Source organism: Odontesthes bonariensis, chromosome 14, assembly GCF_027942865.1.
Source record: "Odontesthes bonariensis isolate fOdoBon6 chromosome 14, fOdoBon6.hap1, whole genome shotgun sequence".
Lineage (NCBI taxonomy): Eukaryota > Metazoa > Chordata > Actinopteri > Atheriniformes > Atherinopsidae > Odontesthes > Odontesthes bonariensis.
The window spans coordinates 517,501-1,032,500 of NC_134519.1; the positions used below are offsets into that span (position 1 = coordinate 517,501).

The 515,000-nt window shown below is 47.7% G+C and overlaps 16 protein-coding genes, 1 long non-coding RNA gene and 1 pseudogene across 27 annotated transcripts in view; 11 read left to right on the forward strand and 7 right to left on the reverse strand.

Moving 5' to 3' along the window:
* The first annotated feature begins 38,008 nt into the window (after positions 1 to 38,008).
* Positions 38,009 to 45,219, forward strand: ccr9a (chemokine (C-C motif) receptor 9a). The gene is made up of 3 exons (XM_075482457.1): positions 38,009 to 38,119; positions 40,692 to 40,757; positions 42,018 to 45,219. Exons 1-3 carry the CDS (start codon positions 38,117 to 38,119, stop codon positions 43,116 to 43,118), a joined length of 1,170 nt encoding a protein of 389 aa, XP_075338572.1. The 5' UTR covers positions 38,009 to 38,116; the 3' UTR covers positions 43,119 to 45,219.
* Positions 45,220 to 51,993: 6,774 nt separating this feature from the next.
* On the forward strand, positions 51,994 to 74,716 carry bfsp2 (beaded filament structural protein 2, phakinin). Its single transcript, XM_075482129.1, has 7 exons — positions 51,994 to 52,897; positions 53,957 to 54,039; positions 66,218 to 66,374; positions 66,560 to 66,721; positions 67,132 to 67,260; positions 72,850 to 73,094; positions 74,322 to 74,716. The coding sequence occupies exons 1-7, from the start codon at positions 52,460 to 52,462 to the stop codon at positions 74,416 to 74,418; spliced, it is 1,311 nt and encodes a 436-aa protein (XP_075338244.1). The 5' UTR covers positions 51,994 to 52,459; the 3' UTR covers positions 74,419 to 74,716.
* LOC142398640 (uncharacterized) lies at positions 52,904 to 53,874 on the reverse strand (annotated as a pseudogene).
* A 7,749-nt stretch (positions 74,717 to 82,465) lies between the features above and the next one.
* Positions 82,466 to 98,598, reverse strand: klhl18 (kelch-like family member 18). Its single transcript, XM_075482458.1, has 10 exons — positions 98,388 to 98,598; positions 97,037 to 97,167; positions 92,453 to 92,593; positions 90,656 to 90,854; positions 89,164 to 89,324; positions 88,913 to 89,049; positions 84,947 to 85,169; positions 84,765 to 84,869; positions 83,538 to 83,649; positions 82,466 to 83,461 (listed from the first exon to the last, which is right to left on the reverse strand). Exons 1-10 carry the CDS (start codon positions 98,514 to 98,516, stop codon positions 83,075 to 83,077), a joined length of 1,725 nt encoding a protein of 574 aa, XP_075338573.1. The 5' UTR covers positions 98,517 to 98,598; the 3' UTR covers positions 82,466 to 83,074.
* Positions 98,599 to 103,995: 5,397 nt separating this feature from the next.
* puf60a (poly-U binding splicing factor a) lies at positions 103,996 to 111,742 on the reverse strand. Its single transcript, XM_075482131.1, has 5 exons — positions 111,537 to 111,742; positions 104,828 to 104,923; positions 104,566 to 104,652; positions 104,300 to 104,350; positions 103,996 to 104,169 (listed from the first exon to the last, which is right to left on the reverse strand). The coding sequence occupies exons 2-5, from the start codon at positions 104,903 to 104,905 to the stop codon at positions 103,996 to 103,998; spliced, it is 390 nt and encodes a 129-aa protein (XP_075338246.1). The 5' UTR covers positions 104,906 to 104,923; positions 111,537 to 111,742.
* A 6,180-nt stretch (positions 111,743 to 117,922) lies between these two features.
* On the reverse strand, positions 117,923 to 136,579 carry afg3l2 (AFG3-like AAA ATPase 2). Of its 2 annotated transcripts, none has more exons than XM_075482461.1 (17): positions 136,364 to 136,579; positions 135,962 to 136,061; positions 134,750 to 134,812; positions 134,515 to 134,678; positions 133,040 to 133,192; positions 130,396 to 130,470; positions 130,159 to 130,280; positions 125,984 to 126,257; positions 124,261 to 124,398; positions 124,016 to 124,169; positions 123,824 to 123,931; positions 123,614 to 123,739; positions 123,043 to 123,153; positions 121,265 to 121,380; positions 120,967 to 121,167; positions 118,855 to 119,049; positions 117,923 to 118,586 (listed from the first exon to the last, which is right to left on the reverse strand). In XM_075482461.1, exons 1-17 carry the CDS (start codon positions 136,445 to 136,447, stop codon positions 118,347 to 118,349), a joined length of 2,424 nt encoding a protein of 807 aa, XP_075338576.1. In that variant the 5' UTR covers positions 136,448 to 136,579; the 3' UTR covers positions 117,923 to 118,346. The 2 variants fall into 2 exon arrangements, with proteins under 2 accessions (XP_075338576.1, XP_075338575.1); XM_075482460.1 differs by having other exon boundaries at positions 130,159 to 130,283.
* A 1,355-nt stretch (positions 136,580 to 137,934) lies between these two features.
* fastk (Fas-activated serine/threonine kinase) lies at positions 137,935 to 171,668 on the forward strand. 2 transcript variants are annotated; one of them, XR_012772802.1, is made up of 12 exons: positions 137,935 to 138,120; positions 141,197 to 141,983; positions 151,941 to 152,244; positions 153,192 to 153,379; positions 153,466 to 153,614; positions 155,089 to 155,305; positions 163,296 to 163,455; positions 164,200 to 164,291; positions 167,925 to 168,588; positions 168,666 to 168,780; positions 170,096 to 171,280; positions 171,367 to 171,668. XR_012772802.1 is itself a non-coding variant. In XM_075482459.1 (11 exons), exons 2-11 carry the CDS (start codon positions 141,239 to 141,241, stop codon positions 170,180 to 170,182), a joined length of 2,721 nt encoding a protein of 906 aa, XP_075338574.1. In that variant the 5' UTR covers positions 137,935 to 138,120; positions 141,197 to 141,238; the 3' UTR covers positions 170,183 to 171,668. The 2 variants fall into 2 exon arrangements, 1 of the variants encoding a protein (XP_075338574.1); XM_075482459.1 differs by having other exon boundaries at positions 170,096 to 171,668.
* Positions 171,669 to 171,743: 75 nt separating this feature from the next.
* On the reverse strand, positions 171,744 to 220,253 carry ubtfl (upstream binding transcription factor, like). 5 transcript variants are annotated; one of them, XM_075482465.1, is made up of 20 exons: positions 219,751 to 220,253; positions 209,207 to 209,296; positions 208,150 to 208,325; positions 199,872 to 199,955; positions 199,617 to 199,772; positions 198,793 to 198,857; positions 196,477 to 196,597; positions 178,312 to 178,422; positions 178,063 to 178,190; positions 176,735 to 176,876; positions 176,610 to 176,651; positions 176,430 to 176,531; positions 175,007 to 175,165; positions 174,790 to 174,918; positions 174,458 to 174,537; positions 173,360 to 173,549; positions 172,778 to 172,825; positions 172,553 to 172,690; positions 172,370 to 172,474; positions 171,744 to 172,092 (listed from the first exon to the last, which is right to left on the reverse strand). In XM_075482465.1, the coding sequence occupies exons 2-20, from the start codon at positions 209,265 to 209,267 to the stop codon at positions 172,015 to 172,017; spliced, it is 2,115 nt and encodes a 704-aa protein (XP_075338580.1). In that variant the 5' UTR covers positions 209,268 to 209,296; positions 219,751 to 220,253; the 3' UTR covers positions 171,744 to 172,014. The 5 variants fall into 5 exon arrangements, with proteins under 5 accessions (XP_075338580.1, XP_075338579.1, XP_075338581.1 ...); XM_075482464.1 differs by lacking the exon at positions 219,751 to 220,253 and adding an exon at positions 217,859 to 218,262; XM_075482466.1 differs by lacking the exon at positions 219,751 to 220,253 and adding an exon at positions 217,784 to 217,803.
* On the forward strand, positions 219,872 to 232,479 carry tmub1 (transmembrane and ubiquitin-like domain containing 1). The gene is made up of 3 exons (XM_075482468.1): positions 219,872 to 219,996; positions 223,005 to 223,455; positions 231,006 to 232,479. The coding sequence occupies exons 2-3, from the start codon at positions 223,022 to 223,024 to the stop codon at positions 231,355 to 231,357; spliced, it is 786 nt and encodes a 261-aa protein (XP_075338583.1). The 5' UTR covers positions 219,872 to 219,996; positions 223,005 to 223,021; the 3' UTR covers positions 231,358 to 232,479.
* Positions 232,480 to 233,042: 563 nt separating this feature from the next.
* On the reverse strand, positions 233,043 to 297,712 carry LOC142398665 (dynein axonemal heavy chain 17-like). The gene is made up of 22 exons (XM_075482756.1): positions 297,365 to 297,712; positions 295,862 to 296,181; positions 293,902 to 294,088; positions 288,964 to 289,063; positions 285,776 to 285,861; positions 285,535 to 285,660; positions 265,971 to 266,129; positions 263,780 to 263,887; positions 263,538 to 263,705; positions 263,336 to 263,452; positions 259,793 to 260,043; positions 259,528 to 259,720; positions 255,696 to 255,842; positions 255,513 to 255,618; positions 253,057 to 253,166; positions 252,867 to 252,986; positions 252,652 to 252,795; positions 248,925 to 249,098; positions 248,609 to 248,845; positions 240,618 to 240,787; positions 240,374 to 240,503; positions 233,043 to 233,175 (listed from the first exon to the last, which is right to left on the reverse strand). Exons 1-22 carry the CDS (start codon positions 297,710 to 297,712, stop codon positions 233,170 to 233,172), a joined length of 3,507 nt encoding a protein of 1,168 aa, XP_075338871.1. The 3' UTR covers positions 233,043 to 233,169.
* Positions 297,713 to 304,403: 6,691 nt separating this feature from the next.
* On the forward strand, positions 304,404 to 307,780 carry LOC142398176 (uncharacterized). Its single transcript, XR_012772762.1, has 4 exons — positions 304,404 to 304,773; positions 305,033 to 305,080; positions 307,376 to 307,425; positions 307,673 to 307,780. It is a non-coding gene; the product is annotated as an uncharacterized LOC142398176 (long non-coding RNA).
* A 52,506-nt stretch (positions 307,781 to 360,286) lies between these two features.
* Positions 360,287 to 365,129, forward strand: LOC142398474 (uncharacterized). Its single transcript, XM_075482475.1, has 3 exons — positions 360,287 to 360,402; positions 363,416 to 363,554; positions 363,719 to 365,129. Exons 1-3 carry the CDS (start codon positions 360,379 to 360,381, stop codon positions 365,044 to 365,046), a joined length of 1,491 nt encoding a protein of 496 aa, XP_075338590.1. The 5' UTR covers positions 360,287 to 360,378; the 3' UTR covers positions 365,047 to 365,129.
* A 2,401-nt stretch (positions 365,130 to 367,530) lies between these two features.
* Positions 367,531 to 379,173, forward strand: ttc19 (tetratricopeptide repeat domain 19). The gene is made up of 11 exons (XM_075482478.1): positions 367,531 to 367,643; positions 368,075 to 368,214; positions 368,376 to 368,467; positions 370,325 to 370,435; positions 372,128 to 372,166; positions 372,365 to 372,421; positions 373,098 to 373,159; positions 373,251 to 373,345; positions 373,426 to 373,589; positions 378,338 to 378,500; positions 378,574 to 379,173. The coding sequence occupies exons 1-11, from the start codon at positions 367,570 to 367,572 to the stop codon at positions 378,723 to 378,725; spliced, it is 1,149 nt and encodes a 382-aa protein (XP_075338593.1). The 5' UTR covers positions 367,531 to 367,569; the 3' UTR covers positions 378,726 to 379,173.
* A 9,330-nt stretch (positions 379,174 to 388,503) lies between these two features.
* slc4a2a (solute carrier family 4 member 2a) lies at positions 388,504 to 457,577 on the forward strand. Of its 4 annotated transcripts, none has more exons than XM_075482471.1 (22): positions 388,504 to 388,545; positions 396,695 to 396,795; positions 398,907 to 399,051; positions 399,612 to 399,801; positions 399,887 to 399,981; positions 419,168 to 419,307; positions 420,602 to 420,782; positions 425,032 to 425,167; positions 433,555 to 433,696; positions 433,796 to 433,892; positions 435,145 to 435,329; positions 435,404 to 435,617; positions 437,021 to 437,224; positions 437,705 to 437,853; positions 438,690 to 438,884; positions 439,039 to 439,248; positions 447,911 to 448,000; positions 448,579 to 448,745; positions 450,285 to 450,538; positions 450,625 to 450,794; positions 452,534 to 452,707; positions 457,344 to 457,577. In XM_075482471.1, the coding sequence occupies exons 2-22, from the start codon at positions 396,742 to 396,744 to the stop codon at positions 457,422 to 457,424; spliced, it is 3,273 nt and encodes a 1,090-aa protein (XP_075338586.1). In that variant the 5' UTR covers positions 388,504 to 388,545; positions 396,695 to 396,741; the 3' UTR covers positions 457,425 to 457,577. The 4 variants fall into 4 exon arrangements, with proteins under 4 accessions (XP_075338586.1, XP_075338585.1, XP_075338588.1 ...); XM_075482470.1 differs by lacking the exon at positions 388,504 to 388,545 and adding an exon at positions 391,672 to 392,142; XM_075482473.1 differs by lacking the exon at positions 388,504 to 388,545 and adding an exon at positions 391,672 to 392,034.
* A 522-nt stretch (positions 457,578 to 458,099) lies between these two features.
* On the forward strand, positions 458,100 to 477,705 carry LOC142398481 (dnaJ homolog subfamily C member 5B-like). 2 transcript variants are annotated; one of them, XM_075482483.1, is made up of 5 exons: positions 458,100 to 458,178; positions 462,189 to 462,330; positions 473,039 to 473,252; positions 476,146 to 476,320; positions 476,597 to 477,705. In XM_075482483.1, the coding sequence occupies exons 2-5, from the start codon at positions 462,224 to 462,226 to the stop codon at positions 476,692 to 476,694; spliced, it is 594 nt and encodes a 197-aa protein (XP_075338598.1). In that variant the 5' UTR covers positions 458,100 to 458,178; positions 462,189 to 462,223; the 3' UTR covers positions 476,695 to 477,705. The 2 variants fall into 2 exon arrangements, with proteins under 2 accessions (XP_075338598.1, XP_075338599.1); XM_075482484.1 differs by having other exon boundaries at positions 458,117 to 458,178; positions 462,192 to 462,330.
* Positions 477,706 to 477,909: 204 nt separating this feature from the next.
* Positions 477,910 to 500,921, forward strand: LOC142398476 (E3 ubiquitin-protein ligase TRIM63-like). Its single transcript, XM_075482477.1, has 9 exons — positions 477,910 to 478,167; positions 482,999 to 483,171; positions 485,006 to 485,180; positions 487,242 to 487,337; positions 488,432 to 488,665; positions 490,767 to 490,789; positions 495,030 to 495,154; positions 499,915 to 500,144; positions 500,215 to 500,921. Exons 1-9 carry the CDS (start codon positions 478,048 to 478,050, stop codon positions 500,290 to 500,292), a joined length of 1,254 nt encoding a protein of 417 aa, XP_075338592.1. The 5' UTR covers positions 477,910 to 478,047; the 3' UTR covers positions 500,293 to 500,921.
* A 176-nt stretch (positions 500,922 to 501,097) lies between these two features.
* On the reverse strand, positions 501,098 to 501,484 carry LOC142398483 (corticoliberin-1-like). Its single transcript, XM_075482485.1, has one exon. The coding sequence runs from the start codon at positions 501,482 to 501,484 to the stop codon at positions 501,098 to 501,100; it is 387 nt and encodes a 128-aa protein (XP_075338600.1).
* Positions 501,485 to 509,941: 8,457 nt separating this feature from the next.
* adhfe1 (alcohol dehydrogenase iron containing 1) overlaps positions 509,942 to 515,000 on the forward strand; it is a 16,998-nt gene continuing 11,939 nt past the window's right edge. The window contains exons 1-5 of the mRNA XM_075482476.1: positions 509,942 to 509,946; positions 509,992 to 510,081; positions 510,605 to 510,642; positions 510,910 to 510,956; positions 513,303 to 513,356. Of these exons, the coding sequence (XP_075338591.1) occupies positions 510,029 to 510,081; positions 510,605 to 510,642; positions 510,910 to 510,956; positions 513,303 to 513,356 (192 nt within the window). The 5' untranslated portion in view covers positions 509,942 to 509,946; positions 509,992 to 510,028. The remainder of the gene's footprint in view (positions 509,947 to 509,991; positions 510,082 to 510,604; positions 510,643 to 510,909; positions 510,957 to 513,302; positions 513,357 to 515,000) is intronic.

Genomic DNA, 515,000 nt, shown 5'->3' on the forward strand with positions numbered 1-515,000 from the left:
CTGTGCTATGTAGTATGTGGTATGTGGTATGTGGTATGTGCTATATGCTATGTAGTATGTAGTATGTGGTATGTGGTATGTGCTATGTGCTATGTGCTATGTGCTATGTGGTATGTGGTATGTGGTATGTGGTATGTGCTATGTAGTATGTGCTATGTGCTCTGTGCTATGTAGTATGTGGTATGTGGTATGTGGTATGTGCTATGTGCTATGTGCTATGTGCTATGTAGTATGTGGTATGTGGTATGTGGTATGTGGTATGTGGTATGTAGTATGTAGTATGTGCTATGTGCTATGTAGTATGTGGTATGTGGTATGTGGTATGTGGTATGTGCTATGTGGTATGTGGTATGTGGTATGTGCTCTGTGCTATGTGCTATGTAGTATGTGCTCTGTGCTATGTGGTATGTGCTATGTGGTATGTGCTATGTGCTATGTGCTATGTGCTATGTGCTATGTGGTATGTGGTATGTGGTATGTGGTATGTGCTATGTAGTATGTGCTATGTGCTCTGTGCTATGTAGTATGTGGTATGTGGTATGTGGTATGTGCTATGTGCTATGTGCTATGTGCTATGTAGTATGTGGTATGTGGTATGTGGTATGTGGTATGTGGTATGTAGTATGTAGTATGTGCTATGTGCTATGTAGTATGTGGTATGTGGTATGTGGTATGTGCTATGTGCTATGTGCTATGTAGTATGTGCTCTGTGCTATGTGGTATGTGGTATGTGGTATGTGGTATGTGCTATGTGGTATGTGGTATGTGGTATGTGGTATGTGGTATGTGGTATGTGCTATGTAGTATGTGCTATGTGCTCTGTGCTATGTAGTATGTGGTATGTGGTATGTGCTATGTGCTATGTGCTATGTAGTATGTAGTATGTGGTATGTGGTATGTGCTATGTGCTATGTGCTATGTAGTATGTGGTATGTGGTATGTGGTATGTGGTATGTGGTATGTGGTATGTAGTATGTAGTATGTGCTATGTGCTATGTAGTATGTGGTATGTGGTATGTGGTATGTGGTATGTAGTATGTAGTATGTGCTATGTGCTATGTAGTATGTGGTATGTGGTATATGGTATGTGGTATGTGGTATGTGGTATGTGCTATGTGGTATGTGGTATGTGGTATGTGCTATGTAGTATGTGCTCTGTGCTATGTGGTATGTAGTATGTGCTATGTGCTATGTGGTATGTGGTATGTGGTATGTGCTATGTGCTATGTGCTATGTAGTATGTGGTATGTGGTATGTGGTATGTGGTATGTGGTATGTGGTATGTAGTATGTAGTATGTGCTATGTGCTATGTAGTATGTGGTATGTGGTATGTGGTATGTGGTATGTGCTATGTGGTATGTGGTATGTGGTATGTGGTATGTAGTATATGCTCTGTGCTATGTAGTATGTAGTATGTGGTATGTGGTATGTGGTATGTGGTATGTGCTATGTGCTATGTGCTATGTGCTATGTAGTATGTAGTATGTGGTATGTGGTATGTGGTATGTGGTATGTAGTATGTAGTATGTAGTATGTGGTATGTGCTATGTAGTATGTAGTATGTAGTATGTAGTATGTGGTATGTGGTATGTGGTATGTAATATGTGGTATGTAGTATGTAGTATGTGGTATGTGGTATGTGGTATGTGGTATGTAGTATGTAGTATGTAGTATGTAGTATGTGGTATGTGGTATGTGGTATGTAATATGTGGTATGTAGTATGTGGTATGTGGTATGTGGTATGCAGTATGTAGTATGTAGTATGTAGTATGTAGTATGTAGTATGTAGTATGTGGTATGTAGTATGTGGTATGTGGTATGTGCTATATGCTATGTAGTATGTAGTATGTGGTATGTGGTATGTGGTATGTGCTATGTGCTATGTGGTATGTGGTATGTGGTATGTGCTATGTAGTATGTAGTATGTGGTATGTGCTATGTGCTATGTGCTATGTGCTATGTGCTATGTGCTATGTGCTATGTAGTATGTAGTATGTGGTATGTGCTATGTGCTATGTGGTATGTGCTATGTGCTATGTAGTATGTAGTATGTGGTATGTGGTATGTAGTATATAGTATGTGGTATGTGCTATGTAGTATGTAGTATGTGGTATGTGCTATATGCTATGTAGTATGTAGTATGTGGTATGTAATATATGGTATGTGCTATGTAGTATGTGGTATGTGGTATGTAGTATGTGGTATGTAGTATGTGCTATGTGCTATGTAGTATGTAGTATGTGGTATGTGGTATGTGCTATGTAGTATGTGGTATGTAGTATGTGGTATGTAGTATGTAGTATGTGGTATGTAGTATGTAGTATGTGGTATGTGGTATGTAGTATGTAGTATGTGGTATGTGGTATGTGGTATGTAGTATGTAGTATGTGGTATGTAGTATGTGGTATGTAGTATGTGGTATGTAGTATGTCGTATGTAGTATGTGGTATGTAGTATTTGGTATGTAGTATCTGGTATGTGGTATGTGGTATGTAGTATGTAGTATGTGGTATGTTGTATGTGGTATGTAGTATGTAGTATGTGGTATGTAGTATTTGGTATGTAGTATCTGGTATGTGGTATGTGGTATGTAGTATGTAGTATGTAGTATGTAGTATGTGGTATGTAGTATGTAGTATGTAGTATGTGGTATGTAGTATGTAGTATGTGGTATGTGGTATGTGGTATGTAGTATGTAGTATGTGGTATGTAGTATGTGGTATGTAGTATGTGGTATGTAGTATGTCGTATGTAGTATGTGGTATGTAGTATTTGGTATGTAGTATCTGGTATGTGGTATGTGGTATGTAGTATGTAGTATGTGGTATGTGGTATGTGGTATGTAGTATGTGGTATGTAGTATTTAGTATGTAGTATCTGGTATGTGGTATGTGGTATGTAGTATGTAGTATGTGGTATGTGGTATGTGGTATGTAGTATGTGGTATGTAGTATTTGGTATGTAGTATGTGGTATGTGGTATGTGGTATGTGGTATGTAGTATGTGGTATGTGGTATGTGGTATGTAGTATGTGGTATGTGGTATGTGGTATGTAGTATTTGGTATGTAGTATGTGGTATGTGGTATGTGGTATGTGGTATGTAGTAGGCGGTATGTAGTATGTAGTAGGCGGTATGTAGTATGTGGTATGTGGTATGTGGTATGTAGTATGTAGTATGTAGTATGTGATATGTAGTATTCGGTATATAGTATGTGGTATGTGGTATGTAGTAGGCGGTATGTGGTATGTAGTAGGCGGTATGTAGTATGTGGTATGTGGTATGTGGTATGTAGTATGTAGTATGTAGTATGTGATATGTAGTATTCGGTATATAGTATGTGGTATGTGGTATGTAGTATGTGGTATGTGGTATGTGGTATGTAGTATGTGGTATGTGGTATGTGGTATGTAGTATTTGGTATGTAGTATGTGGTATGTGGTATGTAGTATGTGGTATGTAGTATTTAGTATGTAGTATCTGGTATGTGGTATGTGGTATGTAGTATGTAGTATGTGGTATGTGGTATGTGGTATGTAGTATGTGGTATGTGGTATGTGGTATGTAGTATTTGGTATGTAGTATGTGGTATGTGGTATGTGGTATGTGGTATGTAGTAGGCGGTATGTAGTATGTAGTAGGCGGTATGTAGTATGTGGTATGTGGTATGTGGTATGTAGTATGTAGTATGTAGTATGTGATATGTAGTATTCGGTATATAGTATGTGGTATGTGGTATGTAGTAGGCGGTATGTGGTATGTAGTAGGCGGTATTTAGTATGTAGTAGGCGGTATGTAGTATGTAGTAGGCGGTATGTAGTATGTGGTATGTGGTATGTGGTATGTGGTATGTAGTATGTGGTATGTGGTATGTGGTATGTAGTATGTAGTATGTGGTATGTAGTATTTGGTATGTAGTATGTGGTATGTGGTACGTGGTATGTAGTATGTAGTATGTGGTATGTAGTATTTGGTATGTAGTATCTGGTATGTGGTATGTGGTATGTAGTATTTGGTATGTAATATGTGGTATGTAGTATGTGGTATGTGGTATGTGGTATGTAGTATGTGGTATGTAGTATTTGGTATGTAGTATGTGGTATGTGGTATGTAGTAGGCGGTATGTAGTATGTAGTATCTGGTATGTGGTATGTGGTATGTAGTATGTAGTATGTAGTATGTGGTATGTAGTATTTGGTATGTAATATGTGGTATGTAGTATGTGGTATGTGGTATGTGGTATGTAGTATGTGGTATGTAGCATTTGGTATGTAGTATGTGGTATGTGGTATGTAGTAGGCGGTATGTAGTATGTAGTATCTGGTATGTGGTATGTGGTATGTAGTATGTAGTATGTAGTATGTAGTATGTAGTATGTGGTATGTAATATGTGGTATGTAGTATGTGGTATTTGGTATGTGGTATGTAGTATGTGGTATGTAGTATTTGGTATGTAGTATCTGGTATGTGGTATGTGGTATGTAGTATGTGGTATGTAGTATGTAGTATGTGGTATTCAATTCAATTCAATTCATTTTTATTTATATAGCGCCAAATACAACAAATGTCATCTCAAGGCACTTAGATAGTAAGTCCAATTCAAGCCAATTGGAATTCAATTAATTAATAATAATCATAATTCATAAAATAATCCAATTCGTTCATATATAGCCAATTCAAAAACAATTTCCTAGCTAAGAAAACCAACAGATTGCACTGAAAACTTTTTGTTTTTTGGTCCAATCTCCCGGCCTGAGCGGCGTGCCTGAGGCGACTGTGGAGAGAAATGACTCCCTTTGAACAGGAAGAAACCTCTGGCAGAACCAGACTCAGGAAGGGTGGCCATCCGCCTCGACCAGCTGGGGTTTGAGAAGACAGAAAAAGGGGGGGGGAAGGGGGGGGGGGAAGGGGAGGGGGGCAGGGGGCCACCGCGACGGCGGCACTGTAACACCATTCAAAGGATATCTGTTGGAACAGGGAAACACGAGTTAATGACCACAATAATATCACATATACATAAAGAGAGTAAAGTGAGGAAAGGTGTGTCAGATGAGGCCCCCCAGCAGTCTAGGCCTATAGCAGCTTAACTATGGGATGTTTCAGGATCACATGAGCCATCCCTATTCAAGGTAAACACAAGAAACTTGTGCTAACGAAAAAATAAATAATAAAATAAAGGAGCAGACTCAGTGAGTAATTCCCTATACTCCCTATATAGATCTGCTCCTCACACCACAACAACCATCTTTTTACAGCCACAAGCTGTAAGTATGTGGTATGTGGTATGTGGTATGTAGTATGTAGTATGTGGTATGTAGTATTTGGTATGTAGTATCTGGTATGTGGTATGTGGTATGTGGTATGTAGTATGTAGTATGCGGTATATATTATGTAGTATGTAGTATGTGCTATGTGGTATGTAGTAGGCGGATGTAGTATGTAGTATGCAGTATGTAGTATGTGGTATGTAGTATGTAGTATGTGGTATGTAGTATGTGGTATGTAGTATGTAGTATGTGGTGTGTGCTATGTGGTATGTAGTAGGCGGATGTAGTATGTAGTATGCAGTATGTAGTATGTAGTATGCAGTATGTAGTATGTGGTATGTAGTATGTAGTATGTGGTATGTAGTATGTGGTATGTAGTATGTAGTATGTGGTATGTGGTATGTAGTATGTAGTATGTAGTATGCGGTATGTAGTATGTGGTATGTGGTATGTAGTATGTGGTATGTAGTATGTAGTATGTGGTATGTAGTATGTGGTATGTGGTATGTAGTATGTAGTATGTAGTATGTGCTATGTGCTATGTAGTATGTAGTATGTAGTATGTGGTATGTAGTATGTAGTATGTGGTATGTGGTATGTGGTATGTAGTATGTAGTATGTGGTATGTAGTATGTAGTATGTGGTATGTAGTATGTAGTATGTGCTATGTGCTATGTGCTATGTGCTATGTAGTATGTAGTATGTAGTATGTGGTATGTGGTATGTGGTATGTAGTATGTAGTATGTGGTATGCGGTATGTGGTATGTGGTATGTGGTATGTAGTATGTAGTATGTGGTAGGTGCTCTGTGCTATGTAGTATGTAGTATGTAGTATGTGGTATGTAGTATGTAGTATGTAGTATGTGGTATGTGGTATGTAGTATGTAGTATGTAGTATGTGGTATGTAGTATGTAGTATGTAGTATGTGGTATGTAGTATCTGGTATGTGGTATGTGGTATGTGGTATGTAGTATGTAGTATGCGGTATATAGTATGTAGTATGTAGTATGTGCTATGTGGTATGTAGTAGGCGGATGTAGTATGTAGTATGCAGTATGTAGTATGTGGTATGTAGTATGTAGTATGTGGTATGTAGTATGTGGTATGTAGTATGTAGTATGTGGTATGTGGTATATAGTATGTAGTATGTAGTATGCGGTATGTAGTATGTGGTATGTGGTATGTGGTATGTAGTATGTGGTATGTAGTATGTAGTATGTGGTATGTAGTATGTGGTATGTGGTATGTAGTATGTAGTATGTGCTATGTGCTATGTAGTATGTAGTATGTAGTATGTGGTATGTAGTATGTAGTATGTGGTATGTGGTATGTGGTATGTAGTATGTGGTATGTAGTATGTAGTATGTGGTATGTAGTATGTAGTATGTGCTATGTGCTATGTGCTATGTGCTATGTAGTATGTAGTATGTAGTATGTGGTATGTGGTATGTGGTATGTAGTATGTAGTATGTGGTATGCGGTATGTGGTATGTGGTATGTGGTATGTAGTATGTAGTATGTGGTAGGTGCTCTGTGCTATGTAGTATGTAGTATGTAGTATGTGGTATGTAGTATGTAGTATGTAGTATGTGGTATGTGGTATGTAGTATGTAGTATGTAGTATGTGGTATGTAGTATGTAGTATGTGGTATGTAGTATGTGGTATGTAGTATGTAGTATGTGGTATGTGGTATGTGGTATGTAGTATGTAGTATGTAGTATGTGGTATGTAGTATGTAGTATGTGGTATGTGGTATGTGGTATGTAGTATGTAGTATGTGGTATGTAGTATGTAGTATGTGGTATGTGGTATGTGGTATGTAGTATGTAGTATGTAGTATGTAGTATGTGGTATGTAGTACGTAGTATGTGGTATGTGCTATATGCTATGTAGTATGTAGTATGTGGTATGTGGTATGTGGTATGTGGTATGTGCTATGTGGTATGTGGTATGTGGTATGTGGTATGTGGTATGTGCTATGTAGTATGTGCTATGTGCTCTGTGCTATGCAGTATGTGCTATGTGCTATGTGCTATGTAGTATGTGGTATGTGGTATGTGCTATGTGCTATGTGCTATGTAGTATGTAGTATGTAGTATGTGATATGTAGTATGTGGTATGTGGTATGTGGTATGTAGTATGTAGTATGTGGTATGTGGTATGTGGTATGTAGTATGTAGTATGTAGTATGTAGTATGTGGTATGTAGTACGTAGTATGTGGTATGTGCTATATGCTATGTAGTATGTAGTATGTGGTATGTGGTATGTGGTATGTGGTATGTGGTATGTGCTATGTGGTATGTGGTATGTGGTATGTGCTATGTAGTATGTGCTATGTGCTCTGTGCTATGCAGTATGTGCTATGTGCTATGTGCTATGTAGTATGTGGTATGTGGTATGTGCTATGTGCTATGTGCTATGTAGTATGTAGTATGTGGTATGTGGTATGTGGTATGTGCTATGTGGTATGTGCTATGTGCTCTGTGCTATGTAGTATGTAGTATGTGGTATGTGGTATGTGCTATGTAGTATGTGCTATGTGCTATGTGCTCTGTGCTATGTAGTATGTGGTATGTGGTATGTGGTATGTGCTATGTAGTATGTGCTATGTGCTCTGTGCTATGTAGTATGTGGTATGTGGTATGTGGTATGTGGTATGTGGTATGTGCTATGTGCTATGTAGTATGTGGTATGTGGTATGTGGTATGTGCTATATGCTATGTAGTATGTAGTATGTGGTATGTGGTATGTGGTATGTGGTATGTGCTATGTGCTATGTGGTATGTGGTATGTGGTATGTGGTATGTGCTATGTAGTATGTAGTATGTGGTATGTGGTATGTGCTATGTAGTATGTGGTATGTAGTATGTAGTATGTGGTATGTAGTATGTAGTATGTGCTATGTGCTATGTGCTATGTGCTATGTAGTATGTAGTATGTAGTATGTGGTATGTGGTATGTGGTATGTAGTATGTAGTATGTGGTATGCGGTATGTGGTATGTGGTATGTGGTATGTAGTATGTAGTATGTGGTAGGTGCTCTGTGCTATGTAGTATGTAGTATGTAGTATGTGGTATGTAGTATGTAGTATGTAGTATGTGGTATGTGGTATGTAGTATGTAGTATGTAGTATGTGGTATGTAGTATGTAGTATGTGGTATGTAGTATGTGGTATGTAGTATGTAGTATGTGGTATGTGGTATGTGGTATGTAGTATGTAGTATGTAGTATGTAGTATGTGGTATGTAGTATGTAGTATGTGGTATGTGGTATGTGGTATGTAGTATGTAGTATGTGGTATGTAGTATGTAGTATGTGGTATGTGGTATGTGGTATGTAGTATGTAGTATGTAGTATGTAGTATGTGGTATGTAGTACGTAGTATGTGGTATGTGCTATATGCTATGTAGTATGTAGTATGTGGTATGTGGTATGTGGTATGTGGTATGTGCTATGTGGTATGTGGTATGTGGTATGTGGTATGTGGTATGTGCTATGTAGTATGTGCTATGTGCTCTGTGCTATGCAGTATGTGCTATGTGCTATGTGCTATGTAGTATGTGGTATGTGGTATGTGCTATGTGCTATGTGCTATGTAGTATGTAGTATGTAGTATGTGATATGTAGTATGTGGTATGTGGTATGTGGTATGTAGTATGTAGTATGTGGTATGTGGTATGTGGTATGTAGTATGTAGTATGTAGTATGTAGTATGTGGTATGTAGTACGTAGTATGTGGTATGTGCTATATGCTATGTAGTATGTAGTATGTGGTATGTGGTATGTGGTATGTGGTATGTGCTATGTGGTATGTGGTATGTGGTATGTGCTATGTAGTATGTGCTATGTGCTCTGTGCTATGCAGTATGTGCTATGTGCTATGTGCTATGTAGTATGTGGTATGTGGTATGTGCTATGTGCTATGTGCTATGTAGTATGTAGTATGTGGTATGTGGTATGTGGTATGTGCTATGTGGTATGTGCTATGTGCTCTGTGCTATGTAGTATGTAGTATGTGGTATGTGGTATGTGCTATGTAGTATGTGCTATGTGCTATGTGCTCTGTGCTATGTAGTATGTGGTATGTGGTATGTGGTATGTGCTATGTAGTATGTGCTATGTGCTCTGTGCTATGTAGTATGTGGTATGTGGTATGTGGTATGTGGTATGTGGTATGTGCTATGTGCTATGTAGTATGTGGTATGTGGTATGTGGTATGTGCTATATGCTATGTAGTATGTAGTATGTGGTATGTGGTATGTGGTATGTGGTATGTGCTATGTGCTATGTGGTATGTGGTATGTGGTATGTGGTATGTGCTATGTAGTATGTAGTATGTGGTATGTGGTATGTGCTATGTGCTATGTGGTATGTGGTATGTGGTATGTGGTATGTGCTATGTGCTATGTAGTATGTAGTATGTGGTATGTGGTATGTGCTATGTGCTATGTGGTATGTGGTATGTGGTATGTGGTATGTGCTATGTGCTCTGTGCTATGTAGTATGTGGTATGTGGTATGTGGTATGTGCTATGTGCTATGTGCTATGTAGTATGTGGTATGTGGTATGTGGTATGTGGTATGTGGTATGTGGTATGTAGTATGTAGTATGTGCTATGTGCTATGTAGTATGTGGTATGTGGTATGTGTTATGTGGTATGTGCTATGTGGTATGTGGTATGTGGTATGTGGTATGTGCTCTGTGCTATGTGCTATGTAGTATGTGCTCTGTGCTATGTGGTATGTGGTATGTGGTATGTGCTATGTGCTATGTGCTATGTAGTATGTGCTCTGTGCTATGTAGTATGTGGTATGTGGTATGTGCTATGTGCTATGTGCTATGTGCTATGTAGTATGTAGTATGTGGTATGTGGTATGTGCTATGTGCTATGTGCTATGTAGTATGTGGTATGTGGTATGTGGTATGTGGTATGTGGTATGTAGTATGTAGTATGTGCTATGTGCTATGTAGTATGTGGTATGTGGTATGTGGTATGTGGTATGTGCTATGTGGTATGTGGTATGTGCTATGTGCTATGTAGTATGTGCTCTGTGCTATGTGGTATGTAGTATGTGCTATGTGGTATGTGGTATGTAGTATGTGCTATGTGGTATGTGGTATGTGGTCTGTGCTCTGTGCTATGTAGTATGTAGTATGTGCTCTGTGCTATGTGGTATGTAGTATGTGCTATGTGGTATGTGGTATGTGGTATGTGCTATGTGCTATGTGCTATGTAGTATGTGGTATGTGGTATGTGGTATGTGGTATGTAGTATGTAGTATGTGCTATGTGCTATGTAGTATGTGGTATGTGGTATGTGGTATGTGGTATGTGCTATGTGGTATGTGGTATGTGGTATGTGGTATGTGGTATGTAGTATGTGCTCTGTGCTATGTAGTATGTAGTATGTGGTATGTGGTATGTGGTATGTGGTATGTGGTATGTGCTATGTGCTATGTAGTATGTAGTATGTGGTATGTGGTATGTGCTATGTGGTATGTAGTATGTAGTATGTAGTATGTGCTATGTGCTATGTAGTATGTAGTATGTAGTATGTAGTATGTAGTATGTGGTATGTGGTATGTGGTATGTAATATGTGGTATGTAGTATGTAGTATGTGGTATGTGGTATGTGGTATGTAGTATGTAGTATGTAGTATGTAGTATGTAGTATGTGGTATGTGGTATGTGGTATGTAATATGTGGTATGTAGTATGTGGTATGTGGTATGTGGTATGCAGTATGTAGTATGTAGTATGTAGTATGTAGTATGTGGTATGTAGTATGTGGTATGTGGTATGTGCTATATGCTATGTAGTATGTAGTATGTGGTATGTGGTATGTGGTATGTGCTATGTGCTATGTGGTATGTGGTATGTGCTATGTAGTATGTGCTATGTGCTATGTGCTATGTAGTATGTAGTATGTGGTATGTGCTATGTGCTATGTGGTATGTGCTATGTGCTATGTAGTATGTAGTATGTGGTATGTGGTATGTGGTATGTAGTATATAGTATGTGGTATGTGCTATGTAGTATGTAGTATGTAGTATGTGGTATGTGCTATATGCTATGTAGTATGTAGTATGTGGTATGTAATATATGGTATGTGCTATGTAGTATGTGGTATGTGGTATGTAGTATGTGGTATGTAGTATGTGCTATGTGCTATGTAGTATGTAGTATGTGGTATGTGGTATGTGCTATGTAGTATGTGGTATGTAGTATGTGGTATGTAGTATGTAGTATGTGGTATGTAGTATGTAGTATGTGGTATGTGGTATGTGGTATGTAGTATGTAGTATGTGGTATGTGGTATGTGGTATGTAGTATGTAGTATGTGGTATGTAGTATGTGGTATGTAGTATGTGGTATGTAGTATGTCGTATGTAGTATGTGGTATGTAGTATTTGGTATGTAGTATCTGGTATGTGGTATGTGGTATGTAGTATGTAGTATGTGGTATGTGGTATGTGGTATGTAGTATGTGGTATGTAGTATTTAGTATGTAGTATCTGGTATGTGGTATGTGGTATGTAGTATTTGGTATGTAGTATGTGGTATGTGGTATGTGGTATGTGGTATGTAGTAGGCGGTATGTAGTATGTAGTAGGCGGTATGTAGTATGTGGTATGTGGTATGTGGTATGTAGTATGTAGTATGTGGTATGTAGTATGTGGTATGTAGTATTTAGTATGTAGTATCTGGTATGTGGTATGTGGTATGTAGTATGTAGTATGTGGTATGTGGTATGTGGTATGTGGTATGTGGTATGTGGTATGTAGTATGTGGTATGTGGTATGTAGTATTTGGTATGTAGTATATGGTATGTGGTATGTGGTATGTGGTATGTAGTAGGCGGTATGTAGTATGTAGTAGGCGGTATGTAGTATGTGGTATGTGGTATGTGGTATGTGGTATGTAGTATGTAGTATGTAGTATGTGATATGTAGTATTCGGTATATAGTATGTGGTATGTGGTATGTAGTAGGCGGTATGTGGTATGTAGTAGGCGGTATTTAGTATGTAGTAGGCGGTATGTAGTATGTAGTAGGCGGTATGTAGTATGTGGTATGTGGTATGTGGTATGTGGTATGTGGTATGTGGTATGTAGTATGTGGTATGTGGTATGTAGTATGTAGTATGTGGTATGTAGTATTTGGTATGTAGTATGTGGTATGTAGTATGTAGTATGTGGTATGTAGTATTTGGTATGTAGTATCTGGTATGTAGTATGTGGTATGTAGTATTTGGTATGTAGTATGTGGTATGTGGTATGTAGTAGGCGGTATGTAGTATGTAGTATCTGGTATGTGGTATGTGGTATGTAGTATGTAGTATGTAGTATGTGGTATGTAGTATTTGGTATGTAATATGTGGTATGTAGTATGTGGTATGTGGTATGTGGTATGTAGTATGTGGTATGTAGTATTTGGTATGTAGTATGTGGTATGTGGTATGTAGTAGGCGGTATGTAGTATGTAGTATCTGGTATGTGGTATGTGGTATGTAGTATGTAGTATGTAGTATGTAGTATGTGGTATGTAATATGTGGTATGTAGTATGTGGTATTTGGTATGTGGTATGTAGTATGTGGTATGTAGTATTTGGTATGTAGTATCTGGTATGTGGTATGTGGTATGTAGTATGTGGTATGTAGTATGTAGTATGTGGTATTCAATTCAATTCAATTCATTTTTATTTATATAGCGCCAAATACAACAAATGTCATCTCAAGGCACTTAGATAGTAAGTCCAATTCAAGCCAATTGGAATTCAATTAATTAATAATAATCATAATTCATAAAATAATCCAATTCGTTCATATAGAGCCAATTCAAAAACAATTTCCTAGCTAAGAAAACCAACAGATTGCACTGAAAACTTTTTGTTTTTTGGTCCAATCTCCCGGCCTGAGCGGCGTGCCTGAGGCGACTGTGGAGAGAAATGACTCCCTTTTAACAGGAAGAAACCTCTGGCAGAACCAGACTCAGGAAGGGTGGCCATCCGCCTCGACCAGCTGGGGTTTGAGAAGACAGAAAAAGGGGGGGGGAAGGGGGGGGGATGGGGAGGGGGGCAGGGGGCCACCGCGACGGCGGCACTGTAACACCATTCAAAGGATATCTGTTGGAACAGGGAAACACGAGTTAATGACCACAATAATATCACATATACATAAAGAGAGTAAAGTGAGGAAAGGTGTGTCAGATGAGGCCCCCCAGCAGTCTAGGCCTATAGCAGCTTAACTATGGGATGTTTCAGGATCACATGAGCCATCCCTATTCAAGGTAAACACAAGAAACTTGTGCTAACGAAAAAATAAATAATAAAATAAAGTAAAGGACCAGACTCAGTGAGTAATTCCCTATACTCCCTATATAGATCTGCTCCTCACACCACAACAACCATCTTTTTACAGCCACAAGCTGTAAGTATGTGGTATGTGGTATGTGGTATGTAGTATGTAGTATGTAGTATGCGGTATATAGTATGTAGTATGTAGTATGTGGTATATGGTATGTAGTAGGCGGATGTAGTATGTAGTATGCAGTATGTAGTATGTGGTATGTAGTATGCGGTATGTAGTATGTAGTATGTAGTATGTAGTATGTAGTATGCGGTATGTAGTATGTAGTATGTGGCATGTGGTATGTAGTATGTAGTATGTGGTATGTGGTATGTAGTAGGCGGTATGTAGTATGTAGTATGCAGTATGTAGTATGTGGTATGTAGTATGCGGTATGTAGTATGTAGTATGTAGTATGTAGTATGTAGTATGCGGTATGTAGTATGTAGTATGTAGTATGCAGTATGTAGTATGTGGTATGTAGTATGCGGTATGTAGTATGTAGTATGTAGTATGTAGTATGTAGTATGCGGTATGTAGAATGTAGTATGTGGCATGTGGTATGTAGTATGTAGTATGTGGTATGTGGTATGTAGTAGGCGGTATGTAGTATGTAGTATGTAGTATGTAGTATGTAGTATGCGGTATGTAGTATGTAGTATGTAGTATGCAGTATGTAGTATGTGGTATGTAGTATGCGGTATGTAGTATGTAGTATGTAGTATGTAGTATGTAGTATGTAGTATGCGGTATGTAGTATGTAGTATGTGGCATGTGGTATGTAGTATGTAGTATGTGGTATGTGGTATGTAGTAGGCGGTATGTAGTATGTAGTATGTAGTATGTAGTATGTAGTATATAGTATATAGTATGCGGTATGTAGTATGTAGTATGTAGTATGTAATATGTAGTATGTGGTATGTGGTATGTAGTAGGCGGTATGTAGTATGTAGTATGTAGTATGTAGTATGTAGTAGGCGGTATGTAGTATGTAGTATGTAGTATGCGGTATGTAGTATGTATTATGTAGTATGTAGTATGTAGTATGTAGTATGCGGAATGTAGTATGTAGTATGTAGTATGTATTATGTAGTATGCGGTATGTAGTATGTGGTATGTGGTATGTAGTAGGCGGTATGTAGTATGTAGTATGCGGTATGTAGTATGTAGTATGTAGTATGCGGTATGTAGTATGTAGTATGTAGTATGTGGTATGCGGTATGTAGTATGTAGTATGTGGTATGTGGTATATAGTATTTGGTATGTAGTATGTGGTATGTGGTATGTAGTAGGTAGTATGTGGTATGTAGTATTTGGTATGTAGTATGTGGTATGTGGTATGTAGTAGGCGGAATGTAGTATGTAGTATGTAGTATGTAGTATGTAGTATGCGGTATGTAGTATGTAGTATGTAGTATGTGGTATGCGGTATGTAGTATGTAGTATGTGGTATGTAGTATTTGGTATGTAGTATGTGGTATGTGGTATGTAGTAGGCGGTATGTAGTATGTAGTATGTAGTATGTAGTATGTAGTATGTAGTATGTAGTATGTAGTAGGCGGTTTCGAACACAGCCATGCTCGGGTTCTGTCTTTCCAGGCTTACTGATGCTGCGCAGGCGTTACAAGTTGACAATAAAAATTATTATTTCATTTTGTCTGGAAAAATAAGATTCACTATATTAAGAAATCTTCTCTAATGAACTCATATGAAAACGGAGGACTGAACTGTTTATCATTCTCCATTTTGAATAACACCTTTAAGATAAATTGGAATCGCCAATTTTTTAAATCTCCAGCCTCAATTTGGAACATCATACCTTTCCATATTTTTTCTAAATTCGGCGGTTTGAATTCCTTTTTGGTTTGTAACTTTGATATTTTTGGTGCTATTTCTACAAAGATTTGCATGTTATTCAAACAGAGGAAGAGACTCAGTTATCATCAGTCTCCAACTCTTCCTCCCACACATTCTCCTGGTGGTAAAATACGTTTTAACCCTCTTCTTGGTAACAATAATAAGTCGGTTAGATCCCTGTTTCAGAAGGAGGCGACTTCTACTCCTGCTGTCGGGCCTTTTTGGAATCGCTTTCGGATTAATATATCTTGGAAATTTACCCGGTTTCTCCCAAATCACTTTCTTCTCACTAACAAGGTAAAGGAAGTGTCCTTTAAACTCATTCACAGGATCTGCCCTGCTGAAGACCACCTAAAGAAGTTCAACTCTAACATTAATGTGAACTGTACCTTCTGTGACCTTTGCCCTGAGGCCATTACTCATTTGTTCCGGTTGTGTCCTCATTGTGAAGATTTCTGGCAACATTTGTCTAATTTTGTTGACTTAAAAATATCAGCAAGCTTCCAGTTGTACTGGGAACATGTCCTGTTTGGGTTTCAACTCAGTGGCAAAATGAATCCAAAGCTTTTCTTTATTCATTTATTAATTATCAAAGCTAAATTTCACTTACACAAATGCACATTTTTTAAAGGAAAACCAAATTTCTACGTTTTTTTGATTGAATTAAAGCAATACTTGCTCACAATTAAACCTTCATCTAATCATAAAGCAAAAACAACAATATGTGCTTGTTCCCAGTTTGGGATTATGGACGAACTGTTGTCCTAAATCTTTGTTTTATTTGTTTTTTCTTTTACACGAGACTCCTTGGCACATATGTCAGTTTGTTCAATAGTTATCTTTTTGCAAGAGTTTTGTGACTGTCATTCTCTTATTATTATTCTTATCCTTATGCTCCCCTTGGCTGGCTTTTTTTTTCTTTCTTTTGGGGGCTTTTTATGCCTTTAATGGATAGACAGGAAGCAGGGGGCAGAGAGAGGGGGAAGACATGCAGCAAAGGGCCGTCCGGTGCGGGACTGGAACCGGGGCCAGCTGCAGCGTACATGGGGCGGCTGCTCAACCCACCGACCGCCCCTGGCTTTTTTTTTTACGTTATGTACACAACATTTGTATGTTGTTATTCTGCTTTGTTGCAAATAAAGTTATAAAAAAAAAAAAAAAAATGCTCGGGTTCCGTCGTCTGCTGATGACGTCACACAATATGGCTGTCCGCTTATTTATAGATCTATAGATCTATATATATATGGATCTATAGATCCATATATATCTATATAGATAGAAGGTATATAGATATATAGTGTATATATAAATATCTATATAGATATATAGATATCTATATAGATATATAGATATCTATATAGATATATAGATATCTATATAGATATCTATAGATCTATAGATCTATAGATATCTATGTAGATATCTATAGATCTATATATATATATAGATCTATAAATAGATATAGATCTATAGATATATCAGAATCAGAATCAGAATCGCTTTTTATTGGCAGGTATGTGGACACACACGAGGACTTTGACTCCGGTTACACCTCGCTCTCTTTAGTGCAACAAGTACAAAAATAGACAAAAAATAGTCATAGAACAAGACTAAAGTAGAAGTGCAAATTGGTGCATGGTGCCAGGATGATATACTGAAGTCCGGTTTTAGCTGTTTAACACAGAGACAGCCTGAGGGAAGAAGCTGTTCCTGTGTGTTGTTGTTTTGGCGTACAGAGTTCTGTAGCGCCTTGCAGAAGGGAGGAGTTTAAACTGTTTGTGGCCAGGGTGTGATGGGTCTGCTGAGATGTTACAGTCAGTAAACAGTCAGTAAACAGTCAGTAAGCAGGCTGTGATGGGTCTGCAGAGATTTTACAGTAAGTAAACAGTCAGTAAACAGGTTGTGATGGGTCTGCAGAGATGTTGCAGTCAGTAAACAGTCAGTAAACAGGCTGTGATGGGTCTGCAGAGATTTTACAGTCAGTAAACAGTCAGTAAACAGTCAGTAAACAGGCTGTGATGGGTCTGCAGAGATGTTACAGTCAGTAAACAGTCAGTAAGCAGGCTGTGATGGGTCTGCAGAGATTTTACAGTAAGTAAACAGTCAGTAAACAGGCTGTGATGGGTCTGCAGAGATGTTACAGTAAGTAAACAGTCAGTAAACAGTCAGTAAACAGGCTGTGATGGGTCTGCAGAGATGTTACAGTCAGTAAACAGTCAGTAAACAGTCAGTAAGCAGTCTGTGATGGGTCTGCAGAGATGTTACAGTCAGTAAACAGTCAGTAAGCAGGCTGTGATGGGTCTGCAGAGATGTTACAGTCAGTAAACAGTCAGTAAACAGGCTGTGATGGGTCTGCAGAGATGTTACAGTTAGTAAACAGTCAGTAAACAGTCAGTAAACAGTCAGTAAACAGGCTGTGATGGGTCTGCAGAGATGTTACAGTCAGTAAACAGTCAGTAAACAGGCTGTGATGGGTCTGCAGAGATGTTACAGTCAGTAAACAGTCAGTAAACAGGCTGTGATGGGTCTGCAGAGATGTTACAGTCAGTAAACAGGCTGTGATGGGTCTGCAGAGATGTTGCAGTCAGTAAACAGTCAGTAAACAGGCTGTGATGGGTCTGCAGAGATGTTACAGTCAGTAAACAGTCAGTAAACAGTCAGTAAACAGGCTGTGATGGGTCTGCAGAGATGTTACAGTCAGTAAACAGTCAGTAAACAGGCTGTGATGGGTCTGCAGAGATGTTACAGTCAGTAAACAGTCAGTAAACAGGCTGTGATGGGTCTGCAGAGATGTTACAGTCAGTAAACAGTCAGTAAACAGGCTGTAAACAGGCTGTGATGGGTCTGCAGAGATGTTACAGTCAGTAAACAGTCAGTAAACAGGCTGTAAACAGGCTGTGATGGGTCTGCAGAGATGTTGCAGTCAGTAAACAGTCAGTAAACAGGCTGTGATGGGTCTGCAGAGATGTTGCAGTCAGTAAACAGTCAGTAAACAGGCTGTGATGGGTCTGCAGAGATGTTACAGTCAGTAAACAGTCAGTAAACAGTCAGTAAGCAGTCTGTGATGGGTCTGCAGAGATGTTGCAGTCAGTAAACAGTCAGTAAACAGGCTGTGATGGGTCTGCAGAGATGTTACAGTCAGTAAACAGTCAGTAAACAGGCTGTGATGGGTCTGCAGAGATGTTACAGTCAGTAAACAGTCAGTAAGCAGGCTGTAAACAGGTTGTGATGGGTCTGCAGAGATGTTACAGTCAGTAAACAGTCAGTAAGCAGGCTGTGATGGGTCTGCAGAGATGTTACAGTCAGTAAACAGTCAGTAAACAGTCAGTAAACAGGCTGTGATGGGTCTGCAGAGATGTTACAGTCAGTAAACAGTCAGTAAACAGGCTGTGATGGGTCTGCAGAGATGTTACAGTCAGTAAACAGTCAGTAAACAGTCAGTAAACAGGCTGTGATGGGTCTGCAGAGATGTTACAGTCAGTAAACAGTCAGTAAACAGGCTGTGATGGGTCTGCAGAGATGTTACAGTCAGTAAACAGTCAGTAAACAGTCAGTAAACAGGCTGTGATGGGTCTGCAGAGATGTTACAGTCAGTAAACAGTCAGTAAACAGTCAGTAAACAGGCTGTGATGGGTCTGCAGAGATGTTACAGTCAGTAAACAGTCAGTAAACAGGCTGTGATGGGTCTGCAGAGATGTTACAGTCAGTAAACAGTCAGTAAACAGTCAGTAAACAGTCAGTAAACAGGCTGTGATGGGTCTGCAGAGATGTTACAGTCAGTAAACAGTCAGTAAACAGGCTGTAAACCGGCTGTGATGGGTCTGCAGAGATGTTACAGTCAGTAAACAGTCAGTAAACAGGCTGTGATGGGTCTGCAGAGATGTTGCAGTCAGTAAACAGTCAGTAAACAGGCTGTGATGGGTCTGCAGAGATGTTGCAGTCAGTAAACAGGCTGTGATGGGTCTGCAGAGATGTTACAGTCAGTAAACAGTCAGTAAACAGGCTGTGATGGGTCTGCAGAGATGTTACAGTCAGTAAACAGTCAGTAAACAGGCTGTGATGGGTCTGCAGAGATGTTACAGTCAGTAAACAGTCAGTAAACAGGCTGTAAACAGGCTGTGATGGGTCTGCAGAGATGTTACAGTCAGTAAACAGTCAGTAAACAGTCAGTAAACAGGCTGTGATGGGTCTGCAGAGATGTTGCAGTCAGTAAACAGTCAGTAAACAGGCTGTGATGGGTCTGCAGAGATGTTGCAGTCAGTAAACAGTCAGTAAACAGGCTGTGATGGGTCTGCAGAGATGTTACAGTCGGTAAACAGTCAGTAAACAGTCAGTAAGCAGTCTGTGATGGGTCTGCAGAGATGTTACAGTCAGTAAACAGTCAGTAAGCAGGCTGTAAACAGGTTGTGATGGGTCTGCAGAGATGTTACAGTCAGTAAACAGTCAGTAAGCAGGCTGTGATGGGTCTGCAGAGATGTTACAGTCAGTAAACAGTCAGTAAACAGTCAGTAAACAGGCTGTGATGGGTCTGCAGAGATGTTACAGTCAGTAAACAGTCAGTAAACAGGCTGTGATGGGTCTGCAGAGATGTTACAGTCAGTAAACAGTCAGTAAACAGTCAGTAAACAGGCTGTGATGGGTCTGCAGAGATGTTACAGTCAGTAAACAGTCAGTAAACAGGCTGTGATGGGTCTGCAGAGATGTTACAGTCAGTAAACAGTCAGTAAACAGTCAGTAAACAGGCTGTGATGGGTCTGCAGAGATGTTACAGTCAGTAAACAGTCAGTAAACAGTCAGTAAACAGGCTGTGATGGGTCTGCAGAGATGTTACAGTCAGTAAACAGTCAGTAAACAGGCTGTGATGGGTCTGCAGAGATGTTACAGTCAGTAAACAGTCAGTAAACAGTCAGTAAACAGTCAGTAAACAGGCTGTGATGGGTCTGCAGAGATGTTACAGTCAGTAAACAGTCAGTAAACAGACTGTAAACAGGCTGTGATGGGTCTGCAGAGATGTTACAGTCAGTAAACAGTCAGTAAACAGGCTGTGATGGGTCTGCAGAGATGTTGCAGTCAGTAAACAGTCAGTAAACAGGCTGTGATGGGTCTGCAGAGATGTTGCAGTCAGTAAACAGGCTGTGATGGGTCTGCAGAGATGTTACAGTCAGTAAACAGTCAGTAAACAGGCTGTGATGGGTCTGCAGAGATGTTGTAGTCAGTAAACAGTCAGTAAACAGGCTGTGATGGGTCTGCAGAGATGTTGCAGTCAGTAAACAGTCAGTAAACAGGCTGTGATGGGTCTGCAGAGATGTTGCAGTCAGTAAACAGTCAGTAAACAGGCTGTGATGGGTCTGCAGAGATGTTGCAGTCAGTAAACAGTCAGTAAACAGTCAGTAAACAGGCTGTAAACAGGCTGTGATGGGTCTGCAGAGATGTTGCAGTCAGTAAACAGTCAGTAAACAGGCTGTGATGGGTCTGCAGAGATGTTGCAGTCAGTAAACAGTCAGTAAACAGGCTGTGATGGGTCTGCAGAGATGTTGCAGTCAGTAAACAGGCTGTGATGGGTCTGCAGAGATGTTGCAGTCAGTAAACAGTCAGTAAACAGTCAGTAAACAGTCAGTAAACAGGCTGTGATGGGTCTGCAGAGATGTTGCAGTCAGTAAACAGTCAGTAAACAGGCTGTGATGGGTCTGCAGAGATGTTGCAGTCAGTAAACAGTCAGTAAACAGTCAGTAAACAGGCTGTGATGGGTCTGCAGAGATGTTGCAGTCAGTAAACAGGCTGTGATGGGTCTGCAGAGATGTTGTAGTCAGTAGACAGTCAGTAAACAGGCTGTGATGGGTCTGCAGAGATGTTACAGTCAGTAAACAGTCAGTAAACAGGCTGTGATGGGTCTGCAGAGATGTTACAGTCAGTAAATAGTCAGTAAACAGGCTGTGATGGGTCTGCAGAGATGTTGCAGTCAGTAAACAGTCAGTAAGCAGTCTGTGATGGGTCTGCAGAGATGTTACAGTCAGTAAACAGTCAGTAAGCAGGCTGTGATGGGTCTGCAGAGATGTTGCAGTCAGTAAACAGTCAGTAAGCAGTCTGTGATGGGTCTGCAGAGATGTTACAGTCAGTAAATAGTCAGTAAACAGGCTGTGATGGGTCTGCAGAGATGTTGCAGTCAGTAAACAGTCAGTAAGCAGTCTGTGATGGGTCTGCAGAGATGTTACAGTCAGTAAACAGTCAGTAAACAGTCAGTAAACAGGTTGTGATGGGTCTGCAGAGATGTTACAGTCAGTAAACAGTCAGTAAACAGTCAGTAAGCAGTCTGTGATGGGTCTGCAGAGATGTTACAGTCAGTAAACAGTCAGTAAACAGGCTGTGATGGGTCTGCAGAGATGTTACAGTCAGTAAACAGGCTGTAAACAGGCTGTGATGGGTCTGCAGAGATGTTACAGTCAGTAAACAGGCTGTAAACAGGCTGTGATGGGTCTGCAGAGATGTTACAGTCAGTAAACAGTCAGTAAACAGTCAGTAAACAGGCTGTGATGGGTCTGCAGAGATGTTACAGTCAGTAAACAGTCAGTAAACAGTCAGTAAACAGGCTGTGATGGGTCTGCAGAGATGTTGCAGTCAGTAAACAGTCAGTAAACAGGCTGTGATGGGTCTGCAGAGATGTTGCAGTCAGTAAACAGTCAGTAAACAGTCAGTAAACAGTCAGTAAGCAGTCTGTGATGGGTCTGCAGAGATGTTACAGTCAGTAAACAGGCTGTAAACAGGCTGTGATGGGTCTGCAGAGATGTTACAGTCAGTAAACAGTCAGTAAACAGTCAGTAAACAGGCTGTGATGGGTCTGCAGAGATGTTACAGTCAGTAAACAGTCAGTAAACAGTCAGTAAACAGGCTGTGATGGGTTTGCAGAGGTGTTACAGTCAGTAAACAGTCAGTAAACAGTCAGTAAACAGTCAGTAAACAGGCTGTGATGGGTCTGCAGAGATGTTGCAGTCAGTAAACAGTCAGTAAACAGGCTGTGATGGGTCTGCAGAGATGTTGCAGTCAGTAAACAGTCAGTAAACAGTCAGTAAACAGGCTGTGATGGGTCTGCAGAGATGTTACAGTCAGTAAACAGTCAGTAAACAGGCTGTGATGGGTCTGCAGAGATGTTACAGTCAGTAAACAGTCAGTAAACAGGCTGTGATGGGTCTGCAGAGATGTTACAGTCAGTAAACAGTCAGTAAACAGGCTGTGATGGGTCTGCAGAGATGTTGTAGTCAGTAGACAGTCAGTAAACAGGCTGTGATGGGTCTGCAGAGATGTTACAGTCAGTAAACAGTCAGTAAACAGGTTGTGATGGGTCTGCAGAGATGTTACAGTCAGTAAACAGTCAGTAAACAGGCTGTGATGGGTCTGCAGAGATGTTACAGTCAGTAAACAGTCAGTAAACAGGCTGTGATGGGTCTGCAGAGATGTTACAGTCAGTAAACAGTCAGTAAACAGTCAGTAAACAGGCTGTGATGGGTCTGCAGAGATGTTACAGTCAGTAAACAGTCAGTAAACAGGCTGTGATGGGTCTGCAGAGATGTTGTAGTCAGTAGACAGTCAGTAAACAGGCTGTGATGGGTCTGCAGAGATGTTACAGTCAGTAAACAGTCAGTAAACAGGCTGTAAACAGGCTGTGATGGGTCTGCAGAGATGTTACAGTCAGTAAACAGTCAGTAAACAGGCTGTGATGGGTCTGCAGAGATGTTACAGTCAGTAAACAGTCAGTAAACAGGCTGTGATGGGTCTGCAGAGATGTTGTAGTCAGTAGACAGTCAGTAAACAGGCTGTGATGGGTCTGCAGAGATGTTGCAGTCAGTAAACAGTCAGTAAACAGGCTGTGATGGGTCTGCAGAGATGTTGCAGTCAGTAAACAGGCTGTGATGGGTCTGCAGAGATGTTGCAGTCAGTAAACAGTCAGTAAACAGGCTGTGATGGGTCTGCAGAGATGTTGCAGTCAGTAAACAGTCAGTAAACAGGCTGTGATGGGTCTGCAGAGATGTTGTAGTCAGTAGACAGTCAGTAAACAGGCTGTGATGGGTCTGCAGAGATGTTACAGTCAGTAAACAGTCAGTAAACAGGCTGTGATGGGTCTGCAGAGATGTTACAGTCAGTAAATAGTCAGTAAACAGGCTGTGATGGGTCTGCAGAGATGTTACAGTCAGTAAACAGTCAGTAAGCAGGCTGTGATGGGTCTGCAGAGATGTTGCAGTCAGTAAACAGTCAGTAAGCAGTCTGTGATGGGTCTGCAGAGATGTTACAGTCAGTAAACAGTCAGTAAACAGTCAGTAAACAGGCTGTGATGGGTCTGCAGAGATGTTACAGTCAGTAAACAGTCAGTAAACAGGCTGTAAACAGGCTGTGATGGGTCTGCAGAGATGTTACAGTCAGTAAACAGTCAGTAAACAGTCAGTAAACAGGCTGTGATGGGTCTGCAGAGATGTTACAGTCAGTAAACAGTCAGTAAACAGTCAGTAAACAGGCTGTGATGGGTTTGCAGAGGTGTTACAGTCAGTAAACAGTCAGTAAACAGTCAGTAAACAGTCAGTAAACAGGCTGTGATGGGTCTGCAGAGATGTTGCAGTCAGTAAACAGTCAGTAAACAGGCTGTGACGGGTCTGCAGAGATGTTGCAGTCAGTAAACAGTCAGTAAACAGTCAGTAAACAGTCAGTAAACAGGCTGTGATGGGTCTGCAGAGATGTTACAGTCAGTAAACAGTCAGTAAACAGGCTGTGATGGGTCTGCAGAGATGTTACAGCCAGTAAACAGTCAGTAAACAGGCTGTGATGGGTCTGCAGAGATGTTACAGTCAGTAAACAGTCAGTAAACAGGCTGTGATGGGTCTGCAGAGATGTTACAGTCAGTAAACAGTCAGTAAACAGGCTGTGATGGGTCTGCAGAGATGTTACAGTCAGTAAACAGTCAGTAAACAGTCAGTAAACAGGCTGTGATGGGTCTGCAGAGATGTTACAGTCAGTAAACAGTCAGTAAACAGGCTGTGATGGGTCTGCAGAGATGTTACAGTCAGTAAACAGTCAGTAAACAGGCTGTGATGGGTCTGCAGAGATGTTACAGTCAGTAAACAGTCAGTAAACAGTCAGTAAACAGGCTGTGATGGGTCTGCAGAGATGTTACAGTCAGTAAACAGTCAGTAAACAGGCTGTGATGGGTCTGCAGAGATGTTGTAGTCAGTAGACAGTCAGTAAACAGGCTGTGATGGGTCTGCAGAGATGTTACAGTCAGTAAACAGTCAGTAAACAGGCTGTAAACAGGCTGTGATGGGTCTGCAGAGATGTTGCAGTCAGTAAACAGTCAGTAAACAGGCTGTGATGGGTCTGCAGAGATGTTGCAGTCAGTATACAGGCTGTGATGGGTCTGCAGAGATGTTGTAGTCAGTAGACAGTCAGTAAACAGGCTGTGATGGGTCTGCAGAGATGTTACAGTCAGTAAACAGTCAGTAAACAGGCTGTGATGGGTCTGCAGAGATGTTACAGTCAGTAAATAGTCAGTAAACAGGCTGTGATGGGTCTGCAGAGATGTTACAGTCAGTAAACAGTCAGTAAGCAGGCTGTGATGGGTCTGCAGAGATGTTGCAGTCAGTAAACAGTCAGTAAGCAGTCTGTGATGGGTCTGCAGAGATGTTACAGTCAGTAAATAGTCAGTAAACAGGCTGTGATGGGTCTGCAGAGATGTTGCAGTCAGTAAACAGTCAGTAAGCAGTCTGTGATGGGTCTGCAGAGATGTTACAGTCAGTAAACAGTCAGTAAACAGTCAGTAAACAGGTTGTGATGGGTCTGCAGAGATGTTACAGTCAGTAAACAGTCAGTAAGCAGGCTGTGATGGGTCTGCAGAGATGTTACAGTCAGTAAACAGTCAGTAAACAGGCTGTGATGGGTCTGCAGAGATGTTACAGTCAGTAAACAGGCTGTGATGGGTCTGCAGAGATGTTGCAGTCAGTAAACAGGCTGTGATGGGTCTGCAGAGATGTTGCAGTCAGTAAACAGTCAGTAAACAGGCTGTGATGGGTCTGCAGAGATGTTGCAGTCAGTAAACAGTCAGTAAACAGTCAGTAAACAGGCTGTGATGGGTCTGCAGAGATGTTGCAGTCAGTAAACAGGCTGTGATGGGTCTGCAGAGATGTTGTAGTCAGTAGACAGTCAGTAAACAGGCTGTGATGGGTCTGCAGAGATGTTACAGTCAGTAAACAGTCAGTAAACAGGCTGTGATGGGTCTGCAGAGATGTTACAGTCAGTAAACAGTCAGTAAACAGGCTGTGATGGGTCTGCAGAGATGTTACAGTCAGTAAATAGTCAGTAAACAGGCTGTGATGGGTCTGCAGAGATGTTACAGTCAGTAAACAGTCAGTAAACAGGCTGTGATGGGTCTGCAGAGATGTTACAGTCAGTAAACAGTCAGTAAGCAGGCTGTGATGGGTCTGCAGAGATGTTACAGTCAGTAAACAGTCAGTAAGCAGGCTGTGATGGGTCTGCAGAGATGTTACAGTCAGTAAACAGTCAGTAAGCAGGCTGTGATGGGTCTGCAGAGATGTTACAGTCAGTAAACAGTCAGTAAGCAGGCTGTGATGGGTCTGCAGAGATGTTACAGTCAGTAAACAGTCAGTAAACAGGCTGTGATGGGTCTGCAGAGATGTTACAGTCAGTAAACAGTCAGTAAGCAGGCTGTGATGGGTCTGCAGAGATGTTACAGTCAGTAAACAGTCAGTAAACAGGCTGTGATGGGTCTGCAGAGATGTTACAGTCAGTAAACAGTCAGTAAGCAGGCTGTGATGGGTCTGCAGAGATGTTACAGTCAGTAAACAGTCAGTAAGCAGGCTGTGATGGGTCTGCAGAGATGTTACAGTCAGTAAACAGTCAGTAAACAGGCTGTGATGGGTCTGCAGAGATGTTACAGTCAGTAAACAGTCAGTAAGCAGGCTGTGATGGGTCTGCAGAGATGTTACAGTCAGTAAACAGTCAGTAAACAGGCTGTGATGGGTCTGCAGAGATGTTACAGTCAGTAAACAGTCAGTAAGCAGGCTGTGATGGGTCTGCAGAGATGTTACAGTCAGTAAACAGTCAGTAAGCAGTCTGTGATGGGTCTGCAGAGATGTTACAGTCAGTAAACAGTCAGTAAACAGTCAGTAAACAGGTTGTGATGGGTCTGCAGAGATGTTACAGTCAGTAAACAGTCAGTAAACAGTCAGTAAACAGGTTGTGATGGGTCTGCAGAGATGTTACAGTCAGTAAACAGTCAGTAAACAGTCAGTAAACAGGCTGTGATGGGTCTGCAGAGATGTTACAGTCAGTAAACAGTCAGTAAACAGGCTGTAAACAGGCTGTGATGGGTCTGCAGAGATGTTACAGTCAGTAAACAGTCAGTAAACAGTCAGTAAACAGGCTGTGATGGGTCTGCAGAGATGTTACAGTCAGTAAACAGTCAGTAAACAGTCAGTAAACAGGCTGTGATGGGTTTGCAGAGGTGTTACAGTCAGTAAACAGTCAGTAAACAGTCAGTAAACAGTCAGTAAACAGGCTGTGATGGGTCTGCAGAGATGTTGCAGTCAGTAAACAGTCAGTAAACAGGCTGTGATGGGTCTGCAGAGATGTTGCAGTCAGTAAACAGTCAGTAAACAGTCAGTAAACAGGCTGTGATGGGTCTGCAGAGATGTTGCAGTCAGTAAACAGGCTGTGATGGGTCTGCAGAGATGTTGTAGTCAGTAGACAGTCAGTAAACAGGCTGTGATGGGTCTGCAGAGATGTTACAGTCAGTAAACAGGCTGTGATGGGTCTGCAGAGATGTTGTAGTCAGTAGACAGTCAGTAAACAGGCTGTGATGGGTCTGCAGAGATGTTGTAGTCAGTAGACAGTCAGTAAACAGGCTGTGATGGGTCTGCAGAGATGTTGCAGTCAGTAAACAGTCAGTAAGCAGGCTGTGATGGGTCTGCAGAGATGTTGCAGTCAGTAAACAGTCAGTAAGCAGTCTGTGATGGGTCTGCAGAGATGTTACAGTCAGTAAATAGTCAGTAAACAGGCTGTGATGGGTCTGCAGAGATGTTGCAGTCAGTAAACAGTCAGTAAGCAGTCTGTGATGGGTCTGCAGAGATGTTACAGTCAGTAAACAGTCAGTAAACAGGCTGTGATGGGTCTGCAGAGATGTTACAGTTAGTAAACAGTCAGTAAGCAGGCTGTGATGGGTCTGCAGAGATGTTACAGTCAGTAAACAGTCAGTAAACAGGCTGTGATGGGTCTGCAGGGATGTTACAGTCAGTAAACAGTCAGTAAACAGTCAGTAAACAGTCAGTAAGCAGGCTGTGATGGGTCTGCAGAGATGTTACAGTCAGTAAACAGTCAGTAAACAGTCAGTAAACAGGCTGTGATGGGTCTGCAGAGATGTTACAGTCAGTAAACAGTCAGTAAACAGGCTGTAAACAGGCTGTGATGGGTCTGCAGAGATGTTACAGTCAGTAAACAGTCAGTAAACAGTCAGTAAACAGGCTGTGATGGGTCTGCAGAGATGTTACAGTCATTAAACAGTCAGTAAACAGGCTGTAAACAGGCTGTGATGGGTCTGCAGAGATGTTACAGTCAGTAAACAGTCAGTAAACAGTCAGTAAACAGGCTGTGATGGGTCTGCAGAGATGTTACAGTCAGTAAACAGTCAGTAAACAGTCAGTAAACAGGCTGTGATGGGTCTGCAGAGATGTTACAGTCAGTAAACAGTCAGTAAGCAGGCTGTGATGGGTCTGCAGAGATGTTACAGTCAGTAAACAGTCAGTAAACAGGCTGTGATGGGTCTGCAGAGATGTTACAGTCAGTAAACAGTCAGTAAGCAGGCTGTGATGGGTCTGCAGAGATGTTACAGTCAGTAAACAGTCAGTAAACAGGCTGTGATGGGTCTGCAGAGATGTTACAGTCAGTAAACAGTCAGTAAGCAGGCTGTGATGGGTCTGCAGAGATGTTACAGTCAGTAAACAGTCAGTAAGCAGTCTGTGATGGGTCTGCAGAGATGTTACAGTCAGTAAACAGTCAGTAAACAGTCAGTAAACAGGTTGTGATGGGTCTGCAGAGATGTTACAGTCAGTAAACAGTCAGTAAACAGTCAGTAAACAGGTTGTGATGGGTCTGCAGAGATGTTACAGTCAGTAAACAGTCAGTAAACAGTCAGTAAACAGGCTGTGATGGGTCTGCAGAGATGTTACAGTCAGTAAACAGTCAGTAAACAGTCAGTAAACAGGCTGTGATGGGTTTGCAGAGGTGTTACAGTCAGTAAACAGTCAGTAAACAGTCAGTAAACAGTCAGTAAACAGGCTGTGATGGGTCTGCAGAGATGTTGCAGTCAGTAAACAGTCAGTAAACAGGCTGTGATGGGTCTGCAGAGATGTTGCAGTCAGTAAACAGTCAGTAAACAGTCAGTAAACAGGCTGTGATGGGTCTGCAGAGATGTTACAGTCAGTAAACAGTCAGTAAACAGTCAGTAAACAGGCTGTGATGGGTCTGCAGAGATGTTACAGTCAGTAAACAGTCAGTAAACAGGCTGTAAACAGGCTGTGATGGGTCTGCAGAGATGTTACAGTCAGTAAACAGTCAGTAAACAGTCAGTAAACAGGCTGTGATGGGTCTGCAGAGATGTTACAGTCAGTAAACAGTCAGTAAACAGTCAGTAAACAGGCTGTGATGGGTTTGCAGAGGTGTTACAGTCAGTAAACAGTCAGTAAACAGTCAGTAAACAGTCAGTAAACAGGCTGTGATGGGTCTGCAGAGATGTTGCAGTCAGTAAACAGTCAGTAAACAGGCTGTGATGGGTCTGCAGAGATGTTGCAGTCAGTAAACAGTCAGTAAACAGTCAGTAAACAGGCTGTGATGGGTCTGCAGAGATGTTGCAGTCAGTAAACAGGCTGTGATGGGTCTGCAGAGATGTTGTAGTCAGTAGACAGTCAGTAAACAGGCTGTGATGGGTCTGCAGAGATGTTACAGTCAGTAAACAGGCTGTGATGGGTCTGCAGAGATGTTGTAGTCAGTAGACAGTCAGTAAACAGGCTGTGATGGGTCTGCAGAGATGTTGTAGTCAGTAGACAGTCAGTAAGCAGGCTGTGATGGGTCTGCAGAGATGTTGCAGTCAGTAAACAGTCAGTAAGCAGTCTGTGATGGGTCTGCAGAGATGTTACAGTCAGTAAATAGTCAGTAAACAGGCTGTGATGGGTCTGCAGAGATGTTGCAGTCAGTAAACAGTCAGTAAGCAGTCTGTGATGGGTCTGCAGAGATGTTACAGTCAGTAAACAGTCAGTAAACAGGCTGTGATGGGTCTGCAGAGATGTTACAGTTAGTAAACAGTCAGTAAGCAGGCTGTGATGGGTCTGCAGAGATGTTACAGTCAGTAAACAGTCAGTAAACAGGCTGTGATGGGTCTGCAGGGATGTTACAGTCAGTAAACAGTCAGTAAACAGTCAGTAAACAGTCAGTAAGCAGGCTGTGATGGGTCTGCAGAGATGTTACAGTCAGTAAACAGTCAGTAAACAGTCAGTAAACAGGCTGTGATGGGTCTGCAGAGATGTTACAGTCAGTAAACAGTCAGTAAACAGGCTGTAAACAGGCTGTGATGGGTCTGCAGAGATGTTACAGTCAGTAAACAGTCAGTAAACAGTCAGTAAACAGGCTGTGATGGGTCTGCAGAGATGTTACAGTCATTAAACAGTCAGTAAACAGGCTGTAAACAGGCTGTGATGGGTCTGCAGAGATGTTACAGTCAGTAAACAGTCAGTAAACAGTCAGTAAACAGGCTGTGATGGGTCTGCAGAGATGTTACAGTCAGTAAACAGTCAGTAAACAGTCAGTAAACAGGCTGTGATGGGTCTGCAGAGATGTTACAGTCAGTAAACAGTCAGTAAGCAGGCTGTGATGGGTCTGCAGAGATGTTACAGTCAGTAAACAGTCAGTAAACAGGCTGTGATGGGTCTGCAGAGATGTTACAGTCAGTAAACAGTCAGTAAGCAGGCTGTGATGGGTCTGCAGAGATGTTACAGTCAGTAAACAGTCAGTAAACAGGCTGTGATGGGTCTGCAGAGATGTTACAGTCAGTAAACAGTCAGTAAGCAGGCTGTGATGGGTCTGCAGAGATGTTACAGTCAGTAAACAGTCAGTAAGCAGTCTGTGATGGGTCTGCAGAGATGTTACAGTCAGTAAACAGTCAGTAAACAGTCAGTAAACAGGTTGTGATGGGTCTGCAGAGATGTTACAGTCAGTAAACAGTCAGTAAACAGTCAGTAAACAGGTTGTGATGGGTCTGCAGAGATGTTACAGTCAGTAAACAGTCAGTAAACAGTCAGTAAACAGGCTGTGATGGGTCTGCAGAGATGTTACAGTCAGTAAACAGTCAGTAAACAGTCAGTAAACAGGCTGTGATGGGTTTGCAGAGGTGTTACAGTCAGTAAACAGTCAGTAAACAGTCAGTAAACAGTCAGTAAACAGGCTGTGATGGGTCTGCAGAGATGTTGCAGTCAGTAAACAGTCAGTAAACAGGCTGTGATGGGTCTGCAGAGATGTTGCAGTCAGTAAACAGTCAGTAAACAGTCAGTAAACAGGCTGTGATGGGTCTGCAGAGATGTTACAGTCAGTAAACAGTCAGTAAACAGTCAGTAAACAGGCTGTGATGGGTCTGCAGAGATGTTACAGTCAGTAAACAGTCAGTAAACAGGCTGTAAACAGGCTGTGATGGGTCTGCAGAGATGTTACAGTCAGTAAACAGTCAGTAAACAGTCAGTAAACAGGCTGTGATGGGTCTGCAGAGATGTTACAGTCAGTAAACAGTCAGTAAACAGTCAGTAAACAGGCTGTGATGGGTTTGCAGAGGTGTTACAGTCAGTAAACAGTCAGTAAACAGTCAGTAAACAGTCAGTAAACAGGCTGTGATGGGTCTGCAGAGATGTTGCAGTCAGTAAACAGTCAGTAAACAGGCTGTGATGGGTCTGCAGAGATGTTGCAGTCAGTAAACAGTCAGTAAACAGTCAGTAAACAGGCTGTGATGGGTCTGCAGAGATGTTGCAGTCAGTAAACAGGCTGTGATGGGTCTGCAGAGATGTTGTAGTCAGTAGACAGTCAGTAAACAGGCTGTGATGGGTCTGCAGAGATGTTACAGTCAGTAAACAGGCTGTGATGGGTCTGCAGAGATGTTGTAGTCAGTAGACAGTCAGTAAACAGGCTGTGATGGGTCTGCAGAGATGTTGTAGTCAGTAGACAGTCAGTAAACAGGCTGTGATGGGTCTGCAGAGATGTTGCAGTCAGTAAACAGTCAGTAAGCAGGCTGTGATGGGTCTGCAGAGATGTTGCAGTCAGTAAACAGTCAGTAAGCAGTCTGTGATGGGTCTGCAGAGATGTTACAGTCAGTAAATAGTCAGTAAACAGGCTGTGATGGGTCTGCAGAGATGTTGCAGTCAGTAAACAGTCAGTAAGCAGTCTGTGATGGGTCTGCAGAGATGTTACAGTCAGTAAACAGTCAGTAAACAGGCTGTGATGGGTCTGCAGAGATGTTACAGTTAGTAAACAGTCAGTAAGCAGGCTGTGATGGGTCTGCAGAGATGTTACAGTCAGTAAACAGTCAGTAAACAGGCTGTGATGGGTCTGCAGGGATGTTACAGTCAGTAAACAGTCAGTAAACAGTCAGTAAACAGTCAGTAAGCAGGCTGTGATGGGTCTGCAGAGATGTTACAGTCAGTAAACAGTCAGTAAACAGTCAGTAAACAGGCTGTGATGGGTCTGCAGAGATGTTACAGTCAGTAAACAGTCAGTAAACAGGCTGTAAACAGGCTGTGATGGGTCTGCAGAGATGTTACAGTCAGTAAACAGTCAGTAAACAGTCAGTAAACAGGCTGTGATGGGTCTGCAGAGATGTTACAGTCATTAAACAGTCAGTAAACAGGCTGTAAACAGGCTGTGATGGGTCTGCAGAGATGTTACAGTCAGTAAACAGTCAGTAAACAGTCAGTAAACAGGCTGTGATGGGTCTGCAGAGATGTTACAGTCAGTAAACAGTCAGTAAACAGTCAGTAAACAGGCTGTGATGGGTCTGCAGAGATGTTACAGTCAGTAAACAGTCAGTAAGCAGGCTGTGATGGGTCTGCAGAGATGTTACAGTCAGTAAACAGTCAGTAAACAGGCTGTGATGGGTCTGCAGAGATGTTACAGTCAGTAAACAGTCAGTAAGCAGGCTGTGATGGGTCTGCAGAGATGTTACAGTCAGTAAACAGTCAGTAAACAGGCTGTGATGGGTCTGCAGAGATGTTACAGTCAGTAAACAGTCAGTAAGCAGGCTGTGATGGGTCTGCAGAGATGTTACAGTCAGTAAACAGTCAGTAAGCAGTCTGTGATGGGTCTGCAGAGATGTTACAGTCAGTAAACAGTCAGTAAACAGTCAGTAAACAGGTTGTGATGGGTCTGCAGAGATGTTACAGTCAGTAAACAGTCAGTAAACAGTCAGTAAACAGGTTGTGATGGGTCTGCAGAGATGTTACAGTCAGTAAACAGTCAGTAAACAGTCAGTAAACAGGCTGTGATGGGTCTGCAGAGATGTTACAGTCAGTAAACAGTCAGTAAACAGTCAGTAAACAGGCTGTGATGGGTTTGCAGAGGTGTTACAGTCAGTAAACAGTCAGTAAACAGTCAGTAAACAGTCAGTAAACAGGCTGTGATGGGTCTGCAGAGATGTTGCAGTCAGTAAACAGTCAGTAAACAGGCTGTGATGGGTCTGCAGAGATGTTGCAGTCAGTAAACAGTCAGTAAACAGTCAGTAAACAGGCTGTGATGGGTCTGCAGAGATGTTACAGTCAGTAAACAGTCAGTAAACAGTCAGTAAACAGGCTGTGATGGGTCTGCAGAGATGTTACAGTCAGTAAACAGTCAGTAAACAGGCTGTAAACAGGCTGTGATGGGTCTGCAGAGATGTTACAGTCAGTAAACAGTCAGTAAACAGTCAGTAAACAGGCTGTGATGGGTCTGCAGAGATGTTACAGTCAGTAAACAGTCAGTAAACAGTCAGTAAACAGGCTGTGATGGGTTTGCAGAGGTGTTACAGTCAGTAAACAGTCAGTAAACAGTCAGTAAACAGTCAGTAAACAGGCTGTGATGGGTCTGCAGAGATGTTGCAGTCAGTAAACAGTCAGTAAACAGGCTGTGATGGGTCTGCAGAGATGTTGCAGTCAGTAAACAGTCAGTAAACAGTCAGTAAACAGGCTGTGATGGGTCTGCAGAGATGTTGCAGTCAGTAAACAGGCTGTGATGGGTCTGCAGAGATGTTGTAGTCAGTAGACAGTCAGTAAACAGGCTGTGATGGGTCTGCAGAGATGTTACAGTCAGTAAACAGGCTGTGATGGGTCTGCAGAGATGTTGTAGTCAGTAGACAGTCAGTAAACAGGCTGTGATGGGTCTGCAGAGATGTTGCAGTCAGTAAACAGTCAGTAAGCAGGCTGTGATGGGTCTGCAGAGATGTTGCAGTCAGTAAACAGTCAGTAAGCAGGCTGTGATGGGTCTGCAGAGATGTTGCAGTCAGTAAACAGTCAGTAAGCAGTCTGTGATGGGTCTGCAGAGATGTTACAGTCAGTAAATAGTCAGTAAACAGGCTGTGATGGGTCTGCAGAGATGTTGCAGTCAGTAAACAGTCAGTAAGCAGTCTGTGATGGGTCTGCAGAGATGTTACAGTCAGTAAACAGTCAGTAAACAGGCTGTGATGGGTCTGCAGAGATGTTACAGTTAGTAAACAGTCAGTAAGCAGGCTGTGATGGGTCTGCAGAGATGTTACAGTCAGTAAACAGTCAGTAAACAGGCTGTGATGGGTCTGCAGGGATGTTACAGTCAGTAAACAGTCAGTAAACAGTCAGTAAACAGTCAGTAAGCAGGCTGTGATGGGTCTGCAGAGATGTTACAGTCAGTAAACAGTCAGTAAACAGTCAGTAAACAGGCTGTGATGGGTCTGCAGAGATGTTACAGTCAGTAAACAGTCAGTAAACAGGCTGTAAACAGGCTGTGATGGGTCTGCAGAGATGTTACAGTCAGTAAACAGTCAGTAAACAGTCAGTAAACAGGCTGTGATGGGTCTGCAGAGATGTTACAGTCATTAAACAGTCAGTAAACAGGCTGTAAACAGGCTGTGATGGGTCTGCAGAGATGTTACAGTCAGTAAACAGTCAGTAAACAGTCAGTAAACAGGCTGTGATGGGTCTGCAGAGATGTTACAGTCAGTAAACAGTCAGTAAACAGGCTGTAAACAGGCTGTGATGGGTCTGCAGAGATGTTACAGTCAGTAAACAGTCAGTAAACAGTCAGTAAACAGGCTGTGATGGGTCTGCAGAGATGTTACAGTCAGTAAACAGTCAGTAAACAGTCAGTAAACAGGCTGTGATGGGTTTGCAGAGGTGTTACAGTCAGTAAACAGTCAGTAAACAGTCAGTAAACAGGCTGTGATGGGTCTGCAGAGATGTTACAGTCAGTAAACAGTCAGTAAACAGTCAGTAAACAGGCTGTGATGGGTCTGCAGAGATGTTGCAGTCAGTAAACAGTCAGTAAACAGTCAGTAAACAGTCAGTAAACAGTCAGTAAACAGGCTGTGATGGGTCTGCAGAGATGTTACAGTCAGTAAACAGTCAGTAAACAGGCTGTGATGGGTCTGCAGAGATGTTACAGTCAGTAAACAGTCAGTAAACAGGCTGTGATGGGTCTGCAGAGATGTTACATTCAGTAAACAGTCAGTAAACAGGCTGTGATGGGTCTGCAGAGATGTTACAGTCAGTAAACAGGCTGTGATGGGTCTGCAGAGATGTTACAGTCAGTAAACAGTCAGTAAACAGGCTGTGATGGGTCTGCAGAGATGTTACAGTCAGTAAACAGTCAGTAAACAGTCAGTAAACAGGCTGTGATGGGTCTGCAGAGATGTTACAGTCAGTAAACAGTCAGTAAACAGGCTGTGATGGGTCTGCAGAGATGTTACATTCAGTAAACAGTCAGTAAACAGGCTGTGATGGGTCTGCAGAGATGTTACAGTCAGTAAACAGGCTGTGATGGGTCTGCAGAGATGTTACAGTCAGTAAACAGTCAGTAAACAGGCTGTAAACAGGCTGTGATGGGTCTGCAGAGATGTTACAGTCAGTAAACAGGCTGTGATGGGTCTGCAGAGATGTTACAGTCAGTAAACAGTCAGTAAACAGTCAGTAAACAGGCTGTGATGGGTCTGCAGAGATGTGACAGTCAGTAAACAGGCTGTAAACAGGCTGTGATGGGTCTGCAGAGATGTTACAGTCAGTAAACAGTCAGTAAACAGTCAGTAAACAGGCTGTGATGGGTCTGCAGAGATGTTACAGTCAGTAAACAGTCAGTAAACAGGCTGTGATGGGTCTGCAGAGATGTTACAGTCAGTAAACAGTCAGTAAACAGTCAGTAAACAGGCTGTGATGGGTCTGCAGAGATGTTACAGTCAGTAAACAGTCAGTAAACAGGCTGTGATGGGTCTGCAGATGTTACAGTCAGTAAACAGGCTGTGATGGGTCTGCAGAGATGTTACAGTCAGTAAACAGTCAGTAAACAGGCTGTGATGGGTCTGCAGAGATGTTACAGTCAGTAAACAGTCAGTAAACAGGCTGTGATGGGTCTGCAGAGATGTTACAGTCAGTAAACAGTCAGTAAACAGGCTGTGATGGGTCTGCAGAGATGTTACAGTCAGTAAACAGTCAGTAAACAGTCAGTAAACAGGCTGTGATGGGTCTGCAGAGATGTTACAGTCAGTAAACAGTCAGTAAACAGGCTGTGATGGGTCTGCAGAGATGTTACAGTCAGTAAACAGGCTGTGATGGGTCTGCAGAGATGTTACAGTCAGTAAACAGTCAGTAAACAGTCAGTAAACAGTCAGTAAACAGGCTGTGATGGGTCTGCAGAGATGTTACCTGCCCTTTTCCTGACTCTGCACAGGGACAGATCCTGGATGGAGGTCAGGCTGACAGCAATAATCTTCTCTGCAGACCTTATTGTCCGTTGCAGTCTGTTTTTTCCTGTTTGGTGGTTGATCCGAACCAAACGGTGATGGATGAACAGAGAACAGACTGAACCATGGCGGTGTAAAACTGGATCATTAGCTCCTCAGGTAGGTGTGTGTGTGTGTGTGTGTGTGTGTGTGTGTGTGTGTGTGTATATATATAGATAGATACAGTCTAGGTAAATAAGACAATGGAATAAGGCTCCTGGGTCGGGACTCTGGACTCTGGACTCTGGACTCTGGACTCTGGACTCTGGACTCTGGACTCTGGACTCCTGTCAGGTGGAGGTGGTCACCATGACAACCAGCATGTGACAGCAGAAGAAGAAGGAGTCACATGACCGGCTGTTTACTCAGTGCTGACAGGAAGTGTGTCGCCACATGGTGTGCCAAGCTGCAGCCGCACACACACACACACACACACACACACACACACACACACACACACACACACACACGTGGGTAGCTGCCTCTGTGAGGACCTCAGTGTTATAAACACACAACATGATGGAGACCCCGTCAGAACCAGGACCTGGACCTGGACCTGGAGTTCAGAGAACCTAAAGGGTTCCGATGACACCAGATCAGCTGATCATCCACAGGTTCCCTGTACACCTGGATTTCGTGTCTTTGAATAACCTTTATTGATCCGTTTACTGGCTATGCGTGTTTGACTGAACAGGAAGTGGAGACCAACAGAAGTACATTGTGTTCTCGGCGTGTAACCACAGACACCTCAGCTCTACTGCGCCAGATTTTACTGTTCAAAAGTCCCCAGGTGGCCAGCTTTGAATCATAGGAGGCCGTCGTCATGGTTACCGTCACAAAGAGGCGAAAGTCAGTTTGAAACAGGCAACAGATGAAAAGTTAGAGACAGTTAGCAGTTAGCATGTTAAAGGTTAAAGGTCAGAAACCCAAGAGCTACATCTCAGACTCTGCAGGCCTCAGTCAGCATGTTAAAGGTTAAAGGTCATGCCAGCACAGTCAGAAACAGAATGAACAGGTGTGGCTTGTGTGGAAGGGCTGCAGGAGAAAGCCTCTTCTCTCTAAAAAGAACATGGCAGCACAGCTTAGGTTTGCAAAGCTGCATCTGAACAAACTACAAGACTTCTGGAACAAAGTCCTTTGGACAGAGCAGAGCAAAGTGGAGATGTTTGCTCAGAATGCACAGCAGCACGTTTGGAGGAAACCAAACACAGCATACCAGCTGTAAAGCACGGTGGTGGAGGGCTGATGATCTGGGTTCACTTAGTTTTTCACAGCTTCTGTGTTTGTGCTCCATAAATAATGAGACAGTGTAATGTGTCATGTGTTGATCTGAGGTTGGATTTACTGAGTTTACCTGCTGAGGAGCAGCGGATTTTATTCTGTTCAGATTTATACAACCTGAGACCTGAGTTAGCGTGTTTCTGACTGTGTGCGTGAGAGTGTGTTCTGGGTTTCAGATGGCGGGCAGTCTGGGTTCAGAGGCTCCTCCCCCTGCCAGCTGACGTAACGTCTGCGTAGCTTCTTCCTCTGACTCGTGTCTGTGGTTTAACGGGCACAAAGTGACACACAAAGTGAGAAAAGCATCAAACTGTGAGACGCCGCAGAGGAGAAGAGACGCCTGATGGTGAGTTCTTCTTCTGCTCCTCATCACATACATGTCAGCTCAGGATCAGCAGCCTGTTACTTCATCTCATGTTTGTTCAGAGTATAAAGACGAGGATGTTATCTGGTGTTCCACATGTGCATGGAGACCAGGGGAAACTTCTATTTGTCAGCTTTGATGTTAGCTGTAATGTTATATATATATATTACATAAACATAAATGTATCAGAAAGTACTGGAAACTGTCAGCTCAGAGCATGTAACAATGTAAACAACAACATATGATCCAGATAGTTCCAAAATTTACATGTGACTGAGATAAAGCTCCAGTTTTAACGGGGAAGGAAAAACTAACTTTGGTTTGTTGCAGCGAATTCTGTTGTTCTGTATGTGTCAGTCAGGTTCCAGTAATACTATTTTACACACAGTAATACTACTTTACCCACAGTAATACTACTTTACCCACAGTAATACTACTTTACACACAGTAAAACTGTTTTACACACACAGTAATACTATTTTACACACAGTAATACTGTTTTACACACACAGTAATACTTCTTTACACACAGTAAAACTGTCAGGGTTGGGTGTAGGGAAGGACACGGATGCGGACTTTTCAAAAGAAAACTGAATTTATTATACAAAAAAAACAAAGTACCAACAGAAAGCGCGGCTGAGCCGGATATCAAAAACTTAACTGTGGATAAACAAACAAAAAGACTTGGCATGGGTTAGAATAAATAAATACTTAACTTGGTAAAGACGAGGTACATGGGCAAAACGGGTAATAAGGCGGGCGGGTCAGGTTGGGGCATCGAACAGGTCAGGAGTGACAAACAAAGAACCAACAAACAGACGGGGGAGACAGGAGACTAAATAGAGGGCTGGGAGTGATTAGAGGGGGAGTGCAGCTGGTGACAATGACAGACAGGTGAGGGGAATGAACTAATTAACAGGCATGGGAAGTGAGGGGAAAACCAATGGCAAGACTAAAAATCAACCAAGACATGAACTGAACACAAAAACGTAACTGAAAACATGATACTAAAAACATAAGTCCCATGGCGTGACACAAACTACTTTACAAACAGTAATACTACTTCACACACAGTAATACTACTTTATACACAGAGTAATACTACTTTACACACAGTAAAACTACTTTACACACAGTAAAACTACTTTACACACAGTAATACTACTTTATACACAGAGTAATACTACTTTACACACAGTAAAACTACTTTACACACAGTAAAACTACTTTACACACAGTAAAACTACTTTACACACAGAGTAATACTACTTTACACACAGTAAAACTACTTTACACACAGTAAAACTACTTTACACACAGTAATACTACTTCACACACAGTAATACTACTTTATACACAGAGTAATACTACTTTACACACAGTAAAACTACTTTACACACAGTAAAACTACTTTACACACAGTAATACTACTTTACACAGAGTAATACTACTTTACAAACAGTAATACTACTTTACACACAGCTTTAGAAACTACTTTATACAGAGTAATACTACTTTACACACAGTAATACTACTTTACATACAGAGTAATACTACTTTACACACAGTAAAACTACTTTACACACAGTAATACTACTTTACACACAGAGTAATACTACTTTACACACAGTAATACTACTTTATACAGAGAGTAATACTACTTTACAAACAGTAATACTACTTTACACACAGCTTTAGAAACTACTTTACACAGAGTAATACTACTTTACATACAGAGTAACACTACTTTATACACAGTAAAACTACTTTACACACAGTAAAACTACTTTACACACAGTAATACTACTTTACACACAGTAAAACTACTTCACACACAGTAAAACTACTTTACACACAACTTTACAAACTACTTTACACACAGAGTAATACTACTTTACACACAACTTTACAAACTACTTTACACACAGAGTAATACTACTTTACACACAGTAATACTACTTTACACACAGAGTAATACTACTTTACACACAGTAATACTACTTTATACAGAGAGTAATACTACTTTACAAACAGTAATACTACTTTACACACAGCTTTAGAAACTACTTTACACAGAGTAATACTACTTTACATACAGAGTAACACTACTTTATACACAGTAAAACTACTTTACACACAGTAAAACTACTTTACACACAGTAATACTACTTTACACACAGTAAAACTACTTCACACACAGTAAAACTACTTTACACACAACTTTACAAACTACTTTACACACAGAGTAATACTACTTTACACACAACTTTACAAACTACTTTACACACAGTAAAACTACTTTACACACAGTAAAACTACTTTACACACAGTAATGTGTTGTGGAAGGTACCGTGTTGTGTTTTTCTGACTGGATGACGAGCTCAGGGCTTTTCATGTTGACAGGAAGTGCTGTTCCACAGGCTGCAGGAACCATGTGACCACCATGTGACCACCATGTGACCACCATGTGACCACCATGTGACCACCATGTGACCACCATGTGACCACCATGTGACATCTGCCTCACTAACATGAGTGTGTTTTTGTTTTAAAGATGGATGACCTCATCAACATAACCCTGACTTCCATGGATGACATCATGACAGCCCTGACCACAGAGGTAATCAATTTCAGTTGTGTTTTCAGGTGTATAAAGGTGTGTTTTCAGGTGTATAAAGGTGTGTTTTCAGGTGTATAAAGGTGTGTTTTCAGGTGTATAAAGGTGTGTTTTCAGGTGTATAAAGGTGTGTTTTCAGGTGTATAAAGGTGTGTTTTCAGGTGTGTTTTCAGGTGTGTTTTCAGGTGTATAAAGGTGTGAGTTCAGGTGTGTTTTCAGGTGTATAAAGGTGTGAGTTCAGGTGTGTTTTCAGGTGTATAAAGGTGTGAGTTCAGGTGTGTTTTCAGGTGTATAAAGGTGTGTTTTCAGGTGTGTTTTCAGGGGTGTTTTCAGGTGTTTTCAGGTGTTTTCAGGTGTGTTTTCAGGTGTTTTCTCAGGTGTGAGTTCAGGGGTGTTTTCAGGTGTTTTCAGGTGTGTTTTCAGGTGTGTTTTTAGGTGCATTTTCAGGTGTTTTCAGGTGTTTTCAGGTGTTTTCTCAGGTGTATAAAGGTGTGTTTTCAGGTGTGTTTTCAGGTGTGTTTTCAGGTGTGTTTTCAGGTGTATAAAGGTGTGTTTTCAGGTGCGTTTTCAGGTGTATAAAGGTGTGTTTTCAGGTGTATAAAGGTGTGAGTTCAGGTGTGTTTTCAGGTGTATAAAGGTGTGTTTTCAGGTGTGTTTTCAGGTGTATAAAGGTGTGAGTTCAGGTGTGTTTTCAGGTGTATAAAGGTGTGAGTTCAGGTGTGTTTTCAGGTGTATAAAGGTGTGAGTTCAGGTGTGTTTTCAGGTGTATAAAGGTGTGAGTTCAGGTGTTTTCTCAGGTGTATAAAGGTGTGTTTTCAGGTGTGTTTTCAGGTGTGTTTTCAGGTGTGTTTTCAGGTGTATAAAGGTGTGTTTTCAGGTGTGTTTTCAGGTGTATAAAGGTGTGTTTTCAGGTGTGTTTTCAGGTGTATAAAGGTGTTTAAAGGTGTGAGTTCAGGTGTGTTTTCAGGTGTATAAAGGTGTGAGTTCAGGTGTGTTTTCAGGTGTATAAAGGTGTGAGTTCAGGTGTGTTTTCAGGTGTATAAAGGTGTGTTTTCTCAGGTGTGTTTTCAGGTGCATTTTCAGGTGTTTTCAGGTGTTTTCTCAGGTGTGTTTTCAGGTGTATAAAGGTGTGAGTTCAGGTGTGAGTTCAGGTGTATAAAGGTGTGTTTTCTCAGGTGTGTTTTCAGGTGTTTTCAGGTGTTTTCAGGTGTTTTCTCAGGTGTGTTTTCAGCTGTTTTCAGGTGTTTCTTGTCTCTCTGTTAGGACCCGTCCTTCAGTCCCTCTCCCACCTATGAGGACTACAGCTTGGACCTTCCGGACCTGATGTGCGACCGGGAGTCGGTCCGGGACTTCAGAAGTCGGTACGAGCCGCCGCTCTTCTGGCTCATCGCCCTGGTCGGTGGGGTCGGTAACCTGGCCGTGGTCTGGATCTACCTGAACTACCGCCGGCGTCTGAAGACCATGACGGACATGTACCTGCTGAACCTGGCGGTGGCCGACCTGCTGTTCCTGGTCACGCTGCCGCTGTGGGCGGCCGAGGCCTCGCACAGCTGGATGTTCGGCGCCACGCTCTGCAAAGTGAACTCCGCCCTGTACAAGGTGAACCTGTTCAGCAGCATGCTGCTGCTCACCTGCATCAGCATGGACCGCTACATCGTCATCGTGCAGACCACCATGGCTCGCAACTCGCAGCTGGAGCGCCGGCGCTGGAGCCGGCTGGTGTGCGTGGGGGTGTGGCTGCTGGCGCTGCTGCTCGCCACGCCCGAGCTGGCGTTCGCCACGCCCGCCGAGGTGGCGTTCGCCACGCCCGCCGGGGTGGACTCCAAGCAGTACTGCCGGATGGTGTTCCCAGCAGACCTGGGGAACCGCACTAAGATCCTGGTGCTGTCGCTGCAGGTGAGCGTGGGCTTCTGCCTGCCCTTCGTCGTCATGGCCTTCTGCTACAGCGTCATCGTGGCCACGCTGCTCAGGACCCGCAACTTCCAGAAGCACAAGGCCATGCGCGTCATCCTGGCCGTGGTGGTGGTGTTCGTGCTGTCGCAGCTGCCCTACAACGGCATGCTGGTGATGCAGGCCGTGCAGGCCTCCAACATGACGCTGACGGACTGCGAGCAGATGAAGGCGCTGGACAAGCTGCAGCAGGTCCTGAAGAGCCTGGCCTACGTGCACGCCTGCCTCAACCCCTTCCTCTACGTGTTCGTGGGCGTGCGCTTCCGCCAAGACGTGCTGCACATGCTGCGCTGCTGCCGCCGCCTGCTGCCCGCCGACAGCAAGAGTCCGCTGGGGAAGACCAGGAGCCCCCTGAACTCCACCAGGGCCACCGTCATGTCCGAGAGCGACACCTCGCAGGCCCTGTCCCTGTGAGACGCCGCCATGCAGCGTCCTGTTGGTGCAGCGTCCTGTGTGGCAGCAGCTGTGGCGTCGACATATTCAATTCAATTCAATTCATTTTTATTTATATAGCGCCAAATACAACAAATGTCACCTCAAGGCACTTAGATGAAATTCAAGCCAATTGGAATTCAATTAATTGTAATCATAATTATTCATAAAATAATCCAATTCATTCATATAGAGCCAATTCAAAAACAATTTCCTAGCTAAGAAAACCAACAGATTGCACTGAAACTTGTCTTCAGTCCAATCTCCCGTCCTGGCTTGAGGCGACTGTGGAGAGAAACGACTCCCATATGTGTGGTGCAACCCTACAAAGCCATCAGAAAGAGCTGATGTCATGCAGCATGTCTCCAGCTTTTCATGTTTTAATTCTGCAGTTAAAAGGTTTCACACGCACAAGTTTTTAAGTTTCCTCCTTAAATCCTTCAGGCTTTGATGTTGCAAACTTCAGCTGCATCTCTCAGGCTTCGTCTGTGCACAACAAAGGCAGCGAGCCCGTAGATCAGCTTTGCTTTCAAAGAAAGGCTTGTTTAGTTTGGTTTGTTCAATTCAATTCTGATGAAGCTGTTTTGTAAATAAAGTTTTTGGCGCTTTTTTTTTTAATGGAAAGAACAGAGGATGGTACGGAGTGCGGGCGGAGACGTGCAGCAAAGGGCGGCGGGTGGGACTCCAACCCACCAGTCCAAACATATTCAAGAATTTATCAGAACCTGTTCCAGGTGTTTCCAGGACTTTACAAGGATGTGAAGGACTTAAGCAGAACCTGTTCCAGGTGTTTTTTCTTTTTATAGAACTTTTCTTGATATTTTTTTACCCATAAATGTGTGATTCTGGGCTGCTGCTCACCTGTTGGCTGCTTTGAACTGAGCCGCAAACTCTGAGAGCTGAAGAATGTGATGAATGTTTTCTGTCCACCACAGAGGCCGACTGCTGGATGTTTCTGCTTCTGTACAGATGTTGCTGCTGTTGCTGCTTCTGTACAGATGTTGCTGCTTCTGTACAGATGTTGTTGATGTTTCTGCTTCTGTACAGATGTTGTTGATGTTTCTGCTTCTGTACAGATGTTGCTGCTGTTTCTGCTTCTGTACAGATGTTGCTGCTGTTTCTGCTTCTGTACAGATGTTGCTACTGTTTCTGCTTCTGTACAGATGTTGCTGCTTCTGTACAGATGTTGCTGCTTCTGTACAGATGTTGCTGCTGTTGCTGCTTCTGTACAGATGTTGCTGCTTCTGTACAGATGTTGCTGCTTCTGTACAGATGTTGCTGATGTTGCTGCTTCTGTACAGATGTTGCTGCTGTTTCTGCTTCTGTACAGATGTTGTTGATGTTTCTGCTTCTGTACAGATGTTGTTGATGTTTCTGCTTCTGTACAGATGTTGCTGCTGTTTCTGCTTCTGTACAGATGTTGCTGATGTTGCTGCTTCTGTACAGATGTTGCTGCTGTTTCTGCTTCTGTACAGATGTTGCTGATGTTGCTGCTTCTGTACAGATGTTGCTGCTGTTGCTGCTTCTGTACAGATGTTGCTGCTGTTTCTGTATGTTTTAAGTTGTATGTTTTATGTCACGTTTTGGTTTTTAGTCCATGTTTAGTTTTTAGTTTTGCCATGCTTTAGTTTCCCTTCACTCAGTTCATTAGTTCATTCCCCACCAGCTGCACACACTCACTAATCACCCAGTTCCCTATTTAGTTTCCAGTCTCCCCCGTCTTGTCGCCGGATCTTTGCCTTCATTGCTCTTCTTTCCTACCTGTCTTCGTTACCACCTTGCCATGTTTCCTGTGATACCCCATGTTCTTTGTCACCTACCTTAAGCTAACTATTTATTTATTCCTTGCCATGCCAAGTCCTTTTGTTTGTTCTTCATAGTTACAGATGTTGCTGTTTCTGTACAGATGTTGCTGTTTCTGTACAGATGTTGCTGCTGTTTCTGTACAGATGTTGCTACTGTTGCTGTTTCTGTACAGATGTTGCTGTTGTTGCTGCTTCTGTACAGATGTTGCTGCTACACTGACCTGACTGTAAATGTTTCTGTGTTCTGAGCCCTGAAGAATAAAGTGGTTTTAAAGTGAGTTCAAAGTTTGTCTGAGCGTGAGAAACAGGAGGAAGTTGTTCAAAGTGTTTTCTTCACATCCTTCCTGCTTTCATCCTGTGTGTGTTTTCAGGCTGAACTTAGTTCTGTAAAATCAGCTCCTCTGATGGTAAACATGTGAACACCTGCAGAGCCTCTGATCACAGCCTCCTTATTCGTGTTTTTATCTGTCTCAGACACAGAAATGCACAACAACAGAAACATAGATGTTCGGTAGAAACACTCACGAGTTCACATGAAACCTAAAAAAAACTAAAAAAAAACAGATTTAGAAGATTTGAAAACACAAACAGATAGATTTAGAGATTTAATCTATAAAACTTTAGAAAGAAAAGTAATCAGAAAGAAATAATCTCATAAACAAAAAGCTCTCTGAATAAAGGAGGAAATAACCCCAAAAGAAAAGAGAAAAACAACAGAGGAGCTATAACTCTGAACTATAAACTCACTACATAGCACTCCCTCAGGAGGATAGAAACAAAACAAAGTAAATGCACTCCTGGAAACTGGAGGATCTGCAAACTCTATGAAACATTATCTAGAACATCAATTATATCAAAATGGCTCTGAAACCTGAGACTGATCTCTGAAAATGACAAACAGGTGGACACAGTCAGGAACGAGGGAAGACGATCCGACTGGTGACACGTGAGGAAGTGACCTGAAACTTTCTTTCAAAGTAAAACAGGAAATGTTCTGTGTCCCCACTCTTATTTGCTGTTTTCATAGAGTATATACTCTATATATAGAGTATATACTCTATATATAGAGTATATACTCTATATATAGAGTATATACTCAGCGGATAAGACAGAATGAGAAGATAAGGCCGATCACACAGAATTGCTCTGTTTGCAGATGATATTCTGATATATTTTGGTATTCTTTCATAACCCTGAGAGAGGACGGTTTATCATCAGGTTAGAAACTAAACACCCACAAATCTCACATTCTGACATTTAATTACTCTCCCAGCCAATCCGTCAGAGAGGAATTTAAAGTGAATCAAAGATGATTAAAAACTAAACACCTGAACACAAATATGAGCCCCGGATCTCCAAACTTAAATCTGATCTGAGCAGATGGAATCTAGTCCCTGTTTTAGGATTAGGACAGAGGGTGGGAGCAGTAACAATGAATGTGTTACCTCCATGATTAGATCTGTTCCAAAACATACCAAATTAATATCAGGATTCATCTGGCAGGGGAAGAAGCCCAGAATTCGCTATGAGACTCTTCAATTAGCAAAAGACAAAGGAGGCCTCTCTGTCCCGAACACCAAAAATGATTAACCCTAACCCATAAAACCTTTGGATAACATTTATAACTCCTCCTATAAAGACACAGAATGTCAGATATCTGCTGATATCCCATCACCAGCAGTTCCAGGGGGCAGCGGGTTGGTTTCTGGTGGAAAGGACACAAACCCTGATAGAAATGCCGGTTAGGATTTGGTACAGGGTAGTCAATGAAAACAAAGAACCATAGCGGGTGATAAGATGGTAGGATATGATTCAGAATCTTTACCAAACAGGGCGGATATATACGGTATTATCAGGAAAACATGCTTGTTTTCTTAACTGATGATGGTCTCTGCGAGACAGAAAGAGGAAGCTGACCTCAGATCTGCGGTTTGATATTTTCTGCTGGTCATGAGTCACTTTAGAGAGAACAAAAACAAAATGTGACAGAAAGAGAAGTGAAAACCAGACAAACACTTCCAGTGCAGCCGCTCACGTTGTTGAACGGGTCAGACTCACAGCAGAGAATATGAAAGCACCCCCTCCATCAGACCCGTGGCGTGGCGGGAAAAACAATGACAAAACTAAAACTAAACATGAGCTAGAAAACTAAAGACTAAACACCAAGGCAAGAGAAACTAAAACATGATAAAACACAAAACTAAGAAGTGAAAACATGGCGCCAAATCCCATGTTGTGACAGAGCCCCCCCTCCCCCCCCAAGGGTTGGATTCCAGACGAGCCAAAAGTCTGTGGGTGGGAGGGAGCAGCTTGAAACCGGAGGCGGTCTGGCGGATGGCCAGACTCCCGACGACGTGGAGGCAGGAACCGATCTGGGGGGCCGCCAGACATCCGGCGACGGGGCAGCCCCCCCCCTTCAAGGGATGGATTCCAGACATCCCAAACTGTGGGTGGGAGGGAGGGGCTCAAAGCTGTGGTTTTATGGGCTCCAGCTCTCTGGGCTCTGCTGCTAGTTTTAGCTCTCTGGGCTCTGCTGCTAGCTTTAGCTCTCTGGGCTCTGCTGCTAGCTTTAGCTCTCTGGGCTCTGCTACTAGCTTTAGCTCTCTGGGCTCTGCTGCTAGCTTTAGGTCTCTGGGCTCTGCTGCTAATTTTAGCTCTCTGGGCTCTGCTGCTAGTTTTAGCTCTCTGGGCTCTGCTGCTAGCTTTAGCTCTCTGGGCTCTGCTGCTAGTTTTAGCTCTCTGGGCTCTGCTGCTAGTTTTAGCTCTCTGTGCTTTGCTGCTAGTTTTAGCTCTGGGCTTTGGTGCTAGCTTTATCTCTCTGGGCTCTGCTGCTAGCTTTATCTCTCTGGGCTCTGCTGCTAGCTTTAGCTCTCTGGGCTCTGCTATAATTTTAGCTCTCTGGGCTCTGCTGCTAGTTTTAGCTCTGGGCTTTGGTGCTAGCTTTATCTCTCTGGGCTCTGCTGCTAGTTTTAGCTCTCTGGGGTCTGCTGCTAGCTTTAGCTCTTTGGGCTCTGCTGCTAGCTCTGGCTCTCTGGACTCTATGGCTGCTGGCTCTGTGGACTTTGTGGGCTCTCTAGCCTGGGATGCTGGAGAGATGAGGGAGGAAGTGTACAGTGCGAGATGTAGCTCTTGGGTTTCTGACCTTGGGGTGACCTTTAACCTTTAACATGCTAACTGAGGCCTGCAGAGTCTGAGATCTAGCTCCAAACTTGAATCTGAAACCGTTAACTATCCGTCATATAATCGTCTTTATTGTTGTTCAAAGTAAACAGGTTGAACAGAATCAGCTGATGTTTGTGTTGTGTTCTGGGACACTTTAATCACCACTGATCTGTGTTTTCTGAGCTGTTCCCGGATCAGATTCTGTCACACACAAGTCGTCACTTCTCACTTTTACACGTAGACTCTCTGAACAGCATTTCACGCTTCACCTGTCAGGCTGTTAGACAGAAACCGTCTCTGGCTGTTAGACAGAAACCGTCTCAGGGAAAGTTTCTCCACCACATCCTGCTGCTGCGTTCAGCACTTCCTGTTGAGATTGAACACAAAGAATCTGATTGTGTTTGATGGTAAATCTGTGGACGCTTACACTGAGCGGCTGCTCGTGGTTTCCACAGAAACGCAAACAAAAAACTTTTTTTTTTTCATGGTGACGTCAGGAGGAAGGTGAAATACTCTGTAAACTACAGAAACTGTCGCAGTGTGTGAGGACTGATGTCAGGAGATGCGGAACTTCCTGCTTTGCAAAAACTAGAAAGAATATCACCAACAACTTCTTACTAAATGACTCAGAAACATCAGTGAGCTGTTGTGGGAGCCCCCCCCCAGCAGCAGTCTGGGCCTATAGCAACAGAACTATGGGATGTTTCAGGGTCAACTGAGCCATCCCTAACTATAAGCTTTATAAGAAAGGAAAGTTTTAAGCCTGGTCTTAAAGGTAAAAATAATAATAATAATGTATATATAAGTTTTATATAGCGCTTTTCCAAATGCTCAAAGACGCTTTACATAAGGAACAAACAGAAAGCAGAGACAAAAACAAGACTTTATAAACAAAAAGACAAGAGAAAAACACTGTTACAGACTTTAGGCACATAGGGTGGGGGGGGGGGGGGGGGGGGACATTTTATCAGGTGTTGTAGGTGATTTTGAACAGGTGGGTTTTGAATGAGGGGAGTGTATCGGAGTTCCGGATGGCGGGGGGCAGGGAGTTCCAAAGGGTGGGGGCAGCGATGGAGAACGCTCTGTCCCCAAGGGTGCGGTACTTTGGTGATGGGAGTGAGGAGGTTTGGATCAGAGGAGCGGAGATGTCGAGTGGGGGAGTAGGGGTGGAGGAGGTTTGTAAGGTATGGAGGTGCAAGGCTACTGAGGGCTTTGTAGGTGATGAGAAGGATCTTGAAGTTGATTCGCTGTTTTATTGGAAGCCAGTGAAGTTGTTGAAGGATGGGAGTGATGTGTTCTCTGGAGGGGGAGTGAGTGAGCAGTCGGGCGGCCGAGTTTTGGACATATTGCAGTTTTTGAAGAGCAGAGGAGGGGAGGCCATACAGGATGCTGTTGCAATAGTCGAGTCTGGAGGTGATGAAGGCATGGACAAGTGTTTCGGCAGCTGAGGGGGAGAGAGTAGGGCGAAGGCGTGCAATGTTGCGGAGGTGGAAGAAGGCTATTTTGGTAACCTGGTTTATGTGGGATTTGAAGGAGAGTGTGGGGTCCATGATGATACCGAGATTTCTGACCAGGGGGGAGGGAGTGACGGAGTGACCATCAATGCAGAGTGAGAAATGCTGGGAGGTGGGGAGGGTGGATTCTGGGCCAAAGATGATCATTTCAGTTTTATTGCTGTTGAGTTGGAGGAGGTTGTGATTCATCCAGGCTCTGATGTCAGTTAGGCAGTTGGTGAGGGTGGAGAGAATGGCAGCAGTAATGGCAGTGGTGGTGATGTATAGCTGGGTATCGTCGGCATAACAGTGGAAGTGAAGACCATGGTGGCGGATAATGTGACCCAGTGGGAGCATGTAGAGGATGAAGAGGATTGGTCCGAGCACTGAGCCTTGGGGAACTCCGTGTGAGACAGGGGCGGTGCGGGATTTGTGGTTGTTGATGGAGATGTAGTGGAGTCTTTCAGACAGGTAGGAGGTGAACCAGGAGAGAGCGGAGTTGATGATGCCAATGGTTTGCAGACGGTTGAGGAGGATGGAGTGATTGATGCTGTCGAAGGCAGCACTGAGGTCGAGCAGGAGGAGAATGGTGAGGGAGCCGGAGCCGGAGGAGAGTAGGAGGTCATTGGTGACTTTTAAAAGTGCTGTTTCGGTACTGTGATGGGTTCTGAAGCCGGATTGGAATGTTTCGTACAGGTTATTGGAGAGGAGGTATTGCTTTAATTGTGCTGCGACGGCTCTTTCCAGAATTTTTGAGAGGAATGGGAGGTTGGAGATGGGCCTGAAATTGTTGGGGTCGTCAGGGTCAAGGCCAGGTTTTTTAAGGAGGGGGGCGATGGCAGCAAGTTTAAGAGGAGAGGGGACGGTGCCGGAGGTAAGGGAGGAGTTGATGGTGTCCGTGATGAGTGGGGCGAGGGAGGTGAAACAGGCTTTTACAAGCTCAGAAGGCATGGGGTCCAGGGGGGAGGTGGATGATTTCATGGTGGAGAGTATTTTGGAGAGGTCGGCTGTGGTTTTGGGGGAGAAGATGGAAAGCTGGTGGTCGGGGGATGAGGGAAATGGAGGTTCAGAGTTGGGGGTGGTGGCAGTGGAGGTGACGAGCTGGTTGTGTATGTTATCGATCTTAGAGTGGAACAGTGATAGCTGTGGCTGCTGGGTCTCTGCACTCTGTGGACTGAGATGTTGAAGAGGTGAGGGGGGATGAGTACAGTGCAGCTACCTGTTCCGGCTCCATGCCAAAAATGTCCAGCGTTGCAGCGCGCTGCAAAGTCCTCGCCTTCCCCCAGATGCGCGACAGGTCCACAGGCCAGGTCTGGAGAACTTGCTTTGCCAAAAAAAAAGTCAATAATGTCATTGGCCACTTCCAACCTTCTCCAGGAGGCGCTGTCCTGCTCCAAGCAGGAACAGAGATGTTCGGCCAGCCGTAATGAGGTTTTAAAATCCGCCGCGTCCATTTTTGGCTGGATCTTTCTGTCAGGTTGGGTTAGGGAAGGACACAGATGCGGACTTTTCAAAAGAAAGCTTGGTTTATTAACAAAAAACAAATTATCAACAGAAAGCGCGGCTGAACCGGAATCAAAATCGTAGCTGAATCAAACAAAACAAGACATGAATGGCAAAGATCCGGCAAACTGACAGGGGAAGCAGGAAACTAAATAGGGACAGTGATTAGTGACAAGGTGCAGCTGGTGGGGAATAACGCAGGTGAAGTGAGTGAGCTAATTAACAGAGTGCAGGGAAACTAAGGCATGACTAAACTAAAAACTAAACATGGACTGAAACTCAAAACCTGGACATGAACTGAACACAAAAACGTAACTTAAAACATGAAACTAAAAACATAAGTCCATGGGCGTGACAGTTTCAGTGAATCTCTGCAGCTGTTACCATGGAAACATCTGCAGATATTCACTTTAAAGCTGCTCAGAACTGAACTAACTCTGGTTCTGCCTCAGATTCTGGGTTTATGTTCATGTTGGAACATGTTTCAGTGAGTCTCTGCAGCTGTTACCATGGAAACATCTGCAGATATTCACTTTAAAGCTGCTCAGAACTGAACTAACTCTGGTTCTGCCTCAGATTCTGGGTTTATGTTCATGTTGGAACATGTTTCAGTGAATCTCTGCAGCTGTTACCATGGAAACATCTGCAGATATTCACTTTAAAGCTGCTCAGAACTGAACTAACTCTGGTTCTGCCTCAGATTCTGGGTTTATGTTCATGTTGGAACATGTTTCAGTGAATCTCTGCAGCTGTTACCATGGAAACATCTACAGATATTCACTTTAAAGCTGCTCAGAACTGAACTAACTCTGGTTCTGCCTCAGATTCTGGGTTTATGTTCATGTTGGAACATGTTTCAGTGAATCAGCTGCTTCCTGTTTTTATATAAAACATAAAAAACTGAAGCTGATCAGGACTGCAGAATTAAAGTTCATATTCAGGCTGTCATTTCCAACATCTACATGAATATTAAAGTCACCCACTACAATGACTTTATCTGTACTCAGCACTAAGTGGGATAAAAACTCTGAGAACTCAGACAGGAACTCAGAATAAGGGCCAGGTGGACAACAACAAACACAAGAGGTTTCTGTGATTTCCACTTTGGGAAGAACTGAGAATCAGAGACAGAAAAGAGCTCAGCCTGATGTTTTATGCAGAGCAGTGAGCACGCGGCGGCCTCAGGGCTTCCGGACCCTTCCGGACCCCTCCTCCCTGCTGATGCAGCTGTTTCCATCAGGACAAAAGCTCCCAGTACAAACAGCTCCTGAACAAAGGCGGCCGCGCTTCCAGAACGCCGTCCTCCCATAAAGCCGGGCGGCCGGCGGCTCTGAGCGGTTTGACCCTGGGAGCAGCTGCCATGCCTCTGCCCCGACGCCGCTCGTCCTTCCTGGGACAGCCGTCCGCCGAGCGCCCGTCCCCCGCCTCCTGCGGGAGGATGGGCGCCGCCGGCACCGCCGCCCCCCGCGGCGTCTTCGTGGGCTCGGCCCCCTCTGGGGGCGCGGCCTCCGGCCTGGGGACCCGGGTGTCCCGCCGGGCTCTGGGGATCAGCAGCGTGTTCCTGCAGGGCATGAGGAGCAGCGCCGCCCCCGTGCTGCCCCGGGCCGGGGAGCGGGCCGCCGGGGCCGGATCCGCCAGCCTGAACGGCTGCCTGATGGAGTACCGGGACAAAGTCCGGGCCCTGGAGCAGCTGAACCAGCAGCTGGAGGAGCAGATCCGCCTCTGCCTGGACCGCAAGGCCTCCAGCGCCGGCACCTGGGGGCCCCTCCGCAGGGAGTGGGAGGACATCTACAGACAGGTGAAGACCAGGGACACCAGGGGGACCAGGGAGACCAGGGGGACCAGGGAGACCAGGGACACCAGGGGGACCAGGGACACCAGGGGGACCAGGGGGACCAGGGAGACCAGGGGGACCAGGGGGACCAGGGAGACCAGGGGGACCAGGGGGACCAGGGGGACCAGGAGGACCAGGGAGACCAGGGGGACCAGGGAGACCAGGGGGACCAGGGGGACCAGGGGGACCAGGAGGACCAGGGAGACCAGGGGGACCAGGGGGACCAGGGAGACCAGGGGGACCAGGGAGACCAGGGGGACCAGGGGGACCAGGGACACCAGGGGGACCAGGGACACCAGGGGGACCAGGGACACCAGGGAGACCAGGGGGACCAGGGGGACCAGGGAGACCAGGGGGACCAGGGGGACCAGGAGGACCAGGGAGACCAGGGGGACCAGGGGGACCAGGGAGACCAGGGGGACCAGGGAGACCAGGGGGACCAGGGGGACCAGGGGGACCAGGAGGACCAGGGAGACCAGGGGGACCAGGGGGACCAGGGGGACCAGGGGGACTAGGAGGACCAGGGGGACCAGGGGGGCCGGGGGGACCAGGGGGACCAGGGAGACCAGGGGGACCAGGGACACCAGGGAGACCAGGGGGACCAGGGAGACCAGGGAGACCAGGGGGACCAGGGGGACCAGGAGGACCAGGGAGACCAGGGGGACTAGGAGGACCAGGGGGACCAGGGGGACCAGGGGGACCAGGAGGACCAGGGGGACCAGGGAGAACAGGGAGACCAGGAGGACCAGGGGGACTAGGAGGACCAGGGGGACCGACGGCCCAGGGGGACCAGGGGGACCAGGGGGACCAGGGGGACCAGGGGGACCAGGGGGACCAGGGGGACCTGGGGGACCAGGGGGACTAGGGGGTCCTGGGGGACCAGGGAGACCAGGGGGACCAGGGGGACTAGGGGGTCCTGGGGGACCAGGGAGACCAGGGGGACTAGGGGGGCCGGGGGGACCAGTGGGACCCTAACCCTAACCCTAACCCTACCCACCCTGTGGTTTCCTACGCTGTGTGCAGGTCAGTGAAGCCATCCTGGACAACGCCCGGCTCATGCTGCAGACGGAGAATGTTCAGGCCAACGCAGAGGACTTCAAGGACAGGTGCTCCTCACTCTGTTCTGCACTTTTAAACAAATGTAGAACCAAGCGTAGAACCGAGAGAGGTTCATACAGGAAGCAATGCAGCTCAAAATGAAAAATAAACTTAAATTAAATAAAAACATAAACAGACTTTACAGAAACAAGTCCAAAGAACTGATTCTCAGAGTCTTCACTGACCAACAGAACCAAGCGTAGAACCAAGCGTAGAACCACGCGAAGAACCACGCGTAGAACCACGCGTAGAACCACGCGTGGAACCAAGCGTAGAACCAAGCGTAGAACCAAGCGTAGAACCAAGCGTAGAACCACGCGTAGAACCAAACGTAGAACCAAGCGTAGAACCAAGCGTAGAACCAAGCGTAGAACCAAGCGTAGAACCATGCGTAGAACCAAACGTAGAACCACGCGTAGAAACAAAAGTAGAACCAAGCGTAGAACCAAGCGTAGAACCACGCGTAGAACCAACCGTAGAACCACGCGTAGAACCAAACGTAGAACCAAGCGTAGAACCAAACGTAGAACCACGCGTAGAACCAAACGTAGAACCAAGCGTAGAACCAACCGTAGAACCAAGCGTAGAACCAAACGTAGAACCGAGCATAGAACCAAGCGTAGAACCAAACGTAGAACCAAACGTACAACCAAGCGTAGAACCAAACGTAGAACCAAGCGACTCTGGAACAGGACTCTGGAACAGGACTCTGGAACAGGATGGGAACAGGACACTGGAACAGGACTCTGGAACAGGATGGGAACAGGACTCTGGAACAGGACTCTGGAACAGGACTCTGGAACAGTATGGGAACAGGACTCTGGAACAGGATGGGAACAGGACACTGGAACAGGACTCTGGAACAGGATGGGAACAGGACTCTGGAACAGGACTCTGGAACAGGATGGGAACAGGACTCTGGAACAGGACTCTGGAACAGGATGGGAACAGGACTCTGGAACAGGACTCTGGAACAGGATGGGAACAGGACTCTGGGACAGGACTCTGGAACAGGATGGGAACAGGACTCTGGAACAGGACTCTGGAACAGGATGGGAACAGGACTCTGGAACAGGACACTGGAACAGGATGGGAACAGGACTCTGGAACAGGACTCTGGAACAGGACTCTGGAAGAGGACTTTGGAACAGGATGGGAACAGGACTGAGGAACAGGACTCTGGAACAGGATGGGAACACGACTCTGGAACAGGACTGGAAAAGGATGGGAACACGACTCTGAAACAGGACTCTGGGACAGGACTCTGGAACAGGACTCTGGAACAGGATGGGAAAAGGACTCTGGAACAGGACTCTGGAGCAGGACTCTGGAACAGGACTCTGGAGCAGGACTCTGGGACAGGACTCTGGAACAGGACTCTGGGACAGGATGGGAACAGGACTCTGGGACAGGACTCTGGAACAGGACTCTGGGACAGGATGGGAACAGGACTCTGGGACAGGACTCTGGAACAGGACTCTGGAACAGGACTGGAACAGGACTGGAACAGGACTCTGGGACAGGATGGGAACAGGACTCTGGAACAGGACTCTGGAACAGGACTCTGGGACAGGATGGGAACAGGACTCTGGAACAGGACTCTGGAGCAGGACTCTGGAAAAGGATGGGAACAGGACTCTGGAACAGGACTCTGGAACAGGACTCTGGAGCAGGACTCTGGAACAGGACTCTGGGACAGGATGGGAACAGGACTCTGGAACAGGATGGGAACAGGACTATGGGACAGGATTCTGGAACAGGATGGAAACAGGACTCTGGAACAGGACTCTGGAACAGGACTCTGGAACAGGATGGGAACAGGACTCTGGGACAGGATGGGAACAGGACTCTGGAACAGGACTCTGGGACAGGATTCTGGAACAGGATGGAAACAGGACTCTGGGACAGGATGGGAACAGGACTCTGGGACAGGATTCTGGAACAGGACTCTGGAACAGGACTCTGGAACAGGACTCTGGAACAGGACTCTGGAACAGGACTCTGGAACAGGATGGGAACAGGACTCTGGAACAGGATGGAAACAGGACTCTGGAACAGGATGGGAACAGGACTCTGGGACAGGATGGGAACAGGACTCTTGAACAGGACTCTGGAACAGGACTCTGGGACAGGATGGGAACAGGACTCTGGAACAGGACTCTGGAACAGGATGGAAACAGGACTCTGGAACAGGATGGGAACAGGACTCTGGGACAGGATGGGAACAGGACTCTGGAACAGGACTCTGGAACAGGACTCTGGGACAGGATTCTGGAACAGGATGGGAACAGGACTCTTGAACAGGACTCTGGAACAGGACTCTGGGACAGGATGGGAACAGGACTCTGGAACAGGACTCTGGAACAGGATGGGAACAGGACTCTGGAACAGGACTCTGGAACAGGATGGGAACAGGACTCTGGAACAGGACTCTGGGACAGGATGGGAACAGGACTCTGGAACAGGACTCTGGGACAGGATGGGAACAGGACTCTGGAACAGGACTCTGGGACAGGACTCTGGAACAGGATGGGAACAGGACTCTGGAACAGGACTCTGGGACAGGATGGGAACAGGACTCTGGAACAGGACTCTGGAACAGGATGGGAACAGGACTCTGGGACAGGACTCTGGAACAGGATGGGAACAGGACTCTGGGACAGGACTCTGGGACAGGACTCTGGAACAGGATGGGAACAGGACTCTTGAACAGGACTCTGGAACAGGACTCTTGGACAGGATGGGAACAGGACTCTGGGACAGGACTCTGGAACAGGATGGGAACAGGACTCTTGAACAGGACTCTGGAACAGGACTCTGGGACAGGATGGGAACAGGACTCTGGAACAGGATGGGAAAAGGACTCTGGGACAGGATTCTGGAACAGGATGGGAACAGGACTCTTGAACAGGACTCTGGAACAGGACTCTGGGACAGGATGGGAACAGGACTCTAGAACAGGACTCTGGAACAGGACTCTGGAACAGGATGGGAACAGGACTCTGGGACAGGATGGGAACAGGACTCTGGGACAGGATGGGAACAGGACTCTGGAACAGGACTCTGGAACAGGATGGGAACAGGACTATGGGACAGGATTCTGGAACAGGATGGGAACAGGACTCTTGAACAGGACTCTGGAACAGGACTCTGGAACAGGACTCTGGAACAGGATGGGAACAGGACTCTGGGACAGGATTCTGGAACAGGACTCTGGAACAGGACTCTGGAACCGGATGGGAACAGGACTCTGGGACAGGATTCTGGAACAGGACTCTGGAACAGGATTCTGGAACAGGACTCTGGAACAGGACTCTGGAACAGGACTCTGGAACCGGATGGGAACAGGACTCTGGGACAGGATTCTGGAACAGGACTCTGGAACAGGACTCTGGAACAGGACTCTGGAACAGGACTCTGGAACAGGATGGGAACAGGACTCTGGGACAGGATTCTGGAACAGGACTCTGGAACAGGACTCTGGAACAGGATGGGAACAGGACTCTGGGACAGGATTCTGGAACAGGATGGGAACAGGACTCTTGAACAGGACTCTGGAACAGGACTCTGGAACAGGACTCTGGAACCGGATGGGAACAGGACTCTGGGACAGGATTCTGGAACAGGACTCTGGAACAGGACTCTGGAACAGGACTCTGGAACAGGACTCTGGAACAGGATGGGAACAGGACTCTGGGACAGGATTCTGGAACAGGACTCTGGAACAGGACTCTGGAACAGGACTCTGGAACAGGATGGGAACAGGACTCTGGGACAGGATTCTGGAACAGGATGGGAACAGGACTCTTGAACAGGACTCTGGAACAGGACTCTGGGACAGGGTGGGAACAGGACTCTGGAACAGGACTCTGGAACAGGATGGGAACAGGACTCTGGAAAAGGATGGGAACAGGACTCTGGAATAGCACTCTGGAACAGGATGGGAACAGGACTCTGGAACAGGACTCTGGAACAGGACTCTGGAACAGGACTCTGGAACAGGATGGGAACAGGACTCTGGGACAGGATTCTGGAACAGGATGGGAACAGGACTCTTGAACAGGACTCTGGAACAGGACTCTGGAACAGGACTCTGGAACAGGACTCTGGAACCGGATGGGAACAGGACTCTGGGACAGGATTCTGGAACAGGACTCTGGAACAGGACTCTGGAACAGGACTCTGGAACAGGATGGGAACAGGACTCTGGGACAGGATTCTGGAACAGGATGGGAACAGGACTCTTGAACAGGACTCTGGGACAGGATGGGAACAGGACTCTGGAACAGGACTCTGGAACAGGATGGGAACAGGACTCTGGGACAGGATGGGAACAGGACTCTGGAACAGGACTCTGGAACAGGATGGGAACAGGACTCTGGAACAGGACTCTGGAAAAGGATGGGAACAGGACTCTTGAACAGGACTCTGGAACAGGACTCTGGGACAGGATGGGAACAGGACTCTGGGACAGGACTCTGGAACAGGACACTGGAACAGGACTCTTGAACAGGACTCTGGAACAGGACTCTGGGACAGGATGGGAACAGGACTCTGGAACAGGACTCTGGAACAGGACTCTGGAACAGGATGGGAACAGGACTCTGGGACAAGATTCTTGAACAGGATGGGAACAGGACTCTTGAACAGGACTCTGGAACAGGATGGGAACAGGACTCTGGAACAGGACTCTGGGACAGGATGGGAACAGGACTCTTGAACAGGACTCTGGAACAGGATGGGAACAGGACTCTGGAATAGCACTCTGGAACAGGATGGGAGCAGGACTCTGGAACAGGATGGGAACAGGACTCTGGGACAGGATTCTGGAACAGGATGGGAACAGGACTCTTGAACAGGACTCTGGAACAGGACTCTGGGACAGGATTCTGGAACAGGATGGGAACAGGACTCTGGGACAGGATTCTGGAACAGGATGGGAACAGGACTCTTGAACAGGACTCTGGAACAGGACTCTGGGACAGGATTCTGGAACAGGATGGGAACAGGACTCTGGGACAGGATGGGAACAGGACTCTGGAACAGGACTCTGGAACAGGACTCTGGAACAGGACTCTGGAACAGGACTCTGGGACAGGACTCTGGGACAGGACTCTGGAACAGGATGGGAACAGGACTCTGGGACAGGATGGGAACAGGACTCTGGGACAGGATGGGAACAGGACTCTGGAACAGGACTCTGGAACAGGACTCTGGAACAGGACTCTGGGACAGGATGGGAACAGGACTCTGGGACAGGACTCTGGAACAGGACTCTGGGACAGGATGGGAACAGGACTCTGGGACAGGACTCTGGAACAGGACTCTGGAACAGGACTGGAACAGGACTGGAACAGGACTCTGGGACAGGATGGGAACAGGACTCTGGAACAGGACTCTGGAACAGGACTCTGGGACAGGATGGGAACAGGACTCTGGAACAGGACTCTGGAGCAGGACTCTGGAAAAGGATGGGAACAGGACTCTGGAACAGGACTCTGGAACAGGACTCTGGAGCAGGACTCTGGAACAGGACTCTGGGACAGGATGGGAACAGGACTCTGGAACAGGATGGGAACAGGACTATGGGACAGGATTCTGGAACAGGATGGAAACAGGACTCTGGAACAGGACTCTGGAACAGGACTCTGGAACAGGATGGGAACAGGACTCTGGGACAGGATGGGAACAGGACTCTGGAACAGGACTCTGGGACAGGATTCTGGAACAGGATGGAAACAGGACTCTGGGACAGGATGGGAACAGGACTCTGGGACAGGATTCTGGAACAGGACTCTGGAACAGGACTCTGGAACAGGACTCTGGAACAGGACTCTGGAACAGGATGGGAACAGGACTCTGGAACAGGATGGAAACAGGACTCTGGAACAGGATGGGAACAGGACTCTGGGACAGGATGGGAACAGGACTCTTGAACAGGACTCTGGAACAGGACTCTGGGACAGGATGGGAACAGGACTCTGGAACAGGACTCTGGAACAGGATGGAAACAGGACTCTGGAACAGGATGGGAACAGGACTCTGGGACAGGATGGGAACAGGACTCTGGAACAGGACTCTGGAACAGGACTCTGGGACAGGATTCTGGAACAGGATGGGAACAGGACTCTTGAACAGGACTCTGGAACAGGACTCTGGGACAGGATGGGAACAGGACTCTGGAACAGGACTCTGGAACAGGATGGGAACAGGACTCTGGAACAGGACTCTGGAACAGGATGGGAACAGGACTCTGGAACAGGACTCTGGGACAGGATGGGAACAGGACTCTGGAACAGGACTCTGGGACAGGATGGGAACAGGACTCTGGAACAGGACTCTGGGACAGGACTCTGGAACAGGATGGGAACAGGACTCTGGAACAGGACTCTGGGACAGGATGGGAACAGGACTCTGGAACAGGACTCTGGAACAGGATGGGAACAGGACTCTGGGACAGGACTCTGGAACAGGATGGGAACAGGACTCTGGGACAGGACTCTGGGACAGGACTCTGGAACAGGATGGGAACAGGACTCTTGAACAGGACTCTGGAACAGGACTCTTGGACAGGATGGGAACAGGACTCTGGGACAGGACTCTGGAACAGGATGGGAACAGGACTCTTGAACAGGACTCTGGAACAGGACTCTGGGACAGGATGGGAACAGGACTCTGGAACAGGATGGGAAAAGGACTCTGGGACAGGATTCTGGAACAGGATGGGAACAGGACTCTTGAACAGGACTCTGGAACAGGACTCTGGGACAGGATGGGAACAGGACTCTAGAACAGGACTCTGGAACAGGACTCTGGAACAGGATGGGAACAGGACTCTGGGACAGGATGGGAACAGGACTCTGGGACAGGATGGGAACAGGACTCTGGAACAGGACTCTGGAACAGGATGGGAACAGGACTATGGGACAGGATTCTGGAACAGGATGGGAACAGGACTCTTGAACAGGACTCTGGAACAGGACTCTGGAACAGGACTCTGGAACAGGATGGGAACAGGACTCTGGGACAGGATTCTGGAACAGGACTCTGGAACAGGACTCTGGAACCGGATGGGAACAGGACTCTGGGACAGGATTCTGGAACAGGACTCTGGAACAGGATTCTGGAACAGGACTCTGGAACAGGACTCTGGAACAGGACTCTGGAACCGGATGGGAACAGGACTCTGGGACAGGATTCTGGAACAGGACTCTGGAACAGGACTCTGGAACAGGACTCTGGAACAGGACTCTGGAACAGGATGGGAACAGGACTCTGGGACAGGATTCTGGAACAGGACTCTGGAACAGGACTCTGGAACAGGATGGGAACAGGACTCTGGGACAGGATTCTGGAACAGGATGGGAACAGGACTCTTGAACAGGACTCTGGAACAGGACTCTGGAACAGGACTCTGGAACCGGATGGGAACAGGACTCTGGGACAGGATTCTGGAACAGGACTCTGGAACAGGACTCTGGAACAGGACTCTGGAACAGGACTCTGGAACAGGATGGGAACAGGACTCTGGGACAGGATTCTGGAACAGGACTCTGGAACAGGACTCTGGAACAGGACTCTGGAACAGGATGGGAACAGGACTCTGGGACAGGATTCTGGAACAGGATGGGAACAGGACTCTTGAACAGGACTCTGGAACAGGACTCTGGGACAGGGTGGGAACAGGACTCTGGAACAGGACTCTGGAACAGGATGGGAACAGGACTCTGGAAAAGGATGGGAACAGGACTCTGGAATAGCACTCTGGAACAGGATGGGAACAGGACTCTGGAACAGGACTCTGGAACAGGACTCTGGAACAGGACTCTGGAACAGGATGGGAACAGGACTCTGGGACAGGATTCTGGAACAGGATGGGAACAGGACTCTTGAACAGGACTCTGGAACAGGACTCTGGAACAGGACTCTGGAACAGGACTCTGGAACCGGATGGGAACAGGACTCTGGGACAGGATTCTGGAACAGGACTCTGGAACAGGACTCTGGAACAGGACTCTGGAACAGGATGGGAACAGGACTCTGGGACAGGATTCTGGAACAGGATGGGAACAGGACTCTTGAACAGGACTCTGGGACAGGATGGGAACAGGACTCTGGAACAGGACTCTGGAACAGGATGGGAACAGGACTCTGGGACAGGATGGGAACAGGACTCTGGAACAGGACTCTGGAACAGGATGGGAACAGGACTCTGGAACAGGACTCTGGAAAAGGATGGGAACAGGACTCTTGAACAGGACTCTGGAACAGGACTCTGGGACAGGATGGGAACAGGACTCTGGGACAGGACTCTGGAACAGGACACTGGAACAGGACTCTTGAACAGGACTCTGGAACAGGACTCTGGGACAGGATGGGAACAGGACTCTGGAACAGGACTCTGGAACAGGACTCTGGAACAGGATGGGAACAGGACTCTGGGACAAGATTCTTGAACAGGATGGGAACAGGACTCTTGAACAGGACTCTGGAACAGGATGGGAACAGGACTCTGGAACAGGACTCTGGGACAGGATGGGAACAGGACTCTTGAACAGGACTCTGGAACAGGATGGGAACAGGACTCTGGAATAGCACTCTGGAACAGGATGGGAGCAGGACTCTGGAACAGGATGGGAACAGGACTCTGGGACAGGATTCTGGAACAGGATGGGAACAGGACTCTTGAACAGGACTCTGGAACAGGACTCTGGGACAGGATTCTGGAACAGGATGGGAACAGGACTCTGGGACAGGATTCTGGAACAGGATGGGAACAGGACTCTTGAACAGGACTCTGGAACAGGACTCTGGGACAGGATTCTGGAACAGGATGGGAACAGGACTCTGGGACAGGATGGGAACAGGACTCTGGAACAGGACTCTGGAACAGGACTCTGGAACAGGACTCTGGAACAGGACTCTGGGACAGGACTCTGGGACAGGACTCTGGAACAGGATGGGAACAGGACTCTGGGACAGGATGGGAACAGGACTCTGGGACAGGATGGGAACAGGACTCTGGAACAGGACTCTGGAACAGGACTCTGGAACAGGACTCTGGGACAGGACTCTGGGACAGGACTCTGGAACAGGATGGGAACAGGACTCTGGGACAGGATGGGAACAGGACTCTGGAACAGGACTCTGGAACAGGATGGGAACAGGACTCTGGAACAGGACTCTGGGACAGGACTCTGGAACAGGACTCTGGAACAGGACTCTGGAACAGGATGGGAACAGGACTCTGGAACAGGATGGGAACAGGACTCTGGAACAGGACTCTGGAACAGGACTCTGGAACAGGACTCTGGAACAGGACTCTGGAACAGGATGGGAACAGGACTCTGGAACAGGACTCTGGAACAGCACTCTGGAATAGCACTCTGGAACAGGATGGGAACAGGACTCTGGGACAGGACTCTGGGACAGGACTCTGGGGCAGGACTCTGGGACAGGACTCTGGGGCAGGACTCTGGGACAGGACTCTGGAATAGCACTCTGGAACAGGACTCTGGAACAGGACTCTGGAACAGGACTCTGGGACAGGATGGGAACAGGACTCTGGAACAGGACTCTGGAACAGGATGGGAACAGGACTCTGGAACAGGACTCTGGAACAGGACTCTGGGACAGGACTCTGGGACAGGACTCTGGAATAGCACTCTGGAACAGGACTCTGGGACAGGACTCTGGGGCAGGACTCTGGAACAGGACTCTGGAACAGGACTCTGGGACAGGACTCTGGGGCAGGACTCTGGGACAGGACTCTGGGACAGGACTCTGGGGCAGGACTCTGGGACAGGACTCTGGAACAGGATGGGAACAGGACTCTGGAACAGGACTCTGGAACAGGATGGGAACAGGACTCTGGGACAGGACTCTGGAACAGGACTCTGGAACAGGACTCTGGGACAGGACTCTGGGACAGGACTCTGGGGCAGGACTCTGGGGCAGGACTCTGGGACAGGACTCTGGAACAGGACTCTGGAACAGGACTCTGGAACAGGACTCTGGGACAGGACTCTGGGGCAGGACTCTGGGACAGGACTCTGGGACAGGACTCTGGAACAGGACTCTGGGGCAGGACTCTGGGACAGGACTCTGGGACAGGACTCTGGGGCAGGACTCTGGGACAGGACTCTGGGACAGGACTCTGGGCAGGACTCTGGGACAGGACTCTGGGGCAGGACTCTGGGACAGGACTCTGGGACAGGACTCTGGAACAGGACTCTGGGACAGGACTCTGGGGCAGGACTCTGGGACAGGACTCTGGGACAGGACTCTGGGGCAGGACTCTGGGACAGGACTCTGGGGCAGGACTCTGGGACAGGACTCTGGGACAGGACTCTGGAACAGGACTCTTGAACGTTAGCATCAGTGCTTAATTTGTAAAGTGGGAGGTCCCGGAGCGCAGAGGATGAGTGACTCCGGTGCGGAAAAAAAGCGTGCGGCGGGCGCTTTCGAGTAACTCTGTGCGCCAAACCGAAAATAATCTGGGCATGTATTGTGGGCATAATAACGATATTCGTATCAAATCCGGCGCCGCTTTACAAGCTCTCTGGCTAACTGTCCAATAGAACGGAAGTGTGCACCCTCCTTTTCCGTAATATAGATATTTTCAGTATCTCGTTTCATGACAGAAATCACCAACAAGACGGATATCAAAACCAGACATTGACACTAAACAAACTTTAATTTATTTGTTTAATTATTTTTTTCAAAATAAATGTTGTTTGTCAACAGAGGTGGCGGAGCCAACGTCATAGATCCCGGAGCGCGCTCCGGCTTGCTCCCCCTCAAATTAAGCCCTGGTTAGCATATTAGCATATAAATTAGCATATGTTAACTGTGACCTAATGAACCTTTAGGACCTGTTAGACAGCGCCCCCTGGTGGCTGATTCCTGCCTGCAGATAAATACCATGAAGTGCAGAGCAAACGCTGTCATAAATTAGTCTGGAATGAGGAAACAGTTCTACAATCAGAAAGTGGGAAGTGGCCATAAAACAAAAATACAGAATAGATTTCATTGATGAAATATTAGTTTTAAACCAGATAGTAAAAATAAGGGAACTAAAAGAGATTTCCAGGTAGTAAGTTAACACCAGACTTTCACATTAAATGTAAATGAAAAGTAAAACCAGCCAAGGTTTCAGTGTGAACAGACGAATAAGATGATGTAAGTTCTGTTTTTAAAACATGTTGTTGAGTCCATTCAGGAACTGTTCCACTTCTCTAAAACTCTGATTTAAGGCGAAACACGGCGGGCAAAAACAGGGATTTCATGCAGTGGTCATTTTTTAGATATTGGGCCAGTCTACTCCTTCAATATGTGTTATTTCAAAACAAAAATTCAAATGTTTATTTCTTCACATTTTGTTTAATCGCGGCCGTACGTTTCGCCCAAATTTACCAAAATGAATTCCCCTATTTAAATCTTTAAATGCTTTTTTCTCAAAATCAGTTTTTTGGTATTTTTCCAGTATCAATATCTCAGCCTATGGAGCACCTACTAACACCAAACTTTCCAGTTATACACTTAGCAGTATTCTGAAGATATTTACAGAAGGATTTGTTGATAAATTATTCCTGGCCTGATTTATGTGACATTATAATAAAAAAATATGGCGAAAATTGATGTTTTTTAGGCTATCGACAGTATATTTCGATTTCCTAGGAAATGAAAGCAGATATCCTGAAAGCCCTCTGTAATGTTCTTTTCACTTTGTGTGTAAACAAAATGAAAAAAGAATTTTGCACCTGGCTTTATCAAATGTTCAGATCTATTTTCTGGAAATATATGCAAATGTGCGCATATTCAATGATATAATGCCTAATTTGCATAATTAAACATACAACTTTCTAAAACTTGTAATACATTTTTTTTCATACTTGTATAAGTAATCAAAACTGAGGAAGTTTCATGGTGATATCTATTATTTTAAAATATTACCCTATTCACCTGTAGTGTCTCGCCTTAAACATTTAGGACTTCCACTGGTTCAGAGGGATCTGATCCCAGTGCTCCCAGTGCTCCCAGTTTCACGTGGGTCAGTGGGACGCTCTGAGCGTTTCCAAGTTCAGCAGGAAGCCCTTTAAAATTTGAGGATCTGTAGAATGCATTAAGCCGAGCTCAGAGTGAACATGTCCACCCCAGGGTCACAGTTACGTCTCTCTGCTGCAGGTACGAGAACGAGCAGCCCTTCCGGAGGGCCGTGGAGGAGGAGATCAGCTCCCTGTACCGAGTGATCGAGGAGGCCACTGTGACCAAGATGGAGCTGGAGGAGCAGATGGAGAACATGAGGATGGAGCTGCGCAGCCTGGAGCACAACCACGAACAGGTCCCACCAGAGTGTGTTAAAAAAACTGTCGATTTAAGAGCAGCTCTGTTAGAGGGCTTTAGAATCCCTCAGCTCAGCATCACAGGTCCTGTTGTACAGCAGGGTTTGATTAATAAAGTTCTATCATGCCTCAATGATTGATTAGCCTTTTAGTCTTGTGACCTAAGTTTCACCTTTCCGTGCAGGATGTGCGTGTTCTTTACAATCAGATGGCCGGCCGTGAGGTGGATGAGCTGGATGCCCCCATAGAAACCAGTCTGGACCAGATTCTGGCCTACATCAGGAGCCACTGGGAGAAGGTGACGGAGAGGAACCGAGCCGAGACTGACAGCTACATGGACTGTAAGGTGAGGAAGCATCACCTGCGCAGGTGTGCTCACAGGTGTGTGCTCACAGGTGCGCTCACAGGTGCGCTCACAGGTGCGCTCACAGGTGCGCTCACAGGTGCGCTCACAGGTGCGCTCACAGGTGTGTGCTCACAGGTGCGCTCACAGGTGCGCTCACAGGTGTGCTCACAGGTGCGCTCACAGGTGTGCGCACAGGTGCGCTCACAGGTGTGTCCACCGGTGCGCTCACAGGTGTGTGCTCATAGGTGCGCTCACAGGTGCGCTCACAGGTGTGCTCACAGGTGCGCTCACAGGTGCGCTCACAGGTGCGCTCACAGGTGCGCTCACAGGTGCGCTCACAGGTGTGTGCACAGGTGTGCTCACAGGTGTGTGCTCACAGGTGCGCTCACAGGTGTGTGTTTGTGCTGCAGGAGGCGCAGTGTGTGGGCAGCAGCCTGAGTCCAGAGGAGGAGCAGGTGGAGGCGCTGAAGGCCGAGTGCAGCGACACTGGCTGTAAGATCCAGAGTCTGCAGGCTGAGACCGAATCCATCAGAGCATTGGTGAGCTTTAGCGACTAATCAATAACCTGATCGAATTCCAGTCTGTGAACTGTCAGTAACATGTCAGTAACAGATCAGTAACAGAAACATGTCAGTAAAAGAAACATGTCAGTAACAAAAACATGTCAGTAACAGATCAGTAACAGAAACATGTCAGTAAAAGAAACATGTCGTAACAAAAACATGTCAGTAACGTGTCAGTAACAGAAACATGTCAGTAACACATCAGTAACAGAAACATGTCAATAACGTGTCAGTAACATGTCAGTAACGTGTCAGTAACATGTCAGTGATATGTCAGTAACATGTCAGTGACATGTCAGTAACCTGTAAGTAACCTGTCAGTAACATGTCAGTAACCTGTCAGTAACATGTCAGTAACATATCAGTAACATGTCAGTAACATGTCAGTAAAATGTCAGTAACATGTCAGTAACCTGTCAGTAACGTCTCAGTAACATGTCAGTAACCTGTCAGTAACATGTCAGTAACCTGTCAGTAACATGTCAGTAACATGTCAGTAACATGTCAGTAACATGTCAGTAACCTGTCAGTAACGTGTCAGTAACAGTAACATGTCAGTAACGTGTCAGTAACAGTAACCTGTCAGTAACGTCTCAGTAACATGTCAGTAACGTGTCAGTAACGTGTCAGTAACATGTCAGTAACACGTCAGTAACCTGTCAGTGACATGTCAGTAACATGTCAGTAACGTGTCAGTAACATGTCAGTAACATGTCAGTAACCTGTCAATAACGTGTCAGTAACACATCAAAAAAAGAAACATGTCAGTAACAGAAACATGTCAGTAACAGAAACATGTCAGTAACACATCAGTAACAGAAACATGTCAATAACGTGTCAGTAATGTGTCAGTAACATGTCAGTAACATGTCAGTAACCTGTCAGTAACAAGTCAGTAACATGTCAGTAACGTCTCAGTAACATGTTAGTAACATGACAGTAACTTGTCAGTAACATGTCAGTAACAGTAACCTGTCAGTAACGTGTCAGTAACATGTCAGTATAATGTCAGTAACGTGTCAGTAACATGTCAGTAACCTGTCAGTAACCTGTCAGTACCGTGTCATTAACATGTCAGTAACATGTCAGTAACATGTCAGTAACCTGTCAGTAACATGTCAGTAACCTGTCAGTAACGTGTCAGTAACATGTCACATGTCAGTAACATGTCAGTAACATGTCATATGTCAGTAACATGTCAGTAACAAGTCACATGTTAGTAACAAGTCACATGTCAGTAACGTGTCAGTAACATGTCAGTAACATGTCAGTAACATGTCAGTAACTTGTCAGTAACATGTCAGTAACATGTCAGTAACGTGTCAGTAACCTGTCAGTAACGTGTCAGTAACCTGTCAGTAACGTGTCAGTAACCTGTCAGTAACGTGTCAGTAACATGTCAGTAACGTGTCAGTAACATATCAGTAACCTGTCAGTAACCTGTCAGTACCGTGTCATTAACATGTCAGTAACATGTCAGTAACATGTCAGTAACATGTCAGTAACCTGTCATATGTCAGTAACATGTCAGTAACAAGTCACATGTTAGTAACGTGTCAGTAACATGTCAGTAACGTGTCAGTAACATGTCAGTAACGTGTCAGTAACATGTCAGTAACATGTCAGTAACATGTCAGTAACTTGTCAGTAACATGTCAGTAACATGTCAGTAACGTGTCAGTAACCTGTCAGTAACGTGTCAGTAACCTGTCAGTAACGTGTCAGTAACATATCAGTAACATGTCAGCAACATGTCAGTAACCTGTCAGTAACGTGTCAGTAACGTGTCAGTAACGTGTCAGTAACGTGTCAGTAACACGTCAGTAACCTGTCAGTAACGTGTTAGTAACCTGTCAGTACCGTGTCATTAACATGTCAGTAACTTGTCAGTAACATGTCAGTAACATGTCAGTAACATGTCAGTAACATGTCAGTAACATGTCAGTAACAAGTCACATGTCAGTAACATGTCAGTAACATGTCAGTAACTTGTCAGTAACATGTCAGTAACATGTCAGTAACGTGTCAGTAACATGTCAATAACGTGTCAGTAACCTGTCAGTAACGTGTCAGTAACATGTCAGTAACATGTCAGTAACATGTCAGTAACAAGTCACATGTCAGTAACATGTCAGTAACATGTCAGTAACATGTCAGTAACATGTCAGTAACATGTCAGTAACATGTCAAATGTCAGTAACATGTCACATGTCAGTAAAATGTCACATGTCAGTAACATGTCAGTAACAAGTCACATGTCAGTAACATGTCAGTAACATGTCAGTAACTTGTCAGTAACATGTCAGTAACCTGTCAGTAACGTGTCAGTAACATGTAAGTAACATGTCAGTAACATGTCAGTAACTTGTCAGTAACATGTCAGTAACCTGTCAGTAACGTGTCAGTAACATGTCAGTGACATGTCAGTAACATGTCAGTAACCTGTCAGTAACCTGTCAGTAACCTGTCAGTAACCTGTCAGTAACCTGTCAGTAACCTGTCAGTAACGTCTCGGTAACATGTCAGTAACATGTCAGTAACATGTCAGTAACCTGTCAGTAACGTGTCATTAACATGTCAGTAACATGTCGGTAACATGTCAGTAACGTGTCAGTAACGTGTCAGTGACCTGTCAGTAACGTGTCAGTAACATGTCAGTAACATGTCACATGTCAGTAACATGTCAGTAACAAGTCGGTAACATGTCAGTAACGTGTCAGTAACGTGTCAGTGACCTGTCAGTAACGTGTCAGTAACATGTCAGTAACATGTCACATGTCAGTAACATGTCAGTAACATGTCACATGTCAGTAACATGTCAGTAACGTGTCATTAACATGTCAGTAACATGTCACATGTCAGTAACATGTCAGTAACGTGTCATTAACATGTCAGTAACATGTCGGTAACATGTCAGTAACGTGTCAGTAACGTGTCAGTGACCTGTCAGTAACGTGTCAGTAACATGTCAGTAACATGTCACATGTCAGTAACATGTCAGTAACATGTCAGTAACATGTCAGTAAAGTGTCAGTAACATGTCAGTAACGTGTCAATAAAATGTCAGTAACATGTCAGTAACATGTCAGTAACGTGTCAGTAACATGTCAGTAACATGTCAGTAACATGTCACATGTCAGTAACATGTCACATGTCAGTAACATGTCACATGTCAGTAACATGTCAGTAACAAGTCAAATGTCAGTAACATGTCAGTAACATATCACATGTCAGTAACAGGTCAGTAACATGTCGGTAACATGTCACATGTCAGTAACATGTCAGTAACCTGTCAGTAACATGTCAGTAACCTGTCAGTAACGTGTCAGTAACATGTAAGTAACCTGTCAGTAACGCGTCATTAACATGTAAGTAACATGTCACATGTCAGTAACGTGTCAGTAACATGTCAGTAACATGTCAGTAACATGTCAGTAACATGTCAGTAACATGCCACATGTCAGTAACATGTCAGTAACCTGTCAGTAACTTGTCAGTAACATGTCAGTAACATGTCACATGTCAGTAACATGTCACATGTCAGTATCTTGTCACATGTCAGTAACATGTCAGTAACTTGTCAGTAACATATCAGTAACATATCAGTAACATGTCAGTAACGTGTCAGTAACATGTCAGTAACATGTCAGTAACGTGTCAGTAACCTGCCAGTAACATGTCAGTAACATGTCAGTAACCACATGTCAGTAACCTGTCAGTAACCTGTCAGTAACCACATGTCAATAACGTGTCAGTAACATGTCAGTTACGTGTCAGTAACATTTCGGTTACATGACAGTAACATGTCAGTAACCACATGTCAGTAACATGTCAGTAAGATGTCAGTACGATGTCAGTAAGATGTCAGTAAGATGTCAGTAACCTGTCAGTAACATGTCAGTAACCTGTCAGTAACCTCTCAGTAACCTCTCAGTAACATGTCAGTAACGTGTCAGTAACCTCTCAGTAACCTCTCAGTAACATGTCAGTAACATGTCAGTTAGATGTCAGTAACATGTCGGTAACATGTCAGTAACATGTCAGTAACCTCTCAGTAACATTTCAGTAACATGTCAGTAACATGTCAGTAACATGTCAGTAACATGTCAGTAACATGTCAGTAACCACATGTCAGTAACATGTCAGTAACATGTCACATGTCAGTAACATGTCACATGTCAGTAACATGTCACATGTCAGTAACGTGTCAGTAACATGTCAGTAACATGTCGGTTACATGTCAGTAACATGTCAGTAAGATGTCACATGTCAGCAACATGTCACATGTCAGTAACATGTCAGTAACATGTCAGTAACATGTCACATGTCAGCAACATGTCACATGTCAGTAACATGTCACATGTCAGCAACATGTCACATGTCAGTAACATGTCACATGTCAGTAACATGTCACATGTCACATGTCAGTAACGTGTCAGTAACGTGTCAGTAACATGTCACATGTCAGTAACATGTCAGTAACCTGTCGGTAACATGTCAGTAACATGTCAGTAACGTGTCAGTAACCACATGTCAGTAACATGTCAGTAACTTGTCAGTAACTTGTCAGTAACGTGTCAGTAACCACAGGTCAGTAACGTGTCAGTAACATGTCAGTAACGTGTCAGTAACATGTCAGTAACGTGTCAGTAACATGTCAGTAACCTGTCAGTAACCTGTCAGTAACCTGTCAGTAACATGTCAGTAACATGTCAGTAACCTGTCAGTAACATGTCAGTAACATGTCAGTAACCTGTCAGTAACATGTCAGTAACAAGTCAGTAACATGTCAGTAACATGTCAGTAACATGTCAGTAACAAGTCAGTAACATGTCAGTAACATGTCAGTAACATGTCAGTAACCTGTCAGTAACATGTCAGTAACCTGTCAGTAACATGTCAGTAACATGTCAGTAACATGTCAGTAACCTGTCAGTAACATGTCAGTAACATGTCAGTAACATGTCAGTAACATGTCAGTAACCTGTCAGTAACATGTCAGTAACATGTCAGTAACATGTCAGTAACAAGTCAGTAACATGTCAGTAACATGTCAGTAACATGTCAGTAACCTGTCAGTAACATGTCAGTAACCTGTCAGTAACATGTCAGTAACATGTCAGTAACCTGTCAGTAACATGTCAGTAACATGTCAGTAACATGTCAGTAACATGTCACATGTCAGTAACATGTCAGTAACATGTCAGTAACAAGTCAGTAACATGTCAGTAACATGTCAGTAACATGTCAGTAACCTGTCAGTAACATGTCAGTAACCTGTCAGTAACATGTCAGTAACATGTCAGTAACATGTCAGTAACATGTCAGTAACCTGTCAGTAACATGTCAGTAACAAGTCAGTAACATGTCAGTAACATGTCAGTAACAAGTCAGTAACATGTCAGTAACATGTCAGTAACATGTCAGTAACCTGTCAGTAACATGTCAGTAACCTGTCAGTAACATGTCAGTAACATGTCAGTAACCTGTCAGTAACATGTCAGTAACCTGTCAGTAACATGTCAGTAACATGTCAGTAACATGTCAATAACTCCCACCCTGTAGAAACGAGGTTTGGAAAACTCGTTGGGCGATTCCCGCCACTGGCACGACATGGAGCTGCAGAACTTGGGCTCGATCATCGTCAGGTTGGAGGCAGAGCTGGCTGACGTCCGCGGGGAAATCGAACAGCAGCGGCGTGACTACGACACGTTGCTCGGCAACAAGCAGCGGCTGGAGCAGGAGATTGGTCTGTACCACGGCATCCTGGATGGAGAGGAGAGCTGCTTCCAACCGGCTGCAGAGACGTTGTGAGTTCCTGACACACACCATGTTTCTGCAGAACTTCAGTAGAACCGCCCGACAGAACCGCTGGGTTCAGTTCAGCGTTGGGCAGCAGGTCTTTGCATCGTATACTTGCTTAGTTTAACCTTGTAGCACCCAAGCATATGAACAATCATTGAAAAAAATCATTTTGGGTCTTCTTGCATATTTTTGGCTGGGAACAAACCAATATTTTTGGAATTTTTGGAATTGGGTTATTTTTGATCATTTTAGGCAATGTTGCATATTTGCATCTGTGGGCTTTCCTGATTCATTTAGTTCACAAAACCAAGTTATTCTCTGCAGATCGTTATAGTGAAAGTTCACCAGTAACTGCTGCTACCACAATAAAATGTTTATAATAAACCTTTATTGAACATTCTTAATACAAAGTGCGGAACGCAACCATCATAAACTTTCCATTCAACAACAAATCAAACAGATTTCACAGATCTTTGTTGTGAACAAGTCAAGCACATATAAAATGCAAAAAATGTAATGTAAATAAAAAATGTGCACATGAAGCTAATAAAGAAATGCAAAAAAATAATCATAATAATACAATTTGGAGAGCTGAGCTCCCATTAGCGCTGTGAAAGGTGGACAAAGCAGAGCAGAAGGAACTGGAACAGAGCACCGCAGAGCAGAGTGTAACTCACTGATTGCTGTGACAACTGTCGGCACATAAAATGTAATGTAAAAAAATATTACACATGAATGTAAATAATGTATGTAAATTTAAAAAATCAAATAATAGAATAGAATAGAAGAATAGAAAATAGAATAGAATAGAAAAATACTTTATTCATCCCCCAATGGGGGAAATTCAAATTAGTCAAGTAGCTCAACATTTTTTTAAAATATTTACAAAGATTGTATTAACAACAATAAAACAACAACAATAATACCAATTCTAGTAAAAAGTACTACAACTAACTAATAATAATAATAAATGACTAAATGACGAAATAAACAAATAAATAAAAATCAATCAATCAATTTGAGAAGAACTCAGCAGTCACTGTTACAAAGCCTTATGGCTGTGGGAACAAAGGATGTAATGTAATGTAAATAAAAATATAATGTAAATAAATAAAAAGCTTGTTGCATATCTGCAACTGTGGGTGCTACAAGGTTAAACTCTAACATTCTAACACAGAGGCGGTATTTGAACTCAGTCATGTGAAAATAAGTGTTTCACCTTTCCTGTGCAGGTGTTCAGGTGTGCAGACAGATGCTGAAGGAGCTGCTGCTCCAGGACCTCCAGGACCTCCAGGACCTCCAGGACCTCCAGGACCTCCAGGACAGTGATCCCTCTGGAGGACCTGAGCACCTGGACCCCTGAGCAGTGGATCTTTGTGTAGACTGTGAGGTGGAGCTGCTCACCTGGAGGACTTTCCACCTGCTGAGGTGTGCAGGAGTGACGTGTTGGACCTGTGGAGGGAAGCTGAACCTGGCCTCAGGGTCTGGATCAGATCCAGAGACACAGAAATGTTTCCTGTTTGCTGCTTTGAGAATAAAAGTGAATGAAAGTGATGCTTTTGGTTCTGCAGGAAGTTTCATGATTGAAGGAGAAAAGGTGGAAAATAAATGAATGATGAAGAAAATAAAAGTGCAGAATAAACTGAAGTTTCTTTGAGCTCTGATGAAGCTGCAGGCCGTTCCACAGATAATCCTCTCCATGAGATTACTGATCAGGAAAGGAAACCAAACATCAGGACGCAGGTCTGAATGGTCTGAATAAGGAGAATCTCCTGAATTCTCCATGTGACAGCAGCTGTGGTGTTGATGACCCTCAGATATTTTTTTTAAAGAAGATTGGGCCTCATGCAACACCCGTTCGTACGCACAGATTTGTTCTGAACTCGTGCGTACGAGTGATTTAAGAGAACATTCACCAATCTTTTCGTATTTTACGTTTTCTTTCAGGTAGGAACAGAATTTACGAGTGATCCAGACCTGTCGTAGGAGTTTCCTAAAATAGTCCGCTGTTATTCAAATCAAGTTTGCTTGACTAATGGATTGTATATTTAATTACTTTGAAGCAAACATAAATAAATATATACATTATACACCATAATTATGCTGGCATATTTAGTTTGACTGAAATTATGCACTAATTGAAGGTTAATCTGACTCTGTATATAACAAGATCAATGGAAAGTGTAACCAGCGGCTGACTTTCTACTTTTGGATGCCTTAGCGCGTCAGGCTCTTGGAAGAGAGCGTGTGTTCCGAGACCATGTAGATATCCTGCAGAGACAGACAAAATGGCTGACATTGTGATTTAGATCACCAAGGACTGTGTTGCTGCAAATCTGCAGCTTGCTGGAGCCACAACTCCAGAGAGAAACACGCCGATCAAACTCAATTCCACCACACGTCCAGGTCCTCAGCACTCTTGGATTGTTGGTCACTGGAACCTTTCAGAGGGAGATTGGAGACAGATCGGGGGTGTCCCAGTCCCCTGTGAGTCGTGCGCTCCCCTTGGTCATCAAAGCTCTCATCAGTTTATCACCCGTGGTACATCAGATTCCAGTACACCGCTGTCCAACAAGTACAAATTAAGAGGGACATTCATCCCGTGACTGGACTGCCAAACATAACCGGAGCAACAGACTGCACACATATACGCATCAAAGCGAAAGTTGTTCTTTCTGGATCTGTGAAAGCAGAACTTCAGTCTCAGTCCCTAAAGTTGCTCTTTCTGGATCTCTGAAAGCAGAACTTCAGTCTCAGAGCCCCTAAAGTTGTTCTTTCTGGATCTCTGAAAGCAGAACTTCAGTCTCAGAGCTCCTAAAGTTGTTCTTTCTGGATCTCTGAAAGCAGAACTTCAGTCTCAGAGCGCCTAAAGTTGTTCTTTCTGGATCTCTGAAAACAGAACTTCAGTCTCAGAGCTCCTAAAGTTGTTCTTTATGGATCTGTGAAAGCAGAACTTCAGTCTCTAAGCCCCTAAAGTAGTTCTTTCTGGATCTGTGAAAGCAGAACTTCAGCCTCAGAGCCCCTAAAGTTGCTCTTTCTGGATCTCTGAAAGCAGAACTTCAGTCTCAGAGCCCCTAAAGTTGTTCTTTCTGGATCTCTGAAAGCAGAACTTCAGTCTCAGAGCCCCTAAAGTTGTTCTTTCTGGATCTCTGAAAGCAGAACTTCAGTCTCAGAGCTCCTAAAGTTGTTCTTTCTGGATCTCTGACAGCAGAACTTCAGTCTCAGAGCCCCTAAAGTTGTTCTTTCTGGATCTCTGAAAGCAGAACTTCAGTCTCAGAGCCCCTAAAGTTGTTCTTTCTGGATCTCTGAAAGCAGAACTTCAGTCTCAGAGCCCCTAAAGTTGTTCTTTCTGGATCTCTGAAAGCAGAACTTCAGTCTCAGAGCCCCTAAAGTTGTTCTTTCTGGATCTCTGAAAGCAGAACTTCAGTCTCAGAGCCCCTAAAGTTGTTCTTTCTGGATCTCTGAAAGCAGAACTTCAGTCTCAGAGCGCCTAAAGTTGTTCTTTCTGGATCTCTGAAAACAGAACTTCAGTCTCAGAGCTCCTAAAGTTGTTCTTTATGGATCTCTGAAAGCAGAACTTCAGTCTCAGAGCTCATAAAGTTGTTCTTTCTGGATCTCTGAAAGTAGAACTTCAGTCTCAGAGCTCCTAAAGTTGCTCTTTCTGGATCTCTGAAAGCAGAACTTCAGTCTCAGAGCCCCTAAAGTTGTTCTTTCTGGATCTCTGAAAGCAGAACTTCAGTCTCAGAGCCCCTAAAGTTGTTCTTTCTGGATCTCTGAAAGCAGAACTTCAGTCTCAGAGCCCCTAAAGTTGTTCTTTCTGGATCTGTGAAAGCAGAACTTCAGTCTCAGTCCCTAAAGTTGCTCTTTCTGGATCTCTGAAAGCAGAACTTCAGTCTCAGAGCCCCTAAAGTTGTTCTTTCTGGATCTCTGAAAGCAGAACTTCAGTCTCAGAGCCCCTAAAGTTGTTCTTTCTGGATCTCTGAAAGCAGAACTTCAGTCTCAGAGCCCCTAAAGTTGTTCTTTCTGGATCTCTGAAAGCAGAACTTCAGTCTCAGAGCTCCTAAAGTTGTTCTTTCTGGATCTCTGACAGCAGAACTTCAGTCTCAGAGCCCCTAAAGTTGTTCTTTCTGGATCTCTGAAAGCAGAACTTCAGTCTCAGAGCCCCTAAAGTTGTTCTTTCTGGATCTCTGAAAGCAGAACTTCAGTCTCAGAGCCCCTAAAGTTGTTCTTTCTGGATCTCTGAAAGCAGAACTTCAGTCTCAGAGCCCCTAAAGTTGTTCTTTCTGGATCTCTGAAAGCAGAACTTCAGTCTCAGAGCCCCTAAAGTTGTTCTTTCTGGATCTCTGAAAGCAGAACTTCAGTCTCAGAGCGCCTAAAGTTGTTCTTTCTGGATCTCTGAAAACAGAACTTCAGTCTCAGAGCTCCTAAAGTTGTTCTTTATGGATCTCTGAAAGCAGAACTTCAGTCTCAGAGCTCATAAAGTTGTTCTTTCTGGATCTCTGAAAGTAGAACTTCAGTCTCAGAGCTCCTAAAGTTGCTCTTTCTGGATCTCTGAAAGCAGAACTTCAGTCTCAGAGCCCCTAAAGTTGTTCTTTCTGGATCTCTGAAAGCAGAACTTCAGTCTCAGAGCCCCTAAAGTTGTTCTTTCTGGATCTCTGAAAGCAGAACTTCAGTCTCAGAGCCCCTAAAGTTGTTCTTTCTGGATCTGTGAAAGCAGAACTTCAGTCTCAGTCCCTAAAGTTGCTCTTTCTGGATCTCTGAAAGCAGAACTTCAGTCTCAGAGCCCCTAAAGTTGTTCTTTCTGGATCTCTGAAAGCAGAACTTCAGTCTCAGAGCTCCTAAAGTTGTTCTTTCTGGATCTCTGAAAGCAGAACTTCAGTCTCAGAGCGCCTAAAGTTGTTCTTTCTGGATCTCTGAAAACAGAACTTCAGTCTCAGAGCTCCTAAAGTTGTTCTTTATGGATCTCTGAAAGCAAAACTTCAGTCTCAGAGCTCATAAAGTTGTTCTTTCTGGATCTCTGAAAGCAGAACTTCAGTCTCAGAGCTCCTAAAATTGTTCTTTCTGGATCTGTGAAAGCAGAACTTCAGTCTCTAAGCCCCTAAAGTAGTTCTTTCTGGATCTGTGAAAGCAGAACTTCAGTCTCAGAGCCCCTAAAGTTGTTCTTTCTGGATCTCTGACAGCAGAACTTCAGTCTCAGAGCCCCTAAAGTTGCTCTTTCTGGATCTCTGAAAGCAGAACTTCAGTCTCAGTCCCTAAAGTTGCTCTTTCTGGATCTCTGACAGCAGAACTTCAGTCTCAGAGCCCCTAAAGTTGTTCTTTCTGGATCTCTGAAAGCAGAACTTCAGTCTCAGAGCCCCTAAAGTTGTTCTTTCTGGATCTGTGAAAGCAGAACTTCAGTCTCAGAGCCCCTAAAGTTGCTCTTTCTGGATCTCTGAAAGCAGAACTTCAGTCTCAGTCCCTAAAGTTGCTCTTTCTGGATCTCTGACAGCAGAACTTCAGTCTCAGAGCCCCTAAAGTTGTTCTTTCTGGATCTCTGAAAGCAGAACTTCAGTCTCAGAGCCCCTAAAGTTGTTCTTTCTGGATCTCTGAAAGCAGAACTTCAGTCTCAGAGCTCCTAAAGTTGTTCTTTCTGGATCTCTGACAGCAGAACTTCAGTCTCAGAGCCCCTAAAGTTGTTCTTTCTGGATCTCTGAAAGCAGAACTTCAGTCTCAGAGCCCCTAAAGTTGTTCTTTCTGGATCTCTGAAAGCAGAACTTCAGTCTCAGAGCCCCTAAAGTTGTTCTTTCTGGATCTCTGAAAGCAGAACTTCAGTCTCAGAGCCCCTAAAGTTGTTCTTTCTGGATCTCTGAAAGCAGAACTTCAGTCTCAGAGCCCCTAAAGTTGTTCTTTCTGGATCTCTGAAAGCAGAACTTCAGTCTCAGAGCGCCTAAAGTTGTTCTTTCTGGATCTCTGAAAACAGAACTTCAGTCTCAGAGCTCCTAAAGTTGTTCTTTATGGATCTCTGAAAGCAGAACTTCAGTCTCAGAGCTCATAAAGTTGTTCTTTCTGGATCTCTGAAAGTAGAACTTCAGTCTCAGAGCTCCTAAAGTTGCTCTTTCTGGATCTCTGAAAGCAGAACTTCAGTCTCAGAGCCCCTAAAGTTGTTCTTTCTGGATCTCTGAAAGCAGAACTTCAGTCTCAGAGCCCCTAAAGTTGTTCTTTCTGGATCTCTGAAAGCAGAACTTAAGTCTCAGAGCCCCTAAAGTTGTTCTTTCTGGATCTCTGAAAGCAGAACTTAAGTCTCAGAGCCCCTAAAGTTGTTCTTTCTGGATCTGTGAAAGCAGAACTTCAGTCTCAGAGCCCCTAAAGTTGTTCTTTCTGGATCTCTGAAAGCAGAACTTCAGTCTCAGAGCCCCTAAAGTTGTTCTTTCTGGATCTCTGAAAGCAGAACTTCAGTCTCAGAGCCCCTAAAGTTGTTCTTTCTGGATCTCTGAAAGCAGAACTTCAGTCTCAGAGCGCCTAAAGTTGTTCTTTCTGGATCTGTGAAAGCAGAACTTAAGTCTCAGAGCCCCTAAAGTTGTTCTTTCTGGATCTCTGAAAGCAGAACTTCAGTCTCAGAGCCCCTAAAGTTGTTCTTTCTGGATCTCTGAAAGCAGAACTTCAGTCTCAGAGCCCCTAAAGTTGTTCTTTCTGGATCTCTGAAAGCAGAACTTCAGTCTCAGAGCGCCTAAAGTTGTTCTTTCTGGATCTCTGAAAACAGAACTTCAGTCTCAGAGCTCCTAAAGTTGTTCTTTATGGATCTCTGAAAGCAGAACTTCAGTCTCAGAGCTCATAAAGTTGTTCTTTCTGGATCTCTGAAAGTAGAACTTCAGTCTCAGAGCTCCTAAAGTTGCTCTTTCTGGATCTCTGAAAGCAGAACTTCAGTCTCAGAGCCCCTAAAGTTGTTCTTTCTGGATCTCTGAAAGCAGAACTTCAGTCTCAGAGCCCCTAAAGTTGTTCTTTCTGGATCTCTGAAAGCAGAACTTAAGTCTCAGAGCCCCTAAAGTTGTTCTTTCTGGATCTCTGAAAGCAGAACTTAAGTCTCAGAGCCCCTAAAGTTGTTCTTTCTGGATCTGTGAAAGCAGAACTTCAGTCTCAGAGCCCCTAAAGTTGTTCTTTTTGGATCTCTGACAGCAGAACTTCAGTCTCAGAACAGTTCTCACGCAGTTTAATGCGTCAGAACAGCTAAACTATGATGAAAAGTTCAGGTTCAGGAACGACTTAAAGGTGTCAAACAGAATCCATCATTTTCTCTGACGTTCTTGGAAACGTTTTTTTGGCATTTTTTCATTGCAAAGTGAAATAAAATCATTTATTTATTTGAAAGTGTTAAAAATGAAAAGAATGTCATCCTTTGTTCATGTTGAACAACTACAGAGTCGTGTCCCGTAACAACTTTTACAAACGAACGTTACGGCTGGTGTGGCCTTTAAACTTTACTTTACATGAACGGTTTCTGGTCCCATATATTATAATCTATAATAATAATAAATATATCCCATAATATACATCTCCTACTGAAAGGTTTGATTATAAATCAGCTTCATGGTGCAGCAGCTCCACCCGTCTACACTCATTAATGATGAGGCATCGTTGGAATCCTTGGATCATGACGAGTCCAACTATGACGTCATTTGCGTATACTTCGATTTTCCGCCATTTTGAATTTTATCAAAAACCTTAAAAAAGCATTTCAGGTCACACAGATTGTCCGATTTTCACGAAACTTGGCACATAGACTCTTCAGACCAAGCCGCACAAAATTTATCGTGTGGAATTTTTAATTAGGCTTCCGATTTTCCATAAAAGCCAATCAAACTCGAGGTTGACGCCGCCAAACCGGAAGTGAGGTCATATCTTGGCAACCATTTGATATTATGACGTCAAACTTATAACACAGACTCATGGCCACTGTGGTAAGAGGCCCAAGAAGTTTAGTGACGTTTGGCCTATAGGTGGCGCTATATGTAGCAAAAATGCATTTTTGCTACATATCTTTGGACCCCTTGGTCCAAATTTCACAAATGAGGTACCAATGGAATTCCTGAATGCAGACAAGGTCAATGCACCTCATGACGTCATCTGCGCCATATTGGATTTTCCGCCATTTCGAATTTAATTGAAAACCTTCAAAAAGCATTTAAGGCCACGCAGATTGTCCGATCTCCACCGGGACTCGGTATATAGAATCTTCAGACCAAGCCACAAATAAATTATCATGTGGATTTTTTTTTTTGCTTCCGTTTGCCCGTGGCAGCCAATCAAACTCTACGCCGACGCGCAAACAGGACGTTAGGCCGTATCTCTGCGATGCATTGATGTATCGATGCCAAACTTGGACTCATGACGCCTTCCTGAGCAGCCCAAGCCTTCCCTATTGTGCCATTCTGCTAGGACCCCATATCGCTGCTTGCAGCTATATTTAATCAAGTGTTTGGTTCACGATTCAAGAGTCGTCATCAGAAAACCTTCCATGATTATGTGTGATGTGCCTCCATACTAACGTGCACCTGCATCACGTGCACACAGAACCACACGTTGACGTTAAAACAGTTTGAATCTCAAATGTTTTTATTGATCAGACCTGATGACGCTGAGTTTCTGTTTTATGTCACATCAAACAGCGATCAATAACAATCAATAACGATCAATAACACTGATCGTTAATCATTCCTGCTGCTGAAAGAGAAACAGACATCAGACACCTGAACATTTCCTCTTCAATGATTCACAAAGAAAACAAATCATAAATTAATCAATAAAATTAAGTGATCGATCAATGATGATAATGTTCTGTTGAGGTACGGAGGAGTCACATGACTGAACGGTCTCCATGGCAACTGGTAAAGAAGTCCATGAGAGGATCTGGATCAGATTCCTCCACCGCGGCCCCAGCAGCCGACCCCCCGGCAGCCGCTCCAGCAGCCGCTCCAGCAGCCGCCCCGGCAGCCACCGCTCCGGCAGCCACCGCTCCGGCAGCCACCGCTCCGGCAGCCACCGCTCCAGCAGCCGCTCCAGCAGCCGCCCCAGCAGCCGCTCCGGCAGCCGCCCCGGCAGCCACCGCTCCGGCAGCCACCGCTCCGGCAGCCACCGCTCCGGCAGCCACCGCTCCGGCAGCCGCTCCAGCAGCCGCTCCGGCAGCCGCCCCGGCAGCCACCGCTCCGGCAGCCGCCCCAGCAGCCGCTCCAGCAGCCGCCCCAGCAGCCGCCCCAGCAGCCGCTCCGGCAGCCGCCCCAGCAGCCACCGCCCCGGCAGCCACCGCTCCGGCAGCCGCCCCAGCAGCCGCCCCGGCAGCCACCGCTCCGGCAGCCGCCCCAGCAGCCGCCCCGGCAGCCACCGCTCCGGCAGCCGCCCCAGCAGCCGCCCCGGCAGCCACCGCCCCGGCAGCCACCGCTCCAGCAGCCGCCCCGGCAGCCACCGCTCCGGCAGCCGCTCCAGCAGCCGCTCCAGCAGCCGCCCTCACCCTGCTACATCTCGATGACATCATCAATGGAGAGATGGCGGCAGCAACCCGCCTACAGACTCTCAGGCCGGTTCTGAATGCTGGCTGCTATCTTATGACATCACAGTCTGTGGTTCTGATGTGGGCGGGGCTTATGTCCACTTATGTGCACCTCAGGTGTAAATGACGTCACTGAAGCAGCCTGCGGGGGGCGCTGCTGCACTTCCTGTTTCTGAAGCCCCGCCCACAGCTCACCTGTTCATGAACTGAAAATGGATCATCCCGTCAACGCTCAGCAGCTTCGGTCGTTTCAATCAAGTAATCAATATTCAACAATAATCAATCCACACGCGTGCTAATTGCAGGATGCTAGCATCTAGCCACCGCAGGCTAGCTCTACAGTATTTCCCAGAATGCCGCAGGCCTGGCGTCAGTGTGCAGGCCTGAGCCTGGCTGTCGTACCCATGAACTCAGAGGGCGCCACCGCCGCCTGCCGCCGTCAGTCCTCAGCTGTGGGCGGCAGGTTTAGGTGGGCTGCAGGGGGATGCACCCCACGCCGACCCCCCCCTCGTGGCTCACCATGGGGGCCATGAAAGTCCAGCGGTTGGTGTCGGCGTTGAACATCTCCACGGAGGTGAGGTTGGACTGTCCGTCGTACCCGCCCACGGCGTACAGACGCCCCGACGTGGACACCAGAGACACCCGGCTGCGGCGCGTGTTCATGGCCACCAGGAGGCTCCACTGTCCCGACGCCGAGCTGAACACCTCTGCGCCGCTCAGGAACCCCGAGCCGTCGTACCCCCCCGCCACGTACATGTGGCTGCCGAGCGCCGCCGCCCCGTGACGACATCGCCTGTTCAGCATGGGCGCCGCCGGGTGCCAGCGGTTGGTGTGGTGGTTGTAGTACTCCACCTGCAGGGGGGGGCACACAGGTAAACCTCAGGCGGACACCTGAGGAGTTCTGATTGGTTCTGAGAGGCCGACTCACCGTGTTGAAGATCTGCAGGCCGTCATGGCCGCCCGACGCAAAGATCCGTCCGTCGAACACCGTCACGCCAGCAGCACTGCGGCTCACACTCATCTCCGTCACCACCGTCCACCTGCGGAGAAGCATCACATGACAGGAAGTCACATCTGTTACACCTGTACACACACCTATTACACCTGTACACACACTTGTTACACCTGTACACACACCTGTTACACCTGCTCACACACCTGTTACACCTGTTACACCTGTACACACACCTGTTACACCTGCTAACACACCTGTTACACCTGTTACACCTGTACACACACCTGTTACACCTGCTAACACACCTGTTACACCTGTACACACACCTGTTACACCTGCTACACCTGTACACACACCTGTTACACCTGCTAACACACCTGTTACACCTCTACACACACCTGTTACACCTGCTAACACACCTGTTACACCTGTACACACACCTGTTACACCTGCTAACACACCTGTTACACCTGTACACACACCTGTTACACCTGCTAACACACCTGTTACACACCTCCTAACACACCTGTTACACCTGTACACAAACCTGTTACACCTGTATACACAACTGGTACACCTGTACACACGCCTGTTACACCTGTACACAAACCTGTTACACCTGTACACACGCCTGTTACACCTGCTCACACACCTGTTAAACCTGCTCACACGCCTGTTACACCTGCTCACACACCTGTTACACCTGCTCACACACCTGTTAAACCTGCTCACACACCTGTTACACCTGCACACACACCTGTTACACCTGCACACACACCTGTTACACCTGCTCACACACCTGTTACACCTGCTCACACACCTGTTAAACCTGCTCACACACCTGTTACACCTGCTCACACACCTGTTAAACCTGCTCACACACCTGTTACACCTGCTCACACATCTGTTAAACCTGCTCACACACCTGTTACACCTGCTCACACATCTGTTAAATCTGCTCACACACCTGTTACACCTGCTCACACATCTGTTAAACCTGGTCACACACCTGTTAAACCTGCTCACACACCTGTTACACCTGCTCACACACCTGTTACACCTGCTCACACACCTGTTACACCTGCTCACAACCTGTTACACCTGCTCACACATCTGTTAAACCTGGTCACACATCTGTTAAACCTGGTCACACACCTGTTAAACATGCTCACACACGTGTGCTTCCTCAGGTGAACTCACCTGTCGGTTTCTGGAGAATAACATTCCACTGAGTTCAAAGACGACTTCCCATCGTAGCCGCCGCACACGTAGATGTGTCCGTCAATCACAACCGTTCCCATGGCGCTGTGACGACAACGCAGAAAGCACCAGCATTAGAGGATCGATCAGGGTATTAATTGTGCAAATATCTGGAAACTGACCTGCGCTGACTGTTCATGCTCGACACCTGCGTCCAGCTGTCCGTCTCCGGGTTGTACACCTCCACCGTGCTGAGCCGCGATTGGCCGTCATATCCGCCGATGGCGTACAGCAGCCCGTTAACGACAGCCACACCCACTCTGCTGCGCGCCGTCCTCATCGGCTGACATCGCTCCCAGAAGTTTCCCACTGGATCAAACACCTCGACCACATTTAAGGAGTCACCTGCAGGATAGTGATCGGTCAGTCAGGGCTCTCACAGGTGCGCTCACAGGTGCGCTCACAGGTGCGCTCACAGGTGCGCTCACAGGTGCTCTCACAGGTGTGTTCACAGGTGCGCTCACAGGTGCGCTCACAGGTGCGCTCACAGGTGTGCTCACAGGTGCGCTCACAGGTGTGTTCACAGGTGTGTTCACAGGTGCGCTCACAGGTGCGCTCACAGGTGTGCTCACAGGTGCTCTCACAGGTGTGCTCACAGGTGCGCTCACAGGTGCGCTCACAGGTGCGCTCACAGGTGTGCTCACAGGTGCTCTCACAGGTGCTCTCACAGGTGTGCTCACAGGTGCGCTCACAGGTGTGTGCTCACGGGTGCGCTCACAGGTGTGCTCACAGGTGTGTGCTCACAGGTGCGCTCACAGGTGCGCTCACAGGTGCGCTCACAGGTGTGTGCTCACAGGTGTGTGCTCACAGGTGTGTGCTCACAGGTGTGCTCACAGGTGCGCTCACAGGTGTGTGCTCACAGGTGTGTGCTCACAGGTGCGCTCACAGGTGCGTTCACAGGTGCGTTCACAGGTGCGCTCACAGGTGCGTTCACAGGTGCGTTCACAGGTGTGTTCACAGGTGTGTGCTCACAGGTGTGTGCTCACAGGTGTGTGCTCACAGGTGCGCTCACAGGTGCGCTCACAGGTGGGTTCACAGGTGCGCTCACAGGTGCGTTCACAGGTGCGCTCACAGGTGCGCTCACAGGTGCTCTCACAGGTGTGCTCACAGGTGCGCTCACAGGTGCGCTCACAGGTGTGTGCTCATAGGTGTGTGCTCACAGGTGTGCTCACAGGTGCGCTCACAGGTGCGCTCACAGGTGTGTGCTCACAGGTGCGCTCACAGGTGCGCTAACAGGTGTGTGCTCACAGGTGTGTGCTCACAGGTGTGCTCACAGGTGCGCTCACAGGTGTGTGCTCACAGGTGCGTTCACAGGTGCGCTCACAGGTGCGTTCACAGGTGCGTTCTCACAGGTGTGTGCTCACAGGTGTGTGCTCACAGGTGTGTGCTCACAGGTGCGCTCACAGGTGCGCTCACAGGTGTGTGCTCACAGGTGCGCTCACAGGTGCGCTCACAGGTGCGCTCACAGGTGTGTGCTCACAGGTGCGCTCACAGGTGCGCTCACAGGTGTGCGCTCACAGGTGCGCTCACAGATGCGCTCACAGGTGCGTTCACAGGTGCGCTCACAGGTGCGTTCACAGGTGCTCTCACAGGTGTGCTCACAGGTGCGCTCACAGGTGCGCTCACAGGTGCGCTCACAGGTGTGCTCACAGGTGCTCTCACAGGTGCTCTCACAGGTGTGCTCACAGGTGCGCTCACAGGTGCGTTCACAGGTGCGCTCACAGGTGCGTTCACAGGTGTGTTCACAGGTGCGCTCACAGGTGCGCTCACAGGTGTGCTCACAGGTGCTCTCACAGGTGCGCTCACAGGTGCGCTCACAGGTGCGCTCACAGGTGCGCTCACAGGTGCGCTCACAGGTGTGCTCACAGGTGCTCTCACAGGTGCTCTCACAGGTGTGCTCACAGGTGCGCTCACAGGTGCGCTCACAGGTGCGCTCACAGGTGTGTGCTCACAGGTGTGTGCTCACAGGTGTGTGCTCACAGGTGTGTGCTCACGGGTGCGCTCACAGGTGTGCTCACAGGTGTGTGCTCACAGGTGCGCTCACAGGTGCGCTCACAGGTGCGCTCACAGGTGTGTGCTCACAGGTGTGTGCTCACAGGTGTGTGCTCACAGGTGTGCTCACAGGTGCGCTCACAGGTGTGTGCTCACAGGTGTGTGCTCACAGGTGCGCTCACAGGTGCGTTCACAGGTGCGTTCACAGGTGCGCTCACAGGTGCGTTCACAGGTGCGTTCACAGGTGCGTTCACAGGTGTGTGCTCACAGGTGTGTGCTCACAGGTGTGTGCTCACAGGTGCGCTCACAGGTGCGCTCACAGGTGCGTTCACAGGTGCGCTCACAGGTGCGTTCACAGGTGCGCTCACAGGTGCGCTCACAGGTGCGCTCACAGGTGTGCTCACAGGTGCGCTCACAGGTGTGTGCTCATAGGTGTGTGCTCACAGGTGTGCTCACAGGTGCGCTCACAGGTGTGCTCACAGGTGTGTGCTCACAGGTGCGCTCACAGGTGCGCTAACAGGTGTGTGCTCACAGGTGTGTGCTCACAGGTGTGCTCACAGGTGCGCTCACAGGTGTGTGCTCACAGGTGCGTTCACAGGTGCGCTCACAGGTGCGTTCACAGGTGCGTTCACAGGTGTGTGCTCACAGGTGTGTGCTCACAGGTGTGTGCTCACAGGTGTGTGCTCACAGGTGCGCTCACAGGTGTGTGCTCACAGGTGCGCTCACAGGTGCGCTCACAGGTGTGTGCTCACAGGTGCGCTCACAGGTGCGCTCACAGGTGTGTGCTCACAGGTGCGCTCACAGGTGCGCTCACAGGTGCGCTCACAGGTGCGTTCACAGGTGCGCTCACAGGTGCGTTCACAGGTGCTCTCACAGGTGTGCTCACAGGTGCGCTCACAGGTGCGCTCACAGGTGCGCTCACAGGTGTGCTCACAGGTGCTCTCACAGGTGCTCTCACAGGTGTGCTCACAGGTGCGCTCACAGGTGCGCTCACAGGTGCGCTCACAGGTGTGTGCTCACAGGTGTGTGCTCACAGGTGTGTGCTCACGGGTGCGCTCACAGGTGTGCTCACAGGTGTGTGCTCACAGGTGCGCTCACAGGTGCGCTCACAGGTGCGCTCACAGGTGTGTGCTCACAGGTGTGTGCTCACAGGTGTGTGCTCACAGGTGTGCTCACAGGTGCGCTCACAGGTGTGTGCTCACAGGTGCGCTCACAGGTGCGCTCACAGGTGCGCTCACAGGTGCGCTCACAGGTGCGCTCACAGGTGCGCTCACAGGTGCGCTCACAGGTGTGCTCACAGGTGCGCTCACAGGTGCGCTCACAGGTGCGTTCACAGGTGCGTTCACAGGTGCGCTCACAGGTGCGTTCACAGGTGCGTTCACAGGTGCGTTCACAGGTGTGTGCTCACAGGTGTGTGCTCACAGGTGCGCTCACAGGTGCGCTCACAGGTGCGTTCACAGGTGCGCTCACAGGTGCGTTCACAGGTGCGCTCACAGGTGCGCTCACAGGTGCGCTCATAGGTGCTCTCACAGGTGTGCTCACAGGTGCGCTCACAGGTGCGCTCACAGGTGTGTGCTCATAGGTGTGTGCTCACAGGTGTGCTCACAGGTGCGCTCACAGGTGTGCTCACAGGTGTGTGCTCACAGGTGCGCTCACAGGTGCGCTAACAGGTGTGTGCTCACAGGTGTGTGCTCACAGGTGTGCTCACAGGTGCGCTCACAGGTGTGTGCTCACAGGTGCGTTCACAGGTGCGCTCACAGGTGCGTTCACAGGTGCGTTCACAGGTGTGTGCTCACAGGTGTGTGCTCACAGGTGTGTGCTCACAGGTGTGTGCTCACAGGTGCGCTCACAGGTGCGCTCACAGGTGTGTGCTCACAGGTGCGCTCACAGGTGCGCTCACAGGTGCGCTCACAGGTGCGCTCACAGGTGTGTGCTCACAGGTGCGCTCACAGGTGCGCTCACAGGTGCGTTCACAGGTGCGTTCACAGGTGCGTTCACAGGTGCGCTCACAGGTGCGCTCACAGGTGCGCTCACAGGTGCGCTCACAGGTGTGTGCTCACAGGTGCGCTCACAGGTGTAACAGCTGAGCAGCATACCTGAGCTGTTCAGTCCTCCCACGGCGTAAATGAGTCCTGAGATGGAGGTGCAGCATCTCTGTCTGGTCTTGAAGGCCGGAAGGTGAGGACGCCGCTCCGGCATCAGGTGGAAATCTTTGGCTTCATCCACCAAATCTCTGAAAGGACACCAGGTGATCCTCAGTAAAACCTAATCAACACGTTTAGTTTGACCGGGTCCAGGTTGAACCCGGTGAACCTGTTTGATCAGGTGACAGGTGCGTGGGCCTCACCTGCACTTGTGGCAGCAGCGTATGAGGTCGTCCTGCTGGACGCGGTCCGACAGGAACTGAGGGCGGCACAGAGGAAGCCGGATCCTGGACAGCAGTTCCGGCAGCAGAGGCTCCCTCCGGTCACGGTCGTGATGCACCCAGGCTAGCACCGCCTCGAACACCTGTACAGGTGAGAGGAGGGGGGGGACTGGTGACACTGCTGGTTACCTGTACAGGTGAGCAGCTCTGACTCAGAGGTGGGGGGGGTTACCTGTACAGGTGACCCTCACCTTCTTTGGTCTCCTGTTTCCATCTATAAACACCTGTTGTGCTGCTGGCCTCAGTTGACCCTAACCCTCAGGTGAGCCTAACCCTAACCCTCAGGTGACCCTGACCCTAACCCTAAGGTGAGCCTAACCCTAACCCTCAGTTGACCCTGACCCTAACCCTCAGGTGACCCTGACCCTAACCCTCAGTTGACCCTGACCCTAACCCTCAGGTGACCCTGACCCTAACCCTCAGGTGACCCTGACCCTAACCCTCAGGTGAGCCTAACCCTAACCCTCAGTTGACCCTGACCCTAACCCTCAAGTGAGCCTAACCCTAACCCTCAGGTGACCCTGACCCTAACCCTCAGGTGAGCCTAACCCTAACCCTCAGGTGAGCCTAACCCTAACCCTCAGGTGAGCCTAACCCTAACCCTCAAGTGAGCCTGACCCTAACCCTCAGGTGACCCTGACCCTAACCCTCAGGTGACCCTGACCCTAACCCTCAGGTGAGCCTAACCCTAACCCTCAGTTGACCCTGACCCTAACCCTCAAGTGAGCCTAACCCTAACCCTCAGGTGACCCTGACCCTAACCCTCAGGTGAGCCTAACCCTAACCCTCAGTTGACCCTGACCCTAACCCTCAGGTGAGCCTAACCCTAACCCTCAAGTGAGCCTGACCCTAACCCTCAGGTGACCCTGACCCTAACCCTCAGGTGACCCTGACCCTCAGGTGAGCCTAACCCTAACCCTCAGGTGACCCTGACCCTAACCCTCAAGTGAGCCTGACCCTAACCCTCAGTTGACCCTGACCCTAACCCTCAGGTGACCCTGACCCTAACCCTCAGGTGACCCTGACCCTAACCCTCAGGTGACCCTAACCCTCAGGTGAGCCTAACCCTAACCCTCAGGTGAGCCTGACCCTAACCCTCAAGTGAGCCTAACCCTAACCCTCAGGTGACCCTGACCCTAACCCTCAGGTGAGCCTGACCCTAACCCTCAGGTGACCCTGACCCTAACCCTCAGGTGAGCCTAACCCTAACCCTCAGGTGACCCTGACCCTAACCCTCAGGTGAGCCTAACCCTAACCCTCAGGTGACCCTGACCCTAACCCTCAGGTGAGCCTAACCCTAACCCTCAGGTGGGCCTAACCCTAACCCTCAGGTGACCCTGACCCTAACCCTCAGGTGACCCTGACCCTAACCCTCAGGTGACCCTGACCCTAACCCTCAGGTGGGCCATCTCACCTGCTCCTCTGCCTTCACGTTGAGCTCGTCGCATCCCACCAGCTCCAGCACCTCCTCCGTCCTCAGGCCCAGGAACTCCTCCGATAGCGACACCTCCACAAAGTGCTGGTGCAGGAAGCTGCTGGCCGAGTCGTACAGCGCCGTGCACATCATGGTCTCAGCAAACTGCCGCACGCCCAGGCAGTTCTTGGGATGTAACCTGAGACGGAACACAGGTGGTTACGCACACGGCGTCAGGTTGGCGCCACTCACTCAGTGAGGTCACATGGCCCTGAAAGGATCGGATTATTGGCTAAATTACAATCAGACTGAGTTATTAAGTGCATGTAGACACCTTAATCTGACTAAGAATTGGATTGGATCGGATTATTGGCTAAATTCTTAGTCAGATTAAGGTGTCTACATGCACTTAATAACTCAGTCTGATTGTGATTTAGCCAATTATCCGATCTGATCCAGTTCTTAGTCAGATTAAGGTGTCTTGATGCACTTATAAACTCAATCTGATTGTAATTTAGCCAATAATCCGATCAAGTTCTTAGTCAGATTAAGGTGTCTACATGCACTTAATAACTCAGTCTAATTGTAATTTAGCCAATAATCCGATCAAGTTCTTAGTCAGATTAAGGTGTCTACATGCACTTAATAACTCAGTCTAATTGTAATTTAGCCAATAATCCGATCAAGTTCTTAGTCAGATTAAGGTGTCTACATGCACTTAATAACTCAGTCTGATTGTAATTTAGCCAATAATCCGATCCAGTTCTTAGTCAGATTAAGGTGTCTACATGCACTTAATAACTCAGTCTGATTGTAATTTAGCCAATAATCCGATCCGATCCAGTTCTTAGTCAGATTAAGGTGTCTACATGCACTTAATAACTCAGTCTGATTGTAATTTAGCCAATAATCCGATCCGATCCAGTTCTTAGTCAGATTAAGGTGTCTACATGAATTTAAAAACTCAGTCTGATTGTAATTTAGCCAATAATCCGATCCGATCCAATTCTTAGTCAGATTAAGGTGTCTACATGAATTTAAAAACTCAGTCTGATTGTAATTTAGCCAATAATCCGATCAAGTTCTTAGTCAGATTAAGGTGTCTACATGCACTTAATAACTCAGTCTGATTGTAATTTAGCCAATAATCCGATCCAGTTCTTAGTCAGATTAAGGTGTCTACATGCACTTAATAACTCAGTCTGATTGTAATTTAGCCAATAATCCGATCCGATCCAGTTCTTAGTCAGATTAAGGTGTCTACATGCACTTAATAACTCAGTCTGATTGTAATTTAGCCAATAATCCGATCCGATCCAGTTCTTAGTCAGATTAAGGTGTCTACATGAATTTAAAAACTCAGTCTGATTGTAATTTAGCCAATAATCCGATCCGATCCAATTCTTAGTCAGATTTAGGTGTCTACATGAACTTAAAAACTCAGTCTGATTGTAATTTAGCCAATAATCTGATCCGATCCAATTCTTAGTCAGATTAAGGTGTCTACATGAATTTAAAAACTCAGTCTGATTGTAATTTAGCCAATAATCCGATCAAGTTCTTAGTCAGATTAAGGTGTCTACATGCACTTAATAACTCAATCTGATTGTAATTTAGCCATTAATCCGATCCGATCCAGTTCTTAGTCAGACTAAGGTGTCTACATGAATTTAAAAACTCAGTCTGATTGTAATTTAGCCAATAATCTGATCCTTTCAGGGCCATGTGACCCCACTGAGTGACGACCTCCAGAACAGATACTGAACAGATGGAACTGAGCGTGTGCAGTGGCGTCACCTCTCCTGGAGGAAGGAGCAGCAAGCGTCTTTAACGTTCTGCAGCTGCAGGAAGCTCGAGCCAATCAGGAGAGCCTGAACGTTCTGCTGGTCGATGGCAACATGGCCGCTGTAGGCAAAGTTAATGAGAGCCTCCAGAGCGCTGCAACACACAAGGCAAACATGGGGTTATACTGGTTAGATGCTGGGTTTATACTGGTTAGATGCTGGGTTTATACTGGTTAGATGCTGGGTTTATACTCAGTGTTTCCCATACATTGAGGAAACTATGGCGGCCCGCCATAGTTTCCTTTTGGCCGCCATAGTTTCCGAATCCCAATCGTTTGAAACACAGCGTTTTTTTTTTTTTTTTTTTAAACACAGCGATTTCCTCGAAAACCAACCAATATGACTATACAACAGGTGAATTAGTAATTAAACATGTCCTAAAGTGTGCAATGTCAGAGTTTTGAAGTTTAGTGGCAAAAAGCTTTATGTGTTATTAGTCGCTGTCGGGGCGATTGACACACGTTATAGATCAGTGGGTGCGCGTGCAAAAAGATCAGCTGTAATCATCGTGATTTCGTTGACAAACATATTTTTTTGACCTATTTGTATTATGAGAAATAATGTGAAATTTGAGCAATGACGGGTACACTAGTATGTTGTCCGGTATGTTGCATAAAAAAATAGTAAGCTCAATAGTTTCTGTTTAAAATAAGGTGTTTCATCCGTCCCGCATGTGTTTCAACCGTCCCGACTAGGCGGAGCGGGGTGAAGTTGGTTTTATATTCGATATTCGCCTATTTTCCGGCTTTGTAATTGTAATAGCGTCACGAAAACCGCACCAATTAGCCTCAGGATGGTTTTAACATTTACAGAAAACTAAGACTAACATACCACAGGCTTTATCAACTCACCAAAGTAAGTAAGTCTGGCGAAAGATCAGAGTAACCGCGCCGAATATACTTCTAAGTGAACTACGGCAGCCGGAGCGCTTAGGGACCGTCGCAAAAGTGCAACGCCTTTTTTTGTTCTCACTGGATATTCAACCAATGAACACCAAACCACTTCGGATGGGTTTGTGAACTCACTATAAAGTTTTCACAGCCTTTTAGTTTCCAGAAAAATCATTTTAGGTAGAACATTTACTCAGTGTGCATAGTTAATTCCATTTTAGATTTTTATTTTGTAATAGCTCTCTTGTTTTTAAAGATATCAACACCAAACCACTTCTGGTGTGTTCCTGAACTCATTGTGTACTTCCCACACCCTTTGTTATCAAGGAAAACCTTTTCAAGTTTCTCAAAAAGGCATAAGTCCTCACTGTATATGATCCATTCATATTTTTCATGAAGTTTAGTTTTAACCTGTAAATATTTTCTATTAAAATTGTTATCATTGGGTTTTAATGACAAGATGAGGTTTCCTTATAAGCCCACAAGGGTTTCTGACATCTCCAGCACACATTACTTTTTTTAATTTGTTGTGTTTTATTGTGTATTTTTTTTATATATATTTGAATGAATGTGTGCAAATCAATCGAATAAAATAAAATCTGCAGTCGCACAAATTTACGCCGCGTGAATTTACCCCCCCCCCCCCCCCCCCCCCCATAGTTTCCAAAAATTCTGTGGGAAACACTGATACTGGTTAGATGCTGGGTTTATACTGGTTAGATGCTGGGTTTATACTGGTTAGATGCTGGGTTTATACTGGTTACACTGGTTAGATGCTGGTTACACTGGTTAGATGCTGGTTACACTGATTACACTGGTTACACTGATTACACTGGTTACACTGGTTAGATGCTGGTTACACTGGTTAGATCCTGGTTACACTGGTTAGATACTGGTTACACTGATTACACTGGTTAGATGCTGGTTACACTGGTTAGATGCTGGTTACACTGGTTAGATACTGGTTACACTGATTACACTGGTTACATGCTGGTTACACTGGCTAGATGTTGGTTACACTGGTTAGATGTTGGTTACACTGGTTAGATGCTGGTTACACTGATTACACTGGTTACATGCTGGTTACACTGGTTAGATGCTGGTTACACTGGTTAGATGCCGGTTACACTGGTTAGATGCTGCTAACACTGGTTAGATACTGGTTAAACTGATTACACTGGTTAGATGTTGGTTACACTGGTTACATGCTGGTTACACTGGTTAGATGTTGGTTACACTGGTTACATGCTGGTTACACTGGTTAGATGCTGGTTACACTGGTTAGATGCTGGTTACACTGGTTACACTTGTTACACTGGTTAGATACTGGTTACACTGATTACACTGGTTAGATGCTGGTTACACTGGTTAGATGTTGGTTACACTGGTTAGATACTGGTTACACTGGCTAGATGTTGGTTACACTGGTTAGATGTTGGTTACACTGGTTAGATGCTGGTTACACTGATTACACTGGTTAGATGCTGGTTACACTGGTTAGATGCTGGTTACACTGGTTAGATGCCGGTTACACTGGTTACACTGGTTAGATGCTGCTAACACTGGTTAGATACTGGTTAAACTGATTACACTGGTTAGATGTTGGTTACACTGGTTACATGCTGGTTACACTGGTTAGATGTTGGTTACATGCTGGTTACACTGGTTAGATGCTGGTTACACTGATTACACTGGTTAGATGCTGGTTACACTAGTTACACTGGTTAGATGCTGGTTACACTGGTTAGATGCTGGTTACACTAGTTACACTGGTTAGATGCTGGTTACACTGGTTAGATGCTGGTTACACTGATTACACTGGTTAGATGCTGGTTACACTGGTTAGATGCTGGTTACACTGATTACACTGGTTAGATGCTGGTTACACTGATTACACTGGTTACACTGGTTAGATACTTGTTACACTGGCTAGATGTTGGTTACACTGGTTAGATGTTGGTTACACTGGTTATATGCTGGTTACACTGATTACACTGGTTACATGCTGGTTACACTGGTTAGATGCTGGTTACACTGGTTAGATGCCGGTTACACTGGTTACACTGGTTACATGCTGCTAACACTGGTTAGATACTGGTTAAACTGATTACACTGGTTAGATGTTGGTTACACTGGTTACATGCTGGTTACACTGGTTAGATGTTGGTTACATGCTGGTTACACTGGTTAGATGCTGGTTACACTGATTACACTGGTTAGATGCTGGTTACACTAGTTACACTGGTTAGATGCTGGTTACACTGGTTAGATGCTGGTTACACTGATTACACTGGTTAGATGCTGGTTACACTGATTACACTGGTTAGATGCTGGTTACACTAGTTACACTGGTTAGATGCTGGTTACACTGATTACACTGGTTAGATGCTGGTTACACTGGTTAGATGCTGGTTACACTGATTACACTGGTTAGATGCTGGTTACACTGATTACACTGGTTACACTGGTTAGATACTTGTTACACTGGCTAGATGTTGGTTACACTGGTTAGATGTTGGTTACACTGGTTATATGCTGGTTACACTGATTACACTGGTTACATGCTGGTTACACTGGTTAGATGCTGGTTACACTGGTTAGATGCCGGTTACACTGGTTACACTGGTTACATGCTGCTAACACTGGTTAGATACTGGTTAAACTGATTACACTGGTTAGATGTTGGTTACACTGGTTACATGCTGGTTACACTGGTTAGATGTTGGTTACACTGGTTACATGCTGGTTACACTGGTTAGATGCTGGTTACACTGGTTAGATGCTGGTTACACTGGTTACACTTGTTACACTGGTTAGATGTTGGTTATACTGGTTAGATGCTGGTTACACTGGTTACACTGGTTAGATGCTGGTTACACTGATTACACTGGTTACACTGGTTAGATGCTGGTTACACTAGTTACACTGGTTAGATGCTGGTTACACTGGTTAGATGCTGGTTACACTGATTACACTGGTTAGATGCTGGTTACACTGATTACACTGGTTAGATGCTGGTTACACTGGTTAGATGCTGGTTACACTGATTACACTGGTTAGATGCTGGTTACACTGATTACACTAGTTACACTGGTTAGATGCTGGTTACACTAGTTACACTGGTTAGATGCTGGTTACACTGGTTAGATGCTGGTTACACTGATTACACTGGTTAGATGCTGGTTACACTGATTACACTGGTTAGATGCTGGTTACACTGGTTAGATGCTGGTTACACTGATTACACTGGTTAGATGCTGGTTACACTGATTACACTGGTTAGATGCTGGTCACACTGATTACACTGGTTAGATGCTGGTTACACTGATTACACTGGTTAGATGCTGGTTACACTGATTACACTGGTTAGATAATGGTTACACTGGTTACACTGGTTAGATGCTGGTTACGGGTTATACTGGTTTTATACAGGTTACAAGCTGATTGTATGCTTTTACTGTTTTTTTTACTCGTTATATACTGGGTTTACAATGGTTATGTCTGGTTATACTAGTTAAATTCTGGTTAAAGTGATTACATACTAATGACATGTGGTTTATACTGTAATAGTTTAACTTGCCACTGCTTAGTGTAACGTGTATCTAATCTAAATGAGTTCTCGGACCGGGGCAGGGCTTCGTGGTTACCTGGGGTCCATGCCCTGCATCAGGATCTCGTCCTGTTTACACTCCACCATGTCGTTGGTGAACATGGCGTGAAAGTACGGGATGGAGGCCGCCAGGACGATCCGATGGGCGCTGAACTTATGGTCCCCGACCTGCAGAAAGCAGAAGAAACACCCTGTTAGCAGCCTGTTAGCAGCCTGCTGCTGATCAGCTGATCCGCTCCTCTGGCTGATCAGCTGATCCGTCAGCTGTCTGACAGCAGCAGGATTCTCATGGCCTGATGTTTGGAGCCCTCACTGTTCACCAGGTAACCTCTTAACTTCCCACCCAGAACGATCCAGCATTCAGTCCAGAGACCACCAACACCCGTCTGCCCCCCCGACCTCACCTTTAAGCCACCAGTTAGTGATCACAGACTCTGGAGCTACTTCCGGTAACATGAAACTGGGCTAACTGCTTCCTGTGACTCACCTGGGTTACTCACACAGGTGTGTGTGTGCGTGGGGGCTGATGTCACCTCTGAGTGTCATAATCAATAACTTCCATCAGCTCACCTCCTCAGTGATGCTAATACGGCTCACCTGGTGGAACACGTGACCCACCGACTGATCAGGAACCCGCCGGTGTTATGCCGAGAAATGCATCCTCATTCACGGGAGCGTTTCAGGTGTGGATTATTCCATTTATCCAATAAAGTTACAGTGATAATATTGAGCTGACAATGGTGTTTCATTCATTCATCTTTATTTCTCATTTTTTTCATGTGGATTAATAATACATGTACACTTATGATAATCCGACATTCGCACATTTTATAGCATCTTTCACCTATTATTATATTATTGTGCAAATATTCCAAAGTGAGGGCCGTGACTAACACTTTTATAGTAAGCCCGAAAGACGGTTGGAGACATTTTCTATGGATATCAATCTTTACTCAGTATAGCCCAGATGAAATAATCTAAAAATAAACCTAAAACTATGAAGTTTGATTATTTTAAAGACAATTTTGATCTTATTGAAATTAGCATATTTTAATTCAATCAGGTAAACAAATGACAATGCAGTTCTATCATTCCATTCTCTCTTTAAAACAGGGGACCATGCTATTAGCTCCCCACTGACAGGCTGCTAGCTGACCGGTTATTAATCCGCTGTTAACATGCTGTTAGCATTTTGTTAGCTCACCCACTGACAGGCTGCTAGCTGACCGGTTATTAATCCGCTGTTAGCATGCTGTTAGCATTTTGTTAGCTCACCCACTGACAGGCTGCTAGCTGACCGGTTATTAATCCGCTGTTAGCATGCTGTTAGCATTTTGTTAGCTCACCCACTGACAGGCTGCTAGCTAACGGGCTAACCTTATTTTTACCTTGAGCGTGACGTCACAAAGCTTCCCCTGACGTCGGATCTCCTCCATGACGACATAGCCTCGTGCCGGCAGGTCGTGCACTGAGAAATGAACTAAATCCTCGAGCTCTTCGCAGAGAACGTCTCCCATCGTCAGCAGGACCAGCGGCGCGGCGCGGACTGAGCCCTGCGAGCCGCCGTACTCAGCGCGACCAGGCGTCAAGGCGGCAGACAGGAGGGACGCACACTTCCGGTAGGAGGGACGCACACTTCCGGTAGGAGGGACGCACACTTCCGGTAGGGACCTTCACGTTAAAAGACCCGGTTAGGTTTTTGTTTTTGTCTTTTTTTCTGTTTTTTTTAATTATCATTTATTTATTACTATTTTTCTTTATTTGTAATTGATTTATATATTTTGTATTATTATCTGCCAATTCAGATATTTGTCATTTTATTTTGATCTTATTCATTTATCCATCTGTTTAAGAGTATTAGGGCCAAGCATAAGAAAAAATATTTATATTTTGCCTGTCGAGAATAAAGTCAAAATGTCGAGATTAAAGTAATTAGATGATGGACCAGAGGAGTTTACTTTTTTCTCAACATGTCGACTTTAATCTCGACGGGCAAAATATTATTATTTTTTCTTATGCCTGGCCCTAATACTCTTCCGTAGTTTACACATTTATATGTACCAGTGTATATATATTTTGTTTTACTTATATTACCACTTTTTTATTTTTTATTCTATTTTCTATTCTATTCTATTTTATTCTATTACCACTAACACCATATTTTATTTTATTTATTTTATTACCGTAAAAAACTGTGCATCTTACGTCCTTCCCTTTTTTACATTACTTATATATTTTTTATATTCGCACTCTTTGCACTGTTTTTGGTGGCTTTGAATTTCGCTGTACCATGTATAATGACAATAAAGGCATTCTGATTCTGATTATATTTACTCTTTCACACATTTATTTATTTCTTTGTTTTCCTTTGCTTTCTATCTAAATATATCTATCTGCTGGGGCTAGGTGCCAGAGGGATGGGCACCTAGCCACACTGACACATCTATATCTGCAAAGCTAAAAAAAAAATACACTGTAATCATTATTGTATGGAACTCTATTGTTTATTATGTAAAACTCAATAAACAGATTGTTAAAAAAAAAAAAAGACCAGGTTAGTCCTTCAAAAGAAAAGCTTTTTGGATTTTAAACACAGTTCTGGTTCCCACACAGTTCTGGTTCCCACACAGTTCTGGTTCCCACACAGTTCTGGTTCCCGCAGAGTTCTGGTTCCCACACAGTTCTGGTTCCCACACAGTTCTGGTTCCCGCAGAGTTCTGGTTCCCACACAGTTCTGGTTCCCGCAGAGTTCTGGTTCCCACACAGTTCTGGTTCCCACACAGTTCTGGTTCCCACACAGTTCTGGTTCCCGCACAGTTCTGGTTCCCACACAGTTCTGGTTCCCGCACAGTTCTGGTTCCCACACAGTTCTGGTTCCCGCACAGTTCTGGTTCCCGCACAGTTCTGGTTCCCACACAGTTCTGGTTCCCACACAGTTCTGGTTCCCGCACAGTTCTGGTTCCCACACAGTTCTGGTTCCCACACAGTTCTGGTTCCCGCACAGTTCTGGTTCCCACACAGTTCTGGTTCCCACACAGTTCTGGTTCCCACACAGTTCTGGTTCCCGCACAGTTCTGGTTCCCACACAGTTCTGGTTCCCGCACAGTTCTGGTTCCCACACAGTTCTGGTTCCCACACAGTTCTGGTTCCCACACAGTTCTGGTTCCCGCACAGTTCTGGTTCCCACACAGTTCTGGTTCCCACAGTTCTGGTTCCCACACAGTTCTGGTTCCCACACAGTTCTGGTTCCCACACAGTTCTGGTTCCCGCACAGTTCTGGTTCCCGCACAGTTCTGGTTCCCGCACAGTTCTGGTTCCCGCACAGTTCTGGTTCCCGCACAGTTCTGGTTCCCACACAGTTCTGGTTCCCACAGTTCTGGTTCCCACACAGTTCTGGTTCCCACACAGTTCTGGTTCCCACACAGTTCTGGTTCCCGCACAGTTCTGGTTCCCACACAGTTCTGGTTCCCACACAGTTCTGGTTCCCGCACAGTTCTGGTTCCCACACAGTTCTGGTTCCCACACAGTTCTGGTTCCCACACAGTTCTGGTTCCCGCACAGTTCTGGTTCCCGCACAGTTCTGGTTCCCACACAGTTCTGGTTCCCACAGTTCTGGTTCCCACACAGTTCTGGTTCCCACACAGTTCTGGTTCCCGCACAGTTCTGGTTCCCACAGTTCTGGTTCCCACACAGTTCTGGTTCCCACACAGTTCTGGTTCCCGCACAGTTCTGGTTCCCGCACAGTTCTGGTTCCCACACAGTTCTGGTTCCCACACAGTTCTGGTTCCCACAGTTTTGGTTCCCACAGTTCTGGTTCCCACAGTTTTGGTTCCCACAGTTCTGGTTCCCACACAGTTCTGGTTCCCGCACAGTTCTGGTTCCCACAGTTCTGGTTCCCACAGTTCTGGTTCCCACAGTTTTGGTTCCCACAGTTCTGGTTCCCACACAGTTCTGGTTTCCGCACAGTTCTGGTTCCCACAGTTCTGGTTCCCACAGTTCTGGTTCCCACAGTTTTGGTTCCCGCAGAGTTCTGGTTCCCACACAGTTCTGGTTCCCACACAGTTCTGTGTGGGAACCAGAACTCCCTCCCCCCTCCCTAACCCTAACCCTAACCCTTTTTCTAACCCTAACCCTTTCCCTAACCCTAACCTCTCCCCCTACCTGAACCTAGGTTTGCATCCCAGTCCCAATCCCAACCCTAACCCTAACCTTTCCCCCTCCCCCTACTTTAACCCAGACCCTACTTCCCCCTCTATCCCCACTATGACCAACACATCATCACGAACCACCACAGAACAACTCCTCCCTTTACTCTCTACATTTTCTCATAAAATCACCAATCTTCACCAAACAATAAAATCCAACTTCAACAAGATACAACCCCATTACTCCCCCATCAAAAACCACAGGGTCATCTCTGCCTTTAGAAAGAACCCCAACCTCCATAACCTCCTGGTCAAATCCAAATTCACCCCCAACTCCCAACCCGTCGTAATACCAGAGGATCACTATTTCAAAAACAGGAAATTCATCACTAATCCCCACAGTAAACTGTCATTTCCCCCTCATGGCTCATTTTCTCTAAATCACACCAATATAGTCTACATCATCACCTGCACAACCTGCAATAAACACTACATCGGAGAAACTCAAAATCAATTCATCACCCGCCTCCAACAACACCTCAGAAATATCCGGTTAAACATACTCACCACTCCATTGGTCACTCACTTCCAACTTCATACCCCAGATTCAATCATCATCTCCGGCCTCGAATCAAACACCACCTGGACTCTGGGGCAGAGGAGAAGAGCAGAAAGAATCTGGATCCATAGACTAGGCACCACAGTCCCAACAGGTCTCAATGACACCCCATAACTGTTCCACCTCAAACATTTCCCCACAAACCATAGCTGGAATCGAACCTGGTTCCTCCGCATGGCAGGCGGTTGCCCTTCCACTCAGCCACAGACTCCCTTCCTCCCTACCTTCATTATTTCTCCCTTCTCGATATTCATGGACCGGGGACACTCTGCAGGTAGGCCAGTGCAACCAAAATTCAAACCAATAACCCTAACCCTAACCCCTTTCCTAACCCTTACCCTAACCCCTTTCCTAACCCTTTCCCTAACCCTAACCCTTACCCCAACCCTAACCCTTTCCCTAACCCTAACCCTAACCCTAACCCTAACCCTCCCCCTCCCCCTCCCCCTCCCTAACCCTAACCCCAACCCTAACCCTAACCCTAACCCTCCCCCTCCCCCTCCCCCTCCCTAACCCTAACCCCAACCCTAACCCTAACCCCTTTCCTAACCTTAACCCTTTCCCTACTCCTAACCCTAATCCCAACCTTAACCGGCTCCCCTACCCGAATCAGGGTCTGTATCCTCTTCCTCCCTTTAAACCCAATCCCTGGGACGGAGACGGCCCGGACCCACCTCATATACATACACACAAACATACATACCCTACACCACACACACCTTCCTCACCACCACATCTCATACCATTTGTCTCCACCTTTTCACACCAAATTACTGGTTTACACAGAATAATAAAACATAACTTCTCTAGACTGCAGCTCCAACACCCGATTTTCAAGAACCACCGGATCATCTCAGCCTATAGAAAACATAAAAGCCTTCAATCCACCCTCACCAGATCCAAATACTCAGATCATAGACCCATACCCCAACTCAAACATAACCACTATTATAAGAATAGGAAATTCATCCATAACCCACATCTTGACACAGCTTTCCCATCCTAGGCTCCTTATCCATCACCACCACCAACGCAGTTTACATCATTACATGCACACTTTGCCACAAACATTACATTGGGGAGACAAAACACTCAATCCACACCCGCCTCTCCCAACACCTCTATAACATTGGGGAAGGTCGACTCAACACCCCTCTGGTCCAACATTTTCAATCACATTCATCCACTCACCTGATCATATCCGGTCTACAGAACAACGCCCGTTGGACTTGTGGGCAGAGGAAGAGAGCGGAGAAGATTTGGATTCACAGGCTTGGGACTCAACGATATATGACAGCCCACTCCTGCGGCACCTCCTGGCACGGTCCTCCCAAGCCTGTGCCTGCATTTTATGTGACCACGCGGATCCCCATATTTTAACCGACGATATGGCAGATGGGATAGAGCCCCGGGTCTGCCATACAGCGGACCGGGGTTCGATTCCCCTCCAGAACAAGATGTTTTAATTTTTATTTTTTTATATTTTTTTATCTTAATTATTTATTAATTTATTTGATTTAATTATTTATATTTATAGGTAGGAATAGGGGATCCTTTGTTACTAACTTTTATTACCTTTTTATCGTGTGTTTTATTGTGTGGGTTTTAGCACTTTTTTACTATTAGCACTTAATAAAGCACTTTACTAACCCAAGCACTTATGGGTCCCCTACTCCTCCCCTTGGTATTCTCTTTTGAATTAATTACTTGTTGTATTTTTTATCTCTTTCTTAGTTTAACTACAAAAAAACATATAAAACAAACTATCACAGAGGAACTGCTACACCTGAAGGCACATTCCTGCCATCCTTCCTTTTCCCTGTTTTTTTAAAAAATAAGTTTTATTTCTTGGGATCCGTGTGGCCCTGGCCGAGGGTGGATCCGGCGCTGCGCCCCCTCCTGGGGGTGCGGCTGTTGGACCACACCCCGGCATTGATAGATTTCGACCCCTGCAGGGCCCTCTCTTTCCTCTGCCCTGTGCTCTGCCTGGGGATCGAACCCTGACCTCTGGTGGGGGAGAACACCTTTTTTACCTTTTTACCATCCTTCCCCACAGTTCAGTTGGCCAGTGCACATGATTTTAACCCAAACCCATAACCCTAACCCCAACCCTAACCCATAACCCTAACCCTAACCCTAACCCCAACCCTAACCCTAACCCGAACCCTTACCCTTACCCTTACCCCAACCCCAACCCCAACCCGAACCCGAACCCGAACCCGAACCCTAATCCTAACTCATGACCTTGTGCTTCATGGTGACAGAGTCCCACGACATGTCGATGCTTTTGATCGGTCCGAAGGGGGTGAAGGCCTGTCGGATGGTGTCCTCGCCCAGCTCGTAGTAGATGGAGCCGACGTAGACTCGACACATGATGGCCAGAGCTCTCTGTCGCTGAGCTGCCACCTGAAGGCACACGGGAGGCAGAAGAAGAACCTGACGTCTGCAAATCAGCTGGCGTTGCATTACTGAACCCTGATGTGGAGCAGGGCTGTTTCTCCAGGACTCTGACTCACCGAAGTGTGTTCATACTCACCGACTGCAGCGGTGACAGAGCGTCTCCTAACCCCATCGTCAGAGACGCCATCTAAGACACAGATGACATCATCAGTGAATCAGATGACATCATCAGTGAGTCAGATGACATCATCAGTGAATCGGATGACATCATCAGTGAATCAGATGACATCATCAGTGAGTCAGATGACATCATCAGTGAGTCAGATGACATCATCAGTGAGTCAGATGACATCATCAGTGCAAACAGTGGTCGGACTGGTCCAGATGTGCGGCAGCTGTTACCTGCAGGCTGCTGAACTGCTGCTGCTGCACCAGAGTCTGCTTCACCAGCACGCTCCTGATGCTCTGCTCCATGGCGTACTTCCTCGCCTGGAGACAGGAGGCAACAAATCACAGCTCACCTTACAGAACTGGGAGCGTCACCTGTGAAACCTGAACCCGACCTGAACCCGACCTGAACCCGACCTGAACCCGGAAAACCTTTTCATGCCACTGAAAGTGAAACATTGAGTTGTGCCAGCTTCAGCTCAGGTGTGTGCGTTACCTTCTGCAGCGCCTCCTGCTGGTTGGGGGTGAGCGGCGGCAGGCCGAGCTTGGTGGTGCCGGTCTGTCCGTTCTCCATGACGAGGGCCGGCCCTCCCTGTGAACAAAACAAACGCACCCTCACAGCTTCTGGTCAACAGCCTCCTCATCACCTCCAGTCTGACGATCAATGCCCCCCAGAGGCTGGTCGACCACCTCACCTGAGTGATCAATGCCCCCCAGAGGCTGGTCCATCACCTGAGTGATCAATGCCCCCCAGAGGCTGGTCCATCACCTGAGTGATCAATGCCCCCCAGAGGCTGGTCCATCACCTGAGTGATCAATGCCCCCCAGAGGCTGGTCCATCACCTGAGTGATCAATGACCCCCAGAGGCTGGTCCATCACCTGAGTGATCAATGCCCCCCAGAGGCTGGTCCATCACCTGAGTGATCAATGCCCCCCAGAGGCTGGTCCATCACCTGAGTGATCAATGACCCCCAGAGGCTGGTCCATCACCTGAGTGATCAATGCCCCCCAGAGGCTGGTCCATCACCTGAGTGATCAATGACCCCCAGAGGCTGGTCGACCACCCCACCTGAGTGATCAATAAAACATTAACCCTGTGAGCTGATTTCTGTGATCAGATACTTATTTACTCACGGAGGTGATCGATAAACCCGATCAGCTGCTGATCACCTCTTTATTCATCACTAAGCTCGGCTGAAGGCCCCTGATCAGAGCTGACAGCGTCATGGATCAGCTGACCTGCTCAGGTACATCGGGAAGCATCCGGGAGGCTGCGCAAGATGGCGGCCAGTGCAGTCGTGGGAATTCGTGGCTGAATCGAAGTTCTCAATTTTCACTCCTCTCTACTGCTTTTTATGGACTTATCACAAGCCAGGAACCTTTGCAATACTAATACAATTCTCCCTGCTTAATCCTACAAAGAAAATGTGTTGCTGTCTGCGTCTTTACATCGAAGCCCACCGAGCGCGGCAACAGGCTGATGGTAACTATCAATAGCCCATGCTAGGCTAACATCCCACGAAGCTGAATAACAACTAACATGTTCTCGACCGATAGGCTCCCGCCCACCCGCGACCCGATCGACGGATTCAGCGGTATAGATAATGGATGGATGGATGTTCTCGACCGTGCAAGGTATTAAACGTAAAGGAAAAGAACCAGCTGTCACTACCAAGAGTTTAACTACAGTTTTATACAAAGGCAACATGTCAGCGGTTAATTCCAGCGCACAGGCTGGCTCTGCAGCTCCTGCTGCTACCAGCTCCGACCATGAGTATGCCTGCTCCTCCATCACGGGCAGACAGAGCCCAGAGTTGACGCCACTTCCAGAGTCCGACCCTAACACTCCTGCTAAACCAACTGAAAAGAAGCTGAAAGGTGAATTAACACTCTCTCAACTACAAAACAACATTGCTGGTCTTATCAACGAGAGAGCAGACAGTCTGGAAAACTTGGTCAACCGTAATACTGTAAGCATTGACGCTCTGAAGAAGTCAGTTGACTTTGTATTTACGGAGGTTGAAACCCTAAAAGCTGACATGAAGGTGGTGAACCGCACATGTGAAAACAACAGCCAGAAGCTATCAGAGGTTGAAATAAGAATCAACGAGGCAGAGCGGTATCAACGCAGATGGAATTTGCGGCTACATGGGATCCCCGAAAACAAACAAGAGAACATTAAAGCCAGAGTTGCCGACATCTGCTGTGCCGTTGTTGGAGAGAATCAGGTCAAAATCAAAGAAGATATCGACATTGCTCATCGTCTGGGTCGCTTTAACGACAAACAGAAGATGCCGAGAACAACCATCATCCGCTTCACCAACAGATCGTCCCGTGACCTGGTGTGGAGAATGGCCAAAAACAGCAGCTTTCTCAAGGATAACAAACTGAGATTCACGGAGGATCTCACCACCGCTGACAAAGCTCTGCGTGAGAAACTTTGGCCAATGATTGAAGCCGCCAAGAAGGAAGGGAAAAAGGCACACTTCGCCGGGGTTCGTGTGATAATCGAAGGAAAAGAGATCCGCGGAATCCAGTCTACTCCTGACCAGATGGACACAGCAAGACCCCCTTGATGGAAGACTACAACACTGTATCCACCACAAGCACATGTACTCTTGCCCTGTTTTTCTTCGAAACCTGCATGATGAGTATTTGTGCTCTCTCCTTAATCCACATTCCGTACCTGTAGGTACAACATTACACTAAGCACTATTGCCCAAGATTCTTATTTTTTTATTTTCATTTTTTTCCAAATAGTTTTATAACTGTTTATTTGTGCCCTCTTCCATGTGCACTTACTCCATTATTCAGTACAATCCTATTTACAGCCATGTAGTACTCAAGTATTTAAGTTCACGTTCTTTCTATTACTGTTGGCTGACTGTGCTAAATATAATTTCTAGATATATATTTTCTTAACTTAAATAAACATATACTGTTCTGAGATGTAGACATAAGCTAAACATTAGTGGGTAAAGTTAATCCACACCCTCTATTCAGATACAGTATAACTCAATGCGATAATGCCTGAGACCTTAATTTCATATTTGAGCCCTCTTCCTTATGCACTTACACTATTATTCAGCACAGTTTATATTTTTATTACTGTTAGTTGATTGTGTTCTTTGTTTTAAGCCTAAACTTATACAGTTCTATGAGGTTTGCGCATAACACTAGTTATCGAAAATATAAACATATTTCTTAAAATTCATTGTTCCTGCAAAAACGGTTTCACTTATTGAGAGGTGAAAGTTGGTTACTAAGTTCTCAACACTTCCTACATTGTCATTATCAGTTTTTTCTCTAAATGCCAGGGGTTTAAGAGATAACATTAAGCGTAAAGCTTTGTTTTTATTTGCAAAAAAGCAGAAATCTGATTTCCATTTTTTTCAAGAGTCACATACAGTGGTAAATGATGCTTCCTTTTGGAAAACTCAGTGGGGGAATAACCTTTTCACGTGGATCAGAAAGATCAGCAGGGGTTACTAGCTTACAAAACAACTTAAACGGTGTTGTCCTACACTCAGAAAGTGACCCTAAAGGCCATTACTTAATATTAATCCTTAATGTTGACAACAATATTATCCTTCTTGCTAACATATATGGATATAACTCTAAACCGGAAAATGACTTTTTATTTGATGCTTTAGAATCTAGCATTCTGCACTGGTTGTCAAAGTACCCAAATGCGCTACTCTTTTTGGGTGGTGATTTCAACATTGCTTTGAATGGTTCATTAGATAGATGGCCCCCAAATACTAACAATTCATCTGCTTCTACTCTGTCTACCTTCATGAAAAAGTTTAATCTGGTCGACATATGGAGGAAGAAAAATCCTGACAGTAAATCTTATACATGGAATAATAGGGCTTGTACTTCAATGTCTCGCATAGATTATTGGTTAGTTTCTGATAGCTTAGATGAGAATAACATTACAGCCAATATTATAACAACGCCTTTAACAGATCATAAGGCCGTGTCATTAACTGTTTCCTTTGGCTCTAACACTTCTCACGTATTTAGAGGCTCTTACTGGAAACTTAATAACTCTCTTCTAAAAAATAAATTTGTAATTAAAAAAGTTCAAACTCTAATTAATATCCATTGGAACAAAGCTTTAGTTGACAACTGTTTTTTCAGAAACTGGGAACTTTTTAAATTTGAGGTATCAATATATTTGAGAGAATTCGGTGCATCGTTATCAAAATCTAGAAATATCGAAGAAACAAATGTGATTTCTAGAATAATGACACTTACTCAAATTTCTCCTGAAAATTTATCAGAAAATGACTTACAAGAGTTAATTTCACAACAAAATAAGTTAAATGACATATACAGAATGAAAGCAGAAGGAGCCTTTGTAAGGTCAAGAAGAAAATGGTTGGAGGAGGGGGAACGTAACTCTGCATATTTCTTTCAGTTAGAAAGAGCGCGTGGTAAAAGCAACTCTATTCAAAAACTCAGTATTAATGATATTATCACTGATGATCCTAAAAAGATAGCTAATTATTGCGCCACATTTTATAAATCCCTATATGAGTCACAATATAATGAAACTGAAGCCGACAACTTTTTTGCACACTTCACTGAATTAAAATTAATCGGTGAAGACCAAAAAAATGTTTGTGATAGTCCCTTAACTCCAAACGAAGTTCTGTTTGCAATCAAACACTTAAAGCCTAATAAATCCCCTGGTGTTGACGGCCTAACGTCTGAATTCTATATTACTTTTGCAGAGCAGCTGTCCCCCTTCCTCCATGGTGTGTTTGTAGAGAGCATTGATGAACAAACCCTTCCTCCCACCTCTTAACTCTAATTCCAAAGCCGAAAAAAGATCCTCTCTTGATTGATAATTGGAGACCGATCTGCCTTCTTAACAATGACTACAAAATTTTAGCTCGAATTTTTGCTATTAGAATGAAATCTGTTTTAGATCAGATTATTGATGAAACACAAAGTGGTTTCATGAGACATAGACACATAGCTAATAACATCAGGCTTGTACTAGACCTTATCGATTATGCTGATCTTTGCAATGATAACAGCTTAATTTTGTTCTTAGATTTTAGGAAAGCTTTTGATACCATCGAACATAATTTTATGTTTCAAGCCCTAAAAAAATTCGGTTTTGGTCCTTACTTCTGTGCAGCCATCAAGACCATGTATAATAATGCTAACTGTTCAATTAAACCACATGCAGGCACATCTCCCAGGTTTAACCTAGAGCGTGGTGTTAGACAAGGCTGCCCGGTCTCACCGTACTTGTTCCTAATTTGCACTCAACTACTTTCAGATTTTATTAAACTCAGCCACCTCAAAGGCATTACTATAGCTGAAAAGGAAATCAGAATTAGTCAGCTGGCTGATGACACCACTTTATTTTTAAAGGATGCTTCTCAAGTTTCAGTCGCTGTTGACATAATTAAGTCTTTTTCTAATGCCTCTGGGCTCTGCTTAAACATCAGTAAATGTGAACTGTTAGCTTGTAATGTATCCTCCATCTCTAACATTCCTGTGAAAGATTCTGTAACCTATCTCGGCGTAACAATTAACAAAAATCAAAATACTAGATGCTGTCTGAATTTCAACCCCATTATAAGTAAGGTACAGAAAAAGCTGAATTCATGGCTCCAAAGAGACCTGTCGATTAGAGGAAGAATCCTGCTATCCAAAGCAGAAGGCATTTCCCGTCTGACTTATGCTGGCCTGTCTCTTGATGTGAACAAACAGACCGCTGAAGCAGTTGATAATATGCTATGTAAATTTGTATGGAGAAATAGGATTCATTATATTAGGAAGTCAGTTCTAAGGAACTCGTATGAACACGGTGGAATGAATTTTCTTGATTTTTCAACCCTAAATAATACCTTCAAAATAAATTGGATAAAACAATTTCTTAAAAACCCATCCTCAACATGGAACTTTATCCCAAACTTCCTATTTTCTAAACTTGGTGGCCTTAAATTTATTTTACTTTGCAACTACAGCATTGAAAAGATTCCTCTAAAGCTTTCTAATTTCCATAAACAAATGCTTCTTTCTTGGACTTTAATTTATAAGCACAATTTCTCACCTCACAGATATTATATCTGGAACAATAGAGATATATTATACAAAAGAAAATCTTTATTTTTGGAAAACTGGTTTGACCATGGTATTTATTTAGTCAAGCAGCTTCTCAACTCTAATGGCTTTTTAATGTCTTACTCTGAATTTCTCAACAAATACAGTATCCCCATTTCGCCAAAGGAATATGCTATTGTTTTTGACGCTGTTCCGTCTGGTGTGATTATGCTACTTAAAAGCTCCATTACATCTGAACTGTCTTTTTTGGAATTAGACCCTGCTGTCACTACTGTTGGTAAGATTTGTTTTTCTACGAAGAAGAGTAATAACAACTGTAATATACGTGCTTTATTTCAAAAAGACTTAATCTCTGTTCCAAATGTAGTTTCTCACTGGAATAGCCTTACTTCAGACCTGAACTGGAAAAGAATCTGGTGCCTTCCTTTTAAATTTCTGATTACAAACAAGATTAAAGAAGTTTCTTTTAAAATGATTCATAGATTTTATCCCTGTAAATTATTTTTATGTAGATACAAAAAAGACATTGCTGTGGACTGTTCATTCTGCAACCAATGTGAAGAAGATCTTTCTCATCTGTTCTGGTCCTGCCCTGTTTCATGTGCTTTCTGGCAAGATGTTTGTACATTTATTTCCCTGAATGTCTTGTCTGATGTGTCTCTTTCATATGTGAGTGTGCTGTTTGGGTTCCACTCCTATCCTGCGATCAACAAAGATCATTATTACCTCATCAACTTGCTTACTCTACTTGCAAAATACCACATACACAAATCCAAATTCTCTAATCACAATCCATCATTTTTAATTTTTGAGAAGGAACTCAAGCAATACTTTACAACAATCCAATATTCTTCAAATAAAAAAGCCATCAAGACCACTGAGCTATGCATTTTATATAATATTTTACTGGACTAACTTAACAAAGCTTATATATTATTTTGAACACTGTGACCCCTGGCATTGTAATGTTCTTTGAATTTAACAATATATGAATGTAATACTATGAAGACCTAACTGTTTTTTGAATTTGTAATGACCAATTTTTCAATAAAGTTTATAAAAAAAAAAAAACAAAAAAAAACATCGGGAAGCATCCGGAACTGATCACTTTGTTTACTTCAGTCTGCAGCAGCTTCCGGTCTGAGCGGCTCCTGCTGTTAGCATTAGCTTAGCATGTTTCCTCCGGAGCAGACACGGCTCTCCTGCAGAAACAGCCCCCGCCATGCAGCTCCTCCCGGGCTCCGCTCTGCTCCTCCCGGCCCCCCGAGCTGCTCTCTGCCCGCAGGTGTCTTCTGTCGGCCGGGTCTCCGGCTGGAGTGTCTGCAGCCCGGAACGCGGCGGCGCGCTGTAACGACGTCACTTCCTCCCAATGGCCTTTTAAAATAAAAGTTCTCTTTTCAGAGTTAAAACTGCATCCAGCGCGATTAAAGCCCAACTACTGAGGTCCGCTGGTCCATAACCGGCCGCCTGAGTGGAAGTGAGACGGGATCATCCCAAAGCTGTGTGATTTAATGTGATTCCATGTGTGATTTAATGTGATTCCATGTGTGATTTAATGTGATTCCATGTGTGATTTAATGTGATTCCATGTGTGATTTAAAGCAATACAATGTAACTTCTCAAAAAGCCCACTCTGGAGCGCCCCCTGCAGGCTTGGAGGTAATGTACGGTTACACTGTCGCAAATACAACACCCTTTCATGTTTCACGTTGGTTGACGAACCGGCGAGCAGTCAGAAGGTAAGAGTGATCAAATGTACCTGGGAGCGTGAGAGGGGTCTATTTGTTTCTGCGGTAGGTGTGCCAGAAAGCAAGTCGAAGTACTTCCGCTCAGCTCCCGGGCCGCTCCAGCAAAGTTACATAGCGCAGTTTTTCCAACTCAGACCCCCGAAGGGCATAGGAGACAGGCCAATCGTAATATTACAACTCATTCTAGCCGCACATTTTTTTTCAAGCTGTTATTTTAAGGTAGAAATGTTACATAGTATTACTTTAATGTGATTCCATGTGTGATTTAATGTGTGATTTAATGTGATTCCATGTGTGATTTAATGTGATTCCATGTGTGATTTAATGTGTGATTTAATGTGATTCCATGTGTGATTTAATGTGTGATTTAATGTGATTGTCCTGTTTTAAAAGTCGTCTTAAAACACACCTCTTTTCTTTGGGTTTTACCACCGTCTAGGTTGTTTATTTTATGTGCAGTTTTGTTTTATTGTGTTTATTTTAATGTACAGCACTTTGGTAACCTTTGTGTTTATTTAAAATGTGCTTTATAAATAAATTGATTGATTCTGTGTGTGATTCGGTGTGAGACAGCCGCTCTTCAGCAGGTTCACTTAGTGAGTAATCATGTATCAGTTTGGTGAATTTGTTTTACTCCCTGATGCGTTTTGTGGCTGTTATCGATGAGCTGATTGGCTCAGCGCTGACATCATGTTTAGACTGAGCTTCAGACACAGTGATGTGCCACACAGAGTTGTTCTGACTTTATTAAAACGCCTGAGTCATGAAAAGCAAACATTTACACATTTCATATTTCTATCAGTATTACATGTTCCCAGCAGCTGCAGGGTGCATGTGATGCAGCTGGTCTATTACTAATCTATATCTGATCAGCAGTTCAGTTCACACTGATGATGAAGACTCAGAGGGTCCAGAACATTTATTTAATGAATGAAACAGAACTGGGTCAACACGCTGGATATTAACCTCATAAATACACATTACTTATTGAATCCAGTTTAAATATTTTAGTCATTGACTGAAAGCCTCGGTTTCTAAGAAGAGCGACGCCCACCACCCTCCAGAACCAGAAAACAGTCCAGAACCGACTGGGACGAAGGTCCAGCTCCTGCAGAGTCCGGATCTGGAACCTTAAAGAGTTCTGCACCACAAACGTTCCTAATTGTGCAGGCGTGTTGGTTTCCAACCCTGAAACGGGGCGAAGCAAAGAACCGGTCCTGGCACCAGCGTTAAGAACTCAAAAGCAGAACCCTTCATCTGTTGACTTTAACGAATAGAGCATCAAATACAGAACGTCTGGAGTTCTGTGCGGGTTCTTTAAATCACCCAGAATCGACATTGATTTAGAACCCATCATGTGAGCGATGACATTAATCTGGAACCCATCATGTGAGCGATGACACTGATCTGGAACCCATCATGTGAGCGATGACACTGATCTGGAACCCATCATGTGAGCGATGACATTAATCTGGAACCCATCATGTGAGCGATGACACTGATCTGGAACCCATCATGTGAGCGATGACATTAATCTGGAACCCATCATGTGAGCGATGACATTAATCTGGAACCCATCATGTGAGCGATGACATTAATCTAGAACCCATCATGTGAGCGATGACATTAATCTGGAACCCATCATGTGAGCGATGACATTAATCTGGAACCCATCATGTGAGCGATGACATTAATCTGGAACCCATCATGTGAGCGATGACATTGATCTAGAACCCATCATGTGAGCGATGACATTGATCCAGAACCCATCATGTGAGCGATGACATTGATCTAGAACCCATCATGTGAGCGATGACACTGATCTAGAACCCATCATGTGAGCGATGACATCGATCTAGAACCCATCATGTGAGCGATGACATCGATCTAGAACACATCATGTGAGCGATGACATCGATCTAGAACCCATCATGTGAGCGATGACATCGATCTAGAACACATCATGTGAGCGATGACATCGATCTAGAACCCATCATGTGAGCGATGACACTGATCTAGAACCCATCATGTGAGCGATGACATTAATCTGGAACCCATCATGTGAGCGATGACATTAATCTGGAACCCATCATGTGAGCGATGACATTAATCTAGAACCCATCTTGTGAGCGATGACACTAATCTAGAACCCATCATGTGAGCGATGAGACTGATCTAGAACCCATCATGTGAGCGATGACATTAAGCTAGAACCCATCATGTGAGCGATGACATTAATCTGGAACCCATCATGTGAGCGATGACATTAATCTGGAACCCATCATGTGAGCGATGACATTAATCTAGAACCCATCATGTGAGCGATGACACTGATCTAGAACCCATCATGTGAGCGATGACATTAAGCTAGAACCCATCATGTGAGCGATGACATTAATCTAGAACCCATCATGTCAGCGATGACATTAATCTAGAACCCATCATGTGAGCGATGACACTGATCTAGAACCCATCATGTGAGCGATGACACTGATCTAGAACCCATCATGTGAGCGATGACACTGATCTAGAACCCATCATGTGAGCGATGACATTAATCTAGAACCCATCATGTGAGCGATGACACTGATCTAGAACCCATCATGTGAGCGATGACATTAAGCTAGAACCCATCATGTGAGCGATGACATTAATCTAGAACCCATCATGTGAGCGATGACATTAATCTGGAACCCATCATGTGAGCGATGACATTAAGCTAGAACCCATCATGTCAGCGATGACATTAATCTAGAACCCATCATGTGAGCGATGACACTGATCTAGAACCCATCATGTGAGCGATGACATTCTTCTAGAACCCATCACTTGAGCGATGACATTAATCTAGAACCCATCATGTGAGCGATGACATTAATCTGGAACCCATCATGTGAGCGATGACATTAATCTAGAACCCATCATGTGAGCGATGACATTAATCTGGAACCCATCATGTGAGCGATGACATTAATCTGGAACCCATCATGTGAGCGATGACACTGATCTAGAACCCATCATGTGAGCGATGACATTAATCTGGAACCCATCATGTGAGCGATGACATTAATCTAAAACCCATCATGTGAGCGATGACATTAATCTAGAACCCATCATGTGAGCGATGACATTAATCTGGAACCCATCATGTGAGCGATGACATTAATCTAGAACCCATCATGTGAGCGATGACATCAATCTAGAACCCATCATGTGAGCGATGACATCAATCTAGAACCCATCATGTGAGCGATGACAATCTGGAACCCATCATGTGAGCGATGACATTAAGCTGGAACCCATCATGTGAGCGATGACATTAATCTGGAACCCATCATGTGAGCGATGACACTGATCTAGAACCCATCATGTGAGCGATGACAATCTGGAACCCATCATGTGAGCGATGACATTAATCTAGAACCCATCTTGTGAGCGATGACATTAATCTAGAACCCATCATGTGAGCGATGACATTGATCTAGAACCCATCATGTGAGCGATGACACTGATCTAGAACCCATCATGTGAGCGATGACACTGATCTAGAACCCATCATGTGAGCGATGACAATCTGGAACCCATCATGTGAGCGATGACATTAATCTGGAACCCATCTTGTGAGCGATGACATTAATCTAGAACCCATCTTGTGAGCGATGACAATCTAGAACCCATCATGTGAGCGATGACATTAATCTAGAACCCATCTTGTGAGCGATGACATTAATCTAGAACCCATCTTGTGAGCGATGACATTAATCTGGAACCCATCATGTGAGCGATGACATTAATCTGGAACCCATCTTGTGAGCGATGACATTAATCTGGAACCCATCATGTGAGCGATGACATTAATCTAGAACCCATCTTGTGAGCGATGACATTAATCTGGAACCCATCATGTGAGCGATGACATTAATCTAGAACCCATCATGTGAGCGATGACATTAATCTGGAACCCATCATGTGAGCGATGACATTAATCTAGAACCCATCTTGTGAGCGATTACACTAATCTAGAACCCATCATGTGAGCGATGACATTAATCTGGAACCCATCATGTGAGCGATGACATTAATCTAGAACCCATCTTGTGAGCGATTACACTAATCTAGAACCCATCATGTGAGCGATGAGACTGATCTAGAACCCATCATGTGAGCGATGACATTAAGCTAGAACCCATCATGTGAGCGATGACATTAATCTGGAACCCATCATGTGAGCGATGACATTAATCTGGAACCCATCATGTGAGCGATGACATTAATCTAGAACCCATCATGTGAGCGATGACACTGATCTAGAACCCATCATGTGAGCGATGACATTAAGCTAGAACCCATCATGTGAGCGATGACATTAATCTAGAACCCATCATGTCAGCGATGACATTAATCTAGAACCCATCATGTGAGCGATGACACTGATCTAGAACCCATCATGTGAGCGATGACACTGATCTAGAACCCATCATGTGAGCGATGACATTGATCTAGAACCCATCATGTGAGCGATGACACTGATCTAGAACCCATCATGTGAGCGATGACATTAAGCTAGAACCCATCATGTGAGCGATGACATTAATCTAGAACCCATCATGTCAGCGATGACATTAATCTAGAACCCATCATGTGAGCGATGACACTGATCTAGAACCCATCATGTGAGCGATGACATTAAGCTAGAACCCATCATGTGAGCGATGACACTGATCTAGAACCCATCATGTGAGCGATGACATTCTTCTAGAACCCATCACTTGAGCGATGACATTAATCTAGAACCCATCATGTGAGCGATGACATTAATCTGGAACCCATCATGTGAGCGATGACATTAATCTAGAACCCATCATGTGAGCGATGACATTAATCTGGAACCCATCATGTGAGCGATGACATTAATCTGGAACCCATCATGTGAGCGATGACACTGATCTAGAACCCATCATGTGAGCGATGACATTAATCTGGAACCCATCATGTGAGCGATGACATTAATCTAAAACCCATCATGTGAGCGATGACATTAATCTAGAACCCATCATGTGAGCGATGACATTAATCTAGAACCCATCATGTGAGCGATGACACTGATCTGGAACCCATCATGTGAGCGATGACAATCTGGAACCCATCATGTGAGCGATGACATTAAGCTGGAACCCATCATGTGAGCGATGACATTAATCTGGAACCCATCATGTGAGCGATGACACTGATCTAGAACCCATCATGTGAGCGATGACAATCTGGAACCCATCATGTGAGCGATGACATTAATCTAGAACCCATCTTGTGAGCGATGACATTAATCTAGAACCCATCATGTGAGCGATGACACTGATCTAGAACCCATCATGTGAGCGATGACACTGATCTAGAACCCATCATGTGAGCGATGACAATCTGGAACCCATCATGTGAGCGATGACATTAATCTGGAACCCATCTTGTGAGCGATGACATTAATCTAGAACCCATCTTGTGAGCGATGACAATCTAGAACCCATCATGTGAGCGATGACATTAATCTAGAACCCATCTTGTGAGCGATGACATTAATCTAGAACCCATCTTGTGAGCGATGACATTGATCTAGAACCCATCATGTGAGCGATGAGACTGATCTAGAACCCATCATGTGAGCGATTACACTGATCTAGAACCCATCATGTGAGCGATGACAGTAATCTGGAACCCATCATGTGAAGGTTAGTCACCACAGAACAGAAAGCCATAGAACTCTTGCGGTTCCAGAGGATGGAGGTGAAAGTTTAATTTAATACCTAGAACTCAGTCATGTTCTGGGAGAATTTAGTTTGAGTTGTTCTTGGAGCCCCAACATACAGGAGAGGGTTCTACCATTGCTCTTAGAACTGAAGGGATGGTTCTGGGGTTAAAAATGATGTGGAGTGTGAGAGTTCTTCGGGTTCTCCGGGTTCTTCTGTGACCGGAAAACTTCAGATGAAGGCTTTCAGGGTGGTGGTACAGCCCAGAATCCAACAGAACATTAGAGTTTTGGGTGCAGAACCCAAGAGAAAAGGTTCCAGAAGAAGACCTGTTCCTACAGACTCTGGAGCCTGAACACGTTTGTGACTGCAGAACTTAAATATTAGGGACTGATGTGCGTCTGTGGTGCCGCAGAACCCACAGCTTCATCAGAGGTTCTAGAAGGGCATTCCTCCGGAGATCTGCCGGGCCACCTGTTCCTCCTGGCTCTCCTCCTTGTCCTTCCTCTCCTGGTTCCAGTCCTTCAGGCCCTTGGGCAGCGTGGTGTCCTCGTCCTCTCCGCCGGTTCCCTCCACGAAATCCTCGTAGGTCGACTTCTCTGCAAAGGGCCGCTTCCCCAGCAGCTCCACCATGTCGTTCTTATCCAGAACCTCCTTCTCCAGCAGCCGTTGGGCCACCTGGAGAACAGCAGGAGAACAGCAGGAGAACAGCAGGAGAACAGCAGGAGAACAGCAAGAGAACAGCAAGAGAACAGCAGGAAAACAGCAGGAGAACATCAGGAGAACAGCAGGAGAACATCAGGAGAACATCAGGAGAACAGCAGGAGAACATCAGGAGAACAGCAGGAGAACAGCAGGAGAACAGCAGGAGAACAGCAGGAGAACATCAGGAACCCTAAAATAAGGCTGTTTGGAACCCAGCGGAACCAGAACTGGATCTTAGTACCTTCTCCACCTCGGCCTTCTTGTCGTCCAGCAGCCGCCGGGTCCGCTGGTGCGCCTCGCTGATCAGGACTCTGACCTCCGAGTCGATCAGGCGGGCCGTGGCCTCGCTGTACGGCTTCTCCAGAACCATCTCACCCTGCCGGGGCAGGTCGAAGGACACCTGCCCCACCTTAGAGTTCATCCCGAACTGAACGATCTGCAGGAGACACCGAGCATCAGGTCAGGCAGAGCCTTCAGTTATCAGGCCCCTCTCTGTGGAACCAGCTGCCAGTTTGGGAGGCAGAGCCTTCAGTTATCAGGCCCCTCTCTGTGGAACCAGCTGCCAGTTTGGGAGGCAGAGCCTTCAGTTATCAGGCCCCTCTCTGTGGGACCGGCTGCCAGTTTGGGAGGCAGAGCCTTCAGTTATCAGGCCCCTCTCTGTGGGACCAGCTGCCAGTTTGGGAGGCAGAGCCTTCAGTTATCAGGCCCCTCTCTGTGGAACCGGCTGCCAGTTTGGGAGGCAGAGCCTTCAGTTATCAGGCCCCTCTCTGTGGGACCAGCTGCCAGTTTGGGAGGCAGAGCCTTCAGTTATCAGGCCCCTCTCTGTGGAACCAGCTGCCAGTTTGGGAGGCAGAGCCTTCAGTTATCAGGCCCCTCTCTGTGGGACCAGCTGCCAGTTTGGGAGGCAGAGCCTTCAGTTATCAGGCCCCTCTCTGTGGAACCAGCTGCCAGTTTGGGAGGCAGAGCCTTCAGTTATCAGGCCCCTCTCTGTGGGACCAGCTGCCAGTTTGGGAGGCAGAGCCTTCAGTTATCAGGCCCCTCTCTGTGGAACCAGCTGCCAGTTTGGGAGGCAGAGCCTTCAGTTATCAGGCCCCTCTCTGTGGGACCAGCTGCCAGTTTGGGAGGCAGAGCCTTCAGTTATCAGGCCCCTCTCTGTGGAACCGGCTGCCAGTTTGGGAGGCAGAGCCTTCAGTTATCAGGCCCCTCTCTGTGGAACCAGCTGCCAGTTTGGGAGGCAGAGCCTTCAGTTATCAGGCCCCTCTCTGAGGAACCAACTGCCAGTTTGGGAGGCAGAGCCTTCAGTTATCAAGCCCCTCTCTGAGGAACCGGCTGCCAGTTTGGGAGGCAGAGCCTTCAGTTATCAGGCCCCTCTCTGTGGAACCAGCTGCCAGTTTGGGAGGCAGAGCCTTCAGTTATCAGGCCCCTCTCTGTGGGACCGGCTGCCAGTTTGGGAGGCAGAGCCTTCAGTTATCAGGCCCCTCTCTGTGGGACCAGCTGCCAGTTTGGGAGGCAGAGCCTTCAGTTATCAGGCCCCTCTCTGTGGAACCGGCTGCCAGTTTGGGAGGCAGAGCCTTCAGTTATCAGGCCCCTCTCTGTGGGACCAGCTGCCAGTTTGGGAGGCAGAGCCTTCAGTTATCAGGCCCCTCTCTGTGGAACCAGCTGCCAGTTTGGGAGGCAGAGCCTTCAGTTATCAGGCCCCTCTCTGTGGGACCAGCTGCCAGTTTGGGAGGCAGAGCCTTCAGTTATCAGGCCCCTCTCTGTGGAACCGGCTGCCAGTTTGGGAGGCAGAGCCTTCAGTTATCAGGCCCCTCTCTGTGGGACCAGCTGCCAGTTTGGGAGGCAGAGCCTTCAGTTATCAGGCCCCTCTCTGTGGAACCAGCTGCCAGTTTGGGAGGCAGAGCCTTCAGTTATCAGGCCCCTCTCTGTGGGACCAGCTGCCAGTTTGGGAGGCAGAGTCTTCAGTTATCAGGCCCCTCTCTGTGGAACCAGCTGCCAGTTTGGGAGGCAGAGCCTTCAGTTATCAGGCCCCTCTCTGTGGAACCAGCTGCCAGTTTGGGAGGCAGAGCCTTCAGTTATCAGGCCCCTCTCTGAGGAACCAGCTGCCAGTTTGGGAGGCAGAGCCTTCAGTTATCAAGCCCCTCTCTGAGGAACCGGCTGCCAGTTTGGGAGGCAGAGCCTTCAGTTATCAGGCCCCTCTCTGTGGAACCAGCTGCCAGTTTGGGAGGCAGAGCCTTCAGTTATCAGGCCCCTCTCTGTGGAAACTGTTTTTTAAAACTGGTTCTGTTGTCTTGTTGTGATTAGGTGCCTTAGAGATAAAACTGAACTCAGTTTACCAGCCCTGCGTCCCTCTCACCTGTGCGTAGGCGCTCTGCGTCACCTTCCTCAGATCGTCCTGAGCACCGGTGGTGATCCGTCCAAAGAAGATCTCCTCAGAGACGCGGCCCCCCAGGGTCATGCACATGCGGTCCAGCAGCTGCTCTTTGGTGTACAGGTACTGCTCCTTGGGCAGGTACTGAGCGTAACCCAGCCCCTTCCCCCTGGGAATGATGGACACCTGCACAGGTAAACACCACATTAAGAGTGATTAAGATCAGATTCATTGGTCATGCACACACACACGACTGTAAGCACTGAGCCCGATGAACTCTGACCTTTATCAGCGGGTCGGCGTGCTCCAGGAACCATCCGGCCACAGCGTGCCCGGCCTCGTGGTACGCCACCGTCTTCTTCTCCTCCGGCTGCAGCACCTGAGTCTTCTTCTCCAGCCCTGCACACCAGCAGGAAGAGATGTGCGTTACTCCCTGAGGGTTCTGAACCAGTTTCAGACCCAAACGGATCCGGTGTCAGAACCTCCAGGGTCGGACTCTAAGAGTCTGACCACAACAGAACCGGCTCCTGGTCTGCGACTCATTCTGTCCTTTGAAGTGTTTCCATTAAACCAGTTTCAAGCCACCGGAACCACAACTTTACAGGTCAGAATGTTCTTAACCCATAAGAACCCACCGTGACACAGGTGAAGGGATGGGAATTGATAAGATTTTTACGATTCCAATTCCATTTTCGATTCTGCTTAACGATTCGGTTCTTTGTCGGTTCCCTTATCGATTCTCATTTGGAGAAAAAGGACAACAAACCGGTCGGTTAGAATCAACTTTGTTTAGTTTAGAAGTAACACGAGTCATGACCTCACAAACCCAACAACGGTGAGGTCCACATTGGTCTATCCTGGCCTGGGTAATTTAACTCTTCCTGCTCTGGTGAAAGGAGAAGCTGGAGGTAGAGGTGAACTGGGGGTAGTACCACCAGCCTCTGGCTCTGAGCCAGTCAGGCTCTGTCTCTCATGATTTCATCTAAATGTAATGCCTGAGAAGGCATTCATTTAACCTTAACCGTTACTAACAGCAGCTTTTACAATCAGGCAAATGGTGCTAACATGATAGGCAGTGTTTGTTAGTTAGTTACCTGCAGTGTTAGCCGAGGACATGCTAACGTTGCTAACGTTGCTGGGTTCAGATTTACCAACGTTAGTCCGGAGCAGATTGAAAACGCGACATTCATTCATAGTTATTGCATGTTGGTAGTATTTCCTCCCTTTGGTGAAATATTCACTTTGCAAGTTGCCCTGTTGTCGTCTTTTTTAGGGATGTGTAACCAAACTTTCGAGCGTTTGTACCGCTTGGGCGCCATGTTTACTGTTGGCTGCTGGCTGCGCTGGACTCGCCACGCAACGCTGCGTGGTGACGTCATTCGTGCCCACTGGAATCGATAAAAGGGAATCGTTTGCAAAATCGCCAAACGATTCCAAGGAATTGAAACACTGGGAACCGGTTCTCAATAAGAACCGGTTTTCGATTCAAATCCCTACACAGGTGTCACACGCCCTTTAAATGTTCTGGAAAATTCCATGAAAAACTTTATCCTTGATTTCAACTCATGAATTGCCAGAGTTGACCCATACTTAACATCCTGGTGGGTCATGTGACAGGTCATGTGATTTAGTCTTCCCATAATAACATTTCCAAGATGTCTGTGTGCCAGGTTAGCACTACGGGCAGAGCTAGCTAAATTTAAATGGCTTGTTTTTGGTTGCTAAAGGAAAGATTCAAACCATTGAAACCATTGTACACCCATTGACACATCTTTGATACTAGGGAGTGTTATTTTGAGAAAAATGTCAGAAATGTGTTCCATATAGTCTGTTTAGTCTGTTTTATGTCCCCCATAATTTTCCTTGATGGAGAAATTATCCAGGCCAATGTGACAGAGGGGGTGGTATTTTGAAAAAAATGTCAGAAATATGTTCCATGTGGTCTATTTAGTCTGTGTTATGACCCCCTTAATTTTCATTGAAGTAGAAATGAGTCCGGGTTCTTATGGGTTAAAACTGTTGATGAGGCCTTCATATTAATGTCCAGGGGTGCCGTCTCACCTCCGATGACTCGTTCTATGGCCTGCTCAAAATGCTTCTGGCCGATGGCGTCCGACAGGTGGCGAGCGGCGATCAGAGCCGCCTCGTTGCAGACGTTAGCGATGTCTGCGCCTGGTAGGCAGAGAGCAGGGAGAAGAATCCCCAGGTCAGGATGACGTGCACACAAAATCCCTTCCCCTCCTCTTTGTGCTTTCTCGTGTGTGTCACATTTTTTCTTTTGTATGTTTGTTTTGTCTTTAGTCAGTGTTCTGTTGTTTGTTTGTCTTTTGTTTTTCTTTTGTTTCTCTCATGACTATTCTATTTAAATTGCTTTGTTTGGGTCTTTTTAAAAAAGAAAAAAAATTACTCTGTATGACTTGGCATTATTAATATCTATATACCCAAGCTGTTTGTTTTGTTTTTAGTTCATTTTACTTTCTATATACCTAAGTTGTTTATTATTTTATTTATTACTTCTACTCTTTGTGCTGATGTGCCCTCACATTGCTGTTGATATGGAAAATTCAATAAAAATATTTTTGAAAGGATGACGTGCAGACGCCGGCTGCGCCGACCATGAAGAAGAAGTTACCTGAGAATCCCGGTGTGAGAGCCGCCATCTTCCTGGCCAGCCCCTCTTTGTCCACGTCCACCTCCAGCTTCAGAGGGCGCAGGTGGACTTTAAAGATGGATGCCCGTCCTTTGATGTCCGGTGGACCTGAAACAGAACAGAACCCCACCTGAGTTCCCCTGTGCTGTAGCACCTCGTGTGGTTACCCGAGCGCGTCCGGCTCAGACTCACCGATGTAGATCTGTCTGTCGAAGCGTCCGGGTCTCATCAGAGCCGGGTCCAGGATGTCCGGTCTGTTGGTTCCAGCCAGAACCACCACGTTGGTGGCAGTGTTGAACCCTGGAACAAAGAAAGTGGTCAGAACGTCCCCTCTGTGAGGAACGGGAGGAGTGAGACTTCCCGTTGGAGTGAAGGACCACCTACCGTCCATCTCCACCAGCAGCTGGTTCAGGGTGTTCTCCTGTTCGCTCTGCCCTCCAAAGTTGCCCCTTCCTCGCTTTCGACCAACGGCGTCAATCTCATCGATGAAGAGGATGCAGGGAGCATTCTTCCTCGCCATGACAAACAAATCTCTCACCTGCACAGGATGTGACATCAGCATGTATGCTTCTTTTCCTCTTTAACCACTCTCCCTCCCTCCCTCCCTCCCTCCCTGATCCACTCCTCACCCTCGCGGGGCCGACGCCCACAAACATCTCCAGGAACTCTGACCCGTTGACGGTGATGAACGGCACGTTAGCTTCACCGGCCGTTGCTTTGGCCAAAAGAGTTTTTCCAGTTCCTGGAGGCCCCGTAAGGATGGCTCCCTGTGGTCACACACAGGTTACTAACAGGTTACTAGCAGGTAACTAGCAGGTAACTAACAGGTAACTAACAGATTACTAACGGCTTACTAACAGGTTACTAACGGGTAACTAACGGGTTACTAACGGGTTACTAACGGGTTACTAACGGGTAACTAACGGTTACTAACGGGTAACTAACGGGTAACTAACGGGTTACACACAGGTTACCAACAGGTTACACATAGCTTACTAATGGGTTACACACAGGTTACACACAGGTAACTAAGAGATTACTAACAGGTAACTAAGAGATTACTAACAGGTTACTAACGGGTTACTAACGGGTTACTAACGGGTAACTAACGGGTAACTAACGGGTTACTAACGGGTAACTAACGGGTTCCTAACAGGTTACCAACGGGTTACACACAGCTTACTAACGGGTTACACACAGGTTACTAACAGGTTACTAACGGGTTACTAACCGATTACTAACGGATTACTAACAGATAACTAAGAGATTACTAACAGGTTACTAACAGATTACTAACGGATTACTAACAGTTAACTAACAGATTTCTAACATATTACTAACAGGTTACTAACGGGTTACTAACGGGCTACTAACGGGCTACTAACCGGTTACTAACAGATTACTAACAACTTACTAACGGGTTACTAACGGGTTACTAACGGGTAACTAACGGGTTACTAACGGGTTACTAACGGGTTACTAACAGGTAACTAACAGTAACTAACGGGTTACTAAGAGTTAACTAACAGATTTCTAACATATTACTAACAGGTTACTAACGGGTTACTAACGGGCTACTAACGGGCTACTAACCGGTTACTAACAGCTTACTAACGGGCTACTAACGGGTAACTAACGGGTTACTAACCGGTTACTAACAGGTTAATAACAGGTTACTAACGGGTAACTAACGGGTTACTAACAGGTTACTAACAGGTAACTAACGGGTTACTAACGAGTTACTAACAGATTACTAACAGGTAACTAACGGTAACTAACGGTAACTAACGGGTTACTAAGAGGTAACTAACAGATTACTAAAAGGTTACTAACGGGTTACTAACGGGTAACTAACAGGTAACTAACAGGTAACTAACGGGTTACTAACGGGTTACTAACAGGTAACTAACGGGTTACTAACCGGTAACTAACGGGTAACTAATGGGTTATTAAGAGGTAACTAACAGATTACTAAAAGGTTACTAACAGGTAACTAACAGGTTACTAACGGGTAACTAACAGGGAACTAACGGGTAACTAACGGGTTACTAACGGGTAACTAACAGCTTACTAACGGGTTACTAACGGGTTACTAACGGGTAACTAACGGGTAACTAACGGGTAACTAACGGGTTACACACAGGTAACTAACGGGTTACTAAGAGGTAACTAACAGATTACTAACAGGTTACTAACGGGCTACTAACCGGTTACTAACAGGTAACTAACGGGTAACTAACGGGTTACTAAAAGGTTACTAACGGGTTACTTACGGGCTACTAACGGGTTACACATAGGTAACTAACAGGTTACACACAGGATCTTGGCCCCCGCCACCCCCGGGCCCCTCACCTTGGGGATCTTGGCCCCCAGGTCCTGGTACTGTTTGGGGTTCTTCAGGAAGTTGACGAACTCCATGATCTCCAGCTTCGCCTCTTCGCAGCCGGCCACGTCTTTGAACTTGACGTCGATCTCGTCTTTGAGGATCTTGGCCGTCGTCTCGCTGACGCTGAACAGGCCGCCCATCCCCCTGCCGGGGCGTCCTGGCCCCACGGGGCCCCGCCGCACCATGAAGAGCAGGAAGCCGATGATGAGCACCGTGGGGATCATGCTCAGGAGGAAGGTGCTGAGGAGGAAGGACAAGCATCACACGGGGCCCACCTGAACACGGGGCCCACCTGAACACGGGGCTCCACCTGAACACGGGGCCCACCTGAACATGGGGCCCCACCTGAACACGGGGCCCACCGGAACACGGGCCCTAACTGAACACGGGTCCCACCTGAACACGGGGCTCCACCTGAACACGGGGCTCACCTGAACACGGGGCCCCACCTGAAGACGGGGCCCCACCTGAACACGGGGCCCTAACTGAACACGGGGCCCCACCTGAACACGGGGCTCCACCTAAACACGGGGCCCTAACTGAACACGGGGTCCCACCTGAACACGGGGCCCCAACTGAACACGGGGCCCACCTGAACACGGGGCCCACCAGAACGCAGGGCCCTAACTGAACACGGGGCCCTAACTGAACACGGGGCCCTAACTGAACACGGGCCCTAACTGAACACGGGGCCCACCTGAACACGGGGCTCCACCTGAACACGGGGCTCACCTGAACACGGGGCCCCAACTGAACACGGGGCCCTAACTGAACACGGGGCCCACCTGAACACGGGGCTCCACCTGAACACGGGGCTCACCTGAACACGGGGCCCCAACTGAACACGGGGCCCCACCTGAACACGGGGCTCCACCTGAACACGGGGCTCCACCTGAACACGGGGCTCACCTGAACACGGGGCCCCAACTGAACACGGGGTCCCACCTGAACACGGGGCTCCACCTGAACACGGGGCTCCACCTGAACACGGGGCCCTAACTGAACACGGGGGCCCTAACTGAACACGGGGCCCTAACTGAACACGGGGCCCACTGGAACACGGGCCCTAACTGAACACGGGGTCCCACCTGAACACGGGGCTCCACCTGAACACGGGGCCCTAACTGAACACGGGGGCCCTAACTGAACACGGGGCCCTACCTGAACACGGGGCCCTAACTGAACACGGGGGCCCTACCTGAACACGGGGCCCTAACTGAACACGGGGGCCCTAACTGAACACGGGGCCCTAACTGAACACGGGGGCCCTAACTGAACACGGGGCTCTACCTGAACACGGGGCCCTAACTGAACACGGGGCCCTACCTGAACACGGGGCCCACCTGAACACGGGGCCCACCTGAACACGGGGCTCCACCTGAACACGGGGCCCCAACTGAACACGGGGCCCCACCTGAACACGGGGCTCCACCTGAACACGGGGCTCCACCTGAACACGGGGCCCTAACTGAACACGGGGCTCCACCTGAACACGGGGCCCCAACTGAACACGGGGCCCTAACTGAACACGGGGCCCTAACTGAACACGGGGCTCCACCTGAACACGGGGCCCTAACTGAACACGGGGCCCATCTGAACACGGGGCCCTAACTGAACACGGGGCTCCACCTGAACACGGGGCCCTAACTGAACACGGGGCTCCACCTGAACACGGGGCCCTAACTGAACACGGGGCCCATCTGAACACGGGGCCCTAACTGAACACGGGGCCCTAACTGAACACGGGGCCCTAACTGAACACGGGGCTCACCTGAACACGGGGCCCTAACTGAACACGGGGCCCTAACTGAACACGGGGCTCCACCTGAACACGGGGCTCCACCTGAACACGGGGTCCCACCTGAACACGGGGCCCATCTGAACACGGGGCCCTAACTGAACACGGGGCCCCAACTGAACACGGGGCCCCAACTGAACACGGGGCCCTAACTGAACACGGGGCTCTAACTGAACACGGGCCCCACCTGAACACGGGGCCCCACCTGAACACGGGGCTCCACCTGAACACGGGGCCCTAACTGAACACGGGGTCCCACCTGAACACGGGGCCCATCTGAACACGGGGCCCGAACTGAACACGGGGCCCACCTGAACACGGGGTCCCACCTGAACACGGGGCCCTAACTGAACACGGGGTCCCACCTGAACACGGGGCCCATCTGAACACGGGGCCCCAACTGAACACGGGCCCCAACTGAACACGGGCCCCACCTGAACACGGGCCCCACCTGAACACGGGCCCCACCTGAACACGGGTCCCACCTGAACACGGGGTCCCACCTGAACACGGGGTCCCACCTGAATACGGGGCCAATCTGAACACGGGCCCCAACTGAACACGGGCCCCACCTGAACACGGGCCCCACCTGAACACGGGTCCCACCTGAACACGGGTCCCACCTGAACACGGGGTCCCACCTGAATACGGGGCCAATCTGAACGCGGGGCCCCAACTGAACACGGGGCCCCAACTGAACACGGGGCCCCAACTGAACACGGGCCCCACCTGAACACGGGCCCCACCTGAACACGGGTCCCACCTGAACACGGGTCCCACCTGAACACGGGGTCCCACCTGAATACGGGGCCAATCTGAACACGGGGCCCCAACTGAACACGGGGCCCCAACTGAACACGGGGCCCACCTGAACACGGGCCCCAACTGAACACGGGGTCCCACCTGAACACGGGGCCCATCTGAACACGGGGCCCGAACTGAACACGGGGCCCACCTGAACACGGGGTCCCACCTGAACACGGGGCCCTAACTGAACACGGGGTCCCACCTGAACACGGGGCCCATCTGAACACGGGGCCCCAACTGAACACGGGCCCCAACTGAACACGGGCCCCACCTGAACACGGGCCCCACCTGAACACGGGCCCCACCTGAACACGGGTCCCACCTGAACACGGGGTCCCACCTGAACACGGGGTCCCACCTGAATACGGGGCCAATCTGAACACGGGCCCCAACTGAACACGGGCCCCACCTGAACACGGGCCCCACCTGAACACGGGTCCCACCTGAACACGGGTCCCACCTGAACACGGGGTCCCACCTGAATACGGGGCCAATCTGAACGCGGGGCCCCAACTGAACACGGGGCCCCAACTGAACACGGGGCCCACCTGAACACGGGCCCCAACTGAACACGGGCCCCAACTGAACACGGGGCCCCAACTGAACACGGGCCCCAACTGAACACGGGGCCCCAACTGAACACGGGCCCCACCTGAACACGGGCCCCACCTGAACACGGGTCCCACCTGAACACGGGTCCCACCTGAACACGGGGTCCCACCTGAATACGGGGCCAATCTGAACACGGGGCCCCAACTGAACACGGGGCCCCAACTGAACACGGGGCCCACCTGAACACGGGCCCCAACTGAACACGGGGCCCACCTGAACACGGGCCCCACCTGAACACGGGTCCCACCTGAACACGGGGTCCCACCTGAATACGGGGCCAATCTGAACACGGGGCCCCAACTGAACACGGGGCCCCAACTGAACACGGGGCCCACCTGAACACGGGCCCCAACTGAACACGGGGCCCACCTGAACACGGGCCCCACCTGAACACGGGCCCCACCTGAACACGGGCCCCACCTGAACACGGGGCCCTAACTGAACACGGGGCCCTAACTGAACACGGGGCTCCACCTGAACACGGGGCTCCACCTGAACACGGGGCCCTAACTGAACACGGGGCCCAACTGAACACGGGGCCCGAACTGAACACGGGGCTCCACCTGAACACGGGGCCCGAACTGAACACGGGGCTCCACCTGAACACGGGGACCCCCTCGGGTTCCCTCACCTTGGGGATCTTGGCCCCCGCCACCCCCCGGGTTCCCTCACCTTGGGGATCTTGGCCCCCGCCACCCCCCGGGTTCCCTCACTTTGGGGATCTTGGCCCCCGCCACCCCCCGGGATCCTTCACCTTGGGGATCTTGGCCCCCGCCCCCCCAGGCCCCTCACCTTGGGGATGAGGCCCCCGCCATCCCACGGGTTCCCTCACCTTGGGGATCTCGGCCCCCCCCCGCCCCCCCAGGCCCCTCACCTTGGGGATGAGGCCCCCCTGAACGCGGCCAATCAGACGGTGCTGCTCACCCGTCGCTCTCAGTCGAGTAGACCACCGGCAGACGGTTCTCGCCCTCGATGCCGAGCTCGTATTGCGCCGTCTCCAGGTTCCTCTCGAACGTGTCCACGCTGCCGATGTTGAACCAGATGAACTGCTGCGGGACACAAGCACACAGGAGACGTGTCACTCACGAGCCGGGCGCCACCTGAGCCGGGCGCCACCTGAGCCGGACGCCACCTGAGAATCACAGAGAGAGCGAGACTCACCCCGTCCACCGGCGTCTTCCCAGGAGAGAAAACCACTTTGACGAAACGCTTGTTGACCACTTCCAACCGCTCCACCTGAAAGGAAACACAGAATCAGAGCTGACCAACCAACCTGGAGTAACCTGAGGAACCATCAGAAACCTGGAGGAACCTGGAGGAACCATCAGAAACCTGGAGGAACCTGAGGAACCATCAGAAACCTGGAGGAACCTTGAGGAACCATCAGAAACCTGGAGGAACCTAGAGGAACCATCAGAAACCTCAGGAACAAGGAGGAACCTGGAGGAACCATCAGGAACCTGGAGGAACCTAGAGGAACCATCAGAAACCTCAGGAACATGGAGGATCCTGGAGGAACCATCAGGAACCTCAGGAACAAGGAGGAACCTGAAGGAACCATCAGAAACCTCAGGAACCTGGAGGAACCTGGATGAACCTCATGAACCTGGAGGAACCATCAGAAACCTGGAGGAACCTGGAGGAACCATCAGAAACCTGGAGGAACCTGAGGAACCATCAGAAACCTGGAGGAACCTGGAGGAACCATCAGAAACCTGGAGGAACCTAGAGGAACCATCAGAAACCTCAGGAACATGGAGGATCCTGGAGGAACCATCAGGAACCTCAGGAACAAGGAGGAACCTGGAGGAACCATCAGAAACCTCAGGAACCTGGATGAACCTCATGAACCTGGAGGAACCATCAGAAACCTGGATGAACCTCAGGAACCTGGAGGAAGCTGGAGGAACCATCAGAAACCTGGAGGAACCATCAGGAACCTGGAGGAACCTGGAGGAACCATCAGAAACCTCAGGAACCTGGAGGATCCTGGAGGAACCATCAGGAACCTCAGGAACAAGGAGGAACCTGGAGGAACCATCAGAAACCTCAGGAACCTGGAGGAACCTGGATGAACCTCATGAACCTGGAGGAACCATCAGAAACCTGGATGAACCTCAGGAACCTGGAGGAACCATCAGAAACCTGGATGAACCTCAGGAACCTGGAGGAACCATCAGAAACCTCAGGAACCTCGAAGAACCTGGAGGAACCTGGAGGAACCATCAGAAACCTCAGGAACCTCGAAGAACCTGGAGGATCCTGGAGGAACCATCAGGAACCTCAGGAACAAGGAGGAACCTGGAGGAACCATCAGAAACCTCAGGAACCTGGAGGAACCTGGATGAACCTCATGAACCTGGAGGAACCATCAGAAACCTGGATGAACCTCAGGAACCTGGAGGAACCTGGAGGAACCATCAGAAACCTGGATGAACCTGGAGGAACCATCAGGAACCTGGAGGAACCATCAGAAACCTGGAGGAACCTGGAGGAACCATCAGAAACCTCGGGAACCTGGAGGATCCTGGAGGAACCATCAGGAACCTCAGGAACAAGGAGGAACCTGGAGGAACCATCAGAAACCTCAGGAACCTGGATGAACCTCAGGAACCTGGAGGAACCATCAGAAACCTGGATGAACCTCAGGAACCTGGAGGAACCATCAGAAACCTGGATGAACCTCAGGAACCTGGAGGAACCTGGAGGAACCATCAGAAACCTCAGGAACCTCGAAGAACCTGGAGGAACCTGGAGGAACCATCAGAAACCTCAGGAACCTCGAAGAACCTGGAGGATCCTGGAGGAACCATCAGAAACCTCAGGAACCTGGAGGATCCTGGAGGAACCATCAGGAACCTCAGGAACAAGGAGGAACCTGGAGGAACCTGGATGAACCTCATGAACCTGGAGGAACCATCAGAAACCTGGATGAACCTCAGGAACCTGGAGGAACCTGGAGGAACCTGGAGGAACCATCAGAAACCTGGATGAACCTGGAGGAACCATCAGGAACCTCAGGAACAAGGAGGAACCTGGATGAACCTCATGAACCTGGAGGAACCCTCAGAAACCTGGATGAACCTCAGGAACCTGGAGGAACCATCAGAAACCTCAGGAACCTGGAGGAACCTGGATGAACCTCATGAACCTGGAGGAACCATCAGAAACCTGGATGAACCTCAGGAACCTGGAGGAACCATCAGAAACCTGGATGAACCTCAGGAACCTGGAGGAACCTGGAGGAACCATCAGAAACCTCAGGAACCTCGAAGAACCTGGAGGAACCTGGAGGAACCATCAGAAACCTCAGGAACCTCGAAGAACCTGGAGGAACCTGGAGGAACCATCAGAAACCTCAGGAACCTGGAGGAACCTGGATGAACCTCATGAACCTAGAGGAACCATCAGAAACCTGGATGAACCTCTGGAACCTGGAGGAACCATCAGAAACCTGGATGAACCTCAGGAACCTGGAGGAACCTGGAGGAACCATCAGAAACCTCAGGAACCTCGAAGAACCTGGAGGAACCTGGAGGAACCATCAGAAACCTCAGGAACCTCGAAGAACCTGGAGGATCCTGGAGGAACCATCAGAAACCTCAGGAACCTGGAGGAACCATCAGAAACCTGGATGAACCTCAGGAACCTGGAGGAACCATCAGAAACCTGGATGAACCTGGAGGAACCTTCAGAAACCTCAGGAACCTGGAGGATCCTGGAGGAACCATCAGGAACCTCAGGAACAAGGAGGAACCATCAGAAACCTGGAGGAACCTGGAGGAAGTCCAGGTGTGGTACTCACCGCCCCTTTGGACAAGTAGTTGTTGACAAAGTCCTTCCAGGTGACCTCCCGTCCTCCCTCCCTGAAGAAGAAGAAGTAGGTCACAGCGGTCCAGAACGCCATGCCGCCCAGGAAGTACATCCGGAACTCCTTATCGTCCCAGGGAACGTCCCCCTGAAACCAGAACAAGCCAAGACTGGATCAGCCCACACCTGCAGACTGGACCGGCCCACACCTGTAGACTGGATCAGCCCACACCTGCAGACTGGACCGGCCCACACCTGTAGACTGGATCAGCCCACACCTGCAGACTGGACCGGCCCACACCTGTAGACCGGATCAGCCCACACCTGTAGGCTGGATCGGCCCACACCTGTAGGCCGGATCGGCCCATACCTGTAGGCCGGATCGGCCCACACCTGTAGACCGGACCGGCCCACACCTGTAGGCTGGATCGGCCCACACCTGTAGACTGGATCAGCCCGCACCTGTAGACTGGATCAGCCCGCACCTGCAGCCCGGATCAGCCCACACCTGTAGACTGGATCAGCCCACACCTGTAGACCGGACCTGCCCACACCTATAGGCCGGATCAGCCCACACCTGTAGACTGGATCAGCCCACACCTGTAGACCGGACCAGCCCACACCTGTAGGCCGGATCAGCCCACACCTGTAGACCGGACCAGCCCACACCTGTAGACCGGACCAGCCCACACCTGTAGGCCGGATCAGCCCACACCTGTAGACTGGATCAGTCCACACCTGTAGACCGGACCTGCCCACACCTGTAGGCTGGATCAGCCCACACCTGTAGGCCGGACCAGCCCACACCTGTAGACCGGATCAGCCCACACCTGTAGGCCGGATCAGCCCACACCTGTAGGCAGGACCAGCCCACACCTGTAGGCCGGATCAGCCCACACCTGTAGGCAGGACCAGCCCACACCTGTAGGCCGGATCAGCCCACACCTGTAGGCTGGACCAGCCCACACCTGTAGGCCGGATCAGCCCACACCTGTAGGCCGGATCAGCCCACACCTGTAGGCTGGATCAGCCCACACCTGTAGGCCGGATCAGCCCACACCTGTAGACCGGATCAGCCCACACCTGTAGACCGGATCAGCCCACACCTGTAGACCGGATCAGCCCACACCTGTAGACCGGATCAGCCCACACCTGTAGACCGGATCAGCCCACACCTGTAGGCAGGACCAGCCCACACCTGTAGGCCGGATCAGCCCACACCTGTAGACTGGATCAGCCCACACCTGTAGACCGGATCAGCCCACACCTGTAGACCGGATCAGCCCACACCTGTAGGCAGGACCAGCCCACACCTGTAGACCGGATCAGCCCACACCTGTAGGCAGGACCAGCCCACACCTGTAGGCCGGATCAGCCCACACCTGTAGACTGGATCAGCCCACACCTGTAGGCCGGATCAGCCCACACCTGTAGACTGGACCTACAGGTACCACCCAGCTGATCTGGTACCTTCTGCAGACGGCTGTACCAGTGAGACTCGCCCTTCCTTCCTCCTCGCTTCCCTCCTGCTCCTCCACCTGCTCCTCCACCTGCTCCTCCACCTCCACCTGCTCCTCCACCTCCACCTCCACCTGACCTTGCAGGTGCTCTCTGATTGGTGGCAGGTTTGGATTCTGAAGACAGAAAACAATCAATCACCATAGAAAGACAAAATGATGTAAAGAAAAGAATTTAAAGTTTCTACCTTTAGCTTCAGCTTCAGAGTTCTTTGCAATTTTTTGTCCTTCTGGAAAATATTTCTCAAAACCTGAAAAAAAAAAAAAAAGTTCTTGGTAAAGACGAACATCTGGACTAACATCTGGAGCTCTCCTACAGACTAACATCTGGACCAACATCTGGAGCTCTCCTGCAGACCAACATCTGGACTAACATCTGGAGCTCTCCTGCAGACTAACATCTGGAGTTATCCTACAGACCAACATCTGGAGCTTTCCTGCAGACCAACATCTGGATTAACATCTGGAGTTATCCTACAGACCAACATCTGGAGTTATCCTACAGACCAACATCTGGAGCTCTCCTGCAGACCAACATCTGGACTAACATCTGGAGCTCTCCTGCAGACTAACATCTGGAGTTATCCTACAGACCAACATCTGGAGCTCTCCTGCAGACTAACATCTGGAGTTATACTACAGACCAACATCTGGAGCTCTTCTGCAGACCAACATCTGGAGCTCTCCTGCAGACTAACATCTGGAGCTCTCCTGCAGACTAACATCTGGAGCTCTCCTGCAGACCAACATCTGGAGCTCTCCTGCAGACTAACATCTGGAGCTCTCCTGCAGACTAACATCTGGAGCTCTCCTGCAGACCAACATCTGGAGCTCTCCTGCAGACTAACATCTGGAGCTCTCCTGCAGACTAACATCTGGAGCTCTCCTACAGACTAACATCTGGAGCTCTCCTACAGACACACATCTGGAGCTCTCCTGCAGACACACATCTGGAGCTCTCCTGCAGACTAACATCTGGAGCTCTCCTGCAGACTAACATCTGGAGCTCTCCTGCAGACCAACATCTGGAGCTCTCCTGCAGACTAACATCTGGAGCTCTCCTGCAGACTAACATCTGGAGCTCTCCTGCAGACCAACATCTGGAGCTCTCCTGCAGACTAACATCTGGAGCTCTCCTGCAGACTAACATCTGGAGCTCTCCTACAGACTAACATCTGGAGCTCTCCTACAGACACACATCTGGAGCTCTCCTGCAGACACACATCTGGAGCTCTCCTACAGACTAACATCTGGAGCTCTCCTACAGACTAACATCTGGAGCTCTCCTACAGACTAACATCTGGAGCTCTCCTGCAGACTAACATCTGGAGCTCTCCTACAGACACACATCTGGAGCTCTCCTACAGACTAACATCTGGACTAACATCTGGAGCTCTCACCCTTGGGGGGCTTGGAGCTCAGCCTCCTGTAGGCTCCCAGCAGGTCGCTCAGCAGGCTCCGCCCACTCTCCACCTGTCCTGGGGTCGCTGTGTACGTCACCTGAAGGAGACAAAACATCCGGTCAGCTGACCACAGGTGAGTCCATCACAAACACGTGACTGTGAAACGTCACCCTAGTAAATCCACCTGACGTCAGAACCCAAACTGTTTACATTAAAATCACGTGACAGTGTTTTGTAATTCCCTTTATGTGACGTCACGCACTGGGTTCGGGTGAGCGGCCCACCTGGGCCCACCAGCGGTCACCTGTCGGGGCTCCGGGCGGCACCGACGCCGCGCACCGGGTCCCTCACCCTCACCCTTTGGGCCAAGGTTAGCATGTTAGCTCGCCCTCTACCTACCGCGCTGTGCGGGGCTCCGGTGGGCAGCAGCCCGCGGAACAGGCTCCTGCAGCCGGCCGACAGCCGCAGGTAGCGGTGCGCCATCCTCCGGCGGGACGGGGCGGCGCGAAGCGGCGAGGACGGAGCTACACACGGGCCAAGTTCAACCGAGCTGTTCCGTAATCACACCGAGTCGCCATGTTTCTGCCAGACTTCTTCTTCTTCTTCTTCTAGGGTTTACAGCGGCGCTCCTGCGCCCCCTGGTGGTCACGGACAGTTAAAAAGGACCGAAAGGGTCAAAGCTGGAGGATGAAGTGTTGATCACTATCATACAGTTATTTTATGTTAGCTTTATTTTATGTTAGCTTTTTTTTACGTTAGCTTTATTTTTTTAAAATTTTCTTTTATGTTGTCTTTATTTTATATTAGCTTTATTTTTTTATTTTAATTTACGTTGGCTTTATTTTATTTTATGTTAGCTTTATTTTATTTTATGTTATCTTTATTTTATTTTGTTATCTTTATTTCTTTTCATTTTATTTTATGTTGGCTTTATTTTATTTTATGTTGGCTTTATTTTATGTTAGCTTTATTTTTTTATTTTCTATTATGTTGTCTTTATTTTCTATTAGCTTTATTTAATTTTATTTTATGTTGGCTTTATTTTATTTGATGTTAGCTCTATTTTTTTAAAATTTTTTATGTTAGCTTTATTTTTTTAAATTTTATTTTATGTTGGCTTTATTTTATGTTAGCTTTATGTTTTTAAATTTTATTTTATGTTGGCTTTATTTTCTTTTTTGTTATCTTTATTTTATGTTAGCTTTATTTTATTTTATGTTGGCTTTATTTTATGTTATTTTATTTTATTTTATTTTATTTTATTTTAGCTTTGTTTTTTTTAATTTTATTTTATGTTGGCTTTATTTTTTGTTTATTTTATTTTATGTTGGCTTTATATTTTATGTTGGCTTTATTTTATTTTATGTTATCTTTATTTTATTTTGTTATCTTTATTTCTTTTCATTTTATTTTATGTTGGCTTTATTTTATTTTATGTTGGCTTTATTTTATGTTGTTTTATGTTGGCTTTATTTTATGTTAGCTTTATTTTTTTATTTTCTATTATGTTGTCTTTATTTTCTATTAGCTTTATTTAATTTTATTTTATGTTGGCTTTATTTTATTTGATGTTAGCTCTATTTTTTTAAAATTTTTTATGTTAGCTTTATTTTTTTAAATTTTATTTTATGTTGGCTTTATTTTATGTTAGCTTTATGTTTTTAAATTTTATTTTATGTTGGCTTTATTTTCTTTTTTGTTATCTTTATTTTATGTTAGCTTTATTTTATTTTATGTTGGCTTTATTTTATGTTATTTTATTTTATTTTATTTTATTTTATTTTAGCTTTGTTTTTTTTAATTTTATTTTATGTTGGCTTTATTTTTTGTTTATTTTATTTTATGTTGGCTTTATATTTTATGTTGGCTTTATTTTATTTTAACTGTTTTCCCCCGGGATAAATAAAGCTTGTTGAACTGAATAAACTGTCAGTCAGGATCACCTCAGGACGGCGCGCTGCCCGCTGGAGCCGCTGGGTGTCGCTGTGGGGCCGGCGGTCTTCCTCCAGGTGCATGCCGGGTACAGCAGGATGGCGTCTGCGGGCTGTGTGGAGGAATGAAGCGGCTGACCGCTGGCTGTTTCCCCGGTGTACCCGCACTCTCAGCGGCCGCAGGTGTTTCACAGAGCGGAGCTGCTGACGTCACTGAGCTATGAGGTAACCCGTCCGTCCGTGTCAGGCGCGTGTCACCCGTCCGAGGCCTGTTGTCCCGGGTTACAACCCGGTGACCAGCCCGCTGATCCGGTCCCTGCGGAGCTAACAGGCTAGCGTAGCTAACAGGCTAGCGTAGCTCTGCCTGCCACGGCTGCTCCACCGCAGTTAGCTCGTAGCTTCAGTTAGCTTCAGTTAGCATCACTGACAGCCTGCGCGAGGAACGTCAGTTAACCATGACGTCACCTTGTTTGGGGAACGTGCATGTGAAGGCGCTGACACCGTGAAGGAAGCTTTAATCTGCTAATTAGTGCATGCTAATGTTAGCACGTGGCCCTGAGGTGACCCGACAGCTGGGGAAGGGGCGGGGCCTGATCAGAACTGATCGATGGCTCACAGTGGATCAGGCTAACCCCTGGATGCTGTGGGGGTATGTGTGGGGTATATGTGGGTGTGTGTGGGGTATATGTGGGTGTGTGGGGTGTGTGTGGGTATGTGTGGAGGTGTGTGTGGGTATGTGGGGGGTGTGTGGGGGTATATGTGGGTATGTGGGGGGTGTGTGGGGGTATGTGGGGGTATGTGTGGGTATGTGGGGGTGTGTGTGGGTATGTGGGGGTATATGTGGGTATGTGGGGGGTGTGTGTGGGTATGTGGGGGTATATGTGGGTATGTGGGGGGTGTGTGGGGGTATATGTGGGTATGTGGGGGGTATGTTGGGGTATATGTGGGGGTATGTGTGGGTATGTAGGGGTATATGTGGGTATGTGTGGGTGTGTGGATGGGGGTATGTGTGGGTGTGTGGGGGTATGTGGGGGGTGTGTGGGGGTATATGTGGGTATGTGGGGGGTATGTTGGGGTATATGTGGGGGTATGTGTGGGTATGTAGGGGTATATGTGGGTATGTGTGGGTGTGTGGGGGTATGTGTGGGGGTGTGTGTGGGGGTATGTGGGGGTATGTGTGGATGGGGGTATGTGTGGGGGTATATGGGGGTATGTGGGGGTATATGGGGTTTGGGGGGGTATGTGTGGGGGTGTGTGGGGGTATATGGGGTATATGTGGGTGTGTGTGTGTGGGGGTATGTGTGGGGGTATATGGGGGTATGTGGGGGTATATGGGGTTTGGGGGGGTATGTGTGGGGGTGTGTGGGGGTATATGGGGTATATGTGGGTGTGTGTGTGTGGGGGTGTGTGTGGGCTTCCCTGGTGGCTCCAGGATGGGGTCACAGTCTCAGGTGACCCTGATCAGCTGACTGACACCTGTGTGATGTCATCAGGGGGGAGGGGCCAGACTCAGCCAAGACATCGGGTTAATTTGCCTGATTTGTAATGACTCCTCTCCTCGTCTCCCCAGGTTAAAGCTGTATAATCTCACCTGCCCCCCCCCCCCCCCCCCCCCCCCCCCCCCAGGTTAAAGCTGTATAATCTCACCTGCCCCCCCCCCAGGTTAAAGCTGTATAATCTCACCTGTCCCCCCCCCCAGGTTAAAGCTGTATAATCTCACCTGCCCCCCCCCAGGTTAAAGCTGTGTAACCTCACCTGCCCCCTCCCATGTTACAGCTGTATAATCTCACCTGTCCCCCCCCCCAGGTTAAAGCTGTATAATCTCACCTGCCCCCCCCCAGGTTAAAGCTGTGTAACCTCACCTGCCCCCTCCCATGTTACAGCTTTATAACCTCACCTGCCCCCCCCCCCCAGGTTAAAGCTGTGTAACCTCACCTGCCCCCCCCCGGTTAAAGCTGTGTAATCTCACCTGCCCCCCCCCCCCATGTTACAGCTGTATAACCTCACCTGCCCCCCCCATGTTACAGCTTTATAACCTCACCTGCCCCCCCCATGTTACAGCTGTATAACCTCACCTGTCCCCCCCATGTTACAGCTTTATAACCTCACCTGCCCCCCCCATGTTACAGCTGTATAATCTCACCTGTCTCCCCCCCCCCATGTTACAGCTGTATAACCTCACCTGCCCCCCCATGTTACAGCTTTATAACCTCACCTGCCCCCCCCCCCCATGTTACAGCTGTATAACCTCACCTGCCCCCCCATGTTACAGCTTTATAACCTCACCTGCCCCCCCCCATGTTACAGCTGTATAATCTCACCTGTCCCCCCCCATGTTACAGCTTTATAACCTCACCTGCCCCCCCCATGTTACAGCTGTATAACCTCACCTGTCTCCCCCCCATGTTACAGCTTTATAACCTCACCTGCCCCCCCCATGTTACAGCTTTATAACCTCACCTGCCCCCCCCATGTTACAGCTTTATAATCTCACCTGTCCCCCCCCATGTTACAGCTGTATAACCTCACCTTGCCCCCCCCATGTTACAGCTGTATAATCTCACCTGTCCCCCCCCATGTTACAGCTGTATAACCTCACCTGTCTCCCCCCCATGTTACAGCTTTATAACCTCACCTGCCCCCCCCCCCATGTTACAGCTTTATAACCTCACCTGCCCCCCCCATGTTACAGCTTTATAACCTCACCTGCCCCCCCCATGTTGCAGCTGTATAACCTCACCTGTCCCCCCCCATGTTACAGCTTTATAACCTCACCTGCCCCCCCCATGTTACAGCTTTATAACCTCACCTGCCCCCCCCATGTTACAGCTGTATAACCTCACCTGCCCCCCCCATGTTACAGCTTTATAACCTCACCTGCCCCCCCCATGTTACAGCTGTATAATCTCACCTGCCCCCCCCCATGTTACAGCTTTATAACCTCACCTGCCCCCCCCATGTTACAGCTGTATAATCTCACCTGTCCCCCCCATGTTACAGCTGTATAACCTCACCTGCCCCCCCCATGTTACAGCTTTATAACCTCACCTGTCTCCCCCATGTTACAGCTGTATAACCTCACCTGCCCCCCCCATGTTACAGCTGTATAATCTCACCTGTCCCCCCCATGTTACAGCTTTATAACCTCACCTGCCCCCCCCATGTTACAGCTTTATAACCTCACCTGCCCCCCCCATGTTACAGCTGTATAACCTCACCTGTCCCCCCCATGTTACAGCTGTATAACCTCACCTGCCCCCCCCATGTTACAGCTGTATAATCTCACCTGTCTCCCCCCCAGGTGTGCTGTGCTGCAGCCTACAGGCGGTCGGGCTCTTGGACTATGCTGTGTTTGTCCACTGGGTGGCGCCTCCTGAGCCGAGCTCGCCTCCTCCGCCCCGGCGCTCCGTCTGTCGCCATGTACGCCACCCGCGTCTACACCGCCGCAGGGGCAGGAGGGGGGGCAGGGGGGGTTAAACCGGGGCGGAGGGCGGGGCTGGCGGTGCTGGAGGCGCCCCATCACCCCCACCTGCCCCACCACCCGGCCCCGCCTCCCCCCACCTACCCGCTGTACCAGGGTCGCCCCGACGCCCACCGGGGGGCACATTTCCACCATCAGTACCACCCCCACCCTCTGGCCCCGCCCCCCCTGCCCTCGCACTACCAGCACCACTCCCCCCTGCACACGTACGGGGGCGGAGCTCCGGCCGTCGGGAAGAAGAAGACGTGGAACTTCATCCACGAGAAGATGAGCTACGACACGTTCTTCACCATGAAGCGCCTGATCGAGCGCTCGCGGCGGCCCGACGAGGTTCTGCGCTGGGTCACCCAGAACCCGTCCAAGGTGTCCCACAACCACTACCCCGTCGCCCTGCAGAAGATCGGACAGCTGCTGCAGGCCACGCCCCCGCCGCGGGCCCCCCGGGACGCCGCCGAGGGCGAGGCCTCTGGGGGCGGCTCGGAGGAGGACGGGCGACAGATCCTGGAGCATCAGGACTTCCAGACGCTCTGCAGCGCCATCGTCAACGACTGCGCCAAGTTCGACAACTTCAGCATCGTCAACTGCCTGTACGCCGTGGCGGCACTCGGTGAGTCTGCGCACGTTGCCCGCCGCATGCTGCCCACCAGCATTACGCCTTTATTACCAGCGTTACATCAGTATAACCATCGTTACGCCTTTATAACCATCGTTACGCCTTTATAACTATCGTTACGCCTTTATAACCAGCGTTACGCCTTTATAACCATCGTTACGCCTTTATAACCATCGTTACGCCTTTATAACCAGCGTTACGCTTTTATAACCAGCGTTACGCTTTTATAACCATCGTTACGCCTTTATTACCTGCGTTACGCCAGTATAACCATCGTTACGCCTTTATAACCAGCGTTACGCTTTTATAACCAGCGTTACGCTTTTATAACCAGCGTTACGCCAGTATAACCATCGTTACGCTTTTATAACCAGCGTTACGCTTTTATAACCATCGTTACGCCTTTATTACCAGCGTTACGCCTTTATAACCATCGTTACGCCTTTATTACCAGCGTTACGCCTTTATAACCAGCGTTACGCCTTTATAACCATCGTTACGCCTTTATTACCAGCGTTACGCCAGTATAACCATCGTTACGCCTTTATAACCAGCGTTACGCCAGTATAACCATCGTTACGCTTTTATAACCAGCGTTACGCTTTTATAACCATCGTTACGCCTTTATTACCAGCGTTACGCCAGTATAACCATCGTTACGCCTTTATAACCAGCGTTACGCCTTTATTACCTGCGTTACGCCTTTATTACCTGCGTTACGCCTTTATTACCTGCGTTACGCCTTTATTACCTGCGTTACGCCTTTATAACCATCGTTACGCCTTTATAACCAGCGTTACGCCTTTATAACCAGCGTTACGCATTTATAACCAGCGTTACGCCTTTATAACCAGCGTTACGTCTTTATAACCAGCGTTACGCATTTATAACCATCGTTACGCCTTTATTACCAGCGTTACGCCAGTATAACCATCGTTACGCCTTTATAACCAGCGTTACGCCAGTATAACCATCGTTACGCTTTTATAACCAGCGTTACGCTTTTATAACCATCGTTACGCCTTTATTACCAGCGTTACGCCAGTATAACCATCGTTACGCTTTTATAACCAGCGTTACGCCTTTATTACCTGCGTTACGCCTTTATTACCTGCGTTACGCCTTTATTACCTGCGTTACGCCTTTATTACCTGCGTTACGCCTTTATAACCATCGTTACGCCTTTATAACCAGCGTTACGCCTTTATAACCAGCGTTACGCATTTATAACCAGCGTTACGCCTTTATAACCAGCGTTACGTCTTTATAACCAGCGTTACGCATTTATAACCAGCGTTACGCCTTTATAACCAGCGTTACGCCTTTATAACCATCGTTACGCCTTTATAACCAGCGTTACGTCTTTATAACCAGCGTTACGCATTTATAACCAGCGTTACGCCTTTATAACCAGCGTTACGCCTTTATAACCATCGTTACGCCTTTATAACCAGCGTTACGCCTTTATAACCAGCGTTACGCCTTTATAACCAGCGTTACGCCTTTATAACCAGCGTTACGCCTTTATAACCAGCGTTACGCCTTTATAACCAGCGTTACGCCTTTATAACCATCGTTACGCCTTTATAACCATCGTTACGCCTTTATAACCAGCGTTACGCCTTTATAACCAGCGTTACGCCTTTATAACCAGCGTTACGCCTTTATAACCATCGTTACGCCTTTATTACCAGCGTTACGCCAGTATAACCATCGTTACGCCTTTATAACCAGCGTTACGCTTTTATAACCAGCGTTACGCCTTTATAACCAGCGTTACGTCTTTATTACCAGCGTTACGCCAGTATAACCAGCGTTACGCCTTTATTACCAGCGTTACGCCAGTATAACCAGCGTTACGCTTTTATAACCAGCGTTACGCCTTTATAACCAGCGTTACGCCTTTATAACCATCGTTACGCCTTTATTACCAGCGTTACGCCTTTATAACCAGCGTTACGCCTTTATTACCAGCGTTACGCCAGTATAACCAGCGTTACGCCAGTATAACCAGCGTTACGCCTTTATTACCAGCGTTACGCCAGTATAACCAGCGTTACGCCAGTATAACCATCGTTACGCCTTTATTACCAGCGTTACGCCAGTATAACCAGCGTTACGCCAGTATAACCAGCGTTACGCCTTTATAACCAGCGTTACGCCTTTATAACCATCGTTACGCCTTTATTGCCAGCGTTACGCCAGTATAACCATCGTTACGCCTTTATAACCAGCGTTACGCCTTTATAACCTGCGTTACGCCTTTATAACCAGCGTTACGCCAGTATAACCATCGTTACGCCTTTATAACCAGCGTTACGCCAGTATAACCATCGTTACGCTTTTATAACCAGCGTTACGCTTTTATAACCATCGTTACGCCTTTATTACCAGCGTTACATCAGTATAACCATCGTTACGCCTTTATAACCAGCGTTACGCCTTTATAACCAGCGTTACGCCTTTATAACCATCGTTACGCCTTTATTACCAGCGTTACGCCAGTATAACCATCGTTACGCCTTTATAACCAGCGTTACGCCAGTATAACCATCGTTACGCTTTTATAACCAGCGTTACGCTTTTATAACCATCGTTACGCCTTTATTACCAGCGTTACGCCAGTATAACCATCGTTACGCCTTTATAACCAGCGTTACGCTTTTATAACCAGCGTTACGCTTTTATAACCAGCGTTACGCCTTTATTACCTGCGTTACGCCTTTATTACCTGCGTTACGCCTTTATTACCTGCGTTACGCCTTTATTACCTGCGTTACGCCTTTATAACCATCGTTACGCCTTTATAACCAGCGTTACGTCTTTATAACCAGCGTTACGCATTTATAACCAGCGTTACGCCTTTATAACCAGCGTTACGCCTTTATAACCATCGTTACGCCTTTATAACCATCGTTACGCCTTTATTACCAGCGTTACGCCAGTATAACCATCGTTACGCCTTTATAACCAGCGTTACGCTTTTATAACCAGCGTTACGCCTTTATAACCAGCGTTACGTCTTTATTACCAGCGTTACGCCAGTATAACCAGCGTTACGCCAGTATAACCAGCGTTACGCCTTTATTACCAGCGTTACGCCAGTATAACCAGCGTTACGCTAGTATAACCAGCGTTACGCCTTTATAACCAGCGTTACGCCTTTATAACCAGCGTTACGCCTTTATAACCAGCGTTACGCCTTTATTACCAGCGTTACGCCAGTATAACCATCGTTACGCCTTTATAACCAGCGTTACGCCAGTATAACCATCGTTACGCCTTTATAACCAGCGTTACGCTTTTATAACCAGCGTTACGCCAGTATAACCATCGTTACGCCTTTATAACCAGCGTTACGCCAGTATAACCAGCGTTACGCCTTTATAACCAGCGTTACGCCTTTATAACCAGCGTTACGCCTTGATAACCTGCGTTACGCCTTTATAACCTGCGTTACGCCTTTATAACCAGCGTTACGCCTTTATAACCATCGTTACGCCAGTATAACCAGCGTTACGCCTTTATAGCCATCGTTACGCCTTTATAACCAGCGTTACGCCTTTATAACCATCGTTACGCCAGTATAACCAGCGTTACGCCTTTATAACCATCGTTACGCCAGTATAACCAGCGTTACGCCTTTATAACCAGCGTTACGCCTTTATAACCATCGTTACGCCTGTATAACCAGCGTTACGCCTTTATTACCAGCCTTACGCCTTTATAACCATCGTTACGCCAGTATAACCAGCGTTACGCCTTTATTACCAGCGTTACGCCTTTATAACCATCGTTACGCCAGTATAACCAGCGTTACGCCTGTATAACCAGCGTTACGCCTTTATTACCAGCGTTACGCCTTTATAACCAGCGTTACGCCTTTATAACCTGCGTTACGCCTTTATTACCAGCGTTACGCCTTTATAACCTGCGTTACGCCTTTATAACCAGCGTTACGCCTTTATAACCTGCGTTACGCCTTTATAACCAGCGTTACGCCTTTATAACCAGCGTTACGCCTTTATAACCTGCGTTACGCCTTTATAACCAGCGTTACGCCTTTATAACCAGCGTTACGCCTTTATAACCAGCGTTACGCCTTTATAACCAGCGTTACGCCAGTATAACCAGCGTTACGCCTTTATAACCATCGTTACGCCTTTATAACCAGCGTTACGCCTTTATAACCAGCGTTACGCCTTTATAACCATCGTTACGCCAGTATAACCAGCGTTACGCCTTTATAGCCATCGTTACGCCAGTATAACCAGCGTTACGCCTTTATTACCAGCGTTACGCCTTTATAACCAGCGTTACGCCTTTATAACCAGCGTTACGCCTTTATAACCAGCGTTACGCCTTTATAACCAGCGTTACGCCTTTATAACCAGCGTTACGCCTTTTTAACCATCGTTACGCCTTTATAACTATCGTTACGCCTTTATAACCAGCGTTACGCCTTTATAACCTGCGTTACGCCTTTATATCCAGCGTTACGCCTTTATAACCAGCGTTACGACAGTATAACCAGCGTTACGACAGTATAACCATCGTTACGCCTTTATAACCAGCGTTACGCCTTTATAACCAGCGTTACGACAGTATAACCAGCGTTACGACAGTATAACCAGCGTTCCGCCAGTATAACCATCGTTACGCCTTTATAACCATCGTTCCGCCAGTATAACCAGCGTTCCGCCAGTATAACCATCGTTACGCCTTTATTACCAGCGTTACGCCTTTATAACCAGCGTTACGCCATTATAACCAGCGTTTTATAACCAGCGTTACGCCTTTATAACCAGCGTTACGCCTTTATAACCAGCGTTACGTCTTTATAACCAGCGTTACGCCTTTATAACCAGCGTTACGCCTTTATAACCAGCGTTACGTCTTTATAACCAGCCTTACGCCAGTATAACCAGCGTTTTATAACCAGCGTTACGCCAGTATAACCAGCGTTTTATAACCAGCGTTACGCCAGTATAACCAGCGTTTTATAACCAGCGTTACGCCAGTATAACCAGCGTTTTATAACCAGCGTTACGCCTTTATAACCAGCGTTACGCCTTTATAACCAGCGTTACGTCTTTATAACCAGCGTTTTATAACCAGCGTTACGCCTTTATAACCTATGTTACGCCTTTATAACCAGCGTTACGCCTTTATAACCAGCGTTACGCCAGTATAACCAGCGTTACGCCTTTATAACCATCGTTACGCCTTAAAAACCAGCGTTACGCCTTTATAACCTGCGCTACGCCTTTATAACCAGCGTTACGCCTTTATAACCAGCGTTACGCCTTTATAACCAGCGTTACGCCTTTATAACCAGCGTTACGCCTTTATAACCATCGTTACGCCAGTATAACCATCGTTACGCCTTTATAACCAGCGTTACGCCAGTATAACCAGCGTTACGCCTTTATAACCATCGTTACGCCAGTATAACCAGCGTTACGCCTTTATAACCATCGTTACGCCTGTATAACCAGTGTTACGCCTTTATTACCAGCCTTACGCCTTTATAACCATCGTTACGCCAGTATAACCAGCGTTACGCCTTTATTACCAGCGTTACGCCTTTATAACCATCGTTACGCCTGTATAACCAGCGTTACGCCTTTATTACCAGCGTTACGCCTTTATAACCAGCGTTACGCCTTTATAACCAGCGTTACGCCTTTATAACCTGCGTTACGCCTTTATAACCAGCGTTACGCCTTTATAACCTGCGTTACGCCTTTATAACCAGCGTTACGCCTTTATAACCAGCGTTACGCCTTTATAACCTGCGTTACGCCTTTATAACCAGCGTTACGCCTTTATAACCAGCGTTACGCCTTTATAACCAGCGTTACGCCAGTATAACCAGCGTTACGCCTTTATAACCATCGTTACGCCTTTATAACCAGCGTTACGCCTTTATAACCAGCGTTACGCCTTTATAACCATCGTTACGCCAGTATAACCAGCGTTACGCCTTTATAGCCATCGTTACGCCAGTATAACCAGCGTTACGCCTTTATTACCAGCGTTACGCCTTTATAACCAGCGTTACGCCTTTATAACCAGCGTTACGCCTTTATAACCAGCGTTACGCCTTTATAACCAGCGTTACGCCTTTATAACCAGCGTTACGCCTTTTTAACCATCGTTACGCCTTTATAACTATCGTTACGCCTTTATAACCAGCGTTACGCCTTTATAACCTGCGTTACGCCTTTATATCCAGCGTTACGCCTTTATAACCAGCGTTACGACAGTATAACCAGCGTTACGACAGTATAACCATCGTTACGCCTTTATAACCAGCGTTACGCCTTTATAACCAGCGTTACGACAGTATAACCAGCGTTACGACAGTATAACCAGCGTTCCGCCAGTATAACCATCGTTACGCCTTTATAACCATCGTTCCGCCAGTATAACCAGCGTTCCGCCAGTATAACCATCGTTACGCCTTTATAACCATCGTTACGCCTTTATAACCATCGTTACGCCAGTATAACCATCGTTACGCCTTTATAACCAGCGTTACGCCTTTATAACCAGCGTTACGCCATTATAACCAGCGTTTTATAACCAGCGTTACGCCTTTATAACCAGCGTTACGTCTTTATAACCAGCGTTACGCCTTTATAACCAGCGTTACGCCTTTATAACCAGCGTTACGTCTTTATAACCAGCGTTTTATAACCAGCGTTACGCCTTTATAACCTATGTTACGCCTTTATAACCAGCGTTACGCCTTTATACCCAGCGTTACGCCAGTATAACCAGCGTTACGCCTTTATAACCATCGTTACGCCTTAAAAACCAGCGTTACGCCTTTATAACCTGCGCTACGCCTTTATAACCAGCGTTACGCCTTTATAACCAGCGTTACGCCTTTATAACCAGCGTTACGCCTTTATAACCATCGTTACGCCAGTATAACCATCGTTACGCCTTTATAACCAGCGTTACGCCTTTATAACCAGCCTTACGCCAGTATAACCAGCGTTTTATAACCAGCGTTACGCCTTTATAACCAGCCTTACGCCAGTATAACCAGCGTTTTATAACCAGCGTTACGCCAGTATAACCAGCGTTTTATAACCAGCGTTACGCCAGTATAACCAGCGTTTTATAACCAGCGTTACGCCTTTATAACCAGCGTTACGCCAGTATAACCAGCGTTACGCCTTTATAACCATCGTTACGCCAGTATAACCAGCGTTACGCCTTTATAACCATCGTTACGCCTGTATAACCAGTGTTACGCCTTTATTACCAGCCTTACGCCTTTATAACCATCGTTACGCCAGTATAACCAGCGTTACGCCTTTATTACCAGCGTTACGCCTTTATAACCATCGTTACGCCAGTATAACCAGCGTTACGCCTGTATAACCAGCGTTACGCCTTTATTACCAGCGTTACGCCTTTATAACCAGCGTTACGCCTTTATAACCAGCGTTACGCCTTTATAACCTGCGTTACGCCTTTATAACCAGCGTTACGCCTTTATAACCTGCGTTACGCCTTTATAACCAGCGTTACGCCTTTATAACCAGCGTTACGCCTTTATAACCTGCGTTACGCCTTTATAACCAGCGTTACGCCTTTATAACCAGCGTTACGCCTTTATAACCAGCGTTACGCCAGTATAACCAGCGTTACGCCTTTATAACCATCGTTACGCCTTTATAACCAGCGTTACGCCTTTATAACCAGCGTTACGCCTTTATAACCATCGTTACGCCAGTATAACCAGCGTTACGCCTTTATAGCCATCGTTACGCCAGTATAACCAGCGTTACGCCTTTATTACCAGCGTTACGCCTTTATAACCAGCGTTACGCCTTTATAACCAGCGTTACGCCTTTATAACCAGCGTTACGCCTTTATAACCAGCGTTACGCCTTTATAACCAGCGTTACGCCTTTTTAACCATCGTTACGCCTTTATAACTATCGTTACGCCTTTATAACCAGCGTTACGCCTTTATAACCTGCGTTACGCCTTTATATCCAGCGTTACGCCTTTATAACCAGCGTTACGACAGTATAACCAGCGTTACGACAGTATAACCATCGTTACGCCTTTATAACCAGCGTTACGCCTTTATAACCAGCGTTACGACAGTATAACCAGCGTTACGACAGTATAACCAGCGTTCCGCCAGTATAACCATCGTTACGCCTTTATAACCATCGTTCCGCCAGTATAACCAGCGTTCCGCCAGTATAACCATCGTTACGCCTTTATAACCATCGTTACGCCTTTATAACCATCGTTACGCCAGTATAACCATCGTTACGCCTTTATAACCAGCGTTACGCCTTTATAACCAGCGTTACGCCATTATAACCAGCGTTTTATAACCAGCGTTACGCCTTTATAACCAGCGTTACGTCTTTATAACCAGCGTTACGCCTTTATAACCAGCGTTACGCCTTTATAACCAGCGTTACGTCTTTATAACCAGCGTTTTATAACCAGCGTTACGCCTTTATAACCTATGTTACGCCTTTATAACCAGCGTTACGCCTTTATACCCAGCGTTACGCCAGTATAACCAGCGTTACGCCTTTATAACCATCGTTACGCCTTAAAAACCAGCGTTACGCCTTTATAACCTGCGCTACGCCTTTATAACCAGCGTTACGCCTTTATAACCAGCGTTACGCCTTTATAACCAGCGTTACGCCTTTATAACCAGCGTTACGCCTTTATAACCATCGTTACGCCAGTATAACCATCGTTACGCCTTTATAACCAGCGTTACGCCTTTATAACCAGCCTTACGCCAGTATAACCAGCGTTTTATAACCAGCGTTACGCCTTTATAACCAGCCTTACGCCAGTATAACCAGCGTTTTATAACCAGCGTTACGCCAGTATAACCAGCGTTTTATAACCAGCGTTACGCCAGTATAACCAGCGTTTTATAACCAGCGTTACGCCTTTATAACCAGCGTTACGCCTTTATTACCAGCCTTACGCCAGTATAACCAGCGTTTTATAACCAGCGTTACGCCAGTATAACCAGCGTTTTATAACCAGCGTTACGCCAGTATAACCAGCGTTTTATAACCAGCGTTACGCCAGTATAACCAGCGTTTTATAACCAGCGTTACGCCTTTATAACCAGCGTTACGCCTTTATAACCAGCGTTACGTCTTTATAACCAGCGTTTTATAACCAGCGTTACGCCTTTATAACCAGCGTTACGCCTTTAAAACCAGCGTTATGCCTTTATAACCAGCGTTACGCCTTTATAACCATCGTTACGCCTTAAAAACCAGCGTTACGCCTTTATAACCATCGTTACGCCTTTAAAACCAGCGTTATGCCTTTATAACCATCGTTACGCCTTTATAACCATCGTTACGCCTTTATAACCAGCGTTACGCCTTTATAACCAGCGTTACGCCTTTATAACCAGCGTTACGCCAGTATAACCAGCGTTACGCCTTTATAACCAGCGTTACGCCAGTATAACCAGCGTTACGCCTTTATAACCAGCGTTACGCCTTTATAACCAGCGTTACGCCTTTATAACCAGCGTTACGCCTTTATAACCATCGTTACGCCTTTATAACCATCGTTACGCCTTTATAACCAGCGTTACGCCTTTATAACCAGCGTTACGCCTTTATAACCAGCGTTACGCCAGTATAACCAGCGTTACGCCTTTATAACCATCGTTACGCCTTTATAACCATCGTTACGCCTTCATAACCAGTGTTACGCCTTTATAACCAGCGTTACGCCTTCATAACCAGCGTTACGCCTTTATAACCAGCGTTACGCCAGTATAACCAGCGTTACGCCAGTATAACCAGCGTTACGCCTTTATAACCAGCGTTACGCCTTTATAACCAGCGTTACGCCTTTATAACCAGCACGCTGCCCACCGCACCCCCTCTGACGTCACTCAACCATCTGCTCTGGTCTCAGGTCTTCCCAGCGACTCCCAGGTGGTCCAGGTCCTGGAGGCGGAGTCCCAGTCCAGGCTGAACCAGTTCAACCAGAAGGACGTGTCCATGGTGTTCAGCTCCAGCATGAAGCTGCACCCGGGCAGCCAGCACCCGCTCACCGAGGCCTGCCTGGCCGGCCTGGAGAAGAACCTGGAGCGAGAGCGGCATCCGCAGACGCTGTTCCTGCTGCTGTCCTACTACAGACTCAAGTGGCTGTCGCTGCAGGTGCCAGAACCCGCCGCCGCCAACACGCCTCCAAACCCGGAACAGCTGCTCGCCAACAGGTGAGTCCCAGACATGCCCTGAGCCTACGGATGGGAATTGATTAGAATTTTACGATTCCAATTCCATTTTCGATTCTGCTTAACGATTCGGTTCTTTGTCGGTTCCCTTATCGATTCTCATTTGGAGAAAAAGGACAACAAAGCGGTCGATTAGCATCAACTTTGTTTAGTTTAGAAGTAACACGAGTCATGACCTCACAAACCCAACAACGGTGAGGTCCACATTGGTCTATCCTGGCCTGGGTAATTTAACTCTTCCTGCTCTGGTGAAAGGAGAAGCTGGAGGTAGAGGTGAACTGGGGGTAGTACCACCAGCCTCTGGCTCTGAGCCAGTCAGGCTCTGTCTCTCATGATTTCATCTAAATGTAATGCCTGAGAAGGCATTCATTTAACCTTAACCGTTACTAACAGCAGCTTTTACAATGAGGCAAATGCTGCTAACATGATAGGCAGTGTTTGTTAGTTAGTTACCTGCAGTGTTAGCCGAGGACATGCTAACGTTGCTAACGTTGCTAACGTTGCTAACGTTGCTGGGTTCAGATTCACCAACGTTAGTCCGGAGCAGATTGAAAACGCGACATTCATTCATAGTTATTGCATGTTGGTAGTATTTCCTCCCTTTGGTGAAATATTCACTTTGCAAGTTGCCCTGTTGTCGTCTTTTTTAGGGATGTGTAACCAAACTTTCCAGCGTTTGTACCGCTTGGGCGCCATGTTTACTGTTGGCTGCTGGCTGCGCTGGACTCGCCACGCAACGTTGCGTGGTGACGTCATTCGCGCCCACTGGAATCGATAAAAGGGAATCGTTTGCAAAATCGCCAAACGATTCCAAGGAATTGAAACACTGGGAACCGGTTCTCAACAAGAACCGGTTCTCGATTCCCATCCCCACCAGAGCCGCCCGGTTTGACCTGGTTTCACAGAAGGCTTCGTGTCTGCTTCCTCAGGAAGATCCTGCGGCTGGTCAAACACACCCTGGCCAGCGTCAGCGGCGTCCGTGACCAGGAGATGGCGCTCCTGGACGAGATGCTGGCAGCGTGCGCACGTGAGGCCAGCAACAAGAGCCTGGAGCTGATCTTCAGCTCCCACCTGTTCTACCAGAACCGACAGGAGAAGTTCATCAGCAGCCTGGCAGGTTGGGCCCGCTCTCACCTGTCCTCCAAGTGTTCGCCGAGCAGAAACCAGCTGTTCTCACACCTGCTGTGTTTACGTCTCCCACAGAGGAGCTGCCCAAAAAGGTGGACAGCATCACTCCGTACACCATGGCTCTGATCGCTAAATACATCGCCCGCCATCGCCTCAGGGAGACGCGGCTCCTGGACACCATCGCTGACTTTCTGGTGAAGAAGGCGGAGTATCTGGACAGTAAGGTGAGGCCTGTGCTGTGTGCTCTGGTGGGTTTTAACCCTCATACTGATTTAAAACACAACTTAATTTCTGAAAAGGGACATTTTTGTCCCCTTTTAAAACGACCTAAAAATATCATATGTTAAAGCAATACTATATAACATTTCTACCTTAAAATAACAGCTTGAAAAAAATTGTGCGGCTAGAATGAGTTTTAATATTACGATTGGCCTGTCTCCTGTGCCCTTCGGGGGTCTGAGTTGGAAAAACTGCGCTATGTAACTTTGCTGGAGCGGCCCGGGAGCTGAGCGGAAGTACTTCGACTTGCTTTCTGGCACACCTACCGCAAAAACAAATAGACCCCTCTCACGCTCCCAGGTACATTTGATTACTCTTACCTTCTCGGTCGACATAGCTTGCACCTTCTGACTCCTCGCCAGTTCGTCAACAAACGTGAAACGTGAAAGGGAAAGGGAAAGGGTGTTGTATTTACGACAGTGTAACCGTACATTACCTCCAAGCCTGTAGGGGGAGCTCCATAGTGGAATTTTTGAGAAGTTACATTGTATCGCTTTAATATATTTTATTCCACTTCAGTTCTGATCATAACTCCCAAGTTTTCAATTATTTTCAAAAATGTAACCCTTTAAATACTGGTTTAAATGATGTAAACGCCAATTTCTGTAAAAAAACAAAAAACAGAAACTGCTATAGTTTCAATATATAGAATGCAAAGTGGAATTGTTGAGCGGGGATAATTATGGTCTGGGATATGTCAATGATCAGCAACAAATAATTGAAAACTTGGTGGTTATGATCAGAACTGAAGTGGAAGAAAAGATTTATGAAAAAAATTGGAAAAAAATGTAACATGGTATTTTGGGGATCATTTTAAAAGGGGACAAAAATGTCCCTTTTCATAAATTAAGGAGTTTTTTTTTATTTTATATCAGGCATAACAAAAAAAATTAATGTTGTAGCTAATCATTAACATATCCCAGACCATAATTATCCCCACTCAATAATTCCACTTTGCATTCCATATTTTGAAAATACTGGCACCTTAAATGCTTAAAATTTGGGCTAAAAAATTCAATTTGGCATCGAAAGGGTTAATTTTTTTTAAAAATAATTGAAAACTTGGTAGTTATGATCAGAACTGAAGTGGAATAAAAGATTTATGAAAAGAAAAGTGGAAAAAGATATTAACATATGATGTTTTTAGGTCGTTTTAAAAGGGGACAAAAATGTCCCTTTTCAGAAATTAAGGAGTTTTTTTTTTTTTTTACACAATGAAAAATTGCATTGTGTATGATGTGTGTTTGAAATTCGAAAAATAGTCAAAAATGCACAACTGGACCAAATATGATGAGTATCACTATCTACAGTGTGAAATTAGAGGAGAAAGTTCACCCAAGTGGAGAAAAATGTCCCCTATCAGGGATTAGGGTTAAACAGCTGGACAGAATGTGCAGAGTGTCCCGTCTGTCTTCTCAGGTGATCCAGAAACTAGTGTTCCCATTCAGCAGGATGAGCTACCGTCCGTCCAATGAGCAGCAGTTCTTCTCTCAGCTGGAGGAGGTGGTGGAGCTGAAGGCCCTCAGCTCGCCGCTCGCCACCGTCAACATCCTCATGTCTCTGTTCCAGCTGGGACATTTCCCCGGCCGGGTCCTGCACAGAGTCTTCTCCTCGGCCTTCATCAGCAACGTCACCAGTCAGTACCTCCAAGCAGCTGGTATAGCACCAGTATGACCAGTACACCACCAGCGTAACAACAATAGAAGCGTAACCAGTAAAAAACCCACAAAGCCAGTGTAATACCAGTATGGACAGCAATATCATTCCTATAAATTAAATTATATTCATAAAGCGCCAAATTACAATGTCATCTCAATGCAATGAAGCGATAGTCCAATTAGAATCCAATTCATTGTCATAGAATCATATTCCAATCAAGTCCAAATCATATAACCAGCTTTTATAACCATCGTTACGGCTTTATAACCATCGTTACGCCTTTATAACCATCGTTACGCCTTTATAACCAGCGTTACGCCTTTATAACCTGCGTTACGCCTTTATAACCATCGTTACGCCTTTATAACCAGCGTTACGCCTTTATAAGCATCGTTACGCCTTTATAACCATCGTTACGCCTTTATAACCATCGTTACGCCTTTATAACCAGCGTTACGCCTTTATAACCATCGTTACGCCTTTATAACCATCGTTACGCCTTTATAACCAGCGTTACGCCTTTATAACCATCGTTACGCCTTTATAACCAGCGTTACGCCTTTATAACCAGCGTTACGCCTTTATAACCATCGTTACGCCTTTATAACCAGCGTTACGCCTTTATAAGCATCGTTACGCCTTTATAACCAGCGTTACGCCTTTATAACCTGCGTTACGCCTTTATAACCTGCGTTACGCCTTTATAACCAGCGTTACGCCTTTATAACCAGCGTTACGCCAGTATAACCAGCGTTACGCCTTTATAACCAGCGTTACGCCTTTATAACCTGCGTTACGCCTTTATAACCAGCGTTACGCCTTTATAACCTGCGTTACGCCTTTATAACCATTGTTACGCCTTTATAACCAGCGTTACGCCTTTATAACCAGCGTTACGCCTTTATAACCTGCGTTACGCCTTTATAACCTGCGTTACGCCTTTATAAGCATCGTTACGCCTTTATAACCATCGTTACGCCTTTATAACCAGCGTTACGCCTTTATAAGCATCGTTACGCCTTTATTACCAGCGTTACGCCTTTATAACCAGCGTTACGCCTTTATAAGCATCGTTACGCCTTTATAACCAGCGTTACGCCTTTATAGCCATCGTTACGCCTTTATAACCAGCGTTACGCCTTTATAACCAGCGTTACGCCTGTATAACCAGCGTTACGCTTTTATAAGCATCGTTACGCCTTTATAACCATCGTTACGCCTTTATAACCAGCGTTACGCCTTTATAGCCAGCGTTACGCCTTTATAACCATCGTTACGCCTTTATAGCCAGCGTTACGCCTTTATAACCAGCGTTACGCCTTTATAACCAGCGTTACGCCTTTATAACCAGCGTTACGCCTTTATTACCAGCGTTACGCCTTTATAACCATCGTTACGCCTTTATAACCATCGTTACGCCTTTATAACCAGCGTTACGCCTTTATAACCTGCGTTACGCCTTTATAACCATCGTTACGCCTTTATAACCAGCGTTACGCCTTTATAAGCATCGTTACGCCTTTATAACCATCGTTACGCCTTTATAACCAGCGTTACGCCTTTATAAGCATCGTTACGCCTTTATAACCAGCGTTACGCCTTTATAAGCATCGTTACGCCTTTATAACCAGCGTTACGCCTTTATAACCAGCGTTACGCCTGTATAACCAGCGTTACGCTTTTATAAGCATCGTTATGCCTTTATAACCATCGTTACGCCTTTATAACCAACGTTACGCCTTTATAGCCATCGTTACGCCTTTATAACCATCGTTACGCCTTTATAACCATCGTTACGCCTTTATAACCAGCGTTACGCCTTTATAACCAGCGTTACGCCTTTATAACCAGCGTTACGCCTTTATTACCAGCGTTACGCCTTTATAACCAGCGTTACGCCTTTATAGCCATCGTTACGCCAGTATAACCAGCGTTACGCCTTTATTACCAGCGTTACGCCTTTATAAGCATCGTTACGCCTTTATAACCAGCGTTACGCCTTTATAACCAGCGTTACGCCTTTATTACCATCGTTACGCCTTTATAACCAGCGTTACGCCTTTATAACCAGCGTTACGCCTTTATAACCAGCGTTACGCCTTTATTACCATCGTTACGCCTTTATAACCAGCGTTACGCCTTTATAACCAGCGTTACGCCTTTATAACCATCGTTACGCCTTTATAACCAGCGTTACGCCTTTATAACCAGCGTTACGCCTTTATAACCAGCGTTACGCCTTTATTACCAGCGTTACGCCTTTATTACCAGCGTTACGCCTTTATAACCAGCGTTACGCCTTCATAACCAGCGTTACGCCTTTATCACCAGCGTTACGCCTTTATAAGCATCGTTACGCCTTTATAACCAGCGTTACGCCTTTATAACCTGCGTTACGCCTTTATAACCAGCGTTACGCCTTTATAACCAGCGTTACGCCTTTATAACCAGCGTTACGCCAGTATAACCAGCGTTACGCCTTTATTACCAGCGTTACGCCTTTATTACCAGCGTTACGCCTTTATAAGCATCGTTACGCCTTTATAACCAGCGTTACGCCTTTATAACCAGCGTTACGCCAGTATAACCAGCGTTACGCCTTTATTACCAGCGTTACGCCTTTATTACCAGCGTTACGCCTTTATAAGCATCGTTACGCCTTTATAACCAGCGTTACGCCTTTATAACCAGCGTTACGTCTTTATTACCAGCGTTACGCCTTTATAACCAGCGTTACGCCTTTATAACCATCGTTACGCCTTTATAACCAGCGTTACGCCAGTATAACCAGCGTTACGCCTTTATAGCCAGCGTTACGCCTTTATAACCATCGTTACGCCTTTATAACCAGCGTTACGCCTTTATTACCATCGTTACGCCTTTATAACCATCGTTACGCCTTTATTACCAGCGTTACGCCTTTATAACCAGCGTTACGCCTTTATAACCAGCGTTACGCCTTTATTACCAGCGTTACGCCTTTATAACCAGCGTTACGCCTTTATAACCATCGTTACGCCTTTATTACCAGCGTTACGCCTTTATAACCAGCGTTACGCCTTTATAACCAGCGTTACGCCTTTATTACCAGCGTTACGCCTTTATTACCAGCGTTACGCCTTTATAACCAGCGTTACGCTTTTATAACCAGCGTTACGCCTTTATAGCCAGCGTTACGCCTTTATAGCCAGCGTTACGCCTTTATAGCCAGCGTTACGCCTTTATTACCAGCGTTACGCCTTTATAACCAGCGTTACGCCTTTATAACCAGCGTTACGCCTTTATAACCAGCGTTACGCCTTTATTACCAGCGTTACGCCTTTATAACCAGCGTTACGCCTTTATAACCATCGTTACGTCTTTATAACCATCGCTACGCTTTTATAAGCATCGTTACGCCTTTATAACCTGCGTTACGCCTTTATAACCAGCGTTACGCCTTTATAATCAGCGTTACGCCTTTATAACCAGCGTTACGCCTTTATAACCAGGGTCACGCCTTTATAACCAGCGTTACGCCTTTATAACCATCGTTACGTCTTTATAACCATCGCCACGCTTTTATAAGCATCGTTACGCCTTTATAACCAGCGTTACGCCTTTATAACCAGCGTTACGCCTTTATAACCATCGTTACGCCTTTATAAGCATCGTTACGCCTTTATAACCAGCGTTACGCCTTTATAACCATCGTTACGCCTTTATAACCAGCGTTACGCCTTTATAACCAGCGTTACGCCTTCATAACCATTGTTACGCCAGTATAACCAGCGTTACGCCTTCATAACCATCGTTACGCCAGTATAACCATCGTTACGCCTTCATAACCATCGTTACGCCTTTATAACCAGCGTTACGCCTTTATAACCAGCGTTACGCCTTTATAACCAGCGTTACGCCTTTATAACCAGCGTCACGCCTTTATAACCATCGTCACGCCTTTATAACCATCGTTACGCCTTTATAACCATCGTCACGCCTTTATAACCATCGTCACGCCTTTATAACCATCGTCACGCCTTTATAACCAGCGTCACGCCTTTATAACCATCGTCACGCCTTTATAACCATCGTCACGCCTTTATAACCAGCGTTACGCCTTTATAACCAGCGTTACGCCTTTATTACCAGCGTTACGCCTTTATAAGCATCGTTACGCTTTTATAAGCATCGTTACGCCTTTATAACCAGCGTTACGCCTTTATAACCAGCGTTACGCCTTCATAACCAGAGTTACGCCTTTATAACCAGCGTCACGCCTTTATAACCATCTTTACGCCTTTATAACCAGCGTTACGCCTTTATAACCAGCGTTACGCCAGTATAACCATCGTCACGCCTTTATAACCATCTTTACGCCTTTATAACCAGCGTTACGCCTTTATAACCAGCGTTACGCCTTTATAACCAGCGTTACGCCAGTATAACCATCGTCACGCCTTTATAACCATCGTTACGCCTTTATAACCAGCGTCACGCCTTTATAACCATCGTCACGCCTTTATAACCAGCGTCACGCCTTTATAACCATCGTTACGCCTTTATAACCAGCCTTACGCCTTTATAACCATCGTTACGCCTTTATAACCATCGTCACGCCTTTATAACCAGCGTCACGCCTTTATAACCATCGTCACGCCTTCATAACCATCGTCACGCCTTTATAACCAGCGTTACGCCTTTATAACCATCGTCACGCCTTTATAACCAGCGTCACGCCTTTATAACCATCGTCACGCCTTTATAACCATCGTCACGCCTTTATAGCCAGCGTTACGCCTTTATAACCAGCGTTACGCCTTTATAACCAGCGTTACGCCTTTATTACCAGCGTTACGCCTTTATAACCAGCGTTACGCCTTTATAGCCATCGTTACGCCAGTATAACCAGCGTTACGCCTTTATAGCCATCGTTACGCCAGTATAACCAGCGTTACGCCTTTATTACCAGCGTTACGCCTTTATAAGCATCGTTACGCCTTTATAACCAGCGTTACGCCTTTATAACCTGCGTTACGCCTTTATAACCAGCGTTACGCCTTTATAACCTGCGTTACGCCTTTATAACCAGCGTTACGCCTTTATAACCAGCGTTACGCCTTTATAACCAGCGTTACGCCTTTATTACCAGCGTTACGCCTTTATTACCAGCGTTACGCCTTTATAACCAGCGTTACGCCTTCATAACCAGCGTTACGCCTTTATCACCAGCGTTACGCCTTTATAAGCATCGTTACGCCTTTATAACCAGCGTTACGCCTTTATAACCTGCGTTACGCCTTTATAACCAGCGTTACGCCTTTATAACCAGCGTTACGCCTTTATAACCAGCGTTACGCCTTTATAACCAGCGTTACGCCAGTATAACCAGCGTTACGCCTTTATTACCAGCGTTACGCCTTTATTACCAGCGTTACGCCTTTATAAGCATCGTTACGCCTTTATAACCAGCGTTACGCCTTTATAACCAGCGTTACGCCAGTATAACCAGCGTTACGCCTTTATTACCAGCGTTACGCCTTTATTACCAGCGTTACGCCTTTATAAGCATCGTTACGCCTTTATAACCAGCGTTACGCCTTTATAACCAGCGTTACGCCTTCATAACCAGCGTTACGTCTTTATTACCAGCGTTACGCCTTTATAACCAGCGTTACGCCTTTATAACCATCGTTACGCCTTTATAACCAGCGTTACGCCAGTATAACCAGCGTTACGCCTTTATAGCCAGCGTTACGCCTTTATAACCATCGTTACGCCTTTATAACCAGCGTTACGCCTTTATTACCATCGTTACGCCTTTATAACCATCGTTACGCCTTTATTACCAGCGTTACGCCTTTATAACCAGCGTTACGCCTTTATAACCAGCGTTACGCCTTTATTACCAGCGTTACACCTTTATAACCAGCGTTACGCCTTTATAACCATCGTTACGCCTTTATAACCAGCGTTACGCCTTTATAACCAGCGTTACGCCTTTATTACCAGCGTTACGCCTTTATAACCAGCGTTACGCTTTTATAACCAGCGTTACGCCTTTATAGCCAGCGTTACGCCTTTATAACCAGCGTTACGCCTTTATTGCCAGCGTTACGCCTTTATTACCAGCGTTACGCCTTTATAGCCAGCGTTACGCCTTTATAACCAGCGTTACGCCTTTATAACCAGCGTTACGCCTTTATAACCAGCGTTACGCCTTTATTACCAGCGTTACGCCTTTATAACCAGCGTTACGCCTTTATTACCAGCGTTACGCCTTTATAACCAGCGTTACGCCTTTATAACCATCGTTACGTCTTTATAACCATCGCTACGCTTTTATAAGCATCGTTACGCCTTTATAACCTGCGTTACGCCTTTATAACCAGCGTTACGCCTTTATAATCAGCGTTACGCCTTTATAACCAGCGTTACGCCTTTATAACCAGGGTCACGCCTTTATAACCAGCGTTACGCCTTTATAACCATCGTTATGTCTTTATAACCATCGCCACGCTTTTATAAGCATCGTTACGCCTTTATAACCAGCGTTACGCCTTTATAACCAGCGTTACGCCTTTATAACCATCGTTACGCCTTTATAACCAGCGTTACGCCTTTATAACCAGCGTTACGCCTTCATAACCATTGTTACGCCAGTATAACCAGCGTTACGCCTTCATAACCATCGTTACGCCAGTATAACCATCGTTACGCCTTCATAACCATCGTTACGCCTTTATAACCAGCGTTACGCCTTTATAACCAGCGTTACGCCTTTATAACCAGCGTTACGCCTTTATAACCAGCGTTACGCCTTCATAACCATTGTTACGCCAGTATAACCAGCGTTACGCCTTCATAACCATCGTTACGCCAGTATAACCATCGTTACGCCTTCATAACCATCGTTACGCCTTTATAACCATCGTCACGCCTTTATAACCATCGTCACGCCTTTATAACCAGCGTCACGCCTTTATAACCATCGTCACGCCTTTATAACCAGCGTTACGCCTTTATAACCAGCGTTACGCCTTTATAACCAGCGTTACGCCTTTATTACCAGCGTTACGCCTTTATAAGCATCGTTACGCTTTTATAAGCATCGTTACGCCTTTATAACCAGCGTTACGCCTTTATAACCAGCGTTACGCCTTCATAACCAGAGTTACGCCTTTATAACCAGCGTCACGCCTTTATAACCATCTTTACGCCTTTATAACCAGCGTTACGCCTTTATAACCAGCGTTACGCCAGTATAACCATCGTCACGCCTTTATAACCATCTTTACGCCTTTATAACCAGCGTTACGCCTTTATAACCAGCGTTACGCCTTTATAACCAGCGTTACGCCAGTATAACCAGCGTTACGCCAGTATAACCAGCGTTACGCCAGTATAACCAGCGTTACGCCAGTATAACCAGCGTTACGCCAGTATAACCAGCGTTACGCCTTTATAACCATCGTCACACCTTTATAACCATCGTTACGCCTTTATAACCAGCGTCACGCCTTTATAACCATCGTCACGCCTTTATAACCAGCGTCACGCCTTTATAACCATCGTTACGCCTTTATAACCAGCCTTACGCCTTTATAACCATCGTTACGCCTTTATAACCATCGTCACGCCTTTATAACCAGCGTCACGCCTTTATAACCATCGTCACGCCTTTATAACCATCGTCACGCCTTTATAACCAGCGTCACGCCTTTATAACCATCGTCACGCCTTTATAACCAGCGTCACGCCTTTATAACCATCGTCACGCCTTTATAACCAGCGTCACGCCTTTATAACCAGCGTCACGCCTTTATAACCATCGTCACGCCTTTATAACCAGCGTCACGCCTTTATAACCATCGTCACGCCTTTATAACCAGCGTCACGCCTTTATAACCAGCGTCACGCCTTTATAACCATCGTCACGCCTTTATAACCAGCGTTACAGCAATATTTACCTGTAATAACCTTTTCAGACAGTCCGTATGCCCTCATCGTCCGGAGGTACCTGTCTTTGCTGGACGCCGCTGTGGAGTTGGAGTACCGAGACTACAAGGGTCCTCGGCTGCAGGATGCCCACAAGGTGCTGATGTTTGACCACGCTCTGACAGCTGACGAGGTCAACCGCAAGTACAGGTAACACCTGCACACAGGTATTAGCTGCACACAGGTAACAGCTGCACACAGGTAACAGCTGCACACAGGTATTAGCACACACAGGTATTAGCACACACAGGTATTAGCTGCACACAGGTAACAGCTGCACACAGGTATTAGCTGCACACAGGTAACAGCTGCACACAGGTATTAGCGCACACAGGTATTAGCTGCACACAGGTAACAGCTGCACACAGGTATTAGCCCACACAGGTATTAGCTGCACACAGGTAACACCTGCACACAGGTATTAGCTGCACACAGGTAACAGCTGCACACAGGTATTAGCACACACAGGTATTAGCTGCACACAGGTAACACCTGCACACAGGTATTAGCACACACAGGTATTAGCACACAAGTATTAGCTGCTTCATGTGCTGATGCGCTCTTGAATAATCAACAGCAATCATAGAGGGCTCAGGACGGGAGATTGGACCGAAAAAAAAAGTTTCAGTGTAATCTGTTGGTTTCCTTAGCTAGGAAATTGTTTCTGAATTTGCTCTATATGAACGAATTGGATTATTTTGTAAATAATTATGATTACAATTAATTGAATTCCAATTGGCTTGAATTGGACTTTATTATCTAAGTGTCTTGAGATGACATTTGTTGTATTTGGCGCTATATAAATAAAAATGAATTGAATTGAATTTAATAGACAGAAGCAAAACATAAAGAAATGGTTCTGGTTCTGGTTCTGATTGGTCTCTCTGGTGTCAGTTATAAAGGTCTGGTGGCTGAGGCTCTGCGACAGCTGGTGGGAGAACAGAACTACAAGCAGGATGAGGTTCTGGCCCCGGGATACTACACAGGTACTACGCTGCTACTACGCTGCTACTATGCTGGTACTATGCTGGTACTACGCAGGTACTACGCTGCTACTACGCTGGTACTACGCTGGTACTACGCTGGTACTACGCTGCTACTACGCTGCTACTACGCTGGTACTACGCTGGTACTACGCTGCTACTACGCTGCTACTACGCTGGTACTACACAGGTACTACTCTGGTACTACGCTGGTACAACCCAGGTACTACGCTGCTACTATGCAAGTACTATGCTGGTACAACCCAGGTACTACGCTGCTACTATGCTGGTACAACCCAGGTACTACGCTGGTACAACCCAGGTACTACTCTGGTACTACGCTGGTACAACCCAGGTACTACACTGCTACTATGCTGGTACAACCCAGGTACTACGCTGGTACCTCCTTTAAACTTCCCCTCACTATCAGTTTAAAGGAGAAAAGCAGATCAGATTTATAACATGAAGCTGTTATAACAGGGCAGCCATCTTGGCTCTGCCCTCATAAGCAGTCTTAGAACAGAGCAGGCTAACAAGCCGTTGCCCCAGTAACAGGAGCAGGTGCAGCTCGTTGTCCCGGTAACAGGAGCAGATGCGGCTCGTCTGTGTCTCTGACATGTACGCTCACTATGGCTTCTTAAAATCGCACTATAATTTTGACTGCACACGACTGTCTCGAACAAACGGTCGCTGTTCCAAAAGTAAAAGTCGTATCCGAATAATTCTTGAACCGTCAGCGCCCCAAGAGACGGCAGAAGCCAGCGGCGTAATTTCCATTCGGCTACTATGTGTGGCTCGTTTTTTATGGCAGTTTTAAAATAATTTTTCACCTGAATTTCATGATTTCAGGCGTTTATAATGGGCGGAATGTCAGCTGGAGGGCCGACTCCCTGCGCTCAGAGGCGATTTGTGAGAAATCTGTGTGGCAGAGCTCAATGAGTGTGACTTTGTGTGAAAGAGGACAAAAATACCTACGTTTTTAAGTAAAATTTGTCCAGATTGGGCAGATATTTTGGACATGAGAGACATTTGTTCGAGGAATTGGTGCAGTATCGAATTTAGAGTGAGAAACAGAGTGGGAGAGACACCTCGGCCGAGATGTAGTCTTCCTAAAACGTAAACTGCCGTTGTGTCAAAGCTGTATAAGGTATCAACAAACCCTTTGGTTTAGTTAAAGCTGAGAGTCTCCTGTCTCATATAAACTTTGAATGAGGTCTGTGTTATGCTTTATGGCTGAGTTATAAGGCCTCAAAAATAGCCCATTTTGGCTCCAGTTGAGCGGTCGGACCATTAAGCCCCATACACACACGTCGCTGCTATTTACTCGCTCAGCGAGTGAAGTCAATAGAATGTCTATGTGTTCACACGAGGCGAGGAGGCGAGGAGGCGAGGAGAGCACAAGCGAGTACAAGCGATGCGATGTGGGCGGATTCCGAGATGAACATATTTCAACTTCGAGCGACGCGAGTAAGCGAGTAAAAGCGAGTAGCCAATTAAAATGCAGAATACAGATTATTGACAGGTGACGTTCCCCCAGTTTTCTCCAAACAGTGGCCACCCAACTTCTACACACCAAGTCAGCAAAAGCACCCAAGCGAGTGAGCGAGTAGGCGAGTGAGCGAGTAGCGAGTAAATAGCAGCGACGTGTGTGTATGGGGCTTTAGGGTCGGACCATTAGAGTTCGGACCATTAGAGTTCGGACCATTAGGGCGGAAATGGGAGAAAAATAAGAGTCTGGCAACAGATTAGCATTATTATTATTATTATTATCTCCCATAATTAGGAGTGCAGTTAAAGGGACACTATGTAATAAATTAAGTCATTTATTAGCTCAAATCAACATATTCATTCATAAGTTAGTCCTCATTGGTGTAAAATGATCTCTGTCAAAAATCTCACTTATCCGCCTGAGTGAAGAATAACTTGTCTGTATCTACATAGAGCAGGTAAGCTCTATGGAGGCCGCCATGTCCTTCCGCTCTATGAAAAATGACGAAGTGCCGAGAGGGACATAAAGCACTTCGAATCGCGATTTCCCCACCAGGCCTACAAGCGGAAATGACGTCATTGTGACGTCATTTCCGCCAAATGGCTTATTACAGCCGCTAATGCTAAATAGATTTTATTCCTTGGCACATATGTCTTTGTGTTCATTAGCTTTCTTTTTGTAAGTGCATCATCTTCTTCTTTTTATTATTATTCCTATGCTCCCCCTGGATATCTTCTTTTTGGCGTTATGCTCATATTTGTAAACTGTTATTTTGTTGATTTACTAATAAAGTTTAAAAAAAAAAAATAAATGCTAAATAGATTTTATCTGGTAAATGATCCCACTAATAATGCATTGATTGTTACCAAACTTCTGCCGTAGTACACATAGGCTCTTAACTCACAAAACGAGGCATTAGAAAGTTTGTAAGTTTACCGGGAGTTTATTTACCGCTGCTAATGCTCCTATTGCTAACGCAGGCTAATGCTAACGCTGCGTCGACGTCACTTCCGGTAACTCCCGGAATATGACTAATTGCATTGTTTGCACACCAAAGGAGATGTTATGTTATCTGACATGTTATCTGTCATCTGTATTCATAGTGTTGTTGTGTGTGTGTTATGTAATCCTTTGTACTGTGTGTCTTGATTTCTTTTTGTTTGTATGGACCTTGAGTCTGAAGCTATAGCTTCTTGAATCTTGACACATTCCGCTTGCCGTAGTTCAAGAAGTTGCAGCGCACATTTGAAAACGTGAGGCGCTAGAGAGCAAATTCATTCAACTTTGCAAAATAAAATTGCACCACTAGATGGGGGAAGAAATTACATAGTGTCCCTTTAAAGCACATTACTGCCTTACTGTACTGTATATCACTGTGGCACTTTTATTTGCTTATTTGTTTCCATGCCTGCAGGTATTTCAGGTTTTTATATCAGACATTGTTGCACTGAACTACGATGTGCAGAATTAGTTTATTAGCTCACAGAAGTGGTCTGTTTGTAAGTGTTTAATGATCAAATAAGTGAAGAAAATAAAGAATCAGGGACATCCTGGATCTGTTTCTTCATTTTTTAAATGTTCTGTAGAAGTATCGGATCGGGACATCCCTACCACAGAGTACTACAGAGTACTACAGAGTACCGCAGAGTACTACAGAGTACCGCAGAGTACCACAGAGTACCACAGAGTACCGCAGAGTACCGCAGAGTACTGCAGAGTACTACAGAGTACTACAGAGTACCGCAGAGTACCACAGAGTACCACAGAGTACCACAGAGTACCGCAGAGTACCGCAGAGTACTGCAGAGTACTACAGAGTACTACACAGTACTACACAGTACTACACAGTACTTCACAGTACTACAGAGTACTTCACAGTACTTCACAGTACTACACAGTACTACACAGTACTTCACAGTACTACAGAGTACTACACAGTACTACACAGTACTTCACAGTACTTCACAGTACTACACAGTACTACACAGTACTACACAGTACTTCACAGTACTTCACAGTACTACAGAGTACTACACAGTACTACACAGTACTTCACAGTACTTCACAGTACTACACAGTACTTCACAGTACTTCACAGTACTACACAGTACTACACAGTACTACCAGACCTGTCCCTCTCTCTGCAGACTTTCTCCTCTGGTTGGACGGTTCTGGTCGGGTTCTGCCCATCAGGTCTGGATCCGGTCTACCTCTGAACATTGGTCCTCCGTCCTGTGTCACCATGGCGACCAAGATTGCTGAGGATGCGGTTGCCGTGGTGACTTCAGAGCTCCAGACGTTTTCTCCCTTTGCGGCGTTGGAGGGCGGCGCCGAGCAGCCGTGTCAGGTGGCCGAAGGAGTGGGCGGAGCCACGGAGGCTCACGCCTTCCTGCCCCACCACATCTGCAGCGCGGCGGGGGCCTCGGCGCCGTCGGGGCCCCGGCCCGGGACCAACGGCGGGCCCCTGGACTATGGGCCCTACTACGCCCCGGCAGCAGAGTACTTCTCCAGCCTGGCCAAGGAGCACTCGGTAGAGAGCCAGGACAGCTCCACGCTCAGCAGCCCCCCCTCCGACAGCCTGGCCCCCCCCGGGGCCCCAGAAGGGGCCCCCGCACCAGACTCCCTCTTCCAGTTCTCCATCGGCAAGATCCTGGAGGACGAGGGGGCCGCAGGGGCCCCGGGGGGGCAGGGCCCAGGATTCTACGAAGCAGGGACGTACCCTGAAGGGTCGGGGGCCGACAGAGGGCCCACAAACCCCCCACAGCTTCACTCCACAGACCGACCGGAACCGGAACTGAGGCAGATCCAGAGGTGGGTCCGGCTCACAGGTCTGAGCTGCTGCCGGGCGTTCAGAACCAGATCCGCTAACTCCTGTCCGCTCTCTGCAGGGTCATCATGTCCGTCAACGACAAGTGGCACTACTGCCACAACTCGGAGGTTCTGGTCGGGTCCAGAGCCATGAGGGACCGGCACCTGAGGCTGCTGGGCTACGTCATCCTGCAGGTGAGTCCTGAGCAGATCTGTTGTCTTGGTGCTGGTTCCAGGGTTCCAGTGGTTCCTGAATGGTGCAGCCGGTCCTGGTTTGCAAAGTCCAGCTTCATGCCCCGATCCGATGAATCCAGGTGGAGGGCAGAACCGACCCCGGCCCGGTTCTGCCCTCCACCGGTGTGCTCACCCTTCTACCCTGTCAACAATTTTCCAGCTTTGATCTCCCTCAGTAATCTCAGACCTCATCAGGAAGTCCAAACCCTCTTCTGGTCTCCTTGCCCCCCCCACAGTCCTGGTCAGATCCTTCCCTCTCTGCTCCCCCTCATGTCAGCATCATCCACTCCTCACTGTCCTCTGGAATTGTTCCCGCTCTCTTAAAGTCTGCAACTGTCAGTCCCTTCTTGAAAAAACCTGGTTCAGACCCGAAAGATTTCAATAAGCTCCGCCCCATTTCTCACCTTCCTTTCATCTCCAAAATCCTGGAAAAAAATGTTGCTTCCCAGCACCAAGTACAGCCTTTATGAACAATTCCAGTCTGGTGTCCGTCCACACCACAGCGCAGAAACGAGATCACCAACATGGCCGCTGACTCCGGTTCCATCCTCGTCCTCCTCCATCTAAGCGCAGCCTTTCACACCATTTCTCACCCCATCCTCCTGAGGCATCACCAGCACCCCCTGCACTGGTTTCACTCCTACCTCACAGGCCTGTTCATACAGCTCCTCTCAGCCCTTCCCGTCACTTCAGGTGTTCCCCAGGGCTCCGTCCTGGGGCCCCTCCTCTTCATCATCTACCTCCTCCCACTTTTTTCAGAAAATTTGGTAAACATTTCCACTGCTTTGCGGATGACACCCAGCTCTATCTGTCCAGTAAACCTGACTCCCCTCTCCCTCCCTCCTCCCTCACCCACTACTCTCTGAGATTAAATCCTGGCTCAGCTCAAACTTCCTTAAACTCAACAGCGATAAAACGGAACTCCTCCTTGTTGGCACCAAATCCACCTTTCCAAAGGTGACAGTTTCTCCCTCTGGTCCTAAACTCTGCAGCCCCCCATCATCACCGGTACCCCCTCCTTTCACCGTATCAGCCCCGTCCTCCAGCAGCTTCACTGGCTCCCGGTCAAATTCAGAATAACTTTCAAAACCCTACTGTACACATTCAAGGCACCATCAGCCCCCAACATCGACTCTTTACTCTTCAGATCCAAAACCGTCTGTTTAAAGCTGCATTCTCCCTCAAGCCTCTTTTTAACTTGTTATTTTATTTATTGTGTGTTTAATGTGTTGTAAAATGTATTATTACTACCATGTGTTCTCTCGTTCCCTCTCAGCTGCCGTACCATGAGCTGGAGAAGCTGAACGGCATCGAGGAGGTGAAGCAGTACCTGCACAAGAAGCTGCTGGACGTGCCACCATGACCGAGAGCGTGCACGTGTGTGTGCACGTGTGTCCTATCGGGCAGAGCGCCGTGGGACCCAGCTCCACTTTAACCACCATCAACCAAACTCCATTTTTACAGGATTTAAGGAGGCCGATCAATTCCTTCGCTCATCAATGTCTCCCGAGGGATCGATCAATAACCAACGGATCAATAACCAACAGATTAATAACCAACGGATCAATGTGCAGCTGATTAAAGGACCATTCTGCTGATCTCACTGCTTCCTGCAGATCCACCAAGCAGACCTGGAGCTAATGTTTCCCCTCTACCCTCACCTGCCCAGGTGAGACGGGGCTAATGTTTCCCCTCTACCCTCACCTGCCCAGGTGAGACGGGGCTAATGTTTCCCCTCTACCCTCACCTGCCCAGGTGAGACGGGGCTAATGTTTCCCCTCTACCCTCACCTGCCCAGGTGAGACGGGGCTAATGTTTCCCCTCTACCCTCTCCTGCCCAGGTGAGACGGGGCTAATGTTTCCCCTCTACCCTCTCCTGCCCAGGTGAGACGGGGCTAATGTTTCCCCTCTACCCTCACCTGTCCAGGTGAGACGGGGCTAATGTTTCCCCTCTACCCTCACCTGTCCAGGTGAGACGGGGCTAACGGGGCTAATGTTTCCCCTCTACCCTCACCTGTCCAGGTGAGACGGGGCTAATGTTTCCCCTCTACCCTCACCTGTCCAGGTGAGACGGGGCTAATGTTTCCCCTCTACCCTCACCTGTCCAGGTGAGACGGGGCTAATGTTTCCCCTCTACCCTCACCTGTCCAGGTGAGACGGGGCTAATGTTTCCCCTCTACCCTCACCTGCCCAGGTGAGACGGGGCTAACGGGGCTAATGTTTCCCCTCTACCCTCACCTGTCCAGGTGAGACGGGGCTAATGTTTCCCCTCTACCCTCACCTGCCCAGGTGAGACGGGGCTAATGTTTCCCCTCTACCCTCACCTGCCCAGGTGAGACGGGGCTAATGTTTCCCCTCTACCCTCACCTGCCCAGGTGAGACGGGGCTAATGTTTCCCCTCTACCCTCACCTGCCCAGGTGAGACGGGGCTAATGTTTCCCCTCTACCCTCACCTGCCCAGGTGAGACGGGGCTAATGTTTCCCCTCTACCCTCACCTGTCCAGGTGAGACGGGGCTAATGTTTCCCCTCTACCCTCTCCTGCCCAGGTGAGACGGGGCTAATGTTTCCAGGGGGGTCCAGGAGCAGCAAAGTGATCTTTAAACGTGCCGTGTGGATAAACCTTTATTTCTTTTGATGGTGGGGGGGCAGGTCCATTTTATAAGGTTTGGGTAACCATGGTAACGACAGTGTATGTGGGACTATTTTGTAAAACGTGCCAAAGGCTCAGAGGAGACGGCGGCTTCAGCAGGTGATTGTCGGGGTCAAAGGTCAGATTATTTATTTGTGTATCTGGTGACGGACGAAAAGAAGTTTGTTTATATTCTATAAATCTATAAAGTGAGACAACCTGAAGAGACTCGTGGCGTCTTTATTCACTGATGATGTCACCGTGATGTCACATGACCACACAACACCACAGAGGTGAGAAAAAGTGCATTTATTTTTCTTCTTTCTCCGGCTGAGTGGAGGCCCAACACAGACTCCTCCCTCAGCGGTAACAACCAACAGACTCCGCCCCCAACGCTGCGTCCAAATAAGGAAGAGTTGGAAGCCCCCCCCCGTCTGAAACGTCCATCAGATAAAAACCAATAAACACTCAATAAAAAACAGAAACACACAGGTAACAAAATGCTCCGCCTCTCAATGCTTTGGCACGTCAGGAGGCGTGGCCTAAACGGCCTGAGGGGGCGGAGCTAGTCTGAGTCCGATTCGCTGGATTCCTCTGAGGAGCTCTGGTCTTCGTCGTCCTCTTCTTCATCTTCTTCGTCGTTCTGAGGAAACGGGAAGTAAAACAACAGAAGAAGACTTTAGAATGTTAGTGACCACATGGCGTCATTAAGACCAGGTCAGAAGCTCAGCCAATCACCTTACACTTCAGCAGGGGGAGGGGCCTAATTAGCATATCATTAAAGACAGTTTGTGTCCGACTCAGAACTTAAACTGACATCAAAGATTTGCCTTTAAATGTTGAAACTCCAGGAAACTGTTCAGACTGAACCAGTTCCTGCGGACCTGCTGCTCTGAGAACTGAACCTAAACCATAATCACCTCGTCCTCGTCTTCGCTGTCCGTGCTTCCCGATGTCTCGTCGTCTTCGTCAGAGTCCGACGAGCCGCTCTTCTCGTCCTCCTCGTCCGAGTCGGACATGTCCTGCTGGAAGACGGACGGACGGGTTTAGGATAGGCGGCCTGACAGACCGGCCCGAGGGTTTACCTTCCCCAGGGTAGTTACCTTGGCGCGGTACGCCATCGCCCTCTTGCCCACGCTGATCCCCGGCGTGGCCGCCTTGGTTCCCGTCACCTTGGCCTTGGCCGTCACACGGACCTTAGCCACGGGGCTGCTGCGGACTTTGGTGCTGCCGCGGCGTTTCTGAGCAACAAGAAAACAGGTTGAGACGACCAGGCCCCCCACCAGGGCCACCGACCAGGGCCCGATTCTGAACTGAGCGGGACTTACCGAGGACGAGAACTCCTTGTAGACGGCCCGTTCCTGCGGAGACAGAGACTGAGAACAAGAGACGCCGGGTCAGTAACGGGACGGCATTGGGACGGCAGAGGCTCTGTGGGACGGCAGAGGCTCTGTGGGACGGCAGAGGCTCTGTGGGACGGCAGAGGCTCTGTGGGACGGCAGAGGCTCTGTGGGACGGCGTAACTACGGCAGAGGCTCTGTGGGACGGCAGAGGCTCTGTGGGACGGCAGAGGCTCTGTGGGACGGCGTAACTACGGCAGAGGCTCTGTGGGACGGCAGAGGCTCTGTGGGACGGCGTAACTACGGCAGAGGCTCTGTGGGACGGCAGAGGCTCTGTCGGACGGCGTAACTACGGCAGAGGCTCTGTGGGACGGCGTAACTACGGCAGAGGCTCTGTGGGACGGCGTAACTACGGCAGAGGCTCTGTCGGACGGCGTAACTACGGCAGAGGCTCTGTCGGACGGCGTAACTACGGCAGAGGCTCTGTGGGACGGCGTAACTACGGCAGAGGCTCTGTCGGACGGCGTAACTACGGCAGAGGCTCTGTGGGACGGCGTAACTACGGCTCACCTTGATCCAGGCCTCCAGCTCCGCCTTGTACTCCACCTGCTGCTCCTCCACCAGCTTCTTGTACTTGTCCTTCTGACTCTGGCTCAGCTTCTGCCAGCGCTTCCCGATCTCCACCATCCGCTCCTTCAGGCTGAAGTGGTTCAGCTCGCCGTTGGTCAGCAGCTCCTGGGAGAACATCTGATACCCGCTCCTATTGGACAGCCAGGGCAGGGGGAGGAGCTTAAATCAGAGGACGCAGGCACTGGTGCATTCAAACGCAGAGGAACAAAGGGGACACGTTACCGTGGGCGTCCCACGCTTTGAGATGACGTGAACACGTCCAAACATTCGTCTCAATCTGTTCAGAACCTCTAAGTTCTCAGTCCAAACTCACTGAGAGGGCCGACAGGAAGTACTTTTAAAGATGGTTTTCAAGATAAGAGCTCATTGATAGTTACCAGAACTGTTATAAATATGTTAGACGATATCAAACAAATCCCAGAACGGTTTAGGCCCAGAATGCATCTGTGATATGTTCAGAGAATATAAAGCCAGCAGAGCTCTTAGATCCAAGGACTCAGGTCAGCTGGTCCAGTCCAGAGTCCAGACTAAACATGGAGAAGCAGCATTTAGCTGTTATGCTGCCAACAAGTGGAACAAACTGCCAGTGGAGATTAAACTTTCACCAAATGGAGACATTTTTAAATCCAGGTTAAAGACATTTCTGTTCTCATGTGTCTATGCATGAAATCTGTATGATATCTTTGAACTTATCTGGACTGTTGCTGGTTTTTAAATTAATTTAAATGATTTTATTTGTTTCTCTTTATATTCTTTTATGTATTTTTTATGCTTCTTCCACTCCCTGCTGCAATGCTTTTATTTTATGTGAAGCACTTTGAAATGTGCTATATAAAAAAATTTGATATGATTTCAAAATAAAAGCTCAACTGAGCTGAACAGGAAGTCAAAAATGCTCCTCTGGAAACTTCCTGTTTAAAAACAGATGTTTGTGGTTGTTGTGAATTCATTCGCACACGCACACGCACACACACACACACACACACACACGTGCACGCACTAACTGAGACTCACACACACACACTAACTGAGACTCACACCGGGGGCTTCTTCGGTTCTCCATCAAACTTGGGCTTCCGCTGCCCGGCCGCCGGGGTCCTCATCTCCAGCAGCTCCCTCTGCAGGACACCAAGAGTCAGTGCAGCTCCCAACAAATCATTCACACATAAAACACGAGGAGGGGGCGGAGTCAGGGGGCGGAGTCAGAGGGGCGGAGTCAGAGGGGCGGAGTCAGGGGGGAAATGGAACAGCAGCTTTTCTTGGTAAAGCGATTTGGTTTTTGGTGACATCACCACATTCCTGAAAAGCGGAACGTGTTATTGTTTGGCGGGCGGTGGGTGGGGTCAGTGCGAGGGGCGTGGCTCACTGACCACGGGTCGGTACTGAACCTCGTAACGCTTCTGGTCCTCTGCGGCCTTCTTGATCCACGGAAGCTTCTCCTTCTTCTCCATCGACTTCCAGGCCGCCTCCATCGCCGCCTGCGCCTTCCTGCGGTCGCTCTGCGGGCGGAGTCACATGACCAGAGACGGGTTGGACCAGGAAACAGCTGAGAACTGCACGCTACTCTGAGCATGACTGATGGCTCACTCTGTATTTAGCCAGGTAGTCTCCGATCACGCTGTGCTGCCACATCTCCTCCGCCGTCTTAGGCGTCTCCGGCAGCTTTGGCGTCTTCTTCCCGTCCCGCCGGTCTCTGGGCGCCCCGGCAGGTCCCCACGGCTCCGGCTCCGCCTCCCGACCGCGCTCCTGTGACCAGGGCAGTGGACACTGATCATTCACCGGATCAATAGTCTGATCCATAGTCTGACCCCAGCTGTGTGCAGGGTATTTAACGGGTCTTAACCTTGACTGACGGGTATTTAACGGGTCTTAACCTTGACTGACGGGTATCTAACGGGTCTTAACCTTGACTGACGGGTATCTAACGGGTCTTAACCTTGACTGACGGGTATCTAACGGGTCTTAACCTTGACTGACGGGTATCTAACGGGTTTTAACCTTGACTGACGGGTATCTAACGGGTTTTAACCTTGACTGACGGGTATCTAACGGGTTTTAACCTTGACTGACGGGTATCTAACGGGTCTTAACCTTGACTGACGGGTATCTTACGGGTTTAACCTTGACTGACGGGTATCTAACGGGTTTTAACCTTGACTGACGGGTATCTAACGGGTTTTAACCTTGACTGACGGGTATTTAACGGGTTTAACCTTGACTGACGGGTATCTAACGGGTCTTAACCTTGACTGACGGGTATCTAACGGGTTTAACCTTGACTGACGGGTATCTAACGGGTCTTAACCTTGACTGACGGGTATCTAACGGGTCTTAACCTTGACTGACGGGTATCTAACGGGTCTTAACCTTGACTGACGGGTATCTAACGGGTTTAACCTTGACTGACGGGTATCTAACGGGTCTTAACCTTGACTGACGGGTATCTAACGGGTTTAACCTTGACTGACGGGTATCTAACGGGTCTTAACCTTGACTGACGGGTATCTAACGGGTCTTAACCTTGACTGACGGGTATCTAACGGGTCTTAACCTTGACTGACGGGTATCTAACGGGTTTAACCTTGACTGACGGGTATCTAACGGGTCTTAACCTTGACTGACGGGTATCTAACGGGTTTAACCTTGACTGACGGGTATCTAACGGGTCTTAACCTTGACTGACGGGTATCTAACGGGTTTAACCTTGACTGACGGGTATCTAACGGGTCTTAACCTTGACTGACGGGTATCTTACGGGTTTATAACCTTGACTGACGGGTATCTTACGGGTTTAACCTTGACTGACGGGTATCTAACGGGTCTTAACCTTGACTGACGGGTATCTAACGGGTTTAACCTTGACTGACGGGTATCTAACGGGTCTTAACCTTGACTGACGGGTATCTAACGGGTTTAACCTTTACTGACGGGTATTTAGCGGGTCTTAACCTTGACTGACGGGTATCTAACGGGTTTAACCTTGACTGACGGGTATTTAGCGGGTTTTAACCTTGACTGACGGGCTCTTGGCTCGGTGGGGGCTGGAGCCCAGTCTGGCCCCGCCCATCTTCTCCTCTGAGAGGACTCGGTCTCGCTCCTCGTCAGGAAGGCTCTGAAAATTAATCAGAAAGTGTTTAAGCGTCTCGGGTGGCGTTTGGGTGGCAGAGCGAGCCGTCGGTTCTGCTCTCACCTCCAGGAAACGCTGCAGGTCGATGTCGTACTGCTTCTTTTTCTGGTGAGACAGAGATCAGAACTGTTGGGTCCGGTGTTAGAGACCCCAGAGGGAGAGCTGCAGGTTCTGGTTCTGGTACCGACCTGCTCGCAGCGCTTCTGGAACATGTCCTTCTCCTTCTGGGTCATCATCTTCCACTGTTTGCTGCAGAGCACCATGCGCTCAGTGCTGGGGACGTCCTTCATGTTCACCATCAGCTCCGCGCAGTACAGCGAGTAACCGTTGCTGGGCAGAGGGGTAACCGGGTTAACTTATACGGGTTAACCAGGTTAACTTCTGAGGGTTAACCAGGTTAACTGGGTTAACTTATACGGGTTAACTGGGTTAACTTCTGCGGGTTAACTTCTGCGGTTTAACTTCTGCGGGTTAACCGGGTTAACTTCTGTGGGTTAACCGGGTTAACTTCTACGGGTTAACCAGGTTAACTTCTGTGGGTTAACCGGGTTAACTTCTACGGGTTACCATCTACGGGTTAACTGGCTTAACTTCTACGGGTTACCATCTACGGGTTAACCGGGTTAGTTCTGTGGGTTAACTGGGTTAACTTCTATGGGTTAACCGGGTTAGTTCTTTGGGTTAACTGGGTTAACTTCTATGGGTTAACCGGGTTAGTTCTTTGGGTTAACCGGGTTAACTTCTACGGGTTCACCCTGACCTACCCATATTGTCCCCTAACCCACCCATAATGTCCCCTAATCCACCCATAGTGTCCCCTAACCCACCCATAGTGTCCCCTAACCCACCCATAGTGTCTCCTAACCCACCCATAATGTCTCCTAACCCACCCATAGTGTCCCCTAACCCACCCATAATGTCCCTAATCCACCCATAGTGTCCCCTAACCCACCCATAATGTCCCTAATCCACCCATAGTGTCCCCTAACCCACCCATAATGTCCCTAATCCACCCATAGTGTCCCCTAACCCACCCATAATGTCCCCTAACCCACCCATAGTGTCCCTTACCCACCCATAATGTCTCCTAACCCACCCATAATGTCTCCTAACCCACCCATAGTGTCCCTAACCCACCCATAATGTCTCCTAACCCACCCATAGTGTCCCCTAATCCACCCATAGTGTCCCCTAACCCACCCATAATGTCTCCTAACCCACCCATAGTGTCCCTAACCCACCCATAATGTCTCCTAACCCACCCATAGTGTCTCCTAACCCACCCATAGTGTCTCCTAACCCACCCATAGTGTCCCCTAATCCACCCATAGTGTCCCCTAACCCACCCATAGTGTCCCCTAATCCACCCATAGTGTCCCTTACCCACCCATAATGTCTCCTAACCCACCCATAGTGTCCCTAACCCACCCATAGTGTCCCCTAACCCACCCATAGTGTCCCCTAACCCACCCATAATGTCCCTAACCCACCCATAATGTCCCCTGGTGAAACTCACGGTGGAGGCTTTGTTGGCCGTCCGTCAAACTTGTCCTTCAGCTGCCGCTCAGCCTTGGTGAGGACGGAGCGCACGTGTTCGTCTGCGTTGGTGTCTGGATGAGCTTCGTGGTACGCTCTCATGCTGCCCTACAACACAGAAGGTCAAACACACTCAGAGACACAACAGCCCTTCCAGAGGCCTCCTCTGTGGGTCTGTGGGACAAAGATGGCGCACGGGAAGAAGAAGGAACCCGTTGGGTTCTTGTACCTCGTAGTCTTTCTGCAGCTCCAGGGCTTTGCTGATCCACTTCAGTCTCCTCTTGTCTGACAGCTGGGACCACTGTCTCCTGAGGGCCTCCTTCAGCTCCTTTTGACTCATCTAAAGACAGAGAGACAGAAACTCTGAGCAGAGACACACTGAAACAGAGACACTCTGAGGCAGAGACACACTGAGACACACTGAGACACACTGAGACAGAGACACACTGAGACAGAGACACACTGAGGCACACTGAGACAGAGACACACTGCGACAGAGACACACAGAGACACACTGAGACAGAGACACTCTGAGGCAGAGACACACTGAGGCAGAGACACTCTAACACAGAGACTTCTGAGACAGAGACACACTGAGGCAGAGACACTCTGAGACAGAGACACTCTGAGGCAGAGACACACTGAGACACACTGAGACACACTGAGACACACTGAGACACACTGAGACAGAGACACACTGAGGCAGAGACTTCTGAGACAGAGACACACTGAGGCAGAGACTTCTGAGACAGAGACACACTGAGGCAGAGACACTCTGAGGCAGAGACACACTGAGACAGAGACACTCTGAGACAGAGACACACTGAGACAGAGACACACTGAGGCAGAGACACACTGAGGCAGAGACACACTGAGACAGAGACACACTGAGGCAGAGACACTCTGAGGCAGAGACACACTGAGACACACTGAGACAGAGACACACTGAGGCAGAGACACTCTGAGACAGAGACACACTGAGGCAGAGACACACTGAGACACACTGAGGCAGAGACACACTGAGGCAGAGACACACTGAGACAGAGACACACTGAGGCAGAGACACTCTGACAAAGAGACACACTGAGACAAAGAGACACTGAGGCAGAGACACACTGAGATAGAGACACACTGAGACAGAGACACTCTGAGAAAGAGACACACTGAGACAGAGACACACTGAGACAGAGACACACTGAGGCAGAGACACTCTGAGAAAGAGACACTCTGAGGCAGAGACACTCTGAGACAGAGACACACTGAGAAAGAGACACTCTGAGACAGAGACACACTGAGACAGAGACACACTGAGACAGAGACACACTGAGACAGAGACACTCTGAGAAAGAGACACTCTGAGGCAGAGACACTCTGAGACAGAGACACACTGAGGCAGAGACACTCTGAGACAGAGACACACTGAGGCAGAGACACTCTGAGAAAGAGACACACTGAGACAGAGACACTCTGAGAAAGAGACACTGAGGCAGAGACACACTGAGGCAGAGACACACTGAGAAAGAGACACTCTGAGAAAGAGACACTGAGGCAGAGACACTCTGAGAAAGAGACACTGAGGCAGAGACACACTGAGACACACTGAGACAGAGACACACTGAGGCAAAGACACACTGAGACACTCTGAGACAGAGACACACTGAGGCAGAGACACTCTGAGACAGACACACTGAGACACTCTGAGACAGAGACACACTGAGGCAAAGACACACTGAGACACTCTGAGACAGAGACACACTGAGGCAGAGACACACTGAGGCAGAGACACACTGAGGCAGAGACACTCTGAGACAGAGACACTCTGAGGCAGAGACACTCTGAGACAGAGACACTCTGAGGCAGAGACACACTGAGACAGAGACACTCTGAGACACACTGAGACAGAGACACACTGAGACAGAGACACACTGAGGCAGAGACACTCTGAGACACACTGAGACAGAGACACACTGTGGCAGAGACACTCTGAGACAGAGACACACTGAGGCAGAGACACACTGAGACAGAGACACACTGAGGCAGAGACACACTGAGGCAGAGACACACTGAGACAGAGACACACTGAGACACACTGAGACAGAGACACACTGAGGCAGAGACACACTGAGACAGAGACACTCTGAGACACACTGAGACAGAGACACTCTGAGGCAGAGACACACTGAGGCAGAGACACACTGAGACAGAGACACTCTGAGACACACTGAGACAGAGACACACTGAGGCAGAGACACACTGAGGCAGAGACACACTGAGACAGAGACACTCTGAGACACACTGAGACAGAGACACACTGAGGCAGAGACACACTGAGACAGAGACACTCTGAGACACACTGAGACAGAGACACTCTGAGGCAGAGACACACTGAGGCAGAGACACACTGAGACAGAGACACTCTGAGACACACTGAGACAGAGACACACTGAGGCAGAGACACTCTGAGGCAGAGACACACTGAGGCAGAGACACACTGAGACAGAGACACTCTGAGACACACTGAGACAGAGACACACTGAGGCAGAGACACACTGAGGCAGAGACACACTGAGACAGAGACACTCTGAGACACACTGAGACAGAGACACACTGAGGCAGAGACACACTGAGACAGAGACACTCTGAGGCAGAGACACACTGAGGCAGAGACACACTGAGGCAGAGACACACTGAGACAGAGACACACTGGGGCAGAGACACACTGAGGCAGAGACACACTGAGACAGAGACACACTGAGACACACTGAGGCAGAGACACACTGTGGCAGAGACACTCTGAGACAGAGACACACTGAGGCAGAGACACACTGAGGCAGAGACACTCTGAGGCAGAGACACACTGAGGCAGAGACACACTGTGGCAGAGACACTCTGAGACAGAGACACACTGAGGCAGAGACACACTGAGACAGAGACACTCTGAGGCAGAGACACACTGTGGCAGAGACACACTGAGACAGAGACACACTGAGGCAGAGACACTCTGAGGCAGAGACACACTGAGACAGAGACACTCTGAGGCAGAGACACACTGAGGCAGAGACACACTGTGGCAGAGACACTCTGAGACAGAGACACACTGAGGCAGAGACACTCTGAGGCAGAGACAGTCTGAGGCAGAGACACACTGAGGCAGAGACACACTGTGGCAGAGACACACTGAGGCAGAGACACACTGAGACAGAGACACTCTGAGGCAGAGACACACTGAGACAGAGACACTCTGAGACACACTGAGGCAGAGACACACTGAGACAGAGACACTCTGAGACACACTGAGGCAGAGACACACTGAGACAGAGACACTCTGAGACACACTGAGACAGAGACACTCTGAGGCACAGACACTCTGAGACAGAGACACACTGAGGCAGAGACACACTGAGACAGAGACACACTGAGGCAGAGACACTCTGAGACAGAGACACACTGAGGCAGAGACACACTGAGACAGAGACACACACACACTGAGACACACTGAGACACACTGAGAAAGAGACACACTGAGACACTCTGAGAAAGAGACACACTGAGGCAGAGACACACTGAGACAGAGACACACACACACTGAGACACACTGAGACACACTGAGAAAGAGACACACTGAGGCAGAGACACACACACACTGAGACACACTGAGACACACTGAGACAGAGACACTCTGAGGCAGAGACACTCTGAGGCAGAGACACACTGAGGCAGAGACACACTGAGACACACTGAGACAGAGACACACTGAGGCAGAGACACACTGAGACAGAGACACTCTGAGACACACTGAGACAGAGACACTCTGAGGCAGAGACACACTGAGACAGAGACACTCTGAGACACACACACACTGAGGCAGAGACACACTGAGGCAGAGACACACTGAGACAGAGACACTCTGAGACACACTGAGACAGAGACACACTGAGGCAGAGACACACTGAGACAGAGACACTCTGAGACACACTGAGACAGAGACACACTGAGGCAGAGACACACTGAGACAGAGACACACTGAGGCAGAGACACTCTGAGGCAGAGACACACTGAGGCAGAGACACTCTGAGACAGAGACACACTGAGGCAGAGACACACTGAGACAGAGACACACTGAGGCAGAGACACACTGAGGCAGAGACACTCTGAGACAGAGACACACTGAGACACACTGAGGCAGAGACACACTGAGGCAGAGACACACTGAGACAGAGACACACTGAGACAGAGACACACTGTGGCAGAGACACACTGAGACAGAGACACACTGAGGCAGAGAAACTCTGAGGCAGAGACACACTGAGACAGAGACACTCTGAGGCAGAGACACACTGAGGCAGAGACACACTGAGGCAGAGACACTCTGAGGCAGAGACACACTGTGGCAGAGACACTCTGAGACAGAGACACACTGAGGCAGAGACACTCTGAGGCAGAGACAGTCTGAGGCAGAGACACACTGAGACAGAGACACACTGAGGCAGAGACACACTGAGGCAGAGACACACTGAGACAGAGACACACTGTGGCAGAGACACACTGAGGCAGAGACACACTGAGACAGAGACACTCTGAGGCAGAGACACACTGAGACAGAGACACTCTGAGACACACTGAGACAGAGACACACTGAGACAGAGACACTCTGAGACACACTGAGGCAGAGACACACTGAGACAGAGACACTCTGAGACACACTGAGACAGAGACACTCTGAGGCACAGACACTCTGAGACAGAGACACACTGAGGCAGAGACACTCTGAGACAGAGACACTCTGAGGCAGAGACACACTGAGGCAGAGACACACTGAGACAGAGACACACTGAGGCAGAGACACACTGAGGCAGAGACACTCTGAGGCAGAGACACTCTGAGGCAGAGACACACTGAGACAGAGACACACACACACTGAGACACACTGAGACACACTGAGAAAGAGACACACTGAGACACTCTGAGAAAGAGACACACTGAGGCAGAGACACACTGAGACAGAGACACACACACACTGAGACACACTGAGACACACTGAGAAAGAGACACACTGAGGCAGAGACACACACACACTGAGACACACTGAGACACACTGAGAAAGAGACACACTGAGGCAGAGACACACTGAGACAGAGACACACTGAGGCAGAGACACACTGTGGCAGAGACACTCTGAGGCAGAGACACACTGAGACAGAGACACACTGAGGCAGAGACACTCTGAGACAGAGACAGTCTGAGGCAGAGACACACTGAGACAGAGAAACACTGAGGCAGAGACAGTCTGAGGCAGAGACACACTGAGGCAGAGACACTCTGAAACACACTGAGGCAGAGACACACTGAGGCAGAGACACTCTGAGGCAGAGACACACTGAGGCAGAGACACTCTGAGACAGAGACACACTGAGAGAGACACTCTGAGAAAGAGACACACTGAGGCAGAGACACACTGTGGCAGAGACACTCTGAGACAGAGACACACTGAGGCAGAGACACACTGAGACAGAGACACACTGAGGCAGAGACACTCTGAGACAGAGACACACTGAGGCAGAGACACACTGAGACAGAGACACTCTGAGACACACTGAGGCAGAGAAACTCTGAGGCAGAGACACACTGAGACAGAGACACTCTGAGGCAGAGACACACTGAGGCAGAGACACACTGAGGCAGAGACACTCTGAGACAGAGACACTCTGAGGCAGAGACACACTGTGGCAGAGACACTCTGAGACAGAGACACACTGAGGCAGAGACACTCTGAGGCAGAGACAGTCTGAGGCAGAGACACACTGAGGCAGAGACACACTGAGGCAGAGACACTCTGAGACAGAGACACACTGAGACAGAGACACTCTGAGGCAGAGACACACTGAGACAGAGACACTCTGAGACACACTGAGACAGAGACACACTGAGGCAGAGACACACTGAGACAGAGACACTCTGAGACACACTGAGGCAGAGACACACTGAGACAGAGACACTCTGAGACACACTGAGACAGAGACACTCTGAGGCACAGACACTCTGAGACAGAGACACACTGAGGCAGAGACACTCTGAGACAGAGACACTCTGAGGCAGAGACACACTGAGGCAGAGACACACTGAGACAGAGACACACTGAGGCAGAGACACACTGAGGCAGAGACACTCTGAGGCAGAGACACACACACACTGAGACACACTGAGACACACTGAGAAAGAGACACACTGAGACACTCTGAGAAAGAGACACACTGAGGCAGAGACACACTGAGACAGAGACACACACACACTGAGACACACTGAGACACACTGAGAAAGAGACACACTGAGGCAGAGACACACTGAGACAGAGACACACACACACTGAGACACACTGAGACACACTGAGAAAGAGACACACTGAGGCAGAGACACACTGAGACAGAGACACACTGAGGCAGAGACACACTGTGGCAGAGACACTCTGAGGCAGAGACACACTGAGACAGAGACACACTGAGGCAGAGACACTCTGAGACAGAGACAGTCTGAGGCAGAGACACACTGAGGCAGAGACACTCTGAGGCAGAGACACACTGAGACAGAGAAACACTGAGGCAGAGACAGTCTGAGGCAGAGACACACTGAGGCAGAGACACTCTGAAACACACTGAGGCAGAGACACACTGAGGCAGAGACACTCTGAGACAGACACACTGAGGCAGAGACACACTGAGGCAGAGACAAACTGAGGCAGAGACACTCTGAGACAGAGACACACTGAGAGAGACACTCTGAGAAAGAGACACACTGAGGCAGAGACACACTGAGACACACTGAGGCAGAGACACACTGAGGCAGAGACAAACTGAGGCAGAGACACTCTGAGACACACTGAGAAAGAGACACACTGAGGCAGAGACACACTGAGACACACTGAGAAAGAGACACACTGAGAAAGAGACACACTGAGGCACACTGAGGCAGAGACACTCTGAGACAGAGACACTCTGAGGCAGAGACACTCTGAGACACACTGAGGCAGAGACACTCTGAGGTAGAGACACACTGAGACAGAGACAGTCTGAGGCAGAGACACACTGAGGCAGAGACACTCTGAGACACACTGAGGCAGAGACACTCTGAGACAGACACACTGAGGCAGAGACACACTGAGGCAGAGACAAACTGAGGCAGAGACACTCTGAGACAGAGAGACACTCTGAGAAAGAGACACACTGAGGCAGAGACACACTGAGACACACTGAGACAGAGACACACTGAGACACACTGAGGCAAAGACACACTGAGGCAGAGACACTCTGAGACAGACACACTGAGACACTCTGAGACAGAGACACACTGAGGCAAAGACACACTGAGACACTCTGAGACAGAGACACACTGAGGCAGAGACACACTGAGACAGAGACACTCTGAGACAGAGACACTCTGAGGCAGAGACACACTGAGACAGAGACACTCTGAGACACACTGAGACAGAGACACACTGAGACAGAGACACACTGAGGCAGAGACACTCTGAGACACACTGAGACAGAGACACACTGTGGCAGAGACACTCTGAGACAGAGACACACTGAGACAGAGACACTCTGAGACACACTGAGACAGAGACACTCTGAGGCAGAGACACTCTGAGGCAGAGACACACTGAGGCAGAGACACACTGAGACACACTGAGACAGAGACACACTGAGGCAGAGACACACTGAGACAGAGACACTCTGAGACACACTGAGACAGAGACACTCTGAGACACACTGAGGCAGAGACACACTGAGGCAGAGACACACTGAGACAGAGACACTCTGAGACACACTGAGGCAGAGACACACTGAGGCAGAGACACACTGAGACAGAGACACTCTGAGACACACTGAGACAGAGACACACTGAGGCAGAGACACACTGAGACAGAGACACTCTGAGGCAGAGACACACTGAGGCAGAGACACTCTGAGGCAGAGACACACTGAGGCAGAGACACACTGAGACAGAGACACACTGAGACACACTGAGGCAGAGACACACTGTGGCAGAGACACTCTGAGACAGAGACACACTGAGGCAGAGACACACTGAGGCAGAGACACACTGTGGCAGAGACACTCTGAAACAGAGACACACTGAGGCAGAGACACACTGAGACAGAGACACTCTGAGGCAGAGACACACTGAGGCAGAGACACACTGAGGCAGAGACACTCTGAGACAGAGACACACTGTGGCAGAGACACTCTGAGACAGAGACACTCTGAGGCAGAGACACTCTGAGGCAGAGACAGTCTGAGGCAGAGACACACTGAGGCAGAGACACACTGAGGCAGAGACACTCTGAGACAGAGACACACTGAGACAGAGACACTCTGAGGCAGAGACACACTGAGACAGAGACACTCTGAGGCAGAGACACTCTGAGACAGAGACACTCTGAGGCAGAGACACACTGAGGCAGAGACACACTGAGGCAGAGACACTCTGAGGCAGAGACACTCTGAGACAGAGACACACTGAGGCAGAGACACACACACACTGAGACACACTGAGACACACTGAGAAAGAGACACACTGAGACACTCTGAGAAAGAGACACACTGAGGCAGAGACACTCTGAGACAGAGACACACTGAGGCAGAGACACACTGAGACAGAGACACACACACACTGAGACACACTGAGACACACTGAGAAAGAGACACACTGAGACAGAGACACACTGAGGCAGAGACACACTGAGACACACTGAGACACACTGAGACAGAGACACTCTGAGGCAGAGACACACTGAGACAGAGACACACTGAGACAGAGACACACTGAGGCAGAGACACACTGAGACAGAGACACACTGAGGCAGAGACACACTGAGACAGAGACACTCTGAGGCAGAGACACACTGAGGCAGAGACACTCTGAGGCAGAGACACTCTGAGGCAGAGACACACTGAGGCAGAGACACACTGAGGCAGAGACACACTGAGACAGAGACACACTGAGGCAGAGACACACTGAGACAGAGACACACTGAGGCAGAGACACTCTGAGGCAGAGACACACTGAGGCAGAGACACACTGAGGCAGAGACACACTGAGACAGAGACACTCTGAGGCAGAGACACACTGAGGCAGAGACACACTGAGGCAGAGACACACTGAGACAGAGACACACACACACTGAGACACACTGAGACACACTGAGAAAGAGACACACTGAGGCAGAGACACACTGAGACAGAGACACACACACACTGAGACACACTGAGACACACTGAGAAAGAGACACACTGAGACAGAGACACACTGAGACAGAGACACACTGAGGCAGAGACACTCTGAGGCAGAGACACTCTGAGGCAGAGACACACTGAGACAGAGACACACACACACTGAGACACACTGAGACACACTGAGAAAGAGACACACTGAGACACTCTGAGAAAGAGACACACTGAGGCAGAGACACACTGAGACAGAGACACACACACACTGAGACACACTGAGACACACTGAGAAAGAGACACACTGAGGCAGAGACACACTGAGACAGAGACACACACACACTGAGACACACTGAGACACACTGAGAAAGAGACACACTGAGGCAGAGACACACTGAGACAGAGACACACTGAGGCAGAGACACACTGTGGCAGAGACACTCTGAGGCAGAGACACACTGAGACAGAGACACACTGAGGCAGAGACACTCTGAGACAGAGACAGTCTGAGGCAGAGACACACTGAGGCAGAGACACTCTGAGGCAGAGACACACTGAGACAGAGAAACACTGAGGCAGAGACAGTCTGAGGCAGAGACACACTGAGGCAGAGACACTCTGAAACACACTGAGGCAGAGACACACTGAGGCAGAGACACTCTGAGACAGACACACTGAGGCAGAGACAAACTGAGGCAGAGACACTCTGAGACAGAGACACACTGAGAGAGACACTCTGAGAAAGAGACACACTGAGGCAGAGACACACTGAGGCAGAGACAAACTGAGGCAGAGACACTCTGAGACACACTGAGAAAGAGACACACTGAGAAAGAGACACACTGAGGCACACTGAGGCAGAGACACTCTGAGACAGAGACACTCTGAGGCAGAGACACTCTGAGACACACTGAGGCAGAGACACTCTGAGGTAGAGACACACTGAGACAGAGACAGTCTGAGGCAGAGACACACTGAGGCAGAGACACTCTGAGACACACTGAGGCAGAGACACTCTGAGACAGACACACTGAGGCAGAGACACACTGAGGCAGAGACAAACTGAGGCAGAGACACTCTGAGACAGAGAGACACTCTGAGAAAGAGACACACTGAGGCAGAGACACACTGAGACACACTGAGACACACTGAGGCAAAGACACACTGAGGCAGAGACACTCTGAGACAGACACACTGAGACACTCTGAGACAGAGACACACTGAGGCAAAGACACACTGAGACACTCTGAGACAGAGACACTCTGAGACAGAGACACACTGAGGCAGAGACACACTGAGGCAGAGACACTCTGAGACAGAGACACTCTGAGGCAGAGACACACTGAGACAGAGACACTCTGAGACACACTGAGACAGAGACACACTGAGACAGAGACACACTGAGGCAGAGACACTCTGAGACACACTGAGACAGAGACACACTGTGGCAGAGACACTCTGAGACAGAGACACACTGAGACAGAGACACTCTGAGGCAGAGACACTCTGAGGCAGAGACACACTGAGACACACTGAGACAGAGACACACTGAGGCAGAGACACACTGAGACAGAGACACTCTGAGACACACTGAGACAGAGACACTCTGAGACACACTGAGACAGAGACACTCTGAGGCAGAGACACACTGAGGCAGAGACACACTGAGACAGAGACACTCTGAGACACACTGAGACAGAGACACACTGAGGCAGAGACACACTGAGGCAGAGACACACTGAGGCAGAGACACACTGAGACAGAGACACTCTGAGACACACTGAGGCAGAGACACACTGAGGCAGAGACACACTGAGACAGAGACACACACACACTGAGACACACTGAGACACACTGAGAAAGAGACACACTGAGACAGAGACACACTGAGGCAGAGACACACTGAGACACACTGAGACACACTGAGACAGAGACACTCTGAGGCAGAGACACACTGAGGCAGAGACACACTGAGACAGAGACACACTGAGACAGAGACACACTGAGGCAGAGACACACTGAGACAGAGACACACTGAGGCAGAGACACACTGAGACAGAGACACTCTGAGGCAGAGACACACTGAGGCAGAGACACTCTGAGGCAGAGACACTCTGAGGCAGAGACACACTGAGGCAGAGACACACTGAGGCAGAGACACACTGAGACAGAGACACACTGAGGCAGAGACACACTGAGACAGAGACACACTGAGGCAGAGACACTCTGAGGCAGAGACACACTGAGGCAGAGACACACTGAGGCAGAGACACACTGAGACAGAGACACTCTGAGGCAGAGACACACTGAGGCAGAGACACACTGAGGCAGAGACACACTGAGACAGAGACACACACACACTGAGACACACTGAGACACACTGAGAAAGAGACACACTGAGGCAGAGACACACTGAGACAGAGACACACACACACTGAGACACACTGAGACACACTGAGAAAGAGACACACTGAGACAGAGACACACTGAGACAGAGACACACTGAGGCAGAGACACTCTGAGGCAGAGACACTCTGAGGCAGAGACACACTGAGACAGAGACACACACACACTGAGACACACTGAGACACACTGAGAAAGAGACACACTGAGACACTCTGAGAAAGAGACACACTGAGGCAGAGACACACTGAGACAGAGACACACACACACTGAGACACACTGAGACACACTGAGAAAGAGACACACTGAGGCAGAGACACACTGAGACAGAGACACACACACACTGAGACACACTGAGACACACTGAGAAAGAGACACACTGAGGCAGAGACACACTGAGACAGAGACACACTGAGGCAGAGACACACTGTGGCAGAGACACTCTGAGGCAGAGACACACTGAGACAGAGACACACTGAGGCAGAGACACTCTGAGACAGAGACAGTCTGAGGCAGAGACACACTGAGGCAGAGACACTCTGAGGCAGAGACACACTGAGACAGAGAAACACTGAGGCAGAGACAGTCTGAGGCAGAGACACACTGAGGCAGAGACACTCTGAAACACACTGAGGCAGAGACACACTGAGGCAGAGACACTCTGAGACAGACACACTGAGGCAGAGACAAACTGAGGCAGAGACACTCTGAGACAGAGACACACTGAGAGAGACACTCTGAGAAAGAGACACACTGAGGCAGAGACACACTGAGGCAGAGACAAACTGAGGCAGAGACACTCTGAGACACACTGAGAAAGAGACACACTGAGAAAGAGACACACTGAGGCACACTGAGGCAGAGACACTCTGAGACAGAGACACTCTGAGGCAGAGACACTCTGAGACACACTGAGGCAGAGACACTCTGAGGTAGAGACACACTGAGACAGAGACAGTCTGAGGCAGAGACACACTGAGGCAGAGACACTCTGAGACACACTGAGGCAGAGACACTCTGAGACAGACACACTGAGGCAGAGACACACTGAGGCAGAGACAAACTGAGGCAGAGACACTCTGAGACAGAGAGACACTCTGAGAAAGAGACACACTGAGGCAGAGACACACTGAGACACACTGAGACACACTGAGGCAAAGACACACTGAGGCAGAGACACTCTGAGACAGACACACTGAGACACTCTGAGACAGAGACACACTGAGGCAAAGACACACTGAGACACTCTGAGACAGAGACACTCTGAGACAGAGACACACTGAGGCAGAGACACACTGAGGCAGAGACACTCTGAGACAGAGACACTCTGAGGCAGAGACACACTGAGACAGAGACACTCTGAGACACACTGAGACAGAGACACACTGAGACAGAGACACACTGAGGCAGAGACACTCTGAGACACACTGAGACAGAGACACACTGTGGCAGAGACACTCTGAGACAGAGACACACTGAGACAGAGACACTCTGAGGCAGAGACACTCTGAGGCAGAGACACACTGAGACACACTGAGACAGAGACACACTGAGGCAGAGACACACTGAGACAGAGACACTCTGAGACACACTGAGACAGAGACACTCTGAGACACACTGAGACAGAGACACTCTGAGGCAGAGACACACTGAGGCAGAGACACACTGAGACAGAGACACTCTGAGACACACTGAGACAGAGACACACTGAGGCAGAGACACACTGAGGCAGAGACACACTGAGGCAGAGACACACTGAGACAGAGACACTCTGAGACACACTGAGGCAGAGACACACTGAGGCAGAGACACACTGAGACAGAGACACTCTGAGACACACTGAGACAGAGACACACTGAGGCAGAGACACACTGAGACAGAGACACTCTGAGGCAGAGACACACTGAGGCAGAGACACACTGAGACAGAGACACACTGAGACACACTGAGGCAGAGACACACTGTGGCAGAGACACTCTGAGACAGAGACACACTGAGGCAGAGACACTCTGAGGCAGAGACACACTGAGACAGAGACACTCTGAGGCAGAGACACACTGAGGCAGAGACACACTGAGGCAGAGACACTCTGAGACAGAGACACACTGAGGCAGAGACACTCTGAGGCAGAGACACACTGTGGCAGAGACACTCTGAGACAGAGACACTCTGAGGCAGAGACACTCTGAGGCAGAGACAGTCTGAGGCAGAGACACACTGAGGCAGAGACACTCTGAGACAGAGACACACTGTGGCAGAGACACACTGAGGCAGAGACACACTGAGACAGAGACACTCTGAGGCAGAGACACACTGAGACAGAGACACTCTGAGACACACTGAGACAGAGACACACTGAGGCAGAGACACACTGAGACAGAGACACTCTGAGACACACTGAGGCAGAGACACACTGAGACAGAGACACTCTGAGACACACTGAGACAGAGACACTCTGAGGCACAGACACTCTGAGACAGAGACACACTGAGGCAGAGACACTCTGAGACAGAGACACTCTGAGGCAGAGACACACTGAGGCAGAGACACACTGAGGCAGAGACACTCTGAGGCAGAGACACTCTGAGACAGAGACACACTGAGGCAGAGACACACACACACTGAGACACACTGAGAAAGAGACACACTGAGACACTCTGAGAAAGAGACACACTGAGGCAGAGACACACTGAGGCAGAGACACTCTGAGACAGAGACACACTGAGGCAGAGACACACTGAGACAGAGACACACACACACTGAGACACACTGAGACACACTGAGAAAGAGACACACTGAGGCAGAGACACACTGAGACAGAGACACACTGAGGCAGAGACACACTGAGACACACTGACACACTGAGACAGAGACACTCTGAGGCAGAGACACACTGAGGCAGAGACACACTGAGACAGAGACACACTGAGGCAGAGACACACTGAGACAGAGACACACTGAGGCAGAGACACACACACACTGAGACACACTGAGACACACTGAGAAAGAGACACACTGAGGCAGAGACACACTGAGACACACTGAGACACACTGAGACACACTGAGACACACTGAGACACACTGAGACACACAGAGACACACTGAGGCAGAGACACACTGAGGCAGAGACACACTGAGGCAGAGACACACTGAGACAGAGACACTCTGAGGCAGAGACACACTGAGACAGAGACACACTGAGGCAGAGACACACTGAGGCAGAGACACACTGAGGCAGAGACACACTGAGACAGAGACACTCTGAGACACACTGAGACAGAGACACTCTGAGGCAGAGACACACTGAGGCAGAGACACTCTGAGACTGAGACACACTGAGACAGAGACACACTGAGGCAGAGACACTCTGAGGCAGAGACACACTGAGGCAGAGACACTCTGAGGCAGAGACACTCTGAGAATGAGACACACTGAGACACACTGAGGCAGAGACACACTGAGACAGAGACACACTGAGGCAGAGACACTGAGACAAAGACACACTGAGACACACTGAGACAGAGACACACTGAGACACTCTGAGACAGAGAGACACTGAGACAGAGACACACTGAGGCAGAGACACACTGAGACAGAGACACACTGAGACAGAGACACTCTGAGACAGAGACACTCTGAGGCAGAGACACTCTGAGACAGAGACACACTGAGACAGAGACACTCTGAGACACACTGAGACAGAGACACTCTGAGACAGAGACACTCTGAGACAGAGACACACTGAGACAGAGACACACTGAGACAGAGACACTCTGAGACAGAGACACACTGAGACAGAGACACGTGGGCACCTCTGGGGTAAACGTACCTCTGGGGTAAACCTGCCTCTGGGGTAAACGTACCTCTGGGGTAAACCTGCCTCTGGGGTAAACGTACCTCTGGGGTAAACCTGCCTCTGGGGTAAACCTGCCTCTGGGGTAAACGTACCTCTGGGGTAAACCTGCCTCTGGGGTAAACGTGCCTCTGGGGTAAACCTGCCTCTGGGGTAAACCTGCCTCTGGGGTAAACCTGCCTCTGGGGTAAACGTACCTCTTGGGTAAACCTGCCTCTGGGGTAAACCTGCCTCTGGGGTAAACCTGCCTCTGGGGTAAACGTACCTCTGGGGTAAACCTGCCTCTGGGGTAAACCTGCCTCTGGGGTAAACGTACCTCTGGGGTAAACCTGCCTCTGGGGTAAACCTGCCTCTGGGGTAAACCTGCCTCTGGGGTAAACGTACCTCTGGGGTAAACGTACCTCTTGGGTAAACCTGCCTCTGGGGTAAACGTACCTCTGGGGTAAACGTACCTCTTGGGTAAACCTGCCTCTGGGGTAAACGTACCTCTGGGGTAAACGTACCTCTTGGGTAAACCTGCCTCTGGGGTAAACCTGCCTCTGGGGTAAACCTGCCTCTGGGGTAAACCTGCCTCTGGGGTAAACGTACCTCTGGGGTAAACGTACCTCTGGGGTAAACCTGCCTCTGGGGTAAACCTGCCTCTGGGGTAAACTTGCCTCTGGGGTAAACCTGCCTCTGGGGTAAACCTGCCTCTGGGGTAAACGTACCTCTGGGGTAAACGTACCTCTGGGGTAAACCTGCCTCTGGGGTACACCTGCCTCTGGGGTAAACCTGCCTCTGGGGTAAACCTGCCTCTGGGGTAAACGTACCTCTTGGGTAAACCTGCCTCTGGGGTAAACGTACCTCTGGGGTAAACCTGCCTCTGGGGTAAACGTACCTCTGGGGTAAACCTGCCTCTGGGGTAAACCTGCCTCTGGGGTAAACCTGCCTCTGGGGTACACCTGCCTCTGGGGTACACCTGCCTCTGGGGTACACCTGCCTCTGGGGTAAACCTGCCTCTGGGGTAAACCTGCCTCTGGGGTAAACGTACCTCTGGGGTAAACCTGCCTCTGGGGTAAACCTGCCTCTGGGGTAAACGTACCTCTGGGGTAAACCTGCCTCTGGGGTAAACCTGCCTCTGGGGTAAACGTACCTCTGGGGTAAACCTGCCTCTGGGGTAAACCTGCCTCTGGGGTAAACGTGCCTCTGGGGTAAACCTGCCTCTGGGGTAAACGTACCTCTGGGGTAAACCTGCCTCTGGGGTAAACCTGCCTCTGGGGTAAACGTACCTCTGGGGTAAACCTGCCTCTGGGGTAAACGTACCTCTGGGGTAAACCTGCCTCTGGGGTAAACGTACCTCTGGGGTAAACCTGCCTCTGGGGTAAACCTGCCTCTGGGGTAAACGTACCTCTGGGGTAAACCTGCCTCTGGGGTAAACGTACCTCTGGGGTAAACCTGCCTCTGGGGTAAACCTGCCTCTGGGGTAAACCTGCCTCTGGGGTAAACGTACCTCTGGGGTAAACCTGCCTCTGGGGTAAACGTACCTCTGGGGTAAACCTGCCTCTGGGGTAAACCTGCCTCTGGGGTAAACCTGCCTCTGGGGTAAACGTACCTCTTGGGTAAACCTGCCTCTGGGGTAAACGTACCTCTGGGGTAAACCTGCCTCTGGGGTAAACGTACCTCTGGGGTAAACCTGCCTCTGGGGTAAACCTGCCTCTGGGGTACACCTGCCTCTGGGGTACACCTGCCTCTGGGGTAAACCTGCCTCTGGGGTAAACGTACCTCTGGGGTAAACCTGCCTCTGGGGTAAACGTACCTCTGGGGTAAACCTGCCTCTGGGGTAAACCTGCCTCTGGGGTAAACGTACCTCTGGGGTAAACCTGCCTCTGGGGTAAACCTGCCTCTGGGGTAAACCTGCCTCTGGGGTAAACGTACCTCTGGGGTAAACCTGCCTCTGGGGTAAACGTACCTCTGGGGTAAACCTGCCTCTGGGGTAAACCTGCCTCTGGGGTAAACCTGCCTCTGGGGTAAACCTGCCTCTGGGGTAAACGTACCTCTGGGGTAAACGTACCTCTGGGGTAAACCTGCCTCTGGGGTAAACCTGCCTCTGGGGTAAACGTACCTCTGGGGTAAACCTGCCTCTGGGGTAAACGTACCTCTGGGGTAAACCTGCCTCTGGGGTAAACCTGCCTCTGGGGTAAACCTGCCTCTGGGGTAAACGTACCTCTGGGGTAAACCTGCCTCTGGGGTAAACGTACCTCTGGGGTAAACCTGCCTCTGGGGTAAACCTGCCTCTGGGGTAAACCTGCCTCTGGGGTAAACGTACCTCTTGGGTAAACCTGCCTCTGGGGTAAACGTACCTCTGGGGTAAACCTGCCTCTGGGGTAAACGTACCTCTGGGGTAAACCTGCCTCTGGGGTAAACCTGCCTCTGGGGTACACCTGCCTCTGGGGTACACCTGCCTCTGGGGTAAACCTGCCTCTGGGGTAAACGTACCTCTGGGGTAAACCTGCCTCTGGGGTAAACGTACCTCTGGGGTAAACCTGCCTCTGGGGTAAACCTGCCTCTGGGGTAAACGTACCTCTGGGGTAAACCTGCCTCTGGGGTAAACCTGCCTCTGGGGTAAACCTGCCTCTGGGGTAAACGTACCTCTGGGGTAAACCTGCCTCTGGGGTAAACCTGCCTCTGGGGTAAACCTGCCTCTGGGGTAAACGTACCTCTGGGGTAAACCTGCCTCTGGGGTAAACCTGCCTCTGGGGTAAACGTGCCTCTGGGGTAAACCTGCCTCTGGGGTAAACGTACCTCTGGGGTAAACCTGCCTCTGGGGTAAACCTGCCTCTGGGGTAAACCTGCCTCTGGGGTAAACCTGCCTCTGGGGTAAACGTGCCTCTGGGGTAAACGTACCTCTGGGGTAAACCTGCCTCTGGGGTAAACGTACCTCTGGGTGCAGCTTCATGTGCGTCTTCTTCTCGTGGTTGTACCACAGCTGTTGGGGCGTTTTGGGTTTTTCCGGCAGATCCGACTTCTTCCTCTCCTCGATCAGGTCCGGATGCTGCTCCCTGCGGGGCAGTAACTGGGGCATCAGTAACTGGGGCATCAGTATCTGGGGCATCAGTATCTGGGGCATCAGTATCTGGGGCATCAGTAACTGGGGCATCAGTATCTGGGGCATCAGTATCTGTGGCATCAGTAACTGGGGCATCAGTAACTGGGGCATCAGTAACTGGGGCATCAGTATCTGGGGCATCAGTATCTGGGCATCAGTAACTGGGGCATCAGTATCTGGGGCATCAGTATCTGGGGCATCAGTATCTGGGCATCAGTAACTGGGGCATCAGTAACTGGGGCATCAGTAACTGGGGCATCAGTAACTGGGGCATCAGTATCTGGGGCATCAGTATCTGGGGCATCAGTAACTGGGGCATCAGTAACTGGGGCATCAGTATCTGGGCATCAGTAACTGGGGCATCAGTATCTGGGGCATCAGTATCTGTGGCATCAGTAACTGGGGCATCAGTAACTGGGGCATCAGTAACTGGGGCATCAGTAACTGGGGCATCAGTATCTGGGGCATCAGTATCTGGGGCATCAGTATCTGGGCATCAGTAACTGGGGCATCAGTATTTGGGGCATCAGTATCTGGGGCATCAGTATCTGGGCATCAGTAACTGGGGCATCAGTAACTGGGGCATCAGTATCTGGGGCATCAGTAACTTGGGCATCAGTATCTGGGGCATCAGTATCTGGGCATCAGTATCTGGGGCATCAGTATCTGGGGCATCAGTAACTGGGGCATCAGTATCTGGGGCATCAGTATCTGGGGCATCAGTAACTGGGGCATCAGTATCTGGGGCATCAGTATCTGGGGCATCAGTAACTGGGCATCAGTATCTGGGGCATCAGTAACTGGGGCATCAGTAACTGGGCATCAGTATCTGGGGCATCAGTATCTGGGGCATCAGTAACTGGGCATCAGTATCTGGGGCATCAGTAACTGGGCATCAGTATCTGGGCATCAGTATCTGGGCATCAGTAACTGGGGCATCAGTAACTGGGCATCAGTATCTGGGGCATCAGTATCTGGGCATCAGTAACTGGGGCATCAGTAACTGGGGCATCAGTATCTGGGGCATCAGTAACTGGGCATCAGTATCTGGGGCATCAGTAACTGGGCATCAGTAACTGGGGCATCAGTAACTGGGGCATCAGTAACTGGGCATCAGTATCTGGGGCATCAGTAACTGGGGCATCAGTAACTGGGCATCAGTAACTGGGGCATCAGTAACTGGGGCATCAGTATCTGGGGCATCAGTAACTGGGCATCAGTATCTGGGGCATCAGTAACTGGGGCATCAGTAACTGGGCATCAGTATCTGGGGCATCAGTAACTGGGCATCAGTATCTGGGGCATCAGTAACTGGGCATCAGTATCTGGGCATCAGTAACTGGGGCATCAGTAACTGGGCATCAGTATCTGGGGCATCAGTAACTGGGCATCAGTATCTGGGCATCAGTAACTGGGGCATCAGTAACTGGGCATCAGTATCTGGGGCATCAGTAACTGGGCATCAGTAACTGGGGCATCAGTAACTGGGCATCAGTATCTGGGGCATCAGTAACTGGGCATCAGTATCTGGGCATCAGTAACTGGGGCATCAGTAACTGGGCATCAGTATCTGGGGCATCAGTAACTGGGGCATCAGTAACTGGGCATCAGTAACTGGGCATCAGTAACTGGGGCATCAGTAACTGGGGCATCAGTAACTGGGCATCAGTAACTGGGGCATCAGTAACTGGGCATCAGTAACTGGGCATCAGTATCTGGGCATCAGTAACTGGGCATCAGTAACTGGGGCATCAGTATCTGGGGCATCAGTAACTGGGCATCAGTATCTGGGGCATCAGTACCTGGGGCATCAGTATCTGGGGCATCAGTAACTGGGGCATCAGTATCTGGGGCATCAGTAACTGGGCATCAGTATCTGGGGCATCAGTATCTGGGGCATCAGTATCTGGGCATCAGTAACTGGGGCATCAGTAACTGGGGCATCAGTAACTGGGGCATCAGTAACTGGGCATCAGTAACTGGGGCATCAGTAACTGGGCATCAGTAACTGGGGCATCAGTAACTGGGGCATCAGTAACTGGGCATCAGTAACTGGGCATCAGTATCTGGGGCATCAGTAACTGGGGCATCAGTATCTGGGGCATCAGTAACTGGGGCATCAGTAACAGGTAACAGAGCTGCACTCACTTGAACCGCGCCATGTTCTTCTCAAACGCCTCCTTCTCTCTCTGGAACTCTGTGATGTACTTTTGCTGCAGGACACAGAAAACATTTGGTTAGAGCCTGTGGCTCCGGGCCGGTTCCGGGCCTGGTTCCGGGCCTGGCTCCGGGCCTGGTACCGGGCCTGGTACCGGGCCTGGTACCGGGCCTGGTTCCGGGCCTGGTTCGGGGCCTGGTTCCGGGCCTGGTTCGGGGCCTGGTTCGGGGCCTGGTTCGGGGCCTGGTTCCGGGCCTGGTTCGGGGCCTGGTTCGGGGCCTGGTAACGGGCCTGGTTCCGGGCCTGGTACCGGGCCTGGTTCCGGGCCTGGTTCGGGGCCTGGTACCGGGCCTGGTTCGGGGCCTGGTTCAGGGCCTGGTACCGGGCCTGGTTCCGGGCCTGGTTCCGGGCCTGGTTCAGGGCCTGGTTCAGGGCCTGGTACCGGGCCTGGTTCCGGGCCTGGTACCGGGCCTGGTTCGGGGCCTGGTTCCGGGCCTGGTTCAGGGCCTGGTTCAGGGCCTGGTACCGGGCCTGGTTCCGGGCCTGGTTCCGGGCCTGGTTCAGGGCCTGGTTCCGGGCCTGGTACCGGGCCTGGTTCAGGGCCTGGTTCCGGGCCTGGTACCGGGCCTGGTTCCGGGCCTGGTTCAGGGCCTGGTTCAGGGCCTGGTTCCGGGCCTGGTACCGGGCCTGGTTCAGGGCCTGGTACCGGGCCTGGTACCGGGCCTGGTTCCGGGCCTGGTTCCGGGCCTGGTACCGGGCCTGGTTCCGGGCCTGGTTACGGGCCTGGTACCGGGCCTGGTTCTGGTTCACTCACCTTCTTCTTGTCCGGCAGCTCCTTGTACTTCTTGGACAGGATCTTGGTCAGGTCCAGGTTGCTCATCTCTGGGTGGATTTTGGCGTATTTGGCTCGTTTCTCCATGAAAAAGCGGAAGTATGGAGTCAGAGGCTTCTTGGGGAAATCTGGGTGAGTCTGGACGGGTCAGAGGTCAGAGGTCATCAGCCTGTCTACAACACCCAGCATGAGAGTGCAGGTCCGGTTCCTGCTGATCCAAGACCAGCAGGACCTCACCTTCAGCTTCTTGCCTTTATACGGATTCTTCACAAACTCGATGGCGTCCACGATGAGTTCCGTCATCGTTCGGTACTTTCGAATCTGAAAAAAGAGAAGCGATGAACCCCAAACCTTCTGTTTCTCGGTTTAACTGGCCTTTAGTGAAGGAAAGTGACGGGTTACCACAGCGTTAAAGGTTAAAAACACATGTTCATCTTGTATGTGGCCACAACATGAAGTACTGATGTGAGCTCCTTCAGACTTCAGTACAGGCGGAAATCTTTGTTGGGCGGGAACTCTCTGTGTGGGGCGGGAACTCTGTGTGGGGCGGGAACTCTGTGTGGGGCGGGAACTCTGTGTGGGGCGGGAACCCTCTGTGTGGGGCGGGAACTCTGTGTGGGGCGGGAACTCTGTGTGGGGCGGGAACCCTCTGTGTGGGGCGGGAACTCTGTGTGGGGCGGGAACTCTGTGTGGGGCGGGAACTCTCTGTGTGGGGCGGGAACTCTGTGTGGGGCGGGAACTCTGTGTGGGGCGGGAACTCTGTGTGGGGCGGGAACTCTGTGTGGGGCGGGAACCCTCTGTGTGGGGCGGGAACTCTGTGTGGGGCGGGAACTCTGTGTGGGGCGGGAACCCTCTGTGTGGGGCGGGAACTCTGTGTGGGGCGGGAACTCTGTGTGGGGCGGGAACTCTGTGTGGGGCGGGAACCCTCTGTGTGGGGCGGGAACTCTGTGTGGGGCGGGAACTCTGTGTGGGGCGGGAACCCTCTGTGTGGGGCGGGAACTCTGTGTGGGGCGGGAACTCTGTGTGGGGCGGGAACTCTCTGTGTGGGGCGGGAACTCTGTGTGGGGCGGGAACCCTGTGTGGGGCGGGAACCCTCTGTGTTGGGCGGGAACCCTCTGTGTTGGGCGGGAACCCTCTGTGTGGGGTGGGAACTCTCTGTGTGGGGCGGGAACTCTGTGTGGGGCGGGAACCCTCTGTGTTGGGCGGGAACTCTGTGTGGGGCGGGAACCCTCTGTGTTGGGCGGGAACCCTCTGTGTGGGGCGGGAACTCTGTGTGGGGCGGGAACCCTCTGTGTTGGGCGGGAACTCTGTGTGGGGCGGGAACCCTCTGTGTTGGGCGGGAACTCTGTGTGGGGCGGGAACTCTCTGTGTGAGGCGGGAACCCTCTGTGTGGGGTGGGAACTCTGTGTGGGGCGGGAACCCTCTGTATGGGGTGGGAACTCTGTGTGGGGCGGGAACTCTCTGTGTTGGGCGGGAACTCTTTGAGGGGCGGGAACCCTCTGTGTGGGGTGGGAACTCTCTGTTTGGGGTTGGAACTCTGTGGGGCGGGAACTCTCTTTGTGGGGCGGGAACTCTTTGTGGGGTGGGAACTCTTTTTGGGGCGGGAACTCTCTGTGTGGGGCGGGAACTCTGTAGGGCGGGAACCCTCTGTGTGGGGTGGGAACTCTGTGGGGTGGGAACCCTCTTTGAGGCAGGAACCCTCTGTGTGGGGTGGGAACCCTGTGTGGGGTGGGAACTCTTTGTGGGGCGGGATCTCTCTGTGTGGGGTGGGAACTCTGTGTGGGACGGGAACCTTCTGTGTGGGGTGGGAACTTTTTGTGGGGCGGGAACTCTTTGTGCGGGGGGGGAACTCTCTTTGTGGGGCGCGAACCCTCTGTGTGGGGCGGTAACTCTTTTTGGGGCGGGAACTCTTTGTGGGGCGGGAACCCTCTGTGTGGGGCGGGAACCGTCTGTGTGGGGTGGGAACTCTCTGTGTGGGGTGGGAACCCTGTGGGGCGGGAACCCTCTTTTTGAGGCAGGAACCCTCTGTGTGGGGCGGGAACCCTCTGTGTGGGGCGGGAACTCTCTGTGTGGTGTGGGAACTTTCTGTGTGGGGTGGGAACTCTGTGTGGGGCGGGAACTCTGTGTGGGGCGGGAACCCTCTGTGTGGGGCGGGAACTCTCTGTGTGGGGCGGGAACTCTGTGTGGGGCGGGAACTCTGTGTGGGGCGGGAACCCTCTGTGTTGGGCGGGAACCCTCTGTGTTGGGCGGGAACCCTCTGTGTTGGGCGGGAACCCTCTGTGTGGGGCGGGAACCCTCTGTGTTGGGCGGGAACTCTGTGTGGGGCGGGAACCCTCTGTGTTGGGCGGGAACTCTGTGTGGGGCGGGAACTCTCTGTGTGAGGCGGGAACCCTCTGTGTGGGGTGGGAACTCTGTGTGGGGCGGGAACCCTCTGTGTGGGGTGGGAACTCTGTGTGGGGCGGGAACTCTCTGTGTTGGGCGGGAACTCTTTGAGGGGCGGGAACCCTCTGTGTGGGGTGGGAACTCTCTGTTTGGGGTTGGAACTCTGTGGGGCGGGAACTCTCTGTGTGGGGCGGGAACTCTTTGTGGGGTGGGAACTCTTTTTGGGGCGGGAACTCTCTGTGTGGGGCGGGAACTCTGTAGGGCGGGAACCCTCTGTGTGGGGTGGGAACTCTGTGGGGTGGGAACCCTCTTTTTGAGGCAGGAACCCTCTGTGTGGGGTGGGAACCCTGTGTGGGGTGGGAACTCTTTGTGGGGCGGGAACCCTCTGTGTGGGGCGGGATCTCTCTGTGTGGGGTGGGAACTCTGTGTGGGACGGGAACCTTCTGTGTGGGGTGGGAACTTTTTGTGGGGCGGGAACTCTTTGTGCGGGGGGGGAACTCTCTTTGTGGGGCGCGAACCCTCTGTGTGGGGCGGTAACTCTTTTTGGGGCGGGAACTCTTTGTGGGGCGGGAACCCTCTGTGTGGGGCGGGAACCGTCTGTGTGGGGTGGGAACTCTCTGTGTGGGGTGGGAACCCTGTGGGGCGGGAACCCTCTTTTTGAGGCAGGAACCCTCTGTGTGGGGCGGGAACTCTCTGTGTGGTGTGGGAACTTTCTGTGTGGGGTGGGAACTTTCTGTGTGGGGTGGGAACTTTCTGTGTGGGGTGGGAGCCCTCTGTGTGGGGTGGGAACTCTCTGTGTGGGGCGGGAACTCTGTGGGGTGGGAACTTTCTGTGTGGGGCGGGAACCCTCTGTGTGGGGTGGGAACTTTCTGTGTGGGGCGGGAACTCTTTGTGTGGGGCTGGAACTCTGTGTGGGGCGGGAACTCTTTGTGGGGCGGGAACCCTCTGTGTGGGGTGGGAACTCTCTGTTTGGGGTTGGAACTCTGTGGGGCGGGAACTCTTTGTGGGGTGGGAACTCTCTGTTTGGGGTGGGAACTCTGTGGGGTGGGAACCCTCTTTTTGAGGCAGGAACCCTCTGTGTGGGGTGGGAACTCTGTGTGGGGTGGGAACTCTGTGGGGCGGGAACCCTCTGTGTGGGGCGGGATCTCTCTGTGTGGGGCGGGAACTCTTTGTGCGGGGCGGTAACTCTTTTTGGGGCGGGAACTCTTTGTGGGGCGGGAACCCTCTGTGTGGGGCGGGAACCGTCTGTGTGGGGTGGGAACTCTTTGTGGGGCGGGAACCCTCTGTGTGGGGTGGGAACCCTGTGGGGCGGGAACCCTCTTTTTGAGGCAGGAACACTCTGTGTGGTGTGGGAACCCTCTGAGGCAGGAACCCTCTGTGTGGGGTGGGAACCCTCTCTGTGGGGTGGGAACCCTCTGTGTGGGGTGGGAACTTTCTGTGTGGGGTGGGAACCCTCTGTGTGGGGTGGGAACTTTCTGTGTGGGGCGGGAGCCCTCTGTGTGGGGTGGGAACTTTCTGTGTGGGGTGGGAACCCTCTGTGTGGGGTGGGAACTTTCTGTGTGGGGTGGGAACCCTCTGTGTGGGGTGGGAACTTTCTGTGTGGGGTGGGAACCCTCTGTGTGGGGCGGGAGCCCTCTGTGTGGGTGGGAGCCCTCTGTGTGGGGTGGGAACCCTCTGTGTGGGGTGGGAACCCTCTGTGTGGGGTGGGAACCCTGTGTGGGGTGGGAACCCTCTGTGTGGGGCGGGAGCCCTCTGTGTGGGTGGGAGCCCTCTGTGTGGGGTGGGAACCGTCTGTGTGGGGTGGGAACCCTGTGTGGGGCAGGAACTCTCTGTGTGGGGTGGGAACCGTCTGTGTGGGGCAGGAGCTCTCTGTGTGGGGTGGGAACCGTCTGTGGGGCAGGAACTCTCTGTGTGGGGTGGGAACACTGTGTGGGGCAGGAACTCTCTGTGTGGGGTGGGAACCGTCTGTGTGGGGCAGGAGCTCTCTGTGTGGGGTGGGAACCGTCTGTGGGGCAGGAACTCTCTGTGTGGGGTGGGAACACTGTGTGGAAGGTGTGAGGTGGGAACTTTCTGTGTGGGGTGGGAACACTGTGTGGAAGGTGTGTGGTGGGAACTTTCTGTGTGGGGCAGGAACTCTCTGTGTGAGGTGGGAACCCTCTGTGGGGCAGGAACTCTGTGTGTGGGGTGGGAACCCTGTGTGGGGCAGGAACTCTCTGTGTGAGGTGGGAACCCTCTGTGGGGCAGGAACTCTGTGTGTGGGGTGGGAACCCTCTGTGTGGAAGGTGTGAGGTGGGAACTCTCTGTGTGGGGTGGGAACCCTCCAACACCACACAGCGTACGGCAGTGTTGTTTCAGGTGTTTACAGGATGTGCCACTAACACCCAGGAAGGAGCTTCATGCTGGACTGGAAATGTATCGAGGTGCAAAACACCTCCTCAGAGGCTCAGTCATGTTCAGAGACCACGAAGCGGTTAAAGAGAGCATGGGCCCACAATGCTGAACATGGACCCTGTTCCCGGAACTGTTTCTGTTCCAGGAACTGTTTCCTGTTCCAGGAACTGTTCCCTGTTCCAGTAACTGTTCCCTGTTCCAGTAACTGGTTCCTTTTCCAGTAACTGTTCCCTGTTCCAGTAACTGTTCCCTGTTCCAGAAACTGGTTCCTTTTCCAGTAACTGTTCCCTGTTCCAGTAACTGTTTCTGTTCCAGTAACTGTTTCCTGTTCCAGTAACTGTTCCCTGTTCCAGTAACTGTTTCTGTTCCAGTAACTGTTCTCTGTTCCAGTAACTGTTTCTGTTCCAGGAACTGTTCCCTGTTCCAGTAACTGTTTCCCGTTCCAGTAACTGTTCCCTGTTCCAGTAACTGTTCCCTGTTCCAGTAACTGTTCCCTGTTCCAGTAACTGTTCCCTGTTCCAGTAACTGTTTCTGTTCCAGTAACTGTTTCTGTTCCAGTAACTGTTCCCTGTTCCAGTAACTGTTTCCGTTCCAGTAACTGTTCTCTGTTCCAGTAACTGTTTCCTGTTCCAGTAACTGTTCCCTGTTCCAGTAACTGTTCCCTGTTCCAGTAACTGTTCTCTGTTCCAGTAACTGTTTCTGTTCCAGTAACTGTTCCCTGTTCCAGTAACTGTTCCCTGTTCCAGTAACTGTTCCTGTTCCAGTAACTGTTCCCTGTTCCAGTAACTGTTCCTGTTCCAGTAACTGTTCCCTGTTCCAGTAACTGTTCCCTGTTCCAGGAACTGTTTCTGTTCCAGTAACTGTTTCCTCTTCCAGTAACTGTTCCTGTTCCAGTAACTGTTTCTGTTCCAGTAACTGTTCCCTGTTCCAGTAACTGTTTCTGTTCCAGTAACTGTTCCCTGTTCCAGTAACTGTTTCTGTTCCAGTAACTGTTTCCTCTTCCAGTAACTGTTCCTGTTCCAGTAACTGTTTCTGTTCCAGTAACTGTTTCTGTTCCAGTAACTGTTCCCTGTTCCAGTAACTGTTCTCTGTTCCAGTAACTGTTTCCTGTTCCAGTAACTGTTCCCTGTTCCAGTAACTGTTCCTGTTCCAGGAACTGTTCCCTGTTCCAGTAACTGTTCCCTGTTCCAGTAACTGTTTCCGTTCCAGTAACTGTTCCCGTTCCAGTAACTGTTCCCTGTTCCAGTAACTGTTTCTGTTCCAGTAACTGTTCCCTGTTCCAGTAACTGTTCCCTGTTCCAGTAACTGTTCCCTGTTCCAGTAACTGTTTCTGTTCCAGTAACTGTTCTCTGTTCCAGTAACTGTTTCCTGTTCCAGTAACTGTTCCCTGTTCCAGTAACTGTTCCCTGTTCCAGTAACTGTTTCTGTTCCAGTAACTGTTTCCGTTCCAGTAACTGTTCTCTGTTCCAGTAACTGTTTCCTGTTCCAGTAACTGTTCCCTGTTCCAGTAACTGTTCTCTGTTCCAGTGACTGTTTCCCGTTCCAGTAACTGTTCCCTGTTCCAGTAACTGTTTCCCGTTCCAGGAACTGTTCCCTGTTCCAGGAACTGTTCCCTGTTCCAGTAACTGTTCTCTGTTCCAGTAACTGTTCCCTGTTCCAGTAACTGTTCCCTGTTCCAGTAACTGTTCCCTGTTCCAGTAACTGTTCCCTGTTCCAGTAACTGTTCCCTGTTCCAGTAACTGTTCCCTGTTCCAGTAACTGTTTCTGTTCCAGTAACTGTTCTCTGTTCCAGTAACTGTTTCCCGTTCCAGTAACTGTTCTCTGTTCCAGTAACTGTTTCCCGTTCCAGTAACTGTTTCTGTTTCAGTAACTGTTCTCTGTTCCAGTAACTGTTTCTGTTCCAGTAACTGTTTCCTGTTCCAGTAACTGTTTCTGTTTCAGTAACTGTTCTCTGTTCCAGTAACTGTTTCTGTTCCAGTAACTGTTCTCTGTTCCAGTAACTGTTTCCCGTTCCAGTAACTGTTCTCTGTTCCAGTAACTGTTTCCCGTTCCAGTAACTGTTTCTGTTCCAGTAACTGTTCTCTGTTCCAGTAACTGTTTCCCGTTCCAGTAACTGTTCTCTGTTCCAGTAACTGTTTCCCGTTCCAGTAACTGTTCTCTGTTCCAGTAACTGTTTCCCGTTCCAGTAACTGTTTCTGTTTCAGTAACTGTTCTCTGTTCCAGTAACTGTTTCTGTTCCAGTAACTGTTTCCTGTTCCAGTAACTGTTTCTGTTTCAGTAACTGTTCTCTGTTCCAGTAACTGTTTCTGTTCCAGTAACTGTTCTCTGTTCCAGTAACTGTTTCCCGTTCCAGTAACTGTTCTCTGTTCCAGTAACTGTTTCCCGTTCCAGTAACTGTTCTCTGTTCCAGTAACTGTTTCCCGTTCCAGTAACTGTTTCTGTTTCAGTAACTGTTCTCTGTTCCAGTAACTGTTTCTGTTCCAGTAACTGTTTCCTGTTCCAGTAACTGTTTCTGTTTCAGTAACTGTTCTCTGTTCCAGTAACTGTTTCTGTTCCAGTAACTGTTCTCTGTTCCAGGAACTGTTTCCCGTTCCAGTAACTGTTCCCTGTTCCAGTAACTGTTTCCCGTTCCAGTAACTGTTCCCTGTTCCAGTAACTGTTCCCTGTTCCAGTAACTGTTTCCCGTTCCAGTAACTGTTCCCTGTTCCAGGAACTGTTTCCTGTTCCAGGAACTGTTTCCCGTTCCAGTAACTGTTTCTGTTTCAGTAACTGTTTCTGTTTCAGTAACTGTTTCCTGTTCCAGTAACTGTTCCCTGTTCCAGTAACTGTTCCCTGTTCCAGGAACTGTTCTCTGTTCCAGGAACTGTTCTCTGTTCCAGTAACTGTTCCCTGTTCCAGGAACTGTTCTCTGTTCCAGGAACTGTTCTCTGTTCCAGTAACTGTTCTCTGTTCCAGGAACTGTTTCTGTTTCAGTAACTGTTTCTGTTCCAGTAACTGTTTCTGTTTCAGTAACTGTTTCTGTTTCAGTAACTGTTTCTGTTTCAGTAACTGTTTCCTGTTCCAGTAACTGTTCCCTGTTCCAGGAACTGTTCTCTGTTCCAGTAACTGTTCTCTGTTCCAGTAACTGTTTCTGTTCCAGGAACTGTTTCCCGTTCCAGTAACTGTTTCTGTTCCAGGAACTGTTCCCTGTTCCAGTAACTGTTCTCTGTTCCAGTAACTGTTCTCTGTTCCAGTAACTGTTTCTGTTCCAGGAACTGTTTCCCGTTCCAGTAACTGTTTCTGTTTCAGTAACTGTTCCCTGTTCCAGTAACTGTTCCCTGTTCCAGTAACTGTTCCCTGTTCCAGTAACTGTTCTCTGTTCCAGTAACTGTTCTCTGTTCCAGGAACTGTTTCCCGTTCCAGTAACTGTTTCTGTTTCAGTAACTGTTCCCTGTTCCAGTAACTGTTCCCTGTTCCAGTAACTGTTCCCTGTTCCAGTAACTGTTCTCTGTTCCAGTAACTGTTTCTGTTCCAGTAACTGTTCCCTGTTCCAGGAACTGTTTCCTGTTCCAGTAACTGTTTCTGTTCCAGGAACTGTTTCTGTTCCAGGAACTCTCAGTCCTCCTGATCTTAAGTGCAGGCAGGATCAGATCTCTGGTCTCAGAGGTCAGGGATCCCCTGAGGAGGACCTCCATCAGGAGGAGGACCTCCATCAGTCTGAGCTGCTTTCAGGAGGAAACCGGATCCCGGCTGCTGTCAGTACCTCAGAGGAGACTTTCTGCCACTTCTGGCGGCACATGTCGCCGGTGAAGCTGCCGAAACAAACTTTCTCCCAGTCGAAGTGCGACTCTGTGGTTTTGTACTTCATGGCGTCTGCGTTGGGCAGCAGGCTGCGAATCCTCTCCAGCAGAACAAGACAGTCCTCTTTGCTCCAGTCATCTGCAGAGAAACAGCAGAGAGACAGCAGAGAGACAGCAGTTAGCAGCAGAGAGACAGCAGTTAGAAGCAGAGAGACAGCAGTTAGATGCAGAGAGACAGCAGAGAGACAGCAGTTAGCAGCAGAGAGACAGCAGAGAGACAGCAGTTAGCAGCAGAGAGACAGCAGAGAGACAGCAGTTAGCAGCAGTTAGAAGCAGAGAGACAGCAGAGAGACAGCAGTTAGCAGCAGTTAGCAGCAGAGAGACAGCAGAGAGACAGCAGTTAGCAGCAGAGAGACAGCAGTTAGAAGCAGAGAGACAGCAGAGAGACAGCAGTTAGCAGCAGTTAGCAGCAGAGAGACAGCAGAGAGACAGCAGTTAGCAGCAGTTAGCAGCAGAGAGACAGCAGTTAGCAGCAGAGAGACAGCAGAGACACAGCAGTTAGCAGCAGAGAGACAGTAGAGAGACAGCAGTTAGCAGCAGAGAGACAGCAGTTAGCAGCAGAGAGACAGCAGAGAGACAGCAGTTAGCAGCAGTTAGCAGCAGAGAGACAGCAGTTAGCAGCAGTTAGCAGCAGAGAGACAGCAGAGAGACAGCAGTTAGCAGCAGTTAGCAGCAGAGAGACAGCAGAGAGACAGCAGAGAGAAAGCAGTTAGCAGCAGTTAGCAGCAGTTAGCAGTTAGCAGCAGAGAGACAGCAGTTAGCAGCAGTTAGCAGTTAGCAGCAGAGAGACAGCAGTTAGCAGCAGAGAGAAAGCAGTTAGCAGCAGAGAGACAGCAGTTAGCAGCGGTTAGTAGCAGTTAGCAGCAGAGAGACAGCAGTTAGCAGCAGAGAGACAGCAGTTAGCAGCAGTTAGCACCGGAGCCCCACACCACCACCGCCGTGCCTCACTGAGGCCATTACCTGCTTCGGTTTTGATCCTGGCGCTCTGAGCCGAGGAGACACTGCTGCTGCTGCCGTTCATCCTGAGGAGCAGACTCCGCCCCCTCGCTCCTGTGGAAGGGTTAAACATGGCGTCAGCATCATCACCTGTTAAACATGGCGTCAGCATCATCACATAGGCTGCATTCGAAACCGCATACTTCTCCCACTCCTCATACTAACTTTAACTTTTTTTAACTTCCCGGATGCATACTAGATTCTCCTAAATGTTGGGTATGCATCATGAGGTTACTACTCATACTCAAACTACCCAAGATGCAACGTAACGTGACGTCGCCGATCGTCATTTCCTGTCAAAACGGAAGTTTCAAGCTAGCTTCAACAAGAGTAGGTTCACTTCCTGTTTTCAAAAGAAAAGCACCAATTGTATGGTAATGGCTTTCCCTATGATAAAAGGCAACGGGTATTTTATTTTGTGAAAATAACAGGAAGTGCGTTAGCTCACTGCGGCTAGCTTTAGTAGCGCCGAATTCGTGGGAACAAAATTGTAAATAGCCGGTATTTTGTCAGGTTTTCAACACGTTGGGGATCTAAACGACTACTTTCTCACCTGAAAATGTTTCAAATGTTGCTAAAGTTTACAGAGTTTAGAGCTTAAGAGAAATCAGCTTCAGGCCGGCTGATTTCGGCTCGGGCAGGAGCCAAATGCATTGTGGGTAAACGCTTTGCATACTGTCTGATCGAATGAGTATGTAGTATGTAGTATGTAGTATGAAGTATGAAGTATGTAGTATGAAGTATGTAGTATGCAGTATGCAGTATGAAGTATGCAGTATGCAGAATGAAGTATGAAGTATGCTGTATGCAGTATGAAGTATGTAGTATGCAGTATGCAGTATGAGGTATGTAGTATGCAGTATGTAGTATGTAGTATGCGGTATGCAGTATGCGGTATGCAGTATGTAGTATGTAGTATGCGGTATGAAGTATGCGGTATGCAGTATGCAGTATGTAGTATGAGGTATGTAGTATGCGGTATGCGGTATGTAGTATGCGGTATGTAGTATGCGGTATGTAGTATGCGGTATGCAGTATGCGGTATGTAGTATGCGGTATGTAGTATGCGCTATGTAGTATGCAGTATGTAGTATGCAGTATGTAGTATGCAGTATGCGGTATGAAGTATGCGGTATGTAGTATGCGGTATGAAGTATGCGGTATGTAGTATGAAGTATGTAGTATGCAGTATGTAGTATGCAGTATGCGGTATGAAGTATGCGGTATGTAGTATGCGGTATGAAGTATGCGGTATGTAGTATGAAGTATGTAGTATGCAGTATGAAGTATGTAGTATGCAGTATGTAGTATGCAGTATGTAGTATGCAGTATGCGGTATGAAGTATGCGGTATGTAGTATGCGGTATGAAGTATGCGGTATGTAGTATGTAGTATGTAGTATGCAGTATGTAGTATGCAGTATGCGGTATGAAGTATGCGGTATGTAGTATGCGGTATGAAGTATGCGGTATGTAGTATGAAGTATGTAGTATGCAGTATGAAGTATGTAGTATGCATTATGTAGTATGCAGTATGTGGTATGCAGTATGCGGTATGTAGTATGCAGTATGCGGTATGTAGTATGCAGTATGTAGTATGTAGTATGCAGTATGTAGTATGCAGTATGCATTATGCAGTATGTAGTATGCAGTATGTAGTATGCAGTATGTAGTATGTAGTATGCAGTATGCAGTATGCATTATGTAGTATGCGGTAGGTAGTATGTAGTATGCAGTATGCAGTATGCATTATGTAGTATGCGGTATGTGGTATGCAGTATGCAGTATGTGGTATGTAGTATGAAGTATGTAGTATGAAGTATGTAGTATATAGAATGCAGTATGCAGTATGTAATATGTAGTATGCAGTATGTCGTATGCAGTATGCATTATGTAGTATGTAGTATGAAGTATGTCGTATGCAGTATGTAGTATGAAGTATGTAGTATGCAGTATGTAGTATCCAGTATGAAGTATGCAGTATGCAGTATTTAGTATGCAGTATGTAGTATGAAGTATGCAGTATGTAGTATGCAGTATGAAGTATGCAGTATGCAGAATGAAGTATGCAGTATGCAGTATGAAGTATGCAGTATGCAGTATGTAGTATGCAGTATGCGGTATGAAGTATGTAGTATGCAGTATGTGGTATGCAGTATGTAGTATGCAGTATGTAGTATGTAGTATGCGGTATGAAGTATGCGGTATGCAGTATGCAGTATGTAGTATGCGGTATGAAGTATGCGGTATGTAGTATGAAGTATATTATGCAGTATGTAGTATGCAGTATGTAGTATGCAGTATGCAGTATGCGGTATGTAGTATGCGGTATGTAGTATGCGGTATGTAGTATGCAGTATGCGGTATGTAGTATGCGGTATGCAGTATGCGGTATGTAGTATGCGGTATGTAGTATGCAGTATGTGGTATGCAGTATGCGGTATGAAGTATGCGGTATGAAGTATGCGGTATGTAGTATGAAGTATGTAGTATGTAGTATGAAGTATGTAGTATGCATTATGTAGTATGCAGTATGTGGTATGCGGTATGTAGTATGCGGTATGTAGTATGCGGTATGTAGTATGCGGTATGTAGTATGCAGTATGCGGTATGTAGTATGCAGTATGTGGTATGTGGTATGTAGTATGAAGTATGTAGTATGTAGTATGCGGTATGCAGTATGCAGTATGTAGTATGTAGTATGCGGTATGCAGTATGCGGTATGTAGTATGCGGTATGTAGTATGCGGTATGTAGTATGCAGTATGCGGTATGTAGTATGCGGTATGTAGTATGCAGTATGCGGTATGTAGTATGCAGTATGTGGTATGTAGTATGCAGTATGTAGTATGCCGTATGCAGTATGTAGTATGTAGTATGCAGTATGTAGTATGCAGTATGCATTATGCAGTATGTAGTATGCAGTATGCAGTATGCAGTATGTAGTATGTAGTATGCAGTATGCAGTATGCATTATGTAGTATGCGGTATGTAGTATGTAGTATGCAGTATGTAGTATGCGGTATGTGGTATGCAGTATGCAGTATGCAGTATGTAGTATGAAGTATGTAGTATGAAGTATGTAGTATATAGAATGCAGTATGCAGTATGTAATATGTAGTATGCAGTATGTCGTATGCAGTATGCATTATGTAGTATGTAGTATGAAGTATGTAGTATGCAGTATGTAGTATGAAGTATGTAGTATGCAGTATGCAGTATGTAGTATGCAGTATGAAGTATGCAGTATGCAGTATTTAGTATGCAGTATGTAGTATGAAGTATGCAGTATGTAGTATGCAGTATGAAGTATGCAGTATGCAGAATGAAGTATGCAGTATGCAGAATGAAGTATGCAGTATGCAGTATGAAGTATGCTGTATGAAGTATGCAGTATGCAGTATGTAGTATGTAGTATGCAGTATGCGGTATGAAGTATGTAGTATGCAGTATGTAGTATGTAGTATGTAGTATGTGGTATGCAGTATGTAGTATGTAGTATGCGGTATGAAGTATGCGGTATGCAGTATGCAGTATGTAGTATGCGGTATGAAGTATGCGGTATGTAGTATGAAGTATATTATGCAGTATGTAGTATGCAGTATGTAGTATGCAGTATGCAGTATGCGGTATGTAGTATGTAGTATGCGGTATGTAGTATGCGGTATGTAGTATGCGGTATGTAGTATGCGGTATGTAGTATGCAGTATGCGGTATGCAGTATGCGCTATGTAGTATGCGCTATGTAGTATGCGCTATGTAGTATGCAGTATGTGGTATGCAGTATGCGGTATGTAGTATGCAGTATGTGGTATGCAGTATGCGGTATGTAGTATGCAGTATGTGGTATGTAGTATGTAGTATGCGGTATGCAGTATGCGGTATGTAGTATGTAGTATGCGGTATGCAGTATGCGGTATGTAGTATGCGGTATGTAGTATGCGGTATGTAGTATGCAGTATGCAGTATGTAGTATGCGGTATGCAGTATGCGGTATGTAGTATGCGCTATGTAGTATGCGCTATGTAGTATGTAGTATGCAGTATGTGGTATGCAGTATGCGGTATGAAGTATGCGGTATGAAGTATGCGGTATGTAGTATGAAGTATGTAGTATGTAGTATGCAGTATGTAGTATGTGGTATGTAGTATGCGGTATGCGGTATGTAGTATGCGCTATGTAGTATGTAGTATGCAGTATGTGGTATGCAGTATGCGGTATGAAGTATGCGGTATGAAGTATGCGGTATGTAGTATGAAGTATGTAGTATGCAGTATGCAGTATGAAGTATGCTGTATGAAGTATGCAGTATGCAGTATGTAGTATGCAGTATGCGGTATGAAGTATGTAGTATGCAGTATGTAGTATGTAGTATGTAGTATGTGGTATGCAGTATGTAGTATGTAGTATGCGGTATGAAGTATGCGGTATGCAGTATGCAGTATGTAGTATGCGGTATGAAGTATGCGGTATGTAGTATGAAGTATATTATGCAGTATGTAGTATGCAGTATGTAGTATGCAGTATGCAGTATGCGGTATGTAGTATGTAGTATGCGGTATGTAGTATGCGGTATGTAGTATGCGGTATGTAGTATGCGGTATGTAGTATGCAGTATGCGGTATGTAGTATGCGGTATGCAGTATGCGCTATGTAGTATGCGCTATGTAGTATGCGCTATGTAGTATGCAGTATGTGGTATGCAGTATGCGGTATGTAGTATGCAGTATGTGGTATGCAGTATGCGGTATGTAGTATGCAGTATGTGGTATGTAGTATGTAGTATGCGGTATGCAGTATGCGGTATGTAGTATGTAGTATGTAGTATGCGGTATGCAGTATGCGGTATGCAGTATGCGGTATGTAGTATGCGGTATGTAGTATGCGGTATGTAGTATGCAGTATGCAGTATGTAGTATGCGGTATGCAGTATGCGGTATGTAGTATGCGGTATGTAGTATGCGCTATGTAGTATGTAGTATGCAGTATGCGGTATGCAGTATGCGGTATGAAGTATGCGGTATGAAGTATGCGGTATGTAGTATGTAGTATGTAGTATGCAGTATGTAGTATGTGGTATGCAGTATGCGGTATGCAGTATGCGGTATGTAGTATGCAGTATGTAGTATGCAGTATGTGGTATGCAGTATGCGGTATGAAGTATGCGGTATGAAGTATGCGGTATGTAGTATGAAGTATGTAGTATGTAGTATGAAGTATGTAGTATGCATTATGTAGTATGCAGTATGTGGTATGCGGTATGTGGTATGCGGTATGTAGTATGCAGTATGCGGTATGTAGTATGCAGTATGCGGTATGAAGTATGCGGTATGTAGTATGCGGTATGAAGTATGCGGTATGTAGTATGAAGTATGTAGTATGTAGTATGAAGTATGTAGTATGCATTATGTAGTATGCAGTATGTGGTATGCGGTATGTAGTATGCAGTATGCGGTATGTAGTATGCGGTATGTGGTATGTGGTATGTAGTATGCAGTATGAAGTATGTAGTATGCCGTATGCAGTATGCAGTATGCATTATGTAGTATGCAGTATGTAGCATGCAGTATGCAGTATGTAGTATGCAGTATGTAGTATGCAGTATGTAGTATGTAGTATGCCGTATGCATTATGTAGTATGCAGTATGTGGTATGCGGTATGTAGTATGCAGTATGCGGTATGTAGTATGCGGTATGTGGTATGTGGTATGTAGTATGCAGTATGAAGTATGTAGTATGCCGTATGCAGTATGCAGTATGCAGTATGCATTATGTAGTATGCAGTATGTAGCATGCAGTATGCAGTATGTAGTATGCAGTATGTAGTATGCAGTATGTAGTATGCCGTATGCAGTATGTAGTATGCAGTATGTAATATGTAGTATGCAGTATGCAGTATGCATTATGTAGTATGTAGTATGCAGTATGTAGTATGCAGTATGCATTATGCAGTATGTAGTATGCAGTATGTAGTGTGCAGTATGTAGTATGCAGTATGTAGTGTGTAGTATGTAGTATGCAGTATGTAGTATGCAGTATGTAGTATGTAGTATGCAGTATGCAGTATGCATTATGTAGTATGCAGTATGTAGTATGCAGTATGTAGTATGTAGTATGCAGTATGTAGTATGCAGTATGCAGTATGTAGTATGTAGTATGCAGTATGCGGTATGTAGTATGTAGTATGCCGTATGCAGTATGTAGTATGCAGTATGCATTATGCAGTATGCAGTATGCATTATGCAGTATGCAGTATGCATTATGCAGTATGCAGTATGCATTATGTAGTATGCAGTATGTAGTATGCAGTATGCAGTATGTAGTATGCAGTATGTAGTATATAGTATGCAGTATGTAATATGTAGTATGCAGTATGCAGTATGCATTATGTAGTATGTAGTATGTAGTATGCAGTATGTAGTATGCAGTATGCAGTATGTAGTATGCGGTATGTAGTATGCGGTATGTAGTATGCAGTATGCATTATGTAGTATGTAGTATGCAGTATGTAGTATGCAGTATGTAGTATGCAGTATGTAGTGTGTAGTATGTAGTATGCAGTATGTAGTATGCAGTATGTAGTATGCAGTATGTAGTATGTAGTATGCAGTATGCAGTATGTAGTATGCAGTATGTAGTATGCAGTATGTAGTATGCAGTATGCATTATGTAGTATGTAGTATGCAGTATGTAGTATGTAGTATTCAGTATGTAGTATGTAGTATGCAGTATGTAGTATGCAGTATGTAGTATGTAGTATGTAGTATGCAGTATGCAGTATGTAGTATGCAGTATGCAGTATGTAGTATGCAGTATGTAGTATGCAGTATGTAGTATGCAGTATGCAGTATGTAGTATGCAGTATGTAGTATGTAGTATGTAGTATGCAGTATGTAGTATGCAGTATGTAGTATGTAGTATGCAGTATGCAGTATGTAGTATGCAGTATGTAGTATGCAGTATGTAGTATGTAGTATGTAGTATGCAGTATGCAGTATGTAGTAGGCGGTTTCGAACACAGCCCTGGTCACACCTGTTACTACAGCAGAGGCAGCACTGAGCTGGACCGGCCCCCACTGACCGGCCCCCACTGACCGGGGGCCACCACCAGGAACTCTTTGAACTTTACTTTAACAGGAGGAGCTCAGCTGTGTGAGTAAAAGCTGCTTTTAATGAGAAGAAGAGTTCACCTCCGAACGCCCCGCCCACCTGCACCAGGTACAAACAAGCCCAGAACCAGACCCAGACCCAGACCCAGAACCTGGAACCTTCTGGCCCCGCTCAGCTGAGGCCCCGGCCGCGGTCCCCCCGGCTGTGAAAGTCACCGGGTCCGCTGAAGCATCCGGATGTATTTATAGACACCTGGTGACACCTGGACCCACCAGACTCCACTCAGAAATCTGCCACTTTAACACCAAGCTCCTCCGTGTTAAAGCTGAGAGCACCTGGGGGAAACTCTGCCGGGTTTCTGCATCAGAGCGCCCTGACTCCAGCAGTCCGGGTGTCTGTCCCGGGTGTGTCCCGGGCTCCTGTTTGCTCCTCCCGGAGTGAACACGGAGGGCGGCAGAGAGCCGCTCAGCCCGCCTGCAGCTTCAGGCTGAGCACTCAAACCGAACCAGAATCTCTCCGTTTGGAGGAAAACGCGGAAAATTCTGCAGGATCGATGCGGACCGTCTCCGGTTCGGGGGACCCCCCGGTGCCCGGGGGCAGAGAGCCCGTCCAGCGGGAGCGGAACCGGGCTCTGTTAATTGAGAGCAGCGGGCCGTCAGGCTCCAGCTGCCCCGGTAATGGCGCCCGTCCTCCGGCAGGAGTCAGCACGTAGCTTCCGCTGGCACACGAGCGTGAACCTTTTCTGACAGAATATGTGAAATGTGACATAAACCGAGAGAACAGGAGCACCAGGCGGACTCCTGAACACCGAGCCGCCGCTTACTTCGACACGTGGATCCGATAATCGCATTATTTGACAAAACTGTTAAAATGACCAAAACCAAAACATCGACATTCGGGGTTTTATTTATAAAAAAAAAATCCAACAGAAAATGTAAATCTTGAGTTAATAGAGAGATATTTCGCTGACAGGCCGCAGAATAAGAAGATTTCGGTGTGAGCGGGCGGGATGAGCCGCCGCTGCCCCAGAAGCCTTCACTGCGAAGCCGCCATGAATGTTCTGGGGACTCGGGGACAAACGAGCAGAAAACCCAAGAAATCGGCTGAAAATCAAAATCAACAGCTTACCTGTTGATTCAGACAGAAACCCGGATTATTACCACGCACCACCGTGGTCGTTTGAGTTTTCTCGGGACTTTGCAAGTGTGTCTTTTTCGGTAGTAAACTCCGGGGAGTCAGGTCGAAACGAATCCGACAAAAGGAGCGTCTAGTCCGGTATGAAACTCCGCCCAGCGCCGCAGGGGGAGGAACTCCGGGGGAAAACACGAGGACAAAGGCGGAGGATGAAACCAGAGACAGCGGTTAAAACATCAGCCAAACCCGCTGAAAACGACTGTTTACAACATTATGCTTCCTTTAAGAGTTTAACGCACACATTAAAACAGTTTTCACTGAAGCTGGACCGGGACAGCGTCTTTTTTCCCGTTAATCCAGCCGCTGCCTGTCACCTGGTCCGGGTCCAGATGCTCAACCGGCGGGGCGTTGGAGGACCGGGGTCCGGGGACCTGACGCCGAGCCGCTGGAGGCGCAGAGGACCGCGGGGGACCGGCTGCTCCAGAGCCGGACTGCAACAACCCAAGTGCGCGGAAAGTCATGAGGTGTGTCGGCAGCGCGGGGCTTCCTCCGCGGCCGATCAGCGGCAGGATAACCCGCATCCTGCGGGGCAGCAGCCCGCATCTACATGGCATCCTGCCCGCTGAGAGCGCTCCGTCCGCCGGGTCCGAGCTCCTCCAGGACCGGGGAGACTGAGTCAGTCGGTCAGCTCATTGAAGAACCAGTGTGTCCGTGAAATAAAGGATTAAATAAAGTATTAAATAAAGTGAGATATTTTTATCAAAAGAAAACTGCAGAATCTGACTTTAGTTTCGTTTCTTGGTGATTTAATCATGTCAGAAGCCCCACGTGACACTTCTTTAATCAAAGCTGTGGAGGCAGTTTGGTCCCCCAGACTGTGGGGCCCCTGAGTGGCCTCACTGCGCCCCTGCTGGCCCGGATGTTCCAGCATTAAAGGGACAGTCCGTACTTTACCCGCAGAACAGAGGCGTCCCTGAATATCTTACAGAAACTCTTACAGACCGTTAGTTATGTCTCTATGGATAAAAGCATAAACACATAAAGTCATGTTGTCTTTACTTTGAAGGACAAACTCTCAACCAGGGCCGGTTTTTGCTGTGGGCAACGTGGGCGGCTGCCCAGGGTGCACGAGCGCCCTCAAATTTTTTTTTTTTTTTTTTTTTTTAAATCGCCAGTTTTCTAGACTACCGCTCATAAACCTTCATGTAATTAACTGAGTTATGTGAAAAATGAAAAAAATAAAATAAATCTGTGCAGTCAGCTCCGTGAATGTGTTTAGGTCACGTGACTCCGGTTGATTGACGGGTGACCGGACGGTGTTAATGGGAAAAACAAAGGTCATAATGTGGAGTCATCACGGATCATCATCAGGTGCCCAGTTTAGAAAGAGAAGAAGAAGAGGAGAAGAGGAGAAACGGGCAGAAGATAAAGGGATGCAGATTTCTATCAGTGACCTGAGGGACGTAGGCTATAGGCTATCTGTTAGCCTCTTGCTAACATGTTGCTATTAGCCACGACTGTTTGAGTTTTAGTTTTGCTGAACTAGAATTAGAATTGAGGCATCATGTCATGCAGCTAATTTCACCCAAAGGCAACCTGGTGTAGTTTGTGTTTGCAACACAACAAGAAGTCCTGACTGTGGATTAGTTTTAATGTTATGAGCTATATGCTAAATTAAATAACTTCTAATAACATGGCATTTTTATAAGCTACATGTGGTATCTGTTTGTACCTTTTTGTATTTAAGATTAAATATAATAAAATAATACAAATAATATAATATGTTGTTGTGTTGGTGGCGGGGTAAGTCTTTTTTTTAGAGGGGGGGGGGGCTGCAAAGGATGGTTCGCCCAGGGCGTAAATCCAGCCAGGACCGCCTCTGCTCCCAACGTCAGGAGATACTGAATGATAAGAGTCCAGACTAAACATGGAGAAGCAGCATTTAGCTGTTATGCTGCAAACAAGTGGAACAAACTGCCAGTGGAGATTAAACTTTCACCAAATGGAGACATTTTTAAATCCAGGTTAAAAACATTTCTGTTCTCATGTGTCTATGCATGAAATCTGCACGCTATCTTTTAATGTATCTGGACTGTTGCTGGTTTTTAAATTCATTTAAATGATTTTATTTGTTTCTCTTTATATTCTTTTATGTATTTTAATGCTTCTTCCACTCCCTGCTGTAATGCTTTTATTTTATGTGAAGCACTTTTAACTGTTTGTACATGAAATGTACTATATAAAAAAATTTGATTGATTGACTGACCAGTGTGTGGAACTTTGGTAAATGATCACATTCACCACCATCACAGCAGCATTTCCAGTCAAACCTTTCAGTCCTCCCACATCTCAGTGGATGAATGCCTCAGAGATCCGGCAGGGGGCGCTGTGGTGCGCATGTGTGAGCGTAGAAGAAGCGGCGGCAGCAGGAAGTGCAGGGTGGCAGTCAGCGGAGATTAGCCTGTTAGCCCGGAGGCTAACGCTGTGTGATATGAGGTTTCTACTGTGAACGGTGAGTCCAGTTTCCGCTTGTTGTTCCACAGACTGGCAGTGACTCTGCCCCGGCGGCTCTGGCGGCGGCCCGCGGCCCTGCTGCCGCTGTTAGCTGTTAGCATGTAGCCGCACCGACTTCCTGTTGCTCTGTTAGCTGTTAGCTCAGCTGGTCCGATAGGTGGAGTTCAGGTAAAGGGTGAAACATCAAACCCCTCCACAAGTTCGGCTCGAGCCGCGGCTCCACCTGTCACGTGACGCTGCAGGCGTTACTGGAACCACCCACCGTCAGTGATGCCGTTCATGGCGTCACTAATCGATCAGATTATTGATCCACAGAGATAGGTGACATCACCACGGTGAGCCGGGGACGTTTCCAGCAGCCACGTACGTTATCTAAACGCCTTGAGTCACGTGATCAGGCGCAGGTGTGACAGAGCAATGATAAAGGTTTGTTTACCTGTGGTGTCCAGGTGTTTAAAACCGGAAGTGGTCAGAGGTCAGAGATCTGCAGGTCTGATGATGTCATCAGCAGCCTCTGATGGCTCAGCTGATTCAAAGTTGCCGGACTTTAGTTGGAAATGTTTTTAGGGCAAAAGGTGGAGAAACCCCACCTGTTGGAGGAGAGCACAACAGCCCTGTGTTCAGGTGTGTTGCTCAGACTGAAGCTAAGCCCCGCCTCCTGTGTTCAGGTGTGTTGCTCAGACTGAAGCTAAGCCCCGCCCCCTGTGTTCAGTGTTCAGGTGTGTTGCTCAGACTGAAGCTAAGCCCCGCCCCCTGTGTTCAGGTGTGTTGCTCAGACTGAAGCTAAGCCCCGCCCCCTGTGTTCAGGTGTGTTGCTCAGACTGAAGCTAAGCCCCGCCCCCTGTGTTCAGGTGTGTTGCTCAGACTGAAACTAAGCCCCGCCCCCTGTGTTCAGGTGTGTTGCTCAGACTGAAACTAAGCCCCGCCCCCTGTGTTCAGGTGTGTTGCTCAGACTGAAGCTAAGCCCCGCCCCCTGTGTTCAGGTGTGTTGCTGAGACTGAAGCTAAGCCCCGCCCCCTGTGTTCAGGTGTGTTGCTCAGACTGAAACTAAGCCCCGCCCCCTGTGTTCAGGTGTGTAGCTCAGACTGAAACTAAGCCCCGCCCCCTGTGTTCAGGTGTGTTGCTCAGACTGAAACTAAGCCCCGCCCCCTGTGTTCAGGTGTGTTGCTGAGACTGAAACTCAGCCCCGCCCCCTGTGCCCCGCCCGCTGTGTTCAGGTGTGTTGCTGAGACTGAAACTAAGCCCCGCCCCCTGTGTTCAGGTGTGTTGCTGAGACTGAAACTCAGCCCCGCCCCCTGTGTTCAGGTGTGTTGCTCAGACTGAAGCTAAGCCCCGCCCCCTGTGTTCAGGTGTGTTGCTCAGACTGAAGCTAAGCCCCGCCCCCTGTGTTCAGGTGTGTTGCTCAGACTGAAGCTAAGCCCCGCCCCCTGTGTTCAGGTGTGTTGCTGAGACTGAAACTAAGCCCCGCCCCCTGTGTTCAGGTGTGTTGCTGAGACTGAAACTAAGCCCCGCCCCCTGTGTTCAGGTGTGTTGCTGAGACTGAAGCTAAGCCCCGCCCCCTGTGTTCAGGTGTGTTGCTGAGACTGAAGCTAAGCCCCGCCCCCCTGTGTTCAGGTGTGTTGCTGAGACTGAAACTAAGCCCCGCCCCCTGTGCCCCGCCCGCTGTGTTCAGGTGTGTTGCTGAGACTGAAACTAAGCCCCGCCCCCTGTGTTCAGGTGTGTTGCTCAGACTGAAACTAAGCCCCGCCCCCTGTGTTCAGGTGTGTTGCTGAGACTGAAACTAAGCCCCGCCCCCTGTGTTCAGGCGTGTTGCTGAGACTGAAACTAAGCCCCGCCCCCTGTGTTCAGGTGTGTTGCTGAGACTGAAACTAAGCCCCGCCCCCTGTGTTCAGGTGTGTTGCTGAGACTGAAACTCAGCCCCGCCCCCTGTGTTCAGGCGTGTTGCTGAGACTGAAACTAAGCCCCGCCCCCTGTGTTCAGGTGTGTTGCTCAGACTGAAACTAAGCCCCGCCCCCTGTGTTCAGGTGTGTTGCTCAGACTGAAGCTAAGCCCCGCCCCCTGTGTTCAGTGTTCAGGTGTGTTGCTCAGACTGAAGCTAAGCCCCGCCCCCTGTGTTCAGGTGTGTTGCTGAGACTGAAACTAAGCCCCGTCCCCTGTGTTCAGGCGTGTTGCTGAAACTGAAACTCAGCCCCGGCCCCTGTGTTCAGGTGTGTTGCTGAGACTGAAACTAAGCCCCGCCCCCTGTGTTCAGTGTTCAGGTGTGTTGCTCAGACTGAAGCTAAGCCCCGCCCCCTGTGTTCAGGCGTGTTGCTGAAACTGAAACTCAGCCCCGGCCCCTGTGTTCAGGCGTGTTGCTGAAACTGAAACTAAGCCCCGCCCCCTGTGTTCAGGTGTGTTGCTCAGACTGAAACTAAGCCCCGCCCCCTGTGTTCAGGTGTGTTGCTGAGACTGAAACTCAGCCCCGGCCCCTGTGTTCAGGTGTGTTGCTCAGACTGAAACTAAGCCCCGCCCCCTGTGTTCAGGTGTGTTGCTCAGACTGAAACTAAGCCCCGCCCCCTGTGTTCAGGTGTGTTGCTGAAACTGAAACTCAGCCCCGGCCCCTGTGTTCAGGTGTGTTGCTGAGACTGAAGCTAAGCCCCGCCCCCTGTGTTCAGGTGTGTTGCTGAAACTGAAACTCAGCCCCGGCCCCTGTGTTCAGGCGTGTTGCTGAAACTGAAACTAAGCCCCGCCCCCTGTGTTCAGGTGTGTTGCTCAGACTGAAACTAAGCCCCGCCCCCTGTGTTCAGGTGTGTTGCTGAGACTGAAACTCAGCCCCGGCCCCTGTGTTCAGGTGTGTTGCTCAGACTGAAACTAAGCCCCGCCCCCTGTGTTCAGGTGTGTTGCTGAGACTGAAACTCAGCCCCGGCCCCTGTGTTCAGGTGTGTTGCTGAGACTGAAACTCAGCCCCGGCCCCTGTGTTCAGGTGTGTTGCTCAGACTGAAACTAAGCCCCGCCCCCTGTGTTCAGGTGTGTTGCTGTGGGCGATGGCTCTGATCGAAGGCGTTGGAGATGAGGTGACGTTGCTGTTCGGCTCGCTGCTGCTGCTGATGGTGCTGCTGCTCGCCTGGATCTCCACCCGCACCTCCGAGCCCCCGGAACACCTGTTCAACTCTTCCACAGGCTCCGCCCCCACAGAGAGGACTGGCTCCGCCCACCATGACATGTCCCTGTCCTCCGCAGACGGCATCTCAACATCGTCCTCCCCGTCGTCGGCCACCAGCTCTGTGAGTGACAACTCTTTGTCAGAGGCTCCACCCGTCTCCACCCAGGAGCAGGGTGGGGCAGGAGGAGGGGCAGGAGGAGGGGCAGGAGAGCCGCTGGAGTCTCAGAGGAACATGGTGGTCCGACTGAAGTTCCTGAACGACACGGAGAGAACGGCTCAGGTCCAACCGCAGGACACCATCGGGTACATCAAACGGTAACTATAGAGAACCTCATCACTGCGTCACCAGAACGAGACGTGAGAACTTTATTAGCATCGACAGAACTTTGTAGGAACCAGGGGTGGAAAGTAACAAATTACATTTACTCGCGTTACTGTAATTGAGTACTTTTTATGAGTAATTTGTAATTTTCTGAGTAGTTTTTGAAATGTGTAATTTTTACTTTTACTCGAGTACATTTTGATCCAAGTACTTTTATTTCGCTACATTTGAAACCCCTCACGTTACTGAGTAAAACAAATATTGATGGTGAAAAATTAAATGCGGGCGGAACTGAAAGGCAGTTGCGTGGCCTTGCCCTGCGCGCGCCCTTTCCATTGTTAAATAATCTGGAGTGGTGGATCCAGTAGGCTACCCGCGCTTTGGGAGAGGGCTGTTGCTAACCTAGACGTGGAGACTTTGGAGGAGGAAAGGTCCGAAGACGAAGAGGATACACATTCTGGAGGAGACGAAAAGCAGAAAAACCCGTGGCCAAATTTAGAAAAATTATTCGTTTTCAAACGCACGAAAGGCAATAATGTGATTCTGCAGTGCAAGATGTGCCTGCCAGCCAAAACGGAGCCTTCGGCTTTCAGAACATCGACTTCAAACTTACTTTGATACACCTCGAAATCGATTAAAACAACTTGTACTGAATTTGATTCATGACTCATCCTTTTTTGCATTAAGAAACTGAAAGTAATTAAGTAACTTTTACTCAAATTACATTTTAAATGAAGTAATTTTGTACTTTTACTCAAGTAAATTTTGAGATGGGTAATTTTACTTTTACTCTGAGTAGAATTTAGGCAAAGTAAAGATACTTTTACTTAATTACAATTTTTCAGTACCTCTGGTTCTGATATAAGATGTTCTGATATAAATCTTATTAACACCACGTTGTCAGAACGTTGTCAGAACTTTTGTTTCATGAACAGAACTTTGGGGGAACGTTAACAGAACTTTGGGGGAACGTTAACAGAACTTTGGGAACGTTAACAGAACTTTGGGGGAACGTTAACAGAACTTTGGGAACGGTAACAGAACTTTGGGGGAACGTTAACAGAACTTTGGGAACGTTGTCAGCATGTAAACGTTGACAGAACTTTTGTTTCATGAACAGAACTTTGTGGGAACGTTGTTAGAACGTTGACAGAACTTTTGTTTCAGGAACAGAACGTTGTGGGAACGTTAACAGAACGTTGTGGGAACGTTGACAGAACTTTTGTTTCATGAACAGAACGTTGACAGAACTTTTGTTTCATGAACAGAACGTTGTGGGAACGTTAACAGAACGTTGTGGGAACGTTGACAGAACTTTTGTTTCATGAACAGAACGTTGTGGGAACGTTAACAGAACGTTGTGGGAACGTTGACAGAACTTTTGTTTCATGAACAGAACATTGTGGGAACGTTGACAGAACTTTTGTTTCATGAACAGAACGTTGTGGGAACGTTGACAGAACTTTTGTTTCATGAACAGAACGTTGACAGAACTTTTGTTTCATGAACAGAACTTTGGGGGAACGTTAACAGAACTTTGGGGGAACGTTAACAGAACTTTGGGAACGTTAACAGAACTTTGGGGGAACGTTAACAGAACTTTGGGAACGTTAACAGAACTTTGGGGGAACGTTAACAGAACTTTGGGAACGTTAACAGAACTTTGTGGGAACGTTGTCAGCATGTAAACGTTGACAGAACTTTTGTTTCAGGAACAGAACTTTTGTTTCATGAACAGAACGTTGTGGGAACGTTAACAGAACTTTTGTTTCATGAACAGAACGTTGTGGGAACGTTAACAGAACTTTTGTTTCATGAACAGAACGTTGTGGGAACGTTGACAGAACTTTTGTTTCATGAACAGAACGTTGTGGGAACGTTAACAGAACTTTTGTTTCATGAACAGAACGTTGTGGGAACGTTAACAGAACTTTTGTTTCATGAACAGAACGTTGTGGGAACGTTAACAGAACGTTGTGGGAACGTTGACAGAACTTTTGTTTCATGAACAGAACATTGTGGGAACGTTGACAGAACGTTGTGGGAACGTTGACAGAACTTTTGTTTCATGAACAGAACGTTGACAGAACTTTTGTTTCATGAACAGAACGTTGTGGGAACGTTAACAGAACGTTGTGGGAACGTTGACAGAACTTTTGTTTCATGAACAGAACGTTGACAGAACTTTTGTTTCATGAACAGAACTTTGGGGGAACGTTAACAGAACTTTGGGGGAACGTTAACAGAACTTTGGGAACGTTAACAGAACTTTGGGGGAACGTTAACAGAACTTTGGGAACGTTAACAGAACTTTGGGGGAACGTTAACAGAACTTTGGGAACGTTAACAGAACTTTGTGGGAACGTTGTCAGCATGTAAACGTTGACAGAACTTTTGTTTCATGAACAGAACTTTGTGGGAACGTTGTTAGAACGTTGACAGAACTTTTGTTTCAGGAACAGAACTTTTGTTTCATGAACAGAACGTTGTGGGAACGTTAACAGAACTTTTGTTTCATGAACAGAACGTTGTGGGAACGTTAACAGAACTTTTGTTTCATGAACAGAACGTTGTGGGAACGTTAACAGAACGTTGTGGGAACGTTGACAGAACTTTTGTTTCATGAACAGAACATTGTGGGAACGTTGACAGAACTTTTGTTTCATGAACAGAACGTTGACAGAACTTTTGTTTCATGAACAGAACGTTGTGGGAACGTTAACAGAACGTTGTGGGAACGTTGACAGAACTTTTGTTTCATGAACAGAACGTTGTGGGAACGTTAACAGAACGTTGTGGGAACGTTGACAGAACTTTTGTTTCATGAACAGAACGTTGTGGGAACGTTAACAGAACTTTTGTTTCATGAACAGAACGTTGTGGGAACGTTAACAGAACATTCTGGGAACGTTGTCAGCATGTAAACGTTGACAGAACTTTTGTTTCATGAACAGAACGTTGTGGGAACGTTAACAGAACTTTTGTTTCATGAACAGAACGTTGTGGGAACGTTAACAGAACTTTTGTTTCATGAACAGAACGTTGTGGGAACGTTAACAGAACTTTTGTTTCATGAACAGAACTTTGTGGGAACGTTAACAGAACTTTTGTTTCATTAACAGAACTTTGTGGGAACGTTAACAGAACTTTTGTTTCATGAACAGAACTTTGTGGGAACGTTAACAGAACTTTTGTTTCATGAACAGAACTTTGTGGGAACGTTAACAGAACTTTTGTTTCATTAACAGAACTTTGTGGGAACGTTGACAGAACTTTTGTTTCATTAACAGAACTTTGTGGGAACGTTAACAGAACTTTTGTTTCATGAACAGAACTTTGTGGGAACGTTGTCAGCATGTGAACGTTGACAGAACTTTTGTTTCATGAACAGAACGTTGTGGGAACGTTGACAGAACTTTTGTTTCATGAAAAGAACTTTGTGGGAACGTTGACAGAACTTTTGTTTCATTAACAGAACTTTGTGGGAACGTTAACAGAACTTTTGTTTCATGAACAGAACTTTGTGGGAACGTTGTCAGCATGTGAACGTTGACAGAACTTTTGTTTCATGAACAGAACGTTGTGGGAACGTTAACAGAACTTTTGTTTCATGAACAGAACTTTGTGGGAACGTTAACAGAACTTTTGTTTCATGAACAGAACTTTGTGGGAACGTTGTCAGCATGTGAACGTTGACAGAACTTTTGTTTCATGAACAGAACGTTGTGGGAACGTTGACAGAACTTTTGTTTCATGAACAGAACGTTGTGGGAACGTTGACAGAACTTTTGTTTTATGAACAGAACGTTAACAGAACTTTTGTTTCATGAACAGAACTTTAACAGAACTTTTGTTTCATGAACAGAACGTTAACAGAACTTTGTGGGAACGTTAACAGAACTTTGTGGGAAAGTTAACAGAACTTTTGTTTCATGAACAGAACGTTGTGGGAACGTTAACAGAACTTTTGTTTCATGAACAGAACGTTGTGGGAACGTTAACAGAACTTTTGTTTCATGAACAGAACTTTATGGGAACGTTGACAGAACTTTTGTTTCATGAACAGAACGTTGTGGGAACGTTAACAGAACTTTTGTTTCATGAACAGAACTTTCCGGGAACGTTAACAGAACGTTGTGGGAACGTTAACAGAACTTTTGTTTCATGAACAGAACGTTGTGGGAACGTTAACAGAACTTTTGTTTCATGAACAGAACGTTAACAGAACTTTTGTTTCATGAACAGAACTTTGTGGGAACGTTGTCAGCATGTGAACGTTGACAGAACTTTTGTTTCATGAACAGAACGTTGTGGGAACGTTAACAGAACTTTTGTTTCATGAACAGAACATTGTGGGAACGTTGACAGAACTTTTGTTTCATGAACAGAACGTTGTGGGAACGTTAACAGAACTTTTGTTTCATGAACAGAACATTGTGGGAACGTTGACAGAACTTTTGTTTCATGAAAAGAACTTTGTGGGAACGTTGACAGAACTTTTGTTTCATTAACAGAACTTTGTGGGAACGTTGACAGAACTTTTGTTTCATTAACAGAACTTTGTGGGAACGTTAACAGAACTTTTGTTTCATGAACAGAACTTTGTGGGAACGTTGTCAGCATGTGAACGTTGACAGAACTTTTGTTTCATGAACAGAACGTTGTGGGAACGTTAACAGAACTTTTGTTTCATGAACAGAACTTTGTGGGAACGTTGACAGAACTTTTGTTTCATGAACAGAACGTTGTGGGAACGTTAACAGAACTTTTGTTTCATGAACAGAACTTTGTGGGAACGTTAACAGAACTTTTGTTTCATGAACAGAACTTTGTGGGAACGTTAACAGAACTTTTGTTTCATGAACAGAACTTTGTGGGAACGTTGACAGAACTTTTGTTTCATGAACAGAACGTTGTGGGAACGTTAACAGAACTTTTGTTTCATGAACAGAACTTTGTGGGAACGTTGACAGAACTTTTGTTTCATGAACAGAACGTTGTGGGAACGTTAACAGAACTTTTGTTTCATGAACAGAACTTTGTGGGAACGTTAACAGAACTTTTGTTTCATGAACAGAACTTTGTGGGAACGTTAACAGAACTTTTGTTTCATGAACAGAACTTTGTGGGAACGTTGACAGAACTTTTGTTTCATGAACAGAACGTTAACAGAACTTTTGTTTCATGAACAGAACTTTAACAGAACTTTTGTTTCATGAACAGAACGTTGTGGGAACGTTGACAGAACTTTTGTTTCATGAACAGAACGTTGTGGGAACGTTGACAGAACTTTTGTTTCATGAACAGAACGTTGTGGGAACGTTGACAGAACTTTTGTTTCATGAACAGAACGTTAACAGAACTTTTGTTTCATGAACAGAACTTTAACAGAACTTTTGTTTCATGAACAGAACGTTGTGGGAACGTTAACAGAACTTTTGTTTCATGAACAGAACGTTGTGGGAACGTTAACAGAACTTTTGTTTCATGAACAGAACGTTGTGGTAACGTTGACAGAACTTTTGTTTCATGAACAGAACGTTGTGGGAACGTTAACAGAACTTTTGTTTCATGAACAGAACGTTGTGGGAACGTTAACAGAACTTTTGTTTCATGAACAGAACGTTGTGGTAACGTTGACAGAACTTTTGTTTCATGAACAGAACGTTGTGGGAACGTTGACAGAACTTTTGTTTCATGAACAGAACTTTGTGGGAACGTTAACAGAACTTTTGTTTCATGAACAGAACGTTAACAGAACTTTTGTTTCATGAACAGAACGTTGACAGAACTTTTGTTTCATTAACAGAACGTTGACAGAACTTTTGTTTCATGAACAGAACGTTGACAGAACTTTTGTTTCATTAACAGAACGTTGACAGAACTTTTGTTTCATGAACAGAACGTTGTGGGAACGTTAACAGAACTTTTGTTTCATGAACAGAACGTTGTGGGAACGTTAACAGAACTTTTGTTTCATGAACAGAACGTTGTGGGAACGTTAACAGAACTTTTGTTTCATGAACAGAACGTTGTGGTAACGTTGACAGAACTTTTGTTTCATGAACAGAACGTTGTGGGAACGTTGACAGAACTTTTGTTTCATGAACAGAACTTTGTGGGAACGTTAACAGAACTTTTGTTTCATGAACAGAACGTTAACAGAACTTTTTTCATGAACAGAACGTTGACAGAACTTTTGTTTCATTAACAGAACGTTGACAGAACTTTTGTTTCATGAACAGAACGTTGACAGAACTTTTGTTTCATTAACAGAACGTTGTGGGAACGTTGACAGAACTTTTGTTTCATGAACAGAACGTTGTGGGAACGTTAACAGAACTTTTGTTTCATGAACAGAACGTTGACAGAACTTTTGTTTCATGAACAGAACGTTGTGGGAACGTTGACAGAACTTTTGTTTCATGAACAGAACGTTGACAGAACTTTTGTTTCATGAACAGAACGTTGACAGAACTTTTGTTTCATTAACAGAACGTTGACAGAACTTTTGTTTCATGAACAGAACGTTGTGGGAACGTTAACAGAACTTTTGTTTCATGAACAGAACGTTAACAGAACTTTTGTTTCATGAACAGAACGTTGTGGGGACGTTAACAGAACTTTTGTTTCATGAACAGAACGTTGTGGGGACGTTAACAGAACTTTTGTTTCATTAACAGAACGTTGACAGAACTTTTGTTTCATGAACAGAACGTTGTGGGAATGTTAACAGAACTTTTGTTTCATGAACAGAACGTTAACAAAACTTTTGTTTCATGAACAGAACGTTGTGGGAACGTTAACAGAACTTTTGTTTCATGAACAGAACGTTAACAGAACTTTTGTTTCATGAACAGAACGTTGTGGGGACGTTAACAGAACTTTTGTTTCATGAACAGAACGTTGTGGGGACGTTAACAGAACTTTTGTTTCATTAACAGAACGTTGACAGAACTTTTGTTTCATGAACAGAACGTTGTGGGAATGTTAACAGAACTTTTGTTTCATGAACAGAACGTTAACAGAACTTTTGTTTCATGAACAGAACGTTGTGGGGACGTTAACAGAACTTTTGTTTCATTAACAGAACGTTGACAGAACTTTTGTTTCATGAACAGAACGTTGTGGGAATGTTAACAGAACTTTTGTTTCATGAACAGAACGTTAACAGAACTTTTGTTTCATGAACAGAACGTTGTGGGGACGTTAACAGAACTTTTGTTTCATTAACAGAACGTTGACAGAACTTTTGTTTCATGAACAGAACGTTGTGGGGACGTTAACAGAACTTTTGTTTCATGAACAGAACTTTTGTTTCATGAACAGAACGTTGTGGGGACGTTAACAGAACTTTTGTTTCATGAACAGAACGTTAACAAAACTTTTGTTTCATGAACAGAACTTTTTGAGGATTTCTCTCATGATGCAACCAGAGAGCCGTTTTCGGTTTGTGTTCTGGTGCCGCTCTGACCCGGGTTCTGGTGCTGCTCTGACCCGGGTTCTGGTGCCGCTCTGACCCGTGTTCTGTGTGATCTTGCAGGACCTACTTTGCAGGCCAGGAGCAGCAGGTCCGGCTCATCTACCAGGGCCAGCTGCTGCAGGACGATGCTCAGACGCTGGCCTCGCTGAATCTGGCCCACAACTGCGTCCTGCACTGCCACATTTCTCAGCACGCCACGCGGGGGACGGCGGGGGGCCCCAGGCCCACCGACCAGGTGCAGGTGGCGCTGAACGTGGGCAGCCTGATGGTGCCCCTGCTGGTCCTCATGCTGTCCGTGCTGTGGTACTGTCAGATCCAGTACCGGCAGTTCTTCACCGCCCCCGCCACCGCCTCCCTGGTGGGCGTCACCATCTTCCTCAGCCTGGTGGCCTTTGGAGTCTACCGCCGTTAGCTGCTCTCTGATTCGCTACTGACTCAGACAGACACGAATGATAGTTGTTTGTTTCTGTTGCCATGGAGACCCTGAGTGTAAACAAGGACTTGGATTTTTTTTATTTTTAGATCCCGTTTCTCTCTAGGTTTCTCATCATCGTGCCTCGTACCTTCTGAGTTTCTGTGGACTGCGTCAGCCCGAGATCATTCTGAGATCAGCCTGATTATTCTGAGATCAGCCTGATTATTCTGAGATCAGCCTGAGATCAGCCTGATTATTCTGAGATCAGCCTGAGATCAGCCTGATTATTCTGAGATCAGCCTGATTATTCTGAGATCAGCCTGATTATTCTGAGATCAGCCTGAGATCAGCCTGATTATTCTGAGATCAGCCTGATTATTCTGAGATCAGCCTGAGATCAGCCTGATTATTCTGAGATCAGCCTGATTATTCTGAGATCAGCCTGATTATTCTGAGATCAGCCTGATCATTCTGAGATCAGCCTGATTATTCTGAGATCAGCCTGAGATCAGCCTGATTATTCTGAGATCAGCCTGATTATTCTGAGATCGGCCTGAGATCAACCTGATTATTCTGAGATCAGCCTGAGATCAGCCTGATTATTCTGAGATCAGCCTGATTATTCTGAGATCGGCCTGAGATCAACCTGATTATTCTGAGATCAGCCTGATTATTCTGAGATCAGCCTGATCATTCTGAGATCAGCCTGATTATTCTGAGATCGGCCAGAGATCAGCCTGATTATTCTGAGATCAGCCTGATCATTCTGAGATCAGCCTGAGATCAGCCTGATTATTCTGAGATCGGCCTGAGATCAGCCTGATCATTCTGAGATCGGCCTGATTATTCTGAGATCAGCCTGATTATTCTGAGATCAGCCTGATTATTCTGAGATCAGCCTGATTATTCTGAGATCAGCCTGATCATTCTGACATCGGCCTGATCATTCTGAGATCGGCCTGATCATTCTGACATCGGCCTGATCATTCTGAGATCGGCCTGATCATTCTGACATCGGCCTGATCATTCTGAGATCGGCCTGATTATTCTGTCAGAAGGGAGAAAGTCACGTGTGTGTATTTCAGCTTTTCAAGAAAATCTATTAAATGATTAATTTATGCTTTGGTGTTTGTGTCTCTGAACATTCAGACTTCTTTTGAGTTTTTTCCCCAGTCCGACACCTAGCTCAGTCACATCCACAATTTGAGCTGCAGCTGGACTGGTCCATCTAGCTGGACTGGTCCCAGTTTAGCTGGACTGGTCCATCTAGCTGGACTGGTCCCAGTTTAGCTGGACTGGTCCATCTAGCTGGACTGGTCCCAGTTTAGTTGGACTGGTCCATCTAGCTGGACTGGTCTCAGTTTAGCTGGACTGGTCCATCTAGCTGGACTGGTCCCAGTTTAGTTGGACTGGTCCATCTAGCTGGACTGGTCTCAGTTTAGCTGGACTGGTCCATCTAGCTGGACTGGTCCCAGTTTAGTTGGACTGGTCCATCTAGCTGGACTGGTCTCAGTTTAGCAGCACAGCAGCAGAACCATCCAGTTAATGACTGAAGTCTGAGGCTGTGAGAGGAAACCTTCCAGACCTAATGCTGCCTTAACGTCCTCTGTGGGAGATGTTGGTCCCTGTAATCCAGCTGAGTTCTCTGCTCAGCTAGAAGTCAGACTCAAACTGATCCACAGTAAGTTATTTTATTTTATCCCACACATGAGCCAGGATGCTGCCTGACTTCTGATCAGTCGGTTGTAATGTGATAAAGAAAGAACGAAGAAGTCTTCTTATCAATCAGGAAGTCCTCGCTTATCTCCATCAACACTGAAACACAAAAGCACAGCCATGACGTAATGGTGGATTCTGGTTCTGAACACGGGTGACAGATAAACACCACTCATGGTTAATGTGGGCGTGTCAGGGGTCTCCTGATGTTTAGGAACGAGGAAAAGGAAGTGCCGACCACACTGTGCTGATGTCATAGTAAATACTCTGTTTCTATTGGCTGACACATCTGGAGCTGATCAGTGATGTCTGTTTCCTAAATTGTCTTCCCATGTCATGTCATGTCTTCCCATGTCTTCTCATGTAATCCCATGTCATGTCTTCTCATGTCTTCCCATGTCATGTCTTCCCATGTCATGTCATCCCATGTCATGTTATGTCATGTCATGTCTTCTCATGTCATCCCATGTCATGTCATGTCATGTCTTCCCATGTCATCCCATGTCATGTCTTCCCATGTCATGTCTTCCCATGTCATGTCATCCCATGTCATGTCTTCCCATGTCATGTCTTCCCATGTCATGTCATCCCATGTCATGTCATCCCATGTCATGTCTTCCCATGTCATGTCTTCTCATGTAATCCCATGTCATGTCTTCTCATGTCTTCCCATGTCATGTCTTCCCATGTCATGTCATCCCATGTCATGTTATGTCATGTCATGTCTTCTCATGTCATCCCATGTCATGTCATGTCATGTCTTCCCATGTCATCCCATGTCATGTCTTCCCATGTCATGTCTTCCCATGTCATGTCATCCCATGTCATGTCTTCCCATGTCATGTCTTCCCATGTCATGTCTTCCCATGTCATGTCATGTCATGTCATCCCATGTCATGTCTTCCCATGTCATGTCTTCCCATGTCATGTCTTCCCATGTCATGTCATCCCATGTCATGTCTTCCCATGTCATGTCATCCCATGTCATGTCTTCCCATGTCATGTCATCCCATGTCATGTTATGTCATGTCATGTCTTCTCATGTCATCCCATGTCATGTCATGTCTTGTCTTCCCATGTCTTCCCGTGTCATGTTATGTCATGTCTTCCCATGTCTTCCCATGTCATGTCATGTCATGTCATGTCTTCTCATGTCATGTTATGTCATGTCATCCCATGTCATGTTATGTCATGTCATGTCATTTCATGTCATGTCTTCCCATGTCATTTCATGTCATGTCTTCCCATGTCATGTCATGTCTTCCCATGTCATGTCATGTCATGTCATCCCATGTCATGTCATGTCATGTCTTCCCATGTCATGTCATGTCATGTCATCCCATGTCATGTCTTCCCATGTCTTCCCATGTCATGTCATCCCATGTCATGTTATGTCATGTCATGTCTTCTCATGTCATCCCATGTCATGTCATGTCTTGTCTTCCCATGTCTTCTCATGTCATCCCATGTCATGTCATGTCTTGTCTTCCCATGTCTTCCCGTGTCATGTTATGTCATGTCATGTCTTCTCATGTCATCTCATGTCATGTCTTGTCTTCCCATGTCTTCCCGTGTCATGTTATGTCATGTCATGTCTTCTCATGTCATCCCATGTCATGTCATGTCATGTCTTCCCATGTCATCCCATGTCATGTTATGTCATGTCTTCTCATGTCTTCCCATGTCATCCCATGTCATGTCATGTCATGTCTTCCCATGTCATCCCATGTCATGTCATGTCATGTCTTCTCATGTCATCCCATGTCATGTCATGTCATGTCTTCCCATGTCATCCCATGTCATGTCATGTCATGTCTTCTCATGTCATGTTATGTCATGTCATCCCATGTCATGTTATGTCATGTCATGTCATTTCATGTCATGTCTTCCCATGTCATTTCATGTCATGTCTTCCCATGTCATTTCATGTCATGTCTTCCCATGTCATTTCATGTCATGTCTTCCCATGTCATGTCTTCTCATGTCATGTTATGTCATGTCTTCCCATGTCATGTCATGTCATGTCATCCCATGTCATTTCATGTCATGTCATGTCATGTCATCCCATGTCATTTCATGTCATGTCTTCCCATGTCATTTCATGTCATGTCTTCCCATGTCATGTCATGTCTTCCCATGTCATGTCATGTCATGTCATGTCATCCCATGTCATGTCATGTCATGTCTTCCCATGTCATGTCATGTCATGTCTTCCCATGTCATGTCATGTCATGTCTTCCCATGTCATGTCATGTCTTCCCATGTCATGTCATGTCATGTCATGTCATGTCATCCCATGTCATGTCATGTCTTCCCATGTCATGTCATGTCATGTCTTCCCATGTCATGTCATGTCATGTCTTCCCATGTCATGTCATGTCTTCCCATGTCATGTCATCCCATGTCATGTTATGTCATGTCATGTCTTCCCATGTCATGTCATGTCATGTCATCCCATGTCATGTCTTCCCATGTCATGTCATGTCATGTCATCCCATGTCATGTCATGTCTTCCCATGTCATGTTATGTCATGTCATGTCTTCTCATGTCATGTTATGTCATGTCATCCCATGTCATGTCATGTCTTCCCATGTCATGTTATGTCATGTCATGTCTTCCCATGTCATGTCATGTCTTCCCATGTCATGTCATGTCTTCCCATGTCATGTCTTCCCACGTCATGTCATGTCATCCCACGTCATGTCATGTCTTCCCACGTCATGTCATGTCATCCCATGTCATGTCATGTCATCCCATGTCATGTCATGTCATCCCATGTTATGTTATGTCATGTCATGTCATGTCATGTGTTCCCATGTTATGTCATGTCTTCCCACGTCATGTCATGTCATCCCACGTCATGTCATGTCTTCCCACGTCATGTCATGTCATCCCATGTCATGTCATGTCATCCCATGTTATGTTATGTCATGTCATGTCATGTCATGTGTTCCCATGTTATGTTATGTCATGTCATCCCATGTTATGTTATGTCATGTCATGTCATGTCATCCCATGTTATGTTATGTCATGTCATGTCATGTTATGTCATGTCATGTCTTCCCATGTCATGTCATGTCTTCCCATGTCATGTCATGTCTTCCCACGTCATGTCATGTCTTCCCACGTCATGTCATGTCTTCCCACGTCATGTCATGTCTTCCCACGTCATGTCATGTCTTCCCACGTCATGTCATGTCATCCCACGTCATGTCATCCCACGTCATGTCATGTCATCCCACGTCATGTCATGTCTTCCCACGTCATGTCATGTCTTCCCACGTCATGTCATGTCTTCCCACGTCATGTCATGTCATCCCACGTCATGTCATCCCATGTCATGTCATGTCATCCCATGTCATGTTATGTCATGTCATGTCATGTCATGTGTTCCCATGTCATGTTATGTCATGTCTTCCCATGTCATGTCTTCCCATGTCATGTTATGTCATGTCATGTTATGTCATGTCATGTCATGTCATGTCTTCCCATGTCATGTCATCCCATGTCATGTCATGTCTTCCCATGTCATGTCATGTCTTCCCATGTCATGTCATGTCATCCCTTGTCTTCCCATGTCATTTCATGTCATGTCATGTCTTCCCATGTCATGTCATGTCTTCCCATGTCATGTCATGTCATCCCTTGTCTTCCCATGTCATCCCATGTCATGTCATGTCTTCTCATATCATGTCATGTCATGTCATGTCTTCCCATGTCATGTCATCCCATGTCATGTCATGTCTTCCCATGTCATGTCATGTCTTCCCATGTCATGTCATGTCATCCCTTGTCTTCCCATGTCATTTCATGTCATGTCATGTCTTCCCATGTCATGTCATGTCATGTCTTCCCATGTCATGTCATGTCTTCCCATGTCATGTCATGTCATGTCTTCCCATGTCATGTCATGTCATGTCATGTCATCCCATGTCATGTCATGTCTTCCCATGTCATGTCATGTCATGTCTTCCCATGTCATTTCATGTCATGTCTTCCCATGTCATGTCATGTCTTCCCATGTCATGTCATGTCATGTCATGTCATCCCATGTCATTTCATGTCATGTCTTCCCATGTCATGTCATGTCTTCCCATGTCATGTCATGTCATGTCTTCCCATGTCATGTCATGTCATGTCATCCCATGTCATGTCATGTCATGTCTTCCCATGTCATGTCATGTCTTCCCATGTCATGTTATGTCATGTCATGTCTTCTCATGTCATGTTATGTCATGTCATCCCATGTCATGTCATGTCTTCCCATGTCATGTTATGTCATGTCATGTCTTCCCATGTCATGTCATGTCTTCCCATGTCATGTCATGTCTTCCCATGTCATGTCATGTCTTCCCATGTCATGTCATGTCTTCCCACGTCATGTCATGTCATCCCACGTCATGTCATGTCTTCCCACGTCATGTCATGTCATCCCATGTCATGTCATGTCATCCCATGTTATGTCATGTCATGTCATGTCATGTGTTCCCATGTTATGTTATGTCATGTCATGTCATGTTATGTTATGTCATGTCATCCCATGTTATGTTATGTCATGTCATGTCTTCCCATGTCATGTCATGTCATGTCTTCCCATGTCATGTCATGTCTTCCCATGTCATGTCATCCCATGTCATGTTATGTCATGTCATGTCTTCCCATGTCATGTCATGTCATGTCATCCCATGTCATGTCATGTCTTCCCATGTCATGTTATGTCATGTCATGTCTTCTCATGTCATGTTATGTCATGTCATCCCATGTCATGTCATGTCTTCCCATGTCATGTTATGTCATGTCATGTCTTCCCATGTCATGTCATGTCTTCCCATGTCATGTCATGTCTTCCCATGTCATGTCATGTCTTCCCATGTCATGTCATGTCTTCCCACGTCATGTCATGTCATCCCACGTCATGTCATGTCTTCCCACGTCATGTCATGTCATCCCATGTCATGTCATGTCATCCCATGTCATGTCATGTCATCCCATGTTATGTCATGTCATGTCATGTCATGTGTTCCCATGTTATGTTATGTCATGTCATGTCATGTTATGTTATGTCATGTCATCCCATGTTATGTTATGTCATGTCATGTCATCCCATGTTATGTTATGTCATGTCATGTCATGTTATGTCATGTCATGTCTTCCCATGTCATGTCATGTCTTCCCATGTCATGTCATGTCTTCCCATGTCATGTCATGTCTTCCCACGTCATGTCATGTCATGTCTTCCCATGTCATGTCATGTCTTCCCACGTCATGTCATGTCTTCCCACGTCATGTCATGTCTTCCCACGTCATGTCATGTCTTCCCACGTCATGTCATGTCTTCCCATGTCATGTCATGTCTTCCCACGTCATGTCATGTCTTCCCACGTCATGTCATGTCTTCCCACGTCATGTCATGTCATCCCACGTCATGTCATCCCACGTCATGTCATGTCATCCCACGTCATGTCATGTCATCCCATGTCATGTCATGTCATCCCATGTCATGTTATGTCATGTCTTCCCATGTCATGTCTTCCCATGTCATGTTATGTCATGTCATGTTATGTCATGTCATGTCATGTCTTCCCATGTCATGTCATCCCATGTCATGTCATGTCTTCTCATATCATGTCATGTCATGTCATGTCTTCCCATGTCATGTCATCCCATGTCATGTCATGTCTTCCCATGTCATGTCATGTCATCCCTTGTCTTCCCATGTCATTTCATGTCATGTCATGTCTTCCCATGTCATGTCATCCCATGTCATGTCATGTCTTCTCATGTCATCCCATGTCATGTCATGTCATCCCTTGTCTTCCCATGTCATGTCATCCCATGTCATGTCTTCCCATGTCATGTCATGTCTTCTCATGTCATCCCATGTCATGTCATGTCATGTCATGTCTTCCCATGTCATGTCATCCCATGTCATGTTATGTCATGTCATGTCATCCCATGTCATGTCATCTCATGTCATGTCATCCCATGTCATGTCATGTCATGTCTTCCCATGTCATTTTATGTCTTCCCATGTCATGTCATGTCATGTCTTCCCATGTCATGTCATGTCTTCCCATGTCATGTCATGTCATGCCTTGTCTTCCCATGTCATGTCATGTCATGTCTTCTCATGTCATGTTATGTCATGTCATCCCATGTCATGTCTTCCCATGTCAGGTTATGTCATGTCATGTCATGTCTTCCCATGTCATTTCATGTCATGTCTTCCCATGTCATGTCATGTCATGTGTTCCCATGTCATGTCATGTCTTCCCATGTCATGTCATCCCATGTCATGTCATGTTATGTTATGTCATGTCTTCCCATGTCATGTCATGTCTTCCCATGTCATGTTATGTCATGTCTTCCCATGTCATGTCATGTCATCCCATGTCATGTCATGTCATGTCTTCCCATGTCATTTCATGTCATGTCTTCCCATGTCATGTTATGTCATGTCATGTCATCCCATGTCATGTCATGTCTTCTCATGTCATGTCATGTCTTCTCATGTCATGTCTTCCCATGTCATGTCTTCCCATGTCATGTCATGTCATGCCTTGTCTTCCCATGTCATGTCATGTCATGTCTTCTCATGTCATGTCTTCCCATGTCATGTCATGTCATGTCTTCCCATGTCATGTCATGTCTTCTCATGTCATGTCTTCCCATGTCATGTCATGTCATGTCTTCCCATGTCATGTCATGTCATGCCTTGTCATCCCATGTCATGTCTTCCCATGTCAGGTCATGTCATGTCTTCCCATGTCATGTCATGTCATGTCTTCCCATGTCATGTCATGTCATGTCTTCCCATGTCATGTCATCCCATGTCATGTCATGTTATGTTATGTCATGTCTTCTCATGTCATGTCTTCCCATGTCATGTCATGTCATGTCTTCCCATGTCATGTCATGTCTTCTCATGTCATGTCTTCCCATGTCATGTCATGTCATGTCTTCCCATGTCATGTCATGTCTTCTCATGTCATGTCTTCCCATGTCATGTCATGTCATGTCTTCCCATGTCATGTCATGTCATGCCTTGTCATCCCATGTCATGTCTTCCCATGTCATGTCATGTCATGCCTTGTCATCCCATGTCATGTCTTCCCATGTCAGGTCATGTCATGTCTTCCCATGTCATGTCATGTCATGTCTTCCCATGTCATGTCATGTCATGTCTTCCCATGTCATGTCATCCCATGTCATGTCATGTTATGTTATGTCATGTCTTCCCATGTCATGTCATGTCTTCCCATGTCATGTTATGTCATCCCATGTGATGCAATGTACCTGCAGCTGTGCAGCCAGGTGTTCAGGTAGCTCCACTGCAGCAGCTTTCAGCAGCAGGATGGTCTCTGTCACCGGGAAGGTGGAGGAAGACGGGGACTCATCAGCGCCACGCTTAGTCATTTGCTGCAGGCTGAACACACCAAGGGACAGGTGTGAGGACAGGTGTGGGGGCAGGTGTGAGGACAGATGTGGGGGCAGGTGTGGGGGCAGGTGTGGGGGCAGGTGTGAGGACAGGTGCCCTTACCTGGCGTTGACTGACTCCAGCAGGTAGTCTGTGTACATGTGCTTCCAGTCGTGGATGAGTGACAGCAGGGAGGTCCTGAAAGGTCGCTGGTCGACGTGCAGCCAACCGCGCAGGTTGATGACATCATCCAGGTGGGTTACTTCTGAGTTCAGTGTGCGGAGTGTCTGGATCTGAAATAGGACCACACTGTTTACTGCCTCATCTGCACACAGCAGGAGAACAGGTGTGGACAGGTGAGGACGGGTGAGGACAGGTGAGGACAGGTGGTGTGGACAGGTGTGGACAGGTGTGGACAGGTGTGAACAGGTGTGGACAGGTGAGGACAGGTGAGGACAGGTGGTGTGGACAGGTGTGGACAGGTGTGGACAGGTGTGGACGGGTGTGGACAGGTGTGAACAGGTGTGGACAGGTGTGGACAGGTGTGGACAGGTGAGGACGGGTGTGGACAGGTGTGAACCGGTGTGGACAGGTGAGGACAGGTGAGGACAGGTGGTGTGGACAGGTGAGGACAGGTGGTGTGGACAGGTGGTGTGGACAGGTGGTGTGGACAGGTGAGGACAGGTGTGGACAGGTGAGGACAGGTGTGGACAGGTGAGGACAGATGAGAACAGGTGAGGACAGGTGGTGTGGACCGGTGTGGACAGGTGAGGACAGGTGGTGTGGACAGGTGAGGACAGGTGTGGACAGATGAGGACAGGTGGTGTGGACAGGTGAGGACAGGTGTGGACAGATGAGAACAGGTGAGGACAGGTGGTGTGGACCGGTGTGGACAGATTAGGACAGGTGGTGTAGACAGGTGAGGACAGGTGGTGTGGACAGGTGAGGACAGGTGTGGACAGGTGGTGTGGACAGGTGGTGAGGACAGGTGGTGTAGACAGGTGAGGACAGGTGTGGACAGGTGAGGACAGATGAGAACAGGTGAGGACAGGTGGTGTGGACCGGTGTGGACAGATTAGGACAGGTGGTGTAGACAGGTGAGGACAGGTGAGGACAGCTGTGGACAGATGAGAACAGGTGAGGACAGGTGGTGTGGACCGGTGTGGACAGATTAGGACAGGTGGTGTAGACAGGTGAGGACAGCTGTGGACCAGTGTGGACAGGTGAGGACAGGTGGTGTGGACAGGGGGTGTGGACAGATTAGGACAGGTGGTGTGGACAGGTGAGGACAGGTGGTGTGGACAGGGGGTGTGGACAGGTGAGGACAGGTGGTGTGGACAGGTGAGGACAGGTGGTGTGGACCGGTGTGGACAGATTAGGACAGGTGGTGTAGACAGGTGAGGACAGGTGTGGACCAGTGTGGACAGGTGAGGACAGGTGGTGTGGACCGGTGTGGACAGATTAGGACAGGTGGTGTAGACAGGTGAGGACAGGTGTGGACCAGTGTGGACAGGTGAGGACAGGTGTGGACCAGTGTGGACAGGCTAGGACAGGTGTGGACCAGTGTGGACAGGTGAGGACAGGTGTGGACCAGTGTGGACAGGCTAGGACAGGTGTGGACCAGTGTGGACAGGTGAGGACATGTGGTGTGCAGGGCCGTAACCAGGATTTTTCAAATACCGAGGTCAAATATTGCGATAAATCTTATTTGACAAAAAAAAACATCCTAATATGTTGACTTTTTAAATACAGTTTGGAAACGTGAATAAACAGGTAAATCACAAGCCCAACAAGGAGGTGAATATGTAGGTGAACAAGTTTATTATAACAATGTGATCACAAAAGTATTTGAGTGAGTGAGTGAGACTCAGTTCTTCCCCTTTCTTCCTCTACTGACTCTCTCTCTTCAACTCCCTGATTCTCATCCTCTCCTGTGTCATCTGTTTTAAATATCATCATCAGCATTAATATTATTGTTATTATTAATATTACATTATTATTATTATTACTATTGTCACCATCATCACCATGCATGTGCATGACCCACTAAAAGGTCAAATGAATGAGTTGGGTTATTGGTCTAACCGATGTGCAACCATTTGCAATAAAATCCAAATGGTTCATTAGGAAAAATGCAATCATTTTACCTTAGTAACTGGTTGAATCCACCCACTAAATTAACATCGTAGAATGTGCCAAACAGACCACAAGATGTTGGCTGTATTTTAGATGAATAGTCTCAATTCAATCCATTCACTCAACACAGAGAAGACAGAGGTATCATGCTGGGCCTGACAACTAGCTAAATGCTGGTAAAACTTGGCTTCATAATGCACCATGAGCAGCACAACTAACCTCAAGATTGTGTCATATGAGAGAGTACACGGGGTATTTCCTTCTGTTATTTTGCCCCGTGTGCATGATCAACTGTTTTAAGTAAATGAAAAATATAAGTTTCTGACCCAGTTTCTATTAGTCGGCTTTATTTACATGTAGGAAGCCATATAGCACTGCACAAAACTGTAGCTAGTGAGGCTGAATGACCAATAATTCCATTACAGGTCGCTACTTTTCTTTTTGGAAAATCGAACTGAGAGAGAGATTTGTGTGCCGTGTGTTTGTGCCGACTGGAAAACGAAATCCTAACCAAGGGGCTTTGTGACTGTTGCTTGAAATGCTGAGGACAATGATCCTCCTATTCCTAGCCGCGCTTTGAACGCATATGAACATTATGAACTGTCACTCATTCTCACTGGCGATTGGCGAAATGAACTCCCCTCCTTCTCTCTTTCTTTTCCCCTGGCCAGTTGGCTTTCCAAAGCTGAGTTTAGTTTGTTTAGTAGATTTCTTCATCTTGCTTCCATTTCCTAGCTGACTTTCACATCGAAGCTGCCTAATATGATAAACATGTTTCCAATGTCGGGTGGCGTATCTCCGCTCAGTTTTAAAATATAACGTGATAATAAAGGGATTATGTGGACTTTATTTTCAGAAAAACAAATGAGAATGCATGCTGATCTTTCCACCAATCAAAGTCAGAACGATTTTCATCTTATATTAATTTGACATTTCTCTGAATAAAAAAAAGACACCGGGGAAAATACCGAGGTCATGACCTGTGTGTCCTCAATGCTGGTTACGGCACTGGTGGTGTGGACAGGTGAGGACAGGTGGTGTGGACAGGTGAGGACAGGTGGTGTGGACAGGTGAGGACAGGTGGTGTGGACAGGGGGTGTGGACAGATTAGGACAGGTGGTGTGGACAGGTGTGGACAGGTGAGGACAGGTGGTGTGGACCGGTGTGGACAGATTAGGACAGGTGGTGTAGACAGGTGAGGACAGGTGTGACAGGTGAGGACAGATGAGAACAGGTGAGGACAGGTGGTGTGGACCGGTGTGGACAGATTAGGACAGGTGGTGTAGACAGGTGAGGACAGCTGTGGACAGATGAGAACAGGTGAGGACAGGTGGTGTGGACCGGTGTGGACAGATTAGGACAGGTGGTGTAGACAGGTGAGGACAGGTGTGGACCAGTGTTGACAGGTGAGGACAGGGGGTGTGGACAGATTAGGACAGGTGGTGTGGACAGGTGTGGACAGGTGAGGACAGGTGGTGTGGACCGGTGTGGACAGATTAGGACAGGTGGTGTAGACAGGTGGTGTGGACAGGTGAGGACAGGTGGTGTAGACAGGTGTGGACAGATTAGGACAGGTGGTGTGGACCGGTGTGGACAGATTAGGACAGGTGGTGTGGACAGGTGTGGACAGGTGAGGACAGATGAGAACAGGTGAGAACAGGTGTGGACAGGTGTGGACAGGTGAGGACAGATGAGGACAGGTGGTGTGGACAGGTGAGGACAGGTGTGGACAGGGGGTGTGGACAGATTAGGACAGGTGGTGTGGACAGGTGTGGACAGGTGAGGACAGGTGGTGTGGACCGGTGTGGACAGATTAGGACAGGTGGTGTGGACCGGTGTGGACAGGTGAGGACAGATGAGAACAGGTGAGGACAGGTGTGGACAGGTGTGGACAGGTGAGGACAGATGAGGACAGGTGAGGACAGATGAGGACAGGTGGTGTGGACAGGTGAGGACAGGTGTGGACAGGGGGTGAGGACAGGTGTGGACCAGTGTTGACAGGTGAGGACAGGGGGTGTGGACAGATTAGGACAGGTGGTGTGGACAGGTGTGGACAGGTGAGGACAGGTGGTGTGGACCGGTGTGGACAGATTAGGACAGGTGGTGTGGACCGGTGTGGACAGATTAGGACAGGTGGTGTGGACAGGTGTGGACAGGTGAGGACAGATGAGAACAGGTGAGAACAGGTGTGGACAGGTGTGGACAGGTGAGGACAGATGAGGACAGGTGGTGTGGACAGGTGAGGACAGGTGTGGACAGGGGGTGTGGACAGATTAGGACAGGTGGTGTGGACAGGTGTGGACAGGTGAGGACAGGTGGTGTGGACCGGTGTGGACAGATTAGGACAGGTGGTGTGGACCGGTGTGGACAGGTGAGGACAGATGAGAACAGGTGAGGACAGGTGTGGACAGGTGTGGACAGGTGAGGACAGATGAGGACAGGTGAGGACAGATGAGGACAGGTGGTGTGGACAGGTGAGGACAGGTGTGGACAGGGGGTGTGGACAGATTAGGACAGGTGGTGTGGACAGGTGTGGACAGGTGAGGACAGGTGGTGTGGACCGGTGTGGACAGATTAGGACAGGTGGTGTGGACCGGTGTGGACAGATTAGGACAGGTGAGGACAGGTGGTGTGGACCGGTGTGGACAGATTAGGACAGGTGGTGTGGACAGGTGAGGACAGGTGAGGACAGATGTGGACAGGTGGTGTGGACAGGTGAGGACAGGTGTGGACAGGTGAGGACAGATGTGGACAGGTGAGGACAGATGAGGACAGGTGGTGTGGACAGGTGAGGACAGGTGTGGACAGGGGGTGTGGACAGGTGTGGACAGGTGAGGACAGGTGGTGTGGACCGGTGTGGACAGATTAGGACAGGTGGTGTGGACCGGTGTGGACAGATTAGGACAGGTGAGGACAGGTGGTGTGGACCGGTGTGGACAGATTAGGACAGGTGGTGTGGACAGGTGAGGACAGGTGAGGACAGATGTGGACAGGTGGTGTGGACAGATTAGGACAGGTGGTGTGGACAGGTGTGGACAGGTGAGGACAGGTGGTGTGGACAGGTGTGGACAGGGGGTGTGGACAGATTAGGACAGGTGGTGTGGACAGGTGGTGTGGACAGATTAGGACAGGTGGTGTGGACAGGTGAGGACAGGTGGTGTGGACAGGTGTGGACAGGGGGTGTGGACAGATTAGGACAGGTGGTGTGGACAGATGGTGTGGACAGATTAGGACAGGTGGTGTGGACAGGTGGTGTGGACAGATTAGGACAGGTGGTGTGGACAGGTGAGGACAGGTGGTGTGGACAGGTGTGGACAGGGGGTGTGGACAGGTGTGGACAGGGGGTGTGGACAGATTAGGACAGGTGGTGTGGACAGGTGTGGACAGGTGAGGACAGGTGGTGTGGACCGGTGTGGACAGATTAGGACAGGTGGTGTGGACCGGTGTGGACAGATTAGGACAGGTGGTGTGGACAGGTGTGGACAGGTGAGGACAGATGAGAACAGGTGAGAACAGGTGTGGACAGGTGGTGTGGACAGGTGTGGACAGGTGTGGACAGGTGAGGACAGATGAGAACAGGTGAGGACAGGTGTGGACAGGTGTGGACAGATGAGGACAGGTGGTGTGGACAGGTGAGGACAGGTGTGGACAGGGGGTGTGGACAGATTAGGACAGGTGGTGTGGACAGGTGTGGACAGGTGGTGTGGACCGGTGTGGACAGATTAGGACAGGTGGTGTGGACCGGTGTGGACAGATTAGGACAGGTGAGGACAGGTGGTGTGGACCGGTGTGGACAGATTAGGACAGGTGGTGTGGACAGGTGAGGACAGGTGAGGACAGATGTGGACAGGTGGTGTGGACAGGTGAGGACAGGTGTGGACAGGTGAGGACAGGTGTGGACAGGTGAGGACAGATGTGGACAGGTGAGGACAGATGAGGACAGGTGGTGTGGACAGGTGAGGACAGGTGTGGACAGGGGGTGTGGACAGGTGTGGACAGCTGAGGACAGGTGGTGTGGACCGGTGTGGACAGATTAGGACAGGTGGTGTGGACCGGTGTGGACAGATTAGGACAGGTGAGGACAGGTGGTGTGGACCGGTGTGGACAGATTAGGACAGGTGGTGTGGACAGGTGAGGACAGGTGAGGACAGATGTGGACAGGTGGTGTGGACAGGTGTGGACAGGTGTGGACAGGTGAGGACAGGTGAGGACAGGTGTGGACAGGTGAGGACAGATGAGGACAGGTGGTGTGGACAGGTGAGGACAGGTGTGGACAGGGGGTGTGGACAGATTAGGACAGGTGGTGTGGACAGATTAGGACAGGTGAGGACAGGTGGTGTGGACAGGTGAGGACAGGTGTGGACAGGGGGTGTGGACAGATTAGGACAGGTGGTGTGGACCGGTGTGGACAGATTAGGACAGGTGGTGTGGACCGGTGTGGACAGATTAGGACAGGTGAGGACAGGTGGTGTGGACAGGTGAGGACAGATGTGGACAGGTGAGGACAGGTGTGGACAGGTGGTGTGGACAAGTGAGGACAGGTGAGGACAGGTGGTGTGGACAAGTGAGAACAGGTGAGGACAGATGAGAACAGGTGAGGACAGGTGGTGTGGACCGGTGTGGACAGATTAGGACAGGTGGCGTGGACAGATTAGGACAGGTGGTGTGGACAGGTGTGGACAGGTGAGGACAGGTGGTGTGGACAGGTGTGGACAGGGGGTGTGGACAGATTAGGACAGGTGGTGTGGACAGGTGGTGTGGACAGATTAGGACAGGTGGTGTGGACAGGTGAGGACAGGTGGTGTGGACAGGTGTGGACAGGGGGTGTGGACAGATTAGGACAGGTGGTGTGGACAGATGGTGTGGACAGATTAGGACAGGTGGTGTGGACAGGTGGTGTGGACAGATTAGGACAGGTGGTGTGGACAGGTGAGGACAGGTGGTGTGGACAGGTGTGGACAGGGGGTGTGGACAGGTGTGGACAGGGGGTGTGGACAGGTGTGGACAGGGGGTGTGGACAGATTAGGACAGGTGGTGTGGACAGGTGGTGTGGACAGATTAGGACAGGTGGTGTGGACAGGTGAGGACAGGTGGTGTGGACAGGTGTGGACAGGGGGTGTGGACAGATTAGGACAGGTGGTGTGGACAGGTGAGGACAGGTGGTGTGGACAGGGGGTGTGGACAGATTAGGACAGGTGGTGTGGACAGGTGTGGACAGGTGAGGGCAGGTGGTGTGGACAGGTGAGGACAGGTGGTGTGGACAGGTGTGGACAGGGGGTGTGGACAGGTGTGGACAGGGGGTGTGGACAGATTAGGACAGGTGGTGTGGACAGGTGTGGACAGGTGAGGACAGGTGGTGTGGACAGGTGTGGACAGGGGGTGTGGACAGATTAGGACAGGTGGTGTGGACAGGTGTGGACAGGTGTGGACAGGTGACGACAGGTGGTGTGGACAGGTGTGGACAGGTGAGGACAGTTGGTGTGGACAGGTGTGGACAGGGGGTGTGGACAGATTAGGACAGGTGGTGTGGACAGGTGAGGACAGGTGTGGACAGGTGAGGACAGGTGGTGTGGAAAGGTGTGGACAGATTAGGACAGGTGGTGTGGACAGGGGGTGTGGACAGGTGTGGACAGGGGGTGTGGACAGATTAGGACAGGTGGTGTGGACAGGTGTGGACAGGTGAGGACAGGTGGTGTGGACAGGTGTGGACAGGGGGTGTGGACAGATTAGGACAGGTGGTGTGGACAGGTGTGGACAGGTGAGGACAGGTGGTGTGGACAGGTGTGGACAGGTGAGGACAGTTGGTGTGGACAGGTGTGGACAGGGGGTGTGGACAGATTAGGACAGGTGGTGTGGACAGGTGTGGACAGGTGAGGACAGTTGGTGTGGAAAGGTGTGGACAGGGGGTGTGGACAGATTAGGACAGGTGGTGTGGACAGGTGTGGACAGGTGTGGACAGGTGAGGACAGGTGAGTCACCTCTCTCTGGAAGTCCTTCAGGGTGGGCGGAGTCTCTGTTGGCTCCAGCTCCTCAGGTGCCAGCTGTCTGCTGTAGGTAAGGAACTCCTGAAACGCCACCCTCCTGTCGCCCGTCCACAGGTGTGAGTACCTGTCGAGCCCGGCTCTCAGGAGCTCCGCCTCCTCGTGCACCTGCTGCATTTCCCGCATCACTTCCTGTTCCAGCGCACAGAGCTCCGGGTTCAGCTGCAGGGACGCCTGATGCACAGGTGGGGGCAGAGGTGAGTGCAGCCTGGTGTGGCTTCAACAGCTGATGTCTGAGTGAGGTCACACTCACCTGGTAGTTGCCATGGCGACTCACAGATACCCTGGGTGGCAGAGCGGCTGCTGCATACACCTCACTGATGATGGTTTTCAGAAGGTCTGCGAGGCCGCCGTTCACCGCCGGCACAAACGCACTTCCTGTTTCCTGCAGCCGCAGATGGACCACCATCAACGCCGCGCTGCAGCTCTGCACACACACACACACCCAGAGCGTTTAAACGTGGCGTGCACGGAGAGGGTGAGCACAGCAAAAAGGGATTACAGAGGCGGGAATGTTTTCAAAAGGTGGGAATTATTTCTGCTGTTTCACCTGCCAACAGTTTGACAACATTCAGTCAGAGATCAGTCAGATCAGTCAGAACGTTAACAGAACTTTGTGGGAACGTTGTCAGAATGTTAACAGAACTTTGTGGGAACGTTGTCAGAACGTTAACAGAACTTTGTGGGAACGTTGTCAGAACGTTAACAGAACTTTGTGGGAACGTTGTTAGAATGTTAACAGAACTTTGTGGGAACGTTGTCAGAACGTTAACTGAACTTTGTGGGAACGTTGTTAGAATGTTAACAGAACTTTGTGGGAACGTTGTTAGAATGTTAACAGAACTTTGTGGGAACGTTGTTAGAATGTTAACTGAACTTTGTGGGAACGTTGTCAGAATGTTAACTGAACTTTGTGGGAACGTTGTCAGAACGTTAACAGAACTTTGTGGGAACGTTGTCAGAACGTTAACAGAACTTTGTGGGAACGTTGTCAGAACGTTAACAGAACTTTGTGGGAACGTTGTCAGAACGTTAACAGAACTTTGTGGGAACGTTGTCAGAACGTTAACAGAACTTTGTGGGAACGTTGTCAGAACGTTAACAGAACTTTGTGGGAACGTTGTCAGAACGTTAACAGAACTTTGTGGGAACGTTGTTAGAACGTTAACAGAACTTTGTGTGAACATTGTCAGAATGTTAACTGAACTTTGTGGGAACATTGTCAGAATGTTAACTGAACTTTGTGGGAACATTGTTAGAACGTTAACAGAACTTTGTGGGAACGTTGTCAGAACCAGGGTTCCCACTCTAAGTCAGATATAAAATTCCATGATTTTCCATGACTTTCCAGACCCAAAAAAACACATTTCCAGGACCACTTCCGTAAAAAGAAATGACGTTCAAAAGATTTGGCTGTGACAAGGTCGATGATCTCACCGCCCGCAACCGTGAAGCATGTTTTTTGCTAGTCGCATGGCTCCGCAACGCGTGTTCTCCCATATTTGACAGAAATATGACTGTTTTACAAACGCTACCTTTAGCTCTGTGGTCATCAATTCATAATAGCCAGCCTCTGAAATCGTCATTTTCGAGCCAACTTTCTTGGAACCTGCATTTGCCAGGCATGTTTGCCAACTGACGCCGAACCACCGCTGCCAGACTTCAGTGGGCTCGAAGATATTGCATTCTAGAATGTTGCACATTACAGCGCGAAACCAAACCATCTCTGGTGACGCGTTGTAGTTATAACCAGTAAGAAACAATGTTATACACCAAACAAAAAAGTAAGCAACAAAATACACTCAAGTTTTGCTTCTACACAACTGTTAAGAAAATTCCATGATATTCCATGACTGTGCATACAAAATGGTCAAATTCCATGACTTTCCATGACTGGAAAAACTTTTATGAAATTCCATGATATTCCAGAAATTCCATGACCCGTGGGAACCCTGCAGAACGTTAACAGAACTTTGTGGGAACGTTGTTAGAACGTTAACAGAACTTTGTGGGAACATGGTCAGAACCTGAACCTGAAACTCGCGTGCAGGTGTACCTGTGGGCTCAGGTGTGCAGGTGTACCTGTGGGCTCAGGTGTGCAGGTGTACCTGTGGGCTCAGGTGTGCAGGTGTACCTGTGGGCTCAGGTGTGCAGGTGTACCTGTGGGCTCAGAGGTGTGCAGGTGTACCTGTGGGCTCAGGTGTACCTGTGGGCTCAGGTGTGTGTGCAGGTGTACCTGTGGGCTCAGGTGTACCTGTGGGCTCAGGTGTGCAGGTGTACCTGTGGGCTCAGGTGTGCAGGTGTACCTGTGGGCTCAGAGGTGTGCAGGTGTACCTGTGGGCTCAGGTGTACCTGTGGGCTCAGGTGTGCAGGTGTACCTGTGGGCTCAGGTGTGCAGGTGTACCTGTGGGCTCAGAGGTGTGCAGGTGTACCTGTGGGCTCAGGTGTACCTGTGGGCTCAGGTGTGTGTGCAGGTGTACCTGTGGGCTCAGGTGTACCTGTGGGCTCAGGTGTGCAGGTGTACCTGTGGGCTCAGGTGTGTGTGCAGGTGTACCTGTGGGCTCAGGTGTGTGCAGGTGTACCTGTGGGCTCAGGTGTGTGCAGGTGTACCTGTGGGCTCAGGTGTGTGCAGGGTTACCTGTGGGCTCAGGTGTGTGCAGGTGTACCTGTGGGCTCAGGTGTGCAGGTGTACCTGTGGGCTCAGAGGTGTGCAGGTGTACCTGTGGGCTCAGGTGTACCTGTGGGCTCAGGTGTGTGCAGGTGTACCTGTGGGCTCAGGTGTGCAGGTGTACCTGTGGGCTCAGAGGTGTGCAGGTGTACCTGTGGGCTCAGGTGTACCTGTGGGCTCAGGTGTGCAGGTGTACCTGTGGGCTCAGGTGTGCAGGTGTACCTGTGGGCTCAGGTGTGCAGGGTTACCTGTGGGCTCAGAGGTGTGCAGGTGTACCTGTGGGCTCAGGTGTACCTGTGGGCTCAGGTGTACCTGTGGGCTCAGGTGTGTGTGCAGGTGTACCTGTGGGCTCAGGTGTGCAGGTGTACCTGTGGGCTCAGGTGTGTGTGCAGGTGTACCTGTGGGCTCAGGTGTGTGCAGGTGTACCTGTGGGCTCAGGTGTGTGCAGGGTTACCTGTGGGCTCAGGTGTGTGCAGGTGTACCTGTGGGCTCAGGTGTGTGCAGGGTTACCTGTGGGCTCAGGTGTGTGCAGGTGTACCTGTGGGCTCAGGTGTGTGTGCAGGTGTACCTGTGGGCTCAGGTGTGCAGGGTTACCTGTGGGCTCAGGTGTGCAGGTGTACCTGTGGGCTCAGGTGTACCTGTGGGCTCAGGTGTGTGTGCAGGTGTACCTGTGGGCTCAGGTGTGCAGGGTTACCTGTGGGCTCAGGTGTGTGCAGGTGTATCTGTGGGCTCAGGTGTGTGCAGGTGTACCTGTGGGCTCAGGTGTGTGCAGGTGTACCTGTGGGCTCAGGTGTACAGGTGTACCTGTGGGCTCAGGTGTGTGTGCAGGTGTACCTGTGGGCTCAGGTGTGCAGGGTTACCTGTGGGCTCAGGTGTGTGCAGGTGTATCTGTGGGCTCAGGTGTGTGCAGGTGTACCTGTGGGCTCAGGTGTGTGCAGGTGTACCTGTGGGCTCAGGTGTACAGGTGTACCTGTGGGCTCAGGTTTACCTGTGGGCTCAGGTTTACAGGTGTACCTGTGGGCTCAGGTTTACCTGTGGGCTCAGGTGTGCAGGGTTACCTGTGGGCTCAGGTGTACAGGTGTACCTGTGGGCTCAGGTTTACCTGTGGGCTCAGGTGTGCAGGTGTACCTGTGGGCTCAGGTTTACCTGTGGGCTCAGGTGTGCAGGGTTACCTGTGGGCTCAGGTGTGTGTCCAGGTTTACCTGTGGGCTCAGGTGTGCAGGGTTACCTGTGGGCTCAGGTGTGTGTCCAGGTGTACCTGTGGGCTCAGGTGTGTGCAGGTGTACCTGTGGGCTCAGGTGTGCAGGGTTACCTGTGGGCTCATGTTGTCAGACAGGAAGTGCAGCGCTCTGAGCAGCAGCTGGAACAGTCCGTCCTGGACTCCGTCATCGATGTGGTCCAGGTACTTCATCCAAGTGTGAGAGGACTCGTCAGCTCTGTACAGACTCCGGTTTACCTGAGGACAGGTGTCACATCATCAGGTCCTGGACCCCCTCACACCTGGACCCCTGCAGGTGTTTCTGTTACCTGGGTTAACCTCAGCAGCTGCTCCCCCTCCTCTTTAATGCGTCTACAGGTCTGTTCTGTAACTCCACCCTCCAACAGACCGTCACCTGACCGCTGCAACAGGTCAAGCTCCGCCCACTCCTGCACAGACAGCAGCACACACCTGAGTCACCTGAGTACATCTTGACAAAAAGGGGCGTGTTCAACTCACCTGTGTGAACTTTAGAATAGCATCCATGTTGGCTCTGGCATCCCTGACTGTGGAGTAGAAGGTCATCACCTCCTCTGTTTGCTGCTGCTGCTGCACACCTGTACACACACCTGTACACACACACACACCTGTAAAACACATCTGTACACACACACACCTGTACATACACACACACACACCTGTAAACACATCTGCACACACACACACCTGTAAACACATCTGTACACACACACACACACCTGTACACACACACGTACACACACACCTGTAAACACATCTGTACACACACACACACACCTGTAAACACATCTGTACACACACACACACCTGTACACACACACGTACACACACACACCTGTAAACACACCTGTACACACACACGTACACACACACACCTGTAAACACACCTGTACACACACACGTACACACACACCTGTAAACACATCTGTACACACACACACACACACCTGTACACACACACGTACACACACACACCTGTACACACACACACACACACCTGTACACACAACTGTACACACACACGTACACACACACACACACACCTGTACACACACCTGTTCACACACACACACCTGTACACACACCTGTACACACACACACACCTGTAAACACATCTGTACACACACCTGTACACACACACGTACACACGTACACACACACACACCTGTACACACACACCTGTACACACACACGTACACACACACACACACACCTGTACACACACCTGTACACACACACACACACCTGTACACACACTTGTACACACACACACACCTGTACACACACACATCTGCACACACACCTGTACACACACACACCTGTAACACACATCTGCACACACACCTGTACACACACACACATCTATATACACACACACACACACACACACATCTGTACACACACACACCTGTACACACACACACATCTATACACACACACACACACATCTGTACACACACACACACCTGTAAACACACACACACACACCTGTACACACACAGCGTATAGAAACATTTTCTACAAAATTCAGACGTCATTTAAAGTTCTGTGTTCTCAGGTACTCAGCCTTTTAAGGTTGCTGTAATTAAAGCTTTACTTAGAGTAAACAGGGTGCATCATAGCACAGAAACTGCTGAAAGTTACCAATGATCTCCTCTTAGCCTCTGATAGCGGACTTGTGTCTGTGCTTGTCCTGTTGGATCTCAGTGCTGCATTTGATACGGTCGATCACAGTATCTTATTACACAGACTTGAACATGTTATTGGGATTAAAGGAACTGCATTAGGCTGGTTTAAGTCATATTTATCTGATAGATTTCAGTTTGTTCTTGTAAATGAAGAATCTTCCTCACACACCAGAGTAAGTCATGGAGTTCCCCAGGGTTCTGTGCTTGGACCGATTCTTTTCACTTTATACATGCTTCCATTAGGTAACATTATTAGACAGCATGGCATAAATTTCCATTGCTATGCTGATGATACTCAGCTGTACTTATCTATAAAACCAGATGAACCCAATAGGTTGGTCAGACTACAAGCATGTCTTCAAGACATAAAGACCTGGATGGCTCAGGTGAGCCTGGAACATCCCATAATTCTGCTGCTATAGGCCCAGCCTGCTGGGGGAGCTCCCATGATGCACCTCTCCATGAACATGTGACATCATTGTTGTCATTAACTTGTTTCTCTCCCTCAGCAGGTATCTTTGGCCCGGTGTTACGCTGCTTGTTGTCCCCTCTTTCCTGTCCTCTCCCCCCCAGCTGGTCCAGGCAGATGGTTCCTGGTTCTGGTTCTGATGCAGGTTTCTTCCTGTTAAAGGGAATTCTTTCTCTCCACAGTCGCCTTGTGCAGCTCAGGACGGGAGGTGGATCAGAGAGAAGCTTCGGTGAATCTGTTGGTTTCCTGAGCTGGAAACTGTTTTATTGGTTCTGTATGAACTGGACTAATGTGGAATTTAATGAATTTGATTGGATTACAACAATTCTAATTGGCTTGAATTGGACTGTGTTGTTTGAAGTGCTCTCAGATGACATTTGTTGTAATTTGGCGCTTTATAAATAAAACTGAATTGAATGTGCGTCCTGATCATCACTTGGTTAAATGTTTCTGTAATGATGGCGGTTGTGAGGTTTGGATGCACCCGGCTCAGCGCTGGTGTGTTCGGACCTTCTTGCTTTTGTTTGGTTGGAATGGAAGCACACCTGCACAGGTGAGGACACCACCTTCTTAACGTAATGAGCAGCATGATGATGATGTCAGCATAGCGCTCATGTTATGGAGCGAGAGGAGCCTCTGATTGGCTGCTGCTCAGTACGTTAAGAAGGTGGTGTCCTCACCTGTGCAGGTGGGCTTCCATCCCATGTGCGTGCGTGCATGAAGTGATCAGCTGATGCCCCTCCCACCATCTCTGTTCAGGTGGTCATGTGACGCCTCACCCTCTGAGTTCCAGGTGTTCCTCTGCAGGTGGGACAGGTTCTGGTTCAGGTCCTGCAGCTGGTCCTGGATCAGATCGAGCTCCACCTGCTCAGCGCCCATCACCACCTGAGGGAGGCCACAGGGTGTCACATGACCCTCACCTGGATCAGCACCAGAGCCAGTGAGAATGTGAGAGGGCACACCTGGTTGTAGCAGGACGCCATGTGACTCAGCATCAGGTAACTCTGCGTGATGTCATCTCTGCGGGCCGAGAGACGAGCGGCGTTGGGTTGGAGCGCCACGCCTCCCTCCCTGGTCACATACCTGAGGCCCCGCAGCACCTCCTCCACCTGCAGACAGAGACAGCAAGGCAGGGAGATTAGGAGCTAGGAGGAGGAGAAACTGTGAGCAGGAACTACGATGAAGGAGCTGTGAGAAGGAACTATGAGGAGGAACTATGAGCAGGAACTATGAGGAGGAGCTGTGAGAAGGAACTATGAGGAGGAACTATGAGCAGGAACTATGAGGAGCTGTGAGAAGGAACTATGAGAAGGAACTATGAGCAGGAACTATGAGCAGGAACTATGAGGAGCTGTGAGAAGGAACTATGAGGAGGAACTATGAGGAGGAGCTGTGAGAAGGAACTATGAGCAGGAACTATGAGGAGGAGCTGTGAGAAGGAACTATGAGGAGGAACTATGAGCAGGAACTATGAGGAGGAACTATGAGCAGGAACTATGAGCAGGAACTATGAGGAGCTGTGAGAAGGAACTATGAGGAGGAACTATGAGCAGGAACTATGAGGAGGAGCTGTGAGCAGGAACTATGAGGAGGAACTATGAGCAGGAACTATGAGGAGGAACTATGAGCAGGAACTATGAGGAGGAGCTGTGAGAAGGAACTATGAGCAGGAACTATGAGCAGGAACTATGAGGAGGAGCTGTGAGCAGGAACTATGAGCAGGAACTATGAGCAGGAACTATGAGGAGCTGTGAGAAGGAACTATGAGCAGGAACTATGAGCAGGAACTATGAGGAGCTGTGAGAAGGAACTATGAGAAGGAACTATGAGCAGGAACTATGAGGAGCTGTGAGAAGGAACTATGAGCAGGAACTATGAGGAGGAACTACGAGGAGGAGCTGTGAGAATGAACTATGAGCAGGAACTATGAGGAGCTGTGAGAAGGAACTATGAGCAGGAACTATGAGCAGGAACTATGAGGAGCTGTGAGAAGGAACTATGAGAAGGAACTATGAGCAGGAACTATGAGCAGGAACTATGAGGAGGAGCTGTGAGAAGGAACTATGAGCAGGAATTATGAGCAGGAACTATGAGGAGCTGTGAGAAGAAACTATGAGCAGGAACTATGAGCAGGAACTATGAGGAGCTGTGAGAAGGAACTATGAGCAGGAACTACGAGGAGGAGCTGTGAGAAGGAACTATGAGCAGGAACTACGAGGAGGAGCTGTGAGAAGGAACTATGAGGAGGAGCTGTGAGAAGGAACTATGAGGAGGAACTATGAGAAGGAACTATGAGGAGGAACTGTGAGAAGGAACTATGAGCAGGAACTGTGAGGAGGAGCTGTGAGAAGGAACTATGAGGAGGAGCTGTGAGAAGGAACTATGAGGAGGAGCTGTGAGAAGGAACTATGAGAAGGAGCTGTGAGAAGGAACTATGAGCAGGAACTATGAGAAGGAACTATGAGGAGGAACTATGAGAAGGAACTATGAGCAGGAACTGTGAGGAGGAGCTGTGAGAAGGAACTATGAGGAGGAGCTGTGAGAAGGAACTATGAGCACGAACTGTGAGGAGGAGCTGTGAGAAGGAACTATGAGGAGGAGCTGTGAGAAGGAACTATGAGCAGGAACTGTGAGGAGGAGCTGTGAGAAGGAACTATGAGCAGGAACTGTGAGGAGGAGCTGTGAGAAGGAACTATGAGGAGGAGCTGTGAGAAGGAACTATGAGCAGGAACTGTGAGGAGGAGCTGTGAGAAGGAACTATGAGGAGGAGCTGTGAGAAGGAACTATGAGCACGAACTGTGAGGAGGAGCTGTGAGAAGGAACTATGAGGAGGAGCTGTGAGAAGGAACTATGAGCAGGAACTGTGAGGAGGAGCTGTGAGGAGGAGCTGTGAGAAGGAACTATGAGGAGGAGCTGTGAGAAGGAACTATGAGCACGAACTGTGAGGAGGAGCTGTGAGAAGGAACTATGAGGAGGAGCTGTGAGAAGGAACTATGAGCAGGAACTATGAAGAGGAACTATGAGGAGGAGCTGTGAGAAGGAACTATGAGGAGGAGCTGTGAGAAGGAACTATGAGGAGGAGCTGTGAGAAGGAACTATGAGCAGGAACTATGAGGAGGAGCTGTGAGGAGGAGCTGTGAGAAGGAACTATGAGCAGGAACTATGAGGAGGAGCTGTGAGGAGGAGCTGTGAGAAGGAACTATGAGCAGGAACTATGAGGAGGAACTATGAGGAGGAGCTGTGAGAAGGAACTATGAGCAGGAACTATGAGGAGGAGCTGTGAGAAGGAACTATGAGGAGGAACTATGAGGAGGAACTATGAGCAGGAACTATGAGGAGGAGCTGTGAGAAGGAGCTGTGAGAAGGAACTATGAGCAGGAACTATGAGCAGGAACTATGAGGAGGAGCTGTGAGAAGGAACTATGAGCAGGAACTATGAGCAGGAACTATGAGGAGGAGCTGTGAGAAGGAACTATGAGCAGGAACTATGAGCAGGAACTATGAGGAGGAGCTGTGAGAAGGAACTATGAGCAGGAACTGTGAGGAGGAGCTGTGAGCAGGAACTGTGAGGAGGAGCTGTGAGAAGGAACTATGAGGAGGAACTGTGAGAAGGAACTATGAGGAGGAACTATGAGCAGGAACTGTGAGCAGGAACTGTGAGGAGGAACTGTGAGAAGGAACTATGAGGAGGAACTGTGAGCAGGAACTGTGAGCAGGAACTATGAGGAGGAGCTGTGAGAAGGAACTATGAGCAGGAGCTGTGAGAAGGAACTATGAGGAGGAGCTGTGAGAAGGAACTATGAGCACGAACTATGAGGAGGAACTATGAGGAGGAGCTTTGAGAAGGAACTATGAGCAGGAGCTGTGAGAAGGAACTATGAGGAGGAGCTGTGAGAAGGAACTATGAGGAGGAACTGTGAGAAGGAACTATGAGGAGGAGCTGTGAGCAGGAACAGTGAGAAGGAACTATGAGCAGGAACTATGAGGAGGAACTGTGAGAAGGAACTATGAGGAGGAACTGTGAGAAGGAACTATGAGGAGGAACTGTGAGCAGGAACTGTGAGCAGGAACTGTGAGCAGGAACTATGAGGAGGAGCTGTGAGAAGGAACTATGAGCAGGAGCTGTGAGAAGGAACTATGAGGAGGAGCTGTGAGAAGGAACTATGAGGAGGAGCTGTGAGAAGGAACTATGAGGAGGAGCTTTGAGAAGGAACTATGAGCAGGAGCTGTGAGAAGGAACTATGAGGAGGAGCTGTGAGAAGGAACTATGAGGAGGAACAGTGAGAAGGAACTATGAGCAGGAACAGTGAGAAGGAACTATGAGGAGGAACTATGAGGAGGAGCTGTGAGAAGGAACTATGAGCAGGAACTATGAGGAGGAGCTGTGAGAAGGAACTATGAGGAGGAGCTGTGAGAAGGAACTATGAGGAGGAGCTGTGAGAAGGAACTATGAGCAGGAGCTGTGAGAAGGAACTATGAGCAGGAACTATGAGCAGGAACTATGAGCAGGAACTATGAGGAGGAGCTGTGAGAAGGAACTATGAGGAGGAGCTGTGAGAAGGAACTATGAGAAAAAACTATGAGCAGGAACTATGAGGAGGAGCTGTGAGAAGGAACTATGAGCACGAACTGTGAGGAGGAGCTGTGAGAAGGAACTATGAGCACGAACTATGAGGAGGAGCTGTGAGAAGGAACTATGAGGAGGAGCTGTGAGGAGGAGCTGTGAGAAGGAACTATGAGCAGGAACTATGAGGAGGAGCTGTGAGCAGGAACTGTGAGCAGGAACTGACCCACCTTGTGGCTGCAGCCCACCTCCAGCAGGCCCGACTGGCTGGTTCTGATCAGAGGATGATCCAGAACCAGCCCACAGTCAGAGTCCAGCTGAGAGCTCCAGTCGGACCTCACGCTGTCTTTGAAGTCCAGCAGGAGCTCCAGGATCTGCCCAAACCTGTTCAGAACCAGCTGGGCCTCAGCTGGGTCCAAACATCTGAAACACAGAGAGGTTCTGGTTCTAGACTCTGGTTCTGGGGGGAATGTTCTGGCTGTGTGCAGGTCTTACAGGTTCTGGACCGTCCCATAGTTCTTCAGAGCCTCCTCAGCCCTCCGGCGGAGCTGCCGGATCCAGCTGAGCTGAGCGGCTGCCGGCGGATGGAACCTGCAGAGCTTCTCCAGCCTCCCCCTGTGGGTGTGGAACAGCAGCTCGGTCCGGTCCAGTTCCAACCGGACCATCCTCACCAGCCGGGTCAGCTGAGGACGCAGCTCGGCCTGGATCACAAGACGGTCCAAGAGGAACCCAAACATCTTCACCACCTGAAACACCGAGGGGTTAGAACAGGTCAGAGGGGTCAGAACCCCCTCGAACAGGTCACCAACAGGTCCCAACAGGTCCCAACAGGTCCCAACAGATCCCAACAGGTCCCAACAGGTCCCAACAGGTCCCAACAGGTCCCAACAGGTCCCCAACAGACACATCCCAACAGACAGGTCCCAACAGATCCCCAACAGGTCCCCAACAGGTCCCCAACAGGTCCCCAACAGACAGATCCCCAACAGATCCCCAACAGAAAGATCCCAACAGACAGGTCCCAACAGACAGGTCCCAAAAGACAGGTCCCAACAGATCCCCAACAGGTCCCCAACAGATCCCCAACAGGTCCCCAACAGATCCCCAACAGGTCCCCAACAGGTCCCAACCAGGTCCCCAACAGATCCCCAACAGGTCCCCAACAGATCCCCAACAGGTCCCCAACAGGTCCCCAACAGATCCCCAACAGATCCCCAACAGGTCCCCAACAGGTCCCCAACAGATCCCCAACAGGAGCCCAACAGGTCCCAACAGGTCCCAACAGATCCCAACAGGTCCCAACAGGTCCCAACAGGTCCCAACAGGTCCCCAACAGAGCCCAACAGGTCCCAACAGGTCCCAACAGGTCCCAACAGGTCCCCAACAGACACATCCCAACAGACAGGTCCCAACAGATCCCCAACAGGTCCCCAACAGGTCCCCAACAGACAGATCCCCAACAGATCCCCAACAGACAGATCCCAACAGACAGGTCCCAACAGTCAGGTCCCAAAAGACAGGTCCCAACAGATCCCCAACAGATCCCCAACAGGTCCCCAACAGATCCCCAACAGGTCCCCAACAGGTCCCAACCAGGTCCCCAACAGATCCCCAACAGGTCCCCAACAGATCCCCAACAGGTCCCCAACAGATCCCCAACAGGTCCCCAACAGACCCCCAACAGAGCCCAACAGGTCCCAACAGGTCCCCAACAGAGCCCAACAGGTCCCCAAAAGATCCCCAACAGAACCCAACAGATCCCACCAGGTCCCCAACAGCTCCCAACAGGTCCCCAACAGACAGGTCCCAACAGGTAGGTCCCAACAGACAGGTCCCAACAGGTAGGTCCCAACAGACAGGTCCCAACAGGTAGGTCCCAACAGACAGGTCCCAACAGGTAGGTCCCAACAGGTAGGTCCCAACAGGTAGGTCCCAACAGGTAGGTCCCAACCAGATCCCCAACAGATCCCCAACAGATCCCCAACAGGTCCCAACCGGGTCCCAACAGGTCCCCAACAGGTCCCCAACAGAGCCCAACAGATCCCCAACAGAGCCCAACAGGTCCCAACAGGTCCCAACCAGGTCCCCAACAGATCCCCAACAGGTCCCCAACAGATCCCCAACAGGTCCCCAACAGGTCCCCAACAGATCCCCAACAGGTCCCCAACAGATCCCCAACAGGTCCCCAACAGACCCCCAACAGAGCCCAACAGGTCCCCAACAGATCCCCAACAGAACCCAACAGATCCCAACAGGTCCCCAACAGATCCCCAACAGGTCCCCAACAGAGCCCAACAGGTCCCCAACAGACAGCTCCCAACAGGTCCCCAACAGACAGGTCCCAACAGACAGGTCCCAACAGATCCCCAACAGAACCCAACAGATCCCAGCAGGTCCCCAACAGAGCCCAACAGGTCCCCAACAGATCCCAACAGACAGGTGCCAACAGGTCCCCAACAGAACCCAACAGATCCCAACAGGTCCCCAACAGAGCCCAACAGGTCCCCAACAGATCCCAACAGACAGGTCCCAACAGGTCCCCAACAGAACCCAACAGGTCCCCAACAGAGCCCAACAGGTCCCCAACAGATCCCAACAGACAGGTCCCAACAGGTCCCCAACAGACAGGTCCCAACAGATCCCCAACAGACAGGTCCCAACAGGTAGGTCCCAACAGACAGGTCCCAACAGGTAGGTCCCAACAGACAGGTCCCAACAGGTAGGTCCCAACAGACAGGTCCCAACAGGTAGGTCCCAACAGACAGGTCCCAACAGGTAGGTCCCAACAGGTAGGTCCCAACAGGTAGGTCCCAACAGGTAGGTCCCAACAGACAGGTCCTAACAGATCCCCAACAGACAGGTCCCAACAGACAGGTCCCAACAGGTAGGTCCCAACAGACAGGTCCCAACAGACAGGTCCCAACAGGTAGGTCCCAACAGGTAGGTCCCAACAGACAGGTCCCAACAGACAGGTCCCAACAGGTAGGTCCCAACAGACAGGTCCCAACAGGTAGGTCCCAACAGACAGGTCCCAACAGACAGGTCCCAACAGGTAGGTCCCAACAGACAGGTCCCAACAGACAGGTCCCAACAGGTAGGTCCCAACAGACAGGTCCCAACAGGTAGGTCCCAACAGACAGGTCCCAACCAGATCCCAACAGATCCCCAACAGATCCCCAACAGGTCCCCAACAGAGCCCAACAGATCCCCAACAGAGCCCAACAGGTCCCAACAGGTCCCCAACAGACAGGTCCCCAACAGACAGGTCCCCAACAGACAGGTCCCCAACAGACAGGTCCCAACAGGTAGGTCCCAACAAGGTCCCAACAGGTCCCCAACAGACAGGTCCCCAATAGACAGGTCCCCAACAGACAGGTCCCAACAGGTAGGTCCCAACAGGTCCCAACCAGATCCCGACGGGTCCCCAACAGGTCCCAACCAGGTCCCAACAGGTCCCAAGGTCCCAACAGGTCCCCAACAGGTCCCAACCAGGTCCCAACAGGTCCCAACCAGGTCCCAACAGGTCCCCAACATGTCCCAACCAGGTCCCAACAGGTCCCAACCAGGTCCCAACAGGTCCCCAACAGGTCCCAACCAGATCCCCAACAGGTCCCAACCAGGTCCCAACAGGTCCCAACAGGTCCCCAACAGGTCCCAACCAGATCCCCAACAGGTCCCAACCAGATCCCCAACAGACAGGTCCCAACAGGTCCCCAACAGACAGGTCCCAACAGGTCCCCCAACAGACAGGTCCCAACAGGTCCCCCAACAGACAGGTCCCAACAGGTCCCCCAACAGACAGGTCCCAACAGGTCCCCCAACAGACAGGTCCCAACAGGTCCCCAACAGACAGGTCCCAACAGGTAGGTCCCAACAGACAGGTCCCAACAGGTAGGTCCCAACAGACAGGTCCCAATAGACCCCAACCAGGTCCCAACAGACCCCAACCAGGTCCCAACAGACCCCAACCAGATCCCAACAGGTCCCCAACAGGTCCCAACAGGTCCCAACAGATCCGAACAGGTCAGCAGACGGTACCTTGGCTGCAGATGAAGCCTCGCTGCAGTCCTCTAAGGCCCGGCTTAGCACCGACACCAGCTGCGTCTCCAGGTCTGACACCTGGTCCTGAAACCGGTCCAGGTTCTGCCTGAAGTTCTGACGGAGGAAGAGTGACAGGAGCATTCAGAGACAGGAAGTAGCCCCCGCATCAGTGGACCTGGATCACACCTGCCTGTCTCACCTGGTCCTCCGGGTCGGTCGGGTCACAGCTGCAGTCTGACAGCAGCCTCACCTGGACCAGGAACTTCTGATAGACCTGCTGAACCGTGTCGGTCCACATTACGCCGCTGACCCCGGACAGAACCGTCTGATCCAGCCGGAACACCTTCAGACTGACAGAGAACACCTCCTGCAGGAAGGGGCGGAGTCAGACTAACATCTGGTTCTGGATTCAGGACCAGGGGAGAACAGCTGAGCCTGTACCTGGATGCTGTGCAGCTGGTTCAGGAAGCTGTCCAGGTGGAGGAAGACCAGGTGAGATGGGAAGTCCCAGATGGGTGTGGGCGTGCACTGCTGGCTGCCATCAGGGACCTGTCCAGGACACAGGGAGGGGCAGGTGAGGGCAGGTGAGAGGCACAGGTGGGCGGCGGCTCAGGTGGGCGGCGGCTCAGGTGGGCGGCAGCTCAGGTGGGCGGCGGCACAGGTGAGAGGCGGCACAGGTGAGCGGCGGCACAGGTGAGCGGCGGCACAGGTGGGCGGCGGCTCAAGTGAGAGGCGGCACAGGTGAGCGGCGGCTCAGGTGGGCGGCGGCACAGGTGGGCGGCGACACAGGTGAGGGGCGGCTCAGGTGGGCGGCGGCACAGGTGGGCGGCGACACAGGTGAGCGGCGGCTCAAGTGAGAGGCGGCACAGGTGAGCGCCGGCTCAGGTGAGCGGCGGCTCAGGTGGGCGGCGGCACAGGTGGGCAACGGCACAGGTGGGCGGCGACACAGGTGAGCGGCGGCTCAAGTGAGAGGCGGCACAGGTGAGCGCCGGCTCAGGTGGGCGGCGGCACAGGTGGGCGGCAACACAGGTGAGCGGCGGCTCAGGTGGGCGGCGACACAGGTGGGCGGCGGCACAGGTGGGCGGCGACACAGGTGAGCGGCGACACAGGTGAGCGGCGGCTCAGGTGAGAGGCGACACAGGTGAGCGGCGGCACAGGTGAGCGGCGGCACAGGTGGGCGGCGGCACAGGTGGGCGGCGACACAGGTGAGCGGCGGCTCAGGTGGGCGGCGGCACAGGTGGGCGGCGACACAGGTGAGCGGCGGCTCAAGTGAGAGGCGGCACAGGTGAGCGCCGGCTCAGGTGAGCGGCGGCTCAGGTGGGCGGCGGCACAGGTGGGCGGCGGCACAGGTGGACAACGGCACAGGTGGGCGGCGACACAGGTGAGCGGCGGCTCAAGTGAGAGGCGGCACAGGTGAGCGCCGACTCAGGTGGGCGGCGGCACAGGTGGGCGGCGGCACAGGTGGGCGGCGGCACAGGTGGGCGGCAACACAGGTGAGCGGCGGCTCAGGTGGGCGGCGGCACAGGTGGGCGGCGGCACAGGTGAGCGGCGGCTCAGGTGAGCGGCGGCTCAGATGAGAGGCGGCTCAGGTGAGAGGCGACACAGGTGAGCGGCGACACAGGTGAGCGGCGGCTCAGGTGAGAGGCGACACAGGTGAGCGCCGGCACAGGTGAGCGCCGGCACAGGTGAGCGGCGGCTCAGGTGAGCGGCGGCTCAGGTGAGCGCCGACTCAGGTGGGCGGCGGCACAGGTGGGCGGCGGCACAGGTGGGCGGCGGCACAGGTGGGCGGCAACACAGGTGAGCGGCGGCTCAGGTGGGCGGCGGCACAGGTGGGCGGCAACACAGGTGAGCGGCGGCTCAGGTGGGCGGCGGCACAGGTGGGCGGCGGCACAGGTGAGCGGCGGCTCAGGTGAGCGGCGGCTCAGGTGAGAGGCGGCTCAGGTGAGAGGCGACACAGGTGAGCGGCGACACAGGTGAGCGGCGGCTCAGGTGAGAGGCGACACAGGTGAGCGCCGGCACAGGTGAGCGGCGGCTCAGGTGAGCGGCGGCTCAGGTGAGCGGCGGCACAGGTGAGCGGCGGCTCAGGTGAGAGGCGGCTCAGGTGAGAAGCAGTGAGGGTGGTGAGGGTTGGTCGGACACGGATGCGGACTCAGGATGTAGAAAAGCAAACTGGGTTTATTTCACAAAAACAAAGTTAAACAAAAGGTGCGGCTGAGCCGGTTGATAAAAACATAAACATGGCTGTGACTAATGAAAACAAAAGACTTGGTTTTATACATGAAAAACACTCAACTTGGAATACGGCTTCATGCATGAGTGGTGAAAATCAGGAAGGTAGGTAGGTGAGGAGGGTATCAGGGTAAAGATCCGACAAACAAAAAGGGGAAACCTGGGAACTAAATAGAGGACTGGGAGTGATTAGTGACTGGTGCAGCTGGTGACAATAACAAACAGGTGAGGGGAATGAACTAATGATCAGGGAAGGAAAGCCAGGGGAAAAGCAAATGGCAAAACATGAGCCCAAGACATCAAACTAAAAACATCAAACTAAAACATGGGGAAAATCCCATGGGCGTGACACAAAGCACCACCATAAGGAACTCCAGTTCCCAGGAGCCTCTCCTAACAGTACCTGGTTCTGGTTCTGTGTCTCCAGCAGAGTCCTGTTCTGAGCGTAGGTCTCCTTTAGGGTCTTCAGGGTCCAGATCACCAGTCTGACATCAGCCAGAACCGGAGCAGGATCTGATGCCAGAGAACGCATCACTTCCTGTCCATGCAGGAACTTCCTGCTCTGAAGAAGAGAAGAAGACAGATCCCTGATCAATACGCTGATCCCTGTGTGTGTGTGTGTGAGCAGGTACCAGGTGAGTGTGTGAGTGAGCAGGTACCAGGTGTGTGTGAGTGTGTGTGAGCAGGTACCAAGTGTGTGTGAGTGTGTGTGAGCAGGTACCAAGTGTGTGTGAGTGTGTGTGAGCAGGTACCAAGTGTGTGTGAGTGTGTGTGAGCAGGTACCAGGTGTGTGTGAGTGTGTGTGAGCAGGTACCAGGTGTGTGTGAGTGTGTGTGAGCAGGTACCAGGTGTGTGTGAGTGTGTGTGAGCAGGTACCAAGTGTGTGTGAGTGTGTGTGAGCAGGTACCAGGTGAGGGTGAGTGTGTGTGAGCAGTTACCAGGTGAGTGTGCGTGAGCAGGTACCAGGTGAGTGTGTGTGAGCAGTTACCAGGTGAGTGTGCGTGAGCAGGTACCAGGTGAGTGTGTGCGCGTGAGCAGGTACCAAGTGAGTGTGTGTGCGTGAGCAGGTACCAGGTGAGTGTGTGTGCGTGAGCAGGTACCAGGTGAGGGTGAGTGTGTGTGAGCAGGTACCAGGTGAGTGTGTGTGTGTGTGAGCAGGTACCAGGTGTGAGTGTGTGTGAGCAGGTACCAGGTGTGTGTGTGTGTGTGTGTGTGTGTGAGCAGGTACCAGGTGTCTGTGTGTGTCTGTGTGTGAGCAGGTACCAGGTGTGTGTGTGAGTGTGTGTGAGCAGGTACCAGGTGTGTGTGTGTGTGTGTGTGAGCAGGTACCAGGTGAGTGTGAGTGTGTGTGAGCAGGTACCGAGTGTGAGTGTGTGTGAGCAGGTACCAGGTGTGTGTGAGTGTGTGTGAGCAGGTACCAGGTGTGTGTGAGTGTGTGTGAGCAGGTACCAGGTGTGTGTGAGTGTGTGTGAGCAGGTACCAGGTCAGTGTGTGTGAGTGTGTGTGAGCAGGTACCAGGTGTGTGTGTGTGTGTGTGAGAGCAGGTACCAGGTGTGTGTGTGTGTGTGTGTGTGAGAGCAGGTACCAGGTGAGTGTGAGTGTGTGTGAGCAGGTACCAGGTGAGTGTGAGTGTGTGTGAGCAGGTACCAGGTCAGTGTGTGTGAGTGTGTGTGAGCAGGTACCAGGTGTGTGTGTGTGTGTGTGAGAGCAGGTACCAGGTGAGTGTGAGTGTGTGTGAGCAGGTACCAGGTGTGTGTGAGTGTGTGTGAGCAGGTACCAGGTGTCTGTGTGTGTCTGTGTGTGAGCAGGTACCAGGTGTCTGTGTGTGTGTGTGAGAGCAGGTACCAGGTGAGTGTGAGTGTGTGTGAGCAGGTACCAGGTGAGTGTGAGTGTCTGTGTGTGAGCAGGTACCAGGTGTCTGTGTGTGAGCAGGTACCAGGTGAGTGTGAGTGTGTGTGAGCAGGTACCAGGTGAGTGTGAGTGTGTGTGAGCAGGTACCAGGTGTGTGTGAGTGTGTGTGAGCAGGTACCAGGTGAGTGTGAGTGTGTGTGAGCAGGTACCGAGTGTGAGTGTGTGTGAGCAGGTACCAGGTGAGTGTGAGTGTGCGTAAGCAGGTACCAGGTGTGTGTGAGTGTGCGTGAGCAGGTACCAGGTGTGTGTGTGAGTGTGCGTGAGCATGTACCAGGTGTCTGTGTGTGTGTGTGTGAGCAGGTACCAGGTGTGTGTGTGTGTGTGTGAGCAGGTACCAGGTGAGTGTGAGTGTGTGTGAGCAGGTACCAGGTGTCTGTGTGTGTGTGTGTGTGTGTGAGCAGGTACCAGGTGTCTGTGTGTGTGTGTGTGAGCAGGTACCAGGTGTGTGTGTGTGTGTGTGAGCAGGTACCAGGTGAGTGTGAGTGTCTGTGTGTGAGCAGGTACCAGGTGAGTGTGAGTGTGTGTGTGAGCAGGTACCAGGTGTGTGTGTGAGTGTGTGTGAGCAGGTACCAGGTGTCTGTGTGTGTCTGTGTGTGAGCAGGTACCAGGTGTGTGTGTGAGTGTGTGTGAGCAGGTACCAGGTGTGTGTGTGTGTGTGTGTGTGTGTGAGCAGGTACCAGGTGAGTGTGAGTGTGTGTGAGCAGGTACCGAGTGTGTGTGAGCAGGTACCAGGTGAGTGTCAGTGTGTGTGAGCAGGTACCAGGTGTGTGTGAGTGTGTGTGAGCAGGTACCAGGTGTGAGTGTGTGTGAGCAGGTACCAGGTGTGTGTGTGTGTGTGTGTGAGCAGGTACCAGGTGTGTGTGTGAGTGTGTGTGTGAGCAGGTACCAGGTGTGTGTGTGAGTGTGTGTGAGCAGGTACCAGGTGTGAGTGTGTGTGAGCAGGTACCAGGTGTGTGTGTGTGTGTGTGTGTGTGAGCAGGTACCAGGTGTGTGTGTGTGTGTGTGTGTGAGCAGGTACCAGGTGTGTGTGTGAGTGTGTGTGAGCAGGTACCAGGTGAGTGTGAGTGTGTGTGAGCAGGTACCAGGTGTGTGTGTGAGTGTGTGTGAGCAGGTGCCAGGTGTGTGTGTGAGTGTGTGTGAGCAGGTACCAGGTGTGTGTGTGTGTGTGTGTGTGTGAGCAGGTACCGAGTGTGAGTGTGTGTGAGCAGGTACCAGGTGAGTGTGAGTGTGCGTAAGCAGGTACCAGGTGTGTGTGTGAGTGTGTGTGAGCAGGTACCAGGTGAGTGTGAGTGAGCAGGTACCAGGTGAGTGTGAGTGTGTGTGTGAGCAGGTACCAGGTGTGTGTGTGAGTGTGTGTGAGCAGGTACCAGGTGTCTGTGTGTGTCTGTGTGTGAGCAGGTACCAGGTGTGTGTGTGAGTGTGTGTGAGCAGGTACCAGGTGTGTGTGTGTGTGTGTGTGTGAGCAGGTACCAGGTGAGTGTGAGTGTGTGTGAGCAGGTACCGAGTGTGAGTGTGTGTGAGCAGGTACCAGGTGTGTGTGAGTGTGTGTGAGCAGGTACCAGGTGTGTGTGAGTGTGTGTGAGCAGGTACCAGGTGAGTGTCAGTGTGTGTGAGCAGGTACCAGGTGAGTGTCAGTGTGTGTGAGCAGGTACCAGGTGAGTGTCAGTGTGTGTGAGCAGGTACCAGGTGTGTGTGAGTGTGTGTGAGCAGGTACCAGGTCAGTGTGTGTGAGTGTGTGTGAGCAGGTACCAGGTCAGTGTGTGTGGGTGTGTGTGAGCAGGTACCAGGTCAGTGTGTGTGTGTGTGTGTGTGTGTGAGCAGGTACCAGGTGTGTGTGTGTGTGTGTGAGAGCAGGTACCAGGTGAGTGTGAGTGTGTGTGAGCAGGTACCAGGTGTGTGTCTGTGTGTGAGCAGGTACCAGGTGTCTGTGTGTGTGTGTGAGAGCAGGTACCAGGTGAGTGTGAGTGTGTGTGAGCAGGTACCAGGTGAGTGTGAGTGTCTGTGTGTGAGCAGGTACCAGGTGTCTGTGTGTGAGCAGGTACCAGGTGAGTGTGAGTGTGTGTGAGCAGGTACCAGGTGAGTGTGAGTGTGTGTGAGCAGGTACCAGGTGTGTGTGAGTGTGTGTGAGCAGGTACCAGGTGAGTGTGAGTGTGTGTGAGCAGGTACCAGGTGAGTGTGAGTGTGTGTGAGCAGGTACCGAGTGTGAGTGTGTGTGAGCAGGTACCAGGTGAGTGTGAGTGTGTGTGAGCAGGTACCGAGTGTGAGTGTGTGTGAGCAGGTACCAGGTGAGTGTGAGTGTGCGTAAGCAGGTACCAGGTGTGTGTGAGTGTGCGTGAGCAGGTACCAGGTGTGTGTGTGAGTGTGCGTGAGCATGTACCAGGTGTCTGTGTGTGTGTGTGTGAGCAGGTACCAGGTGAGTGTGAGTGTGTGTGAGCAGGTACCAGGTGTCTGTGTGTGTGTGTGTGTGTGTGTGTGTGAGCAGGTACCAGGTGTCTGTGTGTGTGTGTGTGAGCAGGTACCAGGTGTGTGTGTGTGTGTGTGAGCAGGTACCAGGTGAGTGTGAGTGTCTGTGTGTGAGCAGGTACCAGGTGTCTGTGTGTGAGCAGGTACCAGGTGAGTGTGAGTGTGTGTGAGCAGGTACCAGGTGAGTGTGAGTGTGTGTGAGCAGGTACCAGGTGTGTGTGAGTGTGTGTGAGCAGGTACCAGGTGAGTGTGAGTGTGTGTGAGCAGGTACCAGGTGAGTGTGAGTGTGCGTAAGCAGGTACCAGGTGTGTGTGAGTGTGCGTGAGCAGGTACCAGGTGTGTGTGTGAGTGTGCGTGAGCATGTACCAGGTGTCTGTGTGTGTGTGTGTGTGAGCAGGTACCAGGTGAGTGTGAGTGTGTGTGAGCAGGTACCAGGTGTCTGTGTGTGTGTGTGTGTGTGTGTGAGCAGGTACCAGGTGTCTGTGTGTGTGTGTGTGAGCAGGTACCAGGTGTGTGTGTGTGTGTGTGTGTCTGTGTGTGAGCAGGTACCAGGTGTCTGTGTGTGAGTGTGTGTGAGCAGGTACCAGGTGTCTGTGTGTGTCTGTGTGTGAGCAGGTACCAGGTGAGTGTGAGTGTGTGTGAGCAGGTACCAGGTGAGTGTGAGTATTGTAGCGGCCTCCTGGCTGCATCAGCTGGAGTCGCTTTGACGGGAGTATCCAGTTAAGTTCTGACGCGCGTTCTTATTTCTCAGTACTCGAATTTATTTTCTTTCGGGTCTCTTTACGTTACAGATCTTCTTGTTTTCTTCTCAAACTCAATTAACACTGTTCAGCATGTTTACACGACATCTACACGGTCAAAAAACTGTTTCCCTTCCAACACCCGTCATCAGAAATCCAATTCATCAGTGAGCCACCTGTGCTCCGGTTAGATAGGCGAGAGTCGGGAGGAGAAACCAATCAGAGCCCACTATAGCCCAAGCACCAGTGCCGCTCCCAAATGCATAGTACATTTACTAGATATTGCTAAATTAATAATTATCAATAAGCAGACAAATCTAAATAACTAAATATCACCATAAAGTGAGAAAAATAGAAAATGGCTCCAACATCCCGGCCCCTAATTGTCTACACTATCTGACAATTACAGTAATTAACATGGAGCCATCAAGTATAATTCAGGAGGTTAAGGGTATACGTAGAGTCCATTAAGCATATATGCAAACTCATCATCGCCCATATCTGCAGAAAAATCAAAGTCATTTTTAATTTTTATTTTTTTTAAGGCAAGATTATCAAAAGGATATGTCCTTCAAAAGGTCGTCGTAAAAAGGCAAAAAAAACCCTCAAAATGTAATGTTCAAAAGGCAGAAAAAACAAAAATGATCTTCAAAAATTATATAATCCTCAAAAAGGCAAAAATCTGGAAAATCTCAAAGAGCAGACAGGTCAGGCCTCCAGAAGAAGGCACAGTTTTGTGATGGTCTCTCTAGGACGTTGCTTGCTGTTCGTATCTTGACCCGTCGGACGTGTCCCCTGCTGTCTGAGATGACCTCTGTTATTCTTCCCTTTGGCCATGAGTTTCGTGGTGATGTCTCATCCATGATTAAGACTATGTCACCTGGCTTGAGGTTCCTCTTCACCATGTGCCATTTCTGTCTTTCTTGCATTAGGGGAAGGTACTCTTTTACCCAGCGCTTCCAGAACAGGTCAGCTAAGTACTGGACCTGTCTCCATCTTCTTTTAGTATAGCAGTCATCCTTCGTAAACACTCCTGGTGGCAGCAGGGGTTTTCCCTTTAGTTGGAGCAGATGGTTTGGTGTGAGAGATTCTGGGTCACTCACATCATTGGAAACTACAGTGATGGGTCGATCGTTCAGGATAGTTTCTACTTCGCAGAGAACCGTCTGCAGGCTCTCATCATCCAACACTTGCTGCCTAACGATGGAGTAAAGGACTCTTTTGATGGTTCTGATGAGTCTCTCCCATGCTCCACCATGGTGCGGCCCGAACGGAGGATTGAAAGACCATTTGATCCCCTCATATGATAGGCCTCGTTGGATCTTACTATGATTCAGAAGCGCAAGGGAGTCTCTCAGCTCGCGTTCTGCGGCTACAAAGTTTGTGCCGTTATCAGACATCATCTCCTTGACCTGGCCCCTTCTACACATGAAGCGTCGGATGGCAGCAATGCAAGAGTCAGTGTCCAAGGAATGTGCAAGTTCCAGGTGGACAGCTCTGCTTACAAGGCAGGTGAACAAGACTCCGTACCTTTTCACATTCGCTCTACCTCGCTTCGCCTCTATAGGGCCAAAGTAGTCAACTCCGACGTAGGTGAATGGAGGGTGGTCTGGTAAGGTGCGGTTTAATGGCAGGTCTGCCATCTTCTGTGCGGCAGGTGGAGTGTGCCAGCAACGGCAGAAGACACATTCCCCTATGGTACGTCTTGTAGCTGCATTGGCTTGGAGTATCCAGAATCTTTGGCGGAGTTTGGCCAGGGTCTGATTCCGTCCACCATGACCTGTTGAGATGTGAGCATGTCTGATGAGCAGTTTGGTTACATGGCAGGCTTTAGGTAGAATTGCAGGGTGTATGAACTCTTCCGGCATTGCGGTCTTGCTCAATCTCCCACCCACTCGTAACACTCCGTCAACAAGGATGGGGTCAAGTTTGCACAGTCTGCTGCCCTTCTTAACAGGCGTCTTCCCTTTCTCCAGTATTGAGATCTCCTCTGAGAAGTGATGCCTCTGAACATATTGGAGCAGACTCTTTTCAGCATGTGCAAGATCCTCAACTGACAGATTTTGGTAGGTAAGTATGCTTTTCCTGTTGTCGTATGTCTGTTGGCCGGAGAGTGTCATGTCTCTTCTTCCCTTGATCAACTGTTTTAGAAAGTCTTTGAACTGGAGCATCCTTGCAGTAGCTCTCTTCAGGTGGTTCCAGGAGGAGAAGTGCTGTATGAATTTGATGACTGGATCACACATTTCATCTGCTGCTGTACTGAGGACTGCAACAGTCTTCTTAATTTCCAGGTCATCATCAGAAAGTGACAGTGTTGTCTCAGGAAGTTTCGGCCAAGAGTGTTGAGGCTGCTTTAGAAAGTCTGGCCCATTCAGCCATCGTTCACACTTCAGGAAGGACTCAGTGGTCATGCCACGTGAGGCGTCGTCAGCGGGGTTTAGACTGCTGCTTACATAGCGCCACTGAGACTTTTCTGAGAGGTCTCTGATGGTGGTCACTCTGTTGGCTACGTATGTCTGAAAGCGACTGGTGTCATTCAGGATGTATTTTATGACTGCAGTGCTGTCTGTCCAATAGACTGGTGCCTCTAGCGTCAGTTCTAACTCTCTCTCCAACATGTTGTTGATTCGCACTACCAGGACCGCTGCTGCCAGTTCTAGTCTGGGGATGGTGACAGGCTTCAGTGGTGCTACTCTTCCTTTACCCATCATAAATGCCACATGGGTGAGACCTGTGGAGTCTGCAAGTCTCAAGTAGCTCACTGTGCCGTACCCTACCTCGCTGGCATCACAGAAGTGGTGTAGCTGTGCTTGGTACACGTTGGCAAAGTCCTTGGGTCTGTAACATCTGCTGATGTTTAGGTCTTCCAGCTGGCCCAGTGCTCCAACCCAGGTCTCCCATCTTTTGGCGAAGGAGGCTGGAATCTCTGAGTCCCAGCCAAGGTTGGATCTGCAAAGCTCTTGAATGATTCTTTTGGCTGGGAGAATCATAGGTGTCAGGAAGCCAAGGGGGTCATACAGGGAGTTGACAATGGCGAGGATCCCTCTGCGTGTATACGGCTGGTTCTTTGGTGATATCTCGAAACATAGGGTGTCTGAGCTGATGTTCCACTGGATACCGAGAGCGCGCTCTAGAGGTGTCTCACTCTTCTCCAGCTTGACGTCTTTGATCTCTTTGGAGGCCCTGTCTTCCTTTGGAATTGAGGCAAGGACGGATTGGCTGTTGCTCACCCACTTGGTCAACCTGAACCCTCCTGTTGCACATGTGGCCCTCAGGTTACTAACCAGGCTTATTGCCTGCTCTTCAGAATCCACTGACCCGAGGAGATCATCTACATAGAAGTTCCTCCTTATGGTCCGCAACACCTCTGGATTCATCACGCCCTCGCTGTCCTTCGCAGTTCTCTTTAGGGCATAATTGGCACAGCTGGGTGACGAGACTGCACCGAAGAGATGTACCACCATCCTGCACTCGGCAAGGGGCTGATGTACGTCGCCATCGGGCCACCACAGGAACCGCAAGAAGTCCACGTCGTTGCTGTGAACTCTCACTTGGTGGAACATGCCCTCGATGTCAGCCAACATGGCCACGTGCTCCTGTCTAAACCTGAGGATGACCCCCAGGAGAGTGTTTGTCAGGTCAGGGCCTTGGAGTAGCTGGAGGTTCAAGGAGTTACCCTGAAATGAGGCAGAGCAGTCAAACACCACTCTGATCCTTTTCTTTTTCTTATGGTACACTGCATGGTGTGGTATGTACCACACTCTGCCATCAGACCTGGACAGTTGACCATCTGGCACCTTCTCAGCATATCCATTGTCGAGCATGGCAACCATGAATGTGGTGTAGTCGTTGCGAAAGTTGTCATTGTTTTTGAGCTTTCTCTGTAGGGTAGCAGCTCGCAGCTCAGCGACGGGTTTATTATTTGGCATGACAGGATTCTCATCACGGAAAGGTAGCCTCATTTCGTAATGTCCGTCTTTCTTTGTGGTGAATTCATCTGCAATTTTTAGGAATCTCTTGTCCTCGAAAGAAAGCTCCGCCTGCTCTTGGCATGTTCTCTCTGGGAAGTCTTGATTGTACTGCTTGATGAGAAGCTCCTCCAATCTTGCCACGGAAATCCTGTTTGAGGAGACACATTGACGGTTATGTTCATCTGTAGGTGCACCACCATTCAACGGACCATTGATTAGCCATCCTAAGCGGGTCTTCACAGCGTAAGGCCCATCGTCTTGGCTGTGTATGACACTCCAAGGCTCCAGTGCCCATGGGGCATTGGCTCCGATCAACAGACCGATATCTGCATTGATGGCGGGGAGTTGAACATCTTTCAAGTAAGGCCACCTTTGTATGTCCGTTTCTTTTGTTATGTTTCCGTGGCTAACTGGTATTCTGTCCTGTGTAAAAACTTCAGGCAGTTGTATGAAGTCAGACTCATTGCAGCTGCTGACCTCTAACCCTGTTACTCGCTGGGTCCTTATGACCCTTTCTTGACCCATAGTGCGTAGCAGGATTTCGGTGCCTTTGCCCTGCACATGCAAATCCTCCATGAGCTTTTGGGTGCAGAACGATGCAGAGCTTCCTGGGTCTAGAAATGCATAGGTAAGTATGGTTTTGTTGCTTTTGGTGGATTTAATTTTTACAGGTATTATGGCAAGCTTGCAATCAGAAACCCCGGCCCCAGTCTCTGTAGGTGTGGTGTCTGGGGTGTTGTTGACGGTACATGCTGACTGTGTCACTGGGCTTGAGTTGGTGGCGTGTGGTAGCGAGTGTGGTTTGACAGAGCCTTCAATGTGCAGGATAGTGGGATGTCTTTTCCTACATATCTGACATGTCAGGCGCCTGGTGCATCCACTGCTTATATGGCCTTTGGTGAGACAGGCGAAGCACATTCCATTTTTCCTCAGAAATTCAACCTTTTCCTTGTGCTGTTGTAGCGCCATCTGGTGACATGATTCCATTGTGTGGTCTCCTTTGCAGAAGAAACATGGTCTTTGATGTGCCATTTGTGAACGCTTCTGTGGGAGGCTCTCAGATGTGCTTTCATATGTGCTTCCTCCTCTTTGAGTCGCTGCGGGCGCCACTGGGACGAAGGTGGTTGCGAAGCTTTTCTTTGGTGGGGGTCGGTTTTGCACAGTTGTTTTTACTGCTCTACTGACTGAGTCCTGAATGGTTCCGAAGACTGGGTCCAGCAGTACCTTCGCTTGCTTTTCAAGAAATTCCACAATATTATGGAATCTGGCCCGGCCATTTGTCCGTTCCTGTATCTCACATGCTTTGCTTCTCCATCGTTCCCTCAGCTTGTAGGGCAATTTTGACAAAATCAACTGTAAGTTGGAGGGTGTGTCAAGTTCAGACATGTCTGGCAGGCTGCTAATAATATTGCAGCAGCTTCTTAAGTATAATGCATAACTGTAGAGTTCTTTACCATCTTCGGGCTTTATAGCTTTCCAATTTAAAGCTTTCTGAATGTAAGCAGTGCTGAGGCGATAAGGGTCGCCGAAATGTTCATTAAGAAGTCGCCTTGCTTCTGCATATCCTGATTGAGCATCCATATGTAGACAGCTTTGGACCAGTTCTTTAGGTTGGCCAGATGTGTACTGTTCAAGAAAAAACAGTCGTTCTTGGTCATTAGCAGTCATTTGTTCAATACGGTTCTTGATTGCATGAATAAAAGGCAAGTAGCTAATGAGATCTCCATTGAATGTTGGCAGTTCCCTGGTGGGAAGAGAAGTTTGTTTTTGGTGCTGAATTATCAGACTGGCAAGCTCACTTTGAGCATTCACAGGATTGCTTGGATGGTTTGGTTGTGCCAGCTGACTGTCATTTGGCTGTACTGGCGCTGTCCTTGGTGCTGATGTTTGTGTTGTTCTTTGTCCGGGCGCTGTCCTTGGTGCTGGTGTTGGCGATGGTATTGGTGTTTGTGTTGTTGTTTGTCCAGTTGTTGATACTGTTTCAGTAGGCATGTTAATTGTTTGGCTTATTGTTGGTTTTATGCGTGGTTTGGCTTCCTCCTTCATGATCCTCTGCAGGGGTGTTTTGGGAATTGCCCCAAGGCCTGTGAATTCAACAGGGAATTCAACAGGTGACTTAATAGGCGATTGTTCTGCCATCACAACTGATTTATCTGGGTATCCCTCGGCATAGGCGTTCATTGCATCACCTTGCAGCGGCTGTAAAATGTCATGCGAATATTGCAGCTGTTCACCTGATGCCATTTCAAAACTCTCATAAACTTGTAACTTTGCATCAGCTTCTGACAATTTTATGTCAAGATCAAGCTGCTCCATTTTTCTTTGAAGTTGCTCCTTTTCCTGTTGGAGCTCATGTTGTAATTTCATGCCGCGCGACTTTGCTTCAAGCGCTGCTTTCTCTGCAGCCGCCTTTGCGCGCAGGGAGGAGACTGCCGACACCTTCGTTGTTTTTGACCCAGCCTTTGACCCAGTTTTAGAGACGCTGTCTTCTGGGTTAATTTCCGGTTGTTTCTCGAATTCGAACTTTCCTCTTTTCCATTCATCCATCTCATTACAGAAACTGTCAAACACTGCCATTTTAGGCTCGTACCATTCGGTCTGATCTTTTTCCTTTTCTTCCTCAATCATAAACGCTTGAACAGATATATGCGCGTCATAGAATTCATTCATCGCTCTTCGTAATTCATCAAGTCTTTCATTAACAGTTTCATCATCTGCATGAGCTTCCACCAAAGTCCTTATTTCATTCATTTTCTTTGTACATACTCCTAGTTTTCCTCTGCGACTCTTAGTCAGAGCCTGCAAACTTTGATCAGCCATGATTGCTTTCAATTAAGTGTTTGTGTTTACACTTCACAATAAATCACGCTTCAGTATTTGTTTTCAGTCACTTCCGCGATCAGTAAACAGTATTTCACAGTCTATGTTCAGTATTTCAAGTCCATTTGTTTAGAAAACATGAATCACTTTCGTATTGTTTGTTTAAGCAGTTCCTTTGTCTTCGTTACAAACATTTGTCAAGCGCTTCTTGAAATAAACTGTTACTCACGGACCGGAGAGTCTAGAAGCATGCCATGATCCTTCCTTTGCTTTGTCCTTAAAATCCGAATTTTCAAAGCCGACAATCCTTATTCCTTCAAGTTTAATCCACAGGGAGTTTTTTGACTTATTGTAGCGGCCTCCTGGCTGCATCAGCTGGAGTCGCTTTGACGGGAGTATCCAGTTAAGTTCTGACGCGCGTTCTTATTTCTCAGTACTCGAATTTATTTTCTTTCGGGTCTCTTTACGTTACAGATCTTCTTGTTTTCTTCTCAAACTCAATTAACACTGTTCAGCATGTTTACACGACATCTACACGGTCAAAAAACTGTTTCCCTTCCAACACCCGTCATCAGAAATCCAATTCATCAGTGAGCCACCTGTGCTCCGGTTAGATAGGCGAGAGTCGGGAGGAGAAACCAATCAGAGCCCACTATAGCCCAAGCACCAGTGCCGCTCCCAAATGCATAGTACATTTACTAGATATTGCTAAATTAATAATTATCAATAAGCAGACAAATCTAAATAACTAAATATCACCATAAAGTGAGAAAAATAGAAAATGGCTCCAACAGTGAGTGTGTGTGAGCAGGTACCAGGTGTGTGTGAGTGTGCGTGAGCAGGTACCAAGTGTGTGTGTGTGTGAGCAGGTACCAGGTGAGTGTGAGTGTGCGTAAGCAGGTACCAGGTGTGTGTGAGTGTGTGTGAGCAGGTACCAGGTGTGTGTGTGAGTGTGTGTGAGCAGGTGCCAGGTGTGTGTGTGAGTGTGTGTGAGCAGGTACCAGGTGTGTGTGTGTGTGTGTGTGTGTGAGCAGGTACCGAGTGTGAGTGTGTGTGAGCAGGTACCAGGTGTGTGTGTGAGTGTGTGTGAGCAGGTACCAGGTGAGTGTGAGTGAGCAGGTACCAGGTGAGTGTGAGTGTGTGTGTGAGCAGGTACCAGGTGTGTGTGTGAGTGTGTGTGAGCAGGTACCAGGTGTCTGTGTGTGTCTGTGTGTGAGCAGGTACCAGGTGTGTGTGTGAGTGTGTGTGAGCAGGTACCAGGTGTGTGTGTGAGTGTGTGTGAGCAGGTACCAGGTGTGTGTGTGTGTGTGTGTGAGCAGGTACCAGGTGAGTGTGAGTGTGTGTGAGCAGGTACCGAGTGTGAGTGTGTGTGAGCAGGTACCAGGTGTGTGTGAGTGTGTGTGAGCAGGTACCAGGTGTGTGTGAGTGTGTGTGAGCAGGTACCAGGTGTGTGTGTGTGTGTGTGAGCAGGTACCAGGTGAGTGTCAGTGTGTGTGAGCAGGTACCAGGTGAGTGTCAGTGTGTGTGAGCAGGTACCAGGTGTGTGTGAGTGTGTGTGAGCAGGTACCAGGTCAGTGTGTGTGAGTGTGTGTGAGCAGGTACCAGGTCAGTGTGTGTGGGTGTGTGTGAGCAGGTACCAGGTCAGTGTGTGTGTGTGTGTGTGTGTGTGAGCAGGTACCAGGTGTGTGTGTGTGTGTGTGAGAGCAGGTACCAGGTGAGTGTGAGTGTGTGTGAGCAGGTACCAGGTGTGTGTGAGTGTGTGTGAGCAGGTACCAGGTGTCTGTGTGTGTCTGTGTGTGAGCAGGTACCAGGTGTCTGTGTGTGTGTGTGAGAGCAGGTACCAGGTGAGTGTGAGTGTGTGTGAGCAGGTACCAGGTGAGTGTGAGTGTCTGTGTGTGAGCAGGTACCAGGTGTCTGTGTGTGAACAGGTACCAGGTGAGTGTGAGTGTGTGTGAGCAGGTACCAGGTGAGTGTGAGTGTGTGTGAGCAGGTACCAGGTGTGTGTGAGTGTGTGTGAGCAGGTACCAGGTGAGTGTGAGTGTGTGTGAGCAGGTACCGAGTGTGAGTGTGTGTGAGCAGGTACCAGGTGAGTGTGAGTGTGCGTAAGCAGGTACCAGGTGTGTGTGAGTGTGCGTGAGCAGGTACCAGGTGTGTGTGTGAGTGTGCGTGAGCATGTACCAGGTGTCTGTGTGTGTGTGTGTGAGCAGGTACCAGGTGAGTGTGAGTGTGTGTGAGCAGGTACCAGGTGTCTGTGTGTGTGTTTGTGTGTGAGCAGGTACCAGGTGTCTGTGTGTGTGTGTGTGAGCAGGTACCAGGTGTGTGTGTGTGTGTGTGAGCAGGTACCAGGTGAGTGTGAGTGTCTGTGTGTGAGCAGGTACCAGGTGTCTGTGTGTGAGCAGGTACCAGGTGAGTGTGAGTGTGTGTGAGCAGGTACCAGGTGAGTGTGAGTGTGTGTGAGCAGGTACCAGGTGTGTGTGAGTGTGTGTGAGCAGGTACCAGGTGAGTGTGAGTGTGTGTGAGCATGTACCAGGTGTCTGTGTGTGTGTGTGTGAGCAGGTACCAGGTGAGTGTGAGTGTGTGTGAGCAGGTACCAGGTGTGTGTGTGAGTGTGCGTGAGCATGTACCAGGTGTCTGTGTGAGTGTGTGTGAGCAGGTACCAGGTGTCTGTGTGTGTGTGTGTGTGTGAGCAGGTACCAGGTGTCTGTGTGTGTGTGTGTGAGCAGGTACCAGGTGTGTGTGTGTGTGTGTGTGTCTGTGTGTGAGCAGGTACCGAGTGTGAGTGTGTGTGAGCAGGTACCGAGTGTGAGTGTGTGTGAGCAGGTACCAGGTGAGTGTGAGTGTGCGTAAGCAGGTACCAGGTGTGTGTGAGTGTGCGTGAGCAGGTACCAGGTGTGTGTGTGAGTGTGCGTGAGCATGTACCAGGTGTCTGTGTGTGTGTGTGTGAGCAGGTACCAGGTGAGTGTGAGTGTGTGTGAGCAGGTACCAGGTGTCTGTGTGTGTGTGTGTGTGTGAGCAGGTACCAGGTGTCTGTGTGTGTGTGTGTGAGCAGGTACCAGGTGTGTGTGTGTGTGTGTGTGTCTGTGTGTGAGCAGGTACCAGGTGTCTGTGTGTGTGTGTGTGTGTGTGAGCAGGTACCAGGTGTGTGTGTGTGTGTGTGTGTCTGTGTGTGAGCAGGTACCAGGTGTCTGTGTGTGTGTGTCTGTGTGTGAGCAGGTACCAGGTGTCTGTGTGTGTGTGTGTGAGCAGGTACCAGGTGTGTGTGTGTGTGTGTGTGTCTGTGTGTGAGCAGGTACCAGGTGTGTGTGTGTGTGTGTGTGTGTGTGTGAGCAGGTACCAGGTGTCTGTGTGTGTGTGTGTGTCTGTGTGTGAGCAGGTACCAGGTGTCTGTGTGTGAGTGTGTGTGAGCAGGTACCAGGTGTGTGTGTGTGTGTGTGTGTCTGTGTGTGAGCAGGTACCAGGTGTCTGTGTGTGTGTGTGTGTGTGAGCAGGTACCAGGTGAGTGTGAGTGTGTGTGAGCAGGTACCAGGTGTCTGTGTGTGTGTGTGTGTGTGTGAGCAGGTACCAGGTGTCTGTGTGTGTGTGTGTGAGCAGGTACCAGGTGTGTGTGTGTGTGTGTGTCTGTGTGTGAGCAGGTACCAGGTGTCTGTGTGTGTGTGTGTGAGAGCAGGTACCAGGTGTGTGTGAGTGTGTGTGAGCAGGTACCAGGTGAGTGTGTGAGTGTGTGTGAGCAGGTACCAGGTGTGTGTGTGTGTGTGTGTGTGTGTGTGTGTGTGTGTGAGCAGGTACCAGGTGAGTGTGAGTGTGTGTGAGCAGGTACCAGGTGTGTGTGAGTGTGTGTGAGCAGGTACCAGGTGAGTGTGAGTGTGTGTGAGCAGGTACCAGGTGTGTGTGAGTGTGTGTGAGCAGGTACCAGGTGAGTGTGAGTGTGTGTGAGCAGGTACCAGGTGAGTGTGAGTGTGTGTGAGCAGGTACCAGGTGAGTGTGAGTGTGTGTGAGTGTGAGCAGGTACCAGGTGAGTGTGAGTGTGTGTGAGCAGGTACCAGGTGTGTGTGAGCAGGTACCAGGTACCAGGTGAGTGTGAGTGTGCGTGAGCAGGTACCAGGTGTGTGTGAGCAGGTACCAGGTACCAGGTGTGTGTGAGTGTGTGTGAGCAGGTACCAGGTGAGTGTGTGTGATTGTGTGTGAGCAGGTACCAGGTGAGTGTGAGTGTGTGTGTGAGCAGGTACCAGGTGTGTGTGTGTGTGTGAGAGCAGGTACCAGGTGAGTGTGAGTGTGTGTGTGAGCAGGTACCAGGTGTCTGTGTGTGTCTGTGTGTGAGCAGGTACCAGGTGTCTGTGTGTGAGCAGGTACCAGGTGAGTGTGAGTGTGTGTGAGCAGGTACCAGGTGAGTGTGAGTGTGTGTGAGCAGGTACCAGGTGTGTGTGAGTGTGCGTGAGCAGGTACCGAGTGTGAGTGTGTGTGAGCAGGTACCAGGTGAGTGTGAGTGTGCGTAAGCAGGTACCAGGTGTGTGTGAGTGTGTGTGAGCAGGTACCAGGTGTGTGTGTGAGTGTGTGTGAGCAGGTGCCAGGTGTGTGTGTGAGTGTGTGTGAGCAGGTACCAGGTGTGTGTGTGTGTGTGTGTGTGTGAGCAGGTACCGAGTGTGAGTGTGTGTGAGCAGGTACCAGGTGAGTGTGAGTGTGCGTAAGCAGGTACCAGGTGTGTGTGTGAGTGTGTGTGAGCAGGTACCAGGTGAGTGTGAGTGAGCAGGTACCAGGTGAGTGTGAGTGTGTGTGTGAGCAGGTACCAGGTGTGTGTGTGAGTGTGTGTGAGCAGGTACCAGGTGTCTGTGTGTGTCTGTGTGTGAGCAGGTACCAGGTGTGTGTGTGAGTGTGTGTGAGCAGGTGCCAGGTGTGTGTGTGTGTGTGTGTGAGCAGGTACCAGGTGAGTGTGAGTGTGTGTGAGCAGGTACCGAGTGTGAGTGTGTGTGAGCAGGTACCAGGTGTGTGTGAGTGTGTGTGAGCAGGTACCAGGTGTGTGTGAGTGTGTGTGTGTGAGCAGGTACCAGGTGTGTGTGTGTGTGTGTGAGCAGGTACCAGGTGAGTGTCAGTGTGTGTGAGCAGGTACCAGGTGAGTGTCAGTGTGTGTGAGCAGGTACCAGGTGTGTGTGAGTGTGTGTGAGCAGGTACCAGGTCAGTGTGTGTGAGTGTGTGTGAGCAGGTACCAGGTCAGTGTGTGTGGGTGTGTGTGAGCAGGTACCAGGTCAGTGTGTGTGTGTGTGTGTGTGTGTGAGCAGGTACCAGGTGTGTGTGTGTGTGTGTGAGAGCAGGTACCAGGTGAGTGTGAGTGTGTGTGAGCAGGTACCAGGTGTGTGTGAGTGTGTGTGAGCAGGTACCAGGTGTCTGTGTGTGTCTGTGTGTGAGCAGGTACCAGGTGTCTGTGTGTGTCTGTGTGTGAGCAGGTACCAGGTGTCTGTGTGTGTGTGTGAGAGCAGGTACCAGGTGAGTGTGAGTGTGTGTGAGCAGGTACCAGGTGAGTGTGAGTGTCTGTGTGTGAGCAGGTACCAGGTGTCTGTGTGTGAACAGGTACCAGGTGAGTGTGAGTGTGTGTGAGCAGGTACCAGGTGAGTGTGAGTGTGTGTGAGCAGGTACCAGGTGTGTGTGAGTGTGTGTGAGCAGGTACCAGGTGAGTGTGAGTGTGTGTGAGCAGGTACCGAGTGTGAGTGTGTGTGAGCAGGTACCAGGTGAGTGTGAGTGTGCGTAAGCAGGTACCAGGTGTGTGTGAGTGTGCGTGAGCAGGTACCAGGTGTGTGTGTGAGTGTGCGTGAGCATGTACCAGGTGTCTGTGTGTGTGTGTGTGAGCAGGTACCAGGTGAGTGTGAGTGTGTGTGAGCAGGTACCAGGTGAGTGTGAGTGTGTGTGAGCAGGTACCAGGTGTCTGTGTGTGTGTTTGTGTGTGAGCAGGTACCAGGTGTCTGTGTGTGTGTGTGTGAGCAGGTACCAGGTGTGTGTGTGTGTGTGTGAGCAGGTACCAGGTGAGTGTGAGTGTCTGTGTGTGAGCAGGTACCAGGTGTCTGTGTGTGAGCAGGTACCAGGTGAGTGTGAGTGTGTGTGAGCAGGTACCAGGTGAGTGTGAGTGTGTGTGAGCAGGTACTGTGTGTGTGTGAGTGTGTGTGAGCAGGTACCAGGTGAGTGTGAGTGTGTGTGAGCAGGTACCGAGTGTGAGTGTGTGTGAGCAGGTACCAGGTGAGTGTGAGTGTGCGTAAGCAGGTACCAGGTGTGTGTGAGTGTGCGTGAGCAGGTACCAGGTGTGTGTGTGAGTGTGCGTGAGCAGGTACCAGGTGTGTGTGAGTGTGCGTGAGCAGGTACCAGGTGTCTGTGTGTGTGTGTGTGAGCAGGTACCAGGTGAGTGTGAGTGTGTGTGAGCAGGTACCAGGTGTCTGTGTGTGTGTGTGTGTGTGAGCAGGTACCAGGTGTCTGTGTGTGTGTGTGTGAGCAGGTACCAGGTGTGTGTGTGTGTGTGTGTGTCTGTGTGTGAGCAGGTACCAGGTGTCTGTGTGTGAGTGTGTGTGAGCAGGTACCAGGTGTCTGTGTGTGTCTGTGTGTGAGCAGGTACCAGGTGTCTGTGTGTGAGCAGGTACCAGGTGAGTGTGAGTGTGTGTGAGCAGGTACCAGGTGAGTGTGAGTGTGTGTGAGCAGGTACCAGGTGTGTGTGAGTGTGCGTGAGCAGGTACCAAGTGTGTGTGAGTGTGCGTGAGCAGGTACCGAGTGTGAGTGTGTGTGAGCAGGTACCAGGTGAGTGTGAGTGTGCGTAAGCAGGTACCAGGTGTGTGTGAGTGTGCGTGAGCAGGTACCAAGTGTGTGTGAGTGTGCGTGAGCAGGTACCAGGTGTGTGTGTGAGTGTGCGTGAGCATGTACCAGGTGTCTGTGTGTGTGTGTGTGAGCAGGTACCAGGTGTCTGTGTGTGTGTGTGTGTGTGTGAGCAGGTACCAGGTGTCTGTGTGTGTGTGTGTGAGCAGGTACCAGGTGTGTGTGTGTGTGTGTGTCTGTGTGTGAGCAGGTACCAGGTGTCTGTGTGTGTGTGTGTGAGAGCAGGTACCAGGTGTGTGTGAGTGTGTGTGAGCAGGTACCAGGTGAGTGTGTGAGTGTGTGTGAGCAGGTACCAGGTGTGTGTGTGTGTGTGTGTGTGTGTGTGTGTGAGCAGGTACCAGGTGAGTGTGAGTGTGTGTGAGCAGGTACCAGGTGTGTGTGAGTGTGTGTGAGCAGGTACCAGGTGAGTGTGAGTGTGTGTGAGCAGGTACCAGGTGTGTGTGAGTGTGTGTGAGCAGGTACCAGGTGAGTGTGAGTGTGTGTGAGCAGGTACCAGGTGAGTGTGAGTGTGTGTGAGCAGGTACCAGGTGAGTGTGAGTGTGTGTGAGTGTGAGCAGGTACCAGGTGAGTGTGAGTGTGTGTGAGCAGGTACCAGGTACCAGGTGAGTGTGAGTGTGCGTGAGCAGGTACCAGGTGTGTGTGAGCAGGTACCAGGTACCAGGTGTGTGTGAGTGTGTGTGAGCAGGTACCAGGTGAGTGTGTGTGATTGTGTGTGAGCAGGTACCAGGTGAGTGTGAGTGTGTGTGTGAGCAGGTACCAGGTGTGTGTGTGTGTGTGTGAGAGCAGGTACCAGGTGAGTGTGAGTGTGTGTGTGAGCAGGTACCAGGTGTGTGTGTGAGTGTGAGAGCAGGTACCAGATGAGTGTGAGTGTGTGTGTGAGCAGGTACCAGGTGTGTGTGTGTGTGTGTGTGTGTGTGTGTGTGTGTGTGTGAGCAGGTACCAGGTGAGTGTGAGTGTGTGTGTGAGCAGGTACCAGGTGTGTGTGAGCAGGTACCAGGTGTGTGTGTGTGTGTGTGAGAGCAGGTACCAGGTGAGTGTGAGTGTGTGTGTGAGCAGGTACCAGGTGTGTTTGTGTGTGTGTGTGTGTGTGTGTGTGTGTGTGTGTGTGTGAGCAGGTACCAGGTGAGTGTGAGTGTGTGTGTGAGCAGGTACCAGGTGAGTGTGAGTGTGTGTGTGAGCAGGTACCAGGTGAGTGTGAGTGTGTGTGAGCAGGTACCAGGTGAGTGAACAGGTTGCAGATCTCCTGCAGCAGGACCACCACCCTGCAGGGCTTACAGTAGAACTCGGAGCGGGTCCACAGCAGACGCACCTCCTCCATCACGGCAGCCATGTTGTCCCCCAGCTGCCAATCACAGACAAAGTGCAGTCACAGTCTGATGATGTCACAGGCCACACTGTCTGCTGATTGGTCCAGAAAAGGGCTGACCAATCAGACAAAGTGATTGGGTGTTGTGTACCTGCTGGTACTCCATGTGTTCCACCTCCTCCAGCTTCTGCTGCACAGGACCCAGGTTCCCCACGATGTCCTCCGCCTCCTGCACACCTGAGGGGGCAGAGCACGGACAGGTGAGGCTGCAGGTGTGCCTACCTCAGGTGGGCCTACCTCAAGTGGGCTTACCTCAGGTGGGCATACCTCAGGTGGGCATACCTCAGGTGGGCCTACCTCAGGTGGGCCTAAATCAGGTGGGCCTACCTCAGGTGGGCCTAAATCAGGTGGGCCTACCTCAGGTGGGCTTACCTCAGGTGGGCCTACCTCAGGTGGGCCTACCTCAGGTGGGCCTAAATCAGGTGGGCCTAAATCAGGTGGGCCTACCTCAGGTGGGCCTACCTCAGGTGGGCCTAAATCAGGTGGGCCTACCTCAGGTGGGCCTACCTCAGGTGGGCCTAAATCAGGTGGGCCTACCTCAGGTGGGCTTACCTCAGGTGGGCCTACCTCAGGTGGGCCTAAATCAGGTGGGCCTACCTCAGGTGGGCTTACCTCAGGTGGGCCTACCTCAGGTGGGCCTAAATCAGGTGGGCCTAAATCAGGTGGGCCTACCTCAGGTGGGCCTAAATCAGGTGGGCCTAAATCAGGTGGGCTTACCTCAGGTGGGCATACCTCAGGTGGGCCTACCTCAGGTGGGCCTAAATCAGGTGGGCCTACCTCAGGTGGGCTTACCTCAGGTGGGCCTACCTCAGGTGGGCCTACCTCAGGTGGGCCTAAATCAGGTGGGCCTAAATCAGGTGGGCTTACCTCAGGTGGGCATACCTCAGGTGGGCATACCTCAGGTGGGCCTACCTCAGGTGGGCCTAAATCAGGTGGGCCTACCTCAGGTGGGCCTAAATCAGGTGGGCCTACCTCAGGTGGGCCTACCTCAGGTGGGCCTACCTCAGGTGGGCTTACCTCAGGTGGGCCTACCTCAGGTGGGCCTAAATCAGGTGGGCCTACCTCAGGTGGGCTTACCTCAGGTGGGCCTACCTCAGGTGGGCCTAAATCAGGTGGGCCTACCTCAGGTGGGCTTACCTCAGGTGGGCCTACCTCAGGTGGGCCTACCTCAGGTGGGCCTAAATCAGGTGGGCCTAAATCAGGTGGGCCTACCTCAGGTGGGCCTACCTCAGGTGGGCCTAAATCAGGTGGGCTTACCTCAGGTGGGCCTACCTCAGGTGGGCCTAAATCAGGTGGGCCTACCTCAGGTGGGCCTAAATCAGGTGGGCCTACCTCAGGTGGGCTTACCTCAGGTGGGCCTACCTCAGGTGGGCTTACCTCAGGTGGGCCTACCTCAGGTGGGCCTACCTCAGGTGGGCCTAAATCAGGTGGGCCTACCTCAGGTGGGCCTAAATCAGGTGGGCCTACCTCAGGTGGGCCTACCTCAGGTGGGCCTACCTCAGGTGGGCCTAAATCAGGTGGGCCTAAATCAGGTGGGCTTACCTCAGGTGGGCATACCTCAGGTGGGCATACCTCAGGTGGGCCTACCTCAGGTGGGCCTAAATCAGGTGGGCCTACCTCAGGTGGGCCTAAATCAGGTGGGCCTACCTCAGGTGGGCCTACCTCAGGTGGGCCTACCTCAGGTGGGCTTACCTCAGGTGGGCCTACCTCAGGTGGGCCTAAATCAGGTGGGCCTACCTCAGGTGGGCTTACCTCAGGTGGGCCTACCTCAGGTGGGCCTAAATCAGGTGGGCCTACCTCAGGTGGGCTTACCTCAGGTGGGCCTACCTCAGGTGGGCCTACCTCAGGTGGGCCTAAATCAGGTGGGCCTACCTCAGGTGGGCCTACCTCAGGTGGGCCTAAATCAGGTGGGCTTACCTCAGGTGGGCCTACCTCAGGTGGGCCTAAATCAGGTGGGCCTACCTCAGGTGGGCCTAAATCAGGTGGGCCTACCTCAGGTGGGCCTACCTCAGGTGGGCATACCTCAGGTGGGCCTAAATCAGGTGGGCCTACCTCAGGTGGGCTTACCTCAGGTGGGCTTACCTCAAGTGGGCTTACCTCAAGTGGGCCTACCTCAGGTGGGCCTAAATCAGGTGGGCCTACCTCAGGTGGGCTTACCTCAGGTGGGCCTACCTCAGGTGGGCTTACCTCAAGTGGGCCTACCTCAGGTGGGCCTACCTCAGGTGGGCTTACCTCAAGTGGGCTTACCTCAGGTGGGCCTACCTCAGGTGGGCTTACCTCAGGTGGGCTTACCTCAAGTGGGCTTACCTCAGGTGGGCCTACCTCAGGTGGGCCTACCTCAGGTGGGCCTAAATCAGGTGGGCCTACCTCAGGTGGGCTTACCTCAGGTGGGCTTACCTCAGGTGGGCCTACCTCAGGTGGGCTTACCTCAAGTGGGCTTACCTCAGGTGGGCCTAAATCAGGTGGGCCTACCTCAGGTGGGCTTACCTCAGGTGGGCCTACCTCAGGTGGGCCTACCTCAGGTGGGCTTACCTCAGGTGGGCTTACCTCAAGTGGGCTTACCTCAGGTGGGCCTACCTCAGGTGGGCCTACCTCAGGTGGGCTTACCTCAGGTGGGATTACCTCAAGTGGGCTTACCTCAGGTGGGCCTACCTCAGGTGGGCCTAAATCAGGTGGGCCTACCTCAGGTGGGCTTACCTCAAGTGGGCCTACCTCAGGTGTGAGGCTGCAGGTGGGCCTACCTCAGGTGGGCCTACCTCAGGTGTGAGGCTGCAGGTCGGCCTACCTCAGGTGAGCCTACCTCAGGTGTGAGGCTGCAGGTGGGCCTACCTCAGGTGGGCCTACCTCAGGTGGGCTTACCTCAGGTGGGCTTACCTCAGGTGGGCCTACCTCAGGTGTGAGGCTGCAGGTGAGCCTACCTCAGGTGTGAGGCTGCAGGTGGGCCTACCTCAGGTGGGCCTACCTCAGGTGGGCTTACCTCAGGTGGGCCTACCTCAGGTGGGCTTACCTCAGGTGGGCCTACCTCAGGTGTGAGGCTGCAGGTGGGCCTACCTCAGGTGAGCCTACGTCAGGTGGGCCTACCTCAGGTGGGCTTACCTCAGGTGGGCTTACCTCAGGTGGGCCTACCTCAGGTGTGAGGCTGCAGGTGGGCCTACCTCAGGTGAGCCTACCTCAGGTGGGCCTACCTCAGGTGGGCTTACCTCAGGTGGGCTTACCTCAGGTGGGCCTACCTCAGGTGTGAGGCTGCAGGTGGGCCTACCTCAGATGGGCTTTGCCTACCTTCCTGGACGTCTCTGTAGATGTCTCTCAGAGTGGACCAGTAGATGCTGTCTGCTGCCTTGAAGATGGACTCCACCTGCTGAACTCTGGGGCTCATCAGCTGATGGAAGGAAACAACAACAACAATAAACAGCATCTGTCAACAACCCGGTGACCTCGGCCCGAAGCACGGCCCTTAGCACGGCCCGTAGCACAGCCTGTAGCACGGCCTGTAGCACGGCCCGTAGCACGGCCTGTAGCACAGCCCGTAGCAAAGCCCGTAGCACGGCCCGTAGCACGGCCTGTAGCACAGCCCGTAGCACAGTCTGCAGCCTGCAGCACAGCCTGTAGCAAGGCCCGTAGCACTGCCCGTAGCACGGCCCGTAGCACGGCCTGTAGCAAGGCCCGTAGCACGGCCTGTAGCACAGCCCGTAGCAAGGCCCGTAGCACGGCCCGTAGCACGGCCTGTAGCACAGCCCGTAGCACAGTCTGTAGCCTGCAGCACAGCCTGTAGCAAGGCCCGTAGCACTGCCCGTAGCACGGCCCGTAGCACTGCCCGTAGCACGGCCCGTAGCACGGCCCGTAGCACGGCCCGTAGCACGGCCTGTAGCACAGTCTGTAGCACAGCCTGTAGCACGGCCTGTAGCACGGCCTGTAGCACGGCCTGTAGCACAGTCTACGGTCTGTAGCACGGCCTGTAGCACAGCCTGTAGCACAGTCTACGGCCTGTAGCACGGCCTGTAGCACGGCCTGTAGCACAGTCTGTAGCACGGCCTGTAGCACAGTCTGTAGCAAAGCCTGTAGCACAGTCTACGGCCTGTAGCACGGCCTGTAGCACAGTCTGTAGCACAGCCTGTAGCACAGTCTACGGCCTGTAGCACAGTCTACGGCCTGTAGCACAGTCTACGGCCTGTAGCACGGCCTGTAGCACGGCCTGTAGCACAGTCTACGGCCTGTAGCACGGCCTGTAGCACGGCCTGTAGCACGGCCTGTAGCACAGCCTGTAGCACGGCCTGTAGCACAGTCTGTAGCACGGCCTGTAGCACGGCCTGTAGCACAGTCTGTAGCACGGCCTGTAGCACAGTCTGTAGCACGGCCTGTAGCACAGCCTGTAGCACAGTCTACGGCCTGTAGCACAGTCTACGGCCTGTAGCACGGCCTGTAGCACGGCCTGTAGCACAGTCTGTAGCACGGCCTGTAGCACGGCCTGTTGCACGGCCTGTAGCACAGTCTGTAGCACGGCCTGCAGCACGGCCTGTAGCACAGTCTGTAGCACAGTCTGTAGCACGGCCTGTAGCACAGTCTACGGCCTGTAGCACGGCCTGTAGCACAGTCTACGGTCTGTAGCACGGCCTGTAGCACAGCCTGTAGCACAGTCTACGGCCTGTAGCACGGCCTGTAGCACGGCCTGTAGCACGGCCTGTAGCACGGCCTGTAGCACAGTCTGTAGCACGGCCTGTAGCACAGTCTGTAGCACAGCCTGTAGCACAGTCTACGGCCTGTAGCACAGTCTGTAGCACAGCCTGTAGCACAGTCTACGGCCTGTAGCACGGCCTGTAGCACAGTCTGTAGCACGGCCTGTAGCACAGTCTGTAGCACAGCCTGTAGCACAGCCTGTAGCACGGCCTGTAGCACGGCCTGTAGCACGGCCTGTAGCACAGCCTGTAGCACGGCCTGTAGCACGGCCTGTAGCACGGCCTGTAGCACAGTCTACGGCCTGTAGCACGGCCTGTAGCACAGTCTACGGCCTGTAGCACGGCCTGTAGCACAGTCTACGGCCTGTAGCACGGCCTGTAGCACGGCCTGTAGCACGGCCTGTAGCACGGCCTGTAGCACAGTCTACGGCCTGTAGCACGGCCTGTAGCACGGCCTGTAGCACGGCCTGTAGCACAGTCTGTAGCACAGCCTGTAGCACGGCCTGTAGCACAGTCTGTAGCACGGCCTGTAGCACAGTCTGTAGCACAGCCTGTAGCACAGTCTACTGCCTGTAGCACGGCCTGTAGCACAGTCTGTAGCACGGCCTGTAGCACAGCCTGTAGCACAGCCTGTAGCACAGTCTACGGCCTGTAGCACAGTCTACGGCCTGTAGCACGGCCTGTAGCACGGCCTGTAGCACAGTCTGTAGCACGGCCTGTAGCACAGTCTACTGCCTGTAGCACGGCCTGTAGCACAGTCTGTAGCACGGCCTGTAGCACAGCCTGTAGCACAGCCTGTAGCACAGTCTACGGCCTGTAGCACAGTCTACGGCCTGTAGCACGGCCTGTAGCACGGCCTGTAGCACAGTCTGTAGCACGGCCTGTAGCACAGTCTACGGCCTGTAGCACGGCCTGTAGCACGGCCTTTAGCACGGCCTGTAGCACAGTCTGTAGCACGGCCTGTAGCACAGCCTGTAGCACGGCCTGTAGCACAGTCTGTATCACGGCCTGTAGCACGGTCTGTAGCACGGCCTGTAGCACGGCCTGTAGCACAGTCTGTAGCACGGCCTGTAGCACAGCCTGTAGCACGGCCTGTAGCACAGTCTGTATCACGGCCTGTAGCACGGTCTGTAGCACGGCCTGTAGCACGGCCTGTAGCACGGCCTGTAGCACAGCCTGTAGCACGGCCTGTAGCACAGTCTGTAGCACGGCCTGTAGCACGGCCTGTAGCACGGCCTGTAGCACGGCCTGTAGCACAGTCTGTAGCACGGCCTGCAGCACGGCCTGTAGCACAGTCTGTAGCACAGTCTGTAGCACGGCCTGTAGCACAGTCTACGGCCTGTAGCACGGCCTGTAGCACGGCCTGTAACACAGTCTTTGGTCTGTAGCACGGCCTGTAGCACGGCCTGTAGCACAGCCTGTAGCACAGTCTGTAGCACGGCCTGTAGCACAGTCTGTAGCACAGCCTGTAGCACAGTCTACGGCCTGTAGCACGGCCTGTAGCACAGTCTGTAGCACGGCCTGTAGCACAGCCTGTAGCACAGTCTGTAGCACAGCCTGTAGCACAGTCTACGGCCTGTAGCACGGCCTGTAGCACAGTCTGTAGCACGGCCTGTAGCACGGCCTGTAGCACAGTCTGTAGCACGGCCTGTAGCACAGCCTGTAGCACAGTCTACGGCCTGTAGCACGGCCTGTAGCACGGCCTGTAGCACAGTCTGTAGCACGGCCTGTAGCACAGTCTGTAGCACAGCCTGTAGCACAGTCTACGGCCTGTAGCACGGCCTGTAGCACAGTCTGTAGCACGGCCTGTAGCACAGTCTGTAGCACAGCCTGTAGCACAGTCTACGGCCTGTAGCACAGTCTACGGCCTGTAGCACGGCCTGTAGCACGGCCTGTAGCATAGCCTGTAGCACAGTCTACGGCCTGTAGCACGGCCTGTAGCACGGCCTGTAGCACGGCCTGTAGCACGGCCTGTAGCACAGCCTGTAGCACGGCCTGTAGCACAGTCTGTAGCACGGCCTGTAGCACGGCCTGTAGCATAGCCTGTAGCACAGTCTACGGCCTGTAGCATAGCCTGTAGCACAGTCTACGGCCTGTAGCACGGCCTGTAGCACGGCCTGTAGCACAGTCTGTAGCACAGCCTGTAGCACAGTCTACGGCCTGTAGCACGGCCTGTAGCACAGTCTGTAGCACGGCCTGTAGCACAGCCTGTAGCACAGCCTGTAGCACAGCCTGTAGCACAGTCTACGGCCTGTAGCACAGTCTACGGCCTGTAGCACGGCCTGTAGCACGGCCTGTAGCACGGCCTGTAGCACGGCCTGTAGCACAGTCTACGGCCTGTAGCACAGTCTACGGCCTGTAGCACAGCCTGTAGCACGGCCTGTAGCACAGCCTGTAGCACGGCCTGTAGCACAGTCTACGGCCTGTAGCACAGCCTGTAGCACGGCCTGTAGCACGGCCTGTAGCACAGTCTGTAGCACGGCCTGCAGCACGGCCTGTAGCACAGTCTGTAGCACAGTCTGTAGCACGGCCTGTAGCACAGTCTACGGCCTGTAGCACGGCCTGTAGCACGGCCTGTAGCACAGTCTACGGTCTGTAGCACGGCCTGTAGCACGGCCTGTAGCACAGTCTACGGTCTGTAGCACGGCCTGTAGCACGGTCTGTAGCACGGCCTGTAGCACGGCCTGTAGCACGGCCTGTAGCACAGTCTTTAGCACAGTCTACGGCCTGTAGCACGGCCTGTAGCACAGTCTACGGTCTGTAGCACGGCCTGTAGCACGGCCTGTAGCACAGTCTACGGCCTGTAGCACGGCCTGTAGCACAGTCTGTAGCACGGCCTGTAGCACGGCCTGTAGCACAGTCTGTAGCACGGCCTGTAGCACAGTCTACGGCCTGTAGCACAGTCTACGGCCTGTAGCACAGTCTACGGCCTGTAGCACGGCCTGTAGCACAGTCTGTAGCACGGCCTGTAGCACGGCCTGTAGCACGGCCTGTAGCACAGCCTGTAGCACGGCCTGTAGCACAATCTGTAGCACGGCCTGTAGCACGGCCTGTAGCACAGTCTGTAGCACGGCCTGCAGCACGGCCTGTAGCACAGTCTGTAGCACAGTCTGTAGCACGGCCTGTAGCACAGTCTACGGCCTGTAGCACGGCCTGTAGCACAGTCTACGGCCTGTAGCACGGCCTGTAGCACGGCCTGTAGCACAGTCTACGGCCTGTAGCACGGCCTGTAGCACAGTCTACGGCCTGTAGCACAGCCTGTAGCACAGTCTACGGCCTGTAGCACAGTCTACGGCCTGTAGCACAGTCTACGGCCTGTAGCACGGCCTGTAGCACGGCCTGTAGCACGGCCTGTAGCACGGCCTGTAGCACAGTCTACGGCCTGTAGCACGGCCTGTAGCACGGCCTGTAGCACGGCCTGTAGCACGGTCTGTAGCACGGCCTGTAGCACGGCCTGTAGCACGGCCTGTAGCACAGTCGGTTAGCACGGCCTGTAGCACAGTTTGTACCACGGCCTGTAGCACGCCCTGTAGCACGGCCTTACCTGCTTCTGGAGGAAGTGCAGGTTCTGCTGGCGGCTCCTCCAGAAGGAAAACTCCTCTGAAGGAAGCGGCTTCAGTCCATCCAGAACCGGTTTGGACCAGTCCTGCTGCAGGAACTCAGACACTAGCTCCGCCCACTCCACCACCGTCCCCTCACAGGCGTGGAGAAGCTTCACCTCTGACTGCTTCCTGTTGGAGGGGGAAGAGGGGAAGAGACACCTATTCACAGGTGTACTCACATAAACGGTACCTGTACACACCTGAACACACATTTACACTCCTGTACACACATTTACACACCTGAACACACCTGAACACACCTGAACACACTTGTACACACCTGAACACACATTTACACACCTGTACACACCTGTACACACATTTACACACCTGAACACACTTGTACACACCTGAACACACATTTACACACATTTACACACCTGTACACACCTGTACACACTTGTACACACCTGAACACACATTTACACACATTTACACACCTGTACACACCTGTGCACACATTTACACACCTGAACACACCTGAACACACTTGTACACACCTGAACACACATTTACACACATTTGCACACCTGTACACACATTTACACACCCGAACACACCTGAACACACATTTACACACCTGTACACACCTGTACACACATTTACACACCTGTACACACATTTACACACCTGAACACACCTGAACAAACTTGTACACACCTGAACACACATTTACACACATTTACACACCTGTACACACCTGTACACACTTGTACACACCTGAACACACATTTACACACATTTACACACCTGTACACACCTGTGCACACATTTACACACCTGAAAACACCTGAACACACCTGTACACACCTGAGCACACATTTACACACCTGTACACACCTGAACACACATTTACACACATTTACACTCCTGTACACACCTGTACACACCTGTACACACATTTACACACATTTACACACCTGTACACACCTGTACACACATTTACACACCTGAACACACCTGAACACACCTGTACACACCTGAACACATATTTACACACATTTACACACCTGTACACACCTGTACACACATTTACACACCTGAACACACCTGTACACACCTGTACACACATTTACACACATTTACACACCTGTACACACCTGTACACACATTTACACACTTGAACACACCTGAACACACCTGAACACACCTGTACACACCTGAACACATATTTACACACATTTACACTCCTGTACACACCTGTACACACATTTACACATCTGTACACACCTGTACACACATTTACACACCTGAACACACCTGTACACACCTGTACACACATTTACACACCTGTACACACCTGTACACACATTTACACACCTGAACACACCTGAACACACCTGAACACACCTGTACACACCTGAACACATATTTACACACATTTACACACCTGTACACACCTGTACACACATTTACACACCTGAACACACCTGTACACACCTGTACACACATTTACACACATTTACACACCTGTACACACCTGTACACACATTTACACACTTGAACACACCTGAACACACCTGTACACACCTGAACACATATTTACACACATTTACACTCCTGTACACACCTGTACACATATTTACACATCTGTACACACCTGTACACACATTTACACACCTGAACACACCTGTACACACCTGCACACACATTTATACACGTTTACACACCTTTACACACATTTACACACCTGAACACACCTGTACACACATTTACACACCTGAACACACCTGTACACACATTTACACACCTGTACACACCTGTACACACCTGTCACAGGTGGGACAAATAAGAGTAAGACAGGTACAGGTGAGACAGATAAATCAGACAGGTGAGGATGAGCTGCGATCTCAGGTGAAATGCATGCTGGGATAACTGACTGACATCATCACTTCGTCTTACCGATCTGTGGCGTCCACAAGGACACTGTTGTCATGGAGATCATTTTCATAAAGAGTGGTGCCATCGTCATGGTGACTGCTGTCAGAGTGATTGTTGTCATGGTGATGGCTGTCATTATGGCCACTGAGGGAGTCCTCCCCATGAGCTTGATCCTGGTTGCCAAGGTGACGGAGAGCATCAGGATGAGGGAGGAAGGTGTGTCCCTCCACCTGAGCCTTCATCACCAGCGCCACGTTCTTCTGCCACTCCAGACACCTCAGAGTCGACTCGGCCACACCTGGGGCCCACCTCCCGCTGCTCACAGGCAACGGACAGGTTACCTGAGGGCAGACAACACACCCGTTACTCTGAGTGACCTGACGGGGGAACGTCCACTCCACTGACCCAACCTCTGGTGGAGCAGTTAGCTTTAGCTCCGCCCCTCAGCAGATGGAGTTTATGGCTGTGTTCGAAACCGCACACTACATACTACATACTGCATACTGCATACTGTGTACTGCATACTACATACTGCATACTGCATACTGCGTACTGCATACTGCATACTGCATACTGCATACTACGTACTGCATACTGCATACTGCATACTACATACTGCATACTGCGTACTGCATACTGCATACTGCATAATGCATACTGCATACTGCATACTACATACTGCATACTACATACTGCATACTACATACTGCATACTGCATACTACGTACTGCATACTGCATACTGCATACTGCATAATGCATACTGCATACTGCATACTGCATACTACATACTGCATACTACATACTGCATACTGCATACTACATACTGCATACTACATACTGCATACTACATAATGCATACTGCATAATGCATACTACATACTGCATACTGCATACTCCATAATGCATACTGCATAATGCATACTACATACTGCATACTGCATACAGCATACAGCATACTAAATACTGCAGACTGCATACTGCATACTACATACTGCATACTGCAGACTGCATACTGCATACTACATACTGCATACTGCATACTAAATACTGCAGACTGCATACTGCATACTACATACTGCATACTGCTTACTACATACTACATACTACATACTGCATACTACATACTGCATACTGCATACTACATACTGCATACTGCATACTACATACTGCATACTACATACTGCATACTGCATACTGCATACTACATACTGCATACTACATACTGCATACTGCATACTACATACTACATACTGCATACTACATACTACATACTACATATTACATACTACATACTACATACTGCATACTACATACTACATACTTCCATACTTCCATACTTCCATACTGCATACTACATACTGCATACTACATACTGCATACTACATACTGCATACTACATATTACATACTACATACTGCATACTACATACTACATACTTCCATACTTCCATACTTCCATACTGCATACTACATACTACATACTTCCATACTTCCATACTTCCATACTGCATACTACAGCTCACCTCCTCGGTGAAGCCGATCAGGCAGCTCAGGGCGTCTCCTCCACTGGTTTCCTGCATCCTTAAAACGGTTCTGGAGTTCTCCTCGGTCACGGGTTCCCGGGCCGTCTTGGACACACAGAGGACCTTGGACCGGACTCCTCCGGGGAAGCTGAGGCCGGCGCAGAGTCCGGAGTCCGGCTGCAGGTGGATGAACAGCCGGCTGTATTCCTGGCTGCTGCAGAAGCTGTCCAGGGTCACCATGTTCTCCTCCTGGGACACAAAGTCCTGCCACCGGCCCGGGTCCAGCCTGAAGCCGGCGAGAGTGAAGCCCCGGATGGGGATCAGCCGCCGGTCCTCCTCACCCTCCATCTGTCTCCGCCGGCTCTTCTGCCTCTGGCTGGGGTCACAAACCGGAGTTAAACTGTGGAGAAACTGTCCCAAAGATGAATAAACTTCAGAAAACCCGAAGTTTAAGTTGGAGAAACTGTCGGAAAGACGAATAAACTTGATAAAATCCAAAATTTAATTTGTAGAAACTGTCAGAAAGAAGAATAAAAATGATAAAATCTGACCGTTAAAATCAGTTTTTTTTCCCAACGGTCGCTCTGGTGCCTTCGGGACTCGCCGCTAAAAGTGGTAAACAGGAACCGTTCTTCTTCTGTCGGATAAATCACAGTTCTAAGTTCTCATGTCACCTGCCATCCATCCTCCCAGATTATCTGACAGCAGAGGTCTTTAAACAGGAGCCACTCACAAAGTGTTTGACAGAATTGGAGAGAAAACGCACAGTTTCACGGGCTGGGAAAGTAAATGATCCTATTCTGTGTCCGGACTTAAAGGCAGCACAGCTGTGACATGGGTACCAGCTCATGTTAAAGGAAATAACTGGTTTATTTATTTATTTATTTTTTACTTTATTTAAACAAGGTAAACACAAACAACAAAAAAGAAATAAAGAAATAAAATTTACAGCAAGGGGATTTGTATATTAGGATCGACATACATTGGTGGGCAATTCAATCAAAAATTCCGTCAGGACTTCGTATGATTCAATACATTTCAGAGATTTTAAATATAATTGAAATTCAGATAAAAAGATGTTAAAGACTGGGGATGATCTTAGCACTCTTTGTTTATGAATAAAAAAATGTTGCCAAACAAAAAATTAGGTTACAGCAGAGTTCTATAGTTTTGTTTTCCAATAACACTCCAAAGGTTACCATATCTCTAGAGATAGATTCAGGAAGTGTAATTTTTGATTTGATCCATTTTTCTAAGCAATTCCAAAATGTTCTGGTTTGGTTGCATTCATAAAGATACGGTCTATGGTTTCTACATCACTCTCACAGAAGGAGCATTTATTGTCATCAATATTAAAGCGATTTCTTAGTAGTTCTTTTGAGGGATAAATTGCATTTAAAATTTTAAAGTGTGTTTCTTTAGCTTTGGGTTGTATGGGGAGCTTTAAATAAAGAGTTCTTAACCTTTCAATAGATTTTTCCCAAATTTGCAAAGAATGTTGTTTTTATTTCTTTTCCCAGGGAATAAGGTTTCGTTTAGACAGCTTGTAATTGTGTGATTATTGAATTTTGGGTCAGTGAATGATATTCCATTAATAAACAGATGGGGTAATGTGGGGATATGGGATGGTATGTTATTATATTTTTAAACTGGTTAGTAAGTTGTTTTGGTAAGGATTATATAATCTGCTAAATTCAGCTTTTGGGGGAAAGAATTGATATTTTGCACAAAATAGTTCATAGTTCAACATGCAACCATTAGCATCCATTAAGTGTATAATAGACCAAATATTCTTCTCCATCCAATCTTTGTAAAATAAGGATTTATTGTGATGTAGAATGAATCTGTTATTCCATATGATAGATGGGTGCGGTGAGTAGTTCTGTACGTAGAGCATCTTCCAGTGTAGTAACACTTGTTTATGGAACTCTGATAGTTTGATGGGCAGTTTATGCACATTGAAATCAGCTAGAAGTACAAGTTTTACACCACCTATTTTGTTAAATATATAATTTGGGACATAATACCAAAATGATTGAGAATTTTTAATCCAGGATTTTAACCAATTAATTTTAAGGGTTCCGTTAAGACATTCAAAGTCAGTTCCTTTCAGACCACCATCTGTAGCCCTTTTTCCATCAGATGCTGTAGCGAATTAAAAGTTATATCGCATTACTTTGTTGCGATATAAGATGCGTTCGGTTGGTTTTCCATCAAACAGGACGATTCTAGCGGAATAAAATGACATCACCGGAACGTGCTGATGCGCATTATTCTGACTCGACCAGATGATTTTCCATTACAAAAGTGCCGAATTGTAGCGAATTAGAGTGCTCGGTAGCGGGAGTTTAATTGCTTGCGCTGTTATTGTCAGCCTCCTGTTATAACAGTTGCTATAACTTTCAAGGCTGCGTACCTTTTCACCACCGGCTTTCGTTTTATTTATTAGGCTAGTTACTTATTTAGAGTTATGGACCGTAGGAGAGGACTAAACATGCTGCTAGTGCTGCTGTGTCAGCTTATAATAGCCGTCAGAAATTTAAGAAGGAGGATGAGAGCGAGGGGAGAATTAATTATGCTGCTTCAGGACCTCCCGACTTGTGTTTAAAAAAAGCAGAGTCTCTGCTCTCGACCAGTTGTTTCTTTTATCATCGGACATTGTTGTTACTAGTTGTTGCTGCTGTTTTGATACCGACAGGAGAGGTGAACTGGGGCTGCTGAGCGGCTCAACAACAACATCGAATCCTCGCGCTTTACCAACACCATCTGCGCATGCGTGGCTAGTCTGAATCGCATTAACCTTTTCCATCACTTCTGTAGCGATACAACTTAGCCCTGAACCACCTATTTCCAGCGAATTGATTTAATGCGACAAAACAGGCGTTCCAGCGATTTAACCGTCTTTCCATCACATGTATCGCACTAACTTCTGATGCGCATCAAATTAAAGCGAATCAGGTCGTTGATGGAAAAAGGGCTTTTGATGTCTTTGACCATATGACCCTTCCGTAGGTAGTGCGGCCTGTTCCTCCAGATAAAGTTCAGCTTCATTTGGTTAATAGTTTTCATTAAGGGACAGCAGTGTTGCAGGTTGAATAGATTCATCTTGACAAACTTTCCATTTTGGATAAATAGATTCGTCCTAACATAGATAGTTCTCGCTGGAGCCATGAGTTAAGCTTGGATTTACCTTCTTTAATCTTGTTTTCAATAGTTAAGGTTGATTCTTGGTGTTTGGTTATAATAGTTCCCAAGTATTTAACTTCCGATTTAATTGGAATGCTAGATATTTCTTTTAGGGAAGTGTCATGAATGGCTATAAGTTTACATTTTTTTAGATTAAGCAGTAGTCCTGAAGCCTCTGAAAAGGATTTAATTCTATCAATTACAATTAGAACCTGTTTATCATTTTTTAAGAAAACAGTAGTGTCACCTGCTAACTGGCTCATGATTCATTCTGTACCGAAAACATCGAATTTCTCAACGGCGACACAGTTTTTAAGATAGATTGCTAACATCTCTACAACTAAATTAAATAGATACGGGGAAATGGGACATCTTTGAGGAATTCCAACATTAATGTTAAATCTAGCTGTGGTGAGATTACACAACTATTCATGTGTTGATATAAACCTTTAATTAAGTTAATGAAGTTCGCTCCAAAACCTAAACTTTCAAGCACTGAGAATAAGAATTGGTGTTCCACCGAGTCAAAGGCTTTCTAAAAGTCAAGGAAAAGAATGAAGCCTTCATCTTTGATCATGTCCCTATATTCAATCCGGTCCTGTCCCAGTCTAATAATGTTGTGGATTCCTGATTGGAGACGCATGGTAAATATGTACGTTAGTAATTTATAATCTGAGTTTCTGACTGTAATAGATCTTCTATTTTCAGTAATTCTTGGGTCCTTGTCTGGTTTGGGGATACATGTAATAATCCCTTGTCTCACTGTAGTAGGTAAAGTCCATCCATTATCTACACCGCTGAATCCGTCGGTCGGGTCGGGGGGGGGCTGGAGCCTATCCCAGCAGTCAATGGGAGAGAGGCGGGGTACACCCTGGACAGGCCGCCAGTCCATCGCAGGGCCACACAGAGACAAACGGGACAAACAACCATGCACACTCACTCCTAAGGACCAATCAACCTAACATGCATGAGTTTTGGACAGTGGGAGGAAGCCGGAGTGTAGTAGGTAAAGTATGATTTTTAAATATTTCTGTAAAAACTTCATGTAATAATATTCTTATGTCTTCCCAAAATGTTTATAGAAGCTCCCTGTAAGTCCATCCGGACTTTGTTTAATGATAAGCTTTATCAAGTTCTTCAATTGTAATATTGTTATCACAAGTTTGTTTGTAATGAGCATCTATTTTAGGGATAAAGGTTTCAGTTTGTTTAAGAAAGCTGTGAGATTTTGGTTCTGAGAATTTGGAGGTATATAAGTAGAATTTAAATCTCTGTTGATATTAATCGTTCATTCTTGGTTTCTACATCATTTATTATTAAGGATTTGACAGAATTTTGTTTTTGTCTTCTTTTTTCCAGATTACAGAAGCAGGCAGAGTTTTTTCTCCCTCCTCGGTCTAATAAATGCTCCTTTGGCCCTTTGAACATACATTTCATCTAACTTCGGTTGGAGGATTCGTATTTTTTGTTTGTCTTCAATTGAAGGGTTTGGTTTGTTGCAATAAAAATTTAGTTTTTGTACAATGTCTACTTCTTTAATTTGGAGTTCTTTTTTCATTTGTTTACTAAATGAAATAGAAAATTGTCTGACCTTGTACTTTAGGAATTCCCATTTTTGAACAGGACTATCTAATTCTTCAGTCCTTTATATTTTGGATTAATTCTTTGATTTTTTGGCAGTAGGTGTCACTTTTAAGAAGACTGTAGCTAAATTTCCAATACTTACTTGTGCTTGACTTCCAGTTTTGGGGTTTTCCTTGTAAGGAAATAAGACTATGGTCAGTTGGCGGTGCAGCAGATATATCAGCATTGATTTCATTGGTCAATAGTTCATTTGTTATAAGCCAGGGATCAAGTCTTGATTTGTTATTTGGACCAAACCATGAGAATTTTATACAATTGGGATTAAGATGACGCCACACGTCAACTAGATTTTGTTCATTGCAAAAATGGTTAAATATTTTGTTTGGGTAAGTTGCGTTATGTTTAGAAGGCCATTTATCATAGAATTCATCTTGAACAAGGTTGAGATCTCCACCAATTCTAACATTGTTTATTGAGTAAGATGATTTAAGGTGACCTAAGTTTAGGGATATTTCTTCTAGCAATAATTTGTTTTGGTTTAGATTATTATAACCATAGATATATATATTCAACAAAATCAGCGTTAAGTTATCCAAACAGACAGTGAGGAATAACCAGAGACCCTTTTCATCCATTTTACTTGATGTTATCTGACCCTGGAAGTTTTTTAGAAGAATAGCGACCCCCGCTGATGAGAAAAATAAGCTTCATCGCCCCATTGTTTAGACCAGAACACGCTATCTTCATGTTTTGAATGAGTCTCTTGTAAGAATATTATGTTTGCATTTTTCCCCTTACAAAACAAAAAGAAACTTTTCCTTTTAGTCAAGTCTCTTCGGCCCCTTGCATTAACAGAAATGAGCGAAAGTTCACTTTTCAAGTTAAACATGAAAAATGAAAGAGATTAAAAAGAAAAAAAGACTGAACCTTATTGAACAGGTTTTACCTGAGAAAAGACTGAACTATAGGGAGCAAAACTCCTGAAATGATCAATCTATCTGAAGTCTGAAGTCTGAAGAGATGTTATGGAGATCTGTTGTGACACTAAGGAGTAACTCGTTGTCCGTTGATGAAGGCACGTGGACCTTTAAAGACGGCCTTTATCCCAGCTTTCCGTGCCGGCTCCACTGTGGGCCACAGCCAGTCGTGCTTCCCGCTCTTCTGTGGTGAGAAACGGATGTTGGCTTCACTGCAGACGGGTGGATCGCCAGAGTTCATCCCTGAAGATCCGACCAGTGAACTGGACAATAATCTGACGTGGGCGGTTGGTGTTGTTCGGGTACAGTGTGGAGAATAATGTCCATCTTTTCTTTTCTTCCAGTGTGGCATAATCTGCTTAATGAGATTCATGACTTCCTGTCTTTTCCTCTTTTTAGCCATTAATGCGCAGATTCCACCTTCTTTTATAGCGCTCTGATTCTGCCGCTTTTTTTTCAAAATCTTGGATCTTCTTTGTCAGCTCGGCGTTTGTGGTTTTAAGTTGTGTAATCTCATGTTCCATCTTTTCATTTTTATTTTTACAATCTTGAATTTCAGCTGTTAAACTCCACCGCTTTAGCAATATTTGCAATGGAGAGCGTGTTCCGTTTCAATTCTTCTCCAAAGTTCAGCATCATTTTCTGTAGATTTTCAATTGCTTCTAAGATCTTGGCATTAGATTCATTGGAACTAACCTCCTCACCTCCCTTTGTCTTCTTTTGTGGACCCGGGGGTTTGCACGGTGATGTGAGGGCATTTTTGGTCCCTCTGGCATCGGTGTCCATATCTTGTGCGTGGCAGTAGTCATGCGTTAGCAAAGCCTTGTTAGCTTTACTGTTAGCTTTGTTGTTAGCCATTACCGTCGTAGTTTTCTCTCGCTTATTGTTGTCTTTCTTGTTATCACTTGACGTTTTTAGTTTATTATTATTATTAGTTCACGACTATTATTGTGTCAAGTCCGGACTCCATCAGCTACTTGTTTAAGGAGCTTGCTACCCAGAGCTCAATCACCGCGCAGCCGCTCTCTCCGCCATCTTGCCTCGGTCCTCGAAATAACTTGTTTAACATCAGCAAACTAAAAGCCCGTTAAAGCAGAAAACAAAAGGAAAAATCTATCTATCTATCTATCTATCTATCTATCTATCTATCTATCTATCTATCTATCTATCTATCTATCTGTCTATCTAATCCACACTCCATACCACTTGGTGGCAGTATGGCGCCATTTTGTTGTCTACCAACAGCCAATTCAATCTTTTTTTTTTTTTTTAAACGAAGAAGAAGAGGAAGCGAACGGTGATTGGTCAGCAGGTTTGTAAGGACGGCGGTTGCTGCCTGTTGTTTCCGGACAGAACCGAATAAAGGTGCCGGTTTCGGAGTGAATCGTTCTCCTTGGTGGGAGTATGCTGTCCGGACGCCGGCGGATTCATGCCGGCGGGGCGGCAGATTGTCTGAACCCGACGTCGCTTTCCTGGTGACCGGAGACGCCGCATGCAGCCGCCGCCGGATGCTAACATGCTAGCTGATGCTACATCCGGGACCCGCCGGACCCCTGAACACTCGGCCGCTCATGATGGCTGTTTGAGGGAACACGAGGCTCTGAGCCACGAGGCTCTAAAAGGACTCTGAGACTTTGGATCAGACACTAAATGCTACTCCTGGTAAGTCAGACATGGAAAATGCTGAAATATTCCAAGTTTAATCTGAGCGGATGATGGAGGGTGAGTCCTCGCTGTGTTGAACTTTAATGTCTGTGATGCTTTAAAAACTTCTTTTGAACAGTTTACTTTAATTCTGATGATAAAGATTAAGGAGGCATGACTGATTGTTAAAGAAAGGTCGACCCGGGGGTCCAGAGGAGTTATGTTCTGTTTCCAGTTATTTAGTCAGTCCTGTGTGAACATGTGACCTCTGTTTCAGAACTCTGGCCTGGCCCCGCCCCCTCCGCTGGCTCCACCCCCTGCTCAGGTAGGTCCAGTTCTATGGCTGTGTTCCAAACTTCATACTACATACCGCATACCGCATACTACATACTACATACCGCATACTACATACCGCATACTGCATACCGCATACTACATACCGCATACTACATACTACATACCGCATACTACATGCTACATACCGCATACTGCATACTACATACTGCATACTGCATACTACATACCGCATACTACATACTACATACCGCATACCGCATACTACATACTACATACCGCATACTACATACCGCATACTGCATACTGCATACTACATACCGCATACTACATACTGCATACTGCATACTACATACCGCATACTACATACTACATACCGCATACTACATACTACATACCGCATACTGCATACTACATACTGCATACTGCATACTACATACCGCATACTACATACTACATACCGCATACTGCATACTACATACTACATACCGCATACTACATACCGCATACTGCATACTGCATACTACATACCGCATACTACATACTACATACCGCATACTACATGCTACATACCGCATACTACATACTGCATACTGCATACTACATACTGCATACTACATACCGCATACTACATACTGCATACTGCATACTACATACCGCATACTACATACCGCATACTGCATACTACATACCGCATACTACATACTGCATACTGCATACTACATACTACATACCGCATACTACATACCGCATACTGCATACTACATACCGCATACTACATGCTACATACTGCATACTACATACTACATACTGCATACTGCATACTACATACCGCATACTACATACCGCATACTGCATACTACATACCGCATACTACATACTGCATACTGCATACTACATACTGCATACTGCATACTACATACCGCATACTACATGCTACATACCGCATACTACATGCTACATACCGCATACTACATACTGCATACTACATACCGCATACTACATACCGCATACTGCATACTGCATACTGCATACTACATACCGCATACTACATACCGCATACTGCATACCGCATACTACATACCGCATACTGCATACTACATACCGCATACTACATACTGCATACCGCATACTACATACCGCATACTACATGCTACATACCGCATACTACATACCGCATACTGCATACTGCATACTACATACCGCATACTGCATACTGCATACTACATGCTACATACCGCATACTACATGCTACATACCGCATACTACATGCTGCATACTGCATACTACATACTGCATACTGCATACTACATACCGCATACTACATACTACATACCGCATACTACATACTACATACCGCATACTACATACCGCATACTGCATACTGCATACTACATACCGCATACTACATACTACATACCGCATACTACATGCTACATACCGCATACTACATACTGCATACTGCATACTACATACCGCATACTACATACCGCATACTACATGCTACATACCGCATACTACATACTGCATACTGCATACTACATACCGCATACTACATACCGCATACTGCATACCGCATACTACATACTACATACCGCATACTACATGCTACATACCGCATACTACATACTGCATACTGCATACTACATACCGCATACTACATACTACATACCGCATACTGCATACTGCATACTACATACCGCATACTACATACTGCATACTGCATACTACATACCGCATACTACATACTGCATGCTACATACCGCATACTACATGCTACATACCGCATACTACATGCTACATACTGCATACTACATGCTACATACCGCATACTACATACTACATACTGCATACTACATACTGCATACTACATACCGCATACTGCATACTGCATACCGCATACTACATGCTACATACCGCATACTACATACCGCATACCGCATACTTCATACTACATGCTACATGCCGCATACTACATACCGCATACTGCATACTGCATACTACATACCGCATACTGCATACTGCATACTACATGCTACATACTACATACTACATGCCGCATACCACATACTACATACTACATACCACATACTACATGCCGCAGGTGCCATGCGGTTTGGAACACAGCCTGCGTTGGCACATCTCACCTGTGCTCTGCTTGGAGATGATGTCACAAAAGGCCGACTGAAGCCCCGCCCCCAGCAGCCTGTTCACAGAGGCGGGGCCGTGACATAAACGGACCGAAGCGTGTTCTGATCCGGCAGCTCACAGGTGGACCCCCCTCTGAGGGCCTCACACTAACCAGTGATGTCACTCTGTCCCCCAGGTGAGCGCCTGCTGACCTGTGACCTCAGCGACGACAGCCTGCCGGCACAGGTGAGTGGTGATGTCACGGCGTGGCTGCAGAGCATGCTGGGAGATGATGTGAACAGAAGGCCGAATTGTAGCGCCGCCGCCCGGCAGTGTGTTCTCAGAGCGGGGCGCGCTGACAAAAACGGACCGAAGCGTGTTCTGATCCCGTGTTCTGGCTGCTGCCGTCACATGATGGTCACATGATGCAGCAGCCAATGGGAGCAGGGGGAGGGGCCACAGGGATCTAAAGGTTCTGTTTGTCTCCATCCAGCTGCAGGAGGACGCTGCCATCAGAACCTCGGGGCCTCGGGTCGGGGAACTGGCGTGATGGGCGGAGCTAAAAAGGTGTCGGGTGAAATAAAATGAGTTCAACAAAGAATTCTTTTGTGTTTTATCTTTATTAAAGTTGAATTAACATCTGTGATGGGACTGGTTCTGATCTGTACAGGCTGCTAGCTGATGCTATATCCGGGATCTGCCGGATGCTAACATGCCAGCTGATGCTATATCCGGGACCTGCCGGATGCTAACATGCTAGCTGATGCTATATCCGGGACCTGCCGGATGCTAACATGCTAGCTGATGCTATATCCGGGACCTGCCGGATGCTAACATGCTAGCTGATGCTATATCCGGGACCTGCCGGATGCTAACATGCTAGCTGATGTTATATCCTGGAACGTTCTTCTTTTGTCCTCCACTTTGTTCCAGAAAGTCTCCATAACCTCTGATAGACGTAACCTTCATTTCTGTTCACACATCGGTAACCTGCAGAGTTTGGACTCACATCTGGTCTGTGTGTCAGTGTAGTTGCTTAAATCTGAGCAGGAACAGTTTAAACCGGCTCTCCTGTTGATGAGGAACAGTTCCTCCTTTAGGAAAATAAGAAATAAAGTCTCTAAACTCTCACAGAAAACTGGTCCTCACCGGCTGTCCGAGAATCTGCTGAAACCTGGAAGTTTGAAACAGGAAACGTGTGTTTTAGGTGTTGGGACATCTTTCTGCCCAGAGGAGGCGTTCCTGTACAGAGACATTAAAACAGTAGAAATGCATTTCAGAAAATGGTTTTACAAGTCAAGGAGACTGTCAGATTATCCTACAGAAACCAGGAAAAGACCCTGTACTTCCATCCAGCTACCGCCCAATATCACTAATAAATGTAGACCCAAAAGGATATAAAACATAACTCCCCTTATACATCCTGAGCAGACAGGTTTTATAAAGGGTAGACACTCATCCACTAACACACGCAGACTAATTAATCTCATAGATTATTCTACCATCAACAACTTGGAAACCACTTGTCTCTAGATGCTGAAAAAGCATTTGATAAAGTTAACTGGAAATTCTTATTTGCAGCATTAAACAAATTCGGGTTTGGGTCGTACTTCATTAACTGGATAAGGATATTATATAGCTCCCCAAATGCATGTGTCAGGACAAATGATCAGACTTCTCCAAGCTTCAGTCTGCAGAGGTACCAGACAGGGTTGCCCACTTTCACCCTCACTTTCTGCCATCTTCATCGAACCTTTAGCAGCTGCTATCGGACAAGATGGAAATATTAAAGGCATCCAACCCAAAAATATTGAACATTAAATAAGTCTTTATGCTGATGATGTATTAATTTTCCTTCAGAACTCAGAGACATCTCTCACTCACACAATCACACTCATAAATAAATTCTCAGCACTTTCTGACTACTCTGTCAACTGGTCTAAGACCACCGTTCTGCCCATCAACTGTAGTTTCCAGAATATACCTGCGATCACCTTACAGTCAGGAAATATTAGATACTTAGGCAGAAACATTTCCTCCAGGCTGTCAGAGCTAACAAAGCTAAATCATGTTCAACTCTTAAAGACAGTAGAGGATTATCTCACTCGTTGGAAGTCATTACCCATATCACTTATGGGGAGAGTCGCTACCATTAAAATGATGGTATTACCAAAAGTTAACTACTTGTTTTCAATGATCCCCATAAAACCATCCGCTACTTGGTTTAAGTCACTAGATTCGTGCATCTCCAAATTTCTGTGGAAAAACAAACCACCACGTATTAGTTTAAAAACTCTACAGAAGACCAAGGACAGTGGTGGATTAGATCTACCTCATTTTCAGCACTATTTCTTAGCCAATAGGTTACAATATATATCAACATGGTTTAAATCTAGCCCACTAGATGAACCATGGAACAAGCTTTATGTGATAATCTGGAAATCTCGGACCTGCCACTTATTAGTCCAAATGTAAAACATCACAAATGTTTGAAAAGCATTAACATCAGCACCTCTCTGACAGCCTGGTGGGAATTTCTTAAAATGACAAAGTCCTCACTTCTCCCGTGTAAACTTACACCCATCTGGAACAATCCTGACATCCTGCAAAACAAAAAAATACTAAACTATGGAAGAACAAAGGAATAAAACATCTGGAACATATTATCCAAAATGGAAATCTTATTTCATTCGATGCTCTCATATCACCACATGGGTTAGGAAGCAATAAATTTCTAGAATACCAACAACCTAAGTCTATAATAACTAAGAAATATATCCTCCACCAACCAGACTTACAACTCCCCATAAGGGTAGCAGAAGTTTTAAGCTTCAGCACACCAAAACTGCTATCAAAAATATATAAATTACTGTCTAAGATGGATGACACAATTTCTTTACCATCCTCAAAATGGGAGGCAGATCTATCCCTCAGTTCTAATTCTAACCATAACTTCTGGCCACAAATATGTTTGAACACCTTCAGAATGACTCGAAATCCTACTTTGCAGCTGATACAAAACAAAATCCTTCACAGAACACATTATACAGGACAAAGGATGTTCAGGATGGGTCTAACACACTCAAATATCTGCTCACATTGCACAGATAACACACCTGATAATTATGCACACGCTTTATGGTTTTGTGCGCCTGTCCAGAAGTTCTGGCTTGAGGTCTGTGAGGACCTAGCAACATGGCTTAAGTGTAGTATTCCTGCTGCCCCACACTGTGCATACTGGGTGACTCAGACAACATCAACATGGAAATTAACTCCGCACACATGGTCCTCACAGTGCTATGTATCGCAAAGAAAACTATTCTCATGAACTGGAAAGCAAAGAGGAATCTGTGTATTAACCAGTTTAGAAATGTTCTTTTAGATTATATTAGCATGGAAACAATGTCTGCCTCCTCAAAAGATCAACTGGCTGAATTTCATTCTCTCTGGTCCCCGCTGATTAGCTTTATCACACAGTGGGGGTGGTGTGTTGCTGTCCCGCCGCTCTGGGCGGTCGGTTGTGTGCTGGGGGGGGCTGTGTGGCTTCGGGTTTCTGGTGGTCTCTCGGGTCGTGGGGGCCGGGTTGATCATTGCTGGGGGGGCTGTGTGTCTGGCCTGGTTGACAGTTTGGGGGACTTGTGGGTGGAGCTGTCTTGTGGTGTTGGGCGTGGTCTCTTGGTGGGCATGGGGGGGTGGTCGCTGGCTCTGGGTCGGGTGGCCAGGCCGCTCTGGCATGGGGTGTAGTGCTGGGCCTGGGTCCTGGTGTCTGGGCGCTGCCTTGCGCCCGGGGGGTGCCCTGCCTGTGCCCGGGGGGGTGCCCTGCCGGTGCCCGGGGGGGTCTGGTTGCCCTGGGCACGCCGCCGTGAAGGTGGGTCGGTGCGGGTCCTGGTGTCGGGCTGGTTGCTCTGGGGTCTCTGATGTGCCTGCAGGCTGTTCTTTGTTAGGGTGGGGGGGCGTGCGGTGGGGTGTGGCGGTGCTTCTCCCCTGTTGGGGGCAGCTTGGGTGGGCCTGGGTGATGGTGGGTCTCAGGCCCGGGCTGTTATGACTGGAGTGATTGTGTGGTTTGTTTGTTGTTTATTTGTTTTTGTTTGTTGTGTTCTGTTTTGTTTTGTTCTTTTCTTTATGTGTAGGGGCCGTCTGGGGTGGGGCGGGTGGGTGCCTTCGGGTTGCCAAGTGGCTCCCCGAATACGCTGCGGGCCCCGGACCTGGTGAACATCGGGCCCTCCTGCTCTGTGGCGGATCCCAGGAAACAGGGGTGCCTGTTGCAGCCATTCCTTGGCTGCCCTCTCCGGGGGAGCCTCTCTCCCCCGGTCTTCTAGACCCCCATACCCCGCTCCCTTCTGGCTCCTGTACACAGCACACATTCACACACCTAGGGTTTGAGGGCGGGTGTGTTCTGTGGGGGGGTCCCCTTTGCTGCACTCTGCAGCCCCCCGTCCTTGTTTTAATTACACCTTAGACATTACTAATCATGAGACACACACACACACACACATTAGGTTTTGGGGGGCGATAGCACTGAGTGGTATCTGGTGGGCGGGGCTCTTTGGGTATGTAGGCTGCCCGGAGGGCCACGCTCCCAGTTCCACAAGGTTGCCTGCCCCTCAACTTTAAATGCTCACTATTAGAAAATATCAAAGAGCCAGAGGGGAGAGGGGAGGGGTCTTCCCACACCCCTGTTGCCTGGTTGCTGCCTGGGGCGGGGGGGCCAGGAGGAGGAGTTGTCCTGCTGGTTTGGGGTCTGTGGTGGCTGGGGGGCTGCTGGCCCCCGGATGTGCCCGCTACGCCACACTCCAGTGGAGGTGGGGGATGGATGCATGTGCTGTGCGAGTGTTTGTGGATGTGTTTTTTTTTTTTTTTCTATGTATGTATTTATTTATTATTATTATTTATTTATTTATTTATTTATTTATTTATTTTATCTCTTATATGATTTATGGGGGGTCTGGGTCTGGGTCCTGCTGTCCCCTTGACCTGATGGGGGGAGGGGGGGGGGGGGGGGGAGGGCATTGCTTCTCCCCGCTGTGGGCACGTCTTGACTCCCGGGGCGCTTGCCCAGGGGCACTGGGGCGCCTGGCCCTCTCGGGTGTTGGGCGGGGCCCCTGCCGGGGGGTTTGGTGGCGCTCGGGCTTGCGGGGGCCGGTTCCGGCTCGCGGCCCATGTCTGGGTGGCGGGGCTGGTAGGCTGCCGCCTCTGGTCGCCGGGGGGCCTCTGCCCGATGCTTGTGGGGCCTCTGCCCGATGCTTGTGGGCCTCTGCCTACCGGGGGGCCTCTGCCCGATGCTTGTGGGGCCTCTGCCTACCGGGGGGGCTCTGCCCGATGCTTGTGGGGCCTCTGCCTACCGGGGGGGCTCTGCCCGATGCTTGTGGGGCCTCTGCCTACCGGGGGGGCTCTGCCCGATGCTTGTGGGGCCTCTGCCTACCGGGGGGGCTCTGCCCGATGCTTGTGGGGCCTCTGCCCGATGCTTGTGGGGCCTCTGCCTACCGGGGGGGCTCTGCCCGATGCTTGTGGGGGCTCTGCCTACCGGGGGGGCTCTGCCCGATGCTTGTGGGGTCTCTGCCCGATGCTTGTGGGGTCTCTGCAACCCGGGGGGCCTCTGCCCGATGCTTGTGGGCCTCTGCCTACCGGGGGGGCTCTGCCCGATGCTTGTGGGGCTCTGCCTACCGGGGGGGCTCTGCCCGATGCTTGTGGGGCCTCTGCCCGATACTTGTGGGGGTTCTGCCTACCGGGGGGGCTCTGCCCGATGCTTGTGGGTCCTCTGCCTGATGCTTGTGGGGGCTCTGCCTACTGGGGGGCCTCTGCCCGATGCTTGTGGGGCTCTGCCTACCGGGGGGGCTCTGCCCGATGCTTGTGGGGGCTCTGGCCTCTGCCCGATGCTTGTGGGGGCTCTGCCTACCGGGGGGCCTCTACCCGATGCTTGTGGGGGCTCTGCCTACCGGGGGGCTCTGCCCGATGCTTGTGGGGGCTCTGCCTACCGGGGGGGCTCTGCCCGATGCTTGTGGGGCTCTGCCTACCGGGGGGCCTCTACCCGATGCTTGTGGGCCTCTGCCTACCGGGGGGCCTCTGCCCGATGCTTTTGGGGCTCTGCCTACCGGGGGGGCTCTGCCCGATGCTTGTGGGGCCTCTGCCTACCGGGGGGCCTCTGCCCGATGCTTGTGGGGGCTCTGCCTACCGGGGGGCTCTGCCCGATGCTTGTGGGGCTCTGCCTACCGGGGGGGCTCTGCCCGATGCTTGTGGGGCCTCTGCCTACCGGGGGGGCTCTGCCCGATGCTTGTGGGGGCTCTGCCTACCGGGGGGGCTCTGCCCGATGCTTGTGGGGGCTCTGCCTACCGGGGGGCCTCTGCCCGATGCTTGTGGGGCTCTGCCTACCGGGGGGGCTCTACCCGATGCTTGTGGGTCCTCTGCCCGATGCTTGTGGGGCCTCTGCCTACCGGGGGGCCTCTACCCGATGCTTGTGGGGGCTCTGCCTACCGGGGGGCTCTGCCCGATGCTTGTGGGGTCTCTGCCTACCGGGGGGCTCTGCCCGATGCTTGTGGGGCCTCTGCCTACCGGGGGGCCTCTACCCGATGCTTGTGGGTCCTCTGCCCGATGCTTGTGGGGCCTCTGCCTACCGGGGGGCCTCTACCCGATGCTTGTGGGGGCTCTGCCTACCGGGGGGCCTCTGCCCGATGCTTGTGGGGCCTCTGCCTACCGGGGGGCCTCTACCCGATGCTTGTGGGGCCTCTGCCTACCGGGGGGGCTCTGCCCGATGCTTGTGGGTCCTCTGCCCGATGCTTGTGGGGCCTCTGCCTACCGGGGGGGCTCTGCCCGATGCTTGTGGGGGCTCTGCCTACCGGGGGGCTCTACCCGATGCTTGTGGGGGCTCTGCCTACCGGGGGGCTCTGCCCGATGCTTGTGGGGCCTCTGCCTACCGGGGGGCCTCTACCCGATGCTTGTGGGGGCTCTGTCCGGGGGCTTCCTCTTCTTCTGTCTTCTGGGAGGATGCGTGGTCGTCCCTATGGTGGGCTTCCCGGGTTCTGTGCTCCTTGGGGGCTGTTGGTGGCCTGGGTCTGGGGGCCCTCTCGGCCTGCTTCTGATTGCTGGGGGGGGGGGGGTTGTGACACTATACACTGATATTTAAGCATGGTTATTATGTGGGACCATCAATGTGTATTGCATGTTCATGCACACACACACACACACACACTCACACACACGCACACACACACACACACACACACACACACACACACACTCTCTCTCACACACACACACACACACACACACACACACTCATTAGCCCAGTAGCATGCTCACTATGCTCACTAAGCAGTTGTTGTGCTGTCCTGTGGTTTAAGGTCACCTGTGTATTATATGAGATTGCTACTGCTTGTGTTTGTTTTTTGTTTGTGTGTTTGTTCACTGCTTGTCTGTTTGTTTGTGTGTTTGTTCTCTGCTTGTCTGTTTGTTTGTGTGTTTGTTCTCTGCTTGTCTGTTTGTTTGTGTGTTTGTTCTCTGTTTGTCTGTTTGTTTGTGTGTTTGTTCTCTGCTTGTCTCTTTGTTTGTGTGTTTGTTCTCTGCTTGTCTGTTTGTTTGTGTGTTTGTTCTCTGCTTGTCTGTTTGTTTGTGTGTTTGTTCTCTGCTTGTCTGTTTGTTTGTGTGTTTGTTCTCTGTTTGTCTGTTTGTTTGTGTGTTTGTTCTCTGCTTGTCTGTTTGTTTGTGTGTTTGTTCTCTGTTTGTCTGTTTGTTTGTGTGTTTGTTCTCTGCTTGTCTGTTTGTTTGTGTGTTTGTTCTCTGTTTGTCTGTTTGTTTGTGTGTTTGTTCTCTGCTTGTTTGTGTGTTTGTTCTCTGCTTGTTTGTTTGTTTGTTTGTTTGTTCTCTGCTTGTTTGTATGTTTGTTCTCTGCTTGTCTGTTTGTTTGTGTGTTTGTTCTCTGCTTGTCTGTTTGTTTGTGTGTTTGTTCTCTGCTTGTCTGTTTGTTTGTGTGTTTGTTCTCTGTTTGTCTGTTTGTTTGTGTGTTTGTTCTCTGCTTGTCTGCTTGTTTGTGTGTTTGTTCTCTGCTTGTCTGTTTGTTTGTGTGTTTGTTCTCTGTTTGTCTGTTTGTTTGTGTGTTTGTTCTCTGCTTGTCTGTTTGTTTGTGTGTTTGTTCTCTGTTTGTCTGTTTGTTTGTGTGTTTGTTCTCTGCTTGTTTGTTTGTTTGTTTGTTTGTTCTCTGTTTGTCTGTTTGTTTGTGTGTTTGTTTGTTCTCTGTTTGTCTGTTTGTTTGTTTGTTTGTTTGTTTGTTTGTTCTCTGTTTGTCTGCTTGTTTGTTTGTTTGTTTGTTTGTTCTCTGTTTGTCTGTTTGTTTGTGTGTTTGTTTGTTTGTTCTCTGTTTGTCTGCTTGTTTGTTTGTTTGTTTGTTTGTTCTCTGCTTGTCTGTTTGTTTGTGTGTTTGTTCTCTGCTTGTCTGTTTGTTTGTTTGTTTGTTCTCTGTTTGTCTGTTTGTCTGCTTGTTTGTTTGTTTGTTTGTTTGTTCTCTGTTTGTCTGTTTGTTTGTGTGTTTGTTTGTTTGTTCTCTGTTTGTCTGCTTGTTTGTTTGTTTGTTTGTTTGTTCTCTGCTTGTCTGTTTGTTTGTGTGTTTGTTCTCTGCTTGTCTGTTTGTTTGTGTGTTTGTTCTCTGTTTGTCTGTTTGTTTGTGTGTTTGTTCTCTGCTTGTCTGTTTGTTTGTGTGTTTGTTCTCTGCTTGTTTGTTTGTTTGTTCTCTGTTTGTCTGTTTGTTTGTGTGTTTGTTTGTTTGTTCTCTGTTTGTCTGTTTGTGTGTTTGTTTGTTTGTTCTCTGTTTGTCTGCTTGTTTGTTTGTTTGTTTGTTTGTTCTCTGTTTGTTTGTGTGTTTGTTTGTTTGTTCTCTGTTTGTCTGTTTGTTTGTGTGTTTGTTTGTTTGTTCTCTGTTTGTCTGCTTGTTTTTTGTTTGTTTGTTTGTTTGTTCTCTGTTTGTCTGTTTGTTTGTGTGTTTGTTTGTTTGTTCTCTGTTTGTCTGCTTGTTTGTTTGTTTGTTTGTGTGTTTGTTCTCTGCTTGTTTGTGTGTTTGTTCTCTGTTTGTTTGTGTGTTTGTTCTCTGCTTGTCTGTTTGTTTGTTCTCTGTTTGTTTGTTCTCTGCTTGTCTGCTTGTTTGTGTGTTTGTTCTCTGTTTGTCTGTTTGTTTGTGTGTTTGTTCTCTGCTTGTCTGCTTGTTTGTGTGTTTGTTCTCTGTTTGTCTGTTTGTTTGTGTGTTTGTTCTCTGCTTGTCTGTTTGTTTGTTCTCTGTTTGTTTGTTCACTGTTTGTCTGTTTGTTTGTGTGTTTGTTCTCTGCTTGTCTGCTTGTTTGTGTGTTTGTTCTCTGCTTGTCTGTTTGTTTGTTCTCTGTTTGTCTGTTTGTTTGTGTGTTTGTTCTCTGCTTGTTTGTTTGTTTGTGTGTTTGTTTGTGTGTTTGTTCTTTGCTTGTTTGTGTGTTTGTTCTCTGCTTGTCTGTTTGTTTGTGTGTTTGTTCTCTGCTTGTTTGTTTGTTTGTGTGTTTGTTCTCTGCTTGTTTGTTTGTTTGTGTGTTTGTTCTTTGCTTGTTTGTGTGTTTTTTCTCTGCTTGTTTGTTTGTTTGTGTGTTTGTTTGTTTGCTTGTTTGTGTGTTTGTTCTCTGCTTGTTTGTGTGTTTGTTCTCTGCTTGTCTGTTTGTTTGTGTGTTTGTTCTCTGCTTGTTTGTGTGTTTGTTTGTTTGTTTGTTTGTGTGTTTGTTCTTTGCTTGTTTGTGTGTTTGTTCTCTGCTTGTCTGCTTGTTTGTGTGTTTGTTCTCTGTTTGTTTGTTTGTTTGTTCACTGCTTGTTTGTTTGTTTGTGTGTTTGTTCACTGCTTGTTTGTTTGTGTGTTTGTTCTTTGCTTGTTTGTGTGTTTGTTTGTTTGTGTGTTTGTTCTTTGCTTGTTTGTGTGTTTGTTCTCTGCTTGTCTGCTTGTTTGTGTGTTTGTTCTCTGTTTGTTTGTTTGTTTGTTCACTGCTTGTTTGTTTGTTTGTGTGTTTGTGTGTTTGTTCTCTGCTTGTCTGCTTACAGGTGCTCCTGGTGCTTCTAAGGCTGGATTCCCCACAAAAGCCGTGGATTGTCTTCAGTTTTGTTTTACAGGTGTAGCAGCTGGTTGTCTGATTTTTCATTGTTTTTTATGTTTGTCTCTTCATGTTTCTGTTCCTTTTTTTCCTTCTTCGCTCTCCCTCTCTCTCTGTCCCCCGGTCCGGTTCGGCACTATTATCACATCATGTTAAGTATTGTAACAAAAATAAATAAATAAAAATTGTTTATGGGAGTTGATGGGCATCAAGGGGAGCTTTACATTCATAAAGCTTCCCTTGGCATAGCAAATGTGTTTAGCATAAACGGTATTCAGATTACAATTCTGCTGCCATAATGCTGGACAGGACAAGGGAAAAACAAACAAAAAAAAAACAAAAACAGTAGAAATAAAAAGCTTGATTTAAATTTTAAACAAAAATGAAAGAATTAAGAAAAATGGATAAAATCAGGAGTAAAAATGTGATTAAGTTTTGAAACTCCAGCTCCAGATGTGGAGCTTTATTCAGCTGAAAACAGGTGTCTTAAATCCACTGAGTGTTTCAACTTTATGGAGCAGCATCAGAACTTTATAGAGCAGTATCAGAACTTTATAGAGCAGCATCAGAACTTTATAGAGCAGCATCAGAACTTTATGGACCAGCATCAGAACTTTATAGAGCAGCATCAGAACTTTATAGAGCAGCATCAGAACTTTATGGACCAGCATCAGAACTTTATAGAGCAGCATCAGAACTTTATGGACCAGCATCAGAACTTTATAGAGCAGCATCAGAACTTTATGGACCAGCATCAGAGCTTTATAGACCAGCATCAGAACTTTATAGAGCAGCATCAGAACTTTATAGACCAGCATCAGAACTTTATGGACCAGCATCAGAACTTTATAGAGCAGCATCAGAACTTTATGGACCAGCATCAGAACTTTATGGAGCAGCATCAGAACTTTATAGAGCAGCATCAGAACTTTATGGACCAGCATCAGAACTTTATGGAGCAGCATCAGAACTTTATGGACCAGCATCAGAACTTTATGGACCAGCATCAGAACTTTATAGAGCAGCATCAGAACTTTATAGACCAGCATCAGAACTTTATAGACCAGCATCAGAACTTTATGGAGCAGCATCAGAGCTTTATAGAGCAGCATCAGAACTTTATAGACCAGCATCAGAACTTTATAGAGCAGCATCAGAACTTTATAGACCAGCATCAGAACTTTATAGAGCAGCATCAGAACTTTATAGACCAGCATCAGAACTTTATGGACCAGCATCAGAACTTTATAGACCAGTATCAGAACTTTATAGAGCAGCATCAGAACTTTATAGACCAGCATCAGAACTTTATAGAGCAGCATCAGAACTTTATAGACCAGCATCAGAACTTTATGGACCAGCATCAGAACTTTATAGAGCAGCATCAGAACTTTATAGACCAGCATCAGAACTTTATAGAGCAGCATCAGAACTTTATAGAGCAGCATCAGAACTTTATAGACCAGCATCAGAACTTTATGGACCAGCATCAGAACTTTATGGACCAGCATCAGAACTTTATAGAGCAGCATCAGAACTTTATGGACCAGCATCAGAACTTTATAGAGCAGCATCAGAACTTTATGGACCAGCATCAGAACTTTATAGACCAGTATCAGAACTTTATAGAGCAGCATCAGAGCTTTATAGAGCAGCATCAGAACTTTATAGAGCAGCATCAGAACTTTATGGACCAGCATCAGAACTTTATAGACCAGTATCAGAACTTTATGGAGCAGCATCAGAACTTTATAGAGCAGCATCAGAGCTTTATAGAGCAGCATCAGAACTTTATAGAGCAGCATCAGAACTTTATAGACCAGTATCAGAACTTTATGGAGAAGCATCAGAACTTTATAGAGCAGCATCAGAGCTTTATAGAGCAGCATCAGAACTTTATAGACCAGCATCAGAACTTTATGGAGCAGCATCAGAACTTTATGGAGCAGCATCAGAACTTTATAGAGCAGCATCAGAACTTTATGGAGCAGCATCAGAACTTTATGGACCAGCATCAGAGCTTTATAGAGCAGCATCAGAGCTTTATAGACCAGCATCAGAACTTTATAGACCAGCATCAGAACTTTATAGAGCAGCATCAGAACTTTATAGACCAGCATCAGAACTTTATGGACCAGCATCAGAACTTTATAGAGCAGCATCAGAACTTTATGGACCAGCATCAGAACTTTATGGAGCAGCATCAGAACTTTATGGACCAGCATCAGAACTTTATGGACCAGCATCAGAGCTTTATAGACCAGCATCAGAACTTTATAGACCAGCATCAGAACTTTATGGACCAGCATCAGAACTTTATAGACCAGCATCAGAACTTTATGGACCAGCATCAGAACTTTATAGACCAGCATCAGAACTTTATGGACCAGCATCAGAACTTTATAGACCAGCATCAGAACTTTATGGACCAGCATCAGAACTTTATGGAGCAGCATCAGAACTTTATAGACCAGCATCAGAGCTTTATGGACCAGTATCAGAACTTTATAGAGCAGCATCAGAACTTTATAGAGCAGCATCAGAACTTTATAGAGCAGCATCAGAACTTTATGGACCAGCATCAGAACTTTATGGAGCAGCATCAGAACTTTATAGAGCAGCATCAGAACTTTATGGACCAGCATCAGAACTGTATAGACCAGCATCAGAACTGTATGGACCAGCATCAGAACTTTATGGACCAGAATCAGAACTTTATAGAGCAGCATCAGAACTTTATGGAGCAGCATCAGAACTGTATAGACCAGCATCAGAACTGTATGGACCAGCATCAGAACTTTATGGACCAGAATCAGAACTTTATAGAGCAGCATCAGAACTTTATGGAGCAGCATCAGAACTTTATGGACCAGCATCAGAGCTTTATAGAGCAGCATCAGAGCTTTATAGAGCAGCATCAGAACTTTATGGAGCAGCATCAGAACTTTATGGACCAGTATCAGAACTTTATAGACCAGCATCAGAACTTTATGGAGCAGCATCAGAACTTTATAGACCAGCATCAGAACTTTATAGAGCAGCATCAGAACTTTATAGACCAGCATCAGAACTTTATAGACCAGCATCAGAACTTTATGGACCAGCATCAGAACTGTATAGACCAGCATCAGAACTGTATGGACCAGCATCAGAACTTTATGGACCAGAATCAGAACTTTATAGAGCAGCATCAGAACTTTATGGAGCAGCATCAGAACTTTATGGACCAGCATCAGAGCTTTATAGAGCAGCATCAGAGCTTTATAGACCAGCATCAGAACTTTATAGACCAGCATCAGAACTTTATAGAGCAGCATCAGAACTTTATAGACCAGCATCAGAACTTTATGGACCAGCATCAGAACTTTATAGAGCAGCATCAGAACTTTATGGACCAGCATCAGAACTTTATGGAGCAGCATCAGAACTTTATGGACCAGCATCAGAACTTTATGGACCAGCATCAGAGCTTTATAGACCAGCATCAGAACTTTATAGACCAGCATCAGAACTTTATGGACCAGCATCAGAACTTTATAGACCAGCATCAGAACTTTATGGACCAGCATCAGAGCTTTATAGACCAGCATCAGAACTTTATGGACCAGCATCAGAACTTTATAGACCAGCATCAGAACTTTATGGACCAGCATCAGAACTTTATGGAGCAGCATCAGAACTTTATAGACCAGCATCAGAGCTTTATGGACCAGTATCAGAACTTTATAGAGCAGCATCAGAACTTTATAGAGCAGCATCAGAACTTTATGGACCAGCATCAGAACTTTATGGAGCAGCATCAGAACTTTATAGACCAGCATCAGAACTTTATGGAGCAGCATCAGAACTTTATAGAGCAGCATCAGAACTTTATGGAGCAGCATCAGAACTTTATGGACCAGCATCAGAACTTCATGGACCAGTATCAGAACTTTATAGAGCAGAATCAGAACTTTATAGACCAGCATCAGAACTTTATAGAGCAGAATCAGAACTTTATAGACCAGCATCAGAACTTTATAGACCAGCATCAGAACTTTATGGACCAGCATCAGAACTTTATAGAGCAGCATCAGAACTTTATGGACCAGCATCAGAACTTTATAGAGCAGCATCAGAACTTTATAGAGCAGCATCAGAACTGTATGGACCAGCATCAGAACTTTATAGAGCAGCATCAGAACTTTATAGAGCAGCATCAGAACTTTATAGAGCAGCATCAGAACTTTATGGACCAGCATCAGAACTTTATAGAGCAGCATCAGAACTTTATAGAGCAGCATCAGAACTTTATGGACCAGCATCAGAACTTTATAGAGCAGCATCAGAACTTTATGGACCAGCATCAGAACTTTATAGAGCAGCATCAGAACTTTATGGACCAGCAGCATCAGAACTTTATGGACCAGCATCAGAACTTTATGGACCAGCAGCATCAGAACTTTATGGACCAGCATCAGAACTTTATGGACCAGCATCAGAACTTTATAGACCAGCATCAGAACTTTATAGACCAGCATCAGAACTTTATGGAGCAGCATCAGAACTTTATGGACCAGCATCAGAACTTTATAGAGCAGCATCAGAACTTTATGGACCAGCATCAGAACTTTATGGAGCAGCATCAGAACTTTATAGAGCAGCATCAGAACTTTATGGACCAGCATCAGAACTTTATAGAGCAGCATCAGAACTGTATGGACCAGCATCAGAACTTTATAGAGCAGCATCAGAACTTTATGGACCAGCATCAGAACTTTATAGAGCAGCATCAGAACTTTATGGACCAGCATCAGAACTTTATAGAGCAGCATCAGAACTTTATGGACCAGCATCAGAACTTTATGGAGCTGCATCAGAACTTTATGGACCAGCATCAGAACTTTATAGAGCAGCATCAGAACTTTATGGACCAGCATCAGAACTTTATGGACCAGCATCAGAACTTTATGGACCAGCATCAGAACTTTATAGAGCAGCATCAGAACTTTATAGAGCAGCATCAGAACTTTATGGACCAGCATCAGAACTTTATAGAGCAGCATCAGAACTTTATGGACCAGCATCAGAACTTTATAGACCAGCATCAGAACTTTATAGAGCAGCATCAGAACTTTATAGAGCAGCATCAGAACTTTATGGACCAGCATCAGAACTTTATGGAGCAGCATCAGAACTTTATGGACCAGCATCAGAACTTTATAGAGCAGCATCAGAACTTTATGGACCAGCATCAGAACTTTATAGAGCAGCATCAGAACTTTATGGACCAGCATCAGAACTTTATAGACCAGCATCAGAACTTTATAGACCAGCATCAGAACTTTATGGACCAGAATCAGAACTTTATGGAGCAGCATCAGAACTTTATAGAGCAGCATCAGAACTTTATGGAGCAGCATCAGAACTTTATAGACCAGCATCAGAACTTTATGGACCAGCATCAGAACTTTATAGACCAGCATCAGAACTTTATAGACCAGCATCAGAACTTTATGGACCAGCATCAGAACTGTATAGACCAGCATCAGAACTGTATGGACCAGCATCAGAACTTTATGGACCAGCATCAGAACTTTATGGACCAGCATCAGAACTGTATAGACCAGTATCAGAACTGTATGGACCAGCATCAGAACTTTATGGACCAGCATCAGAACTTTATGGACCAGAATCAGAACTTTATAGAGCAGCATCAGAACTTTATGGACCAGCATCAGAACTTTATGGACCAGCATCAGAACTTTATAGAGCAGCATCAGAACTTTATGGACCAGCATCAGAACTTTATGGACCAGCATCAGAACTTTATAGAGCAGCATCAGAACTTTATGGACCAGCATCAGAACTTTATAGAGCAGCATCAGAACTGTATGGACCAGCATCAGAACTTTATAGAGCAGCATCAGAACTTTATGGACCAGCATCAGAACTTTATAGAGCAGCATCAGAACTTTATGGACCAGCATCAGAACTTTATAGAGCAGCATCAGAACTTTATGGACCAGCATCAGAACTTTATGGAGCTGCATCAGAACTTTATGGACCAGCATCAGAACTTTATAGAGCAGTATCAGAACTTTATGGACCAGCATCAGAACTTTATGGACCAGCATCAGAACTTTATAGAGCAGCATCAGAACTTTATGGACCAGCATCAGAACTTTATAGAGCAGCATCAGAACTTTATGGACCAGCATCAGAACTTTATAGACCAGCATCAGAACTTTATAGAGCAGCATCAGAACTTTATAGAGCAGCATCAGAACTTTATGGACCAGCATCAGAACTTTATGGAGCAGCATCAGAACTTTATGGACCAGCATCAGAACTTTATAGAGCAGCATCAGAACTTTATGGACCAGCATCAGAACTTTATAGAGCAGCATCAGAACTTTATAGAGCAGCATCAGAACTTTATGGACCAGCATCAGAACTTTATAGACCAGCATCAGAACTTTATAGACCAGCATCAGAACTTTATGGACCAGAATCAGAACTTTATGGAGCAGCATAAGAACTTTATAGAGCAGCATCAGAACTTTATGGAGCAGCATCAGAACTTTATAGACCAGCATCAGAACTTTATGGACCAGCATCAGAACTTTATAGACCAGCATCAGAACTTTATAGACCAGCATCAGAACTTTATGGACCAGCATCAGAACTGTATAGACCAGCATCAGAACTGTATGGACCAGCATCAGAACTTTATGGACCAGCATCAGAACTTTATGGACCAGAATCAGAACTTTATAGAGCAGCATCAGAACTTTATGGACCAGCATCAGAACTTTATGGACCAGAATCAGAACTTTATGGAGCAGCATCAGAACTTTATAGAGCAGCATCAGAACTGTATGGACCAGCATCAGAACTTTATAGACCAGCATCAGAACTTTATGGAGCAGCATCAGAACTTTATAGACCAGCATCAGAACTTTATGGAGCAGCATCAGAACTTTATAGAGCAGCATCAGAACTTTATGGACCAGCATCAGAACTTTATAGAGCAGCATCAGAACTTTATGGACCAGCATCAGAACTTTATGGACCAGAATCAGAACTTTATAGAGCAGCATCAGAACTTTATAGAGCAGCATCAGAACTTTATAGACCAGCATCAGAACTTTATGGACCAGCATCAGAACTTTATGGACCAGAATCAGAACTTTATAGACCAGCATCAGAACTTTATAGACCAGCATCAGAACTTTATGGACCAGAATCAGAACTTTATGGAGCAGCATCAGAACTTTATAGAGCAGCATCAGAACTTTATGGAGCAGCATCAGAACTTTATAGACCAGCATCAGAACTTTATGGACCAGCATCAGAACTTTATAGACCAGCATCAGAACTTTATAGACCAGCATCAGAACTTTATGGACCAGCATCAGAACTGTATAGACCAGCATCAGAACTGTATGGACCAGCATCAGAACTTTATGGACCAGAATCAGAACTTTATAGAGCAGCATCAGAACTTTATGGACCAGCATCAGAACTTTATGGACCAGCATCAGAACTTTATAGACCAGCATCAGAACTTTATAGACCAGCATCAGAACTTTATGGACCAGCATCAGAACTGTATAGACCAGCATCAGAACTGTATGGACCAGCATCAGAACTTTATGGACCAGAATCAGAACTTTATAGAGCAGCATCAGAACTTTATGGACCAGCATCAGAACTTTATGGACCAGCATCAGAACTTTATAGAGCAGCATCAGAACTTTATGGACCAGCATCAGAACTTTATGGAGCAGCATCAGAACTTTATAGAGCAGCATCAGAACTTTATGGACCAGCATCAGAACTTTATAGAGCAGCATCAGAACTGTATGGACCAGCATCAGAACTTTATAGAGCAGCATCAGAACTTTATGGACCAGCATCAGAACTTTATGGACCAGAATCAGAACTTTATAGAGCAGCATCAGAACTTTATGGACCAGCATCAGAACTTTATGGACCAGCATCAGAACTTTATAGAGCAGCATCAGAACTTTATGGACCAGCATCAGAACTTTATAGAGCAGCATCAGAACTTTATGGACCAGCATCAGAACTTTATAGACCAGCATCAGAACTTTATAGAGCAGCATCAGAACTTTATAGAGCAGCATCAGAACTTTATGGACCATTATCAGAAATTTATGGAGCAGCATCAGAACTTTATGGACCAGCATCAGAACTTTATAGAGCAGCATCAGAACTTTATGGACCAGCATCAGAACTTTATAGAGCAGCATCAGAACTTTATAGAGCAGCATCAGAACTTTATGGACCAGCATCAGAACTTTATAGACCAGCATCAGAACTTTATAGACCAGCATCAGAACTTTATGGACCAGAATCAGAACTTTATGGAGCAGCATCAGAACTTTATAGAGCAGCATCAGAACTTTATGGAGCAGCATCAGAACTTTATAGACCAGCATCAGAACTTTATAGAGCAGCATCAGAACTGTATGGACCAGCATCAGAACTTTATAGAGCAGCATCAGAACTTTATGGACCAGCATCAGAACTTTATAGAGCAGCATCAGAACTTTATGGACCAGCATCAGAACTTTATAGAGCAGCATCAGAACTTTATGGACCAGCATCAGAACTTTATGGAGCTGCATCAGAACTTTATGGACCAGCATCAGAACTTTATAGAGCAGCATCAGAACTTTATGGACCAGCATCAGAACTTTATGGACCAGCATCAGAACTTTATAGAGCAGCATCAGAACTTTATGGACCAGCATCAGAACTTTATAGAGCAGCATCAGAACTTTATGGACCAGCATCAGAACTTTATAGACCAGCATCAGAACTTTATAGACCAGCATCAGAACTTTATAGAGCAGCATCAGAACTTTACAGAGCAGCATCAGAACTTTATGGACCAGCATCAGAACTTTATGGAGCAGCATCAGAACTTTATGGACCAGCATCAGAACTTTATAGAGCAGCATCAGAACTTTATGGACCAGCATCAGAACTTTATAGAGCAGCATCAGAACTTTATAGAGCAGCATCAGAACTTTATGGACCAGCATCAGAACTTTATAGACCAGCATCAGAACTTTATAGACCAGCATCAGAACTTTATGGACCAGAATCAGAACTTTATGGAGCAGCATCAGAACTTTATAGAGCAGCATCAGAACTTTATGGAGCAGCATCAGAACTTTATAGACCAGCATCAGAACTTTATGGACCAGCATCAGAACTTTATAGACCAGCATCAGAACTTTATAGACCAGCATCAGAACTTTATGGACCAGCATCAGAACTGTATAGACCAGCATCAGAACTGTATGGACCAGCATCAGAACTTTATGGACCAGCATCAGAACTTTATGGACCAGAATCAGAACTTTATAGAGCAGCATCAGAACTTTATAGACCAGCATCAGAACTTTATGGACCAGCATCAGAACTTTATGGACCAGAATCAGAACTTTATGGAGCAGCATCAGAACTTTATAGAGCAGCATCAGAACTGTATGGACCAGCATCAGAACTTTATAGACCAGCATCAGAACTTTATGGAGCAGCATCAGAACTTTATAGACCAGCATCAGAACTTTATGGAGCAGCATCAGAACTTTATAGAGCAGCATCAGAACTTTATGGACCAGCATCAGAACTTTATAGAGCAGCATCAGAACTTTATGGACCAGCATCAGAACTTTATGGACCAGAATCAGAACTTTATAGAGCAGCATCAGAACTTTATAGAGCAGCATCAGAACTTTATAGACCAGCATCAGAACTTTATGGACCAGCATCAGAACTTTATGGACCAGAATCAGAACTTTATAGAGCAGCATCAGAACTTTATAGAGCAGCATCAGAACTTTATGGACCAGCATCAGAACTTTATAGAGCAGCATCAGAACTTTATAGACCAGCATCAGAACTTTATAGAGCAGCATCAGAACTTTATGGACCAGCATCAGAACTTTATGGACCAGAATCAGAACTTTATAGAGCAGCATCAGAACTTTATGGAGCAGCATCAGAACTTTATGGACCAGCATCAGAACTTTATGGACCAGCATCAGAACTTTATAGAGCAGCATCAGAACTTTATGGACCAGCATCAGAACTTTATAGAGCAGCATCAGAACTTTATGGACCAGCATCAGAACTTTATAGAGCAGCATCAGAACTTTATGGACCAGCATCAGAACTTTATGGAGCTGCATCAGAACTTTATGGACCAGCATCAGAACTTTATAGAGCAGCATCAGAACTTTATGGACCAGCATCAGAACTTTATGGACCAGCATCAGAACTTTATAGAGCAGCATCAGAACTTTATGGACCAGCATCAGAACTTTATAGAGCAGCATCAGAACTTTATGGACCAGCATCAGAACTTTATAGACCAGCATCAGAACTTTATAGACCAGCATCAGAACTTTATAGAGCAGCATCAGAACTTTATAGAGCAGCATCAGAACTTTATGGACCAGCATCAGAACTTTATGGAGCAGCATCAGAACTTTATAGAGCAGCATCAGAACTTTATGGACCAGCATCAGAACTTTATAGAGCAGCATCAGAACTTTATAGAGCAGCATCAGAACTTTATGGACCAGCATCAGAACTTTATAGAGCAGCATCAGAACTTTATACACCAGCATCAGAACTTTATGGACCAGAATCAGAACTTTATGGACCAGCATCAGAACTTTATAGAGCAGCATCAGAACTTTATGGAGCAGCATCAGAACTTTATAGACCAGCATCAGAACTTTATAGAGCAGCATCAGAACTGTATGGACCAGCATCAGAACTTTATAGAGCAGCATCAGAACTTTATGGACCAGCATCAGAACTTTATAGAGCAGTATCAGAACTTTATGGAGCAGCATCAGAACTTTATAGACCAGCATCAGAACTTTATGGACCAGCATCAGAACTGTATAGACCAGCATCAGAACTGTATGGACCAGCATCAGAACTTTATGGACCAGAATCAGAACTTTATAGAGCAGCATCAGAACTTTATGGACCAGCATCAGAACTTTATGGACCAGCATCAGAACTTTATAGAGCAGCATCAGAACTTTATGGACCAGCATCAGAACTTTATAGACCAGTATCAGAACTTTATGGAGCAGCATCAGAACTTTATAGAGCAGCATCAGAGCTTTATAGAGCAGCATCAGAACTTTATAGAGCAGCATCAGAACTTTATAGACCAGTATCAGAACTTTATGGAGAAGCATCAGAACTTTATAGAGCAGCATCAGAGCTTTATAGAGCAGCATCAGAACTTTATAGACCAGCATCAGAACTTTATGGAGCAGCATCAGAACTTTATGGAGCAGCATCAGAACTTTATAGAGCAGCATCAGAACTTTATGGAGCAGCATCAGAACTTTATGGACCAGCATCAGAGCTTTATAGAGCAGCATCAGAGCTTTATAGACCAGCATCAGAACTTTATAGACCAGCATCAGAACTTTATAGAGCAGCATCAGAACTTTATAGACCAGCATCAGAACTTTATGGACCAGCATCAGAACTTTATAGAGCAGCATCAGAACTTTATGGACCAGCATCAGAACTTTATGGAGCAGCATCAGAACTTTATGGACCAGCATCAGAACTTTATGGACCAGCATCAGAGCTTTATAGACCAGCATCAGAACTTTATAGACCAGCATCAGAACTTTATGGACCAGCATCAGAACTTTATAGACCAGCATCAGAACTTTATGGACCAGCATCAGAACTTTATAGACCAGCATCAGAACTTTATGGACCAGCATCAGAACTTTATAGACCAGCATCAGAACTTTATGGACCAGCATCAGAACTTTATGGAGCAGCATCAGAACTTTATAGACCAGCATCAGAGCTTTATGGACCAGTATCAGAACTTTATAGAGCAGCATCAGAACTTTATAGAGCAGCATCAGAACTTTATAGAGCAGCATCAGAACTTTATGGACCAGCATCAGAACTTTATGGAGCAGCATCAGAACTTTATAGAGCAGCATCAGAACTTTATGGACCAGCATCAGAACTGTATAGACCAGCATCAGAACTGTATGGACCAGCATCAGAACTTTATGGACCAGAATCAGAACTTTATAGAGCAGCATCAGAACTTTATGGAGCAGCATCAGAACTGTATAGACCAGCATCAGAACTGTATGGACCAGCATCAGAACTTTATGGACCAGAATCAGAACTTTATAGAGCAGCATCAGAACTTTATGGAGCAGCATCAGAACTTTATGGACCAGCATCAGAGCTTTATAGAGCAGCATCAGAGCTTTATAGAGCAGCATCAGAACTTTATGGAGCAGCATCAGAACTTTATGGACCAGTATCAGAACTTTATAGACCAGCATCAGAACTTTATGGAGCAGCATCAGAACTTTATAGACCAGCATCAGAACTTTATAGAGCAGCATCAGAACTTTATAGACCAGCATCAGAACTTTATAGACCAGCATCAGAACTTTATGGACCAGCATCAGAACTGTATAGACCAGCATCAGAACTGTATGGACCAGCATCAGAACTTTATGGACCAGAATCAGAACTTTATAGAGCAGCATCAGAACTTTATGGAGCAGCATCAGAACTTTATGGACCAGCATCAGAGCTTTATAGAGCAGCATCAGAGCTTTATAGACCAGCATCAGAACTTTATAGACCAGCATCAGAACTTTATAGAGCAGCATCAGAACTTTATAGACCAGCATCAGAACTTTATGGACCAGCATCAGAACTTTATAGAGCAGCATCAGAACTTTATGGACCAGCATCAGAACTTTATGGAGCAGCATCAGAACTTTATGGACCAGCATCAGAACTTTATGGACCAGCATCAGAGCTTTATAGACCAGCATCAGAACTTTATAGACCAGCATCAGAACTTTATGGACCAGCATCAGAACTTTATAGACCAGCATCAGAACTTTATGGACCAGCATCAGAGCTTTATAGACCAGCATCAGAACTTTATGGACCAGCATCAGAACTTTATAGACCAGCATCAGAACTTTATGGACCAGCATCAGAACTTTATGGAGCAGCATCAGAACTTTATAGACCAGCATCAGAGCTTTATGGACCAGTATCAGAACTTTATAGAGCAGCATCAGAACTTTATAGAGCAGCATCAGAACTTTATGGACCAGCATCAGAACTTTATGGAGCAGCATCAGAACTTTATAGACCAGCATCAGAACTTTATGGAGCAGCATCAGAACTTTATAGAGCAGCATCAGAACTTTATGGAGCAGCATCAGAACTTTATGGACCAGCATCAGAACTTCATGGACCAGTATCAGAACTTTATAGAGCAGAATCAGAACTTTATAGACCAGCATCAGAACTTTATAGAGCAGAATCAGAACTTTATAGACCAGCATCAGAACTTTATAGACCAGCATCAGAACTTTATGGACCAGCATCAGAACTTTATAGAGCAGCATCAGAACTTTATGGACCAGCATCAGAACTTTATAGAGCAGCATCAGAACTTTATAGAGCAGCATCAGAACTGTATGGACCAGCATCAGAACTTTATAGAGCAGCATCAGAACTTTATAGAGCAGCATCAGAACTTTATAGAGCAGCATCAGAACTTTATGGACCAGCATCAGAACTTTATAGAGCAGCATCAGAACTTTATAGAGCAGCATCAGAACTTTATGGACCAGCATCAGAACTTTATAGAGCAGCATCAGAACTTTATGGACCAGCATCAGAACTTTATAGAGCAGCATCAGAACTTTATGGACCAGCATCAGAACTTTATGGACCAGCATCAGAACTTTATGGACCAGCAGCATCAGAACTTTATGGACCAGCATCAGAACTTTATGGACCAGCAGCATCAGAACTTTATGGACCAGCATCAGAACTTTATGGACCAGCATCAGAACTTTATAGACCAGCATCAGAACTTTATAGACCAGCATCAGAACTTTATGGAGCAGCATCAGAACTTTATGGACCAGCATCAGAACTTTATAGAGCAGCATCAGAACTTTATGGACCAGCATCAGAACTTTATGGAGCAGCATCAGAACTTTATAGAGCAGCATCAGAACTTTATGGACCAGCATCAGAACTTTATAGAGCAGCATCAGAACTGTATGGACCAGCATCAGAACTTTATAGAGCAGCATCAGAACTTTATGGACCAGCATCAGAACTTTATAGAGCAGCATCAGAACTTTATGGACCAGCATCAGAACTTTATAGAGCAGCATCAGAACTTTATGGACCAGCATCAGAACTTTATGGAGCTGCATCAGAACTTTATGGACCAGCATCAGAACTTTATAGAGCAGCATCAGAACTTTATGGACCAGCATCAGAACTTTATGGACCAGCATCAGAACTTTATGGACCAGCATCAGAACTTTATAGAGCAGCATCAGAACTTTATAGAGCAGCATCAGAACTTTATGGACCAGCATCAGAACTTTATAGAGCAGCATCAGAACTTTATGGACCAGCATCAGAACTTTATAGACCAGCATCAGAACTTTATAGAGCAGCATCAGAACTTTATAGAGCAGCATCAGAACTTTATGGACCAGCATCAGAACTTTATGGAGCAGCATCAGAACTTTATGGACCAGCATCAGAACTTTATAGAGCAGCATCAGAACTTTATGGACCAGCATCAGAACTTTATAGAGCAGCATCAGAACTTTATGGACCAGCATCAGAACTTTATAGACCAGCATCAGAACTTTATAGACCAGCATCAGAACTTTATGGACCAGAATCAGAACTTTATGGAGCAGCATCAGAACTTTATAGAGCAGCATCAGAACTTTATGGAGCAGCATCAGAACTTTATAGACCAGCATCAGAACTTTATGGACCAGCATCAGAACTTTATAGACCAGCATCAGAACTTTATAGACCAGCATCAGAACTTTATGGACCAGCATCAGAACTGTATAGACCAGCATCAGAACTGTATGGACCAGCATCAGAACTTTATGGACCAGCATCAGAACTTTATGGACCAGCATCAGAACTGTATAGACCAGTATCAGAACTGTATGGACCAGCATCAGAACTTTATGGACCAGCATCAGAACTTTATGGACCAGAATCAGAACTTTATAGAGCAGCATCAGAACTTTATGGACCAGCATCAGAACTTTATGGACCAGCATCAGAACTTTATAGAGCAGCATCAGAACTTTATGGACCAGCATCAGAACTTTATGGACCAGCATCAGAACTTTATAGAGCAGCATCAGAACTTTATGGACCAGCATCAGAACTTTATAGAGCAGCATCAGAACTGTATGGACCAGCATCAGAACTTTATAGAGCAGCATCAGAACTTTATGGACCAGCATCAGAACTTTATAGAGCAGCATCAGAACTTTATGGACCAGCATCAGAACTTTATAGAGCAGCATCAGAACTTTATGGACCAGCATCAGAACTTTATGGAGCTGCATCAGAACTTTATGGACCAGCATCAGAACTTTATAGAGCAGTATCAGAACTTTATGGACCAGCATCAGAACTTTATGGACCAGCATCAGAACTTTATAGAGCAGCATCAGAACTTTATGGACCAGCATCAGAACTTTATAGAGCAGCATCAGAACTTTATGGACCAGCATCAGAACTTTATAGACCAGCATCAGAACTTTATAGAGCAGCATCAGAACTTTATAGAGCAGCATCAGAACTTTATGGACCAGCATCAGAACTTTATGGAGCAGCATCAGAACTTTATGGACCAGCATCAGAACTTTATAGAGCAGCATCAGAACTTTATGGACCAGCATCAGAACTTTATAGAGCAGCATCAGAACTTTATAGAGCAGCATCAGAACTTTATGGACCAGCATCAGAACTTTATAGACCAGCATCAGAACTTTATAGACCAGCATCAGAACTTTATGGACCAGAATCAGAACTTTATGGAGCAGCATAAGAACTTTATAGAGCAGCATCAGAACTTTATGGAGCAGCATCAGAACTTTATAGACCAGCATCAGAACTTTATGGACCAGCATCAGAACTTTATAGACCAGCATCAGAACTTTATAGACCAGCATCAGAACTTTATGGACCAGCATCAGAACTGTATAGACCAGCATCAGAACTGTATGGACCAGCATCAGAACTTTATGGACCAGCATCAGAACTTTATGGACCAGAATCAGAACTTTATAGAGCAGCATCAGAACTTTATGGACCAGCATCAGAACTTTATGGACCAGAATCAGAACTTTATGGAGCAGCATCAGAACTTTATAGAGCAGCATCAGAACTGTATGGACCAGCATCAGAACTTTATAGACCAGCATCAGAACTTTATGGAGCAGCATCAGAACTTTATAGACCAGCATCAGAACTTTATGGAGCAGCATCAGAACTTTATAGAGCAGCATCAGAACTTTATGGACCAGCATCAGAACTTTATAGAGCAGCATCAGAACTTTATGGACCAGCATCAGAACTTTATGGACCAGAATCAGAACTTTATAGAGCAGCATCAGAACTTTATAGAGCAGCATCAGAACTTTATAGACCAGCATCAGAACTTTATGGACCAGCATCAGAACTTTATGGACCAGAATCAGAACTTTATAGACCAGCATCAGAACTTTATAGACCAGCATCAGAACTTTATGGACCAGAATCAGAACTTTATGGAGCAGCATCAGAACTTTATAGAGCAGCATCAGAACTTTATGGAGCAGCATCAGAACTTTATAGACCAGCATCAGAACTTTATGGACCAGCATCAGAACTTTATAGACCAGCATCAGAACTTTATAGACCAGCATCAGAACTTTATGGACCAGCATCAGAACTGTATAGACCAGCATCAGAACTGTATGGACCAGCATCAGAACTTTATGGACCAGAATCAGAACTTTATAGAGCAGCATCAGAACTTTATGGACCAGCATCAGAACTTTATGGACCAGCATCAGAACTTTATAGACCAGCATCAGAACTTTATAGACCAGCATCAGAACTTTATGGACCAGCATCAGAACTGTATAGACCAGCATCAGAACTGTATGGACCAGCATCAGAACTTTATGGACCAGAATCAGAACTTTATAGAGCAGCATCAGAACTTTATGGACCAGCATCAGAACTTTATGGACCAGCATCAGAACTTTATAGAGCAGCATCAGAACTTTATGGACCAGCATCAGAACTTTATGGAGCAGCATCAGAACTTTATAGAGCAGCATCAGAACTTTATGGACCAGCATCAGAACTTTATAGAGCAGCATCAGAACTGTATGGACCAGCATCAGAACTTTATAGAGCAGCATCAGAACTTTATGGACCAGCATCAGAACTTTATGGACCAGAATCAGAACTTTATAGAGCAGCATCAGAACTTTATGGACCAGCATCAGAACTTTATGGACCAGCATCAGAACTTTATAGAGCAGCATCAGAACTTTATGGACCAGCATCAGAACTTTATAGAGCAGCATCAGAACTTTATGGACCAGCATCAGAACTTTATAGACCAGCATCAGAACTTTATAGAGCAGCATCAGAACTTTATAGAGCAGCATCAGAACTTTATGGACCATTATCAGAACTTTATGGAGCAGCATCAGAACTTTATGGACCAGCATCAGAACTTTATAGAGCAGCATCAGAACTTTATGGACCAGCATCAGAACTTTATAGAGCAGCATCAGAACTTTATAGAGCAGCATCAGAACTTTATGGACCAGCATCAGAACTTTATAGACCAGCATCAGAACTTTATAGACCAGCATCAGAACTTTATGGACCAGAATCAGAACTTTATGGAGCAGCATCAGAACTTTATAGAGCAGCATCAGAACTTTATGGAGCAGCATCAGAACTTTATAGACCAGCATCAGAACTTTATAGAGCAGCATCAGAACTGTATGGACCAGCATCAGAACTTTATAGAGCAGCATCAGAACTTTATGGACCAGCATCAGAACTTTATAGAGCAGCATCAGAACTTTATGGACCAGCATCAGAACTTTATAGAGCAGCATCAGAACTTTATGGACCAGCATCAGAACTTTATGGAGCTGCATCAGAACTTTATGGACCAGCATCAGAACTTTATAGAGCAGCATCAGAACTTTATGGACCAGCATCAGAACTTTATGGACCAGCATCAGAACTTTATAGAGCAGCATCAGAACTTTATGGACCAGCATCAGAACTTTATAGAGCAGCATCAGAACTTTATGGACCAGCATCAGAACTTTATAGACCAGCATCAGAACTTTATAGACCAGCATCAGAACTTTATAGACCAGCATCAGAACTTTATAGAGCAGCATCAGAACTTTATGGACCAGCATCAGAACTTTATGGAGCAGCATCAGAACTTTATGGACCAGCATCAGAACTTTATAGAGCAGCATCAGAACTTTATGGACCAGCATCAGAACTTTATAGAGCAGCATCAGAACTTTATAGAGCAGCATCAGAACTTTATGGACCAGCATCAGAACTTTATAGACCAGCATCAGAACTTTATAGACCAGCATCAGAACTTTATGGACCAGAATCAGAACTTTATGGAGCAGCATCAGAACTTTATAGAGCAGCATCAGAACTTTATGGAGCAGCATCAGAACTTTATAGACCAGCATCAGAACTTTATGGACCAGCATCAGAACTTTATAGACCAGCATCAGAACTTTATGGACCAGCATCAGAACTGTATAGACCAGCATCAGAACTGTATGGACCAGCATCAGAACTTTATGGACCAGCATCAGAACTTTATGGACCAGAATCAGAACTTTATAGAGCAGCATCAGAACTTTATAGACCAGCATCAGAACTTTATGGACCAGCATCAGAACTTTATGGACCAGAATCAGAACTTTATGGAGCAGCATCAGAACTTTATAGAGCAGCATCAGAACTGTATGGACCAGCATCAGAACTTTATAGACCAGCATCAGAACTTTATGGAGCAGCATCAGAACTTTATAGACCAGCATCAGAACTTTATGGAGCAGCATCAGAACTTTATAGAGCAGCATCAGAACTTTATGGACCAGCATCAGAACTTTATAGAGCAGCATCAGAACTTTATGGACCAGCATCAGAACTTTATGGACCAGAATCAGAACTTTATAGAGCAGCATCAGAACTTTATAGAGCAGCATCAGAACTTTATAGACCAGCATCAGAACTTTATGGACCAGCATCAGAACTTTATGGACCAGAATCAGAACTTTATAGAGCAGCATCAGAACTTTATAGAGCAGCATCAGAACTTTATGGACCAGCATCAGAACTTTATAGAGCAGCATCAGAACTTTATAGACCAGCATCAGAACTTTATAGAGCAGCATCAGAACTTTATGGACCAGCATCAGAACTTTATGGACCAGAATCAGAACTTTATAGAGCAGCATCAGAACTTTATGGAGCAGCATCAGAACTTTATGGACCAGCATCAGAACTTTATGGACCAGCATCAGAACTTTATAGAGCAGCATCAGAACTTTATGGACCAGCATCAGAACTTTATAGAGCAGCATCAGAACTTTATGGACCAGCATCAGAACTTTATAGAGCAGCATCAGAACTTTATGGACCAGCATCAGAACTTTATGGAGCTGCATCAGAACTTTATGGACCAGCATCAGAACTTTATAGAGCAGCATCAGAACTTTATGGACCAGCATCAGAACTTTATGGACCAGCATCAGAACTTTATAGAGCAGCATCAGAACTTTATGGACCAGCATCAGAACTTTATAGAGCAGCATCAGAACTTTATGGACCAGCATCAGAACTTTATAGACCAGCATCAGAACTTTATAGACCAGCATCAGAACTTTATAGAGCAGCATCAGAACTTTATGGACCAGCATCAGAACTTTATGGAGCAGCATCAGAACTTTATGGACCAGCATCAGAACTTTATAGAGCAGCATCAGAACTTTATGGACCAGCATCAGAACTTTATAGAGCAGCATCAGAACTTTATAGAGCAGCATCAGAACTTTATGGACCAGCATCAGAACTTTATAGAGCAGCATCAGAACTTTATAGACCAGCATCAGAACTTTATGGACCAGAATCAGAACTTTATGGACCAGCATCAGAACTTTATAGAGCAGCATCAGAACTTTATGGAGCAGCATCAGAACTTTATAGACCAGCATCAGAACTTTATAGAGCAGCATCAGAACTGTATGGACCAGCATCAGAACTTTATAGAGCAGCATCAGAACTTTATGGACCAGCATCAGAACTTTATAGAGCAGCATCAGAACTTTATGGACCAGCATCAGAACTTTATAGAGCAGCATCAGAACTTTATGGACCAGCATCAGAACTTTATGGAGCTGCATCAGAACTTTATGGACCAGCATCAGAACTTTATAGAGCAGCATCAGAACTTTATGGACCAGCATCAGAACTTTATGGACCAGCATCACAACTTTATAGAGCAGCATCAGAACTTTATGGACCAGCATCAGAACTTTATAGAGCAGCATCAGAACTTTATAGACCAGCATCAGAACTTTATAGACCAGCATCAGAACTTTATAGACCAGCATCAGAACTTTATAGAGCAGCATCAGAACTTTATAGAGCAGCATCAGAACTTTATGGAGCAGCATCAGAACTTTATGGACCAGCATCAGAACTTTATAGACCAGCATCAGAACTTTATGGAGCAGCATCAGAACTTTATAGAGCAGCATCAGAACTTTATGGAGCAGCATCAGAACTTTATAGACCAGCATCAGAACTTTATGGACCAGCATCAGAACTTTATAGACCAGCATCAGAACTTTATAGACCAGCATCAGAACTTTATGGACCAGCATCAGAACTGTATAGACCAGCATCAGAACTGTATGGACCAGCATCAGAACTTTATGGACCAGCATCAGAACTTTATGGACCAGAATCAGAACTTTATAGAGCAGCATCAGAACTTTATGGACCAGCATCAGAACTTTATGGACCAGAATCAGAACTTTATGGAGCAGCATCAGAACTTTATAGAGCAGCATCAGAACTGTATGGACCAGCATCAGAACTTTATAGACCAGCATCAGAACTTTATGGAGCAGCATCAGAACTTTATAGACCAGCATCAGAACTTTATGGAGCAGCATCAGAACTTTATAGAGCAGCATCAGAACTTTATGGACCAGCATCAGAACTTTATAGAGCAGCATCAGAACTTTATGGACCAGCATCAGAACTTTATGGACCAGAATCAGAACTTTATAGAGCAGCATCAGAACTTTATAGAGCAGCATCAGAACTTTATAGACCAGCATCAGAACTTTATGGACCAGCATCAGAACTTTATGGACCAGAATCAGAACTTTATAGAGCAGCATCAGAACTTTATAGAGCAGCATCAGAACTTTATGGACCAGCATCAGAACTTTATAGAGCAGCATCAGAACTTTATAGACCAGCATCAGAACTTTATAGAGCAGCATCAGAACTTTATGGACCAGCATCAGAACTTTATGGACCAGAATCAGAACTTTATAGAGCAGCATCAGAACTTTATGGAGCAGCATCAGAACTTTATGGACCAGCATCAGAACTTTATGGACCAGCATCAGAACTTTATAGACCAGCATCAGAACTTTATAGAGCAGCATCAGAACTTTATGGACCAGCATCAGAACTTTATAGAGCAGCATCAGAACTTTATGGACCAGCATCAGAACTTTATAGAGCAGCATCAGAACTTTATGGACCAGCATCAGAACTTTATAGAGCAGCATCAGAACTTTATGGACCAGCATCAGAACTTTATGGAGCTGCATCAGAACTTTATGGACCAGCATCAGAACTTTATAGAGCAGCATCAGAACTTTATGGACCAGCATCAGAACTTTATGGACCAGCATCACAACTTTATAGAGCAGCATCAGAACTTTATGGACCAGCATCAGAACTTTATAGAGCAGCATCAGAACTTTATGGACCAGCATCAGAACTTTATAGACCAGCATCAGAACTTTATAGACCAGCATCAGAACTTTATAGAGCAGCATCAGAACTTTATAGAGCAGCATCAGAACTTTATGGAGCAGCATCAGAACTTTATGGACCAGCATCAGAACTTTATAGACCAGCATCAGAACTTTATGGAGCAGCATCAGAACTTTATAGAGCAGCATCAGAACTTTATGGAGCAGCATCAGAACTTTATAGACCAGCATCAGAACTTTATGGACCAGCATCAGAACTTTATAGACCAGCATCAGAACTTTATAGACCAGCATCAGAACTTTATGGACCAGCATCAGAACTGTATAGACCAGCATCAGAACTGTATGGACCAGCATCAGAACTTTATGGACCAGCATCAGAACTTTATGGACCAGAATCAGAACTTTATAGAGCAGCATCAGAACTTTATGGACCAGCATCAGAACTTTATGGACCAGAATCAGAACTTTATGGAGCAGCATCAGAACTTTATAGAGCAGCATCAGAACTGTATGGACCAGCATCAGAACTTTATAGACCAGCATCAGAACTTTATGGAGCAGCATCAGAACTTTATAGACCAGCATCAGAACTTTATGGAGCAGCATCAGAACTTTATAGAGCAGCATCAGAACTTTATGGACCAGCATCAGAACTTTATAGAGCAGCATCAGAACTTTATGGACCAGCATCAGAACTTTATGGACCAGAATCAGAACTTTATAGAGCAGCATCAGAACTTTATAGAGCAGCATCAGAACTTTATAGACCAGCATCAGAACTTTATGGACCAGCATCAGAACTTTATGGACCAGAATCAGAACTTTATAGAGCAGCATCAGAACTTTATAGAGCAGCATCAGAACTTTATGGACCAGCATCAGAACTTTATAGAGCAGCATCAGAACTTTATAGACCAGCATCAGAACTTTATAGAGCAGCATCAGAACTTTATGGACCAGCATCAGAACTTTATGGACCAGAATCAGAACTTTATAGAGCAGCATCAGAACTTTATGGAGCAGCATCAGAACTTTATGGACCAGCATCAGAACTTTATGGACCAGCATCAGAACTTTATAGACCAGCATCAGAACTTTATAGACCAGCATCAGAACTTTATGGACCAGCATCAGAACTGTATAGACCAGCATCAGAACTGTATGGACCAGCATCAGAACTTTATGGACCAGCATCAGAACTTTATGGACCAGAATCAGAACTTTATAGAGCAGCATCAGAACTTTATGGACCAGCATCAGAACTTTATGGACCAGCATCAGAACTTTATGGACCAGAATCAGAACTTTATGGAGCAGCATCAGAACTTTATAGAGCAGCATCAGAACTGTATGGACCAGCATCAGAACTTTATAGAGCAGCATCAGAACTTTATGGAGCAGCATCAGAACTTTATAGACCAGCATCAGAACTTTATGGAGCAGCATCAGAACTTTATAGACCAGCATCAGAACTTTATAGAGCAGCATCAGAACTTTATGGACCAGCATCAGAACTTTATAGAGCAGCATCAGAACTTTATGGACCAGCATCAGAACTTTATAGAGCAGCATCAGAACTTTATAGACCAGCATCAGAACTTTATGGACCAGAATCAGAACTTTATAGAGCATTATCAGAACTTTATAGAGCAGCATCAGAACTTTATAGACCAGCATCAGAACTTTATGGACCAGCATCAGAACTTTATGGACCAGCATCAGAACTTTATAGAGCAGCATCAGAACTTTATGGACCAGCATCAGAACTTTATAGACCAGCATCAGAACTTTATGGACCAGCATCAGAACTGTATAGACCAGCATCAGAACTGTATGGACCAGCATCAGAACTTTATGGACCAGCATCAGAACTTTATGGACCAGAATCAGAACTTTATAGAGCAGCATCAGAACTTTATGGACCAGCATCAGAACTTTATGGACCAGCATCAGAACTTTATGGACCAGAATCAGAACTTTATGGAGCAGCATCAGAACTTTATAGAGCAGCATCAGAACTGTATGGACCAGCATCAGAACTTTATAGAGCAGCATCAGAACTTTATGGAGCAGCATCAGAACTTTATAGACCAGCATCAGAACTTTATGGAGCAGCATCAGAACTTTATAGACCAGCATCAGAACTTTATAGAGCAGCATCAGAACTTTATGGACCAGCATCAGAACTTTATAGAGCAGCATCAGAACTTTATGGACCAGCATCAGAACTTTATAGAGCAGCATCAGAACTTTATAGACCAGCATCAGAACTTTATGGACCAGAATCAGAACTTTATAGAGCAGCATCAGAACTTTATAGAGCAGCATCAGAACTTTATAGACCAGCATCAGAACTTTATGGACCAGCATCAGAACTTTATGGACCAGCATCAGAACTTTATAGAGCAGCATCAGAACTTTATGGACCAGCATCAGAACTTTATAGAGCAGCATCAGAACTTTATAGACCAGCATCAGAACTTTATAGAGCAGCATCAGAACTTTATGGACCAGCATCAGAACTTTATAGAGCAGCATCAGAACTTTATGGACCAGCATCAGAACTTTATAGAGCAGCATCAGAACTGTATGGACCAGCATCAGAACTTTATAGAGCAGCATCAGAACTTTATGGACCAGCATCAGAACTTTATAGAGCAGCATCAGAACTTTATGGACCAGCATCAGAACTTTATAGAGCAGCATCAGAACTTTATGGACCAGCATCAGAACTTTATGGAGCTGCATCAGAACTTTATGGACCAGCATCAGAACTTTATAGAGCAGCATCAGAACTTTATGGACCAGCATCAGAACTTATGGACCAGCATCAGAACTTTATAGAGCAGCATCAGAACTTTATGGACCAGCATCAGAACTTTATGGAGCAGCATCAGAACTTTATGGACCAGCATCAGAACTTTATAGAGCAGCATCAGAACTTTATGGACCAGCATCAGAACTTTATAGAGCAGCATCAGAACTTTATAGAGCAGCATCAGAACTTTATGGACCAGCATCAGAACTTTATAGACCAGCATCAGAACTTTATGGACCAGCATCAGAACTTTATAGACCAGCATCAGAACTTTATGGACCAGCATCAGAACTTTATAGACCAGCATCAGAACTGTATGGACCAGCATCAGAACTTTATGGACCAGCATCAGAACTTTATGGACCAGCATCAGAACTTTATAGAGCAGCATCAGAACTTTATGACCAGCATCAGAACTTTATAGACCAGCATCAGAACTTTATGGAGCAGCATCAGAACTTTATAGACCAGCATCAGAACTTTATGGAGCAGCATCAGAACTTTATAGACCAGCATCAGAACTTTATAGAGCAGCATCAGAACTTTATGGACCAGCATCAGAACTTTATAGAGCAGCATCAGAACTTTATGGACCAGCATCAGAACTTTATAGAGCAGCATCAGAACTTTATGGACCAGCATCAGAACTTTATGGACCAGAATCAGAACTTTATAGAGCAGCATCAGAACTTTATGGACCAGCATCAGAACTTTATGGACCAGCATCAGAACTTTATGGACCAGCATCAGAACTTTATAGAGCAGCATCAGAACTTTATAGACCAGCATCAGAACTTTATAGAGCAGCATCAGAACTTTATAGACCAGCATCAGAACTTTATAGAGCAGCATCAGAACTTTATGGACCAGCATCAGAACTTTATAGAGCAGCATCAGAACTTTATAGAGCAGCATCAGAACTTTATAGAGCAGCATCAGAACTTTATGGACCAGCATCAGAACTTTATGGAGCAGCATCAGAACTTTATGGACCAGCATCAGAACTTTATAGAGCAGCATCAGAACTGTATGGACCAGCATCAGAACTTTATAGAGCAGCATCAGAACTTTATGGACCAGCATCAGAACTTTATAGAGCAGCATCAGAACTTTATGGACCAGCATCAGAACTTTATAGAGCAGCATCAGAACTTTATGGACCAGCATCAGAACTTTATGGAGCTGCATCAGAACTTTATGGACCAGCATCAGAACTTTATAGAGCAGCATCAGAACTTTATGGACCAGCATCAGAACTTTATGGACCAGCATCAGAACTTTATAGAGCAGCATCAGAACTTTATGGACCAGCATCAGAACTTTATAGAGCAGCATCAGAACTTTATGGACCAGCATCAGAACTTTATAGACCAGCATCAGAACTTTATAGACCAGCATCAGAACTTTATAGAGCAGCATCAGAACTTTATGGACCAGCATCAGAACTTTATGGACCAGCATCAGAACTTTATGGAGCAGCATCAGAACTTTATGGACCAGCATCAGAACTTTATAGAGCAGCATCAGAACTTTATGGACCAGCATCAGAACTTTATAGAGCAGCATCAGAACTTTATGGACCAGCATCAGAACTTTATAGACCAGCATCAGAATTTTATAGACCAGCATCAGAACTTTATGGACCAGAATCAGAACTTTATGGAGCAGCATCAGAACTTTATAGAGCAGCATCAGAACTTTATGGAGCAGCATCAGAACTTTATAGACCCGCATCAGAACTTTATGGACCAGCATCAGAACTTTATGGACCAGCATCAGAACTTTATAGACCAGCATCAGAACTTTATGGACCAGCATCAGAACTGTATAGACCAGCATCAGAACTGTATGGACCAGCATCAGAACTTTATGGACCAGCATCAGAACTTTATGGACCAGAATCAGAACTTTATGGACCAGCATCAGAACTTTATGGACCAGCATCAGAACTTTATGGACCAGAATCAGAACTTTATGGAGCAGCATCAGAACTTTATAGAGCAGCATCAGAACTGTATGGACCAGCATCAGAACTTTATAGACCAGCATCAGAACTTTATGGAGCAGCATCAGAACTTTATAGACCAGCATCAGAACTTTATGGAGCAGCATCAGAACTTTATAGACCAGCATCAGAACTTTATAGACCAGCATCAGAACTTTATAGAGCAGCATCAGAACTTTATGGACCAGCATCAGAACTTTATAGAGCAGCATCAGAACTTTATGGACCAGCATCAGAACTTTATAGACCAGCATCAGAACTTTATGGACCAGCATCAGAACTTTATGGACCAGAATCAGAACTTTATAGAGCAGCATCAGAACTTTATAGAGCAGCATCAGAACTTTATAGACCAGCATCAGAACTTTATGGACCAGCATCAGAACTTTATGGACCAGAATCAGAACTTTATAGACCAGCATCAGAACTTTATAGAGCAGCATCAGAACTTTATAGAGCAGCATCAGAACTTTATGGACCAGCATCAGAACTTTATAGAGCAGCATCAGAACTTTATAGACCAGCATCAGAACTTTATGGACCAGAATCAGAACTTTATAGAGCAGCATCAGAACTTTATGGAGCAGCATCAGAACTTTATAGAGCAGCATCAGAACTTTATAGACCAGCATCAGAACTTTATGGACCAGAATCAGAACTTTATAGAGCAGCATCAGAGCTTTATAGAGCAGCATCAGAACTTTATAGAGCAGCATCAGAACTTTATGGACCAGCATCAGAACTTTATGGACCAGAATCAGAACTTTATAGAGCAGCATCAGAACTTTATGGAGCAGCATCAGAACTTTATAGACCAGCATCAGAACTTTATGGACCAGCATCAGAACTTTATAGACCAGCATCAGAACTTTATAGACCAGCATCAGAACTTTATGGACCAGCATCAGAACTGTATAGACCAGCATCAGAACTGTATGGACCAGCATCAGAACTTTATGGACCAGCATCAGAACTTTATGGACCAGAATCAGAACTTTATAGAGCAGCATCAGAACTTTATGGACCAGCATCAGAACTTTATGGACCAGAATCAGAACTTTATGGAGCAGCATCAGAACTTTATAGAGCAGCATCAGAACTGTATGGACCAGCATCAGAACTTTATAGACCAGCATCAGAACTTTATGGAGCAGCATCAGAACTTTATAGACCAGCATCAGAACTTTATGGAGCAGCATCAGAACTTTATAGACCAGCATCAGAACTTTATAGAGCAGCATCAGAACTTTATGGACCAGCATCAGAACTTTATGGACCAGCATCAGAACTTTATAGACCAGCATCAGAACTTTATAGACCAGCATCAGAACTTTATGGACCAGCATCAGAACTGTATAGACCAGCATCAGAACTTTATAGACCAGCATCAGAACTTTATAGACCAGCATCAGAACTTTATGGACCAGCATCAGAACTGTATGGACCAGCATCAGAACTTTATGGACCAGAATCAGAACTTTATAGAGCAGCATCAGAACTTTATGGACCAGCATCAGAACTTTATGGACCAGCATCAGAACTTTATAGAGCAGCATCAGAACTTTATGGACCAGCATCAGAACTTTATGGAGCAGCATCAGAACTTTATAGAGCAGCATCAGAACTTTATGGACCAGCATCAGAACTTTATAGAGCAGCATCAGAACTGTATGGACCAGCATCAGAACTTTATAGAGCAGCATCAGAACTTTATGGACCAGCATCAGAACTTTATAGAGCAGCATCAGAACTTTATGGACCAGCATCAGAACTTTATGGAGCTGCATCAGAACTTTATGGACCAGCATCAGAACTTTATAGAGCAGCATCAGAACTTTATGGACCAGCATCAGAACTTTATGGACCAGCATCAGAACTTTATAGAGCAGCATCAGAACTTTATGGACCAGCATCAGAACTTTATAGAGCAGCATCAGAACTTTATGGACCAGCATCAGAACTTTATAGACCAGCATCAGAACTTTATAGACCAGCATCAGAACTTTATAGAGCAGCATCAGAACTTTATAGAGCAGCATCAGAACTTTATGGACCATTATCAGAACTTTATGGAGCAGCATCAGAACTTTATGGACCAGCATCAGAACTTTATAGAGCAGCATCAGAACTTTATGGACCAGCATCAGAACTTTATAGAGCAGCATCAGAACTTTATAGAGCAGCATCAGAACTTTATGGACCAGCATCAGAACTTTATAGACCAGCATCAGAACTTTATAGACCAGCATCAGAACTTTATGGACCAGAATCAGAACTTTATGGAGCAGCATCAGAACTTTATAGAGCAGCATCAGAACTTTATGGAGCAGCATCAGAACTTTATAGACCAGCATCAGAACTTTATAGAGCAGCATCAGAACTGTATGGACCAGCATCAGAACTTTATAGAGCAGCATCAGAACTTTATGGACCAGCATCAGAACTTTATAGAGCAGCATCAGAACTTTATGGACCAGCATCAGAACTTTATAGAGCAGCATCAGAACTTTATGGACCAGCATCAGAACTTTATGGAGCTGCATCAGAACTTTATGGACCAGCATCAGAACTTTATAGAGCAGCATCAGAACTTTATGGACCAGCATCAGAACTTTATGGACCAGCATCAGAACTTTATAGAGCAGCATCAGAACTTTATGGACCAGCATCAGAACTTTATAGAGCAGCATCAGAACTTTATGGACCAGCATCAGAACTTTATAGACCAGCATCAGAACTTTATAGACCAGCATCAGAACTTTATAGAGCAGCATCAGAACTTTATAGAGCAGCATCAGAACTTTATGGACCAGCATCAGAACTTTATGGAGCAGCATCAGAACTTTATGGACCAGCATCAGAACTTTATAGAGCAGCATCAGAACTTTATGGACCAGCATCAGAACTTTATAGAGCAGCATCAGAACTTTATAGAGCAGCATCAGAACTTTATGGACCAGCATCAGAACTTTATAGACCAGCATCAGAACTTTATAGACCAGCATCAGAACTTTATGGACCAGAATCAGAACTTTATGGAGCAGCATCAGAACTTTATAGAGCAGCATCAGAACTTTATGGAGCAGCATCAGAACTTTATAGACCAGCATCAGAACTTTATGGACCAGCATCAGAACTTTATAGACCAGCATCAGAACTTTATAGACCAGCATCAGAACTTTATGGACCAGCATCAGAACTGTATAGACCAGCATCAGAACTGTATGGACCAGCATCAGAACTTTATGGACCAGCATCAGAACTTTATGGACCAGAATCAGAACTTTATAGAGCAGCATCAGAACTTTATAGACCAGCATCAGAACTTTATGGACCAGCATCAGAACTTTATGGACCAGAATCAGAACTTTATGGAGCAGCATCAGAACTTTATAGAGCAGCATCAGAACTGTATGGACCAGCATCAGAACTTTATAGACCAGCATCAGAACTTTATGGAGCAGCATCAGAACTTTATAGACCAGCATCAGAACTTTATGGAGCAGCATCAGAACTTTATAGAGCAGCATCAGAACTTTATGGACCAGCATCAGAACTTTATAGAGCAGCATCAGAACTTTATGGACCAGCATCAGAACTTTATAGAGCAGCATCAGAACTTTATGGACCAGCATCAGAACTTTATAGAGCAGCATCAGAACTTTATAGACCAGCATCAGAACTTTATAGAGCAGCATCAGAACTTTATGGACCAGCATCAGAACTTTATGGACCAGAATCAGAACTTTATAGAGCAGCATCAGAACTTTATGGAGCAGCATCAGAACTTTATGGACCAGCATCAGAACTTTATGGACCAGCATCAGAACTTTATAGAGCAGCATCAGAACTTTATGGACCAGCATCAGAACTTTATAGAGCAGCATCAGAACTTTATGGACCAGCATCAGAACTTTATAGAGCAGCATCAGAACTTTATGGACCAGCATCAGAACTTTATAGAGCAGCATCAGAACTGTATGGACCAGCATCAGAACTTTATAGACCAGCATCAGAACTTTATGGAGCAGCATCAGAACTTTATAGACCAGCATCAGAACTTTATGGAGCAGCATCAGAACTTTATAGAGCAGCATCAGAACTTTATGGACCAGCATCAGAACTTTATAGAGCAGCATCAGAACTTTATGGACCAGCATCAGAACTTTATAGAGCAGCATCAGAACTTTATGGACCAGCATCAGAACTTTATAGACCAGCATCAGAACTTTATAGAGCAGCATCAGAACTTTATGGACCAGCATCAGAACTTTATGGACCAGAATCAGAACTTTATAGAGCAGCATCAGAACTTTATGGAGCAGCATCAGAACTTTATGGACCAGCATCAGAACTTTATGGACCAGCATCAGAACTTTATAGAGCAGCATCAGAACTTTATGGACCAGCATCAGAACTTTATAGAGCAGCATCAGAACTTTATGGACCAGCATCAGAACTTTATAGAGCAGCATCAGAACTTTATGGACCAGCATCAGAACTTTATGGAGCTGCATCAGAACTTTATGGACCAGCATCAGAACTTTATAGAGCAGCATCAGAACTTTATGGACCAGCATCAGAACTTTATGGACCAGCATCAGAACTTTATAGAGCAGCATCAGAACTTTATGGACCAGCATCAGAACTTTATAGACCAGCATCAGAACTTTATAGAGCAGCATCAGAACTTTATAGAGCAGCATCAGAACTTTATGGACCAGCATCAGAACTTTATGGAGCAGCATCAGAACTTTATGGACCAGCATCAGAACTTTATAGAGCAGCATCAGAACTTTATGGACCAGCATCAGAACTTTATAGAGCAGCATCAGAACTTTATAGAGCAGCATCAGAACTTTATGGACCAGCATCAGAACTTTATAGACCAGCATCAGAACTTTATAGACCAGCATCAGAACTTTATGGACCAGAATCAGAACTTTATGGAGCAGCATCAGAACTTTATAGAGCAGCATCAGAACTTTATGGAGCAGCATCAGAACTTTATAGACCAGCATCAGAACTTTATAGAGCAGCATCAGAACTGTATGGACCAGCATCAGAACTTTATAGAGCAGCATCAGAACTTTATGGACCAGCATCAGAACTTTATAGACCAGCATCAGAACTTTATAGACCAGCATCAGAACTTTATGGACCAGCATCAGAACTGTATAGACCAGCATCAGAACTGTATGGACCAGCATCAGAACTTTATGGACCAGCATCAGAACTTTATGGACCAGAATCAGAACTTTATAGAGCAGCATCAGAACTTTATAGACCAGCATCAGAACTTTATGGACCAGCATCAGAACTTTATGGACCAGAATCAGAACTTTATGGAGCAGCATCAGAACTTTATAGAGCAGCATCAGAACTGTATGGACCAGCATCAGAACTTTATAGACCAGCATCAGAACTTTATGGAGCAGCATCAGAACTTTATAGACCAGCATCAGAACTTTATGGAGCAGCATCAGAACTTTATAGAGCAGCATCAGAACTTTATGGACCAGCATCAGAACTTTATAGAGCAGCATCAGAACTTTATGGACCAGCATCAGAACTTTATGGACCAGAATCAGAACTTTATAGAGCAGCATCAGAACTTTATAGAGCAGCATCAGAACTTTATAGAGCAGCATCAGAACTTTATGGACCAGCATCAGAACTTTATAGAGCAGCATCAGAACTTTATAGACCAGCATCAGAACTTTATAGAGCAGCATCAGAACTTTATGGACCAGCATCAGAACTTTATGGACCAGAATCAGAACTTTATAGAGCAGCATCAGAACTTTATGGAGCAGCATCAGAACTTTATGGACCAGCATCAGAACTTTATGGACCAGCATCAGAACTTTATAGAGCAGCATCAGAACTTTATGGACCAGCATCAGAACTTTATAGAGCAGCATCAGAACTTTATGGACCAGCATCAGAACTTTATAGAGCAGCATCAGAACTTTATGGACCAGCATCAGAACTTTATGGAGCTGCATCAGAACTTTATGGACCAGCATCAGAACTTTATAGAGCAGCATCAGAACTTTATGGACCAGCATCAGAACTTTATGGACCAGCATCAGAACTTTATAGAGCAGCATCAGAACTTTATGGACCAGCATCAGAACTTTATAGAGCAGCATCAGAACTTTATGGACCAGCATCAGAACTTTATAGACCAGCATCAGAACTTTATAGACCAGCATCAGAACTTTATAGAGCAGCATCAGAACTTTATGGAGCAGCATCAGAACTTTATGGACCAGCATCAGAACTTTATAGAGCAGCATCAGAACTTTATGGACCAGCATCAGAACTTTATAGAGCAGCATCAGAACTTTATAGAGCAGCATCAGAACTTTATGGACCAGCATCAGAACTTTATAGACCAGCATCAGAACTTTATAGACCAGCATCAGAACTTTATGGACCAGAATCAGAACTTTATGGAGCAGCATCAGAACTTTATAGACCAGCATCAGAACTTTATAGAGCAGCATCAGAACTGTATGGACCAGCATCAGAACTTTATAGAGCAGCATCAGAACTTTATGGACCAGCATCAGAACTTTATAGAGCAGCATCAGAACTTTATGGACCAGCATCAGAACTTTATAGAGCAGCATCAGAACTTTATGGACCAGCATCAGAACTTTATGGAGCTGCATCAGAACTTTATGGACCAGCATCAGAACTTTATAGAGCAGCATCAGAACTTTATGGACCAGCATCAGAACTTTATGGACCAGCATCACAACTTTATAGAGCAGCATCAGAACTTTATGGACCAGCATCAGAACTTTATAGAGCAGCATCAGAACTTTATGGACCAGCATCAGAACTTTATAGACCAGCATCAGAACTTTATAGACCAGCATCAGAACTTTATAGAGCAGCATCAGAACTTTATAGAGCAGCATCAGAACTTTATGGAGCAGCATCAGAACTTTATGGACCAGCATCAGAACTTTATAGAGCAGCATCAGAACTTTATGGACCAGCATCAGAACTTTATAGAGCAGCATCAGAACTTTATAGAGCAGCATCAGAACTTTATGGACCAGCATCAGAACTTTATAGACCAGCATCAGAACTTTATAGACCAGCATCAGAACTTTATGGACCAGAATCAGAACTTTATGGAGCAGCATCAGAACTTTATAGAGCAGCATCAGAACTTTATGGAGCAGCATCAGAACTTTATAGACCAGCATCAGAACTTTATAGAGCAGCATCAGAACTGTATGGACCAGCATCAGAACTTTATAGAGCAGCATCAGAACTTTATGGACCAGCATCAGAACTTTATAGACCAGCATCAGAACTTTATAGACCAGCATCAGAACTTTATGGACCAGCATCAGAACTGTATAGACCAGCATCAGAACTGTATGGACCAGCATCAGAACTTTATGGACCAGCATCAGAACTTTATGGACCAGAATCAGAACTTTATAGAGCAGCATCAGAACTTTATAGACCAGCATCAGAACTTTATGGACCAGCATCAGAACTTTATGGACCAGAATCAGAACTTTATGGAGCAGCATCAGAACTTTATAGAGCAGCATCAGAACTGTATGGACCAGCATCAGAACTTTATAGACCAGCATCAGAACTTTATGGAGCAGCATCAGAACTTTATAGACCAGCATCAGAACTTTATGGAGCAGCATCAGAACTTTATAGAGCAGCATCAGAACTTTATGGACCAGCATCAGAACTTTATAGAGCAGCATCAGAACTTTATGGACCAGCATCAGAACTTTATGGACCAGAATCAGAACTTTATAGAGCAGCATCAGAACTTTATAGAGCAGCATCAGAACTTTATAGACCAGCATCAGAACTTTATGGACCAGCATCAGAACTTTATGGACCAGAATCAGAACTTTATAGAGCAGCATCAGAACTTTATAGAGCAGCATCAGAACTTTATGGACCAGCATCAGAACTTTATAGAGCAGCATCAGAACTTTATAGACCAGCATCAGAACTTTATAGAGCAGCATCAGAACTTTATGGACCAGCATCAGAACTTTATGGACCAGAATCAGAACTTTATAGAGCAGCATCAGAACTTTATGGAGCAGCATCAGAACTTTATGGACCAGCATCAGAACTTTATGGACCAGCATCAGAACTTTATAGAGCAGCATCAGAACTTTATGGACCAGCATCAGAACTTTATAGAGCAGCATCAGAACTTTATGGACCAGCATCAGAACTTTATAGAGCAGCATCAGAACTTTATGGACCAGCATCAGAACTTTATGGAGCTGCATCAGAACTTTATGGACCAGCATCAGAACTTTATAGAGCAGCATCAGAACTTTATGGACCAGCATCAGAACTTTATGGACCAGCATCAGAACTTTATAGAGCAGCATCAGAACTTTATGGACCAGCATCAGAACTTTATAGAGCAGCATCAGAACTTTATGGACCAGCATCAGAACTTTATAGACCAGCATCAGAACTTTATAGAGCAGCATCAGAACTTTATAGAGCAGCATCAGAACTTTATGGAGCAGCATCAGAACTTTATGGACCAGCATCAGAACTTTATAGAGCAGCATCAGAACTTTATGGACCAGCATCAGAACTTTATAGAGCAGCATCAGAACTTTATGGACCAGCATCAGAACTTTATAGACCAGCATCAGAACTTTATAGACCAGCATCAGAACTTTATGGACCAGAATCAGAACTTTATGGAGCAGCATCAGAACTTTATAGAGCAGCATCAGAACTTTATGGAGCAGCATCAGAACTTTATAGACCAGCATCAGAACTTTATAGAGCAGCATCAGAACTGTATGGACCAGCATCAGAACTTTATAGAGCAGCATCAGAACTTTATGGACCAGCATCAGAACTTTATAGAGCAGCATCAGAACTTTATGGACCAGCATCAGAACTTTATAGAGCAGCATCAGAACTTTATGGACCAGCATCAGAACTTTATGGAGCTGCATCAGAACTTTATGGACCAGCATCAGAACTTTATAGAGCAGCATCAGAACTTTATGGACCAGCATCAGAACTTTATGGACCAGCATCACAACTTTATAGAGCAGCATCAGAACTTTATGGACCAGCATCAGAACTTTATAGAGCAGCATCAGAACTTTATGGACCAGCATCAGAACTTTATAGACCAGCATCAGAACTTTATAGACCAGCATCAGAACTTTATAGAGCAGCATCAGAACTTTATGGAGCAGCATCAGAACTTTATGGACCAGCATCAGAACTTTATAGAGCAGCATCAGAACTTTATGGACCAGCATCAGAACTTTATAGAGCAGCATCAGAACTTTATAGAGCAGCATCAGAACTTTATGGACCAGCATCAGAACTTTATAGACCAGCATCAGAACTTTATGGAGCAGCATCAGAACTTTATAGAGCAGCATCAGAACTTTATGGAGCAGCATCAGAACTTTATAGACCAGCATCAGAACTTTATGGACCAGCATCAGAACTTTATAGACCAGCATCAGAACTTTATAGACCAGCATCAGAACTTTATGGACCAGCATCAGAACTGTATAGACCAGCATCAGAACTGTATGGACCAGCATCAGAACTTTATGGACCAGCATCAGAACTTTATGGACCAGAATCAGAACTTTATAGAGCAGCATCAGAACTTTATGGACCAGCATCAGAACTTTATGGACCAGCATCAGAACTTTATGGACCAGAATCAGAACTTTATGGAGCAGCATCAGAACTTTATAGAGCAGCATCAGAACTGTATGGACCAGCATCAGAACTTTATAGACCAGCATCAGAACTTTATGGAGCAGCATCAGAACTTTATAGACCAGCATCAGAACTTTATGGAGCAGCATCAGAACTTTATAGAGCAGCATCAGAACTTTATGGACCAGCATCAGAACTTTATAGAGCAGCATCAGAACTTTATGGACCAGCATCAGAACTTTATGGACCAGAATCAGAACTTTATAGAGCAGCATCAGAACTTTATAGAGCAGCATCAGAACTTTATAGACCAGCATCAGAACTTTATGGACCAGCATCAGAACTTTATGGACCAGAATCAGAACTTTATAGAGCAGCATCAGAACTTTATAGAGCAGCATCAGAACTTTATGGACCAGCATCAGAACTTTATAGAGCAGCATCAGAACTTTATAGACCAGCATCAGAACTTTATAGAGCAGCATCAGAACTTTATGGACCAGCATCAGAACTTTATGGACCAGAATCAGAACTTTATAGAGCAGCATCAGAACTTTATGGAGCAGCATCAGAACTTTATGGACCAGCATCAGAACTTTATGGACCAGCATCAGAACTTTATAGACCAGCATCAGAACTTTATAGACCAGCATCAGAACTTTATGGACCAGCATCAGAACTGTATAGACCAGCATCAGAACTGTATGGACCAGCATCAGAACTTTATGGAGCAGCATCAGAACTTTATGGACCAGCATCAGAACTTTATGGAGCAGCATCAGAACTTTATAGACCAGCATCAGAACTTTATAGAGCAGCATCAGAACTTTATGGACCAGCATCAGAACTTTATAGAGCAGCATCAGAACTTTATAGACCAGCATCAGAACTTTATAGAGCAGCATCAGAACTTTATGGACCAGCATCAGAACTTTATAGAGCAGCATCAGAACTTTATGGACCAGCATCAGAACTTTATAGAGCAGCATCAGAACTGTATGGACCAGCATCAGAACTTTATAGAGCAGCATCAGAACTTTATGGACCAGCATCAGAACTTTATAGAGCAGCATCAGAACTTTATGGACCAGCATCAGAACTTTATAGAGCAGCATCAGAACTTTATGGACCAGCATCAGAACTTTATGGAGCTGCATCAGAACTTTATGGACCAGCATCAGAACTTTATAGAGCAGCATCAGAACTTTATGGACCAGCATCAGAACTTTATGGACCAGCATCAGAACTTTATAGAGCAGCATCAGAACTTTATGGACCAGCATCAGAACTTTATGGACCAGCATCAGAACTTTATGGAGCAGCATCAGAACTTTATGGACCAGCATCAGAACTTTATAGAGCAGCATCAGAACTTTATGGACCAGCATCAGAACTTTATAGAGCAGCATCAGAACTTTATAGAGCAGCATCAGAACTTTATGGACCAGCATCAGAACTTTATAGACCAGCATCAGAACTTTATGGACCAGAATCAGAACTTTATAGACCAGCATCAGAACTTTATGGACCAGCATCAGAACTTTATAGACCAGCATCAGAACTGTATGGACCAGCATCAGAACTTTATGGACCAGCATCAGAACTTTATGGACCAGAATCAGAACTTTATAGAGCAGCATCAGAACTTTATGGACCAGCATCAGAACTTTATAGACCAGCATCAGAACTTTATGGAGCAGCATCAGAACTTTATAGACCAGCATCAGAACTTTATGGAGCAGCATCAGAACTTTATAGACCAGCATCAGAACTTTATAGAGCAGCATCAGAACTTTATGGACCAGCATCAGAACTTTATAGAGCAGCATCAGAACTTTATAGAGCAGCATCAGAACTTTATGGACCAGCATCAGAACTTTATAGACCAGCATCAGAACTTTATGGACCAGAATCAGAACTTTATAGACCAGCATCAGAACTTTATGGACCAGCATCAGAACTTTATAGACCAGCATCAGAACTGTATGGACCAGCATCAGAACTTTATGGACCAGCATCAGAACTTTATGGACCAGAATCAGAACTTTATAGAGCAGCATCAGAACTTTATGGACCAGCATCAGAACTTTATAGACCAGCATCAGAACTTTATGGAGCAGCATCAGAACTTTATAGACCAGCATCAGAACTTTATGGAGCAGCATCAGAACTTTATAGACCAGCATCAGAACTTTATAGAGCAGCATCAGAACTTTATGGACCAGCATCAGAACTTTATAGAGCAGCATCAGAACTTTATGGACCAGCATCAGAACTTTATAGAGCAGCATCAGAACTTTATGGACCAGCATCAGAACTTTATGGACCAGAATCAGAACTTTATAGAGCAGCATCAGAACTTTATAGACCAGCATCAGAACTTTATGGACCAGCATCAGAACTTTATGGACCAGAATCAGAACTTTATAGAGCAGCATCAGAACTTTATAGACCAGCATCAGAACTTTATAGAGCAGCATCAGAACTTTATAGACCAGCATCAGAACTTTATAGAGCAGCATCAGAACTTTATGGACCAGCATCAGAACTTTATAGAGCAGCATCAGAACTTTATAGAGCAGCATCAGAACTTTATGGACCAGCATCAGAACTTTATGGAGCAGCATCAGAACTTTATGGACCAGCATCAGAACTTTATAGAGCAGCATCAGAACTGTATGGACCAGCATCAGAACTTTATAGAGCAGAATCAGAACTTTATGGACCAGCATCAGAACTTTATAGAGCAGCATCAGAACTTTATGGACCAGCATCAGAACTTTATAGAGCAGCATCAGAACTTTATGGACCAGCATCAGAACTTTATGGAGCTGCATCAGAACTTTATGGACCAGCATCAGAACTTTATAGAGCAGCATCAGAACTTTATGGACCAGCATCAGAACTTTATGGACCAGCATCAGAACTTTATGGACCAGCATCAGAACTTTATAGAGCAGCATCAGAACTTTATGGACCAGCATCAGAACTTTATAGAGCAGCATCAGAACTTTATGGACCAGCATCAGAACTTTATAGACCAGCATCAGAACTTTATAGACCAGCATCAGAACTTTATAGACCAGCATCAGAACTTTATGGACCAGCATCAGAACTTTATGGACCAGCATCAGAACTTTATGGAGCAGCATCAGAACTTTATGGACCAGCATCAGAACTTTATAGAGCAGCATCAGAACTTTATGGACCAGCATCAGAACTTTATAGAGCAGCATCAGAACTTTATAGAGCAGCATCAGAACTTTATGGACCAGCATCAGAACTTTATAGACCAGCATCAGAATTTTATAGACCAGCATCAGAACTTTATGGACCAGAATCAGAACTTTATGGAGCAGCATCAGAACTTTATAGAGCAGCATCAGAACTTTATGGAGCAGCATCAGAACTTTATAGACCCGCATCAGAACTTTATGGACCAGCATCAGAACTTTATGGACCAGCATCAGAACTTTATAGACCAGCATCAGAACTTTATGGACCAGCATCAGAACTGTATAGACCAGCATCAGAACTGTATGGACCAGCATCAGAACTTTATGGACCAGCATCAGAACTTTATGGACCAGAATCAGAACTTTATGGACCAGCATCAGAACTTTATGGACCAGCATCAGAACTTTATGGACCAGAATCAGAACTTTATGGAGCAGCATCAGAACTTTATAGAGCAGCATCAGAACTGTATGGACCAGCATCAGAACTTTATAGACCAGCATCAGAACTTTATGGAGCAGCATCAGAACTTTATAGACCAGCATCAGAACTTTATGGAGCAGCATCAGAACTTTATAGACCAGCATCAGAACTTTATAGACCAGCATCAGAACTTTATAGAGCAGCATCAGAACTTTATGGACCAGCATCAGAACTTTATAGAGCAGCATCAGAACTTTATGGACCAGCATCAGAACTTTATAGACCAGCATCAGAACTTTATGGACCAGCATCAGAACTTTATGGACCAGAATCAGAACTTTATAGAGCAGCATCAGAACTTTATAGAGCAGCATCAGAACTTTATAGACCAGCATCAGAACTTTATGGACCAGCATCAGAACTTTATGGACCAGAATCAGAACTTTATAGACCAGCATCAGAACTTTATAGAGCAGCATCAGAACTTTATAGAGCAGCATCAGAACTTTATGGACCAGCATCAGAACTTTATAGAGCAGCATCAGAACTTTATAGACCAGCATCAGAACTTTATGGACCAGAATCAGAACTTTATAGAGCAGCATCAGAACTTTATGGAGCAGCATCAGAACTTTATAGAGCAGCATCAGAACTTTATAGACCAGCATCAGAACTTTATGGACCAGAATCAGAACTTTATAGAGCAGCATCAGAGCTTTATAGAGCAGCATCAGAACTTTATAGAGCAGCATCAGAACTTTATGGACCAGCATCAGAACTTTATGGACCAGAATCAGAACTTTATAGAGCAGCATCAGAACTTTATGGAGCAGCATCAGAACTTTATAGACCAGCATCAGAACTTTATGGACCAGCATCAGAACTTTATGGACCAGCATCAGAACTTTATAGACCAGCATCAGAACTTTATGGACCAGCATCAGAACTGTATAGACCAGCATCAGAACTGTATGGACCAGCATCAGAACTTTATGGACCAGCATCAGAACTTTATGGACCAGAATCAGAACTTTATAGAGCAGCATCAGAACTTTATGGACCAGCATCAGAACTTTATGGACCAGCATCAGAACTTTATGGACCAGAATCAGAACTTTATGGAGCAGCATCAGAACTTTATAGAGCAGCATCAGAACTGTATGGACCAGCATCAGAACTTTATAGACCAGCATCAGAACTTTATGGAGCAGCATCAGAACTTTATAGACCAGCATCAGAACTTTATGGAGCAGCATCAGAACTTTATAGACCAGCATCAGAACTTTATAGAGCAGCATCAGAACTTTATGGACCAGCATCAGAACTTTATAGAGCAGCATCAGAACTTTATGGACCAGCATCAGAACTTTATAGAGCAGCATCAGAACTTTATGGACCAGCATCAGAACTTTATGGACCAGAATCAGAACTTTATAGAGCAGCATCAGAACTTTATAGAGCAGCATCAGAACTTTATAGACCAGCATCAGAACTTTATGGACCAGCATCAGAACTTTATGGACCAGAATCAGAACTTTATAGAGCAGCATCAGAACTTTATAGAGCAGCATCAGAACTTTATGGACCAATATCAGAACTTTATAGACCAGCATCAGAACTTTATAGAGCAGCATCAGAACTTTATGGACCAGCATCAGAACTTTATAGAGCAGCATCAGAACTTTATGGACCAGCATCAGAACTTTATAGAGCAGCATCAGAACTTTATAGAGCAGCATCAGAACTTTATGGACCAGCATCAGAACTTTATAGAGCAGCATCAGAACTTTATAGACCAGCATCAGAGCTTTATGGACCAGCATCAGAACTTTATGGAGCAGCATCAGAACTTTATAGAGCAGCATCAGAACTTTATAGACCAGCATCAGAACTTTATGGACCAGCATCAGAACTTTATGGACCAGAATCAGAACTTTATAGAGCAGCATCAGAACTTTATAGAGCAGCATCAGAACTTTATAGACCAGCATCAGAACTTTATGGACCAGCATCAGAACTTTATGGACCAGAATCAGAACTTTATAGAGCAGCATCAGAACTTTATAGAGCAGCATCAGAACTTTATGGACCAATATCAGAACTTTATAGACCAGCATCAGAACTTTATAGAGCAGCATCAGAACTTTATGGACCAGCATCAGAACTTTATAGAGCAGCATCAGAACTTTATGGACCAGCATCAGAACTTTATAGAGCAGCATCAGAACTTTATAGAGCAGCATCAGAACTTTATGGACCAGCATCAGAACTTTATAGAGCAGCATCAGAACTTTATAGACCAGCATCAGAGCTTTATGGACCAGCATCAGAACTTTATGGAGCAGCATCAGAGCTCTATGGACCAGAATCAGAACTTTATAGAGCAGCATCAGAACTTTATGGAGCAGCATCAGAGCTTTATAGAGCAGCATCAGAACTTTATGGACCAGCATCAGAACTTTATAGAGCAGCATCAGAACTTTATGGACCAGCATCAGAACTTTATAGAGCAGCATCAGAACTTTATAGACCAGCATCAGAGCTTTATGGAGCAGCATCAGAACTTTATGGACCAGCATCAGAACTTTATGGAGCAGCATCAGAACTTTATAGACCAGCATCAGAGCTTTATGGACCAGCATCAGAACTTTATAGAGCAGCATCAGAACTTTATGGACCAGCATCAGAACTCTAAAGTCTGTAAAACCCTTATTCTTAAAAAATAAAGCCTCAGAAGTTAGTGGTTCTGAATCTTTTTTTGAGTTTTTCTCGGTTCCGGTCACTGAGCTTCCGGACCTGCCGGACCTGTTGGGACAGGTTTGAACTTTCACCCGGAAGTAAAAAGCAGCAGCACAACTGGCTCCGTTAGCGGTGCCGGACTCTCCGTCGGACGGCTTCAGTAGCAGAACCCGCGGCAGAACCGGAGAGATGCAGACCCACACCACCTCACCGGTAAACACACCGACCGAACCGAGCCGAACCGAGCCGAGCCGAGCCGCTCCCCCCGGGACACGGCCAGAGCCGAGCGGCGCGAAGCTAACCCAGTTAGCCTCTGCTGCCGAACTCCATTCAGAAAAAGCCTCATTTTACAGGAATGATCGTGTCTGTGGTCCGGAGACACTCAGCCGAACCGGAGCCGAACCGGAGCAGCCCGTTAGAGGCTCGGTTAGAGGTTCGGTTAGAGGCTCGGTTAGGTTGGGGCAGAACTTTAGTAGAACTGGTTCAGACTGAGCCGGACCACAGAACCCGAACCCGCTCCTGTCCTGTGTGGAGAGGCTGAGTCCACACACTAAAACCACCGGATTATGAATGGAGTCTGGTTCAGTTCTGATCATTCTCAGGATTATTGATGACTAGTAATGTGTTACTCCCGGTTCGGTCTCAGTGGGTCACATGCTGAGAGTAATCAGATTACAGCTACAGTTGGGTTCTGCTTAGGGTTGCCAACTCCCTGAAAATAAATAAGGGACCCCTCATTAGGAGGGCCGACACATTGCCTTCACCTTTCCTGGCCTGGTGAATTTTTTTAGCCCCTTTTTTTGTGAGTGAAATGATTTTTCAAGTCAAGTCTTTTATTTTCAGATACACAGAGTCGGACTGAAATTCTTAGGACAGGACACCGTACAGCAGCTACCATAACAAGACATAACATGCCGTAACATGTCATGTCATAAGTACTCTACCAAAAGTATTTACAAGACAGTAACAACAGATAGACAGGCAATGTGGATACTACAATATACATTATACATTATAACGCTAATTACAAGAGCTGTACTGAACACATAATACACACAATAGCCTATGCTAATCTGAGACCTAACTATAACATAAGGAAAAATAAAAAAAATACAATATTGCAGGTTGCAGTGCAAACAGCAGTGGATGCATAAAGTGTATGCATGTGTAAAGTGTGTAAAGTATAAAGTGTGTAAAGTAGAAGCGTAAGTGATGAGTGTGTAAGTGATGAGAGTGCATTCTAGTCCATTTAGGAGCCTGATGGCCTTAGGATAGAAACTGTTCTCCATTCTGCGGGTGCGAGACCGGATGGTACTCGGGTGTGAATATGCTGTCAGCTCATTGGTCACAGAGCAGGACCGTACATTTTCATATAAAGCCCTGTTATTCATTTCCATTGCCATGATACTGACTGTTTTTAGACTCTCACAGTAATACGGGACGATTCCATTTTTCAAGGGACGGTTGGCAACCCTAGTTCTGCTCCTTATTTAAGGGTAATTCTCCTTGGATATGTGGCGGTGAATGAATGGGATCAGAGGCACAAAGCGTGTCATACCCCGGTATGATAGGTGGCGCTGTACCCATTCCAGCTGTTTTTAATAGAGCCACTTCCTGTTGACCTCTTCACCACCAACAACAACAACAAACTCAGGCATTGGAGAAAGATGGAGAACGCAGAGCCAGATGAAGCTACGTCCCTCTACATTTGGTCTGTGATGAGCTGCTTGTTGCACAAACTCGATGCCCAACGGAGCATTCTCCATCGCGTTGTTTGTTTCTTTCTGACGGCGACAACAACAGGAATATCGTCTACTTTGACTTCCGGGTCACGACCCCGGGAAAACATCTGGAGCATGCGCAGAACGCAAAGTCTGATTCACCACGAGCTTCAGCGTCTACAAGCAGGTTTAGAGTGACTTTCAACCCAGTTATCTCGGGGTCTGAATCCCATCCGATCCAATTCTTAGTCAGATTAAGGTGTCTACATGCACTTAATAACTCAGTCTGATTGTAATTTAGCCAATAATCTGATCAACATCCCGGGAAAACATCTGGAGCATGTGGAGGGTTGGGGAGGTTACCTCGAGGGTTGGGGAGGTTACCTCGAGGGTTGGGGAGGTTACCCTGACTCGGTGGGGGGGTTGGGGAGGTTACCTCGAGGGTTGGGGAGGTTACCCCGAGGGTTGGGGAGGTTACCTCGAGGGTTGGGGAGGTAACCCCGAGGGTTGGGGAGGTAACCCGGGGGGTTGGGGAGGTAACCCCGAGGGTTGGGGAGGTTACCTCGAGGGTTGGGGAGGTAACCCCGAGGGTTGGGGAGGTAACCCTGACTCGGTGGGGGGGTTGGGGAGGTAACCCCGAGGGTTGGGGAGGTTACCTCGAGGGTTGGGGAGGTTACCTCGAGGGTTGGGGAGGTAACCCCGAGGGTTGGGGAGGTTACCTCGAGGGTTGGGGAGGTAACCCCGAGGGTTGGGGAGGTAACCCTGACTCGGTGGGGGGGTTGGGGAGGTTACCCCGAGGGTTGGGGAGGTAACCTCGAGGGTTGGGGAGGTAACCTCGAGGGTTGGGGAGGTAACCCTGACTCGGTGGGGGGGTTGGGGAGGTTACCCCGAGGGTTGGGGAGGTAACCCTGACTCGGTGGGGGGGTTGGGGAGGTTACCCCGAGGGTTGGGGAGGTAACCTCGAGGGTTGGGGAGGTAACCCTGACTCAGTGGGGGGGTTGGGGAGGTTACCCCGAGGGTTGGGGAGGTAACCTCGAGGGTTGGGGAGGTAACCTCGAGGGTTGGGGGGAGGTAACCCTGACTCGGTGGGGGGGTTGGGGAGGTTACCTCGAGGGTTGGGGAGGTAACCTTGAGGGTTGGGGGGAGGTAACCCTGACTCGGTGGGGGGGTTGGGGAGGTAACCCCGAGGGTTGGGGAGGTAACCCTGACTCGGTGGGGGGGTTGGGGGGGTTACCCCGAGGGTTGGGGAGGTAACCTCGAGGGTTGGGGAGATAACCTCGAGGGTTGGGGAGGTAACCCTGACTCGGTGGGGGGGTTGGGGAGGTTACCTCGAGGGTTGGGGAGGTAACCTCGAGGGTTGGGGAGGTAACCCTGACTCGGTGGGGGGGTTGGGGGGAGGTTACCCCGAGGGTTGGGGAGGTAACCCTGGCATGTGTGTGGGGTTGGGGGGGTAACCCTGGCATGTGTGTGTGTGTCCCACCTGATGAGGAAACGTATCGTTTCAGGATGCAGCCGACAGCGTTCAGATCAAAGCTGAGCCGGACGATGACGTGGAGATCCGGTCCTACCCGGTTCTGAAGAAGTTGTCAGTCGAACTGACGGACTGCAGGGCGTGGCTGGAGGGGCGGGACTTCCTGTGTCTGGGTAAGTGTGTTCAGAACCTTCGGGGCCGGTCCAACAGTGTGTCGAACCCTGCCGCTCACAGTAAACGGTCCATCTTTGCCTCAGGTTCTGGCTGTTTCTGCTGAATCATCTGATAGTTTTACCTGTCCAGGTTTACGTGACCTCTGACCTCTGCTTCCCCGCAGACCTGCACCCTGAGCTCTGCGGCCTGCCACCGTCCACCAACAGCGGCAGGAAGATGGTCTACTGTCCAGAATGCGACCGGGGCTTCTACAAGAGGTCCCACCTGGAGGCGCACCTGCGGACCCACCGCGGACAGAGACCCAACGAGTGCTGGCGGTGCGGGAAGACCTACCCGACCCTGATGAGCCTCGTGGTCCACCAGCAGATCCACGACCGCAACGAGCCGTACCGCTGCTCCTACTGCGACCGAACCTTCGCTCTGAAGCGGGACTGGAAGACGCACCACCGCACGCACTCGGGCACCAAACCCTTCAAGTGCTGGTTCTGTGGGGACGGCTTCGGCGGGCAGGACCAGCTCAACCGGCACCTGGAGGCCCACAAGGGCGAGAAGTGCTACCGCTGCACGGTCTGCAACAAGATGTTCGTGTCCTACCAGGGCTTCAACTTCCACCGCAAGTCGCACAAGAACCCCAAGCTGCTGCCGTGCCCCAGGTGCACCAAGACCTTCAGCAACCCCCAGAGCCTGAAGCTGCACCAGGTGACCCACTCCAACAGGAAGCCGCACACCTGCCCCACCTGCGGAAAAGGGTTCAAGCTGCTGAGCGGCCTGCGCAGCCACCAGCGCACCCACGAGGATCTGAAGGCGTACGGCTGCGGCGAGTGCGGCAAGTGCTTCTCCAGCCTCCAGGGCCTGAAGCTGCACGACCGCACCCACACCGGCCTCAAGCCCTACAGGTGCTCCGAGTGCGGCAAGAGGTTCACGCAGTCGCCTCACCTCAAGGCGCACATGGTGACCCACACCGGGGAGCGGCCCTTCCTCTGCACCACCTGTGGGAAGAGGTTCACCCAGTCGTCCCACCTGAGGTCCCACATCACGCTGTTCCACGTGGGCGAGAAGCCGTTCAGCTGCGACGACTGCGGCAAGAGCTTCACCATCGCACACTACCTGAAGATGCACCGGCTCAGCCACACCAAGGAGAAGCACTACCGCTGCTCGTACTGCCAGAAGACCTTCTCCTACCACAACTCGTGGAGGGCGCACGAGAGGATCCACACCGGCGAGCGGCCCTTCAGCTGCCAGGACTGCGGCCAGAGCTTCATCACGTCCGGCTCGCTGCTGAGCCACCAGAGAGCCAAACACACCGGCGAGAAGAGCCACTACTGCATCACCTGCGGCGAGTTCTTCTTCACCAGCTCGCTGCTGCGCATCCACCAGCTGGACCACACGGGCGAGCGGCCGCACGCCTGCAGCTGCGGCAAGACCTTCAAGACCAAAGGAGTGCTGCGCCACCACCTCAAGAGGTTCACCGAGCACCTGCCTGCTCAGTGAGGGGGGGGGCAGGTGCGCATCCAGGTGCGCATCCAGGTGCGCATCCAGGTGCGCATCCAGGTGCGCATCCAGGTGCGCATCCAGGTGCGCAGCCAGGTGCGCAGCCAGGTGCGCAGCCAGGTGCGCATCCAGGTGCGCATCCAGGTGCCCAGCCAGGTGCCCAGCCATGTGCGCATCCAGGTGCGCATCCAGGTGCCCAGCCATGTGCGCATCCAGGTGCGCATCCAGGTGCGCAGCCAGGTGCGCATCCAGGTGCGCAGCCAGGTGCGCAGCCATGTGCGCAGCCAGGTGCGCAGCCATGTGCGCAGCCATGTGCGCAGCCAGGTGCGCAGCCAGGTGCGCAGCCATGTGCGCAGCCAGGTGCGCATCCATGTGCGCATCCAGGTGCGCGGCCAGGTGCGCGGCCAGGTGCGCGGCCAGGTGCGCGGCCAGGTGCGCAGCCAGGTGCGCGGCCAGGTGCGCAGCCAGGCTTTCCCTGCTGGAGTCAACCAGTCACAGATGGGCTTTCCAAACATATTTAGATTTTACTTTTGTGTCTAAAGGCTGATCTGGATGAATTGTGACATTATTTCAGATATGACCTGTTAGCACCAAGGAAAGTAGTTTTCTCACGGCGTCTGTTTCTGGTGTCGACTCTTCTCTGAGGCTGAGCGCGCTCGTGGTCGCCTGCTGGAAGACTTTAACCACGACCGCCCACAGACCGCCTCTGCTTCCTCAGAAGCTCCCACTTCAAAGTCCACCCAGTTCAGGGTGTTTCTCTGAACAGTTTCACGTGTTTGAAGTGGCGGCGGCTCAGACCGCACCTCCTGATGATGTCACCTGTTTCACACCTGCAACATCAGAGAACATCGAGCAGCTCCAGATCTGTATGAAAATCAGAGGAAACGGATGTTTAGAGATGGTTTTTAAAATGTCAAACCGATCAGTCTGAGCTTTATTTGGGACCCCAGCCCTGAATCAGAACCTGGACCTGAACCTGGATCAGAACCTGGATCAGAACCTGGATCAGAACCTGGATCAGAACCTGGACCTGAACCTGGATCAGAACCTGGATCAGAACCTGGATCAGAACCTGGACCTGAACCTGGATCAGAACCTGGATCAGAACCTGAATCAGAACCTGGACCTGAAACTGGATCAGAACCTGGACCTGAACCTGAATCAGAACCTGAATCAGAACCTGGACCTGAACCTGGACCTGAACCTGGATCAGAACCTGGACCTGAACCTGGATCAGAACCTGGATCAGAACCTGGACCTGAATCAGAACCTGAATCAGAACCTGGACCTGAACCTGAATCAGAACCTGGATCAGAACCTGGATCAGAACCTGGACCTGAACCTGGACCTGAACCTGGACCTGAACCTGAATCAGAACCTGAATCAGAACCTGGATCAGAACCTGGACCTGAATCAGAACCTGAATCAGAACCTGGACCTGAACCTGGATCAGAACCTGGACCTGAATCAGAACCTGAATCAGAACCTGGACCTGAACCTGAATCAGAACCTGAATCAGAACCTGGACCTGAACCTGAATCAGAACCTGGACCTGAACCTGGACCTGAACCTGAATCAGAACCTGGACCTGAACCTGGACCTGAACCTGGACCTGAACCTGAATCAGAACCTGGACCTGAACCTGAATCAGAACCTGGATCAGAACCTGGACCTGAACCTGGACCTGAACCTGGATCAGAACCTGGACCTGAACTGGAGTCTGAAAGATCTCACAGACTTGTTATTGCTGCTGTTTTACAATACAAACTGAATGCTGTGTTCACTTCTGGTTGTTTCTGACAGATTACCCCGGATCAGGTGGTCTTAAACTCTTTACTTCTGTGAATCATCAGGTTTGGTTTCTTCTGTCCCCTCAGGACACCTTCTGCTTCAGCATGTTTTAATGAAAGAATTAAAACATTTTACATTTAAAAAAAATCCTGTCAAACAGATGTTTATTTTCACAGCATGTTTGGTTCGTAACACTGACTCAGAATTTACACGAGGAAAATTTGAATTTCCCCCATTGGGGGATGAATAAAGTATTTTTCTATTTCTATTCTTTTTTATACTTTTTATTTAGTTCTTTTCAGTTTAAGGGGACACAGGTTGACAACAAACTGTCAAAAACATAAAACAAAACAACATACAGACAAGAACATGGGGGCTGCTCTGTCAGTCTTGTATTTAATGTCCAGTGTCTTTACTTGCTAACGTGTAGCGTCCTCAATTGTTTTGATGAAAGCAGTCCGTTTCTCCCTTTTCCTGGGAAAGATCTCTCTGGACCTGAGAGAGAAAGTTATCTTTCCATTGAACATATTTCCTTCACTCAGGTTTGGAGACTCCGTTTTATACCAGCACTTTGTTATAGCCATCATCTATTTCTATTCTAAAAGTAAATATGTCCAAACAGATGGCTAAAATCCAAATTAGAACATAAAATTAGAATATTAAATAAACGTGTTTTCCTACGCTGCTTTTATTGTGAAGGGGTAACTTCCGGTGGTTGTGTAAACAGTAAAGATGGCGGCGTCCTGTGTGTGTCGCGCCGCGCTCAGCCGGACTCTGGGCAGGTTCAGATGGTCTGCAGGACACAGGTCAGGTCACACCAGCCTCCGATTTTACTCCCCGTTACCCAGCTGTGGTGTGCTGTTTGTCAGCTGGTTATCAGCTGGTTATCAGCTGGTTATCAGCTGGTTACTGACGTCAGACTGCACCAAACTCCATTCAGAAAACTGCAGGTTCTCACGTCCTTTGCACCAAATTCTCAGGTTTGCATGCAGATCGGGGCAGAAAGCACACTGCTCAGGGTTTAATGTGTCGGGACATTTTCCTCAGATAGAAATAGTCCATGATCCCTTCAGTGATCAATAACTGATCACTGAAGGGATCAATAACTGATCATCATGAAGCCGAAACCAGCCGAAGCACCATTCGGTGTGATTCGGCTGGTTCGGCTGATGGTCTCTAATTAATGACGTTTACCTGCTGACATCACAGAGGAGTCAAGGTTATGTCACCCTCTCAGGTACCGTTACACCACGGGTCAGAGTGTCCCCGTGACGTCAGAGGTAGGAGACCGCTCGGCATCCTGGGTAACTGTTAGCAGAAACGATGCCTTTCAGAGGGGAGGAAGAAGAGGAAAACCGCTTCTGTGGGCAGCTGTGGGTAAGCCACTCACACCAAAGCCCATTCATAAATCTGTGGATTTAACTCTCCCTTTACTCCTGTGTGTGCAGCCTTCTCCCTGTTCAGCAGCTAAGCCACTCACACCAAAGCCCATTCATAAATCTGTGGATTTAACTCTCCCTTTACTCCTGTGTGTGCAGCCTTCTCCCTGTTCGGCAGCTCTGAGGAAGACAAGCGAGATGAAGCTCAGAAGAAGGCGGACGAGATGACCCTGCTGCTGAAAAAGGCCAAGGTACCAAAACCCCGACCGGGCCAGAACCAGGGACACAAGCCCCTGTGTGAGGAGCTGCAGCAGGAAAAGGCTGTGGTGTTAGTTATTGTTTAGTGCTGATTAGTTATTGTTTAGTGTTGGTTTAGTGTTGGTTAGTTTTTGTTTAGTGTTGATTAGTTATTGTTTAGTGTTGGTTAGTTACTGTTTAGTGTTGATTAGTTATTGTTTAGTGTTGATTAGTTATTGTTTAGTGTTGGTTAGTTACTGTTTAGTGTTGATTAGTTATTGTTTAGTGTTGGTTAGTTACTGTTTAGTGTTGGTTAGTTACTGTTTAGTGTTGATTAGTTATTGTTTAGTGTTGGTTAGTTATTGTTTAGTGTTGATTAGTTATTGTTTAGTGTTGGTTAGTTACTGTTTAGTGTTGGTTAGTTACTGTTTAGTGTTGATTAGTTATTGTTTAGTGTTGGTTAGTTACTGTTTAGTGTTGATTAGTTATTGTTTAGTGTTGATTAGTTATTGTTTAGTGTTGGTTAGTTATTGTTTAGTGTTGATTAGTTATTGTTTAGTGTTGGTTAGTTATTGTTTAGCGTTGGTTAGTTATTGTTTAGTGCTGTTTAGTGTTGGTTTAGTGCTGGTTTAGTGCTGATTAGATATTGTTTAGTGCTGATTAGTTATTGTTTAGTGTTGGTTAGTTATTGTTTAGTGTTGATTAGTTATTGTTTAGTGTTGGTTAGTTATTGTTTAGTGCTGATTAGTTATTGTTTAGTGTTGGTTAGTTACTGTTTAGTGTTGATTAGTTATTGTTTAGTGTTGATTAGTTATTGTTTAGTGTTGGTTAGTTATTGTTTAGTGTTGATTAGTTATTGTTTAGTGTTGGTTAGTTATTGTTTAGCGTTGGTTAGTTATTGTTTAGTGCTGTTTAGTGTTGGTTTAGTGCTGGTTTAGTGCTGATTAGATATTGTTTAGTGCTGATTAGTTATTGTTTAGTGCTGATTAGTTATTGTTTAGTGTTGGTTAGTTATTGTTTAGTGTTGGTTTAGTGCTGGTTTAGTGCTGATTAGTTATTGTTTAGTGTTGGTTAGTTATTGTTTAGTGCTGATTAGTTATTGTTTAGTGTTGGTTTAGTGCTGGTTTAGTGCTGATTAGTTATTGTTTAGTGTTGGTTAGTTATTGTTTAGTGCTGATTAGTTATTGTTTAGTGTTGGTTTAGTGCTGGTTTAGTGTTGATTAGTTATTGTTTAGTGCTGATTAGTTATTGTTTAGTGTTGGTTAGTTATTGTTTAGTGTTGGTTAGTTATTGTTTAGTGTTGATTAGTTATTGGTTAGTTATTGTTTAGTGTTGGTTAGTTATTGTTTAGTGTTGGTTTAGTGCTGGTTTAGTGCTGATTAGTTATTGTTTAGTGTTGGTTTAGTGCTGGTTTAGTGCTGATTAGTTATTGTTTAGTGTTGGTTAGTTATTGTTTAGTGTTGGTTTAGTGCTGATTAGTTATTGTTTAGTGTTGGTTAGTTATTGTTTAGTGTTGGTTTAGTGCTGATTAGTTATTGTTTAGTGTTGGTTTAGTGCTGGTTTAGTGCTGATTAGTTATTGTTTAGTGTTGGTTAGTTATTGTTTAGTGTTGGTTAGTTATTGTTTAGTGTTGGTTAGTTATTGTTTAGTGTTGGTTTAGTGCTGATTAGTTATTATTTAGTGTTGGTTAGTTATTGTTTAGTGTTGGTTTAGTGCTGATTAGTTATTGTTTAGTGTTGGTTTAGTGTTGGTTAGTTATTGTTTAGTGTTGGTTTAGTGTTGGTTTAGTGCTGGTTAGGTCTGGTTTAGTTCTTGTTTAGTTCTGTGTCTCAGGTAACTGGTACTGACAGGTGTGTGCGCTTGTCTTATAGCTCAGCATGTATCGCGGGCAGCTGCAGGCGGCCTCATCCTTCCTCCATCAGGCGGTTGCTCTAGCTCATCAGACCCACAACAACCAGGCCATCATCTACACCTACAGCCAGGTAAACTCTCACTAACCAGACCCACAACAACCAGGCCATCATCTACACCTACAGCCAGGTAAACTCTCACTAACCAGACCCACAACAACCAGGCCATCATCTACACTTACAGCCAGGTAAACTCTCACTAACCAGACCCACAACAACCAGGCCATCATCTACACCTACAGCCAGGTAAACTCTCACTAACCAGACCCACAACAACCAGGCCATCATCTACACCTACAGCCAGGTAAACTCTCACTAACCAGACCCACAACAACCAGGCCATCATCTACACCTACAGCCAGGTAAACTCTCACTAACCAGACCCACAACAACCAGGCCATCATCTACACCTACAGCCAGGTAAACTCTCACTAACCAGAGCCACAACAACCAGGCCATCATCTACACTTACAGCCAGGTAAACTCTCACTAACCAGACCCACAACAACCAGGCCATCATCTACACCTACAGCCAGGTAAACTCTCCCTAACCAGACCCACAACAACCAGGCCATCATCTACACTTACAGCCAGGTAAACTCTCACTAACCAGACCCACAACAACCAGGCCATCATCTACACCTACAGCCAGGTAAACTCTCACTAACCAGACCCACAACAACCAGGCCATCATCTACACCTACAGCCAGGTAAACTCTCACTAACCAGACCCACAACAACCAGGCCATCATCTACACTTACAGCCAAGTAAACACTCACTAACCAGACCCACAACAACCAGGCCATCATCTACACCTACAGCCAAGTAAACACTCACTAACCAGACCCACAACAACCAGGCCATCATCTACACCTACAGCCAGGTAAACTCTCACTAACCAGACCCACAACAACCAGGCCATCATCTACACCTACAGCCAGGTAAACTCTCACTAACCAGACCCACAACAACCAGGCCATCATCTACACCTACAGCCAGGTAAACTCTCACTAACCAGACCCACAACAACCAGGCCATCATCTACACCTACAGCCAAGTAAACACTCACTAACCAGACCCACAACAACCAGGCCATCATCTACACCTACAGCCAAGTAAACACTCACTAACCAGACCCACAACAACCAGGCCATCATCTACACCTACAGCCAAGTAAACACTCACTAACCAGACCCACAACAACCAGGCCATCATCTACACTTACAGCCAGGTAAACTCTCACTAACCAGACCCACAACAACCAGGCCATCATCTACACTTACAGCCAGGTAAACTCTCACTAACCAGACCCACAACAACCAGGCCATCATCTACACTTACAGCCAGGTAAACTCTCACTAACCAGACCCACAACAACCAGGCCATCATCTACACCTACAGCCAGGTAAACTCTCACTAACCAGACCCACAACAACCAGGCCATCATCTACACCTACAGCCAAGTAAACACTCACTAACCAGACCCACAACAACCAGGCCATCATCTACACTTACAGCCAGGTAAACTCTCACTAACCAGACCCACAACAACCAGGCCATCATCTACACTTACAGCCAGGTAAACTCTCACTAACCAGACCCACAACAACCAGGCCATCATCTACACCTACAGCCAGGTAAACTCTCACTAACCAGACCCACAACAACCAGGCCATCATCTACACTTACAGCCAGGTAAACTCTCACTAAAGCTCCTGAAGTCCAACAACTGGAACAATAAAAATGTTCCTCTTCCTCCTCAGATGGCGAACCTGGCCTACGTTCGGGGTCAGCTGGACAATGTGAGTATTGTCCAATCACAGCTCAGATGTAACCATGTAAACAGTAAGATGACTTTTTCCTCCATGTTTTATTTTTTTTTTACTGTTGATAATTTTGTAACTTGGCTGCTGCTTTTCTTCTTCTGTGGTTTCCTTTCAGACGGCTCATGTTGCATATGTTTGTCTGGTGACTCCACCCTCTGTTCCTCTTCCTCTCAGGCAGAGAAACTCTTCAAAGCAGCCATGAGCTTCATGCTGGCAGGAGGAACTCCAGAGGTGAGCTTTACCCCACCTTTATATGAACAGATAAACCCCACAGGTGAGCTTTACCCCACCTGCATATGAACAGATAAACCCCACAGGTGAGCTTTACCCCACCTGCATATGAACAGGTAAACCCCACAGGTGAGTTTTACCCCACCTGCATATGAACAGATAAACCCCACAGGTGAGCTTTACCCCACCTGCATATGAACAGGTAAACCCCACAGGTGAGCTTTACCCCACCTGCATATGAACAGATAAACCCCACAGGTGAGCTTTACCCCACCTGCATATGAACAGGTAAACCCCACAGGTGAGCTTTACCCCACCTGCATATGAACAGGTAAACCCCACAGGTGAGCTTTACCCCACCTGCACATGAACAGGTAAACCCCACAGGTGAGCTTTACCCCACCTGCACATGAATAGGTAAACCCCACAGGTGAGTTTTACCCCACCTGCATATGAACAGATAAACCCCACAGGTGAGCTTTACCCCACCTGCATATGAACAGGTAAACCCCACAGGTGAGCTTTACCCCACCTGCATATGAACAGATAAACCCCACAGGTGAGCTTTACCCCACCTGCATATGAACAGGTAAACCCCACAGGTGAGCTTTACCCCACCTGCACATGAACAGGTAAACCCTACAGGTGAGCTTTACCCCACCTTGTCTGTTTCCAGGACGATAACGCCGTCATCGAGATGTCTCTGAAACTGGCCACCATCTACGTTGAGCAGAACAAGTAAGAGCCGGGTCTGACTGATCAGCTGACAGGAAGTGATCAGCTGACAGGAAGGTCAGAGGTCGCTGACTCCTCTGTTTGTTTGTTTGAGGGTGGAGCTTGCAGAGCACGGTTACAGGTTCTGTACGGAGTCCCTGGAGGCCAAACTGCAGAAACACAAGGAGCTGAAAGAAGAGGAGAAGACAGGTGAGACGGACAGGTGATTCACACCTGTGAGGCAGGTGGTAGATGCTGTTCATAACTCGCTTTGTTGTGGTGTTTGTCAGAGGATCAGGAGGCTCTGAGGAAGGAGACCCGCCTCCTGCTCGGCCTCTGCTTGGACTCACGGGCTCGATATCGAGCCTCAACGCTGTCGCTGAGCCTGGCTGGAAAGGACTACCAGAGCGCCCTGGATATATGCTGCCAGGAGCAGGGAGAGACACACCCACAGGTAGGGACACGCCCACAGGTAGAGACACTCACAGGTAGAGACACGCCCACAGGTAGAGACACTCACAGGTAGAGACACGCCCACAGGTAGAGACACTCACAGGTAGAGACACGCCCACAGGTAGGGACACACCCACAGGTAGAGACACTCACAGGTAGGGACACACCCACAGGTAGGGACACGCCCACAGGTAGGGACACGCCCACAGGTAGAGACACGCCCACAGGTAGGGACACGCCCGTAGGTAGAGACACGCCCGTAGGTAGAGACACGCCCACAGGTAGGGACACGCCCACAGGTAGAGATACGCCCACAGGTAGAGACACTCACAGGTAGGGACACGCCCACAGGTGGGGACACGCCCGCAGGTAGAGACACTCACAGGTAGGGACACGCCCACAGGTAGGGACACGCCCACAGGTAGAGATACGCCCACAGGTAGAGACACTCACAGGTAGGGACACGCCCACAGGTGGGGACACGCCCGCAGGTGGGGACACGCCCACAGGTAGGGACACGCCCACAGGTAGAGACACGCCCACAGGTAGGGACACGCCCACTGGTAGACACGCCCACAGGTAGACACGCCCACAGGGAGAGACACGCCCACAGGTAGAGACGCCCACAGGTAGGGACACGCCCACAGGTAGGGACACGCCCACAGGTAGGGACACGCCCACAGGGAGAGACACGCCCACAGGTAGAGACGCCCGCAGGTGGGGACACGCCCACAGGTAGGGACACGCCCACAGGTAGGGACACGCCCACAGGTAGACACGCCCACAGGTAGACACGCCCACAGGGAGAGACACGCCCACAGGTAGAGACGCCCACAGGTAGGGACACGCCCACAGGGAGAGACACGCCCACAGGTAGAGACGCCCACAGGTAGGGACACGCCCACAGGGAGAGACACGCCCACAGGTAGAGACGCCCACAGGTGGGGACACGCCCACAGGTAGGGACACGCCCACAGGTAGGGACACGCCCACAGGTAGACACGCCCACAGGTAGACACGCCCACAGGGAGAGACACGCCCACAGGTAGAGACGCCCACAGGTAGGGACACGCCCACAGGTAGAGACGCCCACAGGTAGGGACACGCCCGCAGGTAGGGACACGCCCACAGGGAGAGACACGCCCGCAGGTAGGGACACGCCCGCAGGTAGAGACTCGCCCGCAGGTAGAGACTCGCCCGCAGGTAGAGACTCGCCCGCAGGTAGAGACACGCCCACAGGTAGAGACACGCCCGCAGGGAGAGACACTCACAGGTAGGGACACGCCCGCAGGTAGGGACACGCCCACAGGGAGAGACACTCACAGGTAGGGACACGCCCACAGGGAGAGACACGCCCGCAGGTAGGGACACGCCCGCAGGTGGGGACACGCCCACAGGTAGGGACACGCCCACAGGTAGAGACACGCCCACAGGTAGGGACACGCCCACAGGTAGAGACACGCCCGCAGGTAGAGACACTCACAGGTAGGGACACACCCACAGGTAGGGACACGCCCACAGGGAGAGACACTCACAGGTAGGGACACGCCCACAGGGAGAGACACTCACAGGTAGGGACACGCCCACAGGGAGAGACACTCACAGGTAGGGACACGCCCACAGGGAGAGACACGCCCGCAGGTAGGGACACGCCCACAGGTAGAGACACGCCCGCAGGTAGGGACACGCCCGCAGGTAGAGACTCGCCCGCAGGTAGAGACTCGCCCGCAGGTAGAGATTCGCCCGCAGGTAGAGACACGCCCACAGGTAGAGACACGCCCGCAGGGAGAGACACTCACAGGTAGGGACACGCCCGCAGGTAGGGACACGCCCACAGGGAGAGACACTCACAGGTAGGGACACGCCCACAGGGAGAGACACGCCCGCAGGTAGGGACACGCCCGCAGGTGGGGACACGCCCACAGGTAGGGACACGCCCACAGGTAGAGACACGCCCACAGGTAGAGACACGCCCACAGGTAGGGACACGCCCACAGGTAGAGACACGCCCGCAGGTAGAGACACTCACAGGTAGGGACACACCCACAGGTAGGGACACGCCCACAGGGAGAGACACTCACAGGTAGGGACACGCCCACAGGGAGAGACACTCACAGGTAGGGACACGCCCACAGGGAGAGACACTCACAGGTAGGGACACGCCCACAGATGGGGACACGCCCGCAGGGAGAGACACTCACAGATAGGGACACGCCCACAGGGAGAGACACGCCCGCAGGTAGGGACACGCCCACAGGGAGAGACACGCCCACAGGGAGAGACACGCCCACAGGTAGGGACACGCCCACAGGTAGACACGCCCACAGGTAGGGACACGCCCACTGGTAGAGATGCCCACAGGTAGACACGCCCACAGGTAGACACGCCCACAGGGAGAGACACGCCCACAGGTAGAGACGCCCACAGGTTGGGACACGCCCACAGGGAGAGACACGCCCGCAGGTAGGGACACGCCCGCAGGTAGAGACTCGCCCGCAGGTAGAGACTCGCCCACAGGTAGAGACACGCCCGCAGGGAGAGACACTCACAGGTAGGGACACGCCCGCAGGTAGGGACACGCCCGCAGGTAGGGACACGCCCACAGGGAGAGACACGCCCGCAGGTAGGGACACGCCCGCAGGTAGAGACACGCCCACAGGGAGAGACACTCACAGGTAGGGACACGCCCGCAGGTAGGGACACGCCCACAGGTAGAGACACGCCCACAGGTAGAGACACTCACAGGTAGGGACACGCCCACAGGGAGAGACACTCACAGGGAGAGACACGCCCGCAGGTAGGGACACGCCCGCAGGTAGGGACACGCCCGCAGGGAGAGACACGCCCCCAGGTAGGGACACGCCCACAGGTAGGGACACGCCCACAGGTAGAGACACGCCCGCAGGTAGGGACACGCCCGCAGGGAGAGACACGCCCACAGGGAGAGACACGCCCACAGGTAGGGACACGCCCGCAGGGAGAGACACGCCCACAGGTAGGGACACGCCCGCAGGGAGAGACACGCCCGCAGGTAGGGACACGCCCGCAGGTAGGGACACACCCACAGGTAGGGACACGCCCGCAGGGAGAGACACGCCCGCAGGTAGGGACACGCCCGCAGGTAGGGACACGCCCACAGGTAGGGACACGCCCGCAGGGAGAGACACGCCCGCAGGTAGAGACACGCCCGCAGGGAGAGAGACGCCCACAGATGGGGACACGCCCACAGGTAGAGACACGCCCGCAGGTAGAGACACTCACAGGTAGGGACACACTCACAGGTAGGGACACGCCCACAGGGAGAGACACTCACAGGGAGAGACACGCCCGCAGGTAGAGACACGCCCGCAGGGAGAGAGACGCCCACAGATGGGGACACGCCCACAGGTAGAGACACGCCCGCAGGTAGAGACACTCACAGGTAGGGACACACTCACAGGTAGGGACACGCCCACAGGGAGAGACACTCACAGGGAGAGACACCCACAGGGAGAGACACCCACAGGTAGGGACACGCCCGCAGGGAGAGACACGCCCGCAGGTAGGGACACACCCACAGGTAGGGACACGCCCGCAGGGAGAGACACGCCCGCAGGTAGGGACACGCCCGCAGGTAGGGACACGCCCACAGGGAGAGACACTCACAGGGAGAGACACGCCCGCAGGTAGGGACACGCCCGCAGGTAGGGACACGCCCGCAGGTAGGGACACGCCCGCAGGTAGGGACACGCGCGCAGGGAGAGACACGCCCGCAGGTAGGGACACGCCCGCAGGTAGGGACACGCCCGCAGGTAGGGACACGCCCACAGGGAGAGACACGCCCGCAGGGAGAGACACGCCCACAGGTAGGGACACGCCCGCAGGTAGGGACACGCCCGCAGGTAGAGACACGCCCGCAGGTAGGGACACGCCCACAGGTAGGGACACGCCCGCAGGTAGGGACACGCCCGCAGGTAGGGACACGCGCGCAGGGAGAGACACGCCCGCAGGTAGGGACACGCCCGCAGGTAGGGACACGCCCGCAGGGAGAGACACGCCCGCAGGGAGAGACACGCCCACAGGTAGGGACACGCCCACAGGTAGGGACACGCCCGCAGGTAGGGACACGCCCGCAGGTAGGGACACGCCCGCAGGTAGGGACACGCGCGCAGGGAGAGACACGCCCGCAGGTAGGGACACGCCCGCAGGTAGGGACACGCCCGCAGGGAGAGACACGCCCGCAGGGAGAGACACGCCCGCAGGTAGGGACACGCGCGCAGGGAGAGACACGCCCGCAGGGAGAGACACGCCCACAGGTAGGGACACGCCCGCAGGGAGAGACACGCCCGCAGGGAGAGACACGCCCACAGGTAGGGACACGCCCACAGGTAGGGACACGCCCGCAGGGAGAGACACGCCCACAGGTAGGGACACGCCCGCAGGGAGAGACACGCCCACAGGTAGGGACACGCCCGCAGGGAGAGACACGCCCACAGGGAGAGACACGCCCGCAGGGAGAGACACGCCCACAGGGAGAGACACGCCCGCAGGGAGAGACACGCCCACAGGGAGAGACACGCCCACAGGGAGAGACACGCCCGCAGGGAGAGACACGCCCGCAGGGAGAGACACGCCCGCAGGGAGAGACACGCCCGCAGGGAGAGACACGCCCACAGGGAGAGACACGCCCACAGGGAGAGACACGCCCGCAGGGACTTATTTTCAGGTTTTAAATGTCTCTCTAAAACGGGTTTCTGTATCTCCTGCCAGTCTTTGGTTCTGATGAGTGACCTGGCCACCATCCTGGACCTGCAGGGTCGCCATGACGACGCCCTGGCGCTGGTCCAGCGGGCGGTGGCCCTGAGCCGCTCCGTGGGGCACCCGGACCAGCACGTGCTGCTGGGAAACATGGCGGGAATCCTGCTGCACACAGGTGAGCTCGGGCCGAGGCTCCGATCAGGTTGTGTCCTCAGCCGGTCTGATCGGCTCCGCTTCTGTCCCCGCAGGCCGGCTGGACGACTCGGTCAGTCTCTACCAGGAGGCTCTGGGTCTGGCTCGGCAGGTCGGGGACCAGGGATCTGTGGACAGGATCCAGGAGGGACTGAAGGAGGTGAAGAAGAGGAGGAGCCAGGGGACGAAGGAGGAGGCAGCTCAGTGACTGTTACGGGACCAAAGACCGGTCCACATCTCCAGAGTCTTATTGTGACTCCCAATGTGTCAATAAGTGGCCCCGGGAAGTCCCGGTGTTACCCCCCCGAGATTAGAAATACTCCAGCTGTACTTCATCAATAAGTGGCCCCGGGAAGTCCCGGTGTTACCCCCCCGAGATTAGAAATACTCCAGCTGTACTTCATCAATAAGTGGCCCCGGGAAGTCCCGGTGTTACCCCCCCAAGATTAGAGATACTCCAGCTGTACTTCATCAATAAGTGGCCCCGGGAAGTCCCGGTGTTACCCCCCCAAGATTAGAGATACTCCAGCTGTACTTCATCAATAAGTGGCCCCGGGAAGTCCCGGTGTTACCCCCCCAAGATTAGAAATACTCCAGCTGTACTTCAGGATACTCTGTTCACATGTGTTGGTACTGAAATACAAACTGAACCAGAACCTGTGTGTCGTGTTTCTGTCTCAGGTGTGTGTGTGAGTGTGTGTGTGGGTAATAATAATAAAAATATATTTTATTTATAAAGCACTTTACATCAACTTAATGACCTCAGAGTGCTACATTTTAGAACGAGCATTTAAAAAACAAAGCAAAACAAACAAATAAAGAAAAATAATTTAAGTATTTTTCAGTTCAGCTAAAGGCTTTTCTACAAAGGTGAGTTTTCAGGCCTTTTTTAAAAGAAAAATGAAGCCAAAGGAGGGATCTGAGGATGGCTGGGATATGGTGGTACCCCCCCATCAGGATCCTGGCAGCACAGTTCTGGATGTACTGCAGCTGCTGGAGGTTCTTCCTGGGATCCCGATGAGGAATGCGTTGCAGTAGTCCAGCCGGGAGGAGACAGGAGGGTGAGTACGGGGCGGAGTTTGGCAACGTTTCTGAGGTGGAAGAAGGAGGGGGGCCTCAAAGGTCAGGTGGGGGTCCATCCTAACACCGGGGTTGAGATGGCTTTGTGCTGCAGGTTCCCACGGGCAGGTGCACTTCCTGTTGTTTACTGAACATTTCAGAGTGAAAGCAGCCGAAAGAGAGTAAACAAACAGCAATTAACTCTCTGCTGTGTAAACAGCCTGGGAACCCACGCTGAGGGGGCGGAGCCAACAACACCTCCAGCCTGAAACATCAGGAGAGGAGAGGAGGAGGCAGGAGAGGAGAGAAGGAGGCAGGAGAGGAGAGGAGGAGGCAGGAGAGGAGAGGAGGAGGCAGGAGAGGAGAGGAGAGGAGGAGGCAGGAGAGGAGAGAAGGAGGCAGGAGAGGAGAGGAGGAGGCAGGAGAGGAGAGGAGAGGAGGAGGCAGGAGAGGAGAGGAGGCGGCAGGAGAGGAGAGGAGGAGGCAGGAGAGGAGAGGAGGAGGCAGGAGAGGAGAGGAGGAGGCAGGAGAGGAGAGGAGGAGGCAGGAGAGGAGAGAAGGAGGCAGGAGAGGAGAGGAGAGGAGGAGGCAGGAGAGGAGGAGGCAGGAGAGGAGAGAAGGAGGCAGGAGAGGAGAGAAGGAGGCAGGAGAGGAGAGGAGGAGGCAGGAGAGGAGAGGAGGAGGAAGGAGAGGAGAGAAGGAGGCAGGAGAGGAGAGGAGGAGGCAGGAGAGGAGAGGAGGAGGAAGGAGAGGAGAGGAGGAGGCAGGAGAGGAGAGGAGAGGAGGAGGCAGGAGAGGAGGAGGCAGGAGAGGAGAGAAGGAGGCAGGAGAGGAGAGGAGGAGAGGAGAGAAGGAGGCAGGAGAGGAGAGAAGGAGGCAGGAGAGGAGAGGAGAGGAGGAGGCAGGAGAGGAGAGAAGGAGGCAGGAGAGGAGAGAAGGAGGCAGGAGAGGAGAGGAGGAGGCAGGAGAGGAGAGAAGGAGGCAGGAGAGGAGAGGAGAGGAGGAGGCAGGAGAGGAGGAGGCAGGAGAGGAGAGAAGGAGGCAGGAGAGGAGAGAAGGAGGCAGGAGAGGAGAGGAGGAGGCAGGAGAGGAGAGGAGGAGGAAGGAGAGGAGAGAAGGAGGCAGGAGAGGAGAGGAGGAGGCAGGAGAGGAGAGGAGGAGGAAGGAGAGGAGAGGAGGAGGCAGGAGAGGAGAGGAGAGGAGGAGGCAGGAGAGGAGGAGGCAGGAGAGGAGAGAAGGAGGCAGGAGAGGAGAGGAGGAGGCAGGAGAGGAGAGGAGGAGAGGAGAGGAGGAGAGGAGAGAAGGAGGCAGGAGAGGAGAGGAGGAGGCAGGAGAGGAGAGGAGGAGAGGAGAGGAGGAGAGGAGAGAAGGAGGCAGGAGAGGAGAGGAGGAGGCAGGAGAGGAGAGGAGGAGAGGAGAGGAGGAGAGGAGAGAAGGAGGCAGGAGAGGAGAGAAGGAGGCAGGAGAGGAGAGGAGGAGGCAGGAGAGGAGAGGAGAGGAGGAGGCAGGAGAGGAGAGAAGGAGGCAGGAGAGGAGAGGAGGAGGCAGGAGAGGAGAGGAGGAGAGGAGAGGAGGAGAGGAGAGAAGGAGGCAGGAGAGGAGAGGAGGAGGCAGGAGAGGAGAGGAGGAGGCAGGAGAGGAGAGAAGGAGGCAGGAGAGGAGAGAAGGAGGCAGGAGAGGAGAGAAGGAGGCAGGAGAGGAGAGGAGGAGGCAGGAGAGGAGAGGAGGAGGCAGGAGAGGAGAGAAGGAGGCAGGAGAGGAGAGAAGGAGGCAGGAGAGGAGAGGAGGAGGCAGGAGAGGAGAGGAGGAGGCAGGAGAGGAGAGGAGGAGAGGAGAGAAGGAGGCAGGAGAGGAGAGGAGGAGGCAGGAGAGGAGAGAAGGAGGCAGGAGAGGAGAGAAGGAGGCAGGAGAGGAGAGAAGGAGGCAGGAGAGGAGAGAAGGAGGCAGGAGAGGAGAGGAGGAGGCAGGAGAGGAGAGGAGGAGGCAGGAGAGGAGAGGAGGAGGCAGGAGAGGAGAGGAGGAGGCAGGAGAGGAGAGAAGGAGGCAGGAGAGGAGAGGAGGAGGAAGGAGAGGAGAGAAGGAGGCAGGAGAGGAGAGGAGGAGGCAGGAGAGGAGAGGAGGAGGAAGGAGAGGAGAGAAGGAGGCAGGAGAGGAGAGGAGGAGAGGAGAGGAGGAGGCAGGAGAGGAGAGGAGGAGGCAGGAGAGGAGAGAAGGAGGCAGGAGAGGAGAGAAGGAGGCAGGAGAGGAGAGGAGGAGGCAGGAGAGGAGAGGAGGAGGCAGGAGAGGAGAGGAGGAGGCAGGAGAGGAGAGGAGGAGGCAGGAGAGGAGAGGAGGAGGCAGGAGAGGAGAGAAGGAGGCAGGAGAGGAGAGGAGGAGAGGAGAGGAGGAGGCAGGAGAGGAGAGGAGGAGGCAGGAGAGGAGAGGAGGAGGCAGGAGAGGAGAGGAGGAGGCAGGAGAGGAGAGAAGGAGGCAGGAGAGGAGAGAAGGAGGCAGGAGAGGAGAGAAGGAGGCAGGAGAGGAGAGAAGGAGGCAGGAGAGGAGAGGAGGAGGCAGGAGAGGAGAGGAGGAGGCAGGAGAGGAGAGAAGGAGGCAGGAGAGGAGAGAAGGAGGCAGGAGAGGAGAGGAGGAGGCAGGAGAGGAGAGGAGGAGGCAGGAGAGGAGAGAAGGAGGCAGGAGAGGAGAGGAGGAGGCAGGAGAGGAGAGGAGGAGGCAGGAGAGGAGAGGAGGAGGCAGGAGAGGAGAGGAGGAGGCAGGAGAGGAGAGAAGGAGGCAGGAGAGGAGAGGAGGAGGAAGGAGAGGAGAGAAGGAGGCAGGAGAGGAGAGGAGGAGGCAGGAGAGGAGAGGAGGAGGAAGGAGAGGAGAGAAGGAGGCAGGAGAGGAGAGGAGGAGGCAGGAGAGGAGAGGAGGAGGCAGGAGAGGAGAGAAGGAGGCAGGAGAGGAGAGGAGGAGGAGAGAAGGAGGCAGGAGAGGAGAGAAGGAGGCAGGAGAGGAGAGAAGGAGGCAGGAGAGGAGAGAAGGAGGCAGGAGAGGAGAGAAGGAGGCAGGAGAGGAGAGGAGAGGAGAGAAGGAGGCAGGAGAGGAGAGGAGGAGGCAGGAGAGGAGAGAAGGAGGCAGGAGAGGAGAGAAGGAGGCAGGAGAGGAGAGAAGGAGGCAGGAGAAGAGAGAAGGAGGCAGGAGAGGAGAGAAGGAGGCAGGAGAGGAGAGAAGGAGGCAGGAGAGGAGAGGAGGAGGCAGGAGAGGAGAGGAGGAGGCAGGAGAGGAGAGGAGGAGGCAGGAGAGGAGAGAAGGAGGCAGGAGAGGAGAGAAGGAGGCAGGAGAGGAGAGGAGGAGGCAGGAGAGGAGAGGAGGAGGCAGGAGAGGAGAGGAGGAGGCAGGAGAGGAGAGAAGGAGGCAGGAGAGGAGAGAAGGAGGCAGGAGAGGAGAGGAGGAGGAAGGAGAGGAGAGAAGGAGGCAGGAGAGGAGAGGAGGAGGCAGGAGAGGAGAGGAGGAGGCAGGAGAGGAGAGAAGGAGGCAGGAGAGGAGAGAAGGAGGCAGGAGAGGAGAGGAGGAGGCAGGAGAGGAGAGGAGGAGGCAGGAGAGGAGAGGAGGAGGATGGAGAGGAGAGAAGGAGAGGAGAGGAGGAGGCAGGAGAGGAGAGAAGGAGGCAGGAGAGGAGAGGAGGAGGCAGGAGAGGAGAGGAGGAGGCAGGAGAGGAGAGGAGGAGGCAGGAGAGGAGAGAAGGAGGCAGGAGAGGAGAGAAGGAGGCAGGAGAGGAGAGGAGGAGAGGAGAGAAGGAGGCAGGAGAGGAGAGGAGGAGGAAGGAGAGGAGAGGAGGAGAGGAGAGAAGGAGGCAGGAGAGGAGAGGAGGAGGCAGGAGAGGAGAGAAGGAGGCAGGAGAGGAGAGGAGGAGAGGAGAGAAGGAGGCAGGAGAGGAGAGGAGGAGGAAGGAGAGGAGAGGAGGAGAGGAGGAGGCAGGAGAGGAGAGGAGGAGGCAGGAGAGGAGAGAAGGAGGCAGGAGAGGAGAGGAGGAGGCAGGAGAGGAGAGAAGGAGGCAGGAGAGGAGAGGAGAGGAGAGAAGGAGGCAGGAGAGGAGAGAAGGAGGCAGGAGAGGAGAGAAGGAGGCAGGAGAGGAGAGAAGGAGGCAGGAGAGGAGAGGAGGAGAGGAGAGGAGGAGGCAGGAGAGGAGAGGAGGAGGCAGGAGAGGAGGAAGTAGAGGAGAGGAGGAGGCAGGAGAGGAGAGAAGGAGGCAGGAGAGGAGAGAAGGAAGCAGGAGAGGAGAGGAGGAGAGGAGAGGAGGAGGCAGGAGAGGAGAGAAGGAGGCAGGAGAGGAGAGGAGGAGGCAGGAGAGGAGAGGAGGAGGCAGGAGAGGAGAGGAGGAGGCAGGAGAGGAGAGAAGGAGGCAGGAGAGGAGAGGAGGAGGCAGGAGAGGAGAGGAGGAGGCAGGAGAGGAGAGGAGGAGGCAGGAGAGGAGAGGAGGAGGCAGGAGAGGAGAGGAGGAGGCAGGATGCCCCAGGAGGCGTCCTAACCAGGTGCCCCAGGAGGCATCCTAACCAGGTGCCCCAGGAGGCATCCTAACCAGGTGCCCCAGGAGGCATCCTAACCAGATGCCCCAGGATGCATCCTAACCAGATGCCCCAGGAGGCGTCCTAACCAGATGCCCCAGGAGGCGTCCTAACCAGATGCCCCAGGAGGCATCCTAACCAGGTGCCCCAGGAGGCATCCTAACCAGATGCCCCAGGAGGCATCCTAACCAGATGCCCCAGGAGGCGTCCTAACCAGATGCCCCAGGAGGCATCCTAACCAGATGGCCCAGGAGGAATTCTCACCAGATGCCCCAGGAGGCATCCTAACCAGATGCCCCAGGAGGCATCCTAACCAGATGCCCCAGGAGGCGTCCTAACCAGATGCCCGAGCCACCTCATCTGACTCCTCTCGATGCGTAGGAGCAGCGGTTTTACTCCGAGCCCTTCCCGGATGATCGAGCTTCTCACCCTATCTCTAAGGGAGAGCCCAGACACCCTGCGGAGGAAACTCATTTCGGCTGCTTGTAGTCGCGATCTCGTTCTTTCGGTCCCTACCCACAGCTCGTGACCATAGGTGAGGGTAGGAACTCGTTCTTTCGGTCACTACCCACAGCTCGTGACCATAGGTGAGGGTAGGATCTCGTTCTTTCGGTCACTACCCACAGCTCGTGACCATAGGTGAGGGTAGGAACTCGTTCTTTCGGTCACTACCCACAGCTCGTGACCATAGGTGAGGGTAGGAACTCGTTCTTTCGGTCACTACCCACAGCTCGTGACCATAGGTGAGGGTAGGATCTCGTTCTTTCGGTCACTACCCACAGCTCGTGACCATAGGTGAGGGTAGGAACTCGTTCTTTCGGTCCCTACCCACAGCTCGTGACCATAGGTGAGGGTAGGAACTCATTCTTTCGGTCCCTACCCACAGCTCGTGACCATAGGTGAGGGTTGGAACTCGTTCTTTCGGTCACTACCCACAGCTCGTGACCATAGGTGAGGGTAGGAACTCGTTCTCTCGGTCCCTACCCACAGCTCGTGGCCACAGGTGAGGGTAGGATCTCGTTCTTTCGGTCACTACCCACAGCTCGTGACCACAGGTGAGGGTAGGATCTCGTTCTTTCGGTCACTACCCACAGCTCTTGGCCATAGGTGAGGGTAGGAACTCGTTCTTTCGGTCCCTACCCACAGCTCGTGGCCATAGGTGAGGGTAGGAACTCGTTCTTTCGGTCACTACCCACAGCTCGTGACCATAGGTGAGGGTAGGAACTCGTTCTTTCGGTCACTACCCACAGCTCGTGACCATAGGTGAGGGTAGGATCTCGTTCTTTCGGTCACTACCCACAGCTCGTGACCATAGGTGAGGGTAGGATCTCGTTCTTTCGGTCACTACCCACAGCTCGTGCCCATAGGTGAGGGTAGGATCTCGTTCTTTCGGTCCCTACCCACAGCTCGTGACCATAGGTGAGGGTAGGAACTCGTTCTTTCGGTCACTACCCACAGCTCGTGACCATAGGTGAGGGTAGGATCTCGTTCTTTCGGTCACTACCCACAGCTCGTGACCATAGGTGAGGGTAGGAACTCGTTCTTTCGGTCACTACCCACAGCTCGTGACCATAGGTGAGGGTAGGAACTCGTTCTTTCGGTCACTACCCACAGCTCGTGACCATAGGTGAGGGTAGGATCTCGTTCTTTCGGTCACTACCCACAGCTCGTGACCATAGGTGAGGGTAGGAACTCGTTCTTTCGGTCCCTACCCACAGCTCGTGACCATAGGTGAGGGTAGGAACTCATTCTTTCGGTCCCTACCCACAGCTCGTGACCATAGGTGAGGGTAGGAACTCGTTCTTTCGGTCCCTACCCACAGCTCGTGACCATAGGTGAGGGTAGGAACTCATTCTTTCGGTCCCTACCCACAGCTCGTGACCATAGGTGAGGGTTGGAACTCGTTCTTTCGGTCACTACCCACAGCTCGTGACCATAGGTGAGGGTAGGAACTCGTTCTCTCGGTCCCTACCCACAGCTCGTGGCCACAGGTGAGGGTAGGATCTCGTTCTTTCGGTCACTACCCACAGCTCGTGACCACAGGTGAGGGTAGGATCTCGTTCTTTCGGTCACTACCCACAGCTCTTGGCCATAGGTGAGGGTAGGAACTCGTTCTTTCGGTCCCTACCCACAGCTCGTGGCCATAGGTGAGGGTAGGAACTCGTTCTTTCGGTCACTACCCACAGCTCGTGACCATAGGTGAGGGTAGGAACTCGTTCTTTCGGTCCCTACCCACAGCTCCTGACCATAGGTTAGGGTAGGATCTCGTTCTTTCGGTCCCTACCCACAGCTCGTGGCCATAGGTGAGGGTAGGAACTCGTTCTTTCGGTCACTACCCACAGCTCGTGAACATAGGTGAGGGTAGGATCTCGTTCTTTCGGTCCCTACCCACAGCTCGTGGCCATAGGTGAGGGTAGGAACTCGTTCTTTCGGTCACTACCCACAGCTCGTGACCATAGGTGAGGGTAGGAACTCGTTCTTTCGGTCACTACCCACAGCTCGTGACCATAGGTGAGGGTAGGATCTCGTTCTTTCGGTCACTACCCACAGCTCGTGGCCATAGGTGAGGGTAGGATCTCGTTCTTTCGGTCACTACCCACAGCTCGTGGCCATAGGTGAGGGTAGGAACTCGTCTTTCGGTCACTACCCACAGCTCCTGACCATAGGTGAGGGTAGGATCTCGTTCTTTCGGTCACTACCCACAGCTCGTGGCCATAGGTGAGGGTAGGAACTCGTTCTTTCGGTCACTACCCACAGCTCCTGACCATAGGTGAGGGTAGGATCTCGTTCTTTCGGTCACTACCCACAGCTCGTGCCCATAGGTGAGGGTAGGATCTCGTTCTTTCGGTCACTACCCACAGCTCGTGGCCATAGGTGAGGGTAGGATCTCATTCTTTCGGTCACTACCCACAGCTCGTGGCCATAGGTGAGGGTAGGAACTCGTTCTTTCGGTCCCTACCCACAGCTCGTGGCCATAGGTGAGGGTAGGATCTCGTTCTTTCGGTCCCTACCCACAGCTTGTGACCATAGGTGAGGGTAGGAACTCGTTCTTTCGGTCACTACCCACAGTTCGTGGCCATAGGTGAGGGTAGGACCTCGTTCTTTCGGTCACTACCCACAGCTTGTGACCATAGGTGAGGGTAGGAACTCGTTCTTTCAGTCACTACCCACAGTTCGTGGCCATAGGTGAGGGTAGGACCTCGTTCTTTCGGTCACTACCCACAGCTCGTGACCATAGGTGAGGGTAGGATCTCGTTCTTTCGGTCACTACCCATTGCTCGTGACCATAGGTGAGGGTAGGAACTCGTTCTTTCGGTCACTACCCACAGCTCGTGACCACAGGTGAGGTTAGGATCTCGTTCTTTCGGTCACCACCCACAGCTAGTGACCATAGGTGAGGGTAGGATCTCGTTCTTTCGGTCACTACCCACAGCTCCTGACCATAGGTGAGGGTAGGATCTCGTTCTTTCGGTCACTACCCACAGCTCCTGACCATAGGTGAGGGTAGGATCTCGTTCTTTCGGTCACCACCCACAGCTCGTGACCATAGGTGAGGTTAGGATCTCGTTCTTTCGGTCACCACCCACAGCTAGTGACCATAGGTGAGGGTAGGATCTCGTTCTTTCGGTCACTACCCACAGCTCCTGACCATAGGTGAGGGTAGGATCTCGTTCTTTCGGTCACTACCCACAGCTCCTGACCATAGGTGAGGGTAGGATCTCGTTCTTTCGGTCACCACCCACAGCTCGTGACCATAGGTGAGGGTAGGAACTCGTTCTTTCGGTCACTACCCACAGCTCCTGACCATAGGTGAGGGTAGGATCTCGTTCTTTCGGTCACTACCCACAGCTCCTGACCATAGGTGAGGGTAGGAACATAGACTGACCGGTAAACGGAGAGCTTGGCCTTCTGGCTCAGCTCCTTCTTCACCACGACGGGCCGGTGCAGAGCCCGCATCACTGCAGACGCTGCACCGATCCGCCTGTCAACCTCCTGTTCCGTTCGTCCCTCACTCGTAAACAAGACCCCGAGATACGTGAACTCCTCCACTTAGGGATGGATCTCATTAAGTACTGATATAGTAAATTAAAAACCAATTATTTTTGTGTAGTTGTATATTGTAATAATAACTTGTGGTTGTCACAAAATCCTACGGCACACCGTTTGGGAACCACTGAGGACCGGCCAAAATTTCCTCACTATGTTGGTTAAAAACTTGACTTGGTCCTCACTCAACAGTAAGTGCAAGAACACACACACACATACACACACTCTCTCTCACACACACACACACACACCTACCTGTGGGAACCAGGTAATTACTGTTGTGTGTTCGGGGTAATAAACATTCAGGTGAGCTGATATAAAAGCAGCTGCAGGCATCAGGTTCTGTTGCTGCTGGACCACAACGACTCAACACCCGACCAGGTAAGAACACAAGAACACGGGTCAGAAGCTTCATGGTTCTGCTCACTCAGGACGGTTCTGCTCACTCAGGGGGTTCTGCTCACTCAGGACGGTTCTGCTCACTCAGGGGGTTCTGCTCACTCAGGACGGTTCTGCTCACTCAGGGGGTTCTGCTCACTCAGGACGGTTCTGTTCACTCAGGGGGTTCTGCTCACTCAGGACGGTTCTGTTCACTCAGAGGGTTCTGCTCACTCAGGACGGTTCTGTTCACCCAGGGGGTTCTGCTCACTCAGGACGGTTCTGTTCACTCAGAGGGTTCTGCTCACTCAGGACGGTTCTGTTCATCCAGGGGGTTCTGCTCACTCAGGACGGTTCTGTTCACCCAGGGGGTTCTGCTCACTCAGGACGGTTCTGCTCACTCAGGGGGTTCTGCTCACTCAGGACGGTTCTGCTCAATCAGGGGGTTCTGTTCACTCAGGACGGTTCTGCTCACTCAGGGGGTTCTGCTCACTCAGGACGGTTCTGTTCACTCAGAGGGTTCTGCTCACTCAGGACGGTTCTGTTCACCCAGGGGGTTCTGCTCACTCAGGACGGTTCTGCTCACTCAGGGGGTTCTGCTCACTCAGGACGGTTCTGCTCACTCAGGGGGTTCTGTTCACACAGGACGGTTCTGCTCACTCAGGGGGTTCTGCTCACTCAGGACGGTTCTGCTCACTCAGGGGGTTCTGTTCACTCAGGACGGTTCTGCTCACTCAGGGGGTTCTGTTCACTCAGGACGGTTCTGCTCACTCAGGGGGTTCTGCTCACTCAGGACGGTTCTGCTCAATCAGGGGGTTCTGTTCACTCAGGGGGTTCTGCTCACTCAGGGGGTTCTGTTCACTCAGGGGGTTCTGTTCACTCAGGACGGTTCTGCTCAATCAGGGGGTTCTGTTCACTCAGGGGGTTCTGCTCAATCAGGGGGTTCTGCTCACTCAGGGGGTTCTGTTCACTCAGGGGGTTCTGTTCACTCAGGGGGTTCTGTTCACTCAGGACGGTTCTGCTCACTCAGGACGGTTCTGCCCACTCAGGGCGGTTTGAAGTGGCCTGTTGTTTGTTGTAATTTGGTGCTTTATAAATAAAACTGAATTGAACGGAGTTGGACTGTTTGAAGTGGCCTGTTGTTGGTTGTAATTTGGTGCTTTATAAATAAAACTGAATTGAACGGAGTTGGACTGTTTGAAGTGGCCTGTTGTTTGTTGTAATTTGTTGCTTTATAAATAAAGCTGAATTGAACTGAGTTGGACTGTTTGAAGTGGCCTGTTGTTTGTTGTAATTTGGCGCTTTATAAATAAAGCTGAATTGAACTGAGTTGGACAGTTTGAAGTGGTCTGTTGTTTGTTGTAATTTGGCGCTTTATAAATAAAGCTGAATTGAACTGAGTTGGACAGTTTGAAGTGGTCTGTTGTTTGTTGTAATTTGGCGCTTTATAAATAAAGCTGAATTGAACTGAGTTGGACAGTTTGAAGTGGTCTGTTGTTTGTTGTAATTTGGCGCGTTATAAATAAAGCTGAATTGAACTGAGTTGGACTGTTTGAAGTGGCCTGTTGTTTGTTGTAATTTGGCGCTTTATAAATAAAGCTGAATTGAACTGAGTTGGACTGTTTGAAGTGGCCTGTTGTTTGTTGTAATTTGGTGCTTTATAAATAAAACTGAATTGAACTGAGTTGGACTGTTTGAAGTGGTCTGTTGTTTGTTGTAATTTGGTGCTTTATAAATAAAGCTGAATTGAACTGAGTTGGACTGTTTGAAGTGGCCTGTTGTTTGTTGTAATTTGTCGATTTATAAATAAAGCTGAATTGAACTGAGTTGGACTGTTTGAAGTGGCCTGTTGTTTGTTGTAATTTGGTGCTTTATAAATAAAGCTGAATTGAACTGAGTTGGACTGTTTGAAGTGGCCTGTTGTTTGTTGTAATTTGGCGCTTTATAAATAAAGCTGAATTGAACTGAGTTGGACTGTGATGTGGCCTGTTGTTTGTTGTAATTTGTCGATTTATAAATAAAGCTGAATTGAACTGAGTTGGACTGTTTGTTTGTTGTAATTTGGCGCTTTATAAATAAAGCTGAATTGAACTGAGTTGGACTGTTTGAAGTGGCCTGTTGTTTGTTGTAATTTGGTGCTTTATAAATAAAGCTGAATTGAACTGAGTTGGACTGTTTGAAGTGGCCTGTTGTTTGTTGTAATTTGTTGCTTTATAAATAAAGCTGAATTGAACTGAGTTGGACTGTTTGAAGTGGCCTGTTTTTTGTTGTAATTTGGCGCTTTATAAATAAAGCTGAATTGAACTGAGTTGGACTGTTTGAAGTGGCCTGTTGTTTGTTGTAATTTGGCGCTTTATAAATAAAGCTGAATTGAACTGAGTTGGACTGTTTGAAGTGGCCTGTTGTTTGTTGTAATTTGGCGCTTTATAAATAAAGCTGAATTGAACTGAGTTGGACTGTTTGTTTGTTGTAATTTGGTGCTTTATAAATAAAGCTGAATTGAACTGAGTTGGACTGTTTGAAGTGGCCTGCTGTTTGTTGTAATTTGGCGCTTTATAAATAAAGCTGAATTGAACTGAGTTGGACTGTTTGTTTGTTGTAATTTGGTGCTTTATAAATAAAGCTGAATTGAACTGAGTTGGACTGTTTGAAGTGGCCTGCTGTTTGTTGTAATTTGGTGCTTTATAAATAAAGCTGAATTGAACTGAGTTGGACTGTTTGAAGTGGCCTGCTGTTTGTTGTAATTTGGCGCTTTATAAATAAAGCTGAATTGAACTGAGTTGGACTGTTTGAAGTGGCCTGTTGTTTGTTGTAATTTGGTGCTTTATAAATAAAGCTGAATTGAACAGAGTTCAGTCAGCGCCACCTTCTGCCCGTCTGTGACTCATCGATGCCATGCTGTCTGTGACTCAGCATCACGTTTTCAGGATGTCAGGTTGCTGGTTACCTGAATGTGTGACATCATCGGTGATGTCAGCGGAACCAGACGTTGGTCTGTCTGCAGCCAGGAGGCGGGCTCTATTGTTGACTGACAGTTTGGTTTCCATGACGACCTCTCAGCTGATCAGGTTGCAGCAGAGAGTTGGACCTTTCCGAGTTCACTCTGTCTCTGTCTGCCTCCCATTCTCCTCTGCTTTCATCCTCCCCCTTCTCCCCTTCCGTCTCCATCTTCCCCTTCGTCTCCCCCTTTTCCCCCTCCGTCTCCCCCTCCGTCTCCCCCTCTCCCCCGCTCTGTCCCCGCTCCCCTTCACTCTTTGCATTATAATTCCTCCTGTGAGCTTGAGGACGCTGAGGGAAGCTCCAACTCTCTTCCTGTTTCTCACAGTGACTCTGAAACTCAGCCCAGAGCTCAGAGCTGCTGAGGCTGGTTCTGCAGAACTGTTGGGAGCTAACAGGACCTGGTTCAGAGAATCTCTTCCTCCCACGGTCACGGACACCAGGCGGATGGTGATGGATATGGAGGTCACCTGACTCTGAACACGCACGTTTCAGGTGTGATGATGGTTACAGATCTTAATCACACTTCCTGTAGTTGTTACAATACCTGCGTGGAACAGGTGTCGCTGGTGTCTCGGCTTTACCTGCAAAGTGATAAGAAAGGTACCTACACCTGTCTGTGTGAACACCTGTCTGTGTGTGAACACCTGTCTGTGTAGAACACCTGTCTGTGTTGAACACCTGTCTGTGTTGAACACCTGTCTGTGTTGAACACCTGTCTGTGTTGAACACCTGTCTGTGTGAACACCTGTCTGTGTGAACACCTGTCTGTGTGAACACCTGTCTGTGTTGAACACCTCTCTGTGTGTGAACACCTGTCTGTGTTGAACACCTGTCTGTGTTGAACACCTGTCTGTGTGAACACCTGTCTGTGTGAACACCTGTCTGTGTGAACACCTGTCTGTGTGAACACCTGTCTGTGTTGAACACCTGTCTGTGTGAACACCTGTCTGTGTTTAACACCTGTCTGTGTGAACACCTGTCTGTGTGAACACCTGTCTGTGTGAACACCTGTCTGTGTTGAACACCTATCTGTGTTGAACACCTGTCTGTGTGAACACCTGTCTGTGTAGAACACCTGTCTGTGTGAACACCTGTCTGTGTTGAACACCTGTCTGTGTTGAACACCTGTCTGTGTGAACACCTGTCTGTGTGAACACCTATCTGTGTTGAACACCTGTCTGTGTGAACACCTGTCTGTGTTGAACACCTGTCTGTGTTGAACACCTGTCTGTGTGAACACATATCTGTGTTGAACACCTGTCTGTGTGAACACCTGTCTGTGTGAACACCTGTCTGTGTGAACACCTGTCTGTGTTGAACACCTATCTGTGTGAACACCTGTCTGTGTTGAACACCTGTCTGTGTGAACACATATCTGTGTAGAACACCTGTCTGAGTGAACGCCTGTCTGTGTGAACACCTGTCTGTGTTGAACACCTGTCTGTGTTTGAACACCTGTCTGTGTGAACACCTATCTGTGTGAACACCTGTCTGTGTGAACACCTGTCTGTGTGAACACCTGTCTGTGTGAACACCTGTCTGTGTGAACACCTGTCTGTGTTGAACACCTGTCTGTGTTGAACACCTGTCTGTGTTGAACACCTGTCTCTGTGAACACCTGTCTGTGTTGAACACCTGTCTGTGTTGAACACCTGTCTGTGTAGAACACCTGTCTGTGTGAACACCTGTCTGTGTTGAACACCTGTCTGTGTGAACACCTGTCTGTGTTGAACACCTGTCTGTGTGAACACCTCTCTGTGTTGAACACCTGTCTGTGTTGAACACCTGTCTGTGTTGAACACCTGTCTGTGTGAACACCTATCTGTGTTGAACACCTGTCTGTGTGAACACCTGTCTGTGTGAACACCTGTCTGTGTTGAACACCTGTCTGTGTGAACACCTGTCTGTGTGAACACCTGTCTGTGTGTGAACACCTGTCTGAGTGAACGCCTGTCTGTGTGAACACCTGTCTGTGTTGAACACCTGTCTGTGTGAACACCTCTCTGTGTTGAACACCTGTCTGTGTTGAACACCTGTCTGTGTTGAACACCTGTCTGTGTGAACACCTATCTGTGTTGAACACCTGTCTGTGTGAACACCTGTCTGTGTGAACACCTGTCTGTGTTGAACACCTATCTGTGTGAACACCTGTCTGTGTGTGAACACCTGTCTGAGTGAACGCCTGTCTGTGTGAACACCTGTCTGTGTGTGAACACCTGTCTGTGTTGAACACCTCTCTGTGTGAACACCTGTCTGTGTGAACACCTGTCTGTGTTTAACACCTGTCTGTGTGAACACCTGTCTGTGTTTAACACCTGTCTGTGTGAACACCTGTCTGTGTGAACACCTGTCTGTGTGTGAACACCTGTCTGTGTGAACACCTGTCTGTGTGAACACCTGTCTGTGTGAACACCTGTCTGTGTTGAACACCTGTCTGTGTGAACACCTCTCTGTGTTGAACACCTGTCTGTGTGAACACCTGTCTGTGTGAACAGCTGTCTGTGTGTGAACACCTGTCTGTGTGAACACCTGTCTGTGTTGAACACCTGTCTGTGTGAACACCTGTCTGTGTTGAACACCTGTCTGTGTGAACACCTGTCTGTGTGTGAACACCTGTCTGAGTGAACGCCTGTCTGTGTGTGAACACCTGTCTGTGTTGAACACCTGTCTGTGTGAACACCTGTCTGTGTTGAACACCTGTCTGAGTGAACGCCTGTCTGTGTGAACACCTGTTTGTGTGAACACCTGTTTGTGTGTGAACACCTGTCTGTGTTGAACACCTGTCTGTGTGAACACCTGTCTGTGTTGAACACCTGTCTGTGTGAACACCTGTCTGTGTTGAACACCTGTCTGTGTGAACACCTCTCTGTGTTGAACACCTGTCTGTGTGAACACCTGTCTGTGTTGAACACCTGTCTGTGTGAACACCTGTCTGTGTGAACACCTCTCTGTGTTGAACACCTGTCTGTGTGTGAACACCTGTCTGTGTTGAACACCTGTCTGTGTGAACACCTGTCTGTGTTGAACACCTGTCTGAGTGAACGCCTGTCTGTGTGTGAACACCTGTCTGTGTGTTGAACACCTGTCTGTGTGAACACCTGTCTGTGTGTGAACACCTGTCTGAGTGAACACCTGTCTGTGTGAACACCTGTCTGTGTGTGAACACCTGTCTGTGTGTGAACACCTGTTTGTGTGAACACCTATCTGTGTAGAACACCTGTCTGTGTTGAACACCTGTTTGTGTGAACACCTATCTGTGTTGAACACCTGTCTGTGTGTGAACACCTGTCTGTGTGAACACCTGTCTGTGTTGAACACCTGTCTGTGTGAACACCTGTCTGTGTGAACACCTGTCTGTGTGAACACCTGTCTGTGTGTGAACACCTGTCTGTGTGAACACCTGTCTGTGTTGAACACCTGTCTGTGTGAACACCTGTCTGTGTTTAACACCTGTCTGTGTGAACAGCTGTCTGTGTTGAACACCTGTCTGTGTGAACAGCTGTCTGTGTTGAACACCTGTCTGTGTGTGAACACCTATCTGTGTGAACACCTGTCTGTGTTTAACACCTGTCTGTGTGAACACCTGTCTGTGTTGAACACCTGTCTGTGTGTGAACACCTATCTGTGTTGAACACCTGTTTGTGTGAACACCTGTCTGTGTGAACACCTGTCTGTGTTGAACACCTGTTTGTGTGAACACCTGTCTGTGTTGAACACCTGTTTGTGTGAACACCTATCTGTGTTGAACACCTGTCTGTGTGAACACCTGTCTGTGTGTGAACACCTATCTGTGTTGAACACCTGTCTGTGTGTGAAGACCTGTCTGTGTTGAACACCTGTCTGTGTGTGAACACCTATCTGTGTTGAACACCTGTCTGTGTGTGAAGACCTGTCTGTGTTGAACACCTGTCTGTGTGTGAACACCTATCTGTGTTGAACACCTGTCTGTGTGTGAACACCTGTCTGTGTTGAACACCTGTCTGTGTTGAACACCTGTCTGTGTTGAACACCTGTCTGTGTTGAACACCTGTCTGTGTGTGAACACCTGTCTGTGTTGAACACCTGTCTGTGTGAACACCTGTCTGTGTTGAACACCTGTCTGTGTGAACACCTGTCTGTGTGAACACCTGTCTGTGTGAACACCTGTCTGTGTGTGAACACCTGTCTGTGTGAACACCTGTCTGTGTTTGAACACCTGTCTGTGTTGAACACCTGTCTGTGTGGAACACCTGTCTGTGTGAACACCTGTCTGTGTTGAACACCTGTCTGTGTTGAACACCTGTGTATCTGAACACCTGTCTGTGTGTGAACACCTGTCTGTGTGAACACCTGTCTGTGTGAACACCTGTCTGTGTGTGAACACCTGTCTGTGTGAACACCTGTCTGTGTGTGAACACCTGTCTGTGTGAACACCTGTCTGTGTTTGAACACCTGTCTGTGTTGAACACCTGTCTGTGTGAACACCTGTCTGTGTTTGAACACCTGTCTGTGTTGAACACCTGTCTGTGTTGAACACCTGTCTGTGTTGAAAACCTGTGTATCTGAACACCTGTCTGTGTGTGAACACCTGTCTGTGTGAACACCTGTCTGTGTGTGAACACCTGTCTGTGTGAACACCTTTCTGTGTGTGAACACCTATCTGTGTGAACACCTGTCTGTGTGTGAACACCTGTCTGTGTGAACACCTGTCTGTGTGAACACCTGTCTGTATCTGAACACCTGTGTATCTGAACACCTGTGTGTCTGAACACCTGTGTATCTGAACACCTGTGTGTCTGAACACCTGTGTATCTGAACACCTGTGTATCTGAACACCTGTGTGTCTGAACACCTGTGTATCTGAACACCTGTGTATCTGAACACCTGTGTGTCTGAACACCTGTGTATCTGAACACCTGTGTATCTGAACACCTGTGTGTCTGAACACCTGTGTATCTGAACACCTGTGTATCTGAACACCTGTGTGTCTGAACACCTGTGTATCTGAACACCTGTGTATCTGAACACCTGTGTGTCTGAACACCTGTGTGTCTTTGATAGGTTTTCGGATGTAAATGAAGGGTGTAACAGGTGGAACGTCTCCTCTGTTTTCGGGTCATTGTTCTTCCTACAGTCTCTCAGCTCCTTGACCTCCTGCGTTTCTCTCCCTCAGGTTTGACTGTTTGACCTCTGACCTCTGACCTCTGACCCTGCAGGAGCATGGACCTTCATCAGACCACAGCGGGTCCCGGTGACGCCCTCAGTCAGTCCACAGTGAGTATCAGACCACATCAGTGAGTATCAGACCACATCAGCGGGACTGCTGCAGCACGCCAAAGGCTGTTTCTGCTCTCTCATTGGCTGCCTTTCACTGCAGCGGTGTGAGCGCCGTCCTCCGATGGAAGATGGTCACATCAGATCTGAGATAAGGTGACTTTGTGGTCCCTGCGGCTCAGAAACAGCTCGGCTCAGCCGCAGTGTTTGAGCCCGACTCTGCGCTGTGTGTTCAGTGATTCAGGGAAATGTTGCATCAGTCTGTCAGAGCAGGAAGCTGAGTTAACCTTGTAGCACCCAAGCATATGACTAGTCATTGAAAAAAATCATTTTGGCTCTTCTTACATCTTTTTGGGTGGGAGTAAACCATTATTTTTGGAATTTTTGGAATTGGGTTATTTTTGATCATTTTAGGCAATGTTGCATATTTGCATCTGTGGGCTTTCCTGATTAATTTAGTTCACAAAACCAAGTCATTCCCTGGAGATCGTTATAGTGAAAGTTCACCAGTAACTGCTGCTACCACAATAAAATGTATATAATAAACCTTTATTGAACATTCTTAATACAAAGTGCGGAACGCAACCATCATAAACTTTCCATTCAACAACAAATCAAACAGATTTCACAGATCTTTGTTGTGAACAAGTCAAGCACATATAAAATGCAAAAAATGTAATCTAAATAAAAAATGTGCACATGAAGCTAATAAAGAAATGCAAAAAATCATCATAATAATACAATTTGGAGAGCTGAGCTCCCATTAGCGCTGTGAAAGGTGGACAAAGCAGAGCAGAAGGAACTGGAACAGAGCACCGCAGAGCAGAGTGTAATTCACTGATTGCTGTGACAACTGTCGGCACATAAAATGTAATGTAAAAAAATATTACACATGAATGTAAATAATGTATGTCAATTTAAAAAATTAAATAATGTAATGTAAATAAAAATAAAAATAAAAATATAAAGAAAAATATAAAGAAAAATACAATGTAAATAAATAAAAAGCTTATTGCATATCTGCAACTGTGGGTGCTACAAGGTTAACAAGCTATTCAGTTGATAAAATGATTTTCTGTCTTTCCCTGGATCTGCCGAGCGCACAGGAAGTGAGTCACTCTGTGAAAGGGTGTAAAGTTACAGACTTATTAAAGGTGGGGTAGGGGATCTTTTTCTGGAACATTTTTTTACATACTGCTTGAAATACTCTTCACACCCCCATTGCAACCAATTAATTAAAAGTTTTGACACAAATATGAAAAGTTTTAGTGGCCTCTAGAACGTACAATCTAGGAAAAACAGTATCCAATCATACTGAACGGACCGTTAACAATGATTGGATTCTGATGCCGTCTATCAAACTGCAATCTGCTCCTCCCTCCCCCTCCTCCCCCTCCTCCCCCTGTGCACGTACCCTGCTCCGTGAACGAATTACGCGTCCAGAAGCTTGGCAGGAAGCTAAACTAGAGCCAGCTTGGCTAGCACCTAGCATTATTAAACGTATAGTTAGCATAAACTAAATACTAAATACGGCAACGATCGATGCTTGCTGTCAGAACAGCGCTCGTGCACCTTCGTGCTCGTGCGCGTTCATGTACTCTAGAGGCGTGCCTTCGGGGGGAAAGTGAAGAAAAGGGTTGGGACTTTTTACCGGTGTATTTTCAAACTGCAGCTTCGCTGGACTCAAAATCCAGGATCTCCTACCCTACCTTTAATGTGGAACACAGCATGAAATACAATCCAACAGGAGAGCATCGTCAACACAACTGACAATAGATAAGTGCTGTTATTTATGTCCCATTTCTTTAGAATTGCACTTGAATTAATCTATTGTGTATTTTATAGTATTCGTGGCAGATTAAAGAGAGTTTACACTGGAAAAAATCTAAATCTTACCAAGTATATTTGTCTCATTTCTAGTCAAAATATCCCATTACACTTAATATCAGACACAACTGCCTAACAAGTACTATTTCAGCCAGATATAGGGACTTGTTTGAAGAAAATACATCTGGAATATCTTGTTAAATGAAAAAGTCTTGAAAACATCTTGTTTAGGGGCGGAGCCTCCTGCACGTGTCTTGACTCCTCCCCTTCCCTGTGCCCTTTAGGCTCCTCCTCCTCCACGCCGCCACAGTGAAGAAGATGAGGACCTGAACAAGGCGTTTGATATTCAGGGCTTTCAGCAGATCCTTCATCCTGCAGCCCACAGCCCGCCAGGGAAACACCGGGTCTACGATGAGCAGGACATCGAAGGTACCGCACCAAAACTTCCCTGGTTCCTGGACAGGTTGGGGGTCTCCGTTAGGATGAAGTCCTGTGGAGCTCCAGGGCTCTCTGGGACTTTATGGATATCTCAGCCCAAAAGTCCTCTGAAGGTTCTCAAGGTCGCCTTTTGTTGTCTTGTGGATGTTTCACAAAACTTTTGGAGGGTTTCCTCCAGACACATTCTAGGAGTTTCAAGTTCAGGAGGTCCCAACTCGGTGGTTTTGAGAGTACTGTCCAAAGGGTCTTTGGTTGGGTTCAGCCATCTTTGGGAGGTGTTCCGGGAGCTTCCAACAGTTCTTATCAGAGTTCACTTTGATTTAAAGATGGTCAAAGTGGGCAAAGATCTGCTTTGTGATGGAGATGAAGAGTCAAAGACCCTGAATCAGAGCTGCTGGTGAACACCACCCAGCTGCTTCTGGTGGAGGTTCTGGTGTTCAGGCCTGTTAGAAAGTGTATCCCTGCTCTGTTTTCCTTTTCTGGTCCTCGTCTCCTCTGGCTGAATTTCAGTCTCATTGGTTAAACTCCTACATTTTGATCTTTTGCTGCAGATCATCGCCACTCTTCTGTCCACGTCCATCATCCTCTTTCCAAGCCGCCTGCCGACAGTCGGCGAAAGAAGACCAACGAGGGGAGGAGGGACAGCAGGCGAGGCTCCACCCCCAGCTCTGAGACCACCATAGAAGAAGACCAGGAGGCCTGCAGTCAGACTGACGGTGAAGAAGGCCACATACCCACCCGGTGACTAACACACTTCTTGTCTGGGCCTTTAAATTTACACCAAAAACTGTCCCATGAGCTCACCCTGCTTTTCATCCGAACACAGCGGCGCCTCCCCTGGTCACGCTGGGTCAGGTGTTCCTGCTGATGATGCTGATGAGGCCGGAACGCTGATGTCTGTTGATCTGGATGGCATCAAGAGTCAGTAAAAAACACCCCTTATATATTCTGCTCAAATGTACAGCACGTTCCACTGCACTTTACTGCACTTTACTGCACTTTATTTTACTTTACTGCACTTTACTGTACTTTACTGCACTTTACTGCACTTTACTGCACTTTATTTTACTTTACTGCACTTTACTGTACTTTACTGCACTTTACTGCACTTTATTTTACTTTACTGCACTTTACTGTACTTTACTGCACTTTATTTTACTTTACTCCACTTTACTGCACTTTATTTTACTTTACTGCACTTTATTTTACTTTACTGCACTTTATTTTACTTTACTGCACTTTATTTTACTTTACTGTACTTTACTGCACTTTATTTTACTTTACTCTACTTTACTGCAATTTATTTTACTTTACTGTACTTTACTGCACTTTACTGCACTTTACTGCACTTTATTTTACTTTACTCCACTTTACTGCACTTTACTGCACTTTACTGTACTTTACTGCACTTTACTGCACTTTATTTTACTTTACTCCACTTTACTGCAATTTATTTTACTTTACTGTACTTTACTGCACTTTACTGCACTTTACTGCACTTTATTTTACTTTACTCCACTTTACTGCACTTTATTTTACTTTACTGCACTTTTCTGTACTTTACTGCACTTTATTTTACTTTACTCCACTTTACTGCAATTTATTTTACTTTACTGTACTTTACTGCACTTTACTGTACTTTATTTTACTTTACTCCACTTTACTGCAATTTATTTTACTTTACTGTACTTTACCGCACTTTACTGTACTTTATTTTACTTTACTGTACTTTACTGCACTTTACTGCACTTTATTTTACTTTACTGCACTTTACTGCACTTTATTTTACTTTACTGTACTTTACTGTACTTTACTTTACTTTACTTTACTGTACTTTACTTCACTTTATTTTACTTTACTTTACTGCACTTTACTGTACTTTATTTTACTTTACTGTACTTTACTGCACTTTACTGCACTTTATTTTACTTTACTGCACTTTATTTTACTTTACTGTACTTTACTGTACTTTACTTTACTTTACTTTACTGTACTTTACTTCACTTTATTTTACTTTACTTTACTTCACTTTACTGCACTTTATTTTACTTTACTGTACTTTACTGTACTTTACTTTACTTTACTTTACTTTACTGTACTTTACTTCACTTTATTTTACTTTACTTTACTGCACTTTACTGCACTTTATTTTACTTTACTGTATTTTACTGCACTTTATTTTACTTTACTGTATTTTACTGCACTTTATTTTACTTTACTGTGTTTTACTGCACTTTATTTTACTTTACTGCACTTTACTGCACTTTATTTTACTTTACTGTACTTTACTGCACTTTATTTTACTTAACTGCACTTTACTGCACTTTATTTTACTTTACTGTACTTTACTGCACTTTATTTTACTTTACTGTACTTTACTGCACTTTATTTTACTTAACTGCACTTTACTGCACTTTATTTTACTTTACTGTACTTTACTTCACTTTACTGTACTTTACTGCACTTTATTTTACTTTACTGTACTTTACTGCACTTTATTTAACTTTACTGTACTTTACTGCACTTTATTTTACTTTACTGCACTTTACTTCACTTTACTGTACTTTACTGCACTTTATTTAACTTTACTGTACTTTACTTCACTTTACTGTACTTTACTGCACTTTATTTTACTTTACTGTACTTTACTTTATTTTACTTTACTTTACTGTACTTTACTGCACTTTATTTTACTTTACTGTACTTTAGGCAAGGCAAGGCAAGGCAATTGTATTTATAGAGCACAATTCATGCACAGTGCAATTCAAAGTGCTTCACAGCTATATAAAATCACAAGAAGGCATTAAAAACAAATAAGAAAATAATAAAAAATAAAAATAAAAATAGATAAAATCAGAGAAATAAAAAGCATGATTTAAATTGTAAACAAAAATAAAGAAATAAGAACAATATAAAATCAGTAGTTAAAATGTGATTAAGTTTTGAGCTTTATTCAAACGCAGCTGAAAATAGGTGTGTCTTTAACCTGGACTTAAACACATTGGCCCTCATTTATCAAGCCGTCGTAGAAAGCATCGTTGATATGAGCGGAGAACTCGTCGTACGCAGAGGCTCAAGTGAGATTTACAGAACATGCGTACCACACCAATCCCATCGTAAGACCGAGCGGCTGTTGATAAATCCGGCGGCTGAAATCCATCGTAATGATCCTAACCACGCCTTCTACAAAAGGGCCGCACCTCTAGAATTTGCGACATGGATAGACGAAAGGCGGCAAAGAAACGCTGTCAACGCTGTAAATTGCAGACCGGACGAGTTATGTATTTTCCCCTACTGTGATGGTCAATAAAATGTGATAAACTCCAGATTAAATGAAATCTAAAATTGAACGATTTTTTACTTTTTCTCCAATAAGATCAGGAAGAAGTGGTCCGATATGAAATTTGCAGCTCTCCGACGCAGCATATCACAAACAGGGGGGGGGGCTCCGATCCAGGTTTGGATTTGAGTGCCTTGGAGGAGAGGGTGGCTGGCCTGATCGGAGCTACGTCTTTTTTCCTTGAATAACAGAATGCTTACCAAAAGTCAGAATCGCTGAATAAGTTCCTCTCTCCTCCTGAGCGCTCTTGGCTGTGCAGGCTGGTGGTAGGGATCTCTGGGTACGGGGTCCTCTGGATGTACATCTGGAAATGGCACTCCGCATGCAATAATAATATTGCATACCTTATCGGGCGTATATAGAAGGGTTCCCCCCGCAGCCGAGAGACAGATCCATCTACCCTTTAGGAGCCCTGTACACCTCTCCACAGTGGCAGAGGTGTGGCAGAGGTGTTAAAGCGCCTCTCCTGTACGGCTCATAAGCCACTCATCATTTTCCCGAAAGAAATCCTGCCGGTCCCGGAACACGCTCTCGCGCCTGATGCGCGCGTTCAGGTCCGCTAACAAAGCCAGATCTGCCATCGTTTCGCCATTACCGCGCCGCTAGAATCAGCTCTTAAATAGGCGGTTGAATAATGAGCCATCACTCTTCCAATTACGGAGTTGTACTTGTTTAATTTTTTTATTTATGTAATTTGCGTTTATGTTTATATTTATGTTGAAGTCAAATAAAACATGGGCCTTCTTTGAAGTGATAAGTCTGTAATTTTAACCTAGGGATTTGTTGTGACTCATGAGGCACGCACTAGTGACGCTGCTGTTTATGTATGCTATTGCAGTCACCGCAAGTCAAAATGGAAAAGTGCGTACACGGCCTCAGACCTGTCGTGGCGATTTCATCTTTCCTGCGCTCACGATGGATTTGATAAATGCCAACCTTTGCGCAGAAAAGAACGTACACACGACCTACGCACGTTTTTCGTCTTACGCAAGTTTGATAAATGAGGGCCACTGAGTGTTCCAGCTGATCTGAGGCTTTCTGGGAGTTTGTTGCAGACATGTGGAGCATAGAAGCTGAATGCAGCTTCTCCATGTCTGGTTCTGACTCTGGGAACTGATAAAAGACCGGATCCAGATGACCTGAGGGGTCTGGGAGGTTCATCCTGGGTCAGGAGGTCACTGATGCATTCTGGTCCTGGACCATTCAGAGCTTTATAGAGCAGCATCAGAACTTTATAGAGCAGCATCAGAGCTTTATAGAGCAGAATCAGAACTTTATAGAGCAGCATCAGAACTTTATAGAGCAGCATCAGAGCTTTATAGAGCAGAATCAGAACTTTATAGAGCAGCATCAGAACTTTATAGAGCAGAATCAGAACTTTATGGACCAGCATCAGAACTTTATAGAGCAGCATCAGAACTTTATAGAGCAGCATCAGAACTTTATGGACCAGCATCAGAACTTTATAGAGCAGAATCAGAACTTTATGGACCAGCATCAGAACTTTATAGAGCAGCATCAGAGCTTTATAGAGCAGCATCAGAGCTTTATAGAGCAGAATCAGAACTTTAAAGTCTATCCTCTGATGGACAGGCAGCCAGGGACCTCAGAGCTGGACTGATGTGCTCCACTTTTCTGGTCTCAGTGAGGACTCGAGCAGCAGAGTTCTGAATAAGCTGCAGTTGTCTAAATGACTTTTTAGGTAGACCTGTAAAGATGCTGTTACAGTAATCAAGCCGACTAAAGATGAATGCATGGACTAGTTTTTCCAGGTCCTGCTGACACATCAGATCCTTTAACCTTGATATATTCTTAAGGTGATAGTAGGCTGACTTTGTTACTGCCTTAATGTGTATTTCCAAATTTAGGTCTGAGTCCATCACTACACCCAGATTTCTGGCCTGGTTGGTAGTTTCTAGGTGTATAGATAGAAGCTCTGTGGTGACCTGTAATCGTTTCTCTTTGGCTCCAAAGACAATTACCTCAGTTTTGTTTTTGTTTAGCTGGAGAAAGTTGTGGCACATCCAGTCATTAATCTCCTCAATGCATTTACCAAGAGCCTATACAGGGCCTCTGTCTCCTGGTGACACTGTAATATACATCTGCGTGTCATCTGCATAGCTGTGGTAGTTTATTCTGTTGTTTTTTATAATCTGTGCCAGTGGGAGCATGTAGATGTTAAACAGAAGAGGTCCCAGGATGGAACCTTGGGGAACTCCACCAGTGCCGTAACCAGCATTGAGGACACACAGGTCATGACCTCGGTATTTTTCCCGGTGTTTTTTTTATTTTTTTTTATTCAGAGAAATGTCAAATTAATATAAGATGAAAATCGTTCTGACTTTGATTGGTGGAAAGATCAGCATGCATTCTCATTTGTTTTTCTGAAAATAAAGTCCACATAATCCCTTTATTATCACGTTATATTTTAAAACTGAGCGGAAATACTCCACCCGACATTGGAAACATGTTTATCATATTAGGCAGCTTCGATGTGAAAGTCAGCTAGGAAATGGAAGCAAGATGAAGAAATCTACTAAACAAACTAAACTCAGCTTTGGAAAGCCAACTGGCCAGGGGAAAAGAAAGAGAGAAGGAGGGGAGTTCATTTCGCCAATCGCCAGTGAGAATGAGTGACAGTTCATAATGTTCATATGCGTTCAAAGCGCGGCTAGGAATAGGAGGATCATTGTCCTCAGCATTTCAAGCAACAGTCACAAAGCCCCTTGGTTAGGATTTCGTTTTCCAGTCGGCACAAACACACGGCACACAAATCTCTCTCTCAATTCGATTTTCCAAAAAGAAAAGTAGCGACCTGTAATGGAATTGTTGGGAATCGTGACACGGCTTGGGCTGTTAAGCTAACTTTTTTTTTTTTTTTAATCAGGGCTTGACAGTTTTGTGCCAACTGTAGCTAGTGGTCATTCAGCCTCACTAGCTACAGTTTTGTGCAGTGCTATATGGCTTCCTACATGTAAATAAAGCCGACTAATAGAAACTGGGTCAGAAACTTATATTTTTCATTTACTTAAAACAGTTGATCATGCACACGGGGCAAAATAACAGAATGAAATACCCCGTGTACTCTCTCATATGACACAATCTTGAGGTTAGTTGTGCTGCTCATGGTGCATTATGAAGCCAAGTTTTACCAGCATTTAGCTAGTTGTCAGGCCCAGCATGATACCTCTGTCTTCTCTGTGTTGAGTGAATGGATTGAATTGAGACTATTCATCTAAAATACAGCCAACATCTTGTGGTCTGTTTGGCACATTCTACTATGTTAATTTAGTGGGTGGATTCAACCAGTTACTAAGGGAAAATGATTGCATTTTTCCGAATGAACCATTTGGATTTTATTGCAAATGGTTGCACATCGGTTAGACCAATAACCCAACTCATTCATTTGACCTTTTAGTGGGTCATGCACATGCATGGTGATGATGGTGACAATAGTAATAATAATAATAATGTAATATTAATAATAACAATAATATTAATGGTGATGATGATGATGATATTTAAAACAGATGACACAGGAGAGGATGAGAATCAGGGAGTTGAAGAGAGAGAGTCAGTAGAGGAAGAAAGGGGAAGAACTGAGTCTCACTCACTCACTCAAATACTTTTGTGATCACATTGTTATAATAAACTTGTTCACCTACATATTCACCTCCTTGTTGGGCTTGTGATTTACCTGTTTATTCACGTTTCCAAACTGTATTTTAAAAAGTCAACATATTAGGATGTTTTTTTTGTCAAATAAGATTTATCGCAATATTTGACCTCGGTATTTGAAAAATCCTGGTTACGGCCCTGCACACCACATGTGACTCTGGTGTGCTCAGATGTAAAGTTACCTATTGACACAAAGTACTTCCTGTTCTCTAAGTATGTTTTGAACCAGTTTAGTACAGTTCTGGAAAGACCCGCCCAGTTCTCCAGTCGTTTCAGTAATATATTGTGGTCAACTGTATCAAATGCAGCACTGAGAGCCAGTAAAACTAAGACTGACATTTTTCCAGCGTCTGTATTCAGACATATGTCATTAAACACTTTGGTCAGAGCCGTCTCAGTGCTGTGGTGCTGTCTAAAACCTGACTGGAAGGTGTCATAGCAGTTCTTTGTTTTAAAAAGTAATTAAGCTGTTGAAAAACTGCTTTTTCAATGATCTTACTTAAAAATGGGAGATTTGAGATAGGCCTGTAGTTGTTCATTTGTGTCTTGTCAAGATTGTCCTTTTCCAGCAGAGGTTCGATTCCAGCTGTTTTTAGTGGCTCTGGAAACACCCCCGACATTAAAGACAAGTTCACCATCAGTAACAGGTCTGACTCCAAAATCTGTGAGACCCTTTTGAAAAAAGCTGTTGGCAGGATGTGTAACCAGCAAGAGGAGTTCAGCTGACGTAAGATGTCCTCCAGGTCTTTGCTGTAAATGGGTTGGAACTGTGTCATGGTGTTTAAACGGGTTTTCTGTGGACACGGTACATATGCTGAACCTGCTGCTGATGGACCAACTGCTTGTCTAATATTTTGGATTTTGTCTGTGAAGAATTTGGCAAAGTCATTGCAGGCCATGGTGAAATGAAGTTCAGTTGCCACCAACACAGGAGGGTTTGTTAGCCTGTCAGCTGTAGCAAATAAGGCCCGAGCATTAGGACTGTTTTTGGTGATGATGTCAGAGAAGTAGGACTTTCTTGCATTCCTCAGTTGTAAATTATAAGAGTGAAGTTTCTCTTTATAGATGTTATAATGAACCTGGAGATTTGTTTTTCTCCATCTGCGCTCAGCTTTCCGACACTCTCTTTTTCCATTTTTCACCAGTGTGGAATTTGGCCATGGAGACTTCTTCCTTCCAGAGATAACCTTCACCTTAAAGCTGCAGTCTGCAGGATTTGTTGTTGTCATACGTAAAGTCCTACTTTTTGGCATTTTGAGTTTACATGATCTATCAGAACGCTTGAAGTTGAAAACGGTGACCTCCGTAGTCGCAAAATGCAAGAAATGCTTATTTTTTAACCGAAAAATAAAAAGTTATTCAACTTCCTGTCCCGCCCCTTCAAAACACGCGTACACGACTCCTCATTCATCAACTCACCTGTCATTTGCGATCATGGAAGACACAGTAAGTAGACTAGCCCGTAATGAAGTTCAATAGTCCAGATAAATAAGCGTGGGGACGAGCCTACCTTGTATCGCGCGTGCACACTCGGTGATTGACAGGCAGCAGAGCCCAGCTCGTAACCTGATTGGTTACCTTTTACCGGTCCGGTCTGCAATTTTGTAAACAAACCTGCTGGCTTTGGAGGGACCTAGCGGGACATATAGGGGACCTAGAGAACTCTTTTTTTTTGTATTGGGGTATTTAATGTACTACTTTCAGAATCCCCGGACAGTTCCAGGCATTATGCTTGAAAAAGAGTTGCAGACAGCAGCTTTAATGGGAGCAATAGCATCCATAACATTTAACATTTTAGCATTGAAGCTACTGACGAGCTCATTGACTGAACCCCCGGACAGGGCAGGTGTTAAAGAGAAGACCTGGTTAAAGATCTCACTGCTGTTTTCAGTTATACACCGTTTAGAGATCAGTGCTGCTGAGACATTTGTGTGCAGTGAAATCGTACTCTCAAAGAAAACACAGGATGAATCTTTACTTCACTTATGGTTCAGTGTGACCATATTTTCATTACCAAATTGAATTATTACTATTATTATTACTATTATTATTATTATTATTATTATTATTATTATTATGCTTGAAGTTGTAGTCGTGGTTTTCCACCGATTTTTTTCAGGTATTGTTTTCTGCCCCCCTAGATGAGCTAACTGCCCCCCCCCCCCCCACATGCCATTCTGGTCACACCTCAGACTCCAGTAAAGACCAGTTTTGTCCATTGTTTATTTGAATATTTCAGGAGTTCAGATGAGAGCTTCTCTGAGGGAAACTACTTTATACTTTATTTTACTTTGCTTTACTTTGCTTTACTTTATTTTACTTTACTGCACTTTACTGCACTTTATTTTACTTTACTGTACTTTACTGCACTTTATTTTACTTTACTGCACTTTACTGCACTTTATTTTACTTTACTGCACTTTACTGCACTTTATTTTACTTTACTGCACTTTACTGCACTTTATTTTACTTTACTGTACTTTACTGCACTTTATTTTACTTTACTGCACTTTACTGCACTTTATTTTATTTTACTTTACTGCACTTTATTTTACTTTATTTTACTTTGCTGCACTTTATTTTACTTTACTGCACTTTACTGCACGTTATTTTACTTTACTGCACTTTACTGCACTTTATTTTACTTTACTGCACTTTACTGCATTTTATTTTACTTTACTGCACTTTACTGCACTTTATTTTATTTTACTTTACTGCACTTTATTTTACTTTATTTTACTTTGCTGCACTTTATTTTACTTTACTGCACTTTACTGCACTTTATTTTACTTTACTGCACTTTACTTCACTTTAGTGCGCTTTATTTTACTTTACTGTACTATTTGACTTTACTGCACTTTAGTGCACTTTAGTGCACTTTATTTTACTTTACTGTACTTTACTGCACTTTATTTTACTTTACTGCACTTTATTTTACTTTACTGCACTTTATTTTACTTTACTGTACTTTACTGCACTTTATTTTACTTTACTGCACTTTATTTTACTTTACTGCACTTTATTTTACTTTACTGTACTTTACTGCACTTTATTTTACTTTACTGCACTTTACTGCACTTTATTTTACTTTACTGCACTTTATTTTACTTTACTGTATTTTACTGCACTTTATTTTACTTTACTGCACTTTACTGCACTTTATTTTACTTTACTGCACTTTACTGCACTTTATTTTACTTTATTTTACTTTACTGCACTTTATTTTACTTTACTGCACTTTATTTTACTTTATTTTACTTTATTTTACTTTGCTGCACTTTATTTTACTTTACTGTACTTTATTTTACTTTACTGCACTTTACTGCACTTTACTGCACTTTATTTTACTTTACTGTACTTTACTGCACTTTATTTTACTTTACTGTACTTTATTTTACTTAACTGTACTTTACTTCACTTTACTGCACTTTATTTTACTTTAATGCAATTTACTGCACTTTATTTGACTTTACTGCACTTTAGTGGACTTTATTTTACTTTACTGCACTTTACTGCACTTTATTTTACTTTATTTGACTTTACTGCACTTTATTTTACTTTACTGCACTTTACTGGACTTTATTTTACTTTACTGCACTTTATTTTACTTTACTGCACTTTACTGGACTTTATTTTACTTTACTGCACTTTACTGGACTTTATTTTACTTTACTGCACTTTACTTCACTTTATTTTACTTTACTGCACGTTATTTTACTTTACTGCACTTTATTTAACTTTACTGCACTTTATTTAACTTTACTGCACTTTACTGCACTTTATCCATCCATCCATCCATCCATCCATTATCTTCCGCTGGTCCGGGGATCGGGTCGCGGGGGCAGCAGCTTGAGCAAAGAGACCCAGGCGTCCCTGTCCCCGGCCACTTCCTCCAGCTCTTCTGGGGGGACCCCGAGGCGTTCCCAGGCCAGCCGAGAGACATAGTCTCTCCAACGTGTCCTGGGTCTTCCCCGGGGCCTCCTCCCAGTGGGACGGGCCCGGAACACCTCACCGGGGAGGCGTCCAGGAGGCATTCTCACCAGATGCCCGAGCCACCTCATCTGACTCCTCTGGATGCGGAGGAGCAGCGGTTCTACTCCGAGCCCCTCCCGGATGACCGAGCTTCTCACCCTATCTCTAAGGGAGAGCCCAGACACCCTGCGGAGGAAACTCATTTCGGCCGCTTGTATTCGCGATCTCGTTCTTTCGGTCACTACCCACAGCTCGTGACCATAGGTGAGGGTAGGAACATAGATTGACCGGTAAATCGAGAGCTTCGCCTTCTGGCTCAGCTCCTTCTTCACCACGACGGGCCGGTGCAGAGCCCGCATCACTGCAGACGCCGCACCAATCCGTCTGTCAATCTCCTGCTCCATTCGTCCCTCACTCGTGAACAAGACCCCGAGATACTTGAACTCCTCCACTTGGGGAAGGATCTCATTCCCGACCCGAAGAGAGCTTTACTGCACTTTATTTTACTTTACTGCACGTTATTTTACTTTACTGCACTTTATTTTACTTTACTGCACTTTATTTAACTTTACTGCACTTTATTTTACTTTAATGCACTTTACTGCACTATTTGACTTTACTGCACTTTAGTGGACTTTATTTTACTTTACTGCACTTTACTGCACTTTATTTTACTTTATTTGACTTTACTGCACTTTATTTTACTTTACTGCACTTTACTGGACTTTATTTTACTTTACTGCACTTTACTTCACTTTATTTTACTTTACTGCACGTTATTTTACTTTACTGCACTTTACTGCACTTTACTGCACTTTATTTTACTTTACTGCACTTTACTTCACTTTATTTTACTTTACTGCACGTTATTTTACTTTACTGCACTTTACTGCACTTTATTTTACTTTACTGCACTTTACTTCACTTTATTTTACTTTACTGCACTTTACTTCACTTTATTTTACTTTACTGCTTTTACTTCACTTTATTTTACTTTACTGCACGTTATTTTACTTTACTGCACTTTACTGCACTTTATTTTACTTTACTGCACTTTATTTTACTTTACTGCACGTTATTTTACTTTACTGCACTTTACTGCACTTTATTTTACTTTACTGCACTTTACTTCACTTTATTTTACTTTACTGCACGTTATTTTACTTTACTGCACTTTACTGCACTTTATTTTACTTTACTGCACTTTACTTCACTTTATTTTACTTTACTGCACTTTACTTCACTTTATTTTACTTTACTGCTTTTACTTCACTTTATTTTACTTTACTGCACGTTATTTTACTTTACTGCACTTTACTGCACTTTATTTTACTTTACTGCACTTTATTTTACTTTACTGCACGTTATTTTACTTTACTGCACTTTACTGCACTTTATTTTACTTTACTGCACTTTACTTCACTTTATTTTACTTTACTGCACTTTATTTTACTTTACTGCACTTTATTTTACTTTACTGCACTTTAGTGCACTTTATTTAACTTTACTGCACTTCATTTTACTTTACTGCACTTTAGTGCACTTTACTGTAATTTACTGTATTTACTGCACTTTACTACAATTTACCCAACTTTACAACAATGTATCGTACTTTATTGCAATTTGGCACATATTAGCACAATTTATCATACTTCAATACACTTAACTGAACTTTACTGTACTTTACTGCACTTTACCACATATTACAACAATTTATTATACTTTATTGTACCTTATTATACTTTATTGTACTTTATTGTACCTTATTATACTTTACGGCACTTTACTGTGCTTTACCACATATTACCACAATTTATTATACTTTATTGTACTTTACTGCACTTTACTGTGCTTTACCACATATTACCACAATTTATCATACTGTTTTGTACTTTATTGTACTGTATTGTACTTTATTGTACTTTATTATACTCTATTGTACTTTACTGCACTTTACCACATATTACAACAATTTATTATACTTTATTGTACTTTATTGTACTTTACTGCGCTTTACTGCACTATAAATTTCCCTCTGCAGATGTAACAGATGATCACACCAAAGTTAGATGAGTTAAACTCTATGTTGGACCGTACTGTGACAGCTTTGATAATACACAGTGAGAACATAAATGGGATGATTTCGAACGCCTTCAAAAGACTTGAAACATGACCTCAAATCATGGAGTGACATCATCAGGTCCACATGTAGAGTGACATCAGGTCCACATGTAGAGTGACATCATCAGGTCCACATGTAGAGTGACATCATCAGGTCCACATGTAGAGTGACATCATCAGGTCCACATGTAGAGTGACATCAGGTCCACATGTAGAGTGACATCATCAGGTCCACATGTAGAGTGACATCAGGTCCACATGTAGAGTGACATCAGGTCCACATGTAGAGTGACATCATCAGGTCCACATGTAGAGTGACATCATCAGGTCCACATGTAGAGTGACATCAGGTCCACATGTAGAGTGACATCATCAGGTCCACATGTAGAGTGACATCAGGTCCACATGTAGAGTGACATCAGGTCCACATGTGGAGTGACATCAGGTCCACATGTAGAGTGACATCATCAGGTCCACATGTAGAGTGACATCAGGTCCACATGTAGAGTGACATCATCAGGTCCACATGTAGAGTGACATCATCAGGTCCACATGTGGAGTGACATCATCAGGTCCACATGTAGAGTGACATCAGGTCCACATGTGGAGTGACATCAGGTCCACATGTAGAGTGACATCATCAGGTCCACATGTAGAGTGACATCAGGTCCACATGTAGAGTGACATCATCAGGTCCACATGTAGAGTGACATCAGGTCCACATGTAGAGTGACATCATCAGGTCCACATGTAGAGTGACATCAGGTCCACATGTAGAGTGACATCAGGTCCACATGTGGAGTGACATCAGGTCCACATGTAGAGTGACATCATCAGGTCCACATGTAGAGTGACATCAGGTCCACATGTAGAGTGACATCATCAGGTCCACATGTAGAGTGACATCATCAGGTCCACATGTAGAGTGACATCATCAGGTCCACATGTGGAGTGACATCATCAGGTCCACATGTAGAGTGACATCAGGTCCACATGTGGAGTGACATCATCAGGTCCACATGTAGAGTGACATCAGGTCCACATGTGGAGCAAAAAGCTTCTCAGCTGAAGATGGAATGAGCACGAGTCTCTCCCACTGTGGTCACATTGGCTCCTGAAGGGACGTTTTCACACATGAAAGACTTTTCTGTTGGTCATGTGACGTGAAGCTGCCGCCTCCCCAGCAGCCGGCCCACGGCCTCTGTGTATTGTTGCACTGACGGTCTGGTTCTGGTTCTGGTTCTGGTCCCTGTCAGACCATCATGAAGTCGCTCTCTGCCTTGGTTGTGATCAGACATTTCCACAGCTGGTTGTTGGACAGGCTGACAGCTGATCTGAGTGAGTACGCTGCTGTTTCTGCTTCACTTCCTGCATCTGTGTTCGGTCTGCAGCTCCAACCTGAGCTCACCTGGAGGCACGCCTGCAAACACATCCTGGGAATCAGATTCTGGTTCAAATGATTTCAGGAGCTGAAAACAGACTCCAGTCAGGGGCGTGGCCACGGGGGGCTGGAGGGGGGCACTGCCCCCCTGAGAAATGCCCCGTCCATCCAAAGAAAACTGGCCAGAAAAAAGGCCACAATCTATTATCTCTGTTTGTGTCTTGTATTGATAGAATAAATGCAGGTGGTGATTTTAAAAAAGCATATATCTGCAAAGTTTATAGCTTTATTTATTTTTTTGTTATCGTGCCCCCCCCCTCCGTAACCTTAACCCCTTGCTGCTGAAAAAAAAGGCGGTTTTCACATTTTCGTATGTTTTTGTTGTATATAATGATCTGAAATGTAGACTTAATGAAGGTAATAAAAAGCTGGAGTTGGCTGTTCTACATTTCTTTACAAAAAAAAAAATTCATAAAAAAATTCCACACTGTTAACAAAATTGACGGTCATGATATATGCTAGTGTGACCATATTTTCATTACCGAATTGAATTATTACTATCATTATTATTATTATTATTATTATTATTATTATTATTATTATTATTATTATTATTATGCTTGAAGTTGTAGTTGTGGTTTTCCACCGATTGTTTCAGGTATTGTTTTCTGCCCCCCCAGATGAGCTAACTGCCCCCCCCACACATGCCATTCTGCTCACATCTCAGACTCCAGTAAAGACCAGTTTTGTCCATTGTTTATTTGAGTCTCTCAGGAGTGAAGAGGATGTCAAATGAGAGCTTCTCTGAGGGAAACTGCTGCCTCGTTTCTCACAGTTCTCCAGCTCAGTGACAGTAAAGTTTGTTCTGCCTCTCTGATGGAAACAGACTCTGCTTCAGAGATTATTTGCAGCAGATTCGGAGTCAGAACGCCTCTCATCGAGCTGAACTGTTGCCCAGACGAGTGGCTCGCTCACAACTTTGCGTCTCTGACATGAAACCTATCAGACTGAATGTTTGTGTGCAAATAATGACCACTTCAAACATTTGAATTAAATTCCAAATATAAGGCAAGGCAATTTTATTTATAGAGCACAATTCATACAGGCAATTCAAAGTGCTTCACAGCTACATAAAATCACAAGAAGGCAATAAAATCATTAAAAAGAAATAAAAAAAATAATAAAAATTTTAAATTAAAAAAAATAATAATAATAACAAAAATTAAAAATAACATCAAAAAACCCATTAAAAATAATCATTAATTAATAAATTTAAAAGTGAACTGATAACCTCATGTGAAGGTTCATAGTGTGACAGTTAACTGAGTTAGGATTCAAACTCACTGTTTTTTCTTGCCAAAGGAGGGTTTTTATCCCTGAGACTTTCAGGGTCCACAGCTGCTTTGAGCCTGCAGACAGAACTCAGGGCAACAACACATGAAGTTCCTCTGCTTTGAGCCTGCAGACAGCACTCAGGGCAAAACACATGAAGTTCCTCTGCTTTGAGCCTGCAGACAGAACTCAGGGCAACAACACATGAAGTTCCTCTGCTTTGAGCCTGCAGACAGCACTCAGGGCAAAACACATGAAGTTCCTCTGCTTTGAGCCTGCAGACAGAACTCAGGGCATCAACACATGCAGTTCCTCTGCTTTGAGCCTGCAGACAGCACTCAGGGCAACAACACATGAAGTTCCTCTGCTTTAAGCCTGCAGACAGCACTCAGGGCAACAACACATGCAGTTCCTCTGCTTTGAGCCTGCAGACAAACTCAGGGCAACAACACATCCAGTTCCTCTGCTTTCAGCCTGCAGACAGAACTCAGGGCAACAACACATGCAGTTCCTCTGCTTTGAGCCTGCAAACAGAACTCAGGGCAACAACACATGAAGTTCCTCTGCTTTGAGCCTTCAGACAGAACTCAGGGCAACAACACATGCAGTTCCCCTGCTTTGAGCCTGCAGACAGAACTCAGGGCAACAACACATGTAGTTCCTCTGCTTTGAGCCTGCAGACAGAACTCAGGGAAACAACACATGCAGTTCCTCTGCTTTGAGGCTGCAGACAGAACTCAGGGCACCAACACATGCAGTTCCTCTGCTTTGAGCCTGCAGACAGAACTCAGGGCAACAACACATTCTGTTCCTCTGCTTTGAGGCTGCAGACAGAACTCAGGGCAACAACACATGCAGTTCCTCTGCTTTGAGCCTGCAGACAGAACTCAGGGCAACAACACATGCAGTTCCCCTGCTTTGAGCCTGCAGACATAACTCAGGGCAACAACACATGTAGTTCCTTTGCTTTGAGCCTGCAGACAGAACTCAGGGCAACAACACATGCAGTTCCCCTGCTTTAAACCTGCAGACAGCACTCAGGGCAACAACACATGAAGTTCCCCTGCTTTGAGCCTGCAGACAGCACTCAGGGCAACAACACATGTAGTTCCTTTGCTTTGAGCCTGCAGACAGCACTCAGGGCAACAACACATGCAGTTCCCCTGCTTTAAGCCTGCAGACAGCACTCAGGGCAACAACACATGCAGTTCCCCTGCTTTAAGCCTGCAGACAGCACTCAGGGCAACAACACATGCAGTTCCCCTGCTTTAAGCCTGCAGACAGCACTCAGGGCAACAACACATGCAGTTCTCTGCTTTAAGCCTGCAGACAGCACTCAGGGCAACAACACATGTAGTTCCTTTGCTTTGAGCCTGCAGACAGCACTCAGGGCAACAACACATGCAGTTCCCCTGCTTTAAGCCTGCAGACAGCACTCAGGGCAACAACACATGCAGTTCCCCTGCTTTAAGCCTGCAGACAGCACTCAGGGCAACAACACATGCAGTTCTCTGCTTTAAGCCTGCAGACAGCACTCAGGGCAACAACACATGCAGTTCCCCTGCTTTAAGCCTGCAGACAGCACTCAGGGCAACAACACATGCAGTTCCCCTGCTTTAAGCCTGCAGACAGCACTCAGGGCAACAACACATGCAGTTCCCCTGCTTTAAGCCTGCAGACAGCACTCAGGGCAACAACACATGGAGTTCCCCTGCTTTAGCCTGCAGACAGAACTCAGAGCAACAACACATGAAGTTCCCCTGCTTTGAGCCTGCAGACAGCACTCAGGGCAACAACACATGGAGTTCCCCTGCTTTGAGCCTGCAGACAGAACTCAGAGCAACAACACATGGAGTTCCCCTGCTTTGAGCCTGCAGACAGCACTCAGGGCAACAACACATGTAGTTCCTTTGCTTTGAGCCTGCAGACAGCACTCAGGGCAAAAACACATGCAGTTCCCCTGCTTTAAGCCTGCAGACAGCACTCAGGGCAACAACACATGGAGTTCCCCTGCTTTGAGCCTGCAGACAGCACTCAGGGCAACAACACATGCAGTTCCCCTGCTTTGAGCCTGCAGACAGAACTCAGAGCAACAACACATGAAGTTCCCCTGCTTTGAGCCTGCAGACAGAACTCAGAGCAACAACACATGCAGTTCCTCTGCTTTGAGCCTGCAGACAGAACTCAGGGCAACAACACATGCAGTTCCCCTGCTTTAAGCCTGCAGACAGAACTCAGGGCAACAACACATGAAGTTCCCCTGCTTTGAGCCTGCAGACAGCACTCAGGGCAACAACACATGCAGTTCCTCTGCTTTGAGCCTGCAGACAGAACTCAGGGCAACAACACATGTAGTTCCTCTGCTTTAAGCCTGCAGACAGCACTCAGGGCAACAACACATGTAGTTCCTCTGCTTTAAGCCTGCAGACAGCACTCAGGGCAACAACACATGCAGTTCCTCTGCTTTGAGCCTGCAGACAGCATTCAGGGCAACAACACATGCAGTTCTCTGCTTTCCTTGCCCTCAGTGCTCCCACAAAGAGAGGCTGATTGGAGGTAAAACTCTGGCTTACTGCAGACAGAACCTCCAGCTGGTGTTCGTCTGCAGGAGCATCAAAAAGCAGACAACCGCCTCCATGATCATGTGATCTGAAGCAGAAACACAGCAGCTAGCTTCAGTTTTCATCATTTTACCCAAACACAACAAAGCTGCGACCAGGTGTCGGTCAGCTGACTCACTCCTTGAACGGGATTGGCTGTTTGTGTTGATTTCTGATGTGGAAATGTACCAGTTCTCATCCCTGTGTTCTGCTGAAACCGGAGAATCAGTTAAGCTGATTGGCTCTGAATGGGCCCTGAGCAATGTTCAGTGGAGCCTGAGATCCAGTTAGAGAGTTCCCATGAGATGTGGTCAGAACATCAATCCTGTTACAGCCAATCAGCTTGCCCCCTGAACAGCAGCAGAACTTTATTTAAAAACAGTCAGGGAGAGGACAGTTTAAACATTTTACAGAAAAAATCAAACCGTTTGGACGGAATGTGGAAAAAACAGAGATTCTGACACTAAGTTTCATATTCCATATTCCAGCTTCATTTAGCTTGTTCATAAACATCCTCTGACCAAGAAGCCAAATTCCTGCAAAATATGCGGGAAAAGTTGCAGTGCGAGTAGAAACTTGGTGTTCCTGTGACACATTCTAAAGAAAACAGTCAGGACAGAGAACCCACTCTGTAGCATTCCCCTGTTAGCGTGAAGCTAACCCTGTTAGCATGAAGCATTCCCCTGTTAGCATGAAGCATTCCTCTGTTAGCATGAAGCATTTCCCTGTTAGCATGAAGCTAACCCTGTTAGCATGAAGCATTCCCCTGTTAGCATGAAGCATTCCTCTGTTAGCATGAAGCATTCCTCTGTTAGCATGAAGCATTCCCCTGTTAGCATGAAGCATTTCCCTGTTAGCATGAAGCTAACCCTGTTAGTATGAAGCATTCCCCTGTTAGCATGAAGCTAACCCTGTTAGTATGAAGCATTCCCCTGTTAGCATAAAGCTAACCCTGTTAGCATGAAGCATTCCTCTGTTAGCATGAAGCATTCCCCTGTTAGCATGAAGCTAACCCTGTTAGTATGAAGCATTCCCCTGTTAGCATGAAGCTAACCCTGTTAGCATGCAGGGAACAGCAGAAAGAGCTTTAAAATGGCTCCTGTGTTTGGTTTCCTTTATGTGTAGAGCCTGATTATAATCCACTGCAGACATGCTGATCCCTGTATTACATAAACTTTTTAAAACTCGTCTTAAAACCCATTTTTATGCCCTGGCTTTTAACCCAGCATGAGACTCTGTTTCTGTTATTGTTTTATTGTTTTTATTGTTTTAATATTGTTGTTGTTTATTGTTGTTTTTGCATTGTTCTTGTGTTTTCTGCCTTGTATTTTGTGTTGTACAGCACTTTGTTTCAGCCACGGCTGTGTTAAAAGGCTTTATAAATAGAGTTGAGTTGAGTTGAGATAAACTCACATTTATTTTTCATCCCTAAATAAATTCTGTAAACGTATTTAATGATTCCTCTAATATTCAGAACAGTGATAAATGTTGAGTCTCCCAAATGATGCTCAGATACAGTCAGTGTAGTAACCGTTGGTCCAAATGTACCCAGAATTATGGGGGAATGGTTGTGTTGTCGCTGCGTCCCGTTCAAACAGCGACAGATCGCTGAGATATTTGGAACTTTTCAGGGTTACATAAGTCACGTGACCATCTCTGCTGTCTGTGACTCCGCCCACTCAGGTCACCGGCTGGATGACGTTCCAGCCGTGCGACGCCACCTGGTGAGAAGAAGCTCCAGAGGGCCGATCGTACACCTGAGCAAAGACCAGACCAGTGGACCCCCGAAGCCGCCGCTGCGCGCAGACCGCACGCCTCATGAGGTCAGGGGGCGGAGCTTAGCATGCTTCATCTCTTTCATTTCCACTGACACAGTTCAGCTGCTTCATCTCTTTCATTTCCACTGATACAGATCAGCTGCTTCATCTCTTTCATTTCCACTGACACAGATCAGCTGCTTCATCTCTTTCATTTCCACTGATACAGATCAGCTGCTTCATCTCTTTCATTTCCACTGATACAGATCAGCTGCTTCATCTCTTTCATTTCCACTGACACAGATCAGCTGCTTCATCTCTTTCATTTCCACTGACACAGATCAGCTGCTTCATCTCTTTCATTTCCACTGACACAGATCAGCTGCTTCATCTCTTGAGTTTCTGGCCTTCTCTCTCTCTCTGACAGTTAAAGAAGCTGAGGAGCACCATATAAAGCTGATTTCCGGTTGAAATGATCAAAGTGTTGTTGAACTGAAAGAGAAAAGTTCTCCTCAGTTGGACCTGTTTGATGCTTGCTGCATGTGTTAATGAGTGAAACAGCAGGTTCTCAGTGGAAGACGAAGGAAGATGGCTTCCTGCCTCCTTTCTTTGTGCTGAAGCTGACAGGATTCACAGGAATGTTGGAGGCTTTGTTCAGTTTAAGTGAAGGTTGATTAGAGTCCAGGTGCTTTGGTGGGAACGGGATCACGTGATGCGATTCCCAACAACAAAACAAGCGTAATGTCCAAACTGAGGCTGAGAAGGGGGCGAAAGACGAGCCCGGAGTCTGAGCGGCTTAATCCAGGTGGCATTGTGAGCAGGTGACACCCTGGAGAGTCGCTCAGGTGGAGCAGGTAAAGTCCGGGCTCAGCCTCCGCTCGGCTCACTTTGTTTCGCTCGTCAGGATGGTGAGTTTGGACCTGAAGACTCCACAGAACAAGGTACGCTTCAGACAGCCTGAAACCAGTTTACCTGCGTTCAGACTGGGTCAAACTGGTGTGTGAGTTCCGTTTGAATCTGATTAGTTCTGCTGTCACCTGCTTCGCCTTTTTTCCTTCAGCGCCACCTGCTCATTAAGACTGAAACTATATCTAACTAAATATTTTTATATTTATATTGTATTATATGTATTTATATATTTTATATATTTTTATAATATTTATATTTTATATATTTTTTATTATATTTATATTTGATATATTTTTTATTATATTTATATTTTATATTATATTAATATTTAATATATTTTTTACATTTGCTGTTACATTTGGTGGTCCTGGCGCTCCCTGTCCCACCCTGGATCCTCTTGCTTGATGTTTGGGCCCCTCGGTGTTACATTTCATGGGTCTGTGTGCGGCAGGTGTTCGTGGAGCTGAACGAGCTGGTGATCGACGGGAACCAGGAGCTGCAGTGGAGGGAGACGGCTCGATGGATCAAGTTTGAGGAGGAGGTGGATGAGGAGACGGAGCGCTGGGGGAGGCCTCGCATCGCCTCCCTGTCCTTCCGATCGCTGCTGGAGCTCCGGAAAACCATCTCCCACGGTGAGCAGGGGGCTCTCTGCTGCCCCCAGTGGACAGCGTTATCCTCCTGTTTCTCTTTATTTCAGGGAACTAATTATTTACATACTTTATATTATTTATTTATTTATTTATATACTTTTAGAATGAAAACAGTTCTGAATAAACCGCCGAGGGAAGATAGGAAGAAGAACTGACTGGCAGGGTTAAAGTGACATCACAACATCTGGCACAGCTGCCTGTCAGTCTATGAGCAGGGCTAAAGTGACATCACAACATCTGGCACAGCTGCCTGTCAGTCTCTGAGCAGGGTTAAAGTGACATCACAACATTTGGCACAGCTGCCTGTCAGTCTTTGAGCAGGGTTAAAGTGACATCACAACATCTGGCACAGCTGCCTGTCAGTCTGTGAGCAGGGTTAAAGTGACATCACAACATCTGGCACAGCTGCCTGTCAGTCTATGAGCAGGGTTAAAGTGACATCACAACATCTGGCACAGCTGCCTGTCAGTCTGTGAGCAGGGTTAAAGTGACATCACAACATCTGGCACAGCTGCCTGTCAGTCTATGAGCAGGGCTAAAGTGACATCACAACATCTGGCACAGCTGCCTGTCAGTCTTTGAGCAGGGTTAAAGTGACATCACAACATCTGGCACAGCTGCCTGTCAGTCTGTGAGCAGGGCTAAAGTGACATCACAACATCTGGCACAGCTGCCTGTCAGTCTGTTAGCAGGGTTAAAGTGACATCACAACATCTGGCACAGCTGCCTGTCAGTCTGTGAGCAGGGCTAAAGTGACATCACAACATCTGGCACAGCTGCCTGTCAGTCTGTTAGCAGGGTTAAAGTGACATCACAACATCTGGCACAGCTGCCTGTCAGTCTGTGAGCAGGGCTAAAGTGACATCACAACATCTGGCACAGCTGCCTGTCAGTCTGTGAGCAGGGCTAAAGTGACATCACAACATCTGGCACAGCTGCCTGTCAGTCTATGAGCAGGGTTAAAGTGACATCACAACATCTGGCACAGCTGCCTGTCAGTCTGTGAGCAGGGTTAAAGTGACATCACAACATCTGGCACAGCTGCCTGTCAGTCTGTGAGCAGGGTTAAAGTGACATCACAACATCTGGCACAGCTGCCTGTCAGTCTATGAGCAGGGTTAAAGTGACATCACAACATCTGGCACAGCTGCCTGTCAGTCTGTGAGCAGGGCTAAAGTGACATCACAACATCTGGCACAGCTGCCTGTCAGTCTGTGAGCAGGGTTAAAGTGACATCACAACATCTGGCACAGCTGCCTGTCAGTCTATGAGCAGGGTTAAAGTGACATCACAAAATCTAGCACAGCTGCCTGTCAGTCTGTGAGCAGGGTTAAAGTGATATCACAACATCTGGCACAGCTGCCTGTCAGTCTATGAGCAGGGTTAAAGTGACATCACAACATCTGGCACAGCTGCCTGTCAGTCTGTGAGCAGGGTTAAAGTGACATCACAACATCTGGCACAGCTGCCTGTCAGTCTGTGAGCAGGGTTAAAGTGACATCACAACATTTGGCACAGCTGCCTGTCAGTCTTTGAGCAGGGCTAAAGTGACATCACAACATCTGGCACAGCTGCCTGTCAGTCTGTGAGCAGGGTTAAAGTGACATCACAACATTTGGCACAGCTGCCTGTCAGTCTTTGAGCAGGGCTAAAGTGACATCACAACATTTGGCACAGCTGCCTGTCAGTCTGTGAGCAGGGTTAAAGTGACATCACAACATCTGGCACAGCTGCCTGTCAGTCTATGAGCAGGGTTAAAGTGACATCACAACATCTGGCACAGCTGCCTGTCAGTCTGTGAGCAGGGCTAAAGTGACATCACAACATCTGGCACAGCTGCCTGTCAGTCTGTGAGCAGGGTTAAAGTGACATCACAACATCTGGCACAGCTGCCTGTCAGTCTATGAGCAGGGTTAAAGTGACATCACAAAATCTAGCACAGCTGCCTGTCAGTCTGTGAGCAGGGTTAAAGTGATATCACAACATCTGGCACAGCTGCCTGTCAGTCTATGAGCAGGGTTAAAGTGACATCACAACATCTGGCACAGCTGCCTGTCAGTCTGTGAGCAGGGTTAAAGTGACATCACAACATCTGGCACAGCTGCCTGTCAGTCTGTGAGCAGGGTTAAAGTGACATCACAACATTTGGCACAGCTGCCTGTCAGTCTTTGAGCAGGGCTAAAGTGACATCACAACATCTGGCACAGCTGCCTGTCAGTCTGTGAGCAGGGTTAAAGTGACATCACAACATTTGGCACAGCTGCCTGTCAGTCTTTGAGCAGGGCTAAAGTGACATCACAACATTTGGCACAGCTGCCTGTCAGTCTGTGAGCAGGGTTAAAGTGACATCACAACATCTGGCACAGCTGCCTGTCAGTCTGTGAGCAGGGCTAAAGTGACATCACAACATCTGGCACAGCTGCCTGTCAGTCTGTGAGCAGGGTTAAAGTGACATCACAACATCTGGCACAGCTGCCTGTCAGTCTGTGAGCAGGGTTAAAGTGACATCACAACATCTGGCACAGCTGCCTGTCAGTCTGTGAGCAGGGCTAAAGTGACATCACAACATCTGGCACAGCTGCCTGTCAGTCTGTGAGCAGGGCTAAAGTGACATCACAACATCTGGCACAGCTGCCTGTCAGTCTGTGAGCAGGGTTAAAGTGACATCACAACATCTGGCACAGCTGCCTGTCAGTCTGTGAGCAGGGCTAAAGTGACATCACAACATCTGGCACAGCTGCCTGTCAGTCTGTGAGCAGGGTTAAAGTGACATCACAACATCTGGCACAGCTGCCTGTCAGTCTAACCAGAGCTATAGAGTTACAGAGTTGCGACACGCTTTGAAGTCGCCGCTCGGGCTGTCACGTGGTTCATGTGAGCCTCCTAAACATCACAGCGCTGTCAGTCAGTCTGTTTTTCTTTTTTGGAGCGCAGAGACACATTTATCACCATTTTAAATGGTAGAGGGTACCCCTGCATGCTAGCAGTGGGCAGCTACCTGGTCCTCCTTTATACTGAATCATGCCAGAGGTCCAGCTTACCTTCAGATCTACATCCTCCAACAGAGCCTGATGTTACTGTCTGTTCTCAGGATTTACTCCTGTTGGCCCAAACACTCCATCTGTAGAAGATGTCATTCAGTCTGTCTGTTCTCTGGTGTCAGATGGACAATGAGCCCCCCCCCCCCCCCCCCCCCCCCCGCGACCCGACCGACGGATTCAGCGGGTATAATGGATGGATGGATGGATTAAAATATGAATTTAACTTTTTTTCTGGTTAAAACCATATTAATGACTAAATAAATGTGTCAGTTGTGAAAAAATAAACAAAACAGATTTAAACCAAACATTTTATTATAAAATGTCATCATGGAAAATGTAAAACAAGCCTTAATAAAGAAGTTATTTTACTGCTATTTATACTGTTGGGTAGATTAATCTGCAACAATGAACTGTATTTGATCAAATTTAAGGGTTTGGACATTGTAGAAATCGGCTGAAGCCCTAATGAGGGTTGATCCATGACAGCAGCGAGCACCACATCTGCTGACCTCCCTGACAACAACAACAGAGAAATTAATAAATTCATTATCACAGCTGCAAAGTCATGCTGAAAAAAACTTACTTAATTAAAGACCAGTCAGCTAACGCCTCACTATGCCAAAAATGTTGTAATTTAATCAATTTACCGGAGAAAATACGTCTGAAATACCAAAAATGTATTAAATATATAGTATTTTGGTAATGTTTTAAAACCTAACAATCAAAACAACTTTACATTATGTCACCTGACAATAAAAAGTTAACGGACTTTAGTGAAATGATCACGTTAGCCTCCCTTACCAAGCTTTAAGCTAGGTCCCTAAATCCATTACAATTTTAACATCAACATCGACATTTCATGCTAACCAAATATAAAAATAACGATGTCTAAGAGTATACTTCTGATAGATAATGCTTAAAAATGTAAACAACGTTTAAAATGCTGTTATTTTATTAACTTACCAGTAATTGTTCTTGACGAGTAATTGAGGTTAACGGAGCTGCGTCCCTTGTTTGGAACTATCGGCGTCTCCGTGACCCACGTGACCTCCGCATTCCTTTCTTTCTGTAGAAGTCTGTGGGAGTGTCGCCACTCTCTTTTTACACCACTCTGAGTCTAACCCCTTGATGATGATGTCATGTTGCCGTGGTTTCCCCCCGATGATGATGTCCCGTTGCCGTGGTTGCAGGCGCCGTCCTCCTGGACCTGAAGCAGAGGACTCTGCCCGGCATCGCTCAGCAGGTGGTGGAGCAGATGGTGATCTCAGACCAGATCAGGGCCGAAGACCGAGCCAACGTGCTGAGAGCTCTGCTGCTGCGACACAGGTGCACGTGCACAGCTGTCACATGCACAGCTGTCACATGCACACCTGTCACATGCACACCTGTCAGGTTCACACGCACACCTGTCACATAAACAGCTGTCAGGTGCACAGCTGTCACATGCACAGCTGTCACATGCACACCTGTCACATAAACAGCTGTCAGGTGCACAGCTGTCACATGCACAGCTGTCAGGTGCACAGCTGTCACATAAACAGCTGTCACATGCACAGCTGTCAGGTGCACAGCTGTCACATGCACAGCTGTCACATGCACAGCTGTCACATAAACAGCTGTCACATGCACAGCTGTCAGGTGCACAGCTGTCACATGCACAGCTGTCACATAAACAGCTGTCACATGCACAGCTGTCACATGCACAGCTGTCACATGCACAGCTGTCACATGCACACCTGTCAGGTGCACAGCTGTCACATGCACAGCTGTCAGGTGCACAGCTGTCACATAAACAGCTGTCACATGCACAGCTGTCAGGTGCACAGCTGTCACATAAACAGCTGTCACATGCACAGCTGTCACATGCACAGCTGTCACATAAACAGCTGTCACATGCACAGCTGTCACATGCACAGCTGTCACATGCACAGCTGTCACATGCACACCTGTCAGGTGCACACCTGTCACATGCACAGCTGTCACATGCACACCTGTCACATGCACACCTGTCACATAAACAGCTGTCAGGTTCACACGCACACCTGTCACATAAACAGCTGTCAGGTGCACAGCTGTCACATGCACAGCTGTCACATGCACACCTGTCACATAAACAGCTGTCAGGTGCACAGCTGTCACATGCACAGCTGTCACATGCACACCTGTCACATAAACAGCTGTCAGGTGCACAGCTGTCACATGCACAGCTGTCACATGCACACCTGTCACATGCACAGCTGTCAGGTGCACAGCTGTCACATAAACAGCTGTCACATGCACAGCTGTCAGGTGCACAGCTGTCACATGCACAGCTGTCACATGCACAGCTGTCACATAAACAGCTGTCACATGCACAGCTGTCAGGTGCACAGCTGTCACATGCACAGCTGTCACATGCACACCTGTCAGGTGCACACCTGTCACATGCACAGCTGTCACATGCACACCTGTCACATGCACACCTGTCACATAAACAGCTGTCACATGCACAGCTGTCACATGCACACCTGTCACATAAACAGCTGTCACATGCACAGCTGTCACATGCACAGCTGTCACATAAACAGCTGTCACATGCACAGCTGTCACATGCACAGCTGTCACATGCACAGCTGTCACATGCACACCTGTCAGGTGCACACCTGTCACATGCACAGCTGTCACATGCACACCTGTCACATGCACACCTGTCACATAAACAGCTGTCACATGCACAGCTGTCACATGCACACCTGTCACATAAACAGCTGTCACATGCACACCTGTCACATGCACACCTGTCACATGCACAGCTGTCACATGCACACCTGTCACATAAACAGCTGTCACATGCACACCTGTCACATAAACAGCTGTCACATGCACAGCTGTCAGGTGCACAGCTGTCACATAAACAGCTGTCACATGCACAGCTGTCACATGCACACCTGTCACATGCACACCTGTCACATAAACAGCTGTCACATGCACACCTGTCACATGCACAGCTGTCACATGCACAGCTGTCACATGCACAGCTGTCAGGTGCACAGCTGTCACATGCACAGCTGTCACATGCACACCTGTCACATGCACAGCTGTCACATGCACAGCTGTCACATGCACAGCTGTCACATGCACAGCTGTCACATAAACAGCTTTCACATGCACAGCTGTCACATGCACAGCTGTCACATGCACACCTGTCACATGCACAGCTGTCACGTGCACAGCTGTCACATGCACAGCTGTCACATGCACACCTGTCACATGCACAGCTGTCAGGTGCACAGCTGTCACATGCACAGCTGTCACATGCACACCTGTCACATGCACAGCTGTCAGGTGCACAGCTGTCACATGCACAGCTGTCACATGCACACCTGTCACATAAACAGCTGTCACATAAACAGCTGTCACATGCACACCTGTCACATGCACACCTGTCACATAAACAGCTGTCACATGCACACCTGTCACATGCACACCTGTCACATGCACACCTGTCACATGCACACCTGTCACATGCACAGCTGTCACATGCACAGCTGTCACATAAACAGCTGTCACATAAACAGCTGTCACATGCACAGCTGTCACATAAACAGCTGTCACATAAACAGCTGTCACATGCACACCTGTCACATGCACACCTGTCACATGCACAGCTGTCACATAAACAGCTGTCACATAAACAGCTGTCACATAAACAGCTGTCACATGCACACCTGTCACATGCACAGCTGTCACATAAACAGCTGTCACATAAACAGCTGTCACATGCACACCTGTCACATGCACACCTGTCACATGCACACCTGTCACATGCACACCTGTCACATGCACACCTGTCACATGCACAGCTGTCAGGTGCACAGCTGTCACATGCACAGCTGTCACATAAACAGCTGTCACATGCACACCTGTCACATGCACACCTGTCACATGCACACCTGTCACATGCACACCTGTCACATGCACAGCTGTCACATAAACAGCTGTCACATGCACACCTGTCACATGCACACCTGTCACATAAACAGCTGTCACATGCACACCTGTCACATGCACACCTGTCACATGCACACCTGTCACATGCACAGCTGTCACATGCACACCTGTCACATGCACAGCTGTCACATGCACAGCTGTCAAATGCACACCTGTCACATGCACACCTGTCACATGCACAGCTGTCAGGTGCACAGCTGTCACATGCACAGCTGTCACATGCACACCTGTCAGGTGCACACCTGTCAGGTGCACAGCTGTCACATGCACAGCTGTCACATGCACAGCTGTCACATGCACAGCTGTCACATGCACAGCTGTCACATGCACACCTGTCAGGTGCACAGCTGTCACATGCACACCTGTCACATGCACAGCTGTCACATGCACAGCTGTCACATGCACACCTGTCAGGTGCACAGCTGTCACATGCACAGCTGTCACATGCACAGCTGTCACATGCACACCTGTCACATGCACACCTGTCACATGCACAGCTGTCAGGTGCACAGCTGTCACATGCACAGCTGTCACATGCACACCTGTCACATGCACAGCTGTCAGGTGCACAGCTGTCACATGCACAGCTGTCACATGCACAGCTGTCACATGCACACCTGTCACATGCACAGCTGTCACATGCAGAGCTGTCACATGCACAGCTGTCACATAAACAGCTGTCACATGCACACCTGTCACATGCACACCTGTCACATGCACAGCTGTCACATGCACAGCTGTCACATGCACACCTGTCACATGCACAGCTGTCACATAAACAGCTTTCACATGCACAGCTGTCACATGCACAATCTGTCACATGCACAGCTGTCACATGCACAGCTGTCACATGCACACCTGTCACATGCACAGCTGTCACATAAACAGCTTTCACATGCACAGCTGTCACGTGCACAGCTGTCACGTGCACAGCTGTCACATAAACAGCTGTCACATGCACACCTGTCACATGCACAGCTGTCACATGCACACCTGTCACATGCACACCTGTCAGGTGCACACCTGTCACATGCACAGCTGTCAGGTGCACAGCTGTCACATGCACAGCTGTCACATGCACACCTGTCACATGCACAGCTGTCAGGTGCACACCTGTCACATGCACAGCTGTCAGGTGCACAGCTGTCACATGCACACCTGTCACATAAACAGCTGTCAGGTGCACAGCTGTCACATGCACACCTGTCACATGCACAGCTGTCACATAAACAGCTGTCACATGCACACCTGTCACATGCACACCTGTCACATAAACAGCTGTCAAATGCACACCTGTCACATGCACACCTGTCACATGCACACCTGTCACATGCACAGCTGTCAGGTGCACAGCTGTCACATGCACAGCTGTCAGGTGCACAGCTGTCACATGCACACCTGTCACATAAACAGCTGTCACATGCACACCTGTCACATGCACACCTGTCACATAAACAGCTGTCACATGCACACCTGTCACATGCACACCTGTCACATAAACAGCTGTCACATGCACACCTGTCACATAAACAGCTGTCACATGCACACCTGTCACATGCACACCTGTCACATAAACAGCTGTCACATGCACACCTGTCACATGCACACCTGTCACATGCACACCTGTCACATGCACACCTGTCACATGCACACCTGTCAGGTGCACAGCTGTCACATGCACACCTGTCACATGCACACCTGTCACATGCACACCTGTCACATGCACAGCTGTCAGGTGCACAGCTGTCACATGCACACCTGTCACATGCACACCTGTCACATGCACACCTGTCACATGCACAGCTGTCAGGTGCACAGCTGTCACATGCACAGCTGTCACATGCACACCTGTCACATGCACACCTGTCACATAAACAGCTGTCACATGCACACCTGTCACATGCACACCTGTCACATGCACACCTGTCACATGCACAGCTGTCACATGCACAGCTGTCACATGCACAGCTGTCACATGCACAGCTGTCACATGCACAGCTGTCACATGCACAGCTGTCACATGCACAGCTGTCACATGCACAGCTGTCACATGCACACCTGTCACATGCACAGCTGTCACATGCACACCTGTCACATGCACAGCTGTCACATGCACACCTGTCACATGCACAGCTGTCACATGCACAGCTGTCACATGCACACCTGTCACATGCACAGCTGTCACATGCACACCTGTCACATGCACACCTGTCACATGCACAGCTGTCACATGCACACCTGTCACATGCACACCTGTCACATAAACAGCTGTCACATGCACAGCTGTCAGGTGCACAGCTGTCACATGCACAGCTGTCAGGTGCACAGCTGTCACATGCACAGCTGTCACATGCACAGCTGTCAGGTGCACAGCTGTCACATGCACAGCTGTCACATGCACAGCTGTCAGGTGCACAGCTGTCACATGCACAGCTGTCACATGCACAGCTGTCAATTTCACAGCTGTCACATGCACAGCTGTCACATAAACAGCTGTCACATGCACAGCTGTCACATGCACAGCTGTCACATGCACAGCTGTCAGGTGCACAGCTGTCACATGCACAGCTGTCAGGTGCACAGCTGTCACATGCACACCTGTCACATGCACACCTGTCACATGCACAGCTGTCACATGCACACCTGTCACATAAACAGCTGTCACATGCACACCTGTCACATAAACAGCTGTCACATGCACACCTGTCACATGCACACCTGTCACATAAACAGCTGTCACATGCACACCTGTCACATGCACACCTGTCACATGCACACCTGTCACATAAACAGCTGTCACATGCACACCTGTCACATGCACACCTGTCACATGCACACCTGTCACATAAACAGCTGTCACATGCACACCTGTCACATAAACAGCTGTCACATGCACAGCTGTCACATGCACACCTGTCACATGCACACCTGTCACATAAACAGCTGTCACATAAACAGCTGTCACATAAACAGCTGTCACATGCACACCTGTCACATGCACACCTGTCACATAAACAGCTGTCACATGCACACCTGTCACATAAACAGCTGTCACATGCACACCTGTCACATGCACACCTGTCACATGCACAGCTGTCACATAAACAGCTGTCACATAAACAGCTGTCACATGCACACCTGTCACATGCACACCTGTCAGGTGCACAGCTGTCACATGCACACCTGTCACATGCACACCTGTCACATGCACACCTGTCACATGCACAGCTGTCAGGTGCACAGCTGTCACATGCACAGCTGTCACATAAACAGCTGTCACATGCACACCTGTCACATGCACACCTGTCACATAAACAGCTGTCACATGCACACCTGTCACATGCACACCTGTCACATGCACACCTGTCACATGCACACCTGTCACATGCACAGCTGTCACATGCACACCTGTCACATGCACAGCTGTCACATGCACAGCTGTCAAATGCACACCTGTCACATGCACAGCTGTCACATGCACAGCTGTCAGGTGCACAGCTGTCACATGCACAGCTGTCACATGCACAGCTGTCAGGTGCACAGCTGTCACATGCACAGCTGTCAAATGCACACCTGTCACATGCACAGCTGTCACATGCACAGCTGTCAGGTGCACAGCTGTCACATGCACAGCTGTCACATGCACAGCTGTCAGGTGCACAGCTGTCACATGCACAGCTGTCACATGCACAGCTGTTACATGCACAGCTGTCACATAAACAGCTGTCAGGTGCACAGCTGTCACATGCACAGCTGTCAGGTGCACAGCTGTCACATGCACAGCTGTCACATAAACAGCTGTCAGGTGCACAGCTGTCACATGCACAGCTGTCACATGCACACCTGTCAGGTGCACAGCTGTCACATGCACACCTGTCACATGCACAGCTGTCAGGTGCACAGCTGTCACATGCACAGCTGTCACATGCACAGCTGTCACATGCACACCTGTCACATGCACAGCTGTCACATGCACACCTGTCACATGCACACCTGTCACATGCACACCTGTCACATGCACAGCTGTCAGGTGCACAGCTGTCACATGCACAGCTGTCACATGCACACCTGTCACATGCACACCTGTCACATGCACAGCTGTCACATGCACAGCTGTCACATGCACACCTGTCACATGCACACCTGTCACATGCACACCTGTCACATGCACACCTGTCACATGCACACCTGTCACATGCACAGCTGTCACATGCACAGCTGTCACATAAACAGCTGTCACATGCACAGCTGTCACATGCACAGCTGTCACATGCACACCTGTCACATGCACACCTGTCACATGCACAGCTGTCACATAAACAGCTGTCACATGCACAGCTGTCACATGCACACCTGTCACATGCACAGCTGTCACATAAACAGCTGTCACATGCACACCTGTCACATGCACAGCTGTCACATGCACACCTGTCACATGCACAGCTGTCACATAAACAGCTGTCACATGCACAGCTGTCACATGCACAGCTGTCACATGCACACCTGTCACATGCACACCTGTCACATGCACAGCTGTCACATGCACAGCTGTCACATGCACAGCTGTCACATGCACACCTGTCACATGCACAGCTGTCACATAAACAGCTGTCACATGCACACCTGTCACATGCACAGCTGTCACATGCACAGCTGTCAGGTGCACAGCTGTCACATGCACAGCTGTCACATGCACACCTGTCACATGCACAGCTGTCAGGTGCACACCTGTCACATGCACAGCTGTCACATGCACACCTGTCAGGTGCACAGCTGTCACATAAACAGCTGTCACATAAACAGCTGTCACATGCACACCTGTCACATGCACACCTGTCACATGCACACCTGTCACATGCACACCTGTCACATAAACAGCTGTCACATAAACAGCTGTCACATGCACACCTGTCACATGCACACCTGTCACATAAACAGCTGTCACATGCACAGCTGTCACATGCACACCTGTCACATGCACACCTGTCACATGCACACCTGTCACATGCACAGCTGTCAGGTGCACAGCTGTCACATGCACAGCTGTCAGGTGCACAGCTGTCACATGCACAGCTGTCACATGCACAGCTGTCAGGTGCACAGCTGTCACCTGCACACCTGTCACATGCACACCTTTCAGGCTCACATGCACACCTGTCAGGTTCACATGCACACCTTTCAGGCTCACATGCACACCTGTCAGGTTCACATGCACACCTTTCAGGCTCACATGCACACCTGTCAGGCTCACATGCACACCTGTCAGGTTCACATGCACACCTGTCAGGTTCACATGCACACCTGTCAGGCTCACATGCACACCTGTCAGGCTCACATGCACACCTGTCAGGTTCACACGCACACCTGTCAGGCTCACATGCACACCTGTCAGGCTCACATGCACACCTGTCCATCATCCATTAATCCATCAGGAAGTTTGCATTACCATCTCCTCCTCCTCCTCCTTCTCCTCCTCCTCCTCCTCCTCCTCCTCCTCCTCCTCCTCCTCCTCCTCCTCCTTCTCCTCCTCCTCCTCCTCCTCCTCCTCCTTCTTCTCCTCCTCCTCCTCCTCCTCCTCCTCCTTCTCCTCCTCCTCCTCCTCCTCCTCCTCCTCCTTCTTCTCCTCCTCCTCCTCCTCCTCCTCTTCTTCTTCTCCTTCTCCTCCTTCTTCTCCTTCTCCTCCTCCTCCTCCTCCTTCTCCTCCTCCTTCTTCTCCTCCTCAGCCATCCCAGTGATGAGAAAGATCACAGCCTGTTCAGCAGGAACATCCCTGCAGCCAACATGGCCTCCCTGACTGATAACGGCCGGTCAGAGTTCTCCGTGCACCCCCCCCCTCACAGAGAGGCTGATGGGGAGAAGCCCAAGGTAAGAGAAGCTGTGTGTTTGTTCCAGACCAGGTGAGCGTTTCCGCTCTGAGGGAGGAGCCTGCTGGGGTCTCTTACCTGGACTTTGTTCTCTTTCTAGAAGGAAGTGTCCCCCCTTTGCAACGCCAGGTCCAAACATGAGGTGAAGCTGATGGAGAAGATCCCAGAGCGAGCTGAGGCCACCGTGGTGCTTGTAGGTACGAATCAGACCAGATCAGATTCCTGATTCAGTGACAGATGCAACAGAGACTGATTGGGAGGATGATCAATAGTTCAGTCTCAGAGAGGTTTAGTTGAAGGTGTAGATCCTTTATACATGAGGAGATCTAGAAGAGATGAGCTGAGATTCATGCTAACACTGTTGGAATGAAGGTACAACTGGGTATCATCTGCGTAGCAGTGAAGCCGTGAGAAGCGATGACTGGACCCCAGCAGGCGGTGGATGGGTCAAACACAAACGGTCCTGGTACTGAGCCATGGGGCACAAAACTATTGTCCAGAAAACTCTAAGTATTCATCCCTTGTAATGAGGACAATGAAGATAATAGCATGATGGTTTGATCTACATCAGTGGTTTTCAAAGTGGGGGCCACCAGGGGCCGCTAGGTGGGCCACCAGGGGGCGCTAGGGGGGCCACCAGGGGGCGCTAGGGGGCCACCAGGGGCCGCTAGGGGGCCACCAGGGGCCGCTAGGGTGGCCACCAGGGGCCGCTAGGGGGCCACCAGGGGCCGCTAGGGGGGCCTCAGAAAATTGGAGGGAAGATAAGAAAAAAATGCAAAAATTAAAAAAATAGAATTCAATTTTTTTTAAACATCATTATAAAAAATAGTCACATTTTTTTAATCAGTATTGTAAAATACAATTTATAATAATATATCATATGGAAATGTTATTTGCCATGCTCGTCTTTCTGATTGGCTGCCAGTCAAAACATGGTAGACCTGGCGGTTTGCGCCTGTTCTGAAGCTGCGCTGCTCCTCAAGCTAGCATGTAGCTAGCTTAGCCAACATGGACAGATTTTTGACTTGGAAGAGACCGAAAGAACTGGCCGACTAAAATCAGAAAGTATGAGGCAGCATACATTAAGTTTGGCTTTACAGCGTCCTCTGTCTGGAGACGCTCAAACGAGTGTTCAAAACCTTCGACACTTCAGCGTCACTCGATACAAAAACATGCGGCAGACTTCTTCAGACGTAAAGAAGAGCATTTAGTCCGGCTGCATTCACACAGCGACCTGCTGTCCGTGAGGAAAAGAAGGAAAATACCTTCTAAAAGTTGATGTTTCTGTACATATTTTGTAGCATCGTCTGTGGTTTGCAAAGGGGGCCAGAAGCTAACACTGTTTGGGGGGCCTTGGCATGGAAAAGTTTGGGAACCCCTGATCTACACATGATGCACATTGATGGCAGTAGGTAACTGGGTTCATGGCTTCCTCTGCTGTGGCTGCAGGCAGCGTGGGCTTCCTGGACCAACCCTCCATGGCGTTCGTGCGGCTGCAGGAGGCGGTCCTGCTGGAGTCGGTGTTGGAGGTTCCCGTCCCGGTTAGGTTCCTCTTCCTCCTGCTGGGCCCACCCACCGCCAACCTGGACTACCACCAGATCGGACGCTCCATCTCCACACTCATGTCAGACAAGGTGAGTCCCTGCTGAGGGATGCTCGCTGCGTAACACCCCCAGGTGACACCAGACCTAATGCCGTGTTCCCTCAGCACTTCCACGAGGTGGCGTACCAAGCAGACGACCGCCAGGACCTGCTGGGAGCCATCAACCATTTCCTGGACTGCAGCGTCGTCCTCCCCCCCTCTGAGGTCGGGGGGGATGAGCTGCTCCACTCGGTCGCTCGCTTCCAAAGAGAGATGCTCAGAAAAAGGGAGGAGGAGCAGAGCAGCAAGCTGCAGGAGAAACAGGTCCAGCAGGGCGAAGGTCAGTCCCAGCCTGGTTTAGGGAACTCTTTATCAGAACACATTATAAGTAAGCCTGAACTGGAACTCTGAAGGTCAGTCCCAGCCTGGTTTAGGGAACTCTTTATCAGAACACGTTATAAGTAAGCCTGAACTGGAACTCTGCGCCTCTGTCGCCAGGGATGGGAATTGATAAGATTTTTACGATTCCAATTCCATTTTCGATTCTGCTTAACGATTCGGTTCTTTGTCGGTTCCCTTATCGATTCTCATTTGGAGAAAAAGGACAACAAACCGGTCGATTAGCATCAACTCTGTTTAGTTTAGCAGTAACACGAGTCATGACCTCACAAACCCAACAACGGTGAGGTCCACATTGGTCTATCATGGCCTGGGTAATTTAACTCTTCCTGCTCTGGTGAAAGGAGAAGCTGGAGGTAGAGGTGAACTGGGGGTAGTACCACCAGCCTCTGGCTCTGAGCCAGTCAGGCTCTGTCTCTCATGATTTCATCTAAATGTAATGCCTGAGAAGGCATTCATTTAACCTTAACCGTTACTAACAGCAGCTTTTACAATCAGGCAAATGGTGCTAACATGATAGGCAGTGTTTGTTAGTTAGTTACCTGCAGTGTTAGCCGAGGACATGCTAACGTTGTTTGTTAGTTAGTTAGTTACCTGCAGTGTTAGCCGAGGACATGCTAACGTTGTTTGTTAGTTAGTTAGTTACCTGCAGTGTTAGCCGAGGACATGCTAACGTTGTTTGTTAGTTAGTTAGTTACCTGCAGTGTTAGCCGAGGACATGCTAACGTTGTTTGTTAGTTAGTTAGTTACCTGCAGTGTTAGCCGAGGACATACTAACGTTGCTAACGTTGCTAACGTTGCTGGGTTCAGATTCACCAACGTTAGTCCGGAGCGGATCGAAAACGCGACATTCATTCATAGTTATTGCATGTTGGTAGTATTTCCTCCCTTTGGTGAAATATTCACTTTGCAAGTTGTCCTGTTGTCGTCTTTTTTAGGGATGTGTAACCAAACTTTCGAGCGTTTGTACCGCTTGGGCGCCATGTTTACTGTTGGCTGCTGGCTGCGCTGGACTCGCCACGCAACGCTGCGTGGTGACGCCATTCGCGCCCACTGGAATCGATAAGGGAATCGTTTGCAAAATCGCCAAACGATTCCAAGGAATTGAAACACTGGGAACCGGTTTTCGATTCCCATCCCTACCTGTCGCTGAACGCTGCAGCTTCTTCTCTTAACATTGTGACTGGTGAAAGGAAGTCAGACTTCCAAACAGTCTGAACCAAAACACCGAGGTCAGAGTCGGCAGAGTCGAGGTGTATTTGGCAGCAGCTCACTGTCATGATGTTTAAAGTCTAATGTTTCTAAATGCTTTGAGCTTGAAGGTGCGACTCTCATCTCTTCCAGATTCTCTCGTTCCCTCCAAAGCGGCTGACGAGCCTCTGAGGCGTTCAGGCCGTCTGTTCGGGGGTCTGATCAAGGACGTGACGCGGCGCTACCCGCAGTATCGAAGCGACATCCGGGACGCTCTGAACCCTCAGTGCATGGCGGCCATCGTCTTCATCTACTTTGCTGCGCTGTCTCCTGCCATCACCTTCGGCGGGCTGCTGGGTAAGTCAGAACCTCAGAGCGCTGCAGCTGACGTTCGGTGGGCTGCTCAGTAAGTCAGAACCTCAGAGCGCTGTACCTGACGTTCGGTGGGCTGCTGGGTAAGTCAGAACCTCAGAGCGCTGCAGCTGACGTTCGGTGGGCTGCTCAGTAAGTCAGAACCTCAGAGCGCTGCAGCTGACGTTCGGTGGGCTGCTCAGTAAGTCAGAACCTCAGAGCGCTGCAGCTGACGTTCGGTGGGCTGCTGGGTAAGTCAGAACCTCAGAGCGCTGCAGCTGACGTTCGGTGGGCTGCTCAGTAAGTCAGAACCTCAGAGCGCTGCAGCTGACGTTCGGTGGGCTGCTGGGTAAGTCAGAACCTCAGAGCGCTGCAGCTGACGTTCGGTGGGCTGCTCAGTAAGTCAGAACCTCAGAGCGCTGCAGCTGACGTTCGGTGGGCTGCCGGTTAACGGAGGGCCGGGGGGCCGTTTCTCTTGTGATGCAGGTGAGAAAACGGAGGGTCTGATTGGTGTGTCGGAGCTGATCGTCGCCACGGCGATGCAAGGCATCGTGTTCAGCGTGCTGGGAGCCCAACCTCTGCTGGTGATCGGCTTCTCCGGACCTCTGCTGGTGTTTGAAGAGGCCTTCTACACTGTGAGCTCACCTGGCAGCACACACCTGAGGGGCCCCCACACACCTGAGGGGCCACCGCCTCCCAGTCCCCCACAGAACACACACCTGAGGGGCCCCCACACACCTGAGGGGCCACCGCCTCCCAGTCCCCCACAGAACACACACCTGGGGGGCCACCGCCTCCCAGTCCCCCACAGAACACACACCTGAGGGGCCCCCACACACCTGAGGGGCCACCGCCTCCCAGTCCCCCACAGAACACACACCTGAGGGGCCACCGCCTCCCAGTCCCCCACAGAACACACACCTGAGGGGCCACCGCCTCCCAGTCCCCCACAGAACATACACCTGAGGGGCCCCCACACACCTGAGGGGCCACCGCCTCCCAGTCCCCCACAGAACACACACCTGAGGGGCCCCCACACACCTGAGGGGCCCCCGCCTCCCAGTCCCCCACAGAACACACACCTGAGGGGCCCCCGCCTCCCAGTCCCCCACAGAACACACACCTGAGGGGCCACCGCCTCCCAGTCCCCCACAGAACACACACCTGAGGGGCCACCGCCTCCCAGTCCCCCACAGAACACACACCTGAGGGGCCACCGCCTCCCAGTCCCCCACAGAACACACACCTGAGGGGCCACCGCCTCCCAGTCCCCCACAGAACACACACCTGAGGGGTCACCGCCTCCCAGTCCCCCACAGAACACACACCTGAGGGGCCCCCACACACCTGAGGGGCCCCCGCCTCCCAGTCCCCCACAGAACACACACCTGAGGGGCCCCCACACACCTGAGGGGCCTCCGCAGGGTTCCTCCTGTTCTCTGAAGTGTGCCTGGTTTGTGTTCCCGTTCAGTTCTGCAAAGACAACGGGATCGAGTACTTGACGGGCCGTGTGTGGATCGGTTTCTGGCTGGTGCTCATCGTTGTCCTCACCGTGGCCTTCGAGGGAAGCATCCTGGTTCGCTTTGTTTCCCGTTTCACTCAGGAGATCTTCTCCTTCCTCATCTCCCTCATCTTCATCTATGAGACCTTTGCCAAACTGATCAAGGTGAGTCTGCTGGGACATCTTTACAATTCCCAAGATGTGCCATAAGGTGTCTCAGTGTTACAGAAATGTGTTTAGGGTTCTCTACAGGCTTCCACATCTTCTGCCCACTGACCAACTCAGAGATATCTTGTTTTTCTTTGTTGGTCTCTTCCAGATCTTTAAGGAGCATCCACTCCAAAATTGTTACCATGGAAACAGCACAGTTTCTCCATCTCTCTGCAACGACACGGTTCCTGCCAGTAGACCCGGGAAGGTTGTTGGAGAGCCGAACACTGCGCTGCTGTCATTGGTCCTCATGGCGGGGACGTATTTCATCGCCTTCTACCTGCGCAAGTTCAAGAACAGCTCCTTCTTCCCAGGAAGGGTCAGTACGCACATGTTCAGGAACAGCTCCTTCTTCCCAGGAAGGGTCAGTACACACATGTTTAAGAACAGCTCCTTCTTCCCAGGAAGGGTCAGTACGCACATGTTCAGGAACAGCTCCTTCTTCCCAGGAAGGGTCAGTACGCACATGTTCAGGAACAGCTCCTTCTTCCCAGGAAGGGTCAGTACGCACATGTTCAGGAACAGCTCCTTCTTCCCAGGAAGGGTCAGTACGCACATGTTTAAGAACAGCTCCTTCTTCCCAGGAAGGGTCAGTACGCACATGTTTAAGAACAGCTCCTTCTTCCCAGGAAGGGTCAGTACACACATGTTGAAGAACAGCTCCTTCTTCCCAGGAAGGGTCAGTACGCACATGTTTAAGAACAGCTCCTTCTTCCCAGGAAGGGTCAGTACGCACATGTTTAAGAACAGCTCCTTCTCCAGGTGCTCTAGGGGCTCCAGGTGCTCCAGGTGCTCCAGGGGCTCCAGGTGCTCCAGGGGCTCCAGGTGCTCCAGGTGCTCCAGGTGCCCTAGGTGCTCCAGGTGCTCCAGGTGCTCCAGGTGCTCCAGGTGCTCCAGGTGCTCCAGGTGCCCTAGGTGCTCCAGGTGCTCCAGGTGCCCTAGGTGCTCCAGGTGCTCCAGGTGCTCCAGGTGCTCCAGGTGCTCCAGGTGCTCCAGGTGCTCCAGGTGCTCCAGGTGCCCTAGGTGCTCCAGGTGCTCCAGGTGCTCCAGGTGCTCCAGGTGCCCTAGGTGCTCCAGGTGCTCCAGGTGCTCCAGGTGCTCCAGGTGCTCCAGGTGCTCCAGGTGCCCTAGGTGCTCCAGGTGCTCCAGGTGCTCCAGGTGCTCCAGGTGCTCCAGGTGCTCCAGGTGCCCTAGGTGCTCCAGGTGCTCCAGGTGCTCCAGGTGCCCTAGGTGCTCCAGGTGCTCCAGGTGCTCCAGGTGCTCCAGGTGCTCCAGGTGCTCCAGGTGCTCCAGGTGCTCCAGGTGCCCTAGGTGATCCAGGTGCTCCAGGTGCTTCCGGAGGTTCTCAGAGCCCGAGTTGGTTCATATGGCTCTAACATGTCAGAGATGTACTTTGGTGCTGGACCATGAAGAGACTTGTACACAAGCAGAGCTGTTTTAAAGTCTATTCTCTGAGCGACAGGAAGCCAGTGCAGAGACCTGAGCACTGGACTAATATGGTGGTGTTTCCTGGTTCTGGTCAGGACTGGAGCAGCAGCGTTCTGGATGTACTGCAGCTGTCTTACAGCCCGTTTAGAGCCCAGTGAGCAGGCCGTTACAGCAGTCTAACCTGCTGGAGACAAACGCATGGATCAGTCTCTCTAAGTCTGCTTTAGACACTATTCCTTTGATTCTGGCAATGTTTTTTAGATGGTAAAAAGCTGCTGATGTTACAGATTTAATGTGGCTGTTAAAGTTCAGGTCTGAGTCCAATATTACGCCCAGATTTCTAACCTGATAGTTAGGTTTTAGAGAGAGAGTCTCAAGGTGACTGATAACACTTTCTCTTTGTTTCTGTGGGCCACAGACAATGATTTCAGTTTAGCTGGAGTTTAGCTTAGCATCCACACACTGATGGAGGTTTGTTCCTGGTTCTGGTTCCGATGGAGGTTTGTTCCTGGTCCTGGTTCTGATGGAGGTTTGTTCCTGGTTCTGGTTCTGGTTCTGATGGAGGTTTGTTCCTGGTTCTGGTTCTGATGGAGGTTTGTTCCTGGTTCTGGTTCCGATGGAGGTTTGTTCCTGGTCCTGGTTCTGATGGAGGTTTGTTCCTGGTTCTGGTTCTGGTTCTGATGGAGGTTTGTTCCTGGTTCTGGTTCTGATGGAGGTTTGTTCCTGGTTCTGATGGAGGTTTGTTCCTGGTTCTGGTTCTGGTTCTGATGGAGGTTTGTTCCTGATTCTGGTTCTGATGGAGGTTTGTTCCTGGTTCTGGTTCTGATGGAGGTTTGTTCCTGGTTCTGGTTCTGGTTCTGATGGAGGTTTGTTCCTGGTTCTGGTTCTGATGGAGGTTTGTTCCTGGTTCTGATGGAGGTTTGTTCCTGGTTCTGGTTCTGGTTCTGATGGAGGTTTGTTCCTGATTCTGGTTCTGATGGAGGTTTGTTCCTGGTTCTGGTTCTGATGGAGGTTTGTTCCTGATTCTGGTTCTGATGGAGGTTTGTTCCTGGTTCTGGTTCTGATGGAGGTTTGTTCCTGGTTCTGGTTCCGATGGAGGTTTGTTCCTGGTTCTGATGGAGGTTTGTTCCTGGTTCTGGTTCTGGTTCTGATGGAGGTTTGTTCCTGGTTCTGGTTCTGGTTCTGATGGAGGTTTGTTCCTGGTTCTGGTTCTGATGGAAGTTTCTTCCTGGTTCTGGTTCTGATGGAGGTTTGTTCCTGGTTCTGGTTCTGATGGAGGTTTCTTCCTGGTTCTGGTTCTGATGGAGGTTTCTTCCTGGTTCTGGTGGAGGTTTCTTCCTGGTTCTGGTTCTGGTTCTGATGGAGGTTTCTTCCTGGTTCTGGTTCTGATGGAGGTTTGTTCCTGGTTCTGGTTCTGATGGAGGTTTCTTCCTGGTTCTGGTTCTGGTTCTGATGGAGGTTTGTTCCTGGTCCTGGTTCTGGTTCTGATGGAGGTTTGTTCCTGGTCCTGGTTCTGATGGAGGTTTCTTCCTGGTTCTGATGGAGGTTTCTTCCTGGTTCTGGTTCTGGTTCTGATGGAGGTTTCTTCCTGGTTCTGGTTCTGGTTCTGATGGAGGTTTGTTCCTGGTCCTGGTTCTGATGGAGGTTTGTTCCTGGTTCTGGTTCTGGTGGAGGTTTGTTCCTGGTTCTGGTTCTGGTTCTGATGGAGGTTTGTTCCTGGTTCTGGTTCTGATGGAGGTTTCTTCCTGGTTCTGGTTCTGGTTCTGATGGAGGTTTGTTCCTGGTTCTGGTTCTGATGGAGGTTTCTTCCTGGTTCTGATGGAGGTTTCTTCCTGGTTCTGGTTCTGGTTCTGATGGAGGTTTGTTCCTGGTCCTGGTTCTGGTTCTGATGGAGGTTTCTTCCTGGTCCTGGTTCTGATGGAGGTTTCTTCCTGGTTCTGGTTCTGGTTCTGATGGAGGTTTGTTCCTGGTCCTGGTTCTGGTTCTGATGGAGGTTTCTTCCTGGTTCTGGTTCTGGTTCTGATGGAGGTTTCTTCCTGGTTCTGGTTCTGGTTCTGATGGAGGTTTGTTCCTGGTCCTGGTTCTGATGGAGGTTTGTTCCTGGTCCTGGTTCTGATGGAGGTTTGTTCCTGGTTCTGGTTCTGATGGAGGTTTCTTCCTGGTTCTGGTTCTGGTTCTGATGGAGGTTTGTTCCTGGTCCTGGTTCTGATGGAGGTTTGTTCCTGGTCCTGGTTCTGATGGAGGTTTGTTCCTGGTTCTGGTTCTGATGGAGGTTTCTTCCTGGTTCTGGTTCTGATGGAGGTTTCTTCCTGGTTCTGGTTCTGGTTCTGATGGAGGTTTGTTCCTGGTTCTGGTTCTGATGGAGGTTTGTTCCTGGTCCTGGTTCTGATGGAGGTTTGTTCCTGGTTCTGGTTCTGATGGAGGTTTGTTCCTGGTCCTGGTTCTGATGGAGGTTTCTTCCTGGTTCTGGTTCTGATGGAGGTTTCTTCCTGGTTCTGGTTCTGGTTCTGATGGAGGTTTCTTCCAGGTTCTGGTTCTGATGGAGGTTTCTTCCTGGTTCTGGTTCTGGTTCTGATGGAGGTTTGTTCCTGGTTCTGGTTCTGATGGAGGTTTGTTCCTGGTTCTGGTTCTGGTTCTGATGGAGGTTTGTTCCTGGTTCTGGTTCTGATGGAGGTTTGTTCCTGGTTCTGATGGAGGTTTGTTCCTGGTTCTGGTTCTGGTTCTGATGGAGGTTTGTTCCTGATTCTGGTTCTGATGGAGGTTTGTTCCTGGTTCTGGTTCCGATGGAGGTTTGTTCCTGGTTCTGATGGAGGTTTGTTCCTGGTTCTGGTTCTGGTTCTGATGGAGGTTTGTTCCTGGTTCTGGTTCTGATGGAGGTTTGTTCCTGGTTCTGGTTCTGATGGAAGTTTCTTCCTGGTTCTGGTTCTGATGGAGGTTTGTTCCTGGTTCTGGTTCTGATGGAGGTTTCTTCCTGGTTCTGGTTCTGATGGAGGTTTCTTCCTGGTTCTGGTGGAGGTTTCTTCCTGGTTCTGGTTCTGGTTCTGATGGAGGTTTCTTCCTGGTTCTGGTTCTGATGGAGGTTTGTTCCTGGTTCTGGTTCTGATGGAGGTTTCTTCCTGGTTCTGGTTCTGGTTCTGATGGAGGTTTGTTCCTGGTCCTGGTTCTGGTTCTGATGGAGGTTTGTTCCTGGTCCTGGTTCTGATGGAGGTTTCTTCCTGGTTCTGATGGAGGTTTCTTCCTGGTTCTGGTTCTGGTTCTGATGGAGGTTTCTTCCTGGTTCTGGTTCTGGTTCTGATGGAGGTTTGTTCCTGGTCCTGGTTCTGATGGAGGTTTGTTCCTGGTTCTGGTTCTGGTGGAGGTTTGTTCCTGGTTCTGGTTCTGGTTCTGATGGAGGTTTCTTCCTGGTTCTGGTTCTGATGGAGGTTTGTTCCTGGTTCTGGTTCTGGTGGAGGTTTCTTCCTGGTTCTGGTTCTGGTTCTGATGGAGGTTTGTTCCTGGTTCTGGTTCTGATGGAGGTTTGTTCCTGGTCCTGGTTCTGATGGAGGTTTGTTCCTGGTTCTGATGGAGGTTTCTTCCTGGTTCTGGTTCTGGTTCTGATGGAGGTTTGTTCCTGGTTCTGATGGAGGTTTGTTCCTGGTTCTGATGGAGGTTTCTTCCTGGTTCTGGTTCTGGTTCTGATGGAGGTTTGTTCCTGGTTCTGGTTCTGATGGAGGTTTCTTCCTGGTTCTGATGGAGGTTTCTTCCTGGTTCTGGTTCTGGTTCTGATGGAGGTTTGTTCCTGGTCCTGGTTCTGGTTCTGATGGAGGTTTCTTCCTGGTCCTGGTTCTGATGGAGGTTTCTTCCTGGTTCTGGTTCTGGTTCTGATGGAGGTTTGTTCCTGGTCCTGGTTCTGGTTCTGATGGAGGTTTCTTCCTGGTTCTGGTTCTGGTTCTGATGGAGGTTTGTTCCTGGTTCTGGTTCTGATGGAGGTTTCTTCCTGGTTCTGGTTCTGATGGAGGTTTCTTCCTGGTTCTGGTTCTGGTTCTGATGGAGGTTTGTTCCTGGTCCTGGTTCTGATGGAGGTTTGTTCCTGGTCCTGGTTCTGATGGAGGTTTGTTCCTGGTTCTGGTTCTGATGGAGGTTTCTTCCTGGTTCTGGTTCTGATGGAGGTTTCTTCCTGGTTCTGGTTCTGGTTCTGATGGAGGTTTGTTCCTGGTTCTGGTTCTGATGGAGGTTTGTTCCTGGTCCTGGTTCTGATGGAGGTTTGTTCCTGGTTCTGGTTCTGATGGAGGTTTGTTCCTGGTCCTGGTTCTGATGGAGGTTTCTTCCTGGTTCTGGTTCTGATGGAGGTTTCTTCCTGGTTCTGGTTCTGGTTCTGATGGAGGTTTCTTCCAGGTTCTGGTTCTGATGGAGGTTTCTTCCTGGTTCTGGTTCTGGTGGAGGTTTCTTCCTGGTTCTGGTTCTGGTTCTGATGGAGGTTTCTTCCTGGTTCTGGTTCTGGTTCTGATGGAGGTTTCTTACTGGTTCTGGTTCTGATGGAGGTTTCTTTCTGGTTCTGGTGGAAGTTTCTTCCTGGTTCTGGTTCTGATGGAGGTTTCTTCCTGGTTCTGGTTCTGGTGGAGGTTTCTTCCTGGTTCTGGTTCTGGTTCTGATGGAGGTTTCTTCCTGGTTCTAGTTCTGGTTCTGATGGAGGTTTCTTCCTGGTTCTGGTTCTGATGGAGGTTTCTTCCTGGTTCTGGTTCTGGTTCTGATGAAGGTTTGTTCCTGGTCCTGGTTCTGATGGAGGTTTCTTCCTGGTTCTGGTTCTGATGGAGGTTTCTTCCTGGTTCTGGTTCTGGTTCTGATGGAGGTTTCTTCCAGGTTCTGGTTCTGATGGAGGTTTCTTCCTGGTTCTGGTTCTGGTTCTGATGGAGGTTTCTTCCGGGTTCTGGTTCTGGTTCTGATGGAGGTTTCTTACTGGTTCTGGTTCTGATGGAGGTTTCTTCCTGGTTCTGGTTCGGTTGGAAGTTTCTTCCTGGTTCTGGTTCTGATGGAGGTTTCTTCCTGGTTCTGGTTCTGGTTCTGATGGAGGTTTCCTCCTGGTTCTGGTTCTGGTTCTGATGGAGGTTTCTTCCTGGTTCTGGTTCTGATGGAGGTTTCTTCCTGGTTCTGGTTCTGGTTCTGATGGAGGTTTCTTCCTGGTTCTGGTTCTGATGGAGGTTTCTTCCTGGTTCTGGTTCTGGTGGAGGTTTCTTCCTGGTTCTGGTTCTGGTGGAGGTTTCTTCCTGGTTCTGGTTCTGATGGAGGTTTCTTCCTGGTTCTGGTTCTGGTGGAGGTTTCTTCCTGGTTCTGGTTCTGATGGAGGTTTCTTCCTGGTTCTGGTTCTGATGGAGGTTTGTTCCTGGTTCTGGTTCTGATGGAGGTTTGTTCCTGGTCCTGGTTCTGGTTCTGATGGAGGTTTGTTCCTGGTTCTGGTTCTGGTTCTGATGGAGGTTTGTTCCTGGTTCTGGTTCTGATGGAGGTTTGTTCCTGGTTCTAGTTCTGGTTCTGATGGAGGTTTTTCCTGGTTCTGGTTCTGATGGAGGTTTGTTCCTGGTTCTAGTTCTGGTTCTGATGGAGGTTTGTTCCTGGTTCTGGTTCTGATGGAGGTTTGTTCCTGGTTCTAGTTCTGGTTCTGATGGAGGTTTGTTCCTGGTTCTGGTTCTGATGGAGGTTTGTTCCTGGTTCTGGTTCTGATAGAGGTTTGTTCCTGGTTCTGATTCTGGTTCTGATGGAGGTTTGTTCCTGGTTCTGGTTCTGATGGAGGTTTGTTCCTGGTTCTGGTTCTGATGGAGGTTTGTTCCTGGTTCTGGTTCTGATGGAGGTTTGTTCCTGGTTCTGGTTCTGATGGAGGTTTGTTCCTGGTTCTAGTTCTGATGGAGGTTTCTTACTGGTTCTGGTTCTGATGGAGGTTTGTTCCTGGTTCTGATTCTGGTTCTGATGGAGGTTTGTTCCTGGTTCTGGTTCTGATGGAGGTTTGTTCCTGGTTCTGGTTCTGATGGAGGTTTCTTCCTGGTTTTGTGCAATCTGTTGGTTTCCTTAGCTGGGAAATGTTTTTGAATTGGTTCTGTATGAATGAATTGGATTATTTTGAATTTAATTCATTGGATTTAATTGGATTATGATGACAATGAATTGAACTCCAATTGGCTTCAATTGGACTGTATAATTTAAGTGCCTTGAGATGATATTTATTGTAATTTGGCGCCATATAACAAAATAAAACTGGACTGAATGGAGTTTGTTTATGACAGTGCAGATGGAAGATGGAGTTAGGTTCATGCAATCAGACCCGTTTACAGTGTTCATCTGGAGGAGACACTCTGGGTCAGCATATAACACTTCCCTACATATATATATATATATATATATATATATATATATATATATAAATATACAGAGGCGCACCTTGTCAACAGGCAACTGCTTGATCCACTAGGGGCCCCCGAGAGCTGAGGTGCATTCAATCAAAGATTGTCTAGTTACTTTATAAACTGTCTCAAACAGTGGCGAAGGTTCGTGGTGAACATGTTTTCTTTGAACAGTTAAATTTAAATGATTTAGTCAAAGATTGTCTCGTTAACATGCCGTTCTATAATTCCATAATTGCATTGTTGACTTTGTCAAACTCACGTCGAGTTCCACTGTAGGCTATGTTCGGAGAACTAGCCCCTCAGAGTGTTTGCGATCGTTGGCAACGTTCGCCGGAAATTCAAGGCTAGTGGAAAATAAAAACCATACTCATGAAGTCGATATCATGAACAGCTTTACTTGTCACAAAGAATCTTTAAATGAACACAATCATTATTGGATGGCCAGCTACACCCGGTAGATAAATACCAACAGGCGAATATCAAGTGCAAACGTAGATAACGTAGTTGTCATGTCTGTGACTTTTGCCATGTTGTTAGTTTCTGCTTAAGTTCTTAGTTTTCTCATGTTTTAGGTTCAGGTCTTGTGTTTAGTTTTTTCATGTCATGCCATCAGCCTCACGTCCCTCACCTGTGTTTTCCCCATCAGCTGCACTCAATCCCTAATCAGCCTCCACAGTATTTAGTTTCCAGGTCCCCTCATTGTTTTATGAGATCTTTACCCGTCAACATCTTCCATGCCACGACCAAGATAAGTGTTTGTCTCATGCAATGTCAAGTGTTTTGTTTTGTTTTGTTTTGTTTTGTTTTGTTTTGTTTTGTTTTGTTTTGTTTTGTTTTGTTTTGTTCTGTTCAGTATTTATCCCACAGTTTAGGTTTTTTGAATCCGGCTCAGCCGCGCTTTTTGTTTGAACTTTGTTTTTGTAAATAAATCAAGTTTGCCTTTTTGAATATCCGTGTCCTTTCACGCCACCCAAACTGACAGTAGTCTTTTTTATTTATTTATTCTTTACATGTATATTTTAAAAATAACAATGTTTTTCATGTTTGGAATAAAAAGAGGTTTTATTTCCTACATTTTTCGTTGGTCAGATGTTTTGGTGACGAACACTGGTCGGTAGGGCCCCCTAGGATTTTTTTCGCCACTGATGTCAGTCATGTGTCGGCTCTGTTTTTGTGTTGCAGCTCCGCAGGATCATCGGAGACTTTGGGGTTCCCATTGCGATCCTGATCATGGTGCTGGTGGACTACAGCGTGGAGGACACCTACACACAGGTCAGGGGGGGGGAAACCGAGGTTAAAGAACCAATGTGCACCCGGGACGGGCGGGTTAAAGGGATAATCCGGAGTAAAATGCACTTTAGATCAATTTACGGGATGTTGGGAGTACATACGTTGAGTTGACATCAAAATCATGTCATTCGGATGCGTTTTGAGAATTTCGATTTGACCGTTTTTAGCCAAAAGTTGTTAGCCTGGAAGTCAGAGCGGCATATCATGTTACCGCTACAAAACGCTATTTTATACCTCTTCTACAGCTCCAAACAACATAACACTTACGTGGTAGTGAGTAGAGGGTCCCTAAAGCCAAACCGAAGTGTCCCGAGGTCTTCATGTGGTCGGATAGAGAGTCCAGAATGAATTTAATCAAGCCAGTACCTTTCCGGAAATGTGGCTGCTGCAGCTGCCGCTACAGACTGTGGTGAAGTTGGTTTGATATTGGATATTCGACAGATATTCACAATAAGGAAATAAGGTGTCTTTTTTTTTTTTTTTCAAACCAACTTCACCACTGTCTGTAACCCGATGTGCACCCGGGACCGGCGGCTGAACGTTCTCCTTTTGGCCCACAGAAGCTGAACGTACCCAGCGGATTCTCCGTGTCCAGTCCAGAAAAGAGAGGCTGGCTGATTTCTCCTCTGGGCTCAGACGGGCAGTTTCCGGTTTGGATGATGGGCGCCAGTATCCTGCCGGCCATCCTGGTCTTCATCCTGATCTTCATGGAGTCCCAGATAACTGCGTAAAAACCTTTACCTGTTTAACCTCCTGTTACCTGTTTAACCTCCTGTTATCTGTTTAACCTCCTGTTACCTGTAAAACCTCCTGTTACCTGTTTAACCTCCTGTTATCTGTTTAACCTCCTGTTTTCTGTTTAACCTCCTGTTTTCTGTTTAACCTCCTGTTACCTGTTTAACCTCCTGTTACCTGTAAAACCTCCTGTTACCTGTTTAACCTCCTGTTATCTGTTTAACCTCCTGTTTTCTGTTTAACCTCCTGTTTAACCTCCTGTTACCTGTTTAACCTCCTGTTATCTGTTTAACCTCCTGTTTAACCTCCTGTTACCTGTTTAACCTCCTGTTACCTGTTTAAACTCCTGTTTAACCTCCTGTTATCTGTTTAACCTCCTGTTTTCTGTTTAACCTCCTGTTACCTGTTTAACCTCCTGTTTAACCTCCTGTTACCTGTTTGCCCTCCTGTTACCTGTAAAACCTCCTGTTACCTGTTTAACCTCCTGTTACCTGTTTAACCTCCTGTTATCTGTTTAACCTCCTGTTATCTGTTTAACCTCCTGTTATCTGTTTAACCTCCTGTTACCTGTTTAACCTCCTGTTTTCTGTTTAACCTCCTGTTACCTGTTTAACCTCCTGTTATCTGTTTAACCTCCTGTTATCTGTTTAACCTCCTGTTACCTGTAAAACCTCCTGTTACCTGTTTAACCTCCTGTTACCTGTTTAACCTCCTGTTATCTGTTTAACCTCCTGTTACCTGTAAAACCTCCTGTTACCTGTTTAACCTCCTGTTTTCTGTTTAACCTCCTGTTACCTGTTTAACCTCCTGTTACCTGTTTAACCTCCTGTTACCTGTTTAACCTCCTGTTACCTGTTTAACCTCCTGTTATCTGTTTAACCTCCTGTTACCTGTTTAACCTCCTGTTACCTGTTTAACCTCCTGTTACCTGTTTAACCTCCTGTTTTCTGTTTAACCTCCTGTTACCTGTAAAACCTCCTGTTACCTGTTTAACCTCCTGTTTAACCTCCTGTTACCTGTTTAACCTCCTGTTACCTGTATAACCTCCTGTTTAACCTCCTGTTACCTGTTTAACCTCCTGTTATCTGTTTAACCTCCTGTTATCTGTTTAACCTCCTGTTACCTGTTTAACCTCCTGTTATCTGTTTAACCTCCTGTTTAACCTCCTGTTACCTGTTTAACCTCCTGTTTAACCTCCTGTTACCTGTTTAACCTCCTGTTACCTGTTTAACCTCCTGTTTAACCTCCTGTTACCTGTTTAACCTCCTGTTTAACCTCCTGTTACCTGTTTAACCTCCTGTTTAACCTCCTGTTACCTGTTTAACCTCCTGTTACCTGTTTAACCTCCTGTTTAACCTCCTGTTATCTGTTTAACCTCCTGTTATCTGTTTAACCTCCTGTTTAACCTCCTGTTACCTGTTTAACCTCCTGTTATCTGTTTAACCTCCTGTTACCTGTATAACCCCCTGTTATCTGTTTAACCACCTGTATAACCTCCTGTATAACCTCCTGTTACCTGTATAACCTGCAGGCTGATCGTCAGTAAGAAGGAGAGGATGCTGGTGAAGGGAACCGGTTTCCACTTGGACCTCTTAATCATCGTGGTGATGGGGGGGGTCTCGGCCCTGTTTGGTTTGCCCTGGTTATCCGCCGCCACAGTTCGGTCCGTCACCCACACCAACGCCCTCACCGTCATGAGCAAAGCCGTCGCCCCCGGAGATAAGCCTCGCATCCAGGAGGTCAAGGAGCAGAGGGTGACGGGGTTCCTGGTGGCTGTGTTAGTGGGTAGGAGCTGCTGAGCGTTCCTAGGCGCCTTCTTCACCCGTACCGCTGCGTCTTCTTGCCTACTGACCAGGTCTCTGCTCTGCCAGGTCTGTCCATCGTTATCGGGGAAGTTCTGCGTCAGATCCCTCTGGCCGTGCTGTTCGGCATCTTTCTCTACATGGGTGTGATGTCGCTGAACGGGATCCAGCTCACAGAGCGACTCATCCTGCTCCTGATGCCCCCAAAGTACCACCCGGACCACAACTATGTCCGCAAGGTAAGCCTCGTGTCCTCGGGGGTCCAGTAACACATCCGTTAGTCTCTTCCTCCAGCTAAACTCAGACAAAACTGAAATCATTGTCTGTGGCCCACAGAAACAAAGAGAAAGTGTTATCAGTCACCTTGAGACTCTCTCTCTAAAACCTAACTATCAGGTTAGAAATCTCGGGGGAATATTGGACTCAGACCTGAACTTTAACAGCCACATTAAATCAGTTACATCAGCAGCTTTTTACCATCTAAAAAACATTGCCAGAATCAAAGGAATAGTGTCTAAAGCAGACTTAGAGAGACTGATCCATGCGTTTGTCTCCAGCAGGTTAGACTGCTGTAACGGCCTGCTCACTGGGCTCTAAACGGGCTATAAGACAGCTGCAGTACATCCAGAACGCTGCTGCTCCAGTCCTGACTAGAACCAGGAAATACCACCATATTAGTCCAGTGCTCAGGTCTCTGCACTGGCTTCCTGTCGCTCAGAGAATAGACTTTAAAACAGCTCTGCTTGTGTACAAGTCTCTTCATGGTCAAGCGCCAAAGTACATCTCTGACATGTTAGAGCCATATGAACCAACTGGGACTCTGAGAACCTCAGGGAGGGGTCTCCTGCCCCAGGGAGGGGTCTCCTGCCCCAGGGAGGGGTCTCCTGCCCCAGGGAGGGGTCTCCTGCTGGGGCCCAGAGTCAGGACTAAACAAGGCGATGCTGCGTTTCAGTTTTATGCTCCTAACATCTGGAACAGTCTTCCAGAAGATGTGAGACAGGCCTCAACTCTGACAATGTTTAAATCCAGGCTGAAAACAGTTCTGTTTAGCTGCATGTGACACCTGAAAGTGTTTTATCTGCACTCTTCACTTTTTAATTAATTAATGACTATTTTAATGGGTTTTTAATATATATATATATTTTTTTTTTAATTATTCCTTTTTAATGATTTTATTGCCTTCTTGTGATTTTATGTAGCTGTGAAGCACTTTGAATTACCTTGTGTACGAATTGTGCTCTACAAATAAACTGGCCTTGCCTTCCTCGACTGGTTGGGATCAGACATGCAGCCACACTTTGATGTCAGCACCACTTCTGACCATGAAGGGGAATGATGACTCGCTGATTCAGCATTTTATGGTTTTAAGTCCACCTGGAACTAGACTGTTTTCATTCGGGTCCCTGAGGACTTGAGCTACATTGAGTCCAAACTCAATGTCAGATAGGCAAGGAAAGTTTATCTGACATTGTTCAAAGAGCTTTACAGCTCCATAAAGTCACAAGAAGGCAGATAAAACACTTTCAGGTGTCACATGCAGCTAAACAGAACTGTTTTCAGCCTGGATTTAAACATTGTCAGAGCTGAGGCCTGTCTCACATCTGCTGGAAGGCTGTTCCAGATGTTAGGAGCATCAAACTGAAACGCAGCCTCAGCTTGTTTAGTCCTGACTCTGGGCCCCAGCAGGAGACCCCTCCCTGGGGCAGGAGACCCCTCCCTGGGGCAGGAGACCCCTCCCCGGGGCAGGAGACGCATGGATCAGTCTCTCTAAGTCTGGTTTAGACACTATTCCTTTCATTCTGGCCATGTTTTTTAGATGGTAAAAAGCTGCTGATGTTACAGATTTAATGTGGCTGTTAAAGTTCAGCTCTCAGTTAGATTTCTAACCTGATTATTAGGTTTCAGAGTCTGAGGGAAAACGCTGCAGGGACCAGCAGCTGATTTACAGGTTCCCGTCTCTGTCTCTACTGTCCCACAGGTGCGAACATTAAGGATGCACCTGTTCACTCTCGTCGAGCTGACGTGTCTGTCTCTGCTGTGGGTCGTCATGGCGACAGCAGCTGCGCTGGCGTTCCCCTTCATGTTGCTGCTGACCATCCCTGTGAGGATGCTGCTGCTGCCCCGCCTCTTCAGCCGCCGAGAGCTGCAGAGTGTGAGTCCCTCAGTGACGTCATCCTGACCTCATCAGAACGCACCTTTTTCAGCACGTCACATTGTTAAGAGGAACATTTCCTTCTTGTCCACCAGCGAACCAGATCTCTGAAATATGAGAACTTTATTGTCTGTTTTCACAGTAAACAACATAAACCAATCAAAGCGGAGACGCGCCCTGTCCGCCACACCCTGTCCGCCGCGCCCTGTACGACCTGTCCGACGCGCCCTGTCCGACCTGTCCGCCGCGCTCTGTACGACCTGTCCGACGCGCCCTGTCCGACCTGTCCGCCGCGCTCTGTCCGCCGCGACCTGTCCGACGCGCCCTGTCCGCCGCGACCTGTCCGACGCGCCCTGTCCGCCGCGACCTGTACGACCTGTCCCCCGCGCCCTGTACGACCTGTCCGACGCGCTCTGTCCGACGCGCTCTGTACGACTTGTACGACGCGCTCTGTACGACGCGCTCTGTACGACTTGTCCGACGCGCTCTGTACGACGCGCTCTGTACGACGCGCTCTGTACGACTTGTCCGACGCGCTCTGTCCGACCCGCTCTGTCCGACGCGCTCTGTACGTCGCGCTCTGTACGACGCGCTCTGTACGACTTGTCCGACGCGCTCTGTCCGACCCGCTCTGTCCGACGCGCTCTGTACGACCTATCCGACGCACCCTGTCCGACGCACCCTGTACGACCTGTCCGACGCGCTCTGTACGACGCGCTCTGTACGACTTGTACGACGCGCTCTGTCCGACGCGCTCTGTACGACTTGTACGACGCGCTCTGTACGACGCGCTCTGTACGACGCGCTCTGTACGACTTGTCCGACGCGCTCTGTCCGACCCGCTCTGTCCGACGCGCTCTGTACGTCGCGCTCTGTACGACCTGTCCGACGCACCCTGTACGACTTGTACGACGCGCCCTGTACGACCTGTCCGACGCGCTCTGTACGACGCGCTCTGTACGACCTGTCCCCCGCGCCCTGTACGACCTGTCCGACGCGCTCTGTACGACACGCTCTGTACGACCTATCCGACGCACCCTGTACGACACGCTCTGTACGACCTGTCCGACGCACCCTGTACGACGCGCTCTGTACGACGCGCTCTGTACGACTTGTACGACGCGCTCTGTCCGACGCGCTCTGTACGACTTGTACGACGCGCTCTGTACGACTTGTACGACGCGCTCTGTACGACTTGTACGACGCGCTCTGTACGACGCGCTCTGTACGACGCGCTCTGTACGACTTGTCCGACGCGCTCTGTCCGACGCGCTCTGTCCGACGCGCTCTGTACGTCGCGCTCTGTACGTCGCGCTCTGTACGACCTGTCCGACGCGCTCTGTCCGACGCGCTCTGTACGTCGCGCTCTGTACGACCTGTCCGACGCGCTCTGTACGACTTGTACGTCGCGCTCTGTACGACCTGTCCGACGCACCCTGTACGACTTGTACGACGCGCTCTGTACGACCTGTCCGACGCGCTCTGTACGACTTGTCCGATGCGCTCTGTCCGACGCGCTCTGTACGACTTGTCCGCCGCGCCCTGTCCGCCATGTCCGACGCGCCCTGTACGACCTGTCCGACGCGCCCTGTACGACTTGTCCACCGCGCCATGTCCGACGCGCTCTGTACGACCTGTCCGACGCGCTCTGTACGACCTGTCCGACGCGCTCTGTACGACTTGTCCGATGCGCTCTGTACGCCCTGTCCGCCGCGACCTGTCCGACGCGCCCTGTCCGCCGCGACCTGTACGACCTGTCCCCCGCGCCCTGTACGACCTGTCCGACGCGCTCTGTACGACGCGCCCTGTACGACCTGTCCGACGCGCTCTGTACGACGCGCTCTGTACGACCTGTCCGACGCGCTCTGTACGACACGCTCTGTACGACACGCTCTGTACGACCTATCCGACGCACCCTGTACGACACGCTCTGTACGACCTATCCGACGCACCCTGTCCGACGCACCCTGTACGACCTGTCCGACGCACCCTGTACGACGCGCTCTGTACGACGCGCTCTGTACGACGCGCTCTGTACGACGCGCTCTGTCCGACGCGCTCTGTACGACTTGTACGACGCGCTCTGTACGACGCGCTCTGTACGACTTGTCCGACGCGCTCTGTCCGACCCGCTCTGTCCGACGCGCTCTGTACGTCGCGCTCTGTACGACCTGTCCGACGCACCCTGTACGACTTGTACGACGCGCTCTGTACGACCTGTCCGACGCGCTCTGTACGACTTGTCCGATGCGCTCTGTCCGACGCGCTCTGTACGACTTGTCCGCCGCGCCCTGTCCGCCATGTCCGACGCGCCCTGTACGACCTGTCCGACGCGCCCTGTACGACTTGTCCACCGCGCCATGTCCGACGCGCTCTGTACGACCTGTCCGACGCGCTCTGTACGACCTGTCCGACGCGCTCTGTACGACCTGTCCGACGCGCTCTGTACGACCTGTCCGACGCGCTCTGTACGACCTGTCCGACGCGCTCTGTACGACCTATCCGACGCACCCTGTCCGACGCACCCTGTACGACCTGTCCGACGCGCTCTGTACGACGCGCTCTGTCCGACGCGCTCTGTACGACTTGTACGACGCGCTCTGTACGACGCGCTCTGTACGACTTGTCCGACGCGCTCTGTCCGACGCGCTCTGTCCGTCGCGCTCTGTACGTCGCGCTCTGTACGACCTGTCCGACGCGCTCTGTCCGACGCGCTCTGTCCGACGCGCTCTGTCCGACGCGCTCTGTCCGACGCGCTCTGTACGTCGCGCTCTGTACGACCTGTCCGACGCGCTCTGTACGACTTGTACGACGCGCTCTGTACGACCTGTCCGACGCACCCTGTACGACTTGTACGACGCGCTCTGTACGACCTGTACGACGCGCTCTGTACGACTTGTCCGATGCGCTCTGTCCGACGCGCTCTGTACGACTTGTCCGCCGCGCCCTGTCCGCCATGTCCGACGCGCCCTGTACGACCTGTCCGACGCGCCCTGTACGACTTGTCCACCGCGCCATGTCCGACGCGCTCTGTACGACTTGTCCGCCGCGCCCTGTCCGCCATGTCCGACGCGCCCTGTACGACCTGTCCGACGCGCTCTGTACGACTTGTCCGACGCGCTCTGTACGACGTGCTCTGTACGACCTGTCCGACGCGCCCTGTACGACCTGTCCGACGCGCTCTGTCCGACGCACCCTGTACGACCTGTCCGACGCAAACCTGTACGACCTGTCCGACGCGCTCTGTCCGACGCGCTCTGTACGACTTGTCCGATGCGCTCTGTCCGACGCGCCCTGTCCGCCATGTCCGACGCGCTCTGTCCGACGCGCTCTGTCCGACGCACCCTGTACGACCTGTCCGACGCAAACCTGTATGACCTGTCCGACGCGCTCTGTCCGACGCGCTCTGTCCGACTTGTCCGCCATGTCCGCCATGTCCGCCGCGCTCTGTACGCCCTGTCCGCCACGACCTGTCCGCCGCGCCCTGTCCGACCTGTCCGCCGCGCTCTGTACGCCCTGTCCGCCGCGCTCTGTACGCCCTGTCCGCCACGCCCTGTCCGACGCGCCCTGTCCGACGCGCCCTGTCCGCCGCGACCTGTCCGACGCGACCTGTCCCCCGCGCCCTGTACGACCTGTCCCCCGCGCCCTGTACGACCTGTCCGACGCGCTCTGTACGACCTGTCCGACGCACCCTGTACGCCCTGTCCGCCGCGCTCTGTACGCCCTGTCCGCCACGCCCTGTCCGACGCGCCCTGTCCGACGCGCCCTGTCCGCCGCGACCTGTCCGACGCGACCTGTCCCCCGCGCCCTGTACGACCTGTCCCCCGCGCCCTGTACGACCTGTCCCCCGCGCCCTGTACGACCTGTCCGACGCACCCTGTACGACCTATCCGACGCACCCTGTACGACACGCTCTGTACGACCTATCCGACGCACCCTGTACGACACGCTCTGTACGACCTATCCGACGCGCTCTGTACGACGCGCTCTGTACGTCGCGCTCTGTACGACCTGTCCGACGCGCTCTGTACGACTTGTACGACGCGCTCTGTACGACCTGTCCGACGCACCCTGTACGACGCGCTCTGTACGACCTGTCCGACGCGACCTGTCCCCCGCGCCCTGTACGACCTGTCCCCCGCGCCCTGTACGACCTGTCCCCCGCGCCCTGTACGACCTGTCCCCCGCGCCCTGTACGACCTGTCCGACGCGCCCTGTACGACCTGTCCGACGCACCCTGTACGACCTATCCGACGCACCCTGTACGACACGCTCTGTACGACCTATCCGACGCACCCTGTACGACACGCTCTGTACGACCTATCCGACGCGCTCTGTACGACGCGCTCTGTACGTCGCGCTCTGTACGACCTGTCCGACGCGCTCTGTACGACTTGTACGACGCGCTCTGTACGACCTGTCCGACGCACCCTGTACGACGCGCTCTGTACGACCTGTCCGACGCGCCCTGTACGACCTGTCCGACGCGCTCTGTACGACCTGTCCGACGCGCTCTGTCCGACCTGTCCGACTTACTTTGTATTTCTGTTGTCAAACTCTCGGTGACTCTGGTCACATGACCAGCACTTTTATTAGCTCTGTAGATGGTTCTGACCTCTGCCCTCTGGTCCTGCAGCTGGATGCTGATGATGCGGAGCCTCATCTGGAGGAGAAGGAGGTCCAGGATGAGTACTCCCAGCTGCAGATGCCTGTGTAACACGTGTGCTGCAGCAGAGCAGGACTGCCAGGTCCTCTGGAAGCCTGATTATACATCTGTTCTGTCCTCTGTTTGACTCTGAAGTTGCTGTAAACTGAAAGCGTCTCCTCTGCTGCTGCCCTGTGTCTCAATAAAGCAAATATTCCCCTCAAACTCATGCTTGTCACTTATTTCGTCATCAACGTCTCATCCTACATGTTCACACATTTAGGGATGGATGGACCCTATCTTAAAGGTGATAGATTCTGTCCTTTTTTTAACTGTCTTATACAATGTTCTGAGGTCTTATTGAAATGTACGAGACAGACGTGGGTTGAAATACCTCTTGGTTTAAGCTCTGCTCGGTTTGGAGAGGTTCAGACTGGGCATGTGGGAAGGACCGCCCTCTTCCTGACCCACAGGTGATGTGGGTGGAGCTGAAACTGAGGAATACATGGCAAAAACTGAAGACTAACCAGGAACATAAAACTAAAGACTAACCAGGAACAGAAAACATGATAAAACTAAAGACTAACCAGGAACATAACCTATCTACCTATCTATCTCTGTCTGTCTGTCCTGACTCACTTGACTCACCTGATTACCATGGCAACCCCCCCGAGCATCTGGTGAAACTTGAGCAGCTCGTGGTCACATGAGCCGAGTGGCTGCTGAATGATTGATGGAGGCTGTCAGAGATCCTCTGAGTGGAACACAAACACCTGACACACCTGAGCAGATAGACGCTGGTCTGGACGCGGCGAGGCTTTAGCAGGTAACGGCTCTGACACTCTCAACAACTCTCAACCTCAATTTCTCTTACAGACGAGACAACCTGCTGTGTGCTCCAGATGATGGTTCTGGTTCTGTGAAGGGTCTGAGACCTGCTGTGATGTTATTGGAAGCATGAGGCTGCAGACATAACGCATCACCTCATACAGACACCTGTGTTCCACCTGTGTGCCACCTGTCTGCTACCCGTGTGCCACTTGTCTGCTACCCGTGTGCTACCTGTGTTCCACCTTTCTGCTACCTGTGTGCCACCTGTGTGCTACCTGTATTCTAACTGTATTCTACCTTTCTGCTACCTGTCTTCTACGTGTGTGCTACCTGTGTTCCACCTGTGTTCCACCTGTGTGCTACCTTTCTGCTACCCGTGTGCTACCTTTCTGCTACCCGTGTGCTACCTTTCTACTACCTGTGTTCCACCTTTCTGCTACCTGTGTTCCACCTGTCTGCTACCTGTATGCTACCTGTGTGCTACCTTTCTGCTACCCGTGTGCTACCTTTCTACTACCTGTGTTCCACCTGTGCTACCTGTCTGCTACCTGTGTTCCACCTGTGTTCCACCTGTGTGCCACCTGTGTGCTAACTGTGTGCTACCTTTCTACTACCTGTGTTCCACCTGTCTGCTACCTGTCTGCTACCTGTGTGCTATCCGTGTGCTATCCGTCTGCCACCTGTATGCTACCTGTGTGCTACCTTTCTGCTACCCGTGTGCTACCTTTCTACTACCTGTGTGCCACCTGTCTGCTACCCGTGTGCTACCTGTGTGCTACCTGTATTCTAACTGTATTCTACTTTTCTGCTACCTGTCTTCTACGTGTGTGCTACCTGTCTGCTACCTTTCTGCTATCTGTGTGCTACCTGTGTGCTATCCGTGTGCTACCCGTGTGCTACCTGTGTGCTACCTGTGTTCCACCTGTGTGCTACCTGTGTGCCACCTTTCTACTACCTGTGTGCTACCTGTGTGCCACCTTTCTGCTACCTGTGTGCTACCTTTCTGCTACCTGTGTTCCACCTTTCTGCTACCTTTCTGCTACCTGTGTGCTACCTGTGTTCCACCTTTCTGCTACCTGTGTGCTACCTGTGTTCCACCTTTCTGCTACCTGTGTGCTACCTGTGTTCCACCTTTCTGCTACCTGTGTGCTACCTGTGTGCTACCTTTCTGCTACCTGTGTGCTACCTGTGTGCCACCTGTGTGCTACCTTTCTGCTACCTGTGTGCTACCTGTGTGCCACCTGTGTGCTACCTGTGTGCTACCTGTGTGCCACCTGTCTGCTACCTGTGTGCTACCTGTGTGCCACCTTTCTGCTACCTGTGTGCTACCTTTCTGCTACCTGTGTTCCACCTGTGTGCTACCTGTGCTACCTTTCTGCTACGTGTGTGCTATCCGTGTGCTACCTGTATTCTACCTTTCTGCTAAGTGTCTGCTACGTGTGTGCTATCCGTGTGCTACCTGTATTCTACCTTTCTGCTACCTGTCTGCTACCTGTGTTCCACCTGTCTGCTACCTGTATTCTACCTTTCTACCTGTGTGCTACTTGTGTGCTACCTTTCTGCTACCTTTCTGCTACCCGTGTGCTACCTTTCTGCTACCTGTGTGGTACCTGTGTGCCACCTTTTCTACTACCTGTGTGGTACCTGTGTGCTACCTGTGTGCCACCTTTCTGCTACGTGTGCTACCTGTGTGCTACCTGTGTTCCACCTTTCTGCTACCTTTCTGCTACCTGTCTGCTACCTGTGTGCTACCTGTGTTCCACCTTTCTGCTACCTGTGTGCTACCTGTGTGGTACCTGTGTGCTACCTGTGTGCCACCTTTCTGCTACGTGTCTGCTACCTGTGTGCTACCTGTGTGCTACCTGTGTGCCACCTTTCTGCTACCTGTGTGCTACCTGTCTGCAACCTGTGTGCCACCTTTCTGCTACCTGTCTGCTACCTGTGTGCTACCTGTGTGCTACCTTTCTGCTACCTGTGTGCTACCTGTGTGTTAACTGTGTGCTAACAGATTTATTTACAGTGTACGACAGGGCTGACTGACGACTCTCCTTGTTTGAACAGCTGCTGCTGCCACAGACCTGATCATGAATCATTCATCGAGGCTGAATTTCTGTTTGCTGATCTTTTCAGCTGCTGCTTGGTCTCCTTACATGTTTGATGGGCCCCTCAGGAGGTGAAACGGCCTTGTTCTAAAAAGGTTCAAAATTCTGTCTGTGGGGCTGTAAAGATTAAAACACATGAATAGATGAAAAAACTTTTGGATTGAACAACATACATAAAGCAGTATAATGTGACTGAATAAAGACGATGACAGAGTGAAATGTTGAGTCTGCACAGTGTTTAAATGCCGGATGTCACGCTCGGATCTAACATACGACCACCATCATTGTGTCTGAGTTATAAACAAGCACATCATATGGATAACCAACTGTATAACTAACATCTGTATATCATCTGGATTTTCTGTGTCTGATGCGTGAACACCCACCTGGATAGACATGATGGGGAATCCTGGATGTTCACACAACTAATGCAACAACAACACAGAAAAGATGATGATGATGATGGATGGATGGATAATGGATGGATGATGATGTAAGGATGGGTGGATGGATGGATGGATGGATGGATGGATGATGATGTAAGGATGGATGGATAATGGATGGATGGATGGATGGATGGATGGATGGATGGATAATGGATGGATGATGATGTAAGGATGGATGGATGGATGGATGGATGGATGGATGGATGATGATGTAAGGATGGATGGATAATGGATGGATGGATGGATGGATGATGATGTAAGGATGGATGGATGGATGGATGATGATGTAAGGATGGATGGATAATGGATGGATGGATGGATGGATGATGATGTAAGGATGGATGGATGGATGGATGATGATGTAAGGATGGATGGATGGATGGATAATGGATGGATGGATGGACGGATGGATGGATGGATGGATGGATGGATGATGATGTAAGGATGGATGGATGGATGGATAATGGATGGATGGATGGATGGATGGATAATGGATGGATGATGATGTAAGGATGGATGGATAATGAATGGATGATGATGTAAGGATGGATGGATAATGGATGGATGATGATGTAAGGATGGATGGATGGATGATGATGTAAGGATGGATGGATGGATGGATGGATGGATGATGATGTAAGGATGGATGGATAATGGATGGATGGATGGATGGATAATGGATGGATGATGATGTAAGGATGGATGGATAATGGATGGATGGATGGATGGATGGATGGATGGATGGATGGATGGATGGATGGATGGATAATGGATGGATGGATGGATGGATGGATAATGGATGGATGGATGGATGGATGGATAATGGATGGATGGATGGATGGATGGATAATGGATGGATGGATGGATGGATGGATGGATGGAAAATGGATGGATGATGATGTAAGGATGGATGGATGGATGGATGGATAATGGATGGATGATGATGTAAGGATGGATGGATGGATGGATGGATGGATGGATGATGATGTAAGGATGGATGGATAATGGATGGATGGATGGATGGATAATGGATGGATGATGATGTAAGGATGGATGGATAATGGATGGATGATGATGTAAGGATGGATGGAAAATGGATGGATGATGATGTAAGGATGGATGGATAATGGATGGATGATGATGTAAGGATGGATGGATAATGGATGGATGGATAATGGATGGATGGATGGATGGATGGATGGATGGATGGATGGATGGATGGATGGATGATGGATGGATGGATGGATGGATGGATGATGGATGGATGGATGGATGGATGGATGGATGGATGAATTCACCTCTTTCAGCTCTTCTCTACCTTTATGTTTCCATTGTATTATGTCTTAATACTTGTTAACTTTTCATAGTATTGATCAGATTTGTTGATGATGTAACTATGACATAGATAATATCCCTAGCCATGATGATGTCACACCTGTGTGTGTCCACCTGTACAGCAGATCCTGTTGGTCCGCCTGTGACAGGTGTCAGGATGTCTGAAGGAAAGCAGAGAACTTTGTCCACCTCTGGAGAGTCTCTGTATCAGATCCTGGGGTTGGAGAAAGGCTGTAGCCATGACGACATCAAGAAATCCTACAGGTGAGCTGACGGCTCCGCCCACTCACCTGCACCAGGTGTTCCACTCCACAAAGTTACCTCTGCTCTTTGTTTTCATGGAAAAAAGTTCCAGAGATCCTGTCACATGTTTTAGTCTCACATGTTGAGGTCATGTCACATGTTTTAGTCTCACATGTTTTAGTCTCACATGCTGAGGTCATGTCACATGTTTTAGTCTCACATGTTTTAGTCTCACATGTTTTAGTCTCACATGCTGAGGTCATGTCACATGTTTTAGTCTCACATGTTTTAGTCTCACATGTTTTAGACTCACATGTTTTAGTCTCACATGTTGAGGTCCTGTCACATGTTTTAGTCTCACATGTTGAGGTCATGTCACATGTTTTAGTCTCACATGTTGAGGTCATGTCACATGTTTTAGTCTCACATGTTGAGGTCATGTCACATGTTTTAGTCTCACATGTTGAGGTCATGTCACATGTTTTAGTCTCACATGTTGAGGTCATGTCACATGTTTTAGTCTCACATGTTGAGGTCCTGTCACATGTTTTAGTCTCACATGTTGAGGTCATGTCACATGTTTTAGTCTCACATGTTTTAGTCTCACATGTTGAGGTCATGTCACATGTTTTAGTCTCACATGTTGAGGTCATGTCACATGTTTTAGTCTCACATGTTGAGGTCATGTCACATGTTTTAGTCTCACATGTTGAGGTCATGTCACATGTTTTAGTCTCACATGTTGAGGTCCTGTCACATGTTTTAGTCTCACATGTTGAGGTCATGTCACATGTTTTAGTCTCACATGTTTTAGTCTCACATGTTTTAGTCTCACATGTTGAGGTCATGTCACATGTTTTAGTCTCACATGTTTTAGTCTCACATGTTTTAGTCTCACATGTTGAGGTCATGTCACATGTTTTAGTCTCACATGTTGAGGTCCTGTCACATGTTTTAGTCTCACATGTTTTAGTCTCACATGTTTTAGTCTCACATGTTGAGGTCATGTCACATGTTTTAGTCTCACATGTTTTAGTCTCACATGTTTTAGTCTCACATGTTGAGGTCATGTCACATGTTTTAGTCTCACATGTTGAGGTCCTGTCACATGTTTTAGTCTCACATGTTGAGGTCCTGTCACATGTTTTAGTCTCACATGTTGAGATCCTGTCACATGTTTTAGTCTCACATGTTTTAGTCTCACATGTTTTAGTCTCACATGTTTTAGTCTCACATGTTGAGGTCATGTCACATGTTTTAGTCTCACATGTTGAGGTCCTGTCACATGTTTTAGTCTCACATGTTGAGGTCATGTCACATGTTTTAGTCTCACATGTTGAGGTCCTGTCACATGTTTTAGTCTCACATGTTGAGGTCATGTCACATGTTTTAGTCTCACATGTTGAGGTCCTGTCACATGTTTTAGTCTCACATGTTGAGGTCATGTCACATGTTTTAGTCTCACATGTTGAGGTCCTGTCACATGTTTTAGTCTCACATGTTGAGGTCCTGTCACATGTTTTAGTCTCACATGTTGAGGTCATGTCACATGTTTTAGTCTCACATGTTGAGGTCCTGTCACATGTTTTAGTCTCACATGTTGAGATCCTGTCACATGTTTTAGTCTCACATGTTTTAGTCTCACATGTTGAGGTCCTGTCACATGTTTTAGTCTCACATGTTGAGGTCCTGTCACATGTTTTAGTCTCACATGTTGAGGTCCTGTCACATGTTTTAGTCTCACATGTTGAGGTCATGTCACATGTTTTAGTCTCACATGTTGAGGTCCTGTCACATGTTTTAGTCTCACATGTTGAGGTCATGTCACATGTTTTAGTCTCACATGTTGAGATCCTGTCACATGTTTTAGTCTCACATGTTTTAGTCTCACATGCTGAGGTCATGTCACATGTTTTAGTCTCACATGTTGAGGTCCTGTCACATGTTTTAGTCTCACATGTTGAGGTCATGTCACATGTTTTAGTCTCACATGTTGAGGTCATGTCACATGTTTTAGTCCCACATGTTGAGGTCCTGTCACATGTTTTAGTCTCACATGTTGAGGTCATGTCACATGTTTTAGTCTCACATGTTGAGGTCCTGTCACATGTTTTAGTCTCACATGTTGAGGTCATGTCACATGTTTTAGTCTCACATGTTGAGGTCCTGTCACATGTTTTAGTCTCACATGTTGAGGTCATGTCACATGTTTTAGTCTCACATGTTGAGATCCTGTCACATGTTTTAGTCTCACATGTTTTAGTCTCACATGTTGAGGTCCTGTCACATGTTTTAGTCTCTCATGTTGAGGTCCTGTCACATGTTTTAGTCTCACATGTTGAGGTCCTGTCACATGTTTTAGTCTCACATGTTGAGATCCTATCACATGTTTTAGTCTCACATGTTGAGGTCATGTCACATGTTTTAGTCTCACATGTTGAGGTCATGTCACATGTTTTAGTCTCACATGTTTTAGTCTCACATGTTTTAGTCTCACATGTTGAGGTCATGTCACATGTTTTAGTCTCACATGTTGAGGTCATGTCACATGTTTTAGTCTCACATGTTTTAGTCTCACATGTTTTAGTCTCACATGTTGAGGTCATGTCACATGTTTTAGTCTCAAAATGTTGAGGTCCTGTCACATGTTTTAGTCTCACATGTTGAGATCCTGTCACATGTTTTAGTCTCACATGTTGAGGTCCTGTCACATGTTTTAGTCTCACATGTTGAGGTCATGTCACATGTTTTAGTCTCACATGTTGAGGTCATGTCACATGTTTTAGTCTCACATGTTGAGGTCCTGTCACATGTTTTAGTCTCACATGTTGAGATCCTGTCACATGTTTTAGTCTCACATGTTTTAGTCTCACATGTTGAGGTCATGTCACATGTTTTAGTCTCACATGTTCAGGTCCTGTCACATGTTTTAGTCTCACATGTTGAGGTCCTGTCACATGTTTTAGTCTTACATGCTGAGGTCATGTCACATGTTTTAGTCTCACATGTTGAGGTCCTGTCACATGTTTTAGTCTTACATGCTGAGGTCATGTCACATGTTTTAGTCTCACATGTTGAGATCCTGTCACATGTTTTAGTCTCACATGTTTTAGTCTCACATGTTGAGGTCCTGTCACATGTTTTAGTCTCACATGTTTTAGTCTCACATGTTTTAGTCTCACATGTTGAGGTCCTGTCACATGTTTTAGTCTCACATGCTGAGGTCATGTCACATGTTTTAGTCTCACATGTTGAGGTCATGTCACATGTTTTAGTCTCACATGTTGAGGTCATGTCACATGTTTTAGTCTCACATGTTGAGGTCATGTCACATGTTTTAGTCTCACATGTTGAGGTCATGTCACATGTTTTAGTCTAACATGTTGAGGTCATGTCACATGTTTTAGTCTCACATGTTGAGGTCATGTCACATGTTTTAGTCTCACATGTTGAGGTCCTGTCACATGTTTTAGTCTCACATGTTGAGGTCCTGTCACATGTTTTAGTCTCACATGTTGAGGTCATGTCACATGTTTTAGTCTCACATGTTGAGGTCCTGTCACATGTTTTAGTCTCACATGTTGAGGTCATGTCACATGTTTTAGTCTCACATGTTGAGGTCCTGTCATGTTTTAGTCTCACATGTTGAGGTCATGTCACATGTTTTAGTCTCACATGTTGAGGTCATGTCACATGTTTTAGTCTCACATGTTGAGGTCATGTCACATGTTTTAGTCTCACATGTTGAGGTCATGTCACATGTTTTAGTCTCACATGTTTTAGTCTCACATGTTGAGGTCATGTCACATGTTTTAGTCTCACATGTTTTAGTCTCACATGTTTTAGTCTCACATGTTTTAGTCTCACATGTTGAGGTCATGTCACATGTTTTAGTCTCACATGTTTTAGTCTCACATGTTTTAGTCTCACATGTTGAGGTCATGTCACATGTTTTAGTCTCACATGTTGAGGTCCTGTCACATGTTTTAGTCTCACATGTTGAGGTCATGTCACATGTTTTAGTCTCACGTTTTAGTCTCACATGTTTTAGTCTCACATGTTGAGGTCCTGTCACATGTTTTAGTCTCACATGTTGAGGTCCTGTCACATGTTTTAGTCTCACATGTTGAGATCCTGTCACATGTTTTAGTCTCACATGTTTTAGTCTCACATGTTTTAGTCTCACCTGTTTTAGTCTCACATGTTGAGGTCATGTCACATGTTTTAGTCTCACATGTTGAGGTCCTGTCACATGTTTTAGTCTCACATGTTGAGGTCATGTCACATGTTTTAGTCTCACATGTTGAGGTCCTGTCACATGTTTTAGTCTCACATGTTGAGGTCATGTCACATGTTTTAGTCTCACATGTTGAGGTCCTGTCACATGTTTTAGTCTCACATGTTGAGGTCATGTCACATGTTTTAGTCTCACATGTTGAGGTCCTGTCACATGTTTTAGTCTCACATGTTGAGGTCCTGTCACATGTTTTAGTCTCACATGTTGAGGTCATGTCACATGTTTTAGTCTCACATGTTGAGGTCCTGTCACATGTTTTAGTCTCACATGTTGAGATCCTGTCACATGTTTTAGTCTCACATGTTTTAGTCTCACATGTTGAGGTCCTGTCACATGTTTTAGTCTCACATGTTGAGGTCCTGTCACATGTTTTAGTCTCACATGTTGAGGTCCTGTCACATGTTTTAGTCTCACATGTTGAGGTCCTGTCACATGTTTTAGTCTCACATGTTGAGGTCATGTCACATGTTTTAGTCTCACATGTTGAGATCCTGTCACATGTTTTAGTCTCACATGTTTTAGTCTCACATGTTGAGGTCATGTCACATGTTTTAGTCTCACATGTTGAGGTCCTGTCACATGTTTTAGTCTCACATGTTGAGGTCATGTCACATGTTTTAGTCTCACATGTTGAGGTCCTGTCACATGTTTTAGTCTCACATGTTGAGGTCCTGTCACATGTTTTAGTCTCACATGTTGAGGTCATGTCACATGTTTTAGTCTCACATGTTGAGATCCTGTCACATGTTTTAGTCTCACATGTTTTAGTCTCACATGTTTTAGTCTCACATGTTGAGGTCCTGTCACATGTTTTAGTCTCTCATGTTGAGGTCCTGTCACATGTTTTAGTCTCACATGTTGAGGTCCTGTCACATGTTTTAGTCTCACATGTTGAGGTCCTGTCACATGTTTTAGTCTCACATGTTGAGATCCTGTCACATGTTTTAGTCTCACATGTTGAGGTCATGTCACATGTTTTAGTCTCACATGTTTTAGTCTCACATGTTTTAGTCTCACATGTTGAGGTCATGTCACATGTTTTAGTCTCAAAATGTTGAGGTCCTGTCACATGTTTTAGTCTCACATGTTGAGATCCTGTCACATGTTTTAGTCTCACATGTTGAGGTCCTGTCACATGTTTTAGTCTCACATGTTGAGGTCATGTCACATGTTTTAGTCTCACATGTTGAGGTCATGTCACATGTTTTAGTCTCACATGTTGAGGTCCTGTCACATGTTTTAGTCTCACATGTTGAGATCCTGTCACATGTTTTAGTCTCACATGTTTTAGTCTCACATGTTGAGGTCATGTCACATGTTTTAGTCTCACATGTTCAGGTCCTGTCACATGTTTTAGTCTCACATGTTGAGGTCCTGTCACATGTTTTAGTCTTACATGCTGAGGTCATGTCACATGTTTTAGTCTCACATGTTGAGGTCCTGTCACATGTTTTAGTCTTACATGCTGAGGTCATGTCACATGTTTTAGTCTCACATGTTGAGATCCTGTCACATGTTTTAGTCTCACATGTTTTAGTCTCACATGTTGAGGTCCTGTCACATGTTTTAGTCTCACATGTTTTAGTCTCACATGTTGAGGTCCTGTCACATGTTTTAGTCTCACATGTTGAGGTCCTGTCACATGTTTTAGTCTCACATGTTGAGGTCCTGTCACATGTTTTAGTCTCACATGCTGAGGTCATGTCACATGTTTTAGTCTCACATGTTGAGGTCATGTCACATGTTTTAGTCTCACATGTTGAGGTCCTGTCACATGTTTTAGTCTCACATGTTGAGGTCATGTCACATGTTTTAGTCTCACATGTTGAGGTCCTGTCACATGTTTTAGTCTCACATGTTGAGGTCATGTCACATGTTTTAGTCTCACATGTTGAGGTCCTGTCATGTTTTAGTCTCACATGTTGAGGTCCTGTCACATGTTTTAGTCTCACATGTTGAGGTCATGTCACATGTTTTAGTCTCACATGTTGAGGTCCTGTCATGTTTTAGTCTCACATGTTGAGGTCCTGTCACATGTTTTAGTCTCACATGTTGAGGTCATGTCACATGTTTTAGTCTCACATGTTTTAGTCTCACATGTTTTAGTCTCACATGTTGAGGTCATGTCACATGTTTTAGTCTCACATGTTTTAGTCTCACATGTTGAGGTCATGTCACATGTTTTAGTCTCACATGTTGAGGTCATGTCACATGTTTTAGTCTCACATGTTGAGGTCCTGTCACATGTTTTAGTCTCACATGTTGAGGTCATGTCACATGTTTTAGTCTCACATGTTTTAGTCTCACATGTTTTAGTCTCACATGTTGAGGTCATGTCACATGTTTTAGTCTCACATGTTGAGGTCCTGTCACATGTTTTAGTCTCACATGTTGAGGTCATGTCACATGTTTTAGTCTCACGTTTTAGTCTCACATGTTTTAGTCTCACATGTTGAGGTCCTGTCACATGTTTTAGTCTCACATGTTGAGGTCCTGTCACATGATTTAGTCTCACATGTTGAGATCCTGTCACATGTTTTAGTCTCACATGTTTTAGTCTCACATGTTTTAGTCTCACATGTTTTAGTCTCACATGTTGAGGTCCTGTCACATGTTTTAGTCTCACATGTTGAGGTCCTGTCACATGTTTTAGTCTCACATGTTGAGGTCCTGTCACATGTTTTAGTCTCACATGTTTTAGTCTCACATGTTGAGGTCATGTCACATGTTTTAGTCTCACATGTTGAGGTCCTGTCACATGTTTTAGTCTCACATGTTGAGGTTATGTCACATGTTTTAGTCTCACATGTTGAGGTCCTGTCACATGTTTTAGTCTCACATGTTGAGGTCATGTCACATGTTTTAGTCTCACATGTTGAGGTCCTGTCACATGTTTTAGTCTCACATGTTGAGGTCCTGTCACATGTTTTAGTCTCACATGTTGAGGTCATGTCACATGTTTTAGTCTCACATGTTGAGGTCCTGTCACATGTTTTAGTCTCACATGTTGAGATCCTGTCACATGTTTTAGTCTCACATGTTTTAGTCTCACATGTTGAGGTCCTGTCACATGTTTTAGTCTCACATGTTGAGATCCTGTCACATGTTTTAGTCTCACATGTTTTAGTCTCACATGTTGAGGTCCTGTCACATGTTTTAGTCTCACATGTTGAGGTCCTGTCACATGTTTTAGTCTCACATGTTGAGGTCCTGTCACATGTTTTAGTCTCACATGTTGAGGTCATGTCACATGTTTTAGTCTCACATGTTGAGGTCCTGTCACATGTTTTAGTCTCACATGTTGAGGTCATGTCACATGTTTTAGTCTCACATGTTGAGGTCCTGTCACATGTTTTAGTCTCACATGTTGAGGTCATGTCACATGTTTTAGTCTCACATGTTGAGATCCTGTCACATGTTTTATTCTCACATGTTTTAGTCTCACATGTTGAGGTCATGTCACATGTTTTAGTCTCACATGTTGAGGTCCTGTCACATGTTTTAGTCTCACATGTTGAGGTCATGTCACATGTTTTAGTCTCACATGTTGAGGTCATGTCACATGTTTTAGTCTCACATGTTGAGGTCCTGTCACATGTTTTAGTCTCACATGTTGAGGTCATGTCACATGTTTTAGTCTCACATGTTGAGGTCCTGTCACATGTTTTAGTCTCACATGTTGAGGTCCTGTCACATGTTTTAGTCTCACATGTTGAGGTCATGTCACATGTTTTAGTCTCACATGTTGAGATCCTGTCACATGTTTTAGTCTCACATGTTTTAGTCTCACATGTTGAGGTCATGTCACATGTTTTAGTCTCACATGTTGAGGTCCTGTCACATGTTTTAGTCTCACATGTTGAGGTCCTGTCACATGTTTTAGTCTCACATGTTGAGGTCATGTCACATGTTTTAGTCTCACATGTTTTAGTCTCACATGTTTTAGTCTCACATGTTGAGGTCATGTCACATGTTTTAGTCTCAAAATGTTGAGGTCCTGTCACATGTTTTAGTCTCACATGTTGAGGTCCTGTCACATGTTTTAGTCTCACATGTTGAGGTCCTGTCACATGTTTTAGTCTCACATGTTGAGATCCTGTCACATGTTTTAGTCTCACATGCTGAGGTCATGTCACATGTTTTAGTCTCACATGTTGAGGTCCTGTCACATGTTTTAGTCTCACATGTTGAGATCCTGTCACATGTTTTAGTCTCACATGTTGAGGTCATGTCACATGTTTTAGTCTCACATGTTCAGGTCCTGTCACATGTTTTAGTCTCACATGTTGAGGTCCTGTCACATGTTTTAGTCTTACATGTTGAGGTCCTGTCACATGTTTTAGTCTTACATGTTGAGGTCCTGTCACATGTTTTAGTCTCACATGTTCAGGTCCTGTCACATGTTTTAGTCTCACATGTTGAGGTCATGTCACATGTTTTAGTCTCACATGTTGAGGTCCTGTCACATGTTTTAGTCTCACATGTTGAGGTCCTGTCACATGTTTTAGTCTCACATGCTGAGGTCATGTCACATGTTTTAGTCTCACATGTTGAGATCCTGTCACATGTTTTAGTCTCACATGTTTTAGTCTCACATGTTTTAGTCTCACATGTTGAGGTCATGTCACATGTTTTAGTCTCACATCTTGAGGTCCTGTCACATGTTTTAGTCTCACATGTTTTAGTCTCACATGTTGAGGTCATGTCACATGTTTTAGTCTCACATGTTGAGGTCCTGTCACATGTTTTAGTCTCACATGTTTTAGTCTCACATGTTGAGGTCATGTCACATGTTTTAGTCTCACATGTTTAGGTCATGTCACATGTTTTAGTCTCACATGTTGAGGTCCTGTCACATGTTTTAGTCTCACATGTTGAGGTCATGTCACATGTTTTAGTCTCACATGTTGAGGTCCTGTCACATGTTTTAGTCTCACATGTTGAGGTCATGTCACATGTTTTAGTCTCACATGTTGAGGTCATGTCACATGTTTTAGTCTCACATGTTGAGGTCATGTCACATGTTTTAGTCTCACATGTTGAGGTCCTGTCACATGTTTTAGTCTCACATGTTGAGGTCATGTCACATGTTTTAGTCTCACATGTTGAGGTCCTGTCACATGTTTTAGTCTCACATGTTGAGGTCATGTCACATGTTTTAGTCTCACATGTTGAGGTCCTGTCACATGTTTTAGTCTCACATGTTGAGATCCTGTCACATGTTTTAGTCTCACATGTTTTAGTCTCACATGTTGAGGTCCTGTCACATGTTTTAGTCTCACATGTTGAGGTCATGTCACATGTTTTAGTCTCACGTTTTAGTCTCACATGTTTTAGTCTCACATGTTGAGGTCATGTCACATGTTTTAGTCTCACATGTTGAGGTCATGTCACATGTTTTAGTCTCACATGTTGAGGTCCTGTCACATGTTTTAGTCTCACATGTTGAGGTCATGACACATGTTTTAGTCTCACATGTTGAGATCCTGTCACATGTTTTAGTCTCACATGTTTTAGTCTCACATGTTGAGGTCATGTCACATGTTTTAGTCTCACATGTTGAGGTCCTGTCACATGTTTTAGTCTCACATGTTGAGGTCCTGTCACATGTTTTAGTCTCACATGTTGAGGTCATGTCACATGTTTTAGTCTCACATGTTGAGGTCCTGTCACATGTTTTAGTCTCACATGTTGAGGTCATGTCACATGTTTTAGTCTCACATGTTGAGGTCCTGTCACATGTTTTAGTCTCACATGTTGAGGTCATGTCACATGTTTTAGTCTCACATGTTGAGGTCATGTCACATGTTTTAGTCTCACATGTTCAGGTCCTGTCACATGTTTTAATCTCACATGTTTTAGTCTCACATGTTTTAGTCTCACATGTTGAGGTCATGTCACATGACATCACAGACATCCCAAGTTCCAAAAACTCATTTCAGGGAGATGACTCAGTCTCCCCCCCCCCCCCTGCCGCCGCCGCCCTCGCCCTCGCCCTCTGACAAGCAGTCGCCCTGGACGCTCGATGAACAGAGCGTCGCTTTGGACTGACAGGTTTCACAAGCAACCGATCCCCACACCACTCTCTCTCTCGTGCCTGCGCAGTCGAAACGCGCAAGTTGCACGAGTTATTTTATTGCCTGCACGCTCTCACTCGCATTGGAAAAAAAAATAAAAAAATAAAAAAACTCCCTCGAATAGTCTAAAATCCGGGATATTTCATCCGACTCGCAGGCATCCGTGATTAACTATCAATATCAGGGAGACTCCCGGACATTCCGGGAGACTTGGGATGTCTGTGTTGAGATCCTGTCACATGTTTTAGTCTCACATGTTTTAGTCTCACATGTTTTAGTCTCACATGTTGAGGTCATGTCTCATGTTTTAGTCTCACATGTTGAGGTCATGTCACATGTTTATTTCTGGTTTCAGGAAGCTGGCGCTGCGGTTCCACCCGGATAAGAACCCGGACAACCCGGACGCCGCGGATAAGTTCAAGGAGCTGAACAGCGCTCACGCCGTCCTGGCCGACCTCACCAAGAGGAACATCTACGACTCGTATGGCTCTCTGGGACTCTACGTGGCCCAGCAGTTCGGAGAGGACAATGTCAACACCTACTTCATGCTGTCCACCTGGTGGGCCAAGGTGGGGGCGGGGCTTCCCCTGCATGTGTCTGTGGGGGCGGGGCTTCCACTGCATCTGTGTGTGGGGGCGGGGCTTCCCCTGCTTCTGTCTGTGGGGGCGGGGCTTCCCCTGCATGTGTCTGTGGGGGCGGGGCTTCCCCTGCTTCTGTCTGTAGGGGTGGGGCTTCCCCTGCATGTGTCTTTGGGGGCGGGGCTTCCCCTGCATGTGTCTGTGGGGGTGGGGCTTCCCCTGCATGTGTCTGTGGGGGCGGGGCTTCCCCTGCTTCTGTCTGTGGGGGTGGGGCTTCCCCTGCATGTGTCTTTGGGGGCGGGGCTTCCCCTGCTTCTGTCTGTGGGGGTGGGGCTTCCCCTGCATGTGTCTGTGGGGGCGGGGCTTCCCCTGCTTCTGTCTCTGGGGCGGGGCTTCCCCGTGAGTGGGCGGGGCTTCCCCTGTGTCTGTGGGGGCGGGGCTTCCCCTGCATGTGTCTGTGGGGGAGGGGCTTCCACTGCATCTGTCTGTGGGGGCGGGGCTTCCCCTGCATGTGTCTGTGGGGGCGGGGCTTCCACTGCATGTGTCTGTGGGGGCGGGGCTTCCCCTGCATGTGTCTGTGGGGGAGGGGCTTCCACTGCATCTGTCTGTGGGGGTGGGGCTTCCCCTGCATGTGTCTGTGGGGGCGGGGCTTCCACTGCATGTGTCTGTGGGGGCGGGGCTTCCACTGCATGTGTCTGTGGGGGAGGGGCTTCCCCTGCTTCTGTCTCTGGGGGCGGGGCTTCCCTGTGAGTGGGCGGGGCTTCCCCTGCATGTGTCTGTGGGGGTGGGGCTTCCCCTGCATGTGTCTGTGGGGGAGGGGCTTCCACTGCATCTGTCTGTGGGGGTGGGGCTTCCCCTGCATGTGTCTGTGGGGGCGGGGCTTCCACTGCATGTGTCTGTGGGGGCGGGGCTTCCACTGCATGTGTCTGTGGGGGAGGGGCTTCCCCTGCTTCTGTCTCTGGGGGCGGGGCTTCCCTGTGAGTGGGCGGGGCTTCCCCTGCATGTGTCTGTGGGGGTGGGGCTTCCCCTGCATGTGTCTGTGGGGGCGGGGCTTCCACTGCATGTGTCTGTGGGGGCGGGGCTTCCCTGTGAGTGGGCGGGGCTTCCCCTACATCTGTCTGTGGGGGCGGGGCTTCCCCTGCATCTGTCTGTGGGGGCGGGGCTTCCCCTGCATCTGTCTGTGGGGGCGGGGCATCCACTGCATGTGTCTCTGGGGGCGGGGCTTCCCTGTGAGTGGGCGGGTCTTCCCCTGCATGTGTCTGTGGGGGAGGGGCTTCCACTGCATGTGTCTGTGGGGGCGGGGCTTCCCCTGCATGTGTCTGTGGGGGCGGGGCTTCCACTGCATGTGTCTGTGGGGGCGGGGCTTCCCCTGCATGTGTCTGTGGGGGCGGGGCTTCCCCTGCATGTGTCTGTGGGGGTCGGGCTTCCCCTGCATGTGTCTGTGGGGGCGGGGCTTCCACTGCTTCTGTCTCTGGGGGCGGGGCTTCCACTGCATGTGTCTGTGGAGGCGGGGCTTCCGCTGCTTCTGTCTGTGGGGGCGGGGCTTCCCCTGCATCTGTCTGTGGGGGCGGGGCATCCACTGCATGTGTCTCTGGGGGCGGGGCTTCCCTGTGAGTGGGCGGGTCTTCCCCTGCATGTGTCTGTGGGGGAGGGGCTTCCACTGCATGTGTCTGTGGGGGCGGGGCTTCCCCTGCATGTGTCTGTGGGGGCGGGGCTTCCACTGCATGTGTCTGTGGGGGCGGGGCTTCCCCTGCATGTGTCTGTGGGGGTCGGGCTTCCTCTGCATGTGTCTGTGGGGGCGGGGCTTCCACTGCTTCTGTCTCTGGGGGCGGGGCTTCCACTGCATGTGTCTGTGGAGGCGGGGCTTCCGCTGCTTCTGTCTGTGGGGGCGGGGCTTCCCCTGCATCTGTCTGTGGGGGCGTGGCTTCCCTGTGAGTGGGCGGGGCTTCCCCTGCATGTGTCTGTGGGGGCGGGGCTTCCCCTGCAGCTGTCTGTGGGGGCGTGGCTTTCCTGTGAGTGGGTGGGGCTTCCCCTGCATCTGTCTCTGGGGGCGGGGCTTCCACTGCATGTGTCTGTGGGGGCGGGGCTTCCCCTGCATGTGTCTGTGGGGGTGGGGCTTCCCCTGCATGTGTCTGTGGGGGCGGGGCTTCCACTGCTTCTGTCTCTGGGGGCGGGGCTTCCCTGTGAGTGGGCGGGTCTTCCCCTGCATCTGTCTGTGGGGGCGGGGCTTCCCCTGCATCTGTCTGTGGGGGCGGGGCTTCTCCTGCATGTGTATTTGGGGGCGGGGCTTCCCCTGCATCTGTCTGTGGGGGCGGGGCTTCCACTGCATGTGTCTGTGGGGGCGGGGCTTCCACTGCATGTGTCTGTGGAGGCGGGGCTTCCGCTGCTTCTGTCTGTGGGGGCGGGGCTTCCCCTGCATCTGTCTGTGGGGGCGGGTCTTCCACTGCATGTGTCTGTGGAGGCGGGGCTTCCGCTGCTTCTGTCTGTGGGGGCGGGGCTTCCACTGCATGTGTCTGTGGGAGCGGGTCTTCCACTGCATGTGTCTGTGGAGGCGGGGCTTCCCCTGCTTCTGTCTCTGGGGGCGGGGCTTCCCTGTGAGTGGGCGGGTCTTCCCCTGCATCTGTCTGTGGGGGCGGGTCTTCCACTGCATCTGTCTGTGCGGGCGTGGCTTCCCTGTGAGTGGGCGGGGCTTCCCCTGCATGTGTCTGTGGGGGCGGGGCTTCCCCTGCAGCTGTCTGTGGGGGCGGGTCTTCCACTGCATCTGTCTGTGGGGGCGGGGCTTCCCCTGCATCTGTCTGTGGGGGCGGGGCTTCCCCTGCATGTGTCTGTGGGGGCGGGTCTTCCCTGTGAGTGGGCGGGGTCTGACGCTGAGCTTCTGTCCCAGGGCCTGTTCCTGCTCTGTGGGATCCTGACTGGATGTTACTGCGGCTGCTGCCTCTGCTGCTGCTGTAACTGCTGCTGCGGCCGGCTGAGGCCCACGCCCGCTGGCGAGGGGGCGGAGCCAGACTACGTCTCCCCTGACGACCTGGAGGAGGAGATTCGCAACAATCCCGACAACGGTGAGAGTGCCGCTCTGAAGCTGTTGTGTTGTTACCTTGGTGACTCTGGTTTGTTGCCTTGGTGACTCTGGTTTGTTGCCTTGGTGACTCTGGTTTGTTGCCTTGGTGACTCTGGTTTGTTGCCTTGGTGACTCTGGTTTGTTGCCTTGGTGACTCTGGTTTGTTGCCTTGGTGACTCTGGTTTGTTGCCTTGGTGACTCCGGTTTGTTGCCTTGGTGACAGATGGAACCACTCGGCGGCGTCCTTATGACCTTTTGCTGTTTTGTTTGTCAATAGACATCGAAGCTCCGGTCGTCCATCAGCCGGCGAATGCCAGCGAAAAGTCGCAGCTGATCGCAGACGGTCAGCGCAGATACGGAGACAGCTACACCTGAGGCTGATGGCCTGGACCGACACTTCTGCACCGCAAACCAAGAAACGTTTCTCTGAGTTCTTAAAGCAGCACTTTGACATTTATGGAAATCCTGAGATTGTAATCTGACTCTGAATCAGCTCCAGGTTTATAACTCACAGGAAGTGGAGGTCACATGGTGCGTCCCGCTTCCTCTTAAATCTGTTTAAATCTGTTTAAATCAGGTTTAAACAGATTTAAACCTTATGTAAACAGATTTAAACCTGATTCAGACACTCTAAGGACTTCTGTAAATGTCAAACTGGTTAGATGTAAACCCGCTTCTAAATTTGATCAGGCTCAGGCTCTGATTGGCTGTGAGGTAGTGAGCGTTGAATTGGAGGCGGAGCTTAAAACAGGAATTTAAACTTATTTTGTTCACACTGAAACCTTCACAAACAGAAGTATGATTCGAGGTCATGGTGTAAATAAAGTTTGGGTTGATTTCCTGTGTGAGGACACGCCTGTGGTCATGTGACCGCCTGGAGTTTTCCTGTTAATAAATCACGTGTGATTCCAGCGTGTTGGGTGTGAGTCTCTGTCTGACCAGCAGGGGGAGCTTTAGCTCCTGATTTAAACAGATTTAAACAGATTTAAACTGATTTAAACAGATTTAAACCTGATTTAAACCTGATTGGGCTGTGAGTCTCTGTCTGACCAGCAGGGGGGGGCTGCAGCTCCTGATATAAACAGATTTAAACCTGATGTAAACATATTTAAACCTGATTTAAACAGATTTAAACAGATTTAAACATGATGTAAACAGATTTAAACCTGATGTAAACAGATGCAAACAGATTTAAACCTGATGTAAACAGATTTAAACAGATTTAAACCTGATTATAAACAGATTTAATCATGATGTAAACAGATGTAAACCTGATGTAAACAGATTTAAACCTGATTATAAACAGATTTAATCATGATGTAAACAGATGTAAACCTGATGTAAACAGATTTAAACAGATTAAAACAGATTTAAACAGATTTAAACCTGATTGGGGTGTGAGTCTCTGTCTGGCCAGCAGGGGGAGCTGCAGCTGCTCCAAACACTGCGTACTGTCCCTTTAACAAACTCTCAGCCGTCGCCCCCCCCCTCTCCCCTCTCTCATGTGTCCCGCTGACCTTTTGACATATATGGGCATGTCGGCACGGCAACGGCTGACGTCCCCGGTCTAAAAACAGACCGAGGGCTCAGAGAGGCCTGCGACACTCTGCTGCTTCACTTCGCTTTACTCCTTCTTCTCTGGGGTACCTTCCTGTTCCTCACCTGTCCTCACCTGTCCTCACCTGCCCCCCCCATCCTCCCCCGGGACACAGCGTCCCCCCCGTCGTCATGGAGAGTCTGGAGAAGCAGCTCATTTGTCCCATCTGTCTGGAGATGTTCACCAAGCCGGTGGTCATCCTGCCGTGTCAACACAACCTCTGCCGCAAGTGTGCCAACGACATATTCCAGGTGAGACCCGCACACCTGAGGCCACGCCCACTGAGACCCGCACACCTAAGGCCACGCCCACTGAGACACGCACACCTGAGGCCACGCCAACTGCTGTCAGGACACCAGGGCTGTGTTCAAAACCGCATACTTCTCCCACTAGTCCTACTAACTTTTTGAGTTAGTATGCTAGTTTGAGTAAGCAGAAGTTCCCGGATGCATACTAGATTCTCTGAAATGTTGGGTATGCATCATGAGGTTACTACTCATACTCAAACTACCCAAGATGCAATGTAACGTGACGTCGCCGATCGTCATTTCCTGTCAAAACGGCAGTTTCAAGCTAGCTACAACGAGGGTAGGTTCACTTCCTGTTTTCAAAACAAAAGCACCAATTGTATGGTAATGGCTTTCCCTATGATAAAAGGCAACGGGTATTTTATTTTGTGAAAATAACAGGAAGTGCGTTAGCTCACTGCGGCTAGCTTTAGTAGCGCCGAATTCGTGGGAAGAAAATTGTAAATAGCCGGTATTTTGTCAGGTTTTCAACACGTTGGGGATCTAAACGACTACTTTCTCACCTGAAAATGTTTCAAATGTTGCTAAAGTTTACAGAGTTTAGAGCTTAAGGGAAATCAGCTTCAGGCCGGCTGATTTCGGCTCGGGCAGGAGCGAAATGCATTGTGGGTAAACGCTCTGCATACTGTCTGATCGATGAGTATGTAGTATGTAGTATGTAGTATGTAGTATGTAGTATGTAGTATGCAGTATGTAGAATGCATTATGTAGTATGCAGTATGTAGTATGCAGTATGTAGTATGCAGTATGTAGTATGCAGTATGTAGTATGTAGTATGCATTATGTAGTATGCAGTATGTAGTATGCAGTATGTAGTATGCAGTATGTAGTATGCAGTATGTAGTATGTAGTATGCAGTATGCAGTATGTAGTATGTAGTATGCGTTATGTAGTATGTAGTATGCAGTATGTAGTATGCAGTATGTAGTATGCATTATGTAGTATGTAGTATGCAGTATGCAGTATGCAATATGTAGTATGTAGTATGCATTATGTAGTATGTAGTATGCAGTATGTAGTATGTAGTATGTAGTATGCATTATGTAGTATGCATTATGTAGTATGTAGTATGTAGTATGCAGTATGTAGTATGTAGTATGCTGTATGCAGTATGTAGTATGCAGTATGTAGTATGCAGTATACAGTATGCAGTATACAGTATGTAGTATGCAGTATGCAGTATGTAGTATGCAGTATGTAGTATGTAGTATGCAGTATGCAGTATGTAGTATGCAGTATGCAGTATGTAGTATGCAGTATACAGTATGTAGTATGCAGTATGCAGTATGTAGTATGCAGTATGTAGTATGCAGTATATAGTATGTAGTATGTAGTATGCAGTATGTAGTATGCAGTATGTAGTATGCAGTATGTAGTATGTAGTATGCAGTATGCAGTATGCAGTATGTAGTATGCAGTATGCAGTATGTAGTATGCAGTATGCAGTATGTAGTATGCAGTATGTAGTATGCAGTATGCAGTATGTAGTATGTAGTATGTAGTATGCAGTATGTAGTATGCAGTATGTAGTATGTAGTATGCAGTATGCAGTATGCAGTATGTAGTATGCAGTATGCAGTATGCAGTATGTAGTATGCAGTATGCAGTATGTAGTATGCAGTATGTAGTATGCAGTATGTAGTATGCAGTATGCAGTATGTAGTATGCAGTATGTAGTATGCAGTATGCAGTATGTTTTATGTAGTATGTAGTATGCAGTATGCAGTATGTAGTATGCAGTATGTAGTATGTAGTATGTAGTATGCAGTATGTAGTATGCAGTATGTAGTATGCAGTATGTAGTATGTAGTATGCAGTATGCAGTATGCAGTATGTAGTATGCAGTATGTAGTATGCAGTATGCAGTATGTAGTATGCAGTATGTAGTATGCAGTATGTAGTATGTAGTATGTAGTATGCAGTATGTAGTATGCAGTATGTAGTATGTAGTATGCAGTATGCAGTATGTAGTATGCAGTATGCAGTATGCAGTATGTAGTATGCAGTATGTAGTATGCAGTATGCAGTATGCAGTATGTAGTATGCAGTATGTAGTATGCAGTATGCAGTATGTAGTATGCAGTATGTAGTATGCAGTATGTAGTATGTAGTATGCAGTATGCAGTATGTAGTATGCAGTATGTAGTATGCAGTATACAGTATGCAGTATGTAGTATGCAGTATGTAGTATGCAGTATGCAGTATGTAGTATGCAGTATGTAGTATGCAGTATGTAGTATGCAGTATGTAGTATGCAGTATGTAGTATGTAGTATGCATTATGTAGTATGCAGTATGTAGTATGCAGTATGTAGTATGCAGTATGTAGTATGTAGTATGTAGTATGCAGTATGTAGTATGTAGTATGCGTTATGTAGTATGTAGTATGCAGTATGTAGTATGTAGTATGCAGTATACAGTATGTAGTATGCAGTATGTAGTATGCAGTATGTAGTATGTAGTATGCGTTATGTAGTATGTAGTATGCAGTATGTAGTATGTAGTATGCAGTATACAGTATGTAGTATGCAGTATGTAGTATGCAGTATGTAGTATGTAGTATGCGTTATGTAGTATGTAGTATGCAGTATGTAGTATGCAGTATGTAGTATGCATTATGTAGTATGTAGTATGCAGTATGCAGTATGCAATATGTAGTATGTAGTATGCATTATGTAGTATGTAGTATGCAGTATGTAGTATGTAGTATGTAGTATGCATTATGTAGTATGCATTATGTAGTATGTAGTATGTAGTATGCAGTATGTAGTATGTAGTATGCAGTATGCAGTATGTAGTATGCAGTATGTAGTATGCAGTATACAGTATGTAGTATGCAGTATGCAGTATGTAGTATGCAGTATGTAGTATGCAGTATGCAGTATGTAGTATGCAGTATGCAGTATGTAGTATGCAGTATACAGTATGTAGTATGCAGTATGCAGTATGTAGTATGCAGTATGTAGTATGTAGTATGCAGTATGTAGTATGCAGTATACAGTATGTAGTATGCAGTATGCAGTATGTAGTATGCAGTATGTAGTATGTAGTATGCAGTATGCAGTATGTAGTATGCAGTATGCAGTATGTAGTATGCAGTATACAGTATGTAGTATGCAGTATGCAGTATGTAGTATGCAGTATGTAGTATGCAGTATATAGTATGTAGTATGTAGTATGCAGTATGTAGTATGCAGTATGTAGTATGCAGTATGTAGTATGTAGTATGCAGTATGCAGTATGCAGTATGTAGTATGCAGTATGCAGTATGTAGTATGCAGTATGCAGTATGTAGTATGCAGTATGTAGTATGCAGTATGCAGTATGTAGTATGTAGTATGTAGTATGCAGTATGTAGTATGCAGTATGTAGTATGTAGTATGCAGTATGCAGTATGCAGTATGTAGTATGCAGTATGCAGTATGCAGTATGTAGTATGCAGTATGCAGTATGTAGTATGCAGTATGTAGTATGCAGTATGTAGTATGCAGTATGCAGTATGTAGTATGCAGTATGTAGTATGCAGTATGCAGTATGTTTTATGTAGTATGTAGTATGCAGTATGCAGTATGTAGTATGCAGTATGTAGTATGCAGTATGTAGTATGTAGTATGTAGTATGCAGTATGTAGTATGCAGTATGTAGTATGCAGTATGTAGTATGTAGTATGCAGTATGCAGTATGCAGTATGTAGTATGCAGTATGTAGTATGCAGTATGCAGTATGTAGTATGCAGTATGTAGTATGCAGTATGTAGTATGTAGTATGTAGTATGCAGTATGTAGTATGCAGTATGTAGTATGTAGTATGCAGTATGCAGTATGTAGTATGCAGTATGCAGTATGCAGTATGTAGTATGCAGTATGTAGTATGCAGTATGCAGTATGCAGTATGCAGTATGTAGTATGCAGTATGTAGTATGCAGTATGCAGTATGTAGTATGCAGTATGTAGTATGCAGTATGTAGTATGTAGTATGTAGTATGTAGTATGCAGTATGTAGTATGCAGTATGTAGTATGTAGTATGCAGTATGCAGTATGTAGTATGCAGTATGCAGTATGCAGTATGTAGTATGCAGTATGCAGTATGTAGTATGTAGTATGCAGTATGTAGTATGCAGTATGTAGTATGCAGTATGCAGTATGTAGTATGCAGTATGCAGTATGTAGTATGCAGTATGCAGTATGTAGTATGTAGTATGCAGTATGTAGTATGCAGTATGCAGTATGTAGTATGTAGTATGTGGTTTCGAACACAGCCCAGATCCAAAATCTGAATTTTGCCACAGTTTGCAGGGTAAATTACATCAAACATGTGAATTCTTGGGGCTAAAACATCTGATTCAGGGGGATTAGTTCTTTAAACGGTTTTTAAAACGTTGTCAGGGTTTACAGATTTAATTTAAAGGGTTAGGGTTTAATATTTCAGAGCTGCTGATGTGTTATAAAAAGGTCAAAAGTCAGTGTAGAGATATCAGAGTCATCGTGTCTGTACTGAAACTCGTCATGTTGTTGCCTCAGTAAACAGACATTTAAGCAACAAACATACTGATAAATTCAGGATTTAAACTATAAAATCATAGCTGCACCAACAGCTGCTGGCTAAAGAAGCTCCGCCCACACTGTTAAAATCAGACTCAAAGTATTTATTAACTGACACAGATAAACACAGTCTGTGCTTTACGTTGAAGCAGTTTTAAATCTGAGAAATCCCAAACGATCAGAGTCTGTTCCTGATGTAAACCTGGACCTATGTGATGCCCCGCCCACTCCAGGCGTCCAACCCCTACCTGTCCACACGGAGCGGCTCCACGCTGACGTCCGGCGGACGGTTCCGCTGCCCGTCCTGCCGCCATGAGGTGGTGCTGGACCGGCACGGCGTCTACGGGCTGCAGAGGAACCTGCTGGTGGAGAACATTATCGACATGTACAAGCAGGAAAACACCAGGTACAAACACCTGTACACACACACCTGTAAGAACACCTGTAAGAACACCTGTACACACACACACACACACACACACACACACCTGTAAGAACACCTGTACACACACCTGTAAGAACGCCTGTAAGAAGACCTGTACACACACACCTGTAAGAACACCTGTACACACACACCTGTAAGAACACCTGTACACACACCTGTAAGAACGCCTGTAAGAAGACCTGTACACACACACCTGTAAGAACACCTGTAAGAACACCTGTACACACACACACACACACCTGTAAGAACACCTGTACACACACACACACACCTGTAAGAACACCTGTAAGAACACCTGTACACACACACCTGTAAGAACACCTGTACACACACCTGTAAGAACGCCTGTAAGAAGACCTGTACACACACACCTGTAAGAACACCTGTAAGAACACCTGTACACACACACACACCTGTAAGAACACCTGTAAGAACACCTGTACACACACCTGTAAGAACACCTGTACACACACACACACACACACACACACACACACACACACACACACACACACACACGTGTAAGAACACCTGTACACACACACCTGTAAGAACACCTGTAAGAACACCTGTACACACACACACACATACACCTGTACACACACACACACACACACACACGTGTAAGAACACCTGTACACACACACGTGTAAGAACACCTGTACACACACACACACACACCTGTAAGAACACCTGTACACACACACACACCTGTAAGAACACCTGTACACACACACACACCTGTAAGAACACCTGTAAGAACACCTTTTAGAACACCTGTACACACACACCTGTAAGAACACCTGTACACACACACCTGTACGACCACCTGTAAGAACACCTGTACACACACACACACCTGTAAGAACACCTGTCCACACACACCTGTAAGAACACCTGTAACAACACCTGTACACACACACCTGTAAAAACACCTGTACATACACACACCTGTAAGAACACCTGTACACACACACACACACACCTGTAAGAACACCTGTACACACACACACACACACACCTGTAAGAACATCTGTACACACACACACACCTGTAAGAACACCTGTAAGAACACCTGTAAGAACATCTGTACACACACACCTGTAAGAACACCTGTAAGAACACCTGTACACACACACCTGTACACACACACCTGTAAGAACACCTGTAAGAACACCTGTACACACACACCTGTAAGAACATCTGTACACACACACCTCTAAGAACACCTGTACACACACACACCTGTGCACACACACCTGTAAGAACACCTGTAAGAACACCTGTACACACACACACCTGTGCAAACACACGTCTAAGAACACCTGTAAGAACACCTGTACACACACACACACACACACTTGTAAGAACATCTGTACACACACACCTGTAAGAACACCTGTAAGAACACCTGTACACACACACCTGTAAGAACATCTGTACACACACACCTCTAAGAACACCTGTACACACACACCTGTAAGAACACCTGTAAGAACACCTGTAAGAACACCTGTAAGAACACCTGTACACACACACACCTGTGCAAACACACGTCTAAGAACACCTGTACACACACACCTGTAAGAACACCTGTACACACACCTGTGCACACACACCTGTAAGAACACCTGTAAGAACACCTGTGCACACACACCTGTAAGAACACCTGTAAGAACACCTGGAAGAACACCTGCACACACACACCTGGAAGAACACCTGTAAGAACACCTGTACACACACACCTGTGGTTACTGAGGGTCTGAATCTGTAAACCCCTCCGTGTCTCCGTCAGTAAGCCGGTGCTGGAGGTGAAGCTGGAGCAGCCGATGTGTGAAGAGCACCAAGGTGAGAAGATCAACATCTACTGCGTCACCTGCAGCGCTCCCACCTGCTCCCTCTGCAAGGTGTTCGGAGCCCATAAAGACTGCGAGGTGGCGCCGCTCAGCGACGTCTTCAGCCGGCAGAAGGTCAGCATCAAGGGTTCCAGGCTCAGCAGCATGGGAAGCGTTCACAGCAGAATATTTGTTGCTCAGCAGCAGCAGGGGAAGCGTTCACATCAGAATATTTGTTGCTCAGCAGCAGCAGGGGAAGCGTTCACATCAGAATATTTGTTGCTCAGCAGCAGCAGGGGAAGCGTTCACATCAGAATATTTGTTGCTCAGCAGCAGCATGGGAAGCGTTCACATCAGAATATTTGTTGCTCAGCAGCAGGGGAAGCGTTCACATCAGAATATTTGTTGCTCAGCAGCAGCGTGGGAAGCGTTCACATCAGAATATTTGTTGCTCAGCAGCAGGGGAAGCGTTCACATCAGAATATTTGTTGCTCAGCAGCAGCAGGGGAAGCGTTCACATCAGAATATTTGTTGCTCAGCAGCAGGGGAAGCGTTCACATCAGAATATTTGTTGCTCAGCAGCAGCAGGGGAAGCGTTCACATCAGAATATTTGTTGCTCAGCAGCAGCAGGGGAAGCGTTCACATCAGAATATTTGTTGCTCAGCAGCAGCAGGGGAAGCGTTCACATCAGAATATTTGTTGCTCAGCAGCAGCAGGGGAAGCGTTCACATCAGAATATTTGTTGCTCAGCAGCAGCAGGGGAAGCGTTCACATCAGAATATTTGTTGCTCAGCAGCAGGGGAAGCGTTCACATCAGAATATTTGTTGCTCAGCAGCAGCAGGGGAAGCGTTCACATCAGAATATTTGTTGCTCAGCAGCAGGGGAAGCGTTCACATCAGAATATTTGTTGCTCAGCAGCGTGGGAAGCGTTCACATCAGAATATTTGTTGCTCAGCAGCGTGGGAAGCGTTCACATCAGAATATTTGTTGCTCAGCAGCAGCAGGGGAAGCGTTCACATCAGAATATTTGTTGCTCAGCAGCAGGGGAAGCGTTCACATCAGAATATTTGTTGCTCAGCAGCAGGGGAAGCGTTCACATCAGAATATTTGTTGCTCAGCAGCAGGGGAAGCGTTCACATCAGAATATTTGTTGCTCAGCAGCAGCAGGGGAAGCGTTCACATCAGAATATTTGTTGCTCAGCAGCAGCAGGGGAAGCGTTCACATCAGAATATTTGTTGCTCAGCAGCAGCAGGGGAAGCGTTCACATCAGAATATTTGTTGCTCAGCAGCAGCGTGGGAAGCGTTCACATCAGAATATTTGTTGCTCAGCAGCAGCGTGGGAAGCGTTCACATCAGAATATTTGTTGCTCAGCAGCAGGGGAAGCGTTCACATCAGAATATTTGTTGCTCAGCAGCAGCAGCGTGGGAAGCGTTCACATCAGAATATTTGTTGCTCAGCAGCATGGGAAGCGTTCACATCAGAATATTTGTTGCTCAGCAGCAGCAGGGGAAGCGTTCACATCAGAATATTTGTTGCTCAGCAGCAGCAGGGGAAGCGTTCACATCAGAATATTTGTTGCTCAGCAGCAGCAGGGGAAGCGTTCACATCAGAATATTTGTTGCTCAGCAGCGTGAGAAGCGTTCACATCAGAATATTTGTTGCTCAGCAGCAGCAGGGGAAGCGTTCACAGCAGAATATTTGTTGCTCAGCAGCAGCAGGGGAAGCGTTCACATCAGAATATTTGTTGCTCAGCAGCAGCGTGGGAAGCGTTCACATCAGAATATTTGTTGCTCAGCAGCAGGGGAAGCGTTCACATCAGAATATTTGTTGCTCAGCAGCAGGGGAAGCGTTCACATCAGAATATTTGTTGCTCAGCAGCAGCGTGGGAAGCGTTCACATCAGAATATTTGTTGCTCAGCAGCAGGGGAAGCGTTCACATCAGAATATTTGTTGCTCAGCAGCAGCAGCGTGGGAAGCGTTCACATCAGAATATTTGTTGCTCAGCAGCAGGGGAAGCGTTCACATCAGAATATTTGTTGCTCAGCAGCAGCGTGGGAAGCGTTCACAGCAGAATATTTGTTGCTCAGCAGCAGCAGGGGAAGCGTTCACAGCAGAATATTTGTTGCTCAGCAGCAGCAGGGGAAGCGTTCACATCAGAATATTTGTTGCTCAGCTGTTTTGTGTGTTTGCAGGCAGAGCTGACCGACTGCGTCTCCATGATGGTCGGAAGCAACGAGAGGATCCAGGCGATCGTCCGTCAGCTGGAAGAAACCTGCAGAGTCGTCGATGTGAGTTCTGAGGGAAACAACTGAAACAACACAAAACAGAATGAACCAAAACAAAAGGACTCATCATTACTTTGCATTCAGTTATGTAACAGTTTAACAGTTTATCCAGAGGGGCCGGGGACAGAAACCCTGCTCTGTACAGGAGCCAGAACCAGGCGAGGTTCCTGAGAGGAACTCAGAGGTCCAGAACAGCCTTGTGTCGGTCTGTCGGGGGCCTCTGGGCCCCGGGGCCTCTCCTGTGTGGTGGGGAACCCTCTGACGGCTGACTGTGGGCCCCGGGGCCCCTCCTGTGTGGTGGGGAACCCTCTGACGGCTGACTGTGGGCCCCGGGGCCCCTCCTGTGTTGTGGGGAACCCTCTGACGGCTGACTGTGGGCCCCAGGGCCCCTCCTGTGTGGTGGGGAACCCTCTGACGGCTGACTGTGGGCCCCGGGGCCCTTCCTGTGTGCTGGGGAACCCTCTGGCGGCTGACTGTGGGCCCCGGGGCCCCTCCTGTGTGCTGGGGAACCCTCTGACGGCTGACTGTGGGCCCCGGGGCCCCTCCTGTGTTGTGGGGAACCCTCTGACGGCTGACTGTGGGCCCCAGGGCCCCTCCTGTGTGGTGGGGAACCCTCTGACGGCTGACTGTGGGCCCCGGGGCCCTTCCTGTGTGCTGGGGAACCCTCTGACGGCTGACTGTGGGCCCCGGGGCCCTTCCTGTGTGCTGGGGAACCCTCTGGCGGCTGACTGTGGGCCCCGGGGCCCCTCCTGTGTGCTGGGGAACCCTCTGACGGCTGACTGTGGGCCCCGGGGCCCTTCCTGTGTGCTGGGGAACCCTCTGACGGCTGACTGTGGGCCCCGGGGCCCTTCCTGTGTTGTGGGGAACCCTCTGGCGGCTGACTGTGGGCCCCGGGGCCCCTCCTGTGTGGTGGGGAACCCTCTGACGGCTGACTGTGGGCCCCGGGGCCCCTCCTGTGTGGTGGGGAACCCTCTGACGGCTGACTGTGGGCCCCGGGGCCCTTCCTGTGTGCTGGGGAACCCTCTGACGGCTGACTGTGGGCCCCGGGGCCCTTCCTGTGTGCTGGGGAACCCTCTGACGGCTGACTGTGTCTCCAGGAGAACGGCCGCCGGCAGAAGTCGAAGGTGTGCGAGACGTTCGATCACCTGTTCGCGCTGCTGGAGGAGAAGAAGGGCGAGATGACCGTGAGGATCACCGCTGAGCAGGAGGAGAAACTCCAGTACATCCGCAGTCTGAGCGGGAAGTACAGCGAGCACCTGGACGCCACCGCCAAGCTCCTGGAGACCGCCATCCAGACCATGGACGAGTCTGAGATGGCTGTGTTCCTCCAGGTGACCCGGAACGCAGCATAGACACCTCATTCAGTCACTATTTACAGTTAGAGACCCTCATTCGGTCACTATTTACAGTTAGAGACCCTCATTCAGTCACTATTTACAGTTAGAGACCCTCATTCGGTCACTATTTACAGTTAGAGACCCTCACTCGGTCATTATTTACAGTTAGAGACCCTCACTCGGTCACTATTTACAGTTAGAGACCCTCACTCGGTCATTATTTACAGTTAGAGACCCTCACTCGGTCACTATTTACAGTTAGAGACCCTCATTCGGTCACTATTTACAGTTAGAGACCCTCATTCGGTCACTATTTACAGTTAGAGACCCTCATTCAGTCACTATTTACAGTTAGAGACCCTCACTCGGTCACTATTTACAGTTAGAGACCCTCATTCAGTCATTATTTACAGTTAGAGACCCTCATTCAGTCACTATTTACAGTTAGAGACCCTCACTCGGTCACTATTTACAGTTAGAGACCCTCATTCAGTCACTATTTACAGTTAGAGACCCTCAGTATATACTGAATCATTAGCATCATGTTTGCTAACGGGGCTCAGGAGGAGGAGCAGATTAACAGGCTAACATGTTAGCTCGCTGCTCCTTCAGTATATACTGAATCATTAGCATCATGTTTGCTAACGGGGCTCAGGAGGAGGAGCAGATTAACAGGCTAACATGTTAGCTCGCTGCTCCTTCAGTATATACTGAATCATTAGCATCATGTTTGCTAACGGGGCTCAGGAGGAGGAGCAGATTAACAGGCTAACATGTTAGCTCGCTGCTCCTTCAGTATATACTGAATCATTAGCATCATGTTTGCTAACGGGGCTCAGGAGGAGGAGCAGATTAACAGGCTAACATGTTAGCTCGCTGCTCCTTCAGTATATACTGAATCATTAGCATCATGTTTGCTAACGGGGCTCAGGAGGAGGAGCAGATTAACAGGCTAACATGTTAGCTCGCTGCTCCTTCAGTATATACTGAATCATTAGCATCATGTTTGCTAACAGGGCTCAGGAGGAGGAGCAGATTAACAGGCTAACATGTTAGCTCGCTGCTCCTTCAGTATGTACTGAATCATTAGCATCATGTTTGCTAACGGGGCTCAGGAGGAGGAGCAGATTAACAGGCTAACATGTTAGCTCGCTGCTCCTTCAGTATATACTGAATCATTAGCATCATGTTTGCTAACGGGGCTCAGGAGGAGGAGCAGATTAACAGGCTAACATGTTAGCTCGCTGCTCCCTCAGTATATACTGAATCATTAGCATCATGTTTGCTAACGGGGCTCAGGAGGAGGAGCAGATTAACAGGCTAACATGTTAGCTCGCTGCTCCCTCAGTATATACTGAATCATTAGCATCATGTTTGCTAACGGGGCTCAGGAGGAGGAGCAGATTAACAGGCTAACATGTTAGCTCGCTGCTCCTTCAGTATATACTGAATCATTAGCATCATGTTTGCTAACGGGGCTCAGGAGGAGGAGCAGATTAACAGGCTAACATGTTAGCTCGCTGCTCCTTCAGTATATACTGAATCATTAGCATCATGTTTGCTAACGGGGCTCAGGAGGAGGAGCAGATTAACAGGCTAACATGTTAGCTCGCTGCTCCTTCAGTATATACTGAATCATTAGCATCATGTTTGCTAACGGGGCTCAGGAGGAGGAGCAGATTAACAGGCTAACATGTTAGCTCGCTGCTCCTTCAGTATATACTGAATCATTAGCATCATGTTTGCTAACAGGGCTCAGGAGGAGGAGCAGATTAACAGGCTAACATGTTAGCTCGCTGCTCCTTCAGTATGTACTGAATCATTAGCATCATGTTTGCTAACGGGGCTCAGGAGGAGGAGCAGATTAACAGGCTAACATGTTAGCTCGCTGCTCCTTCAGTATATACTGAATCATTAGCATCATGTTTGCTAACGGGGCTCAGGAGGAGGAGCAGATTAACAGGCTAACATGTTAGCTCGCTGCTCCCTCAGTATATACTGAATCATTAGCATCATGTTTGCTAACGGGGCTCAGGAGGAGGAGCATTGCCAATCTAAAGTTGTTGTTAATACAGTTTTATTTTTTTCTCCACAGACGGCCAAACCTCTGCTGCAGAAGTGAGTTCAGTTTCTGTCTTTATCGTTGTTGTGTTATTGTGTTGCTTTGTTGTTGTGTTGTTTGTTGCTTTGTTGTTGTGTTGTTGTGTTGTTGTGTTGCTTTGTTGCTTGGTTGTTGTGTTGTTGTGTTGCTTGGTTGTTGTGTTGTTGTGTTGTTGTGTTGCTTTGTTGCTTTGTTGCTCTGAACCTGTGTTGTTGCTTTGTTGCTTTGTTGCTTTGTTGCTTTGTTGCTCTGAACCTGTGTTGTTGCTTTGTTGCTTTGTTGCTTTGTTGCTCTGAACCTGTGTTGTTGCTTTGTTGCTTTGTTGCCCTGAACCTGTGTTGTGTTGCTTTGTTGCTCTGAACCTGTGTTGTTGCTTTGTTGCTTTGTTGCTCTGAACCTGTGTTGTTGCTTTGTTGCTTTGTTGCCCTGAACCTGTGTTGTGTTGCTTTGTTGCTCTGAACCTGCATCTTCAAACTCAGACTGTTGTGTTGTTGTGTTATTGTGTTGCTTTGTTGCTCTGAACCTGTGTTGTGTTGCTTTGTTGCTTTGTTGCTCTGAACCTGTGTTGTGTTGCTTTGTTGCTTTGCTGCTCTGAACCTGTGTTGTGTTGCTTTGTTGCTTTGCTGCCCTAAACCTGTGTTGTGTTGCTTTGTTGCTTTGCTGCTCTGAACCTGTGTTGTGTTGCTTTGTTGCTTTGCTGCTCTGAACCTGTGTTGTGTTGCTTTGTTGCTTTGCTGCTCTGAACCTGTGTTGTGTTGCTTTGTTGCTCTGAACCTGTGTTGTGTTGCTTTGTTGCTCTGAACCTGTGTTGTGTTGCTTTGCTGCTCTGAACCTGTGTTGTGTTGCTTTGTTGCTCTGAACCTGTGTTGTGTTGCTTTGTTGCTCTGAACCTGTGTTGTGTTGCTTTGTTGCTTTGTTGCTCTGAACCTGTGTTGTGTTGCTTTGTTGCTCTGAACCTGCGTCTTCCCTCTCAGACTGTTGCGTTGTTGCTTTGTTGTGTTGTGTTGCTTTGCTGCTCTGAACCTGTGTTGTGTTGCTTTGTTGCTTTGCTGCTCTGAACCTGTGTTGTGTTGCTTTGTTGCTTTGTTGCTCTGAACCTGTGTTGTGTTGCTTTGTTGCTTTGCTGCTCTGAACCTGTGTTGTGTTGCTTTGTTGCTTTGCTGCTCTGAACCTGTGTTGTGTTGCTTTGTTGCTTTGCTGCCCTAAACCTGTGTTGTGTTGCTTTGTTGCTTTGCTGCTCTGAACCTGTGTTGTGTTGCTTTGTTGCTCTGAACCTGTGTTGTGTTGCTTTGTTGCTCTGAACCTGTGTTGTGTTGCTTTGTTGCTCTGAACCTGTGTTGTGTTGCTTTGTTGCTCTGAACCTGTGTCTTCCCACTCAGACTGTTGTGTTGTTGCTTTGTTGTGTTGCTTTGTTGCTCCTAACCTGTGTTGTGTTGCTTTGTTGCTTTGTTGTTGTGTTGTTGTGTTGCTTTGTTGCTCTGAACCTGTGTTGTGTTGCTTTGTTGCTTTGTTGCTCTGAACCTGTTTCTTCCCACTCAGACTGTTGTGTTGTTGCTTTGTTGTGTTGCTTTGTTGCTCCTAACCTGTGTTGTGTTGCTTTGTTGCTTTGTTGCTTTGTTGTTGTGTTGTTGTGTTGCTTTGTTGCTCTGAACCTGTGTTGTGTTGCTTTGTTGCTCTGAACCTGTGTTGTGTTGCTTTGTTGCTCTGAACCTGTGTTGTGTTGCTTTGTTGCTTTGCTGCTCTGAACCTGTGTTGTGTTGCTTTGTTGCTTTGTTGTTGTGTTGTTGTGTTGCTTTGTTGTTGTGTTGTTGTGTTGCTTTGCTGCTCTGAACCTGTGTTGTGTTGCTTTGTTGCTCTGAACCTGTGTTGTGTTGCTTTGTTGCTTTGTTGCTTTGCTGCTCTGAACCTGTGTTGTGTTGCTTTGTTGCTTTGTTGCTTTGCTGCTCCTAACCTGTGTTGTGTTGCTTTGTTGCTCTGAACCTGTGTTGTGTTGCTTTGTTGCTTTGTTGCTTTGCTGCTCCTAACCTGTGTTGTGTTGCTTTGTTGCTTTGTTGTTGTGTTGTTGTGTTGCTTTGCTGCTCTGAACCTGTGTTGTGTTGCTTTGTTGCTTTGTTGCCCTGAACCTGTGTTGTGTTGCTTTGTTGCTTTGTTGCCCTGAACCTGTGTTGTGTTGCTTTGTTGCTTTGTTGCCCTGAACCTGTGTTGTGTTGCTTTGTTGCTTTGTTGCCCTGAACCTGTGTCTTCCCTCTCAGACTGTTGTTTTGTTGCTTTGTTGTGTTGCTTTGTTGTGTTGTTGTGTTGCTTTGTTGCTCTGAACCTGTGTTGTGTTGCTTTGTTGCTCTGAACCTGTGTTGTGTTGCTTTGTTGCTCTGAACCTGTGTTGTGTTGCTTTGTTGCTCTGAACCTGTGTCTTCCCTCTCAGACTGTTGTGTTGTTGCTTTGTTGTGTTGCTTTGTTGCTTTGTTGCTCTGAACCTGGGTCTTCCCTCTCAGACTGTTGTGTTGTTGCTTTGTTGTGTTGCTTTGTTGCTTTGTTGCTCTGAACCTGGGTCTTCCCTCTCAGACTGTTGTGTTGTTGCTTTGTTGTGTTGCTTTGTTGCTTTGTTGCTCTGAACCTGGGTCTTCCCTCTCAGACTGCTGTGTTGTTGCTTTGTTGCTCTGAACCTGGGTCTTCCCTCTCAGACTGTTGTGTTGTTGCTTTGTTGTGTTGCTTTGTTGCTCTGAACCTGGGTCTTCCCTCTCAGACTGTTGTGTTGTTGCTTTGTTGTGATGCTTTGTTGCTTTGTTGCTCTGAACCTGTGTTGTGTTGCTTTGTTGCTCTGAACCTGTGTTGTGTTGCTTTGTTGCTTTGTTGCTTTGTTGCTCTGAACCTGTGTTGTTGCTTTGTTGTGTTGCTTTGTTGCTCTGAACCTGTGTTGTGTTGCTTTGTTGCTCTGAACCTGTGTTGTGTTGCTTTGTTGCTCTGAACCTGTGTTGTTGCTTTGTGTTGTTGCTTTGTTGCTTTGTTGCTCTGAACCTGTGTTGTGTTGCTTTGTTGCTCTGAACCTGCGTTGTGTTGCTTTGTTGCTCTGAACCTGTGTTGTGTTGCTTTGTTGCTCTGAACCTGTGTTGTGTTGCTTTGTTGCTCTGAACCTGGGTCTTCCCTCCCAGACTGCTGTGTTGTTGCTTTGTTGTGTTGCTTTGTTGCTTTGTTGCTCTGAACCTGTGTTGTGTTGCTTTGTTGCTCTGAACCTGTGTTGTGTTGCTTTGTTGCTCTGAACCTGTGTTGTGTTGCTTTGTTGTGTTGCTTTGTTGCTCTGAACCTGTGTTGTTGCTTTGTTGTGTTGCTTTGTTGCTCTGAACCTGTGTTGTTGCTTTGTTTTGTTGCTTTGTTGCTTTGTTGCTCTGAACCTGTGTTGTGTTGCTTTGTTGCTCTGAACCTGTGTTGTGTTGCTTTGTTGCTCTGAACCTGTGTTGTGTTGCTTTGTTGCTCTGAACCTGTGTTGTGTTGCTTTGTTGCTCTGAACCTGTGTTGTGTTGCTTTGTTGCTTTGCTGCTCTGAACCTGTGTTGTTGCTTTGTTGCTCTGAACCTGTGTTGTGTTGCTTTGTTGCTCTGAACCTGCGTTGTGTTGCTTTGTTGCTCTGAACCTTTGTTGTGTTGCTTTGTTGCTCTGAACCTTTGTTGTGTTGCTTTGTTGCTCTGAACCTTTGTTGTGTTGCTTTGTTGCTCTGAACCTGTGTTGTGTTGCTTTGTTGCTCTGAACCTGTGTTGTTGCTTTGTGTTGTTGCTTTGTTGCTTTGTTGCTCTGAACCTGTGTTGTGTTGCTTTGTTGCTCTGAACCTGTGTTGTGTTGCTTTGTTGCTCTGAACCTGTGTTGTGTTGCTTTGTTGTGTTGCTTTGTTGCTCTGAACCTGTGTTGTGTTGCTTAGTTGCTCTGAACCTGTGTTGTGTTGCTTTGTTGCTCTGAACCTGTGTTGTGTTGCTTTGTTGCTCTGAACCTTTGTTGTATTGCTTTGTTGCTCTGAACCTGTGTTGTGTTGCTTTGTTGCTCTGAACCTGTGTTGTGTTGCTTAGTTGCTCTGAACCTGTGTTGTATTGCTTTGTTGCTCTGAACCTGTGTTGTGTTGCTTTGTTGCTCTGAACCTTTGTTGTGTTGCTTAGTTGCTCTGAACCTGTGTTGTATTGCTTTGTTGCTCTGAACCTGTGTTGTATTGCTTTGTTGCTCTGAACCTGTGTTGTGTTGCTTAGTTGCTCTGAACCTGGGTCTTCCCTCTCAGACTCGTGCAGGGCACCGACACGTCTCACCTGGACAAAGTCCAACATGGCTACGAGGACATGGAACACTTCAAGGCCAACTTTGAGTGTCAGAGGAGAGCGCTGAGCCACATCGACTTCACAAAACGTAACCAATCACAGATCAGAGTCCTTCCCCACGCCCAGTGGGTCTGTGACCTCACACTGTGGGCGTGTTAGCATGTAGCATGTAGCATTTAACCCTTTAAGATCCAAGGTTTTTAAAAGAAACATTCTGACAACATGGTTTCAAAGGTCTGCAGCTAACTGATGGGGCCTTTTCTTTCATGCACTTCCTCATCAGTTTACTGGAACAGTTTGAATATGAAGACAGCTTAATGCAGGGTATAATTTAGATAAAACATGTCTGCCATCCAGTGGTGGTGAGTAAAAACAAGATTTGGTGTTACAGTTTTTCTCTGTTGGTTTGGCTCATTTCTTGAAACAGAAATTACATTCTCAAAACTCTAAGCTCATTTGGCATAACACTCTTATAGTTCAGCACAACAGCATAGCTAACCTGCAAAAGCACATATCTCTCCCAAAACTGTTCAGCCATGCGTCAAAAGGAAGTTTCTTTCCCATGTAAAGAGTCAGTGCCCCCAAAAGGCATTGTCCTTTTGGCATGGTGTGAGCACTACAAGTCAAAATGTTTGGATGATTTTTCACTCTGGCATAGGACTACCTAACAGAATACAATAGTGTATAAAACTCATACCAACCATTTTTATTCACACAAATACTGTGAAGTGCCTAACTTCCATACAGTATAGTATTGTAGAAGGAAAGGAAAAATATACATAGCACACATATACTGTAATGTAAACACCTGGCCTGGCTGACGCGTCCACATCTGGATGAGATGGTGGTCTGGGAACTCGGTGTGCATTTTCTCGTATCTGAGGCGTGGTTTACGAATGCCTAGAGCCGTTTATTGGGCGCTACGAATGTCTATCAAATGGCGTCTGGTTCTTCCCATGCTGCTTTGCGCGCGATTCATAGCCGATTGCATCACTTATACCAGATGACGTATGTAGAGCCACAGAAATTCGACGAGGAAGAAATCTTGCAACACCAAACGTTGCTCTTTTTTAAAAGTAAACTTGCGCTCTAAGCTACTTAAAACACTTTCTAAGGCTGCATCGAACGGTAACGTTGTGTCCGCTGCCATGTTGGATTAACACTCTACAAGCTTCGGTGTAGCGCATAGACGTCGTCATCGTCTTGCTGCCCCCCCCACCGTTCTGTGATTGGTTCCCTAACTCAGGCAAAAATAAGGGCGGTGGTTTCCAGGCTGCCTTTGCAGTGTGAATGAAATCGCGCGCAAAGCAGCATGGGAATTCCCAGGCTAGTGGCCTACAGTACTGTAAATAAATCTGCAGCTGACAGAAAACACTATAGCAACACTTTACTGGTCGCTGTCGTCCCCCTCCCCCTCCCCCGCCCCTCCCTTATGACCACTGTCCTCACCCTCCTGGCCGTCCAAACGTTGCTGTCCGTCTGGCCACAGATTCTCATCAACATCACAAGGTATATTTTCCCTTGCAATGCAACGCGGGAAGAAACGCCGTGCATGCCGCAGCCATCCCCTACACTGATCTCCTGTAATGTCTAAGCATGCAGCGTCCGTTGCATGGAGCTCCTCAGCTCCTCAATGGGAGTAAGGAAAGGGGAATAACATGAGATTCTATATGGTATTGATGGTATCATGTTCTTGGCCCATTTTGACAATTGAACAGATTATTGTGCATGTGATGACTTATACAATGAAGTCATGCCGACATATTTTGTTAGAAGAACCATTAGACCAAGAATCAACTAATCCGTTCAGATCACCAAAATCTATTCACTCGGAAAATGTGCTAAATGTAGGAAAACTGTGCAAACTGTAGGCAAACTGTGCAAACTGTGCAAACTGTAGGCAAACTGTGCAAACTGTAGGCAAACTGTAGGCAAACTGTAGGCAAACTGTGCAAACTGTAGGCAAACTGTGCAAACTGTGCAAACTGTAGGCAAACTGTGCAAACTGTAGGCAAACTGTAGGCAAACTGTAGGCAAACTGTGCAAACTGTGCAAACTGTGCAAACTGTGCAAACTGTGCAAACTGTAGGCAAACTGTGCAAACTGTGCAAACTGTAGGCAAACTGTAGGCAAACTGTAGGCAAACTGTGCAAACTGTAGGCAAACTGTGCAAACTGTGCAAACTGTAGGCAAACTGTGCAAACTGTGCAAACTGTAGGCAAACTGTGCAAACTGTAGGCAAACTGTGCAAACTGTAGGCAAACTGTGCAAACTGTAGGCAAACTGTGCAAACTGTAGGCAAACTGTGCAAACTGTGCAAACTGTAGGCAAACTGTGCAAACTGTAGGCAAACTGTGCAAACTGTAGGCAAACTGTGCAAACTGTGCAAACTGTAGGCAAACTGTGCAAACTGTAGGCAAACTGTGCAAACTGTAGGCAAACTGTGCAAACTGTGCAAACTGTAGGCAAACTGTGCAAACTGTAGGCAAACTGTGCAAACTGTAGGCAAACTGTGCAAACTGTGCAAACTGTAGGCAAACTGTGCAAACTGTAGGCAAACTGTGCAAACTGTGCAAACTGTGCAAACTGTAGGCAAACTGTAGGCAAACTGTAGGCAAACTGTGCAAACTGTAGGCAAACTGTGCAAACTGTAGGCAAACTGTGCAAACTGTGCAAACTGTAGGCAAACTGTGCAAACTGTAGGCAAACTGTGCAAACTGTAGGCAAACTGTGCAAACTGTGCAAACTGTGCAAACTGTGCAAACTGTGCAAACTGTAGGCAAACTGTGCAAACTGTGCAAACTGTGCAAACTGTAGGCAAACTGTGCAAACTGTAGGCAAACTGTGCAAACTGTAGGCAAACTGTAGGCAAACTGTAGGCAAACTGTGCAAACTGTGCAAACTGTAGGCAAACTGTAGGAAAACTGTGCAAACTGTGCAAACTGTGCAAACTGTAGGCAAACTGTGCAAACTGTGCAAACTGTAGGCAAACTGTGCAAACTGTAGGCAAACTGTGCAAACTGTGCAAACTGTAGGCAAACTGTGCAAACTGTAGGCAAACTGTGCAAACTGTAGGCAAACTGTGCAAACTGTGCAAACTGTAGGCAAACTGTAGGAAAACTGTGCAAACTGTGCAAACTGTAGGCAAACTGTGCAAACTGTAGGCAAACTGTGCAAACTGTAGGCAAACTGTGCAAACTGTGCAAACTGTAGGCAAACTGTGCAAACTGTGCAAACTGTAGGCAAACTGTGCAAACTGTGCAAACTGTAGGCAAACTGTGCAAACTGTAGGCAAACTGTGCAAACTGTAGGCAAACTGTGCAAACTGTAGGCAAACTGTGCAAACTGTAGGCAAACTGTGCAAACTGTGCAAACTGTAGGCAAACTGTAGGCAAACTGTGCAAACTGTAGGCAAACTGTAGGCAAACTGTGCAAACTGTAGGCAAACTGTGCAAACTGTAGGCAAACTGTGCAAACTGTAGGCAAACTGTGCAAACTGTGCAAACTGTGCAAACTGTAGGCAAACTGTGCAAACTGTGCAAACTGTGCAAACTGTAGGCAAACTGTGCAAACTGTGCAAACTGTGCAAACTGTAGGCTACTTGTACTTAATCTTTTGCACAGATGCACTGAAACAATTGACACATGTATTAAGACAATTGCAATTTGATGAAAGCAATGAGAAATAACATTCTGCTGTGAACAACTGCGAGGCGGTTTGGAGATTTGTCCATGTTATTGTGATAATGTAATTTCTGTTTCAAGAAATGAGCCAAACCAACAGAGAAAAACTGTAATGTGGGCCTTTCGGCCTGTTTTATGGGGGTGTCGGTGTTAATGTGGGCCTTTCGGCCCGTTTTATGGGGGTGTCGGTGTTAATGTGGGCCTTTCGGCCCGTTTTATGGGGGTGTCGGTGTTAATGTGGGCCTTTCGGCCTGTTTTATGGGGGTGTCGGTGTTAATGTGGGCCTTTCGGCCTGTTTTATGGGGGTGTCGGTGTTATTGTGGGACTTTCGGCCCGTTTTATGGGGGTGTCGGTGTTAATGTGGGACTTTCGGCCCGTTTTATGGGGGTGTCGGTGTTATTGTGGGCCTTTCGGCCCGTTTTATGGGGGTGTCGGTGTTAATGTGGGACTTTCGGCCTGTTTTATGGGGGTGTCGGTGTTAATGTGAGACTTTCGGCCTGTTTTATGGGGGTGTCGGTGTTAATGTGGGACTTTCGGCCCGTTTTATGGGGGTGTCGGTGTTAATGTGGGCATTTCTGCCTGTTTTATGGGGGTGTTGGTGTTAATGTGGGCCTTTCGGCCCGTTTTATGGGGGTGTCGGTGTTAATGTGAGCCTTTCGGCCCGTTTTATGGGGGTGTCGGTGTTAATGTGGGCCTTTCGGCCCGTTTTATGGGGGTGTCGGTGTTAATGTGGGCCTTTCGGCCCGTTTTATGGGGGTGTCGGTGTTAATGTGGGCCTTTCGGCCCGTTTTATGGGGGTGTCGGTGTTAATGTGGGACTTTCGGCCCGTTTTATGGGGGTGTCGGTGTTAATGTGGGCCTTTCGGCCCGTTTTATGGGGGTGTCGGTGTCAATGTGGGCCTTTCGGCCCGTTTTATGGGGGTGTCGGTGTTATTGTGGGCCTTTCGGCCCGTTTTATGGGGGTGTCGGTGTTAATGTGGGCCTTTCGGCCCGTTTTATGGGGGTGTCGGTGTCAATGTGGGCCTTTCGGCCTGTTTTATGGGGGTGTCGGTGTTAATGTGGGACTTTCAGCCTGTTTTATGGGGGTGTTTAAGGGTTAACTGTGACAGCATCACGCTGTTAGCATTAAGCTAGCTGCACTGAGCTTCTGTCGCTGCTGTTTTCAGTGGAAGCAGATGAAGAGGAGGATGAAGAAGAGACGGAGATCAGGGGGTCGGCAGCAGAAAGTCGTGCTGAGTCACAGCCTCGTGTTGCACCTTTAGCAGCAGCCAATCAGCAGGCTCCACTGTCACCTGTCCTCTCAGCCCCGCCCCCACAGACAAAGAGCCCCGCCCCCTCAGCATCCAGCCACGCCCCATTCCATATGCCCCTCCCCACCAGTAGCTCCACCCCTCAGGTATGAAACTGCATGTTGCATTGCCCTCGGTCATAACGTGTAGGACTTCATGATGTTTCTTCTTCTGCAGTCCGATCAGCAGAGCGAGTCGGAGGACACAGATGGACCCAAACACGTCTTCTCCTTCAGCTGGCTCAACCAGAAATAAGACCAGTGGACCCGGTTCAGCTCCAGGACCTGGACCAGTCTGACCCGGTTCAGCTCCAGGACCTGGACCAGTCTGAACCGGTCCCATCCCTGCAGAACCGGTTCAGGTCCAGGACCTGGACCAGTCTGAACCGGTTCAGCTCCAGGACCTGGACCAGTCTGACCCGGTTCAGCTCCAGGACCTGGACCAGTCTGAACCGGTTCAGCTCCAGGACCTGGACCAGTCTGAACCGGTCCCATCCCTGCAGAACCGGTTCAGGTCCAGGACCTGGACCAGTCTGACCCGGTTCAGCTCCAGGACCTGGACCAGTCTGAACCGGTTCAGCTCCAGGACCTGGACCAGTCTGAACCGGTCCCATCCCTGCAGAACCGGTTCAGGTCCAGGACCTGGACCAGTCTGAACCGGTTCAGCTCCAGGACCTGGACCAGTCTGAACCGGTTCAGCTCCAGGACCTGGACCAGTCTGACCCGGTCCCATCCTGAAGATGTTTGTTCAGATTAACCTAAATCATTTTGAATAGTTCCCTTTATTAAAGTGATGACTTCAGAGGAAGTTTTAAAAAGTTTGAAAGATCTCAGACATGTTGTTGTTTTCTGTTCAAGTGTCAAATAAATAATTGTTTTATTGTTTATCCTTTATTTACTGAGTCTGCTTCAACACTTTCACTACAAAATCATAAAATAATGATGGATGGATTCTGTTGGACACACCTGTCTATGGATGAAGGAGGACAGAAACGTGTTTGTAGTTCAGTTTTTATTGGTTCCTGTTGTCAGGTGAGTGAATAAAACAGGAAGTGTCTGCTTCATTTCCCAAAGGTGTCCATCATCCTGCGGTTGGAGTCGGCCTGCTGGGCCAGCCGCTCGGCCCGGGCCATCTGCAGAACCTCCCTGAGCAGGTGGAAGGTCAGGTCCAGCGACAGAGGGGGCTCCTCGGACCTCCTCCCCCTCTCCCCGCCCTGCTGCTCCTGCTGCTCCGCCCCGACCTGCAGGAGGCGCCGTGTCAGCTGCAGCAGGGCGCCGACCGCCGAGGAGGGGCGGAGCTCCGGAGCCGCACCTCCTCCGCCCAGCTGGAGGGAGAGCTCCTCCCCCAGGTGGAGCAGAAGGTGGGAGGGAGCGTCAGCAGGTCGTCCTTCAGCAGGAAGAGAACAGAGGATACCGAGGAGAACCACGAGCCCCAGCTTCAGCTTCATCTCCCAGTCTGAGGAGGAGGAGGAGTACTGACACGGTTACCACGGAAACACAGCTGTTTGGATGGAACATCAGCAGAACATCTGGACGTGAGTACTGACACGGTTACCACGGAAACACAGCTGTTTGGATGGAACATCAGCAGAACATCTGGACGTGAGTACTGACACGGTTACCACGGAAACACAGCTGTTTGGATGGAACATCAGCAGAACATCTGGACAGATGTGAGGGTCCTACCTGCTCCGGTGTGAAGCGTCTCTGCGTCTCCTGAAACCGTCCCCCCGCTCGCCGCTTTATAGCCCAGAGAGCGGTCGGAGGGGGCGGGGCCTCATCATCATCATTCTCGCTTCAGCTCTCATCTCTTCCTGATGATGATGCGACCTTTCTGTGAGGCGGCGCCGTGACCTTCGTCTGCCGCAGGGCGGTGACGCCGTGTGACAGTCGGGCCGGCGCCGTCAGCTGATCCGGTGCTGCTCGGCTGCCTCCTGCGTGTCGGTACCGGGCCGGCTCCGCGTGTCGGTACCGGGCCGGCTTTAAACTGGGAGGCTGTCAGCTGCTCATTCTGATGGTTCAGTCCAGGTTCTGTTGGGTCTCACTCTGATGCATGATGGGAATTATTAATGGATGGTAATAAGTCTGCTCTGAGGTGTGCTGATGGACCAGGCTAATTGCTGCTCCCAGAGCATGCTGGGAGATGTTAATGAGAGGATGGACCAGGCTAATTGCTAATGAAACGGTGGTAATTATCCACGAGCCAATCATTGATTGTGGATTGTCCGGCTGGCTTTTAAGGTGCGATGGAAAAACAGAGAGCCGTGCAGCTTTGTTTAAAGGTGCGATGGAAAAACAGAGAGCCGTGCAGCTTTGTTTAAAGGTCGATGTGTCGGCGGAGAACAACGCTGTCCTGTTCACTGCAGATCAGGAAGTGGGCTGCTGTCACCTCTGACCTTTCAGACAGGAAAACAAAACAAATGTCCTCAGCTCTGCTTTCTCACAGATTCACAAAGAATCTTCTCACTGAATCTTTGCTCCCACCCTCCCCTGTGGGCACAGATCTGGGCCCAAAGAGGGCGTGGATACGAGCGGCTGCAATGAGTTTCCTTCAGAGGGGGCGGGGCTTCGATATAGGGGGCGGGGCTCCAACATCCGGGGGGCGGAGCTCCTCCATAAGGATTACTCTAAATCCTTATTTTATCTTACTTTTAGTGTTTAATGTTGAGAGTAGAGCAAGAGAAAAGTTTATACCCAGGACACGTTGGAGAGACTATGTCTCTCGGCTGGCCTGGGAACGCCTCGGGGTCCCCCCAGAAGAGCTGGAGGAAGTGGCCGGGGACAGGGACGTCTGGGTCTCTCTGCTCAAGCTCACGGAGCGTGAGAAAAAAAATCATACATTTTACACCTTTTCCATAAGGCTACCGGTACTCAACCAGCTCCAGCACTAAGCAGCTACACGAATACGAAATCTCGTCCAAGTGGGGAAAATATAAAAAGCACTACAGAAAGGAGTGGGAGTCCGAGGACGTCCTAAAAGCATGGATTGCACCTGTCCTGCAACATCCGTCCAAGGCACGGTGCAAATATTGCAAAAGCGAGATCCGGGCTGAACTAAGGGACCTTAAAGACCACGCAGAGACAAAAAGACACAAGGCTAACTGTCTCCCGAACGTCAACACTAGCATCAAGTCCTTTGCTCGACCAACGACCAGTTCTGATGGCGAGATCAACAATGACCAGAAAAGAAGAGAAATTAGAGTTGCAACATACGTGGCGTGCCACACGTCCATCAATGCAGATCAGACACCTGTCAGACATCCGAGAAGAGGAATTTGGGAAGTTTCGAATGCATCGCACCAAGTGCACGGCCGTGATCAAATCAGTGCAGGCCCCTCACTTTAGAAGTGAGCTGAAGAGCGACATAGGTGAGACGAAACCTCCGATATATCGGTCAACAAGCTGCTCTGTGTATGCATTAAATCCCGCTCAACCAAGCACGGCCAATTCATCAGCACTTACCTGGGGCTGGTTGAGTTGAGTGGCGCAAATGCCAGGGCCACCACAGACGCGATACGTACCTTGGTGGAAACTGTCAGGATGGGGTGGTGATGGAGGACACGGATGCCGAATTCAAAGAGAAACTGGGTTTATTTAACAAACAAAACAAAAGTTCAAACCAAAAGCGCGGCTGAGTCGGATTCAAAAAACATAACTGGGAAAAACAAACAAAAGACTTTCATGGCATGGAATAAATAAATGCTTCGCTTGGGTCAGAACAGGTTGTGGCGTGGCATGAAGGGCAGGTGACAAACAGACAACCAGCAAACAGACGGGGGAGACAGGAGACTAAATAGAGGGCTGGGAGTGATTGGAGAGGGAGTGCAGCTGGAGACAATGACAGACAGGTGAGGGGAAAACCAATGGCAGGACTAAAAACTCAAAATCAAGACATGAACTGAACACAAACTTAAAACAGGAAACTAAAAACATAAGTCCATGGGTGTGACAGAAACCTATGGCCTCAATATTAAAAACATGGTGGGAATCGCCACAGATGGAGCGAGTGTTATGGTGGGGAAACACCACTCGTGTTCACTCTGCTGAAGGAATTGCTGCCCGACCTGAAATTGATCAGATTTCACTGGATATAGTGGCGAAGAAGGCCATGGATCAATGGCCGAGCAATGTTGACTTCATGATAAGGGAGACCTCCAACTGGTTCAGTCACTCAGCGAAGCGCCAATCTGAGTACAAAATTCTCTTTGAAACGCTGAATGATGGACTGTGCCCACTGAAACTACTGTCACCATGCACTACTCGTTGGTTAGGTGTAGCTGAAGCTGCATTTCAGTGTCGCTGCTGGTGCTGAACACTGCTACACAGCAAGGCCTCTGGGCGAAATGTACAGTGATCCAGCAAACAAATCCAGAATAAAATCTTCCAACTGGAGACGGGGGACTCACTGGGTGTCTTTCGGGATCTTGAGAGACTTTACTTGTCCGCTCTGAAGAGCGTCGCAAAGCCCAGTGTGTTCAGAATGAACCGGGACCGTCACCTCAGAGAACTCGACTTACAGGCAACCAGCAAATACCTCTCCGCTGAAGATGCTGACTTGGGCATGACTGAAATGAAAGAAACCATCTCCGCGCGGTGCTTTGCGTTCATCAGAGAACCGTTGGTGCAATACCAAATGCGCCGAACTGACTCAATGGATGTGCTGCGGAAAATGGAGCTGCTCGCCCCCAAGTCAGTCATGTCCACCATGGACAGACCAAGGGTGAGTTTTTTTTCTTTTGAAATATTTTTAAATGTGAGTCTGATACCGCTGGATAGAGTTCTGAGTATGGGGCGTGTTTCAACCGAACCAGGAGGAAAAATGCCTCTTCGCTCAATTGGACAGACCTACAACCAATCAGAGCAACGTAGTATGTGACGTAGATTAAGCAACACACACTTGTTGTAGGAAGGACGGCAAAAACATCTTTTCTATCGATAAAAGCCTTTATCGCGTTTGTATGGTCCAATTTTTTCCAAGGTTCCAAAGAATGCTGAAACATGAGAGAAATCAACCCGGCGCTCAGGTGTATCACGAACAGTCCAAAGTGGTGCTCTTGGGGTAGGGAAATCCACGATATGAAAAGAAATAAGTCCCAGGCACTCAAAAGTAGAACAGGAAGAAGGTATAAATAAAAAGCCTTTAATGACTTTGGCTAATCATATTAAAATACCAACATGTTTCAACCACCACCGTGGTCTTCATCAGGGCAAAGCAGAAGTCACAGAATGAACAACGGTAAAGACAATTAAACCCCACACCTGGATCAGGTGTATAATTAGTGTGCCACCAATAACAATTGGAAGAGTAATGCTGAAACACTTGGCCTCGGCTGGGATCGAACGCGCACTCCTTTTGTTGTAGAAAATCATTTATTGCGTCCAAGATGATAACAAGTGGTGAATGAAAGTGTAGTCAAAATAAGTTAACAGTCCAAACTAAACGAAAAGATGATGAAAATGTATGAAAATAGTATGACAGCCCGGTCTGCATTTCCCATTCACCAAACCAACCCAAAAACCCGGATATAATGCCTTCTGACCCAATGACGTCACCCCAATGGTGATCGGCATACTTAAAGCAACCTAATAACAAAACTAAATCATAATCCAGGCATAAGCGTTCCACATTTTCCATAACAACTAAATATTTCATACCTCATATGTCATACATCACCCAAATGTTACCTTAGTAGGCCAAAACATAAAAACCATAAAATGGCTGTAACATACCGGCCCCTGATTTTGAACAAACAAAATTACCAACTCATTCACGGAGCAGCCATCTACAAAAAGTCAGTGCACATTAACCACACATTGCTCAGAATTCACATAGCATCAGCAATAGCATCACACACCCATCAACCCGTTCCCAAAGTCCATTTCAACAGTGCATATCGATGTCCTTTTTTTGTTTTTGAAAAAAAAGGTGTTAAGTGCAGAAAAAGGTCTTCAGACAAAAAAGGTCCAAAAAATGCAAAAAGCAAAGTTTCTCAACAAAGAATGTCCATCATAAATCATGTTCATTACCTAGGAATTCACATATATGTTATTTTTTATGCACCAATGCTTTCAGCAAACCACATACTTCAATAACTCTGTTCGTCTTTCAAAACGAATGCAATGTGGAGATCCTGTAGAACAGACTCGATGGCAGAACCTACACACCCGAGCTCTCCGGCGGCGGCCATGTTTGTTTCAAACGAAGTCAAACCAAGCGCTCGTTAGTGACGTAGTCGATGATGTCCCTGTTATCATCTGTCCATCATCGTATAAAGCCCGCCCTGGCAGTCTGATTGGGTCGACTGTCGCAATGTCGAGCATAGAGATTTCCCAGAGCCAGACCCAACTTCCCCACCAAAACTGTTATGGGCGGGGCTAAGTGCGGCTGGCACCCAGGCTGGGCTTTTTATCCCTTTAATGAGAGGACAGCTGGAGAGAGACAGGAAGCAGGGGGCAGAGAGAGGGGGAAGACATGCAGCAAAGGACCTTTCGGTGCGGGACTGGAACCGGGGCCGGCCGCAGAGAGCACTGCAGCCTCTGTACATGGGGCGCCTGCTGTACCCACCACGCCACCGGCCGCCCCCCAGTGGAGTTTCTTAGGTGCTCCGTTGCCACCTTGGACTGCCAGTGGAGAAACGTGGCATCAGCCGGTTTCCCTGGTGACGAGGCCATTGACACGTTTTGGATGGAGGTCGAAGCGTTCGAAGACGCAGGAGGAAATGCGTGTTTTCCAGATCTGGGTGCCATCCGCCTGCTATCCGTGCGCATATCGAATGCGCACGTAGAGAGAGCGTTCTGTCCAGTCTAATGGAGGTGCGCGCTGGCCTGTCCAGGAACGGATGGACGTCTGCTACATTCAGACCTCCCCAGCAGCTGCTGGAGGACTTCATTCTTTAGTGTACGAGTAGGCCTAACAGCTGATGCTGAAGGTAACGCGCTGTTTTTATCCTGAATGTAGGCTTTCCTGTGTTTTAAGTGTAGGCTAAAGAAAACTTAGTTCTGTTCGTTCATTCATTCATGTGTTCATTCATTAAAGGTGGGGTAGGGGATCTTTTTCTGGAACATTTTTTTACATATTGCTTGAAATACTCTTCACACCCTCATTGCAACCAATTAATTAAAAGTTTTGACGCAAATATGAAAAGTTTTAGTGGCCTCTAGAACGTACAATCTAGGAAAAACAGTATCCAATCATTGTGAACCGTTCACAATGATTGGATTCTGATGCCGTCTATCAAACTGCAATCTGCTCCTCCCTCCCCCTCCTCCCCCTCCTCCCCCCTGTGCGCGTACCCTGCTCCGTGAAAGAATTACGCGTCCAGAAGCTTGGCAGGAAGCTAAACTAGAGCCAGCTTGGCTAGCACCTAGCATTATTAAACGTATAGTTAGCATAAACAAAATACTAAATACTAACGATCGATGCTTGCTGTCAGAACAGCGCTCGTGCACCTTCGTGCTCGTGCGCGTTCATGTACTCTAGAGGCGTGGCTTCGGGGGAAAAGTGAAGGAAAGGGTTGGGACTTTTTACCGGTGTATTTTCAAAATGCAGCTTTGCTGGACTCAGAATCCAGGATCTCCTGCCCTACCTTTAACACATAACAGCTGATGCTGAAGGTTGGCCCTGTTCTGAATGTGCCTGTGCTTATTTGTTGGCCTGTTAGTGTAGCAGTGGACGCGCTCGACTTCTGGAATAGGCTAAAATAAATAACTTTGGGTGCGTGAAATTTAGGAGAAAAATCCGCACTCACGAGCCGAGTCTCATTATTTATCAATTACAACATGTCCACAAGACGCGTTTCGGCCCTTAAGCCAGCATTGAATGGGCCTATACTGCCCTACTAAGGCAAAGTGCAGTAACTACGCCAACACTGAAACTGACAAAAATGCCTTCAAAGCCTTGGCGTTAGCTTGGATATTGTAGTAACTGCGAATGTGACAGAAATGTCTCTAAAACGGGACACATTTGGACCATAAAGCTTTGCAACAAGACACTGGAGATGTAATTAAAAGCATTTTCACTCTAAACTCTATTTTGACCAGATCTGTAGGCCTAGTTACTGCACTTAGACTCGGCCTATAGCACTGATGATGGCTTACGGGCCGAAACGCGTCTGCTTGGTGGTACTTGATAAATAAATAATAATGAGACTCAGCTCGTGAGTGCGGATTTTTCTCCTCCTTGTCGGCCTATTGTAAAGAAAACTTATGACTCAGTTACAATCTGATACAATCTTTTTCGTATGATGGTGTCTACCCAACCAAATCAAATACAATGGACCATTTTAAATGTGTATTACTAACAAGAAGTGGAAATCCATTATCATTTAACCTGCGCAACCGCCTTTAAATTAAAGCAATACTATGTAACATTTCTACCTTAAAATAACAGCTTGAAAAAAAATGTGCGGCTAGAATGAGTTGTAATATTACGATCGGCCTGTCTCCTATGCCCTTCGGGTGTCTGAGTTGGAATAACTGCGCTATGTAACTTTGCTGGAGCGGCCCGGGAGCTGAGCGGAAGTACTTCGACTTGCTTTCTGGCACACCTACCGCAAAAACAAATAGACCCCTCTCACGCTCCCAGGTACATTTGATTACTCTTACCTTCTGACTGCTCGCCGGTTCGTCAACCAACGTGAAACATGAAAGGGTGTTGTATTTGCGACAGTGTAACCGTACATTACCTCCAAGCCTGCAGGGGGAGCTCCAGAGTGGGCTTTTTGAGAAGTTACATAGTATCGCTTTAAAAGTAGGGCCTAATCTAGGCCCCTAAATATGGCCAGGTTTGTTTTATTCTGACACACTGCCTGTAATATCATTTTACATTTTGTAACGTACATTTGAATGCTCATTGTAATGCGCACAGAATGCAGCAACCTGTCACAGCACTGCCAGAGAGTCTCTATTATGAGGAGAGGGAAAGCTGGCGGCTTTTTCCGGGTGGTACTGCACTCTAGGGGCGCCAACGAAGCAGTGCAGAGCACGCCGAACTCTCTGGTGATACTATGAAATCCACCTTAGATGCAGCCATTGCTTTGGATAGAATTTTTTATATTTTTTCATTTTAATTTTCCTAAAGGCAGGATAAATTATCCTTTCAAACGGCACTTGGTTTGATTTTTTTAGACTCACTAGATTTGTTTAAAATACACATTTATTGTCAGTATTGCATCCCGAGTGACGTCACGCATGTGGCATCACTTTACGGCATGGTCAGTCCTAGCGCTGAGCTAGCAGAGAGGTGTTAGCTCAAATAGTTACAGATTTCAGCACAGCCCTTTTACATACTCTCTGACTAGCCTCTGGTTTAGCTTTGGTTGTTGTTAGCGGCACCAGGTTAGCACTCTGGCACAGTGGACGAGTGCCGTAAAGCAGCCGGTCGTAATCTGCCGTGCGTTCTTCAGATTCCGTTAGCTAGATGCTAGCGGATACTGACTCGCAAATGCCAGACCTGTAAGAAAACAGAAAGCCATAACTCCCAGGTTATTGTACTTTCGATATAAATCCACATCCCTCTGTCAGAAATCACAGTATTATTTTCAGGTTTCAGCCGCTAGCGGGGACATTTTTTGAGTTATTAGCGCCAGCCCTATGGAAAATGGTCATTCTGCACTCGCTCGCCAGCGCCCCCAGAGAAAATCAACTGAACTGCAGCCACATTTTTTATAATGGGGCGAATAGGAAGTGGAACGGCTGTCTGTAAAAGAGCTGTGGCTCTGCTTTCAGGTCTGCAGAGACAGCAAAGGCTGTGCCTGATTAAAAAAGGACTCTAACACTTCCGCACATTATACTGATGTGAAAAAAACTAACAGAAACTGTGCAACTGGGAATGATTCTCATCATGGGTTAATGAGTAATATGTGGGCGGGTTCTGGAACGTGATTGGGCGGAACTCGCTCACCAGACTCCGGACCAGACTCAGACCAGACTCAGACCAGAGTCCGGACCAGACTCAGACCAGAGTCCGGACCAGAGTCCGGAACCTTTGGGTCATGGCGGGTCGGGATCGGGTCGTTCACCTGCTCAGGCAGCTGGAGCGCGCGGCGTAAGTGGGACCCCCGTTCAGAACAGCTGAGTTAGACAGGAAACTGTAACTGTGTCAGGCGGCCGCGCCGCGCCGAACTCCTGTCAAAACATTTCATTTAGTTCCTGCAGAGTATCTGGGGGGGGGGTCGGCTTCATCCCGCGGGGTTAACCCGTGGGGGGGGGGGGGGGGTCGGTCCTCCATCGGCGGTGGGTCTGTGAGAATCCACCAGCTGTGGACCCCCACAGAACCACCGGGATTTCTCTAAAAGCCCCCCCCCCCCCGCTGTTCGGTGGTCTGACTGCGCAGTGGAGCAAAGGTCGATTATTATAACGGGGAAACGTGACCACAGAACCGCGGTCCAGAGTCCAGAGTCCCGGTCTGCATGTTAATGTGGAGCAGAGCCGGGCCGGGCCGGGCCGGGCCGGGCCGGTCAGATTCAGACAGGAGGGGGAAGCTGTGTTGAACTCTGTTGGAAAAATCATTTAACTGCTGATAATAAAGTGCGTGCGTGTGCGTGTGCGGCGTGTGCGTGTGTAAACAGGTGCCGATGTCCTGCTCACTCCAACACCTTCCATCAAGGTACGCTTCCTTCATCAATACCCAACTGATCAAAGTGATTGATTATCAAAGTGTTTAAAACCAGTTCTGATTGATCTGTTAATGGTAACATCTCCCAGCTGATCAGCTGCTGATCAGCTGCTGATCAATAACATCAGATCTGTTGATGGTAACATCCCCCAGCTGATCAGCTGCTGATCACTGATCAATAACATCAGATGTGTTTATGGTAACATCCCCCAGCTGATCAGCTGCTGATCAATAACATCAGATGTGTCTCTCCTGCAGGTGGAGCTGCCAGCTGCACCGTCAGGAAGACGGAGTACGCCTTCGAGGTAACGCACCAGACTCCATTCAGAAAAAGCCGAATTTAAGCAGAAACCGTTTAAAGCTGACACGTGATTTATCAGGATGACGTCACAGATTCTGTTGATTTTACATCAGAAAAATAAATAGAAGAAAATAGAAAAATACTTTTTTATCCCCCAATGGGGGAAATTCTAATTCGTCAAGTAGCTCAACATTTTTTTAAATATTTACAATGATTGAATTAACAACAATAAAACAACAATAATAATACTACTACTAACTAAATAACTAACTAAATAAATAAATAAATAAATAATAATCTGAGTGGGACGACAGCACAAACAGAGGTGAGATCATGTGTCTCAGAGTGTGAGAAGGGTCTGAAGTTTTCCTTCAGAGTGTTGATCAGAACATCTGGTCTGAACATCTGGTCAGAACATCTGGTCTGAACATCTGGTCAGAACATTCAATTCAATTCATTTTTATTTATATAGCGCCAAATACAACAAATGTCATCTCAAGGCACTTAGATAGTAAGTCCAATTCAAGCCAATTGGAATTCAATTAATTAATAATAATCATAATTCATAAAATAATCCAATTCGTTCATATAGAGCCAATTCAAAAACAATTTCCTAGCTAAGAAAACCAACAGATTGTACTGAAAACTTTTTGTTTTTCGGTCCAATCTCCCGTCCTGAGCGTGCCTGAGGCGACTGTGGAGAGAAACGACTCCCTTTTAACAGGAAGAAACCTCTGGCAGAACCAGACTCAGGAAGGGTGGCCATCCGCCTCGACCAGCTGGGGTTTGAGAAGACAGAAAAAGGGGGGGGGAGGGGGGCAGGGGGCCACCGCGACGGCGGCACTGTAACACCATTCAAAGGATATCTGTTGGAACAGGGAAACACGAGTTAATGACCACAATAATATCACATATACATAAAGAGAGTAAAGTGAGGAAAGGTGTGACAGATGAGGCCCCCCAGCAGTCTAGGCCTATAGCAGCTTAACTATGGGATGTTTCAGGATTACCTGAGCCATCCCTAACTATAAGCTTTATCAAAAAGGAAAGTTTTAAGCCTGGTCTTAAAAGTGGAAAGGGTGTCTGCTTCCCGGACATTTACTGGCAGCTGGTTCCACAGAGAGGGGCCTGATAACTGAAGGCTCTGCCTCCCATTCTACTTTTAGAAACTCTGGGAACCTCAAGTAAACCTGCAGTTTGGGAACGAAGTGCTCTGTTAGGAAAACATCTTACAATGAGATCTTTAAGATATGAGGGAGCTCGGTCATTAAGAGCTTTATATGTGAGGAGAAGAATCTTAAATTCTATTCTGAATTTAACAGGGAGCCAATGAAGAGAAGCTAAAACTGGAGAAATATGATCTCTGCTGTTAGTTCTCATCAAAACTCTGGCTGCAGCATTTTGGATCAACTGAAGGCTTTTCAGAGAATATGTGGGACAGCCCAATAATAAAGAATTACAGTAATCCAATCTTGAAGTAACAAATGCATGAATTAGTTTTTCTGCATCACTCTGAGACAAGATGTTCCTGATTTTAACAATATTACGAAGGTGAAAGAAGGCAGTCCTAGAAACCTGTTTTATATGCGAGTCAAATGATAAGTTCTGGTCAAAAATAACTCCAAGGTTCCTCACTGTAGAACTAGAAGCCAAGGAAATACCATCTAGAGTAACTATATAGCTAGACAATTTCTCCCTGAAGCGCTCAGGTCCAAAGATAATGACTTCAGTTTTGTCTGAATTTAGCAGCAGACAGTTCTGAGTCATCCAGGTCTTTATGTCTTTAAGACATGCTTGTAGTCTGACCAACCTATTGGTTTCATCTGGTTTTATAGATAAGTACAACTGGGTATCATCAGCATAGCAATGGAAATTTATGCCATGCTGTCTAATAATGTTACCTAATGGAAGCATGTATAAAGTGAAAAGAATCGGTCCAAGCACAGAACCCTGAGGAACTCCATGACTTACTCTGGTGTGTGAGGAAGATTCTTCATTTACAAGAACAAACTGAAATCTATCAGATAAATATGACTTAAACCAGCCTAATGCAGTTCCTTTAATCCCAATAACATGTTCAAGTCTCTGTAATAAGATACTGTGATCGACCGTATCAAATGCAGCACTGAGATCCAACAGGACAAGCACAGACACAAGTCCGCTATCAGAGGCTAAGAGGAGATCATTGGGAACTTTCAGCATCTGGTCAGAACATCTGGTCTGAACATCTGGTCTGAACATCTGGTCAGAACATCTGGTCAGAACATCTGGTCTGAACATCTGGTCTGAACATCTGGTCTGAACATCTGGTCTGAACATCTGGTCAGAACATCTGGTCTGTCTGTTTCAGATGGCGAGTTCCAACATCCGGTACGGAGCTGGAGTCAGCAGAGAAATCGGCATGGTAACCACAAATCACCCTCCGTACAAAGTTAACCATCATGTTGATTAATCAGCCAACAGAGCTGTGGCCTGTTAGCATTTAGCTTAGCAGCAGGCGATAGAAAAGTAAAGCAGACTTTAAAAGGTTTGAGAGTCGAGCACATCAAAGAGTTAGCATCGCCAAAGAGTTAGCAGCACCAGAGAGTTAGCATCACCAAAGGGTTAGCAGCACCAGAGAGTTAGCATCACCAAAGAGTTAGCAGCACCAGAGAGTTAGCATCACCAAAGAGTTAGCAGCACCAAAGAGATAGCATCACCAAAGAGTTAGCAGCACCAGAGAGTTAGCATCACCAAAGGGTTAGCAGCACCAGAGAGTTAGCATCACCAAAGAGTTAGCGGCACCAAAGGGTTAGCAGCACCAGAGAGTTAGCATCACCAAAGAGTTAGCATCACCAAAGAGTTAGCAGCACCAAAGAGTTAGCATCACCAAAGGGTTAGCAGTACCAGAGAGTTAGCATCACCAAAGAGTTAGCGGCACCAAAGAGTTAGCATCGCCAAAGAGTTAGCAGCACCAAAGAGTTAGCAGCACCAAAGAGTTAGCATCACCAAAGAGTTAGCAGCACCAAAGAGTTAGCAGCACCAAAGAGTTAGCAGCACCAAAGAGTTAGCGACACCAAAGAGTTAGCAGCACCAAAGAGTTAGCATCACCAAAGAGTTAGCAGCACCAAAGAGTTAGCACCACCAAAGAGTTAGCACCACCAAAGAGTTAGCACCACCAAAGTTAGCACCACCAAAGAGTTAGCATCACCAAAGAGATAGCACCATCAAAGAGTTAGCATCACCAAAGAGTTAGCATCACCAAAGAGTTAGCATCACCAAAGAGTTAGCAGCACCAAAGAGTTAGCACCACCAAAGAGTTAGCAGCACCAAAGAGTTAGCATCACCAAAGAGTTAGCAGCACCAAAGAGTTAGCACCACCAAAGAGTTAGCAGCACCAAAGAGTTAGCACCACTAAAGAGTTAGCACCACCAAAGAGTTAGCACCACCAAAGTTAGCACCACCAAAGAGTTAGCATCACCAAAGAGTTAGCAGCACCAAAGAGTTAGCACCACCAAAGAGTTAGCAGCACCAAAAAGTTAGCATCACCAAAGAGTTAGCAGCACCAAAGAGTTAGCACCACCAAAGAGTTAGCAGCACCAAAGAGTTAGCACCACTAAAGAGTTAGCACCACCAAAGAGTTAGCACCACCAAAGTTAGCACCACCAAAGAGTTAGCATCACCAAAGAGATAGCACCACCAAAGAGTTAGCATCACCAAAGTTAGCACCACCAAAGAGTTAGCATCACCAAAGAGATAGCACCACCAAAGAGTTAGCAGCACCAAAGAGTTAGCATCACCAAAGAGTTAGCAGCACCAAAGAGTTAGCACCACCAAAGTTAGCACCACCAAAGAGTTAGCATCACCAAAGAGATAGCACCACCAAAGAGTTAGCAGCACCAAAGAGTTAGCAGCACCAAAGAGTTAGCATCACCAAAGAGTTAGCAGCACCAAAGAGTTAGCATCACCAAAGAGTTAGCATCACCAAAGAGTTAGCAGCACCAAAGAGTTAGCACCACCAAAGAGTTAGCAGCACCAAAGAGTTAGCATCACCAAAGAGTTAGCATCA

What these genes read in the sequence shown, in the direction of transcription:
- ttc19 (XM_075482478.1), top strand. Translation starts at nt 367,570, where the DNA reads ATGGCGGCGTCCTGTGTGTGTCGCGCCGCGCTCAGCCGGACTCTGGGC. An exon ending in TCATCTACACCTACAGCCAG is followed by an intron (nt 370,436 to 372,127) that starts GTAAACTCTCAC and finishes CTTCCTCCTCAG; the next exon opens with ATGGCGAACCTGGCCTACGT. An exon ending in ATCTACGTTGAGCAGAACAA is followed by an intron (nt 373,160 to 373,250) that starts GTAAGAGCCGGG and finishes TGTTTGTTTGAG; the next exon opens with GGTGGAGCTTGCAGAGCACG.
- tmub1 (XM_075482468.1), top strand. Translation starts at nt 223,022, where the DNA reads ATGGCTCTGATCGAAGGCGTTGGAGATGAGGTGACGTTGCTGTTCGGC. An exon ending in ACCATCGGGTACATCAAACG is followed by an intron (nt 223,456 to 231,005) that starts GTAACTATAGAG and finishes GTGATCTTGCAG; the next exon opens with GACCTACTTTGCAGGCCAGG.
- LOC142398665 (XM_075482756.1), bottom strand. Translation starts at nt 297,712, where the DNA reads ATGGAGGGTGAGGAGGACCGGCGGCTGATCCCCATCCGGGGCTTCACT. An exon ending in TGCACTTCCTCCAGAAGCAG is followed by an intron (nt 289,064 to 293,901) that starts GTAAGGCCGTGC and finishes TCCTTCCATCAG; the next exon opens with CTGATGAGCCCCAGAGTTCA. An exon ending in CTGGAGTCAGTCAACGCCAG is followed by an intron (nt 240,504 to 240,617) that starts GTAAGGGCACCT and finishes TGGTGTGTTCAG; the next exon opens with CCTGCAGCAAATGACTAAGC.
- bfsp2 (XM_075482129.1), top strand. Translation starts at nt 52,460, where the DNA reads ATGCCTCTGCCCCGACGCCGCTCGTCCTTCCTGGGACAGCCGTCCGCC. An exon ending in ACAGCTACATGGACTGTAAG is followed by an intron (nt 66,722 to 67,131) that starts GTGAGGAAGCAT and finishes TTTGTGCTGCAG; the next exon opens with GAGGCGCAGTGTGTGGGCAG. An exon ending in CAACCGGCTGCAGAGACGTT is followed by an intron (nt 73,095 to 74,321) that starts GTGAGTTCCTGA and finishes TTTCCTGTGCAG; the next exon opens with GTGTTCAGGTGTGCAGACAG.
- LOC142398476 (XM_075482477.1), top strand. Translation starts at nt 478,048, where the DNA reads ATGGAGAGTCTGGAGAAGCAGCTCATTTGTCCCATCTGTCTGGAGATG. An exon ending in GCCAAACCTCTGCTGCAGAA is followed by an intron (nt 490,790 to 495,029) that starts GTGAGTTCAGTT and finishes CTTCCCTCTCAG; the next exon opens with ACTCGTGCAGGGCACCGACA. An exon ending in CCACATCGACTTCACAAAAC is followed by an intron (nt 495,155 to 499,914) that starts GTAACCAATCAC and finishes TGCTGTTTTCAG; the next exon opens with TGGAAGCAGATGAAGAGGAG.
- LOC142398481 (XM_075482483.1), top strand. Translation starts at nt 462,224, where the DNA reads ATGTCTGAAGGAAAGCAGAGAACTTTGTCCACCTCTGGAGAGTCTCTG. An exon ending in GACATCAAGAAATCCTACAG is followed by an intron (nt 462,331 to 473,038) that starts GTGAGCTGACGG and finishes TTCTGGTTTCAG; the next exon opens with GAAGCTGGCGCTGCGGTTCC. An exon ending in TGTCCACCTGGTGGGCCAAG is followed by an intron (nt 473,253 to 476,145) that starts GTGGGGGCGGGG and finishes CTTCTGTCCCAG; the next exon opens with GGCCTGTTCCTGCTCTGTGG.
- puf60a (XM_075482131.1), bottom strand. Translation starts at nt 104,905, where the DNA reads ATGGAGAACGGACAGACCGGCACCACCAAGCTCGGCCTGCCGCCGCTC. An exon ending in AGCAGGAGGCGCTGCAGAAG is followed by an intron (nt 104,653 to 104,827) that starts GTAACGCACACA and finishes TCCTGTCTCCAG; the next exon opens with GCGAGGAAGTACGCCATGGA. An exon ending in AGCAGTTCAGCAGCCTGCAG is followed by an intron (nt 104,351 to 104,565) that starts GTAACAGCTGCC and finishes TCTGTGTCTTAG; the next exon opens with ATGGCGTCTCTGACGATGGG.
- fastk (XM_075482459.1), top strand. Translation starts at nt 141,239, where the DNA reads ATGCTGTGTTTGTCCACTGGGTGGCGCCTCCTGAGCCGAGCTCGCCTC. An exon ending in CTTCATCAGCAACGTCACCA is followed by an intron (nt 155,306 to 163,295) that starts GTCAGTACCTCC and finishes TAACCTTTTCAG; the next exon opens with ACAGTCCGTATGCCCTCATC. An exon ending in GAGGTCAACCGCAAGTACAG is followed by an intron (nt 163,456 to 164,199) that starts GTAACACCTGCA and finishes CTCTGGTGTCAG; the next exon opens with TTATAAAGGTCTGGTGGCTG.
- LOC142398483 (XM_075482485.1), bottom strand. Translation starts at nt 501,484, where the DNA reads ATGAAGCTGAAGCTGGGGCTCGTGGTTCTCCTCGGTATCCTCTGTTCT.
- ubtfl (XM_075482465.1), bottom strand. Translation starts at nt 209,267, where the DNA reads ATGAACGGCAGCAGCAGCAGTGTCTCCTCGGCTCAGAGCGCCAGGATC. An exon ending in CAGGATCAAAACCGAAGCAG is followed by an intron (nt 208,326 to 209,206) that starts GTAATGGCCTCA and finishes GTTTCTCTGCAG; the next exon opens with ATGACTGGAGCAAAGAGGAC. An exon ending in AGCTGCAGAAAGACTACGAG is followed by an intron (nt 178,191 to 178,311) that starts GTACAAGAACCC and finishes TCTGTGTTGTAG; the next exon opens with GGCAGCATGAGAGCGTACCA.
- klhl18 (XM_075482458.1), bottom strand. Translation starts at nt 98,516, where the DNA reads ATGGGAGACGTTCTCTGCGAAGAGCTCGAGGATTTAGTTCATTTCTCA. An exon ending in ATGCAGGGCATGGACCCCAG is followed by an intron (nt 92,594 to 97,036) that starts GTAACCACGAAG and finishes TGTGTGTTGCAG; the next exon opens with CGCTCTGGAGGCTCTCATTA. An exon ending in ACGTGAAGGCAGAGGAGCAG is followed by an intron (nt 89,325 to 90,655) that starts GTGAGATGGCCC and finishes TCACCTGTACAG; the next exon opens with GTGTTCGAGGCGGTGCTAGC.
- LOC142398474 (XM_075482475.1), top strand. Translation starts at nt 360,379, where the DNA reads ATGCAGACCCACACCACCTCACCG. An exon ending in AGACCCACACCACCTCACCG is followed by an intron (nt 360,403 to 363,415) that starts GTAAACACACCG and finishes GTATCGTTTCAG; the next exon opens with GATGCAGCCGACAGCGTTCA. An exon ending in GCGGGACTTCCTGTGTCTGG is followed by an intron (nt 363,555 to 363,718) that starts GTAAGTGTGTTC and finishes GCTTCCCCGCAG; the next exon opens with ACCTGCACCCTGAGCTCTGC.
- afg3l2 (XM_075482460.1), bottom strand. Translation starts at nt 136,447, where the DNA reads ATGGCGCACCGCTACCTGCGGCTGTCGGCCGGCTGCAGGAGCCTGTTC. An exon ending in GGTACAGCCGTCTGCAGAAG is followed by an intron (nt 133,193 to 134,514) that starts GTACCAGATCAG and finishes TTCTGGTTTCAG; the next exon opens with GGGGACGTTCCCTGGGACGA. An exon ending in ACTACTTGTCCAAAGGGGCG is followed by an intron (nt 130,471 to 133,039) that starts GTGAGTACCACA and finishes GTTTCCTTTCAG; the next exon opens with GTGGAGCGGTTGGAAGTGGT.
- ccr9a (XM_075482457.1), top strand. An exon ending in TGACAGCCCTGACCACAGAG is followed by an intron (nt 40,758 to 42,017) that starts GTAATCAATTTC and finishes TCTCTCTGTTAG; the next exon opens with GACCCGTCCTTCAGTCCCTC.
- slc4a2a (XM_075482471.1), top strand. Translation starts at nt 396,742, where the DNA reads ATGGACCTTCATCAGACCACAGCGGGTCCCGGTGACGCCCTCAGTCAG. An exon ending in GAAGGCCACATACCCACCCG is followed by an intron (nt 399,802 to 399,886) that starts GTGACTAACACA and finishes ATCCGAACACAG; the next exon opens with CGGCGCCTCCCCTGGTCACG. An exon ending in CTGATGGGGAGAAGCCCAAG is followed by an intron (nt 433,697 to 433,795) that starts GTAAGAGAAGCT and finishes TTCTCTTTCTAG; the next exon opens with AAGGAAGTGTCCCCCCTTTG.